The sequence below is a fragment of the Larus michahellis genome, chromosome 9 (genome assembly GCF_964199755.1).
Source record: "Larus michahellis chromosome 9, bLarMic1.1, whole genome shotgun sequence".
Lineage (NCBI taxonomy): Eukaryota > Metazoa > Chordata > Aves > Charadriiformes > Laridae > Larus > Larus michahellis.
This window is the reverse complement of record NC_133904.1, coordinates 28,627,896-29,183,963: the sequence shown is the minus strand read 5'-3', so window position 1 is coordinate 29,183,963 and position 556,068 is coordinate 28,627,896. Positions and strand designations below refer to the sequence as shown.

Below are 556,068 nucleotides of genomic sequence, written 5' to 3'. Positions count from 1 at the left end.
ATCTTTGCTCTGCTGTGTAAGCTAGGAAAATGCTGTTTATTCTTCCCATTTCGAAGACGGAAAAGTAAGGCAGAGAGAAAATGGGCCACAGAAAAAGTCTAGTTGCTCTATGCCTTAATCTCTAATCTGCTCTAATCTTTGCACCTCTTTTTGTGGAGTTTGAAAGTACACACGCATCAGAAGGAAATCCTGAATTCCGACAAAATGGTAGCGCTGATTTCCTAGCCCTATACCAAAAGAAAACCTTTCCTGTTTGGGGTTTTCCTCTGTGGGGAATTCACAGTGGATGCTCTTTGGCTGGCTATTCAAAACATCTTTGGGATTTCCTCTTTGGAAAGTTCCCATCTTCCCATTTTGCAATCTTGCAGGTCCAGTTCACTACTGCAACTTCACTCCTGCCTTTTAAATTACCTCTGAGACTGAATCTGTTGGTTTTTCTGGTTAGTGCTCTCATTTCAGAGGTAACCTTATCTGATGAGAAAGGGCCCTGGTTTCTGAATTGTGCCATGAGGGAGACCTGGGCAAAGAAGAAAAATAAAACTTTGTTCTGCGATGACTGCTCCCTTCCTGCTTTCCCACACTCCTTTTTGTGCGGAATAAACGAGCTCTTGGTCTAATTCCTGCTGCCCGACTTGCTCCACACCAATTTCAGGACAAACAAGAGATTGCTCTTTCACCTGCCTTTGATTTCCTGAAGATGCTGCCAGTGGAAGCGGGTTTTGAGAATTTTTTTTTTTTTCCTCTCTAAATGGAGAAGGGTGCGGCCTCCTGGCTACACGTGAAATTCTTCAAAGCAGAAAATATTATATCAGATGCAGCAGCAGAACAAATCCCATGTGATTAGAAAGCTGATCAACGGGATGCCTGCTTAATTGGGGGATGCTTGCCAGAGACGAGGTTTGGAACAGTGTGCTATATAGCTCCAAACAATAGCTGAATGCTTAGACATTTTGAAATGCTTTTTCACTAGAAAATCTACCATGTTAAAAAAAAAAAAAAAAAAAAAAAAAAAAAAAAAACCTTGGCCAAAAAACCCCAACCAAAACAGCACTTGACATAGCAGCTTCTCACCATGCTTCCTGAAATGACCTTGAATGTGTCTGTCTGTGAGCTTGCATCTGAACATTCACCACCAGATCTTCTTGCACCACTGCTGACATCCAGCAAGAGCTAATCTTCCTGTTGAACCCAGAGCCAGGACCCTGATGATGGCTGTTTAATGAAGGCGCTGTTCGGAGAAGAACCGTGTCCCAGGTGGGCTGCCTGCTGCACACTGCTCACGGAACCTGCGAGGTGTGAATTAATGGCTGGTAGTGTGAGCTTATGAAGTCTCTGGTTGCTCTCTGAGGTTGCGGCTAACCATCCATGCAAAGCTGAGAATCACATAAACGTTTGGTGCCCGTGGTGCAGTTTCAAACAGACTGCTTCCTATAGTACTTTAAAACAAGTCAGACAAGGACATGGAGCAGCGTATTTACTCAGCATTGGTGTATTCGTCTCAGAGGGACTTTGGAGAGACGATGTAGGTACCAAGTAGGAAGACTCTAGTAAAAGTTTTGGGTTTTGAAAGTCCAAATCCACCTTGACTGCTGGCTTTGGTTGAGCTGTGCAGGAACCTCTCTGAGCTGTTTTTGTGCCTCTGTCTCTGTTAAGACTGCGTAAAAGTCAGATTGAAGGTGGATAGAGCGGGGCTCCAGCATCGATATGGAGAGCCATTTTGACCGATGCCATGTCTGGTTTCTCAGATACAGTCTCTGAGCCACGTGCGTGCCAAAGCAAGGCCACCCAAAAAGCGCTGCACCCTGGGCCTGATCCCCACCTTCACTTTGTCCCTTTGCAGCAGTGCGAGACAGACTTTTGGAGCTGGCTGTGGAGGTGCCTCAGCACCGGCTCTGAATTGACCTGGTGGACCAGGGCAGTGGCTTGCGAGGCGCCGCCATCAGCTGTGTCTGAACCAGCAGTTGGGTAGAGCACAGCCATGCTGACACACCTGCTTCTGCTGCTGCCCTGCCAAGTCGTTTCCCCTTGCTTTGTTTTCAAGCCTTCATCTCTTCTTCCTGTCAAGGTCTGTGTAGCCAGGACTGTCTCTCCAGGTGTCTTGACAGCTCTGAGTCCCACGTGCTCCTGAAGACAACCCAGGCTTTAACCCAGCCCTGCACCACCCGCTGGGGCAGCAGGACCCTGCTGCTGCCCCTTGGTGCTGACTGAGAGGTTAAAGCACAGGGTGACCAACGCACTTGGCCAGTGATGCTTGGAAGGAGTGCTGGAGCATGTTTTGATAGGTATTTTGGGCATGCATTTGTTCCATTCAGTAAAAACGTTAGAGGGGTGGCTTTACAGCCAACCCCATGCAGTTGCACTGGAGGGGAACACAGGTTTTTGCTTTTCCTGAACAGCATCAATTATGTTTTCAATGTCAGGGTCTTCAGCCTTGGCAGTGTGAGATCTTTATCTCCTGTGTTTCTATCACCAGATTATAATAAAAGCTGTCACTGGTTTTTTGTGTGCTTTCCATGTGTAGCTGCTTAGCAGAAACCCTGTCTCCCCTCCTTCAGGTCGTCAACACCTCTGTATTTATACTGGGTCTCTCATTTTCAGGCTTTCCCTTTTTAGGTTCTGAGGTAACTCAGAATCAACACTTCCCAGCTGAGACAGTGCTTGTGTTCGACAAAACACCAGCCGCTCCTCTGCCTTCCTCTTCACACCCACCCTGTGTTTCTTCTCTAGCTTTAGCACAATTTCTGCTAAGCAAATTGAATGCAACTTCTAGTTTGTTAACAAAATCAGCTGTTCTAGGTTCTGCCATCACTGGTGGTGACAAACACCCCTCCCTGGGATGGTCCCTTCTCTCTGCTTACGCCTTCGGCTCCTGTGCTCAGAGTCTGCGGGGAGCTCAGAGCTGCCGGAGTCATTTCAGCTTTTCTTTTTTTTTTTTTTTTTTTATTCTCACAAGCATTTTAATACTCAGTAAACCAGTCTTGTGAGCTGTTACCAGTCTGGACCCCTCTGCCGCTGCTCTGTACCCTGTTTGCCTCCGCTCAGGAGTTACTGGTAGTGTCTGCATGTGCTGTGGTTAATAAAAGGTAGTTTGCAGGGAAACCTGCCCTTGTATTTCCTGAATTTGCAAGAGCTTCAAGGGGTAAGTGGTGATACTTTCAATCCCTCTATTTTGCCCTAGAGCACAACAGCAACTAAATTGAGAGGTTTTTTTTAGTGTATAGTGATAATATTTATCTGTCAGGTCTCCTGGCTGGGTGCAATCACAAGAGGTGGATGGGACACATTTGAGGAGAGCAGTGCCATTTGGAGTAGAAATTACAGTGATGTTCTGGTTGCAAGGAAGAAACTCACTCGAATTCCCTCAGGACAGGCCTGGCACAAGGGACCTGCACAGACATAAAAGGAGGAGAGATTTGGCTGGCAGCATCTTTATTACTGGTACTGATGCATGAGCCAGACTGGATTTCCCAATCCAAGACAGGCAGTCGGGGCTGGCAATGAGCACAGCCCATCTTTTCCCCTCGTCAGCCACAATAAATACAGAGCTCCCTGATGCCAGCTTGCAAAGGAGCAGTTTTCAGTGTGCGTAGCAAACTTCAGACTTAAAAACCCAATGCTTTTAAGTGTAATGTGTTGAGCAAGGTCTGCGAGGTCTCTAGCTGTGCCTCGACTGAAGACGCCTGCATGGCTGCTGTGTCGGTCCCCTGCCCACGGACAGGCTGTGGGGCAGAGCTGTCCCATTCAGTTGGCAGCCCTGGGCACACAGTTCAGGCAGGCAGAATCTTGGGAACGTGGCAGCAGGTGCCAGGGTATGGAAATGGGTGAATAAGTAGCAGCAGTGACAAAGAAAAACCCATCCTGCTCCTTTGTGCACCTCTCCGCAGGTCCCAGGATCAGGAGTAGGTCATACTCCTCGGTTGCTCTTCATGGACATCTTTGCTCACCTCAGCTTGGTTTAAGACGCCTTGGCCCATGCCAGTTGTTCCCAGTGAGCAGAGGGGCTGCTCTTGAGGGAACAGCCTTGGAGATGGGGACTGTGTTCTGGGTAGCAGGACCGGCCTCCAGTTTGTAGTGGCTTTGGTAGAGGGGCTCATATATCATCTCTTCGCAAATGTTTCACACCCTTTCCCAGCAGTTTCTGTTGAATTCACTCAGTGTGAGGCATTGCAAGCCCCCAGCCTTCCTCCCTGGCTGCATAAATGCCCTGGCATTCTCCACTTGAATAGAGGGAGGAACATCTCCCCCCTGTCTCAGAAACCAGCTTGGTCCTTGGGCTGGCTCCTGGTTGTGTGGGAGCCCAGGCAGGGACAGCCTGCCTTAAAGGATCTCCTGAAGTTTTGGAGGAATATCTGTGCCACACGTCCTCTGTCAGGATGCCCGAGATTCCTGCTGTACTGGGTGCTGGAAACACATAGGGGTAGATTTGCCTGCACGTTTGTGCAAGCCACATGTACTGCAAGGTTTGGGCTACTATGGGTACACAAAAATACGTACTGACAGCGTCTGTTGGGCCCCAGCGTAATCCCATGCAAACTGGCTAGGCTGGAGAAACCCCTTAAAACAGCATTTACGGTGCAAATGGTGACAGAAGTTCAGCAGACAGACGACACTGTAATTACCGGTGCTTGCACAAAAGAAAACAGTCCAATGGACGCTGCCTTCTCACTACAGCGTTGAGGGAGTCACAGCGTTTGAAGATCCGTAAAGAGCTTTTCCAGCAGCAAAAGCTCAAAGATGTTTGGGAGCCAAGGAGAACTGAAAGAGAGAAGAAAATGATTTAATAAAGGGCCGTGGACTGGAGGATCTCTGGGTTTAGTGGTTAAAGTCTCCCATCAGCTGCAGCAGGGCTTGGCTCAGGCTCAAAAGAAGGAAAATTGTAAATCCATCCCAGAGAGAGGATTATTTGGTTCTGCTACACTTAAAGCACCCAGCACCGCTGATTCAGGAGGCTGTGTCTCCTCATCGTGGGGGAGAAAGTGGGACGTATGCTGGAAGTGACCTGTCATCCCTTTTCCCATCATCTCAGGAGCTGCTCGCTGTCACTCTGACCTTAGGAAGGGGTTGTCGTTAAGCAAAGACAGGTTAGGACAGCTTGGCTGGTGGTACTGTGGGCTGGATTCTTCCAGACCGCAGCAAGCAAAGTGTTGCCTAGCGTATGAAAGTACTGGTACGAAGATGCTGTCAAGAAACACACTGTCCATGTATGCTTTCTTTTAGAAACCCACAAGGCTAGAAGTACAAAAATAAAAGCAAGGGGTTGGGGGGGGTGGTGATGTGTGTGGCCAAAAAAACCCACCCCAGGCCATTTTGTAAGCACACTTGCATTTGTTGCCGTGTGGAGGCTCTAGCTACCAAGGATGGCATCACATATGCCTGCAAATGTGAACAGCTTTAACTGTAACCCGGAGCTGACAGCGGAGCAGGTCAGAGCAGAGCAGAGATGGGAAGATACCAAGGGTTGTGAGTGGCAGGCTGCTTGCCCCAGGGCCAGTTGAGCCCCTGCTGAGGAGCAGGAGTGCTGCCTTGCAGGCTCTGTTCTGCAGGGGGGATTTTCCATCAGCTGGAATTGGTTTCATTCCCAAACACGCCTCAGGTCTGGTGCTTTATGGTCTTACAAACTCCCCAGCTATAGGGGCTGTGCTCAGACTTCAAACTGAGCAGCTTCTTAGGAGTTTGGTGTGGTATTGCCTGCCTAGCGGAAGGGCAGCTCCTTCCCCAGTTCAGGCTGGGGGACTGCTCTGGCCGCCAGCACTGAAGCCCTGCTGTGCTTGCAGGGCCTGCCCAATGCCATTTAGGGATCAGAAGCAGTCGAGATCTTTATGGCTCGTTGGTCTGTCTCCTCATGGGGACATCGCTCCTCACAGCACAGCTGGGCTCCTGGGCCTTGTGCTAGCCCACCTGAGACACCTCATCTGGTACGCTCTGTCCTTGACTCTTCCAAGCCCACGACCCACCTGCTCTTGACAAGGCCATGAGGTCTGGCAGATTGTGACACTAGTTAGTTTGGTGTCCTGTTGCTGCCATTCACGTGGAGCATAGGCTCTGGATGCTCCTGCAAAATGGTTTTTGTCTGGAGGCTGTTGACAGTCTGAAACAAATTCCGATGTGCGGAACGGTAGACCTCCAAGTGTACCATAGCAGAGATGCTTTGTCTGACTCTAAGTGATCCTATTTGTCTACCCGAGGCCAGACTAGCCATGGTAACGCTGAGCTCGGTGCAGGCTGATGGTGAATTCAACCACGTAGCTAATTGGGTTACCTGCTTCCAGGTCCTGGAGCTGCAGTTTGTCTCAGGGTCTCCGTACAGCATTGCGGTGTAGACATACAGAAGCTAAGACACGTATTTGGGAATGAGAAGTCTGTTTAATTTGGGCCTGCCCTAATTGCTGGCATGAAATCCTTAATTGTGTCATTAAACTATAAGGATCATCAGTATGCTTTGATCTGACAAATAAAGATGCCTTGTGTTCAGGATGAGTCACAAATCCGTGAGTCAGGAGAAACAAATGGATCGCAAGTAAATGGCGATAAGTGAACAGATTGGAGAGCACAGCATTTTGATGTTGCTAATCAAATTGTGTAAAAGGATTGAAGGCTTTGATGGGTGATCCCAGACAGAGCTTTTTGACTAATATTTTGGTTTTTCTCTTTCTATATGCAGACAACGTTTCCTGTGACTCCATCACTTGCAACAAGCCCCACGATGGCTTTTAGTCCCTACCTGAGTCATGTTTCTCCTGGGATGGGCTTGGTTCCTGCAGAGCTTTTACCAAATACTCCTGTCCTGGTTTCCGGAAATCCTACTGTTACAGTACCAGGAGGCTCTGCTGGGCAGAAACTGATGCGTACGGATAAACTGGAGGTATTTGAACGTCTGATACAATACTGCTGACAGAAAAGAACAGGGCTGTTGCTGTCTGCTAGAATGACCCGATGCAGCATAGTGCAGAGTTTAACTTGCAGCTTTCCCCACGCAGTCTGCCGCTCTCTGCTTGAGCAGATTCTCATGTGGGGGTCTGATTCCAAATCCTTGGAAGTCACTGGAAATTTGGGAGCAGTCTTCTGATTTCAGGGCGCATTCGAGTAAGGCTGGGGTGGTTGTTTTCTGTGTGATCTACCACACTAAAAAATGCAGGTAGATGGTCTGCCCTTTCACTGAGTTGAGTGGGAGATGTTTTGGAAGTAACAGACACTTTGCTCATCTTGAGATCGGCTTACGGAGCTTTTACAGCACGCTTCAAGCATTACGCTGCTGGAAATGCTGGCTACGGGGCTTTGGAAAGACATCTTCTTCCCTGCCCAGCTGGCTGGACGTGCTGGGCCTTGGTGTTGCAGGAGCTGTAAATGTCTTTCAAACCCTAAGCAGAGGATTTGCAGCAGATAAGGGCCAAGGACCTGAATTCAGAGGCCCCTGCAGGTATAAATTATAACCCAGAAAGGTAGCGGAGAAGGGTGTAATTTCAAAACACGTTGTTTTGTGTTACGTACTTTATATTGCTTTGCTGATTCCTTCCGTTCTCAGATGATGTCTCATCTTTCCCTGCGCTGAGTCTGAGAGCGCACTGGTGCATGGTCTATACCACCAGCTATAGACCTCAGCAATTTCTCTTAGTTCCTCAGACAAGGAAACCTTGCAGATCTGTATTGTGAAACCTTTTTCTCTGACTTTGCTGCTTCAGTGCTCATGACTTACGAGGATCTGCAGTATCTTCATAAAGCTAGCAATTTTGGTAACACCTTACAAACGCATTGCAGTGTAATCAAATGCCCTGTCACATAACCCCAGGGGCAGAGATTTACTGTGGAGGGCGGTAAGACTATTTATGTGAAAGAGGTTCTTATATTTAAGGAAAAGTTTGGAAAGATTTAATTTGTTGCAAATAACAGCACCATGCAACATTTAGAATTAAATACCCTACCTGGGATTATGCTTCATAACAAATACATAATCTATCTGAGACACAAATGGCAGAGTTATTAACGTTTAAGCTTTAGAGGCAGAGGAGGAATCCTGAGCTCCGTAAGTTTGGGCAAAATGATACGGACTTCCCGGGGGTCACTTTCCATTCTGCACAAATTCTGTACTTTGCTTGCATTTGGTGATCAGCCTTGGTAGTGTTGTGGGTTTTTTCGTACCCTGCACCAGCTGTGAGGAGCACCAGTTGCCCCAGTGACTGTTGGTATATGTGCTACCCAAGATGAGCATGGATTTAGCATACGCACGTAGTTTAATGTGGCCGACTGAACCGATAACTGTGTGTTGAAAATGCTGAACAAAGAGTAACTTGATGTGACTTTCAACAATGTGACTTTCTTTTAAGGTTTGTCGAGAGTTTCAGCGTGGAAATTGCACACGTGGTGAGAATGATTGCCGCTATGCTCACCCTATAGATATTGCAATGATAGACACAAATGAAAATACTGTTACAGTTTGCATGGATTACATCAAAGGTCGGTGCTCTAGGGAGAAATGCAAGTACTTTCATCCCCCTGCACACCTGCAAGCCAAAATCAAGGCAGCTCAACATCAGGTGAACCAGACAGCTGCAGCTGCAATGGTAAGCAGAACTCTTCTCAAGCTGTATTTCCATCGCTAAGTGATCTCATTTGTGTCATACGTGTCACTTGTGGAAAGTTGAGTGCTTTGTAAATGGCTGACTGGAGAGCTGAGAGCACGTGCAGTACGAATCGCATCTCTTCATCCTTTCTGTGTGCTCACCATAGCATGAAGCCCTGAGTGGCGCAGTACTTCTCACCAGCTAGGGACGTGGTGCAAACCCTGCGATTTTCTGACATGACGTCATGACGTGACATGAATGTACGTACAGCAGCACCTGGAACCAACACCTTCCCTGGCTAAGTCGTAGGTGTCAGTTTAGCTTCCTCAGTACACAACAAAAGCAAAAACTGCCCATCCCATAATACATCCTTTCTAGGGGGATCCTGGCCTGTTGAAGTCAGTAGCAAAATTTCCACTGACTTAAAAGCAGACAAAATATCAGTTGTTGGAACTTAGCGAACTTGTGCCTGATGCCTTTGCTGAGGCTTAGCGAAATGACCAGGCTCAAACCCAAGGGTGACTTCCTGACTTGGTTGTTACTTTGGACCTGGTAGAGATGGTCCCACCTGCATTTCAGCTTGAATTGCGCCATCTAATATCTACAGCTCTAAAAACAAGTCAAGGAAGACTTACTAGATCAGATTCATAGCTGGAGTAGATATTTGCCATTCTGTTGGATTTGGTTTAATGGAACGTGTTTATTCCAGAGGTGAGAGAGCTGGGATGTTCAGCCTGGGGAGGGAAGAAGAGCCCTGGGGGGATCTTACCCATATGTGTAAACTCCTGATGGGGAAAGTAAAGGCGACGGAGGCAGGCTCATCTCTGTGGTGCCCAGTTGAAAGGTCAAGAGGCAATGGGCACAAATTGGAATTCAGGAAATTCCGTTTCAACATAAGAAAAAAATTCTTACCATGAGAGTGATCAAACACCGCAACAGGTTGCTCCATCCTCGGAGATACTCAGAACCTGCCTGGACGCAGTCCTGAGCGAGCTGCTCTAGTTGACCCTGCTTTGAGCAGGGTGGTGTGTTGGCCCAGATGGTCTTCAGAGGTCCCTTCCGACCTCATCTGTTCTGTGATAATTATTTTTTTTAATAACTAATATTAAAAAGGTTCTTGCCTCCTTTCTGATTTAAAAGTAAGGCTACTAAAATTTTTCTAAATATCTTTTTTTTTTTTTTCTTAAAGACGGTTAAAGAGGTTGCTTTTCATTCATGGTGAAACATGATGCAAAACCAGGAAGATTCTAGAAATTAAACAACTTGCCCTCCTTGTAGCATCAATATTATCTGGAATGTAATTTGAAGAACCAGTTTATACTGCAATATTTATTTATCCTGCAGAGTTTATTTATTAGATTTCTTGCTATTTTTGTTATTGTTGAAACAAGAGCCCAGGTCTGTTGAAAAATAACCTTCTGAAGTGAAACTCGCGTTTTTACAATTGAATCTTTACTTTTTCACTAATTATCTAGGACACTGCTACTAAACCAAAGCCAGTGCATGTTTTATTCATGCCACTGGCTTCTCTTAAAAATGTAATTAACCTTATTTGTATGCTGTTAACTAGAACCTTTAAAATATTTATTGATGTCTTGTTGCATCACCCCTGCTACAAAAACAGCTTACATTATTCATTGACTTTTCAAGGTTTGATGCATTTACTGTACCTGTTGAGGAATAAGACTTTAATAAAGGGAAGAATGGTGCCCAGTTTTCTTGGATCAAAAAAAACATGCCAGACACGTGGGTGTACCTTCTAAAATAGATTTTGAATTACTTCAGACCTAAATTCAGAAGATCTCTCTGAGGGACCTCGTCTTGTGCTTACTTGACATGCACAAGTAGTAGCTTGACACACTTGGTTGAAGTCTGTGCAGCAAAGTCAGGTCCAACTGGGTCAGGCTCGTAGTCTCCAGTTGAAGATGGCCTGAAGCACGGGCTTGAACCTCCCTTCTCTACCGGTGGTCCTTCCCTTGCCAGAAGCGCTCCCGCTGACCTCTGCATGGCATGGAGCTGCAGAATGAGGGCTGAAGCCCAGCGCAAATCCCCCTGCGGGTGCTGATCCCCTGGGCGCTCCTCACCTGCTGTGCCAGCTGCAGTGAGGATGCTCTGCAGCACATGTCCCATGATGATATTTCTTTACTTTTCAAATTTACTGAGGCAGAATAGCTGACTAGCTGCTAGGCCAGGTAATTACTCAGCCACCCCACGTTGTGCATGCCTCGTCTTTTTAATATATTGTATAATGCATTCTTTTTTTCTTTTTTTTTTCTTCCTTTCTCTTCGCCTCCCCAAAATGTTGCTCTCTCTTGACACACCTCTGCTTGCTGTTTTTGTTACTGTGCTTGACCCCCCTCCCTGGCCCATTGCCATCATGTGCTCGCTGCCTGCTAATTAAGACTCAGCCAGCTGTCAGATCACTGAAGCGACCGCTGGAGGCAACCTTTGACCTGGTACTTGGACCTTTCACCTTCTCGCTTTGCACGTAACCATCATAGTCTGCATGAAAGCTTTCTGTCCGCGCTTGGTCTGTGGTGTTAGTGCCTGGGGAGACTGCCCATCCCAGCCAGAAATGTTGCAGTGTCCGCTCAGATATGCCAATTCTGCGCCCTGGACCCATCCGTTTACAGGCTGCACTTCGCCTCCTGAAACCCGGCTGTGTTATGGAGGCAGTGAACAACCTCGGGGGGAAGGCAGCGATGGGTTTTGAGGTGCTTTTTCAAACAGCAGCAGCTTTGGAGTTGTGAGACATGATGGTGCAGTGAGAATTGAACTCATTAGGTCTGCGGTGTGTTGGGTATGCCAGAAGACTGGGTGGTGCGGGACAGATCCAGCAACTTTTTGTGGTATGCCCAACAGCACAGCCTTGCCCGGCAGGGTCCGGCTGGTACTGCCCTGCAAAACGGTGTTCTGTGCAATGGGAACGGCACAGATTCAGGATCTCTCCAGTCCTGGCAGTTCCTGGCATTAGGAGAAGCAGAGGGAAAGAGCCAAGCAGCACCCACATAGATCTGTGCTGGATCATGTTCGGTAAGCTTGGGAGACTTCTGCTGCTGCAGCTGGCTCTGGTTCCCCCCCCCATACAGCAAAGGGACCTCGCTATGGGTGCCTTTTGCTTCAGGCACAGGATCCGCTCCCAAGGCTTCTGTCTGCAAGCTGTCTTTTTATAAGCTGTTTTTTATTATTTTCTGAGTCTCAAATATGTTCCACCTGTCTTCGTTACACTCATAGTGAGGTAAAAGTCATCCTTCCAGTCTGCTGTCCATCCTGGCTCCGTAGAAGACAACTCTTTCCTGTTCACCACAAATAACGAGGGATCCAGTGCATCCTACAAAAAATGACTCTTGTTGCCCAGCTGTAGGGGAGGAGAGGGAAGAGTGGACACAGGGGAGCCCTGAAGCCTTCAATCCAGTGTTGTTCCCCATTCCCAGAGCCGGGAAGCAGAGCTGATCTGCTCCCCTTCCCCTCTGAAAACTTGGTTTTGGGTTTTTTAAGTAGTCAAGAGTCTTCCTTATCCGGGTTTTAGACAACAGCAGTAGGAAACACGGTAGGACCGTGAAAGCAGTAGGACCAGCTTTCACCAGCAGTCATGGAATTATGGTGTAAGTGACGTGACAGCCTCTCACTCCCCAGTGCTGGCGGCTGGCACAGCCGCATCCCCAAAGCCAGCACGGGCAGTGACCTGCACGGTGCTTTGCAGCCCCCTCCAAGAGCTACCTCTCTATGGAGACACAGTCTGGCGGAGGATGGGAAAGCCCTTTAACTCCCCTACCCTCCTGACCTCTCCTGCTTAACAAACCCCATTGGATAAGTTACTTCTAATAGCCTTCCTGCTCTGAACCATCTGAGGATTTGCAACCGCCTTGTTGGAATGTGTCACCTCCTCTGAACCCTTTGGGAAGGCTGCACCGGAGGAGGATTCACGGTGTCCATAAGAGCGTGTATGATCCTCGCCAGGGAATGGGCGCTGCCGCTGCCCTCTCTCCGGTCGTGTTGTGTTCGTAGTGCCTTGGACTGAAGATGTGGACTCGGCCCCACTTTGCAAAGTGCAAAGGGGTGAAAGCGTGATCTGCTCCCAGGAGACAGCCATCTGAGGGGAACTTTGAGGTGCAATTAAATTGTCGGAAAGGTTTAATCCAGCCCTTGTCTTGCAAAAAATAACAAGGGAGGGTTTTTCACCAGCACGTGGGAAATTTTGACTTTGGCATGCAGAGCATTTTTATCTGTCAGTCATGCTGAAAGATTGCCTTCCACGCCATGCAGAGAAGTGGCACAAACCTCTTTGTTCAGATGCTTGTGTTCCAGCAGGAATGTGGCTTTCCCAGTGCAAAAAGGAGAGAGTGCCTGGCATTTTTGTAGTGGGAATTGTTCCATTGGGATTGGTGCAGGCTATCACATGGATACTGGAGTGAATTAACCCTTTCAGCAGTGCAGACAGGCTGATCGTGTTGCATAGGTTGCATACCAACGTGCGCGCACAAACACACGGCAAACACAGAAAGTTAGAAAAGATTAGTCAGAGGTCACTGCTACATCTGTGATGGTCAGAGCTTGTCCAGAGGGAAATCCCAAGCAGCAAGATGAGGTAAACTCACCAAGTAAGGATTTAGTCTAGCTCCTGTCCTGCAGTGGAGAGGCACTTGCTGCAGAATTTGGTAAGGTCAAAATGTGGTGAGGAGTCTCCCATTGCCTTTTGTAGGTGCTACAAGACACTCTTGGGGGATTCCTTCAGAACCAGGACATGGTACAAGACAGAACTGTCTCACCATAAGCTATTACAGTTCCTGCAGGTCCCGAGACCATTACAGACACTCTGGCCCATTTCAGACGAGACACGCTTGCTCCAATGTCCCTGCCAGATCCCTGTGCAGGAGCTGTGTTGGCCCCAACTTAATCGCGTGCAATTTTAGACACCTGGGCATTTGTAGATAGCCTTTCAGTGAGTGTTCTCCTGACTTTAGGCCCGTACGTCAATGCAAGGGCTGAAGAAGTGGTGAAGCCAGATCCTTCTGTACCCCTAGGCCCTCTGGCACCTTGATATCTGAAATTAGACGGGTTGGCAACAGGAGGAGTGCGTCTTCAGGGCATGCTCCTGTATGGATGCTCCCCCAACTGCTGGGATGGGAGAGGTGACCCAGAAGGCTGCGTCAAGCCAGAAGCAGACGGAGACAGGCTCCTGGCTCCTGTGCCCACAGAGCCCACCTGGCAGAGCTGGCCTTCAGGTTGCACAGCAGCTGCTGCAGTGTGCTCGTTTCACTAGAAGACTTTGGAAATGTTGCATTTATTTGGGTTTCTCCACCCAGCCGCTGTTGAGGGAGCAGTGGGGGTGCTTTCTCTCTCTTGCTCCCAAGGGGCTGTAGCAGGCTAGGGGCAAGGGTGATGTTGGCGAGATGATGGGGAAGACAGTTGTGCCTTGACGTCCCTATGGCCTGCGGGTGTTCGTATGCTCGCTCTGACTGCAACACTGGGCTCAGGGATTGTCCTGTAAGGAGCCAGGACATCACAGCAAGGTCTCAAAGCCTTCAGCTGTTCTGCTTTTGGCACTGCCATTATGGGATAATGGGCATTTTGGAGTGGTGACAGCCTTTGGCCAAGAAGCAAAGAGTCAAAAGTCCATTATGTGCCTGGCAGAGTTGCTTTGCTATAATTAGTAATTTTTTTTCTGAGGGGGATTTTGGAAGCATCTGAAAAAGAATGTTTTGCAATCATGCACAGTAAGGAGCACGAATTTAAGCAGCAAGTTCTTCAGTCACAGTGTAAGTGGAGCTGCTCCAGTCTCTACAAGCTGCAAATCTGTCCCATGCCTGAAGGAACGTTCACGCAGCCATCATTAAATAGGCGAGATGTAGATACTGTCAGATTTAACATAGATATCAATGAAGGCTTCCCTAGAAATGGAAACTCTTAGGTGTTTACCTAAAAGATCTTCTCTCAAAATACGGACCTTAAGCAAAAGGTTTTGGTTGTCTGTGTGTGAGAATGTTGTCCCGTGTTTGACTGCTGTCTTTTGGTTCTAGCCAGAAGAAGTCTGGAAAGATTACGTCCCAGTGCTAGCACTGGATGCCTGCTAGCATTAGCAGAGGATGTGTGCATGTCTGAGGGCAGTTTTGTAAATGCAATTTCTTCTTCCAATTTTCTTTTTTTTTTAATATTAAAACCACACAAAAGCCACCATGTGAAGAGGTAGGATGGAGTAATGTTTTGCCTGCAAGTGTCTTGCTTAACATTTCTCAGATGAGCAGTCTCCTATGGCAAATTAAATTTAAAGTGAAACCTGTTTCTAGATGGTGACAAACTGTTGCAAGCTTTCACTTATATTCTGTTGTGTGTTGATCTTCATAACGCTTTAAAATCTCTACTTATGTCCTCTCTTCCGAGTACTGCCTGTTTGTAGCCTTAGCCCTTCATTAGCTAAACCTCCTCCATTACCTACCCTTCACTGTCACCTACTAAAAAATTAAAAAAGGAGTGATAACCCTGTTTTTCAGCCATTGCTTTGCTACATGATATAGACTAACACAACTAGGCAGAAATGACCTGATTCTGCATGACTTCCACGTGCGTAAATCTCATTGACGTCAACGGGAGCGTTACGTGCAAAAAGGACTGCAGGGCATAATTAAAAAGGACCCTTTTCTATCACAATGTGGAGAAAAAAATGTGGTTTCTACTTGGGTACAATGAAAAGATGTAAATCATTAGAAACATTCCCGTCTCCTAAGAACCTGACATACTACTTTGCTGTTGAGACATGCTTGGGTGAATGATGAGTAACTCACCGAGAAAAAGTTCCTGAGTCGGGTTAATGCTTTTTACCAAGTCTGATCATGAAACAGGTTTGACAGGGTGGAATAAACCCAGTGGTGTGATAGAACAAAAAGAGAGGATTTGCCTGATAGCGAGGTCCACCTAAATCTCGGTTCAGACACCAGACTTGTGAATGGCTTTTTCCATTGTTAATGACGAGTGAGCAGTATTTAACTGTTGGAGGCCAGCTCCTAGAAATTGGGAGTGGATCCAAATCCGCTGGTGGTGCAGGCGGTGGAGAGTCAGGCCTGTTCTTGACCACGTCGAGACGAGTGGAAATGCATTTGACTGTGAACGTAATGTTACGGGTATAATTGGCGACAGCTACGGCTTTACCGCCTGGACACATGGGTCGGCTGCACGCAACTGTGCACGCTTCCACACATGCACTCGTACGTAGAGGGAGGTGTTGGGACAGGCAGAGGCAAGCATCCCTTATTCTTCCATGGCATTTGTTCCTTATGCTAATTTTATTGGGTTTTAGTAGTCATCTGCTATATTTCTCTTAGCTGGTTTGGTTTTTTTAAAGACTTGTTGCCTGCAACTGCTCTTTGTAGTACCCTGTCCAGGTGATCACCTCTCACCTTCCTCCTCCTTGTGCCTTTTTTTCCCCTGTGTGCCCAAGTCAGTCCTGGTGAAAAGCTCCCTTAGCATCCCTCTGCCTCAACTCGACCCCTCCTCCTGGTGCACTTACTAACTGCTTACCTAGTGAAGTTGTGGTTTCACTTACTCCTCCTGCTGTGATTTAGCCGCCCTTCTCTTCCCTGTCTCACTAAGTTGTCACAGTTGCAGGTGATTCGCAGCCGAGACCCCCTGTTATTTATTGCATGCGTGATCTACATCTGGGCCCCTTTTTTCACTCCGCTTGTCTTTAATGACTCCCTTATCCACAGGCCCTGCCGCCTGGTGCACTTCAACCTTTACCAAAGAGGCCAGCACTTGAAAAAAACAATGGTGCCACCACAGTCTTTAACCCAAGCGTTTTCCACTACCAACAGGCTCTAGCCAACATGCAGTTGCAACAGCCTACGTTCATCCCTACAGGTAAGTGTCTCATTGCTTTCCCCAGCATTGTAGTTGTTTTTTTATGACCTAGGCGTTGAGCTAATGAGCAGATCTGTAAGAGCCCCTAGTAACAGAGTATTAGTATGTAGTTTTGGGGTAAAAATGGATGAAAAGTTAATGTTTAATGTTTGACTTCTTTTTTTTTTCCCCTTCACCTACTACAATTCAGAGCTTTTCACTTGTAAAGATCCCTTCTTAGCCTTTTTTTGTTTGGTTTGGGGATTATTATTTTTTTTTAAGCAGTCAAACTAAGAAAAATGTCTGCACGTTTCTTGAATTCATACTTGCTGTTTCTTCTCCTTACGGTTCAAGTAGTTAATCCCAAATTAATTCTTTGACTCTTGCGTAGCGCTCGCACAGACTCATGTTAAAATGTCTTGCGGGCCTCTATGTAGATCCGCGTGCTGACTTGAAGCTGCAGGTATCCTTCTGAGCTTCTGCCTCAGTGACCTACATGTTCCAGCAGCCATGGTGTTTACAGAGGGAACTGTTCCTCTTTAGTAAATACGAATTACATAATCCTCTTTAAAGGCATATATTTCCCTTTTGCTTGTCTTTTGACCAGTACGATAGCCTAAGCTTTTCAAAAGCAATTTAACTCCCAGCTTTTAAGGTCTCGGAGTAAAATTGAAAGATGCAATTCATACAAGGACTTGAAATACTGATGTGGCAGATGTGACTGATGACTAGCCAATTAACCGCTGAAATGAAAAACAAAACCTGCTTAGAGTAGTAAGTATTATAAGTGGCTGAATTAGGAATATTCCAGAATTGAGCGCTCGTTTTTCAGTATCATTATTGTCATTGCAGAGCATCGTAAGAAAATGAAGGCCCAGTGTTTTTAATGTTTGGTGCTGTATTCACTTGCTGGATGATATTTACAAAAACATACCAAGTGTTTCTCTGGGCTGGCCCCTCCAGGTGAATGCCGTGGACCTGCACCTTGGCCTTGCCGTTCCTTGCGGTCAGGGGAAAAGCTTTAGAGACAGTCCTGTACTGAGACCAGACTGTCTCAGGTGTGAGTGTGGGTCCAGAGCTGGGACCTAGACCCTGTGCTCGTGTGACCTTGCTGTTATGGGAGCACTTGGGCACACTCAGAACTTGGCGGCTGCCAAGGTGTTCTTCCAAGGAAGTGGAGGTTTGTACGAAGAGACAGGGGGAGGGACTCAGCTATCAGCCTCCCGCCTTGTGCTCTGCAAAGTGCCCTTGGAGGGGATGGGCTGGGCTGACCTTACCGCAGCTCTGTTAGGTGCCAAGGGAAATACCTCTCCGGGAAACACTGACGCCTTTGAGAATGCCAAGTCCCCCAGCTGGCTACACGCTCCTCTTCCTCAAGGTCGCCATTGCCAAAGTTGACATAAGGACATGCGTTTCTCATGCGAGCACCATAAATTAGCTCTCACCCAGCACTCTCAGTGTGCTGCTGTGCCGTGGCTCGTGGCAATGAAATTATGCGCAGGGCTGATGCGTAACAGGTCTGTTTGCTGGCACCTGCTCTCGTCTGCAGACATTAATGCTGGATAGAGCAGCGCACTTCCAGTCAGAGGACGGATCGCTGATGAATTTACGTTACGCATCCCCATTTTCCCTCATGCGTAAGACTGCAGGTCTGGTCTCAGCTGTTGCAGTGCTCTGGAAAGCAGAGCAGAGAGGAGGCACGTAGGAGCTCACACCGAGGGGAGCGAAAGTCAGCTGTTGCTTTTCTTAGTTTCTCCGGTTCAGCTATTGAGAGATCGGCATCATGGGTTGCCATGGCAGGGGGGAAGGTCAGGGCGTCTGTTGAAAATGGCATCATCACTACAATTGCTTCAAGTCCAGAAAAACACCTGCCTCTTTCAGCTTTAACTAGAGACTTCGAATCCTGGTCCCAGCTTGCAGGAGGAAATTGCTTTTGGAAAGTCAGTTTTAACATGAGCATGACATTCCTCTAAGGGCAATTTGTTTTCTTTTGACATGATCAGAAAGAAGGCAACATACGCGATACCCAAAAAAACCCAAACAACCCTGATTTCTAGGGTAGATCGTATAATTTAATACCAGGGTGGGAGAAGAAATATATTCTCTACTACACAAGAATTCAAGAATTAATTTGGTTTGCTATGATCTCTTAGAACTGGTTTTAAACTATTTATGTACCAATATGCAGAATCTGTTTGCATGTGCTTAAATACCGAATGCTGCAAAGAGAATACCTGCTTTTTAGTTAAAGTGATTTCTAACACTGAGGCTTCACTAATGAAATATCCCTTTTGTTCATCTTTCCACGCTTCAATGCATGGTGTGCAGGGTCAGTTCTGTGCATGACACCCACTGCAAGCGTTGGTAGGTTTTTCTACACAAACTTCTCAACTTTTCCTAATCTGAAAGAGACAGCAAGTTTAGTATGCATCAGTGAGAACCTGGGTGGCTGAGTGGTGTGACTGTCTATCCGCTGTCTTCTTTGAGGCTTAAATGGTTGTATCCCTTTTAATTTCTGTGCAGTGCAGTGTTTCGTGTGACTAATAAGAGAATCCAAGGTGATGTGTTCCCACGCCTATTTAGTTCCGCTGCAGAGATAAAAAATTGTCACTTAAATGTCTTTACAAGCCATTTAAGTCATCCAACAAAAGGAAATAGCAATGGGAGGATCCTGTTGGTTTATTTTTTTTGTATCAGGCATTAGGTGGATTAGAGTTTGGATTTTTGGTTGTCCTTCTGAGGACATTTTAGGGGACTGGTTTAATAAAGGTGCTAAGGAGGAGCACGTCTGGGGTCAGCCCTTCTGCCAGACCAGGGCGCTGCTGTACAGCGAGAGAAGCAAGGCTTAGACCATGGTCTGGCTGGCGATTCATCTCTTCGGTGAAGTGTCAGCCATGCAGGTACAAGGGACAATAGGGAGGTACCGATGCTGGTGCATGTGGGAGGCAGTGAGGCGTCAGGGCTGAGTACACATGCTCATTGCTGCTGCAGGCATCCAGGATGTTCAGGCTCAGCATCTGGGTCCTACTGGGAACCTGTGCAGGTCTTGGAGGGATCTTCCCCTCTGTGTACAGCTGCTGGCCACAGCAGGATGGGTGAAAGCTGAGCTTTCATTCTCCAACCAAGGTTATACAAGACAACCAGCATCCAGGTGCGTGCCTGCTTCAGCCAGAGGGAGAGAGGCAGGAGCAGGAGCCCTGGGGAGGGTGCAAGGCTTTTGGGGAGCGGGTCTGAAAGCTTTGGCAGGAATGGCTAAGCACCCTGCTCTCGAACCTCCCCATCCCTAGAGCACAGGGACGACGCACCACTTGCATGATGGGGAGCTGAGCCCTTCAAACACACCTCTGCCTGGAGGAAACCCCAACCCATGTGCTCCAACATGGCTGGAGCCCCCCACCAGGGCTGGCCACGTCTGCTGGGGTGGAGGGGAAGGCAAGTCTGCTGCCCCGCTGCATGTTTGTGGGGATGCCAGGACCTTCGAATGAGCTCCCCAGCCCTGCAAACCTCCCCTGGGTTTGGGGGATGCCCGTGTGTGCCCCGGAGCATCCCCTCCAGCACCGTGGGATGCGCAGCTTCAGGAGGCTGCCAAGCTCCCTGCTGCTGCGTTGTCCTTCCAGATGCTCTTTCTGCAAACTGTAGCTGTCGAGACGCATTTGTGTATTTTACCCTCTTGGCCCCCTCCCCTCTCCATCCTCCCCCCCCGCCCCAGCCCTCCAAGAGGGGAGTTCTGCCAAACCCTCTAGGTGGAAAGGAAGCACGCTGAATTTGTACAGAGAGAGCTCCGGTTGCCAGCCGCGCGTTTTCCATGCCTCCAGCTCTATCCCGTGCCGAAATGTTGTCCCCGCTAGATAGAGGCAAGAAAACCCGGTGAAAGGGCTGCGGCAGTCGCTGCAAAGTGCATCATGTATCTGTGGTTGCTGGCGGGGACAGGGTGGGGAGGGAAGGGGACAAGCTTTCCCAGGTGGGTGGGAGGGTGCGCTTGCCAAAATGTCCCCACCCAAAGGAACATGCACTGGCTGTGTCTAACTCCCCACGGGTGCGAGCTGATGTGGGCTTTTGCTAGCACACCCACCCTCTCCCCCCTTTGGAAATTTGGCCCTTGGAGTCTAATACATCATTGTTCTGCTTATAAATGTACTAAGTGTTGAGAATGTTTTGGTTTTTTCCTTAATTATAATTGTAATTGGCTTTTCCCCTTCTCTCTTGTTTATTTTTTTTCCCAACGCTGTCTTGCTTTGCACTGTGATTGCATGCTGCGCCCCGATGTGTCCTTCATGACGATGTCACATGGCTTGTTGCTGTGATTCCTGCCACGCCCCCAAATCCACCACATGTTGCCATGGTTACATTTAAAAAAAAAAAAAAAAAAAAAAAAACAAAAACAAAACAAAAAAATATATATATACGCTCCACCCTCCCGTATGTCGCTTCCATGGTTCCCTTCCGAAAGTGCCCATGATGCACGGTGCTACGCCCACCACTGTGTCTGCAGCAACAACTCCTGCCACCAGCGTCCCCTTCGCTGCAACAGCTACCGCCAATCAGGTTTGGCCCTTTCAATGGCTTTCTTTCACGTGTTCAGATCTCGAGGACCGGGCGAGGGCCGGATCCTGCGTGGGGCCGAGCGCCTTCCCGACCCGCTCAGCTCGGCGCAGGCTCGGGCGCGCAGAGGCAGTGTGTGCGTGCGTGCGCGCGCGTGTGTGTGCGTGTGTGTGTGTGTCCGGGGATCGGTGGTGAGGGATGGGCGGCGAGCCTGGCTGGAGCATAGGGATGGGCGATTGGCAGGGGTCCAAGCGCTTCTCCAAAAAAAAACACCCCCGTGCCCCCTCGGGTCCTGAAAAACCGGGCTGTAAAACTCCTGACCATACCGTCAAGACCTGCAGCACTTCTGCTTTCAGTCTCAAGCAGAAATACCACCCCGAGCATCCTTCCTCCGTGGTATTTTGGCATGTCCTCTCCTGGCTGGAAAGTGGAAGTGAAAACACAAAGCGGCTTCCCCCCACCGCAAGATTGGACTCTAAAAACATCCCCCCCCCAAAAAAAAAAAAAAACCAAACCCAACCAAAACCCAAAAAATTGGGAGCAAGGCTATGAAGTGTGAAGCTTATTTACACCAGTAGCGTCACCCATCCCTACAGAAGTGACTCTGGATGTGCAGTACGTGCCATTGTAGCACTGCCATAAGTGTACAGGATTTCATGCATGTCTGCCGAGCCATAATTCTCTCCAAAACTTTCCTCTGAAGATACTGAGTTGTGATGGCTGCTTCCGCACCAGTCCTGAACTGTATATGCACAACCTGTCCTAGTGATGCTTCCTGATAATTTGGTGTGCCACAACTTTTCCCAGTTAGACCAGAAACATTTCAAACACTTTTTTTTTCTTGGGTTTTTTTTTTATTTTTCCCCTCAGTACTAATTTTAGCATTTTTATTTGTCATGCTCTCAGGTTTAGAGCTATTGCAAAGAAAATGGGGTGTCACTTTGTTCTGTAGGAGGCTGTTAGCCATGACAAATGTCAGTAATATCTCAGGGGGCTTCCTCTAGTCTTCCGCTAGCGCAAGGTCACGAGGCTTTCAGTATAAGTTTCACCTGCGTAAGACCTAGGCAGTGTTTTACTGCTCACAGTAGGGATTGCTAGTGTTTTTCTGTGCTTTGTTGTTATTTTCAGGTTGAGCAGTATACTCATACTGGTCATGGGAAGAAAGCAGAAATTCCTGTGCAGCGTTGCTCTGTGGCTGTGTGAGTCCTGTTTCAGCCAGATAGTTCAGGGCATTTCTGTCTTACTTGTAGTCTATGGAGTTAAAATCCCAGTACAATCAACACAAGGCATCAGTAGTGATGCAGCTACGTTGTACTTAATGTGTGGCAAAATAAAGACATCTTGGGCGTGGATCCCGTTTTATAAGACACTGATGTACTTACTAACCTGAAACTGAAGACAGAATGAGCAGCCCGATCTCAAGACAATGTTTTAATGTGTTGTGTTCTTTGTTTTTTTTGCTGTAGATATCCCAGTTATCAGTAGATGAACTGAGTAGCAGCATGTTTGTTTCACAGATGTAGAAGTTCCCGACAGAACAGTAAGTTCCCTTTCGGTATTTCTCTTTATGGTGGACTGCTTTGTACGAGGGCGCTGCATCCCCCAAAAAGGGGGCTGGCTCGGGCAGAGGGACGGAGCCTGTGGGACCCCAGTGGCTTCACATTCCGCCTACTCAACTGAAACACAGCAGCTGCAGCACAGATACGGGCCCGCCCCATGGCTTACAAAAGGCAGCGTCCCCTTGTCGTGTCTCCTGTGTTAACGGCGTTTGTAGCCTCCCCTCTCGCATCCCCCCGAGTCTGATGGCTGTGTTTACAGGTTACTCTCGCTCTGCGTGGCTCCCAGCTGCCTGCAGGTGCCTCAGGGATTTGCACTATTGATGGCAAAGACTGGTCTGGTAATGAGTCAGCTGAAAAGGCGTAACTTCTCTTTTGCTGTTAGTGGCATACTTTCCTGGGGTAAGCAGGATTGGGTCGTCACCAGCTGCTGTGCGTCTGCAAGGCTGGCTTGGTTCGAGCAGAGATCTGCCGTTCAGCTGCAGTGGGGGCCTGGCTCATGGTGGGTTTCTTCAGAGGTCTTTGTACATGTTTAAGATGAGGATGAGTGCCACAAGCAACATATCCTTCACGCTACCTGCAGCTCCTGGGCTCCTGGGCTTCTCTGAGTGGGAGCGATGGAGAAGTTTGTCCTTTTCTTTGACTTACAGAGCATCACTTCACAGCCGTAGCAGCAGCGTCATTTTTCCATTGCTTTTATTTGTGAGTGTTCACTGATGTTCATGAGATAAAATCCCTTGAGGGTTTCAGTTAATCGCTCTACTTTTTTACCCTAAAAGAGTAAAGAGTAAGTTCAGCCAATTCAAGAAGAGGTCACAAGATTTTCCCAGTGCAGGCCATTTAGTATACACAGGTGTACAACCCGCTTCTTCCTTAGGTCATGTAGGCAAGTGCTTGAACTCTGGAAAATAATTTAGCAAGCAATTCTCTAATTATATCTTTAGCAATCAACAGAAAATACTCATATTGGTAGTGGCCTTTATCTCTGCCGACGTAAATAAACTACTGTACGTATAAATGGCGCACTAACTGTGGCCATGGACCCCTGTTAGTCTAGGGGTGAACGCTGAGCTATCCCTGTTAGAGAAAATGGGTGTTACGCAGTGTACTTACTGCTCTCCCAAACAACAGGCAGACGTGACGCCTGACATGTTAGCCCATTTCCATAACACATGCAAAGAGTCCGTTCCACCCGATACGGAGGTTATTTGCATGGGAAGAGCCTCGTTCTTGAGCTCTTTGAAATTGTTTTCCGCATTTATTTTAGGAAGCTTCTTTTTTCTTGATCCTTTTCACTTTTATGTACGTGTGCTTAAACTCACGCTGTCAATAGTTAGTGATTTCAGACTCGGCAGGGAACTTCCATAGGGTATATTTCTTTAGCGAGTAGGGAGCACGGTGCAGTCTGTCGAAATAAAGCGTCACCCGCGCTGCTAAGGACTGTGAAAAACCTCTGCTTGGAAGAAGGAGTGTCCACATGTTGAATTTGCTGGGATTTGCTGGGGATCAGGCATGGAGAGGGTCTAGGTCAGAGACTTCGCCAGGACGGTGTGAGTGCGTCCGTGAGCCACCGCTCTGCCACTTGTCCCCTTAACACCTCGCAGCTGCGGGACATAAACCCACCTTCAGAGGCTGGCAATGTTCCCCGGCGCCCACAGTGCTCACAGACCCACCGGTGACCATTTCGATGTGGCAGCATGTGTGTTTTGATCCGGTTCCTGGGTTGTTACCCGCTGTGTCCCTGCCAGCGAATCTCTCGGACACCTGGCTTCATGCTGCCGCCCGAGTATGTGAAGTTGTGCATGTGCTCAAGGGTTTTGCCAGACGAGGTCCTTGGTGGGCACTGTGCAATGCTGAGGGGTGATTCCCAAAGCTGCCCTGAGTGCGAGTCGGGCAACTGAAACGCTTGCTGCTCTGGCAGATGTTTTTCTTTTCCTCCATGGTTGGCGAGGTCCTTGTCTCCAGGCTGGATAGCCTAGCTCTGCTGTAGACAAGAGTCTTGGGCCCTTCAGGGGAGGATTTTCATGAGTACATCCCAAGAGGGGCGATTTGCTCCCCAAAGAGGGTCCCCTGAGCACAGGGTTTCTGTGTCTGTACTTTGTCTCTGGGCCCCACTCACCTTTGGCTCGTGGCTCCTTAGGATCAGATTTTGATGTCACTACCCATCCCTCACTTGGAAGGAAACGAGAGCTAACGGGGGTCAGGGGTTTCCCTGGCCCTCTCCTTGGTCTCTCCCTACCTACTGTCCTGTCTCAAAAATCAGGCTATTAATCGCCCACCTCCCTCTTTCGCTAATTGTCTTGTCAGCATGTGTGGAGCACACTGGGAACGGAAAGCCCTAAGTGCAGATTAAGGAGGATGCCAAGTGTGTTATTAGCAATTTCACCCTATGTCAGAAAATTAAGGGAATAAAATGTTTTCTCTCTGCAACCTACTAATGGCAACCTCTTGGGCAACGCAGTGAGGATGCAGATGTATCTTATTAGAGTGACTTATTAAGATATAGATATTCCTCTCTGTAACTTCTCACTCTTTCTTTGTTCTTGTTTTTGTTTTGTTTTTTTTTCTTTCCGCTGCAGCAGACCATGTTGAAATTCTGAACAGTAAAATTATGGAGCACCAGGACTTCTTGGTGGGAAGCTGCGCATGGCCTTTCTGTATATATCCCCTCTTCCCTCTATCGTTCTCTACCACCTCTACAGTAAGCCTGTTGCAGCCTACATGTTAACCAAAAACTGATCAATGGGAATGTCAAAAAAAAAAAAAAAAAAAAGCACTATAGAAACAATTAACAAACAGCGCTCTGTTATATGAGATATACAAGTAGAAAATTATAATAGACTTTTATAACACATTACTTTAACACACTTAATCATTTTATGACTACCATCCTGATAAGTGCATCTGCACAGCGGACTGTTGGTTTACTGTATACTATCGATGGATAAATGTTTGTCTTGTTTTTAAAGTGTTATCTTACTGTTTTGTTTACATCATAGTCTATTGATTTGTTTTAAAGTGTACGTCATTATCAAGTATACTCAATACCATTTTTTCATTATTGTTATGTCTTAAGTTTTCATATACTGTAGGTTTTATGGGTTTTTGTTTGTTTTTTACTAAAAATGTTATTGTGGGAAACAGGAATTATGTGCTTGAAAAACGTGACACAGGAATGTTCTGCCCTTTGCTGGATTTTGCTCTTAATGTCAGCTAAAGTCGCTTGTGTTAAATGCTCCTTTTATCGTTGAAAATTTGCCTTCAGAAAGAGTCTCCAAATTTTTTAGTTACAAGTGATACGAAAGGACAGCTGTCATTTTAGTCCAGTTCAGGGTATTTGTTTCAATACAACGAGCTGATTCTGGAAACTTTTGGGAAAAAAAAAAAAAAAAATCCCCAAAAGCCCACCCTCAGTAAGGGGACAGGAGTGATTTGCTCAGACTGTGGTAAACATCACGGGGTTTCTGCAGTTCTGGTGTCCATTGAAGTGCATTCTCAGCTGCAAACAGCGCACAATCTCTCTTGCTGTTCTCATGGTGCAGTCCAAAAAAAAAAAAAAAAAAAAATAATAGGTGGTGAAGGGAGAGAGCTTCAGTTGGGCAAAGACTCACTGCGCTGGAGAGGAGCAAATGCCAGATGTTAGCTGGAGTGAGCCCGCAGCCGTGACTTAGCCCAGGACGGGTAATACCGTGCCCGGGGGCTTGTCTCATTTCGGCCTGAAGTCTTTACCTGGCTCTTCTTGAAATTTTGTCAGTGTGTACCGATTATTTAATCACCGTTTTCCATAAGTGGGTGATCTTACCCCATGATCTCTGGCCCTTTAAAGCAAACACCGGTAGCAAAGCAAGAAAAAGCTCAGCGTAAGCTTTCTACCGTGGATAAACGTTCACCTTAATGGAGCTCCGGTAGGTCAGTGGATGTATTTTGGCACCTTCTACTTGATCAAGAGCAACGTTTGCCACACAACAAGGGCTAGTTCTCGATACCTCCTTTTCATACGCACGAATTAAACCATTTCCAGCCCCTGCACCCTGGACAGCCCAGCCTGTCGTTAACGCTGCATTGCTGAACAATCTGGCTGCAGAATGCATTTTAGTTGAGGATACAGCCACATTCATCCCCCTCATAGCTCTACAGTATCATTGGCGTTATGGAAGAGATGGATTTGCTCCGGTAAATCCGCAAACTCGGTTCTAGGAGAAAAGAGAATTGTTATCAAAACCAAGCAAGAGGCCAATTCCCGGTGTCTGGAGGACCAGCCACCCCAAGCTCACAGTGGTCCTGTAGGGTGCCAAATTTTGACAACCAGGTTGCATTTTCTTTTCCAAGTTCCTCGGCCCTGGTAGGGGACTTTCCTTGCCCCCTCTCCTCCAGCGTGAGCACAGCTGGTTTGCTAGATGTGTATCTCCATGGACCACAAGCGATGGAGGGGCATCTAGGGCACAACCAGCGTGTCCCAGAGCAGGCGCTGCCCGTGTGCCCATGGAGACTCATTCCTAGCAAGAATCTTTGAAGGCCCCAGCTCGAAAAGACATTGAGGCAGAAGGAATCTCTCCATTAATTCCAGCAGGCTTTGAACCAAACCCTGAGAGAGGGGGGAAAAAACATTCCCCCCCCTGCCCCCCAAAGCCCTCCTTGCTGAACCCTGTGTGTTGACAGTCACGTTGCCCAGCCATCAGCGTTTACGAGCAGCAGCGTTGCCTGAAATCAGACTCTCGTTTTTATATTGGCAACCACATACCTGTTCTTTTCACCACTGAGTTTCTGTTTCCCAAAACCATAACGTTGTTAGTGGAAAAAAAAAAAAAAAAAAAAAGAAGTGGATTTGAGTACTTCCTGTTTGAAATTATTTGTGTATCAAAAATGGGTTTTGCACAACCTGTGCCAGTGCCTCAACAAAGAACAGAGCTGATCTTCTTAAGCCAGAAAGGATGCGTTCAAGCTTGTATAGCTTTATGAGTTCAAGGAGGTTAGAATTTTTTCAGTGCTAAATGGATTTTTGTATATCTTGACACTTTGATGTAACCTCCTATTTTATTTATCGACTTAAACATCTGGCATAGATGTGCATAGAATGTAAACCTAGAATACAGCTGTTTTCCTGTCACATTTAAAGCACTGAAAAAAAAAAAAAGGATTTAAGGATTATTTTTTATTAAAGAGGTCCAATGAGGGATGTTCAGGGTAGTTATATTAGGTGCCACAACAGTTTTTATATTGCTGGCAAATTTAGAGTTAATTTGTAAATGAGTTTAAGGAAAGAAAAGCTTGAAGCACTAAACTTCACCAAATTCAAAACAATCTCGGCAAAAATGCCATTTTGAGGTAGCACTATTTAAACTAGTTGTGCAATGACTTGCTCTAATTTTCTTTGTTCAAGAAAGAAAAGAAAAAAAAAAAACAGTCGCCAGACTATAAATTTCCTAAATAGACTATTACAAAGTCACCGAGCTAGTAAGTGACTCTAAACAAATGTCATAAAAGCATGAATATCATCCTTTATTTGACAAGAGATGTATGTAAGTTTGTTTAAATCAATATAATTTTAGTGACATTTTTATAAGCTTCCCACTTTCCATGAACCTATATTTTTTATTTATCCAAAGTTATTTCTCTTTGTCCATTTCTCTCAGCCTTATGCAAACAATATGCAAGAAATGCTGAAACTTGGATAAAACGGGTCATGCAGAGGGAAATTGAAAGCTGAGATTGATCATTTTCACGAGAAAAGGTTGTTAGTAGTTTCAATAAAAAGTACTGCTACTAAACTGTAACATAAGCAGACAATAAAAGAGGGATTTAAAATAAAATGGATTCATAAAACTATTAAGATTATTTTTGTTAAATACAGTGTTTTTAGTAATTTGGAACATGATTTCACAATCAGACGTGGGTTGGGTTTTTTTGGGTTTTTTTGGTTTTTTTTTTTTAGTTGGGAATTTCTAGCCGATGATTTTTGACTGTGTATTTTAGCCTCGCGATGTTCCGGTAACGCGTTACCTCCCCGGCCAGCCCGCACCGACCCCCTTCCCGCACACCCCGAAGCCCTTCTCTCCGCCGCCTGGCACCGCGCTCGGAGCGTTCCCGAATGTCGGCGCCGCCGTCGGGCTGCCCACCAGCCGTGGCCGCTCCAGCTTCCCCACGGCACGGTCCCCCTGCCGGAGCCGGGCCACAGGCATCGGGGCGGCGCTGGAGATGGGCTTGTGTCCGGTGGGTGCAGCCGGCCGGAGGAGCTCGTGTGGGGCGAGATGTCTTCTCCTCCGGCTTGCGGGCTGCTGGCTGGGGTGGTAGAGTAGCTCTGGGACAACGCGGGTCCACCGTGCTTGAGAAAACTGGAGTCCTCGTTCTGTTTATCCCTTGTACATTTCACAGACATGAAAATTGAAAAAGGTGAAATTTATGAGGAAAATCTAATTTCCCATTCCTGTTGAATGGATTTAGTTTGATATTGACCTGATTTTACCATGTGCCTGTTGAAGGCCTTAGAGTATATACTGTATGTTAAAGACTGTAATAACTTTAAAAAAAAAAGAAATAGTTGATAGCCTAATCCAAATGTAAATATAGCTACAACACGTCGTTAGTAGGCTACAACTCATTAATTCATGTCATTTATTTTCATTTCTCTACCATTAGTTTTTAAGGTTTTCATTATTGCTTTTTTTTTTTTGATATCTTTAGTAACTAATGAATTTAATTTTGAAGGAGAGTTAGAGAAAGTTTAAAATTTTTAATACATGTATTCAGCCCATTTAGTTATATTCTAAACCAACACTGAAGCATGGTAAGGTATAGAATACAGTCCATAACTAGTTTGTATAGTTTACAGTTTAAGAACAAAATTAACTTTGTATGTAACTCCTACAATGATAGATTCATTGTTAACTAATTATATTAAGTTGTTGTTGCTATGGCAACAAAACTACAACATGGCTACCTTTGTATACATTATTTGTGAAATTTTCACATGTAAATTAAAAGTGATGTGTAACAGTATGAGCTTGTTAAAGGTACAGTTCGATACTGTCAGATAAAGATATGATTGAATATTTTTAAAATCCCAAAGTCCCATGTGAACGCTGAATTTGTGTCTTTGACGTCACTTTTTCAGTCAAGAAGTTTACAACACATGGATTTAGAGTCAGGTTTTATAGCTTGTAGAAATTGTTGTGTGGCAAGGGTTATTCCACAGTATTTTCGCTTTGAAAACGCGACAGCCTGTATTTGCGATGTAGTGACCGGTCTTGCTTTCATTTCACGTTCAGTCACACGGCGGGAATTCGGAATTAATCCGTTTCAGTACTGTAGCGATTTTTTTTTTTTTTTTCTTCTCTCTCCAGAAATTGAGCTCTCACGCAATTAACGTTACGATCAGGGCTAAATAATTAAGCATATAACTATTTTAATACTAATTTATATTAGCAAAAACTGTACATAAGAAAAAAATAAAAAATAAAAAAAATATTGTGGAATGACCCCGTAACAGTGTTGAAGATACAAATATGCTGCAGTTAAACTGATTCAGTTAGTGTACGAATGTGTGAGACACACCTTTTTTGCACTTATGTACATAGTCCACGAAAGAAATCCTTGGAACTTATTTTGAATATAAAAAGTCTGTAATAATACAGGAAAAGTTTGTAAAAGAGATAGGTATTACTAAGGCTTTGAAAAGGAGGAGTTTTTTGCTATAAAACTTATCTGAAAGCATGATGTTGCTTTGCTGTTGTAAAAGCTTTGTAGTTTGCCATAGCTTATTATACAGCAGACTGATACCAGGTCAGCTCCAACCTGCAGCACAGAGAAATGGGAAACAGTGCTTAATTAATTAGTAAGGTCACTAGCAAAGATTTGAATGACTTTTTTTTGTCTTCTTTTTTTTCTTCTTCTTTTTTTTTTTTTTTTTCTTTTTTAATCGGCCTACATTTTCAAACACACCCCAGGTCATGTTTCTGCCAAGGCTGTGTTCTCGGTGAATCCTATTAGGACTGATAGCTCCGTGGCGGCGTCCACGCATCTTTCCTAGCCCCTAATCCTATTTCTGGCTGGGAGCGTTTATCCGTTAGAGGTGACTGTGGTTGCAGCGAGCGCTTTACATCCCAGAGGGAATTTGAGGTGTCGCAGCCTTGCTGATTTTTTTTTTTTTTTTTAATTTTTTTATTATTATTGTTTCCGGGCAAGGTAACAAAACGGAGGGGTGAGATGAGCAGTGGAAGGACGGGGATGGGTTTGGGTTGTCTTGGGCTGGTTTCTTTTTGCTGTGTACGGCGGCTGTGGCGGTCGTTTGAGAGAGCAGCGCCGGCTGATGGGGCAGGGGGTGGAGGCTGAGGCTGGTGCTTCTGCTGGGGTTAAGAAGCCCCATCGAGCCGCCACCAGCGGAAAGCACCGCTGCGGTCCCCAGCCTGCCAAGCCTCTTGGGTCCCTTTCACTTGGCGGTGGTGCTGCCAGGGCTCGGCAGCCCCGAGGCGATTTTGGAGAAGCCAAAGCCCCTGCCTTGACCCGTGTATTTTTGATTAAAACAAGTTGGGTTTGGTGGGGTTTTTTTGCAAAACCCAAGCCCCGGATTCGCTTCGGAAAGGTGGCTGGTTTTGCCGTGAGGCTGGTCCCAACCCAAGTGATGAGTTCAGCCCCCCCACGCCCAGAGCAGAACCGGTGGGGGATGGCGCCCGGTGTCCCCCTCTCCCTTCCCTGCCTGGTCCAGGGCCGGGGGCCGCAGCGTCACTGCCCAGCGCAGGACCTGCTCTTGGGCCGCCGCTGCTGCCATCTCGGGGGTGTCGGCGTCTTGGCGCTGGCAGCGAGCGCCCAGCCAGCCCCCAGCGCACCTTGGGGGGTGTTTAAGCGGGGGTTTTGCCGAACAGGAGCTGTGGCATCGGGTCTTCAAAAACCAGAGAGAAAAGATCAGATACTGCCTCTTTTCATGGGTGTTACAACAACCTAGATTTTAAGATGAAATAACCGGCGAATTCTAGCCGCTGTGCTGTTAAGGCTTCCCTTTGCCGTCATCAGTTTTTGTAATCAAGCTCTTTCTCATTTCTAGGATTATGAGAGAAAAATATTTTGCACTATGAAATGCATCGTAGCTGGTCAAACTTCTTTTCACTGGGGTGTGAGCGTGAGCGTGACAACGCTGCGGAAATCTTTGCTGGTGATCTTTACTGACATCCTCTATCATCAAAAATAACTCTATATGCCTCTCAAATGAGCTAGTTAAACATGCAAAAATAACACAACTATTAAATAAAATGAAGTTATTTTTCCAAACACACAACAGAGAGAATTACCTGACACCGAATTACAAGGTTCCAGTTCTTTATTACTGTACACAGATGCTATTTGATAGTGGTGGAAGCCAAATGATTTTGTTGCCATGGCTTTTGTATCCTAGCAGATGAGGGGATGATAAGACCATTCTTAGGTTGGATTATGGGATATTTTTTTTTCTTTCCAATTAACTTTGTTTTAATCATGTTTTTTATTTAAATCATGAAAACGAACCGAGACTCCCCACGCTCTTTATTGTATCACCTGACAACAGATCACTTTTTTTTTTTTTTTAAATAAATACAGAATTGTATTTTAGGCAATCACTAAAATCAAAGAGAGAATGTTCTCCTAAATTGTCAAATTGTTAATTTAAATCTATAAAAACATTTATACTGTACTGTGTAAAGTAGATCTTTAAAGCACATTCTTCTTCTCATAGGCATTTCTGGTAAAACAAAGTAAGGGAAATATTAGACGTCAATGGTATAGTTTAGAAAATATATACAAATGATTACAGTTAGCCCTGTGGAATTGTAAGAAATTAAAATATCATCAGATCCAGACAGGCGTAGGCTAATGCAATATTTCAGTTCCATAACACGATAGTTCATTCCCTCAACTGCTACCAACAGGGTGTACGCTTTGAAGTTCTTTTTCTTTTTGCCACGTTTATATTGCTGTAGTGCTTGTACGTGCTTTAGAAATGTGCATAATGCTACTCATTTTAGTATGTTACTTCTATATTGTTATTGTTTATTTTTTGATCTTTTAATAAAGTGGATAAAATTCTGGGTTATGTTTTTTATGGATCCATATCTACACATTAATAGGAGTTTAAAAACTTTTCAAGTTCCAGTTTATTAGTCCCAAACTTTAAAGGTTCTGATGTAAAAATAATAACTAATGAATTTGATTCAATGTTATATCTAAAGTGTAGAACAACAGAATAAATTTCTTTCCAGAAAATACCTTCAGTATTTTGAATTCTGTAGCCAGTGCCTCCTTTTTATCGGATGCATTCGGCCTGTCCTATTAAAGTTACTAACACGAGACATTTGTATTTTAGAAAAATAAAAAGTAAAACTTTCCAGATGCTGCCTTTTGGTTTCTCTTGTGCCTTAGACCTTCTGAGACACATGTCATGTGCTGTGCTTGGGCTGCATTTTTCCTTGCTTCCTTTCTGACCCGATCTGGGATGCGATTAGAGGGAAGATGAGAGATGTGCATTTGAAGATAACCATGAAGAATAAATGGACTATCGTCCGAAGACCTGCAGCTTTTGTAGCACAGTGAGGTGTGTGTTAATTGTTCTCTTTCAGCATTTGTGTCAGGTGTCATTCTGCGCATCCCAGTGCAGTAACGCAACAGTCGTCTCCCTTTGGCCGCAGCCCGGAGTGCCCGGCTCTCCCGGAGCGCCCAGCGGGGGCTGCGGTGCCAGGGGTGCCCCTCGCCTCCCGCAGCAGCTGCCGCCGAGCTCAGGCTGGACTTCTGCGAGAGAAAAATCGCTCCTTGCTGAGTTTGTTTGTCCCTTTTGTAGTGTTGCACAGATTCCGCCGTGTCGTCACCTGTGTGCCAGCAGCATTGCTGTAAAAGGGGGCTTTTTACCCTTAAACTGGCTTGAGATCTCCGCTCGCTGTCTAAAAGCTTTGGCTTTTACCAGTCAGTCTCAACACTTACTGGGTCCAGCTGGAGGCACCAAGCCGAGGAGCGTGGCCGTGCCGGGCTGCAGCATCGCTCATCTTGTGGGCAGCAGCAGAAGACGACATCAGGAAGCCCCTGAAGATGCGAGTAACGGCTCTGCAGGCGTCCGAGTGGTGGTCTGGCCTTGGCACCTGGGCTGTGGCGACACGGGACGCCAAGGGGATGGGTGAGCCCAGATGGTGTGACAAGAGGGGTTTGATGCCAACACGGGAAAGGGGAGCACAGCACGGGAGGGAATCGCGGGCCGTTTTCCCAACGGAGTTCAAGAATCTGACTCGGGGGGAGGGGGACTAAGCAGGAGTTTGAAAATAAGTATTTTGGGGGATGCAGGTCTGTTAGAGCTGCTCAGGGACAGGAGGAGGTTCTGCAGACACCGCTCCCCCCGACAGCCTTACTAGGACACGCCATTGACTTTGAGAAAAGACAGACTAAGCCCAGGACAAATTATAGAACTGTTTCGTTTTCATCAGCCTGTTTCCCTGACTACTTCTTGCAGATTAATTGACTCCGTTTGTGTGTCAAGGTCACTTACGGCTTTTTTCTATAAATGACTCCTGCCTCATCTGATGGCACAATTAAGTGTCTGAATTGTTTCTAAAGCCAAAAAATGGGGAATTGAGACTTTTCTGAGCAGTGGATGTTGCGGTGGTCCGGGCGTGGTGTGGGATCCTTCCTGAATGGGTACAAGATTTTATTAGCAGCGTTCCGCTGGTTTGGCTTTCTCGGTGGGAAGGGGATGGGGACTTGCAGGGGATGCTTTCCTTGGAGCCGTGGGGCGGGCTGAGCCTTGGCTGCTTGGAGACGCCAGCTCCGCTTGAGGGAAGCGTCCCCTGTGGGGAAGGTCAGGGATCCCACGCTAGGCCTGAAATTCAGCGGTGGCCCATGAACAAGCAGCTTTAAGTCATGTGTCAAGGCTGAAGAGCATCCCCCTGGGCCAGGGATGTGGGATTTCACCTGGGGCCAGTTTGCAGAAGTCCCAGGAGGATATGCTGCAAACTGCTTTATTAGGTGATGTTGGATTAAAGGATCAGAGCAAACTGTACGGGATACTGTATTTACGGCAGGTGTCATTTGGAAATATTACAGCACGTAGCCTATCTATCTTCCTCTCCGCTGGGGCAGTTTGTGCAGGAAAGCCAAGTGAAATAAAAATCTCCATTTAGCTCTTTGGCTGTTGAAGCTTCAGTGGGAAACAAGGGGGTAAAAAAAACCCTGTTTTTCAAGGCTTGCTCCATACTCAGATGGGCCTCTGTGGTCCAAAGCCGGTTTTTATTCAATCCAGACTTAGCACTGGATAAATAGATCACTTTCATCTATTTATGATGAGAAAAAGGAGACTGAAGAAAGAAGTGTTTGGCTAATCCCCGATGAGCTGTGGATCTAAAGTATCCTCTCCAATGCCAGCAGCCGGTTAACCCTTCCCAGGACGGGTCGCGCCGGAGTGCGTTGCAGCATGAGGAACAGCGCGTCCCCTCTCGCTTGTGCTCGGAGCCGTTCCTGCAGGTGGTGGACTGTGTGCCTCTTCCCACCCAGGAGGGACCCTCCCTTGAGTGCATCTCCAAAATGGCAGCACATCCCAAAAAGCGATCCCTGTGAAGGTCCGGGAAGTCCTCTGGGGTGAGGCCGCATCTGGAGTGCTGTGTCCAGTTCTGGGCTCCCCGGTTCCAGAAGGACAGGGAACTGCTGGAGGGGGGACAGCAAAGGGCTACCAAGATGCTGAGGGGACTGGAACACCTCTCTCATGGAGAAAGGCTGAGGGATTTGGGTCTCTTCAGTCTGGAAAAAAGACGACTGAGGGGGGACCTTATCAACTCTTATAAATACTGAAAGGGTGGGTGTCAGGAGGATGGGGCCAGGCTCTTTTCAGTGGTGCCCGGCGACAGGACAAGGGGTAACGGGCACAAACTTGAGCATAGGAAGTTCCACCTAAACATGAGGAGGAACTTTCCTGTGAGGGTGGCAGAGCCCTGGCACAGGCTGCCCAGAGAGGTGGTGGAGTCTCCGTCTCTGGAGACATTCCAAACCCGCCTGGAGGCGTTCCTGTGCCACCTGCTGTGGGTGACCCTGCTCTGGCAGGGGGTTGGACTGGGTGATCTCCAGAGGTCCCTTCCAACCCTAGGATTCTGGGATTCTGTGTCTGCAGGCAGAGGGACCTGCACGGAGATGGGAAGAGCCACAGCCTGAAGGCCATGGGGATGGGCTTGGAGGAGCAGGAGCCCAGCAAGCTGTCTCTGACGGGGTCCTAGTCGGGCTTGGCTCAGCTGGAAGATGTTTGCTGCAAATGTCTTTGCCCTTTCCTCCTCATTTTGCCTTTTTCAGAGCGTCTCTTGCCAGTCCATTTAGCAGCAGCGTGCTCCATCCTCTCCCCGGCTGTTCCCACTGCCCTTGCCCGGGATCCTAAGGTGTAAATCCAGCCCTGAGGCCACGGCACTACAACACCTGCACCGGCTGCCGCAGGGAGGATCGCCGCAGCTGGGCAGGAGGCCGTGGGACGATGCTGCCGCACTGTTCAGCTCTCCGCAGCTGCAGCTGGGTTGCGCAGAGGTATTTCTGCTTTGCTCTATGGTGCATGTAAATTATTTGCTCGTAAATGTTATCCGCGCCTTCCCAAGGGAGCTGCTGCCTTCCTCCCCTCTGCAGCCATCGCCTGCTCGAAGCCTGTGTTTGTAATCGATGCAGCTTCTGCTTTAATGCTTTGCACGGCCATAATTCAGCTGATCTCCGCGGCAGTGTTTCTGCTGCAGCTCCTGTGTGTCCTGCGCATGCCGTGGAAGCCGGTGGAGGGCTTTGCGGCTGTGTCCCCGCTGGTGGCCCTGCTCACCCCACGGTCCCGCCAGCCCCCCATTTTGCCCCTGTGCCTGCGGCGCGGTGCCAGCTGGATGCCTGCGGGGGCTGCCACTGGTGAGCAGCTCCTGGTGAAGGCCCCAGGGTGCCCAGGGGCGCTGGGTGGTGTTTTAGGGTGCATGTATCTGCGCCAAAGCAAAAGTGTTTGCAGGCGCTTTGCAAGGCTTCTGGAAAACTCCCACTGAGGAAAAACACTGTTTGCTTTTCCCTGCAGAAACATAAGCCTGAATCAAAGCTGTCGGCCGTCTCGCCCTGTGGGGTGAGCCTGCCCGAGTGTCACGTTCTGCCGCACCCGTAAGGAGATGCGGGATGTGCCCATTAAATCATCGCTGTTCTCAGAGCCAGCACGCGGCAGCGCCCGGGTGGGGACAATGCAAAGGTAAGTCCATGTATTTGCTGGGGTGCAGGGTGCTGGAGGCCACCCCAGACCCACGACGTCGGGGGTGTGGGAGGAACGGGGGCTGGCTCAGCAGCTCCCCTGCTCTGAGCATCCTTTGAGCTCCGGGGGCTGGGTGTGCCCAGTCCTGCTCCCCCAGCCCCCTCGTGCCCCACAGTGCCTGCAGCGGGAGGATGGGGGGGTTGTGCAGGAATTCACACGTGGAGATGCTAATGTGCTATTGCATAAAACGGGGATTTCTTCTTTATATTGGGGGCCCCTGCGTCCAGCTCTGGGGACGCAGAAGAAGGACATGGACCTGTTGGAGTGGGGCCAGAGGAGGCCACGAAGATGATTGGAGGACTGGAGCCCCTCTGCTGTGAGGACAGGCTGAGAGAGTTGGGGGGGTTCAGCCTGGAGAAGAGAAGGCTCCAGGGAGACTTTCGAGCCCCTTCCAGTCCCTGAAGGGGGCCTACAGGAAGGATAAGGAGGGACTCTGGATCAGGGAGTGTAATGACAGGACACAGGGTAACGGCTTCAAACTGAAGAAGGGGAGATTTAGATTGGATATCAGGAAGAAATTCTTGGCTGTGAGGGTGGTGAGGCACTGGAACAGGTTGCCCAGGGGAGCTGTTGATGCCCCATCCCTGGAGGGGTTCAAGGCCAGGTTGGACAGGGCTTGGAGCAACCTGGTCTGGTGGGAGGTGTCCCTGCCCAGGGCAGGGGGTGGCACTGGGTGGGCTTTAAGGTCCCTTCCAACCCGAACCATTCTGTGAGTCTATGATAATGAGGATGAGATGGGGTTCTAGACTGGCTGGGATTAGGGCCTTGGAAGACTTTTTAATTCCCCACATTGTGCGGTACAAGGGTAGGGGCTGTGGCTGGATTTGGACCAGCAGGGTTGGGCAGAGGGTGGTCCATGCTGGGGAGGGAGGTGGGCTGCAGTTCCCCCCACCAGGCTGTTGCCCCTCTGCCAGCTTTGCTCAATTATGGGAAAAGCTTTAAGCTCTCACATTGGTGTTGTATTTACGTCTGCACTGTATTAGGGCTTGGCACGGGGAGAGGAGGCAGATTCCTCACTTAATAAAGAGTGTTTTAAAGGCATTTGTCATCATGAGCCAGGAGGCTTGGGTGAGCGGGGTGGGTGCTGGGCTGCCCCCCTGACCTGCCCCACTCAGCTCTGGCCTGCCTGTACGCTCCAGCTCCAGCACCCGCAGCCCTGTGCTCACACCCTGAGTACCAGAGCACCTGCTGCCGGGTCAGAGGAACCTTCTCTGCCCTGATTACCCACCCGGTAAAGGGCGCACATGCCGGTCCCAGGGCTGCAGCCGGTGATGCCCCAGCCCATCTGCATCAGCACAGCTGCTGGCGGAGCCCAGCTGCCCTCCCACGAGGCTCCGGGGCTGCCGGTGCTGGCAGGAGGCCCGTCCTGCTGGCAGTAAATGTGTCATCGGATGGTGATCAGGGATAATGAGTCACGAACGCCCACCGTCAGCCAGCCAGCCCGGCCAGTCCTGGCACAGGGCTGCAGCATGTGGGCAGGAGCAGGGAGACAAGAGCTGCTCCAGCCTGAGCTGCCTCACTCCTCCTCTGCCTCTCCCCGCCTTCAGCCTCATCGACCCGCATCTTCCACAGGACACAAAACGACGCAGCATCCCTCTGGCAGTGCTTGCCTGGGGATGGGCTGACAGCTCCACTCCCCCGGTCCAGTGTGGGGACATGACGGTCCCCCCATACCCCTGCTCACAGGTGCCTGGCACTGCCACAGCTCTGCCCACTGCTGTCGGACAGCTTGGCAAGGATGGGGCAGGGGTCTGCCCACCGAAATGTGTGTTCCCTGGCCTGCAAGTAGCTGAAGCTGGGGCTGGGCCAGCTCAGGGTGTGCTGCCGGGAGCAGGAGGAGCCTCTGGACTCCCCTTTTCAGTGTGGGTTTTTCCTTTAATCTGGTAATCCTTGAGGCAACTTGAGCCAGCAATGTGCACTGGCAGCCCAGAAAGCCAACTGCGCCCTGGGCTGCATCCCCAGGGTGAGGGGGGGGATTCTGCCCCTCTGCTCCGCTCTGGGGAGACCCCCCCTGCAGTGCTGCCTCCAGCGCTGGGGCACCAACAGCAGAAGGACACGGAGCTGTTGGAGCGGGGCCAGAGGAGGCCACGGAGATGCTGGGAGGGCTGGAGCCCCTCTGCTGTGAGGACAGGCTGAGAGAGCTGGGGGGGTTCAGCCTGGAGAAGAGAAGGCTCCGGGGAGACCTTGGAGCCCCTTCCAGTCCCTGAAGGGGGCCTACAGGAAAGCTGGGGAGGGACTCTGGATCAGGGAGGGGAACCATGGGACGAGGGGGAATGGTTTTAAACTGAAAGAGGGGAGACTGAGATGAGGTATCAGGAAGAAACACTTTCCTGTGAGGGAGGTGAGCCCCTGGCCCAGGTTGCCCAGAGAAGCTGTGGCTGCCCCATCCCTGGAGGGGTTCAAGGCCAGGCTGGACGGGGCTTGGAGCAACCTGGTCTGGTGGGAGGTGTCCCTGCCCAGGGCAGGGCACTTGGAACGAGGTGGTTTTTAAGGTCCCTTCTAACCCAAATCGTTCTGCGATCCTATTATTAGATCCAGATTTCAAGCTGCTGGTCGTGGTGTCTGTGTGAAGCTCCCCATGCTCTTACGGAGGGGCAAAGCTCAGCCCTTGGTTTGTTGGCAGGCGGGTGAGGAGCTCTCGAGTGTCTTCTCGCCCCGCTCTGCCCCATGAGTGGCACTTCGGCACTTTGCTCCTTGTCTCCTAACTCCAACCCATGGAGCCGTGCGAGGGCCCCAGCCTGGGGAAAGCCAGGCTTTTGCACCAGACGTGTCTGTTGCAAGAAGGACAGGAGACAAGTTGTGGTTGTGGTTCCGGCAATGTCCTTTGGTTGAGCCTGGTGTGAGTGCACGTGGGAGCCCCGTGGCCGAGGGCTGAGCTGGGAGTGCCAGCAGCCACCCTCCCCTTCCCTCCACCCCTGCTGGAGTGAGCAGGAAAAGAAAAAATTTGTGGGATCCCCACAGATCCAGCACTCACAGCAGCTGCTGCTGAACCAGCCCCAGGAGCAGGCACATCCCCAGCGCATCCTCTCCCAAAACCACCACTGGGGTACCTGGGAAGGACCCCAACCCCAGGCAGAAATCAGCCTGACGGGGAAAGCTTTTATTTTCTTTCCGTCTTTGTCTTCTCCAGGGATGGGCTTGATCATTCCTTTCAGCAGCACGAAGTGCTAGAGAGGCTCAGCAGCCTGAGATTCGTTTTCTCTGCACTCAGCCCAACATTTCTGTGCACAAGGAAGCAGCTTTTTTTCCTCCCCCTTCCCGTCCTGCTGAGACGTGGCAGATGACACCAGGGGCGGTGGCAGCCACTCACCAGAGGGCGGGCAGCAGGGGACCCTGCAGACCCATGCAACCCAGCCGCACACCAGCCCTCACCTGGTGCAGTGCCAACGGTGGGTGTCGAATCCTTTCACTGGCGGCCGTCAAAGAGCAACTAGATCTTGCCGGGAGAGAAACACCGCTGCGGCTCAGCCATCAGCGTCGCCTCGAGGTGCAGCACAGGCTGGGGACCTTCAGCTGCAGCCTCTGCTCCTGCTGTGCTGTCCATCCCCATTCACCTCAAAGCACTGGGCAATGGAGGGTGATTTTCTTTCTAGGGAACGTGCAAAAAATTGTGTCAAGCAGGTAGAACATGCAAAGACCTTATGTTTAAGTGATAAGAACAGAGTGATGGCACAAGGTATGAAGACTAAACACAGAGGGATTTGAGGCACTTTGCAATTATGCAGCTAAGCTTAAAAAAAAAAAAAAAAAAAAAATTAAGAGACCTGCAGAATTTTAAGAGGATGGGGAAGAATTTGGCATGAGATTAAATATTGGGGAAAAGATTAGAAAAGCAAAAAGCAGGATGTGAGAAAAGCCTGAGGGATGTGGCAGATGGACCAGACCAAGGAGAGCTGCTGGCCCATGGATGAGGACTAGACCAGGGATGGGCCTCGGCACTGCCCCCCCCAGCACCCTGAGTCCACATCCCCGCACAGGACCTGCCTCCGGCCCTGCTGTGGCACAGGCAGAGGCAAGACAATCCGTTCCCTGGCACCGGCATAGCTGGGCATGCTCAGGGGCTGCTGATGCCAAGATGTCTGTGGCCATGGATGAACGAGGGAGCAGCCCCTTGGCGTTCGCACCAGGCTCTTTTTGTCCATCTGTGCAGAGGCGGCTGGCTGCCTCCGAGGCTGGAAGGGAGCGCTGGCCCCCTCGGAGCCACGCTCGCTTTCACCAGCCATGGGTTTGATCCTCTCCGGACTGAGCAAATAAGGGAATTCTTTGAAACGCCGAAGCGCCGCTCTGCAAAACCAAACCAGCCAGCAGCCCCTTGCTGCTGGAGGCAGAAATACAGCTGGGGTTTGGGTCACTGGATTTTATCCACAAAATGAACTTCAGCAAGTTCTTAAAATGCAGAACAAAATACTAAATACCACGGGCAATTACAGCAGAGACCTCTGGAGTCCTCCCCAGCATGGAGAACCCCAGCAAGGCTGTTGACAGCCCCCGCTGCTTCTGATCCTGGCTGGCAAATATTAATTCTGTTTTTTTCAAGTTGAGAAATTAACTGCTTTGCAACCTCAACCAATTTGAATACCCTAATTAAGAAGTTCCGTGGCTTTTCTCCTCCAAGGACCCTCCCTGAGCACTTCAACCCCTCGGTTCTCGTGCTGGGCTCCTGGAGCAGCCGGCCTTTGAGGTGTGCTGGTTTGGCTCCCTCGGATGGCAACGACGGATGCCACACGTTACCCAGGCTGCAGCTTTCCAGCGTGTTGCGGAGACCCTCTCTGGTGCCTGGATGGCCTCCAAGCAGCCAGGTGCCGTTTCCAGAGGAGATGACAGGCTCTGGCACAGAGGACATGCAGCTTCGCACTGTCGGCCTCCCTTGCCAGGAAGGCTGATAAAGTGTCTCCTAATGAGCTCGCCGTGTTCTTGCTTCACAGACAGTTTTGTTAGCTTTTTGCAAATGCAGTGTGGGGAGAAGTTCAGCCTGGCTGGCCGATGCTCTTAGCTTTGCTGATGCACTTGTCTGGAAAGCCTTGTCCTCCGGCCTGAGGTTGGTCTCCTCCAGAAGCATCTCAGCCCATGACCTGCCTCCACCCTCACGGGAGCCGCGTGCAGCGCAGCCATCTGAGGACACGCGCCTGACACACGGACTCTCTGGTGACTTTGCTGCGTGTGTGTCTTCAGCTGTGGCTGGGGAAAAGCAATGGGTGGGAAAGCGAATGCTGTCAGCGGGTGAGCAAGGCCATGCCACGTGGATGTGCCACCCCGCGGCAGTTGGTGCCGGTGGCATTGCCCACCCGGGAGACATAACTCCCGTGTGCCATGAGTGCTGCCAAGATCTGGATTTTGTGCATGTATGCATCCTGTCCCGGCCAGGAGGAATGCTCAGGGTTGCCCTGGGAAAGAGGCACCGGTATTTCAGCAGAAATGTCCCCACATCACCAAACCAAGGCATCCGAGGAGAGGTGCTCGGCCATCTTGGAGACAGCGCCTGTCCCAGGTCTGGAGATGAAGCTGCGCCGTGGTTGTAACTGTCTTGAGCCGTCGCGCTGTACGGGAGCACAACCTGGCAGCTCCCACCTGGGGATTCAGTGTGCTTTAATGAGCTCAGCGCTGGGATCTGCACGGAGGAATTAAGGAGTCGGGATAATACTTGTCACTTTGCTACAAGGAAATTGTCAAGTGAAAAGTAATTTATTAAAAAGAAGAAAGAAATGTTTTTGCTTATCAACATCGTATTAAAGTATTTTCTCAATACCCCATTTGGGATGAATTTTACATTTTCTCTCTCTCATTCCCTCCGAAGCAGAGGTTTTCACTCTAATTAGTTGTTGGCTGCTTCATTTTGCTAGTGCATTTCATGCACAAGTTTGCACATTTCTGCAGCATTTAAATTGCGGATGCTGCAGGAATATGACTAAAAAAAAAAAAAAAGAAAAACCATGGAATTTTAAAAACAAATGGGAACTCTTCTGTTTGACATCAGTTTAAAATTTTCACAAATCTAATTTTCACAAATCTTAAAAATATATCTTGACAGTGTATTTACCTTCCCCCCTCCTTTCCTTTCATTTGGGGTTTAAAGCAACAGGTTTGGTTTGTGCATTCACTGTTGCCTTCTGGCTTTTGATCTTAAGGATTTTGATCTTAAGCTTTTGACCTTTAAGGAGCTGTATTTTCGGTTTTACTCTACTACAATGTTGGCTAGAAACCTTACAATATGTATGTATATACATTTCTAGGGAGAGGCTGTCACGTGTGTTGGTGATTTGACAAGGTTAAGTCTGAGGACAGCCCCGTCCCCTCAGCTTTGCAGAAACGTGTGGAAGTTGGTACCCAAGGAGAGCGTGCCGTGCTGGCGTCACATCGTATGCATGGAGGATGGGCTGCTTTTTGGGAGCCACGGAGCTGCAGCTCAGCACAAGCCCAACGCAGATGCGGTGAACGATAGCTGGAGTTGCTTCCCAGGCACTGCAGTACGGATTGTATCAGCTCGGACTGCGAAGGGCAACAAGGAGATAGCGCCGTGTCTGGAGAACACAGGAAGAGGAGCGACCTGTGAAACCAGCTCGTTTGCTGCACCACGGGTGTCCTCGCACAGAGGGGTGACTCATCGTTGCCCGGAGACTCGCTTGCCGGCCCCGGGTGCAAGAGAGATGCTGATCTTGCAGGCAGGAGACGCAGCACCAGAGGGGATAACCAGGCAAGAGGGCTGGTGCGGAGGCTGTGAGCATGGCAGGGTGTAGCAACAGCATCTTCCCCTGAGGTGCTGCTTGTCAACAACAACCAGCTCCTGGGCCGAGCTGTTCTAAATGGCTGGTGATCTGGCACCATGCCTGGGGACCAGAGAGAGATGCTTCTCCTCCCAGAAATCCCAATAACCTCCTTGTTGTATCATTTATAATTCAGTTCAGTCCCACTTCTGACCCATAATCCGTAATTGCTTTGGAAAATGTCCTTTTCCTTTTTTTTTAAGTGCCAGCATGCCTTTCAGTGCTACTAAAGTAATGGATAAAAGCTGACGGATGGCAGAAATAAGAAATTTCTGAGAAAGCTCCTCAGAATTTGCCTCTGAGTCATCTCCCTGTTGGCAGGAAAAGCTGGCGAAGAAAAAAAGTATCTCTGTAGGTCGTACTGCCTGAAACAGCCCCAGAATTAGGAGTCTGGGACAGGTGAACACATCCAGCCCCTAAAACATATTTCACTGTAATCTGAAGGAGTTGAAATCGAAAGCTGTCATTGTGGCTACGTGACTGGTACGACAAGACGTCCTCGAAAGAGCCGCATGTGAGAGCAGCCTCCAGTGCTCTGACAGCCATAGGAACCCCGAGGAGCCAGTCCCTACCGTGCAGCTTACAAGCTGAACACCATACGGCACAATAACTGGATTAGCAAAACCTCTGGAAGAGGCGGAGAAGAAACGACACTAGGGCTTAAGCTGGTTTTGCATATATTTACGCAAATGATGCGCTCAGCTAGACGGTAACTTAGGTTAACTAGGAAATCCAGGCTATCCTTGCTGCATATCTACCCAGCCGCCTTCGCTCGGCAGCCTGATGCAGGCTTCCTGGCAGAGAAGAGCCTGGTTTATAGCTTGGGCAGACAGAGTGAGTCACAGCAGTGAGCTGGTCGATAATGACAGCGTGGACAGCCTGCAAGAGGCAGCGGCAGCAGCCGGGCAGCATCCGTGCTGTGGCTGGGGTGGGGAGGTGGTGCAGTCCCACGCCAACATCCACAGGAGATGTTCCAGATCCCTCACTCCCTCCAGAGCTTGGGGATGCTCCTCTGCCACCTCTTGCGGCTGGCTCTGCAGGACAGGGCGCTGCCTGCCCTCCCTCCTGCCTCCCTGTGCTGGGCAGGATCCGTCCCTCATGTTGGTGAGATGGGGATTGCAATTATTCCTGGTCCCAGCTTGTGCCATCTGTCTGTTCCCCGAACATCCCTGCAGGATCTGTGTCTTAGCAGGTTAATTTAATAATAGCCTGCTTTATTGTCGCTGGCTACAGGCATGGCATAGAGCAGCTGAGTCCATCAACAGCACAGAGCTGCTCTGGCAGCAATCAAAACCTGCCCAGATGCTCATTTGGGAGGTTTGTTTTGCTGAGAGAGGGCAAACCTTCCTTGGGCAGCACCGAGGGCTGAGCCCTGCGCCTTTCTCCTTGGCAGGAGCTGGGGAGAAAGTGGCAGCAGAGATTAAATCAGGCCTTTGACCCAGGGTGTGCCGCACCTCACCGGTATGGTACGGAGGTGGTGATAATGAGGGAGCGGCAGAGCGGCAGTATCGGCAGGAGGTGCCCTCTGTGGCTGGCTCAGGGCTTGGCCATTTATGGCAGAAGCAGCTATTCCTATCCGGAGTTTCAAAACCTTTTACATCACCAGCTATTTTTGTGGCTCCAAGTGCGTGGTAGCGTACAAGGACGTGAAATAGCTGCACAAACCATTTAATGAAGGGACGGACTCGCCTTAAGGACCATGAGCAGTCGGGTGCGCTTTGGGATCAGCCTGCCTTTTTTTTTTTTTCAGCCGTAGACATGTGAGGCCAGGTATAAAGTGCTGTGAGTTGGGAAATAACCCTCTGGGAATCTAAACCGATACCGATTATGCACCAAGGAGCCAGAGGGAAAAAAAATACAGGTTCCCAATCCCACACCCATCCCCTTGGTCTGTCCACTCAGCCCAAGAGTGAGGCACCACTGGTTAAGCCAAACTGCGCCAAAATGTATTTGGTTTTTCTTCCTGTTTGCCCCATCGCCATGGTGCTCTTTTCCCCTAGTTCCTCTCCCTTAGTCATTCCTTCACCCATCACAAAGATAATGGACCAGCAATGCCACAAAGACATGCACATAATGAACCTAAGTGACCATGTAATCTTGTTATTGTCACCCTCATCCTCCCTCGCCTCTTTTCTCCCTCCCCCCCCATTTGTCACTGTCGCTGATTGTGTCATGGTTAAAATTAGATGGGAAGCTCCTCTGCCTCTGCGAGTGACTGCGTCTTTCCTTTATCCTGAGCACCTTAAGTGCATTAGGTACTTTGCAACTGCTCATGGTTTATAATAGGGTTGAAGTAGGAGGCAGCCTGTTTTAATGCTCACCTTTTTACATGTTCGAGCTGATTCACCGGCCACATGAATATCTTCCATCCAGGCACGTCTACTTCATGCCAGCAATTCACCTGACAAAACAATTTTGGAGGCAATGGCAAAGGAAGGAGAGGGGTTATTACCTGCATGTAATATAGAACAGTAACTCAAATTCGGTGTAACTTAGGTAAGATTTGTTCTGGCGGCTAAAAATCCTCACTGAGCTTTCCCCATAATGGACATATTCTCTTTATGCAAAGAAAGTGAATAAAATAACGCTATTTGTGAAAGCAGCCACAAGTAGAGCCACCTCTCCAATACCATATCTGCATCTTTGGATGATGCTTAGCCAAGACCAGGCACGTCTCTAGGATCCACTGGAAGCGCAGGACGGACACAACGTGGACAGACATGGTGATGTCTGCCTCAGACTTGCAATCAAATAAGTGACGCACAGAGGAAAGGGACAAATCCTGCATCTCACACATACCTGCTGAAATTCTGCAGACTCTGCAGCAATCTCATGCCCAGAACCAAATTTGGTTATATTGGAGGGCAGCTTCTCCTAAAAGTGGGAATGCTTTGTGCACAGTAGGATTGAGTGCAACCTCAACAAGTTTGCCAGTGACACCAGGCCAAGAGGTGCATTTGACACGCTGGAGGGAAGGGACACCATCCAGAGGAACCTGGACAAGCTGGAGAGATGGGACTGCATGAGCCTCGTGACGTTTAACAAGGACGAGTGCAAGGTCCTACGTGTGGGTTGGGGCAATCCCAAGTACAAACATAGGCTGGGCAGAGAATGGATGGATAGCAGCCCTGAGAGAAGGGCTTGGGGGTGTTAGGTGGATGAGGAGCTCAACGTGAGCCGTCAACGTATGCTGGCAGCCCAGAAACACAGCCCCCCCACAGCCTGGGCTGCATCCCCAGCAGCGTGGGCAGCAGGGCGAGGGGGAGATTCTGCCCCTCTGCTCCGCTCTGGGGAGAACCCCCTGCAGTGCTGCCTCCAGCGCTGGGCACCAACAGCAGAAGGACACGGAGCTGCACGGAGCTGTTGGAGCGGGGCCAGAGGAGGCCACAGAGATGCTGGGAGGGCTGGAGCCCCTCTGCTGTGAGGACAGGCTGAGAGAGTTGGGGGGGTTCAGCCTGGAGAAGAGAAGGCTCCGGGGAGACCTTCCAGCCCCTTCCAGTCCCTGAAGGGGCTCCAGGAAAGCTGGGGAGGGACTCTGGATCAGGGAGGGGAGCCATGGGATGAGGGGGAACGCTTTCAAACTGAAAAAGGGGAGATTTAGATGAGATCTGAGAAGAAATTTTTCACTCTGAGGGTGGTGAGCCCCTGGCCCAGGTTGCCCAGAGAAGCTGTGGCTGCCCCATCCCTGGAGGGGTTCAAGGCCAGGCTGGACGGGGCTTGGAGCAACCTGGTCTGGTGGAAGGTGTCCCTGCCCAGGGCAGGGGGTGGCACTGGATGGGCTTTAAGGTCCCTTCCAACCCGAACCATTCTATGATTCTATGAAATGTCAGGTCTGAGGTGACTGCGGGATTTTATTTTAGAAAGAAGGCAGCTATTTATTCTTTTCAGTTATTTCCTCTTAACAACGGGGGGAACTCATTGAGGGGGCAACGGCCAGGGACAGTTCCACCATGGCTCCGGGCGGGCTGAAGGCCGGCCCGGGCAGCGGCCCCTTGCCCCGGCGGCTGCTCGGTCTCCTGCTGACCCCTGCTGCCGGCCGGCGGGAGCGACCCGGGACCGGGGCCGGGAGGCTTCTCAGGGCGGGGGGGACGCGGGGTGTAGGAAAACGGGAAGAAGAAAAGCAAAACCTCTGCCAAAGCACCCGACAGCCGAGCTGTGGGAGCTGGGGAGCTGCGAGGGCGCAGTGCAAAGCTCGGGGTAGAGATCACGTCTTTTATCAGCCCGCTTTCCCCACAGCGCACCCTCAAAATCATGCCAATGGTGCCCTTTCTCCATCCAGCCCCCGACGGCCACCGCCCGTGCCCCACCAGCCCTTCCTCCCCAAACCCCGGCTGCAGCTCGGAGATGGGCTTTTCCCAGGACAACAAGCACCGGGCAGGAGTTTGCTACCACGCTCGAGAAAACCACGGTGTGTTGGTTTTTTTAATGAACTTTTGCCGAGAATAAGAACAATTTATAAACCAGAAGGCTCCAATAAGGTGCTGGAGCCACTCAACCTCGCAGCAGGCAGGCAGTGGTGGGACCGAGGCCCCACCGGCTACGCTCTGTCCCTCTTGGAATGTTGTGCCCGGAGCACAGCTCTGGCTCTCCAGGTTGACAGGGAAGAGTTAAGGGTCAGAGTCTGAGCCAGGGAGCACATCGTAAGGCGAAAAGCCGGCAAGTCTGTGTATCCGCATGGAGAGCCTTGTGCTGGCTGTCAGGAGGAGGCTGGCGGTGGCCAAGAAATCCTGTCGGAATCTTCTGAACACCTTTCCTAAAAGGGTGCGAGCAAAAACCCAACCTGGGGCACCCACGTAAGATACTAGAGTTTAGTAAGAGAACAGATCCTCCCTGAATTTTAGTAAAAGTCACTCCTTGCTGTCACGCAGGTCTCCTGGGTGAAGAAGAAAGGAACGTAAATGAATGATGGGGGGAAAATCATGCCTTAAGTTCTAATGCTAAATTTCAAAGTTTTATGACTGAGGAATTTTTTTTCCCTTTATCTTAGTTTTGTAAAACTTCCACCAGGAGATTAACGTAGGTAACGAACAAACTTGTTGACGCTTAGCTTCCCAACCTTTTCCAGGTTTGTTAGCTCTGAGCTGGGCGAGACTGAACAGCTGGGTTTGGTGACAAGTCCCAGATAAATGAGCGGCTTTGAGTTTGGTCTTTTTTACGGACACCGAAAAGGCACCGGGGACCGGCCCGCCACCCTCCCCGGAGCCACCGTCCCGCCGGGCCTCCATTTTGGGGCGGGGCCGCCATTTTGGGGCGGGGCCGCCATTTTGGGGCGGGGCCGCCATTTTGGGGCGGGGCCGCCATTTTGGGGCGGGGCCGCCATTTTGGGGCGGGGCCGCAGGGGCGCGGGAAGTGCCTCGGTGCCACGCGCAAACCCGTCCCCTCGCGCCCGGTGCCGCTGCATGAAGCGTCCGGGCGGTGACGCCAGTACGTCACGTCACGTCGCGTCGCGTCGCGGGGCGAGCCCAGCCTGCGCCGCCGGAAGTGAGCGGGGGGGAGAGCGGCGGGGAGGGGTGGGCGCCGCCGGGTGCCGCAGCATAACCCTTCCGGGCGGGGGCGGCCGCTGCCGGGCGGTTCCCGCGGCTGAGGCGCGGCGGGATGGAGTGAGGCGCGGCGGTAAGGAGCGGGGTGGCCGGGCGGCGGCGGGGCCGGGGCCGGGGTGGGCCGAGGCCTAACGGCTGTCTCTCCCCCTCAGGACGGCGCGGGAGCAGCAAGGCCTCGCCCTTCTCCTCAGGCGGGCCGGGGCTATGCGAGGGCTGCGCTGCCGCCTGCCCTAGGCCCGGGCCGCGGCGGCGGGCCCGGCGAGGGAGCGGCGAGCGGCTGCGGGGCCCGATGCGGGAGTACAAGGTGGTGGTGCTGGGCAGCGGGGGGGTGGGGAAGTCCGCCCTGACAGTGCAGTTCGTCACCGGGACCTTCATCGAGAAGTACGACCCCACCATCGAGGACTTCTACCGCAAGGAGATCGAGGTGGACTCGTCCCCCTCGGTGCTGGAGATCCTGGACACGGCGGGTACCGAGCAGTTCGCCTCCATGCGCGATCTCTACATCAAGAACGGGCAGGGCTTCATCCTCGTCTACAGCCTGGTCAACCAGCAGTCCTTCCAGGTAAAACGTCGCCCGGGCCCGGGGCTCGCTGGGGCGGGGAGGCGGCCGGCCCCCGCGTCCCCTCTTCGGACGCGGCCGTTCTAGCCCTGGGGAAGGCCCTGGGCCGAGGAGGAAGTTTCAGGGTTAGCCATGTGTGCGTATAAGCTCTTTATCTCGCAAGGGGCAAAAGTGAAAATGCCTGTTTGAAAGTGCGTTTACCAGCCCTGCTTCCTGATGGAAAACTGCTTGCTTTGCAGGTACTTATCAGGGTGCCACCATTGTTAAATCCCACGCAGTGCTGGAGAACAATGACCGGCTCCCACTTCCCCAACATAAATCTTTTGTCAGTCCCCTTTTATGAAGAAATCACTCGATATAAAAATTGAGACTTCCCCCCACCCTCCCCCTCCCTTCAAAGGCCTGGTTCTTCAGTTGGTCTTGAAGAGGGTCTTGCTGTTCTGCAGTTGGGACTTGTTAAGTAAACTGCTGTTTTCCGCCCCCTCCCCACAAAATATATTCCTGTCCACCATAAGCTCAATGCTTTCACAGCGTAGGTGGTGTACTGGAGAGGAGAAGCAAGCCATATGTGATGATTTGTGGGTCTGGATTTCATTTCTACTATTAAAACTCTCCAAAAAAATGGAAGTATCTCAGCCAGTAACTGGTCTAAGCTGCCTCTAGAAATGAGGCTTTATTTGTGGGGAATAAGTGGATTTAGCAGCACTGCATGCAGCACAGGGACTTGCAACTACCGCGTTGGCTTCAGTTGCTGAGTTGGGTGTATTCCAGCTGCTTGGCAAAACCTTGCACACCCCCACTGAAGCAGTATGTTTGCTTCTGCTGAAGGCTAAACTTTATCTTTGCAGAGGCCTCAAAATAGCCCGAGTACAAGCTGAAGACATACTTTCCTTGGAAAACAACAGCAATGATATTGGGATGCTTCTCCCCTTGTTTTTGCTTATTTTGGGGACCAGTGAGTCCCCATTGTTCGAGGAATGGGCATACAGTTAGTAATCCACCCTGTTAATATTTAATTATTCTTGTCTGTCTATAGCATGTGTACTCCGTGTAAACCACTCTCTGCAGTTCTCTTGTACAGTGGTAACTTCAAACGCTTAATTGCCTTGTTTCAGAACTATGCAAGAATTTGTAGAATTTAGTATTACTGATAGCAACTTAAAACACTCAGGGGGCACAGGAGGCTGACTCAGACTTTCAAGGGTAAACTCCCAGTGTTAGCTCAGACTTGAATAAATGCATCTCTAGGTAATAAAATCTCTTTACAGCATCTAATTTCGTTACTTATGTGTGATTAAATGTGTTCACAATGAATTATTCTAAGCATTCCAGAAGTGAGAAGACTTTGTTTAAATTACTAGTTTTCTTAAGCTGTAAACTAAACACAAGCTTCCTAAATGGCCGTGTAATGGCATGCTACTGCTAATGTTATAGGTCATGAGATTTGAGACAATTTTTTTTCAGAAAACTGAAACCAACTTTCAAAGCAGCTATACTGCATCTTCCTCTAGCTGAACAGAAAGTCTCTAATCTTAGAGTACAGTAGTCGCTTTCTGTTTGTATATATGCATACATTTTATAAAATGTGCATGTGTTTATATAAAATAAAAAATAACTTTTATTAAAGATGGGTAGCAAGCTTCCTCTGACTGCTAGATCTGCATAAATTTAAGGCTTATGATGTATTTTTGAATGCTCGGTTGCATGTGAGGGTTATTGAAATGTGCTTCTGTAGTGGTTATATAGCAATTTTCTGTGGCTACTTACACGTACTAACCAGTTGGATTGTTTGATCAGGACATCAAGCCGATGAGGGACCAGATTGTCCGGGTGAAGAGATACGAGAAAGTTCCTCTGATCCTAGTGGGGAATAAAGTGGATCTGGAGTCGGAGAGGGAGGTCTTATCTGCAGAAGGCAGAGCCCTGGCTCAGGAGTGGGGCTGTCCCTTCATGGAGACATCAGCCAAGAGCAAAACAATGGTGGATGAACTGTTTGCTGAGATCGTCAGGCAAATGAACTATGCCTCCCTGCCTGAAAAACAAGATCAGTGTTGTACAACTTGCATCGTCCAGTGAGAAAAATTAAGAAAAACCTCAATCATGGCCATACAGAGCAGGTTGGTGGAACAGTCATAACTAATTGAGGCGCATAAGCATGCTGTTTAAGTAAGCAGATAAAGTGTGACAGGGAGTGTGAAATTAAGTAGTCTAACCTGGAGCTAGCCTTCCTCCGAAGGAGATGAAGCTTGTGCATTCAGTTGCAAACAATTACTTGAGTCAAATGGACTTCTTACGTTACTTCAGTAGGCTTAGTCAGGGAATGTTGCATTCGCTTGCAGGACTTTTACAATGAGACAAATTTTATGATCTCACCTGCACCTGTTTTGACTGTCAGTGCTGTATTTGACATTACATTATCCTTAATAATGTTTTCTGATGTTGCAGTGGGTTTCGTTACTGGTTGTAGTTGTTATCTGAATGGGAATTGCCTTGGAGTTCAACGGGATTATTGCGACCCAAGTTTCCCAATAGTTTTGCTGAGGAGACTTTGAGCTTGTTTGAAAAGAAATAAAATTAAATTCTGTGGTACAGAAACTGAATGTACTTAAAGTACATTTCTGCCTTATCAGTGGAGTAAGTCTAGAAGAGAACCACCCTGAGTTGTGAGGAGTGGCTTGAAGACCATATGTACTAGTCAAGGACGTGTGGAAAGTTCTCTGCTTTGGCGATTTTAGATGAAGAGCACACACTATAAAATGTCTTCCAAATGCACAACTCTTTCCCAGTGACTCATAAGAGGTGTGGCAAGAGTGCAGTGTTCAGAGGGGCATCTTCCCCTGTCTCGGGTAATTGCTTTGATTTTTACGTTTTTCCACAAGGCTAGCTACTCTTGGCCCTTTGCACACATGGTGGTCTCTTTCAGTATCTTTTTCACCTGATTGTGTAAATGGATCTGCTCCTCCCTGCACACGGCAGTGCTGTTGTTCCTGTGCAAGGTGGTTCTGGGCTCCCCCTGCTCTTTTTCCTCGTAGTGCTTGCAGGTCTAGTTTCCCATTGGCTTGAATCCATGTTAGTGAAAAGGGTTCTTCCACATCATTGGTACCCTTCTGCGTGCAGCCAGCTGGTCCATCAGTTGTGTGTTGGGCCTGTCTTGGCAAACAACTCAATGTGAGCTTTGAGGGCAAGTGCAGGGATGAGGGAGGACGTGAAAATTCAGGGAAAAGAACTGCCCCTCTTGACAGCTGCACTGATTGAGGCTTAGGCTCTGACTGCTACATTAGTAACTCCTGCTTGCGTGAAAAAAGTTTGTTGTGTCTGAGTGAGGAGAGGGAAAATAGGTTATTACTGGCAGCTTTGTACTATGTATCCTCTTTAATCTTGAGTGCGAGGTCAGAGAGTGAAGTCTCAAAGCTTGTCTTTGAGATCGCTATCTAGTGCTTTGTAGATGTAAAATTTTAGATCATTGCGACCCTAGCACTGTCATATTAAAGATAATACACAATGCTTTTATCTCCAGTTCTGTGAAATAAGGAAAGGCTGCTGTCACCATGTAAGAGGTGTGTGTAAGTTCAAGATTTGCTTGCTGAAAGGTGAGAAAACTGCTTGTATTGGAGCAGAGAAAAACACAAGTCTTTCTTTGTATGCTAATCACTAACACCTGTAGAGCCTTATAGGGTTATAGGAAGAAGTAAATCAAAGGAATTACTGCTTTTTTAACTAAGTGCTTACAGGTTTAGTGTCTTCAGTCACTTACAGTAATGCAAAGTTTCAGCTAGTTCTGAGGCAGCTTCACAAATAAGAGTATCTGTACTTCAATTATCGTGCCAAAGGTTATGGCAATGCCGTGGCTTACTAGTGGTTCATCTTGTGTAGGTGGACAGTTCTGGATTTGACATTAAATATCAAGCTTCATCTTCAAGGTGAAATTGTGGTGAGGGGCGAGGCCCTATGTTATTCCTGTGAATCCTAACTTATGCCTAGATCTTACCAGTTTCCTAAGCAAAGCGTGCTCTGCTTCCGAAGAAACATCTGTATTCTTGCGTTTCTGTGATCTTTTGAGGTAGAGAATCCTAAACTCCCATAATACAGATTTCCTCTCCTCCACTCTACATAGCTCGTAGTGTCTCATCAAGCTTCTAGCAGCAAAATACTTCCTTACTTTTAGAATCCTAGAATGTGTTGGGTTGGAAGGGACCTCTAAAGGCCATCTAGTCCAACCCCCCTGCAGTCAGCAGGGACATCTTCAACTAGATCAGGTTGCTCAGAGCCTCATCCAGCCTGGCCTTGGATGGCTCCAGGGATGGGGCCTCCACCACCTCTCTGGGCAACCTGGGCCAGTGTCTCACCACCCTCATTGGAAAGAACTTCTTCCTAATGTCTCATCTAAACCCACCCTGCTCTAGTTTAAAACCATTGCCCCTCGTCCTATTGCACCATGCCCTTGCCAACAGGCCCTCCCCAGCTTTCCTGTAGGCCCCCTTCAGGGACTGGAAGGGGCTCGAAGGTCTCCCCGGAGCCTTCTCTTCTCCAGGCTGAACCCCCCCAACTCTCTCAGCCTGTCCTCACAGCAGAGGGGCTCCAGCCCTCGGATCATCTTCGTGGCCTCCTCTGGCCCCGCTCCAACAGCTCCGTGTCTTTGTGCTGAGGGCTCCAGAGCTGGACACAGTACTCCAGGTGGGGTCTCCCCAGAGCGGAGTAGAGGGGCAGAATCCCCTCTCTGGATCTGTCGGCCATGCTTCTTTCGATACAGCCCAGGATGCGGTTGGCCTTCTGGGCTGCACGCACATATTGTAGGCTTATGTCCAGCTTCTCATCCACCCCAAGTCCTTTTCCGCAGGGCTGCTTTCTATCACGTCATCCCCCAGCCTGTATTGATAATGAGGATTGTCCCGACCCAAGTGCAGGACCTTGTACTTGGCCTTATTGAACTTCGTGAGGTTTGCATGGGCCCACTTCTCTAGCTCCAGCATTAGGAGATACTTCTTCTGCCCAATGTAATCTCATCACTTGTGCCAAACAAGTAAGTCTTTCCTTCCTAAGCAGCTTCCTTTTCAGTCCAGATCTCACCACGTCTGGAACTTCTGTTACCCATCATGGCTCTTCACGGGCTTCGTGCTCCCTGTCTTTCATTTCAGCCTCACACTTTTGGGATGTTGTCTTCTTCCTGGCTCCCACTCTGTCCTTGTTCTTTGATTGAGTAGGTGTAGGATCTCATTAACTTTATGATAAGCCTTTGGCTGCCTGCTAATTTCTGTCTGATGTGCTCTAGTGTAGGAGAGCTGCTGATGGTGTCTTGTGATAGCTGTAATCAGCTCTGTAATTATTCTGCTTATCTGTCATCCAGGGAACAATTGCTGCTTCTCAAACATCTGCTTTAGAAGTGACCCCTCCTAGGTAAAGTGAAACTGAGGAAGTGGAACCAGCTGTCTGAAAACCTATGTGTAGGAAGTGTGCTTGAACTATAGCTCTGTCCTAGCATAGTCCTCATCATCTCCGAGTTCTGGCGCCTGTACGTGTCCAGGAGGAGTCTTAGGTCTGGATCAGTTAGTTCAGAATGAAGTACGTAGTAGAAACAGTTTGGTTTCTCCAGCAGAACTGTAGAGACACAATGGGAGGGGTGGGGGATGGATTATATGCTGGGCCTGGTTTTGTCTAAGGCTGTTTCATGGTGTGTTTTAACTAGCAAGTACCACTGATACCTCAAAATATCTGCCAAGTATGATGTTGTGTAGGTTCTTCCATGACACTTTTGAGTAGCACTTGCTTAAATTCCTGTTCAAGTCAGCCACCTTGGGTGAGATGAAGGATGGAACATAACTACATAATCGGGATAACCCATAGTTCCTTTTGTGTTGTTCTTGCATCCTGTTTCCCGCCGCCCCCCCCCCCTTCCTGCTTCTGCAGTGGTCTTCTGTCATCTCATTATTGCATTCAGAGATGTGAGAATTCCAGTAGCTGCTCTCTGTCCCTTGCTTTAGTATTCCTCTTGAATTTTCAGTATGACAGTGGTTTGTATTTTAAATCTTTTTTAAAATTTGGCGTCTGATACAGTGCTGGTGCATTAAAGTTTTTCTGTAGAGGAACTATTATTCAGGTGAAAGGTTGACGCTGATCGATTTTTGTCCCCTCCCTGAGTAACTGATATTAACAAGCACTGAAGTAAAAGTAATCTCTAGGGTTAACAACTGAAAGTATAGTGCCTTCTGATCTGTGGGGCTATGCAACACAAACAAATTTAGATTGTCTAACATCCCCTTCTCTCCTGCCTGCTCGCAGAAGAGACTAGAGAGTGCTAGAGAAATATCACGGGCAAGTGAAGCCAGATAAGGTACTATATGGTGCTAATTGTAGTAACTATGCACAGGTTGAATGGAAAGATGACAAATCTGAATTGGGAGGTCCCTAACCTGCAAATACAGGGATGCTGAAAGAGCACGTGGAAGAAAATACCATTACATACTTTCTCTGTTCTTACTATCTCCAGTAATTCTTTGCTGGCCACGGCACTGGATGCTGGATTTAGGTGAAGTTTTGGGATGGATCTAACTGGTAGTATGAGGAGCTCACTGTAAGTGGTTCACCTCTCCTCTGCTCTAAGCAAAGATAAAACAGCTATGAAGCAGGTCTAATCCCTCCCTGTTAAAAGCTACACGTTTGTTTGCTGTTTTGACAGTACAGGGACCATCCCCATCTAAAACTCGTGGACCAGCAATGGTGTCGGGGGAGCAAACGTGCTTTCCAGACTAGGTGGGAATTACTGTTAGCTGGAAAACATGCAAACAAGCAAGCAAAACCTGGCTGTTTGCTCCTATCAGTACAGGAGTACTGCTCCTGAATGTTGGGGGTGACCAGTTGTTAGGCAAGAAAGGGAACCCTGACCATGTCAGAGCACTCTGTCATGACAAACTGTTAATTGAGAGCAAATTAACAGCTGAAACAGTACAGTAGGCAATGTAAGGCCCTGATTCCTATGAAGAAATGACTTCAAGAATAGAGAAGATTCATCAAAATCCCTGAAAAGCCAAGGATCAAGCCTCAATGAAGTGCACGCACGTGCATATGAGGGACAGGTTTTTATAGACTTTGAGCTTCGGCTGAGGCTTTTGGGGTATCTGCAGATAAATACTGTGAAGTGGTGCAAGCGTGTTATCAGAAATAGGAAGATGTATTGGTCACATTGGTAACACTACGTGTTACAACGCTACCTGTGCTTGATTGAGAACAGTGGCATACTGTTCTGTCCCTGTTGAGGCTAAGTCTGAGGAATGCTAAGGTTTTTTGGTTTTTTTTTTTAGTAGTAGGATCTGAATGCTGAGAATTCAGATGTCAAAACTGGCCGCTGAGATGTTGGCTCATCTACCTGTTCCCAGAACTTGTGCAAAATGCCATTGCTTCATGTTACCAGGTGATGTGGTGCCTCCTCACCACCAATACAAAGCCCGGAGCATGTATCTCTGTACCGGAGAACTTACATTTCCTAGCTGTTTCAAATCTTTAGAAGCCATTTAGTATCCCACAGGGGCAGCACTGAGTTCATAGCAATAAGTTGTCACCTGCTTGTCTCTTGTATTACTGGAATTAGAGGAGAGCTTCAAGAATGCTGCTGTGTAAAGCAGTGCTTTGGAGCTTGGTACAGAAAACGAGCTGTTCCGCACTTTGTGAGAAGCTGAGTTCACTTTGAGTGTGTGTTGAATATGGCTTTCATTAGTTATTTTGTTTAACTTGCAGATAAAACTCAGAGGAAACTTGCACAGATGCTGCTTTGGAGAACTTTCAGCCCAGGTTGCAGAGCTGAGCCTTGGTAAACCTGTCTCTATTACAGCACATTGCCATACATCTAAGTGCATAAGGTTGGTGGCCTCCAGGATCCACACACCTTAACCAGAATGCTTAGCATGTTTACCATAAGTTAAAAATCTGTTCTTTATCTATCAGTCCTTTTATAGCTTTCTAAGTTCATATAATGGCTAATATGCAAGAGTTCATTTTTAATATTTTAATTGATTTCTTTAATCAATTTCTGAACTTGTATTTATTAAATACTTAAACTCAGTATTACCTACTCAATGCCTTTTAAAAGAAGAGAGTTTTAATGGAGAATAAATTGAGCCTTAAACAAATGGTTACTTCTGTATATTACCTCGCATCAGTGCTTATTCCTATTTGCAAAGTTTTCTCCTCCAATGTAGTTGGTTATTCTTTGAGACTTTTTGTTTATGTGTGACAGTGTCATGAAAAGATACTGAAGGCACCTCTGTTGTATGGATGTAGTATCCCTTTTCTTGGCAAATGCAGCTGTGATATTGTGTTTGTAACTGGTCTGATTGGATGGTAGGGATTACTTGGAATGGGATGTAAAGTCTCCAGCTGATGTTTCTTTTCTTGCAATCATGGGTTTCTTAAACTCATTTAATCAAAAATGACAATTGTAGCATTGAAAAACGGCAGCACACTTTTCCTTCTACTGAGTTCCTAAACTTGCTTGTTTACAAATAGCTTCTTTATGCCTTTGAAAAGGGATAATGTATCCTTCAAAATGGGCTGTACGCCTTGTCAGTCAGCTCAGCTTTGCCTGGCACAAGAGACATCTAGTAAACTTCTGCACATGTAAATCTAATGCAAATAAGATCACTTTACATTTTATAGTTCCTAATATTTGTCTTTCTGAATAATATTTTAAAGCAATATTTGTTAATGTTTTTCTTGCACTGTCACAAATTGCTTTTTAGCTTTTTTTTTTTCCCAATAAACAAGTTTAATATTAGAGACAAGTTGGTGTAACAAGGGGAAAAGCACCAGGTTTCAGTGATACTAACTGCAAGTGTGCTTTAAACAGCCATTGCCTTCCTTATTGTTTACCTGATCAACATTTTCTCTGAATACTTGAAAATTTTAACAATAACACAGGTATAAAGAGCAGAATGAAAATGTACAAAGAACAGATGAAAATCTTTTTTTGTTCAGTTTTATTAACATGTTGCATACATGAGAGCTTTTTCTAGCAGTGGTTTAAAATGTGTAATTTTTTTTTGCAGAAATTTAATAACTGCAGCTCACCTACTGCACCAAAGTTCTAGGTTTTTAGGAGCCCAGCTTTAGTCATTTGAACATGCTTCTAGAAATGTACATTCTTTCCCTGTAATAGCTAAATAACTTTGAGAAAAGCTCCAGTAAAAGCAGTGATGGATATATGAGGTTAAGCAGTTTAAAACTCACTAATTGTATTGTGGATGATGGCATTTAAAACAATAAAAGATCACCGGTACAGTATCTCAACATTAATGTGTTTTATTGGTAATAATGCAGGCTGACTTTACAATATTAGCAGAAATAAAGATTCTGAGTCGACATTTGGTGTTAAATTCGAATCCTGAAAAGAAGAGGACACCAGGTTTTCTGCTTGGGTATCAAAACAACTGATTTTAATTTTTTTTTTCTGTGGGGTTACTTGATTTATTTTTTTTATTTTTTTTTCCCCCTGTTTGTACAAACTTTATAAACAAGCTGAGGCTAATACTTAGGTTTGCACTTTAATCAGAATTAAACCAAACCTTGTATTCAAAGTAGTTTTTTTCAGTGGTGGTTGTTATCTTTTTTGTAGGTTTTAAGGAAGTAATAGGAAATAAAAGTAATTCATAAAGATCTTAGTTTTCCTTTGTCTAAGGGGGAAAAAGTCAGTTACTATTAATGAGTGGTTCACTCCTATGGGTAATTATCAAACCAGTGTTCATTTTCATTGACCTCAGCGCAAAAAAAAAAAAAAACTTAAAAAAAAAAAAAAAACTTAAAAAACTTGAACTAGCTTAGAGTGACAGGACTGGGAAAACGAGAGATGGTTTCTTCAGCACACTTTGGGGGGAAAAAGGGACCAAAAGTTAATTTAGGCTTCCTCAATAGATTGCATGTGAAGTTGCTTATTAGAGTAAGAGGCTAATAATAAATGCAATATGTATTGTCTTTACTATGGCATCTGTTTAGGAGTTGTTCAAATCACTGCAGTAGGGCTCTGCAAATAAAAATGTAACCTAACATCATGTATCTAATGTACTGTATCTTTACCAGTGATAGGTGAAATCTGGAATAACAAGTGCAAAAATGGAACAATTACCTATAATGCTTTGTAAAATATTTTTTCCAGTAGAATTCATTCTTGTCATTTTGTAAGACAACCCTACAGTCCACCTGTTTGTAACTTTTTTAATAAAATAGATACCTGTATTACCAAACTGGGGTGACCAGTCTGTGTTCAATTTCTTCTTCTAAAGTGTGCTGAACTGGCAAGCTGCCTTTTTTTTTTTTTTTTTTTAATTTTTTGGAGGTACTGGTTATTCTAAACATAGTAACCACATCTGAATTGTCAGAAATGACTCCTTCTGGCTTGGGGAAACAGGGCCTGCAGCCATGCCCAGGCTGGGCATAAGACTCGCAGTCCGATGTGCTCGGCGAGGAGCGGGGGCCAGGGCCGTGCGATACCTTCCTGTGCAGGGCAGGGACTCCGCTGTGAGCTGGGGAGTCCCTTCAAAGCAGTGATGGTGCCTCTCCTCACAGGCGAGTATGACAAAGCTTTGTTCAAAACAAGTATTGTGTTTGTCTTGTCCAAGTCTTTAAAGTTCTTATTTTTCATAGAGGCCTTTGTGTGTGTGAAGATGGCAGCGGCTATGGGTCCTGGCATCATCTTACAGTGCTGCCATAGTAATCCAGAACCGTCATCTTTCCACCACACGAGCCAAGTAAGCACTCTTGGAGCTCTGCCACAGGACAGGCAGAAGATTTTTCTAGAAAATCTTCCACCCGAGAGTGCCCAAAGCTATTTGATAACAATTATCTTAAATGCTCAGTAAAAGCCTTGAGATTGCTAAGTCCCCGACTGTCATCTGGGCCCTGGAACAAAAAGTGCATCTTCCTCAGAATTTAGTCTTGATACTGACCTTTAATGTTGCATTTGTAATTAAAGCCATGTAAAATGGGATTTCAAGTTTAGGAAAAACTTGCTACCTTAGTACCTTCAGTCCTCAGTGATGTGTCAACAGGCAAAACCACATAGCATGCTTACCCCTCCTCCTCCTCCAGCTAAAACAGCATTAGCCTTATCTTGTAGGTGGGTTTCTGTGCTGTTGCTTCTTCCTGTTCACGCTTCCTTCACTGAGATGGAAGAGGAGTTTCCATCTTGAGAGGAAAAGGATGGAGAAGAAGGGCAGACTGCCCTTCACGATCTTGGACGAAAGGCGTGCTTCCCTTAACCTCGCTGGGGTGAAGCGTGCCTAGCTCTGCCTAGCATCAGCGTGGGAGCTGACACATTAGGACTGGTCTGCTTCGAGGTGTAACAAGTGGGTTGATCGCTGTCTGAGTCTGACTTCTTATCAATGCTTAAATAGGGGGTGTCAGGAGGATGGGGCCAGGCTCTTTTCAGTGGTGCCCAGTGACAGGACAAGGGGTAACGGGCACAAACTTGACCATGGGAAGTTCCACCTCAACATGAGGAGGAACTTCTTTCCTGTGAGGGTGGCAGAGCCCTGGCATGGGCTGCCCAGGGAGGTGGTGGAGTCTCCGTCTCTGGAGACATTCCAAACCCGCCTGGAGGCGTTCCTGTGCCACCTGCTGTGGGTGACCCTGCTCTGGCAGGGGGTTGGACTGGATCATCTCCAGAGGTCCCTTCCAACCCCTGCTAGTCTGGGATTCTCGTGCGTTTTAAAAGAAGTCGTAATTGAGCAGTAATATTCCTGATTCCTTATGGCACTAAGCAAGCTGCTTCCTGTTCCCACTCAGAGGGTGGGAAGTGGATGCAAGTGCAGCCAATAAGTCCCTGTGACTACACCACCAGTTTGTTTCAAAGTGACGGTACAATGTAGTCTGGGCTGGGGATTTTAAGGAAGCGTGTAAGATTGATGCTTAAGGCCATTATCTTTCAAAAGTCGTGGTGCTGAGTGTGAGCTCGGCTGCTGCTGTACCAATAGCTGAGTACCGTCCTTTGTAAAAAGAGCTGTGCCAGCATCATGTTGCTTTAAATCCAGGCTAGCTGGGTTTGGGGGCTGCCGAGCTAGGATTTCTAGGCAGCTATTTCTTTGGTTTAACATTTCCTGCTATAGAGTGCAGAGGCCCTGCAGAAATGTCCCCAGTGTCCCACTTCCCCCATGCAGTCAGAGGCCAGGTATGTCCCCCCAGCGTGTTTGGCGAGCAGGAGCTAACCGCAGCCGGGCTGGGAGGACTCTTCCCAACCCTGCTCCCCCACGTAGCATGAGTGATGAATTGCTAACGAGGGCAGAGTTGGGCCTTGCAGCCTCTGGCTGCGCTAGGGTATGAACCCGGCGGTGGGGACAGCCCTAGGAGGAAGCTCAGGAGATGCGCTGTGTGGGTGGAGGGGGAACCACCGGCCCCACCTTGCGTCGTGCAGTACGCTGTTATCTGCCCTAAAAGGCTTGGCTGTAATTACAGTTTGAAGCCAGGTGGAAGTGTCTAGTCTTAATTAAAATGAGATACAGGTTCTAGAACAATATATGTTCACCTGTTTGAGTTATCTGTGCTGAAAAGTCAGCAGTCCTGGTAGCTTAGTTGCTGGTAAGCACTTGTGTTTGGTGAGTCACCGCTTACTTACTCGGCAGCTGGGGGAAGTGGGGGTAGAGCCGCCGTAGCTGCGAGCGAGCGTTCTCAAGAGATGAGGTGTCCCTGTGCTCTGTGAAAGCAAAATAATGTGACTTTGGGGTCTTTTAAGTAGCCATTTTTATCTTTGCCTGGTCAACACAGCTGCGAGGAGCAGAGAAGATGAACTTTCAGCTGTAAATCAGCAACAGCATTCAATTCAAAGGCTGTAGCCTACCTATAGCAGTTGGTTGGCTCTGCTGAGGGCAGCACTGAGCTTACAGTAGCTTGGCTGGCAGCGGTGATTCACTTTGATTACAAGATTGCAGGGAATGAACTTGTTCTCCATGTAAACAGTGTTATTTAGTATGGAATTAATAAATAAATAAAAAAACAAACTTACTTGCCTTTGGTGCTCTACTTCAAAGTTCTCTTCAAGTACCTCCAAAAAGTCTGGAGCGATAATTGCAGTAACTGCAACAATTGATGGGGAAGAAGCTCTCATATTGCAAGAACCTGAAAAATATTCACTGTTGGGCTGTTTATGTTTGGTTTGTGACGTGTCTGTGCCCCTCGGTGTTCGGTTGGTTCCAGCTGAGCCTGCTGGGACAGCTTTCTAACAGGGACTTACTTCCTCCAAAGCATATTTCCAGTGATTAGGCTTGTGTGGGACCTGAGACTCCCAGATGCTGCCGGTTAGTGAGAGATCTCAATTGTTCTTGCCTTGGAAGAAAAATGGTAATCAATCATAGCACTTCCTTCCTTGGGGCATAACGTGTAAGACTGTGTTCAAGGTGGGGAGGTGCTTGGCCTTACCTGGAATCCCGTGCACCAGCACTGTAGAGTAATTTCGAAATTATTCCACTGCACGTAAATAAATAAGTGGCCTAGAATCTAAAAAACAAAGTTAAAAATTTGTCAGACTTGTGAAAAGCATTAGTATCTTTCATGTATTTGTGAGACTACAATGTAACTGGTTCAGACTTAGACATCTTATGCTTCTACTAAAAGGTATAATTGATAAATGACTGCAACTCGGTGAACCAAACAATCAGCTTTCTGGCAAATTCTGGCTCTTCAAGTTATTTTTTTTTTTCCTGTTTCCTGCCTCTAGGCTGACTAGTTCATCCAGTTTATGTCTTTAGAAGATCTGCCTTGACATTAGATTTAAATTATCTGGTCAGCGCAGAAGAGAAAAATTATATTTGCTGTTTGTGACATTCCTTAAGGGCGACTTGTCCTTTTGGGAACTGGCAGATAGGATGATTGATCATCAGGTTAGGATTCATCCCACTGCCGTAACAGACCTTAGACTCTTTTTTCTTAAAAGCAAATTAATAATGATCATGTAATCAGCAGCAACAGCATGGCCCCTGTGGGAAAACAAGAAGAAATAAAATGAATTTTCAGCAAAGCTGATTTTTGTTGGAAAAGAGAGAAAGGCTCTCGCAGAGGACAGCTGAAGTGCTGGAGCAGGCTGCAATTACTTGGAGGTGGTGGAGAATTTTCGAAGGTGATGTTTGATAAGCACTGCTGGAGGAAGGAGCGTGTGTGGCCTCCGTACGTTGGGCTGTCAGGTCTGATCTCCTGAAGTCCCTTGCAGCCTCGTGTCTCTGTGACCGCAGTCACATTACTGATCCTGGCACTGGTTTCCATTCGATGTTCCAGGAATTGGCACAGACTTGCGAAATGCCCTATGTCTAATCTCAGTAACGCAGATGGATTTCTTAACAGGTTAGAAGAAGGATTGTAGCTTCAGGGCCTGGCCGGTGTCAGGCTGTGGTGAGAGGTACTTTGCAGTCCAGCTGTGTTCCCCTCCTTTTAACTAAGCTGTTTCTCTATTAGCTGTCGGAACAATATCTCAGGCCATCCAAATTGTTTCATCTCAGGGCCCAAATTAATAATTTCGAAAGATTTTATTAATGTACCCCTGAAACCTTGTGCCAGTCAGAAACCTTGAGCCAGTCATGATGTAGGAATGTTTCCTGTTCTGTGAAATGCGTCTGTCTCGTAGCTACCGCCATCTGCCAGAAGGCCCTGAAAGAGGAACCATGAGATGGGGATCACCTCTGGTCACTACAAAAGCACCAAGCTCCCAGCATCAGACGGATGCTGCTCTACTGTCCTCCACTGCCTGCTCTGAAGAATGGCTTTGGCACAACTTTAGCTCTGCTTTGAGCTATATACCTGGAATTTGGCAGGCCTTGGTAGGACTGAAGCACGATAAGGGTCATATGAGGAAGAATAAAAGGAAAAGAAGGGAGTGGGGGAAGAGGGACAGGAACATGTTAACAAAACTCAGGATCAAGACCCATATGGTGAGATGGGTCTGATCTATTTGCCTGGAGGCACGTGGAGAACACGTGCATTTCTTTGCCTAGATGTAATCAAGGCTTACTCAACCAGAGCTAGTTGTCTTGAGCAAAGAAGGAAGCCGCATCTGCCGTGAAAATAAGCAATATAGTTCCTTAGAACTCCATCCTTTCCACTTGACTTCTTGAGTGTAAAGAGGACACCAAGACCCGAGAAAGGTCTAAGACACAGAAGACAGACCTCACAAACTACACCACAACAGACGCAGGCTGGAACCGCCCTGCCCAGCACATGCTAGCGTTGTGCTGAAGACAAACCCGCTTCCTTTACCTGCCCAAAGGGGACTGCTCCAGGACCGCCCTCTGCCCTACACTAACTTTAAAAACCCCTCTCTGCAACTGTCAACCCTGGCCCCTCTCCAGTGCCAGTCCCGCAACTTAGCTTTCAGAAGGCCAGGGGCCTGAAGTCATCCTTGACAATAACCACAAAAACCAGCTAACTGATACGTTCCTGCAGTCACCAGGTTCCTCTTCATCTGCACAAAATGGAAGAAACTATAGCTCCAGTAGCAAGCATCATGACAGTAGGTGCTAAGCTCTTCCACAACACCCTCATCCTCAAAAGCACTGTGGCATTCCGCTCATCTGCTCCATGCCAATCCCAGAGTCAGAGGCTGCAGTGACAACTATTTGTGGCACCTAAGATACCAAGAAACACAAAATTACCATTGCACTTGTGCAAAATCACCAGTCTTGTGCTCCTCCTCGGTACTACCCATCTCACCTCAAATGCCAGAGACTGGACCAGACCTCATCAACACCCAAATCCAACTGCAAAACTGATATGCGAAAGACAGATGAACCTGCCTCCCTTTCCTAGCCATCCCCCAGTCCCAAAGCTTTCGAAACCCCTTCTCTTCTCGTGACCTGTCAGGGAAGGAACCCCACTTCTTCCCGACAGCTGTATATGCACTTCTGCATACCCTGAACCCCCTGCATCAGCTGCTCCTCAGGAGCTGCTCTTCCAAGCTGTTCCCTGCACTCGTGGGCTCTTTCTATCTTCTGTCTTCCCACAGACTCTGGGCTGTGCTACAGACCCACAAAATAAGTGACACCCTGACTGGGGCCTGCCACAAGCTGCAAAAGCTCTAGGGACACCATAGTCTCTGGGCAATGGGCAAAGGCGGTGAGCCGTCCTATACCCTGGAAGACACTATGCCTTATGTCCCTGTTGTTTTCTTGAGAAACGCTAAAACTCCAAATACAGATACATACAAGATGCTCACCCTAACCCCTGCTAGATAATCTCACCATCAGCCCTATGGAGAGAAACAATATCAACAACTTATACTGTATACAGCAAAACTGGTGAAAAAAACCCACAGTTCCATCTTCAATAAAGTTGGGAAGGCCAGGATAATAAAGAATAAAGAAACTGAATAAAGAAAAGCATACTATTAAACCATCTTGCCATCCCTGAACACTCATTGCAAAATTACGGACTTTAAAAGAAGAAAAAAAAAAAAAAAAGCAGCATAAAAGTCTACTTTCTACTACGTATACTGCTGAACCCTACCTGGTCCTGAAGGTTGTACCTTAAGACTTCTCATCTCTGCTTCTCTAAATGCCAAAAAACCACCTGCCGAAACAGCTGAGCCAGCTCCAAAACTGCAGCTGAGTGAAGGCCCAGCAGAGCCGGGACACCAGGGACGCCCCAGGGCAGAACCAGCTCCCTCAGCAGAGGCCGCGGTCGTGTGCCCTCGGCCCCCTGGGAAAAGGGCAGGGCCAACCCCAGAAGACACGAGGAGGAGCGGCAGCTCCTCTTCCACCTGCCTGAAGTTCCCCGCAGGCAAAGCACCCTACTTCGTTTTTATCTTCGGGGAGTTCCGACTCGCTGCTGCTGATTACCCTACCACTCGTGCTCAAGCGATGTCGGCTTGTTGTGGTGGAGAAGACATTTCCACAGTGGTCGCTTCATTTCTGTGGTCTTAAGATTATTTTTGCGGTTAATTATTAACCGTTTTCTGTAGTTTTGGAAGAGCGCTGGTAGCGTGTGGCTTCCGTAGGACTGAGGACACTTACGGTGCCCTGAAGGACTGCAAGGCCATAGAGAGCGGCCCTCGGAGGACTGAGGGGCCCTTCCGGTGTCTGGGAGGACCGCGGGGCCATAGAGATGGATATCCGGAGGATTGACGGGCACTTCCGGGCGCCCCGGAGCGCTGAGGGCGGGCGAGGCGGCGCAGCCGGTGGCGGGGGGCGTGAGGAACGCTCCTTATCCAGCAGCCACGGCTCAGGCAGCGAACGATACGAAGCACATTTTATTTAAACATTCTTGCCAGAACGGGTGACCTAGCAAGTAAGCACACTTTGGGTTCTTGAAACACAGGTTTTTATTTCCTAATCCCGACCGAATTTTCCCTCCCGTTTCCCATTGTTGGGTACTCCAGGGTTCACAGCCTCTCGGGAGCTCCTCAAGTCCTTCCCGGGTGTCCGCCTCCCTTTACTTCTCTTTGTGCTACACCTAGAGGGTTTTTTGACTAGTTTATTTCTTCCTTTTCGGTGAAATTGCTCAGCGTCATTAGCCCTGGTTAAATGTTTGACTACCCTTCTAGACACTAATCCGGTAAGAATCAATTTATCCTTTTGTCTGTGCAATAAGAGATGTTCTACAAGCCTTTTGCTGGAGCCTCTTTGTCTAGTCATTCCCTTGTCATGTCACCTCTGATGGAAACAGCTTTTCTCCGTCGCAAGAACAATACCTGCCTTTCTTACGGGGACCCGCCGGAGCTGGTTCGCCCTCCAGCCGCCGCTCTCACGGGCCGGGCCTGGGCCGCGCATGCGGCCGAGCTGCAGAACCGGCCGCGGTTCACAGGGCGGCAGCAGCGGGGAGGCGGGTACAGGTGCGGGTACAGAAGCGGGGTTGTAACCCCCATGGGATAACTCAGCCAGATAACCCACCAGAGGTAGCCTGCTCTGTGTAACCGACCCACACCAGACGGTGCCCGGCGACATCCCTCAGACTGCCACCATTTCTCAAACTGCTGCCATTTCACCCTATATTGTCCTCAAATTGTGACTTTTTTTGGTGCTTTGCCACAGCTTAAAAATTGGTGATCATTGCTTTCAGTTGTGTATATGAAAAGGGTTGTTTCTGTAGCACTAGCTCTGGTGTGTGTTTCAAGGTCAGTGTTTTCAAGCCCACCAAGTGCACTTGCCCCAAGCTGCCAACAGGATTATTTCATACCATGAACATCACATTCTATATAAATTAGGAAGTTTGCTGAGGAGTTCTCTTTCTCTCTCCCTCTCCCTTGATGTCTGCCATCCTGAGCACTCCTCGCCCCTGTGCCGAGCCCTGAGCCCTTCCCTTCTTCCCGCAGCCACAGCGCTCGCAGGGTCCCATGTTGGCTGTCCCTGCGGAGAGTGCACGGCTCCCTGCTGAGAGAATGGGCTGGGTACTGTCCTTGTCTATTTTATATTGGTATCAGGATCAATACTGGTTCTTTAGTATTATTCATATCAATTATCTAGTTGAATCCTATTAAATCTATTTATATTTCAACCCTGGGCTTCCTTGTTTTTCCTCTTGTTTCCACCTGGAAAGGGGTCATCAGGTGAAGAGAACAATTGTCTAAACAATAAATTGTTATGGTTTTCTCAAACCATAACAGATTCTTGGGTACCTGAGCATGTACCTGATGTACTTTTACCACCAGGTTCTCTACCGGAGCAGCAATATCTTGCCATGATTCAGCAACCCAGCTGGACTTACCTCTGCACTGCCATTTGGTCCCCTTCCATAGCTGAAGCACCCCCACAGCGCATTTGCCACCATCCATGAATCAGTACAGAGATTTTTTTTTCTCATTCCTCAATATCTAAAGCCAGCTGGATGGCTTTCACTTCTGCAAACAGGCTCGATTCAACCTTTTCCTTCAGCCGTTTCAGCGACTTGTTGTGTAGGACCCCACACAGCAGCTTTCCACCTCCAATGTTTGCCCGCAATACAACAGGGCTCACTGCTTTTTATTTGCTGGTAATTTACTATACAGCGGTGCCTCTTCAGCACGAGTCGCCTCCTCTGGCAGACGCTCCAAAGTTTCAGCCCTCTGGACAGTCCAGGATCACTTCCAAGATTCCTGGGTGGTCAGGGTTTCCCATTCGCACCCGTTGTGATATCGGTGCAGCCCGCTTACTCAACGTAGCATCGGTTGCATGACAGGTAGAGAGGACCCTCCCTTTGAACATCCAGCTCAGCACAGGCCACCGAGGTGCTATTTCTGAAGCAGCTCAAGCTCCGCCATATGCTGCTTCTATTTCTTTCTCAGTTGGAGTGTAACAGAATTGATAACGGCAGGGCAGGAGGTGGGGAGCAGGGAGAGGTATTCTCAACAGCGAGGAGGGCGACCGTGCTTGCTGTTGAGACATGAAGACTCAAAACTAGCTAGGAGAAATCAGAAGCTTTCATGTACTAATACCTACACAGCCACAGTTAAATTGAAACAAAGAAGCCTGGTTCATCGCCACAGCTGATATAAAATTAGCATTTATTGATTATTCAAAATTACTAGTCCCCTGAGCAATTTGTTTACAGCAGACGCTAACACATATTCAGTCATGTTCTACGTGAAAGAGTTAAGTCATCTGACTACACCTCCTCATTCTGTGTGGGAAAGTGTTTGCTTTCCCCAACCTGACCTTTTGCATCTATTTTAGCTTCTATGAGATCTCAGTGACAGAGGCACAACTGCAGTCAAAATTTAATCAGAAGGAGCTTTGATCACACCAAGGGCCAGAGGGCTTTGCAGAAACTCACGCTTTCTCTAACAGATTTGAGGCATCATCTACCTGCCACTTACTTTTAACAAAACCAGCCAAGGATCACTCACAAAACTCTCCTTGGGAGAATGCCTGAACTCATGTCGAAGCCTCCTTCAGGTCTGCCCCTTTTTCCTGCCTTGAAGTCATCCTGACAGAATCGCAGGACTTTGGCTCATGGGCCTGCATTTTTCTTGCATCTGGCAATCCCAGGGAGAGGTACACCTTCAGATGTACACCTGCAGATCTTCGGCACATTACACAGAGTCTACAGCATATCAGCTACCCAGATGAAAGAGTAAGTCCATTGCTCACTGAAGACACGCTATGGAGCACTACGCGTAAACACTGTTCAGAAAATTCCAGACAAACTCAGCAAGTCAGTCCCACGAAGGGCCTAGAACTGCATCCTCCCAGGCACAGGCGATGTTTATCTGAAGTCTAAGAAGGATACCCTGACTGACCTGCGCATCGACATGGACTTTCTATCATCATTACTTCTTGCTCACTCTTGCCCATTTTAGAGAAGGCATTAAGGTCATCTTTATTAGAAGTATTTAATACTAAAATATTCAAATTATCTGGAAACTTCTGAAACATATTCTTAGACTCACATCAGACTTATTTACTACTACACGCAAAATTTAAGTGGCATCAAGAAAGGAAATGTATGGAGATATCACAAGGAATCTTGAAGCCTAGTTTTTAAAGCAAAATCAGCACTGAGTTTCCGCATGACTTCTGCGTGACTCAGCCCATGCTGCTCTCTTTTAGTAAGCCTATAGTTTTCTTTCACATAATTTGCAAAGGGTGTTAGATGTGTCCGAGCGGGAGTGCCGTCCTTCTTAGTGGGCTGTCTCAGGACCAGCTGCCCGCCGCAGAATGCGCACACGAAGCGCTCTCTGTCCAGAGACTTGGAATGACGTCCAATCCTGAAATGGAAAAATAAGTACTTTGATGTCATACTTGCGGTAGACAGTACTTGTGGGAAAGGGTTCCTTTCTCTTCTGCCAGGCTCCTTAGGTCAGATTTCTAAGCTAGCGTTTTAGAAGAGGGAACAGGCTACGTACTTCATAGAGCGGAACACTCAAATCTGTATGACACATTTCTCTACCCTAGAGCTTTTTCCACTGCCTTTTCAGCTTGCTGTCTTCCTCTGCCTCTCTTACTCTCAGCGTAGCAGCATGAAGTGCTACAACATTTTGAAACACCTCCACAATCCACGTATGAACTATCCCTTGGAGTTTCTCTGTGAAATACTGTTTCCTTCCAGTGCTTCTGGAAGTAGCACATATGATGCTGAAAAAATAAAGAAATCCCATGCATGCTTTCTAAGCATGCATTTAGCCCCTAAAGCTAGGGGGGGAAGGAGGAGAATAATAATAATTTTTTCCAAAAAAATTAATTAAAAAAAAAAAATCCACACCTTTGTCAGCCACTTTCCTGGGCTATGCAGAACTGAATTCACAAGACTCCATGCTCTCCCACCAAGACTGAGGTCGTTACATACAGGAGTCTGTGGTCAGCTATAATCTTCCAGAAAAGGCAACACCTTCCATACCCATAAAAGGTAAGAAATGTGGGAAATTACTATAGCAACTATTTCCTCTGCTTTATCTCAGCAACGTATGTAGTTCTCATTTCACAAATGCAGTAAGCAAGGCAGAAGTCTGATGACTCATGTTGCACCCTGTGTCCTAGCTTCAGTCCTTCACAATCACAGCGCTGCTCACATCTGTGTGGCTACAGGCATCTATTCTTCCTATAACATATGCACAGGCTGAAAGAGTCCATGAGGTAAAAGGTCAACTAGAAAACTGACTATAGCTTTTAGAGAGTTTTAAAGCAATAGAAATGGTTATGTTGTTGTTCTCTATGTTTTACTTAGCACTACCATAACAATGATACCAGATTAGTCAAAATGTTTAGTCTTAATTTAAAGTTGTCAAGTTACAAAACCCAGAAAGCTTCCTCTGATACTTTGTTCTAATATCTAATTATTGTAATGCACTTTGTGCCCAGTTTTTATAGGGACTTCTTTAGCTTTTGAATTCCAGTTACCAGTGACTTCTTTCAGCATCAGATGGTCCTCAGTATCTTTACAAGGATGACAGTAACTCAGTCCACCATGCCTAGTCTAGCGCTCCCTTTGTGGACTTTTTTTCCTTAGATCAAACTCAGATTGTTGTTATGGCACGTTCAAAGATGTTACTTTGTAAAATGCAAAACGTGGATAGATTTCAAAAGAATTTGGAATGCCTTATTTCTGCAACATGTGCTAGTACTTTGCTTACATGCATTCTCCAGGGATGTGCCAGATCCAGTCATTGCTCCATCAGTGTAGGTCCACTACAGTGGATAGTACTGACATAGTACTTAGTTAAGACTGGAAAATACCAGCCCCTTCCAAAAAGCCTATAACAGGATCAGTGTTGTTCATGAGATCAGAGATAAGTGGTCCAAACTGCAAGTTCACTCAATATTTACAGTAGAAAGTGAATACAAATTCACGTCATTTGAGCAACGTTTAAAAAGTGAGAGCAGCCACATGGGGTGTGACCTTTCTCTGCCATGTCCTTCAAAGCTGAGGCACGTATTCTGATCTCTTCTGATCTCAGATCTCTTACTCTTATTCTGATCTCTCTGATATTCTGATCTCTCGCTTCCCAAGGACCTTCCATCATCACCAATGGTCCTCAGAAGACACTTCTGCCTGTCCTGACCTCTGAACTGGAACTGAAACTACCTGGAAACATGTGGAATCAGATAGTGAGGTTCTCTGGGCTCAGGAAATGTGCAGTGACAGCTCAAAGAGTATCCCACTTGCTTCACAGTTTAAGAGACCTGCGATTTCTAGACACAGGAGACTGCCGAATTAGAGACAAAGTTAGTACACAGATACATGCGAGATCAAAACACTACTCACGTAGCTTTGCACAGAACACACTCATAGATGAATTTGTAATTAATCTCATAGCTGTGGCATCGTGTTACTACTGGCAGTTCCGGGTGAATCACAGTTGATTTATTGGCATAGAATCTCCAGAACCGTCCATGTCCATCACGAACACCGTTGATCAGCCAGGTGGCTGCGTGGCAAACCTCATGAATTAGTGTGTCTCGAAGACGATCTTGGGGTAAGGAAAACAAAAGACATTAAGATCAGTCAGGTATGAGGAAGCACAAACTTTCATCCTTGGTCGCTGTTTCAGACTTTTAACGCTTATTTTATTAAGATGCAAGAGTTATTTTGGAGGTTGGAATTACAAATCTTTGGAAAAGGATAAAATGCCCCAAAACAAGGTTTTACTCAGTGCATTTCCAGTTTTGTGATTAGCCCTAGTTCTGTGTCCTAGTTACTTCCCTCCATGCCTAAACTGTTTGGGTTTTTTTTTGTTTGGTTTTTGGGTTTGGTTTTTTTGGGGGGGGGAACGAGGGGTGTTTTGTTTTGTTTTGTTTTGGTGAGACCTGAAACGCCTTTATTTAGACTAAGATTCATTGATTGCTTTTGTAACATTGATATTTTTCATCCGGAAACAACCAGAGTGGAGCACTGAATTTCCTGCGCAATTAGAATAAACTATTTCAGTTGGAAGGGACCTACAATGATCATTTAGTCCAACAGCCTGAGCAGAAGTTAAAGCACGTTATTAAGGGCATTGTCCAAACGCCTCTTAAACACTGACAGGCTTGGGGCATTGACCATCCCTCTAGGAAGCCTGTTCCAGTGTTTGACCACCTTCTCGGTAAAGAAATGCTTCCTAGTGTCCAGTCTAAACCCCTTCTGGTGCAGCTTGGAACCATTCCCACGTGTCCTGCCACCGGATACCAAGGAGGAGAGCTCAGCACCTCCCTCTCCACGTCCCCTCCTCAGGAAGCTGCAGAGAGCCATGGGGTCAGCCTTCAGCATTCTTTTCTCCAAACTAGACAAGCCCAGAGCCCTCAGCCGCTCCTCACAGGACATTCCTTTCAGCCCTTTCACCAGCTTTGTTGCCCTCCTCTGGACGTGTTCAAGTACCTTCACATCCTTCTTAAATTATGGGGCCCAGAACTGGACACAGCAGTCCAGGTGAGGCTGTGCCAAGGCTGAATACAGAGGGATAATCACCTCTTTTGACCATCTGGTGATGCTGTGTTTGATGCACCCCAGGATGTGGTTTACCCTCTTGCTGTTAGGGCACACTGCTGACTCCTCTTGAGCACCCTCATTCAACTCCTGCATGAAGATCATTGATAAATATGTTGAACAGAAATGGCCCTAGAGTTGAACCCTGGGGAACACCACTGGTAACTGGTCGCCAGCCAGATGTAGCCCCATTCACTGCAACACTTTGAGCTCTGCCCTTCAGCCAGTTCTTCACCCAGCGCACCATGAACCTGCTCATCCCCCAGTTGGACAACTTGCCCAGGGGGATGCTGTGAGGGACAGTATCGAAAGGCTTACTAAAATCCAGAAAAACTACATCCACTAGGTGGGTGACCTTATCATAGAAGGATATCAAATCAGTTAATCAGGACTTTCCCTTTGTGAACCCATGCTGACTGTGCCCAATGATCGCGTTATTCCTTAAATGCCTTTCAGTAGTACCCAGTATGATGATCTCCATAATTTTTCCAGGAAGTGAGGTTAGACTCACTGGTCTGTAGTATCCTGCGTCTTCCCTCACACCCTTCTTGTAAATTGGAATAACATTGGCTAGCTTCCAGTCAGCAGAGACTTCCCCAGACTCCCAAGACCCCTGGTAGGCAATTGAGATGGGTCCTGCCATAACAGCCATTAGCCCTTCAGAACTCTGGGAAGAATCCCATCAGGCCCTGTGGACTTGTGAACGTTCAGCTGATACAGCTCGTCCCTGACAATTTCAGTGTCCGCAAATGGAAACTCACTGTTCCCACGCTCATGGTCCTCCAACTCACAGGACCAGGCAGCCCAAGGTCTGTCAGTTTTATTAAGGAGTGAGGCAAAAAAAAGCATTGAACACCTCCATTTTTCTCTTCATCTCTATTAACCAGACGACCATCTTCAACAAGCACCAGTGCCATGTTTTGTTTAGACCTCCTCTTGCTATTAACATACTTAAAGCTCTTGTTACTTGACACAACACTAGCAAGTTTCAACTCAAATTGGGCTTTGGCCTTTTGTGTCTTCTCCTTGCATATACAAACCACGGCTCTGTAATCTTCCAGTGAAGCCTGACCTCGCTTCATCTCTTTTTCCTCTTGAGTTCCACGAGGAGTTCCCTGTTCAGCCAAGCTGATCTGCCCCGGTTGGTTGACTTATGACACAATAGGATTGCCTGCTCCTGTGCTTCTAAAAGGTGCTGCTTAAAAAAACTGACCAGCACTCGTGGAATCCTAAGCCCCCAAAGGCATATTCCCAGGGTAGTCCGTTGTATCTCTCAAATCAAAATTATTATGCTTACTTTAAAATATTCTATTACAGAACCGGTTCTCCTACAGTAACTGCAACATTCATTTCCCCCAGTTGGGATGGGATGAAGGAGAAATAACAGCTACAGTAGCCACCATATAATAGAACTTAATTTGGCACTGACCTATCTTTATTCCAGCTTTAAATACTACCAACAAGACGTTTAGCTATGATGGAAGTCATATTTTAGATTGCCATTGTAGTACATATAGAATTAGAGTAACCTACAGGTCTTCAAATCAATAAGAAATATAAACAAAATACTGCCATTAGCATAAATACATGTCTGTCCTCACATTTTGTAAATTTGCCCAGCCTCTTAGAAGGGTTGGGAGGACAAGTATGACCATTAAGGTATTTATTTATTCAAAGTAATATGACATTTCAAAGCAGGGTCCGGTTCTGGATCTTCTTAGGCCTCAGATTCATTTTTTTTATCTCTACAACTCTCCTTCTCAAAGAAGAATCAACATCTCTTTTACCTACCTGCAGAGTCACAGACTTTCTCAGAAAGTTCTATGCGAGCGTAACGCTTTGCTTCAGGACCTTCTGTCTTCCCAGTTACACAATATCCTGCTGTTTTTCTCATTTTCTTATTCCATATTATTGTCATTTTCTCTGGTAACTGAAAAACAAAACAGTACATGTAATCTGCCCTCTCCTCCCTCTCTTATCTTCTTCTGGCCCTCTAGCTTCCCCTTACATTTACTGCAAAGCCAGTGCAGGATATCTCTGTTAGGGCTCTTAACACTGTTGTCACTTCAGATGCAAACCCACCTACCCTCCATGGCCTCTTATTCCCATCACCAGTTCTTCTGTAACCAACACTGGGAGTTTCACAATGCAGGATGAGACAAAATGTCCTTTAGCTCCTCTGTTCAGCTTCCAGCGGTGCCTAGCACATGCTGCTTAAGCAGCAGCACGGGACAGGTCAGGTGTAAACCAGAACTTTCTCTTCAAAAAAAGTACAATTCCCAACTGCTAGTCGTTTGCAAGAGAACACCTCACTGAGACACAGGTGGTTCCTCTGCATTAAATAGCCCTTCAAGTTGTTTTCTGGTGTTTTGGGGAGAGTGTGTATGTTTAAGAATACATATGTATTGTTAGCATCCACAATAGTCTATGATCAGAAGTTCTACAACTTAATAATTTACAGGTCAAGTACCATCTACTTTGGTTGTTCTGAACCTACAACTTGCCATTTTAATTTGACGCACCTTTACACTGGGAGAGGGTGAATAATCACCTCTTGCTTATCCTCTGTGCTGCTCCTATTTTATAAGCCCTCATCATATCTATCTTGGTTAATTCTGTTCTTTTACTAACAGTTTTCTGTCATATAAATTAGTTAATGAGCTTAAGTAAATGGTCCAATAGCAGTAAGTGCCAGCACAGGTACAGGGCTGAAGCACTGGAGAGCGAGATATTTTGCTTTCAGCCATAGCGAGCCTGTTCAGCTCAGCTGTACGTGAAATCATGACCTCAGCCTGTCCTTGGCCAGCTCACCAATATTTTCCAAGCTGCACAGAAACACTTTCCTTCCTGAAGGAAATTCTATTGGGATTGCTGTGGGCAGCGTCCCTCCTTTCAAGGACATTTCTCATCAGAGGAGGGTCTCCAGTATCCCAGAAGGTGTAAAGGCCAAGACAGTGGTTCTCTGAAATTGAATCTTCAATTGAAAACACAACTTACAGATTTAGGTTCAACCAAAACTGTTATTCAAAGGATAAGCAGCTTTTAAATCTGTTCCAGAATGGCAGCCATGAACATGCAACAGGAGTGAACGAAGATTGTCTGAAGCATGACTAAGCGTGAGGCCCTAACAACAAAGGGAAGTGCTTTTATCCATCAGCTCCCTGCTCCCGCCACTTGCCTTTTGTCAGCTGCAGGCAAGAAAGTTGTGCTACAACTAGCTATTAGGCTGTGGTAACGATGCAGAGTTCACTAGTACGTGTTACTTCAGTAAAAGCCGGAGAAGCAATGGTGGAACCTTGAGCTTCTTTCAGCAGCAGAAAATACATGAAGATAAATATCAGTCACCTCTTCAAAGATGGAACTGATCCACAGCCCCTCGTGTAGCAGTTTCTCTGGTCAAGAACTCCTGGACACCACCCAGACTGCTCACTTAAGGACGGTACACCATTACAGCTGGGAAAGTGAGCCAAGCTGAAAACCGCTGCATCACAGTGGCGATAAACCCCTTTCAAAGAAATTGCTTGAACTAATTCAAACATAAGCCATTGCTACAAAGCTTAACTTCTACTAACTGAAGAGAGTGAAGAGCAACCACAACAAAAAGTGAGGAGGAACATATTAACCAGCGTTTTAGAATTGTCGTTTTTGTTTTGAAGCCAACCTTCTGCTCAAAGATGGTACTATTATACAGACAATAGAGCTTCTGTGCCAGCTCCTCTTTATTTTTCTTGAAATACTTCACATAGTGGGAAGCCGGATTTGAGAGATCTTGCAAGAAACAGCCAGGCACCGAGCACACTCTTAGCCTGCAAGAAAAGCCATAAAGCAGTTTACTGAAGTACAGAGATATCACATTGAAAAACAATGGCCACTTTATTAGCTATAAAGATCTCTGGGATGCTGCCACTGGCATAAACCTCCCCTGACTCTTTTCGCTAGCTAGCCCTCACGAGGCCAGTGGGGCACACATGCTTATACTGTCTTCTTCCCCCTTCAGGCGCACAAAGGGGTAAAGCTGTTGCAGCTGCTCCACAGTTATTTCATTAATTCACAAAACTAGATTACGAGGACTCCTAAGTAGGAAAAAGACGGTGGCTGAGATCTCTGTGACACAGTGAGCCACAATTATACAAAGCAGGGGTCAGTCTCTTCTCCCAGGTAACAAGTGATAGGACAAGAGGAAACCGCCTCAAGTTGCACCAGGGGAGGTTTATATTGGTATTAGGAAAAATTTAATCACTGGAAGGGTTGTAAAGCATTGGAACAGGCTGCCCAGGGAAGTTTTGAGTCGTCATCCCCAGAGGTATTTAAAAGACATGTCGATGTGGTGCTGAGGGACATGGTTTAGTGGTGGACCTGGCAGTGGTTAGGTTAACAGGTGGCCTTGATGATCTTAAAGGTCTCTTCCAACCAAAACAATTCTATGATACCAAAACTTGATCAATATATGAACAGCCCTAACATGACCACCCACAATAAAGGTATATTTTCAGAAACATAGCCAAAGATGTTCTGGGAATCCTCCAGAATTCATTCAGGGGAAGCAGATATTCCACTAGGATGACTAACTCCAAGACAAAGCATCAGCTTTGAAAGCATCAGCTTTGAAAGCATCATTTAAAGGTTTTGTATTGGTATACACAATGATAAAATGACAAAAAACCCCATGACGTTTCTAAAAGGCAGAATAAAGGCAGCTATTAGAAATGAAAAAGACGTTCTTCTGAAAAGCTTAAGCTGCACCCATGTATAGAAAGAGAAACACAAATTCTGCAAGTTATAAGGATACACATCAAAAATATCAAGACAAGCTTGTTGAAAGGCGTGAATTCCTAACAGAATCAGTTTTGATATATTTTCAGAGGCGCATAACTGAACAGGGCCAGCACACGTCAGGAGTATGCTGTGCCAAGACAAGGAATAACGAGAGCTAACATTAGCAAAGAAGACTCAACATTTGTCAGATTTGCCATCGATTCCTCTAAGTGGAGATTAACTTCTATTCTCCCTGTCATACCTGAGACTGAAAGCTTTGACTTCCAGCTACTTAACTGTTAACAACTGCTGAATTAGTAGCAGAAGTTTCTAGGTACCAGAAAAAATCAGAACATCATCCTAGGCAAAACATTTAGCATCTCTTTGTCCATCCATAATGGTCCTAGAACATAGAAAAGATGGAAAAACACATACCTTTTCTCTGTCTTTGCTGATTGTGAGCAACTGACCGATTCATCCCTAGGAATTTTTGCAGAAGACATTATCCTGGAAGGTGTTTCTTGAAGTGAAATGGAGTTTGGCCTTGGTGTCTTGACTCCCTCCCCTTTCAAGGGCTGGGCACCTTCACAGGGTGGCTTGATGTTTTCTAGTTCAACAGAAAGAGTTACAGGATTGCAAATTGTCAAGGAATAGGGAGCACAGATGTCAGCAACCACGTAAATGGTGGAAAAAAAGTCAAATATTCCACCTCAGCATACGCAATCTTACTGTGTATAGTTGAATGCAAAGGCTTTTACAACTGATGGAAAGGTAATCTGCTGTTATATACTACAAAAATTACCATTTGATGAAGGAGTGGCAGACTCCAAACTTTCAAACGTTCAGCCAGGAGGAAGTGGAGGGAAAAGTATTTACAACCTCAGTCAGGCATTTCTGTGACATTTCACAAATTCTAAATACATCGCCAGCACACTGGGAGCACTAATGCAGAGACACCATTTGAACAACAACAACAACAAAATCGTTCTAACCTTCTGTCATGTGCCAGAAATCATGTCATTTGTTTCACAGGCAAGTTCTGTTCAGATCACTGCCTACCTGCCCAGTCCACGTCTGGACAGATTGCTAAAATGACTGACCCCCACACCAGAAATCAAGGACCACTTCAAGGTTTACAGTTTCAGTAGGCGTTCTCTCTGCTGGCTTTTCTATAACTGCTCTCCTATTTGGGGCACTTGTCTCCTTTCACCATTCAGCCATATACAGAGAAGCCAGTGGAGCTGCCAGCTCACTTCTAGAATATGTTTTCTAGACCACATTGACATATTCCAATAAATAAAAAAAATTACTCTTTCCCAGTGCATATTTCTGTGCTGTCAGGCGTCCTCTTCCATTGGTCTCCTTACCCTGAACTAGTCCTTGTTAGTGAGGAAAGCACCCTGCATTTACTCTTCTAGTAAGAGTTTTGTTTTCACCTGCTCATACTCAGCAACAGCCCTTTTCACCCTTTGCAATATTTCAGTCGGAGCTCACTTCGGTCAGTCAAAGGAGAGAAGGAGCTACTGATTTAAGAAATTCTCATTAGAAACTGTACTTTAAATAAAGTCAATTATAGGTCCAAATACTAGACTAACAGCATCTAGACTGCTCAAAATTTCAGTCTTACCAAAATGACAGCTTCACATCAACTGCTATCATACATTAAAAAAAAAAAAATTAACATCATTCAAAAACACCAGTTAGATTTGTTTTCAGCACAATTTTAAAAAGTAAAAATGCCTACAATTATAGGAATTACAAAAACAAGCAAGAGTGAAAAATTTAAATCTTGATACGGCAAGACTAGTAGCATCACATTTCAGAATGCTCAGAGGAATAATTTCCGATTGCATCAAATTCAGTCGCAAGATGCTGGGTTGCACTTCTAAAGCATAAACCACCCAAAGGAAAAGAACGAGGCAATTAGCACTACCGCTGCTGCCAACAGGTAGCTTCCAAGTTAGCTAAGAACAATTGCTTACCTATAACGCTTGGCTGGTAGACAGTTCTACTTGTGCTTAAGATTGGTTTTCGGGGTATACTCCTTTTCCTTATTCGTTCTATTAATGATTTGAATTCGTCATCTGAGCTATCTGATTCTACGTCTCTACTTTGTCGTAGCGCCACAGCTGGCACTTTGTTTTCTGTACTCTTTTCACAGCTCCTTTCTTTTCTTCTAACAGGCAAGTCTGGACTGCCTCTGGAAATAGAGGCTTTCAGATTTTGTGGAGATGGAAGTTTTATGCACCTCCAACTCTCTGTCTCGCCTTTCACTCCCGCATTTTGGTAGTCGTGCCATGAACTCTCTGCAAAGACAGAATCTTCAGTGTCACTTGAAGTCTCTGAATAGTGCAGTTCTTGGCAGCAAGTGTTTTTCTTTCCAGAACTCATCAACTTCTTCGCTGTCTGAAGATCATTCTGTGCTGCAATTCAAAAGAAACAGCTTAAAATCTTGGTAAATTCATTTAGGAGATCTGCCTTTGTCTCAACACAAAAATACCAAACCAAACCACCCTTGAAAGACAGGAAAACACAAAGAATAGAAAGATATCTTTGCACATTCTTTATTACACCCTGCTCATTCACCATCACACTAAATAGAGCGATACTGAAAGATGTATAAAAAAAAAAAAAAGTAGCTTAAGCCCCATGTATGTATACATCAGCAACCAAGGCCTAATAATCCTGAGTAGGTAGTGTCATGGTTTAGCGTCAGATGGCAACAAAGAACCACATGGCTGCTCTCTCAACTTCCTCCCCCCCCGCCATGGGGAAGAAAAAGGCAAAACTATTGGCCTGAGACAAAGGCAGTTTAAGAGAACAGCAAAGGGAACAGGGAAACAATAATAACATGGATAGAGGAATGTACCAACACGATGACAGTGAGCAGTGGTACCACTGCTCACCGACCAGACCTGGGACACCCCAGCCTGCTGGGGGACTTCCTGCTACCCCCTACAGCCTGGGCATGGCTCACATGGGATGGAATACCTGCTGGAGCCCAGGAAAAATTAACCCTATCCCTGTCAGAAGCAGGACAGTAACTAGTGCTGGCATAATCTTCATTCCCATAACAAAAGCCACGTGCATGTAAGAGTAAGGCTGAATATTTCATATTAAAATTTTATAAAAGCACCAAGTGAAGGGTGACTTAAAAAAAACGCTCAGCCTAAGCTGATTGCACCATAGCCTACAGCACTTACACTTGCCAACAAACAAGGCTTCTGACATCTCAGATTTGACCTATCAAGATCAAGGGATCATGTCAGTTCTATTGGTGACTTACATTTTTTGCTTCCCCAGTTTCCCCTCCAGACACCATTCCATTAGCTTTTTAGTCTGCAGCTGGCACACATATTTCAGGTTGACCTTCACACCTGGTGCAAGAGATCCCACCCTTCTTGATCAGGGCTTCTCCAGGTTCACAGGAGATCACTGTTATCATCCCTCATCTACTAGAACTCTATCACCTCATCGCTGGCCTAGTGGCTGTGTCAAGAACTCCGGAGCCCTGTTCACTCCTTCTAGTAAAGACTGGTTTGCTCGTATCCATGAGAAGGGGGCCAGACAGCTGCGTCAGGCTCTGAATATTAGAAAACCAAGGCACTTTCCATCTCTTGGGGGAAAACAGGGATCCTCTGCTCAGACAAGCACTGAAACCCCTCTTTTTCCACTCACTAGAATTCCCGCCTCATATTTGCTGTCAGACAATTACTTGCCATTCTTTCTTGTGCTCTTTCTCACTTTAAAATCCGAGAAGAAATCATCCAAGTCATCAATGAAGTCCTTCAAGCTGTAAAACAAGCAAATAACGTGAAAAGAAGGCAGGCATAAGTAAGTTTGCCTTACTAAAAAAGCAAACCAAAAAAAGCCACCCAGTATAACATTATCAATTTTTCACAGCAAATGTTAGCAACTGTGTCCATTAATAGGAATGGCAATAGAGCTCGTACACCTCCAAACATCCCCTTTTACGTTTGACCGGAATACACAGATTGAACACCTAACAGTTCTATCTGCACTCACTCCTCTACACATATCTATCCTGCCTATGAATCGCTAGAACTTTTGATCATTTCTCTGTATTCCAAATAGCAGACGTGATACAGAAAACTAATATACAAACATCAAAAAGTTAATTAATTACAGCACCCACCTTGCCTCTGCCTTCTTAGAAACGGATTTGGGAGTTTTCATTCTAGATAGAACTAAAACAATAAAAGATTAACAACAAAGTTCTGTTTCTTTTGTTACGGATTTTTAAGAGAAAAGTTTGCAACTAGTAAAAATTCAGTCTAAAATCTTAAGAAAACCCCACCCAAACACAAGAATCCTTTACATATAATTCCAACTCTCAGTTCCTCCAAGCTGACAGCAGCTGTCTAGCATTTCCTTCGTTATTCAATCCTTGCCCACCACAAAGCCAAATAAGCAGTGCTGTTATGTATCTTGCAGTATCCAATATAGCCTCCTCATATCTATGGATCACTGGGGGCGGAACTGAAAGGGTTTATCAATATTTTCTCGAAACACTTCAGTGACTGCAGGTAGTAGTTATCCTACTGCAAAGAGGTGTCCATATGCTTATTCCGCTAAGTGACCCTAAAAAAAAAAAACAACGTTCAAACAAAATGGTTACAATAATACCCCACCGCAGAACAGCAATTCAATACGACTTCTCAGAAATAAATGTGTTTTAATCACTCCAGGAATATCGTGGTGACTGCTAAACATGAAAACACAGTTCGGGCAGCAGTACTGGACATGCCTGAAATATTGACTCTTGAGAGATGATCAGAAATGCCATCAAAATATCACACACCTTCTTCATTATGAGAGACTCAAGTGAGCTGAAGGGGAACAAACTTCACAGAATCACACACCGAATCACAGAATGGTTTGGGTTGGAAGGGACCTTAAAGATCATCTCGTTCCAACCCCCTGCCCTGGGCAGGGAAACCTCCCACCAGAGACCAGACTGCTCAAAGCCTCATCCAGCCTGGCCTTGAATTTCCTTAAAGCATAAATTAGGCTGGAGGGAAGGGAAACAACTGTCCCTTCTTCAGAGCATAATGGGCCATAATAGCAGTTGAGTGTTTGTTCTCACAAGACGAGGCTGCAGGCACGACTTCAAGGGGATTATAGACTTTTGCACTATGCAGTAAGCCCAAAACCAGAGGATAGGTTTGCTTGATAAAGCCTTCATGGTTGATCGGTAGATTGTGGTGGTAGATTCTGGTACCAGGGAGAGCAGCTGAGCTACACCCTGAAGGCACACCGTAAGCTAAAAAGCATAAAGCATGGGACTGAGCGTTGCCCTTTCTGAAGAAGAGCACAAGAGCAGGGCGGGGGAAAGAATTCAAGACTGCGAAGCTCCAGAAGTGTTTGGAGCAATAAGCTATTTTCATTTTTAGCACTCAGTAGTCTTCACCACTACCTTCATTACAAAAGAAGTAAACGCAACATGTGCTCCCTTCCGAGCCTCCACATCAAGGGGGCCTCTTTGAAGCACAAATGGCCATCAGCCGGAAGCTTTCCTAGATGATCATAACTACGGTGTTCTTAGACCATGAAGCAGCACCATACTAATAAGGCTGACAGCTGGGCACAAGAAACCGAAAGCTTACAGAAAAACATGACTTGTTACTTAATAAATCAACTCTCCTTAGTTTCTTGTCTCTTGGCACATATTTTCACTTCAGTCTTTCCTACAGCTGTCATTATAGTGATAGTACAGCAATAGAACAGCTTTGCAAATATTCTGCTGCCAGCCCCAACTAGCTACTCTCAACTACCTTCCATGCCAGAGCCAACACATGACTTTGGTCTCAAGAGCGTCCTGGATGGAGGAGGCAAAAAAAAAAAAGAGTAGAAAAAAAATGAGCAGGCCATCAAATATCTAAGTTTTAAAAATTACAGGTAAGTGAACGATGACGTAATAAGCGGACAATATTGAAATATTTATCAGATTTAAAAGCCCAGGGGTAGCGTGGGAACTATACACAGCACATTTTCGTTCAAATGGACATAAGCAGTACGACTTAACAATGCGTAAGATAGTTCGCATGGCACTGAGCCAGAGCAAGCACAAACTCTACAGTAATGAGACATCTGCTTTAAAAGCAGCTGGACTAACACAAGAGTGACACGCAAAAGGCAAAATAAACAGATACGACTTGTTACCTTACCATTCATTTCTACCGCCTCTGTTCAAACGTTGAATGAAGAATAAGGAACATATTGCAAGATTTACAAACCTTTAAATTACTTTCCAGTCTGAAACCCACTTGAGATGTGGTAGAGACGTTAGGCCATCTAAGGAATGAGCTAAATAGAATTCTTCCAATAGGAAAAATAAATAGGGCGCTCAACTACCTTAGCACAAAATGACAGTCATAACGGCTATTACCAAAAAGAAAGATACGGACATCAGGTTTTCGATGTACAGGCTAAACGTAAAGACAGGAAGTTACGCACAGCAGAAGCCACCATGTAAAATTTACTATTCAGTTCCATCATACCAAGACCTTGAGCCACTATGAAAAGCCAAAAACATCCCTCTAGACTAGTTAAGACTCGTGCAGGAAAAGCCACGACAGGTTAAGAGGGATGTCGGAGTAGTTTAGACGTGTGTTTGGAAAAGTAACTGCTTATTCGAAGATGCTCTGGAGGCTAAGAAGGAAGTAAGTGAGTGATGGGGAACAGACAAAACGAGAAAATAATGCAAAGCAAAAAACATCCATTGAGACACGAGATTCAGGAACACTCACTGTGGCACATAGCTACCAACACTGCACTGCAAGGGGAAAACGTACTTTGCAGCAGGAGAAATGAAAGAAAATCATGTGTAAAAACCACTTCACTATAATTAGATAGAAAAGCAGCCATTTCATACTCCTTCAGAAAACAAACTAACCTATGCTATTACTTACACATTTCGAATTCATCCTCACTGCTGGAAGAGAAGTACAGGGCATAGCTGCAAAAAATGAAATGCAGAATAGTATCAAGAACATTGGGTCAGCAGCAAGTAGCTCTGCATCTCTGCTGGCCTGAAGTACCCGTGAACACTCAAAACCAATTACATACTGAAAAAACACTGAACATCTCAAATATGCCGAGCTGTTTTAAGTTATTTAAAATAGAAGCATTAGAACTTGTATATTAAAGCTTGTAACAATTGTATACGTTCAGCATTCAAGTAGTAATCAATCGCTGTCGAAATCTGAAAGACTGACCTGTTTGGAGACACGGGCTTAGGACATTACATTGGTTTAAGTTCAAATTGGGCACCAGAAGGGATAGAAAGCTTGTTTCTCATCTTACACACGGTATACGACCAGGTAGAGAATGCTGTATTAAGTCTGAAACCTCAAAACATGCAACAAGAAGAAACAAGCTGCTTTTGTATAACGTACACTTTAATACGAGTGCCGTGAATAATATTAAGCAAACTGCAGCTTCCAGGAAGCTATTTTAGGAGGCAGAATGGATGCGTTACCACTTGGACTGCAATTCTCATGCACATGTAGAGGCAAGCCGTAATACTTTTACCAAAATATTTATTTCGTTTTCTGACAAAAAAAAAAAACCCAAATATTAACAATTTGAAAAATACACTATGCAATTGCTTGAAAATACAAAACCAGCTTCTTTTTACTTACGTTAAAGTTACCCAAAATTTACAGACTATAATTCTGAAACCTGTTAACACCTACCGATTACCATAAAACAATGGAGGGCGTAATCTAAAATTATATTTAGGTAGGATCGATAAGCAGTGAAGGACGCGGGGCCTCACCTGCCGTCCCGCCGGGCCTGGCTGACCGACCCGCGCCCGCCCGCAGCCGACCCGCCGTACGAGCCGCCATAGCCGGAGCCTGAGGGCCCGCCGTCCGTCGGGGTGGCGGCGGCAGGGCGCTCCCCGCGGCCCCTCTGCTGCGGCGGGGTCCCGTCCCCTGCCTCCTTCCGCTGCGAACGGGGCCGGGCCGAGCCGGGGGGAGAAGGGCCCGGCGGCCCCGGGCCTACCGCCGCCGCCCGCTCCATCCCGCTTCAAACTGCCCGCGCCGCGCGCAGCGCTTCCGGGTCAGGTCAGCGCCCGCGCCTGCGCAGCGGAGAGCGGGGCAGGCCCCGGCAAAGCGGGGTGAACATCCCCAGGGCTGCGACCCCCGTCACACCAGAGCTGTCGCCGGAGGTGGGGGCCAGGCGGGGATCGGCGGGAACCGTAGTCTGCAGCGAGGCACAGCCGCCACCCGCCGCACACCGGCAGCGGCCCCGGCGCCGCAGCGGGGCTGACGCTAAGCTCAGCTACAGTCCCTGACCCGCCACAGAGACTCGGGAGTTGGGGAATGCTATTGGTGCTTATTCAAACAAACAAACAAAAATTTACACAGAGGCCATGACCTTCAAGGTACTGCAGAGCATGACCCGAGGGGACAGCACGGTGAAGGGCGGCAGAAACAAGCTGGGCCCCAGAAAACTTCTGGATTAAGCACACACACGCACCAGAGCTTCCGTGCTTGGGGGGGTTTAGCCCAACTCCGTGGAAACAGAGACTTCTGCGTACAAGATCTGCACTTAACCTGGGAATATTTCTGCTGGAATAAACAGCCTTATTTAAAACAAAATTACACAAAGGAAGATGGAAGGGCGAGCTGTTCAGAATACTTTTCTAACACCATCCGAAAAAGGGCACCAGAAAACGTGAAACGCTGGTCAAATGAGTCAAACTGGCAAACCAAAGCTTTATTTTTTGTTTAAAGTCTTTGCTACAGTACCTAGGACTGCACTTCTATACATAATTAACAATCATTCCTGAAAGATCTGTATTTGGCACCAGTTTGTGTTTACCTCAAACACTTGTGGGGAGGATTAATTTCAAATCAAATTTGGTTTTTCAACAAAATAGGAGCTGCCATCATGAAGGCAATTAGCTGACTTATTGGAGAAGCTTAAAAACAAACAAACAAACAAACAAACAAAAAAACCCCAAAGTCCTTATCTAAACCAACACATTACAGAGAGCTCCAAAACAGAGGTCAAACATTAAAAGGCTGATATAGGCTTAAGTGGTTTATAAAACCTATAAAAAAAGACTACACCAGCAAATATGCCCTTTCAGTCCACATGGTTTAGAAATTAATGCAGGGAGCAACACTCGTTAGCTGGAAATCTTGTCATGGGAGAACCACACATATACCAACAGGAGTATCCAAAAATCAAATGTTAAAATGCTCCAATTCCCAATCCACATAAAAGGAGAGAGATTCATAGGAAGGTTAAACCAATCCATGAAATCATAATTGGTTGGGCAGTTCGAACTTCCCCCAGCAACCACTATGTCACTCATACACACTGGCTCACGTGTACACAGCTCAATCCCATTCAAATTCCTCAATGGAATAAAAGGATCCCAGGCTCTATAGAGTCTTTCCCTATCATGCAAGAAATTATTCTGGCTGTGCTTTAATCACCATCATGTATTATTTCAGCCACAGAGTACCAGGCAGATTAAGTAGAAATGCACAGTTTTTAGCTCATCATCTCTGCAGAAGTGTTTGAGAGGCTCAGTTCCCGGAGAGTTCTGGGTGGGCACGCAGCCAGCCTTTCTTCACGCAGACTCACTGGCCTCTACTGGCTTAATCATGTGGTCCGGTTTGTTGCCAGCAGCGTAGTGATCCCACATCTGAAGATAAAGCCGCTCCAGGTCCATTGTGTACTGTTTCGTGTTGAACAAAGGACTGGATATTCTCTGCTTCCAGACTTTGCCACGTATTTTTTTCAGGCTACAAAAAGAGTTACAGCAGTCAGGAGATGTTCCAAACACTTCTTAATACTGTTTACTTTTGAAATCGACTATTTTCAGCTAACCCAGAACTGCCCAAACAACTGTTTCAAGAATACCACCTCCAATTCCACCAAATCCACGTTGCTGTTTCATCCCCTCATCGTTTCTGACACAGACCAGCATGACCCACTTCAAGTCAGTAGAGCTGCGACACGAACGCACCAACTTGCTGCACTGTCTGTCCTGCGGTAATTTTTTACAGCGCGATTTTAACTCGCAGTAAGTGACAAACTGCTTAATCTTCAATTTAAAAAGAACAAAAGGTAAGCTACATTGCACTTTTTACATGAGCAATTTCTTCAGAACAGGTAGCATTATTACTCAGTTCGGAGCGCTGTTAAGTTTACCGTAAAAGCAGAAGCTGAGTTAACTGCAAGACACGAAACCTCTAGCTGAGGACTGCTTAGCTATTTTAAATATTAAGATATCTGCGAGATTAAAACGACTGATAAGTCTCAGCACTGTGCCCAAATACAGCACTTGACACACTCGATGTTACTACATGACACATATAACGTTGCTTACTATTCCAGGTCAGTTCCCAGTTTCACAGCAATATCCTCATACTCCTGTCTACTTTTTGCAATGAGCTCGAGACAACCCAGGCAAGTAAGCTGGGAGGCAGCAACTCGGGATGCAAGAGTCTCGCCTGAAAAAAAAATAAATAATTAAGTATCAAGAGTAAGCTTATCAAGTAACATACTGCAGCGTATGAGTTACTTTGCTTCTACAAGAGGCAAAGTTTGCTGGGCTTTCTGTTTGTTCTTAAAAAATGAATAATATTCAAACCCGTCTGTTCTAGGTGGGTTCCCCGCTGTGTTACCTGGCATAGTGACCATTGGAGTCCCAGCCCAAAGGACATCCATCCCAGTTGTGTGCCCATTGCAAAGTGGAGTATCTAGACAAACGTCAGCCAATTGCCCTCTCCTCACATGTTCTTCTTTGGGGGCAACTGGAGAAAAGATGATTCGGTTTTGGGAAAGACCCAAGTTTTGTGCGTATTGCTGAATATTAGGTTCTCCTACAGCCGGGAAACGTAGCAGCCACAGCACGCTGTTTGGAACTCTTTTTAGGATCTATAACAAAAATAAAGAAGCAAATACAGAAAGTTCAGTCAGAAACATTTCCTTTTCCAAACATGAAATTTCCACATACCAAAATGAAGCAAAAGGCGTAATCATTCAATACTTTAATCTTCTGAGGCATAGAGCAGGAAAAGAGCAGATCACCACTTCAAGTGGGATAACTGGGATTGCATTTCTAATCCCACTGAAAGAGACATCAACTCTGAGCTATGAACCCTGATAGTTCATAGAGCTTAGAGAGTAAGCCTTGAAATTTATGATCACATTTATTTATAGGCCCATTCTATGGAATATAAAAAGATTACCCCTCAAGTAATTCTCAGCAATACACTATAAACCGGATCTTCATACAGATCCTCAGTGCTCAGATCTATCATTCTACCAAATGCCAAGGCCAGTTATGACTTAATTGTACAGACTAGGGAAGACCAAATTTCACAATGGAGTATGAGCACGTTTAAGCTGTCCAAGATGTAATTTTTCACTGGCTAGAAGCACAGACGTGATTTGCAATCCATCTAAAAAATTCTAAATTCTATTAAGACTAAGTCCTGCAACATAAGCACTGTAAGGATTCAAACAGCTCAGGGTCAATGTTTTCCACAGAACAGTTACAGTTTTAACTTGTATGAAGTTTCAGCTAACTTGAACAGACCAGCTACGTTCCATAGGTCTGACCTTAGATTTCGTATTAGATACAGATACTCACATTAGCCCACATCTGTAAAGTGGAAGGATCAATCTTATACAGCTGATTAAAGTTACAGTATACAACAGCATCCTCTGGTAAGCCATACTGAGAACGGGTAGTAACAATTATAGTTCGTGGCACTTCTTCGCCAGTTGCTGCTTTGTTGTTAATCTAAAGGAAAAAAAAAAGAAAACCAGCTATTGGAACACTGACATTGCAGGAGACATGCCTATACCCTGTGAAACCGTCCTGAGATGCACTGCAACATTTGTTATCATCCTAAGTTTCTGTAAGCATATCTTTAGTTTTATTATACAAAACCAAAGTTGTTTACTTACCCATAACAGGAATTTAACTGGTATGCATACACCTTTGTGGATGCCACAATGTTGCAACCACCAAGGCACAAAACACTGGGCAATTTCATGCCCTTGCTCTATCTCCCTGAAATTCCAAGTAACTGGAATAATTGGAAAGAAGAATCATAAAAAGAGGCATTATACACAGACTCCTCCCCTCCTTGAGGTCATTTCATTTCCTTGAGACCAAAACTGAAATTCAATGAATTCTTCAAGGAAGAATAAAACAGTATTTAGAAAGCAAAGGGTTTGGGGTTTTTTTTGTGGTTTGCTTTTAGAGTTTTGGGGGGGGATTTTTTTGTCTGGTTTTTTTCATTGGTGCAGGGTTTTTTTTGTGTGCTTTTTAAGATATAAGACAACCGGCACAGAACAGATAGTCAAGACTTAAGACACAGACTAATATGTAACTGATAGACTGTAATAAACTAGCTGAGAGGGAAATGATGAAAATCACACTATAAGAGTTATTAATGGACTTTCAAAAAACAACAGATCTTACAGCCTTCACAAAGAATAGGAATATGCTAATAAAAACCAGCAGAGGATGAAGCCAGGATAACCAGAACACCATGCAAGAGTCTCGAGGATTAGTAAAACGCAATTATGATTTTTAATTATTTTTTTAATGATGACAGGCAATGGTGGAATCAAACATCAGTACAGATAGGGCAAAAACAGGTACTTTGAGTCTTTTTCTTTTTATATATATTTTATGTACATATATATTTAAAATTTATCTCAGGGCAGCGCAGCCAGCCAAAGTAAGCTTACTGTTGACAAACTTGACATGAATGACAATGACTGTGTCACTGACTTTGGTTCAACAAAAGTTTGTAAAAGTGCTATTTATCCAGGTCACTGAGACCTCAAAAACACAATGCCCAATTCTCACTGACATGCGCCCAAAAGTGGCTGACAGCAAATTAGAACAAGCACAAAGAAGGGTTATATTAGTGCAACCAGAAGACAGAGAAATCCTGTTTTAAAAGTGCATCGACAGACAAGAATTCTATTATTCTCGGGGGACAACAATTTCAGAAAAAAAAAAAACGCTTGCAAGCTTTCTGAGCGAACTAAACCATAACCTATTTCCAACTTAAAGGGAAGTTTCAGCTGTGAACAAAAGAATTCATAAAATGAAACCAAGGCATGAGATTACGGATAGAGCAGTGATGTCATTTTATGAGACCTTTTGTTATAAAGAGTCTCTTGAAGGACTGTAAACTGAATAAAATTCATAAGTCAAAAGAGTTATGCCAATGTCAAAACATGGTATTTTTAAAAAGGAAGAAGTATTAAACAAAATCAGTAACTGTCACTATCATTAAAATCCCATGAACCGGTAAGCACTGAGAGGTGGTGGTATAGCACATCATTCAGAAAGATGTAAGAAGATGAATAAACACCATTGAGATACAGTGGAGTAACTTTGCCTATATTACCCAGTGATTTTTTTGTAAAGGAAAAACAAAACTGAAACTGGGTAACTGCTCACAAATGCCTGGTAGGCTGCAGGCAACGAGCAAATCTGCAGGCAATGAGCAAAGCCTTCAAATTCCCAAAAACCAAGTGTCTACTTTATGCAAGAAGATTAAATTTCTTTGAACTTTGTATACCTCTTGATATAACCCCTCTATCTTTAGGGGGAAAGATCATCTTCCAGTACATCTATGGCTTATAACACATTTGTGAGTTTCCTTCAGTATGAGAACTAAACACATCAACATGATTGAAGACTAACATGTGCTTGGAGGTTTTTCTTCCTTGTTACATTAAAACATACAGATATAACATAAAACCCAAGAGAACCGCGATTTGAAGTGCCTCACCTGAGTAGTTGCTAATCCATTACTGATGTTGAATCCATTGATAGTTATCTGAATTTGCCCACGATTGATCATCTCAATCACAGCTTCTGCAATTGTGTTCATAGGAATGACTGGCATACTGAGGGCAGCATTGCCGTCTGCATTGTCACAACTGTCAGGACACTTCATCTAAGACAAACCACGTAAGCATGAGAGAAAGTACTAGCTTCAGTCCCTAAGACTGAACACACAGAGCAGTAGCTCTCACCTTAACAATCTTGACATCGGGGAGGCTGTCAAGGAAAGCCTTCAAGTCAATACCATTCAAAACAATTCTGTTGTCATAAATATGACCATTGGACTTGAAATCAATGACTGCTTTTTTCTGTTAAAGAAAAAAGAAAAGTTTTAAAAGAGTTTCAAGATCCCTTACCAAATACTATACTAAGCACTATTTTATAAAGGCAGATATGGAAAACATCTGCTTTTCTTGACCTATCCTCCTACGTACCTTCAGATGGGGGAACATGTTAGCATGGTCTCCAATAAAGAAAGTGTTTGGCATGTAAGCCAATTTCTCTGAGTACTGCTCAGCCACCTCAACCGGGGAAGTCTCTTTATCTGTGATGATATAATCCATGAACAATGCCCCACTGGTTCCAGGATACCCCAGCCACATCGCCTAAAAAACAAGAAAGCAATGCTCCAGTCCCAGGTTTATTGCAAAAATAAAGGAAGTTAAAAATCAATGCATTGTAAGTTAAATTTTCCACTTAGAGATTCAAGTTCCTTCTTGTGTTTTATCAACTGAAGAGCAACTGCTAATACCAAACTTTCACTGTCAAGACAGCGAACAGTTAAGGGTGTTCTAAAAATTGATCCCTCAAGGAAAAGGCCGAAGTATCCAACTATGCGCAGGCACAGCCAGAATACTAACCATTAGTGATTAGAGCTTCTCTTAGCTAAAAGACAACTTCTGCAGCCTAGAATGATTCTGATTCAGGCTTCTCCCATTCTCTTTCCATAGGCATTTTAGAAAATCCTTAGTCAAAAAAAATAACTCTGACACTGATCCTGACTTACTCTAACTAGAACTTCCCTAAGCCTGAAGAGATTAAAATGCAACAACTCATTTCCGCAACTGCTTCAAAATACCCTTTCTTTGTTCTCACTAGTGCAAGAGGCCAGTGGTGTACAGGAACTTCACAGAATTAAGGAGTTCTCTTTCAGGACATTCACATAATGCACATTAAACAAACCCCCCAAACTACTCTGCTTCAACACAAGAAACCTATTTGCCTCACATATGCTAAGCCCTAAAAAGTCTTGCTTACTGATCAACATGAGCCTTCAATGCTTGTTGCACTCTGCCAGAAAGAAAAGAGAAACTCTTCCTACTCACAAGTGGATTTTTGGAGATACAGAGACTTCTGACTGAGTTACCTGAATAGGTGCTGGCCTCAGGGCAAACAGCTCATTTCGGGCTCCTTTGGTGTAACCATTCATATTAATGAGAATGTGTATCCCATCCTGATGGATGCGGTCTGCTGCTTTTCCGTTACATGGTATCTGAAGAATAAATACATACATAAACCAAAAGTTATTTTTGTTTTTCAGTCTTTCGGTAATAAATGTGGTTAGTCAGCAGTGTACCAGTCAATAAATGTCCACTGCATAATTTAATTTAGGTGAGATTTAAATCTTGTCACTCCTGGTTTTACAGAGGTAAAAGTCCTCAATTCAATCAAAAAACCCCCAACACCCTGTTGAAGCCAAGAAAAACATATCTTTGCTAGACACAGTTGAAGCAGTTGCTGACAGAAATGGTAAGTGGTACTTGAAGATTGCCTCTGTACATTCTGATACCCGAGGACTGATACCTCGGCATTGCCAAGCTGAGCAAGTCTTGCAGAAAAATACCACAAATGAACGACAGAAGAAACTTCAAGCAACACTGAAAACTGCTTCAGTTCTTGGCTAAATCAAAAACAAAGAGCGGAACTTCACACAAGGTATTACCAATGACTTTCAAGAACAGCAAAGCCTTGGAAACCACAATGTGTCCCTTCCTGTCTAATACTGAAAAGTAAACAATTTTCAACAGTTTTAAATTCCTCCCAAGAATTAATTAATTAGTCACTACCTAAAGCAGATAGAATAAATATTTGATAGATGTCTCTAGTTCAGCAGCAGTAAAACAAAAACCAAAGGCTAGAAACTGAGGCTATCCAAACCAGAACGCCCCCCACCACCACCACTCCTGTAAGGCTAATTAATGATTAAAGCTCCTGTAGCTCAAGCAGTAGATTCCCAAACTGCGTTCATACAGAGAAATTCAAACTGAAGGGCAAGAGTAAGCCAATTAACTACTCCACAGCTACTCCTAACGCTGACTCAAGTCTGCCATTATTATGCATCATGGAAGTACTTCAATTCTGTAAAAAGGGAAAGTTAGTTCACATTTTATAGCAGGGTAAATGCATGCACTTAGGCAGTTGTTTGTCTGAGTAGATAATCTGAGTTCCCATCTTAGTTACACTGCTAATGCAATATATGACAGCAAACTCTTCCTACTCCTTTGACCCTCCAGCACAAATCTCCAGGAGTCGCACTGTAATCTAAAAACATGAGTTTGATGCCTCAAGAACTTTAAATAAGAAAACTCGGTGTATCACTCTGGGCAAAGGAAAGAATTTTTCCTAGATAGCTGTTTGTGCAACAACAAATATGAAATTGCTGCCACGACCAAGGGCTTTCAAAATTCACAGCTGCAAAAGCTGGGGGCGGGGAACGGCCTTCCACAAGCATAACTGAAGCTCATTATTCCAAAAGAACATTTTAGGAGATCGGCTTTGCAAAATCCATCTCAAAGAGCAATCCTGCTGACATCAATTTAGCTTTCTTACATATGAGAGCAGGTTATGACCAACATGATGAGTTTAAACACTACCTGCAAGTTTTACCTATCACGTGATCTGGGACTGTCCAAGAGCCAATCCAGATCCATTGTTAATGTACACTGATTATCCCATGTTGCTTTAGGGCTTTGCCAGTTATCTTGAGATGGTATAACAACTCCCTGACTTCTGTGTCTACTCAAATCCCCATCAGTTTTCACATGGAACTTTAAAAAAAAAAATCACAAACCACCTGTAAACTTTACCAACAGCCTTGTGATAGAGGGGCAAAAATCCCCCCATTAATCATTAAGCCTCCGTCCTGCTTCACTGGAGTAAAGCAAACCTAAATACATTTGCAGTTGTGACATCTTAACTTATCTAGGATATTTACATATGGCTATTATCTTAAGACCTAATGGAACAGTTATTCGATATTGCTAATATTACTTTTTAATAATCACACAGAGGTCATGCAATAACCACTGCATCCCAGGTAAGGCACAACGCCAATACGTCTACAAACTGCAAAATTCTTGAGACTAAGATCAGCCTGATTCAAGAAATGATTGCAACTAAAAATCTCAAACTACAGGCTGATCTCTTTCTTCATTCAGGTTTGCTAAAAGGTTTAAGCATCAAAAAAGCTCACCTGAGATAAGTCAATGAAATGATTTGCTTCAGCCATCACTTTTACACGGAAGTTTGTACCATCATCAGGACTCAGAGCGTAACAGAATACCTAGAACATGACGCACCAAAAATCGAGTATCTGCAACAACTTGCCAACAAAATAACTTGTCTATAAGACATATGGTATTGCGATTTTAAATTACCTGAGGAAAATTACATCTAGTTTCATACAAATTATACTGTATTTATTTGTGTGGTATTTACCTTTTGAGAAAAAAGTAAAAAAAGAAAAAAAACAAAACAAACCAAAACGGGGGGGGTGGTGGACATTCAACACATTTGCACCAGGCCCCACCCAGTTTCCCCCAGTTCTGGTGCTAGAGTATGGCACTGCACCTTGCATAGACATATATACAATGTTCTCATCAGTGCAAGGAAAAGTCATTTCAACAAATGGATTTGCATAAGCATTACATTCTCTAAGAACACCTTTTACAAGACACCTTTGAATTCGTTATTAGCGAGAATCATGACTCAGGTTGGACAGGCAAGCTAAGCATTGGGGAAGCATTTTAACAGATTCTTTAAATAGTGACCAGTTCCCTCCAATTAAGAAACCGAAAATATATCTGAGAAACTCAAGGTTGACAGGTTATGTAAGCAGGCACCTTTAGCTAACCCAGCACATATAGATATAAAACAAATAGAAACAAAATTCAGAGAATTTATGATCTTGCAGGACAAAAGCATGGCTTTAGTAAAATAATAGACGACTTCTATTTAGTATTTAAAATAAGCTCTGTAGAGCTTTATAAATCCAGAACAAGAAAGACCTCCCTTTGTCCTGAGCTGATTCAAAGTTAAATGGTATATTCTCCCCACACCCCATGTACTCAGACCACCAATCTAATTGTTTCATGAAAAAACCTGCTTCACAGTCACGCTTCTGATAATTCAAGCATGCAGCTTTGCCACAAAGATTTCAGATTACAAAGACTTCATGTCCCGGTTTGAGGTAAAACAGAACCAACTTCCTGTTCAGTAATTTTATTTCTTAGCTAGGCCTCTTCTAACTCTCTGAAATTAACAGCATGTTGTCTCGAAAACGGTTTGTTCTCAGAGTGAGAAGACCAACGTTTATGGTTTGTGCCAAGGCATGGTACCCAGAGAGGCTCTTGCTTATACTCATTGCTGTAACAACCCAGGTCAGCTCATTTCGTTATTTGCCCCATTGAAGGGTCGGAAGCAGAAAAGCGTAGAGGGGTCCCACCTGGGGGGAGAAGCGGACAGGACAGGGGACCCAAAACTGACCAACAGGGGTATTCCTTCCCATCTGCCCCACGCTCAGTACAAAAGCTGAGGGATCAAAGGGTCAATGCTCTTTCTTCAATGGCCGACATCTGAGCAGGACCCTGCCTGTTCATCTGCCTTTGATCCCGATCCATGTGTCCTGACTCCAGCTGTGGAACTCAGTTCCCACCCGTCGCTGAGTCCAGCCTGGGACTTCCCCAGTGCCTGCCAGTGACGTCATCCTGGAAGCTTAATACGGTTTTGTATACACTGTATCTATTTCATTATTTTCCTTTTTATTTTATTATTATATTTCAGTAAAGTAGTTTAGTTTCTTCTAAGCTCATAAATCTCTTTAGCTCTCCTCCTCCTCTCTTGTGTATGAGAGGTTGGGGGGGAGCATCTGTCACTGGCCATTGGCCAATTTGGCCAAAACCACAACACTTCATGACCAGCAAAAAGCAACAAAAACAAACAGAACGGGTTGATAAGCAAAATTCTCATGTCTTGGAAAACAGGTAATTTAAACAGTCATGGGGCAAATAACATAACTAGGGATTAGTTCTATTTACAGCCTCAATCCCTTACCATGATACCCAAATATAGCTGTGACTGTCTTTAGCATTGCTAAGTTGTATACACTCCTCCTGAAGTAAGTGTAGTGTATAATTTCCTTTTGAAAAAGCAGTAGCCAAGCCAATTTGAAGTTCCTGTTTGTAATTCAGGTATCCCAGAGAAAAATACATGTAAAAAAACCAGCAGCAGAGACTGAACAAAAACCAGATACCTATTTGTAAATCGGAAGTAACCAGGCAGTAGTAGCTTGATGTTGAAACACATCTACTTCAGAAACAGCTGCTGAAGCTTAAAAAAAAAAAAGTTTTCCATGGGCCACAAATCCTATCTACAGTAATTCTAAGGACAGGTATCTAATTAGCCTACCTTCTAAATAACACTTCATATCAGTAAAGGAGGATGACTCAGGATGGATAACTCTTCAACTGATTAAAAAAAGCCTGCTAACAAAAAAAAAAAACACACCAAACAAAAAAACCCAGAAACAAAAAAACTTGCCCTCTTCCCTAGTTTACCTCTCTGCACCAAGAAAAGAAAAAAAAAAATGTGTTTAAAGCTTTAAGCATGCCATTTATATTTTTACCTCAAATTTGTCTGGGTTATGCATGCCAGGGATTGACTGCATTAGGTGTGAGGTTGGATGGTTTCCAAAATCGGAGCTCACGTAGCCAATACGAAGTCGACCTTCACTGGCCTTCAAATCCTTGGGATGCTCATATGGTGGCTTGTGAAGAACATTAATCTGTCAAGAAAACATACACAACTGTTTATAAACTCAGGAATCAAAACCAAATGCTAAACAGAGGGACAAAACACACCCATGATTTTGTAGAAATAGCCTTATCCCAGGAAGTGGCCTGTGGGCATCTGTTGTTTCAAACCTGCGTTATACGTACTCCATTGGCACCAAGTGTAACGTCCACAAACTGCGTTACGAGATGTCACGTACCTACATTCAGCCATCACTACTGCAAGTTGACACGTCTGCTTTTCTACCTGTTTAAGTATTCCACCCCTAATAATTAAACACATTGATACCACAACCACTACGACCAGTAAGTTCTCAAACTGCAAGCCAATTGCGACCGGAACAGTATTCCCGTGAAGCACCACAGCATGCCTTCTGCTCTTACCATCACCATCTTCCCCCAGACATCAGCTTGTAGTCACTACCACTGCCAGGATTATCAGGCTATTAAGACAAGCCAGTTTGAAAGCTTAGTGTTATCTTCTGAAGTTTGAGATCCATACATTAGCTAACCAGACCCTTCCACTGGCTGACAGCATATTTTCAATTATAAATGGCAACCTGCTCAAGCAGTCCATCTCAACATTCACACGTGCCAACAGCTATGACATTCTGGTTGAAGAGAAAGAGAAGTTGCATTAAATTTTAGTTAAAGAATCTGTCACTGACTGCAACTGCACCCTTGGCAGCTTGAGATGCTGTGCAGTCTCATGGAAATGGCACGCAATTAAGTAATTAGAGCAAGAGAAGATATGGTTTTGGAAGAATCCATTCTACTGTACACAAAATACTCCAAACCAGAATCACAACGAATACTCAAGTACTTCCTACTGTGAGGCATCACCCCTGCAATATTGCTGCCATCACTGCTAAGCAAGTGCATCTGGAAATCCCAAACCCAATCAAACCAAAAGCTCACACATTCGAGCACGGATTCACGAGAGGCAAGGTCAGGTTCCAAGCACTACACATGGTCGAAAGGACCAGATTTTGAGAAATACTATCACACAGCTGCCTGGATCTGTTTTACTGTCAGGAAAGAATAATTTACTCACTCTGCTTTTCCAAAATGCCCCTTGCATGCACTTTGCAAAACTAGATGAGTAACACTATGTCCTAGCTCTCTACAGATCAGTGATTTGGAAACCTTACAAAGGCCAATGCTAACTACATGAGTACTAGATTTTCAGTAGGAGCAGGAAAAACCACAAAGTACTTCAATCACAACTGGTCTATACAAAACCTCCTACCTTGTCCAAACACAGATTTCCATGTCTCTCAGCAATAGCCTTCCTAAAACTGTGAGAAAGGGGATACAGCATGCTATGATGTGGGTGGACAGAAGGCAGCCTGTTTTTCTCCAGCTGATCAGCTACAATGCTAACCAGCTTCTTCATTCTTTCATCATAGTCTGTCCAGTCACAGACAATCTAGAAAAAGGAGAAATTAAAAGAATATGAGGACAACAGCTTCCTTTGATCTATATCAAATATTTCACAAACTGAGACTAATGCTTCTTCCAAAAATAGAAGAACTTCAGAAATAACTGCATTTACAGAAATTACAGAAGATAATCTTATCTTGTGATTTAAGACTTAAGTCTACTCTTTACATTTAAATTAGCGATTGGTTGAGGTGATCAAGCCTAGCATTTACTGCAGAGGAATCCTAAGAATTACAATCAAAGCCTTGTCTTCCTCACCTGCAAACAGTGGGCCAAGTTGCAGTAGGCATCTGGGAAATCAGGTTTCAGCTTTAGAGCAGTGCGGTACGAGGCAATGGCTTCTGGTATATTCCCTGAATCCTGTAAAGACACAGAAATGAGTCAGCAGATAAGAATATACTCGGGATAAATACTCACAGTGCCCCATCATGCTCTAAGAATGAATCATGCGCATGTGCTACCTTGTGAATAGAGGCCAGGTTGCTGTGAGCATCAGCAAAAGCTGGGTTTATCTGAATGGCACGGGTGTAGCACTGCAGAGCTCCCTGAACATCCTGCATCTCCTTCAAAGTATTTCCCATATTAGAATAAGCATCTGCAAATGTTGGGCTGATTCTGAGAAATAAAGATAATATATGTTATGAACAATAAAAGCTCTTCCCCCAATGAGGAACCATACTCTCACCCAGACTTTTCAGTTTGCAAAGCAACTATCTGAATGAAAATATGCTACTGTAAGTCACTTTCTGTACATATCTATGGCACACTCCTGTTATGAAAGGCTGGCACTATTACAGATAATATCCATTTACCTAATAGCCTCTTTGTAATGCATCAGAGCTTCCTGTAACTTTCCTTGCTGTTGCAGAACACTTGCTAAATTTGAATGTGCAGCAGCAAACTCTGGAAAAACCTGGAAGAAAAAGAAGCGAATCTGTCTCTCAAATGCCCCGAGTAGACCATATAAAAAAAAAAACAAAACCTTGTGCATTTCTTACTTTTCTTTTTATATGACACAGGTCTCTGAACAGATGTTCCTCCACTTACAACCAAAGAGGGAAAAAAATCCTACGTCATATTACACATTCCCAACTTTAATTGCCCACCTCTCCCTCACCACATTCGACTGTACCTCAAGAGCTTTCCGATAAAGACGAACGGCTTCCTCAATATTCCCCTGTTCCCGTTTGATGTTTGCGAGATTGTTGAGAGAATCTGCATGAGTGGGACAAAGTCTAAGAGCTGTATTGTAGCATTCTTCTGCTTCCACCACCTTCAAAAGAAGGGATACTGTTAATATGGTAATATTTGTTGTAAGAGCACTGTTTACAAGAAGTCATTATAGAATCACTTTTAGCAGGCTGAAGGTGGAATTTCCTGAATTATGCTTCCTTATGACTGACTGTAACATCCCATCTTAATAAAGCTGGTGACATCTGGTGTCTACAATAAACATTCACCGTACTTAAAGAAAATTTTAAAAGCAAAAAAAATGCACTCCTTACACTGCCTTTCTCCTTCAAGGCATTGGCCAAGTTACAATAGGCATCAGGGAAATGGGGTTGCAGTTCAATAGCCCTCCTGTATGTGTCTATTGCCAGGTCTATTAGTCCTTGCTCATAATACACACAGGCAAGGTTGCCGTGCACAACTGCGTGATTTGGACTCAAGCTCAAGGCTCGTAGATAAGCTGCTACAGCTCTGTAAAAAAAAGAAAAAAAAAGAGAAGGTAAACAATCATACACAGAGGAGCAAGTTTATTTATTTCGGTCATAAAAACAACATACATTTTTAAAATACAAACTTCAAGGGATATGTACTATTAACACACACAAATCTGTCCTGTAAGATGTTACTGAAAACGCAGAAGAGTACTGCCTGAACTGAACGCCCAAACAAGGGATGAATTATTATTCTTCATGTTATTTTAAAACTATGCTGAATTCTGTAATGAATAACAGACTATAAGAAATACTTCATAAAGCAGGAATGTTTTCTTTCCACCTGATGCTGTACAGTGATCGACGTTAAGTCTTCTGGAAAAAAAGTAAAGCTTTCATCTACTTTTTTTAAAAACACTTCATTACTAGGATCAGCAAGAGACCTTTGCTCCATTTTGTTCACTGTTTATTATTCCATTGTAACAACAGTATCATATTATTACTTGTCTTTATTCTCTCCACTAACCTAACACATGTATCATACTTTACTTATACATCAAACTTCACTTTGTTCAAAAGTGAGACCTTGAATGATATGCTCCTATAGGACTATATAAACGACTGATGTATTAAGATCAGATTGCTAGAAAAATCTCAACAGTATACATAGTAATTTCTCAAGAAGGTGATGTAAAATCTACAATGATGAGGAAACACACCTGTTTGGCCCAGTAATTCGTGGTTAAAACAGGAATCACTGAATCATTTACACTGCGTGCAACAAAACTAGTTAGAATAATTAACCTGTTCCCTGCAAGCTTTTATTAAATTTGGAACCCCAAACCACAGCTACTAAAATTGTAATCCACGTAACAGATTCAATATGGTACACTGCATATAAACAACAAAGACTGGATCTTCTTCCAGAAACAAAAGTAAGATTTGTGTATCAGATCAGAGGTCTTAAAACAAGTTAGTTCAAAGAGACAGCAACAGTACGACAACTCCATGCAATAACATGATGCCGACACATAACAAATACAGAATAGTCAATCAGATGATTAGCTGAGTTTCAGCATTTCGGCTTGTCTTACACAGAAAATTTTAGAAGAGAAACACTTGTAGATCATGTCCTGAATTACATAATGAAAACAAAGAACTCAAGGGTTGACGCCTTTCTCAGACACCCTATCTTCCCCTGTCCCCAGCCTTAATTTCAAGTCTGTTTTCATCAATACCTTCAGAAACTCTCATTTTAAATTATTCAGTACAGGAAAGTAACATAAAGGAATACATTCCACAGGATTTTTTTTATTTTTTTTTTAATTCCAGTAACCTGCTCTGTATGCATTTCAAAGCCATTTGCTTGCTTAGCTTACAGAAGTCTTTGCTGTACTGTCCAAAGAGGTTTACATCAGGAACCTAATTTGTATCAATACACCTGACAGGCCACTGACAGAGCGACAATATTTATCTGCTTACCTGTCAAATATCCTTGCCTCCTTCAGGACATTTCCAAGATTGATGTAAGCATCCAAAAAATTTGGGTCAAGTGTTACAGCCTGAAAATATTTTTGAAATAACAGTTTTTAGCATTAACACAGAAACATTCTCTATGAAACCCAGCTGTTTTTTTTTAATTTGACAAACCCAACTTATAAGCATCTAAGACTTTATCAATAACCTAGTAAAGAAAGAAAACTTAATTATAAAAATCAGAGTATCAAAGTTATTTATATTTATCTGTAGAAACGACAGCATACACTACCTTCAAATTTAGTCATTTGCTTACCTAGTCAGTTGCAACTACTGCAGAATAAAGTGTTCAACATTTATTTCATGTTAGGCCGATCATACTTCACACTCCTGCCTAACCATGCTATGCTGCCTTTAATTTGTTTTTAGGGGAGAAAACCCTAAAAAACCTGATCCATATCCTTTACCTACTGCAAAATAAGACAGCATTTTAAATCTTTAGCAGCTCATGAAAACAGAGACAGTTTCACAAGAGCAATGAAAGAGCAAATACATCATGCATGTAGCCATTTAACTAAAAAAACATTTTCACTCCCTTTGAAACTAATAAAATGCAAAAAATTAAAGAACCAATTAAGTTGCAGACAATGCAACGATAAGCTACATGTGAACACGCGACGGGCAAGACTCTCACAGTCTTTCTCAAGGGAACTATTACTTCCAAATTAAAATACTTTACAATCCATCACTAACTAGACAGAATAAAAAAAAATCCAAGCAATTAAAATTATTTTTGTAGCTCTTAAGTCATAAATACCAGGAAGAAACTGTCCACCACATCTTAAATCCGGTTTTAGGTCACTTTAGAAACTTTAGAGATGAGTATGAACTGAATTAAGATGGTAACTGACTAGAAGGTACCAGACAACTAGTAAATGACAGCAATCTAGAGAACTCTGAAACAGTGGTGAAAAATAATCCTGGAGAAGAGGAATTAGTGTGTCACTTAAAACTGTTTGCCTCAGTTACTCACAGGACAGTAATACCTGAAACAAAAATCACAATGAAAAATGATTTTAAGCAAAAAGTTGTTTCTCACACACACGAAACACATAAAACATTATGCCCATCAGATTAGATTTTTAAAAAATGTATTCTGGAAAAGGACTGTAAAACAACTTAATGAATTTTGTTCTATTTGACATGTGTGTGAAGTCCTTAGGGCAATTCTAAACATATCTCTCTAGTGGCACACAGGCAGTCTGAAACATCAGGAAATAAAAAAACCCAAACAATTAACAACTAACAGGCTCATAAGAAGTTCTCTGCTAAGCAAAATGTTTCTATCTTCTACAAGCAGGCCACTGCATGTACATTAAAATCTAGGTGAAGCTGAGTGGCTTCGATCGTTACCTTTTCAAAGTGATGAATTGCAAGCCAAATTTCTCCTTGGGCATTGAATACACAGCCAAGATTACTCCAAGCCACTGCAAAGTTTGGTTGAGTCTCAATTGCTTTTAAGTAACAGGCCTTGGAACAGTTAAAGAAGAGAGATACAAGGGAAGGGGAATATTTGTAAAAAGAAAAAAATGAGAAAAAATAATTGTTAGTATGCCTTCTCTAACCAGCCAAAAGTGACCCTGCAGTATAGGCTAGCTTGCGCCAAAACTAATGCGCTGCAAACTGTTGTTGATCCTGCGCCAGCGCAAACCAAAACCCAGGTGCAAGCCCACCATTTTTCAGTTATGCTGATAACAAATTAACACGACTTTAGACACCAGGTCACCACAGAAATCATCTTAGAAATAATTCAAGTAGTTCAGCGGAAATACCTACTGCTCTGAAGTGCATAAAACCCAAAAAATTACTGTGTAACAACTTCGCTGTGAAATAAAATCATTAAACTGTGAAATATTGTAAAACAGACAGAAATTACTTAAAAAAATTAGAAAAACTACTGAAAAAGATGGAGCCATTCTTCGGTCTTAACAGACCCAATCTGTATCTTGTTTCTTCAAATACATTCAATCATCGGCAGCTTCAAAACCTCAAATGACAGGATTGCACGAAGGTTTAGGTCCCTGTAATGCAAGCGCAAGAAATCGCTGCGCATCCTAAACAGCACGGCGCCACGCTATCGCTGCGAACTGCTTTGCTCTATTGATTGCCCCTAGGTCCAGTGAACGGCCAACCAGAATCATTAATCTGCCAGACAGGCCCATACAAAAACTCGCATATTAAATTTGATGTCAGGACTCTTAAATGCGTTACAACCCAATTTTATCCAAAAGGCTACTGCCTGGAGCTTGGGCAGTCACCCAATCAGAGATTAATCATCTAGTCAACCGTTCACGAGGGCTTAATCGCACGCAATGCGCGTTACCGCTGCGCAGCCTTTGCGCTACTGCAGGATCACAGCGCATCATCAGAAGAGCAGAACGCTGCAATCCAAACAAAGAAGAAAAAAGGAAAAAAATGAACAACCAGAAGAGTTAGAAGCTTTTACTATTAACTATCTCCAATTATTTCTTTAAAAAAATATTTTAATTTACTTTTACTTTATTTCTTTGAAAGAATTTGTGGCTACTAGTATAAAATATTCTTACATTACTTGCTTGTAATTAAATATTTTAAGCTGTTTTCTGAAGCCACAAGACAGAAGATTCAGGCATGGAGGCAAATGGTTTTGCTGTGGCAGTTACAAACCCGTTACCATATTTCTCATCATGTGACTTTTCGGTGCGTTCCTTGCTGGAAGAGGAGGAGGAGGTGTGTGTCTGCCCTAGATCCAGGCCTCGAGCTCCCTTCAGCGAGGCACCTTACGCATGGAATAGGAGGTTTCACCCACCTGAAACCTTCTAAATACAATATCAGTGGTGAAAAACCAAAAACAAGAGAGAAAATAAAACAAGATCATTAGTAAGAGTTCAACAAAGCAATTGCATTTTTTTGGATATGTCTTAACACATGGGAATGAGGACAATCTGTCTGTAACAAGGGAGACATGCAGAAGGGAGAGGGTTAATCAGGGCAATTGCATACAGCAGGGACTTTTTTCGGTTTGGTTTTTTTTTTTTGGAAGAAAGGCTCTGAAATATCTACAAAGAAATTAAATTTTAGTTCAAACTGTAAGGAATCTGCTGGCTTGATCTTTTAAATGGACTGATAACCAAAGAAACACATTGCAATTTACTCAAGATGTTTTTCCTCGTTTATTAAGTTCTCACAAAACGGAACAACACTTTCAAACTAGGTGTCTCCAGAGCTCTGAAACAAAGAAGTCAGCAACCTAAGGCAGGCGCAGTGTCTTGGCCTATACCAGTCACACTAAAGCTGCAGTGAAGTGCAATTCATGTTAGCTGTCCGCTTGGTGGGCTGAGAACCAAGTGTCTCAAAGACTGTTCAAACTCTAGATGCTGCTACAAAATGTTTTCAACCTGGATGTGACCAAATCAATTAGGCCGCCCTACGATGGTACGCACATCCAAGTTGTCAAGTGAAATCAAAAAAATAATGAACTTTGAACCTGCACTCCCATTACCCCATAACCCTCCCCGAATTGTTGCAGCCAAACAGACAGCTACGCTGTTCATACACTCCACTTTTTAGCATGCGCGTGGGGCTTGGAGTGACAGACGTGGAGTCCAGAGTGTTTCCGATTTCTCCACACTCCTCACCCCTGCAGCGCGGACGCGTAAGGTGGCTTGTAACAAGACAATTTCTTTGTGCAATCCAAATTTTAACATGCCAAGAATTTTAAACTCATCTTGGTGTTCGAATTCTCAGTTTAGGAAACACAAGACTGCTAGAAGCCACCTTTCCACTACAGCAAGTTTTCTTTCGATCAGTTCATTTCCCAAACAAACCAGCTTTGTCCTCCTGATTTCTTTATTTTGGGGGAGGGGAGAGGGAAGACATGAAGAAAAGATATTCGGGGAGTTCGCATACTGCAGCTATTGATCATTTACTAGCCTTTCTTCCACTATCAAGGGAAGGGAAAAGTTAAAAGAATAAAAATCTTTAAAAGCCAATATTACAAGGTAACATTTGGATAAGTTTCTTCTCCACTTACAAGCCACAAAGGACTTTAGAAGAGCAGCATTTTCAATAGCACCTGCATCGTACAGGGATCTTGAGCTAATCACAGGCTCTCTGCTTGGCACCAGCAGGCAAGCCTCAGATTTGAAGGACTGTTACTTATTTCCAGATAAGAGCATGATGGAGCCCCTGCCCAATACTTCAGAATGGTATCAGATAGTCTAGTTCAGCAGAAAGGCTTGGTAGTGTTCCATTTCTTGACTTAAACCAACTTTTAAACATGGACATGCCATATCTTGCCCTGCAACTACTCTGGGGTGTTTCAGTGCCTTCAGTTTTCAGCAGTTTCTCAGACTGTCTGTAGATCAACGCAGATTTGAAGACTTGGTGCAAAGTTCAAGTTTTCAAAACACTGACGTTTACATGTATTCTACCCAACACCTACCTTGGCTTCTTCCAAGCGACCCAGGGCTTTGAGCAGGTTCCCCAGGTCACTACGAACACAGTACAAGTCCTGAAAAATCAAAGTCACACTATCAGCTTCCAGACTTCAGACGCCCCAAAGGTCTTCACGGAGAATTTGCAAAGAACATCCGGGTCCTCCATAGCTTATTTTACAATCTCAATAAACACGACACTAATGCAAATTAACTTTTTTAACCTAACATTACAGTCAAGAGATAATCTTAGTCATTTTAGTACTGTAAAAATACAACCATGAAGTTGAAGTAGTAGAAGAGAGAAAGTAATGTTTCATACAAATCCTTTTTATACAGAAATATTATAAAAAAAAAAAAAGAAAAATACTGCCCCCCCCCCAGCACTTTAATTTCTTTTGTTATACTTAAGTATTCAAAGCCCCCTTTTTTTTTGTTTTTAAAGCATCACTGCAGGCCTGTATTCTTAAGTTACATGACGTCTTTTAAATAGATTAAATACAGTGATTTTGCTTCCTGTATCCCCCAAAGCAATTTTTCCTCCCTGTTTTTCACACTATTTGATGCATTTTCAACAGCTTTGCCACATGTTCTTGTTCTTCCATTTGTAACCCCAGCCCAGGCTGCAAATGCATTATCTAGCAGTAAAGGCCACAGAGAACAGGGACACTTTAGTCAATGCTAATAAAAGTTGTTTCTAACCCAAACAAAACACCATCTTACAGTATTTCTAACCAGCGCGTAATCTCCACTAGTCACACAGCTCAGCACAGTAAATTAGACAAGTTCACCTAGGCTGCAGAACAGAGCGAAAAAAGATTCTGAGCTCTTGCTGGACTGACACCAGACTGATGCTGCATCTTAAGTATTTTTTGACAAAATATATGACCAAATAGCAAGCAGAGACCTTCATCATGCTGAGCAGTACTATACAAATTATTTGAGTAAGATGCAAAATAAACAGAAGATATCAGTCTGATACGCTGTTTACTAAAATTGTCAATTAAAACCAGTTACAACCAAAAATCCAAACACCACATCTATTTCATAGGAGTCACTTATAAACAGATACTCACTTTCAGCCTATAAAACATAAAAATAATGCGTCTGTAAACCAGTCCACAGTGGAAAGCTAACAAAGGCAACCCTCATCACCATGAAATTTCTGACTTCATAATAAAGTAATACCTGATGATTTTGCAAGATCTCTCATTCAAGTCTGGGCAGTGATTCTCTCACTGCAGTAACACTGCCTTAAAGCCGACAAAGCTAAATATGAAGTTATTCGCTGAAACTTCTGACTTCAGAAAAAAAAAAAAAAACAAACAAAAACCGACCACCAAACCTTAATTCCTTGCTTTTCTGTTATCTCAACAATACAGATAAGCCCACAACCAGCAGCCCTTACTGTATGGCAATATAAAACTTTTTGTGACAGAAGACTTTCAAAGATCCTTAAGAAAAGTATTAAGTACCCTGTTAAGTTTATGGTGTAGAAGTTAGAGGGAAGGGTTATCACTTGTTCCTTCTTTGAAACCTGCTATTTTTGTGTCCTGGGACAATAGTAAAGTATGCAGTTCTTCTATAAAATTAAGTGGTACTTACAGGGTTGTACTGAAGGGCAGACACATATGCCTGGACTGCTCCTTCCATATCACCTGCAGCTACCAGCGCAGCAGCCAAATTAATGTATCCATCAATGAAATCTGGCTTGAGGCGTAGTGCATGTCTATAATGTTCAATTGCTTCTTGTAGCTGTCCACGTTCCTTGTACACGTTGCCTAAATTCGAGTAGGCTTCAGCCAACAGTGGATTCTGTTTAATAGCCAAAGTGCTGAAGTGAGCAGACCTAGAGAAAAGTAGACAAGTTACCAAAAAGCGCACAAAAAACAAACAAACAAAAAAAACCCCACCCTTGACTTTTAGTATTTGCCTGTTTATCTACTTACTTAATGAACATTGATGCTTAATAGAGCCAAACATACAGACAACAAATCCAGACTTACAGAGCTGTCATCTGTGTTTAGCTTCTCCTAGCTTAAACTATCATCTCCCGGGTTCATACTTCAGATTCTACTGAAGACAGACAACTCTTACTTAGAATCGGTAGCATTAAAGTTGCCTCACCAAACCTGAACTCAACACAGTTGGAGGAAACACGACAGAAATCCTGTGAAGCCTTTTCCAACACTTGTATGCTTTAAGCAATGTTCCACTCGATACTCTTTTCAAGAAGCAGGTCGTAGCTGACATACATAGATGTAAAATTCTGTTGTATCCTCCCCCATTTTACTTTCCCATATCTGAACTGTTATTTACGACTTTATTCAGAAGCCTAATAAAATAAATTTCAGTCAAAGGTTCTTAATTCCTTCACCAGCACAAGCAGATTTACAGCTAGTACAAGTCAAGTTCAAAATGCCTGAGGCACAGAAAGCAAGATCAGAAACAGACAAGCAGGAAGAACATAGAGACAACTTTCTGATGACAAAAATCCTTAACTAATCATGCCATTTCACAGCAAACAATTGGTCTTGCAACTCAAAAAAAAAAAAGGCACCAAAACCCCCCACCCAAAACCCCCAAAACCACAAACCCCCACAGTGCAAGTGGAATAAATAAACAAAAGCCTCTGTTTACACATTAAATACCTCCAGTACACACAAGTGTGGTTGACACTCCAATATTAATGTGTACTGTATTAAAATAACATGAGAATAATGGCAAGATCTGTTGGTTGTTGTAAAGCTAGTGTTTCCAACTTGTATTTCTCTCATGCTAATAAAATTCAGAAATAACATAATTTCTGACCAGTCCTTACTGCTGCCATGAAGTTAGTCAGTATTTGCATTCAGTATTTAAAAAAAGAAATCAATGTTAGAATAAAACTTTTGTCAGCTGTACTCAGTACTATTAGACATGCAAACAATAAAGAAAGCTTGACAGAACACCTCAATTCTCCTACCTGTCCAATCTGCGACACTGGAAGTGAATGGATGATAGTAATAAAAGCACACCAGTATTATCAGGCTCTTGTCTCCAAAGCTGCATGCAGTGTCTCTCTGCTGCTTCAAAGTCTCCTGCCTGATACTCACGATGAGCCAACTCCGCTAACCCTTGGAAGGAAAGCATACGTTTCGTTGGTTCTGGAGAATCACCAAAACATTTAAGGGGGGAAAACAAAAAGTTAGATAATGGGAACAAAAAGAAAAAAAAAAAAAAAAAACAAAAAAAACAAAAAACCCCCCACAAAACACTAAAACAGAACAATGTGAAAAAAAAAAAGCGTACACAACTGAAGGATGAAAATGTTTGAAATTACATAAAACGCTACACTGGCAGTTTGAACTCTCAGATATTCATGTAACAAACTATTACTATGATATTTCTAACATTATCTGTACGAGTCCAGGACTTTATCAGCCAATAATAGGAAACATGTAGATTGTAATGACTGTCAATATCTTTAAGTTAATCGTTTTTCACTAATCTGAAATACATTTACAGAAATTCCTGACATGGTATTGTACTTTGGTTCATAACAGTAGAAGCGCTGCTAACAGAACAATGCCTCTCCTCACTCTCCCCCCAAGACTGTAAATCTTATGCTTTGTAGAATTAAAAACAAATGCTAAAAACTTAATAGGGGAATGGACAGCAGACGAAGACTTCAAAGGACTTGAATAAAAGTTTTGCTGTGCCAGTTGTGAAAGCCCTTTAAAAAAAAAAAAAAGGGAGAAAAAAAAAAAGCAATGCATAACATTCCTTGAATCCTCTACACTCCTACATTTCCTATAATGAGTAAAAATTCCTTCACAGAAAAAACAAAATTGGCCTTGGAACAATATGTGACAAGGGACAAACACACACTTCAAGGATTATGCAACTGGCCTACAAAAGGAAACATTAAACAAACAGGGTACAGGAAAGGAGGTAGTGCTTCTGGAGGCTTAGCTGTAACGGGAGCGACAAAACGGTTTTAGTATTTAAGATACAATTGTGGAGAACAAAATACTTAAATAAAACACCACCTGTTTTAGACAAAACAGCCTTAAGTGTGAAAAGTAAATAAAATTTCTTACAAAGCACAGTTCTGTACCAAAAAAACACAGAAAAGTGCAGCTTGGAAAAGCCACAACCGTTCATCCTAGAAGGAAGTGTAGACCTTCAAATTCTACCTTTATACCAATGACTCTTACTATTTAAAGGTTTGATTACTGCCAGCATCTCTTATTTTTCCTCCTGAGGTCCAGCATTTCCACTACTCTGCAGTCACTTTATTCTTTATTATGAAACACTTCCCACCTGGACCTAGAGCGTTTTAAAATTTTGCATTTAAATGAAACCTAATACAACTCAATATCTGAGTACATATTTTTGCAGTTATGCAGGACAAAATCCTCTGAGACTCTTTAATTCTTTTGTGAGAACTTTAAAGACAGCAAAATAAATTTCAAAGCTAAAGCAAAAAAACCCAAAAACCACTATCCAAAAGTTTCGACTTAATAAATTCTCATGACCACTTGGAAAAGAAGCTTCCAACCGTTACCTAATGCTACATTTTGCCTTCTTAAGCAAAAAGTGAAACTGAAGTTGCAAGTCCCAGGGCAAGAGAGAAGGTCGCACAGAAATACTGTCTTTTAACACTCAAGAATAAGAATTGCTAATAAAAGCAAGAAAATAAGCAGAACACTAAAATTTTCTTTCATTTATCAAGTCTCTTCAGAAAACAACCTCACACCCCCCCGCCCCGAAATAGATAAAGCAAATGAATCACTCAGCATAAAATAGCCAGTCATCTACTTCCAAACAAGTATTTTGGAAATGATCCTTGAGAAATTAGCTGAAAAGTAGGAAGTGGAAGCTATACCACAAAGTTCAAAATTTTAATATAAAAAAAACTTTTAACGGAAAGTTGGCTGGAAGAAAAGTTCTTGAACCCAAAGAATCCGTAACACAGACATCGATGGTTGCTCACTGAATCCACTTCTAAAGACAATTAAGCGCAGTGAAGAGTCACAGACAGAAGAATCCCTTATCAAGTCTCACATACATGAATTTATGTGCCTAGGCTAATTTGTGCTACAGGCTTTAACGGTGACCTTGGAAAAGCCTAGTATGTGCTATGACAACCACCCTTCCTGAGACTTCTACTCAACACAAGGAAAATAAAAAACCCCACAAAACTATCACAGATGTACCCCAAGGCCATTTTTTCCCCCAAAAATAACATCCAAGCATGTACCACTTGCTCATGCTCAACCTTACGTTTAAACAAAATCTAGGCCCAGGCAGGAGCAGCTGCCACCCCAACCTGGGTGGTGAGGAGGAGCACGCTATCCCCAAGCATGCACATGTTCTTTTCAAGTCCACAGATCAAGGCTGCAAGAGGATGCTGCAGCCTCTGTGACACGCAGTTCCAGCCGAGGAGCAATGAAATACCGTATTGCAGCACTCAGCCTCTCCATCTCTGCTTCTGTATCACTACCCTTTCCATCCCTGTCTCTGCATTGCTATCCCACCTCTTTCTCTACAGATCCTATTTTTAGCCTACTTTCCCCAGACATCGTTTCAGCTTTTCATACTCTTCCTTCCCTCTAGTTACAGAAACCCCGCAAAATCTGGGGGATAAAGCTGTGTTGTCTTTTCATCCTTCCAGTAAGCAAAATACTTCTTTTTCTGGCTCTACAGGGAAAAAAAGTGAGATTCCTCCTTTTCTCTCCCCCACCCCTCAAGTTCTGGATCTGTAAACTAAATGTAGAACAGGATCTTTCTTAGCTAGAACACACTATCTTATTGCCCAGAAAAGCACCGTACTTCTCGGCTACGCCACAGATTTGCTCCTTAAGCGTAGTGAGAGATTCTGGACAGCCTACGTAGGTTTTAGGTCAGGTTTTTACCCTCCTTCGCCCTCTACAAAAACGCAGTCACCTGACAGTCGGATAAATATAGAATGAGAGAGCACCGCACTACAACCCATCGCGCCCCGCTTCTCCCGGAGCTGCTCGAAGGCTGCGGCCGGGCAGGACCAACAGGAGGCCGCCGAAGGACGAGTCCGAGCCCGGGCCCGCCGGCGCCCCGAGGCGAGGGGACACCAGCACAAAGGCAGCAGGGGCCGCGCCGGGAGCCACCGCCTCGCCCAGGCCGCCGCTTCTGGAAAGTTCCGCCGGGAGCGGGCCCAGCGAGCAGGGAGCGCCGCGCTCGGGGCGAGCCAGCCGCGGCCCTGGGCAAGCGCAGGCCGCCGTGCGGCCCCGGGCGAGGGCAGGACCCGGCCTCCACAGGGCTGCGGCGCCGCTGGCCTCTGGCGCGCCCGTCCCCGCGCGGCAGGCCACGGTACCTGTGCTGTCGGCCACGTTCCCCACGGAGGTCGCCATCGGGAAAGGGGGCCGGTGACGCTCTGGTGCAGGCAGCAGAAGGGCCGCAGGTGCGGAGAGGCCCGCTCGACTGAAGCGGGCGGCGCAGGACCAAGCTGCCCACGGCCCCGATGCGCTGAGGCGGCAGCGGCGGCTCCCGAAATGGCGGTAGCGGAAGCAGCAAATTGCCGAATGGTTGCTGCCGGGACTAGCTCCCCCCGGCAAGTAGTCCGGGCGGAGCCAGCCAGGGGCTTCCACACAGCCCCCGTGCGGCGGATGGACCCCCACCGGAACTTCCTCCGTCTCCTTCCGCCAAGCCTCCCTTCCCACCGGCGGGCAGCCGCTTCAGCGTGTGCAGAACATCTTTGTCAGCTTAGGTATCCCTCCGCGCAGAGCCGTTGCGACAACCGCAGCGGCACCGCGCGTGCGCAGCCGCCCTCCGCCGTGCGGGTCCCCGCCGCACATCCGGGTGCCGGCGGCGCGGGGGTGGCGTTCCACACGGAATTCCATACGGAACCCCAGCGCGTGCTTCCCGCGTGACCGAAAATGTCGAATCTCCTTCGAGTAATGAGCCTGCCTGAAGGCTCAAATTACCAAATGTTGAGTTCTGGGCCTAATCGCAACTTTAAAATAAAAAAAATAAAAAAAGAAAAAAAAAAGAAATACGGCATCTGCTAACAGAAGTATTCAGGGTAGTTCAGCACTTATCAAAGCAGTGTGGAGTGAGAACGCAGACACCGCGTCCACGCTGTGGTCCCAGAGAAAAACCTTCCCTTTATGGAATGAAAATTGTTTTTTTAGTGGCTTATCAACAGCAGGTGTTTTATTCTGAACAAGCATTTTTCACACACATACCGAACAGGCCAGTATTTATAAGAAATTATTTTACATCTGTGAAAACTGAAGGACAAACGATACAACTCTTCGTTTGGAATCTGGGACAACAACAACCCAAAAATTCAGCAGGGCATGCTTGGGGAAAGCTTACTTTTCACCATTTACTCAGTCACGTACACAACTGATTAAAATATTACATTAAAAAAAAAAAAAAATCTTTTTAACACAGTCCCCCCTGCACCATTCCATATACCAAACTAGGACAAGACAAAATTCAGGAGCCAAGAGTAGCCCCGGATAACGGTCGTCTCAGGAAAGGGATTTATTCATCGGAGTCCAGGTCACTGTCTCCTGCAATGGAGTGAAAGTCCTCGCTGTCCTCCTCATCCTCAGACAGATGGACCTGGCTTAACACGCTCGGCCCACAGCGCTGCTGTTCCTCCTCTTCCTCCTCTTCCGAGATCTCATACCCTCCGGTACTGCTGAAACTAGTATCTCTTGTGTTGGACTTTGGGTCTGGTTCTTCGTAGCTGCCGTAACTAAGAAGAAAGAGAGAAAACTCTCACTATACCATCATTTCCAATCGGCTGCTGATACCGACACCTCTGGATTTAACGCCTGGTAAACGGTCCCTGGGCTTGAAGTCCTTGTGGAACACTCGGAACCACTGTGCGCTTCAATTCTGGCAATGGCCAGCTTTTTAAAATTAAAAAACAAAAAAAAACAAACAAAAAAAAAACCCACCCCAAAACAGTTGTCCTGATGAAACAATTGTCTACCAGCATCCTCATCCTGCTCTGATATATTCAGGGCAGGAAAAAAACCTCAGGGCTCCAACACCTTCCACGTGTCACTTAACTGCAGACGAAGGCACACAGCCCATTCTCATTGTCTGCGCCAGCGTTTTCTGCTGACTGTCGTCAAGGTACGGGGCTGGACTGACCATTCGCCTGACCCTGCATCGCTACCCGTATGATAATTAGGCCAATATCAATAACAGCACGAAGGGACTGAATTCCACAAGTAGCAAAAGAACTGAGAATCTAATGCCAATACTCTACAGAACGGCCACCGAAGGAAGAGCAGGTCCATATTCTCTCAAGCAAATGCAAAAAATAAAGCTGATAGAGCTGTATTTTATTTTTCTAATAATGGAACTCTTTCCAAAATACAGAACATGCATATTCCTATCCTTTTAGACTCCAACTAAGCAATTTCCTTTAAAGTAAGGAAATGCTTGGAGAAAAAAAACAAAACAAATACCATCAAGTTAAACAGCTAAATCATCTTTTAACTTCAAGGGCATCTTGTAGTTTCCAAGACAACCTATAAAAACCTTTATTTGTCCTGTCTTCAAAAACCACTATGGACAGGAAATCATTTAACTTACAAAAAAGAATGTTTTTTTAAATGTAACTAACGTTTTTATTAGTGAAAATCTAACGGCAGAACCAAATTTCGGTCAATAAGTAGATTGCAATTATGGTAATTATGGCTGCAATACTAAAACCAGCGACAAGATAGATGAAAAAACCGTGAGATATTCTTCAACTTTTTATGACCAACACTTCTTTAAGAGAATGGATTTCGAAGAATTATTCTAACAAGATTCTCCGCTCCAGTTACCTGATATTACTGTCCTCCATAACATGAGATGTCTCCCCACCGTCTCCTTCGTAAGACATCATGCTTTCTTCATTGTCCATGCCCATACGCGTGTTCTCTTGAAGAACATGAGGTTGTTTAGGTCTCACTGCGTTGGGCTCCACGTCGGAGTCACTGCCGCTCTCGCTCAGTTGGATGGCTGTGTAATAAACCAACATTCGCGCACAAATCAACAGGTTTTTTTCTGTCCGTTACATACCCGTTGTCTTTGTTTAAAGGCTACAATATTGACTGCAAGGAATGCATACGAAGTAGTGTCTCCACAAGGTAGCAGAAAGGGTATCTGGGAGGTGATGCCAGTTCTGATGTTATTCAAAAGGAATTTCATTACCACCATTACTCAAAAAGGCCTTATTTGCTTGTCCACTCTGAATAATTCCCCTCTCTTCCCCCCTAATAATTTTCAGAAGCCATTGCTAAAGAAGCTTTTCTGCATGGCAAGTTTTTTAGTAAAACAGGGAAAAAATCTGAGGAACCTCCAGACTCCTCTTCCAGTCCTGGGTAACGCTGACCACACTGTTTCATATCAAGATAAATGTTGTGCTTTTACTAGACTGCCCATCCGTTGCTCTGCACGCCAAATCCTAGTCCCAGTCTTTTCAGAACCATTTGCAGTTTCACTTTATGAAATACGATCGACCAGATCTTGTCTTAACTCTGCTTTCTTTTGTGTCTGTACTTCCACCACCCCTACTTCACTTTGTTCTCAGTTCCATTTATGTTCATCCAGCTTTCTCATCTTGCCCTTTGGTCTCTCTTTTTGACTACCAGACCACCTGGCCTACGTATCCCGATTACGCTCTATACTCTCAATGTTTTTGTCTGCGCGTGTTTTTGTGATGGAAGCACGAGAAGATTAGCTGGGTTTGTGAACAACCAGTTCCCACTCAACCTTTTATAAAAAAGGCAACCTACATGAGAAAGGGTTGTCTCCCTCTTCATCACTCCCATCATCATCATCCTCTCCATCCGACATGAGCAAATCTTCATAGAGGACACTAGCCTGGGGCTGCTGGGCTGATCCTTCTTCTTCATCAGCGAGGTCACCATCCGCATCTTCAACTTCCTAAGTCATACAGAACAGGGATAGTGAAGATCAGACAACATATAACCTACTGCTGCATGCCAGCATATACCTATTATTTATCACGCTCTTCTTTCTGATGTATTCACTCATTCCATAATGCTAACATTTTAAAACTACATTTAAAAGTCTAGCTATTGCTATGAATACTGCTGTCTTTCAGGGTGGCAGACACAGGAGACAACCCTTACACTACGGAGACTTCTACCACAAGTATGCAAGTCAACACGTGGACTGGCTGGGATCTCTGTATATATACTCACTGGGGCTGGAGTCTTAGGTTTCCCATCATCATCCTCATCAAACCCTTCGATATCTACGTCAGAGTCTTCCTCGCCCAGCCTACCTCGCCCCTGGCGCATCTGGATGGGGAACACAAACAGCAATACTATTGAGGAAAGCACTACTGGACATAAACTAAAGGGTATGACTGACATCTGGACCACAACGATGGGTGCGGGAGTACAGGGGGAGAAAGATAAAAGAAAAATATATGTATATCACTCTCAGCGCAAGGATCCTTTCTGTCTGTATTCCAAGATCAGAGAGCACACAGTCTCCACACACTTTTGTCCTGATGACCTCCATCCTTGAGAAGGGAATCTCCAGCCTTACAGCGCCAGTGTTCTTTAGTTACCTAGCGATTTCTGGAAAATACCACTAGATCTTAAAAAGCACTTATTTTCATAAAATATTTCAAAAGCAGACAGAAGTTTCCAACAAATCTCCTGCCCTTCTCTCTCCTATTCTTCCCTCAGTCACCACGAGTCCAAGGTAGAGAGGACATGCAGATTCTGTCCCAAAGACTAAACTGAAGGTCTACAGAAAGCTTGAAGGCTTCCAAATCCAGAAGGCACTCTCAAAGCTACAGACAGCCACAACACTAGATGGAACTATTCATATTCAATCTGTTTGGCTGGATTGCTCAGAATAGGTCTCACTAGGCTTTCCGGTACCGCCTGCAGTCTCGTGGCCCTCCTCACCCTTCCTCTCTCCTGGTAGCTTATTTTCATGGTCATATTACTGCATCTCCTTCTGCTATTCCCTCTCCTCCAAAATTTTTTTTTGTTTAATACAGAATAAAGACTAAGAAAAAAATACTGTGTGGTTACTGTAACAAGTTATAATGATTGAATACCTTTAACTGGTATGCTTTTTTTCTTCTACAACTACAAGGTATCTACAGTGACAACCATCTCTTCCTAGGTGTTTGTGCAGCTTCTCACGGTCACTGGATGCAACCATAATAATCTAATTATCATCTTCCAAATCTGTGGAATACACCTCACCATTTCCCTATTCAGAATCAACACGGGATTGCACATTAGCCCTTTGTAGCATGAGTCACCAGGTTTCCACTCCCAGAAGTAGTGAAGCAAACAAATATCTGGCTTTAGGCAGATTCTTTTGCAGCTTTTGTTTTCTCTATTCTTCGTTTTGCAGTGTCTCAATTCCCAGTGCTCTTTTAATTTTTCCTTTTCCCTCAAAGCAGCCAAAATGAAGAAAATTGCTAACTTTTGAAATGGATTCCCTTCTCTGCTGATCTTTGTCTCCTGTTTCCTACAAAGTAACTGCCTCTTTTCAGCAATTTGCTTATACAACCCAACTCTCCAACCTCATGAAAAAATGGAAGATTCTGACCCGAGTTCTCACTTCTCTGGGGCAGGGATGGGAGAGTCCAGAGCAGACAAATTGCTCTCGTCTTGATAGACTGAAGCACCATGTGATATACTGAGGGAAGTGTTGCTATCGTACAAATTGGGGGGCTAACGTATACGTGGAAACAGGAGACAGAACATTCTCAGGCACTGAACTGGGACTAGAACAGTACTGTGAGAGCCAAGACTGGGATTTCAGGACTAAATGCAAGATGCGTTTTTTGGCACGGTGTTTAAACACTCTTTAATCAAAATATGTTATTTATTCTTAAAGAACAAACACGGTAAAACGCAACGGCTCACAACCTCAGGTTTGAAGTTTGCCAAGTAGCAGATTTTAAAATAGAAGTCAGTACTTCTACGCAGTGCAATCCTACAGAGGCCAAAATTGTAAATGGATTCCAAAAGGATTAGATAGATTTATAGAGAATAGGCCTCTCTGCAGCTCATACATACAATGGTCCAGGTGCAACACCAGGTTAAGGTGTCTGAACAGCCAATTGCCAGAAGCAGAGAGGCTTCTCTGTAAGAAGGATCACTGTATGTTTGCATCCACTTACTTCTGGTCCCTGCCAGAGACGGAGTACTTGATTACATCATCAACTATTGGTTTGACTCAGCATGGCCCTTTTAATTTCAATTCCTACAATGGAAACTGTTGCAACTACAAATGCTGCTATCAGAACTGGAAAAGTTTATCACATGTGAAATAGCAAAGCTTCAACTTTCTTTCCATTCTATGCAAATCACTGTCTCGAGAGTCCCCAAAGCTGACAAAACCAAGAGAAAAGGAGGTTTTGGCTAAAGGGTTCTAAAAGCAAAGTTGTAGTTTGCATGACATTTAACCTCTGAAGAGTTAATGAAGAACTACAGATTAAGATTTTGACAAAATACTCTTATAATATACAGTTTATATATCGCAACAATCCTGAAAGCGTTAAGAGCTGCCGCAATGCCATTTAAACTAGGCAAAACAGGCTTCCTAAAATTTAAACAGACATCTAGACTACAGACAGCTCCGTACTTGCTGTATTTGCTTTTTACATCCCGGAGTGCAGCTCCCAAAGACACATAGGTGGAGATAAATATTAGTCATCACAACTGCATTTGAAATGAAGGGAACTAAAGCCAAGCAACCACCACCACACCTGCCATCTGTGACAAGTTTGGGAGTGTGGGAAGCGGGAGTGTACCTCCAGCGAAGAAGGAGGAAAGGATGGCCTTCAGATGACACGGCCAAGGGAGAAGCTCAGGAAGCTCTCGCCTTTAGCAAGCACAGAGAAGGAGCAGACAGCTAAGAGGCAGTTCACTGCTCAAGCCTCCTTTCCTCTCTCCTGATCACCAACTTGGATAAAAAAAATCAGAACAGGTAATACTGCTGTTGGGAAGGACACCATCAGATAGAGAGAACGACAACATTTTTGTCCCTCATTCTCTGAGGTATTAGGATCATCCTTGATTCCCTCTAATCTTCTTTTTAATGTGTCAATGGCTGGTTTCATCAACTAATCTCCAAAGACTTCCTCGCAGCCTGACAGTTCACATTGCCAGGAAGGTCTTTTTCCACGATACTCGCTTTCAGTATTCCCACCCCGCTGAATTCTGTCATCATTCCTAGCAAGTTCTTTCTAGCTTCCTAAACTGCCACGTTTTGGGTCTTTTTTTTTGTGGGGAGAGATGGATGGAGGGTGTTAAATATGGCCGCAAATTTGTTTGTAGCCTGCTATCCTGGCTCCAGCCCTATAATCTTTGTATACTTATTGCCTAAACAAATTTTAAACTAATTTTTCTCTTAAAAATAATCTTTGTAAGATCTTAAATTGTTCCTGAAATTCAAGCCCCTCTTTTCTGTTCTGACTTCACTAAAATTAAACACAACTTTCCAGGTGTAATCACACCAGACTTGCACAGAATAGAAAAATTATTGGTCTACAATTGGGATGAACAACTGCAAAGAAAGCTTTGCTTTGTCTTCCTACACTGGGTATACAAAATCTGAAATTTGATCATTCGGTTATTATCAGAGAGATCTTTCTCAAGGCTTATGAACTTCAACAGTTTTTCCAAATAAACAAAAGACATCTCAGACATTAGGATGACATTCCCTGAACCATTATCTAGTTTATTAGGGAAATTCCAAAGGCAATTTTATTTTTCAGGAATGAACGTGTCATTCCTGGTGAAAGTTTTTTCCTGATGCTTTTGAAAACAATCAAACAGCCCTAGGCTAGAAGCAGCATTAAAAAAAAAAATAAAAAAAAAACAAAAAAACCCAAAAAAACCCTCTAAATAGCTTATAAAATTCTGCCAAACCATAAACACTGAAAAAGCAGTCTGTCATACAATCTTCCGTATAAATTATGCTTCCAACTTGGTCTATAATACATACAAAATAATGGACACACACAATTGTCTGCTATAAAATAATAATGAAGAGTAAAAAAAAAAAAATGTTATTTCCATTAGAGCCAAAATAAAGAAATGTAAAGAATCCCACCAAAGAATGCAGAAGACTCCTACTTCGCTGACCATATTAGGCAGTTTCTTTGCTCCTAGCAAAAAGCCTCTTCAGTGTCCGCACCAAACAGCTCTCTGGCTTCTTCTTGGCACTACAGCATTGATGGGTTCTTCCTCATGTTCTCCTTACCTTTTCACTGCTTGCCTTCTGAGGTTTTCCAACTGCTACACTCGCATAGTGTTTGAATTTCCAACCAACATTCAGTTGTACCTGACTGTACATAGCTCATCTTGAGACCAGTTTTGCAAGTTGCTTGGGAAATTACCTTCTTTGTCTCGGGTTATCTTACACTCTCCGAAGCAGCATAACTGCTTCTCATATTTATCCTTATAAAATAGTTGTTAGCACACCATCCAACGAGATACTCTACTAAAAGACAAACTGCAGACAGATGCAGAACTGTAGAACAAAGAGGCACCTCTAGATCAAACATCCAGGAAACTGAAACTAAAAGAAAGCAAGCGAAAACTTTACTTGGTCACTTGCCTGTGGAGTGTAGGGACCAGGGGTCATGGGATCAAGACTTTCCAGGTCTGCCTCCTCTAGTGCTGCTTCCTTAGCAGTAGAGATGTCTGTCTCAAGTTGAGTCAGGTGCTCATCATACTAAGAACAAAGAAGCTTGCTAAGGTTGCAGAACAGAAAATTCAAACATACAAAAATATTGCAGTAGAGTTGTCCACATACCTCAGCTAAAGTTTGGTAACAGATATTTACAATCTCCTGGGCTGTTTTTGTGTATTGACTGTCCGGCCCTGTAGTAAAGAAACAAGTATCTTTATGCATTCTGACATTTGCTCAGCAGGTAAGACTGAAAGACTGGTTTTGGTTACACAGCTCTCATGACACAGGTCCCTAAATCCCAGCACCTTCTGATCTAAGGAGAAAATAAAATAAAATAAATAAAAAAAAAATATATATATATTCCCTCACTACAAGAAAGACACAGAGGTGCTGGAGCGTGTCCAGAGAAGGGCAACGGAGCTGGTGAGGGGTCTGGAGCACAAGTCTTGTGAGGAGCGGCTGAGGGAGCTGGGGGTGTTCAGCCTGGAGAAAAGGGGGCTGAGGGGAGACCTCGCTCTCTGCAACTCCCTGAAAGGAGGCTGAAGAGAGATGGGGGTCAGTCTCTTCCCTCAAGTAACACGTGAACGGACATGAGGAAATAGCCTCAAGTTGTGCCAGGGGAGGTTTGGATTAGATATTAGGAAAAATTTCTTCACTGAAAGGGTTATCAAGCATTGGAACAGGCTGCCCAGGGAAGTGGTTGAGTCACCATCCCTGGAGGTATTTAAAAGACAGGTAGACATAGTGCTTAGCTATATGGTTTAGCAATGATTTTTGTCAGCGTTAGGTCGATGGTTGGACTAGACGATCCGAAAGGTATCTTCCAACCTGGGCAATTCTATGATTCTATAAATCAGGGTTCACATGCAACTAACCAGTTTGGTCCAGCATTAAAAAGATGATTTAGCAGACAGGAAGGCTGTACCCTGTCAATCTCAAGGAAATTCCCAGAAACAAATCACTGAAGCAGAGATGTGTACTGAACAAACAGAAAATCGTCCCCAAATGTAACTGCCGCATTCTGCACAAGATTGTACGTAAAGCACCACGTGACAGTGAAAACGTCACTGTTTAAGCATCTCTTTTCACAGCAGTTGAGGAAAGCAACAATCAGACTCCGGATTCCCAGCTTCAGGCTTTGACAGCACTACAGAAGAGGTGCACAAATGTATTCATTTAAGCACAGAAGGCAGCCGAAGCCTTATCTTCACCACCTACCGTTGTACTTAATGCTGTTGGCAAGGATGAGGTTAACATCATTCAGGAAAATCTCTCTGTTCTGGTATTTGTGTTTGGAGATATTCTGGAAGAGATTGACACCCAGTAAGTAATCAAGTCTAAACATCTCTCAAGTGGCTGCTCAGTTCAAGGTACACACCTTGCGGATAGTCTCCAGGTCCATTGGATTAGCAATCACCTTGTAATAATCAGGAACAAACTTCTTGTTAACTGGATGATGAAATGGCCAAGACTGGAGGAAAGAAAACAGACAAGTTTAGAAAGCTTCTGTGTAGAATTTTTTACAGTTTGAGCTACCAATTTCATAAAGCAAGTCTCCAGAACTGATGAACACTCAAAATGTATGGGAAGTAGTTATCACAAGGCATCTTGAATCCAATCATTTAGCTTCAGGAGGGACACAGAAAAAAGATCTACTGGTTGGATTTTTAACTAGGCCTATTGATACCTGTTTAAACAGCAGGAACATGTAATACAAAATAATAATCATGCAAATGACTTTTCTGTTTAATATCACTGTTTCCTCCACAACATAACTGTGGTGTCCAGCAAGAACACTCGCTGCTTGTACGAAAAACAAAGAATATAAACCTAGGTCTGATCTCACAACAGGGGCTATATATACCAATTTAACAGTTCATCATGGTGTGACGGCATAGAAAAACTCTGAAATCTGTTTCTAAACATCAGAAATGAGAACTTGGTGACAACAGAGGATGGAACCAACAAAGTTCTAAAGATGACAGGCATTAAGCCCTCTCTGATTCAGTCTAACCACTACAGACTCTTGTTCCTTATGCCATTCAGACACCATACGTGTTATAGATGAGTGACACCGAAATCCTTATTTTTGCAGGATTTTGGTGAGTTTAAGGTTTTGAGTTTTTTTTAATACTAACAAACTAGTACAATGCTGGGTAAACCATATAAATTAGGAATCAGCTTGTGTTTCATTTCCACCAGAAAACTGTACCTTTGCAGAGTGCTTTGAGATCTACCAAAGCAAGTGCTCTATAAAGCAGCAGAAGAGCATAATGAGTTTTAGAATGACCATGCTTAATGAAAATCAGTGACTTCACACTAATGGGAGGTTGATGCAAGCACCGTCCCGGAGTGACAGGAGCAGGACAAAAACTGGAACCCAGCCGCCACTTTGGGACCTTTGCTCCAGTGAAGGGGGTGAGTACAGGTGTGTCTGTGCCAGTCAGAAAATCAGAAATAGGCGAGCTCCCTGACAGAGCACTCTGTTGTTTGGGTGTTGTTTTGGTTTTTTTTTGCAGCGCACTAACAAAAACAACATAAATATACAGCCACAAGACTATAATCAGTACATTTTGCACATCACACACACACACACGCTTTGCTTAAGGTACATACATCTGGAACTGCCATCATCTTTTGAGTGACGATGTTATCCAAAATGAAGGAAAAGGCCACTTGATCATCATCATCCAGGAGGGGATTAATTGCTTTTTCTAATCGAGCCAGTTTATCTTCCTTCTGCAATAAAAGCAAGGAACATCAGTGGCTGACCCTAGATTAGTAACTGTTAATATCAGGATACTCTGTCCCAAAGAGACTCTCGCTCACCTTTTTATGAAGGCGCTTGTAAATAAGAGGGGATAATAGCCTAGATAAAAGCCTACATACAGGATAAAGTAACCAGAGTAACAAACGAGCATCTGTTTTTTTGAGAAAGACTCCAATTTGGACTGTTCAAATTTGTAAAAATTCAAATACCTCCTGAGGTGAGGGGAGCAGTTCCCTTATTCTTCTACTCTCCTTAAAGCCCTGTGTTTTGCCTCCTGGCATCCTCTGTCCTCAGACCCCGCAATCATCCCTGATCATCACCTCCCTCTCCACTCTGACCACAACTCATTCACAAGACTTGCCTCTTTTAGCTTCTCATCGCACAGGTCCAGCATGGACTGAGAGATCTGCGTCAGCGAGTGCTTTGGCCCTGCAAACACACAGCAAGTACCGTGAGATACTCCAGCCTGATTAAAAAGGCCAATTATGTCACAATAGGAATTAATCTTTACTCCTAAAGCATCGCTGATTATATTCCTAGCACAACTGGGAGTATATCCTGAAGTATATTCTCAACACACACAGTTACTAAAAGTTTAGTATGGATTTTATAGGAGAAAAGGTTATTTGTAGCAAGTCTTCACACTTTTGGGATACACTCTGTTAAGGTTTGGAAGGCCTCTGGGAAACTAGCTGTGCCTGTGGAAGACTGGCCTCTAAGCCCTCCACCTTTGCCAAACTTTCAGAGTATAAATCATGAAATTTCTGTTTCATTCACTAGATCCAGTCAGTGAAGCGGAACTGCTAGGGAAGGCAAGATGGACATTTAAGGAATATTCAGAAAACCACAGCTTTAAATAATTTCATGATTGCTCAGACATGGAAACAAGTATTTGCAACAGAACTATGAAAAAAAAAATCTCACTTGTTAGGATAAAACAGGGCCTTAGCTGTCAAAATAATAAAGGAAGCAGTAAAGGCACAAAACCAGTGCTGTCCGTGTCAGCCTGAATGCTGCACAGCCCAGAGAGACTCAGTGCAGCTGGGAGGTTTTTTATCTCTTGAATGAATACTTTTTGGACAAAGATTGTTCTATCAGCGGTCAGAATACAGCTGACCTATAGCTGCTCAATGAATCAGAACTTTTCCCCAGCAGTTGCATGCTCTACTGCAGAATCTACATTTTTTATTTTTTTTAAACTAGCTTTCTGACATTCCCAAATGGAGAAAAATTTATTGCATCCAAGAACCCAAATATGCAAAATCATTCCAGTAAACTCTAATCAAAGCTGCATGCTCCAAGGCAGTGGCTTCAAAAGGCGTGAACTATTCCTATTTGTATTGTAAGATTCATTCACTAAAGCATAAAATTGAGAAAATAAGTTCACAAGGAACTCCACGCCAATCTGTGTCTGGAAAAAAAAAAAAAAAAAAAAAAGGACAGACATGCATCATGTAGTCTACTGAAAACAATGTTTTGCTTAGCTTCACCCTATTTGAAGGGGATATACAGGACTTTGCTTAGTGCAGTTTGACTTAATACATGCACCAGTATAGAATCATAGAAGGGACCTTAAAGATTATCTAGTTCCAACCCCCCTGCCATAGGCAGGGACACCTCCCACTAGACAAGGCTGCTCAGAGCCCCATCCAGCCTGGCCTTAAAAACTTCCAGGGATGGGGCTTCCACCACCTCTCTGGGACAGAATCATAGAAATCTTCAGTTATTGGTAGGTCCTTAACCGAACTTCAGTTACTACATCACAGTCACCATTTAGTTATTGTTAAATGCTAGGGTCCACTTCTTTCCTATCTATGAATTAGCTCATTAACATGAATATAGTCTTTCAGGTATATATGGAAAAACATATGCTTATTGTTGCTATCTGACAGTGAATTTATTCTGTTGCTTTTGTTATTTCTAGAAGTAAAAGATCCACACCTCACACACGTACAACCTATTAGCAGAAATAGTTTCCCTGTGCTGTCAATAGCCTACCATTGTATGTCGCACTGTTCTTAACAATTAGTTCCAGATGTTCTCTGAACTCTTCTCGGGATGGGTACTGCCGCTTACGAACGTTTTCACGCAGGGTCTGTAAATCCATGGGCCGAGTAATAATCTTATAATAATCTTTGACAACTTTTGGATTTACAGGTGTATGAAAGGGGTATGTCTGAGGATGAAAAGAAAAAAAGTGAATGCTTATTAACACAGCACTTGCACAGCTAATTTCACTTTAACCTCCGCAGTTGAACAGGCACCAGCTTCAACCAATGTTGAATATGATAAGCTCAGAAGCTCAGCCCCACAATGGCTATCGGCTTCTTCTACAAAATATTCTTTAACACCATTATACGAAGAAAAATCTCACAAAGAATTCTCAGAGGGTATTTTTGGTTATGCAGCACAAAAACCAAGAAACTGAACTTTAAATTCTTATTTTAACTCAAATCTTTCATTTAATATTTTGTTCCAAGTAAAATCTGGTCAGAAACAGGGAAGCACACAATTTTCTCCGGCGTCACATATATAAAAGTATTGCACACTGCTACATTGAGCGTTACGCATATTTTTCTGGTTTTGTTGAAAAGAACAACAAAAACAAACAAACAAAAAACCCTCACACATCCCAGACTCTGAATATGTATCCATACAGAACTATTCAACATTATTTTCTGATATGGACGTTTTCATCTCAAAAAGATTCTGAGCTGAGATAATTTAGGAAATATTGCACACCAACTGTGTGCAGGGCAGGGGCGACAGGGGTGGCACACCACTCATCTGAGAAAAGCCTAGCATAATTTTGCTGTCTACAATACATAACGTACTTCAATCATATTGCTTAAGACACGGGTTTTTGGTCTCATGGCTTAAACTTACATTAGGAAGATCCCTTATGTCATTGATGATGCCCTCCAAGATGGATGACAGTGTCACCATGGGATCTGTTCGCCGTCGGTGGATAGATTTATGAGGACGCTAAAGAAATCAGAGGAAGAAAAATTAAGGCTGTTCCAAGATGCAAAACATCTACCCACAGAAATCCTAGGCAATTCAGTGTATTAATTTACTGGACAGGTATCTGTGTTGCACACGGAGGATGCTCAGGAGTAGTAAAGAAACTGGCCAGTTGGTACAAACAGAAATAGAGATGCTGCAAGCAGCTCTGTAACACCTTCACTCACATTCAGATAATCACAGTGAACAGTTGTCCCTACTCGCCGTTTCTTCTTTGGAGGAAGCTGCTGTTTAGGAAACTTCAGGACCAGTGATTTCCTGCGAACCTCATCCGCACTAGGTAAAAACAAAATAGTGTAATAGTTTCTCCAACCCTCTTATGAGTCAAGACCATTTGTCCCCCAGTACTGGCTCTGGTCCATAATACCAAATACACAATCAAAATACTGTAATAATAGTCTATGTAAAGCCCTGTCACTTTATTCCTGTGATTAATATACACATGAGTACCCTGCACTAAGCTCTAAATGAGTTTTTCTTACTACCCCTTGGTATCTCTGCTTCTTCCCTTACCTCTCAATCAGTTGTTTTCCCAGGACAATTTTTGTTCCTTCTACTTTGATGAGTTCTTCATTGTCATTGTGAATGACTGTTTTTTCCAGCTCTTCCTCCTGCTCCTCTGTCATTGCAACAGGATTAGAAGGTGGGGCATTTGTTTGGTAGTAAAGAGGGCAGAACTTATTAGTCCTCATATGGCCAATTGCACCACATGCTCCACATTTTAGCTGCAAAAATGTAAGAAAGATGACAGATCAGAATTCATACATAGTCTCCTAGTTTAGAGGCAGAGCATCATTAAAATGCCCTAGTCAGACCTTTACTACAACACTAGAACTGAAAACTTCTCTAATACCCAAGACCCGTTAGTACGCTTTGCGTATGGATGTGTTTACTTTCAAGTCTGGACGCTCTTTCATTTTCTTGGGCTTCTTTTCTGGAGGGCCCTTGAGTTTCTCTTTTTCTTGGTTGCGTTTTAACCGCCGTAATTGTTCCTGGATCCTGCGCCGCTCCTTCCGCATTTCCTCACGGTGCTGTTCGTCAAATAGAGCAAACTTTCGTCTGGGAAAAGAACAAACAAACAAGCCACACAAGTTTTTCATCTGAGTTGATGATTTACCAGGTACTCTTCTGCCAGGCCAATCACTGCACAAAATTCATAATATTCTCCAAATGGACAGCCATTGAATCTCTCTCTCTCTCTCTCCCTCTCCACAATTAGAGCTCTGGGGTTCTACACTCAATTCTACATTTCTTCATAATGTCAACAGAATGAAATACTCTACATGCAAAGTTAAAAAGAAAAAAAAATAATCACGTAGGTCTTACATGAATTCTTCATCCTTGGTAGTCCGTATTCGGCAGTAAGCATCAATGACAGCAGGCTTCCGAACTGTCTCGCACCTCACGTATTCTTTCCCATCCTCATCTCTAAATGTGCGATAGATTTTGAGGCGGCGGCCAGTGGCAGAGGAATTAAGGCTGGTTACAGAGGCAGTGTCATCATCTTTGTGAGAGTTTGCCGAGGCTCCTGAAGCTGATGCTATAACAGAGCGTTTTATTTACTTTTAATTTCTTTCACCTTATAGGAACATCATTGTTTAAATACAGAAGATAGTTTTGGCTTAAAAACTTCCAAGACACAAATTCAGGAAAACTAAAGCAATACAAGTCTTTCTCTTGCTTGTTTGTGTTCTCTTATCATGACATATATCAATCTCAAACAAAGTTAAAATACTGAATTATCCACGTGGATTATAAAGCCAGAAGGAACAGCTAGTCACCAAGGACCCGCATGCGCCTAAGTGCAACCTGTAAGGCAACTGCAACATGGCTCTGCAGATTGCTTATCGTTAACAGTGGTTTTGATGATAGGTATGGAGATCTGGCAGAAACTGAAGGTCAACAGTCATCCAGTTCTCCAACTGGTGTTACAACCAGTTAGCTAGATTTGTTTTGGTTAAGAGATTTTGTTCAAGATAACACTGGATATCTTTTCATAAGGCAACGATCATCAGCAAATCTTCCACATATCCCTTACTAAATTCTTCCAGTAGTCATTTAATTAGTGATTTGTTCCCAACCTGGGTTTCCAATAGCAACAATAACATTGACCCAGATGCTGCAGAGCTCAACTTTGCGCGTACAAACGTGACAAGTAACAGTGGTCATGAACACCCTCATACAGACATAAGTTCATTCCCAGGTCAAACACTTTTACCTGCCAGTATAAGGATGTGTCACGTTCTCTGTTGGAATGCGCTTAAAATAAACATATCTCCAGGAGATCCAAATCTGGCAGCTGCCCAGTTACCTCCCAAACACAGTGCTACAGCACACAGTATAACAGACGCTGCTGTCAGCCTACATATCATGCATATCTGTTTCACCTACATAGCTGTGTTTACACACAAGATGTAATTACAGTACCAGAGGCTGGTCACAGAACTATTTGCGAACACATCTTGAGAAAACTACTCAAAAACAACCCACCCACCTCACCCAAAAAAAAAAAAAAAAAGGGGAAACTTAAGCAGCAAGCAGCAGTAAATATCTAAAGAAATACCAGAGTGAGTTCACAGATCAAAATAAGCAGAGCTATGAAGCAAAGAAAACACTTTAAATGCATTTTCAGCCAGTAACTGCTCAGGAGAAGGAAGAAGCCCCAGATAAGCATGCCTGTACATTCGCCCTGTAAGGAACCCACACTCTACTCTGAGAAGGCAGATCAGCACACTTTGCAGCCTGACCCAAAGTTCTGCATCCCCTTCCCAGGCACGTTCTGGTGGTTGCAGTTACTTACACAGCCCCTTTTTGTCTCTCCTGTCCTTTTTGCCCCTCTCTTTGTCATTGCCACTGTCTTCTCCCAGAAGCATCCTTTGCAATTCTTTTCGTTCCTGCTCTTCTCTTTCCCGAGAGAGCTGAGAACTAGTTTTCTTGTTCTGTAACATGTTCTCAATATTCTTTCCCATCTCTTCAAAGTCACTGTCTTCAGCTGAGCTGCTATCTGTGTCTGTTGACAGGATCTCAGTGGATTCCAGAACCCTGAAATAGAAGGCACCTTGAAAGTTAGTTAGTTCCTCTCCCTCCTCCCCTCTGCATAAAATCAGCCCGTTACCTTCCCAGAAGGTAAAAATGACACAAAGGTTTGAAAATGATGTTGCAAATCACTAGTACAAGAATAGGCACAATATATCCCCATCTCAGTCCTCCTGTATTCCCCATGTCCAAAAGATCAATTGTTCCAAGCCAATCTTCTCCAACAAGTTGATCTCTTCATCATCAACAGCACTATATTGCCTCCCTGCTCTCAAGCCTTGGGCCACAACAAGGAATAATGCATGAATTCTTCCGGCAGTTCTAAAGAATGGGACATAAAATTGGTAGCTGCTACCCAAGAGAGAGATGGCAAACTGCGGAAAGAGGGATAGATGGAAGGAAATGAGGGTGAACTACTGATCTGTGAAACAGTGGAACTTCTCATGCCAGTATACGTGGCAGACTATGCAACTCATTCTACCTTTCCAAAAGGTTTACGACAGCAAGACACTTAAGGCTAAGCCATAAGTTTCTATTAATAGCCAAAGCCCTCTCTCAGTGCTGTATTTTGTGGGCCCAACCAGTCAAATCAACATCTACAGCACTACGTATCGGTGAGCCCCAGGCATACATACTTCTGGACTTTTAAGGTGGGGACAGGGTGGGGTTCAAGGCTGTAAACATTAGATAAGAACTTACTTATTTTGTAAATCAAAGATGCGCTGACACTCTTCTTTGTATCTCTCCTGATGTTCTGCTACAGAAAACCGAGACCCACGCGCAAATTTGCTCATAGGACCTTCCCCTGAACGAGCCTGCTCTGTAGACATCGTACGTACCACATCAATCACTTCCCACCGGGACAGCTTCTTTATCTGGAAAGAGGAAGACAGACTAGAAATGGATTTAGAGACATACAACTGAGGTAGCTGACTGTGGATTTCAACTCCTTTCTACACAAGGTCAGAGTAGAAAAGTGTATGTCCCTTCCACCATCAGCTGCTGAATCCCTTAGTGAAGAGTACTCTGTAACCTGCTCCAGGTTCATGCTCACCTCCTCTTCAGGCACTCCAAATTTACGCAGAAGCTGTTTGGCATTTTTGAGAGAAAGTCGGCGCAGATCAGCATCTGTCCCAGTCACTGTCTTTTTCACCGGCTGAGGTTCTTTATCATCCTATTCAGAGGAAGATGCAGCCTATTAATGTCATCACATAACACACAGGCTCATCTTCTGATATTTTCTCTTCCTGATGCCCCGTATGTACTCCATTTCTCCAACATCACTTTCCAGTTATCGCTCCTTTTCAACCCAGCCTTGGGAGCCATACCTTCTGCTGAGTTGGTTTGTTTGGAATCTTCACATAAGAAAATCCTTCACCACAACCAGTAGGATCTGCTACACCAGTCACTTCTAGGAGGCACTTGCCCTTCATAGCAGCGATGAAGGCTCGTGTGGTGTTCCATGGAGCTGTGCGCACCTGCCAGGAAGAAGAGAAACATGCCTTCACAATCCTGCTACCATTGAGGAGAATTCCAAGCTTTTTATTTTGGATTCTTACAGTCATACTGAGAACTTTTCAATTGACATGATGAGGGTGAATTCTGCTTATTGATCCTTCAGCTGCCCTGATAAAACCTCAGTGAAGAACCAAAGTGCTAGATAATTCACACAAAAGCCATTTAAGGCAAAAAGTCTAGTCCTGAAAGAGCTGTCAAGAAGGATCCCTAAACAGAGGTATAAGCTTGGCAGCAGAGTTCCCAGGAAAGCCGCAAGAACATTTGACCTACTGAATCCTACTTTAAACACGCCCTTCATATTAAAGACCTTGTTTCTCTCCTGCCGTGCAGATTTATATATTGGCATGCATGCTTATGCATTGCTCTACAGTACCTCATCATCGATCTTCATTTGGAAATCCTCTTCATTCTCCTCTTCTGGCGCAAAGAAGGATTTCTCCCCGTAACCTGCATCCTGCAGGGAAATATTAGGAAAAAATGAGAACCTGAAGTCTTAAAAAGGTTACTGGACAGAGAACTAGAAGCATGTTATGAATCTCCTGTGGAGATTTGTCACGCTGAACAAGCATGCTTCCACAGTTAGTTTTTTGCAAGATTCACTGTGACCCACAGTACCACAGATGTCAAGCTGCCCGGTATTTTGACAAACTCTATAGCTAAATACTGCATTGGACTTCAAAAAAAATAACCAGTCTCTCTCACAGCCACGTACTGGTTACTTTCTGCTGTAGAGCTCCCAGTAGAAACATAAGCCCTTTCTCGTACCTTCCCTTTGCTACCTTTGAGCGCAGTTAACTCAGTATCTAAATAATAGGTGGTAAGAATACGTCTCTCTAAAAACTTAACTCCCTTTTTACACAGCAGAAAACTTCACAAGTTGCCCAGTAGTCAGGTGCCTAATTTGCCTAGTTTACAGCAAATTTAGCTTTAGGTAGGAGATGTTACTTAGCCTCACCCTTCACAGAACTAGTTGTCAGTAACTTGCCTTATAGCCTACCAGGAGCGTTTACCTTCAGTCGCTGCTCAGCTGCAATCATGCTGTAATAAGCACAGCACTGTTCTGGGGATACCATTGCTCTGATCTCTTCCTCTGTCGGCAATCTGAAATCTGGCTTTAAGACCCACCAATTTGAGTCCATCCCTGAAAAATGCACAGATTAAACACCGAGTAGTTTCCCACAAACGTTGGATGCCATCATCATCTGTATTTCAAGATTTGGTACCCTGCTGCAATGCTGGCAAAAGGGGCAAGTATGACACATCTGTGACGCTTAGACCACTAAAAGTGATAGGGTTTTTTGTTCGTCATTTGTTTAAATCAATGTCCTCTAATTTAGCGCCTGTTTTATCAGCAAACTCTCCTCATTCGTGCTCATTCAATGTATAAACTACCTTACAAAAGCATTTAATGCACCTTTCACTACCTCACCTCAAACTACTTTTCCCCATGGCTAGCCTAAAAGGCTTTGCATTACCCACCTGTTTATCATTCTGCATACAGACAAATCAGAACTCAGGCTCTCAGAGCACTGTTAGATTCATGAAGATGGGACAAGCTTCTACTGGCATGTATTTGCTTGCAAAATACAACACAGCCATACACAGAGGGAAGGGAACGCGTATGTGTTGGTGTTGTACATTGTTACTTTACGAGTAAATCATTGCCCAGACTATTATAAAAACACAAATGTCCAAGCTGTAGTGATTTCTCACCATCAAGCACGCTTGTGCCAAAAGAAAGCATCCATTTATAAAAATTGGAACAAAAAAACCTATCAGATTACATTTCAGTTCTTCAAATAGATGTTTTCAAACATGGCTTATCAGGAGGAGATGTTGCCGCCTCCTGCTCTGTTTGGAACTCCAAGAGCAGCAAAGAATGGCTGATGTCCACACAAAATCTTTACCTGTGCGTTTGAAATCAGCACAAAGCTTTAGCCGCTTTCGGATGCTACTCTCTGAGTGCGAAGGAAAGGCCTTCTTAATATCTTCCATGCGAATTCTCCGAGGACGGTCTCTGCTTTTCCAGAAGAGGCGATAAATAAAAACCTAGAAAACAAGACCTCATTTGCGATGTCTGAAGAAAGAACAGAACAAACCTTCAAAAACAGTCTGACTTCTTCAGACTTCCTACTTAAAACCCAGCGTTTCTTATAAATTTACTTAAGATAAGCTTTCCAAGCCACATATCTGCTTCAGGCCCAGCTATTTTTTGAAAAGGAGATGTGGAAAAAAATATTTGTCTTGAAATTTTGCATTATCACATTAGAAACGTTCATCTTTTGGTACAGAAACTTGAACTCTGGGAGCAGCAGGGATTTTCCTGCTCTGAATTAAACTGACAGTAAATTACTGGAAATTTTCTCCAAAATCTAAATTTGGGTATATTTATTTGAACGGTCACTGACAGTCCCAAAGCTTAACTGCCTCGAGATCTAGGAAATCAGCAAAGATCTATGAAGCAACTCTCATTCTGTGCTATGGAATAGGACATAAGATCCTTTAAAATCCCTTAATTGGCTCTTAGTAAGACCCATGTAACTCATTTTATACGGCATAACCACTTCGAAGCTCATTCTAATTTCTTCCGTTTCCTACACTCTTATATAATCTTATAACCTTTTATTTTGGCTAATGAAAAGCCTCTATCATATATTCATCAGACAGGATGCATGTAAACAGAAGCAGCCTGCTATAAATTGTTGGTTAAATGACAACCAAAATGGTCTGTTATGTTTAACATCCAACTCCCATCGTGCTCTCACCTCACCAAAAAAACCCACAAAACCAAACCAAAACCAAAAGCTACCACAAAAAAAAAAAAAAAAAAAAAAGAGCCATAGCAGGGCAATGAGCTTCTCAAATCAAGTCTGTCCACATGAGGCCCGGGCCTATGCCAAGGGCTGTCTCCAAAGACCCCTCAGATCCCCAGACTGTCTCTTATCACATACCTGCAGAAAATCTCTGATATGGGTGTTAGCTCGTTTAGAGTTGGGACCAGGTACTTCATAAAGTGGGCACTCCTGACCAACTACAAAAATATCCACTAATTCTCGAACATAATAGCCTTGTCGTGTCCGGATAATCAGGAAATCCGTTTCAGGCATCTTATGTAAATAGATAGGGGCCCGGAAAAGGTTGTTTTCAAATGCCTAATAAAAGAAACAAATCAAAGTTAGAGAGTCAGGTTTTAATCGAATTTTCTGTAACTCCATCTACAAAAAAGATCTTAAAAAGAACACTAAAAAAACCCCAGTAATTCCGGTGGTACACTATCATTTATGTCACAATATATGTAGATGTGCAGTCAGAACATTCCTTCTTTGCATTATGCAGAGAATAACCAAGGATGAAGCACGAAAGTATAAGAAAACCTAGAACAAATGCAGAAAGAGTTTGAAGGCCTCTTTGGACTGGCCTTTAAGGAGGTACTTTAAAAAGCGATAGAAAGAACACATATGCAAAAGAACACTATAACCACAGCAACCAGCCCAGGACACATGCACAGTCTGGGAATGGGAGAAGGCAAAGACTGAAAACAGTATTCCTAATGCCATTACAGAGCAAAGCAGCCAAGACTCACTTCCTGCAATTCCAATCAGTCCTACAACAATTCTTAAAAAATATACAACAGAGATATTATTTTTTTTTTAAAAAAAAAAAGAACTTAATTATTATCAGTAAACAAAGAGACTTAAACTGGAAATTAAACTGAATCTGGTTTCTTTTTGGAAGTTGAGCATTATTCATGATTCAATAAACAGGGTATGAAACATTCTGCCTGTTAGTCCACATTCAACTTCTCCGTCTTCTCATGCTTGCTTTTCTCACCTGCAGTAACTGGCCTGGATGCAGAGAACCCAGGAACGGAGAAGTGTGACAATAAACAGTCTCTCCATATTTACAGTCTGGAGCTCCCGGATCTTTGCCAGGTTTCTGCAACGTGCAACAAAAGTGCAGTTAGCACTCAGCGAGAAGCAGAAGAAAATCACTGTCCAACAGCAAAACCTGCATACTCACCCTTTTGTAGTAATTTTTAATCTTTGTTGCCATGCCAACCTGCATCATTAAAGGGGCGTTTTCCTCACTGTATTCAGCAAGGATGAGATCTCCATCCTTGCCAGTTAGGTCTTGTGGTGTGCGCATGAAGAACATTTCGCCCCCGCCAGAAGCCTGACGCTCCTGCTCTCTCATCTGTGCCAGTGAAGAGACAGTGTTAGGAAAACAGCACATCAAACAGATCTGCTGTGCAAACGGAGCCACAGCAGACATCAGATACAGAGAAAAATTACTGTACCTTGGCTTTCTTTTTTATGTGCTTCAGCAGAGGTTGCACAGCATGGGGGCCTGGTTGGGACAAGGCACCAAAAGAGTATTTCTTCAGGGGAGGCCGGTGAAATTGTCGGAGCTTCATAGGACCCATATGGGTGGGAAAGAACGGCTGGCGAAGTTCCACTGCTGGGATTGAGTGCTAACACAGGAACAAATGCGTGTTAAGAAGGACACGTATCATCTCAAAACCAAGATCACCCTCCTATCCTGCTAACCCTTACACAACAGAACCTAGTAATATTTTTAGGTCTGCTAGCAGTGATACTAGTGCACTGAAATTCACTTGTTATCATACATGTTGCCTTTTGAAAGTGCGTAGATCCATATATAGATCTTTCCTTTCTGTACAGAGACAACTTTAATTGTACTATTTCAAATGACACCCAATGAGAGGATTTTTTTACTAACTAGGAGCATGCAAAGCCATTATCCCTATCAGTGGGAGAGAAGCGCATTTGGAATTAACATAAATTTTTCCCATTACAGAAGAGGCTGGAATCAGAGGATGTTTTAGAAGAGGTCACTGAATACCACAATGAAGGAAGAAAAAAATATCACCTCTTCAACCAAGGCTAGTGAGCAGTAGTTCAAATTGATCATTATCTAAATTATTTTTATAATATCCAGATTAAAACACACACTAGTAGCAGAAAGTACAGCCTCACCTTTTGACTATCTGCACCACTTTCCCCCCTCCCACTGCTGCTTCAGAAAGCGACACCAAACAAAAGCAGGGCAAGTATGATACAGCAAGATTCAGCACCTAAACTTCAATTTGATGGGGCAATCACAAAAATTTAGTTCAAACTCCTTTCTAATCATTTTAATTAAACAACATTAAAAATCTCTCTCATGAGCACTTAACTGACCTGCTGTAATCCAAATTCTGTTTTTCTACAAATCCTAAATCATACTTTCTGCTAGAAACCTCCCAAGACAGTCTATAGGCAACACTACTGTGACTACCTGAATGATGTTGCCTCCAAAGGTTCCTCGAAGTCCCTGCTGTTTGGGGTAGTAAAACTCGTCATTGGAGAGGTTCCAGGGATCCTTCACTTCTGGCTGAGACATGTTCTAATTCAATTTGAAACACAGAGAGAGAGGTGTCAGAAAAAAACCAAATACCCAACCACTAAAAATCACTCCTTTTCATGTCATTCCCAAACTGCAAGGTGCTAAAGCTTATGCTGACCTGCTGTGGTTCTTCCTTGATGACGCCTGTTTTTCCCAAAAGGATTCGACTCTTCTTCAGAGAAGATTCTTTCTTGTTCTCCTTGGATGGAGAGTTCAACGTCATTTCTTCCTTTTCATCAGGAATTTCTAAAAGCACAAGCAATCACACTGTAGGGCACTTGTCCTAGGGTTCCCTTTTCAGCACCGCAACCTCCTACTGAGCTACAGCTTGGTCCAGACATTTTAGCCTTTTTATTCAGTTTCTGGGATGACTGTCCTCCTTCTACACTCCTCGCCCTTTTCTTCCATACAGGTTAATATGAAACAAGCTCAACAAACACAGAAAAGCTCCATGCTTAAATCTCTACCTTGCCTTCTTCAGCAGTGAGTAGATTTGAGTGGGAGGAGGGCAACTGCAGGGATTGCTTGGGGTATCCACTGTCAACACAAAATTTACTAAAAATCTAATTGATGAAAGTACAAGAAATGGCACCTGTTCTGCCAAAGCTATTCTAAAGAGCTGAGAGTTAAGGCAACAGGAGTGCCAATGCTGCTTCTGAACTACATGTCTTAATAATCTTTTTCTTTTCCACATGTATACAACACAAAAGTAAGTCTGAATCCAAAGACAACATGTACCTGCACCCAGAAGGGATTCATGAAAAATTCCAGGAAAGTAGTATGAATTTTAGAAGTTAACAGTTTGTGAAGCATGCATTCTCCAAATAAGATTTTCGTGTGAGAAGCAGAGCCTAGTGACATGGGCTTGGTAAATGCCATATCAACTTAATACACAGATCTCATGTCACTCTATATAATACAGAGTAGTAGTTTGTAGCAATGACCTTTGTCGCTATGTATACAAACATCTGCAGTTTTGTGGTCTATTTCAGACTTGGAAAGAAAATACTGCGAGTCTCTTTGTCTTTACTTTAACCAAACTCAAATTCAGAGTGATTTTCAAAGTTGCTGGCTAATACGAAAACGTTCCAATCAATATATATAGAAATTCTTATAACTGACCCACCTTCCTGAGGAAGGAAATGCAATCCAGGTCATACAAAAGTGTAGCAAGCTATGCCCATCCTTAAATCACGTAAGGCTGCTTAAAGATTACCAACACATAGATCTAAGACAAAGTGGTGGGTTTGGTGGTCCATATAGGACAAAAATCTCTCCAGCTTGTAGGAATGTAAACAGGAAGTACAGTCAAGCCAAACTGAGTAAAGCAAAGCAAACACTGAGTAAGTTTGTAGCAGCAGCAAAAATGCTGACAGGTCTTATGCAAAGTCATTGCTCCCATGTGCCATTACAATAGCCTGAAAGACGCTTAAGGAATCTGCTTCTTCAGGCTTTGAAAGCGAGCCATGCTGAGAATGGCACAGGCCAGTCTGTGGTTTACTTGTATACCTTCCCTCTTCAAATCAATATGCCTGCAAGTAAAATTAAGACAGTTGCTTCTAAAACACACCAAAAGTCAGATTAATTATGTTAAATTTAAGTTTCAGGGCATTAATTTTTACTCTCATGTTACTGCTTTTAACTTGGGAGCTGAAAGTATATTAGCGTTGACGCCTTCTGCTTAGGCCTTTGATTAGGCAAATTATGATAATTAGGCAAATTATCTTCAAAAGCCAGAACAAAGAAAGACCGTAAGTATTGCCCCAGTCCATTTATTCCATTACAGTGTGACTATAAATCCTTGCTTCCATTTCCACTTGTCTTTTCCCATTTGAGTCAAATTTCTGGATGCCATAAACATACCTAGAATTATGTTTTCATCGTTTGGATCAAGTGTTAAGACAGGGGGATCCAAATAGGTTTCCATGGCCTGATCATCCCAGATGATATTGTCTTCCCAACGGCCATATACTAACTCTTCATTATCAATCGGGAAAATAGAGTACCAGGGCTTGTCTTCATCCAGGGAAACTGCAACAATCATAAGGTAGAATCCTTAAGAGTTTTATACACCATCTTGACAGAAAAACATTTCAGAGCTCATCCCCGTATCTTATTCCCTCAGTCTTCCCCATCTTTCAGGGCTTTCTGAGGCAGGACCTCTAAAAGGCAAAAGAAAATTCATCTTGGAAGCAAAGTGGAAGCAGAGCCCCAAGTCTCAGCTTTACCAACGCTTAGAGATTTTGCTCCACTGAAACACAGAGAACCTCCAAGAATGAAACAGGGCCTCTAGCTGGTTTTAGAGCAAACAAGTATCGCTTTTATCTACACCTTGCTGCCAAAAAAGGACCCTGCTATTACACAGAACACAAGTCTATACAGAAACGTGTCATACACCTATTCATAGGCCAAAGACTGACGTCCTCATTACCTTGCTGTTCTGGGGCCTGCTTTTCTTTGCCCTTCGCTATACCTAGGACTCCTGCTACATTTGGCTTCTGCGCTAGTGGAATTGGTGGATTGAGCAAAGAGCCACTGCGGTTCAAACCTAGAGAAAAGGAAAACAGAAGTAAGGTTAGCTTGAGTGGGAGGGTTAGGGAGCACTGCATTGCCTTAAATCAGAACTTGGGGGTCGCATGGAGAGTGATTCCCAGCCTGAACCAGGATGGGCCTACTGCTCATATCACGAAGAGTGTCATGTGTCATTAGCATGGGTAAGACTTACGAAAACACATTCGCCCACAGCTTACTGCTGGAGTCTGCAGCATCTTCAAAGTTACGTTTGGCTTGCTCTGCATATGCTGCATGACAACGCATAAGGTACATTTCTATGTGGTCCCTATAAAAGTGAGCAGACAGTTGCTGTTGACAAAACGCTTGGTCTGGCCTCCAGCAGCTTCCTGTCTTATGCCAAAGTGTCACAGAAAAAAGGATGGCCAAGCAGACCTCAAGGAATAGTTCTGTGGAGGCAGCTTCTCCCAGGGCAGCCCAACTCACCTATGCTCACATGTCACTTGTGCCACTTCAGCTAATGCTTCTGGAAGATGTAAAACCCAACACATGTGAACAGACCAACCATGTTTAACTTGTTACTGTAGCTTTTGATGGGACCCAAACACAGCAAGCCCACGTCTGGATAGCTCAGGCACAACCGTGCTGAAAGCAAAATTGTTATAAAAAGCTATCTCCAACGCATCTACCCAACTACTCAGAGCGTCTTGTACTCATAGCTGAGCAATAAAGGATTGCCAATAGTACCCAGTAAAGACCGGACATTCCCATTAGTCTTTCCTTGCAGAAGCAGGATAACATATAACAGATGATAAACTCTCATTCTACACAAGCAATTTAAATTCAAAATGCATCTGTGTCTAAGAGAAAAGTCTGAGTCTTCTAAGAATTGTTACTTCCTATCTAGAAAAAGCAGAAGACCATTATTAGTTCAGGAGAAACTTCAGAAGACACTTACAAAATACTTTCAATTAAAAAAAAAAAAAAAAAACATATAAAGAAAATTCCATTGGCCTATAAACCACAGACATCTTAAGTCTAGCACTGCTTGATACTAATCATAGAATGGTTTGAGCTGCAAGGGACCAAGCCCCTGCCCTGGGCAGGGACACCTCCCACCAGACCAGGTTGCTCAAAGCCTCATCCAGCCTGGCCTTGAACCCCTCCAGGGATGGGGCAGCCACAGCTTCTCTGGGCAACCAGGGGCTCACCACCCTCACAGCAAAGAATTTCTTCCTGATATCTAATCTAAATCTCCCCTCTTCCAACTTAAAACCGTTCCCCCTCGTCCTATGGCTCCCCTCCCTGTTCCAGAGTCCCTCCCCAGCTTTCCTGTAACTCCCTTTAGGTACTGAATGCTACTATAACTGAAAAACAGGCTGAACAACCCCAGCTCTCTCAGCCTGTCTTCTCAGGAGCGGTGCTCCAGCCCTCTCCATCTCTGTAGATGGATTGATGCATCTGGTATTCCACATGGAGAGAAGAAAGCAAGAGCTGGTATTTTCTTTAACAGAAGGGACCTACTCTGTTTTTGGGAAGAAAATAAAAGTGTCAGAATTCTGAGCAGAGCTGTGATTTTGCCAAAAAAGATTCCCTGACGGGAAAAATTATGTTCTGTACTTGAGACGAAAGCATGCAATGAGTCAGCTCAACTACAGCAACTACAATTCATATCAGACCTTTGATTACCTTGTTGGGCATTGTAGGCAGTGGCATTTCTAGTCATGCTGGATGGCAGCCAGCCTGCCAAACTTGCCCGCTGTGTCTTAGTCCCTTTGTGCTTGACATCTTCTCCATTCCAGATAACATCATCCTCCCATTGGAGCTGTGTCACCATAAGGAAGTGCTCATCAGCTAGCAGATCATCCTTCTCATCCATCAACCCTGCATCCTGGAAGGAAAGAATAGTCAATGCAGGACTTCAAGCAACTTCTATACTTTTCAAACTAAAGGAGGAAACTGAAAGTCTCATTTTGCGTGGTGCACAACCACACACCGGCCCATCACTGAGCTCTCATAGTGCAACAATCCCCAGTGCCACACACATCTCCACACTTTCCCCCACAGTTCCCCTCTCACCCCCTCATCTGTGTGTCCTTTAACCTCCTGCTCCTCCTTCTTCTCTTTCAGCTTGAAACCGTAATCAAATCCACTGCCATCTTCAGGGATCCCCAGCATATCGTACCAGAGCTGTGCTGGGCCATAGCGCCATTCTGCCACTTTAGGCTTTGTATCTGTCACTTTGTCTATATCACCAGTTGACTGGGAAAATTTCGATTCCACAGGTGCCATCATGGTAATCTGAAGCACAGCAAAGGAGGGAATGGTTACACCAACGGCCTATCTAAGTGTCAGCAAGAGGTTTCTTCCTTCCAAGTTTCCCAGTTATTCTCGGAGGAGAAAAGTATTTCCAAGAAGTGCTTTTCCATACTTACTAGCTGTCTTAAGAATGTTCTGCAATTAGACTTCCAAGAACACAGATTTCTTCTTGACACAAAGAGGATAAGCTGTCCTATTGATTCTGTACCATGGATGCAGCCTTTTCAGTAAGAAGCAATCACCTGAAATCACTGACTAGTATCTGGAGAAGAGCTTCTGCACAGCTGGAATACAAGCCAACCGTGTCCTCCAGCTTTATTTTGGAGGAAAAGCTCTTTACTCTAAGAGTCGCAGTCCAATCCACTACTACCCCCAGTGCTAGCTGGCGACCCTCTCTAAGTCTCAGATATCCCACCTCATCATCTGAAAGGCACTGCTCAGGAGGGGGAGGAGCAGCAAACTCATATTCCCAAGGAGATTTTCCTTCCATTCCACTCTCAACTACAACTTCACCCTCCTGTATCTGCACTTCTTGTGCCAACTCCCGATGTTTCTTCTTGCGTTTCCTACGGGCACTACGCCAAACCGATGGAACGTTCTTTCCAGGGCCAAAGAGACGCAGGAAACGCAGCACCTAGAATAGGGAAAAAAAAAACAATAGGGTCAGAGAAAAGAAAATACTGTGGAATGCTTGTCTGTCTTTCCCTCACTTGAAAAGCAGTAATAAAAGACAGCACTCTGAAATCCAGAAGCTTGGCTTGTACTACAATCCCAAACCCTGATGTAATCAACAATCTCTTGGTTACATTTGGAAAAAAGTTTCTGATCCATCTGTTTGAAGGATACTTCCTTTTCAGAAAGATTTATTCTTAATTTCAAACATAAAGAAACTCAACAGAGGGAAGAAAGACTGCCTTTACATATTGGGCATGTTGTAAGACACCACCTGGAAATAATTATTTTCATTTTGAACAGTCCATAACCTTCAGACAGACACATGGAGATCAAAGAAGAGTTGATAAAATTATCAGCAAAGGAGACAAAGCTAGAAGACAGTTATATAAAGCAGAGGTTTCTTAAGCAACCAGATAAAATACCACGGTCCAGAAATAATACGCTCATTTTTATTTCCATCATAATGTAGTTCCCCTATATGCATACTGCATACCTCCAAAACCCGCACTAATGACAATGACAAACGTTCTCTTCTGTTTCTTCTACAATTACATCCTATTAATGTTCCCTGTTAACCTGTTACGCTGATCCCCAAAAGAAGTAATGTTTATACGACCACTCTGTCCATCTCTGCCCACATACATGTTTTCCATCTTCCCCAAACTCCCCCACATTACTTCTGAACCCTTTGTCCAGTTGCAATGACCTTTCACCAAGGCAAGGGTCTCAGACATAGTCAAGCTGCTAACAGTTTAATGAAACACAAAGTCTGCTTCTCCGCATGCTATTTTAGGTGGTTTCATCAAGAAAAACAGTGCTACGTTAAAAGGCCCATTCTCAGACATCAAACAGTCCTCATAGCCAAATCTACAGGACTTCAGGCTTTGCCAGCTCTAGATCTCATGAATTAATTAATGAAAAGTGCTCAGCATTAACAGTTTGCACTGATTTCTGCAGCCACTGGGCACGTTCAACACAGATCCAGTCCCTGACAATACATGTTGAGCATCAAAGACATGAGCACACCAACTGATACAAAATGCAGTAACACGGGAAACACCAAACGTGCAAAAGCCACAAGAGCATCCAGAAGGCTAACTTCTGAGCTAAAACTTCACCTAGATTTCTAATAGACAGAGGTTAGCCACATCATTAAGCATGACATTTAATTATGCAAATTGCTCAGCTCCTTACATAAAGCCTGTGATGGAGGCACACATAAGATCAAGTTATCCTGGCTTACAACCATCTGTTTGGCAACTATAAACTCATCTTTATTCTCCTTCCCCTCCCACATTTCCTCCCCTCTAAACAGCTTTAAAACTCCCAAAATAATTATTGAAATACATCAACTACATTTGCTATTTCAGAGCATGTAGGAAAGTATTGTAATGAATCCACTCTGCACAAAACACAATCCTTCTTTCAACCAACTTGTTATTGAGCTAATTTCTGATGCATGCTCAGAGCAGTTTTGAGGGAGGATTAAGTGAAGGATACAGATCACAAATTGTTGCAGGAAGAGCACGCCAAGTTCAGGACAGGATGAAAGGAGGAGCACATATTTGCCAGAAAAGCCAGAAAGCAGACCGATAGCATTATGTTATTTAATCATCTGGCAAAAGTATTCTCTGCTACCTCAGAATATCAAATCGACAAGCCTGTGCTATGGCCTCACAGAACAGCAAAACATTATTTCACACCCTGATTTATATGAAGCTTTTCAAGAGGCTCCTGCAAATGGCAGGAAAAGCATTACACATTAAGCAGTCTGGAAACAGCAGCACAGAGAAACTAAAAGAAGTCTGGAAGTGAGCAAGAACATCGATGCGATTGCTTACTACATACCCTGAATACTATACAATTCATATTTAGAGGGCTTACATGATACAGTTTCTGTCCCTTCCACATATCTCTTACGATACCTTGCCTGGTCGAAATTCCGGGAAGAGCTCTGTAACACTTGGCAACTGTTTGGTAGCATCTCGCTGCATGATTCCTGCAAGAGGAAGTGTGAGTTTGCCTTCCTTGGATTCTGCCTGCCTGGCTTCTTGAGGTCCCATCTCTGACTCAGAATCAGAGCTGCTGCTGAAATCCACCTTGTCGGAGGCAGCAGAGGAAGGAGCAATGATGGAGGGCAAAATGATACCGTCTCCATCTTCAGATACTACAATAGAACAAGCACCTTATAAACAAACAGGTTTCCTCCCTGTCCCCTAGTACAACCCCATAATGCCACATCTGCTATTTATACCAATTTATGCAAAAATTAAGCCTCTGCAGGTGTTATGAGTACCATTCTGGTTTAACCTTTCATTTTATCCTAAGCGTTCCAGGTGAATTTCCCAGCCACAACTGAGAGGATGAGATAAAAAAGCAGTTTCATCGTCAATGACAGTATTTTAACAATCACTGGAAATATAATATTTCACCCTACATTTCAGACAATCCTATAACATTGCATATCACCCACCTTCAGATGCAGTCTGCAGGCTGAATTTTGACGACGCGTGGTGCTTGCCGCAGAATGAACTGCTACACAGCAGTGCGTGCTTCCTTCAGACATTCATATTGCCAGAGAGAAGAAGAAAGTCCTCACTCACCGGTGGCAGCTGCATCCTTCTCATCTTCTTTCTTTCCGGGTACTGGAGGTGGTGGTGGCGGCGGCATCAACTTGGAATCAATATCCTCACAGTCGGCATCGTAATCATCCTCATCTTCATCTAACCAATCAGGAGACAAGACTACGTGTTAAGCAGGCAATAAAAGGGAACCTGGCACCCTTCTCATATACTACCTCATAACCATCCCAGCCTGATGAGAAGACCACGTCTTTGCATTAGTAAGGAGACCATTCTCCATTTTTTAACTAGATGCAAAAGTCTTACAAGTTCGGCTTCCTGCGCAAACTCATTTGCAAGACTGAAATTTAAGGAAGAGTAGGAAGGAGGGAAAAAGGCAAGCTGTCAGAAAAATGACTGAAGTACCTTAAAAAAAAAGAAGTATGTATTTTCTGCTATCACTTATTCACACTTTGCAGAGCAAATAAAGCTGCTAAAGTAAGAAAAATGTGGTTAAAAAGCCCAGGTCACCTTCACATCCCACTAACCACAATATGTCAACAGAAACGTTAAGTGTAAGGCAGCTTTAAGGAATATGCAAAAATTTAGCATTTGCACTAGCAGCTACCAAAAGGGAAAAGCTGCATGGTTTTGAAAATTGTTGTAGACCAGAGATCCCTGGGACTGACAAAAGAACCAAAGTGTCTTCTGCAGAAAGTAATTTCAGAAGAATTCAAGGGTAAAACAGTAGAGAGATATTAAAGTTGAAGTGACTCCCTAAGGGATCAGGGCCTTATCTCTGTCTTTGAGTAGGTCTGGCCTCCTGCTTAGCCCTCTTCTCCTAAGAACACAGCTTAAAGAAATATGAGCAGATATTGGGTATTCTCTGCAGGGGATCCCAGAGCAAAAGGAGGATCCTGGTTTCTCTTCTGAGCATAGTTTAACTCCAATGAGGAACTAATTCCTTAAAAAAGGAAGATACCAAGCAGTGGCTTCATCCAGTGAACACAGTTTCACAAAAGCTTATATTGGGTTCTGGAAACAAGGACTGAAAAGACACAACGTCACCCGTATAAGAGACTGTCAAGGCCCATTACCCCACAACACCTTCTACAGCCAGAGCTCCAACACTAACCCCCATTTACCTGGTCTTCGAGCTGGCTGCAGGCTGCCCATTGCCTGCTTATACCTGCGGCTCTCATCTTCTGCCACTTCGTTAATATCTGAATAATCAACAGCATCTTCTGTGCTCTTAACCCAGCCTACGAAGAAAAGCAATCTAGTCACACAAAACTTTATCCTAATATATATTACTAACTTCAGACTTCACTATCATAGGAATCCTTTCCTAAGCTTCCTTTCCTTAGAGAAACCAAAACATCTAATTAACATCTCCCATTGGAATATTCCCCCCCTCATTCCAACCAAAAGCTCCAAGAGTCCTGGTTTCCCCTAAAAATTGGTAAGTAACCAACTTTAGTACAAGGAACACCTTTCGCTTACTCACTGAAACTGTTCCACAAGCTCAGAAATAAAAAAACAGAAGAGACATAATAATACTGTACGCTAAACAAGCTTGTTTAACACAGGGGAAAGACAGAATAAACTTATTTATGCGGGAGGAGAAACAAATAAAAAAAAAAACTAACAAAAAACTGAAGAGAACAAGTACAAGAGCAACCGGGAAATAACATTGGATTCACTCTGGCAAGAAGGAGAAGGCAAAGCCTTTGCCAGAGGACCTCCGACCAGGTAACATCATGATATTCCTTGCAGCCCCTGATGACGTGGGTCCTTTCCTTCCTCTCCGGGGAGAGCTCTGATCCCACATCCCTCTGGCCTGGAGCTACAGGAACCCCAGTGCCTAACCTTCCTCGTCCAGGTGGACCCCGTCGGCCTCGGGGCTCTCTTCCTCGCTGGCGGTGATCTCGGTGATCAGGTTGCCCAGTCCCAGCACACCCAACCCGGCCAGGTGCTTCTTGGATTCCTGGGGAGACCAGAGCCACGTCCCAGACGGGAGGCTGCGGCCGGGCCGAGCCCTAAGCCCGCCTGCGGGGCCCCGGCCCGAAGCCTGCCCCGCCGACCCCCGGGCCGCGGCGGCGCCTCCCCGTTCCGACACAGCCCTACCTTGTCGAGGACACTGTCCCCCTCCAACTGCCCCGCCTCGTTGATGTTGCCGAAGAGGAACCCGGCCAGCGAGAAGGGCTCGGCGCGGCCGCCCTCCGCCTCCTCCTCGCTCTCCGAGTCCGACATCGCGGCGGCGGCGCGGAAGCGGAAGAGCCAACCCGGAAGCGGAAGCGCGGCCCAGCCGCCGGCTGAGGGAGCCCAGCCCACAGCGCCCCCGCGCGGCTCCGTCCCCCCACGCCCCTTCCCGCCCCTCCCCAGGAAGCGCGGAGGCTCCGGCCTTCACCGAAAACTCGTTTATTGCAGGTCAGAAAAAGGGGGTCTGACTTTCCACAGGAAAGAACGAAGGTTAGAACGCGCGCGTTACAAACAGCGGGGTGAGTTACTATGAGTCAGAGAGATGAGGAAAGGTTTATTACAATTAAATTCCACTTAATTTAAAAAAAAAATCCTTTAAAACCATTAGCCATAATACAAATTCTTTTATAGTATAAAAATCAAGTTGCCAGTGTATGTATCAGTACCACACTGAAGAGCCGGGGGTCGGGACCCCCAGCTCCCCCCACGCTGGGAGACGGGGCAGGCTCCTCACATTTAACATTTCATAGACAGAGCTACAGCCATGAACCAGAGAAGGCACTTCCACATCTAAGCACGCCTTGTAACATCCTTTGGACACAGAATTCCTGAATTCCTGCTGAGCTCCCTGCAGATGGCTTCAATTATATTTGGGGGGGGCGGGAGGGGGGGAAACCACCATTGAAGTACTCCAGAAATCATTCACAAACTGAAAGATTAAAATCGGTCTCTCCATAGAGGTCTCTTTTGTGAATTAAGACATACACACTGTGTTTCTATTCGGTAACAAACTGAAGGATCTGGAACAGTTCGGGAAACCCAGACAGCTTAACCTGGGTTTTCTGGTCTCCCAAAACCAGACAAAATCCAGCCCTGGGATTGTGTGAAGTCTGTATTTGTTACCTGCCCACGCAAAGGTGTGGGAGGAAGGGAATGGATTGTAGACTGAAGCACTGGATTTCCTTACAATAAAATGCACCAAGAATTGTAGGATGGGGAAGGAGGGAAGATCACACACTGAGAATGCCCACTGAAGGGAAAAGCTCGTCGGATCCATGTGCTCCTGAAGTTCATTCCTGTGAAAAGCAGAGGAAACCAGCTGGCAGGACTTTTGCTCCTCGCAGAAAGCAACAGAAATAGAAGGCACCTAAATGACTATTAACGAGGTACTCCAAAGTCAGTCAGAAGTTTTTGACAGTGTTCAAAGTCCACTTTCTGCTCATTTTCATCGTTATCATGTTGTTCTCCTCAGTACTGTTGTGCAATCCATTTGTTAAGTAATCTACATTGGGATAAAAGTGTTCTAGCATAATGTAATAAATTCAAATAAACTGATTAAGTAGTTGAATTTTATCTCGCCATACTCCCTTCCAGTTAAGACCAGGATGGCTGCTCTGTTAGCCTACACAAATGGGTGGGGGGTGTGCAATAATACTCGCTCACAGGATTTCTTCTCCACAAAATTACTGTAATCCAGTTGGGAATAACCACAAAAGATGCAGAACTAAAAGATTTCAGTACGTAAAAAAGTAAAAACTTTTAAAAACAGTAGTAGCTTCAGTACAAAATTGCAAATATACGTAGCAAAACAAGAGGTGCCTGTTGTTGAAATTAAAAGTCTGTTTAAGAGCAGTTCAAATGCATCACAAACTTTTTGAAGTACATCTCTGAATGAAGCAAAGATTATGGGCTTGCACCAGGGTAACTAGACAGTTGATTTGTGCCTGACCAACATTAAAAAAACCCAAAACAAACAAACATGTGCACTGGCTTAAATAAATACATTTTAAACATGATAAACTATTTACTCAGTTACTGAAATTTACCTACAGAAAATAATCTTGAATTACAAGGCACGGAGTTAATAGCTGTCTGCAAGTCAAGCCCATATTAAAGGCCTACTGCTAAAGTAAAGGCAGAAGATGGCGAGTAGAGAGTTTACCTCACTGAAATACTCCTAGACCCTCCCAGCGCAGGGCACCGAGGCAGGAGCCACATCTGGAACAGTACTTCTATGAGTGCCAAAGACGCAAAGACACTCCAGGCAACGGCACTTGGTGAAGAAAAATATGCGGAGTCTCTAAGCTTCTGCAAACATCACGCATACGGGTGTTTTGGCGTTGTCTGCAATCAGGCAATGTTTGGAACTTGGTGTTGGTTCACTAGCCACATATACCAGTATTTGGACTAACTGCAGTTTATAATCTACAGGTTGCAGTTTGCTAAAGCAGTACCAGCACGAGCATACCTCAGCTATACAAAAATTGCAGTTAGTGTCAGCATCAGTTACCCCAGCTGAAGGAAGGCACATCCTCTTCAAAGAGGGGAATTAGGGCACAAATATGAACGTTTCTACCCACAATATCACCTAAAGCAAGGTCAAATTAACACAATATCCCTAATAACCCTGTTGATGTATTTTCTATTATCTTACTAAAACTACTCTCTTTTCTGTCCAGGGTAGACACCAGTACAGTTATGCATGTGTGGGAATCACAAGAAAGTAAGTTCTGCATTACCAGTTGAGGCTGCATCGGGACAAAGACAGCACTGTCAACTTCAGACAACAAAGCCCAGTCCAGCACCACTGGTTTCACACAAAGTATCTTTGAAGCATGCTGCTTTCAGACCACCAAGCTGTAAGGTTACGTCTAGGGAAGGTTTCATGCGCTCACTCCTCAGCTGGTCCCGAATCACACATAAAGAACAGTGCACAACCTGAAAATAAAAGCCTGCTGCCACTCACTAGAGCCGCTAAAGAAAGTTAAAAAGTACGTAAATAGAACTTCATTTAAAAGTTTATAATAACTGATCACTTAGTAGAGAGGAGAAAACTGCCCAGGTAAACCTATCCAGCAACTCGCTAACCATTACACATTTAACTGAAACCATCAGTGAGTTGCCAGGAAGAAACAAGAGTTCAGGGTTCCTGTAACTAGAACCTCCAAATTTTCTGTCAGTGTTCTCCCAGAAAAACAACAAAGGAATTTGCCGTAAAAATCTCAGGTGGTGGCCCCAATAACGTTAAGAAGCGAAGCCATGAATTCCTCAAGAGCAAATGGGCTGCTATCAAGTCTCTGAGATTCATCAGAGGAATCGCACTGAAAATCTCCGTTTCAGAAGTGTCATCCCAACTACCTCAGTCAGTCCGAGAAGGTAACTGTTAACTTTACTCTCGGGGTGCAAAGTCTCTTTGGAGAGCAAAATAAAAACTCAGTTTAGAAGATTATGGAAAACTTGCATCTAAACTACTCTTCTGTCTCTCCAACAGTAAGAAAATCACTCATTTGAGTGATTCGTCATTATCCTAAGTTCCTTTCATTAGGAGAAATCAGCTCCTGCTTTTAATAAAATCATTGCAGGTGTTCCCTGGGTCTTGCTCATTGCATTAAACATGCCTTATCCTAACTCTTCATATAAATGATCACAGTTCACTGTAAGGCGAATCTCAGTAATATTTCAGGCATTTTTGCATGTAAACAAATTGTTTTCAAGCTTTAAATTGACAAATTAAAACAACTGGACAGCCAGGCTTCTGTTTGTAAAACCATTCAATCAGTAAATAAGGGATGGGAAAAGCTGCAGCTACGCTTAAAGCAAAGTTATCAGAATTTGTGCTTTTCAGCAAATCTGACTATCTAGTAAAGAAGTCTGGCTTCAAAGAAGTCCCTTCTTTTATTTCCCTACACTAAATAAGGACAGAAGCCAAGTGATCCCCAGAGAAGCTGGAGACTGGAACTTTAGAAATAAAGTAGATATTTGACCTCTCAGTTGGAAAAAAATCTGTTCTGTTTCTGTTTCCCTGAAGCAATAAGACTGCAAGAATATTCGTTGCATAAACCATTTCTGCTTAGAGCTGTTAGTGCAAGATGCAAATCTTCAGTTTAACTCATTAAAAAGCCCTCCAAGATTCTAGTCAATATTCAACTTCAAACATCCATCACCCGAGGTAACTACAATAAGACACATTTTCTTGTGTTCTTCTTTGTCACAGGATACAGAACTGCACGAACAGCTTCAGCAAATACGTCCCGAACACCCTCCTGATTCAATGCCGAGCACTCCAAATATTTGACTGCTCCAATTTGTTTAGCCAGCGAAGTCCCCTGCTGCGGCGTAGTGGGAGCCAAGCTTTGCTCTTTCAACTTTTTAACTGTTTCCAGGTCATTTCTCAAGTCTCTCTTCGTGCCCACTAAAAGAATGGGAACATTTGGACAGTGGTGAGAAACTTCAGGATGCCATTTGTGCCTCACATTTGCATAGGAAGAGGGGCTACCAATGGAGAAGCAGATGACAAATACATTGGTTTGAGGATACGAGAGCGTGCGCAGGCGGTCATACTCCTCCTGGCCTGCAGTGTCCCAGAGATTCAGGCTAACTGTCCGGCCATCAACAGTCATCTGGGCACTGTAGTTGTCAAACACAGTAGGGATGTACTCTTCTGGGAAAGCGTTGGTGGTATAGCTGATGAGAAGACAAGTTTTTCCCACAGCACCATCTCCAACAACTACGCACTTTATAGTCTGCATTCTTTATCCAGAAACAGAGTCCTGCACAAAGCAAGAAAAAAAAGTTAGGGAAAGAACACTCAATTATAGTTATTTTAAAGATAAGCTTTAACAAGTGTTTTTAATATTGCTAACAATTTCTTATCACAGCTAGACACACTCAGAAGCCATTATGAAGAGCTCACAGGCTAGAAAGACAGTAGCGAAATGGAGACGCAATAAGTTGAGTGACAACTGGCTGCATTCCAACCACATAAGCACAAGTTAGCTAAATTCCCACAGTCTTGCCTTACGGCCAGACAGTTTCCCACAGGCAAAGGGACAAGTCCTTAGAGGTACCTGCAAGTGGAAAGGGATCATGACCTCAGGCCTAGTAAAAGATACTCTGTCATTTGTAGGTTCACACACGCGCACCTCTGTACACACACACCCCCTCCAAGATTCACCTCTCTTGTCTACATAGTCTACTGCCTAAACAGTTTACCACAAAGGAAGGTCTAAAAACCATGTAATAAACCAAGATGGCCATTGCTGGGCTGCACTGCTATAATACTATTTACTATTATAATTCATTCAACTCAGGATCAAATCAGACTTTAAGAAACTGCATTATGTAGAGGACATCAGATAAAAGGTTCAGGAAGTAGCACACAGAAGAAAAGCTATTCTTTGAAATATAACTAGCGATAGTACCCAGATTAGAATACATAAAGAATTTTCCTAGAGAAGCCAAGAACAGATTATTCTCACTGATCAGTGACAGAACAAGCAGAACTTAATAGGCTTCAGCTACAATAAAGAAAGCTTATGCCGAGAATTAGAAAAATACGTGTTGTAAAAAAAAAAAATCAGCAACCAAACAGCCTTCCTAGGCAGACTGGGTAATTGTTAGAGGAGGTATTTGACACTTAAAGGCTCCCCTGTCCCTTTCCTGGTAGGTGAACAGTAGGTTTGATAATCAAATGGATATAGCCTAAAACTCAACTAATTCTAAACTACCATCACATGAACGGCAGGAACTTTGAAAATAGCACGGAGCAACTACAAGTAGCATTTGTTGTACATTCATTATATGCTGGAGCTTCCACTGCTAGCCTGGAACAAGAAGGAACTTGCATCTGCCTTCTCACCCAAATGCCTTTGAGGTACTATCAGTAATACTTGCAACCAGCAGCAAACACGCCGATTCAAACAGAAGAGACAAATAGTGGGAGGAACTATATTGCATATTCCAGAAAGATCACAGCTCCAACACCATCAAAATTGCAAAGGGAACACATGAAAACTTGCAATAGTGAAGTACTTACTAAAGTCATGAAACCCCCTCCCTCCAACTTCCTCTTCAAGACCATCCAAACAAATCAACAACTCATTACCATTTAAGTCTCAGCTTTGTCCTTTTTTGACAAAGTCTTTATCTGTATCCACGTACTGCTCTCTTCCCACTGGAAGCACAAATTATTCTTCTGTCCAAAGTGAAGTAGACTACCTTAAACTGTTGCACAAAGCTGCAACAGGCAACTTGAGTGGTATCGACCATGATCACTAACTACAACATACAGTGCTTAGAGGAATATCAATGTATGTACACAAACACTATTGAAAACCAATCAGTGGTGGGAAGCAATGCAGAAACCTAGCTCCAGAAAGACACTGGAGGGGAAGAATATGTCCAGCTATGTCCCAGCAGGATACTGGAGGGGAAAAATATGGAGGAAAACAAGCAGGAGGAAGATGCAGAAGCAGTTTATCCCTTCTTTAAAATGGCAGGAATTACATTTCTAAAACAACATGAATCACCTGACATGAGATCTGGCAGGTACTTTTGAGCTTTGGCAGAAAAGCATACATGTCAGTTTCATCATACTGAAAAAAAAAAAATAAAAAAAATCAGTCATCAAGGCTCCCATCAAATGTAGAGATGTGTATGCAACTGCACATTGTAAACGTAATCACCAACATGAAGAACAGCGCTGAGCAGCAGAAGCTGACAGCAGGACTACCTATATTATTCCAGAACAGTTGCACCAAGATTTTCATTTAACAGGGCTGGGGTGGGAAGGGGAATGAAAAAGAAAAGATATAGGTAATTTCTGTCAAATTAGAGGCTTAGAAACATTTCTTGCACTTTGCAAACCCTGAAGTTGAAACGCCTTTTAATATAAAATTTCTTAAAACATTAAAAATTAAACATTTTTAGCATTATATTATTCACAGAGGTTGAACACTCTTACTAGCAGCCTACAATACAACATAACTTTTCTGAACGCAAAGGATCTAAGTGCTACAAGCAAACAGTGACAGAAAAGCAGATGTATTTTAATGCCATGACACTGTTCTACCTTAAGATGCAACCGTAACTCACCATCCTAGTCTCTACTGCTGCTCTCCCTTTAGGGCAGATCACTACCTGCTTTGAGACACTGCCATGCTCTCTCCAGCAGCAAGGCTGCCTTCAGACGTTGCCAAATCCCGCTGCCCCTTCCCACCCAGGCAGCAAGCCACCTCCTCAGCCGGGACCACACACTGAAAAACAGCGAGGAGTTGCTTCATCCAGTTTACCAAGTAATACCACAACCGCGTTGGTACAACCAAACCAGTGGCAGCGTATAGTGGCAATGAATCAGAGGGAGGAACACCACACACATCTGCCAAAGTATCACTGGACTGCAGAACAGAGAGCAGGTTTTAAAGCTTATTCCTGCATTTTCTTCAAACCACTGAAGTACTAGAAGATGCTGTGCCAGAAACCTTAGTGATAACCAACAATTCCAGAGCAAAAGTTTTTTTACAATTGAACTATCTATGTGACTGGCCACTATTTTGACCAGCCAATAACAAGTGACATCACACAGATGGCAGAACTAAGTCAGTTAGATACATGCAATAAACACTCAACTGCAGCAACAAAAGTCTCGTGGAGAACGCGATACACAAGGCCTTTTATATGCCCAGTTCCTAGTTGCTAAAATAAACAAAAAGCAAAGACTTGGAAACAGATCTCTCTTTAAAACGCAAACCACGAGCTTCCCCAAGGGCTCACACCTCAATACATTCCTGTCCAGAGCTTTTCACAGGAACACAGGGTATCCCAGAATTGCACCCCTACCCGCACACACCAAGCACTGATATCTGGAGGGTCATCACACCGATAACATAAGACAATAGAGGCAGTTTAATATATTGGTAAACTATAAAGCCACCATCAGCAGCTAAAATAGCTTGATTCAGCCCGATTTAAAATTTCCAATGAAAGTGTTACCCAAAGATTATTTTGTTGGGGCTTTATTTAAGAGGTCATTATAGCTTTCCAATCAGAGAACAGTAGTAAGGTAACAAAAAACCCTGAACAGGAATACTCTTTCACAGCATTAGTATCTTGCATTACCCGACTAAGACCTGGATTTTAGAAGAGCAACATTTGCAATAGGAAATAAGTCCATGCAAACATGTCAAAGCATCAGGTTAAGTATGAACTACACAAATACAATTAAAGAGCTTGTAGGCTTTTAAGTATGCTTCCCTGCAGGGCACCTTTAAAGTAGGTTGTCTTATCTGAAAGGAATCACATGTGGCACATGCAATACAGAAAAACAAACATACACCAGGATACAAGTGATTTAGTACTGAAACACAAAATTTAGATAAATTAATAAAAAAAAAAAAGAGTAGAAAGAAGCTCCTACACTCCAGAAACCTGTATGTTGTGAACAGGTGTAGCTTAGTTAAAGATCTACATATGGAAGACAAAAGTTCTTTAATTTAAGCCACAACCGAGGAAACATTACCTCCATCAGGCCTTTTCTATTAAATCCACATATCATATCACTTTGTTCAAAATGTATAAAGTCTCTGTTTATTTTTTTCTTGTAAACAATTTGCCTAGCAATAAACCTCTCATAAGATAGCAAGAAGCTGGGGTTCAAATTTGCATGGAAAATTCTTTTTATTTCTCAAGCACCCTTGAACTTGGCACTGCATGCTATTTGAACACATGCTGAAAAAAAACCCCATACTCCAAAAACAAAGTTACTAACAAACATTACCAAAAGCAGGAAATTGTTTTAGGGTTGTTTGGGGGTTTTTTTGGTGAGCTTCAAAAGAATTTTTGGGGATAACTTTAGAGAGGAAAAACTCCACGTACAAACAGTAACAAGAACTGAAAAAGAAAAATACAGATTAACACGCCAACACATCAAAAACAAGATTTAGAATTTAGAAACAGAAAGCTCGGCACAAGATTCAAAGCCAAGTTTAAAGGTTACTCGGCAAGAGAAAGGAGCGAATAGAAAGTCCAAAGTAGTGAAAGGCGATTCGAGTTGCTTAGTCCTGCCAGAGAAAGGACTTTCACTACAATTAAGGTGGAAGATCACCAGAACATGAAGAGTTGTAGCAGTTACAGCAGAGTGTGAATAATGTTCAAAGAATTAAAAGAACACCCAAGCCTACAACCGCACAAAGAAGTGCTCTGCAAAAATACGCAGATGAGAGTTGTTTCTATCTTGTCCATCAGTGCCTTTGAATTAGAAAACTGGCATTCCTATTTGGGCTAATTTCCTTCTCAGAAGATGCTGCAAAGTCTGCCTTTGCTGCCTGCACACCTGGAACTTCCTTTGGAATGTGCAAGATTTCAATTGACATGTCGAGACATTGTCTGGAGAGCTGCTCCCCTTCTGACCTAATTACATATTTTCTGGTATCATTAACATGGACAGCTTGCTCTCCTGTAACCCGGCCGGACATTTGCTAGGGAAATTCACTATTGGGATTCCACTCCCCTTCTCCACAAAGCTGTGATAAGTGAAATCACAGAATAACTTCACGTTACACCAAAAATTTTCGTGGCAGAGAAAAAAAACTTCTAAATCGTCCCTTTAATACTTCTGAAGGAAAGCTCCCTGCCTGCTGAGAGAAGGGAGAAAACAGTGACAGAAAACAGAGAGGAAACGTGAAACTAAATTCTTCTGGGGCTTTCTAGATGTATGCTTTTTATACTTCCTGCACTTCGAAAAATTCTTGGCAGAAGAACTACTTCTTAGCAGGATATGTCTCTGCCCTTGCTATGTTAACACCAGATACCTCTTCATTAGGTCGATTTTAGTTTTTTTATTGCTCACTGGTAACCTCATTTTCACAGAGTGTGTCAGGTCTTCCGTACGTTGCTTTCCATTTGGACAGGGCCCCATTTTGGCCAAAAGTGAGCAGAAAACGCACTCAGAGTTCAGCCAAAATCACCTGTACTGAGCTATGTCATTCTGTTCAGTCACCACCTTTGATCAGTCCCTCCCTGCTGTGAAGGCTCAGAAGTTTGATACTGCTTTATCAGGAGTAAGCAGAAGCAGAAGTTAAGAAATCTAAATTACTTAATTGCTCATCTTTCAGTAACAAAAATTACATCAGAGATGATTCACTCCGTCCGCCTGATACATGAAGTCAGGTGGAAACTTTCAACAATGAATTGGGTAGATAAGGCAGTTCAAAGTATATCCTACCATCCTCGCCCATGCAAAGGAGTTAAAAAGATTTTTCATGTGTGCAGCTTAGCCACCAGACCTGAGAGGGAAGAGAAACGGGCTCTCAGCAATTTAATCAAGACTGTGTTACTATTCCACAACAGCTCAGCTTACTTGCCATTGTTTCAGGCAAGCGCCAAATGAATGGAAAAGTGCCAGACTTTTAGAATGCATGCCAAGAAAGAGTAAAAAAAGTTAAATAGGAGACCTCATCCCTAATACCCTTCAGCAATGAATGACCTACTTGGACTTCTCGGTGCCTTTCAAAGTTTTCACACCGCTTTCTGTCCTGCCATTTACCTGCAAGAGAAACAAAACACACAGCAACAGCCTGAGTGGCAGCGGCCGGGGGGGGGCGGGAAATAACAAGTAAGCCAAATTTCAGCAGCGCAGCAGGAACTGTGCAGTCCACAGCCCAGAGCTCCACGTGAACAGCAGAATCGAGGAAGCTTGATTTCTGCAGAGCTCTGCCTGGAGGTTCAGCTCCCATGCGCATATTACTGATTCCTAACAAGAGTGCAACTCTCACCAGTTGTTCCCTCAGTGTGAATGCTAAAAAGGCCTTACCCTTTTTGGCGCAAAAAGTTGTTTCAAAGAAACAAAAGAAACCACCCAAACCCTTTCATATAATGTTTTTAAAACCTCTACCCCTGTGAAATCAGGCTGAAATGGTCTGTCGATTTAAAGATTAATTTTTTTGCAAGGATGAGACACACATAAGCTCTACCATGTAAGCGGTATTTCTTAGGGAACCACAGTGAAAACAAAGTGGTCCGCGTGAGGTATTTGGGCACTTCGACCACATAAATCTCAGTGCATCAGCGTTCTTACTACAGGCACTCGCACTCCAAATTTTATAGGAGTAACAATATTAACAACCAAATATCAAATGACCTTAAATTCTATGAATCCAAGATTATGTTTATTGGATAATAAATATTTCCAGAGGGCATTAGAAGCAAGCTCTTGAACCAGCTGCACAGCTGTGAAATAACATTACACCAAGGTGCAGCTGCACAGTCATACCGGAACTAAAAACGAGGACTTCAGTAGATAGCTGAATCCCCAGTATATGAATGGGACACATATCCTGCCATAATCAAAAGCTGCTGTGTATTAAACTCCACTTTCCTACCGCAGCTACATGCGGACATGGATTTGTCAAGATGAATACCCTTCATGACTTACTTGAACACAAGCGACCCTTACGTGCTCTGAGGGTGAGCACAGTAAAGGTGTAAGACTGTAAAGTAAAGTAAAGCTAGGACTCCAAGGTTCTGTGCCCGGATCCACTACGCACCTCCTGGGTGATACAAGCAACTTGCGGAGCTCCCAGGTATCACAGTCAGTTTGTAAGAAATGAATAGCATATATCCTTCCCACCTTTTATAGATTCTGGCAAGGCCTTATTTGTTACTGTTGGTTGAAAGAAAAAGAGAGAGTACCTCAGACATGAAGTTCTGTGAAGAGGTGCATTAAGCACATTGCAGGATGAATGATAAATCCAGTTAAAGCATCCCTGATTCCTATTTGAGGTGGAAAAAAAACCTGTTAGTCTGTTTTCCTATCATCTTTTGTCACCTGGCATTTATTGGCACTCTAAACGCTCTTTATTTTTAAGGAAGGTTCTAACAAAGCCACTGTTGTATGTGAAGGGTAATGTGTATGCCAGGAAAATCTAAGCTTCGTCCTTGATAAAAAAGCCCACACACGCTTTTCATTCTCTTTGACTTCTTGTCCTCCACCCCCAAATTTCACTGGGGCGGTTAAAAAAAAAAAATCCCAAAAAAAACCCCACAAACAAACCACCAAACAAAAAATACACTTGGTCAACCAATAACAGTTTTCAAAAGTGTCTTTAAATAGTTTTGATATGATTAAGACAAGGGTTAAAGCATACACTCAGTGTGGATTGTATCATGGCTTGTGTGCTACAATATCACCATATTTGCCAGTCTCTCTTGCATTAAGTACTGCAGTCCTAAAAAGCGAGTAGAAGTTACCAGCGATGAGTAGTCTCTCAGCAGCCTATCAGATTTATGCATGCAGGCATAGGAAAGTAAAGTAAAAGGTAAGAAATACTCCTTTTAAAGGTATGGATTTTTACATGATACCAAACCATTTGGACTCCAAAAGAATCACAGCCTCATCATGTAAGCAAATTAAACTGCATATTCAGTTTCCTCCTGCTAATTGCAAACCTCATAGTCATTGTTTTTCCAAGATCTCTGTAAAGTTCCTTCTAAGAATAATATCTAAAAGCATCTCTTTTTTTTTATGGAAATAGTAAGCTAAAATGCCAAATACGTCTCATAAGCTTAAGTTCCCTATAGAAAAACTCACGTGCAGCTGAACACTGACAAACTGGCCAAACAGAGCCTTCATGCTATGCGTGTTACATTTGACACAGAAGAGAACATAAGCTTTTTAAAAAGCTGGCACAAGGAGCTCTGCACTCCAGCGTGGGACACATGTTGCAAGCACAGGGTACGCATAGAGAACAGAAGCATTTAAAGGGTTTTTTTATAACTCAGAATAAATACGATGTTAATCACAAGTGTTTATAGAGTAAACAGATGCCAACTATTCATTGGTTCTTTCAAAAAAAAAACCCCAAAAAACAAAGGGTCATCAAATTAAATCAGGAAGAGGGAGGGTCAGAACAAATAAAAGGTAGTATTGCTTCTCAGGGTTTGATGTTAAGCTAGGAATGCCTCAATACAGGATGCTACAAATACTGAAAGTTTATAGGACTCGAGAACAGTTAAACTTATGAAAGAGAGCTCCGTAGCGGCTGTTAAATGAGACAATACCTGCGATTCCTGAAACCCCTCAATATGCAGAATAATTTAGGTCACTACCTTGCTCCCTTCTTCCTGAGACAACAATTTGCCAGTTTTTAGAGAACAGATCAGATACAACTACTCTTACTTATCCCTGTAAAGTAAAATCCACCCTCAGCATTGAAACAAGAGACCTTTCGTAAAGGCGAACTCACCCTGTGCCAACCTTTCATTCTATCCGCTGGGAGCAGAGGTCGCCTCGAGTTTGTCATGGTTCTCCTGATGCGGATTAGCATCAGCCTGACTTTAGAACAGCCCAGCCCCAACCTTGGGACGCCCCGGGGGAGGGGAGAGCCGGACCTGCCCGCGGGGCCATTCCCGCTTCCTGAACATCCCCGAGCCCGAAACACGACCAGACAAAAGCCTATTCCAAAATATTCTCCTCCTGCTGCGCCTCCAGCACCTCCGAGCCCCCGGTGAGCACACTCACCTCCACAAACACCGCCGAGAGCAGAAGCCGGGACCCGCATCCCACCTCCCACAGCCTCCGGGAACGAGGAAAACCACATGCCCCGCGGCCGGGAGGTCGATTACCTGGCTACTGCCAAGCTCGCCCTTCCCTCCTACGGAGCCGACCGCGACCCCGGCGGGGCAGGTGCCGAGGAGCCGCGGGCAGCGCCCCAACAGCCTCCCCCAGGAGCAGACGGCGACCGCCGCAGCTCCTAGGCCCGGCGCCGTCCCCGGGCCGCCGCCCCGCTGACAGCCCGGGTGGCGGCGGCCGGACGCGGAGGATCTTCCTCCCTAGCGCGCCGCCCGCCCCGGCATCCGCCCGGCCGCGACGCTGAGGAGAAACACCCGCAGGGTGCCCCGGGGCCCGCGGAGGCCGCTCCCCCGCCGCCGGGAGGGCTTCACCTCACGGCCCCTCAGGGCCCGCCGCGGGACGGGACGGGACGGGACGGGCCGGGCCGCGCCGCCGCACACGGGAAGCCCGGGGGAAAGGGAGGGGAGCCGGGGAGGGGTGGGGGGGGAGTCCGGGGGAAGGGGGGGGATCGCCGCCCTCCCGCCTTGCGCTCACCTCGCCGCCTGCTGCTGCTCCCGGGGCGGCCGCAGCCCCTCGACCGGGCCGCGCCCCGCCGTGCCCTGCCGCGCGCACGCGCCCCGTGCCCGCCGCGCGCAGGCGCCCTCTAGCCCCGCCGCCGCCGCCCTCGGAGGGCCCGCCAGGGGGCGCGCCCGCCGCCGGACTGTGCGGCCCCTCCCGCGCCCGGGTCGGCGCCCGGGTGTCTTCCTACGCGCCGCCCTCCGCCCCCTGCCCGGCGCTGGGAGGCGAAACCCCCGCAGGGTACCTCGCCTCCCCGTTTCCCGTCGCTTGGTCGGTGCCGATCCCTCGCACACGGGCAGTTTCACGCCTTTGCGGAGGAGGACGTCGAGTCCCCGCTGGAGCCGCAGGCAGCGATGACGTTTCCCCCGTGCCCGCCGTCGCCATTTCCCTCCCTTCCCGGGTCCCGCCGACCCCTCCCGAGCCCGGCGCCCTTTCCCCGCCGCTGAGGGAGCGAGGCGGCGCGGGGGCGCGGGGGAGGTTAGGCACAGCTCACCCTGCGGCAGCGGGGCTCGGCAGCCCCGACAAGTGGCGGGGTCCGGCAGAACGGCGCCATGAGACCTGAGGAGACCAGGCGGGCGCTGCCCACATAGTGCTGCCCCAGCCAGGCACGGGAGAGGGGGAGACGGATGGCAGGGCTCAGCCCACTGATGTTCCGTAAGGGCCTACCAGGAATTTCAGAGTATAACCTTTGCTCTGAGTTTTTATTACTTGCCCCTTCTGACCAGGGGAGAGGGCGTGCTGCAGCATGCTGCGGGCTGGGCCGGTTCCTCTGGAGCTGGTGCCAGGGTCCCTGGCAGCTCTGGAGCCAGTGCCGCTCAGCTGCTGAAGCACTTGACTGTCAGTTGCTTGGTGTTCCCATCTCCAGCTCCTCATCTTCCTCCTCTGACCAGCTCAAGCTGTCATCTGAGTCCTCCTCCTGCGCTGCCCCAGGTTCCCCCGTGTTGGCAGCCTCCTTCTCCTGCTGCTCGCCACGGGGCTGTGACCCGCTCCGGGGGAGTTCCAGCCTGGCCCAGGAGCCAGGGCTGGCTTTGCAAAGCGTGATCTCCACCTTGGTTGGGACCATGCTCACAAAGCTCTTCTCTATTTTGATGACCTAGAGAGAGGGAAAGGCGCTGCGAGCTGGGCAGAGGACGGCAGGCAGCACACGCTTGTCCTTCCCCTTACTGGCAGCCCCTCCTCACGTGCCCGGAGACAGAGCAGGATGGAACCTGGGCTCCAGCTGATCTTCACGGTATTCTGTCCCAGCAGCAGCGCGGTACTGGTGCAGTGCTCGGGGGAGCCCGGCCAGCTGCAGCCACGAGCACAGCCGCAGTGCAGCCGTCTCCCCGGGGCAGCGAGCTGCGCTGAGGCACGGGCATACCCACCACTGGCAGCACGCTTGGCTGCCTGCGGGTGCCAGCAGCACGCACCAGAAATAAAGGCAAGAAAAGCTCATGCAAATTCCCCAGTCTCACTGCTCCTCCCCAGCTAGCCAGCAGCTGCAGAATCGGAGAGCGCGTGTCTCCACAGGATCGCCGCCACAGAAGGATCGCACAGGGAGACAGGGACCTGCTGGGCCCAAAAGACCCTTTGGGACAGTCTGGGACCAAACACAGAACACCTACAGAGCCAGCAGCAACATCCAGCTCCGCTCCTAGTCCAGGACTGATTGGTGCCACCGCTGGCAGCCTCCAAAACAGCCCTCCTTGCAACTCCTAAGGCATTTTCTAGCAGAGGAACACTTTTGGTCACGCTTTCTCAACGTTAGGTTAATGGTTAGACTCGATGATCTGAAAGGCCCCTTCCAACCTAGACAATTCTATGATTCTATGAGATGGCTATAAATGCTGGCACCTGGCAACCTGTCTCCCAGACCATCCCAGCAAGAGCAAGCCAGTGCTGTAGCAGCATTTAAGAGAAAGTAGTCCGGGTTCCTCAGGTAGCACACAGCAGTCAAATGGGTTGTCCTGGGCTGAGCAACACAGGACTAATTTATCTTCTAATGCTTGGGAAAAACTGCATTTTTAGAAGACTCTAGTGTCTAAATTTGGGAAAATATTTACTTTATAGCCAGCTGTGGTGTGTGGGTTTCAAGGTCTCAGGGGTTTCGAGCTCCCCAGGTGCGGGGACGAGGAGGAGCGAGACCCGGGCACTTGCCCCAAGCTGCCAACAGGGTTATTTCATACCATGAACAGCACATCCAATAGACATTAGAAAGTTTGCTGAGGAGTTTCTGTCTCCCTTGCTGGCTGCCATCCTGAGCACTCCTTGCCCCAGTGCCGGAGCCCTGAGCCCTTCCCTTCCTCCCGCAGCCGCAGCACTCGCAGGGTCCCACATTGGCTGTCCCTGCGGGGAGTGCACGGCTTCTGCTGGGGAATGGGCTGGGGACAGTCCTTGTATATTTTATATTGGGATCAATAGTGGTTCTTTATTATTAATAATGTTTATTATTTAGTCTTATTCTATTCAATCTGTTTATATTTCAACCCTAGGGCTTCTTTATTTTTTTCCCCGATTCCCCTTCCCACCCAGGTAGGAAGGTGATAAAATAATTGTCTAAATGACAGTAAACTGTTGCGGGTTTCTCAAACTGTAACATGGGCACCAAGCCCAGGTGCAGTCCTGGCATAGCTCCCAGGGGATGCTACCACTATGGAATCAATAGAGAAAAACCTAGTTTCATCATCAGCCTTTGCTGCTATAGAAAATCGGAGCTCTGGAGATAAACGGGTCCTCTCTGCTGCGACAGCCATGGTGGGCCTGTGTTCTCCGCAGGGCTTTGAGAGCTGGCATGAACTGCACCGAGGGAGGGACTATGAAATGGCTGTTTGTTCCACAGATGTGCCAGCCAGGGAAGAGATGGCGTCCCTGGGGCCGCAGCATTTCTATCTAATTTCTTCTCTAATACGGTCAAAATCTGCCTCACGCTCCATGCAGGGAAGGACTGTGCCGAAATTGCAGCAACAACCATCTTGCTGCTTTTTCAAAAGTCCGAGGATTCCTGACTATGCAGAGAGTCATTTTCCTTACGGGGAGCCTGTGTTTGGGGCTGCAAATGCTTCTCCCAGAGCACAGGCTGCCTCACAGCATCTCAGCCCAGCCCCACGCAGACTACTGGAGTAGGGAAATCAAAGCAAACAGGATCTTACCCCCCAGAGATCCATTTCCGCCTGGAAAATCTTATTCCCTTCAAAGATGACGTGAACCTCAAGCTGAAAGACCAACAGAAAATTGAGACCTGAGTGGGTAGCACAGCACTGCGAGAGCTCTTCCCCCCAGGCAGTGCAGCTGCCTTCCAGCACTATAACGCATCCCACATCCCAGCGCTGGTGTAAGGCTCTGGCAATCCCCTCAGCACCTGGGAGCATTCCATCCCCTTCAGAGCATGCCTGATTCACATCTGCCATCAGTCGAGGGATTCAAGGCCAGCAAAGCCACCCACTGAGGCTGAAAGCCACTGAGCCAGAGTGGCTGGGTAGACGCTGCGGCAGCAGCAAAGCCATCAAGCTCTTAGTGGACTCAGGGATGGCAGGTCGGCAGTGCCATCCCCGGCTGGAGCAACAGACCAAGCGGGCCATCAAAGAACACCAGGCACTGGGCCAGCTCCTCAAAAGCTGGCCTGTTGGCTCATCAAAATCGGTTGCCGTGAAAGCCTGCATCCCCAACCCAGCTCTGCTGGCCCCACTCACCACGGTGCGGTTGGCTTTCACGCTGCTCAGGGCGGGCAGGGGGTTCTTGGCGTAGACCGTCACCACCACCTGGCTGCTGGTTTGGTGCCAGTCCTGCCGGCATGACACCACCTTCTTGTCCTGCAGGGGAGAGGGACCCAACATGGCATGGTGTCTAGCCCAAGCACACGCCAAACAGAGGTGACGTCTGTGCCGGAGGATGCTCCTTTGCACATCTCCTTCACAGAGCACCAGCTGAGGTTGGCATCACCTAAGCAAGATCAAGCCCTGCCTTCCATGCAGGTTTTTGAGGGGAGGTGGTTTATGCAAAGCTGGGCAGCCCCTGCCAGGCTGTCCCATGCAACATAGGGCATCTGTGCTGTGCTTGGGGTTGCTCCAGAAGAGCGTGTTAAGACCAGAGCCATCCCCTTCTCATTCCAGAGTCATTCTGCAGTGCCCAAGTTCATAGACACTGGGCACTGTCAGGGAACTCGGTCCAGAAGGCAATGCAGGGGCTGTTGCTGGACATGGATCATGCCACCACGCTAAATTTGTGAGACAGATGAAACTGGCCATGTTTCCCTTTTCTCCCACAGGACCCCCACCTCGTCCATGCCACAGGCACCTTTGGCCCCACCAGGCGTTTCTGAGCATCACCAGGACACAAGACCCCTGGCAGCCCTCAGTTTTGCCAGCCAAAGAAACATGCAGGAGGAAACAACGAGTGTGGTGAGACACTGGCCCAGGTTGCCCAGAGAGGTGGTGGAGGCCCCATCCCTGGAGACATCCAAGGCCAGGCTGGATGAGGCTCTGAGCAACCTGATCTAGTTGAAGATGTCCCTGCTGACTGCAGGGGGGTTGGACTAGATGGCCTTTAGAGGTCCCTTCCAACCCAACACATTCTACGATTCTATTATGCTATGAAACACAAAGCACCTATGAAACACTAGCACAAAGCATCTGCATCATAACATCACAGTTCATTCACTGCAGCCTCCTTTATACACACTGTTAGGTTTTCTGCTCCAGGGCAAAGAACTATACTCAGCACTGGTGAGGCCCCACCTCGAGCGCTGTGTCCAGTTTTGGGCCCCTCACCACAAGAAAGACACTGAGGGGCTGGAGCGTGTCCAGAGAAGGGCAACGGAGCTGGTGAGGGGTCTGGAGCACAAGTCTTGTGAGGAGCGGCTGAGGGAGCTGGGGGTGTTCAGCCTGGAGAAAAGGGGGCTGAGGGGAGACCTTCTCGCTCTCTGCAACTCCCTGAAAGGAGGGGGTAGCCAGGGGGGGTTGGTCTTTTCTCCCAAGGAACAGGCAATGGGACAAGAGGAAACTGCCTCAAGTTGCACCAGGGGAAGTTTAGATTGGATATCAGGAAAAATTTATTTACCAAAAGGGTTATCAAGCACTGGAACAGGCTGCCCAGGGAAGCGGTGGAGTAGCCACCCCTGTAGGGATTTAAAAGCCGGGCAGACGTGGTGCTGAGGGACATGGGTTAGTGGTGCACTTGGCAGTACTAGGTTAATGGTTGGACTTGATGATCTTAAAGGTCTCTTCCAACCATAATGATTTTATGATGCACTTTCAGGGATATCCTGGGCTGCGCTGGTGCAACTTTCCCAGCTCAAACCTGTTTCCAGACAAGAGCTTTCCTGGGGAAACTTAAACACAGACACAACACCCGCAATATGGGGAACTGGGATCTTCTCCCCATTGTCCTGCCACAACACTATGTTGCTATGTAGATGAGGTCCCTCCTGGGAAGCAGTTGCGGAGGGAAAGCTTCATTAAAAACAAATTCAGATATCTGCAGTCATCTGTCAAAACTTTTGGGGTTTTTTTTGCAGGGCTTTTCCTGTGCTCAGCTGCCTGTCCCTTTGTGGCAGCCTGCAGCGCTGGCTACGCTGTGCCCAGGGCCAGCTCTGGCCTCGTTCAGCTTCCCATTGCACATCTGCCCGTTGGGCGTGAGAGCTGACACATTTTGTGAATGCAGGAGCCGCGTTTTAAACGGCGGATGGGTGAAGATTAGGCATTCAAACCCACAGAATCCCAGACTGGCAGGGGCGGGAAGGGACCTCTGGAGATGATCCAGTCCAACCCCCTGCCAGAGCAGGGTCACCCACAGCAGGTGGCACAGGAATGCCTCCAGGCGGGTTTGGAATGTCTCCAGAGATGGAGACTCCACCACCCTGCACAGTCATCTGTCGGTAATGATGAAAATTAATATTCAATGCAGAAACCCGTGTGAATGCAGAGCAAGGGAAGAAGCACTCCTTGGGTGCCAGTAACGGCACTTTGCTCACGCGGGTCGCCCCCGCTGAGAGCCCCCTTACCGGCTTCCCGGTCCAGCAGTGCTGCCCTCTGCTGCAGCCCATCTGCTCCAGGAAGGCGCTGAAGTCCGTCGTTTTGACTCCACAGCAGCTCCAGTACTTCATCCTGGTGGGAGTGGGGTGACCTGAGTGGGGAGTGCCTGCGGGAGCGGGGACCACAGCGGGCTTTGGGGTGGCAGGGGAGAGCTGCTCAGGACCAGCGGCTCCCCCAGCCCACCTGTCACCTGTGGGGGTGTCACCCACCACTGCACCGGCTGTGCTGCTGAAGCCACTCAGCCTTGCTATGCAGCACTGTGAGCCCTCAGCAAGGGCAGTTTGCTCCCCGGTAAAGCATTGTTTCTTACCCCTCATGGAAGACAGGAACGCCTGGGTGGAAAGTACAAACCTCTGTGTTGCTCTCTGCGCCCTGGTAGATCTGTGGAGCGAGAAGCAGAGGAAAGTTTGGGCTGTGCCTCTGGCGTCTGTGCCTCTGTGCCAGGCGTCTGCCCATTGGCGCCCATCCCTGTGTAAGACACAGCATGATGCCCAACATCACCCCTTCCCTGGGTCCGGCACCTGTGAGGCACTGGTCCCTGCTCCCTGCCGGCAGGGGAGCCACCCCAGCCTCGCCAGGACCCCAGTGTCATCCCTGCCACCCTGGCAGCAGCCCTTCCATGTGCCCTCTCCCAAATGCAGCCTGGTCCCAGCCTGGAGCTGGGCAGCGCCAGGACAGTGGGCAAGTTCGGACACCACAGAAACTTGCTCTGAGGTTCAAGGGGCTGTTTGTTCATCCTGTCCCTTCCCCTCCTTCCCAGAGCGTGCCAGTCTCCTGTCCTCATCCACCTCCTGCCTTTTGCTCCCTGCTCGCTCCCCTCTCTGCTGCTTTCCGAGCATGCTGGCCCTCCCGCAGCGCCGGCCCTCTGGCACACACATGGAGGCAGGCAAATGGTCCTACACAAGGTGGCAGCGGGACAAGACAGAGTGGGCTGTGCTGCATTAATTAAATGCAGGTGGGAATTATTCCATATGCATTTTACCTATATGCCCATATCCCAAATATGTTCTATATTTCATTGCAAGCAATTAGCAGCAGTGAAATGCAAATGTACCACCAATCCAGGAATTCTTTTGCAGGAACGTGGCTGGGAGGCCACAGAGGAACCAGCTCGGGATGACCAGGAGCACACGCAGCCTGTGGGCACTGCCACCTCCCACCCGTCTGGAACCCTGCCCCGCACCTGGTGGCCACTGGGAGACAAGCCCCCGCCCCAGACCTGCGATGCTGCCGGCCATGCGGCGCAGACTGGGCAAAGATGGGGCTCTGCTGGGTACTCACTGCCTTGCAGGCTGCGTTCTTGCAGGTGGTGCCAGCTCTCACCTGGACAGCCGCCTCCCCTGCGAGAGCAGCACAGCTTCACCCCGGGGCACGGGCCACACACGCCTGCCCCCAAAACCCCACTGCCACCAGCTCCCTGGAGTCGCACGCCCAGCCCCCCAGCACAGCCCACCGTGCCGCGCTGCTGAGACGCAGCTCTGAGGGCTGGCAGGTGGCCAGGTGTGCAGCACGCGCCGTCCTGCGCTGAACCCGCCACGCAGCACCCCGTGCTGAACGTACCATGTGCAGCCCTGCTGCCATCCGTCGGCTCATCACTACCCGCACAACCGCTCTCAGGTGCCTTGTCCTTGGAGGACAGGTTCAGTTTCTCTAGTGCCTGCTCCAGAGACCTGGATACTTTAATTGGCAGCAGTTGTCTTGGCTCATCAGAGCTGGGAAACAGCAGCAGCAAAGGCCCAGTGGGTTGGTTTTTTTTTTTTTTGCAACTTAAGTGTCACTGCCTCTCCTGAGGAAGCAGCAGGGCAGGACACGTGCAGGAGAAGCGTCACAGCACGGTGACACTCTTAGCTAAGCCCATCTCACCTTGGTCTTTCCCGCTGCATCTTCTCAGCTGATTTTGGTCCTTGGATGATGAGCTCCTCCACTGGTTTGGCCTTTGGCTTGTCTGAGGTCTCCTCTTGTCTGAAAGGCTCCGGGGGCTTCTCCTTGCTGTGAAACCCCTTTGTGCATCCCTGAGCAGCAGAGGCAAGCCTGATGCCTGCTTTGCCCTCCCTAACCTGATGGCTGCTCCCAAACCCTGCAAGTTTCTGTGCTCTGGTGGCTCTGCGTCCTGCAGGGATGGGCTCTTACCCTGCACCAGGGCAGGGGCTGCATCTGCCGGGGCCAAGATGGTGTGGCAGCCTCACCAGAGCCACAGCAGACCAGTGGCTGGAGGGCAGCAAGAGTCGCCCCCACGTCCCCTGGCCTCTGCTGCCTCCTTCCCTCCCCCAGGCTGCTCAGACATTCACAGTTGTGCTGGTGCTTGGGGCATTTGTGTTCATCCAGCAGGATCCTGGTGGGGGATCCCAGCCCCTTCCAACAGCCTTGTCCGGGACTGCCTGCCCCACGCTTTGGGAGCAGCACCGTTGCTTGCAGGCTCCTCGGAGGTAGACAGGGAATCCCCTACCAGCAGGGCGAAGGGGGCAGCCTTGGTGCGGGATGGGGACGGGACAGGGTAGGGGCAAAGAGGAGAGAACGGAGGAGCAGAGGATGTATTTTGGCCGGCGGGCCGCTCACCTTTATGGAGAGGAACTCGGAGAAGTCTGTTGTGCGTTTCTTGCAACAAGACCAGCCCTAGCACCGGGAGGCGACAAACCGGTCAGGCACGGACAATCCCCCCCTGAGCACAAGGTCCCTCCCTGCAGCTGCAGCCCCAGCTCCTGCCCCACTCACCTTCAGGGCATCGTGGAAGATGGGGACGCCCGGGTGATACAGGCAGGAATCTGAAAAGGGAAAAGCAGGCAGAACCTTTCAGGAGGATCGATGCTGCCCACGAGCCACCCGTGACACCTGGCAGCTCCTGAGCCAGCTCCTGCTGCGTGGGCTGCCTGCGCTGGGCTCGGCTCAGCCCTGCCAAGGCCTCCGTGGCCGAGGCCGCAGACCGGGAAAGCAGTAAGCCTTCCCGCTCACCCCGGCGCGAGGCAGACAAGCCCACTTACCCTCGGCGTTGTGCTCTGGGTCAAACCTCTGCCCGCAGCCCTTGTTGTAGCATAGCGACGCCATAGCTCAGGCGTACTCGTGGCGTCCTTCACTCCTTCCCCAAAAATCCCATCAATCTCATCCCTGCCTGTGATCCTGCGTCTGCTTCCCCGCAGTTTCCAGCCCAGGCGCCGGGAGGTGGCTTTGCCTATCTTTGGAGGCAGCTGGAGGAGGGGGCTGGTAACCAGAGAGCAGGCTAAAGATGGACATAGCGGCTCGGCAGCTGACGGGACCCGGCGCCCACGTTATCTTGAAAGGCATTTCTGTCCTGCCCCTGTGCGCAGCAGAGGAGATGGGCGCCGTGGGGCGACTCTGCACCTGGAGTGGGCAGAGGACCCCCCAGTGCCCACCACCCTGCGCTGGCACCAACCTGGCGCTCACCCTCGGCTCGGGGCAACCTGCGACTCGTCTTGACCAACTGCTCTCAGTTTCTTTAGCATTTAGAGAAGCAGCTGAAAGTTTCCTGCAGAAGAAGGGAAGAGACTTCCCGGAGTCCCAAGGCTAAACCTGAGCTGATCTCCCCCAGCCCCAAAAGGCACAACCATCGGCGAGACAGAGGTGCCAGCAGACCAAAGCAACGTGTGTGGCCAAGACATCTTTCAATGTTCAACCTAGGGATGAGATCTGTCCTCTGGGAGATCATTACTGTCACAGAAAAAGAGCACAAAATGTTACGTGGGCCCCCCGTGCCCAGGAGGGGGTTGCTTGGACTCCCCACTCCCATTCCGGGACCCAAGGGTTTTCCTCTACAAACAAGAAACCTTCTTGAGATCAAAGGTTTTACTTAGTTCCTACAAGCATTGAAAACAGATTTTTTGCGGTTCCTGTTTGCAGACACAGGTGTTTCCTGGGTGCTGCCCTGACCTGCCGGAGCACACAGCACCTGGGGAGCATTTCTGCTCAGGAATCAGGTTTGACATAAGCCCTTGGCATTATCAGACAGAACAAAGGGCAGGTCCTGCAGGCAGCAGCTGCCCAGGTACTCCACTCAGGAGGGGCACCCACAGCAGCTGATGTAACCCCATCACTGTCCCATAACGTTTATTTAACCTAGTTAATTCCCCCACGACAGCCTGCAGGATCTGCTGGTGCTCCAAGGGGATCTCCAGAGTGAGGATGAATCCTTACCGAAATTCTGGAGCTTACCAGGCAAATGACTCCAGACTCATTTCACGCTGCCCTGCTGCTCCACCCCCAGCCGAGTTCTGCCATCCCCACCCTGAGACGCCCCAGACAGCAGCAACCTCAGGCTTTTCCTTGTCATCTTGTTAGCAAGGAAGACGGCCCTGCTGGAGGGGAGGACACATGTCACCATCACCATCAGGCTGCCTTATAAACCCACATCCAACCCAAAAGCAAGGAGGGAAAGGTGAGGGCACTGGGGTACCGTCACGCCAGCATGAGCCACGTGGCTTCAAGCTGATGCCTCCCTCAAAGGACTGCCGTGCCTCAAGACACAATAAATGACGCAACGGTCCCAAAGGTGGGTAAAAAACTGCTACTGGCATCCAGAGCCTGTGCTCAGGCGGGAGGAATCACCTGGGACCCGGGAAGCCAGGCAGAGCCCTGTGAGGGGGCAATTGGCCGTCCTGAGGGGTTGAGCAGAGCTATAGGGTTTCAGATCTCCTTGTCCTTTCTATGGGCCGTCAGCAAGGCTGCAGCTGTCGCCATCCCATGCCAGCGAGAATCCAGAGCTCAGGTTACCTCGCACGCCTCGGAGAAAATGCCAAGAGGATGCTGCGGCTGACCCACACTCTGAGGCTTGTGGCAAAGGGACCAGCAGGTAGACGGGGGTCTGCGGCCGAGCAGAGGCCCCCTGGCACCCGAGGGGCTGCAGCAGCACCGCTCTGCCCTCACTCCGCTGCTGCGCCCCCGCAAATGTCAGCAGGGAGCACAGCACAGCCATCTACCATAAATTGGGGTGTCCACAGCTCCCCGCCCAAGGGGAAGCTCCCCAGGGAGGACAAGGCGAGGGGGGAGACAGGTATGAGACATCCACCATGAAACAGAGAAGAGCTCCAGGGCAACTGCTCAGTCGGCCACCAGCAGAACTCAAGGCCCTGCTAGAGGCGGCGCTTTAAAAATTAGGAAAAAGAGGAGATGGGGTTCAGGTGGTGGCAAAACTGCACATCCACCACACAGCATCTAGCTTAAAGCTGTGTCTTCTGGCAGTTGCTTTTAGGCCACAGGGCTGCGTTGCTGGGTCCGGCCCTCCTCCGTGGCAGAGCTCCAAGTGAAGCAGAAGTCACCACGTGAGCCAGCCGAGCAGGGCTGGTTGTGGCCAACGCATTTGAAACAGCTTGCAAGGAACGGGCCAGCTGAGAATTAAAAATAAAGCCTCTTTGGTTTATGTGCGCTCAGTTTGATATATAACAGAACAAAAAAGGAGGCAGGAAAAAAAAAAAAAAGGACCAAATGATTCTCAAACCCAACTTAACGTGTTTGCCCTTGAACGATCAGGGTCAGCATAAAACAGCCCTGGGGAGAACATGGTGGATGCCCCCAGGCAGAGAAACGCAGCTAACCCCTCGCCTTTCAGGCGTTCGGGGTGCTCTGTGGAGCCAGGGTAGTGGGAAGAGAGTGCATTTCTAAAGCATGGAGTAGCTCCTCCATACAAAAGGCTGCTTAGGAGAAAGAAAATCCCTGACATACGTATTACTGCTACGTATAGTACGCAAAGCTAGTAGGCAGGATTCGTGTCTTAGTTCTTTGGGAAATAAAACCTTCCCCATAAGAGCATGTGCTGCGCAATTCTACAACAACACTTCTGCCTAGCCGCTCTTCTTCTGACAGCACTGCTCAGGGGTTACGTACGGGCAGTCGACATAAAGTCATAGAATTGTCTAGGTTAGAAAGCATCTTTAAGATCATCGAGTCCAACCATCAGCCTCGCACTGCCAAAACCACCACTAACCCATGTCCCTCAGCACCACATCTACTCGTCTTTTAAATACCTCCACGGATGTGGACTCCACCACTTCCCTGGGCAGCCTGTTCCAACACTTGATAACCCTTTTGGTGAAGAAATTTTTCCTGATATCCATCCTAAACATCCCCTGGTGCAACTTGAGGCAGTTTCCTCTTGTCCCATCGCCTGTTCCTTGGGAGAAGAGACCAACCCCCCCTGGCTACCCCCTCCTTTCAGGGAGTTGCAGAGAGCGAGAAGGTCTCCCCTCAGCCCCCTTTTCTCCAGGCTGAACACCCCCAGCTCCCTCAGCTGCTCCTCACAGGACTTGTGCTCCAGACCCCCCACCAGCTCCGTTGCCCTTCTCTGGACACGCTCCAGCCCCTCAGTGTCTTTCTTGTGGTGAGGGGCCCAAAACTGGACACAACGCTCGAGGTAGGGCCTTACCAGTGCCCTGTACAGGGGGACGGTCACCGCCCCAGTCCCGCTGGCCACACTGTTCCTGGTACAGGCCAGGATGCTGTTGGTCTTCTTGGCCACCTGGGCACGCTGCTGGCTCATACTCAGCCAACTTTCAGCCAGCACCCCCAGGTCCTTTTCCCCTGGGCAGCTCTCCAGCCACTCTGCCCCAAGCCCATAGTACTGCATGGGGTTGTTGTGACCCAGGTGCAGGACCTTGTTGAACCTCATACCATTGGCCTCGGCCCATCAAGCCAGCCTGTCCAGACCCCTCTGCAGAGCATTCCTACCCTTCAAGCAGATCAACACCTTCCTACCCTCGAGTAGACACCACCACCCAACTTGGTGCCCTCTGCAAACTTACTGAGGGTACACTCAGAAAAAGGGCAGAGCAGAACCACAGTGCTTGTCCAAGAGGTCTGCACTGATCGTACTCAACAGCTCAGAGAACAGGTTTGCAGAAGACCAGAAAACCATCAGAAATTGGCACATGGGCAATCTTTGTCTGTCCATTCAAGAAATCCGCGCTTCTGCAGCTTGGGTTATTGCAGGGCTATTGTCCCAGTGCTCCAGTCTCAGTGAACCATTACACCTTCAAACTGGAATCAGCTGCCCAGCCAATGGGGTTTTTCTCCCTGTAGTTCAGGCAGTCTCTTGTTCCTAGAGACAATTTTGTCTCCTCAGAGCTGAGCTGCTGAAGCATCCGATTTACTCTGGTGCTTGCTCTGAAAACGCACGCAATATTCCTCACCAGGAAGGACACTTTGGTCCTCAGCAGGATATAGTCAAAAAAGAAGAGTTCAGTCTGCTCCTAAGACTGAGTTTTCTTGTCATTAGTTGGCATCCATAATAAAAACCTGCTGCCTGAAATAGCCTGAGTTGGCAGGGAGCATGGGGTTCTTACAGGTTTTCCTTTGGAGGCCACTGTGAGCTCAGGTAGAGCAGGGAGGCCAGGCTGGAGTGAGGGAAAGTGTCCCAAAGGCAGTGTTGTGCCTGGCTGAGCTCCCTGCTTTCTTCTTCTCCTTCTGGCTACCTCTGGCACTCGGCTGACTCGCCAGGAAGACAAGGAGGTAGCTGAGCCAAGGCCAAGACAGAAGAGGGAATGCTGGCTTCTTTCAACAAGGCCTCAGGAAATCACATCTTCCTTCTTTCAGCTCTCCCACTGGAGAAGTACTTAGCATGTTTCACCACTTGTAGCTTTGTGCGATAAATGACAGCTCCTAGTGAGATGCACCGTGCCAGAAAAAAAAAAAAAGAGGAAATGTTTGTCTACTGCTTTGATGTGACAAAATTACCCAGGTACCACTTGGATTTTTCAGGTTTATCTTTGATTACTGCAAATGCAGTCACTGTTGTTTAAGGGGAAGCTGCGTAAAGCACAACTTGTAACTTCTGAAGCCCACAAATGACAGGGGTTTAAAGCTAAGAGCGAAACAATAAGAATCATACCGCTTGTCAGTCCTTGGTCTGATGTGAACTGATACTGCGCGAGTGCATTTTAAACAAGCTGATCAGATATGACAGCAAAAGGCAAGGGTGCCTCTTCACCATAGTGAAAATACTTCGTTAGCTGACAACTACATAACAGCAGGGATCTGGAAAAGCATGCGGAGGAGAGCATTCCCTTCGGCATGCTGGCTGAACCTCAGCATGTCACAACAGTGTTTGCACGGAGTCCGGCCTCCAGAGCTGCACTCACCATCTTACACAGGCAGGGCCAGCGCCGACAGCAAACACTGACGTGCTTCCACACACTCCAGCCTCTGGAAGTGCCCTGGAGCGAGGCAGCCTCGCCTGCTCCTGTGCCTAGCCTTAAATGCTTCTGCAGAACAAGCAGGCCCTGGTGCCATGTCCTCCCACGGCACGCCTCTGAAAACCTTAGGAATGGTTTGCTTTACAATTCCCTCACTAGAACCTCAGTCACAAGCTTTCAGTCGCCTCCTTTAAAGCAAATGAGAATAGCTACCTCTAACATTCACACCAGGATGTACTTTCAGTTCTCTTTCTTTGCTGTCACTGGATATTCAATTTTCCCCTCCTACCGGTCTTGCTAGATGGACTTTGAGCAGTGCTGAATCCCTCCTTCACCAGGATTTTACACACCCTGCTACTATATCCCTTTTCCCCCCAGGGAAAGGCAGTTATCAGACCCATCCTTATCTGACACCTGACTAGGACTGAGGCCGCCGCAGAGTACTGCTGAACATCTGAGCTCTGTTTCCCTTGGGCAGCAGCTTCTCTTTTGACTGCTCACACCAAGCAAGCCAGCTGAGCAATGGGCAGGAGAAGGAGAGACAACACAGGCACCTGGATGCAACTTCACCGTTTCCTCTGATGTTTCACACTTAAACGATGTAGTTCCCAAACGCTCAGGGCATTAGCGAACGTCTGCCAGCCACGTTCCAGACACCAGCCACAAGAACAGAGGCATCCTCTCTGCACGACAACAGAAAAGCCAATCATCATTCTCACCGACTTATTTGAGATTTTGCAATATTTAGCCATCTTCGCAAAAGTGCCAGGTGAAAAACATCACCAGACTCTTCATACTGTACCTAACGGGTAAGTCGCAATCCCCCTGATAATCACCATTAAATACCGTATCACCGCAGCAAGCCAGCTACTAGTGCTGATGCTTTCAAATGCGAAAAACAAAACAAGTAAAAGAGAAAAGAGCATCAGCTGCAGTCTCTCTTCAATACAGCTTCTCAATCATCCCATTCCAGGCTAATTATAAGCCATCAAGTGACAGGGGTAAACCAATAAAGCCTCCAGTGATTATTTCATCTTTGCCTGCTTAAGAGTACCTACAGGACCAAACCCTAATTTTTTAAGATTATTTCCTTGGTAACATTAGGCATCTGAAAACGTTTTCATCTTCCCCGTTATGTCACAAGTCTGTAAGACAGCTCCTTCCGCTCTTCGGCTGTTAACTCATTCTCCCTCCCCTTCCCACCTAAATTTCTTCCTAAGCTTCCCCCCTCCCCAGCCTCAAGAGCTTCAGTGCCAGCACACAACTCGCAGAAGGCTCCTGTCCCTACAGATTCCCCTGTGTATTACACAAGGTAAAGTGCTCCCGTTGCCACCGAGAGTCCAGAGTCTCCCGCCTCCTGCCCCAGCACAGGAGTTCAGAGCTCTGCAGGAAGCTCCACAGCCTACCCAGAGGTAACTGCAGCCCCGGGCAGAGACAGAGAGACAATTCTGTACTGTGCAAACGAGATACGAATTGGACTCCGTGCTCCTGGTGACAGATGAACGTGTCTCGTGTCCCACTCCTTTGCAGCCACAACGCAGACGCACCCTCAGTGCATCAGGAGCTCCCTTACTGTATTCTGAAATGCTGAAGGTCTCATTCCAGCATCTAACAAAACTCTTTCTGCGACAAGGAAAGTTGTTAAGAAATTCCCCGGGGTTGAACAAGCTGTGAAGCTATGCAAGAACAACTTTTGCACCATAATCTGAAGCTTGATTTACTTCAATCCACACGTACACATTTTCATTCAAAAAGCAGAAGAGAAAAGACAACAGATAAAAAAGGCTTAAAATCCACTTTAATAATGCATTCCTGTAACATTCCTCAGACAAACTCAAACTTGTTAGTGGGACAATTACAGCTTGTGTTCAAACAGTTTACACTAAATGAAAAATCTTGTAGTACTTCTACACAAAAGACAGGCAAGGTTAAGATTATACAAACGTTTGTTTCGGTTAGATCTTCAGCATGAGATACAGTATCTTTGTCCAATAGATTGTACTTTACTACCAGTAAAAATAAAACAGCGATACAACACATTATCAAAAAAATCCATCCGAACAAGAGCCTCCCAGCCGCTCAGGCTGCACATGACAGTCAACTACTTAAAAAGAAACAGATGGTCCAGATAAAAAGAATAACTACAAGTTAGGAGGGAAAAAAATAAAAAAGAAAAAGAAATGAACATAAAAATCTCCCCCAATTCACTACATGATGGATCATTTGGAGCTATATAAATTTACAGAATCATGGGAGCTGCAAAGTACCCAGATGCTGCCCTAGTTCTCCAGAGAATTCCCTGTGCTCTTAAGCAAGGTACAGTACACTAAAAAAAAAGCCAAGACATACCGCAATCTTACCTAGTTTAGTCTCAGGACTCCGTCTGCAAATAGGAAACCTGGAATGGTCAAGGCATTGTGGTCCTTGCTAGATTTTACCGTTACTGAACAACCACGGCAGCCTCCCAAAATCCATTTTTCACATTGAAATTATAGGAATGCACCACATGAAATTTTCTACAACCTTTCCCAGTCAGACTGCACTCCCCTTGTCCCAGAGTGGCTTTACCAAAACAGGCCCTAATGAACTATTTTTAATATCCCACCCCCACCCCCGAGTTGAACCCTGTATGGCCTGCCAAGATTCCTTTCCTCTTTGAGGCGTGTGCAGGGGGTAGCTTAATGCCATTAGTATCTGCGACGCTTGTTAGGGCCAAAGTCACCCCCTGGATTTCCTCTGTTGAAGGCCGGTGGGTTCCCTCCCATCGCTCCGAGGCCTTCCATTGCACCGCCTTGGCCAAAGCGATCTGCAGGTGGTGGTGGAGTCTTGCAATGAGGACAAACGCAGAAGAGGCAGGAAGAAAAACAAGGAACAACAAAGGGCAGTTAAAAGCCATTTGAGTCGATTCAAATTCTACCAGGAATCCACAATTCCACGTGACCTTGCTACAAACCTTCACCCCACCAAAAACATCCCCGAAGCTGGACTGACAGGACCATTGCAGGATCAAGTCTCTCTCGCCGCGTAACATGTAGTCAAGCATACTGGAACACGGTTTGCACCATCTCGCAGACCAGTGCCCTGCTGTGGAGCATGTGAGTAATGCAGTCTGGGAAAGAACTTCACATTTCCACCATATTCCTTCACCCAGACTGAACGCAAACGAGGAGCGGCATACTGACACTACAGCCTATCACAACCCACATGTACACAATACTCCAATTCCAAAATACGTCTGCAGGACTATTCTCGTGCCCTGATCGTATCCTGTTATTTCCATTCCTTTGCCTCCCCCCCTCTCCCAGATTTGGCCTCTTCCTTCCTGCAGGAAGAAGATGATCAAAGGACAATTCGGGTTGGAAGGTAGCTCAGGAGGTCTCTAGTCCAACCCGCTGCTCGAAGTGGTCAGCTACGAGGTCAGACTAGACCAGTCACTGCTTTATCCAGTGGGGTCTTGTAAATGTCCAAGGCTGAAAACTGCACAACTTCTCTGGGCAACCTGTTCCACTGCTTCAGTGACCTCATGGTGGACATGGTACCTCCCCTGGGGAAGGTACTGGAGGAGGCAACCACTGCCCCGTCCTTCCCCCCGGACTGGGGCTAAAGTGACTACATAGAGCAGAGTTGCTTTACAACAGGCTCCTGGGTTCCATTTATTCTTTGTCCACAGGTTGACAGCAGTGATATGTACATAACGTGATGTGATACAGACATGCACATCATAATTGGGCTGCAGTCCCATCAGTATTGTAGATGACCCCGTGGTACTGCCTGGTTCTAAAGAACACAGGCCTGAACTTCAGTAAATTGTCAACAGGGAGGTCCCAGCAACTCCCGGTGCTCACTTTGCTGGCAGCGCAGGGGAGGCACCAGCAATAACACAGCATTCTTTTCCCTTCCCTACAGATGAAAAATTCTGACTAATCATGAACTTTTCCTGCAGGACACATCACAGGGAAGGGCACTGCAATCACTCCAAGCAGCTGGAGCAAACATGCAAAGCAACTGCTCCCTACATGAATAAAAAGCTGGAGTACATGGGCCACGCAACTCCTAAAACCAAGCACATGGCCAGGATAAATAGTATCCAAAAAGACTATACATATTTCTGGCCGTTAGAGAAACAGCTTATTGCTCTTCAGTTAAATGATACTATTTCATCATATTGATCTGAACTCACCTCCCCTTTCCATTCCCCTCTTCATCTTCCCCCTTAATTTCCTTCTGTAGCATACATTCCCTTAACCTCAGCTGCTCCACTGGCCCTACCACTTCGGTACAAAAGCTTATAGCCAAATAAATCTGTTCTTTATGACAAAAAAAAATTCCATGATGTACCAGTCACAATAGATCACGAAGTCTACATAGGAAGGTTTGCAGGAAAATTGTTTATTAGACCAATTGATATAAAAAACTGCCTAAAGGAAGATGAACTTTTAGGACAAACTTGATTATGACTGCTGCCATTTCTGCTGCTGATTGCAAGGGTTGACACTGCGAGAGGATCGATCCTCTGCGTGACAGAAAGGAATGACAGATGCCACAGAAACCATGGTCTATTGTAAAGCTCGGAAGTAAAGTTTAAAACTAAATTAAATATAAAAAAAATTTTAAAAAGCCAATAAATAAGCATAACCTTCACTGATTCTTTGCTCTTTACCTCTTAAGCAAATTAGCTGAACTCATTTTAGCATATTCACTGTTACCATACTCATTTTAGCCTATTAACATAGGAGATAATGGTCTGTAAAACTGGTGATGGATGGAAAATTCCTGAAAGCTTGGCTTTATGACAGCAAGAATCTACTCTCAAAACACTCTCATTCAACAAAGTGCTTCCCATTATGCCATTTAAAAAATAACCATATATTATTGCTAAGATTTTTTTAACAAACGTTTTAGCACTGGCTACCTCGAAAGTAAAGTAGTTAGTAGATTTGGTTCTCTCTCCTGAAAATTACCAACTAGTCTCAAGGCAAGATTAACTTCTAAAGATTTCAGCAGGAGTTAAGCAACAGGTCTAGGCAGACAAACAAGCTTCAACTTTAGCAGCATAGTGCTTAACAATGGAAAAAAACCCATAAGCTGCATTTCAAAGGTGTGCACAAAAAGCAGATGGAGATATGTTACCATTCCCATGGCTCCGTCAGGTATCATAGCTCCAGGACCAGTTGCAGGAGGTGCAGCAGCTGGGACATTGGTACCACCCATAGCTCCTCTATTGTTCATGCCAATGGTACCTGGAAAAGAAAACTGAAGACTAGTCCTGGCAGACACAGTGCCTGGGGTCTACTCAACACTCCAGAGCCGCAGAACACTGCTAAACTCCCCACAGCATTATGTTCAGCGCCAGAGTCCTAGCCTATTAACTAACGTTGCGCTGCTAGGTCAAAACAAACTGATCTCGCATTCCAGGATTATCCAAAACTACAGCAGGCTCTAACACCACTTTAATTAACCGCTAAGCCCCCACTGCCTTTTCACGTGCCCTTGTACATGTGGCGTGAAACTCTAAATGATGTAGTCAAAATAGAGAAACACAGTAACCAAGATTATTTCCCGGGCTCAAGGTCTAGCTCCACATGACACACCAGCTTCTGTAGCCGTACAAATTTCTGAAGCACCTATAGCTCTGACAGCAGCATCAGCCAAATCTTTTGCTTATGAACTGAGTCTTCCACAAATATACAGTACTGCCTCGTACCGAAGTTGCGTTCGGCTTCCTGTCACATGTACACTTCCTGTCACTGAACTACGATAAGACTGCTATGACTGAATTCCTAAATAAGAAGCCAATAAAATAAGACTCCTCAAAAAACATACAGATTTTGTAAAGGAGGAAAGGAATGTGCATAGGAACAAAGATGGCCGCCACCTCTTACCTCCCATACCCATCTGTCCCATTCGCATGTCTGGTGGCTCCCTCTGGAAGAAGAGACACTCATTTCAAACAATAAAAATTCAGGCTTTTTAAAAATGTAGTTATACAAATTCAGTGAGTTCTGGGGTTTAACTACTCAGAACTGTGTAGAAACGTCATTCCCAGGGTAAATTTCAAAAGAAGATCTGAGCAACCTCCACAGGATTAACTGCTGAACAAACATTCTGAAAGACTGTTTTTCACAATCATGGTAAAACATCCAGCAGCAAAGCTACATGTGCAAACTTTACCAAACAAGCAGCAAAGAGAGATATCCGATATCTGGATGGAAAAATCTGCTGAGCAGCAGTAACACATTAGATTGAATTAGTTTTGCTACTTCCTCAGCAGAGCTAAGAAGCTTTTCCTGTTGAAATGAATTGCAAGCTTACATAAAGACGCAGCACTGGGTCACTTGCACTAAAATACCAGTTAGTGACTTCAATTTCTCTTTAAGCATAGGGGACACACCACAGACCTCCCAGGCTGCAAAGCTAGGAGCACCTCCCCGCTTTAGTGAGGGTACTACTTTTTCCACAGTGGGAACTTCATCTGTGGTCTCAGCACCACTATTTATCATACGAAGGCACTATTGTTAAGAGAAATCAGGAGTTCTGCTACACAGGGTAATTATTCACACAGAATCACGGAATCTTCAGAGTTGGAAGTGACCTCTAGAGATCATCTAGTCCAACTCCCCTGCTAGAGCAGGATTGCCTAAAGCACACATTTAGGTCAGTTGCGTGGTTTTGTCCCTTTTGGTTTGACATATATTTAGCTATTTTGCTTAGGGGCCATTTTTTTTCGCTAGGATAGATAAACGCTTGCCACGCAGATGCATCAATGCCATTATACCACCTCACGAGCACTACAGCTGCCTCCACAATAGAAAGCTGATGGGACGGGAAATGAATTGTAAGACATTCTTTACTGAACTAGAGATACTGCTATTAGAAGGCAGGTTACCACACATTTAACATGACAAGAAAATACTTGACCAACTGACTTTTAAGTACAAGCAATTATCATGCCTGCAGCAGTGCCTCCAGGTGGGATCATTTCATCTAAGCATGACTATGACAGGCTGCAAGACAGGGATATCGCCAGCGTATGACCATAACTGGCTTCTGCAGCTGTAATTCAGGACAGTATGTCTTTGTTACTGTTAGAATAAAATCAGTGTATATTCTTCTGAACAGCAAGACTGATAGCGAGGGTCCTACATGAATAGCAGTGCGACAGTAACTGGGATATTTATATCTTCCAGACTAAACTGTATCAAGACTGGAGGGAATCAATAACTTAGGGCAGAATGCACTAAAGACGTAGAGTCCCTCAACCAACAAGTTAAGCATTCACAGAAAGCCCTGAGCTGTGGAAGGGCAAAAACCTAACATCAGTGTCCAGATGTAATGGGAAGGTAGAGGCACTCATACCGCATCAGCAAAATTCCCTTTGAAGCCTTCCTGCTGGCGTCTCATCATCTCTTCTTGCTGCCTTCTCATTTCCTCTTCACGGCGCCTGCGCTCTTCCTCTTGCCTGCAAAGAAGGTCCAAGGATGCTCAGCACAACATACACCAACCATGTGCATCACAACGTCGCAGTGCTGCCTAACGGGTCTTGTTTGGAAACCTACAGCTTCAAGAACATTATTTTGCTGAGGTATTAGGTAATATTAGGTACCTAATATTAGGTACTAAATATTAGGTACCTCATGATGAAAACAGAAACACGTATGTGCACCAAGATATTTCCAACACTTTCAATTTTAAGGAGTTCACTATAAAATCCAACACGAGCAAACCCATGTGTATGTCTCATGAGGAGTGGCTGAGTTCAGCCTGGAGAAAAGGAGGCCGAGGGCAGAACTTACTGCTCTCTACAACTGCCTGAAGGGAGTCTGGAGCAAGGGGAAGTTGATTTCTTCTCCCAAGGAACAGGCCATAGGACAAGAGGAAATGGCCTCGAGTTGGGCCAACGGAGGTTTAAGACGGATATTTGGAAAAATTTATTCACTGAAAGGGTTGTCAAGCATTGGAACAGGCTGCCCAGGGAAGTGGTGCAGTCATCATCCCTGGTTAAAAGCCAGGCAGATGTGGTGCTGAGGGACATGGGTTAGTGGTGCACTTGGCAGTGCTGGGTTAATGGTTAGACTTGATGATCTTAAAGGTCTTTTCCAACCAAAATGATTTATCTACACAGCAACTCCCAAATACATGCTGACTACACACAATATAACGCATACAAGCCAGACAGTTCTCAAGCCTCTTCTATTACAAAAATGCTCTGGAGATCATCCTGGAGCTTCTCAAAATGACCCTGAGACAAGGAAGAGCTGGAATGGCGAGAGAAATCTGAGACTAAGTTAAGCCTTAAATGAGAAGATAAGATGCCAGAAGGGTGTTTCCCAACCTGCAGCACTGAAGCCACCAAATCACTACACAGATTGTGATTTTTCCACCTGCCTCGGTCAAGGAGCTAAACTGAGACACAGAACTGTAAAAACTCACAGACTGATGAGTGGAAGAAACTCTTAACTCTTCCATCTTATACCAACTGTACGCTCTCCCTATAAACAAAAAGGCCCAAAATAACAGCCACACTTTACGTAGTAATTAAATTGTCACACTGAACAATTAAGTGCACTGAAGAAGCATTTCATTCCACAATATTATGGATTCCCAGCATTTCATAACCTGCCCCCTTACCTGAGTTCCAACTGTTTACGTTTTTGTACTTCCTGGTTATGCAATTCCTCCATTCTCCTCAGCTCTTCCTGGCGTCTCATTAGATCTGTAAAAAACAGTAAAAAAGCCCAATCAAACTTATCTCCCATGCTACCTCTTATCAGTTCCTCAACTAGAACCTTAACACGCATGAGAATAAGGTAAACGCAGCCCCCGGCAACACAGTTACATCTCTCTCCATTCATTTGCTGCCACCATGCTTGGTTACAAGTCAAGCAGCTACACCACGGCTCACCCTCAGCGGACTCTATCCAGTCTACTGAGCTACCCACCCCTGGATGCTGCATCAGGATTTTCTGATACTGTATTTGTCTTTGATTGGTACCTTGCCGCATGAGCATAACTTGGTGCTCATGGCGAGCTGCTTCCATTTCCATTTCCAGCTTCTCTCGAGCTTCCTTGATGTTGCGGTCTACTTGTTCTTGCTGCTGCTTTTCCATTTCTATTAGAGCCTTCCAACGCATGGCATATTCGTACTCAAAGCTGCCAGGCTGTGCAAATCGAGGAGGCTGCTCACGCTCCCTGCCAAACAAGGAAAAGCTAGTGAATGCCTCAACAGGGCAAGGAGGAACCAAGAAAAATACATTTGTGTGTTAAATGCAATGGCAGATCCTTTTAACAGTTAGAAATGCACTTCTTAGTGCAACAAATAGGGAACCAGTTTGTCTTCTACTTTCTCAAAAATAGCTATGCCCGAGATACCAGTTTGTCTGCTCCTCAGGAATCATCTTATTGAAAGGAGAAACTTAGGCAGAATCCTTCTGCCAGATTAATTCTACATGGAAACCATGTCCCACCCTGCTCCATAACAAGCAATGACATTGCTTTCCTAAGACACCAAAAGATTCTGGGTAAAGACATTTAGACACACTCTCGAAAGAAACAGCCTTTGCTCCTGCTGCACATTTTATTGACAGATCCACTCCAGAAACAAACACTGCCCAAATGCGTGTGTTTATTTCACTAATCTCTCCAGCCCCTGCACGTGGAGCACGTGACTATTCCTAATGCAGCCTCCCAGCTCTCACCTTCCTTACTTGAAAAATTCATGGGCTCACAGGGTTTACTAACTCCCACTGCCCAGATCACGATACACACTTGCACTGGGAAGCCTTCAAAAACCACAGCCTTATACCTGGATAGCTCTACAATCTCCTAATGCTATTCCCATCGTTCCTTAAATTTTCACTGTGGATTCAAATCTGCTTCCTCTACAGAATTCCTGGAATACTCAGAGAAGTAACTTAAGTCTTTGCTTCAGCTTCTCATCTGACCAAGGAGACCTCCTATTATCTCAAACCGACGTAATGTTTTATTCCAACAACCGAAACAGACATGAAAAATACGTGGAGGCTGCCGGTCTCATCTAGTAGTGTGGATCCAAAACCACTGCTTGCTTTCAGCTAACCATGGCAAGAGAACAGTACATGCAATTCTCTTTGCAGGGTCAGGTCACGTTTACAGGAAAAAAAGCAGAATTTTAGTAGCACTGATGAGCCACCCTCCTAAAACTGAGGCACTAGTCAATGTCCTAGTCCACAGGCAGTCTCATCTCCTGTCACATGGCAGGCACATACTTGTGATATTGCTGGTTTTTGATGACTAGTTTCTCTGGTAGTCCCTCTTCATCATCATACTGATCCATGGGCTCCACAGTGACAGGCCGAGGGAATCTGCAAAGAAAAAATGAGGTGCTTTCAAGAAAATTCAAGAATGAGCTTGCAGTGTAGAAAAGCATGTGTACTGTGTCTGAACCTAAAATATATCGCTTTTAGCACTGCTCAAAGAAATTCAGAGCAGCTGGGGATCTCAAGCAGCGTGAACCCAGAAATCCAGAACCCAGAAACAATTCTTTCTTTCTAGAACAGGAGCTGAACTGTTGATCAAAATCCTTATTGAGTCCAAACCAAAACTGTACTGAAAGAAGAATACTTGCAGTTACTGGTTCAAACTAGCAGCTTTAACTAGAACCTGGTATCCTCCAGTACGATCTACTCAGCATGAAGTCTTGTAATCCCTGGAGTCTGTTTTTGCTCTCCCTTTTTCCTCCCATGCTACATGGCCACTCATGGGCTGCACAAGTCCCTGTGTGCCTTTTTATAGCTGCCTAAGGTGAGGAGTAACTACGCTGGTCCTCACTGGAGTTTGCTGGCTGTGCCGTTCAGTCATACTCTCCTGGTGAGACCACCACTTGCCATTATAGCCCAGCAGCAGTGCTCTGGTAAGCGTCTGTTGGGCCCTGTCTGAATTTACTCCCCCAAGAAACCCACCGGTGCACTCCACAACACAGACACTGCAAACGTGTGCTGCTGTCCTCCCAGTTGCTGTGTGCAGAAGGTATTTAACAGAAACATGCCCATCTCTGAATTAGCTCCCTACCACAGTACTGACACAGCTCACTCTCAGCGCAAAGCAGCACCACAGCTTCTCATTAGCTCCTGAACCCCATTTGCCAGAGCTGGGGAAATGGAAGGGAAATGATCCTAAGTGGTGCCCAGACTCCAGCAGGAAGGCAGGATATGAGGCTAAAATCTCACTCCTCATCTTAAGACCCACAAAGTAGCTTTTCACTTCAATGTGACATATTGCATTATTACTAGTCTTATTTTCCAATGTGAACCAATTCCAACCAGTTTATCTACCCCTTACTGTCAAGAGCTAGGACAAACCAGAACAAATTTAATCAAAACCAAACCATAACTAGAAATAAGCAACATACTGTTTTGCTGTCCTAGATATCAGAATCTAATACACTGACAGCTACAAAAAGATTGAATGTTACCCTCAGGAAGTGATTAGTTTTGCATGATCACTTTAAAAAAAATTTGTTTTCATGGACATAGACTTCTGAATCAGCAAAAGCTCCCTAACAGCAATTCTCCTGCAGAGCACTACAGACTGTGCTGGTTATCCCAAACGAGTCTCAGGTAGAAAAACAGCTAGTAAAACCAAACCCAGAACACCTGCTTTTTGAAACTGAATGTGCCTGTGTACAGCTGTGCCATACGCAGGCCTCCAAGAAAAAAAAAAAAAAAGAGAGAAGTGAAAAGCACAAACCTTATAAAATTACTTTAGAAATTAGCAATATAGCCCCAATTTCAGGCAGTATTCTATTCACAAGTTCTAGGTGCATACATACAAAATATACAGTGATCTTTATTTCCAAGAGATCAAAACCGGCTTCCTCTTAATAGCTAGAGCAACAAGCTGTGGTCCAGACTCGAGCAAGTTCACATAATTATGCAAGAACATGCTTTGTTGCCTTATGATATTCAAGCACAAGGAAAGCAGTTCATTATGGTGAAAACTCCAAACAATCCAATCTATCTGGCCAGCTTCTCCGCCAGATGCGATGCCCACAGTGGTGGATCAGCATTCCACCCCAGCAGCGCATGCTGCCGAGTGGAGTCCCAACCCAAGACTTGCCTCTGAAGCAACCCAGAGTGCACAATTAACACACTTGAGCTTTGTTTCCAACAAATGATAAGGACAGTCTCTGTAATAGCTCCTGCTTCTTAAAGGCTGCTTTAATTGTCCTAAGAAGGCTGGATCGAGAAAGAGCTTCTCAGAAAGTTTTATGCACTTACCCCACTAGCAGCTTCCCAGAAGAAAGTTTTCAGACCTGAGTTTCAGCACAGACTCACTCTTGTGGAACAAAGCTAAGTTCTCCCCAGGCAAATCACCTACCCCACTTCTCATCTATCCCACTCTGGTGTTAAGAAACATCACTCACAAGCCAATGCCACCCATCAACCTGCACACACGCCAGTATAGCACTTCTCACCCTCCGCACTTACGTAGTTAGCAGGAAAGACCCATCACTACATCTATCCAGGGCTTTCCTAGCAGCAGGCTTCCCTGAGAACTCCACAATGCCTTTCCCAGAGGATCGGCCTCTGTCATCCACAATAACCACAGCCCTTTCCACCTGGCCAAACACCGAGAAGGCTTCCTCCAGGAGCTCATTGGACACAAACTGAGGCAGGTTCCTGACTGTCAGCGATGCGCTGTGGCATGCAAAACGCACTCTTAGCTGCTTCCCACGTAGAGGCATGTTGTCTAGTTCCACTTTTGCAATCTCTGCCAGAGTGCGAGTTTCCTGAAGATAAAAAAAGTTATCATTAAAACTCTCAATGCAGTACAGAATCAGCCAGTCACAGTCGTAACAGAATCACAAGCCTACTTCCCCTGACCAAGTACTTCACAGAGATGAAAGGACTAATCTTCCCACAGCATGGCAAGAAGTGTCCTAACAAACCACAGCTATTCTCTGTTATCAATGACTCTTGCTGAATACACATATACAGAGTTTGGGGGGTGTGTGTGTGTAACAAAAAAAAAAAAAAAGTATCAGACCTAAGCTTAATCCAACAGCCAGTACAAACTAAATGATCATTATCTATCAGAGATAATTATACCAACGCTACAAAGCATGCCTTTAAAAAAAAAGTACATAAAAAGATTTAAAAAAATAAATCAAGATTCAACTATTAGCTAAGTCTGATAACTGTGAAAGGAAATGCTGACTGTATGACAGTCCATGAAAGACACCCTATGCCAGTTTCACACCTTTCCACTCATTTAAGTCACTACCAAGCAGCTACACCACAGCAAAGCATGCCAGACTTTGGTGTGGGAACCTCATGCTCCATCCACTCACCTTGGGGCTTTCAGAAAGGTAGTACATGATTCAATAAAGTATGAGAATCATTACTCTATGTTGGTAGCTACCTCCCTCCTAGCCACGCTTCAAAGTGATCATCTAGAGATACCGTACCTCAAGAGCATTCATCACTCCAGTAATACCGTGTGACAACGTATGTTCACACAAATTCCATGCTCATGCCCTTCCAGAAAATGGAAGTCCACTTTGTCTATAATAGCATCACGTTCATCTTTTCTTTCTGTTTTCTACCAACTGACTTCAGAATAACTTTATCAGGTATCTCATAAATCCTGCCTGAACTCAGATTCCTTCTCATAACAAGCTCCAGACAAACCACTTGTAGAAGCTGACCCCGTATTCCAGGCTACTAAAATCAACAGCAGGCTTAATTAGCAAGATATCTGAACAACTACTACTTCCAATTAACAATACTCCTCCAGGGTGCATCACTGCCTCAAAAACACCCCAAAGGTAGCAAGTCAACTCACCAGCCTGATAAAGCCGAAGCCTTTGTCCTTGTGTATGAAGACTTCACCTGCCTTGCCATACTTCTCAAATAACTTTCTCATCTCTTCCTCTGTAATATCTGGGGGCAGATTCCCCACAAACAGGCGGCTTCTTTGAGTGAAGGTCTTTTCACCGGGTTTCCGGAAATTCTTCAGGTCAATAGTCAGGCCTTCATCTGAGGGGAATAAGGTACACAGCTGCTCTACAGTTGGGGGGATAAATTCTATTAGGTTTCATCACAGTGAACACAGAGACATAGGACAACATAGGTAACACCACCCATTCACTTTGGTCTCAGACCTCTCCAGCCATCTCTACAGCAACAACGGGATTTTATTCAGAATGGGCCCCTATTCTTTTTAAAGAAAACATGTGCTTGGACACAGTGCTCATTAACACCAGTGAATTGGAGAAAAAAAAAGAACACTGCAGCTTGAAATAAAGTGAGAAATTCCACTCAACTTTTGGAGATCTGGTCAAGATGACTGGCCTACAACAAAATCACCTGCAGTCATAATACAGGATTTTGCTATTACTACCTGAATAGTTATAGAAAAGCCACAGTCTGGCCAGCAACCAGATCTTTTACTCGAAACAAAACAAAAACAGCCCCAGGTGTTTAGAAAAATATGGAAACAAGTGGAAATTTTTCCCAGACAGGCAACATTTGAGACAGCTGTCATTCCATGATTTGGGTTCTAGAGTCTTGGGTTCCAAGCTGAAGAGAAGGCTGGAATGGTGAAAACAGTGAAAAAACACCCCCAAACCCAACCATATAGGTGAGACCCCAGAAAAATTACAAATTTCATTACAAAAGTTTATATTCAGCAAGTGATGCTATACCTCACACTAACAAACAGGACAGACTGTAGGAACATTCTCAAATCCCCCCATGTATATACAGTCTTTAACACTTAATTCAGCAAGAGTCCAGCACGATCCTGGAAACTCTGCCGTACACCAGACACAGGGGTGGCTTTATCATCACTTATACCTTCCCGTGTCCCGTTTTCTTAAATGTATATGGAACTTCCCAAACATGGGACAGCAAGCCATTGAGAGCGATTCCTTTGCTTTTACAGGGCACACACTCCATGGCCATACGTACTAAATAACCTAGGAACGTGAGTGGTTTGATTCAGGCTACAAAGCAACACACTAACCAGGAAAAGCTATTCATGCAAAGACAACGCATGCAAAACATGCAACGACAACTCTTTTATAGGAATAAGCACACCTCCATGGGTAACGCTAAAAAAAAAAAATAATAAAGTAAGACTGACGGTGTGTCTATAGAAGACTAGTGAGAATACCCACAAGGCAGTTTGTGTTGTATTGTTTCCAACCTGACTGGAAATGGCCTGGTCTGCCACCCTTGTCTATTCTCTTCTATGAACCGATAAGGAGCCTGTTTAACAGGGCCACCTAATAAAAATACGCAGGATTTGTTTTTACTAGCGCAGTATCTCTGCATGCGCGTGTATACAGTTAAACCCGCAACTTTGACAGAAAAAAACACATGGAGGAATCACACAAAGTGCACGTGACTTCTAGATACTTTTGGTTTTAACAGCCAAAGTGGCCAAACTTAAAAAAAAATAAAATTTTAAAATTCTTCTAATATAACAAAAGCACTTCTTCCCCAGAAAACGCTAAGGGCAAAGCCTTGCCACCACACTTCTAAACTATCAAGTTAGATCAGTTAAGGCCTTGGAAGCCCTCAATGCATACTGTCTTGGCTCACAAGCAGCCCTCTGTATCCCAAGTAACAGAGCTACAGTCTGATTACGAAGAAATCCGGAAACATGCCAGATTAGAGTACCAGCCACCATTAATGTCAGCGGGTACTTGAATGCTGAAATATTATTAAGCAAAGCTGCGTATTCTCCTGGTCCCTCCCACGTAAAAATTTAGCCTTAACAGGTGACTACAGATTGCTGTAACAGCATTCTTACTACAAGCGAATCTTTACAGACAGCAAATTTATTTTGCTAGTACTTAAGTAAACCTGTATTGAGAGACCATCTGTTACGGTTGGGAAAAAAGGGAAAGAGAGCCAACAGAAAACAGGCCGTCTCGTATTCGCGAGATTTACAGAAACACTGTTAAAGGCTCTAAACTCTTGAAGTGAGCTTTTATTGAGAATTTGAGACAAAGAAGAAATCTCTGCATCACTGCCCAGTTTTAGAAATACGATAAACTTAGAAACAAATCCCAGTCAAACCTACGGGAGCTGCACGCATCGTCGAGGAGACTGCACAAAGAAAAACCACAACAAAACAACCCCAAAAAACCCTTCTGCGATTCAAACCGCTGTCTCCAACATCGGGAAAACCTGACACTTGCAGGCGAACAGCGAAGGACTTGGGTTTTTATTGTTTTAAACCGAAAGAGCAGGTCGGCTGGTTCCGACCGGCAACCACCGAGGACCCCACGTCCCCCCCCACGCCCAGCAGCGAGGCTGGTCGCTCAGCGCCTACCCGGAGCGGGACCGGGCGGGGCCCCGCGGCGGGCCCGGGACTCACTCTGGCTGTTAGCCTGCTGCCCGTTGGCGGGAACGGAGGGCGGCGGGTGCTGCTGGTGTTGGTGCTGCTTCCGCGGAGCGTGGTTCTGCTTCTCCATGTTGAAGCCCTTGTTGCCCTGCATCTTCCCCACCTGCAGGCAGACACCAACGGTCGGCCGCGGCCCGGAACTCGACTCCGGCTCCCGCCCGCGGACCCCGGGGGGCTCCCACCGTCCGCGGCCCCGCCCGCCCAGCCCCCGAAACGGCCGCGTGCAGCGCCGGGGCGGGCCGCGCAGGCCGCGGCGGGCCCCTACAGGGCCCAAGCGGCGGCGGCCGCCCTGGAGCTCCCGTCTGGCAGCAGGGCGGAGCGGAGCCGGGCCGAGCCGCAGCCCCACCACCGCCGCGGCCTCACCTGGCGGCGGACACCGGCGCCAAGGCGGATCGCGGCCTCCTCGTCCCGCAGCAGCCCGGAGGAGAGCGCGCGCGCGGTCGGAACTCGCGCAACCTAACCAGGTGTCCGCCACCCACGCTCCCATTGGCCCCCCCGGCTTCCTGCGCCGCGCCGCTACTGGCCACGTTGGCCGCCACTCACAGACCCCAGCCGCGGCGGGGCGGGACCATCCGCCCCCGCTGCCCTCCAGCGCGGAGGCGATTGGCTGCGCCGTGGCGGCCGCCGGCCGCGCGCGCTGCCAATCATTCCCGCGGGCATCATGCTTGGGTGAGAGGCGAGCGAGGGACAAAGGGACCCCAGCGAGCCGCCGGCGCGCGCCGCGCAGGCGCAGTGAAAGGGGGGGCGCGCGCAGGCGCGGCGGGGGCCGCGGGCTTTAAAGGGACCGCGGTGGGGCCGAGCGCGTGCCCGGCCGTGGTGGGAGCCGGGCTGTCACCGGCTGCTGGCGGGCTGCGTTCAGCCGCCGTTCAGTAAACCTTCCCGCTTTCTCCCCTCGCACGTAACCGAGAGAGGGGCCCTGCCGTAGCGGGGTGCGGCCGGGTCCCCGCAGTTCCACCGACCCCTCCCGGCGGCCGTCAACCCGCCTTTCCCTCCCCGCTGCCCGGCATCTCCGCCCGGCCCCGCTGCGCTCCCCTCCCGCCCCGCCGGGCGGCACAAAAGCAGGCGGGGAAGGGGGTCTGTTCGAGGAGGGGGGGGGAGATGGTGGAGGAGCCCCCCCAAGGGAGGGAGGCCGGGGGGATGGTGCCCCTCGGGGATGGAGGGGGCCCCCGCGGGAGCCGCGCGGGGGGGGTACGGCCGTGCCAGCGGGTGGGAGGGGGGCGGGGTGCCGGTGGGAGGGGGTGCCACGAGTGGGGGAGGGGAGCCCGGGTGGGAGCTGTCGTGGGTGGGGGAGGGGGCTGGGTGGGGGAGGGGAGACGGGGCGGGGCGCGGCGGGTGGGCGGGGCATCCCCTCCCGGGGGCGGTGCCCCTGCGGAAGCCCCGCCCGGCCGCGCTGTCACTCACCGCCCCGGGGAGACGCTCCAGCTCCGGGGCGGCGGCGGCGGCGCCGGGACCCGGCCGGGCGGCTCCCCCCGCGCGCAGGTAGAGGCGGTGGCGGCGCGGCCGGGCCGGCCCCCCTGAGGCGGTGGCGGGTCCTGGGCCGCGCGAGGTGGCAGCGAGAGGGTTAAGGAGGGGGGAGTGGGGTGGCGAGCCCGCTCCGCGCGATCCGCTCCGCACTTTGCGGGTGGCCGCGCGGGCACCGGCGGGGACTGGGGCGCCCCGTTCCGGCCCGCCTCCCCCACCCCGCGCACCGCGCCGTGCCCTGCCGGGGCGCGGTCGCTCCCCGCGCTCGGCTCCGCGCTGTCTGTTCGCGCCGCCCCGCTCCGCCACGGAGATCCGTTCCTGGTTTTCCGGCTTCCCGGCAGAGTCCGGGCTGTTGCGCCGATCCTGGGCTGGCGGCTCCGCTCCGCGTTTCCCAGGCCGCCGCCTGCAAGCGAGTCTCGCGAGCCCAGGCCCCGCCGCGGCCAATGGGGAAGCGTCCCTCGCTCTGCACAGCCAATGGGGCGCTGCCCCCGCCCCCCCTTGGGCTGCGGCGCGCTGAGGGCTCCGAGCGGCGCCTCCATTTAAAGGGGCCGCGACCTGAATCCGGGCTCTAGGTAGAGCGGGCGGCGTAGCGCTAGGGAGCCAGGTAGGAGCGGCGCCGGTTCTGGGCGCCTTCCCGCGGCGGCGCGGGTGGGGCGGCCTCGGTGCGCCCGCCCGTGGGGCGCCGGTTCTTGGCCCCTACCTTGGGGCGGGGGTGGGGGGGCGGGGCAGGCGCGTGCAGCGCGGGTCCCGGGGGGGCGGGGGCCCCCCTCGGGATGGGGGGGCGGGGCGCGCGCCTGGCGGGAGGGGGCGGGGCCTGCCGCTCCGCGCGGGGGCGGGGCCGGCGCCGCTCACCCCCCCCACCCCCTCTCCCGTGGTCACCGCTTGGGGGCGCCCTGCGGCGGGGGGCGGGTCCCGAGGACCCCGCCCCGATGCGGCACCGGCCCTGTGTCACCCACGGGGACGGACCCCGCTGCGATCCCCACCCCAGCTCGGGGGAGCGGGTCTTGGGCGCCCTCCGGTGTGGCGGAGGAGGCCCCAGCTTGGCTCCCCTCCCTGCGCAGCCCCGGGACAGGTTGGCGGGGCTGGCGGGGGAGCGGGGAGCGGCTGTGCCCCACACCATCTCGGTGCCGGGGCTCAGGCCGGGCCCAGGGAGTCGTGGTGTATGGGACTCCCCCCCTCAGCGGGGCTGGTTCTGGTCCCTGCCTTATAGGTGTGTGTGAGTCCCTGAGGCCCGGGGTGGGTGGGTGGATTCCTGGACACCCTGAGGCTCCCGAGGATCGGGCCCAGCGAGAGGAAGGTGCACCCCCCGGCGCTGGAGGGAGCGAGCCCCAGGCTGCTGAAGCCTCACCAGGCCGGGCTGCGTGTGAGCAGCGTGGTGGTGGCCAGCGAGGTGCCCTGGTGGCCAGCGAGGTGCCTCCCGCGTCGCCCGCAGCGGTGCCGGCAGGATGGGCCCGACTGGAGGGTGTGCAGCGGCGAGGCCTGCGCCGGGCACAGGGAAAGGCCCTGTCAGTGGGGCGTGCTGGTGTGGGCAGAGGCAGAGGAGAGTGGGGCTGGTGCCAGGCGACGGGTGGAGGAGAGGACGCTCAGCTGGATGCTGGGGAATGGTTCCCAGAGTCTCTTTGCCATGAGGAGGAGAGCTGCTTCGTTTGTGCTCTTCCCTCATCCCCCTTCTGTGCTCCAGCGATGGGTCCTCTTCTAGGCTGTAACTTCTCTATCTCGCTGCTGCTGCGTTCCCCAAGAAAACTTTTAATCTGCATTTTCTCGCCCAACGCTGCCAGTCCCGGGATCAAAGCTGGCGATAAGAGCGTGGCTCTGTTGTTAGTGCCAGCCCAGCTTTGCTAAAGGAACAGCCACAGCCTACAGAGCTGCTGCCTGTGATGACCAACCTGCAGCTTACAGCCCAATTTGCACAACCTCCGCCTCTCTCCCTCCATCTCTCTCACCGCCAGTGCCCTTGCTTGGGAGGGTGACAGTAAGTCACTCCAGATTGCTCCGCAGCTCTGACAGCCAGAGCCCACGGCCTTACTTGGGGAACAAAGCCCCTCATGTTACTTCTTTTACAGATGTTTTATGGTCAGTGGTGTTGGGATGTGTGGCTCTGATGGACGCAGGTGTGCTGGCAGAAGCCTCTAGTGCAGAGGGGTTATGGTGAAAGCAATCCAAGGGAAGCATGGCTGCAGCTGTGATAATGCATTTGTTAGCTGAGTGAAGGCCGTGCTAGCAGCATTTCACTGGAATTGAGTTTTAATCTTGGTAGAGTGTTTTAACTGTTAACTTCTTCCTCTGCTGGCAGACCAGGTTGGGAAAGGGCAGTGCTTGAGACCATCTTCACCAGTCCTGCTCGCCATGGGCTCCAGTGGTGTCTTTTGGCCGCTTCCCGTAAGGCTGCTCTGCTGGTTCAGCCCTCGGCAGTGTAAAGAGAAAGGAGTTGGTCACCAATGTCTGGTGAGACATTGGTCTGTCCAACACGTCATTACCCAGGGCCAGCTGGTACAGCTGCACCTGAGGTGAAGCATCTGATGCCTTTTCAGGGACCTCGCGGCAGGCACTTTGCAGAGGGATCTGGGACCATCAGTGAGGCTGAGGAGACGGCTCACCTTGTGCTTCCAATATTTTACTGTGTTTTCTAGTATTTTACAGTGGCCTCTGTAAGGCCACTTAAGGAAAATCAGATGTTTTGCCCCCAAAGACACATCCTCCCTGAGGCTCTGCCCTCTTGTCTTCTCTCTTTTCCCCGTGTAGTAAAGTTTATTCAGAGAACCACAGACAGGTTTAGGTCGGAAGGGTCCTCTGGAGGTCTCTCGTCCAACTGACCTGCTCACAGCAGAGCTGACTTGAGACTGCGTTGTTCAGGGCCTTATCCAGTTGATTCTTCAGGACCTACGTGGCCTGTTCCCAGGTTGTGGCACTCTCCTTTGGAGAGTCACCTGCTGTGCCTGCAGCTTCCCTCCCCAGTGGGGTGTGGCTGCTTGTGGGAAGTGTCCAGGACTTTGCCTTAGGTGGTCCAACACCCTCCTGCAGCATTTGGGCAACAGGTAGAGGCCGGGGCGGGGGGAGGGGCATCTTTTTTTTGACTGCTTCCAGGTCTACTGTGTACGTCTGTCTTTTAATCAGTGTTTTAATATCGTTAGGGCAATTTCAACAGACGCTGCTCGAGCATCCTGTGCGCCTCCATGCTTTTTTGCGGTGCTTTGGATAGTACTCCCAAAGCTTTTTTACCGCCCCCCTCCCCTGTGTATAACGCTGTTTTGGCAGATGTTGTCATGTGGCAGGTGGTGAGCCTTGGAAGAAATGTTGCTTATTCATGCTATAGACCCAAAGCTGTACAAGCGGCAGGAGAGTTTTCTCTCTGACTTGGTCTCTGAGTGGAGTTCTTGAAGCTGAATTGCCCTCTAGACGCCAGGCATTGCTGTGAAGACCTCTGTCTTAACATGTGCAAACAAAGCAAGTTCTGTTAAAGTGCACCTAGACTTGTTGCTCCTTTCTCTGTTGCAAAAGCCTTGACGCTTAGTGGTTGGAGGGATCCTGGTCTTATGAAAAGACGTGAGAGTATCCAAGCAGTTTCAAACTGCTGCCAGGATGGCGTTCCAGATGGATAAGCATGCTCCTGTTGGTTGCCTTAAGAGTTTACTACTGGTACAGAGGTGTTGGATTAGCAGCAAATAATGCTGAGGAATGTTGTCAAAGTACCTTTGAAGTGTTGCGGGGGTTCTCCTGGTAAACCTAATTCCAGACAATTCTGCAAGATTTCTGAGATTTGTCCTTCCTTTTGCACTTTCGTGAAGCTGAGATGAAGTTGCTGGAAGGCAAGCTCAAAATCTAGTTTGTTTTTTCCCACCTTTGAGGGGACTTGGCTGGACTGGCCACCAAAATGAACCACAGATGCTCTCCGACCTTTCCTTCCCCCAGGGGGAGAAGGGTGAGAGAGAGAGACTTACGAGTTTAAAAGAAACTAAACTACTTTAATGAAATATTAATAATAAAATAATAAAAAGAAAAGATAATAACATAAAAAAAGAAAAAATTGAAATATATACAAGACCGTATCAAGCTCCCAGGGGGGTGATGACATCACTGGTAGGCACTGGGGAAGTCCCAGACTGGACTCAGTGATGGACAGGAGCTGGATTCTGTATCTGGATTCAGGAACGCACGGATCGGGATCGAAGGCAGACGAACAGACAGAGTCCTCCACAGAAACTGGCCATTCAAAGAAGAGGCTGACCCTTTGATCCCTCAGCTTTTATGCTGAGCACGATGCTGATGGGATGGACTACCTCGTTGGCCCGTTTTGGGTCCCCTGTCCTGTCCCCTCCTCCCCACAGGTGCGACCCCTTCATGTTTCTCTTCTTCCCACCCTCCAACGGGGCACATAAATTGGGCTGACCTTGGTTGTTACGGGAATAAGGATAAGCAAGAGCCTTTCTGCACACCATTCCTTGGCATTAACTATAAACATGAGGTTTTATCAGTCTCTGGAAGTGCACGGTGTCTGAAAGATATGCCATTAATTTCAGAGAGTTCAGTTAGAACAGGCTTAACTGAAAAGTATAGTTACTGAACAGAAACTCGGTTCTGTTTTACCTCAAACCAGGACAAGGAATTAGCAGGGAACTCATGGTGCTCTTCCGCAGCACCACCTGCTCTGTGTTAGAGGGTTCAGGCTTTCTTGATTCTGTGTGACTGCTATACTAAGTTTGAGGTTTGCCCCCTGAGCTGGTGCTCCTGCTGTAGAAAAAGCTAGCAGTGGTCTTGGTACCTCCTGGCTTTGGGACCATTAGAAAACCATTGCTGGAGTCTTGAGGCTGCTGCTGGTGGTCTGGGAAGGACCTTCTTTTCCCCATCTACCAGTTCCTGTTGAACTACCAGTCACATGTGAAGACTGACCTGAAGGGGACATGGTGACACGCTACTGCTGTTTGCACTCCAACTGAGAGAACCAATAATGCGTTTGGAGATGAGAAGAGACGATAGTTCACTGAGTCCTGCCGGCACAGCACAAGCTGAATAACGTGACCAGTGACATCTGCAGTAGCTGTAGCTGTTTTGGATAGAGTCACTGAATGCTGTTGTAAAATTTTCAAGTCACAGAGGGTTTACTTACCCCTGGGTCAGTTGTATCAGTAATCATCTCTAGTGTGTTAATCTGGAAATCACAGTTTCTGAGTTTGTCTAACTATTACTTCCAGCTTTTCGAGTCCTCATGTGCATTTGTCCGTATCTCTGAAGAGTCGTCTGCTGTAGACCTTCTTACCTTGCGGGGTTTTTTGGAGATGGGTCATGTCTCCCCATTTCTTTTCAATGAACAAAATAGGTTTATCACTGGAAGGGTGTTCTCTGAACGATGGTTGATTCTTAAAGCAGTGGGATCCTTGCATTACTGTGTCAAATATTTATATTTTTTTTCTATTTGAAACATCTCAGCTCTTCCAGTATCTGTAGATACTGGAAGTATGTGTAGGTACTAGCCAAGAATGAGACAGTAATGGTCTAATGTGGTACTGTGTGCAAGCAGCGCTGTGCTGAATGTCACCGATGGACTTTGTGCCCAAGACCGAGTTTGGGCTGCCAGGTGGGAGCTCAGGGAGTTGCCTCCCCAAAAATGCTGGTGAATAGCAAAATCCTTTCTGCTCCTTTCTGGAGAATTTTGACTGGACTGAAACCTGGGCTTTAGCAGTGTGCTTAATTTACTGGTGATTCTTCATGAATTCATTTTCTTTAAAATGAGTTAACCAACCTATAATAAATGTTTTCAGTGCTTGAATCTGGAAAGCAACATCTGTTGATTGAAACCATGCTGGTAGGACATAGTATTATTTTCTTAAAGTTTTATTGATAGAACTGTATATCGTCTACTGTAGTTTAGGTCGAGAAATACCAGGTTGGGTGTTAACCGTTTATTCTAAAATTTGGCACAAAACCTAGGAACTTCCTCCAGACCTCTGCTCAGGTGTTGTGGTTCTCACAGGACTTGGAGGTAGGAATTAGCTGGAATGTTGATTTAAGTGTCTTAATTTTTGTGGTTATTAGTTAATGCTTTTCATATTCCAAATGATCTCTAATAGAGAACAAGATAATTCCTTCAGCCTTCAAAAGTTTTGAAAATCGGAATCCACATCCATGAACAAAAGTCTAGGACAGCAGTTGCTGTTCCTTTGCTAGAGGAAAGCAGGAACTGCGTGGCCATGCTCTTTTGTGGGCAGTGGAAACTTCGGAGGTACTCGCTTCATCGTGAGGGATTAACAACAGTATTTTTTCTTCCTGTCTGATTTTAATTAAATGTAGCTCCTCATTTTTGTAGGTAGGCCACATAGTCCCCTGCTGATGGGTTATCTGAGGTCACTGAGATGGGGAAGATCAGTGCAGTTACAGCACCACTGATGCCTTTAATAAGCTAGATAAGGTCCCAGGTAGTCACTTGGAGTGTCCTGGCAGAGATATCTCGCTCTGAGCTTCCAGGTCTGAGAGGAGATCCACGTGTCCCCTCTTTGGCAGAAAGGGCAGGTCAGGTCTGGTGGTCGCACGTGTTGGATTTGGTGGTCAATGTTGGGTTCTATGCCAGTCCTGCACACTTGGGGAGGACCCTCAGCTATCCCATCGCTTCCTTGGAAACTCTTGCATGCTACCTGAGAAGCACTCTGCTTCAGACTGTTGTGCAGGGGACATGATCTTCCCAGGACTGTTACTGAATACTGACAGAATCACAGAATGGTTCGGGTTGGAAGGGACCTTCAAGATCATCTAGTTCCAACCCCCTGCCCTGGGCAGGGACACCTCCCACCAGACCAGGTTGCTCCAAGCCCCGTCCAGCCTGGCCTTGAACACCTCCAGGGATGGGGCAGCCACAGCTTCTCTGGGCAACCTGGGCCAGGGGCTCACCACCCTCACAGCAAAGAATTTCTTCCTGATACCCAATCTAAATCTCCCCTCCTTCAGTTTGAAGCCATTACCCCGTGTCCTATCATTACACTCCCTGATCCAGAGTCCCTCCTTATCCTTCCTGTAGGCCCCCTTCAGGGACTGGAAGGGGCTCGAAGGTCTCCTCGGAGCCTTCTCTTCTCCAGGCTGAAGCCCCCCAACTCTCTCAGCCTGTCCTCACAGCAGAGGGGCTCCAGCCCTCGGATCATCTCCATGGCCTCCTCTGGCCCCGCTCCGACAGACAGGTCCATGTCCTTCTTGTGCTGAGGGCTCCAGAGCTGGACACAGTACTCCAGGTGGGGTCTCACCAGAGTGGAGTAGAGGGGGAGAATCCCCTCTCTGGATCTGCTGGCCACGTTTCTTTTGATGCAGCCCAGGATGCGGTTGGCTTTCTGGGCTGCAAGCGCACATTGCCTGCTCATGTTGAGCTTCTCGTCCACCAGCACCCCCAAGTCCTTTTCCTCAGGGCTGCTCTCAAGCCATTCTCTGCCCAACCATACTTGGGAGAGGATTGTGCCGAGTCCTAAGTAAGGAGTTTTCAAATGTCCAATAGAGCAGTCATATCTGCTGTACTGTGCAGGGTATGAACACGCTGCCTCCTCTTTGTTTGGCCAAGTCGTGTTCAGCATACTCTCCTCGCTGCCAGGTATGTGGCTGGAAAAGAGGAAGATTTCAAGCAGACCGGTGACTGGAGCCCAGTGACTGAACTGTGCATTAGATGGTCCTGGAATAAGAAAGGTGATGACTTGTGGTGGATCATTTCAGCATCTGCCAGAAACAATAAGGTATTTTTCTTCTGTTGGAGAAAGTGAGAAGAGACTTCACCAGAGGTAAAGTGCACATTCAGTTGGCAGCTTAACTCCCTGTGAAGCTCAGCAGAAAGCCCAGATGAATCTGAACGCCTGGGGCAAGCAGAAGTAGCGTTTCTTACCCTGCTGCAGCTAGGCAGCTCTAATTTCCTCAGGTTGAGTTTGACTTCAGAGCAACCTACGGAGCTGGAAAGCGTCATTCTCTCCTGTTCTGAGGGCTGCCCTCTGCATCTTCATCAGCTGGCAGTTGAAAGCCACTGTAAAGCATTCATTGTCAGGGAAGCAGGATCCCAGTGATGGGCAAGGACATTCCTTGCTTTCCCACTCACACTGGTTGTCAGCATCACCTCCTTGGGTCCAGCCTCAGCTCTAACTCCATCAGCTTTTCCAGGTTTTTATAAATACATCGGAAGTCAGCACTCACCTGCTCTGTATCGCCTTGTCACAGAGCTCTGCCGCATCGGGTTTAAAATAAACAAAAGGAAAATGCTTTTAAAAACTTAATGTATGTATGGCTACTGGAATTTTTGGTGGCCCAAAGTATAAACTGTTTCGAAGGAGGATCAGGCAGACTCATAGAGGGTTTGCCTAGCACAAACTCTTCACAGTGACACTCTCAGTGCAACTCAAGCCAAGCAGTTCTTCGGCAGCTGATTGCTACTTGATCGGAGGATGTGCTGAAGAGGAACGTCCTGTTAGTTATGTTTTTTATACTCTCTCCCCAGGTATCCATTCTTGGTGTGAATAGGAGCAGGATATTCGAATACATGGTCCTTCTCTTTGACTGCAGCATCCGTAGCTTTGTGTATCCTAAGAGGTTTTGGGTTGTGTGAGCTGTTCCGCTGGGGGAATCTGGACAGAGCTGATGAAACTGGACAGGACCTTGAACATACGGGGCAAGCGCTGTGCTTCCAACCAGAACGTAGAAGTGAGTGCTCTTACTGCAGACTCTTGGGCCGGCAGAAAGGTGTATGGATCTGTCCCAAACACAAACCAATACTTAGGAGTTGACTTAATCTGCAGAATACTTGTTCTCTTTAAGACCGTTTTGTTGGTCAATGTTGTCACCATTAAGTTTGTCGGAGCCTCGTCTTGCACCGTAATGCTCTTGCGCCCGAAGTGTGAAAGTGATGTTAAGGTATACGCTATTGAAACCAGATGCTTTTGGTCTATTTGTAGAGCACATGAGTAGCATGGCAAGTTCATAGATTAAATGTTGCTTGCATTATCCTCTGGGAGGGAAGCCCAAATGGATTTCTGATGCTCCGAAATTGTTCCCAGGGTCTCTTTCTATAAAGCAGAGACTAGACCAGCTGAAAGTCGCAAATACTGTAGGAGTGTCACCTCTGTGGTTCATTGCAGACTTGTGCAAAGTGTCTGAAAGTGAATTTGAGGAGTATGTTAGACCTGTTAAGCCTACCTATAGATAAACTTTCCGTATTCATCTGGGTGGCTTGACCTCTCTGCTGCTTGTTGTAAGGTCTGCTGTCTTTGTGGGGGACATCTTTGAGAAGGAGGCATTGTATTCTGAGCAGCAGAAAAAATGCGTATATCATCCTGGGAGGGTTCTCAGCTGCTTCAAATCCTTAGGGCTTTTTTTTCAGATGTCTTTATTTCCATTTCACTTTGTTATTCTTTCTGTCAGCCATCCTAAAACACATATTAGATCCTGTGTTGCTCTGGAATTGGCTCATTCTAGAAGATTTGTCTCCTCTCTAACTAAAGAAAGTGAACGGAATCACCAAGGTATTTAGTGGGGAAACTTGCTCAGCATCTCTGAAGATTACATCTTCTATAGTTTCTGTTTGTGACTGTGGGAACAGTGCTTATCTGCCACTATGAAACAGAAAATGTCGCTGAGTTTTTTAGATAAAATAAGGAGGCAATGACTTTGATCTCCAGCAGTAGGGTATGATTCCCTAAACTCCTGTGTAAATGAGTTTCAGAAGTTGGGTACATTCTCTGTCCAAATATGTTGTGTTTAGTTCTGAGTAAACCGTTTGTGAGTGAGACTTGGTTATCCTTTCAGAGGGCAGGATAATAAAGAAAGAATTAATCAGCCATCACCAGTGAAATTATTTCAGGCTTCCGCCTTCATTGATATAGATGAGTTATGCCCATAGTAAGCCCTGATAGACAGGAATAGTGAATCTTCTGCTTCAGGGTTTAAAATGGTGCCAAATTTAGAATTAGAGTGACTCTAATGGGGGGGATAGGTTGGTGTCACATCTTTTGATTCTAGTGCCTTCCTTGTAGTGCCTACTTACAGCCTGTTTTGGGGACGTAATGCTACTTCAGGTCTTATCCTGCCTCACCACTTGTAGACTCCAGCTTCTTCTCCCTTTCCTTCTTCAGGTTTGTCAACCATTATCTCTTTGTGGGGGTGTAATTAATTTTTAGCCGATATTGATATAAATGCTTACTTGCCTCACCTCAAAGTCTTGCCCTTTCTGTCTTACGATAATGTCGACCGTGAGGAGCTGGGCTGTAACTTTGTCCCTCTGATGTTCGCAGTCAGCATCGCGTCTTGCTGTGCAAGTGCACTGTCTATGCCCTGTAAAGTCACACTCGTCTTTTTTCCTGACTCCACACTGCATGCTCGTGTCTACTTTGCTGCTTGCTCTTCTTCTAATGACTGCTTTTAACATCATGGACTTTACCACCTTTCTTCTTGCCGCTGTCCAGAATTCCTCCTAGTTCTAACTTAAGCATTTCCAAGTTGTTCTGTGTCTGAATATTAGCCCATGGAGTTTTGGGGCTATCCTGTAGCTGTAGTTATACTATAACATGGTGTATATCTCTCCCCTGACAAAATTAATGCATCTTGTCATCCTGTATCTTGTTCAAGGCACAGGCTACAGAGCTGTAAAGGAGTTCTTTCTGTCTCTATGTTTAAGAGAAAAGATATTTTAAAAATAAAAGACGTGTTAGCTCCATGAGAACAGATCAGGAGAAAGGACAGACCAGATTATTTGGGTCTGGTGAGATTACAGAGGAATGCAGGAAGGCACACCACAGAACAGCCGTGAAGTTTCCTGAGTTGGTACTCAAGTCATTTCTGATACTCCACGTGCTTGCTTTAGCGTGAGCAAGTCAGTTTACTGTGCTGTGGTGAGGTGTGTGGAGGCTGTAGAGCTCCCAAAGGTCTGATATACCAAACTGCTGTGTCCTGCTGCTGCTGTTTGGCTTCAGAGTTTTGTAACCTCAGGAGTAGATGTGATGGATCTGCTGGGATCCTGGTTATGGCTAATAGTATTACTAGGCCTCGTTTTGCTCTGACAGTGTTCAGAGGAGTGGACAATTCATGCACTGTATTAGTCTACTTTTCATTAACTTGCAAGTCTCCCTCTCGTTTCCAGTTGCCATCTTCTAAATGGACTCCAGTGAATTTTCGGGATCTTTGGACCCCCTGTCCTTGCCTGACAAACCGCTTATTGGCGATCTCCCTGCTGACATGGAGTTTGGGGAAGATCTCCTGGGCTCACAAACAGCTTCTACCCAGGAAGTTTCAGTTCTTCAGCCCCCTGACTGGGATCAATCCAAGCAGATGACTGCACATGGGAACTTGGACCTTCTAGTGAAAGCAGACAGCCTGTCTGAACTAAACAAACCAAACGACCTTGTTCTTGATAAACCTAGTGTCTTGGATATGCTGCAGAAACCTAATGTCTTAGATGACTTGGATAAAACTGCTGACTTGATGGAGCTAGATAAATCAGAGGGTCTGGATGGTCTGTATAAGGCGCATCCTTCCCAGGGTGTGGATGATGGACTGGCGAACTCCTCTGCCCTCTCTAGAGAAGCTCTTGTTCCAGAAACATGGAAAGAAGGGGAAGATGTATCAAAAAATGATTCTGGGGACCTAAAGGAAGATGGTGATGCTGCTATTCCTGCACTATCTGATGACAACACCCCTGAATCGCCCCAACAGCCCCTTCCTGACCCTGAGGACCTCAGCAGTGCCCCAGACACAGAAGAAATCACAGCACAATCCTCAAGTCCGCCAATGCCCCCCCCCCAGCTCAATCTTAAACAGACAAGGAAGACAAGGTTGAAGGCACCAAGGAAAAGCTCACCCATGCAGAGGGAAGGGCTGGCAGGGGAAGCTGAGGTGGAACTGAGCCCAGACAACAGTATTGCAGCTTTGCCCCCTGGGCCCGCAGAGGAAAACCAGGCAGATGAAGGGGATGATAGTGGGAACAACTTGCTTAAAGAAAGTAGTGTACTGAAAGCACAGGAAGCCTCGCCACCAGCAGGTAAGTTGTTATCTCTGCAGAACTTGGCTTCCTTTTGGTCAGGAGGTCATCCTGCTGCACGTTACTGAAGCTGAAGTCTGTTTTGTGCTCCAACTTTCCCGGTCCTCCCCTCCTATCAAAATTGCCAATGCTACTGATGGGCTAGATTTGGGGAAAGTGTCTTGTTTACAGGGAATAATGTTCTGGAAGCTGCTCCCTTGGTGCGTACAAGCTCTTGCTCTGGCTTTCATAGCTTTAACTTTGATTTTCAATGCTTGTGTCAACTAGGAGCTTCCCTGATAAAGCTGCGGTTGTGCGTCCGCTTGGCTCACACTCTTCATTACTGGAATCTTTGCTGGAACTGAGGGTCACCAGGAGAAAGTGCTTTCGCTAGGCAAAGTCCCTCTGCCCTGGCTGGCAGTCCTCAGGAGATGCTCAGTCTTGCTTAGAAGCAGTTGGAGGCAACTGCCCAGCCTGCCTCCCCCGTGCAGGGAGGTCTCCCCCTTACAGGACTTCTCCCTAGATGCCTGTTTGGATCTCTGACTACAGGTGATGGGTTTAGGAACTTTCCTGTGCCTTATCACTGCCAGAACTGTGCTTGTTAGCCAGGACTCTCTGAGGCTTCGTGTGCAGACTAACCCAAAGGGTGCCTGCATTTGAAAAACACCCGTCCTCTCCTGTTGGAGAAAAGCAAGATGTTAGATGCAAGCTTCTTCTGTGCTTCTATTCCAGGAGAAGGCCTGTCTGGGAAGGGGAGCGAGCTGCCAGCTGAGAAGGTGAGGAGAATGCAGTCAAGTACGTATGCTATGGGAGCATAGAGGGTGGCTGGCTGTTGTCAAATTCCATGAGGGACACTGGGTGTCTCATCACCCCTCTGGGAAGGACTTTGCATGTCTCCTGTGACGGAGTGATCCCTGTGCACTGCCACTGTGCGGTAATGGGGTTTCAGTATGTCCCTACTACCCTCAGCTGAGATGTCATTCTCATAAGCCTACCCCCCCCCACCTCATCTTGCCAACTCTGGTCAGGTATCCATGGAGTTTTATCTGTTTTCAGCCTAGTTATTGTGAAGGCAAATCCCAGAAGTTGAAACTACACCATGATCTGGGATATTTATCCATGGTTGTCCTAGCAGATGGTTAGTATAAGTATTTTCTGAATTTCTTCTAGGAGCAGAAAAGAAGTGAACGAGCCAGAAGATCAGAAACTGCCAGGCCTGAAACTGTGAACTCCTCTGAGAGCAGTGAGTAACCAGGGCTGGCCAATGTTTGTTTTCAGCCGGAGAGCAGGGCCTGGGGCCATTGTGGGCAGGTAGTTCATGCTGTGAGTACAGTGGAAATGCTGGAGCTTATGTGCAGACTTTCCTCTTACGCAGGACAGGGCCCTTCACCTCTTGAGTTTTCGTCCTGGGGTACTTGCCTTGCTTTCTCAGGGCACTTGGGCTGAAGGGAGGGCTGTAGTATTTTTACAGTGGTGCAGGGTCGCCAAGCACCAAGTAATAGGATGAGACTCTCTGGGGACGTTCCCAGGAAATCCATCTTCCGTCTCCTCAGCCAGGAACTTTCTTCCTTTGTCTCTATGGCAGCAGGCTGGCTGAAGGAAGGTTGCATTTTGGGGATTTTCCTGCAGAAGTACGTGAAGCCTCTCTGTTCTTTGAGATGTTGTGTCACCCTGCTATTCCCTACTATTTGTGTGTTGCTCTGTCACGGCCTGCCTGTGTTGGCGGCTGGTGGTCCGGCTTATTCCCTTTAAGGTCTACTGGTTCTTGGAGGGATTTCTGCTGTAAATGTTCACACTTTCGACTTTTGCTCAACCTTGGCAAATCATGGCTTCCTAGAGAGGAATTGTACTTAAGCCCAGTTTGCTTAAAGACCTCCTGACTCATCTGCAATTCCAACAAAGATATCTTTTAAGGGTCCCTTTACCATTCCACCCAGACAAGTACAAAGCATGCAGAGGGACCCCAGAAAGGTGACCCCAGAAAGCCCCAGCATGTGTCTCGTGGCAGAGGTTTCTGTCTCAGTTCCTAATGAGGGATTTCTGTGCATCTACTCTGCTGCTTTGCAGTTCCAGTCTCTGACGAAGACTCTGATGCAATGGTGGACGATCCCAACGACGAGGATTTTGTTCCTTTTCGTACCCGACGCTCAACTCGCATGTCTTTACGCACTCAGATGGCTCAGCGAGCTGCCCGCTCTACTGTCACCAAGATGACTTGTGCCAACTGCCGGACCCCACTGCAGAAGGGCCAAACTGCCTACCAGCGTAAAGGGCTCCCTCAACTCTTCTGCTCCAGCTCCTGTCTCACCACCTTCTCAAAAAAACCACCTGGCAAGAAGATATGCACCTTCTGTAAAAAGTGTGTGTTCATTCCCCTTTCCTCAATGCTCCCGCGCTTGTGACCCCATTCCCCCGCCCCACAGCCCTACCTGCCGGTCACAATCGCTGTGACCCTCAGGCTTTCCCATTCACCCACATCACTCTTGCCCACTGCCAGCCGCTGCCCCATGTCTTCCTTCACGCACCGCGTGTCTCATGCTCCCTGCGCCCCCTTCACAGGCCTTTCCCTGCCTGCCCCCAGGCTCAGTGTCCCGTATCCCAGCCTCTTTTCAAAACAGCCTCCCGCATGTCCCATCTTCAGGCACCACTCCTCTGGGCTGGGACAGAAGCTGCTGTGAGACACTTCTTGCCACCCTTTGGGGACACCAGAAAATCCTGTGCATTGCAGCGTGCCATCCTGTCCCTTTGTGGCAGGACCGGTGTGTCCCTGCACTAACACGTGCCCTCCTGATCCCCAGGGAGATCTGGAACACCAAGGACTCTGTGGTCGCCCAGATCGGTTCGGGCGGCTCTTTCCATGAGTTCTGCACCTCTGTCTGCCTCTCCCTCTATGAGGCCCAGCAGCACAGACCAGCACCTCAGTCTGCAGATGCCTCGGACACCAGCCGCTGCAGCGTCTGTCACAAACCTGGCGAGGTAAACAAATCCCTTGTGCTTCCCGTGTCCTGGATGAGGTGCTTGTGACCCGCTTGGCTGTGCCGGGCACCATCACAGGGCGTTTGCCAGGCTCTCTTGTGGTGTGAGGCCTCAGCCCCTGAGCTGGCGTGGGTTCACTCCCAGGTCCTTCCTTGTTTCTGTGGAGCAGCCCTTATTCCAGCAGAAAAAACAAGGCTTCTGCTTCTCCCCACCCTGCACCTCACCAGCTCCTGCCACTCCGCTCTCCCAATTGCTCCGCTGGCTTTTGGCAAGGGAGGCCAGCCTGAGTCCACGCCAGCTTCCAGTACAGCACTTGCCCGAGTTTTAGTGTAACAGCCTGTTATCCCAAGCGTAGTAGCGGTGCACACACATCAGAAGGAGGCACGTGGTGGTTTGGGGGAGTGACAGCAATGATGTCTTTGCAGATCCAGCATGAGGTCAGCAATGGGAACGTGGTTCACCGCATCTGCAGCGACGCCTGCTTCACCAAGTTCCGGGCCACCAAGGGGCTGAAAACCAACTGCTGTGACAACTGCGGACTTTACATCTACAACAAGGGCTTGCCCCTGGAGTACCTCTTCCACGAAGGCCAGCAAAAACGCTTCTGCAACTCTGCCTGTCTCAACAGTTACAAGAAGGTGTGTGTGGAGTCACCTGCCTGGGGTGGGAGGTCTCTGTGGGCACACAGCTCCTTTGCTTGGTGTGGCACAGGGCACTTTATGCAATAGCAGATGACTTGAATCCCCTTGGCCTTTTATTGCTGACAAAACGTTTAAGAGGTTGCTGTGGAGAAACTTCGAAGCAGGCAAACGGAATTAATTGATTCTGCGTGGGGTCTGTCTTGGACCTGGGCGCAGGTCAGGCACTCAGTAAGCTGGACTGTGCAGCAGCACTGGTATATACAGTTAGCACGGGCTGGCTTCTTTTGGGTGTCTCCCCAAAGCTTGGCTGGATGTGCTCCTCTGCCGCCTGGGCAGGCTTTGCTTAACTGTCTTGAGAGGATTGCCAAGCTCTGTATTCCTGACAGGGGGCCCTCGAAACGAGAAGGTGATGTGCTGAAGGCAGCCTTTTTTGCTACCACCACCTAAACCTGCAGGCTATGACCCTGGCTCTGGCATCAGGTGTTCCCTGCAGGAGCGCTGCCCTGTGAGGGATACAGTATCACAGAATCATAGAATGTGTTGGGTTGGAAGGGACCTTTAAAGGTCATCCAGTCCAACCCCAACGGTAGTCCAACAGCAGTGGGGTGGAAAATGAGGGTCGGACCTCGCTGGCTGTGATGGTCTCCCTGGCAGCTCCGTTCTGCTCTGTTTGCAGAAGAACACTCGGGTCTACCCATGCATGTGGTGCAAGACGCTGTGCAAGAACTTCGACATGCTGCCTAACGTGGATCGGAGTGGCAAGATGGGCCTATTCTGCTCCATTTGCTGCACTACCTCCCACAAAGTGAAGCAGTCAGGCTTGGTTGGTAAGAGCACCTACGTACAGGGAATCAGTCGCCTCTCCATTCTAACTCCTTCCTTGGTACTACTTATTGCTTGTGGATGAGACTGGAAAGAAGGCATGTTGCTTGCCTGGGGAGCAGTCCAGTGAGACAAGTGGAAGGAGATTTGGAGAGGGAGGAACCCTTGCAGCATGTAGACATCTGAATACTGAGGGACAGTGTACATTGCTGTACTTGAGAATGCAGGAAGCAGTTGTAGTGCTGTGCTGTGCTGGCATTGCCCTTTCCGTTACATAGAGAACCAGGGTGTCCAGGAATGGGTATGGTCTCTGGTGCAAGTATCGCAGCCTGTTTTGTCCAAATTCCTGTAGAGCCAGGGTCACTTCCTTGAACCACTCTGCTCTCCATCCCTGTTTAACATTTTTGTCCCAGCAGAATCTGGTGGTCTTAGTTTCCTGGTGTTCTTACCCTTTGCTTTTTGATAATAGCTTGACAGACTGAGGATGAGTGAGTAGTTTACGTGCCGTCCTCAGAATCCAGTCCCACGTCCTGCGCTGCTGCCCTCACCAATTCCTGTCTGTTTCATCAGGTCCCCCTAGACCCTGCAGCTTCTGCAGAAAGAGTTTATCTGAACCCAGCTATTACAACAAGACAGACCGGGTTGTCTACCAGTTCTGCAGCCCCAGCTGCTGGACCAAATTCCAGGTACCGAAATATCCTTCGTGCTGGGCTGGGCCACAGAGCTCATGCCTCCTTTCACACTTAGTAGAGCCTACATCTTCTCAAGCTCCTCAGGGAGGGTCCATAAGAAAGTCTCTGCTGGAGCACAAGAGTTGCAGTGACTGTAGTTGCCAGTAACTCTGTCTTGGCCCTATCTCCCCCTTCCTCCGTTGGGATAAGATGGGCTATAATTCACTCCTGTCTATCAGGTTATGCCCACTGGAAGTGCAGTGCAGAGCTGTGCCGCATGAGTGCTTTGGGATGTAGTGGCCTTATGAGGGCACAAGCAAAAGCACAAGTAAGCTAGTAAAACACAGTGGGCACCTGCTAGTGGGGTGGAAAGAGGCAGAGCTGCCCTCTGAGCCAGGCGTCAACAAGGAACATAAGTCTTCTAGGACGTGCTTTCTAAAAATCTGCAAGCAGAAGGCCTGGATACCTCATGTTTAATAATCCTCAAACGTTTGACTGGTGTTTTTTAATCTCCTGATGTTAAGTTTCAGCATACGTGAAATGTTTGTGGTATTCAAAGGCAACTGGAAGAGTATCAGTCTTGTACAGTTGTCAAAGAACAAAGCAACAGACAAGAAGACCTGGGAAACTGGCCAGGATATACCTTGGGCAATTGAGAAAACTTAGAGAATCTAGAGGTAGAGAGCTGGCAGTTGCAGCATTCGGTTTGGGGTTTGGTTTTTTGCTTGTGGGTTTGTTTTTTTTTTGTGTTCATGGTGTTTTGGCTTTGTTCTGAGGGGTTTTTTGTGTGTGTGTGTTTTTTGTGGTGTTTTTTTTTTTTTTTTTTAAATAAATCCTTGATGTAATCCTTTGCTGAGATCACAAATGGTGTCGGTAGGGTAGCTGCAGAGTTTTTACAGTTGTAGACTTCATAAGACCTGAATCATAGAATAGTTGGGGTTGGAAGGGACCTTTAAAGGCCATCTAGTCCATGAGCAGGGACATCTTCAACTAGATCAGGTTGCTCAAAGCCCCGTCCAACCTGGCCTTGAATGTTTCCAGGGATGGGGCCTCCACCACCTCTCTGGGCAACCTGGGCCAGTGCATCACCACCCTCAGTGTAAAGAACTTCTTCCTGGTGTCTAAGCTAAACCTACCCTCTTTCAGTTTAAAACCATTACCCCTTGTCCTATCATCACAGGCCCTGCTAAAAGGTTTGTCCCCATCTTTCTTATAAGTCCCCTTTAAGTACTGAAAAGCCGCAGTAAGGTCTCCCAGAGCCACCTCTTCTCCTGGCTGAACCCCCCCAACTCTCTCAGCCTGTCCTCACAGCAGAGGGGCTCCAGCCCTCCCAGCATCTCCGTGGCCTCCTCTGGCCCCGTTCCAACAGCTCCGTGCCCTTCTGCTGTTGGTGCCCCAGAGCTGGAGGCAGCACTGCAGGGGGGGTCTCCCCAGAGTGGAGCAGAGGGGCAGAATCCCCCCCTGGCCCTGCTGCCCACACTGCTGGGGATGCAGCCCAGGATGCGGTTGGCTTTCTGGGCTGTGAGCACACATTGTTGGCTCATGTCCAGCTTTTCTTCCACCAACACCCCCAAGTCCTCCTCAGCAGGGCTACTCTCAATCCCTTCATCCTCAGCCTGTATTGATAGCAGGGGTTGCTTCAACCCAGGTTCAGGATTCTGCCCTTGGCCTTGTTGAACCTCATGAAGTTCACACAGGCCCACTTCTCGAGCCTCCCCAGGTCCCTCTGGATAGTATCCCATCCCTCAGGCATGTCACTACACCATTCAGCTTGGTGTTGTCTGCAAACTTGCTGAGGGTGCCCTCGATCCCACTGTCTATGTCAGTGATGAAGATATTGAGCAGTGCTGGTCCCAGTACGGACCCCTGAGGAACACCACTTGTCACCGATCTCCATCTGGACATTGAGCCATTGACCACTACCCTCTGGATGCAATCATCCAACCAGTTCCTCATCCACCGAACAGTCCACCCATCAAATCCATACCATCAAATCCATTAGAGGGAATGATGTTGTGGGGGACCATGTCAAAGGCCTTACGGAAGTCCAGGTAGATGACATCCATAGCTTTTCCCTTGTCCATTAATGTAGTCACTCTGTCATAGAAGGCCACTAGGTTGGTCAGGCAGGACTTGCCTTTGGTGAAGCCATGCTGGCTGTCTCAAATCACCTCCTTGTCTTACATGTGCCTTAGCGTAGGTTCTAGGAGGATCTGTTCCATGATCTTCCCGGACATAGAGGTGAAGCTGAAAGGTTGGTAGTTCCAGCGTGTTCCTTTTTAAACATGGGTGCAATGTTTCCCTTTTTCAGTGACCAGGGACTTCACCTAATTCACCCAACTTGAATTATTGCCATGTAAAATCGGGATTGTGACACATTAGTAAACCCCTGCATAACCTGGATTAGGAACTATCTTGCTGGCAGATGTCAGAACACACTTGTCAAAGAAAAACCACTGAAGAGAGTGTTTCAAGGTGGCTTCTTGGGGATCAGTGTTAAGCCCAAGGAGTTCAACATCTTCATCAGTCATCTGGCAATAAAGTCAAAGTAAGCGTGATAAAATTTTGCAGATGAGTCATAGAAAGCAAAGCAATTACCTGTTCAATATATTCATCAATGACCTGGATGAGGGGATAGAGTGCACCCTCAGCTCGTTTGCTGATGACACAAAGCTGGGAGGGGTGGCTGACACACCAGAAGGCTGTGCCGCCATACACTGAGACCTTGGACAGGCTGGAGAGCTGGGTGGAGAAAAACCTCATGAAATTCAAGAAGGGCAAGTGTAGGGTGCTGCCCCTGGGGAGGAATAACCCCTGCACCAGGACAGGTTGGGGGTGACCTGCTGGAGAGCAGCTCTGTGGAAAGGGACCTGGGAGTCCAGGGGGACAACATGATGCCCATGGGCCAGCAATGTGCCCTTGTGGCCAAGAAGGCCAATGGCATCCTGGGGGGCATCAAGAAGAGTGTGGCCAGCAGGTGGAGGGAGGTCATCCTCCCCCTCTGCTCTGCCCTGGGGAGGCCACATCTGGAGTGCTGTGTCCAGTGCTGGGCTCCCCGGTTCCAGAAGGACAGGGAACTGCTGGAGAGGGGACAGCAAAGGGCTACCAAGATGCTGAGGGGACTGGAACACCTCTCTCATGGAGAAAGGCTGAGGGATCTGGGTCTCTTCAGTCTGGAAAAGAGACGACTGAGGGGGGATCTCATCAATGCTTATCAATATGTAAAGGGTGGGTGTCAGGAGGATGGGGCCAGGCTCTTTCCTCTCTGTGACCTCTCTGTCACAGGTGCCCAGTGACAGGACAAGGGGTAACGGGCACAAACTTGACCATGGGAAGTTCCACCTAAACATGAGGAGGAACTTCTTTCCTGTGAGGGTGGCAGAGCCCTGGCACAGGCTGCCCAGGGAGGTGGTGGAGTCTCCGTCTCTGGAGACATTCCAAACGCGCCTGGAGGCGTTCCTGTGCCACCTGCTGTGGGTGACCCTGCTCTGGCAGGAGGTTGGACTAGGTGATCTCCAGAGGTCCCTTCCCACCCCTGCCATTCTATGATTCTGTGATTGGATTGCTTGACAAGACTTGTTCCTCCTAACGTGTGCTTGAACATAGTTCAGTGCAAGATCCGGTGTCAGTCTTACTCGGGTAGTGTGAGGGTGTAAGTCCTGGGAAAGTAAAGATTTTGAACAGGCCCTGGGATTACCACAGATAATCCCTTCAGTATGAGCATCTTGATTTACAGACACAGAGGGAAAGATTAATTAAGTTACTGCAAGTACAAGCAGAGGAACAGGGAGTTAAAGTTTGGAGGCTAGGGAGCAAACAAGCTACCTAGAATGTTGCACAGGTAGGAAGGGTGTTCGTCCGATGTCCATTTTATTTTCAATGTTTAAGAAAAATTGAAAGTATGCTGAAAAGAGACAGAAAAATTACATTTGGGATTAAAAAACACATGTACTGAGGCACTTATCAGAAAGAAAATGAGGGGGATGACTTTATTAATAAATACGTCCTTGTGAACAAGACACCAAGTGCTAAATGGCTGTTTAATCTAGCAGAGGAAGGTGGAATGAGAATGGCCGCTTGAATTCTGAAGTTGCGTTACTTCGAAAATAGAAACCGGGCACCTGTGCTTTAAGGTCTTTTAAAGAAATTCTCAGAAGAGGTAGCGGAGCCCCCATCTCTTAATGTTTTCAAGTCCAGAGGGGTGGCAGCTTGAAAGCTTGCTTTCCTGAGAAGAGCTGTACCCAGTACAGTGGAAGCGGAGGGAAATTTTTCGAGAATCTGCTCTCCAGGAGCTTCAGACAGGATCCGATGGACTGACTTTGAGTCACTGACGGTGGCAGCAAGCACAGGTCTGAGCAGGAGAAGCCGGACTGCTGTGAACGGTGGAGGAGGCAGGAGGTGGTGGCAGTGCGAAGCAGGTGCTCGCTGCCCTCCATGTGCCTCTCCCTCCATGAGCTGTCTCTGTCTCCTGCAGCGCACCAGCCCAGAAGGTGGGATCCACCTCAACTGCCATTACTGCCACAATCTTTTCAGTGGGAAGCCGGAGATCCTAGATTGGCAGGTGAGGACTTTTCCCCAGGGGGATGTTGAGGTGGAGGCCAACCCCAGTGAGGACCGCAAGGCTCCTTTCTCTCCCTACTCAAAGCAGAGCTGCTGCGCCAGTGCTCTGAATGCCTTGGCTGCAGACATGCCTGGAGACCGTACGCCAAGTGCTGCGCTCCTGATGTTCAGCAGGATGTCGGAAGGGCAGGAGGAGACCACTGCTGCCAATCCCCGTGCCAGGAGAGCTGGGGACTTGGCTCAGCCCCGTAGTCTTGCTCTTGCTTCCGCGAGAAGTGCGGGGACCTCCTGCCAGTCTGGCTGACCCGCTGGTGGTCTCTTTGGCAGGACAAAGTATATCAGTTCTGCTGCAAGGACTGCTGCGAGGACTTCAAGCGGCTGCGTGGGGTGGTGTCTCAGTGTGAGCACTGCAAGCAGGAGAAGCTGCTGCATGAGAAGATCCGCTTCTCTGGAGTGGAGAAGAACTTCTGCAGCGAAGGTACTTGGGGAAGGCACGGGAGAGGCAGAGCCCCCATGCCAGCCTATGCTGGGGGAGAAGAGAGCATGGAGAGGAACAGAGGGGAGACTGTCTTAGCCAGGCCCTGGGGCGAGAGCCTTGCCATGCAGTGAAGGGAGGACTGTTGTGGGGATGGCTTGCTGTCCAGCCAGGCCCTAGGGCAAGATCTTTACCGTGCATTGTGTCCTTGGGGAGGGCTTTCTCACAGCTTTTCTCTCTCTGGGGGCTGGGGAGACAGCAGGTGGCAGCTCCGCTCCTCCTGTCATCATGCACTTCTACGCTCTTGCGTCTGGGCTGGCCTGACCTGGCCTTGCCCTGCCTGCTGGGTTCCTGCACACAGGAGGTTGGAGTCAGACTCTTCCTAGAAGCATGGAGGTGAGAGATGGCAAGTCCCCATGAGGTCCCATCTTATCCCAGCCCCAGGGGCCAGTGCTGGATTGTTCCCTACAGTGTGTTGCGTGTGCTCTGTTGTCTCCGCAGACCTGGATTCTGGTCATGTTTGGGTCAGGGAGGCCCCCAGTTCATCCTGGGAAGGTTTCACTCCTATTGTTTCTCCGCAGGGTGTGTGCTTCTTTACAAACAGGATTTCACCAAGAACCTGGGCCTGTGCTGCATCACCTGCACCTACTGTTCTCAGACCTGCCAGCGGGCGGTCACCGAGCAGCTGGAGGGCAGCACCTGGGACTTCTGTAGTGAAGACTGCAAAAGCAAATACTTGCTCTGGTACTTCAAGGTCAGTATTGGCACTGGCAGCTTGTGCTAAGTGCTGTGGTGGGCACGGCACCCAGATAAGTGGGCATTGCACTGAGGAAGTTCGCACTGCTGGAGTCTGGCTGGCACTGCTGCGGAGAACCTGGCACTGCTGGAGTCCTGCCTGGCAATGACGGGACACTGCTACGGGGAAGCTCACGTAGCTGGAGTCCCCAGCTGATCCTGCCAGAGCACTGCACTGAGGAAGCTCACAGTGCTGGATTCGCGGCCAGTGCTGCTGTGAGAAGTTCGCACCGCTGGAGTCCCCGGCTGGCACTGGCAGGGCACTGCTGTGGGGAAGCTCACAGCACCTTGCTATGTGCACCTTTCACTGGAGAGTTGTGTTGCACTCGGAGGGGGTGTGGTTAGTTACTCGTTGTTTCTCTCCTGCTGATGCGGGCTTTAGGCAGCTCGGTGCCATGCCTGCAAGCGTCAGGGGAAGCTGCTGGAAACCATCCACTGGCGGGGGCAAATCAAACACTTCTGCAACCAGCAGTGTCTGCTGCGATTTTACAATCAACAGAACCAGCCCAACCTGGACACGCAGAAGGGGCCCGAGAGCCTGCTGAACAGTGAGTAGGAGGGAGGGAGGGGACCTGCATAGCTCAGTCCAAGAGACACAGGGAAGACTGAACAGCGAGGGGTGGAAGCTTCCTGCCCGGGACTGGATGAGACGCTAGGGAACAATCCTGCACTGGCCCTTGGGGGGGGAAAGGACGGAGTGGGACCTAATGGGGCTTCTCCATCTCTAACATCTATGGTTCTATGACACACAGGGCCCAGACGGGAGGAGCCGGTGCCAGCGTGCTGCCTGTAGCTCACACTCTTAGCGAGGATACTCAGGGATTTAACATCCTCATGTTGCCAGCGGAGAGCTCGATTTACAGGGTTAGGGGACAGCGTGGTTTGGCATGATAATCCACCTGCAGCCCCACACCACCTCCGAGCTGTGACCTTCTCATAAACTAATCTGGATTGGGCCAGGTCAGTGCTTGGATGGGAAACATTCAAGGAAAATGCAGGGTGCTGCAGGAAGTGGTGCTGGCGATGCTGTAGGTGGGCTCTCCTCAGCCAGAGCTGAACCTAGAACGATCTTGAGGGAGCGCTGAGCTGCTGGAGGCACTCTTGTCTTGCGATGTTAGATTGGAGTCCTACCACTTACCCAAAGATCGCTGCAGCTGTGGGGAGTTGCCAACCCCGTGTCCCGGATAACCCCATTCTGCATCCATGGAGTTCCAGCTGGAGAGGAGATTTTCACTGCCTGTTGCCCCATTTCCTATCATTAACTTGAGCCAGTTGCTTATGGAAGATTGCAAAGTGCTTTGGGGTCCCTCAGGATGGAAGGTGCTCGTAGTGACAGTGACAAGACATCGCTTGGCCCTCGGACGCTCGCATAGTCTTCTGCTTGGTCTTTCATAGGCCACGATCTTCTAGGTAGGCTATGTGATCTAGTTAAAATGTCTGCAGCTTCTGGTGGGACTTGCTTCGGTGCATTACACTTCAACAGACACCTGCATCGCCGGCTTAGGGCTTTGTTGCCCTCCCTGGGATTTCATGAGGTATAAAACCCTGACTAGGGTGTGCCAAGGAGGGGAAACCAAGACAAGGACCTTACCGTGAGAGACCTCCATCTCCAGACTCTTCCTGGTTCCTCTCCTGGCAACAGTAGGTGGATTGCAAGACGGGTGAAACCCTGGATGTCAGTGCTGCATAGACAGCAAAGCAGAGCTGCTCAGCCAGCCAGCAGCAGGTTCTGCCAGCCGGGGGAATCCCAACCTGCCCTCCAAGAGCCATGTTCCGTAAAAGGCCATGTGAGGCACTGTCTCAAGTGACAGCACACTGGAGTGACCTGGATGAAGAACTTGGTTTCTGCTGGCACGGGGGTGTTCAGGGGGGATCTGCTTGATGAGATGCAGACTGTCGTGCTGCCCCGGGGAGGAAGAGGTGTTAAATTTGCTGGTTCCTGTAGCTCAACAAGTGATTCCACAGCCCTAGCCGTGCTGTTCCATTTGTCCTCTGCTTTCAAGGCATCTTGCTTGTGAGGGACTGGTAGCGCCGCATTTGGGACACAGGCACAGTGAGCAAGCTCTGCCTGCAGAGGGAAGCATGTTTCACACCATTTGGCCATTGTTTCCTTGGAGCCGTGGACCACAAGACTCAGAAGTATCTTCTCCATCACCAACAACCACAAGACCCAGAGCCTTGCCCCCACCAGGTCTCTGAAGGCCCCCAAGAACTTTGCTGTTTGCCACGTGGGGCATCACTGTTCACCGTGCCACAGCTGCCTCTCCGTGCACCCCAGGAGGCAGAGGACTCAGGGCAGCCAAGGAAAAGCCCATCAGCAGTGGTGAGCGCATGGCTGAGCACGAGCTCCAGGCTGCCATGCTTGGTGAATGCCACTGGTGGCACTGGGCCGTCTGTGTGTTCTGGCACACCCATCCCGGCCAGTTGTGGGATATCCGTGGACATCCTTGTCCCAGGACTGTGGCACTCTGCTTAGCTTGCAAAGGAAGAGTGCTGGAGCCAGGGCCTGCCGTGTGCTTACACAAAGAGCTTTCCAGCCCAGCGTGCTGTGCAGGGGTCTTCAGGAGGAGTGCCATGTCAGTGCATGGTGAGAAGCAGCTTCTGCCTAGTCTAGCCAGGGTCTCCTGTGGACTTGACAGCTGTGTTGCCACCTCACAAGGGACTACCTGGATTTCAGGCCCATCTTCGTCAGAGCTGCTGACTACTTGCTGCTTCTTTTGCAGCCAGTGGTTGCATATAACTATTCATTCCTCTGACCCAGTGGCTGCTGCCAACCTGGTGATCCCGAGAGTGCTTGTGAACAATAAAGGTGGCCATTCGTTTGCTGGGAACAGTCTGTAATGAGGGACTGAGAAGCTTCTGACACAGAACTGTGCCCAAAGACTTCCAAGGGGAACTGGCTCTGCGCAGGGCTGTTTAGCTGGAGAGGACAGAGGGCCAGAAGTGACGGTTGATGCAGGCAATCCCTTGACAGCTCCTTGCTGGTGTTGGGAGGAGAGTAAAGAACGAGCTGCGGCTTTCCTGGAAGCCTGGACATGTAGCACATGGAGCTTTGCGGCAAGAGGATCTTCTTGTTTCCCTTAGTCCTAAATCATTGGCCTGTGAGGCAATCAACTTTGCTTTGGATTCTGCTGCAGGAGAAATTCTGCTCGTACTCCATAGCTTATCTTTTCACATTCAAGCCATTGGTGTCTCCTGCCTAGACCTGCTGCCTGTCCATTTTGGGCCAGTCAGAGGCAGTTCTTGGACCCATTGAGACCATTGCAGATGCTATGGCTGAATGCTCAGCTGCAGGCTAGGGAGCTTCCTCCAACTGGAACTTACCCATTCCCCTGTGATGGTCAGCAAGTGGACCCTGCTGGGCTTCCAATTGCTCGAGAGCTGCCCTGCATTTCCTCGGGATGGAGGAAATCTGCACAGTGCGAATGCTCACGTGTTGGCCCTTTGGGACTCTGGGTCTTTCCTGGAGAGCCTGTCTGTATGTAGGAGGTGCGAATGAACCTGCCAGTCCCTTTGGGTGCTGAGACCTGCTGCTTTCCATGCAGGTGTCTCCTTCATGCATGGCCCACGGTTAGTCAGTGCTGTAGAAGGCCGTTCTTTTTCCCAGCCACATGGGTAACCAGGGCTCAGGGGAGACTTGGATGAAGGTGCTTTTTTAGCTCATCAGCCTTTGAGATAGGTGCAGATTCTCTGCAGAGCAAATGAGCTGGAATTAGCGTCCAAGCCAGGATGATATTGTCACCACACGAGACTAGTGTCTGCCACACATGCCTCTGTACCTGCAGGTGATCCCCTCTTCCCTTAGGGTAAAGGACGGCAATCCCTAGGCCTGGGGCAAAGCTGTCTCTCTGCTTTCTGGGATATCTCATAATGCTACCACTAGCTCTGTCACCTTCTTCCTAGGGATCTCGAAGCACTTTGCCAAGATATTTGTATCAGGGAGATGGAGGCACAGGGAGGGGCCATGGCTCGGTACAGCAAGCCAGTAGGCAGAGCTGGGAATAGAGCCCTGGATTCCTCTCTCTACAAGGGGCTGGGATTTCTCCTGACTTGCTGTGATGGGGTGGACTGCAAGGGAGCACAAAATTACATGGGAATGACTTGATTTTTGGAGTTGTGTCTTCTGAGCTGATAGGTCTAGAGATTGTGGAAACATTAACTGTTCCTGGAGAGGCCATGAGCAGTTTCTGGGGAGCCTGTCCCTGCCCTCTGGCTGCTGCCACCTCCAGTCCCAGCAGTGGGACCTGTTGGCCCAGGAGCTCTTGAACTTAAAAGTTGTTGCTTTCTCTTACAGGTCAGACTTCAGAGCCAAAACCACCTGCCCCTTCCCCACAGAAGGCAGAGGCTAACATGGTAAGGCCCGTTGGAGGTAGGAGTTTGCGAGACATCACGAAGGGTCTGTACCCAAAGAGGACAGATCTGCCATTGCTCAGGGACATTTCATTCTTCTACAACCAATGCATTTTAAGATGTCTTGGTAGTGAGAGCTGATAAGAACTGCTGGGGAGGGCAGCATCAGCATATCTCTTGCAAGGGGGAAGAATAACTATTCCCCAGGAATCAATGATGGGCTGCAGAACAGCCTGCCACTGTGGTGCTGGCTCCTATGCCCGGTGCTTCCCTCTGCCTGGGTATAGTTGCTGTCCCACTGTGTTCCCTGCTGCCCCGTGGGGCAGGAGCGACCAGTGCCGGACTCCCTGCTGACTGCCACAGATATGTCGCACAGGCTTGCTGCCTTCTGGGAACAGCTTGGCTGTCCTTTGGATAAGTCTGATCGTGGGAGCATCCGTGTGTGTGTGTGGGAAGAGATGGTGCTGCCTTAGGTGGATACCAACCTCCCACTTTCTGCATCTCCTCAGCTGTCAGCAAAGACTTCCTCAGCCCAGATGTCTCCAGCTGCGCCACCTCCCCCGCCCCCTCCGGTTCCAGCCACTCCTCGGAAGAATAAAGCTGCCATGTGTAAACCACTGATGCAGAACCGAGGTGTTTCCTGCAAGATAGAAATGAAGTCCAAAGGATGTCAGACAGGTAGGAAACCAAGACATAACTGCAGGATTACAGGGACATTTTGGAAAGGCAAGTGGCACATCCCTGCACCAGACTAAATGTGAATCCAGCTTGAAATACTGTGCAGAGCGGCTGTGTGTTTGGCACCATGCTGAGGAGTCTCAGGGCAGCGCAGGGCACACCTGGCAGGGCTGGAGGTAAGAGGCCCATTTCCATTAGCAGCAAAAGGAGAGATGCAGAGAGCACTGCAGCATGATCCCACCTCTGGTGGGACATCTCTTCCTCTGGAGATTGCCAGCTTGTCTGAGGGGATATCTGCTGAGCAGGTTCCACCGTGTAGCTCCTGTCAGGCATGTGTGTGTGGTCTCCGGCATATGCAAGGCAACTAGACTTCTTAACAGGGCCACGTAAGAGCAGGGATTGCACCTCTGGCTAAGGCAAGCCTCTCTTGTTGTGGGGCTGTTTGGCTTGCTGCTGCTCCAGCTCTGCCCATGAGTGACAGAAACTGGTGGCTGGAAAGGCCGTGGTGCTGGGGACATGGCAGTTCACAGCGGGGCTGGGTGGAGGAGCTGCTGTGAGCAAGCTCACTGACGTACTTTTGCTCTTGTCAGAGGCTGACTGGAAGCCCCAGGTGATTGTGTTGCCAATCCCCGTCCCGATCTTCGTGCCTGTGCCTATGCATATGTACTGCCAGAAAGTACCTGTGCCTTTCTCCATGCCTGTCCCGGTAAGCCACACACTCCACCCGCTCATGTTCTCTTACTGTCTCGATCCTGCCTTGCTGCAACCTCCCTGCTTCTCTGTTTGTCCTCTTCTGCCTCTGTTTTTACATCAATCCGGCTGAGTGTCAGTTTTCTGCCTGGTATGCTGCTGTTGACAGGTGCCTGTGCCAATGTTCCTGCCAACCACGCTGGAGAGCACAGATAAGATTGTGGAGACCATTGAGGAGCTGAAGGTGAAGATCCCCTCCAATCCCCTGGAGGCTGACATCCTGGCCATGGCTGAGATGATTGCAGAGGCTGAGGAACTGGACAAGGCCTCCTCGGACCTGTGCGGTATGTGCTGCCATGACTTGGTCTGGCCCAAAAGCTGGGATCACGTTGGGTTTGCCAGCTCTTGGAGCTAGAGCATCTGTCTGGATCACAGCTTCCCCAAAGCCTTTGAAAAGGGAGCAGGGAAGAGTAAGTCCTCAACTTCTGCTGAGGAGGTACGAGGAAAGAAGAGCTGCAACAGGGAGTAGTGTCTGTCACCATCCCTTTTGGGAGTGCCAGTCTTGTGGCACATGTGCTGCACTGCTAGTTTATGCAGGTGGCTGTTCAGGCTCTTGCCTAAAGCAGCTTCCCAGCCAGAAGACAAGCAGTCCTGACCTCTCGGGTCTTTTTATTTGGGGGCTGCATTCCTCAAGCCCCAGTGACTAGGGCTATGGCTGGGGAGAGGACAAATGTCCGATGTCTTGCTGTCCAGGGAAAGCTGGGCAGCGCAGATGTTGTGGGGCTGCTCTGAGCACAGGACTGTACTGCAGGGAGCCTGACTTCATTTTCCAGCTGTCACAGGGAAAACGGACAAAAGACTTTCTTGAAAGTTGGGGTTATGATCTGCTTTTGTATTGCAGACCTGGTGAGTAACCAGAGTGCAGAGGGTCTCCTGGAGGACTGTGATCTGTTTGGACCGGCACGGGATGATGTGTTGGCTATGGCTGTCAAGATGGCAAATGTCCTCGATGAGCCGGGCCAGGACCTGGAGGCTGACTTCCCTAAGAGTAAGAGCTGGGTGAAGCAGACATGCAGGGCTGCTCGTGTCGCAGCAGGATCCCCCCACTGCACTCAGCCAACTGTTGACAGCAGCATTAGGAGCTGTGTGAACTTACCTTCCCGTGCCCTCTGACAGACTAGGCTTGAGGCCAGGAGTTGAGGGTCTTGCAGATGACTGCTTGCAGCAGGGGTGAGGACACCACCGCTCTTGGAGGAGAGTGTGCTTGTCTAGACTGACTGACCTGTTGCGAGCATAGGTCTGCAGAGAAGGGGGAGTGAGAAGCTGATTTTAACAGCACAAAGAGCAGGGCAGTGGCACTGGCGTGCTTATGGATGATGATTCCAGAGGATCCAGCAAGCCGACAGAGACCTGGACAGGGCACGACATCCTGGGAGGCGGCAGAATTGCTGAGTGTCCATTAGTGGGTAGAAGGTGGAAGAAGAGGCAGGGACTTGCAGGAGCACAGCAGCGCCGAGGCAGGATGCTGGCAGCAAAGGACACAGAATTGGTGTGCCCGTGCCAGGCTGTGCCCAGTGCTGGCCTGGCACCAAGGGGGTGAGGAATGTTCCTCAGGTTTAAAAACCACCCGAACAAAAAAAGCTGTCAGAAGGGAGAATTTGGGTCTCTGGTTAGTCTGAGAAAGCTTAGCATTTGCCAGAGCTGTATTTCCTTTGTTGGTCTGTGGCTAAAAGTTCTTGCTGGGCAATGGTGGAGGGTGTGAAGCATTGGGCTGTGTGTTCCCTCTTCATCTTGCCGTAAGAACCAGGCCAGCACAGGGGACAGAATGAGGAGTCTCAGCTGAGCCCTTCTGCCTATGTTTTCTTTCAGACCCTCTAGACATTAACCCCAGTGTGGACTTCCTCTTTGACTGTGGGCTGGTGGGACCAGATGATGTGTCCACAGAGCAAGATCTGCCTCGTGCTGTCCGAAAGGTGAGCTGTCCTGCTTAAAACTCTTTGGGTTTGGAGTGGGAGCTGCCGTCTGGGACATAGGAGGTGAAGTGTTCCAGAGCCTTTGATGTGTTGGGGAAGTTTTGCCCTCTCCCTTCAGGGCATGCCTGGCCTGTGGGCCAATCCTTGAATGAAAATACTTGCCTGTCATTTTGGAGGAGCTTTGAACACCACAGGTCTCTTTCCTGCCTGTGGCCCTCATAACTAAGGGGCCTTGTTGGCTTGACTGTCGGCAGAAGGATGCCTGCCGGCCTGGGCACAGGCACACTGGCAGGGAGCTAGCAGTCAGTAGATCTTGAGAGGTGGCCAGGACTCTTTCATCTGTCCCGGGTAGGTGCCCAGTCTCACAGTACCCATCTCTGCAGGGGCAGAAGCGCCTGGTGCTCTCTGAAAGCTGTTCCCGGGACTCAATGAGCAGCCAGCCCAGCTGCACCGTGCTGAACTACTCATACGGTGTGAATGCCTGGAAGTCCTGGGTGCAAGCCAAGTATGCAGGGGGAGAGACCAGCAAAGGAGAGGAGCTACGCTTTGGCCGTAAGTGCCCTGTCTGGATGGGGTGGAGTGGCAGAAAACTCCCAGAAGCTGGGTCCCAGGGTGTTGAGGCGCTCCTGGCCTTGCAGGCTATTGTCTGAGGCTGCTGTGCTTGTCTCCTCAGCCAAGCCCATGAGGATCAAGGAAGACATCTTGGCCTGCACGGCAGCAGAGCTCAACTATGGCCTGGCCCAATTTGTCAAGGAGATAACACGGCCCAATGGGGAGCGCTATGAACCCGACAGCATCTATTACCTCTGCCTTGGCATCCAGCAGGTGAGGGAGGGCTTGCTACCCTCGAGTCCTCCACAGCCAGACCTAGGGATGGGATCTGGTGAGGGGAACTTGTACCGTTTATTCTGCCTTCTGGGGACCAAGCGAGGCTCACTGAACTCTTCTTCAGTGCCTCATCTCAGGACAGCAGCCCACCTGCTTCGGTCTTTGTCCACAAGCCCAGCGGGTAGGGTGGCAGCCATTCCCCAGCCTCGCAGCCTTCTTGCACATCCTTGAGAAGGGCTGGGAGATGTCCCCAGACTCGGTCCCTTCTTGAGCACTAAGCCTGCTTTGTCATGCCCGGGAGTTTTCCTCACAGCTCTCAGAAGTGACTGGTTTGAGGAGTCTGCCCTGCAGCTCTGGCTGTACAAGGAGAGGTGCTTTGCATTTGTGCCCTGGGCTCTCTGGGGAGGGTTTCCTTCCAGATGTTGCCGTGTTTCTCTTGACTGTGTGTTCTGTCCTTTCTAGTACCTGCTCGAGAACAATCGTATGGTGAATATATTTACAGACCTTTACTACCTGACCTTCGTGCAGGAGCTGAACAAGTCCCTGAGCGGCTGGCAACCCACAATCTTACCAAATAGTATGTGTTTCCAGAGTAACTTCAGTCACCACACATAGCCAGTTTGTGCTTCTAGCCTTGGATCCTCCGGTCTGATTGTGTTCCCCCAGCCTCAGCCCTCTTTCCTTGGCATAGGCAGCATGGTTCTGTTGTTTCTTGGGGTCATAGTGACCCGTACCAACAGCAGAGCCAGCCTGGTTTACACCTCAGCAGCTTCTGTCGCCCAGAGTCAGAGTAGCTGGGAGAAGAGCACGGCTGCTTTCTGTCCTGGGACAGGTTGAATCTTTAAAACGCTTCAGTGATGTCTGCACCCTGTGGCAGAGAGGATGCCACGCCAGAAGGCAGGCTGGCCCATGCCTTTGTGTTCCCAGCACATGGGTGAGCCCTGCACACTGTGCAGAGTGTTGGCCAGGGTTGCTGTGCTGCTGCCTTGTGAGCAGACTAACGTAGAGCTCTGCAGAGGCTTTTCCCGATGCCATGATCTGGGCTGCCTTCCCTGCTCTGTCTTGTCGGTGGTTAGTTTCCAGATCCAGCCTCACCTTTGCGTATTGGCTGTGCCAGGCAAGAAGCATTTGGCTCCAGACCTGTGTGTCTAGGCAGGAGCTTGCCGTGTCAGTCCTGCTGTCAGTCCTCTTTCATCTCGCAGCAAGCGTGGCGGAGCACTGACATGGAGTTCACTTTGTGGCCATCTATAGGTTAGGATTGATTTGCATTCTGGCCTGGGGTTTGGCTGCACTCTGGGGTGGCTCGTGGCTGGGCAGAGCTGATGGCTCTGGAGAAGTTACCTTGTGGAAAAGGGGATGTTGTGAGGCATCAATCTTCTGCAGTGAGCTTGCCTGGGCAGGGTGAAGGGATTGTTACAAGGCTACTGTTGGATGTGACGTGATTCTTCCTCTGTACGTTGCAGACACAGTTTTCTCGCGTGTCGAGGAGGAGCACCTCTGGGAGTGCAAGCAGCTGGGCGTTTACTCACCCTTTGTGCTCCTCAACACCCTCATGTTCTTCAACACCAAATTCTTCGGGCTGCAGACAGCAGAGGAGCACATGCAGCTCTCCTTCACCAATGTGGTGCGCCAGTCCCGCAAGTGCACCACGGCCCGTGGCGTGACAAAGGTGGTGAGCATCCGCTACTATGCTCCTGCCAAGCAGAAGAAAGGCCGAGGTAGGGTCTGGTGGAGCGTCTCCCCGTCCTTCCCCCTGCTGCCCCCATCAGTTCCCCGCTGTGATCCTGCTCTCTTCCCCCTCTGCAGATGGTGGCTCTGGAAAGCGGAAGCGTGAGGAGGAGGTACCAATGCTGGAGCAGCGGGAGAACAGGATGAACCCGCTCCGATGCCCAGTCAAGTTCTATGAGTTTTATCTCTCCAAATGGTGAGACTTTCTCTGGAGAAGGGGTGTGTGCCATTTTGGGGCCAGCTGTCAGTTTTGGTGGGACTCTGTGGGGTGGCTGCTGCTCCCAAACATTTGTACTTGAGTGTGAATCCTTGCCCAGGGTGTGCGCTGCTTTTATAGACCATGGTTGAGAGAATGCTTCTCTTTGGCCCCTTCCACTACTTGCCTCTCTCCAGACAGGCAGCAGTGTGCAGTAGGAGTCCCTGGTGCTTGGCTGCTTAGGGGCTTTCATCCTCAGCGTCCGCAGTTGCAGACTCAGTTTGTGTCCTCGTCCTGCTGAAGGACAAGAGACTGTGACAAGCCTTGAGCACCCCTTGATAGCCATGAGGGCAGGCCAGACTTTCTGAGTCCTTGGAGCTGATATCCCAAGGCTCACCTTCCTGTCTCTTTACAGTCCTGAGAGTCTGCGGAACCGCAATGATGTCTTCTACCTGCAGCCTGAACGGTCATGTATTGCTGAGTCCCCGCTCTGGTACTCGGTCATCCCCATGGACCGGAGCATGCTGGAGAGCATGCTGAACCGCATCCTGGCCGTGAGGGAGATCTACGAGGAGCACAGTCGGCTCAGCAGCCTGGAGGATGACATGGACTAAGAGTGAGGTGCTGCCGGGCTGGCTGTGCTCCAGCCCTGGACGCCTTGTCACCCTGCGTCCCGCTGCAGGGCAGGGGCTGTGCAGTGCGGGAGGGGACAGTGCTGCAGCAGTGCTGTCCCTTCATCGTTACTGGACTTGGACATCCCATCCTGCTCGTCACAGGCCTCTCCTATGTACGTGGCCCCCGCGCTCAGCCCTGCCTCCTGTCCCAGCTGCTGGGTGAGCCGTCTTCCTCGGGGCCAGTCCCCGCAGCACATGGGTGGCGGAGCCCCCAGGGCAGCTTCCCTTGCCCAGCCCTGTCCCCCCCATGCCCCCCAGCCCTGACAGTGCCCCCTTCTCCCCCTGCCCCGGGGCAGGAACTGCACAATACGGCAGAGCGCCATCTGGGACCAGCAGCCCTGAGGCTTTTAATTCCCCCTTCCTTTAGCATCCCCTTGTGAGGCTGCGGGTGGCACGGCAGGAAGGGTAGCTCTGCTGCTGCCTACGGCAGGATCGTGTTTTCAAACCAGTGGGGAAGGACCACTGGCAGCCCGAGAGCTGTTGGGTCAGGAGGAGGGCTTGGTCGTAGGGGTGGGAGAGGTTTGGGCAGGGAGTGGACGGAGCCGGCACTGGAACATGAGGGCAGAGACCTGGTCTGGCTGTGGGGACACCTCCCTCATATGCAGCCAGGCTGCCTCCTTCAATTTTGTCAATGTTTTCTGAGTCGGCGGAAAACTGATTGAGACAGGTCTGTGCCAGCGCTGTCCCTCTCTCCCTGCTGTCCCCCGTTCTGGTGTAGCTGCCAGGTGCCAGTGGTGGGTCCCTCTGCACCAGGTGAGGGCTTGGGCAGCCGCTGGCAGCAGTGAGGAGCTCTGCCTGGCCTCTCCGTCCCTTCCAAAGCCACGGGGTGCCAGTATCCTGCCTGGGTTGAGCCTGGCTCCGACTGCGCCACTGCCTCCTGCCCCTCCTTGTGTTCTGGTCAGTTTTCTTGAGCTGTACATGGGTCTCCTGTTGAGCCTGTATATATTGTTCTGGGCCCTGGCCCGGGGCCCTCTGTTCTCTGTGTCCATGTGGAGAGTGAGCCGCTCACCAGTCTTGTTGTAGTGATGCCAGGGCGGTAGGACTAACCCTGTGTCTCTGGGAACCATTCATTTCAAATAAAGATGCAGAAAACTTTTGGTAGGCCCTGCTTCTCCCCACCCCCACCCCTGAGCGGGAGAGCAAGGCCGGTGTCCCGCTGGCTGCCGGGCACCTCGCTCCTGTCCATCCCTGCCTGCTTCTGCTGCCCCCACTTTCCCACCCTGTCTTGCCCCTGGTGTGCTGCCGGCTCTGGCATGCTGGGATGGCCCATGACCCTGTTCCCGCTGGTGCCAGCCTGGCGTGCCCTGCCCCTCCCTGCCCTCTTCCCTGCCTCTCCCTTGCCCCATAGGGCTGCAGCCCAACCCCAACCCAGTGGTGGCCCTGCCCTGGCCACGCAGTGTGGACAGACCGGTCGGAGAGATGCGGCAGTGCAGGAGTCGAGTGAGGTGCAGCGGGTGTTTATTTGCTCCCACAGAGCTGACAGACCCCAGCCCCGCCGCTCCCAGGGGCACAGGGAATGGCTGAGACATGTCCCTGGGGCTGTGCCCATCCCTGGCACTGGCCGTGTGATCCATGCCACGAGCCTGGAAGGGCCCAGGAGACAGAACCACAAGTGTGGCTGCCCGTGCATCCATCACCAGTCCCTGAGCGTCCCAGCAGGCCCTGTTCACACTGCCAGGTCTGCTGCTCGTGCCTTCCCGTGGGACCCACTGGCCGCTCCCAGCCATGCACCCGCCTTCCCCAGGGGTGCCAGGCCGTGGGGCACTCTGCCAGCAGCCGCAGGGCCGCCACTGCCGGGCAGGGTGATGTGCGCGCTGCAGGGACCTGCAGGGCCACCAGGACCGGGCAGGATGCGGGACTTGGGGCTTGGCCCCTGCCGGCACTTCGTGAGACCCAGGTGGTAGATCTCCACCAGGTTGAGCAGCAGGGACACGCAGGCCACCCCCAGCATAAAGAGGATGAAGATGGTCTTCTCGGTGGGCCGGGAGATGTAGCAGTTGACAGTGTTGGGGCAGGGCCAGCGGCTGCAGGTGTAGAGGGGCTTCAGCTGGAACCCATACAAGGCATACTGGCCCACAATGAAGCTCACTTCCAAGAGAGCCTTGAAGACGACGTTGCAGACGTACGTCCTCAGGATGGCCCCCCGCATGCAGACCCGTCCCCGCCCATCCCCTGCAGGGAGCCGGGGCTGCCCAGGGCGCTGCCGCCTGGCCCCGCTGCCAGCCTGCACCGCCGCTTGCTGCTGCGCCTTCTCCTCCAGATGCACCAGGTGCAGGATGTGGCCCAGGTACACGAGGCTGGGGGTAGAGACGAAGATGATCTGCAGGACCCAGAAGCGGAGGTGGGAGATGGGGAAGGTGCTGTCGTAGCAGGCGTTCTGGCAGCCGGGCTGCTGCGTGTCGCAGGAGAAGCCAGACAGCTCATCGCCCCAGACCTGCTCGGCAGCCGCCCCCAGCACCAGGATGCGGAAGACGAAGAGGACGGTGAGCCAGACCTTCCCCACCACTGTGGAGTGCTCCTGGGCGCTCTCCAGCAGCCGCCCCAGCAGGCTCCAGTCCCCCATGGCACAGGCCGTGGTGCCCTGCAAGACAGCCACCCTCGAGACACGGCCACCCCAGAACCCGCCAGACCGCCACTGCATCCCCTGGACGTGCAGGGAGCCGACCCAGGGCTGTCCCTGGGCTGTCCCCACCCTGCGTCCCAAGGGACCGCCTAACCTGTCGTGGGGAGGGCAGCAAAGACCTCCGGCAGAACGCAGCCCTGCCACAGTGGGAGCACCGTGGGGGACGCTGCGGTGGTGATCTGGCACGGAGATCCCTCAGTGTTGGCAGGCGCGTGGGGCAGAGCCTGGTGCTCCCGCGCCGTCGGCTCCCCCCGGCGGGGTGGTGCAGGACGCTGCGAGCCCCCTTCCCAGCTGGTCCCCAGCTCCTCAGCGGGGTGCAGACAGGTCTGCCCGGCTCTGTCCGTCCATCCACCCGACAGTGGGCACAGGGTTATCGGGGCAGGAGGCAGCTGCATGCCCCATTGGCTTTCCTTGTGACTGGCAGATGAAGCAGCCACTGGGGAAACTTTTTTCCTCTATTTTTGGTCTGGGCTCTTTTCTAAATATATTCGGGGCTGCAGGGTCTGATGCTGGGGGAGCGCGAGCCCTTGGACATCGCTCAATGCCACCCAGGGGTCACTGCTCCTGTGTGCCGGCTGCCAGGGCGCTGTGGCCACAGCCCCAGCCCAGCCCAGGTGCTGCAGCCCCCGCTACCCCTGGTGGCACTCACCTGGGCTAGCCAGGGTGCAGGGGTGGGGACATGCACGCTGGCACCCCAGCCCCCGGCACGTCCCGGCCAGAGCAGAAAGGAGAGAAGCAGCACCTGAGAATGGAGATTTAATGGCCCGAGATGCCCTCCTGGCCGCCTGGGAGGGCCAGACCGGCGCCTGGGGGATGCTATCCATGGGACAGGGACAGCACAGGGCCATGGGGCGGGGGCAAGGGCTGGGGCCCCCACGGCGCTGGCCCTAGCAGGCGGAGCAGCGGTCACCCTTCTCCTGCAGCCCGGGGTTGCGGCGCAACATGTCCTTGAGGGAGCCGTCCTGCTCCGTCAGTAGCTGGTTGATCTCATTCTGCTTGTACTCGGAGAGCTTGTGCCCGTAGAAGGAGCCCTTCCCCGATGAGGGGTTGGAGTTGTGCTGGCCTCGGCGGACACAGGCCCGCACCACCAGGTAGACCAGCTCCGCCATGTTGAGGACAATGCAAATGCTGGAGGTGACCAGCATGAAGACAGTGAAGATGGTCTTCTCGGTGGGTCGGGAGATGAAGCAGTCGACGGTGTTGGGGCAGGGATAAGCCTCGCACTTGACCAGCCGCACCATCTGGTAGCCCGGGTAGAGCATGTAGAAGATGTACATGAACACGGCCTCGAAGAGCAGCCTGAAGACCACGCTGCAGACGTACGTCCACCACAGCGAACCTGATATGCGCATCTTGTGCTTCTTCACCTCCTCCATGTGCTTGGGGTCTGCATGCCCTGTCAGCACCAGCAGCTTCTTCTCCTGGTGCTGCTGGTAGGCCACGTGCATGGCCACAAGGAGGGCCGGGGTGGTGACGAGGATGAGCTGCAGGGCCCACAGGCGGATGTGGGAGATGGGGAAAAAGTGGTCGTAGCAGACGCTGTTGCAGCCGGGCTGCTGGGTGTTGCAGGTGAAGGCAGATTTCTCGTCCCCCCAGACGCTCTCAGCTGCCACCACCAGCACCATTATGCGGAAGATGAAGATGACGGAGAGCCAGATGCGCCCAATGGCGGTGGAGTGGCGGTTCACCCCGCTCAGCACCGTGTAGAGGCCAGCCCAGTTCATCGTTCCTCACGTCTGCGGGAGCAAGCGGTGAGAGACGGCGTTAGAAGCCGGAAGGGCCCCTGGCTGAGAGCCACCACTTTGCAGCCCTGGTGGCAGCAGCCCCAGGAGGCACCTGGCAGCAACTGGCTGCCGCAGCCCTGGTAGGTGGAGAGCAGGATGGACGGACAGCAGGACGGCAGCATGGCTCCCGCAGCTGACACGGCTCAGGGCAGCATTTTGGCAGGAGACTGGTTGGCCCTTCAGTGCCAGCTGCTCGTGCCCTGCCACCCCACACTGGCACAGGGATCCTGACCCACAGCGGCCACAGAGCATGGGGGTGAAGCTCCCACACCTCTGCAGCGACCCCCGATCTGCACCCAGCACTAATGTCTCTGGCTAGGGACAGACCCAAGGAGCTCCATGGGCTCCTCCGCACCAGCACCTCTCTGCCCTCATCCCCCCATTCCCCGCAGGAGCGGGGCTGGGGAGCCCCCAGCTGGGGGGACACCCTGTGCAGCCATGCGTTGCCACCCAGCTCGAGCTGTCCCTGCCTGGGGAGCAGGGGGTGACCCCATGCCCCAAGCACAGACCCCCACCCCGCCAGGGCCTCCCGCCGGCACCGAGCGGCCCCTGGGAGCTGCTTTGCACCCCGAGCACGAGGCTGGGGGGCTGGGACCTGCCCTCTGGCTGCCCCCGGTGGGGAGGGTCCCAGCGGCGCGTACCTGCCGGTGAGGAAGGGTCCTTGCGAGCTGCCCCCAATGGCCCCTCTAAGGTCTCATGATTCCCGCAGGAGAGCTCTGCTCCGCCTGCCCTCGTCTCTATCCGCCACTGCCCTGCACTGGAAGTCATATGCTGCTTTATAAACTATTTACATACAATGGGGCCTTTATCAGCCCCTGAACAACACACTTTAGCATTCAGATCCAACGCCCTGACTTCCGCCCACCCCAGCCAAACAAAGTGCCTGTGTGCTGCGTTCCCGCTGCCCAGCCCCGCACCCGCTCCCACCTCACCCCGTGCCGACCGCAGCCGTGGCCCCCCCCCGTCTGCCGGACACAGGGTGCTCAGCACTCCGCCCGGCGGGACCCCCTGTTGGTCGCTGGGCTGGATGGTCACCAGGGTGCCCTGGGGGTCGCTTCCCCAGCATGGATGGCAGATCCTAACCACGTGCCCATCCTGCACTGTCAGCACGGGGCTCTGTGACCGGAGTTGGGGGCTGGCTGGTCCCCAGTGTGGCACTGAGCAGCCTGTGGGGACCCATGGGGGTGGGTGTGCTGGGTGCAGCCCCTGTGGGTGCCGCCATGCCCTCGAGGCTCTGCTGCCAGGGGGTTGGTGCCAGCAGCCATGGCCGCGAGGGTGCCAAAGCTGTCCTGCGTGAGTCCTTGTCCCCCTGGGGACATGGGAAAGAGTCTGCTGCGGTGACGCCGGCTGTGCGCTAATGGGGGCTGCGCTCAGTGCTGAGCCGTGTGCTGCGGCAGCTGCGCCCCTCTCCCAGGATGGGGGGGGCCACCGACACTGCCCCAGTGTTCAGACACGCTGGTGGGGACAACAGCCCCTGTGCTTGCAGGCACCCCCCTGTGCCCATGTCCCTCAGGGCTGGTGTCCCGGCCGCACCGTCATTCTGTGCCCCATCCCCGCGGGAATGGTGCCACGTCCCTTGGGTTTTGAGCAGCACATCCCAGTAAAACCTACCAGCTGGGGGCCCGTAGGGCTGCTGTGGTGTCAAGGGTGGAGGAGGTGGCAGGGCAGCAATGCCATTCCACGTGCCACCTCCACTCTTTAGCCCAGGGGGTGACCGCCTGGAGCTGCGCAAATGGTGGTGGGGCGAAGACCCTCCAGTGAAGCTGCAGGGAGGGCAGCCAGTGCCCGGGCCACGCTCTTCACCTCGCCCTGCTCCCCCCATGGGGGCCAGCACCCCTAACTCTGCCCTCCCTGGCCCATGGCCCAGCCCTTCTGCAGCCCCCACCACCGGACCCTCCCAATGCCCCCCAGCTGGGCCATGCGTGGCCACCCCCGCAGCGGTGCCGTGTCTACCATGCACCTACCTCAGCACCTGGACAGGCAAAGCTCTTGGGGAGTGCAGTGACCTCAGGCTGGAGCGCAGCACCCTGGACTTTATACTACCCTGCCGCACGTCACCCACCCCCTCCCAGACAGCCTCCCTCCTTCCAGGACTTGTTCCCTGCCAAGTCAACACCGCAGGTGTGTCCAGTTCACACTCACACTGCCCGGGCACCCACTGGCACCCACTGCTGTGGCCCAGCATCCTCTGGGGACAGCCCCAGGGCCACTGCAGCACCCAGGCAGGGCCAGCCCCCCAGGATGGTTCCCACGGGAGCTCTGTGATCCCTCTGGCCGCGCTCCCCTGCTGCGAGCATCCTCCCCGCCACCTCCTCTGCAAGCCGGGCACATGCACCATGGTGGGCCCTGATCACCACCCCGGGGGGGGGGGGTGGCTCCGTGCACCCCCCAGCACCTCGATCTGCTGCTGCCAGCTGGTCCTTGGGGAGCCACCGACACCCAGATTTAATGTGTCCAAGTACAGCCGCGAAAGGCAAACAGCCGGTCAACGATTAACCCGCCTAACGGCCCGCTCCAAGGTCCCGCCGCCCAAGCGCTCTGCGTGGCCCCGCAGTGTGCTGGAACGTGGTGACCCTGGCCTGCATTTGGGGGCCCCGCGGTGGGCTGCAGGACCCCGCACGCCATCCCCCGAGTGGGGACGGCAATGGTGCCGCTGTCGTGCGGATGTGGGATGTGCCGGGAGGCTGGCGGGGTGGCATCGTGGGGTGACGGCGGAGGGCGGGGGTCCCCCCGCGGCGTGGCGGGGGCAGTGGGCCGGGGGTGCAGGGCGGGCCGGCTGGCGGGGGCCACAATCTTGGCCCATGATAAGACGCCGGCTGAGTCAGCAGCGCCCGGCGGGGAGTGGGAGAGGCCGCGGCACCACCCTGGCCACGCACCGGGGACGGTGATGGGGACGGGACCGCGGGGGGGGGCCCTGCCCGGAGCGGAGTGCAGGGGGGGCAGGCCGGGGGGGACGGGACACCTCGGGGAGAGGGAGGGCGCAGAACTGGGGGGGGGGCGGTGTGGGGCCAGGCTGGGGGCGGGGCACTGGGGGTTCCGGCGTGGGGGGCAGACTGGGGGGCACTGGGGGATTTGTGGACTGGGCTCTGCTGGGGGAGGGTGCATTGAGGGGGCTGCAGGAGGTGGGCTGGGGGGCTCTGGGAGACAGGCTGGGGGGCACTGGGGGGCTGCAGGAGCCCGGCCGGGGGGGTGCAGTGGGGGGCTCCGGGAGGCAGGCAGGGGGCACTGGAGGGGGCTGCAGGAGCCAGGCTGGGGGGCGCTGGAGGGCTCCGGGTGGCAGGCAGGGGCCAGTGAGGGACTCCGGGAGGCAGGCTGGGGGGCACTGGGGGATTTGTAGAGTGGGCTAAGTTGGGGGAGGGGGCATTGAGGTGGCTGCAGGAGGCAGGCTGGGGGGGCTCCGGGAGGCAGACGGGGGGGCACTGAGGGGCTCTGGGAGTCAGGCTCAGGGGCACTGGGCAGCTGCAGGAGCCAGACCCGGGGTGGTGGGGGGCACTGGGGGGCTCTGGGCGGCAGGCGGGGGGGCACGGGGGGGCTGCGGCGGCAGGCGGGGGGGCAGCGAGGGACTCCAGAAGGCAGGCTCGGGGGCACTGGGGGGGGCTGCAGGAGTGAGGCCGAAGGGGGGCACTAGGGGGTCCGGGAGCCAGTCTGGGGGTCACTGGGGGGCTGCAGGAGCCAGGTTGGGGGTCACTGGGGGTCTGCGTGCGGCAGGCGAGGGCAGTGAGGGACTCCAGGAGGCAGGCTCGGGGGCACTTGGGGGGCTGCAGGAGTCAGGCCGGAGGGCGGCAGTGGGGGGCTCCGGGAGGCGGGTAGGGGGGCAGTGAGGGATTCCGGAAGGCAGGCTTGGGGGCACCGGGGGGCTCTAGGAGCCAGGCCGGGGGGGCACTGGGGGGGGCTGCAGGAGCAAGGGGCGGGGGGGGCACTAGGGGGTCCGGGAGGCAGGCTGGGGGTCCCTGGGGGGCTCTGTTCGGCAGGCGGGGGGGGGCGTGGGGGGCAGTGCGGGGGGGCAGTGCGGGGGGGCAGTGCCGGGATGGGTGGTCGCCGCCCGCGTGCCGGCTGCGCGCGGCCGCGGCAGCAGGTGGCGCTGCGGCGCCGGGGCGGGGGGCGGCGGGGCCGCACCCGCCCGCGGCAGCGCCGGGGGTGGTGTGTGGGTGGGCTCAGCCCGGGGGAATCCACCTGAAAACATAACACAGATAAAAAGGAAAGAGGGAGGAGGGAGCTGGGGCGTTGCTGGTCGGCCCCGTGTCCTCACCGGGAGGCGATGGCAGGAGCGGGAGCCCCGGGGATGGGCGGGAGCCCACCGCCCCCCCACTCCCCGGCCTGCCCGGGGCTGCTGCCGACCTCCGCACCCGGCCTCCGGGCACGGCTGCCTGTTTGCGGTGGTCAAAAGTGTTGTGCAAAGCTCAGCGGTCAAGGACAGGCCGTACCAAGCAGCCGTAGCCCGCATCGCTGCCTCCAATGCTCAGAAAACTGCCCCGTCCGTGACCACATGGACCAGGAACGCGCTCTTTGTTAATGACGTTAATGGTGAGGTTAATTTGGTGTCTGAAGTCGCAGCGGAGAGCTCGAGGTCGTGGGCACGTCGAACGCAGGCAAACTGATGAGACTGGGCAGGGCTGAGCCAACATCCGGATGGTGGGACGGGGGTGACGCAGCTGCTGGGGTCAGAGGTCTCCCAGCCCAGCAGCCTGCTTCGGTATGATGGAGGAAATCGACCGCCAACCATCACTGAAACACCTCCGCTGCCAGGAGGAAAAGGGTGCTGCAGAGCAGGCTCTTGGAGCCCCCTTTCCCCTGCCATCCTGCCCCATGCAGGGCTGGCCCCATGCGTGGCTCAGGCTTGCCACCAGCCTGGATGGCTGCTGCGGTGTAGGGACCGCCGGGCTCCCGGGCTGGAGCTGATGGCAGCGCAGGCATCCCTGGATCCAGGCTGCAGCCCTCAGAGAGACAAAACCCTCTGGTTTGAGTCAACTCTGCCAGGAAGGGCATTGGCAGTGGGTGAGCACAGAAATCCTTTGTGCTGCCGCAGCGTGGGGCAGAGGGGGTTGCAGCACCGCATTAAAGGCTTGTCCTGCCCGCCTGTGGGTCTGCTGTCCTGTGCATCAGGAGAGCAGGGACCAGGACCAGGACACTGTCTCGGTGATGCTACTGTGCAGAGCAGCATCCCTGCCCTGCTGGCTGTGGCTCCTGGAGCAGGCAGGGGCCAGGCACAGGTCACTCATCCCCCACCCCACCAATGACAGGGACACCTTTGTGGTTCAGTTCCCTTATGCTTCTCTTTGCCAGCAGCCCTAAACACGTCCCCTGAAGCTGAGGATGTCCCACAATTGTCACACGGATGTTAATTGCATGTACCCGCTGGGACATGGTATCCCCTGGATTTTGCCAGGTCTCTAAAGAAATGCTGCTGATGGTCAAGGACAACCTGGACAGAAGGCAGGCTCGGGAGTTTTGCAAAGGCAGTGGCATAATGGTAATGTGTTGTCTGTCACCAGCTTGCCCCTGGGGTCCTAGCTGGAGTGGCCGTGCTGGCACATGGGGACAGCAAGCAGCTGGGGCTGTGCAAGGATAAGGAGGAGGGACAGAAGGGCAGGGCAAGCCCCTGTTCTTGGGCAGAAAGGCATCTCCCCTTCAAGAGGGCACTAGGCACTGCAAGACGGGCAGCTGGCGGTGCTGCCGGCTTTGCCGGGATGGGCCACTGTCTGCCAGGCAGCACTGGCCCCACTGCTTGTACCGTGGTGAGGCGGCTGCTCTTGGAGCTGTGCTGCGAAGCACCGGCATTTCCATGGAAACCCGGCCTGATGCGGGTTTTTCATCTTGGTTCCTCTCGCAGCTGGTCACTAAACAGAGGCACCCGGTGGCTGCGAGGGAGGGTCTTGGGACCGCGGTCCTGGGGCTGCCGTGTGGGTCGGACCAGAGGGGCCGGTGGTTGAGGCAGCGCTGGATGGGGCGGTGGGTCAGGGCTCAGCGTGGGGAGTCGTCCCCTTGCCCGGAGATATGAGCCCGCAGTGAGCAGTGCTGCCCATCGGCATGGAAAAGCCCAAGGGAAGGCAGTCCTGTGCACTGCTCGGGAGTCCCATCAGAGTCCCATCATGGCTCAGCTCGTCCCAGCATCCCTGTCCATGGCGGCATGGCACAGCACAGCACAGCAGACTGCCTGCCTCTGGTGCTTTCCCCACCCTCTCCACCTGCCCCATGGCGAGGAGCCTGCTGCCATCCCCGCCTGGTGCCCTAGCCCGTACCCATGCTGCCTGCCATGTGCTGCAGCTCCAGGACGCAGGGCACGGGTAGGCAGGGGCTGGAGGACCCCCATATTGGGCAGCACCGGGGCCGTGGGGGTCCGGTGCGGGGGCTGGAGCACTGTGCTGAGCAGGGCGACGTGTGCCAGTGGCACTGCAGTGGCAAGGGGCCCTGGGCAGAGCCTCCCATGCAGCCCCCTGCGCAGACCCCTGCCTGCCCCCCCCACCCCGGCTCGGGGCCTCGGCCCTGGCTCCGCTGCCTGCACGCTGCCTGGAGGCGATTCAGGCCCCATGCCTGGTTTCCATGGCAACTCCAGTTGAAATTACATTAAAAAGAAATGAAACCAGCAGCTTTTCTGGTTGGCAAGCAGGGGGAGGGGAGCTGGGCTGGGAAAGGCGGAGGAGGTGCGGGGGGAGCTCGGTGGGAGGGGGCTGTGGGGCAGCTGAGGTCCCATACGGGGTCCCAGTGCTGGGGCAGGGGGCCCAGCAGGGCTGTGGGCATGTGGGGACCACCCCACTGTGGCACCCGGTGTTGGCAGTCCTGGGTCACAAGGTGCTGGCTTCCACGCGTGCTGCGCTAGGGGTCCAGCACCCCAACTCGGTTGGGTCGTACCGGGGTCCTCCCACTGCCTCCCCAGGGTGGGTGCCAGGGACATGGGGACCGTCGGGACCCTCTGCCAGCAGGCATGGCCATAGCTGGGGGGGGGCTCTGAGCCAGCACAAGGGCGCCCCTCCCAGCCTGCGAGCCCCTGGCCCCTACACACTCCCAAGAAAAGGCGAGACACACCGCTATTAAAAATATCACTTCTGTTTTATTTGGAATTTGTTACTCTGCGTGGGTGACAGGGTATAAATACATTCTGCAACGAGCATCCTCACCCTCAGCCCTGCCCGGAGGCGGGGGCCGGGGCAGGGTGCAGGGCCGGGGGTGCGCTGGCCCCAGGCAGTAGGGCCAGTCGGCACCGGTGCGTCACGGCCGCCAGCACGGGCAGCGTCTGCCAGCCGGACCGTCTTGCACAGGGACAAGATAATGGTGTCCCTGCAAGGACCCGTCCCTTCCTCCTGCCTCCTGAAGCCCCAGGTGCCGGTGCCTGGGGTGGGGGGGGGGCTGAGACCGGGGTGCCCTGCGTGGGGTCCCAGGCAGCTCCTTCTCCACGCCTGGCTGCACCGAAGCCCCTCTCCTTGAGCCCCGCTACCCACAGCCGCGTGCAGCTCAGTGGCTGTCACCAGCTCAGTGGGTGCCCAGCCCTGGGACAGGTGCTCCCAGCCCCGCGCAGGCTGCGTCACCCCCAGCGGCCCCGCTCGAGCAGCCCCTGCCCAAGCGTCTCTCCCAGCCGCGTGTCCCGGGTGCTGGAGCTGGGGGCCGGGGGTCACCCTGCGACAGGGGAAAGGCCCCAGTGGGAGCAAGGTGGGAGCCGGAGTCGCTGTGGGTGCGTGGCTCACCCTGCTCCTGCCAGCCCCGCAGCGCTGCCCACCCCTGCCGCAGGCTGCAAATCGCTGGCTCTGCATTCGGGCAGCGGCGCAGGCAGGGAGGGCACAGCTTGGTCCTGGGGCGGCTGTGGGAAGCTGTGAGAAGCGGACATGGGATGCTCCTGGGGGAGCAGGTCAGGGTGGAGAGCACTGGGACACGGTGCTGGGGTGCTGCCCTGGGTTGATGGTGGTGGGCAGACAGTGCTCACAGCAAGCGATGCCCGCGCGGGGCAGTGGGTGGCACTGGGCGCAGGGGCCGGGGCGAGGGGGGTGCTCATGGGTGGGCCGTCGGGTAGGCTATTTGGCTGAGATACGTGGGGCACGGGCGACAGAGGAGGGAGAATATCAAAAATACAAAAGAGCGCAGCCCCGCGGCGCAGAGGCAGTGCCCTGCCTGGCGCCTGCCCGCGGCAGGTGGGGGCCGCGGGGGGCCGGCACTGCGCGCACACGCTGGCTTCTAACTGGCTTTTTATTTTATATCAAGAACACTTGGTTTTAAAATCTTTACAAAGGACAAAACGCGGCGACTCCGTTAGTGTGTAAAGAACTAAAGATCTGCTTAAAAAACGTCTCTGCAAAGAGAAACGACTGACACAAAAGAGATTCTCTGCAGCGCAAAGAGGGGCAGAGGTGCCAAGTGTCCAGCCTGGGGCCCCGCTCCCAGGGTCTCCGGGGTCCCCAAGCCCCGGCACTGGCCCAAGTGCCCGCACCCAGCAGGAGGCCGGGTCCCCAGACCCTGCCCGCTCCCTCTGCCTATAGCACCATGGCCCGGGGCCACTTCTCGACACAGTGAAGGAGCCTTTTCCAGGGCACTCGGGATACCAAGTCGCCTGGGGATGCCCGGGCACCGGCTGAGAGGAATGCCCGGCCCTGCTCCTCATCAGTCCTGGGGTGCTCAGCGGATGGAGCACCGGGGATGTGATCGCCCTGCTGGGAGGCACAGCCCCGGTGCAGGGAGCCCCATGGCTGCTGCCAGCGGGGCTTCCCTCTCCCTGCCCGCACCGGTGCATGGGCGCAGGGGCTGCGCCATGTCCACCCCCTGCACCCCACTGGCACCCCAGGGCTACCCTCCAACGGGGAGCCAGAAGAGTCAAAGCATTTCTCAAAAGTTAGATAGGAATGAAAGAATGCGCCAGGCGAAGAGCGGGACATCCAGCTGCACCGGGACTCTGCAGGTCTCCGGGCTCGGTGCCTCACTGTCCATGGGCGCTGCTCCTCCGTCCGGGGGCTCCATTGTCCCCGCTGGTCCCTCTGCCAGTGTCTGCTGCGTGCGTGTGCGTGCGTGCGTGCGTGTGCGCCGGCGGCGGGCAGCTATACCCTGGTGGTGGAGTGTGAATGCGGGAGCCCCGTGCTGTTGAAGCCAGCAGTGAAGGTGTTGTAGGGGTGCAGGGTCTGCAGCCCCACCAGCGAGTTGGGGATCATGGTGATGGTGTTGGGGGTCATGAGCGGGATGTCGTCTGGAGAGCGGCGCAAGGTGAGGGTGTAGTCAGGCAGAGCGGCCAGGCGCAGGGTGTCATGGGGCGGCACAGCCTCACACTCATGGTGCCCCTGGCTCACCTGCAAGGAGGGCACCTCCTCGTCGGGCGCGTGGGCGATGTCGTTGGTGGCACCTCGCTGGGGGCTGGGCTGCCGGTGTGTGTCCTGCCGGCGCTTGTCCTTGCGGTAGTAGAGGGCGGCGAAGGCCAGCACATTGAGGAAGAGGAGGGAGGCGCCCACGGCGATGGTGACGCTCAGCTCGGTGGAGTAGTCGCGGGGGCTCTCGAGCAGCGTGCCCGCCTCCTGCTCTGGGCTCCACTTCTCCTTCCCATTCTCACTGTTGTAGGCGGGCGAGATGGCGGGGCGCTTGGTGGTCCAGATCTTGCCGTTAGGCCGGCGGGTGATGTGGGAGTTCTGCGTGGTGTCGGGTGGTGGCACTTTGGTGGTGGTGGAGGTGTAGTGGAACATATCGTGCAGGTTGTACAGGTGGGGGACCAGGTGCTTCCAGAAAGCCACCTTGGTGGCCCGGTAGTGGTCGCGTACCCGTGGCTTCAGCCCGATGTGCAGGTACAGCTGGTCACGGGGGTTGTACTTGGACCAGGCCACCTCCTCAAACCGGTTGGCCTTGGTGTGGATGAACTTGGTGTCCTGGGGGACAGGCTTGTTGGGGTCCCTGCGAAACACAGGGAAAACAGAGCTAGCGCTAGGAAAAGCCGGAGAGGCAAGGAGGGAGAGCCGAGTACAGAGGTGGAGGCTGGAGGACCTTTGCCAGTGGTGGCACAGGGTGGGGTGGTGAAAGGCTCTGCATGGATGGGCAGCACCCCAACCCTGGGTCAAGTCTCACCCACGATAACCACGGCCAAGCAACCTCCCCACTCCTGCGCTTGGCTGGATCCTGTCCTGCAGGCTGGCCACGCTTTTGGCTTCTTACTATGTGTTGATGCCCTGACCCGAGTGAAGGTGCAGTACGTGGACCTCTGGGGACAGGGGGCTGAGTGTCTCCCACACCAGGCATGACCCCCGCCCCCCCCCAGCATGGTTCCAAGGGGTGCAGCTGCAAGGAGTGCAGATCCTCCAGGCACAGCACCCGTCCCCACTCACCCTGTCTTGGCAAAGTTGGTCCAGTAGGTCATCACCACGGCGCTGAGCATGACGTCGTTCTTGGAGAAGTTGCAGGGAAAGAGGTCTGTAGGGCCAATCATGGGGATCCCGAACACATAAGGCACCTCATCCCCATGGGCTGCGTCGGACCACGCAGGCTTCATCAGACTCTGGCAGTGGTGGTAGAAGGCGTAGAAGTAGGTTGGGGAGCCATAGCGGGCATGCAGGTCAGCCGTCACCACCGACGGCTCTACCCACTGGTGGTCAGTGAAGAGGGCCACCAGAGTCTTGCGACGTGTCTCAGGGTTGTCCCTGTCAGCCCAGTCTGTGTACATGAACTTGATGGTCTCCCGCAAGGTGTCCTTGCCCTCGGGGTAGCCGTACAGGTTGTCTACAAAGTTGGAGACCGAGTAGTCAAAGTCACTGCCTGAGACGCCGTCCTCGGGGTCTACTACGCCCTCCACAAACTTCAGGCCCTCGCCCTGGTTGACCCCCAGCATGATATCATAGTTGAGGAATTCACCCTGCTCCATCAGGATCTCTGGGTCATCTGGAATCACGTCCCCGTCAATGACTGGCCCAAAGGCCACGTGGTAGCGAGCTGGCTGGATATCTTGCTCTACCAGCTCCTTGGCACTCTTCTGCCGCAGGCAGTCCACCATGTCCACTGTGTCCAGCACATTGCAGCCCACCTTGTCAGCCAGCATGCTAGTGTACTTCACAGGCTGGTAGTTCACTGCCCAGCTGGAGAGCGCGGAGCCGCTCTGGATGATGGCTCTCTGGAAGAGTCCTGCAAGACAGGCAAGGAGCGGAGAAAGCTCATAGCGTGGTGAGCTGTGCAGGATGCAGCGTGGAGAAGGCATCAATGCCCTTGGACCCCTGCAAAGACCCAGCACTCCAGCCTGTGCCTGGTCTCGCCGGGGCTGTGCTGCCCACTCACAGTGGGGGCTCAGCTCGGAGCCACTACGAGGGTGGCAGGGTGGCAGCTGGGCATGTAGTGGGTGCTCCTGGCAGCAACCAAGGGCTCCCAAGGATCCCACAGAATCACGGAATCCCAGACTGGTAGGGTTGGAAGGGACCTCTGGAGATCACCCAGTCCAACCCCCTGCCAGAGCAGGGTCACCCACAGCAGGTGGCACAGGAACGCCTCCAGGCGCGTTTGGAATGTCTCCAGAGACGGAGACTCCACCACCTCTCTGGGCAGCCTGTGCCAGGGCTCTGCCACCCTCACAGGAAAGAAGTTCCTCCTCATGTTGAGATGGAACTTCCCATGGTCAAGTTTGTGCCCGTTACCCCTTGTCCTGTCCCCGGGCACCACTGAAAAGAGCCTGGCCCCATCCTCCTGACACCCACGCTTTCAGTATTTATAAGCGTTGATGAGATCCCCCCTCAGTCGCAGTCGTCTTTTTTCCAGACTGAAGAGACCCAAATCCCTCAGCCTTTCTCCATGAGAGAGGTGTTCCAGTCCCCTCAGCATCTTGGTAGCCCTTTGCTGTCCCCTCTCCAGCAGTTCCCTGTTCCATACCCATTGCAAGGTATGGCCTGGCATCCCTCTGTCCCAGTGCGAGGAGGAGAGGTGCTGTGGCTCCGTCACAGCCTGGCCTGGCCAAGCAGCCTGCACTGTCCCAGCCCCCCCCGGACATGTTGCCTGAGCCCCCGACGGCTGCCCCCCAGCCCAAGGTGGCACCAGCTTCAAGGAGCGGCCTGGCTGCAGGCTGGCAGCAGCGGGAGGGTTAATGCCTGCTCAGGGACACTTAACCCTGTGTGTCCCACCCCACCGCTTTGTCAGGGTCCCCCTCACCCCCCTCCCTGCCACTTCCTGCCCAGCTGGGGCTGCTTGGTGCCAATCCGGCCCTGCAGAAGCACGCTGCCAGACGCACAAAGAGGGCCTTTCTGCCACCGGGAACACAGAGGGAGTGGACTTTCGCCCTGGAAAACGGGGCCACAAAGGCCCTGGCCCAGGCGGAGGAATGCGTGGCTGGGCTCCAGCCCCATGTCAATGGCACTTGTGCTCAGAATACAAAGGGCCGTGAGGAAGCGGAGTCTCCGGGGCAGGGAAAGGCAGCCGGACTCGGGGTGCACCCTGGGGTCCTTGCTCTTCGGCCAGCCCTCACCTGCACCCCGAGTGCTGCCTGTGCCTTCCCCGGACTCTGGCACTTGCTCACTGCGAGCGACTGTCTCAGGCGGTCCCCGAATGGTGCTGGCATAGCAGCATAGTGGCCATGGGGCCGCCCCTGGCCCCCTGAAACGTGGAATGCCTGCGTGAGACCCCCTGTGCAGCCAAGGCTGTGCCGCTCTACAGGGGAGCGTGAACCTTCCTGCAGCAGAACTGTTTAGAGGCTCCTGGCTCCTGGCCACCATGTCCATAGCTCTTGTCTGCACGCACAGTCCTCACTCTGCCAAGTACCTGACGTACAGTCCCACGAGCTGGGACAAAAAGAAGTCACAAGCTCTGTTCGTCACCTCCTGGTGCCCTAGAAAGCTGTACCCAGCCTATGGGCTGGAGCCTGGCTATGGGTTTGCTTGCTCTGCGCCATCATCCATGCGCCAAAGAGCCAGGATGGGGCTTCCCTGGCTCCCAGGAGATGCTGTCCCAGCAGCAGCTATAGCTCCCCGCCAGCAGCATCACTTCCCAGACAGACCTACTGGGCTGGGCTCTGCCCCTGCCCACCCCTGCCTGGGGAAACACAGGCAGCTGGTGTCACCAACAGCTGGTCACGTCCGTGCTGGTGTCACCAACAGCTGGTCACGTCCCTGATGGAGCCCCTTTGCTGTGTCTCTGCATGGCCACATCCTGACCCAGGAGGACCCAGGAGTCCACGAGAGCCCAGATCTGCCAATGGCCTCCCCCTCCATGCCAGCACCCAGCTGAAGCCTGACAAGCACCCCAGGGAGGCATCGCCACCCTGCAGCTTACCCCGGAGCCCTCCAGCCTGCTGGGGCCCAGGCAGGAAGATGCAGCTCTGCCTTCCCTGCCTGTTCCCCTCTGAGGTGAGCGTCCTGATGCACCTTGTGTCCTGCAGAGCTGGCTGCCGCGGCACCGCTGAGCCAAACGCTGGGACCAGGGGGTCCGCTGCAGGGCTCCTGGTGCTGCAGGCTGCTGCCACCTCCTGATTCCCTGCTCGCTTTGCTGGGGAGCTGAGACTGGAAACACCTCTGGCATTGTCTGGGCCAAGCACTACTCAAAGCGGCGTGCTGGGTGCCTTGTCCAGCTGAGGTCTGAGCATCGCTACAGCTGGCAGCAGCCCCCAAGGAGCAGGAGATGGGGCAAAGGAAACACAAGAGGTTTGCCTGGCAGTCACAGCTCCTGCCCTGGCATGGCTGGCTGGGGAGAGAAGCAGCACCTTGGTCCTTGGCGAGGAATCCACCCGCCTACAAGGGCTGAGGCTGGCAGGGGAGCCGCAGGTCTCCCCGGCAGCCAGACACAGCGTGCGCTGCACCAGCCTCCGGTGTCTGCCTCTCGCAGCGCCTGGCAGAGCAGGCACAAATTAGCAGCTTCATTAATAGCTCTTGATCACTATGAGTTTTATTTCGATGCGATAAAAACAAACCCGCCTGGTCTGCAGGCTGTATCTTAGTGCAGATCCCCTGCTGTGCTCCAGAGCCGGCTGCCCCATCCCTGGGAAGATAGGTGCTCCAGCACGGGGCCGGGGAGTGGTTTGAGGTCATTTTATGGCCATTTGCTTTCACAGAATCACAGAATGGCAGGGGTGGGAAGGGACCTCTGGAGATCACCCAGTCCAACCCCCTGCCAGAGCAGGGTCACCCACAGCAGGTGGCACAGGAACGCCTCCAGGCGGGTTTGGAATGTCTCCAGAGACGGAGACTCCACCACCTCCCTGGGCAGCCTGTGCCAGGGCTCTGCCACCCTCACGGGAAAGAAGTTCCTCCTCATGTTGAGGTGGAACTTCCCATGGTCAAGTTTGTGCCCGTTACCCCTTGTCCTGTCCCCGGGCACCACTGAAAAGAGCCTGGCCCCATCCTCCTGACACCCACCCTTTCAGTATTTATAAGCGTTGATAAGATCCCCCCTCAGTCGTCTTTTTTCCAGACTGAAGAGACCCAAATCCCTCAGCCTTTCTCCATGAGAGAGGTGTTCCAGTCCCCTCAGCATCTTGGTAGCCCTTTGCTGTCCCCTCTCCAGCAGTTCCCTGTCCTTCTGGAACCGGGGAGCCCAGCACTGGACACAGCACTCCAGATGTGGCCTCCCCAGGGCAGAGCAGAGGGGGAGGATGACCTCCCTCCACCTGCTGGCCACACTCTTCTTGATGCCCCCCAGGATGCCATTGGCCTTCTTGGCCACAAGGGCACATTGCTGGCCCATGGGCATCATGTTGTCCCCCTGGACTCCCAGGCCTCTTTCCACAGAGCTGCTCTCCAGCAGGTCACCCCCAACCTGTCCTGGTGCAGGGGTTATTCCTCCTCAGGGGCAGCACCCTACACTTGCCCTTCTTGAATTTCATGAGGTTTTTCTCCGCCCAGCTCTCCAGCCTGTCCAAGGTCTCAGTGTATGGTGTCACAGCCTTCTGGTGTGTCAGCCACCCCTCCCAGCTTTGTGTCATCAGCAAATGTGCTGAGGGTGCACTCTATCCCTTCATCCAGGTGATGAATATATTGAAGAGGGCTGGGCCCAGTACTGACCCCTGGGGAACACCACTCGTCACTGACCTCCCACTAGACTCTGTGCCCCTAGTCACCACCCTCTGAGCTCTGTCTTTCAACCAGTTTTCAGTCCACCCCACTGTCCATTCATCTAACCCACACTTCCTAAGCTTCCCTATGAGGATGCTGTGGGAGACCGTGTTGAAAGCCTTGCTGAAGTCAAGGTAGGCAACATCCACTGCCCTCCCCTCATCTATCCATCCAGTCATGCCATCGTAGAAGGCTATCAGATTAGTCAGACATGATTTCCCCTTGGTGAATCCATGTTGAGTACTTCTGATAGCTTTCTTTTCCTCCACATGCTTTGAGATGACGCCCAGAATGAGCTGTTCCATCATCTTTCCAGGGATGGAGGTGAGGCTGACTGGCATGTAGTTTCCTGGGTCTTCCTTCTTGCCCTTTTGGAAGACTGGAGTGACATTGGCTTTCCTCCAGTCTTCAGGCACCTCTCCTGTTCTCCAGGACCTTCCAAAGATGATGGAGAGCGGCCCAGCAATGACTTCTGCTAGCTCCCTTAGCACTCTCGGGTGCATCCCATCAGGACCCATGGACATGTGGATCTCCAGTTTACTTAATTTATCTCTAACTTGATCCTCCTCAACCAAGGGGAAGTCTTCCTTCGTCCAGACTTTCCCTGTTACCTCCAAAGTCTGTGACTCCTGAGGGCTGGCCTGAGCAGTAAAGACCAAAGTAAAGGTGGCACCGAGTAACTCTGACTTCTCTGCATCCTCTGTCACCATGGCTTCTGCATTGACGGAACGCTGTCTGCGGCACCAAGCACTCCCCTCCCACCTCACAGCATTTACAGCTGGCTCCTCTGCCACAGCAGCGAGGGTGCGGGGCACCTAGCACCGTTGCCATGCAGCGGGACCACACCACAGGCACTGGGGATGGATGGGGCCGCCTTTGGCACACAGGTGCATGGTTTAGTGGCAGAAAGCCTAGTGTCACCTGAAAAATGCTATACTGGCATGACAGCAGTTTTCGTAGCTGGAAAGTTGGGGACTAGCGCCTCCAATCCACTCCCAGCCTCTCTCCGTGCTGCCCCATCCATTCCAGGCCTCTACAAGTGGTTGGGGCCACTTCGGCAGCCAAGCATACAGTCCCACTTCCAAAGAGATGTCACCATCTGGCCGTGAAAACCACTCTGCAGCCTTGGGGCTGCCCTGCTAGAAGCACCCAATCCCCGAGAGGGACTCTGTGGGCTGAGAGCACCTCCCCACGATCCCTACCTGCCTCCCAGGCACTCCTGTGATGGAGAAGAGGACCCCAAGAAGCATCACGAACGCATTACACCCAGAGAAAGCCCTTTTTCTTTCTGCAGGAGCTTTCACCCCGTAAAAGACTCCCCACCCTGTGCCCATGCTGCCCAGGAAGCCTATCAAGGGCAGGAGGGCACGCAGAGCCCCAGGGATCCACACAGGGATGGCACAGCCCTGCATGGGCCCCTGCAGCTGCATCCCATGCCCTGTCCACTGCTCAGAAATGAGTCTGCAAACATCTACCTGTGCTCCTTTCCTACACACAGAATCAAAGAATCACAGAATGGTTCGGGTTGGAAGGCACCTTAAGGATCATCTAGTTCCAACCCCCTGCCCTGGGCAGGGACACCTCCCACCACACCAGGTTGCTCCAAGCCCCATCCAGCCTGGCCTTGAACACCTCCAGGGATGGGGCATCAACAGCTCCCCTGGGCAACCTGTTCCAGTGCCTCACCACCCTCACAGCCAAGAATTTCTTCCTGATATCCAATCTAAATCTCCCCTTCTTCAGTTTGAGGCCGTTACCCCGTGTCCTATCATTACACTCCCTGATCCAGAGTCCCTCCCCATCCTTCCTGTAGGCCCCCTTCAGGGACTGGAAGGGGCTTGAAGGTCTCCCCGGAGCCTTCTCTTCTCCAGGCTGAAGCCCCCCTACTCTCTCAGCCTGTCCTCACAGCAGAGGGCTCCAGCCCTCCCAGCATCTCCATGGGCTCCTCTGGCCCCGCTCCAACGGGTCCATGTCCTTCTTGTGCTGAGGGCTCCAGAGCTGGACACAGTACTCCAGGTGGGGTCTCACCAGAGCGGAGCAGAGAGGCAGAATCACCTCCCTCGTCCTGCTGGCCATGCTTCTTTTGATGCAGACCAGGATGCGGTTGGCTTTCTGGGCTGCAAGTGCACATTGCCTGCTCATGTTGAGCTTCTCGTCCACCAGCACCCCCAAGTCCTTCTCCTCAGGGCTGCTCTCAGCCGTTCTCCGCCCAACCTGTATTTGTGCCTGGGATTGCCATGACCCAGGTGCGGGACCTTGCACTTGGCCTGGTTGAACTTCATGAGTTCTCTGCTTAATTTACCCCAACACAAGAGAAGGATCCTCCGGCTTTAGCCATCAGAAGTATCTCCTCCTATGAGCTAGAGAGCTGCCACCTGTGCTGCACAGCTCTGGGTAGCTGGGTAGCTGGGAATCCTACCCCAGGAGCCCCAAAAGCGGTGAGCGCAGCCCTGGTCCCGCCCTGCTCTGCTATTGCAACGTCAGCAGTGGCTCTGTAGGTATAACTCACATTTTCCATGTTCTTAAGCTTATTGTAGTCTAACACCCCTTAATGTTTGTCCAAGTCACCTGCAGAGGATAGGGCAACAGCCCCAGGAGCATCCTGCTCAGGAGCTGGCACAGGGGAGCAAGATGACAGAGGAGCTAACTTCAGGCACCCAGGCAGGAGCACAAGTGACCTGAACACCCCGAGGCAACAGGGAACTGCCGTTCTATCCAGAACAAACATGTCCTGAGCCGGCAACAGCAGCTCCATACGCGCTGCCAGGGCTGGATCACTTCAGCTTTTCCTGCCTTTTTGTTTCTCCCTGCTTTACTCAAACATGGCAGGGCACCGGCGACGGTGACAGCAGACCTGCAGGGCAGTCATGGAAGACTAGGGACCACCATGGACTTCATGTGGGAGTGCCCAAGCTGCCAGCTTTTGGAAAGCAGCTGCCCACCAGGTCCAGAGATGTTGTTGGGTCTGTGGGGCAGAGCATCCCCCAGAGCTCTGGTCCTTGGGGCACCAAGGGGAGCCCAGCGATGGGAGCCGTCGCCCCGAGAGCAGGAGCACTCTGCATAGGGTGGGTTGGTGCTTGCTGTGCCACAGGCTCCGGCACAGAAGGAGTATGGGACATTGGTTGGCTGCAGAGCCAGCTTGGGATATCCCACCACCCAGGAGGCTCCGGAGCTCCTCTGCATACTCTGATCCCGTGGGCCATGGCAGCACGGCTCAGTCTCTCTGCTTCGGTTCGCTGGCCCATCCGAGGAGAGACTGGCAGAGAGCTGCAACCGCTGGGCACTCGGATGGGCAACAGGGATGGGTGCGGAGGCACAGGCAGCCTGTCGGCCCCTCTTGTCCCTGGGGAAGGGGCATCAGTGGGAAGCAGAGCCCAGCACGGCAACGGGTCTCCACGTGGGGGTGGGCTCACCACAGGGCGAGTGGTTTGCCAGAATCAGACAAGTTTAACCAAAAGGGCAACTGGAGAAATTTGGGAGGAGAGAGCTGTTTCTGGCTTGCCTTTGACTCCACGGAGAACTGCCAGCGTCCTACCAGCCCTGTGCCAGGTCTGGGCTCAGCGGGGTGCCGCCTTTCACTCCCCACCATGAGCACAGGCTCTGCCACCTCCCACCGCAGCCAATGCCAGCCTCCTGCTGCCCACAGCACCTGCAGACCCCCACACCGAATACTACTGAGCAGACCATGAAGCTGGTGCCGGTGCAGCCACCTTCGCAGCAGTCTGGCCTGAGATCACTCCTGCTTACAACATTGGGGCAATCAGTCCGTCGACGGCTCCCAGGGCCAGAGGAAGGCTGCCCAACTCTGCTGGCAGCCTGGCCAGTGCCAGCCTCCTCCCACACACCCTCCGCCACACCATCAGCCCTGCTGAGGTTCTGAAGGTCTTCTGCTTTCCTCTGTGGTTCCCAGGCTGTTGGGCAGGGCTGCAGCTCTTCACGATTTTGTGTGTCTCTCCAGGGTGCAGAGTCATGCCTGCATCCACTGTCCATACATGTCCCCTTCTCCCCTGCACCACGCTTGGGGACACAGCGCTGGAAGAGGGCTGCACCCTCATATAAAGCCCCTGTGACTAAGTCCCTGGCAGTCTGGTCCCCTGTGGACCACATCCAGTTCAGGCTTTGCTCCTGCGATTTCCTTGAGGAAGTTTATCGAGAACACATCTACTCCCATGGTTATTTTTTTTTTTTCCCAATGCTCGATGTAAATGTCTTCACAGGTGGCTACAGACATTTGCTCTTATGCCAACACAATCTTTTAGTGTAAATAATTCCTTCCTTTATCTAGAGTAAACACTCTGCTGTATTTACAGATATCAATCATATCACTTCTACCTGGGTTTTGCTAGTTGCGGTACCTCCAGCTCACCCAGTCTCGCACAATGTGGCCCTCCATCCCGCCCCAGGCTCAGGTCTGGCTTCCCCTCTATTCCAGTATGATGCCTTTCCTGGCCCCGAGATCCATGCTCTCGGTACCCTGCCTGATGCCCTCCACCCCCTCCACCCCTGCGCGTGTGCCAGCCCCGGGCTGCAGCCCCACGCGCCGAGAGCACCAGCTCCCTCCCCAGCTCCCACAAGCTCTGCTGCTGGCCTCTCCCTGCCCACGACGAGAAGGTTTTGATTCCTGGCCTTGAGTCAGGCTCTCACCAATGACTAATTAAAAAGCAGCCCTGATTTTCCTAGGGCGGCTGGAGGTAGCCGGGCGGGCTCCCTTCCCCGGGTTAGCGTCAGCAGGGCGCTTGCTGTCAGCCGCAGCGTGCTCGGGCACGGCTGGCACCTACCTTCAGAGTGGTGGGAGAGGGTGAGCAGGCTGACACAGGAGGCACCAATTCCAGAGCCGAAGACGGTGATCCGCAGGGGATCCCCCCCAAAGAAGGCGATGTTCTCGCTGACCCAGCGCAGTGCCTGTATCTGGTCCAGCAGCCCGTAATTGCCCTTGGCAGCCTGGTCTCCCGTGCTCAGAAACCCTGCATGCCAAGGGGAGCCTGGTTAGTGATGAGGAAGTTGCGGGGGGGTGGCCTGACCTCCCACCCCCCTTTCCCCAGCCTAGAGGAGCTTCTCTAGGACACTGTCCCACCACAACACGAGACCCCACTACCATGAGAGTCCTGTGAGCTCTAAGCTGGAGCAGGGACATCACTGAGCTCCAGGCACCCTCTGCACAGCACAGAGAGGGGCCAAAGGCTGCAAGCACAGAGCTGCCAGCCCTGGGAAGCCTCACCACCTAACTGCAGGCAGTGACAGGGCACGAAGCCCCGTCCTACCCGTACCACCACCTGTGCTAATAATGGGCCAAGACGTCTCCCACATGCTCCAAGGAAAGCTGAGAAAGCATCGGTGGCTGCAGGCAGGCTGAGTGCGTGCACAGCCAATGCTTCCCATGGACTAGTGTGGCCCGGAGGAGGCTCTATAAGTGTCAGAAGGTGGGCTGGGCAGAGAGGAACCGACTGCAGCTTAAAATACAAAGGCTCTTAAGTGAGGAAGATGCTGAGAAATGCTTTCAATAGCAAAGGGAACACCAAAGATAAGCTATCAGTGTTCCGTTTGCTTTGACTCAAAGCAGGAAGCCAAAACCATGGTCCTGAGGTAAAATCCAGGTGGGTAACCCCATCAGGCAGGGAGCAGTGCTGGCACTGGAGGTGCTCTGGCCTCACGCGCTGCAGCACTTCAACGGAGATGACAATGGCACCACTCAAGTCCTATTGTGACTTACGTTTACCTATCCGTCTTAAAGGCCTGACTTTTAATATTGACAGATCTTGAATAGGCTTGTTTTTACTGAAAAGCCTATTTTCTGCCAGGTAACTGCCATCTTCCCTAAGAGACTATGGGGTCCAGAGGCCGTCAGAGGGATGTGCAGCCCCGGGTACCAGCTGGGGGAGCCCAGCTGCCCGGGGAGAGCACCGTGCCAGGCTAGATGGCTGAGAAACCTGCTCTCCCCAAACCTCCCTGATAAGGGAGGCAGCAGTGATGCTGAGGGCAGATCTCCTGTGTCCGGGGGCTTCTGCTGCAGCAGGCAGGGGACCGCCCTGCCTTTTGATCCCGTGGCCCCATTTTGCTTCACTAGGTCACCAGTGCTCAGGAAAACTGGGCTTCCACCCTCCTCTATATGGTGCCCGACACCCTTCGGTGGCTCCCTGTGCAGACTGAGTGGCTGCGGGGGTCCCGACAGCTCAACTGGCTTGGAAGCAGCCCGTGCCCAGGGAGGGAGAGCTGCTGGGTCCCCAGGGGCAGCCAGGCAATACCTGCTGGCAGCTCACCCATCCGAGCCCTCTCAGGAAAAGATGCTGGGTAAACACATTTATTATTTATTTAACCACAGACCAATATTTGCTTTCAGCTGAGCCAGGTTGTGTAAATGAGCCTGGAGAGTGGGGGGGCGGTGCCAGGAATTAGACCACGCTGCGGGCACTGCCACGTGGCACCTCGCTTGGTGGCCTGGGCAGAGGGCAGGGGCAGCCCCCGCGGCACAGCCCCCATCCCGCTGGGCCCCACGCACCCCCCTCCACCCTCTTCCCGGCTGGTTCAAGCCCAGTCGGCCATGGGGGGCTCGCCCCGCCGCCCAGCCGTGCTGGCGGCACAGCCCACGCCGGCCAGCCCATACCCAGCACTCCAACGCGGTAGTTCAGGGTGATGACAATCACATTCCCGTAGCTGGCCAGCACGCTGCCGTCTATCATGTTCCCCGTGCCCTCCATGTATGAGCCGCCGTGGATATACACCATCACTGGCTTGGCCCCGCTGTCCCGGATGTCTGGAAGGAGAGGCGGTTAAAAACAGGACCCCCACCAACGGCCGCAGCACCCTGCCCGACAGGCAGACCAAGGACGAGGGCAATGCCAGCTGCCAGGACTGGGGAGGGGGCTTAGGAGCCAAACCCAGAGCTCTCCTGGGGGCCACAGCGTAGACCTCCGAAGCCGATCACCACTGAACCAACCCCGCCAGCCCCTCTCTGGGTGGTGGCAGCCGCTGCGCCGTCCCCACACTGCTGTCCCCTCGGCGGGGGGGGTCTCAGCACATGCAGGAAAGATGCTCGCTGGACCTGGCTGCTCTTCCCCGGAGCTGGGCTCTGGCCGCATGCGGGAGCCAGGCCAGCAGCACCTCTGTTGCAGGTAGGAGTTGCAGAGTCCAGCCCCGGAATGCAGCCCCACGTCCCGACTTTGGCTGGATCCAAGCCCTCGGCTCCGTGAGTCCTGGAAGCTGGCATTGCCGGGGGGGCAGGGATGGGGGGGTTGTGCAGGACCTGGAAGCCGGGGGCTGGCACTGGTGCGTGTTCCAACATCTGACTCTCCTGCCCCCACTTCACATCTCCCTGGGAAGGCAGAAACCTGCCAGCTGCCTGGATGTCAACCCATGGCACCCCAGTGTCCAGACACAGACATGGTGATGAGGCAGACAGTGTGTGCGTGTCAGGGAGGTGAGCACAGCGTCCGGAGAAGGACAGGGCATGAGGCATGGAGTGAGGATGGGGAATGGGACCCCAAGGGCCAGGGAGGAAGGACTGCAGGAGCCTAAGGGACAGGGAGCAGCCACACTCCCTCTCTCGACTGGCCCTGGCTGGGGGACGTCCTGCCTCTTCTGTGCCACTGGCCTGGGATCCCTCATGGAGCCAAGCCCAGGCACAAGGAACGCCCATGCTCGGCTCCTGGTACATCTCGCCCATGTTACACACAGGAGGCAGTTGCGCCCGTCATGGAGACGGTGCCAGGTCCCACATGCCTGCGATACCCAGCCCTCTCCTGGGCTGGTGAAGAGGACTTTGCCCTCCCTCATGCTCACCCGCACGCAGCGCCTTGCTCGGGCAGGCTGGCATCACCTGCCAGGACAGCTCAGCCTCGGCTGCCCCGGCCAGCCGCAGCTCCTCCCTGCCTGCCTCCCTCACCAGTGCCGTCCCTGTAGCCCACGGGGCTGGGACTCCTGGGACACAGCCACACGGACTCAGCAGGGATGCCTGGCTGGGACGGACATGCTGCTTTGCACCCACCTAACCCTTGCCCAAGACCACTTCTCCCCACGGCTTGCCCACCACAGGATGCTGCAGGACAGGCTGATGGGTACCCCTGGCTACCCCCACCACCAGCTGCGGCCCACAGCATGGCTAAGGGTGGCCTCCCGTCCATATAGAAAACCTCTTCCCTCCAGGAGAATGAGGACATGGCAAAACCTGTGCTGGCTCTTTTCCTATCGCCAGGATGAAGCCAGGCAAATGCACAGACCTGGGGAGCAAAAAGTGCTTTGCGGCTCCTCCCGGACAGACGTCGCCCGTGTGGCAGAGCTATGGCAGGACAACCCTTCCCAGGGCCACCTGCTTGAAATGTGATGGGCAGGACCATTGGTGCCTGCGCCTGTGTCCTCTTCTCCCTGCCACGTGGTCCCACCCACATGCAAAGGGACATCCTCACAGCAGAATGGCAGCAATGTGCGGAGATGTACCAGGAAATAAATGGCTCCTAATCACTGCGGCACATTTTAGCGTGCAGGGATTTAGCACAGTCAAGTCAGTTCGGCTGAATGCCAGTTTACGCCCTGGTACAAGAGATCCTGGGGCACAGGTTAGTGGGAGAAAACAACAGAGTTTTGGTAGTGCCAAGGAAAAAGCTTTTCAGCTGTTTCCCAGGTCCTAAATGCCATCTGCCAGGCGCTGCTCGAGCTGCCCTGGGACTCCTGCACGCCATGAGGTTTTACTGTCCTCGGCACGTTAGGGCTGCACCCTGGCCGACCCTTCCTCCTGCCTCCTCTTCACATCCCAAACACACTGACTCCATACCCTGCAGATGAACAACCCTCTTTTACTAAAAATAGCTTATTCTGCAGCTTGCTTAGCCCTGGCGTACATCTAGAATCACATCTGCTTAAAAGCCCGCTGACTCTGCCTGAGCTGGTGCTAACGCTCTGGTTGCAAGCAAGACCTCACTCGCGTTGGGTGGAGGAGAGAAGTTAACAGAAGCCATGGTCCGAGCAGACCTCGGGTCTTCTGGGCATGGCCAGGTACCCTGCAGATGCCAAGGGTGCCAAGCTGCTGGCAGGGCCACCCCACGGCAGTGCCCACGTCGGGTCTGGGCAAGGGTGGAGTGGGAGGTCACTGGCTCCCAGCTGCATGTCACTGACCCCAGAGGGATGAGGCTGGAGGTGGGATGTGACCGGGCTCGGGGTGAAATGGGCCCAGGTGCCCGAAGGCTCCTCTCCTCCCAAGCTGCCATGCTTCCTCCCTCCCCTCGCTCAAGCGGAGCGGGAGCAAACTTTTCCTAAAGCAAAAAAATCCCATGTGCTTCCCCCACCCTGTCCCAAGGAGGGGGAAGGACCCGGGCGCCCTGCACAGCCAGCCAGCCTGCCCCCCACCCCACACAGCGGCCTGGCACGGCAGACCGACACACACAGGGCTCCCTGGGGATGGCAGCGGATGGTGGGCAAACGGAGCTGCTTTGCTTGTCATGCAGTGGCAGCCTCGAGCACAGAAATACCTTCGTCTTCATCCCCGTCATTATCCGCTAAGTCCTCGCCCTGTTTCTTAGCGCTGGCTCCTAGGGACCAAACACGAGGAGACAGAACAAAAAAAGGAAAACAAAAGGAAACCAAACCAAACCAAAACAAAGCGAAAACAAAACAAAACAAAACAAAAAGAAAAAAAAAACAAAAGAGAATTCAAAAATAGCATGATAGCAGAGACGGTGGGGCCAGGCCCGTGCCCCACAGCACTGCTGGCTACTCACACTGCACCTCTCCCAGAGCCAGGGCGGCGCGGGGGCGCGGGCAGGACTGCCCCGGAGCCGTGCCAGGATGCCGCGTCGCCTGGACCCCTGCCCAGATCCTCCCCGGGGTGGCAGGGAAGAGGAGAGACAGGCCTGGGGCAGCATCAGCGCTGGTGGTAGGAGCAGCCTCTCAAAGCACTCGCCGATCCTCCTGCATCTCAGCCTGGCCCCCACCTGCTGGCGCACCCTCGGTCCCCGGGACGGGGCAAGGCTCCCTCTCCTACTGCCCGGCTGCGAGCAGGAGCCCTGCTCCCACAGGGGAAACCGTCCCGTCCCCTGCCACCAGCAGAGCCCACGTGAAGGGTTGCCACCTGAAGGGTGGCCGCTGACCACCAGGGTCCTGCCCGTCAGCCCCACGCAGTGCATTGGTGCCGTGTTGCGCCTGGCACGGCTATGCTGCAAGCCGCTGGTGCCGCAGCACCAGACCACCATGGCACACTGCAGGGAGCCATCAATGAGGGGGCCTTCCCTGTGCTGCTCGGCTCCGTCCTGTACCAACGCCCTTCTGAAAAGACTCGTTGCACAGTCCACCGAGGATTGCAAAGGCACCTACCAGCTTGCCCTGACCAAAGCAGAAGCCTAAAGATATCAGTTTCTCTAATGTCCTAAATGCCTTCCAGTCATTGCATGGCCCTGTGGAATTTGGATAATGAGGTGAAGTCTCCAGGCTCAAAGAGCAATTAAGACTGGCTTTGCTATCTCTTGTGCAGCCCAGGGGAGTGAAGGCTTGTCTGGCTATCACGGGATACAGAAATAACAAGGGAGTCTTGGGGAGCCAGGACAGCCCTGCTTTTCGTCAGCAGAGACAGTAAAATCAAGACAACAGAGACTTTGTGTAGCTCTTTGTTTCCTGGAGAGGCTGCCATGCCCGGTGATGGACCTTTGCCTCGTTACCTGTGAAATGCATATTACAGTTGACACCCCTGTGTATGCTAACGAAGATTTTAGAGATCACGCTAAACATAAATGACTATAGCACTCGTCTCTCCACCCAAATCATACTACATGTCACCTCGGGGAGGGAAACCTCGTAATTTGGGGGATAAAAGGATGGAGAAAATGGCTGTTAAATTGGGAGAGAAGAAACTTGATACCTGACAGAGCAGTCGAGGGGCTGTGTTCTCTTCCTCCACCCCAGGCAGGGATGCCTTTCTGGGTAAGCGCTGTGCCTTTCACCCTCTGGGGAATGTTACCCTGGGTTGTTGTACTATCGTTATTTTCGCTAGCCATATTAACCTTAAGTAATTAGCGCTATTGTAGTCAGTGAATTTATCAACGGCAATCTCAAATCTGCGGCTGTCGCTCTCAATAAAATAACTAATTTCGATTATTTGTGAATCTGATTCAGTGAAAGTCCTTTGGTGGGACTCCGATAGTAAATCAGTGAAAGTCCTGGGACTCTGACAGACAAATATCGAAACTACAGTCCTTTTAACGCGACAGGCCCTCAGCAAACCTGCAGTGCCAGCGCAGGGGCCAGGCCAGCAGCCTCAGCTGGATGCTGTTGCGGACAGCGTGCACCGAGCATGGTGCTTCCCGAGAGGCACGCGGCCAGCGTCAGCCAGGAGAGGTGGCCTGGGGGCTGGCGGGGAGTAGACGCGGTGCAGACCTGTACTGAGGCCCCTTGCTGCAAAGGGCTGCACGCCCTTGTGGGCACAAAGCCGAGTGGTGCCATTCCTGTGCCAAATTTCAGGAAAAGGCTGTGCTCTCCTTATCCCCTTAGAGCTGCAGACCGGCGCCTGCAGTCCTCTGCTACCTAATGCCGGCACCAAAAAAGTTCTCCGGGTGATGGTGACCTCAGGGGTGACAGCCGGGTTCCCTCTGGCCAGGACTGCCTGCGCTGCCCAGTGACCTCCCCAAGACGCGCAGGGCTCCAAGGTCCCGCCAGGCACCCGGCCCGTCCTGGGGCCCTGCTGCTGTCCCCAACCAGCCCCGTCGCCACCGCAGCAAGGGTTTGCACAGCCCCCAGCAAGGCTCCTGCCAGCGAGGGGCAGCCCCGCGGCTGGATGAAACTATGACGAGATGAACACAAAACTGGCCAGGAAGATGAAACTGGGGAGTTGCTCTCACTGCCACGCTGGGAGTGGGATCACGCAGGTGACACGGTTGGGGGATAACAGAGGTGGCAGCACGGAGGGGGACAGGATTTGAAGTTAAAAGGAACCTGTGATGGGGGAGTGAGAGGTCTGAAAGGGCTGTGGGGCAGCTCCACTGGGGCACGAGGCTTGCGCAACACCTTAAGCAGCCATGACCTGCTGGAGAAAGTCCAGAGGAGCAATGACCAGAAGTCCAGAAAAATCCATCAGGCAAGAAAATTCTGCAGAAGGCTGAGTCACGTGAAACCCAGGAGCAGAGGAGTGATGGGGAGCTACAGCAGCATCCCGACACATGAAAGGCCACTGCAAGGTGGTCAGGTGGAAAAGCAACTCCCTCTCCGCTGCGCAGAGCACAGGCGGCCCCAGAGCTACACAACGCAGGTTGAAGCTGGATGAAAAGAAAACCCTCCTGGCAGAAAGGGCAGGAAAGCGCTGGAAGAGGTGATCTGGGGAGGTGTTTAAGATCAGGCTAGAGACACACTGCCGGGAAGAGGTGAGGTAGAGCTGCTGCTGCCCAGGGCATGGATGGATCACTTGTCTCCAGGGCCATCCTGATTTTCTCCAACTCGGAGTTCACCTCCTGACCTAGCCCCTCCATATCCCAGCCCTGCCTCCTTGCCTGCTGCTTCACCACCCAGCCATCCCCTGAGCTCCTCACATCATTCTCCTGTTTTCACCTCCATCCCTGCCACCTCTCGCCCCAGCCCCAGCATCCCCCCTTCCTGCTGCAGCCTTCCCGTGCTTCTTCCCAGCCCACCTGCCCGCACACCCAGGAGGCTGCAAGCTTGACCTACTGCATTTTTCTTGGGAAAAACCGCAAGCCGAGAAAGCACTTAAGCGATTAAGCTCTTGTGCAGTATTTGCTAACTGGTGCTACACGCCAACCTCCTCGGTACTGCTCAGGGATAGGGATTTTTCTCTAACGAAGACCACGAGCAGCAAGCCGTCATCTGTGCCATGCTTCAGAGCTGGGAAGCTGATCCACAAGGCAGCTGGAAGATCCCTTGCCACTGCTGAGGGCTCTGGGGCTCTTAAAGCCCAGGGACGGGCCGAGCTGCAGCCCTCCAGCCTGGTGTCCTTCAGGGGATGAAGGTCTCCATGCAGATAGGGATGGAGGAACCAGCTGTGAGGAGCTGTCAGGCTGTTAAGAGAGGGCAGTGGCCAACATCCCTGCGATCTGAGCAACTGTCGCAGCTGAGCAGGGAGGGATCTGGCCGGAGACTGCCGCCCTGGAGCTTAGGGATGGCTGGGACAAGCCTAAAGCAACCTGAACGTCACGCACTGCAGAAGGGACAGTAGAAGGCAGCGCTGGGAAGCTAAGCAAAGCAACAGCGCAGTAATGCAGGACAGGGGGAAGGGGAAGAGCGGTGGCCCACGTGTGTGGCAGATGCAAAGCATGAGCCTTCCTCATCAGCAGGAACGTGCCAGGGTGGCTGGTGTTATGGCAAACACAGCCTGCTCTGACCAAGCGGGCCTCTTGCTACATTGTTGACCTCCACAATCATCCATGAATGCCCCACAGCTCGTGAGAGCAATTACAGCTTCACTTAGAACCATAGAATGTGTTGGGTTGGAAGGGACTTTTAAAGGTCATCTAGTCCAACCCCCCTGCAATAAGCAGGGACATCTTTAACTAGATCAGATCACTTCCCTCACCCATCCCTTGCACTTCGTTCCTTTACCTCCCTCCACTGCTTATTGCCATGTTGAAGGACACCCAGTCCCAGGAGATCTTCCTCCACACTGGCAAAGGCCACCACGCAGAGCCCCGCAGCACCTACTCTCATGGGATGGGTTTAAGCTTGTGGATTCACAGCTGGAAAAAACCAAAAGGACTTGTGGCTCTTACTATCCTTACCCATCAAAACCAGGGCATGGCACGGCAGGCTGCGCGGGAAGAGCGCTGAAGCTCTGCCAGCTCCACCAGGGAGCAATGGTAACCACCTGGCAGAAAGCCATGTCTTCTCTAAGCTCTGCACCCATGATTGCCACAGCTTACGAGGCAGAGCTCCAGTGCCACTCCAGAGTGGTGTACGGGACAGTATGGGACAGTGGCAGGGTGCTCACCAGTGGGAGGTGCACCCAAGTAGGGAAACTCCTCCGCTTGGTGACAGAGGTGAGAAGGTTGAGGAGTATGAGGGAGAGCGAGAGAGAGACAGACTGCTGCATCCTACCTTCCCTGGGACAAGCCCGACAGGCAGACAGGACATTTGACACAGAGGACACTGGCTGAACACGGTGACTTAAGGAGTAGGGGGCAATAGCCATAAGTTCCTGCCCGGCGCAGCAGAAACATCTCCTCTGTCACTACCCCACCATCCCAGGGGCCCTTGCATTTTGGGTACAAGGCTCTGCAAGCGGAACCAAACAATAGCAAGAACAAAGGTTCATCCAGCTTGGAGGTGTCACCAAAGTTAAGTTGGCTTGCACCCTGCGTCAAAACTGCTTCCACAAAGAAAAAGAGACGGGCCATTGTCATAGGAGACTCCCTTCAGAAGGGAAGAGAAGGCATGATATGGGAACCAGATGCACTCCTTAGGGAAGTCTGCTGCCTCCCTGGGGCCCGGGTTAAAGACGTGAAGAGAAAACTTCCCACCCTGGTATGGCCCTCGGCTTATTATCCATTATTGATTTTTCAAGATAGGCAGCGATGCAGTTGCAACAAGAAGTCCAAGGACAATCAAGAGAGACTTCAGGGCCTTGGGACAATTGGTTAAGGGATCAGGAGCACAAGAAGAGTTCTCTGTCCTTCCAGTTGCAGGGAATGATGAGGGAAGCAACAAGAGTAGCCAGCAGATCAATACCTGGCTCTGTGACTGGTGGCACCAGCAGAATTTTGTTTTTTTTGATCATGGGTTGGTTTATGCAACACCAAGCCTGCTGGTGGCAGATGGGGTGCACCTGTCTCAAAGGGCGAAAAGGATCTTCACACAGGAATTGGCAGGGGTCATTGAAAGAGCTTTAAACTAGACTGGAAGGATGAAAGGGATAAAATCAGGCTCACTAGAGATAAGCCTGGGGGCAGCACATCGGTGTTTGAGTGACAGTGTGCTAGCGAGGTCCTTTGGTCTGCCATCCCAGTGGAGGTAAGGGATGGAGACCCATGCAGCAGCAAAGGTGCAAGGGTTATTGATGTGCTAGAAACCATGGAAGTGCCTGAGAATGGTCATGTAGGAATTAGGGCCTCTCCCCGCAAAAGGTGGCAGGATCAGCAGCCCAACTGAAGTGCATCTACACCAATGCACGCAGCATGGGCAACAAACAGAAGGAGCTGGAAGCCATTGTGTGGCAGGAAAACTATAATATAGCTGCCATCACAGAAACATGGTGGGATGACGATAGGCACAACTGGAGTGCTTCACTGGATGGCTATAAACTCTTCAGAAGGGACAGGCCAGGAAGGAGAGGCAGTGGGGTGGCCCTGCATGTTAGGGAGCGTTTTGATTTTCTAGATCTTAATGATGGCGATGATAGGGTTGAGTGTTTATGGGTAAGAATCAGGGGGAGGGCCAACAAGGCAGGTATCATGGTGGGAGTCTGTTACAGACCACCCAACCAGGATGAAGAGGCAGGTGAAATATTCTATAAGGAGCTGGGAGAAGCCTCAGAATCCCTAGACCTTGTTCTCGTGGGGGACTTCAACTCGCTGGAAATACAATACAGCTGAGAGGCAACAGCCTCGGAGGCTCCTGGAGTGTGTTGGGGATAACTTCCTGACACAGCTGGTGAGGGAGCTGACTAGGGAAGGTCCTCCACTGGATCTGTTGTTTGTGAACAGAGAAGGACTTGCGGGGGACGTGACGGTTGGAGGCCGTCTTGGGCACAGTGACCACAAAATGATGGGTTTCGATTCTCAGAGAAGTAAGGAGCGGGGTCAGCAGAACTGCTACATTGGAATTCCGGAGGGCAGATTTTGGCCTGTTTAGGAGACTAGTTGACAGAGTCTCTTGGGAGGCAGTCCTGAAGGGCAAAGGAGCCCAGGAAAGCTGGATGTTGTTCAAGAGGGAAATCTTAAAGGCGCAAGAGCAGGCCGTCCCCATGTGCTGAAAGATGAGCTGGTGGGGAAGAAGACTGACCTGGCCGAATGGAGAGCTTTGGCTGGAATTCAGGAAAAAAAAGGAGAATTTATGACATTTGGAAGAAGGAGCAGGCCACTCATGAGGACTACAAGGATGTCACGAGGTTATGCAGCGAGAAAATTAGAAGGGCCAAAGCCCAACTAGAACTTAATACGGCTATTGCAGTAAAAGACAATAAAAAATGTTTCTATAAATATATTAGCAATAAAAGGACGGATAAGGAAAATCTGCATCATTTGTTGGATGTGGCAGGAAACATAGTGACAAAGGATGAGGAGAAAGCTGAGCTACTTAATGCCTTCCTTGCCTCAGTCTTTAATAATAAGAGCAGTTGTTCTCCGGGTACCCAGCCCCGTAGCTGAATGACAGGGACAGGGAGCAGAATGAAGTGCTCGTAATCCAAGCGGAAATGGTTAGCGACCTGTTGCAGCACTTAGACACACACAAGTCTATGGGGCCAGATGGGATCCACCCCAGGGTGCTGAGAGAGCAGGCAGGAGTGCTCACCAAGCCACTTTCCATCATTTATCATCAGTCCTGGCTAAATGGGGAGGTCCCAGTTAGCAAACGTGGGTTAGCAACCCACAAGAAGGGCTGGAAGGAGGATATAGGCAACTACAGGCCTATCAGTCTGACCTTGGTGCCAGAGAAGGTTATGGAGCAGATCCTCTTGAGTGCCATCACGTGGCACATATAGGACAATGAGGTGATCAGGCCCAGTCAGCATGGGTTCATGAAAGGCAGGTCCTGCTTGACTAACCTGATCTCCTTCTATGACAAGATGACCCGCTTAGTGGATGAGGGACAGGCTGTGGATGTTGTTTACCTGGACTTTAGTAAAGCCTTTGACACCGTTTCCCGCAGCATTCTCCTGGAGAAACTGCTTATGGCTTGGCCGGACGTACACTTTGCTGGTAAAAAACTAGCTGGAGGGCCAGTCCCGAAGAGAGGTGGTGACTGGAGTTAAATCTGGTTGGCGGCCAGTCACAAGTGGTGCTCCCCAGGGCTCAGCATTGGGGCCGGTTCTGTTCAATATCTTTATCAACAATCTGCATGAGGGGATGGAGTGCACCCTCAGTCAGTTTGCAGAGGACACCAAGTTGGGCGGGAGCGTTGATCTGCTTGAGGGTAGGATGGCTCTGCAGAGGGATCTGGACAGGCTGGATCAACAAGACAAGGCCAGTGGTATGAGGTTCAACAAGGCCAAGTGCCGGGTCCTGCACTGGGGTCACACCAACTCCATGAACACTACAGGCTGGGGGCAGAGCGGCTGGAGAGCTGCCCAGGGGAAAAGGACCTGGGGGTGTTGGTCAACAGCCGGTTGAATATGAGCCAGCAGTGTGCCCAGGTGGCCAAGAAGGCCAACAGCTTGTCTCAGGAATAGTGTGGTGAGCAGGACTAGGGCAGTTACCTGCTCTGCGTGAACCTGCTCTGGCAGGGAGGTTGGACTAGATGATCTCCAGAGGTCCCTTCCAACCCCTACCATTCTGTGATTCTGTGATTGTCCCCTTGTACTCAGCACTGGTGCCGTGTCCAGTTTTGGGCGCTACACTTCCACTACAGGAAGGACATTGAGGTTCTGGAGTGTGTCCAGAGAAGGGCAACGGAGCTGGTGAGAGGTCTGGAGCCCAAGTCTTATGAGGGAGCTGGGGTTGTTCAGCCTGGAGAAAAGGAGGCTGAAGGGAAACCTTATGGCTTTCTACAACTACCTGAAGGGAGGCTGTAGCCAGGGGGATGTCAGGCTCTTCTCCCAAGAACAGACAATAGGACAATAAGAAATGGCCTCAAGTTGCACCAGGGGGGGGTTAGATAGGATATAAGGAAAAAATTATTCACCAAAAGGGTTGGCAAACATTGGAACAGGCTGCCCAGGGAAGTGGTGGAGTCACCATCCCTGGAGGTATTTAAAAGCCGGGCAGACATGGTGCTGAGGGACATGGGTGAGTGGTGGACTTGGCAGTACAAGGTTAACAGTTGGACTCGATAATCTTAAAGGTCTTTTCCAAACTAAACAATTCTGTGATTCTACGAAAAACTCCCTCCGCTAACCCAGTGTGAATGCCTGTTGGGCTGCTTCACTTTAAGCTGACTGCGAAGTGACATTGTTCAGGCCGATAGGAAGGATGCATACGCTCTTATCTGAAAGCTCTAGGAAGATCTAAGCTCAAGTTCAGTAAAAAAATAAAATCACTTTCCCTGAAATAGTGGCATCCATGCCGGATTTATACTATCTTAAGTAAACCATGCCAACAGCACTGACAACAGCGCAGAGATAAAGTAGGGCGAGGAGCCTTGGTCCTTGGAGCCTTTGCGCTCAGCATGGTGTGGATAAGAGAAGAGCGGGAGCCAAAGCTGACACCTTTCCAGATCCAAACGTCTGCTCAGGGTGGCCGCGGGCAGCCCCAAGTACCCCCTCCTCAGTGCAAGCTCCCTGGGGCACCCGCTCCCACGCAGCAGCCAAGATGCCACAGGGAGCAGGAGCCCGCAGCAGCGTTGCCACCACGTCTGGTGGCCATGTGCACCCAGAGGCACACGTGCTGGTGGCCACAGCTGGAAGCTAGAAGCTCAGGTGCTTCTCCGGGAGCGAAAAGGAACAGGACCGGGACTGATGACAGCCCTTGAACCTGCTGTTGCACAACCCCACAGGCAGCGGCAGCCCCCTGGGACCTGTGTTGGGTGGCCACTCCATCAGCCCTTGCTCCAGGACTGCAGCTCACCTCGGTGCTGCCCTGCCCGTCCCCGGATGATGCAGAGGAGTTAATTCCGACCTTGAATGGACTCCACAAAAGCACTGCATCTTATCAGGCTCTGCTGCCTCCACCAGCACAAACACCTACCCTCACCTTTGCAAATCGCTCCCTGGAGCGGAACTGGAGCATCAGGGTGTGCTCCCAGCACTCTGCAAAGCAGCAGGCTTCACAGGAGGCTGGTGAGCAGCCTTCCAGAAAGGGAGCACTCCAGAAGTCGCGCAGCCATAGGGAAGCCTCAGCCAGTACATGGACAAGTTCTCTTCTTGCAGAGCAGTGGAGAAGCCACGATGCTTTTCTCGCAGAGCACCCAAAGGGCATCCCGAGCTCAGGAGCTGCTGGGAGCTCCAGACAGGCTCGCGCAGCAGAGAGAGACGCCCGACTGGCACATTCGTCTCCGCAGCATTGCGGACTCTGCACAGCCCCAGCCAGAGGGAGTAGGGCAGTTGGGAGTAAAAACCAGGGAGGGCTGCTATGTGCAGGGCAGACACATTTTTCTCCTCCAAAAATAACATCCACCTCCTCGTGCCCTGCAGCAAGGCCTGCCCGGGCTGGTGGGGAAAGGAAGAGGAAAGCATCCCAGCACCTGCCACAGCCAAGCACAGGCTGGAAGTGTCGGCAGCACAAAGGGCAGAGCTGTGTTTTGGACGTAGGTGCCGTACCTTGTGTGCGTGTACGTGCTCTTCAGGTGGGCAGCGTCACCTCCACAGCCAAACCTGAGCCTCAGTGCTGTCGGCTCCCCCAGCGCCGTGCATGTTAATTATTCTCAAATCACCGCTACCTTGCCTTGCTCCCAGAGAAGGGACTAAGGTGCATGGAGGAGACCAGCATGTAGTAAATTTCCATATAAGAAAATACATAGGGTGGGGAAACAGGGATGTTTTTCTGTCCCAGGATAAATTCTGATAAATTCTCAGTCCTTTGGCTGCTATGAAATACACGGAGCTCAGGGGTGGCAGAAATCATGAAAACTCCAGTAAGGTGGGAGCTGGGGCATTTCAAACCACCGAAATACTGCATAGTTGCCAGTTCTGTCAGAGGAGAGCTTATTCACTGCTTGTATGTGGCCTTAGAAATAATAATCAAGAATATTCCGGAATGAGCCAATGTTCAAATGACACGCAGCCCGAGGAAATCAGCACTGCAGGTATAATATCCTCACCCCATGCATTACTAACCCAGGGTACATGACGAGGGGCGGGGGAGCCTCTGTGTCTCAGCACAAGTGACTCAATTTATTCGAGCCAACGGCCACCAGAGCCGTGGCCGGAGCCGAAGGGCAGCGCCAGTGTCTCGGTGTTTTAATTCCTGGCACGTCATGCCTGGATGCCCAAACGGACGGCACTGGGGATCTGCCGGTCTGTGAGTCAGCAGAGCCCAGCGGGGGCAGAGGGCGCATTTCCCCCCCAGCTCCCCAGGAGGTGACCAGAGGCGACGGCAGATGGGCTGCAAAGAAACCCTGCCCATCAGCAGAGCCGGTGGGGAGGGAAACCAGGAGACGAGTGCAACCAAGGTGTTTTGCCGTGGCTTACGTTGTCCCCCCTTCTCCAGACGTAACCCGGCCCCTGCTTCCCTGGCCCCGGCTGTAGGGCTCGTGGTGGCGGGGGTCCACCAGCCCTGGCAGCCGGTGGGAGGGCCGGGAGAGGAAGCGCTTTGAAGTGGCTGGCACAGCCGGCTCCGGAGGCAGCGTGCGGAGACTCCCTAATGCGCCAGCCCTTTCAGGGGCAGCCTTGGCACTCAGAGAGATGGCGTGTGAATAGCCAGGACAGCAACAGGAAAAGCACAGCAAAGAAACCCAACAACAGAACTGGGGGGAAATGGCTGGAAGGAAAGTGCTCCCCAAACCTCCAAGCCCAGCTGCGCCAGCCCTGCCAACTCCAGGGGCGCAGGGAGGCGGAGGCCAGGATGCAGGGACCCCACTGCCACGGGATGCCCGGGATGGCAGCCCCTGCCCGCCAGACACCCCCTCCCTGCACTCAGCCTTTCAGAAGAGCTTGGCTGCCCCGACCGCCCGCACGTCCAACTTCGGGATGCACAGAGCAGCCTGGGCTCGCCCTGCCTGCAAGGGGGCTGCGTGGCAGGACGGGCGAAGCGTTGTGTCCGACGAGGGGCTGAGCCAGCTCCCACTTGCACGTCTCCATTCCCTGGCCCGCAGGGCTGGGTCTGGCCAGGAACACAGGATAACTTTGGGGCAACTAAGCTGCTCCCCTTTGCCCCGAAGTGGAGGGTATGAGCCCCACGCCGCCCTGGGGATGGAGGCAAGGCAAAGTGGAGATGTATCTGAACTGGAGGTGCTCGGCCACCACAGGGCAGCTGGAGCTCAGTAATGATGCTGTGCTGGGGAGCGGAGAGCAGATCCTCGCTGGCAGGGCTGGCAGAGGTGTGGTAGAGCAGCAGGGAGCAGCCTTGGTGGGACCATGGGCTGGGGCAGAATATGGCAGCATTTATACAGCCAGGAGCATTTATAATCGAGGAGCTTTGGATGCAAAATGACCAGGGGTGCAACGGGGGAAGAGCTCAGCCCAGGACAGGCTACAGTCTCCCATCACAGAGGTGGCCTCCCTAAGTGGGTCTGGACACCCCCAAATGGGGATGCATCCCTAAGGGATGGGTGCATTTAAGTGCCACCCACCATTAGAAGCTCCCCCTCCATACCCCAGGGGCTGGGAGGCTGCCAGTGCCAGTGGGATGAAGGTGGGAGCATGGGCTCAGCCCGGGAGAAGCTGTTCTGAAAGGCCTGGAGCAACGTGAGCATCCTCCTCTGACCTGACCCCAGACCTGCGCTCCCAGCTCACACCAGTTCCAGCTCCCCGTCCAGGAAGCGGAGGTGGCTGGAAGCATCCGCGGGGCTCCTCCGAGCGGGAAGCAGGGGACAGCAGGGTGGGCTGCTCGGAGGGCCCCTGGTCTGGGTGGCAGCACAGAGAGGTGCTGGAGGAGCATGCTGCGGGCTGGGGGCCGGCCAAGCACCCTCTCACTCTCTCACTCTCTCTCTTTTTCCTCTCTGTGCCTCTCTGCCGGTCGGCTTGCTACATACCTCCTTTCCTACATATTTTCTTGTTGGGCTTTCGGGTGCATTCCTTGGAAATCCGTTTTACTGTAAAATGAATAAAAGACTACAAAATAACAGGAGGCTCCACTGGCGGGAGTGGGCATGCAATCACAACCACGCTGCCACCCTCCTCCCGCCGCCCCGGGACCGCGGGAGGTGGGGAGGGAGCGCCGCCGTGGGAGGAAAACTCTGGGCCAGCCGTGCTGGGCGGGAAGGAAGGCATGATGCATCCCATGGCCAAGGGCCCCAGGGACAGAGGAGCGGGGCCAGCCAGCCTGATGGAAGCCACCGGCCTGCCAGGCTGCTCTGCCGTGTGCAGCAGACCCGCTGCGGGACCCTTCCAGCCCGCCGAAAATCCCTGGGGGCTCCCGTTGCGGTGAGGCTGGGGCGGGCGCTGCCTCCTATGCCCTCTACTTACAGTTCAGGCGGGATCCCCTACAAAGGAAAAGGTTAGATGAGGAGGTACTTGGCGCCGCTCAGCCTCACCCCAACGGGACTGTGCCCCGCGGGTCCCCGGCCCCCGGGCTCATCGCTCTGCCACCGTCTGGGAGCAGCCAAGCGATGCGCCTGTCGGTGCCCCCAACCTCCCGTCTGTACCAGGGCCCAGAAAAGGGCTCCGCGGTCCCTTCCTTGCTGGAGCATCTCCCCAGTGAGAGGCAGAGAGTGTTCCTCCCAGCCACAGCCCACTCCCACAACTAGCGCATGGACCTGGGGAGGGTGGGAAGGGGGGAGGAAGGACAAACCCGAACCAACTCAAGACAGAACCTGGCACTCGGCGCCTGGGGAGCACAAACCAGCTTGTCGCTCTGTGGATCTGCGGTCAGAGAGTCGGATTCAGATTTAGCAACACAAGAGAGGAACCCGTGACAATGCCATGGAGGTGGAGGAGGGGGGGGACCAGGAGGCGTGGAGGAGCAGGAGCACGCGAGACAGAGATGGCAGCTGAGGGCAAGAGGGCGAGCTGCGTGGCCAGAGAAAGCTTTCCACAAACAGACGGCATGCTGCAGGGTCCACAACCACATGCTTCAAACACAACACCCAGGTGAGACCAACCACTGCTGGGGCGGGGGGGGACACGCACCCCCCCCCCCCCCTTCTGCAGGCACCCCGGCGGGCACTCACCATCCTCCGTGGGGATGTAGATGTTGAGGTACAGACAGTCCTCGTTGGGGTCCTGGATGTACGTGGCCACGATATCCAAATTGGAGGTAAACCAGATGGGCAGCATGATCTCGGGAACGGCGTTGTGGATGTTCTGGGGGCAGACCGGTGAGAAGTGGGTAGCGTTCCTGATGCCTGACCAAGACGGCGGTGGCTCGGGGGGCATGAACCTCTTCTCCCCGACAGGTGGGGCGGCATAAGGCACCCCCAGGTACTGGTCCACGGGCCCCAGGATCTCGCTGGGCAGTGGCACTCGCACCCCCCGTAGCTTCCCATAGTGCGTGTTGACAGTTGGCGAGTAGACCTGGCCCTCCATCCGCACAACCACCGAGGCGAAGCTCAGGACCCAGAGGGTGAGACGCAGGTCCCAGCCGGCCACCAGCTCAGGCACTTGAAGAACGGGGGGCAAGAGAGGGCTTCTCCAGAGTATCAGCCACATCGTCCGGGAGGAGCAGCACTAACATCCAGGCCTGAAGCTCCTGGGTGAGGACTCAGGGCATCCCCATCACGCCAAGGCTCCAATTTGCCCACTGGGAACAGACGGAGCAGGAGAGCCGGAAGTCAGGAGCACACAGCCCAGCCACACCTTCTGCTGGGTGAGTCGGGAGCACGGATGCAGGGAGATGTGCCACCGCTCCTCACAGCCTGCCAGCTGCCCACTGCTGCCCGCCTGCCAACAGCCTGGCTCGGAGGGGACTGCTGATACTGTGGAGAGATGGAGGGAATTAACAGCAGACTTGCTCTGGGAAGAGGCAAAGTGGTGCAGCGCATTAGGAGCCAGGATCCCTGAGCAGATCCCTGGGCACAACTGCTCGGTGGCTCTGCCGCCACCCAGGCAGGCAGCTCTGGGAGTAGGCAAGCGTGGGCAGCACAAGTAGAGCCACACACAGACACTGTCTGCGTCTGTCCACCCCTGCAGAGCCTGTCCCCAGAGCTCAGGGGCCAGCCTGGCCCCTCCCCTGCCTGAGTGAGCCCTACAGCCCCCCTGTGCCCTTGCCAGATGCTGCAGGAGGGTACGAGCTGCAGATTACAGGTGCCAAGAGAAGCAGGACAGTGTCACTTCCCTGGCACTGTCCCTCCCCACAAGGAACCTGTCGGGCACCGCTGTTGCATAGTGTGGCCCCTGCACAAGAACCCAATGGCACCTCTCCCCCCCTGCCCGAACTGGAGCTGCCCGCGCTCCCACACCGTGCATCTCACCTTGGCTCCAGCCCAGCATCCCTCCCCTGTCCGAGTGTCACCACCCAGCAAAGGAGACACATGTGTCCTACCCAGACGCCCATCTCGCCCGCCCACGCGCCCTCCAGCCACCTTTCTCCCTCCACGTGCCGCTGGCTGAAGTGGTGAGACCTCACACCCAAGCCAGAGGTGCTGGGCGGGCAGGATGGGAACAGCCGGAGTGCTTCTGGTCAGCATCCCCCCTGCGCCATCCCCGCGGCCTCCCTGCCACCCGAGCGAGCCCCGAGGGAGGCAGAGCTCTGCTACCGCGTCCCCACATGGGGCTGCGGGCAGGGGTGGGGGGACAGCAGATGTGGCAGCCCCCTGTGGGCCCCACGGGGGAGGGAGGGAGCTGCAGGCAGGCAGCGGCTGCAGATGGGGACCTGCGGATGTATGTCAGCGAGCAGAGCTCCTGCGCCAAGGAGCCCTTGCTGGAGGCTGTGTGGATTTTCAGTGCTCTGCCCTTCACCTCCCCGCACCGCCTGCCGCATTCAGGGCTTATGTAAGTGAAAAGCCCACCCCCCCCCCCAGCCTGCCCCCGCCAACACCGCTGCTCCCGGGGGGAGCGGGGCAAGGGGAGCTGCGGAGGCTGGGCTCGCCCGGTGCTCGCCCTCGGCCCACAAAGAGCAGCATCAGCTCCAGGCCCGCTCCGCACCTTGGCTGGCGGCTTTGCAGAGCGGTCCCCGCTAAAAGGCACTGCTTGGTGGCGGGTCAGGGGATGCTCATCCTGCCTCAGCCACGCATCCCTACCCTGCGAGAGACGGCAGCGGTGGCGAGGCACCTCCATTTTGCCCCAGAGCATCCTTCCATGCCCACCTGGTAAATCTCTCCCAAGCTCAAACGGGAGCGGAGCTGCCTTGGAATTATTGGAGCACAAAATAAGGACTGTACGCAGATGGGAGCATGCGGCTCTGGTGGAGGCTCAGCTGGGCAGGGACTCCACAAATGGAGAACGCCTCGTCCAACGAGGAAAATCCGCAGGAAAAAAAAAAAAACCAAAACAAACCCAAAAAAACCCACGGAGGGCGTCTCAAATCTGCACTGCACATGTGCAGGCAATTCACTGCTGGTCATTAAGGAAATGGGCCCATGCTGTGCCTGCCCTCCTGATATGCCCAGGGAACACAGCGCGCTCAGAAATCAGGGGATGACAGGCATAATAAGAAACACTCAGCCTGGAAAATCATTTTACTGCATCCAGCCCACCTGAGCAGCGAGGCCTCACAGAGCTGGGCATGGCAGGTACATCTCCAGAGCCCACAGAGGGACCAGAGGTAATGCCAGACAAGGAAGGTGGTACAAACGATGGGGAGAAGCAGCCAGACCTACTGTCCCATCCACGGCACAGGGAAGACCTGAGGGCTGAGCTGAGCCCATCACCTCCCCGCATCATTCCCCTCTGCCTCCTCCTGCCCCACCGGGCAGTGACAGAAACACAGCCGGCAGGAGCACGATGCTGCCAAAGCCTAAAAAACAAATGGTGTATTGAGGGACAGAAATACAGCCGAGGCACCCAGAGACCCCAAGATCTGCTCTGCCCCACAGCTGCTGGAGCTGCCTCTGCAGCGAAATGCCTCAGCTGCCCTGCTCTGTCTTCAGCTCCAAAAGAAAACCCTCATTCAGCTCATATTCACAGAATCACACAGAATCACAGAATGGTTCAGGTTGGAAGGGACCTTAAAGATCATCTAGTTCCAACCCACTGCCCTGGGCAGGGACACCTCCCACCGGACCAGGTTGCTCAAAGCCTTGTCCAACCTGGCCTTGAACACCTCCAGGGATGGGGCAGCCACAGCTTCTCTGGGCAACCTGGGCCAGTGTCTCACCACCCTCACAGCCAAGAATTTCTTCCTGATATCCAATCTAAATCTCCCCTCCTTCAGTTTGAAGCCATTACCCTGTGCCCTACCATTACACTCCCTGATCCAGAGTCCCTCCCCATCCTTCCTGTAGGCCCCCTTCAGGGACTGGAAGGGGCTCTAAGGTCTCCCTGGAGCCTTCTCTTCTCCAGGTTGAACAACCCCAGCTCTCTCAGCCTGTCATTCCTTGCAGCAATGCTCCTCCTTCAGCAGAGAACTGACCTTTGCCTAGCAGTGACACCCCAGGGGCGCAATTACGGGCCAAAGCAGCCCAAACTTGCAATCCCAAGTAGGGTCTCAAAGGTGCTTCAGACCCCCTGCTCTGGCTGACATTGCTGGAAAGCGCATCAACCAGGGAAAATCTTCCGCTCACGTTCCTTTGGGTACCATGGGTTAGGATAAAGCCAAATTATTAATGACTGTCACATCTAATTTGCATGACTGGAAGCTACAGGCAGCTTCCAGTCTTTATGATAGTGCCCACGACTCCCTGCAGAGCCGTTTCAACTGACCTGTCATCGTTTTTCCTTCTGCACGCCACAGCCCTGCCAGCGGTGGCTTACCAGCTGATTCCCTGACTCGAGAGCTTCCTTGGGGCTGCAGCTGCACGCCGCCATGGGCATCGCTGCTCCACCAATTCCTCCAGCCAAGCCATTTCACGGTGCCAGGCAGCGCTGCACTGCAGCCCGCAGCCGCCCGGCTGGGCTGCGCACCCCTGTCACTGCAAAACGAGGGCTGAATTCACCACCCACTTCGCGTCCTTCAAGTGGCCGCACACTCGGCCTTACCACCCTGTCCCGCCACAACGAGGAATCTCTTTTTCCAAAACACAGCCAAAAATGAGCTGCTTGCTACAGCTCCTCAGAATTGTTACGACGATATTCCTTTGGGGTTTTTGTTTAATCCTCATCCGTGGTTCTTTTAGTAGCTTTTAAAAACCATGGAAATCTGAAGACAAAAAAAACATAAGCTAAGATAGAATTAAAGTTCCCAGTACATATCCTTAACTTAGAAAAAATGATGCTGCGGGACTTGCAACTGTCTCCAATTATGAGGTTTATGAAGCATCGGGCATAGAGAGGAGCTACATGAGCGATAGCAAAACACGTCCAGATATGGAGCTGCACAGGCGAGACCCAGCAGCCCTAAGGTTACCCTGGAGAGCCACGATGCCTCAACGCTCAAATCCAGATCACGGTATTTTAACATTTGTAATTCCACATTTGGTTCTATCCTTTTTTAAAGACTTTTTCCCTCTTCCATCTGCCCATGTCCCTGCAGCACAGAATAAAGGCACTCAAACAATCTCAGCGACACGCTCCTGAGCCTTCCGATGTTTGTCTTGTTTTTCAATTACAAACCCAAAAAAATGATGCAAACCCTAAATCTGGAATTCCCTGGGTTTCAAATGCCTCATTTGGGATGATTACAATACCCCCGTAACACATCTTATGCCCTCGTATTGCTGTTCTGTGCTCTGTGCTTTCTGCTGTGACTTTGTGTTAACATAACATTTAGGATGGGAATTTAGCCTTAATTTAATATTGACAGACTGCCATGAAAGCCTGAGCTCGGCCCCCTTCACCGGGGGCTGTTGCATGTGCCTTGCATTGCTGCCTGCTGTCTCAACAGCTCTTAAGCATCCCCTTGGTCTTTCAAAGCATGCAAAACGACCGAGAGATCCGAGAAAGGACATTTTGTTCAGGGAAGCGATTCCCCTCCCATCCCATGGGAGGTGGGAGCAAAACATCCCCAGTTTTGCCGCCTACAGCGCTGCCGTTCTTCCCTCCGGCAGCGAAGCCAAACGCATCCCCCAGTGAAGATGGCTGCTGCCTCCCTGCAGCCCCACGCCAGGAGGAGCCGTGCCAGCCAACTGGAAGAGAAACTGGGCCGGGCTGGGCAGATACGGCCAAACTGGAGATGCTCAGACGAGTGCACGGCGAGGAGCCGGGAGGATAAAGACACGGCAGGCATCCCAGGTCGCTCTGCCAGACCGCTGGTGGGGCAAGCGGAGGAAGTGAGACTGCTAGCTGTTAGGGATGTTATTCATGTGCTTTGGAAAACAAACGCTCTATCGGTATTTCCACGGCCGTGCTGTCTGCCAGACGGCTCCCTCCTCAACAAGGAGACGCTCTCCATGGAAACCTGGGCAGGCGGGATCCTCTGGAAGCCTCCCTCGCAGATGCAGAGTCAGGCGTCTCAACACCAGCCAGACGAGCCGGATCCACACCTTCCCTGGCAGGTGGCCGAGGACAGGCGAGCAGGCAGCCCGCCCTCATATCGGACCCTTCGTCGGGGTCCAGCCTCCTGCCCCTGAGCGCTCAGGCTGACCCAACCCCAAGCTCATCACGTTGATGCTGTGGCTCTACGTCCCGTGTGGTCCAGAGCCAGGACAGACCGGGGCCTCAAACCGCCCAGCTGGCATGGATGGATGATCTCCCAACAGCAAGCGGACGGGACGTCCCACAGCACCCTCTGGCCACTCTGCCTCGCGCAGCTCTGCTCACCATCTGACCCTGTTGTATCACGATGAGAGGTAGCTGGGGGCCAGTCCATGCACCCCAGCACAGACGTGCAGGTGGCAAGCAGCACGAGAAACCTCTGCCTCCTCTTCCCCAGGGCGAGGGAGGTCCAAAGCTTTCCCCCCAGCCTGTGCTCCAGGACCTCAGGCTGATGCCCAGCTCTCAGGCAGCACCTGCCAGGTGCGCTCCCCACCCTGCAAGCTGCTCTCCTCTGCCGGGTAGCGACCCTGGCTCTCACCAGCCCCCAGACCCATCCCACCTGGCCTGCAACGCTGCAAGAAAGACCATAGGAAACCCTGGGGAACACAGAAGCTGCAGCCCAACTGGACTGACATGCTTATGCCCGTGAGTCCTGGTGGCTCCTGAAGAGCATCCCTCTGCCAGAAGGTCTCAGCTCACACCCTCTGATGCTTGTGGCCTGGATCAATGGGCTGCATCAAAAGAAGCGTGGCCAGCAGATCCAGAGAGGGGATTCTGCCCCTCTACTCTGCTCTCCTGAGACCCCACCTGGAGTACTGTGTCCAGCTCTGGAGCTCTCAGCACAAGAAGGACATGGACCTGTTGGAGTGGGGCCAGAGGAGGCCACGAACGTGATCCAAGGGCTGGAGCCCCTCTGCTGTGAGGACAGGCTGAGAGAGTTGGGGTTGTTCAGCCTGGAGAAGAGAAGGCTCCGGGGAGACCTTCGAGCCCCTTCCAGTCCCTGAAGGGGGCCTACAGGAAGGATGGGGAGGGGCTGTTGGCAAGGGCATGTAGCGATAAGACGAGGGGCAATGGTTTTAAACTAGAGCAGGGTGGGTTTAGATGAGACATTAGGAAGAAGTTCTTTACACTGAGGGTGGTGAGACACTGGCCCAGGTTGCCCAGAGAGGTGGTGGAGGCCCCATCCCTGGAGACATTCAAGGTCAGGCTGGATGAGGCTCTGAGCAACCTGACCTAGTTGAAGATGTCCCTGCTCCCTGCAGGGGGGTTGGACTAGATGGCCTTTAGAGGTCCCTTCCAACCCAACACATTCTATTCTATGATTCTATGAATGCTTGAGGATAATACTACAGAGAAAAGTTGGTGGTTACATGCTATGGATTGTGCCCAGTGGGTCTTTCTGACCCACCCCACATTACCCATCCGTGCCACAGGCAGATGTTTCCCAGTTCCACAGCACTATGGGAACAATTCCCCTGACTTCAGGTCCATCACAGAGCTGATGCACAGTAATAGAGGGTTACCAATGGCTCACTGGTTACAGTGAAAGCGGACAAGTAGGGTTTCAGAAAGGTCTGCCCTGCTGCTGCTACTGCCCTGCTTTTCCATGAATGACCTAAATGACAGAACAGAGTATGTTTTAAACTCTGCACATGACACCCAGCACTTCGGAGGCCAGGACAGGAATTTGACACGTTCCAAACAGACTGGGGAAAGGGCTGAGAGATGATGGGCAGGGCTGTAAGTCATTGGGAGGAAAAAACTGCACAAACAGACCACGGAAGAAAAGACAGCAGTGCTTCTGCCAGAAGGGTCATAAGGGCTACAGGGGAGTACAAACTGAACGTGAGCCAGCATGTCATTGCCACAAAAAAAGGCAAATACAGGAGGATGTGTGAAAGGCCAGCTTATAAAGACACATGAAGTAATTACTTTGCTCTCCTTTCCGCTCATAAAGGCACATCAAGTAATTATACCGTTCTCCTCCAGAGAACCAGTTCATTCCCCAAAAGATTTGGACCAACTAAGAGAGGCCACGGGAGACCAGCAAGACCACCAAAAAGCCTTGGACAAAAGCTTGGATGAGTGAGACTAGTCTAGACAGGACAAGTCAGAGGACACAGTTTTATAACATGTAAAGGCCACTGCGAAAAAAAGGTCAGAACAGTTTGACATTCATCTCTGTGCTAGGTAGGAGACATGTTCGTATTAAGAAAGGAGAGTAAAATGTACATCAGGAAAAGTTGAAGTGCCCCGTGCATACCTGCAAAGGGCACTACGTGGCGGGTGGATGGACTAAGTGACCCCTCATCACCCCTTCCGGCCCGGTCTCCTACACTTCTCATTACCCTGACTGGCATCTCTGTCTCTGCCCTCATTCATTCAGCATTTGTCACCATCTGGGCACACTACAACCACCTTGGCCGTGAAGCCTTCAGCATTTAGGATGCTCTGACAGAGCAGAACACTTAGGAGGCTTCCCAGCACCGTGGAGCCCATCATGTCTGTTCTCCACTCTCCAGACATCTCCCCCAGAGTCTGGTGCCCCCCATCGCACTCTTCTTCTAGAGGGACATCTGCAGCACCTCCAATATCTACGCACCACAATCACTCTGGCAGGACAGAAAGAAAAACAGTCACAAACCTCACCCTCATTTGCTTCAAGTTGAAGATACATCCCTGTGACTTGCCTTTCCTAACCCCTACCCACAGCACCACCAATATTTAAAGCAAGCTGAACGTCAGAAGCCTATGAGACACTCCACTGCACATCCTTTGCCCTGGGGAGAGGATGAGAGACCGTGTGAGAAGTGTCAGTTAAGTTCCTCAGTGCTGCAAGAACATATGTGGGACAGAAGCTCTTTAACAACCCCTAGACACGTGCCAAGATCCTTGAGAGCTCCCATTCAGAACAGAAGAATGTTACCCAAAATCCCTAAAACCAGACAATTTCAAGTGCCACTTCCACTGCGGTGCCAATGGCCTCCTGCTGCAGCACGTCCTGTCCCCATTTGCTCCATGGCCTTTAACAAGTTCTTCATGAAGGAGCCAAGCCTGCCCTGGGAAGGACACCAGGGGCAAAGCAGACCTTTCCCTTGCCCACACTTCAGCCTTTCCAGACATTTTTGGTGTTGAATGCCAGCACAGCACACTGTTCGATGCCTGGCTCCAGAAGGTACACAACCCAGCAGGTGAGATAGCCTGGCTCATTTCCAACTCCTGTTTAGCATCAAAAGCTCAAAAAAATACAGGAGGTTTCTCAGTGTCACTGAGCTGAGACTGGCAATGCTGCGGAAGGACAGCCAGTGAGCACTGCAGCAAGGACAGTGTTGGGGTCAGCACCCAATACTGCCGATGCAAGCAGAGGGTGGCCTCTATAGAAGACCCAAGGACAACCATGCTTGAAAGCCTGGGCTCTTTTGGAGTGGGCTACCTGCTCACCTTGAGCTGGTCTAGATTTCGACTGACCTTCCCACTCACTGCTTCCCGGGAGTCTGGTGGAAAGCTGAGGCAGGGCCACGTGGCACAGCCAGCAGCTGCTGTGTGAGCAAGAGGCTCTGCTGGGACAGATCCCTGGCTGTGAAGAGGGCAGCAGCAGCAGCCTCTTGGTGGGCTGCCGAGTTTCCACGTGGCTCAGGGATAGCTGCTGGAAGTAGGCCATTTAGTGCCATGTTCTGGATAGAAATAATCTGGATTATCTCACGTTACGGCTTCCCTGACCCCAGCATGAAGAAATGGTGGCAGTTTTTCTCTCCCTCACCTTGCTGCTTGCACAGTTTCAGTTTACAAATGTTTTCCTGCAGGGGCAGAGGTTAATGAGAACCACTGTCTAAACAGCAAACACAGTGCCCTGGCCTTGGCACAGATATACACGTACTTGCTCTCCAGCCAGAACAACTGGAAGCAAAGGAAGAGAGCCTGACCCAGCCTGGAGGATCAAAGAGTCCCGGAGGAGACTCCAAAAGCCCCAGCAATGGGGTCGCTGCAACAGCTGGATGTGGCATCACTCGACGCCAGCCTCAATGCAATGCAATCCTCATTATCAATACAGTCTGAGGGATGATGTGATAGAGAGTAGCCCTGTGGAAAAGGACTTGGGGGTACTGGTGGATGAAAAGCTGGACATGAGCCAACAACGTGCGCTTGCAGCCCAGAAGGCCAATCACATCCTGGGCCACATCAAAAGAAGCATGGCCAGCAGATCCAGAGAGGGGATTCTGCCCCTCTACTCTGCTCTCCTGAGACCCCACCTGGAGTACTGTGTCCAGCTCTGGAGCCCTCAGCACAAGAAGGACATGGACCTGTTGGAGCGGGGACAGAGGAGGCCACGAACGTGATCCAAGGGCTGGAGCCCCTCTGCTGTGAGGACAGGCTGAGAGAGTTGGGGTTGTTCAGCCTGGAGAAGGGAAGGCTCTGGGGAGACCTTCGAGCCCCTTCCAGTCCCTGAAGGGGGCCTACAGGAAGGATGGGGAGGGGCTGCTGGCAAGGGCATGTAGCGATAAGACGAGGGGCAATGGTTTTAAACTAGAGCAGGGTGGGTTTAGATGAGACATTAGGAAGAAGTTCTTTACACTGAGGGTGGTGAGACACTGGCTCAGGTGGTGGAGGCCCCATCCCTGGAGACATTCAAGGCCAGGCTGGATGAGGCTCTGAGCAACCTGATCTAGTTGAAGATGTCCCTGCTGACTGCAGGGGGGTTGGACTAGATGGCCTTTAGACGTCCCTGCCAACCCAACACATTCTATAAAAAAAAAAATAAAATAATGTGCCGGGTCCAGCCTGGCAGGACCGAGACCACCACGGGGCGGTGCTTTGCGTTGTTCCCTGAAGGCGGTGTGAGGGGGTGCAGGCTGCTGCCTGCCCCCAGCCCCGCCAGCGCGCCGCCCCCCGCCTGCCCCGACCCCCGGCCCGGCCCTGTGGGAGCGGCGCGGCCCGGGCGGGGCGGGAGCTGTCCTTTCAGCACCGCGGCACCCGCCGGCCTCCGCGCCGGGACACGCACTGCTTCTTGTGGTTCTCCTCTCCGAGGAGACCCACGGCACAGCCCTGCAGGCCAGACCGTCTGAAAGGCAGGGATTACAAGCAGGAAAAGCGCCTGGTCTCTCTGGGGCTCCAGCGGACCGTTTGTCTGGCAGCTGGAGGAAAGACAGGACATGCAAGGGTATCTGCCAAGCAAACTCTGCATCACCTGGACTAGCTGAGGAGCGACCTCGTTGCTCTCTACAGCTTACTGAGGAGGGGATGTAGAGAGGCAGGTGCTGATCTCCCTGGTACCCAGTGACAGGACATGTGGTAATGATTCAAAGCTGCGCCAGGAGACGTTTAGACTGGACATTACGAGGCATTTCCTTACTGAGAGGGTGGTCAAACACTGCAACAGGCTTCCTAGAGGCGGTTGATGCCCCAAGCCTGTTACTGTTTAAAAGGCGTTTGGACAATGCCCTTCATAATTTGCTTTAACTTTTGGTCAGCCCTGAATTGGTCAGGCAGTTGGACTAGATAGATGATCATTGTAGGTCCCTTCCAACTGAAATATTCTATTCTACTGTACAGGAAACAGCGCTTCATAAATAAATGGCAGAATTACTCCAGCACTCACTTTGTGCGGGCAGGTGACTGACAGTGCAAAAGTGCATCCACAGAACCCTGGAATTTCCAGACATCTATTCAGGAGCGAACTGACAGACAATCTGCTTTCAGCAAGCCCTTGGCACAGGCACAGAGTTCATGCCAAGACAACTCACTCGCTCTCCAACACATCACAAACAAGAACCAGGCACCTACTTTAAGGCAATATAAGCTCACTCACAAATCTGAGATCAACACTCTGCAGCTAGTGACTGGAGTGCAAATCTCACCCAGCGAAGAGAGAGCTGTCTGCACAAGCAGCATTCCCTTCTCTTCCTTCTCCAGCTTCAGCGAGCTGCGCATTGACATTATCCCAGCTGCTCATCACCATCCCCCTCGCATCTGCCAAAGTAATGGCTCCTACATCCTCTCCCAAACAAACACCTTGGAAACTACTGTGGCTAGCAGGGGTCCCGGTTTTTAGGTTAATATAGATCATTATGGCTGAAGCATGTTAGCGAGTAATTACACAAGCACAAGGCTCTTTTCAGAGCAACAAGTTTCTGAAATTCTAAGTCCAAACACGTTCATATTTCTTACATTAGCAAAAGCAGGTTTGAAATTTAATAAAGAAAGGAGACTTCAGTGCTCCAAAGAGGCTGGCTTGATGCAGTGACACCCCCATTTCTGAAATGCCCCAAACTAAGCAGCAAGTATGAAAACCAGCTGCTGATGGAATGTCCTTCCCCAAAATTCTCTCGTGCCCCAGTCCCTCGAGCTCCTTTCTGGGCACGCAGCCATGCAAAGGACACGGACTCCCCACAACCAACTGGACCATGGGCAATTTGCATGAAGCCCCGTCCTACCCATACCACCACCTGTGCTAATAATGGGCCAAGACGTCTCCCACATGCTCCAAGGAAAGCTGAGAAAGCATCGGTGGCTGCAGGCAGGCTGAGTGCGTGCACAGCCAATGTTTCCCATGGACTAGCGTGGCCCGGAGGAGGCTCTATAAATGTAAGAAGGTGGGCTGGGCAGAGAGGAACCGACTGCAGCTTAAAATACAAAGACTTCCTGCAAATGCGACTAGAGAGGGTGGGAAACAAAATCCAAGAGCACTTTGAATGGGAACAGCTACACCCAAAATAAGTTGTCAATGTTTCATTTTTACTGACTCAAAGCAGGAAGCCAAAACCACTTAATCACAGGTTGTAATCCAGACTGTGGCTATAAGAACCTCTTGTTTCAGCAGCAGAGCTGATAAAAAATTTCCTTTACCGACACCGCCCCAGCCACCTATTTCAGCCTGACATCACTGCCCACTGCTCTTCGTTGGCTGAGGCAAGTTTTGCAGGGCAGAATTGGAAACCAGATCATGGAGGTGGTCCGGGCTAAAGGTAATGAAACCCAGGGCAAAGAACAAAGATGAAGAAAATAGTTGGAGACAAGCAGGAACTGACTTTTCCACGGAAGTCGAAACGCGACATAATTAATCAGTTTTCCTGTGCAGAGATAAGGTTACAAGTCATCTGGCAGTGTACAAGCACCACCTTCCTGCACCACCCGTGACCTGTCTTGCACCATGGGACAAGGTGCAAGCCTGAGGAGCCGGGTGGCTCTATGATGACAGCAAATCCCTGAGCAAGGGTGTGTGGGGGCCATCCCAACAGAGCTACCCCTCCAGGGTCACAACGCAGGCGGCAGGGCTGTGATGCCCCCTCATGCTGCGAGAAAGCCCAAGCATTGCTGTCCAGCACCAAATCGTTTCCTCACTGCAGGGTCCTTGGTGGCAATGCTCAAGAAAGCTGTCCCAGGAGATGTTTGAGCAAGCGTTACCTCCACCATCCACACCACCTCCACCTTGTTACAACAGTCCCTACTTCCAGGTGAAACACCAGATGGGCTCTAAGCAGACCCTGTGCCCAGAGCCCGGGATGCGGGACTGTGCCACCCCATGCCCCCTGGCTTCCCACGGCTAGGAGAGCAGCAGGTCCTGTCCTGCACCAGAGAGACACCTGGGCTGAACCCCAGCCCATCACCCCACTTGGAGAGGCGAGTGCCCCAGCACGTCCTGCCTGACACAACCTGCTGAGTTTTGTGTTAGTGCCAGTGGCCTCGACCAGTGACCACACATGATTTCCTGACCACATTGCAAGAGTCAAGCCAGGGTTTGGGGAGCCATGCTTTCTCTGGCCAGCAAGGAACACCCAGACGGACTGATCATCCTGGCATCACCATGCATGGCATCAGCACTAACCCACTGCTCCGTGACATTGCAGCTTGCCCAGTGGCCCCAGCAGCTGCCATCACCGAGGACCAGGGCACTATTCAGTCCCAGCTCTGCCGTGGCCGGCCTGGGTGCCTGTGCTCCCCTCCTCACAGCACTGGTCTCTTCATCTGCAACAGAGGGCTGATCTCTGCAAAGCACTTGGAGGTGGGAGACCCAGAAAGCTCTGGACTGGGGCAGGAGAAGGGGAGCTGTGACCACTGGTAGCAATGCACTCAGAGGACGGAGCACGGGCCAGCGCAAGTTGCGTTTGCTAATGCTGTAACGCCTGTTCCCTCTGCTCCCGCCAGCAAGCCAGGCCTCACTGGAAACGTCAGGAAGGGAAGATCCAAACGTGAAGGTGGGAAAATGTCGTCACTGCTGGAAGCACCATGGACTCCTCTGTCCATGACACCCACCCTCCCTGCCACCCAGCTTGCAGGCTGCTGGTAGCAGAGAGCACCAGCTCCCTCTCGCTTCCAGCTGCGCTGTGGCCCTCGCTTCTGCGAGGCGGGGGAGACCCGCCCAGGGGCAGCACCTCTCGGCAGGGCTCCTGCCGGCAGCCAGGGCTGCACACCCAGAGCCAACATGACACAGCGTCAAGCAGCCACGTCCTGCAGCAGCCACTGCTCCTCCGAGGTGACGTCAGCCTCTGCAAGAGCTGGCAGGCAGGACATGCTGTGCATGCCGGCCGCGCCGCTCCCAGACACCGCCTGGCTCCAGCAGACGCCGTGGCCTGTGTTCCTCACCAGCTACGGCTTATCTACAAATTGAATTTCACACTTGCACGCTCCAGAATAAGGCACAGGTGCTGGAGAAGCCACCCTCCCCCTCCACATCTGTCTTCCCCCTCGCCCCACCCTGCTGCCGAGTGCCAGCACGGAGGATAATGGCTGGCAGCGGTGGAGGATCTCCTGGGCAAAGCCACCGGTCCCGCACAGCCAGCATCGGCTCTCGGCACAGCTGCCATGGTGCTGGCGGTGCCCTCCATGCTCGGGGCAGCACCAGGGTGAGGGGAGCCCCAGGGACCCCAGCACAACGGCCACCCACACATGCCGCTGGCACGGCTCGGCGTCCAAAAATGCCTGTCTGCAGCTGAATGAGATAAAAGCCCATCCCAGAGTTACTGGTTTCCCCAGAAACCTGAAAGGCCTTCCCAGGAACTCTGTAAACGCACAGATTTGCTACGTGCTACAGTGAGCAGCCTAAAGAGTTCATCTAGGCGTCACAGCCAGCCATCATCACAGGTCATACTGGCAGCCCGGACAGATGTGGTGTCAGTCATCTCAGAAGGACCTCAAGCAGTTAGATAGTCCAGCCCAAGCCCACAACGGCCTCCACACAAGTAGCTTCCTCAAGCAGGGAAGCCTGCCCTCAGCAAGAGCCATCAGCCGCTCACGTTCCCGAACCAGACCCAAAGCTGCCATGACTGAGCAGGAGAGCATGGGAATCCCGCAGGCTGGAGGGTCAGCCCGCAGCCAGCGCAGCTCCGCAAAGTCGGACTCTTGCCCGTGCAGCCAGGGCTTGCTAAGGATTGGAGGCCAGGCAAGCCAGCAGCTAGGAAGGAAAGCCTGTTCAAATTTAATCCAAAATGTATTTTCTGTTTTCCCTTGTAGCTTTCTCCTCCCATATTTTCTATCTTCAAGTACAAAAAAAAAAAAAAAAGCAGAAAGCATAAAACCTCTGGCAAAAAAAAATCCTTTAATGTGTTTTACTGTAAAGAAATAAGCTGGACCGGAGCAAATCAGACAGCCTGGGGATGCCCTGGCTCTCCAAGGGAGCAGACCAGGATGAAGCAGGACATACAGGCAGGCTGTGAGGACCAGAAATGCCAAGGAAAGGCAACCCCCAGTGCCAAGAAGGCTCCTATGCTCCCTGCTGCTTCTCAGAGGTCCCCGAGCACAGCTGTGCCACAGCAGATGCCCACTTTGAAGCATCGCTCCCGGCAGACATGGGAAGAGGCTTTTATTACAGAGAGCAGGTAACCACTTGGCTCCTCTTAAGGTCGCGAGCATCAAAGTACAGCCGCTCCCTGCCCAAGTCTGCAAACTCAGATCCTCATCGAGAGAGCCCAGCGGCAACAGAGACCAAAATGGCAACGAGACAGAAACAGAGATGGTTTCTCTTTTGAGGCACAGGACCTGTCCCCTCACGGCCACTGGCCAAGGGCAGATTTCAGTCTTGTGGTTGCAAGGATGCCATTGCGCATGGCTTCCCTCCGCCCTCGTGGACAGGGTACCCCTGGAAGTCATGAGGATGGGAAACAGTGTCCTCTTCATGAGCTTCAACCTTGCTTGGCCTCATCCTGCTGCCCCCCACCCAAAGCCCACTGGGGACCACTAGGTTCCCAACTCATCCCTGCATCCTCCTCTCCAAGTCCGCTTCTCCCGCAAGAAGCAAACCTCTCCCATGCCGAGCCGCACATCTCCCCGCTGTCCTTGCACGTCTCCGGACTGCTCAAGGAGCTGAGGGACAGCCTTCTGGCACCCCACGTCCGTTGGAGTAAGGCTGAACAGGACCCTCACCGGTAGCAGGACATGAGTATTTTCTCATTCGGCCATAAAACCAGGAAAAAAACGGAGACTGATGTTTCCTGACATGCATGAGAACAGGCAGAGCCAGGGGACTGGAGGAGGGCGATCCCCGGTGATCCCACAGTGCCCACCACATGCAGAGAGTACCAGGGCACCAGGGAACTGGGACACCACCAGGATGAGACTCTAGCTCTGCCGCTGTGCCCAGGGAACCAGAGGAAGCAGAAGCGCCAGGTAACACAGGCGGGAAGGGATATTGCCATCCGTTTTCAAACCAACCACATTAGCAACTGTTCAGCGGACAAAAGCCCGCCAGAAGTCTGCAGCCAAGGGGCCTGTGATGCCAAGGCAGAGGATCTGCGCTTAGCACAGGTCCCAGTTCTCCCCCCAGCTGCACCTCCATCAGGTGGGGAGACCATCCTGTGCTCTCGGGGAGGAAGAGGGGCTGAGCAGGCATCTGCCACCCTGTGCCAAGCAAAGTGACACAGAGCCGGATGGGGAGAAACCCATCCTCCTTCTTTCCCAAAGCCCATTGCTCCTTCCTGGCTCCACCCGCTCTGGTAGGCACAACATTATGAAAATAACAGCTCAGCCCAAGGGACCACCTTGCCCTATGTACTTTCTTGCCCCACAGTCAGAAGCACGAGCAATTTGCAGCTCAGCAGCTGCCCAAGTGAGAGGTGGATCTCAGGGTATTTATTGGTTCGAATTGGATGAATCGAGTGAAATCGAAACGAATTCATCCCGTTTCTCCTGGAACCAGTGTAAGGTTTTTGCTGTTCACGACACCTTGTTCTGAGGACTTCTGCGGTTTGACAGCACGTCTGGGAGAGGCAGTGCCCCTCCTCCTGTTTGGCACCTCCTGCTAGCTTCATTTGATGTGACCTTGTAGTTGCACAGAAAGAAACAGTGAACACACCCTCTATCCCTTCTCGCCTGGCCTCCTGTAGACGTATCTTATCCATCTTCTGTTGTTTCTTTTACAGTCTGAAGAACCCTGCCTTATTTAGCCATTTTTGCACAGACGCCATCAGACCTCTGACCGTTCCTGCTGCAACTTCCAGGCATTTGACTCCACAATGATCTCAACACCCACACATCTCTCCTGAGCTCCCCTGGGCCGCTCCAGAGACAGAGACACAGAGCAACCCCTGCCCCCTCTCCTGCATCACTGTCCCAGGAGTCCTCAAGTTGCTCAGCGGTGCCTGCAGTCACCTAAGGGTAGAGGCAAGACGTGAAGCCAGCCTGACTCACAGACTCGCCTCCACAACTCCGTTAGCGCCGTGTGCTGGTGCCAGGAGGTGGCCATGGCCATGGCCACCTCCACGGTGAGTGGCACGCAGACGCTTTGGCTACGCCGCAGACTTGGGGCTTCTTCTCACACTCCTTTAGAGGAGCAGCTGATGAAATGCCTGATGAAGGCAAAAGTCCCTGCAGCCCCTCATCGCCATGCTGAAGGGCGTTCTCAGCAGTCACCTCCCCAAGCCCATCTCAAAAGCCACCCTGCCCAGCCTCTGCTAACCATCCCCGTCCTCAGAGCCCCGGCGGTGCAGGCCCAGACCCAAACAAGGCTCGTGCGCAGTACGGGCCCTGTAACACGCTCTCGCTGCAACCTTTCCCAAACTTTGCCACCTGCTCTGCTGGCATGGCCCAAGCATCTGGCCACCGGGCAAAGCTGCAGCTCCGCTTGCCAGGCACCTCGCAGGGTACACTCACGCTGAGATGCAGTTGGAAAATAACAGATGTTACTCCGCTGTTCTGCATTTTGCAGTGTCAGGAACAAGGTTCCTTTAGCAACAATCCCCTGAGCTCCTTGCCAAGGTGGTCGCAGCCCAAACAGCGCTCCCCAGCGCAAAGTCATGTTCGCTGACAATCCCCCCCCCCAGCGTGCCACACGCCCACCCTGCTGCCAGATAGCCAACCTGGCAAAAGGAGTGTATCGCAAGGGCGGTTTCCCCACGCAACTGCAAGACTAAGCAGGAAGACAGGTTTCATCATGGACTGCAATCCCACATCGCTACCGAGCCCAGACAAGCCTCCAAACAAACAGCACGTACCCTCCTAGCCAGGGAAAACTTCCAGGAGCCACACGCACCAGACAGGACCTGGCAGCTGCAGCCAGAAGCCTCTGCATCTTTCCACCGCTCCTGCTCCATCCCTTTCTACCCACCCCCCGCGCTCAGATTCTCTCCAGGGTCTGAATGATGTGGGTTCAAACTGCCAGCTCTGGCAATTGCAGGACCTTTTATTCATTCCCCTCACACCCGTTGCAGAATCCTGATGAGGCCAGCGGCACACGGCGCTGGTCACAGCCTGCTCCCTGCCCTCAGCGCCGGCGAGCATCGCATGAGGGGTCCGGCAGAGCACCTAGCCCACCATGCAGCACCACTCAGCCCTGCCACAGTTCTCAAACCCAGCTCTCCCCCGGCACCTCGGTACCAGGATCCAACCCGCCTCCTCCTGCGACGTGGCCCTGCTGCGGCCGCTCCCCTCCTCTCTGGACCCCCGCACAGCTGTGGCTGTGGATGCAGATACAAATGCCAAACCCTGATTAAGAAGCATCTTCCGAAACGCTCTGTCAGTGGCAGCTGATAACCACAGACCATCAGAGAGGAATCCATCTGGGAACCCACGGGGAGCAGATAACAGTCCCATCCCAGTGACACTGAAAGCCCCGAGGACGGAGCCAAGCTGTCTCTGCCCCATCTCTCTGTACAGCCCCAGGACAGCCGATAGTCAGCCCCTCCATGCTCTGCTGTGAGGTTTTACAGGTTTCTCCGTCACTCCTGCACAGTTTGTGCCAAGACACATGCTCCATGTCCCCAACCCCACTGCTTCCCACCATCCTTCCACCCTCCTCCTGTTACTGAATTCCTTCCAGCTTCCACTGGAGCAGCTCAGACATCCCACACCGGTCTGTCCGAGGCCACAGTTGCTCCTGGACAGCCACGAGGGCTTCCCTTCTCCCCCACCTGCTGCATGGACGTAGCTCCTCCCAGGAAGAATATGGGAAGATGGCAGCAAACTGCTTGGGAGGCATCAGAACCGCTGTGGTTGGGGAGGTTTAGGAGCTGGCTGAGATGATGCTGCTCAGGAATGGTTTCGGTGGGGCTCAGAGACTCAACAACCTTGAGGTCCCTTCTGTACCTGCTGTCCTAAAACTCCTTCTCCCTTGACAGAAAGACAAGGCCAACAAGGACCTGCCAGAGGATTCTGGCAGTCACTGTCTCCTTGCTCTCACTCGCGAACTCAGTGTGATCCTGGTCAAAAGGCACCTGGACCAGGTCCCTGTTTCTGTTGGACCTGAGCACCCAGAGCCGACCCCAACAGAGAGCCAGAAGAGATGCAGCCATCACAGCTGGAGCCTCAGCACAGCGCTTTGCCAGTTCTCACACTGCCTTCTGAAGCCTTGGCAGGCCCCGGCCCGTGGGCAAGGCACTGCTGGCCAGCACAGCAGCTCCGCTGGCAGCTCCCAGGCTCTGCCCGCCCTCACTGCGCTGCTCCTGAGCACCTCCACTCCAGCCCTTTGGGAGAAGAGCCTCTACGCGGGGTCTGGGAAGGAGACGGACCCAGATGTAAGGTCTAGGGCAACACCCTCGGCACGGGCTCAACCTTCCTCTCCCACGATGCTGCCCTAGATGCACACCATGTGTTGAATATGTGCAGTTGGAGGCTCCGCAAAGCAGTAGCACACAGACCCTGCCAAGATGGGCGCTGCAACTCCATTTCCTCAGCGCATCGCTGCGCAGGGCCTACGCGGCCAGGCCCGAGGGCTGCCTTGCAACTCAGTGGCTTTTGCTTGTGCCCCGGTGCTCCGGAGGTGGAGAGCTGCATGTTTGCAGGTGTCCAACCAAACTCCATATCCCGACTGCACATGTAACCATGGCAACTGCACATGCAAGTGGCAAAGCCTCGAGCTGGGCTAACTACAAATGCAAATGAAGCAAACACATGCACAATGCTAAAAGTGTGACCTCTAAATGTCAGCCTTTAACCGTTTTGCAGACACCAGCTCTGGCGCTGCCCACCTGCAGCGTGCGGAGCAGGAGGAGGTCTGCTCCGACGGGGACCTCGGGGTGCCCAGCCCTGCGCCAGGGGTTGTCACGGATGCTCTGGTGCAGAGCAGGGAGAAAAGATGGCACGTGCGTTTCCCAGAGCTAAGAGTGACCCCTCCCTTGGCAAGCCACGGCTCCCTCTCTGGGGACACATCCACCCCTTACCCAGCTGGCAGATGCCCCCAATTCCACAGAGCACCCCAGTTTCCAGAGGAAGGAAGGTCCCACCAGGCTGACGCGAAGCACGGCCGGGGCAGGTGCTCACGGGGAGCCGGCTCTGTCAGCTCTCCCGCTGCACCCATGCGTGCCTGGGGGCATCTCCTGCCCCTCCGCCGCTGCCTGGGGCTGAGCCAGCGGCAGCATTGGACGAGGCACCCTCAAAGGATGGAAGGAAAATCCCAGCATCGCAGGGACTTCACGCCAGAGCCACCTCCCCGAGGGAGGTCCATGGCCTTGGGAAGGGCTGCCAGCAGAGGTACCAGGAGATGTCACCATTTAGGAGAGCGTGATCCAGAAAGAGACTGGCTGGCCACAGGTCTCACGTCCCTTGTTGCTTCTCCCCTCCCTCGCTGCTGACAGTGCTGGACGCAGATGGACCCCAGCGCTGACCATCGCCCACCACGCTTGGGGCTCTGTGGCTTCGAGCGTGACTGAGCCAAGCTCAGGCGAACGACGCCAAATCCAGCCACAGCACGTATCAGTGGAGCCACCGGCAACTCCCGCGCCATGTGCCTGACCCACCGCCCCGCTCAGGGACGAGCACGGCCAGCACGACAGAGCCCCCATTTGACACCGAGCCCATCCCGGGGGGGGAGGCAGGGAATGCCCTTTTGCTCCGGGAGCCCAACGACTAATGTCATTCCCTACGCTGTGCCAAATAAACCGAGCCAAGGAGATCTCCTGCCTGCCCTTGACCCGGGGATGCTCACACCGCCAACCTCCCGCTGGGCGGCACCGGGCACATCCTCGCACCCCAAATAACCGACCCCGCCTGCGCCGGCACCCCCAGCATCCCCCTCCGCCACAGCCCCGGGGAGGATCCCAGTCCCTGGGGCGGGACAGCCCCCGCTCCCCGCCGGGCTGAGCCGAGCGGAACCGGGCGGCCGCGGGCCGGGGCTGCGGGCGGGGGCCGGGGCCGGGGCGGCGGGCGGGGGCCGCGCAGCTGAGGCAGGCGCACAATCCCCCTTTCAGCGCGTCGCCATGGCAACCCGCCGGCTCGCCGCGGCCGCTCATCCGGCCCCGTTAACCCCCGCCGTTACCCGCCGCCGCCGCGCTCGGCCCCGCCCGTTAACCCCCGCCGCGCCGCGCCCCCGATGCCCGGCCCGGCCCGGCCCCGACCGCGCTGCCCCGGCACCGGCAAGCGGGAGCGGGACCGGCCGGCGGACACCCCCGCCCCGGGAGCCCCATCCCCGCCGCGGCGGACGGCCCCGGCACCGCGCCGTGGGGCCGGTCCGGTCCCGCCCGGCCGCCCTCCCCAGCAAGAGCCACGGCGGGCCGGGCCGGGCCGGGCCGGGCCGGGCGGACTCACCGTCGGGGGCGGCGGCGCGGCTGGGCCATGCCGGGGGCGGCAGAGGCTGCTCCGCGCCCCGCGCTCCGCTCGGTCCGGCCCGACCCCGCACCGGGAGCGCGCGGCGCGTGCACGGGGGGGGGGCGGGCGGGGGAGGGGCCGCACCGCAGCACCCCTTCGCTGCCGCCGCCGCCGCCGCCCGGTGCCGGTACCGGTACCGCGCTCATCCGGCATCCCACGGCCCCGCCGCGGCGCTGACCGGGCCCGGTACCGCACGCCCCCGCATCTGCACGAGCCCGGGTACTGCACCGAAGGGGTGTCGCACCCACCGGGCACCGCGCAGTCCGGTACCGCGCCCACAGACCGCACCTGCACCCCCGCTGTCCCCCCACGGGAACCCTGTCCCCCGCGCACAACCGGCACTGCACAGATACCGGCCCTGGGCGGGGGGGTAACTCCCACTGACCCGACCGGGACACCCCCACACCCTGGGCACTCCACACCGCCCCAGCAAACGACCTCGTCTGTGGGGACATTCCCGCACTGCCCCAGGCATCCCTGCACCGCCGTGGGCATCCCTGCACCACCCCGAGCATCCCTGCACCATCTTGAGCATCCTGCACCATCTTGGGCATCCCTGCACCACCGTGGGCATCCCTGCACCATCTTGGGCATCCCTGCACCACCCTGGGCATCCCTGCAGCACCCCGGGCATCCCTGCACCGCCCTGGGCATCCCCACACCACCCCAAGGATCCTCTTCTACCCTGGGCATCCTGCACTGCCCTGGGCATCCCTGCACCACCGCAAGCATCCAGAATCCTGCTCCACCACAGCCTGTACCTGCCCCAGCCACTCTCCGTGGGTGCCTGCCACCCCCTGGCACACCCCACAGCAGCTGGAGCACCCCGCGCCCCCCAGCCTGGGCATCATTCCCCGGGGCAGGGGAGCAGCCCCCTGCCTCTCCCACTGCTCTGCAACACCCAGCTGGTCTAGGGAGGATTCACCAGGTACCAGTACGGGATGTCTCAGCCCAGCCTCAGCGCTGGGGCCAGATGCAGCCTTGCCCCCCATCACCCTCTGCCACGCACTGGGTGGCAGGCTCAGCAGCCACAGCCCCAGCAGCACCGTCCAGCAAAACCCAGCACCTCTGTCATTCTCCTTTCCTCCTGGCATGCCCCTTTCCAGCACAGGAACATTTATCCCTCCCACACACAGCCTCCTGGCAAGAGCCACCTCTCCCCCAGTCTGTCTCTGCCCACGGTGGGACTCTCTCTGTTTCAGTCCTGCCTGATGGGATTACAGAAATCATTCGAAACAGGGCATGGATTTGGGTCCTGCTGGATGTGTCTGCTCTCTGCATCTCTCTGCCATAGCCAGGACAGCATCAGCTGCGATGCCTGATCAAAGAGAAGGACGTGCAGTTACCAGCAGACACCTCCACGCTGAGCTGATCTGGGCAAGGGGAGCTGGGCTCTGCCTCCCACTGCCAGAGCTGCAACCCAGACCCTGCCCAGGCTCCACAGAGTAGCCACAGCTTCCCGTTTAAGGTGCTCATGCAGCAACATCTGAAGGGTAGGCATTTATTTTGGATCTCCAGCACGCCACCAGCACATGCCCCGACTTGGTGAACATGCAGCCACAGGGAGACCCCTGCCCCCTCATGCAGGTTGGGCTCCACCTGCCCCAGCACCTTTCGGCTGCTGCTGCAGGGCAGGTTGGAGCTTTCCTGCCCCTCTCCCCCTCCGAGGGACTGCTCGCTGGTGGTCGGGGGCCTGACCAATGCTGATGTTGGCCTGCTATATGCAGGGTGAGCTGCACACTGACGCCCTGGGCACCCTTGAGCAGACAACATGGTCCAGCACCCTGTGGGATGGATACACAACCCTGACCTGTGCCCACCAGGGTCCATCAGCCCTGAGAAGCATCTTGAAGGGGCCCCTGGATGGGTGCTGGGCTGCCCTGCAGCAGGCAGGGCTCCAGGATGGCTCCTTGTGTCCCACTGCCCGGGAAAAACAGCCCAGGATGGGGCAATGGTGCACAGCTGGCTCACGGCCCGCTCCCCACCACGGGCACCGCACAGGCAGGGCTGGACACTCGCTGAGCTGCTCCACTCCCGGCTTCAGCTGCTTGAGCGGGCAGCGATCGATTTTCTCACACAAGACCAGCTCTGACGGTGCCTGACAAGCCACCTTTGCCCAGGGCACGGTCCATGGGGAGGACGGGTGCCAGGCTGCCAATGGCGGGGGGGGTGTGGGGGGCACAACCTGCTCCTGCTCACCCATCACCCCACCCTGCCAAGCCTTGTGCAACCCGGGGCTTCGCCCCAGGGGCTGGGCACACGCCACACGGCATCACCTGCACGTGCCACCCGTGGATCCTGCCCAGACACCCCAGCATCAAACACACACCCCCCACCCCAGGCCTCAGCAGGGCAGCATGTAATAAAATCCCTCCCGTGGCCTCTGGCTCTGGCACAAGCAGCGTTTAGCCACTACTCGGAGCAGGAGGGCTGGAAGCTGTCAGACCTGCTTAAAACTGCCGTGGCTCAGTGCTAACGTGCAGCACAGTGGCGGCGGCTGCAAGGCAGGCAGATCGCAGCTCACCACACGCGCCCTGTGCTGTGACCGGGTCTTGCCCTGTTGTCCCCATGTCCCCCTGCAGCCTCCGGCACCTGCTGGAAACCTCTGGGCAGCCAAAGGGTCCTGGACACTGGCAGCCCTGGGGCTGTCACCACGATGGAGCTCTGGAGTCCTGCTCGTGCTGCACAGAGCTGGCCTGCCAAGCTGCTGGGGGAGCCTTCTGCGAGAGCAAAGAGCAGGGGCAGCCCCGTTGCTGGGACATGGAATAAAGCAGGGTCCCCTGGCAGCAGGCACGTGTCCCCAGGGAGGGAGAAGTCATCCCCTTGCCCCCAGGGAGGCAGGGTGGTCCCTGGGGTGTTTTCACAAGGTCAGGTGCTCTCCTGCTGCCGCACCCCAGCCCTGCCACGGCTGCCCTGCAAGTGGCAACCCACCGCACCCCTGCCCAGAGCCCTGCTGCCTTCTGCCACCGCTCTCCAGCTGCGGCAGAGCCGCCCTCCTCCCACCTCCGGCACGGCAGCGATGCAGAAGGCAGCATCCAAGATGCCGCTCGGCGCAGGCTCAGCTGCCTCCTGGGGCCGGCAGAGGAGGGGGCCACTGGCCACGGCTGCAGAGGCCAGGGCGAGGGGCTTGTTCTGCCCAGAGACAGTGCCCAGCTGCGCAGGCTGTGGCTCTGCTGGCCCCGGGGCACTCCCGGCCCACACCCCAGGCAGGACCCCTCCTGCCTCAGGCCCGGGTCCCTCCAAGCAGGGGCCAGCTGGCACAGCTACGGCTGCCAGCAGGTCTTCCACTTCTGGGGTCACCCAGCACAAGCTGTGGGCAAGCAGAGCCCGCCCTGGGGAACCAGCCTCCCGTGGGGCACAAGGGGCCAGGGGACCAGACAGCCGAGTCCCCAGCCTGCTGCTCACACAAGGGGACGAGCATGTACACACAGAGGAAGCAGCCCTGCACACACATCTGTTCTCATTAATGAGGCTGTCGCCATCAACTCCACCTTCCAACTCACCTGCAAGAACATGGCAGGAGCCTGGCGTGAGGGGGGTGCAGTTGGGGGACAAGCAGGGCCACACAGCTGCCCCCCTGCTCCTGGGGAGGAAGGGGCTCAGCGCCAGTTCTTGGGGCAGCAGACAGGGCCCGCTGCCGTGGGTCACTGACGTCCCTCCCAGCAGCCCCTCCTTCCTCCCCCTGCCCTAAGCTTGCCTTCTTGCTATGGCCCACCCTGCAGAACTTTCACTTGCCCTTAGATTAAGATCAAGTGCATCTGTTTCACAAGTCCCTGTGAGCCTCACCCTATCACAGAACCACAGAATGGCTCAGGTTGGAAGGGACCTTAAAGATCATCTCGTTCCAAGCCCCCTGCTCTGGGCAGGGACACCTCCCACCAGACCAGGCTGCTCCAAGCCTCATGGAGCCTGGCCTTGAACACCTCCAGGGATGGGGCATTGTCCTATCTTGCACAGATAAGACACAAAAAAAAGACACTGGTCACGAAAAGCCACCAGAAGGACCACAAATCAACTGGTCCACACGCAAAATGCTGAGGAAGAACCAAAGAGAGGAGAAAGATGCTGGCGATGGCAGTTTCCAGGTTCAACAGACAGCAGGAATGGAGAGCACTAAGCTAAAGCAGCCTGCTACAGACAGAGATGAGACTCCATGCCAGCAGGCTGCATTAGCTGGGTCGAAAGCTGAGAATGCAGCCTGTTACCCAGCCCGAGAAAGCACCGTGGCTGTCAGGAAGGAGCGAGCAGAGAAGCCTTAGTGCCTATCAGCAAAACCACGCTGCGATGGGAAGTAGTGTTGCAAGTGCACACGGTCTGCAGCTCCTCCTAGACTGCAGAGACGCTTGAGCATCTCAGTGACTGCCGTGGCCGCGAAACTGGGCTTGTTGGGGCTCAGAATTGCCCTGCAATATAACCCCCTCTTTGCTTGTCCCACCTCTGCCCTGGTGGAACGTGCCACAGACTACTAGTAAGGCTCTTAATCAACAGATAAATCCTACAAAGCTTGTGCAAACCCTTGCAAGCGTGTGAATACCATCTTACGAAACAAACAGGGAAGGAGGGTTTTCTTTCCCAAACCAAATTGTTTAGCCATTCACAAAAGCTGAAGACGCAGCCATTAGTTCTACTGAGAAAGGGATAAAGACCACGTGTAGAGATGCTGCCGGGCTGTACTGGTAGGAGCGCTGAGGAGGAAAGGCAGGCTCTGAATACACAACTCCTTTTGCAAAGTAAGCTCTCTGTATTCATCCGAGAATGTCTGCAGTACGGGGTTCATCTGGTATAAATAAAGTACAAAATTTTACAATGTCTTAATCATTATTTTAACAAAAATACTAAAAACTGAGTAAAAACTGAAACCAAAGTGGGAAGGGAGACTATCAGCCACAAGGGATAAACGTTTGTAGAAATCGGATAGTAAAAACACTTTCTCTGTACAATAAAACCATCCTCCTGGCATCTCCCTGCAAGACAGGCAGCGGCGGCACTGGGGACAGAGGCCCAAGGGCAGAGGCTCGGGGCAGCCCCACGTTGTGGCCAGGTTGAAGAGGCCGTGTCCGGTCCACAGCGATGTCTCCACCCTGGATCAGGCTGAGGTGCCACAGATCAGTAGCGTCCAAAAGGGTTGTTGTTCTGCTGTGTCTGTGTATCTGTTGAGGTCAACACAGAGTTAAAACAGTCAGAAGTTCTGGTTCGGAAAAAGAGATCCCTCTCCCCACATCACCAGCACAACATGAGGAGTGTGTTGCGGGCTGCGGTAAGAAGAAATATAACTTTGATGGCACTCCCTGCTCTGCGCCTTTGGGCGGCAGCACAGGCAGGACCCCACATTCTTTGGGAAAGAGACAGATATGTGCCAGTCCCAATCCTGAAGCTTCTCCAGAGATCTCTCCATCCCTCGTGGTGCAGCATAACAAAGCCCTGAAAGGTAGCAGCTAGCTGGGAGGAGGAGTTTATGGATGAATTATTTCTGATTTTGAAAGAAAAAAATCGGCCCTATAAGATCGCACAGCACCTGCAGCCACATAAGCTGCTCAGACAGCTAGTGTCAAACACTCATCCTCAGGCACACCCAGAAACCAGAGTTAGCAAAGGTTTCAGAGACAGCTACCCTGACTCCCTGTCAGTATCTCGGTGCAAACAAAGGATGTGCCCAAAGGACTTCCAGATGGCACAAAAAGGGCAGGAAACATGGTAAAGTTGTATTCAAGAACCTCATGAACTTCCAAACTGCTGGGACTGATGTTTTGTGACATACAGCACTCACAGTATACTTGGGTACTGACCAGTAAGTAAAATTCCGTAGAATTTTTTTTTTTTCCTGAAACCACATCAACATGTTTGACCCTAAGTCAGACTAAGTAAAAGGAGACCAGCGTAACCTGGCTATCCCGCTCTCCTTAACTCCGCTGCACAACAGCACATTCGGGGACACCCTGGAGCCTCCTACCACAGCCTATCCTGGGCCGAAAGTATTCTTGTCCCCCTCCTACAGGCTGTTCTGGGTTTATGTCCTGCTTTCCGCTCCATCCCAGACACTACAAATAAGAACTCCAGATGGTTCCCGGTAGAACTGATGGAAGCCCAACTAGGGAGCATGGAAGCTGCATGCTGACACATGGCTGCATTGGACCCACGCATCTGTTCCATATAAAACAGCTCCGTTTGCTGTACAGACAGGATACAAAAATATGGTTATCCTGCTATATTCAGATTCGTATATGAAATCTTCCTACACTTGAATGTCTTGGCTGGGATCCTTGCACAGACTTGTGGTTTGTGAATCAGGCTAGTGGGAAACTTAGCAGATTAAAACTTCTGGTTTGGGGAGGTTTTTTTTGGTCACAAAGACTAAGAATTTTCCATCAGGGAGCAAGTATAAGCACAGTTTCCAAGCCCCCATTCCATGTGTTATTACATGAGTGAAGTCTCACAATGCACTGCAAAAAAAAAAACCCAAACCTGTGCAGTCATCCATTTCTGGGCATTTTCATAGCATGTCTGCCATTTTTATGGCAGAAAAGCCAGTGAGGTGACAGTAAAACAGCAGGCCATTCAGAAGGGAACTGCACAGACACTGGGTTCAGTTTCTAGTTCCCCAGCCAGTAGCTCAGTGCAGATTACAGGAATACAGTGCCAGACTAAACACCATCTCTGCCATTACGCTGTGATTGCAGCCACGGAAGCCCCCAGAACACTACAAACACAGCAAGTGCGCAGCAACGCTTCCCAGGATACCCTCCCTGCCTCCAGGAAGTCTCGTCCTGATCACAACACGAACACAGTATCTCTGGGTCATCCACCAAGCAAGTGTCCCATGATTACAGCCTCCCTGTGCCCCTCAGAGGTCGTCTGCAACAGAGGAAATACCTCTGAATGCTTTAAAGCTGCAGACTGGATCATTTCGGGAAAGCTGCATGGCAGCCCCTACGAAGGCTCAGCTCCCTCGTCCCTCTGCAGGCAGCAGAAGGAAGGTCTGGAAGGCCGCTCACAAGCTGGCAAACACTGCCTGCCCTGCTGCTGTTGCCCCCTTGGGCCAGGAACTCTAAGTCCTGATGCCACCTCCCTGCCAGCATCATTTATGGCCTCAGAGAGTCTGGCTCGGCCTTGCTTCCCTACACCAGCGCACATGCAATAGAAAACAGCAGGGAGGAGACTAGGGACAAGGATCAAGAACACTAAAGCTTACTGGAAAGCTGCTGTTGAAGCTGTCGAACCAGAGCAGCTGTTTGTTGCTGCTGCTGCGTCTGCTGAAGGCCCTGGCGCTGGAACTGCAAAGAGAGAAACACAGTTATAGCCACACCACCTGGCTGGCAGCCTCAGCATTCACATAAGCCCTGGGAAGCGCAGGGGAGGGAGAAGGGGGGGACGCAGGTGGAGCGCCGTTGGATTTGAGCTGGACTATCCCATCCCTCTGCTTCTGAGAGAACACTCACAATGGGCTGCTGGGGGGGAAGAGCCTGCATCCCCAGCCCCGGGGGCTGGCCCTGCGCCTGTGGCTGAGGCACTGTGGAGACCTGGGGTTGCTGCTGTGGCTGCGGCTGTGGCTGCGGTGGCGGCTGCTGCTGCTGTTGCTGTTGTTGCTGCTGCTGCTGTTGTTGTTGTTGTTGCTGCTGCTGTTGCTGCTGTGAAGGCAAAAAGAGAAGGGACCATCAGGGAACTGTCTGGGCAATGCACACAGCAACAGGGCCCAGGAAGGGATGAAGGAGTAAGGACGTTCCATGCAGTAACGTGCCCTCTTACACCATTTTCCTTCCAGGTACCTAAATTACCCAGATTTCACTAGAACCCTGCCCCAGGCTGAGAAACGGCAAGAAACACTGACAGTAACAAAGTTCTTCTGCAAGATGAGGAATCAGCAAATGGCAGGCAAAGAACTATGAGTCTGCTGGTCAGCTGGGGAATGACTAGGAGCAAACAAGATACAAGAATTGAAAACAACTAAGAGCTACCTCCAGAGGTTAGCTGGTTCACCTCCTTGCCTCAATACTGACTTCACTGAGTATTTCATAGAATCATAGAATAGAATGTGTTGGGTTGGAAGGGACCTCTAAAGGCCATCTAGTCCAACCCCCCTGCAGTCAGCAGGGACATCTTCAACTAGATCAGGTTGCTCAGAGCCTCATCCAGCCTGGCCTTGGATGGCTCCAGGGATGGGGCCTCCACCACCTCTCTGGGCAACCTGGGCCAGTGTCTCACCACCCTCATTGGAAAGAACTTCTTCCTAATGTCTCATCTAAACCCACCCTGCTCTAGTTTAAAACCATTGCCCCTCGTCCTATCGCTACGTGCCCTTGCCAACAGCCCCTCCCCATCCTTCCTGTAGGCCCCCTTCAGGGACTGGAAGGGGCTGGAAGGTCTCCCCGGAGCCTTCTCTTCTCCAGGCTGAACAACCCCAACTCTCTCAGCCTGTCCTCACAGCAGAGGGGCTCCAGCCCTCCGATCATCTCCGGGGCCTCCTCTGGCCCCACTCCAACAGGTCCATGTCCTTCTTGTGCTGAGGGCTCCAGAGCTGGACACAGTACTCCAGGTGGGGTCTCACCAGAGCGGAGTAGAGGGGTAGAATCCCCTCTCTGGATCTGCTGGCCATGCTTCTTTTGATGTGGCCCAGGATGTGACCGGCCTTCTGGGCTGCAAGTGCACATTGTTGGCTCATGTCCAGCTTTTCATCCACCAGTACCCCCAAGTCCTTTTCCGCAGGGCTGCTCTCTATCACATCATCTCCCAGCCTGTATTGATAACGAGGATTGTCCCAACCCAAGTGTAGGACCTTGCACTTGGCCTTTTGAACTTCATAAGGTTTGCACGGACCCCCCTCTCTAGCTCATCCAGGTCCCTCTGGATGACATCCTGTCCCTCCGGCACATTGACCGCACCACTCAGCTTGGTGTCATCGACAAACTTGCTGAGTGTGCACTTGATCCCACTGTCTATGTCATTGATGAAGATGTTGAACAGCACCGAACAGGTATTTGCCTGACCTGTTCTCAAAATTTTCCCAGAGGTAGCAACAGAGCTCCTATACCTTCCCTAGGCAATCCACTCCAGGTCACAGTTACTCCTACTACTAGAGTTTTCCCTAATCTCTACCCCGAATCTCGTATGTTATGATTTAAGGCCATTTCTTGTCCTACAGCCAAGGGACAAGAACAGATAAGGGTTTTTTTGAAGACAAAAAAATCTGGAAACTTATCTCTCCTTTTGTCTCTGCCTCTCTAACTCGACGCCCAGCTATTTCAGCCTTTCTTTCTCAGTCACATTCCCCCACTCTTTGATCTATCTCGCTGCCCTTCTCTGCCACTCAAGCCAGCTGCTGTTGCACTTCAGTAAAAGGATGCAGATAAAACTGGATGCAGTGCTCCAACCTAGGCGTTGGCAGAACTACTTACAGTGAGAAGAATATTCAGCATGTTGAACTTGGGAGTCAGCATATGCCCACAAATCTCAAGGTTTTTTTGTTTCTCCTAATTTTCAGCTGTTTCTCCCACCTGCCAATGTAGTTTTGCACTCTCTAGATCAAAAGAAGAATTTCTAGCAGAAATATAAAGCTACTAAAAAAACCCCAAATGGTGATGCTAGGTACAGTTCTAATCACTGGCTCAAAAGGGTAAGGTTCAAACCTTGAATGGATTCAGAGAACAGACAAAAATCAAGAAAAGGAACAGCATCTTATGAAAGCAGGTTAGAAAAACCCGACCTCCTGCAAGTGCTCCCTAGGAACACATTGGGCAAACATCAGAGAGAAAGAAGAACCAGTGAACAACAGGACACACTGGACAATAACAATTGCATAGAAGAAGCAGTCACAAACACGTGGATCAAGGATTCAACCCAAAGGGTGAGTTTCTAGAGCAGCCCCCAAACTTCCATCTTAAACCAGTTTGGCCACCTAGGTTCCTGAAATAGGTGCTATGACCTGGGTACACAAGAAAGCGGCTGACTGACTAAATGAGCCAGGACACACCCTCCCACTCTCACGTCCTACCTTCTTGCAACAGCTGACTACCAACCCATGCAAGACAAACCAAAAGGCCATCCGTCCTTTCTACACCATGCCCTCAACTCAAGCACCAGGAGTCAGTTCTGCATCTGGCACGCCTCTGATAACGCAGCAGAAGTCCCAGTAACAGAGGAGTTTCTGGGCACTGCACTTTTTCTTTTTTAATCAACCAAGCGATGTCAGCTGAAAGCTGAAGGTATACATGAAGTTACTGAGCTAGAAGTGCTAGCAATTTGTCTGAGGCATATTTTTTTTCTAAATAGGAGTGACGGAGAATGCTAAAAGAAACCAAGTGAATAGTCAGGGGGTGCTACTCATCAAAAGGACTAAAAGCTGCTGACCGTGCCACCGGCAGTCTCTTGTCCAGTGCAAGGCAGCAATTCTCAAATACCGCTGACTGCAGCTCTCTGAGGAACCGCTGTCTCACTCTGGCCCCTCTCAGAAGACAAAGCCTCAGCACTCTGCGCCACGTAAAGTCTCCCCGTATTCTACAGGTTTGCTAGGCCTTGTCACAAGGTATGCAATTCACCAATTAACCCAAACCATTTCTGTGTTTCTCTGTCAATTCAACACATTTCTGTAACTCCAAGAAATATATTCATATCTCTATATCACATAAGCATTTAATATTCATAAGACCATAATGCAAATCCATGGAATACTCACGTCTGTTGACACATGCCTGTGAACTTCTTTGAACCTACAGAATTGGGTCTAACAGCTTACTTTCTTTCCATCCGCTGTTAAGACACGGAGTACACGGACCGATTCACGCCAGATTTCCTGCCATTGGAAACTGCAACCGACGCTTATTTTGATCTTGTGAAAACGCAGCTATGCCCCTAAAAATGATCTTATGAGGAATAACCTTACCTGTTCTTGTGCAGACAGGGGAATTTTCATTTTGTTTCTAGCTCCTGCAACGTTTCTAAGATAGCTGGCTTTCTGCATAATCTTACGGGCTCAGCTGAAGCAGGAAGAGGTGGCACACAGGCCACAGAGGACTAAAGAGACCTTTACCGCTCCCAGCTTCCCTTTAGCTCATGCTGGGTGACTGGAAAAAGGCAGTGCAGCAGATGTCTCCCTCAGAGTGGCCACTCCTGATGAAGGGAGAACCGCTTCGCCAATTATTACAGACAGCCCCCAACAGAGCTGACATCCTTCCTGGCACAGAGGAGCAGAGCAGAGCATTGCCAACACAGAGGTAAAAGCAGCACTGGACAAGCCTCCTCCAGCTCCAACAGTCTTCCTCCTGTCAGCAACCACTCACCCTCAGCATCTGCTGCTGCTGTTGCTGCTGCTGCCTCAGGTACTGTTGCTGCTGCTGGTCAGGCAGTATCTGGCTAGGTCGAATTCCTGAGGGAACTCCTTGTGGACCCAAGTGGTTCATCCCACTCATCATGGGGGTCTGCTGAATCGACTGGTGAGGAAATCTGTAAGACAAAAGGACAAGCTCATGAAGTAAAAGATTCACAGACAGCCAGCTTCTTTACCCCAAACCCAACTTCTGCCATGAACAAGACAGCCAGCCCAAATAACACCTTGCAATCCATGCTTCCTCTCTGCAGAAGGGTGAGGGACACCAGGGCCTCTCAAGGGGGTTCATCCAACCTGTTTTTCTAGAAGCCCTAACTAACAGTCCTCAGTCCACCGTTCTGCATGGTTTTCCTACTGGATTTATGTCTGCTCAGGAGCAGTGGAAGTCCCAGATCATACAATAACAGAATAGTTTGGGTTCAAGGGACCTTTAAAGGCCATTAGTCCAACACCTTGCCATAGGCAGCAACATCTTCAACCAGATCAGGTTGCTCAGAGCCCCGTTCAACCTGACCTTGAATGTTTCCAGGGATGGCACATCTACCACCTCTCTGGGCAACACGGGCCAGGGTCTTACCACCCTCAGCGTGAAAAATTTCTTCCTTGTATCTAGTCTGTATCTGCCCTCTTTTAGTTTAAAACCATTACCCCTTGTCCTATCACCACAGGCCCTGCTAAAAAGTTTGTGTCTATCTTTCTTATAAGCCCCCTTTAAGTACTGAAAGGCTGCAATAAGGTCTCCTGGAGCCTTCTCTTCTCCAGGCTGAACCCCCCCAACTCTCTCAGCCTGTCCTCACAGCAGAGGGGGTCCAGCCCTCAGATCACCTCTGTGGCCTCTTCTGGACCTGCTCCAACAGGTCCATGTCTTTCTGGGGGGCCCCAGAGCTGAAGGCAGCACTGCAGGGGGGGTCTCCCCAGAGCGGAGCAGAGGGGCAGGTCCCCCCCCATCACCCTGCTGGCCACACTGCTGGGGATGCAGCCCAGGGTGTGGATGGCTTTCTGGGCTGTGAGCGCACATTTTCGTCTCACATTCAGTTTTTCATCCACCAGTACTCCAAGTCTCGGCAGGGCTGCTCTCCATCCCCTCATCCCCAGCCTGTGCTGACACCAGGGGCTGCCTGACCCAGGTGCAGGACCTGCTGTTAGGGTTGTCTGAGCAGAGCAGGGAAACCTTTGAAGAAATACAGCTTATTAATATCCAGTAGAGTGGGAGGTACCTCTGTGTATTGCCCAAGGTGTGCCCATAGCCAGGGGCCTGCTGGTGTACGTAGCCGCTTGGTCTCTGCTGCATCTGTCTAACAGGATCCACCAGGGCAGGATTAGAGCTGGGGTGGGAATTCTGATAGGGCTGGCCAGAATAGGTAGGAGGTACCATTGTGCCTGACTGGGAGGGGTGCTGCTGAAGGCCAATGTGGGAGACATAAGGTGTATAACCCTGAAATGAAACAAAAAGCCTTTATCAGTCATGGGGTAAGGTGGTAAGGTGACAAAAGAGAATTTGGCACACAGGACATCAGCCTCCTGCAAATACTGTCACAAGGCTGCTCATCTCTGGGATTCAGATTTGTGCTGCCCAGTAAACGAGGAGTGAGAGGAGTCAAGATGTTTCAGGATTCAGCAGCAGAAACAAAGACGCTGCACTCTGCTGGAGCCAGATTCCAGTCTTACTTGAGGTCACTGCCACTTACCTGGGAGGGTTGCAGTGCTCCATAAGATGGGGTTGGAGCCATCTGGCGCACGGGCTGCTGTCCCATTATGCCTTGGCCCTGCTGGAAGGCAACAGAGAAACACTTTTTTCAGCATCTCCAAAAGGCCGGACACTGCTGCTCTCTTCTCTGCAGCTCCCACCAAAACAGACAAGTAGTTTCACTGCTAAACCTACGAGGCTGCTGCACAGCATGCATCTGCTAATGACTTCTGCCTCACCCTGGCTTGGGACAAATAGGCCACTAACAGCCCTACCAGCCCACAGCCAGGACGTCCCCCTCTCACAGCCCAACTGCCACCGATGCCCCAGTGCACCTCACTGACAGCCTCCACCAACTGTTAGTGACGTGGGCACACAAAGCAGGTGGCAAACCCAGTGCCGCACCAGAGGAATAGGAACAGGAGATGAGGTCTTTCTGGGGCAGAAACAGAGAGAGGGTTGGAGAGTTCTGGCTAGAAGGGACAGCCCCAGCAAACAGCTTGGGCTTGCTGTACCGTGGGGTCCAGCAACAGCAAGAGCACAGCTCTGACTTACCAACTTTGCTTGAAGCTGCTGCCTCAGTATCTGGCCCTGGGACACTGGAGGCTGCTGTCTGTACACCGCCGGCTTGTAGGAGGGGTCAATGCCCATCATGCTCCCCATCCCTGGAGGCAACACACCACTATAGGGAGGACGACTCTGAACAAGTTTCCCCAGTGGCATGCGTACGGGTCTGTAGGATGTATCCAGGCGAGGGCCACCTGCAAGAGGAAGAGAAACAGGTTGACTAGTCACACGCTATTGCTGAGCCTTGTAGCTCCAGAATGACTGTTCATCACTGTATCTAGACGTGACAGGCAAAAATGGTAAAGTGTAAGGAACTGTGCAGGACCATCTCACAGAAGGGGCTCTTACAAGAGGTTCCCCAAAAAGGTGCAACTGCAATACAGTCACCTCTCCTGTGCACCTACCTGCTGGAAGAGGCTGATTCTGGGCATAGAGACCCACTGGTGATTGCCCATATGCCAGCCTCGACATAGTGCTTCCTGACTGGTGATGCAAGAGATCTGTAGGCATACCAACTCCATATGAAACCCCCCGGCTAGGGCCCAACACAAAATCCTGCAAGGAGAAAGGAGAAGTAAGAAAGATCAATGTGCACTGGGAATTCATGAACGGATGAAGAGTATGAAAGGGCTGCAAAGTCCACAGGAGGATGCCTGGGATGCTACCTGAGCTGGGCAGCCCCCTTCCCTCTCATCAGGGATTAAGAAAATATTTGCCCTGCCCCAGGCTAGAGAGAGCAGGATAAAGCTCCAGCACTCCCAGCTGAGAAGAAACACGTCCCGTCTTCACCCATTACACCACTCTGGCTCCTCAGGAAGACTCAAGGGAGTGCTCTGTGACCAGGAAGGGTGGATACAGGAGATCCATAGCTGCTGGGTAGTCAATTACCTCAGTTTTGCTGGCAGACTGGTTGCGTTTCTTGGTTTTGCTCTGTTTCTTCTTGCGTTCTTCAGTAGAGGTGGCAGGATTTGAGCTCGTTTTATCAGCCTTAGCTGGTTCAGCAGCTTTCTTCTCTGGCTCTAAAGCCACGGGTGTAGGAGGCTCTTCCTCTTCAGGGGGCAGCGGCAATGGCTCCAGGTAGTAACTGCGGGGCTTGGGTTTCAAGTGTGTGTGGTACAGAAGAAGCCTCTGCTGCTCCTCAAACCTAGACACCTTGCGATCCACCCGGACTGTCCCAAACCATCCCCAGGAGAGAGGGGCTGAGTGCTTTAAGCCCTCAAACAGATCCCACGGGGAAATCTTCTGCTTTGTAGAGACTTGCAAACCCTTTAAAACAAAAGGGATAAGAACCTCCAAGCCCCTGTTGTTTCTCCTACGAGGGCACAGGAAACTCTATGCTTTCTTCAGGCTCTGTTCTACATGTTCCAGAAAACAGCCTGAGCCTTACTAGCGGTCCCTGCTCTTCCACATGGCAAAGCGGTCCTTTCTAAAGGCCTTCATCAACAACCTGCCAGTGTCCTTCATCCCATCTCTGCCAGTCTTCTGCACACTGGCACTGCCCAGTAACTCACGTGACAGGGATTATGGGTTCTCTTTATACTTTACATAGCCATGTACAAAACCAAAGTTTAAATAACTTCTCAGGCCATAGCAGCATGTATCACGGAATCATGGAATCTTCAGAGTTGGAAGGGACCTCTAGAGATCATCTAGTCCAACTCCCCTGCTAGAGCAGGATTGCCTAAAGCACATCCCTCAGGGCTGCATCCAGGCGGGTCTTGAAAATCTCCAGAGAAGGGGACTCCACAACCTCCCTGGGCAGCCTGTTCCAGTGCTCTGTCACTCTCACTGTAAAGAAGTTTTTCCGTGTATTTGAACGGAACTTCCTATGTTCTAGCTTGTGCCCATTGCCCCTTGTCCTATCACTGGGAGCCATTGAAAAGAGCCTGGCTCCGTCCTCCTTAAACCCACCCTTTAGATACTTGTAAACATTAATCAGGTCCCCCCTCAACCTTCTCTTCTCCAGGCTAAAGAGTCCCAGCTCTTTCAGCCTTTCCTCATAAGGGAGGTGCTCCAGTCCCATAATCATCTTGGTTGCCCTATGCTGGACTCGCTCCAGTAGTTCCCTGTCCCTGTATCGCCAGGCATTAACACACAGCTTTGCCCTTTCTGGACGTGGTTATGTGCCAGCTTGTCTGCATGCAGCCAGTCACTTCAAGCTCAGCAGGCTACAAGGCGCTGCATATAGATGCCTCCCAAGCTGTGTAGACTCAAGGCATCAGAGGACAAGGTGACACCTGCACTCAGGAGCTGTGTGATACAGACTACAAAGCTTCACTTACCTCCTTCTTGAAGATGGAGTCAAATCCAGCTATTTTATTGCCTTTGGTGTCAATAAGGGATCCCTGAGGTTCACAGGTGATGACATCTCGGGTCTGCTTGGGAAGTGGCAGTAGCTGTCGCACCTTCTCCAGGCTGTCAGATTGCCGGTCCCCCAGCTCTTTCTGCACCAGGAGAATCGAGAAGACTTAAAGAATCGCTCAGGAAAAATCATCCAAAGCCCACCCTTGCCTCTTCTGGTGTCAACATCCATCCCTGCACTACCTGTCACTTTTGCATGCTTCAGCCCTACAGAGCCATTGGGAACAACCTCACTGCTTCATCTAAACAGCAGCAACAGGACAAGCACCATTCGTGAGACACAGGTAAATCTGCATAGCTGGACAACCACGACACAGCACACACCACTCTCCATACCAGGCCTAGCGTCCCTCACCCTGAGTTTCTTGACAAGATTCATGTATGCCCGCTTGTTCTCCTCCATGCTGCCCTGAGAAATGCTGGACATATCAGCAGCCAGGGTGCCGTTGATGAGAACACTCAGCATGTCCAACACGGTGGTGAAGAGCTCACTGTTGGTCAAAGCAGAAAGGTCAAAGTCACCTGAAAAGCAGATATAAAGCCTCTGCCATCATAGCAACACCAAACATTATTAGATTGCCGAGAATACTGCCTACAGTCAGAAGCGCCAAGCGCTCTTCAGACTAACCTCCCACACTAATCCTTCTTTTGCTTATACACCACAGGGTGTTCACACTTGAGTCAAGTGCAGTATCACAGATTAAGACTGGCCTCCTGTCTATCCATTCAACTTCTCCAAAAAGCAGGTCCGGACTCAGCTCTCCCCTGCTTATCTCTCTGCATCTTGAAAGCCAAATTTGCTCTGGATGTGTCAGAGTGCACTTGAATACTAGGACTGTAGGTTGCTCTTGCTAGGTTGTACCCTGCTATTACTCCGAAGTCTCTTTTGACTGTCACAGTATTTCTGACAGATTGTCTAGAGAGACAGCTAGCTCACATGAGAAGAGGGGCCATGCTAACGACTGCCTCCCTTGGGAAGCGTGCCACAAAGTTACTTGTTTGACTGCATGTCCACGGTGCCGCTGCTGATGATGTCCAGGAGAAGGACAGCCCATTCAGTTGTCTGCTGTGTACTGCGTTGCACTGTGTCAAACATTCCCCCCACCTGGCAGAGAAAAGTAGTTTATTCACAAGGACACCATGAAGAAACACTAAGATTTAGATGTGAGAAAGAAGCCTAAACCAGAGCAACTCCTACTGAGAGCTGCAGGAGACTGCAGTCAGCAGGACAAACCTCAGATGCAAGTTGTAGTGCTGGGGACTGCAAAAGCATTGAAATGGGAAGGCACATCTCCAAAACGGAGACCAAGGCGGTGGATTTCATCCTGGCGAAACAGAGCAAGGGAGTTTTTCCATGCACCCTGTCCCACTCAGGGCTCAAGACCTAGAAGCAGCACAAGTGCCTCTCCTACTTCCTTGCCTCAGGACACAAATAGCCCCTCCACTGTGTTTGTGTGTGTGTTCAAAAACAGGAAAAACAGCAGATAACTCTTCACCCCATATGGTTAAGCGCTTTTTCTCCAACTGCTCACCAAATTCAGCCGTAGTTTCAGGGCCTCATGCATCAGCTGCTTGGCTTTGCAGTCATCTTGGTACTGATCTTCCCGCCAATTAGTAACAATCTAAGAAATTCAGAAGAGAGGACAGACCTCACGAGCTATCCACTGAAGCTTATCGAGAGCAGCTTGTACTGCCTATTATCCACCGATTCAGACACGGTCAGCTCAAGCACCCTATCCCAACCATGGCAAGATCTTTGCCTTATTGAGCATATAATCAGACAGACGACATGCCCAATAGCCTGCCTACTGGTGGAACAAGCCCTTGAGGAAAGTGAGGGGAGAAGCAAGAGACCTACCTGCTGGACCTGACTGTACAGAGAGGTAAGGAGGCCCTCCCGCTGCTCATCCTGTCCTTTCAGGCACGTTAGCACCAGTGACAGAAATGGCTGCTGGCTCAGGAGGGACATGCTGCAGAGAGAACAAAGATGGAGCTATACTGCCAGGCTGGAGGATCAGCACAGCAAGCATTGCCTGCCTTTTCCCCAGGACTAACCTCTTCTGCTTCTGGCGGTCCCGTTCTTTGCGGGACGATGACCCCAGATGTTGTCCTTTCTCCAGTTCTTCTCCAGCAGCTTTCAGCACATGGCCCTGCACTGATGTTGGAAGCTTGGCAATCAGAGGGGCCACCAGCCACACTCCTGATCTCTCCAGGGAGCTAAGACAACACAGGGCAGAAAAGCAGTTTGCAATCCAACCTATGATTCAGATTCATCTACAAGGCAGCTGCATGCTGGGACTACACCTACCTGAGGATGGGTTTGGATTTGTTGCTGGCAGGTGCAGCACTTGCCGAGCTACTGATACTGTTGACTCCATTGCCAGCAGAGCTAGCAGAGCTGGTCTCTGCTGACTGCTGGAACACCTCAATGGTGGCCTTGGCTATATTTTCTAACAAGGAATTCATCTCCTGGAGATAGGGAAGAAAAGACAGCCAAGTTCTTCTCTGAGAGCACCCACCATCAGGGCTCATACATTTCAACACAACTCAGTACAAACCCAGTTTGCCAACTTCCTCACGGCTGCTGCTCTTTGGGCCTCAGACTCATCACATCCTTCTGGTGCACGGCTTTCACAGGCCTGACACCCTGCTTATTTGCTCTCTCCTTAGTCCAACTTCTGCCAGGCCACCTCCCCACCACCTCACAAGCAGCCACTTCAACACCAGCAACAAACATCCCTGTATGGTCCCTCTGAGCAGAAACTCACATTGTTTGCTGTCTGCTTAATCATGAGCTGTAGCTCCAGCGAGGACTGCCTCATGGTCCACTGGTCCAGATTCTGCAACACATGCACACATACTTCATACGAGTCCTTATCTCAGTTCAAACTACATCAACCCACACCCTCAGCTGCCATGAGAATGAGTATCAAACCCCTCAGAGGGCTGTATTTTGGACAACCCCGCTCTAACGCTTCATTAAGCAATTACTAGGATGCTCTTAGATTCTGTCAGGAGCCTGCACCTGTAAGATGCGTTTAATCCTCTGCCGCTGAGGATTTTCTCCTTCCTCATTGTCCAGCAGCCGATGTGGATAACAAATCAGCTGCATCAGCCTCTGGGCTTGTGTGCTGCTCAGGACAGGATCCTGCAAGTCATTGCTGTCTTCACAGAGGGACTTCAGACATCGTTCACCTACCCACTCCTGCAAGACAAAGGCAGAGTCAGCACAGCCAAACTGATGTCCGATTCTAAACCAGTGCCCCTGCTTTTAATCTCAGAGAGATGCAGGGAACACATCAAACTCAAAAACCCCCCACCTTATTCATATACAGTTATGGCTGATAATTGTTTCTCTTCATGAACTGTACTATCCTGATTCAGCAGGCATCAAGCACAGCACAGCAATCACAACAGAGGAAACCTCAACTTTGACAAGTCAGCAGTGGTGAAACACAGTAGCTACTGTTTCTTTTGATAAAATATTGGTATGATTTAATAGTACACAGTCACTGCCATGCCCAGGCTCCATGAACGATGCCGCTTGGGCTCAAAAGATCAGAAGGGATCACTTAAAATTATTTGGTCTATTTCCTGCACAACAAAGCCCTAGAGCTGTCCTAAATTAAATAACTCAGGGCTGCAGCTAAGACTAAAAACTAGAACACGTCTTAAGGAAAAGCACACCCCTTAATTCTCAAATAGGGATGGAAAATACACCGCCATCCTTAGTAAAAAAACAATTACTTCACTTCTCAAAGCCTGGAAGGGGAAACAACTGACTGCACGCGAGCCTTTTATAAAGTCACAAATCATGAGGAGAAGGGAGACAGAAAACTACCACTGCCAACCTCACAATTTCAGGTGGTGGTGCCTAAATGCGTGATAATAATAAAGGTAGCAGTTTCCAAAACAAACATGAGGTAGGTCCTTCTTCACACAATTTACAGTTAACTTGTAGAATTCATTACTGCAAGATTTTTTCATATCAAGAATTAATTAGGCAAATTCATGAAATTAAAATCTACAGAGGACTGCTATATAAGCACTTCTGTAGCTGCAGAGCAAGTCTGATCAGAGAGTTCTTCCACTGAGAAATGACAACCAGAAAAGAGGGGAGGATCCAGTTCACGAAGCACAGGGGCTGGGAACAGTTCCTCTCAGCAGCAGACCACATCTAAGCACTAAGTAGAGCATAAAGATCAGAAAGGCCAGACCTCTGGTTTGAAATCCTGGTGAAACCACAGCCTAGATCTTCAACTTCATCCCAGATGAAGTTTCTACTTTGACAATACACGTGATCTGGTGATATCTCCCATGCCTACTGCATTTCTCCCCTTCAGTGTTGCTACATCGTAATCTCTTGAAGCTTCTCTTCCTTAGGTACACAACATGCCTATCCTTGGGAAGACACTTTTTGTCACTTGCTCAGCTTCCTACAAGAATTCAGATGCATCTCTGATCCGCTTTATTGGTATAATCTCACAAATATGTATGAAGTCAACTACAATCTTCAACCTTGAGAGACTTCTAGTCTCTCTCTCTGCAACATTTCCTTACAAAACAGCCACTGCCACAGGCTCCGTATTACTGAAGCAGAGCCCCTCATCTGCCTCTTCACAAGAGAGCACTAAGAACACATTTTCCAAGAACTACGGACAACTCCACCATCCCAATCATCAGATTCAGGTTAGCACCCTTGACTCAAGCCTCCCTCTTTGTTCCCACTGTGGTTTATCACAGCTCTTAAAAATTAACCTTTTCAAAAGGCCAGTCACAATTACTTTTATTACTTTAAACAGGCTAAAGGGCAGACCAGTAACTATGTCATAATCATTGGCACCTAAGAAAGCTTTAACTTAATTTCATAATCCGCTCCTTTTCCCCACCCCGTCATGATGAAGTCTATTATATAATGTACACCTGAATACAAGATGCAACATTTTCTGAGTTTGAGAAATCACAACTTACAGGCTCAAGGCATTCTACAGACATTTTAGAATTGATAGTGCAAGTTCTGCAGCACCCACCACTCACATTGGAGGTGTTAACATTAAACACATAATTTTACCAGCCCTTCACAGCTGCAGGAACCCTGCAGAAGCTCTGGCCCAATTTGGTGGTACTCACTAGGGTCTACTGAATGCTCACTCCTACATAACCAGTGCTGCCAACAATTGGTATAAGCAGTGATACCTGACCCTCCTACTCCCTCCTGTACACACACACACTTTCTACCGTTAGTCCTTTCTACGTAGACTGGGACCAGCAAGGGAATATCTACTTCTGTTAAGTTTCAGTAACACCAAGTACATTGAATTTATGCTTACAAATAGGTGGCTCCAATTCTTCTTTGGTAGCCCAGTAACATTGCTATATAGTGAGCCAACTAACAAACGGCAGCGTCACAAAGCGTGAAGACAACATAGCACTAACGTGCTGTGTCTACACATTAGCAATACAGAAAGAATACAGGTTCAAACTGTAACTCTGCATCTTTCCAGCTGACAGAATAAATTTGCAACTAAGGCTAAGGACACCCTTCAACACTCATTTTCATACAGTAGCAGTTACAGCAACTCCACTCTGCAACCAAGCACCTTATTAGCCAGGTTTCAGCTCCTCAGATGTTCATTTTCCACAAAGGAACAGAAATACTGGTGCTGTCAGATTAGGCTAAGCAAAAGATTTTTGTTGTTGTTCCTTTAATTAACTAAACAGGGCACTGCAAAGCCCAGGGATACATTAACAGCCTAGCTGCAAGCAACACTTAAGCTGCGTTTCTGAAAGGCACCATTTATCACTTCAACAAGCTGTCTTTCTCATGCTTATCTTCTTTGCCTCCAGCACACATCTCAGCAAACCACTCCCCAAACTCGCTTCCTTGGACGTGAGCCCTGTGCTGCTGCCAAAGCAAAGGGGATGTGCAGTCCCTGCATACTGCAACACCTAATTCTTGTCAACCGTTTGCCGCTCTGTTTTTTTTCTTTTTTCTTTTCTTCTAATGGCGAGCAATCCATAGCGCCATCACGTGGCAAAACCATCGCAGGTTCTTCACTGATGTTTCAAAGAACTACCTGCCAAACCCAATCTGCAGAAAGTCACCTGGGATATATCTGTCTGCAGAAGGGATAAGGACAAACCTAGATGGGACAGACTCACCTGTTGACATATACTCCTTAGTACATACTTGGCATAAATATCCAAGCTAGCCGTTTCTACAGTTACCACCCGACCACCAGCTTTCCTGGTGCCCAGCTCATCATCCATGAGATCATCGACACCTCCAGGGTGGGAAAAGCCAGAGCCTTTCAGTTCTGCATCTCCTACAAGAAAAGCACATGTGTCACTTAATCATCAATGCTAAACCCAAAGCCTGACCCACAAAACACCCTGAGCTTTTGTAAACTCTCTCTGTGATCAGTGATCTCTGCAGCTAAGAGATATGAAGCACGTTCACAGCTCAACCAAAGAGCTTCAGACAAGCCACATACCCAACCAAAACAGATCTCCTCTGGCCTTCTGTCCAGCCAACACATGCAATATAGTGCCCTTCTCCCAACCCCTCCAAAAACACATTCTTACAGGTCGAGGCTAACACAGGTACACACCCAGAACAAAGACAGCCTTCAGCACTGCAAAGACCGCTCCATCCACAATACGATTCTGGGAAGCTGCCAGTAAGTGTCGGTCACACGAAGAGCGGATTCCCACCGTGGGTTTGTCTGCAAAGAGGACAACGGGGAAGGGCAATACCCAGCAAGAAAGGCGCAGGCTCCAGAGCTGCGTGAATTACATGCCAGCCAGTACCGCAGAATCCAGCTCAGAGAATCCCGAGGCTTTTCCCAACCGTAACATGGGCTCTGTTTAATTAAGTTTTGCAAAGTGTAGCGCCAATCACACTGTGACAACTGAACCATGAAATCCAACTGGGGAGCAGTGCCTGTGTCATGAACGCCAAGCTCCAACAGTACCCTACCCTAGACTACCGTCTAACCCTCTACGTCTCTAAACCTAGGCTATCAGGATACTGATGAGGAGCCAAGAACAGAGCTTCCTGGGCTGTTTCCACCATCAGACCAAAAAGGGAGCGCTGTAAAATAGCAGCTTCTGGCACCATGTTAAGAGGCTATACAAAGCTTTAGACATAAAAAAAAAAAAAAAGTAGTGATCATTATTTTAATGGCTTAGTGACGGCACGGCCACCTCTACTGGCTGGTTTTCCTGCCTCCAAGGGCCTCCTCCCCAACATGCCTGGCTACCACGGAGTGACATAAATGGAAGGATATTGTTCTTTGTCCTCTGCAGAAAGCAGTGTATCAGGCTTTGCCTGCTTTATTCAAAGCAAGCAGGTCATAATCTCTAATCATAGGGTCCAGTATCTCTTTTCTTGAGGTGCAAGAGCCTCAGTATTTTCACAATAAAGAAAGGCTCTACTGTCATTCACTTACTGCCATCTTGCTGGCATGGGTTCAGCTGCGGAGTCTTAAACAGATGGAGTAAAATCCGGCAGGTCAGACGTGCTCCTGGTTCCGAGTCCTGTTCACTGCAGGCTATGTAAAGAAAACAGTCAACTGAGATTTCTTAAGTGCTGGGACAGCTGACTCTCAATCCAAAAGCTATTCACAGTGCACTGCCCTGGAGCAGACAGTTGAGAAGCTGCAGCAGCCTTATTGTATTTACAAATATGGTGCATGTGCAGTAATTAACATGCAAGTGAGCATATCCATCCTCAATGACATGCACTGCATTCTGCTCGCTCCATCTTCCCAACTTCACCCTTTCAGAGTCTGGATGCTGCAATCCCCAGAGCAAAGTTAGGTACACTGGTGGCAGAGTAACGGCAGAGTGACCCAGGCACTGCAGGCCCAACTGGTCAGCTGGCTGCTCTAGACAAAATGCTGAGCTGAACCATATCAGCAGCAGGTGGTGTACTGCTGGAGTTCAGAGCTGAGTACACTGGTCAGACAGCGTAGCTGGTAACACCTCTCTGTGCTTATTTCAGCTTGCATACAAACTCCAGAGAGCGAGACACTGAAAAGCCTCAGCACAACCAGTTTTTGATAGAAACCACAAGGCCAGAAACTCTCTGAAGCAAAACAATCAATTCTTAAGTACCATACTATAACAGAAGTATTGGAGGCGTGTTTCACAACTATGCGGTTCATAAAGTATCCATTAAGCACAGGCCTTTGAGCCAGAACTGAGACTAAGCCCAGCTTTCTGCAGGGATGCACTTACCAGCATTGAGAAGTGAGGGGATAGCAGCACAGCGAATCAGGTCCTCCAGCAGCAAGCACTGCCGGGCAATGAGAATGGCAACAAAGGTAGCCAAGGAATCATGGAAAGATAAGTCACTGACCTGGAAGAGAGGAGATCAGCCAGTGATCACAACAGCCTCTGCCTCATTCCCTCTGTCAGCAATTCCTCAGCTTGCCTAGGAGCTGGGAGGGGGTAGAAGGGCCCACAACCCCAGGTCAATGTCCATGAACAGCCCAGGCTGCAACAAACACCAAAAGGTAGCCCCGGCATTCAAAGCCTGTCCCCTGTCCTCAGAAGACAAAGCCTCCATCCCTTGTTCATTTCTGCCTTCTCCCAAAGGATCCCTCCACTCCTGCTTCAATTCCTTTTCCCCTTTTGAATGTTTGCACTTGCATCAACATTGCAGAGGAGATCATTGAAGCCACAGGTCCCATTATTGGAGGAACAGCACAAAGCTTTGAGCACACCCAGCCACTCGGCGCTTAGAGACTTGCAGTAGCCAGTTAGCTCAGCACACAGGATAGCAATGTCGTTCACCCTGTTAAACAAATAACGACAAAAGCAGAGGGTCAACTTTGCTACTCACGCACAGCATCAGGCCATTGATTCTCTAAGGGACCCCAGCCTTGGCTCCTTCTTCCTCATACCTCAACACAGCCAAGGAATGGCAACTGGCTTTCTTATCCTCACCTAAAGATATTACTGTCTCAGTAGAACCATGAAAGCTCTGCCTCTCACCTGTCTGGATCGTGGTGTCCCACACACACGTGCATAAGTGCATTACAGACAAAACTGTAGCGGTTGGCTGGATTTTCATTGAGGCTCTTGCCCAGGTTGGTGTATGTAAAGTTATGTGCAGATGGATTTTCAATAGTGTCAATCATGAACTCCGGTTCCCATAGCATGTTGGAGTCAGAAGGCTCAACGTTGCAGTAGATTGTGTTCTTCACCTTGGAGCAGAAGTCACTAAACAGGACAGGAAAGAGAGATTAGGAAAACAAAAAACTAAGCTTCCACTGAACTCTGATAAGGAAAGCAATCATGTGCAAGAGAAGCCCTCCCTGGGCAGGAACAGGTGAAAACTCAAGATCACTGTGTACAGAGACTCTCACAAAAGAGTGAAGCCGATTCTTTGTTGTGGAAGCACCTGGAAGTTACCCATGGGCTCAGCGAAGACCCGTGGGAATGGCTAGTCCAGGTCAGATTGGGCGGGAACACCAGCTGTCAGAACAGTTGATGCCCAGAGAGGAGTTTAAGAGCAAGGCAGGTACGTGGCAATACTGTTCCAGCATCCTTCCCCATCCTGCTGCAACTTAGGGCTCACAGATTTTCAGAGTTAAAGATAATGCTCTCCCCAATAGACTTTCCTCCTGCAAATTTGTCCACCTACTTTTTGAATCCAGCAGATTTTTTTGATGCTCACAACATGGAATGAGCTCCATGTTAACTATAAGAACTACAAAGTTCATTCTTTTGTACTGAACCTACTATTTGTTATTTTCTATTAATTCCTTTTTGTGCTTGTATCATAAGACATATTGAACATTCAGTTTTTCTCTTCCGTGGGGAGGAGATTCAGTTCCTAATAAGTCATTCCAAACCTCTGGTCATCTATCCACTCACCCTCCTTTGGGCCTAACTCCACATGCTTTTTGGAGTCTGTTGCCCCAACCCACAAGGCACAGTTGTACCAGGACTTAAATGGTGGCCTAACGACGCTCTCTGGTCTGTTCTCCATTCCTTTCCAAAACAATCCCTAACATTTAATTTGCTTTTTGAACTGTTACTGAACACTATGATGACATTTTCAATTATGTATCTGTTACACTCAAAGATCCTTTATCCAAGACGGATGATGGTATCCATCACTACACAGAGTTTGGAAGGGAACAAGGTCGGTCCTACGTGCATCATTTTATGTTTAACAACACTAAACTTCATCTGCCATTTTATCACCTGGTCACCATCACTGCGCCCTACTACAACAATCTGCAGCCAAATTCTATTATTATATGCTGAATAACAGTTATATGAAAAGTTCTGAGACCACTCATACAACTTGTGATGCGTAGAACAGCACAAGCGCTAGCAGAGTCCTGTAAGACTCCCCAGGGAGGGATCACCCTCAAAATACAAACTCCTTCCCACTCCTTGTCTCCATTTCTAAGCTATTGTTTGCCTGCTAGAGGATATTCCCTTTTATCTGTGGTGTATTACTTTAAACCCTTGCCGAACAGCTTTTGGGAATTCAGTGAGACTAATATCAGGATTCCCATTTCTGTATGGCTCCTTCAAGGAACCCCAAGGCACCTGTGATCACAGCACTCCCTCTTGTTCTCAATTCAGACCACAGAGAGACTTCAAAGGCTCTCAGCAGCCAGTTTAGGCAGCTGACACCAAGGCACACGCCACTCTCACAGACCCTCAACGAGGGGTAACGCTGAGGGCTAGACATCCCTATGCACTGGAAACACTCGTAGGGAGCAGGAGCTGTGAGAGAAGACAGAGTGAAGCACTGGGAAATGGGGCTGTCGGGAGAATTACCCCTTCACAGGATCACCTAAGCAAAAAGCCAGGGAGATCTGTGGACTCCATCTCTGGGCCGCTAAGGGAGGAGCTCCACAAGGAGGTGGTGGGGGCACAGTTCCCAAGAGAAGAACTGCAAAGGGCAGAAGGCCACAGAGGAAAGTAAGCCCACGGGGCAGAGCCTGGGGGCGACATCAGCAGAGCAGAACCTGAAGAGCCAACAGGGGCAGAATAAGGATAAGGACTGCAAAGCAGCACAAGAACAAACCCAGAACCAAGCAGAGCAGGTTCAGAAGCAGTCCAAGGACTATTAGGGAGCTGAGCACATGCAGAGAACAACAATTAGGATGAACTGCTCGGTCATCAGAGATTGGTAGGAACAGGCCTCTCTACTTCTGTCCTCTAGGAGTGGGGTAAGAACAGACCCGTAGAGGTGCTGAAGGCAATTTACCAAAAACAACGTGACGATCTAAGAGTCAAGATTATACACAGGGTCATTACTGCCTGTAAAACAGGCACTACTCCCAAGACTTCCGTTCCCCACTGAGAGGATCTCAGGGACAGTCACATCAAACAAGATCACAAGCAAAGCTTAAGAAAAGGTGCTATACTGGTCAGCACCCACTGCATCCCACCTGTCTCAGACTCACCTAAAGAGCTCCCCAAATTTACTTTTGAGGTGACTGCAGGAGGTATACAGGTCGTAGAGATAGGCCAGGATACAGCGTTCTGCTGAGGAGCCATCTGAACGGTTCATGCCATGTTTCACCACCCCACACAGGCTGTGTAGAGACAAAAAAAATGCTGCAGCAACAAGGAATAAGGAATAACCTCAAAACATAGATATCTTCCCGAGCTCACAGCAACAGTGCTCACTGGGTAACATATCCTGTCCCCTGCAAATTCCGTAAGCTGAACCCTCAAGCACAAAGTTTCCACCTTTTAGGAAGAACATAGATATATCCCTGCCCCTTACAAGACCCCAGAAGATAGGCTACTTCCTTCCACATGGTGAGGGGAAGATTTCCTTACCCTTCAAAGACCTGAGCCATCTGGTCCTGGTTCAATATAAGGCAGGAGTGGTAGTGCCGCAGCACAGCCACGATGCACAGGCACAAGCTGGTGGTGTAGCTGCCAACAAGGTCGGAGGATTTCAACAGCAGTTCTGCCTCCACCACGCTCAGTTCATTCAGCAACTGTACCCAATGACAGAAAAACCCTTCAACAGCCACAGGGGTAAGGTACGGTCAGAAATGGAGCAGGCACACTACACCCACAGCCTATAGGACCTGCCAGGAAAGGGACTGGCAGGCGCTTTCTGCCTAGAGATGTACCCCTGGAACAGTTGGCACCCCATACTTAGGCCCAACGTCTCACTCGGGCAGTACAAAGGGGCTGTCAGTGCTTGTATGTCAGAGGGTGATTGGGATATGGCCACAGATAGCAGCAGGCAGCTTGTTTGGCAATTCTGTCCTGCATAAATCTCACTCAGCTCCCTTTTTAAGGCTAACAGCCTCAATTCTGTCAGCGACCATAGCAAGGCTTCAAGAGACACCTGGCACAGGCTGCAGAAACAGCAACAGGATTTCAGCAGGATCCAGAAGGCAGCCTGCACTGCCATGTGCCAAGGATCCTTCCAGGGGGGTGAGGTGGAAGAGCTGCCAGAGACAGACGAACCCCTTCTCACTCAGAACAAGGCCTTGCTGCAGCCAGGGACAGAGATGCGATGCAAGTCCTTTGGAGACAACCCTGAAGCCTTTGGAAGAATAATCCTCAGAAGAGAACATGTAAGACTACCTGCCACAAACAACCTACTCCTAACAGCTGCAGCCCAGGAGCACCGCCATGACCACCTAATCTGACCACCTCCATGACACAGGTCAGAGGGTCACCAATGATTCCAGGAGCAGTGCAGCTATCACACCACAGATCTGCTGTCTTTCAGGCTGATGATGCCCTCCCCAGGAAGCGTTTGAGCACACTGCACTTACCTGGATGGCAAAGTCGATAAGACCACTGATATTGAGTGAATACTCCATCAAGTCAAATATGAACTGCACGTGCTGTACCAGAGGCAGGTGGTATGACATTCCCAAGGCAAAGCTGGTGATCTGTTCCAAGACATTGCGAGATACCTGCAAGCGCAAGACGACACACAATACTATCTCCCCTTGCAGAAGTCCCTCAGCAGGCCCATCTCCCTTTCCCTCCAGGAAGCTGCTCTCAGTCAGGGCCCAAGAAGGATGGCAGTCTTCAAAGTTTCACATACCTGAGATGTGACTTGGTGCTGATCAAAGTGAGAAAGGTGCTGGAACTTTGCAAAAATATCTTCAGCTGTTGGGAATGCTTCTGGCTTGCTCTTTTTCCTCTTCTGTCCTTCCTCTCCACCTACCAAAGTTGGGAGGATCAGAAAATAGTATTAGGCTACCTTCCTCATCAGAGGAGGACCAGACATCAACGATCAGCACCTGCCGGTCCCTCAGCAAGACCAGCCCCTGCCATGCAGCACAGCCAAAAAGCCTGAGTCCCAGACCTTATGCTGATAAGGATCATCTTGAATTCAAAACAATAAACTGCTGAGGAAGGAATTCCTAACTTGAGAGTAACACCAGGATTAACATCTAGTTTATCCCAGATGAACATACTCCTTGAAAGGAGAAAATAGTTTCTCTCTCGATTTAGAGGTACACTGATTCCCTGAGGAAAACAGATGTTCTGGATTGGAGATGTTCAGTCTCAAAACTTCTTTGTCAGATCACCCCATCTTTTAAAGAATCATCTTTCTCCCACATTTCAAGTTGCCTTTCAGGAAGCAGACTAAGAGAGAAAAAAAGTCGTAGCCAGATTCTCAGCTGATGGAAGTCAGAGGCTTTCTATTGATTTTGACACAGCTATCCAAATTACACATCCTATGCATTTAGCGTGTGCCCCAAGCATAACGGTATGCTACATTTAATCAAGGTCTTTGCCGAACATGCATAGGCAAAGTCCTCTTTGCTTCTCGTGCACAGATCTAAATGCAAGAAAATAAAATTGAAAAGCCAAAATTTTGGTCACGGTCTCACTCTGAACCTTTATATGACTTAATCCTCCTATGAAGAGAAGTTCAATTAAACAGATTTTGTCAGGAGGCAATCAATTGCCTTACTTGCTGGTTAGTATGCTCGGGAACAGAGCACCGTTCCAGACTCTCAGTGACTGGTACAGCTTACCAGGCACTGTAGATTATATAAAATCCTTTCACTGTGAGACTTCAGACAAAGGAGCCAGCCAACTGGAAAGACGCTCCTACTTCAGAAAGGAGTGGCTTAAGCTCTACTAACCCGTCTCTGCAGTGCTCTTTCTGTTTAAGACTTTTAGAATGTCTTTGGTTATTTTCTTGATCGTATGCCGAGCATCATCCCGTTGTTTTCCAACCCCAAAAAGAACTACTAACCGCTGGTTACACTCATGACTGCATGACTCCTCCTAGGGAACCAAAAGAGACAACTGCATTAGCAACTATGAGGCTGAATGCTTTAATCTTCCTTCATAGCTGGATCTCTTAAAGGAAAAGGAAAGCTTCATCTCAGAAGTTGCTATGAGAGTAAGCAAGGAGACATCTTAAGTAGATCACCTCCTGCAGCAGCGCAGGAAAGCATGACTGTTCCTTACCCACCCAAAGCAGTACCGCAGGGAAACACAGCGGCCTCATGAACAGAGCACAAGGCAGTAACAGGGGAGCGGTTATAAGCAGATCTCATACCTGAGGAATAGGAAAGTGTGTTGCATACTGGATGTGCCGAGGCTGGTCATACAGGGATGCTAGCATTCCTTCCACAGACTTATCCTTCAGCAGAGGCTTTGCTTCCTTTTCAGGGTCTGGTTTCTCAGGGGAAGGGCTGGCTTTAGATTCACAATGCATTGGAGGAGAAAACATCTAGGGAGACATGAGAACAAAAAAAGCTAGGTAGGGAACATGGTCATGCAACAGTGAAGATTGCTGAAGGGAGGTACATCTGCTCAGGCCGAAAAAAGGGCAGGAAGAGGGCACGTTGGAGAAACATCCAGTTCTTGGGGCAATGACCAAGGCAACAAGCTAAGACACTATTCCCATTTCTGCTTCTGATCCATGTTGTATAATGAGTTAAAAACAATACGAAATAAATAATCACAACTTAGGATTTTGGAAACAACCATCTCCACGGAACAAGCAAGGATCCTGGGAAAGCCACATAGTTCTGTACATCACACCTAACATACCTTGAAAGACCAGAAATGGCTGCAGAAATGTAGTTACTCAGGGATTTTTTAACCACCACAAGTTATTTTTATTACTAAGTGCTTCAAAGCATTCTGCAACCATGAACTATGCCTGCAAATATTATGAAGAACCATAAAACTGAAGTAGTACTGAAGGCCACGCAGTACAGTGACAGCAGAACTGTGTCTTCTCCCAGGTGATCAAGAAAACCCCTGCCAACACTAACTGGTCACTCCCAATCTCCTGGTGGTATCACAGTCATCCATTTCCCACCCACTTCCAAGCAGCCCATTTCCTACCATGCCCAAACACTGGGCTAGTAGTGGCCAGAGCATAAGGGGTCCCAGGAATGACTGGGACTCACTCTACTCTGACAGACTCCAAACCGCGTAACCAGGTTATATGGACCTTTTTACAGTGTCAGCTGCCTTGCAACCCACCCAATTCCAGCACACTGGCTCTACAGTAGAGAGGGGAAAAAAATACTGAAAAGAAAATTGGTTCTGTTTTACCTTAAACCAGGACAGGGAGTACTCGCACAAAAGTAAGGCACGTGCTGTCCCTGGACCCACAACATACCGACCTACTTACTGAGTAGCAGGTAGAAAACGCAGGAACGTACCGAAAAGTCTGTCTTCTCCATGTCATCAAAGAGCATGCTGGAGTTGTGGTCGATGTCCATGGGCTCAGAAAGACCTGTGTCCTGGGAAGAGACAGAGAGCTTTACATCTCAGTGATGCACCAAGGAACAAGAGGGTATTTGTTTACTACAGCACTCAATGCCCATGTTGGACAGTAATAGCAGTATGACAACACACCCACGGTGCCTGGCAGTTGGAGCCTAATACACTGCAAATATCCCGGTACAGGTCTCATGCGGCACCTCATGATACGCTGCTCTGCTCCGAGCAGTGCAAGATTTTCCTGTCTACCCCTTTACATTCTGCAGGTCCTTTCCAGCCTTCTACTTTTGAAACTGAAATACTAGGGAAATAGGCTGGGGGAAGGAGAAGCATGAGTCACTGGTACCTCCTCCAGCAGGTAATAGCAAGGAGGCTGACAAGCTGGCAAAAACAGGCAAGCACAACACGGGAACATGTACAGGAGGGCCACGGTGCTCGTGCTCTCACCTCTAGCTTGATGCCACTGTTTCCCTCGGTCTCTTTCCTGTCATGCTCCTCAGCAGGGTCATCGAAGGGTGAGGGCGGGCGAGGCCCATGAGAATCCATGGCGAGATCACCCCGGGAGATGAGCGTGCACATATAGATGTTGTGAGAGAAGACATCATGTCGGATTAGCTCACAGAACAGCAGCACCAGGTTAAAAAACTCCACCTTCTCATTTTCCTTCCCAGGATCAGCTGCAAGGACAGCACAGAAAGTCAGGGCTACCAGAGTTCTTCTGCAGCACTCTGAGCAACACCAGCCACCTCACCTACGGCTAGAGAAAGTGTTTCCAGAGATCTCAACGTAGCAGATGACTAATACGCAGTTCTGAGATTACAGCAGGGACTAAAAACAGAAAGCCCAGATTCAACAGGTGGCAATTACGGGAGTCAAAAGCTCTCCAGTTAGCCACACAGACCAGAGGCAAAGGACTTTAGCCTGGAAGTGCCACTGCTGGGTGTACAAACAGTTGGCTGCATCATACAGAGTTGTACCCTGTCCCCCTTAATCTGCTTGCATTACTTCCACTGAGAAACTATTTCAGAGCTTTACCGCTTACTATTTAGAAACCCCCCTCTAGTTCTCAGACTGAATTAATCCCCGATTAGGCTATAGTAATTTATTCTTGGTCAACACTCTGTTAACAGAAGTGCTTCTGCATTATCCTTCTGTCACCTGGCCCTCCGGGCTGCTTTCCCTCCCTCTCCAAGGTATGCTCTGAATGGCAAGGAAGCCAGAGAGAGAGTGTTTAGGTGCATCCAGGACCAACACACTAGAGAACAGCACACAGATTCAAAGTTTGCAGGAGAGTGAAAGCTAGAAACCGGGGGGAACACAAATTCTTACTACATACTTAGCATAGGAGCTTGAGTGTCAAGGAACTGCATAAGGACATCCTGAAAGACAGGAGCACTGGCTGCTGAGAGAGAGCCCGAGGAGATGGAGCCCTTCTCATCCACGACTTCAGAGTCCCCACATCTCTGTGGAAACAGAAAAAAGTACCAACCACTGTCACAGAGGAGAAATTCACTATCCATAAACCCCAAAAAGAAGTCTTCAACCCAATTTTCCTATCTGGCACTTATAGGAAAGCCACCACACAGGTTTCTGGAAACTACTTCACAGTCTCCAAGTATGCCAGTACTTCCGCAGTGCAATCACCTGTCTTCAAACACATCCAAGAAATGGGATACACACCATCCCACAGGCTCATTTATGACCTACTTTGGGTTAGAGAGAGCAAATGCCATAATTAACAGCACCAGTGTCAAGAGGTATTGCGCCGATCAGCCTTTGCCTTTCAGTGTAAGATAATCGTAGTTCGGTAACCTCTGCTCTCCTTTAGTGCTGCAAGCCTTCCAGGAAAAAGGACTTACCTCAGCCTCTATCTCTGCCTGACGCTTCTCCAGGAGTTTGGCCACAACCATAGCCCTGTGGCGTCCAGAGCGTTTATAGCTGACAGCCCACTCGCACAGCAAGGCCACCACTGCGTCGTCATCTGGGGAGATCTGTTGAGACATACGCACTACAGTGAGAACCCGAGCCGAAGCGAAGAGAAGAGAACAGTCCTGAGGCCTCTGGTTGGATATAACAGCAAGTCTTCTTCTAGTAGAACAAAGCCTGAAGACTGCTACGTTCCCCTCTTCCTACCACGGAGGACAGATGTCAAGCTAAAGCCCTCCCGCTTTGTCTCTACATTGCGATATGAGGTGATCCACAGGCCTTGACAAATCTGTATGCTGGCTTTGCTTCAGAAAGTCATCTCTCTCCCAGCAGTACACCTATGGAGTGCTAATCTTAGCACAGAGCGAAACACAGCTTCTCGACAGCGTTATACAAAGTATGTAAACTACCAAACTACTAAATCCGCAGCTCACTTCCAGGAACACAGTTCACACTATGGTCCTACACATCATAAATATGTCACCTCCCAGGCTAAGAGGAACTTGAACTGTGAGCTCCCAGACTGCCAGGAAGCTGCTGCCACCCCAGAATTTGACAAGGCTAGCATATACTTCTCTCAGAGAGATAACATGTCTTTATCATCAATCTACTATCTGGACTGATGTCTTCCATCAGGAGACTCTCCTCAGTTAGCTGTGTGTATTTCTCAAGCTTAGAGGTATTTGTTAGCGTGGACTTTCTAGAGCAGAGACCCCCCCCATTCTCACTTTAGTACCTCCCCAACTTAGGGCTGCCTGAAATCTTTTTCAATGGAGATTGCATCTCTTGGCCAAAGGCCACTACCTAGTCAGCTCTCGGCAGATACAGCACAGTAACCGTGGAATATAAACAAGAACATAGCACATCCAAGACCAGGGCCCAGCAACAAAGTCCCAAGGCACCTCATGACTGTCTTTGGTTGGACCCAGCCCAAATATCCTGTTATACAAGGAATCCAAAGAGTTGCTGAAGTCAGATCTTTCAAAGCTGTGACTGTCCAGAACTTCTAAAGTGTGCAAGACACGGCCAATAGTGAAACCTAGAAGAGAACAGAGAAGAGAAATGTGTATTTGGCAACTGGTACAATGGACTACAGAGCAAAAGTTTCTGTGAGCACATTGCTCAGGAGACTGCCTAAAGAAAGCCGTACCAGACGGGAAAGGGTTCACCTAACTTAGCACCCTGACTCTCACAGCAGCCAACAGCAGATGTTAGGGGAAAGCATCAGAACATGGCACGTATGCAAGAGTATTGCTCTCTGGTACACATTTCCAGCTTCCAGTAAAGGAAACTCCCCCTATACCTGGGGAAACAGACCTATGCACGATTTTGTACTGGAAAGAAAGAGAGCCATTTGGTTTTTTTCACTGCTGACAGTAAACACCAACAGCAGCAAACAGGAAAAATTAAAGAAAATAGCCAGATGGGAAGTTTCTCAGGGTAACACACTGAACAGGGGGAGAGAAACTTTAACCTACAGCAAGTTACCTGCTGTGGTTTCCTGGCACTTGTCAAATGACCAGCGAACTTCCACAGCCTGGCCACGCTCCTTAATCTGCTGCTCAATTTCACGCAGCTTTGCTCGAACCTAAAAGCAATGGACTTGTGTAAACATATAAAAGGATGCCATCGAAGTCCTGTGTACAAAATTATGAGAAAACAAAGAGCATGACAGTAGTTCTACTCAAGGTCAGATTCTGCCCATCTTCCAAGGACATCACTCTCTTGCTTAACGCAGAATGGGAGCAGCTAATTCCTTGGGAGTGAGACAGCACCTCCAGCTCTGCTTATCACACAACATGAAAAGAAAATCCTGAAAGAGCCAAGATACAGCTATTATCCTGGACCACAAGAGCTCCCTTTTTTGAAGGCTGCTCACCTGCTGTGTAAAGGCTGAATTCCCTCCTGGCATGGGCAAGTTGGATGGGGCTATAGGCAGGTGGTCCAATGGAGAGCCGGTCTTTATCCTGCTATCAGTCAATGAGTAATGCCACACAAGGGCACTTGGGCAACACAAAATTATACTCTGCAACAGAGAGAAAAGTCAGGATCATTGAGCAAATCAAGGTGAAAACAATTAAATTCGATTGCTTTCCACAGAAATAACCGCTCCTTTATCCTACTGCCCAGGCATTCATCATCCTATACACATACTTACTATTTAGATTTTTTTGTTCTAAGCTCTGAAAGAGTCTTTGGGATAAAGACCATACGAGAGTAGAAAAAAGCAGACTAGTATTTTTGCTGCACTGTGTTTCTTGCCCTAGGTATGCTTAGGAAGCCAAGACCCGAGTTACATGTTGTCCAAAAGCAGCATCATGTTGCTGTAGAGCTCCCTGCTGCTTCTAAAGAGAACTTATTTTCTACAGCTCGCATCATCAATGCACAATCCAACCCTTGTGGTCCAGGAGCAGTATTTACATTAGTGACTTACAGCCCTCATCAAGAGTAAAGGGTGAGAAGTATGAGTCAACAGACCCAAAGTCATTACACTATGTTATTTAGTAATTACAAGTAGGATTATAGTAAGGGTTATAGTAACAATACTATTATATACGCGTTTTCATTCTTTTATCATCTTGTACAGACACCCACACAAACATAGACAAAACTTCATTGAACGATTCCCAGGACACACCCCTACAGCTTCTGGCTCACAAGGAGCGAGGCATTAAGATGGACAACCAAGGCTGTTTTAAACACTCAAACCAAAGAATCCATCATACCTTGGGAACACTTGAGCAAAGGTTAATTATGTACACTGTTAGAAATGCATCTGTGTCCTGCCTGACTCTACCCAGCCTTACCTTTCCTTAGGTAAACTCCCAAACGAAGGATTTTTATATTTAAAAAGACATGTTTTATCACACAGAATCTAGGAAAAAAACAACTTTAAACTTCTTAAACTGAAAGTGACCAAGAAAGATTTAATAGGAATACAAAGGGGTTGTTTATAACCCCCACATTGCTCTCTAGCCCTTGCAGACAGATCCTTACTTCTAACCAACCGCACTCTAGGAATTTTCTTTCTACCCTGTTTGAGAGCTAGCTGGCTGGCTGCTCCTTAATCCTGTCAGGGCTCCTTGATCTCAAGTTTCTCTGTTGAGATGCAGGTTCCCAAGCTCTGTGCTCTCTTCCCACCCACCTCCTGCTCCATCCTGCACTCTCTGGAATCTCCTGTGCTTTAACACGCTCCTCTCCTACCCTGGAAGGGGCGATCTCCACTCCTCCTGCAGGGACTCACCTAACCTAGTCACTCTCCTCTTGAAGGAGAAAAAACACAACCACAAACACACGCACTGAACAGAACTCACCTATCTCCCTCTGACACAAGGACAGTATGGACCAAGTCTCACAGTGACACAACAGCATTTGCCTTTCTAACATCTATCAATAAGGCTTCAGCATCCTTGCCCTTTTACTGCAAGGTAAAATTTAATCAATTCCAAGTATAAAGATTATGAGTTTGGAGTGACTCCTTTTCCTAGCCTGCTGACACTCCTGAGGAGAGCGATCTGCCTCAACCACTGAAGTTCTTCCATAAAGAAGTGGGAGGGGTTGTTTTTTGTGTGCGCTGGTTGTTTGGCTTGGGTTTTTTTTGTTCTATGGGGGTGGGTTTTTCTGATGGGGACTTGTTTGTTTTTAAGAGTTCACAAAATTACACTCTTTCATTTCTGGCATAATTTCCTTTCCTAGATGACAACACGCTACTGAGATATATAAGATGAAATAACCCTTTCTTTCTCATGCCCTCTTCTGCAAAACTTTTCCAGCCATCTGAGGCACCTGTGAATAGAGCAAAAGGCTCTAATCACAACCCAATTTTCTTATGCAGGTCAGTCAAGGGCACTGCTACAGCACTGATGTTTGCTATCAAAGCTCTGTAGCACATCGGCAAAGACCTACCCTTTGACAATCGTGGTCTGATATTTCTGTACAAGTTGCCGATTCAGGTCATAATGATTCTTCTGCAATGGCATACAATATAAACTATCCCTGTTGAGCCCACTGTCACCAACAACTACTCAAACCTACCTGGAGGATGCAGCTGAGCCCATATACCACTGGCCGGTGCTGGGGGCACAGCAGTAAGTCACTGAAAGGGCTGGGAGGAGGATTCCCTGCAGCTGGCTGAGGGGTGGGAGTTGAAGGAAGAGCATTCCCTGTCTGGGCAGACAGGATGTGGGGTGGGTGCCCGCCAGCACCATCCAGCTGCATAGCAAGCCTGCGGGTGCAGAAGTAGGCCAGACGTCTGGACAGGTACGCAGACTGCACAAACTCTCCAGAGTACTGTAGGGAAGAGGGAGGGAGGAAAACGTCCTCATTACAAGCAACACAAGAGAAACCCTTGAACCTCTCAAAGTAGTATCATGCGTTGCACTGCCTTGCAGAAACAGTCCATTTTCACAGAGCTTCTTAGCATCATCAATCACCTGCTGGCTACAGAAAAACCTTTTAAATGGTCTATGGCAATAACTTGATGTATCTAAATGTACCCACACCCACCCAGCCTTCACAGGGCTTCAAAGGTCTGTCTACAATCTGTCGCAAAAGAAAGAAAAGCCGTTTCCACATAGTGGTGCATAATGAGTCCAACTATCACAGCTATGATGCAGGCACGGATTGCCAAGTCCAGTGCAGGGAAACAGGGTTAAAGGAGAAAGAAGCAGAAGAGACCAAGACTAAAAAGGTTTCCTTGCATGAGCTAAGAACAATTCTCAGAGGGACACTCCCTAGTGTTCTCAGCGCAGAATAGCTCATCATCCCTTAGGCAATAGGAAGGTGACTGACAACAGCAGAAGTAAGTGCTCTCCTGAAGCAAGTACGTATTTCTCACCCGCAGCAGCAGGGGTAGGAGCATTTTCAGAAATTCATCTTCTCCTGACCGTATCTTCTCAAAGCACTCGAGGACCCACGTCAGGAATTCATGCCGGTCCAGCATGCCATCCTGCACACAGATAAAGGCAGAGCAAACAGACAAAAGCTGAAGCAACATCCACTAAGGAAAGGCAGAGCAGCAGCAGCTGCTTGCTTTCTATCAGTGGAAATAACTCTAGAAGCTTGTGAAGTTCTGTACTATCCCTGTTCTACTACAGAGCACAGAACTGCATCCAGCCCTAACAGTCTATTCACAGGAAAAGAGAATATCGTGCAAAAACAAATCACTTGCACCCACTTCCCCTAGCCCTCCTCTGCCACGCCCCCACCCAGCAGCCCCCTCCAGTCCCTCACCTGGAACATGAACATAGCTAGTTTCTCATTGTAGTCCCACTGCTTCAAAGCTTGTTCAACCTCTTGTGGCATTGGCCCAGATGGTGAGCCACAGCCTTGCCCTGGGAGCTGCCTATAGAACTCCGCAATTTTCTGCAGCTGCTCTGACAGGTACTTGGTGATGATCTGTGTCCATTCTGGAGAAGAGGAAATAGGTTAGCAAGAAGTGCCATGGTAAACAGAGGCAGGAAAGAACCAGGCTGGTGCGCAGGTGGAAACCCAAAAAATATCCTGTCATTTGAAAAGGACAGGAAGACAAAGAAAGAAAAGTAAGTGCCACAATATTAGCTTTGCTTGTGGACAGGGGGTGGCAGGGAAGAAGAGATATCCAAAGAAATAGGGAACAAGGGGAAAAACTTCTGTGTTTGGGGGGCAGGGTTACTTTTGTACAAGAAACGTTGTGAAGAAAGATTCCTCTCAACAACCGCACTTGTTGAGAATCAGCAGGCAGAGAGAAGAGGCTTTCCAGCGGGGAGCAGTGTTAGGCCAGCCTGGTTTAGCATCCTCGATAATCTGACAGACAGCAGAAACACTGGAAACTCTTCAACTCTAAACTTGTTCTTAATCTCTTTCAGATATCAGTGTAAAGCCATGATCAATAGTTTTTTTCAATAATTGTTTTTACTAAAACCTAATTGCGTAAGAGAAACTCAAAATACAAAGTGACAGCACGATTACACTCCTCTGGGACAATGGAGATGGCAAAACCCAAGGTGAAATATGCAAGAATGTGAAAAAAGCAACACTTACAGGGTGAGCAGTAGGACAAACACTCAAAGGCACAGGAAAGTAAATGAAATAAATACATCTAACAACGCAATCAGCCTCCAGAAATAGAGCTAAGAAGCCTGTGTAATTTTTATACCAAAGATAAGCAAGAAGGGAAAAAAAAAAAGTATACATGGACTTCAGCTGCTAATACTTCTTTTGAAAGGAATGTGGTTGGCACCCGTAGACACAGCCATACAAACCAGAAAAAAACAGGGCAGCTCTTCTAGACTACAGCAATCTGAAGCCGGCCAGGATGCAAAGGATGTTAGATATGGGATCCAGTAAGGCTTAACGAAATTGGAAACACAAACAAGGAATAACACACCAGAATTCTCTGGGAAACATACGTACTCACTTAAGAAGCTAATCAGTCATCGTTAAACTATAGTGTTTAAGTCTTTGTAGGGTAAGAAAAAAAAAAAACGGGTTGTACAGCAAAGGAGCAACGTAGAACTCAATGGGGAGCAAGAAGAGGTAAGCTCTCAGGAAGTACTTGTGGCTGTTAACACTTATTTTTCAACAGCGTACTCTCACAGGTGGGCCCTGTTGTTTCAGACAGTTATGCGTGCCGGAGCACCGCAGAAAACAAGTTTATATGAATTTCCAGGCTACCTCCTACTATTCAAAAGCAGGCTGAGAAGGAAACATCTGGGATGGACAAAAACAGCGCTCACAAAAGTGCTTACCAATGAAGGGATCAATGACATGACGCTTTTTCACCTTGGTTTCCGTGATGGCAGCATAATAGGCACAAGTCATTTTGATGAGCCAGGCTGCTCTCATTACTGGGACAGTGTATTTCGCCAGATAACCAAAGACCTCTTCCTTTTTGCTAAAGATGGGCACCTGTAACAGAATTGAGAGGGAGAATTGCAACCAAGGACTTAGACGGGAACTATTCCAAAGCAACCTCTAGTCAGAAAGCAACAGTACCAGAGCTGCATTTCAGTATAAACAGAAACAAAACAAATTGAAAGCCGACAGAAAACAGAATTACATCACTGTAAATCCACACCCTGAATCCTGCAAACAACTTTGAGGATATCCTCCAGAATGGATATAAACAACTAGAAAAGATACAGACTAAGGACTGAGCGAGAAACACAGAATATCTGCTATATAGACTGAAGATTTTCGTTTATGTAAACAAAACACAGTGGTTACAAAAGTCTTGTAATATCATGAGTAACAAACAGAAGACTGGCAGAAACAAGGAATTGAGTACCACAGTAGAAAGAAATGCATTAATTCAAGATTCAAAGATCAAGCTACAACATGGGAGGATACCAGTGAAATCATCACACTGCTGATCTATAAACCAGGAAACAATAACACATCACAGCTGTGGGGCTCGTTTCCACAGGATATTACGGAGAGCAAAAGTATGCCTGGGTTCAGAGAGGAATGACACAAATTCACAGAGAACAGGTCCATTTGGTGTTATCTCAAAGTCCCTGAACTACCGACAGTTCGATTGCTTTGCTATGTTTCTTACATTCTTCCCGATTAGTCTACAATGGCTCAAAGACACAGACTACTTGGCTACCGACAGTTGCTGCTTTCATGATTAAGTCCACGAAAATTGATGGAGCCCATTGCAGGAAACTGGGGAAGGCCTTGAAAGGTTCAAGCTTTCACAGTGACTTCAGGAAACCGACAGACAACATGCAAAGGAGGACACAAGGACTACATTTATAGAGAGACAGGTTCTGGGAAAATCTGATTATTTTTCCCCCAAGAGTGACTCAGAACTCCAAGGACCAGACAAACTCCAGCTTCTAAACTACATGCTCTGCTACCATTTCACAACTGGGAGCTGTGTTTTTCCACAAGGCATACTAGATTCCTGAGTTCCTTGTTTATAGGCCCACCCTGATATAGAGCTAGCTCCCCTTGCTGTCGGGCACGACAAAATGGCTAAATAAGACCCTTCTTTCTTCTTTCATACTCTACAGAATTCAATGCTACCAGGGAAATATCTAGCCCTAGACCTCAGAGCACAGAAATGCTCTAGCCTGGCTGAGACCAAGCTATAATACACATACTTTTCTCAGCTTAAAACCAGAAATGTGTCACTGCAACAGAAGACTGGGAAGTCACTCAGCTGATTATTTCACTTAATTCTCACTGTGACTTCTGAGAATTTGAAAAACCCTCCACAATAGAAATGGTCCTAACCTAAACAATGGACCAAAGGCAACAATGGCAGCTATTCTGAAAGACATCCAAACCTTAAAGTCAAGTATCATACATGCCAAAAGGCAAAGCTGAGCCCAACCTCCAAACAACAGACGAGGGACCAGTTCTTTGAGTGGGAATGACTAGAGCCAGTGCACTACAAATCCTGGATACGCTCTTCAATCTGAAAGTTTTAAGAGATGCAGAAAGAAGAAACGTCTCCAAATAGAAAAAAAAACTTCTACTATACAAACACTTCAGAAACAAGCACAGAATAAATGCTCTGCCCTGCCAGGTAGCCTCTCCTGTAACATACCTTTTTAGCAAGATGAGTGAGGGGCTTAGTTCCAGCCAGATCTGTGAACCAGTTGTTTATGGCACTCTGAGAACGTGCTGTCACCAACCAAAAGTTATCCTTCTGATTCACCTGGGGTTTCCGTCTTCCCGTGTCAGGCAGCGTATTGCATCGCAGCTTTTCTGCAATAATACTGCTAAAATTTGAACTGATCTGGAACAAAAAGAACAAAAGGATGAGTTACATTTCACAGGTCAAAGATCTATTCTATACACTTAAAACCTCATTTTTCGCTCCTACCAGAAGTCTCACCAGTATCAACTTTTGAAACACAAAAAACCTGCTAATAATTTCCTTTGGTATATTTGCAAAGAGGAATGCTTCTAGACAACTCTTACAATAACCGAGCAGGGACTCCAGTTGAGACAGACACAACTCTTTATAAATACTTGTCAAACCAAACAGAAGGCTTCTTGGACAGATGTCAGCCAAGGAAAACAAATATACTGTGCTTATTGATTGCCTTCCATCCCAGGTCATTACTAGTCCTCTTGTCCAGGAGGCCAGGAAGTTAACATCTTGATTTTAGAGACTGAAAAAATGGAGTTGAAGCCTGTCATAAAAGTCCCATGTTTAAATTGCCAGATGTTTCAAGAAATCTTACTTCTCTTCTACCACGGCCATAAGGAAACCAAACCAATAAGAAGTTTCCCGCTTCTGGTATCCTAGTCTTCTGCGTTAATTGCAGAATATAAGGAGTTCTAAATGCTGGTTTAACAGAGACTTAAGATGCAGACCTGCCCATAAGATGTACGGAACAAGACAAGAACTTGCTCTCTCAGAGGCAGGACACAGTTCCTAAAAGTATGCACAACTTTGATTCTACAGGAATAGACGGTTAAGTCCTAAAACACCCATCCTATAGATGAGGGTCTCCTGGTTCTGGACAAGGGGAAGGAACGAGAGCCAGGACCGCCCACGGCCCAGCAGCCCACCCGTACCAGGCACCAGGCCCTGCCACCCCCCCACACCGTCCGGACGGCTCTCACCTTCGCTGGATTGAAATTGACATTTTTGGCACTGCCGTGCTCGTCCCCGGAGACCGCCGGCTGGTTATTGAAGCCTTGCTTGACGTTCAGAGCAGTCAGCTCATCCTGCGGGGGGAGGGACGGTCGGCAGGGCCCGGCGAGGCCCCTCCACGCCAAAGGCCCGCAACCCCTGTCCTCGCCGGGGCGGCCGGGCCAGCACGGGGACTGGGCAGGGGAAGGCCCGGTGGGTTCCAGCCGCCCCCCAGCCCCAGACCCCCGCTGCCAAGCAGCGCCCCAGCCGGGTGCTGGGACACCGAAACGGCGGCCCCGCCGGCAAGCCACCACCCCACCCCCCCCGAACCCGGGGGCCCGGCGGGACGGACCCCTCAGGCCCAGCCACCTCGGGGACGCAGGGCAGCCCCGGGGCCTCCTCACCGCCAGCCCCCCGCCCCGGCCCCCCACCCCGCACCTCCTTCTGCTTGGGATCCTGCGGGTAAACGTCGGGCGGGCCGAGGCGCGGGCGCTTGAGCGGGCGGTGCTCGTAGCTGAGGACGCCGAAGGCCGCCATCCCGGGCCGGCCGGCAGGCAGGGGCGGCCGGGCCACAACAAGGGCCGCCCGCGCATGCGCCCTGCGCCGGGGCCGCCCGAGCGCCGCGCCGCTGTCAGGGGCGGTGCCGAGGGGAGACCGAGCGCCCCGGAGCCGGGACGGGGAAGGAGTGCCGAACGGCGCCGGAGAGGGCCGAGCGCTGCCGGAGAGAGACGAGCGCTGCTGGAGAGTGCCGAGTGTCGCCGGAGAGTGCCGAGTGTCGCCGGAGAGAGACGAGCGGTGCCGGAGAATGCCGAGTGTCGCCGGAGAGGGCCGAGTGTCGCCGGAGAGGGCCGAACGCCGCCAGCAGTGGCCAGCAGGGCGAGGGTGGGATTCTGTCCCTCCGCCCCGCTTTGGGGAGACCCCCTGCTGAAGTGCTGCCTCCAGCTCTGGGGCCACCAAGAAGGACGTGGACCTGTTGGAGCGGGTCCAGAGGAGAGCACGGAGATGCTGGGGGGGCTGGACCCCCTCTGCTGTGAGGACAGGCTGAGAGAGTTGGGGTTGTTCAGCCTGGAGAAGAGAAGGCTCCAGGGAGACCTCACTGTGGCTTTTCAGTACTTAAAGGGGACTTATAAGAAACATGGAGACAAACTTTTTAGCAGGGTGATAGGACAAGGGGTAATGGTTTTAAACTAAAAGAGGCTAGGTTTAGCTTAGATACCAGGAAGAAATTTTTTATGCTGAGGGTGGTGAGACCCTGGCCCACGTTGCCCAGAGAGGTGGTAGATGTGCCATCCCTGGAGACATTCAAGGCCAGGTTGATCAGGGCTCTGAGCAACCTGATCTGGTTGAAGATGTCCCTGCTCATGGCAGCCGGGTTGGACTAGATGGCCTTTAAAGGTCCCTTCCCACCCAAACTATTCTATGATTCTGTGATCCGTACCCCAGGACTTCCTCGCAGCCCACCACCACCTGCAGTCCCGGCCACCCCATGGCCACTGTCCCCCCGACAGCACCCCAATCACTGCGCCACGTCCACCCCCAGTCTTCTCCCCCATCACTGGCCCTGCAACCAACTCCTCTGATTGCCCCCAGCTCCCGACAGCTGCCCCCATGAACCCCTGTGTGACCATCTCCCCTTAGCCGCCCCCCAGGACTGCCCCAGTGACTCCCAGTTCTGCCCAGTTCTCAGGGACCCAGCCCTGGACACCCACAGTCAGGCCGTGGGTTGGGAATCCCCATCGACCGTGCTCCTGAGGGGCAGTCCTGGGAGGGTGAACCCTGTGGCATGGTGGGGCGAGCCGCGGCAACACAGGGGGATGCATCGCAGGGTCCCAATGGGGTGCGCTGTGGGGCTGAGGGGGAAGGGTGACGGGATCCCATGGGATGAGCCGTGGGACCCTGTGGCATGAGCCATGGGGCCCCAATGTGGTGAGCCGCAGTCCCTTTCGGAGCACGTCATGGGGCGCCCCACGGCAGCAGGCGGTGCCGTGGGGCAGGAAGCGGCGCGTGTGCGGAAGCCAGCAGCCCTGCGCGGTGGGCTGTGCGGGGAGCCTGTTCGCACGCGCACCACAGCTGGCCCCGCCATGGCGGTGCCCAGCGCCTTCCTGGCATCTGTCCTCCTCCTCCTCTGCGGGCTGGGCCCCTGCCTTGCCACTGCCCATGGCTCTCCAGGTGAGGGGGGCACACGGGCCCCAGTGGGGACGGGAGGCTGCGGTGCCCCATGGGTGGATGTTGCTCCCCGGGGATGGCGGGCAAGGGCATGACGTGGGGCTACGTGGGCTGGCGAGGCGTTAGGGCATGTGCCAGAGACCCTGTGAGCCCCTGATGCACCCCGGGACCCCCAGCACCTACATGGCCCCTTGCAGTGGGGCTGCTGGGGGAACTGGGCTGTGCCTGGGAGCCCTGTTGGGTGCCCTTGCTCCCGCCCTGGTGCTGGAGCATCACTGGCACCACCAGCCCCATGGTCTCTGGCCTTGCAACTCACCCAGCCCTACGGATCCTGGCCCCGTGGCCCTACTGGCCCCACAGCTCCCCGCCCTGGGGCTGCCAGGCCTGCAGGTAGCGCTACTGGGAGGGACCCTGGCCATGGGAGTCCCCCGGGGCAGGCCGGGGCAGGGGGCGCTGGCAGGACGGGATGCGCAGGTCCTATCGCTCTGAATCAGCTGGCAGATCTGCACCAGCCACCCTTTCCATCCTGGTCACGTCAGCGGCGCTGCGCGCAGGCAGGGGACTGGGGACGGTGGCTCCTCTTTCCACTCAGCACCCTCACCCCAGCTGTCGTCCCACTTCTTGGCTGGCTGTCAGTACAACACCAGCTTCCCGTGGCAACAACGCCCCTCTGCGTCCCTGGACTTCCCGGGCTGCCAGGAAGGTGCCCTCTGTCTCCACATGCGGAAACAGCTGGAGCGCAGCTCCTGTTTGCTCCATGGCATTACATTACCACCATGGAAAGGTCTGGCTTTCTCCTGCCCCCGTGGTGCTGGCTGATGGGTTTGGGCCTCAGAAGGGAACGGGTGTCCCATTGACTGATTTTCAGGGGGAAAAATCCCACATTCTGGGAGCCCCCAGGACAGCTTTCGGCTGTCAGCAGCTGGTTTGGTGCTCTACGAGGTGAGGCCCATCAGAGGAGCTCGTCCCACAGCAACCCATGACCACGGCTGCCAGAGGGGACTGTGGCGTGATAACCGGTGTGAGGACTGGCACCGCCGCCATGTGCCTGCAGCCCCCGGCCGGACCAGGATGTGGCCTCCAGCTGCGTGGGCAGGACCGGGGCAGGCACTGTGGGGCGGAAGGAGGAGGCAGAGGATCTGGCGTGGGTTCTTGGAGCGGCTGCTCTGCCTCCTGGGGCTCAGCGCTGCTTCCTGCAGAGATGGAACCAGCAGGGCTCGGCCCGTGGCCCCATGGTGGAGGGGCTGCGGTGGGAACCACAGCCCAGCATAGCACCCGTCACGCAGACACAGGGACACAGGGGCACCTGCAAGCGCCCGAAAGGATAACATCGAGATGAATTTAGCCAGGATGGAGATGTCAGGCACAAATCGCTGATTTTCTTATGGGACAAGCAAAATGGGTCAGCAGGGAAGGGTTTCTGTCCCGTCCCACAGCATCAGGGGCAGCAAACAGTGGCAGCGGGGTGACTTAAGGGAGTGGGTGGAGGAAGCGGGGCGAAACGGCACATCTGGAGCAAGAGGGACCAATGGCACAGATGCGGGAGGAACAGCTGCTCACCTGGCAGTCGTTGGGAGGAAGATGTGGGGCTGCCGGTAGCCCGGGCCTCACCGACACAGCATGTGTGAATGGGGCGGTGGGGGCCTGGCATTGCTTTGCTGGGAAGAGCTGGCCTTGTTTGGCTTACAACTGGTGGGGCTGTGCAGGGACCCCCGGCGTACGCTGTGCCTCCCCAGTGCGCTCCTGGGGCGCAGCACAGCTGCCCACCGCCGCGGTGCCCGGCAGCATCTGTCTGTTGCAGGGGTGGAGTGTGTCTTCTTCAACGAGGAGTACATGACCTGCACATGGGGCAGCAAAGAGAAGCTCACAGCCAACTACTCCCTCTACTACTGGTAGGTGCCCCTGCCCCACGGCCATCCCCACAGCAGGGTGTCCAGCGGTGGGTCCCTGCATGGGTGGCTCCTGCCGGCATTGCTGGTCCCAGCAGCAGCCTGCTCCTCTTCCCCCAGCCCAGGGTGGGGGAGGCTCTGTCTCTGGGGCAAGTGGGATGGGATGCGCTGGGGAAGGGGTTCTGGGGAGGGCTGGGGTGTACGGGTGTCTCGGGGAGCCCCAGTAACCCGCTGTGGCACAGGTACGAGAACAGGTCCCCCATGGTGGAGTGCAAGCACTACCTGCAGGACCAGGGCATCAGCATCGGCTGCTACTTCAACCAGAGCGAGATCATCCAGTTCCAGCCTTTCCGTGTCCTCCTCAATGCCACCTCCAGTGGCAAGACCCTGGAGGTCCTCAGTGAGCGCATGGAGCTGCAGGACTTGGGTACGGACTGATGGAGGGCACCTGCTCTCCTCTGTGGGGCTGCTGTGGGGCAGGAATGGGGCTGTGGGTCCCCAGGGCTGCCCCATCACGGCCCGGCTGGGGGCAGGGCATGGGGACGGCACTCACTGGGCATCGCCTGTGCCTTGCAGTGAAACCAGATGCACCCGTCAACCTGACCATCCGCAACATGAGCGGCAACCAGCTGCGTCTGACTTGGAGCTCCCCGTACCCCAAAGGCCAGTGCCTGGAGCATGCCGTCAAGTACAAGAGCAACAAGGACACCAGCTGGACGGTGAGAGCCCCCCACGGTTGTGCCTGGGGGATGAGCTGTGCACCCTCCACCATGGCAATGCCAGCCCTCATGGCATGGCCCCCATCTCCCCGCAGGAGCACCGGGTGAATGGAGACATCTTCTCCTTCCCCAGCGTGGACTATGAGAAGTACTACACCTTCTACGTGCGCAGCAAGATCAACAGCTACTGCGGCAGCACCCAGCTCTGGAGCGAGTGGAGCGTCCCCATGGTGTGGGGCAGCAATTCCACCAGCAAAGGTAGGTCCTGGGGGCTGCAGCAGGACAGGGCGGGCTGGGGCATGGTGGGGCTTGGCAGGCATGGGGTGGCCAAGAGAGTGGAGAACTGGCCTGAGGCAGCAGCTGTAGGGTGGAGACCCAGCCGGGTGCCTCGGACACAGGCAGCAGCGTCGGCCCCTGCATCCTTTGCACTTCTGGAAGCCAAACATTCCCCCGCCAGCAGGACCTGCTGACTTTTGCCAGGGGTTTTGTAGCCCTGGAGTGCTGCTCTGGCACGGCTGGTCCAGGACAGGGTCATCAACCAGTTGTGGTGACAGCGTGGCAAGGCTTGGGGACCGGCCCCTTCTCCATCCCCCGCTCCCAGCTGAGCCCTGCCACGGGTGAATCCGTGCTCCCATGGCCACCCACAAAGCACCACCGCAGGGTCCGTGTCACCCTGGCTCTTTCCAGGTGCAGTGCTGGAGCACCTGTCCTGGTTCTGGATCCACACGGTCTTGATTCCCATTGCCTCCTGCCTGCTCTTGCTGGTCCTTGTCGTCCTGCTGGTGCGCATGGAAAGGTGAGCCTGGGGCGCCAGTGGGGGGCAGCAGCGCTGGGACCCTTCCCCTCTGACACATCTCTCACGCACAGGGTATGGGTCATCCTCATGCCCCGAATCCCCAACCCCAGCAAGAACTTCGATGAGCTCTTCATCACCCACAATGGCAACTTCCAGGTAAGGTGGCTGTGAGCAGCCCTGCCCTGGGCTGCTCGCCTGCCCCGAGGGACTGGGGCTGGGTGGTGACTCCGCTCACCACGCTCTGCTCCCCCCAGGAATGGGCTGGAGTCCCCAAAGACGTCGTGGAGAGCTTCAAGCCCAACTACAGCGAGAACATCTGCTATGTGAGCGAGCTGCCCCCCAAGGACAGCTACGAGCCCCTCCGGGAGGGCAACAGCCACCTGCCGCCTGTGACACCCGGGGCCCTGGCCACCCCCCAGGAGCACAGCCCCTATAAGAACAGCTACCCGGGAGTGTGACACACTCCTGCAGCCCCGCGCCCTGCATGCTCCGCACCCCCGCTGCCCCAGACCTTGCCATCCCACCGGCCTCGCTCCCCGTGCCCACTCTGCCTCTGCCAAATGCCTGGGACCCCTGGCCCGGCTCCCTGCCACGGCCACACGCAGCTCCTGCGACACGGCGGCACACCGGAGCTGCCGGCGGCTCGCCGATCCCCCCTCCCTGCTCCGAGGTGCTCACAAGCACACCCAGGGACATGTCCCCACACCCTGTCCCCTTTGTGCCCCGCCGCCCTGTCCCCATCCCTGCTGTCCCATGCCCATCACTCTTGTGCCCTGCTGTGTGGTGTATGAGGGCACGGACTCCGGCTGTGATAAGCACGAAATCATTTATTGCTTCTCAAGCCTCGGCTTTTATACCCGAGCTCTAAAACTTCCCATGCACCTGCTAGGCAAGTAAACACATATTTCTGATCACCAGCCCAGTCGCCTTATTCAGTTCCCACCAAGATAAGCACGCGAAGCTGTTTACTTGTTCCATGTTTATAACGCGAAGCTGTTTTCTGTTACGTGTTTATATTGGACCAGCTCCTCTTCATTCCATCCGCATCGACATCTGGATTCCTGTTTCTGAGTGCTCTGCTCACGGTGTCTTTGGCCGTACGCAGGCCTCTGCTCGTAGATCTGCCACAATCACCCTTGTGCCCTGCCGCCCTGTCCCCATCCCTGTTGTCCCCACTGCCCATCACCCCCATGCCCTGCTGTCCTGTCCCCATCCCTGCTGTCCCCATGCCCATCACCCCATGCCCTGCTGTCTGGTCCCCAAGCCTGCTCCCCACATGTTCCCCACCCTTATGGCCCCACTGCCTGGTCCCCATGCCCGCTGTCCCCATGCCGGGTCACCCTCATGCCCTGTTGCCTTGTCCTCCACCGGTCCTGCCCTGCTGTCCCCAGGCCGTGCCCCTCCACGCAGGGGAAGGCGTCGGGGCGAGGCCCAGGCGGAGCAGGGACAGAGGGGACCCGGCGCGAGGTGGCTTCACCCTGCAGAGTGTGGCCAGCAGGAGAGGCAGCGCCAGGGCTCAACAAGGCTGGGACATCCCCACCGCGCACTGCCCAGGCTGCGGCCATCTCTGGGGGCGGTGGGGGACAGGGGATAGGGGGACAGAGGGACACAGGGACGGGGGAAAGGGGGACACAGGGACGGGGGGACATGGGGACAGGGGGAAAGGGGGACACGGGGACAGGGGGAAAGGGGGACAGGGGGAAACGGGAACACGGGGACAGAGGGAAAGGGGAAAGGGGGACACAGGGACACGGACAGGGGGACACAGGGACAGAGGGACACGGGGACAGGGGGACATGGGGACACGGGGTCAGGGGGAAAGGGGGATATAGGGAGGGGGGGACATGGGGACAGGGGGATAGGGGGACAGAGGGACACGGGGACAGGGGGAAAGGGGGACAGGGGGAAAGGGCGACACGGGGACAGGGGGATAGGGGGGACAGAGGGAAAGGGGGACGCAGGGACACCCTCTGCCCCGCAGCGCCCCCCAGCGGCAGGCGGGCCAGCCCCTGCCCGGGGTGGGCGGGGCCTCCGCGCCTGACGGACGGGTAACTTTCCATCCCTGTCCACGTGGTGTGCCGGGGTTCCGCCCCCCTCGCCGCCGATTGGGGGCGCCGTGCCGGCGGCCCCGCCCCCTGGCGGCGGTGAGTGGCGGAGGCTGAGCGGCGGTTACGCCCCCTGACGGCAGTGATTGGCAGAGACGGCGCGGCGGGCGCGCCCCCCGGCGGCAGTGATTGGCGGAGGCGGAGCTGCGGGCACGCCCCCCCGCCGCCCGGCTGCAGCGGTGCCCGGCTCGGCGCCGGCGGGACGGGACCGGACCGGACGGGGCGGGCGGGTCCGGCACCGGTACCGGCACCTCACGGCACGAGCTCACCATGATCGTGTGTCCCCAGAGCGTGGAGCACCCCCGAGGAAGCCGGTGCCAGCGGCTGCCGGGGCAGGTAGGACCCGCCCCGTCGCCACCGGAGACGGTACCGGAGCACCGGGCTCGGCCCTGCTCGCCGCCACCGGCCCGGTCGGGCTGCGGCACCGGCTCGCCAGGGCATTCCCGCCGCCCTCCCGCGGTGCGCGGGGCCAGCGGGGACGCGCTCTCCCGGTGCGCTGGTCGGCGGCCCCGTGCCGGTACCGGTACCGGTGCGGCGGCGCCGTCCCCGTCCCCTTTGTGCGGGATGCGGGAGGCGCCGTGCCTCCATCACTGCCAATCAAACTTGTTTTTCTCTCTCCGCTTGCACTGCCCGCGCCGCGCACCGGGGGCGCTGCCGCCGCCGCCCGCACAATGGGGCCCCGGTTACCGGGCCCGGCACCGCCGCGGGGACCCCTGCCGCGGGCACTAGCGCGTCCCCCGTCCCTTCGAGAACCGGGGCTGGGGGCCGGGCGAGAAGTGCCCGCCGTGTCCCCGTCCCCAGCGAGCATCACCGGCGGAGCCACCGGTACCGGTGGAGCTGCGGTCTCACCCCATGGAGGAACGGAGCCCCGGGGCTGTGGGGGAGCCACACCGCGGGGTCCTGCCCGGCCGGGCAGGAGGCGAGGCGGGGGCGTCCCCCGGCCCCTCTCCCGGCGCAGCCCGGGTTCACTCCCGGGCGCAGGGCGCAGGACCGGCTGGGCTCCTCCGTCCTCCTGCCTGCTTTACATGCAAACTGCTGCCCGGCAATTGGCTGGCCGGCCAGCACCTGCCCGGGCAGGGAGAGGGTGAGGCTGGCGGTGTGTCGGGGGGCCTGTCGGGGGACGTGGACGCACGGAAGGCCCCCCCGCCCCGGGTGGGGAGGTTGATGTTCTCCCACCGCCCAGGGCTGCGAGTGGGCGCAGGGGAGGAGGAGGAGGGTGATGCCCGTGGAGGGTGAGGAAGGTGGCACCAGGGGCAATGCGAGAGGGGGGAGGTGGGTGGCGGTGCCAGTGCAGTGGGGAGCTGGCGGAAGAGCCCACGGGGGGAGGAGGGCTGAGGTGGGGGTGCCCTGCACCCTCCTTCATCCTCCCTTGCAAGCTGTGTCTGCCTGGTCGCGTGCTCCATCCTCACCCGGGCAAGCAGAGCGAGGAGAGCTGGTGGCCCAGGAGGCTGAGCGGTGGGCTGGGCACATGGCTCCTCACTGGGGACCACTCTCCCCCGGGGAGCAGAAAGGCCCCCCCGGTTCCTCCACCTCTGCCCATTGGAAGGAGAAGACCAGTGGCTGTAGCCCCGTGGGTGTCCGCAGGGCAGCTCGTTTCCCTGAGCAGAGGGACTTTGCGGGGGACTTTCACAGGTCACTTCTGGTTTGCACCTTCTCCGGTGGGACAAGAGAAGCCAGCGCTCTTCATCCTTCCCCATTTTAATTTGGGGTTGGGTTTTTATTTCTTAACCCCTTCGGCCAAAAGCAAAGAGGAAGCTCCACATGGCATCAGGTAAATCTCTTGATGCCTGAGCCATGGTGCGTTCCTCAGAAGTGCAGGAGGGTAGGAAACAGCCGAGCTGTGCGGCTCAGCCCCGGGGTGCTCTGCTCCGCGCCCCGCAGCTTTGCTGTCCCTGCCGGTCGCCTCATGGTGGCATGAAACGTGGTGGCTGCTGCAGAAATTAAGGCCTGATGTAGCCCTCTGATTGGCAAGGCGAGGAGCATGGGGCATCGGGGGTACTGGTGGGGGCTCCGAGGGCTGTGCGTGCGTCCTGGCCGGCAGTGACAACCCGGGGTCATGGTGGAGCACGGGCTGGTTTGCAGGCGCGCTCCTGGTTTGCTGCTGTGCCACCATTGTGGCCTGGTCACCAGCCTTCAGGTGACTGCGCAGGGGAGATGGGCGGGAGGAAGGTGACAGCGGTGTCAGTGGGGCCAGTGGCTCCCACGGGAGATTTGGGTTGTAGCCCAGGAGGGGAGGTGCCCCCACTGCACCTGAGGGTGCTGCTGGGCTCCTGTGTACCAGCGGGAGCCGTGACTCTGTGTGACAGGGGTGAGCGCCTGCTGTGCCCTGCGTCGGGGCGGACGGGCTGTGGGTGCAGACTCTGCTGTCGGGTGGACGGCGGCAACGGGGCTGTTGGGTGCAGCCGCTGCCCGGGCGCCTTTTGCCCATCCCTACCCTCTGGTCCCACCACAGCTGGGGTGGCCGGGCTCAGGGCTGGGGCGGGCACTGTTGGGGACGTATGGCCTCCCCTCGACAAGTTGCCTGTCTGTGTTTTCACTGGTGGGTGCACCCGGTGCCAGCTGTGCCACGCACCTGTGTGCTGCGGGACCTGCTCCCAACGCTGCGGGAGACCTCTGAGCCCCTCCGTGTGCTCCCGACCGTGGGGTGTGTGCCAGGACGTTGCTCGTCCCTTGGCTTGCCGGGGCGGGAGCCTGGGAGCGGCTCCACACTGGCTCCCCAGCTCTCCCCCATCCCAGTGCTGGGCGGGAGGGCTCGGTGCTGGCAGCCACGTCTTTTATCTCTTGTGTTTCTCCTGCTCTGGCCTTGCATTTGCCTCTAAGGCTGCAAGGAACCATCACTCCCAGTTTGCCCTTTGCTTCCGCTCACCCTCTCCCAGGCAGAGACCAAGCGGTGTTTCTTGCAGCCCGTCCTCCCGCTAGCGGCGACCCCTCTGGGCAGTGCTCTGCCCAGCTCCCCGTCCCCGAGCCTGAGCCCTCCGCCGTGGCTTCGGTCTTGACGGTGTCCCTCTGGGAGCACCCAGCCAGGAGAGGGGATCCCAGCCCTTCGTGGAGCCTGGGGTGGGCTGCTGCGGCGAGGGCCACTCTGGGGGGAGCTAAGTCGAGCCCGTTCCCCGCAGGTAGTGAAGATGTCTGGCAACGACCCCGAGCGTCCCCAGTTCCTCTTCGTGAAGGTGCTGGCGAGCCGGGGGCGGCTGGAGGCGGTGACGCAGCAGATGGGCTACCACCCGCAGTACCTCGAGAGCTTCCTCAAGACGCAGCACTACCTACTGCACATGGACGGGCCGCTGCCCTTCGACTGCCGGCACTACATCGCCATCATGGTGAGCCCTGCTAGGAGCTGTCGGGGGGGACAGGGGGGCTCTGCTTCGCCCCGCCAGGCTCCCCGCTCTCCCTCCACCTGACGGCCCGTGCCACCGGCTTCTCTGCAGAGGCCAAAGTCATGATGTCCCAGAGGTTGGGCAAGAGGTGGGCACGAGGTTCCAGGCCGCCCGTCCCGCTGGCACGGCGCGGGGATGCTGATGTGCTGCTCTTGCAGGCGGCCGCCCGGCACCAGTGCCACTACCTGGTGAACCTGCACGTGCTGCAGTTCCTGCGGGCAGGGGGCGATCCCCAGTGGCTGCGCGGCCTCGACTTCATCCCTCCCAAACTCCGCAACCTCAATGAGATCAACAAGATCCTGGCGCACCGGCCGTGGCTCATCACCAAGGACCACATTGAGGTACTGGGGGTGGGGGGCATCAGACAGGGATGAGGCCAATGGCGTCCTGGGGGGCATCAAGAAGAGTGTGGCCAGCAGGTGGAGGGAGGTCATCCTCCCCCTCTGCTCTGCCCTGGGGAGGCCACATCTGGAGTGCTGTGTCCAGTGCTGGGCTCCCCGGTTCCAGAAGGACAGGGAACTGCTGGAGAGGGGACAGCAAAGGGCTACCAAGATGCTGAGGGGACTGGAACACCTCTCTCATGGAGAAAGGCTGAGGGATTTGGGTCTCTTCAGTCTGGAAAAAAGACGACTGAGGGGGGATCTCATCAACGCTTATAAATACTGAAAGGGTGGGTGTCAGGAGGATGGGGCCAGGCTCTTTTCAGTGGTGCCCAGTGACAGGACAAGGGGTAACGGGCACAAACTTGACCATGGGAAGTTCCAACTCAACATGAGGAGGAACTTCTTTCCTGTGAGGGTGGCAGAGCCCTGGCACAGGCTGCCCAGAGAGGTGGTGGAGTCTCCGTCTCTGGAGACATTCCAAACCCGCCTGGAGGCGTTCCTGTGCCACCTGCTGTGGGTGACCCTGCTCTGGCAGGGGGTTGGACTGGGTGATCTCCAGAGGTCCCTTCCAACCCCTGCCAGTCTGTGACTCTGTGAGGGCAGCGGTGGGGACAGCAGCATCCCCAGAGGGTGCTGTCACCCTGCCCGCGTTGCATCGCTGGTCCATCCGTGTCCTGCAGAAGCTGCTGAAAATCAGTGAGTGGAGCTGGTCGCTGGCGGAGCTGGTGCACGCCGTCGTCCTCCTGGCACACTGCCACGCGCTCGCCAGCTTTGTCTTCGGCTGCGGCTGCGAGCAGGATGAGGGGCCGGGGGGCCGGGGCTCGCTGAAGTCCTTATCACCCGGGAACCAGTGCTTCTGCGAAGCCACCGCCGCCAACAGCTGCAGCCAGGAGCTGCTGCGCATCAACCGCAAGCGGGTGAGCACCTGGCGGGGGGGGGCCTGCGGGGGGGTGGGGAGCACGGCCAGGACTGCTGCCCTCATCTCCTGTGTCTGTGCAGTCCCTGGACTCCTGCATGGAGCTGGATTCCCTCCGGGAACGCATGCAGCGGATCCATGTGGAGACCGAGGGCAGGGAGGAGACGAGGCTGCTGCAGCAGGAGCGAGAGGAAGGTGAGGGGCAGGGAGCGGAGGTGGGTGTGCAGGATGGGAGTTCGTGTGGCAAACCTGGGTGCTTCACCTCCGAGTCTGTACTTATATTTTCTGTGATGTACGGTTCGGAGAGGGGTTCCTTGGATGCTGGTGTGGGGGAAAGAAGGCTGTGGCTGAGGGGCAGCAAGACCCAGCTTTCGACGCCTGCTGCGCCTGGGAACAGGGCAGCTGAGCATCGCTCTGACCCCTCCATGGGGCTCTCCCCTCTCGCAGACGCCGATGGGGAAGTCACCGGTGCCACCAACCTTGCATGCTACATGCAGGACCCTGACTTTGGATACCAGGACTTTGCCCGGCGCGACGAGGATCAGACGCAGGTATTCAGAGTCCAGGTGAGGTTCCTGCTCTCTCGGCGGGCAGCAGCCGGGCTGTCACCTCTCCTCTCCTCTCCGCTCCTGGGGGGGAGCAGGCGGTCGCGGGGGTGCCTGTTCAGCCCACATCTGGTGCAGCTGCTTTTGTGAAATGCCCGAGCGGGGAAGTTCAGCTGTGAGAGGGGACCTGCCCCATGAGGCTTGGGGAGAGGGAGGTGACCCGTCCCTTCTGTCTCCAAGGGCTGCTGGCTTTTTTGACATCGCCTTCACAGAGGCAAGGGTCAACATCCTTCAAAAGCTGCCTGCGGAGGGATGTTGTGGTTTGTGGCAGAGAAAAGCTATTGAATTCTGCTGCAACCCCAGGTCTCCAGCCCTTCTTCCTGGGAACGTGTCCCAGGCTCCTTTCTGCAGTTGCAAAAGCCTCTTGCTGTGCTCAACAGGATTACTCCTGGGAAGACCACGGCTTCTCGCTGGTCAACCGGCTCTACTCTGACATTGGGCATCTCCTGGATGAGAAGTTTCGGATGGTGGATGGTCTGCAAAGCAGTGCCATGGCCAAGCGGCAGGGCTGCGAACCCTCCGTCTTCAAGCGGGGCATCTGGAACTACATCCACTGCATGTTCGGCATTAGGTAGGGAAACCAACCTCGCGGTCCAGGGGAGAAAACTGAGCTGACCCAGGCAGGAGGAGGGTAGGGCACGTGGGCTGCCTTGCAGGTGGGCTTGGAAAAGAGATGAAGGTGAATCACCCGCCTGGATGTTGGGCCAGGCAGGGAAGAGTTGCTCATCTTCTCTGGGCAGGGCAGGGCACTTTGGGGATGGGGCTTCAGTGCCTAGTGGCCACTGCCGTGTGTCCCCCTGCCCCGCAGCCGTGCCATGCCCTGGGCAGACCGCAGGCGAGGTGCTCCGCAGGGACACGGTGCTGGCCGTGACTCGTTCCTGTGCTCCCTGCAGGTACGACGACTACGACTACGCGGAAGTGAATCAGCTCCTGGAGCGAATGCTCAAAGTTTACATTAAAACTGTAACCTGCTACCCAGAGAAGACAAACTCGGAAATGTTTGACAGGTTCTGGAAGCAGTTCAAGCACAGTGAAAAGGTGGGACAGCCGGCCCCTGGCTCTGACCGGCGGCGGTGGGGCTGGGAGTGGGCAGGGGCTGGAGGCTGGGGCGCTTCGGGAGGCGTATGGAAAACCCTTGAGCTGCCAAAACCAGTTTGAGGCAGGTAAGGGGGAGTGGGAACTGGCTGTTTGGAAGGAGCCGGGCTTAACGTGGCGGGAAAGCGCAGCTGCCTGTGCTAGAAAAATTGGTGGCGTTTTGTCCCCTACCAAAAGACTCACTAGCCCGGATGGGCGCTTCCTCGCGCTGCAGCCTGCAGCACACTGTGGCCGCCTGAACCTCTCTTGCCTTCCCCCTTAGGTCCACGTGAACCTGCTCATCCTGGAAGCCCGAATGCAGGCAGAGCTGCTGTACGCGCTGCAGGCCATCACCCAGTACATGATCTCCTAGAATGGCGGGGAGCTGCGCTGCGGCAGGGCCGGGCAGCGTCCTCTCCCTGGACTCGTGCGTGACCTGTCGCGCTGGGATGGACGGCGAGGGATTACTCAATTTAGTTTACTTGACTGTCTTGTTCCTTCCCCACCCCCAAACCACCCCCCACACACACCTTGTGGGGCTCGCTGAGTGGCCCCGTGACGTGCAATTACCAAACTGTGAGGGAAGTGCGTGCTGCTGAGATGTCAGTGTGATGCTGGAGACTTGAACACGGCTGAGGAGGACTGCCAAAGATGGGGAGAGGGAGGCGGGAGGGGACTGGGGCCAGTTTAGAGGGATGGCCCCCACCACCAGGAGCAGAAGCTTCTCGCCTGGCTGCTGTGGGAGCCTTGGCCACCGCAGGGAGGGCAGAGCTGGCTTCCTTCCCTCTGCTGCAGTGGCTGCCCTGCCTGCGAGCCACCCTCCAGCGCCCGGCCTCAGCGGGGTGCTGCATCTCGCTCGGGGCCGGCGGGGCAGCTCCCAGGTGCGTTGCAGTGTCCTGAGGTGGGAGAAGCACCAGCTCCGAGAGAGGGCCCTTCCCCAGCCTGGGATGGGATGGGGATGCGCTTGCGGCCTGTGTGTCCCCTCCTTTAGGTCTATGTGCCAAACCCCCTCGGGGATGGACGAGCGATGCCCCAGGCGCATGCCAAACTGTGAAGCTTTTTCTGGCAGGGTGCTCTGCCTTCTCCGACAGCGGGGTGAGGAGGTCTCTGACAGCGTTCAGGTTCGAGGTTGGTTTCTGTGGGAGCCTTTGGGCAGCCCTTGGGGAGCTTGCCCCAAACCCCTTCCTCTGCCTCCCATCAGGCAGCGGAGGGGCAGGAGGAACAAGGGAGGCTTCCTGAATTAATGCGGCTCCTATCTTCTTGCCACCATGAAAGGGCTGAGGTCCTGTTCCCAGCCACTTTCTGGTTAACAGCATGGTGGAGGATGCAGGTGAGCTAGGGGCAGCTTCTCCTAGACCCTGGGCTGGGGGGGATGCCGTGGGCTGGCCCCCTTTGAACAGAGGCAGCCAATGGCCGAGCCTTGCCCTCTGCCCCCACCACCGCTCCCCAGCATGCCACAGCCCTGGGGCAGGGATGGGACATGAGGGACCCAGCGCAGGCCCTGGAGAGCCACCATGAAAGGGGATCGAGGCCACCCAGGAGAAAGGGGAGCCTGAAGCAAGGGCAGCCGTCGAGTCAGCCCAGCGCACGCTGCTTCAGTCGACCTGTTTACTGCGTAAATGTACGGGGAGAAAACTTGTGTATGGAAGCTAAAGAAAAAGCCTATTTTTGCTATAAATATATTATGTTTGACATGGACGCGTGCTTTATTTCTGCCAGATGTTGGGAAGGGGAGCCAAAGTTCCAGGGCTCCTCTGAAGGCAGGACAGCAGGGCCTGGCTGCCTGCAGCCCCCAGATGGCTCCAGCTCTAGGAAACCCAGCGTTCCCAGCCACGGTGGGGTCCAGGGCCAGCAGCTGGGCACAGGCTGGACCTGTCCTGTTCAGCTCAGCTCTATCCTCTTCACAGGCTCACGAGCAATTCCCGCAGCATTGCGTGTACAATAGGAAAAGAGGGAAGGTTTTTCAAGGGGTGCTCTGGCAAAGAGGAGGGTGCCAGGGGCAGGAACTGGCTTCTCCCCTGCCAGGTCCCTGGCCACAGGTGGGCGAGATGTGGGTGCTGCTGCTGAGGAAGCTGAGGAAGAAGCATTTTGCTTGCACTCCCAAGCAGGTGCCCAGGGAGCAAGGCCAGAAACCAGCAGCACACAATCATGGAATGTGTTGGGTTGGAAAGGACCTCTAAAGGCCATCTAGTCCAACCCCCCTGCAGTCAGCAGGGACATCTTCAACTAGATCAGGTTGCTCAGGGCCTCATCCAGCCTGGCCTTGAATGTCTCCAGGGATGGGGCCTCCACCACCTCTCGGGGCAACCTGGGCCAGGGGATCACCACCCTCACTGTAAAGAACTTCTTCCTAATGTCTCATCTAAACCCACCCTGCTCTAGTTTAAACCATTGCCCCTCGTCCTATTGCTACATGCCCTTGCCAACAGCCCCTTCCCATCCTTCCTGTAGGCCCCCTTCAGGGACTGGAAGGGGCTCGAAGGTCTCCCCGGAGCCTTCTCTTCTCCAGGCTGAACCCCCCCAGCTCTCTCAGCCTGTCCTCACAGCAGAGGGGCTCCAGCCCTCCGATCATCTCCATGGCCTCCTCTGGCCCCCTCCAACAGGTCCATGTCCTTCTTGTGCTGAGGGCTCCAGAGCTGGACACAGTGCTCCAGGTGGGGTCTCACCAGAGCGGAGCAGAGGGGCAGAATCCCCTCTCTGGATCTGCTGGCCATGCTTCTTTTGATGTGGCCCAGGATGTGATTGGCCTTCTGGGCTGTGAGCACACATTGTTGGCTCATGTCCAGCTTTTCATCCACCAGTACCCCCAAGTCCTTTTCCGCAGGGCTGCTCTCTATCACTCATCCCTCCGGCACGGGCTGGAGGAACCTGCGCCGGGGCTGGGCCAGCCTGTACTGGGACAAGCTGGTGCCTGGGCAGTAAAGGGCCAGGACAACTGGTGCTGGGCAGTACCGGCTGAGTCAGCGCTGCTGCTGGGGTGACTGGTGCTGGGACAGCTGCCACCAGGCTTGGCTCGACCGTACTGGGACAGGCACTGCTGTTCCACCACGTAGGGTGGGCTGGGCACACACTGGGGCAGCTGGGTGACCTGCTCGCACTCAGGCCCAGTGCTCCGATAAACCATGGCGGCCTGCCTGCCTGCTGGCCGTTGTGCCAGCCTTTTCCTCTGCCCCTGCGAAAGCAGATCTGTCCCCTGCGGGGCTGGGACAAAGCCGCAGCAGCCAGTTCTCCACTGGGCTCGCTGCTCCCACAGCGCATCCGCAGCTCTGTGGGGCCCGGGGCTGGCTCCCAGCAGCAGCATCCTCACCCCCCGCCATCACCCCGCGCTGCGCGGGAGAGGGAAGGGAGAAGCCCTGTGAAGGGCTGCCCATCCCCAGGAGATGCGAAGCAGGTTCCCTCTTGCCCCCCACCTCTCCCCATTTGCGCACGAAGAGCACCTCCAGCTTGCAGGACAAGCACCCGTCTCATCAGCAAGACGAAGGGTTCCGTGGGCTGTCAACCCTGGCCAGAAACAAGCAGAGCTGCTGGCAAGGCCAGGGGAGACTGCCAGCCTCAGCTCCCTGACAAGAAGACATCCCACATGATCTCAGTGCTAGAAAGCAAGTGACGAAGCAATCACCTACTCCATCCCTGCACAGCCAGCACCGTTGTCATCATGTCCCAGGTAGGTCTTGTAGCAGGTAACAAGCATGGGGGGTTGTGTCACTGGAGGAGCCTCTAAGGGTCTCGTTGACCAGACGCTTCAGGGCAGTTCTACACCCACACCAGTAACCACAGCTTAGCTTTTGAAACCCGTGAGCTGGTCCTTCACCTGATCACCCAGCCCTGCTCCTCTCCCGAGCCTGGCCAGGCTGTGAAGCTGCTGCGCTCGCCGAGGCCAGGCTTTGAGGCTCCCGGGGAAGGGCAGCGCAGGCACTACACCGTTTGAGGGAAGCCACGTGACACGCCATGAGCCTGGCAACTTCAACGCTTGAGACCCTGCCCTGGTGCCCCTGCCCCCTTCATCTGCTCCCACTAGGATATTCCTCTCTATTGCCCTGTGGCTGGAAAACTGCCAGAGCCCAGGGTACCTCTCCTCTGCAGGAACCCTCCAGCACGTCCAGCACACCCATGCGGGAGCCAGGTCACTGTGACCTTACCTGGCATTACTGAGGAGAGGACGCAGGTGCACGTCCAAAGCAGTCGCCGAGTTTCGTGCAACAGCCTGTAGCAGAAAGGCGCGCCGGCAGGCACAGCCAGGACTGCTTCTGTCACAGCCGAGCCGTCCCCGTGGCGCGTGGTGGGAGGAATGGTGCGTCCCAGCCTGCAGAGAACAGCAAGCCGCGCTGCAGCAGTGGCACTGTCACAGCTCCTACAAAGCACCCATTAAAAGCCAGGCCTACGGCTGCTGGTCTTAGCACAGCAGTGGAGGGGGAAAAAACTAGTACATGGGAGCTGGGGTCAGGCTGTCCTGCCAGGACAGCTCTGGAGCCGGCAGCGTGCACCCCACCACCTCCCCATCCCCAAACCTGTCCTCCCCACGCACCAGCTGCTCCACCACAAGAGCCACATGAAGCAGGGCAACTTCCCCGCTGTGCTTTCACAGGTGGTCCCATCACTGGAGCCACAGAAGAGTTCCTTGAGCAGCACATGTCCGGGGCAAAGCAGGTTTCTGGCCAGAACCTAAGCTGAGCAGGAAAGCTGGTGAAGTTTTTGCATTGACTTCAGGTACTGCTGCTCTGGAGGCAGCTACTCCACGGGCCAAAATACTTATGGTGACAACTCGGGGGAGAACTACGAGGTCTCCAAGACTGCAAGAAAGGCTGAGCTACTGCAAAGAAGGTGCATTGAACCCCCACAGCTGTTGGGACAGAAGACAGCAGGACGCAGTGACACGGCAGGACTCCAGGCAACTACTGCGGACGGCATCACATGCATCAAAAGCGACCCTGAGCCAAGGCACCCAGGTCCCAGTCTGGCATCTATCCTGTGCCTTGCTCCCCTTGGCAATGCTTAAGTGTCACGAACCAATGCTCAAATCAGCAGAAAAAGCGTTAACGGCTACTGGGGGCAACGCACGGTCCCCTGTTCTATGCCAAGTTTTGAACACATCTGCTGATCCTATCAACAGCTGCAAAATCCTCCCTTGGCATTTTGTTTCTCCAGCAGCACCCACCATGATGTCCTCGCAGGAAGCACTAAGAAGTGCCCAAGGAACAGCTGAGGGACAGACCCCCTAGGAGATCCCCTAAGGATCTCCTCCTAATCCACCATTTTTGGAAATTGGCTTAAATCTTGAAGCAGGAGCCTTAAGAGCCCTTCCAGGGTTATTTCATTAACTATTTTGACCCTGTTATTTTTCAACGTGTATTCTTTATCAGATATCATTGAATATTGAGTATCCGAGTCTTTGAAGGCAAGTTTTCTGCCTGTACACATACGGTGCAATTTCACGAATGAGACTTTTTCCTCAGTCGTTTTAAAGACATCCCTGACTTGCTCTCCACATGTCTAACCAGGCCAGGGGAATCCAAGCTCTACACCCCTTCCCCCGTTTCTCTCTGATCTCCTTACCTGCCTCTGCTCTGAAGCAACATGACCAGCCTTCTGCACAACCTCTCCGGAGCACCCCTGAGGCAGAGAGGACAGCATATTCTCCAGCCTCATCCCAGCTGCGAGAAGGCAGAGCTGCTGGGAATGACATTTTGGTTTGATTCAAGGGCTCCACCACATTACTTGCAAGTTGCTTCACTGGCTCAGGTTCTATCTGCATTCCTACTTGCCTTATGCCAAGGAAGGATCCCTTAAAGCACCTAGCTGAAGCCTTCTCCTGCCCGGAGAGGCCTCTTACCGACTTGCACACCTCTGAGCAGAGCCAAGGAATGACCAGCTCCTGGCTTCCGCTGTGACATTCCTGCCTCCTTTGAGGGGCAGCTCCAAGCCATCATCTTCTACTACCAAAAATGCTCCCCAGCTGTAGTAACCTTCCTTTTTCCCATGGAGGATTTGGGGTATGCAAGCAAAAATAAAAGCCCCCTCACATATTCATCTGTCCTAATTAAGCATCAACAGCTGCTGGTTGATGGGGTAGCTGAAGGAAGAGAGTAGCAGCAAATCTCTCTCTGTTCCTAGAGATACCAGGTAGAGTTGCTGACACTCAAAGATCTTTGAATGCAGCTCTATAAAAACAACCAGAGTCATCTTCTGCACTCAGGCCTAGAAGGACAAGGAACCGAGGGGCTAGGATGTCTCTAGACTAGTCCTGCAGAAGTTAAAAACTCCCCAGGGCCAGTTTTAGGGCTTGGGAACCCCACTTGGGTCCCCAGGCACTGCCAGCAAGTTGTAACAAGGGGATGCACGCACTGCAGAGCACACCGGAGCGTTCGTGGGCTGTCACAGTGCCACCCTCCCACCTCTGGCCAGCCAAGGGGCACCTCACCCAGGGATTGTCCTAACAGGGAAGGAGAGCAGAGGAAAGAAGCCGAGGGCAAGGAAAAAAAAAACACCAAAAAAACCCCCAAAAAAACAACAAAAAAACTGTTCCTCACCAGGGAAAAAGAACAAACTGCATGAGACACAGAGCAGAGGATTACAGGTTTTTATTTGTCAAACATTCCCCCCTAGTCTAGCACATTCTACAGTCTTGCTAGCACAGATGGTAACAAAGAGCCTGTAATGGTTCAGAAGTTACACTGCTACAGAGAGCAAACAAAAGCAGAGATTTATTATGTAAAAAAAAAAATTATTGTGAGAAATGGGTGAAAAAGTGCAGAGGGGATGGGGTGGAAACTACGTCAGCTAGTGGTGCCTGCCCTGTGTGCAGCAGACGTCTGTGCTAGCAATGCAGAAACCCTTCCTGGGATCCCACCAGGTGAAGACTCCACTGTGCTGGAAGCATCATTTCCCTGAACGTTCCCCATTGCCTTACAAAGAAGGCTCCTCTCAGGAGAAGTGACCTATCTTCTACGTAGCCAAACCTCTCAAGACATCTTAGGGAGCACCACGGCACCGGCTGTGAACATCCCCTTCTACCACACACAACACCACCGCCTTAGCCAGAGAACCATAAATGCAACACCATCCATTCTTTCCCCTTCAGCCTCTGCTGCCTCTTCTCCCAGCTTTTCACCATGGTATTAGATGTGATTTTGATTCCATCAGAAATTGTTTTCCGTCGACTACAGACACACTGGGGTGTGGGGAGAGACATAAAGGCTACTGAAGAGAGAGGATCCCTTTCTTGAAGGGTGAGCAAGTGTGGTGATGGGTTACCACGTGCTACCGAGCTTTCACATGGACAGACTTTTCAGGCTTTAGGAGTCACCCCTTGCTTGCTTCTCCCCCACATTAATTAGAACATGTTTTTCATTAGACACGCAACTGAGGCAAACCCTAAGCTACCCCCTCGTGTCCCACGTCCCAAATGTTCCTGCTCACGTCCCAAAGTTGATTGATTTGTTGTGAGTTTTTCCTGATAATGGGTCCAAACTTGCACATTGTTTTGGTGACAGTCCAGGACACCGCTCCCAAGGCACTCCTACCCATGGCACCAGAAACAGGTTTCTCATTCCTGGAGCAAGGCTAGCCCTGAAGCATTTGAGCATGGCTATAAATATGCAACTAAATAAGGAAATTAACAAATGATGATCTACATAAAAGCTTTCTAGGCATTTCCTTTGGAAAAGCTGATTAGTGCTACTTGCTTCTAGTATGAGCCCTGTTTATGAATACACCCGGGCTCTGGAACGCTCCCACTGCTTTCATTCCTCTCGCTTACCAGGATGATTCCACTGCTGTTTTTACAGCAGCAGAGGGTAGGGGATGACATATTTTTAGACACACCAACAAGAAAAATTAAGGGCTCCAAGAAGCTTTCAATATTCCAAACTCTCACAGGAAGCTGGGAGTATGGTAAAATGTGCTTAAGTTATAAAGAAAGCTCAAGCAATTTTAAATAAAAGCAACAAGTCCGCCTGGTTACTCAAAACCTTCATGACCCAGAGCTGCACAGTGGCTCCATGCTGTGAAAGATGGCATTTGATCCTCCAGAGATGAAGAAACTTGTGAGCTCAGTGAGGACAAGGAAAACGCACACAGCGCAGTGTAAGGCGTCGTGCACAGAGTCCCCTGCCCGCTCCCCCTCAGGCACTTCTCCAGGAGCATCACTCCCCTTATGTCACTCCCCCCTTTCCCTCCCCACCCAGCTCACAGCTCCTCTCCGAACCCCAGCCCAATCCTTCATTAGAGCAAAAAGTGGCCCACGAGTACAGGGCCTGCCGTGCTAACGCAGAACGAAGATCCACCAAGACGCTCTCCTGAATCCAGCAGCAAACACTTTGGGCAAAAATACAAAAAAACTGGACAAGTATTGAGCAACCTCCTCCCAGGGATACAGCCTTTCAGCAAGCAGCAACTGAGGAACTTTAAAGTCTTCGGTGTCCTATGAAGAAATATTCCAGGCTAGAAAAGCTCAAGGTTTATAAAAAGGGAGTTATTTGAGAAGGGGCTGGAGAACTCCCGAATTCTCTGCATCCCTGCCCTCTGTGCCCACGATCCTGCTACACAAGCAAATGAGAAGCCAAGTTGCCTGCCTGAACCGGCAACATTACATTCATGGTTTACTGAGCACTCCCGGAGCACCCTTAGTCTTCCAAACACCACCCTCGGCACTAGCGCGCTCTCAGAGACACCACTGTCGGCCCACTGGCACAGCAGGGCTCTAGCCAGAGGTGCTCCTGTCCCCGGGACAGGCGACTTCCCGGGAGTACAAAAAAAAAAAAAAAATATGGATAGGTGCTCTGTTCCTTAATAATAGGACAGGGTTCTCTTATGAACTCACATGATCCCCCCTGGTGCTACCTGAGTGCTCGGGGCCAGGCTCTCTGCAGCAAGACATCAGGCCAGGTCCCCAGTGCTGTCACACCTCGGGGACACTTTGGAAGAGCCTGAAGACAGCACTTCTTCCCCACTGACCATCCCAGCCACAGCTCACCATGGATTTGCAGGTCTGAAGAGCTGGTTACTAAAATTGTCCTTCCTATTGCTTTGGGCTCCATTTTCATGAGAAACAGGCTAGAGATTCACGTACAACGTGACCACACATACTGGTGCCTTGTCCTTTGATACATGGCTGTGAAGCACAGGCAGCCAGTCAACTTGCTCTGGAGATCATGGGATTCATTTCCCCTCAGGACAAAACGGCATATTATGTGCCAAATAGCACAAATCCTGTCAGATCTCCAGAATGGCCGATTTTTATGTGCAGCACATGCCATGAGGTGTTGTAGATAGGGTTACCTATCCATTTGTGTCATGAACTAACTGCAGGAGAATCTACATCCATGACTCAAGTCTGCAAGACCTGGGATCCCAGCTTAGGATCTGCCTTTTGGTTTCCTTGTGACAATGAGGTGTGGGCAGACATGCAGATTGCGGGTAAATTTAAAACATAAACAAAATTTAAAACCATGAGGCCTGCCATGAAGACAGCCTTCAAAGCAAAAGTTATCAAACTATTCAAAGGCTTTGGTGGCAGAGCGTGCTAGAGATAAGGCTGTTGAAGATTCCTTGTGGCAGGCAACCAGACAAACCACTCCTGTTCCAATCTCTACTCAAAAGAAAATGAAATGAAACCCATGAAAGCAGAGCAGACAAGGTGGCAGAACAGTATGGCTTGTTGCACTGCATGATAAAAACCTTCTGAAAGGAAGCCACCGACACCTTCAGAAAGGACTGGAGAGCCTTTCTGCCAGACCAAGCCTACCAGAACGCCACGAAAGCACCATGTTTCCTACAGATCTTGCCACTGCGAACACCAAGAAGGTGACAGGAACACACCAGCTTAACGCTCTGAACTAACCCCTTGAATTCCTAGCTTTTGTCCTGCAAGAACATGGAGACGGGGCAGGATCCCAGCCACGTCCCCAAGGGTGTGCCTACAGGCTTCAAGTTCCCCAGCAGTAGCAGAAACTTCAGCAAGGAAACAAAAACTTTCGGAAACCAAAAAGCGAGCTACCAAATACGTGCCCTCCGTAAGGGCTACCCAGAGCATCATCTAGCACAATCCGGCCCACACCACCTTTTCAGCAGAATAGAGTGTCTGTCCTGTGTATCAGCCGTAGTCCAGCTACTTAAGTGATTAGCCAAGAACGAGCGCGCTGTTAATGATTAGCATTCCCTAAATTCGTGCTCTTGGCTTGGCGGGAGCGCCCAGCTGAGGAAAGAGGCCGAGGAGCTGCGGCTGAAACACCACGCCACGCAGCGCCTACCGCCTGTGCTGGGAGAGCAGCCATTCCCCAGTTACCCTGTGCTGCCCTTCCCACTTTTCCAACGGCATTTTCAGCTTCTTGGCCCAAAATGCCTTAGGCCTGTCCCCTCCCATCCTGTAGTGTTATTCTGTATCAAGGGGACAGATGCAGCAAATGTGTTTGTTTTGCGATGTTTTGTGTTTTTTTTTTTATCCAATAATCTCATTTTCAATTAAAATATATAATATATATTTAAAAAGGTTTAGAAAAGCTTCTATGTAATTTGCAGCTACTTTTACATATAGATTACAATAATGTACAACTCTTCCCCGAGGCAGTTTGAAACCACAGGGACCTGCCAATTCTTTCCCCTCAGTCATATACATTATCAAACATCAAATGTGTTCGTTCCTAATACAGCTCTGAAAAAGAAGTCTGTCACTGGTACCTTCTCAGAGGGAGAGATGCCTAATACACCTAATGGGGACACACTTAACATTGGCTTTATATTTGCTGTAGAAAGTTCCCAGATTAGTAAAAAAATATTTCATCTATAGAAAATGCCCTTCTGAAAAGCAACCAGGGCTCTGTTAAGGCCACACCCAGGCTTTCCATTTCTCTGCTGTAGCAAGACAGATCAGAAACAAACCCAAAATGATGTTTTTATGTCCCAGAAACAGCGATTAGCACCTGTGCTTATTTTACAGCAGCCTGGTGGATCAGGAAAGTGCTGACAACAGCATAGGGACTTCTCGAAACATGCTTCTGATTCAATGGGGCTCAGTTGGCACAGTGAAAAACTCAAAAGTCCTCCTGTTCCACTCAGGTGGACAAGAAGCAGCCTTCTACACCATAACCACCACCCTTCCCCGCAGAACGACGATGGGTACTCCAGAGACGGGCACACTGAAACCAACGCCTGAAACAGCACACCCTTTTTCCCCATAGGGCTTCCGCCAACAAGCTCCTTCCAATTCCTCTGCCAGTCTGTGGGATACCGAGTGCACATCTGGCGGCTTAACGAAAACGTCCAACTACTTTGCCCCAGAGGGCAAGCCAAGTGAGAGCAGAGCCAGCCCTTCACCAGTCCGAGGCACTGGGAGACTTTCTGCCATAGCAGAGAGAGGATAGCCATCGAGATATTCCTCCAGCAAACCCAACTCGTCACATGGGAAAATGCTATTGCCTGGCACAGACTCTTCTGACCGAGGGTTTTACCAGGGCTCCTCTTTGGACATGTACAGCCCAGGGTTTCTCCAGATGGTCCAAGGCAGGGTCAGGTTTGTAGGAAAAGCCGCGGCACATAACAGGATTAATTACTTTTAAACTCTTCCTGTTGCAGCCAGATGCAGGTTGCCCCTTCTTCCCAGGTGGGCAGCCCCTTCTGCCCAAGGCATGGTGTGCAGGGAAACCGAATCCAACGTGCTCCATTCTTTTCTCTGCCAGGGGTGGGAAGTGAAGTCAGAACCCGATGTTCAAAACCTGAAGGACACTAGAAAGAAGAAAAAGAGAGTGAACGGTTAGACCTCAGCTTCAGCAGGAATCCTGGATGCATAGATAATGAGGTAATTACTATCAATCAGCCCCTGCTGCTCAAAGGATGCCAACTTCCAGCAAGGAACAAACATAGATCAGGAGACCTTGATCAATGGAGAATCAAGTGGAGGATGCAACTGCTCAGCTCCAAGCTTCAGAATATGACTGAGACAGAAAGACAAAACAAAAGCACAAAGGTCAAAAGTAAGCACTCCTCCTGTAAGCTGATGGCACCAACAAAGCCCTGCAAGATAAGGAGGTCTAAAGGAGGACTTGGCTAACACCAGAGGCATTGCAGGAAAGCAGCAAGGAAGAAGAAAATTACTCTTCACCTTAAGCAACCACAAATACCAATTGGTAGGGAAAAGATTAAAGGAGGATTTTTTAGAGATCACACACTAAAACTGTTTATGCTCACCCACATAAAGAAATCTGTATCTATCTATAAATACATAAACATTTCTAGATATCTCATTCACCCGCAAGTCTAAAGATCCCTTCTCAGGTCTTCTGCCTCATGTCAATGAAGCTGCCGCAACTCGTTCAAACAAGCCTTGGAATGGGTCTAAGCAGACTTCAGACACAGACATAAAACCTCCACCATCCGTCTATGATCCACTTTGGAAGGCAGAATAGCAAGATAAATGTAGGGCATCCAATCTGTTGCATTCAGTAACAGCGAGCATGAAATAAACTTCTGGAAAGGGAAAGAAGCCACAAGAGGGAATCAGCCCTGAACAAGAGACAGTAACTTAAAACAGAAGCCAAAGCAACAGGCTACTCTGGGAAACTGCAAGTTGATGAGGGTTTTATTTATTTATTCGTCATTCTGGTAGACAAAAATACAGTGTTTGGACCAAAGGGAATTAAGATAGAGCACAGGAAGAAAAGCATGAGTCCAGACCAAGCTGGGCAAGGGATAATGAGTTCTCCAGGCTATGAAGCTATAGGGAGTCTAACCGAACAACTAAAGAGCATTAACTAACATCCGCCAGAAGAGTGGATGGACTTCACGCTTGTCAGTGAGGTGCAAACTGTACCACTGTACAAAAGAGGCAGTTATCTTCCCAGGCATCCCTCCTACTGGCTCGCAGAAATACACAGTTGAGGTGGGTGAGCAAGCCCAAAGTCCCTGAGCTGCTCAGAGACAGCCGGGGGGACACTTGCATGAAGTGCTGAAGGCAAGAGCAGTTGCCTGTGATGGAGCACCTGCATGCCACCATCTCTTCCCAGCTGTGGTTACCTTTTTTCCACGACCTTGCTCACTAAGGCTCCCATAAGTCACACTGTACGGCTTGCGCACCCAGTGCCTTAACCAGCAAACCACAGACTTACAACTAAGTGAGCCGCAGCTACCGGACAACAGCACCAGAAATTGTAGAATTTACATTTTTCCTAGTCAAGAGAAGTATTCACACGCTGACTTTCTTCCTCTGTGGGTAACAGCTAGGTCTGCGGGTGTTGCATCGCTGCTGGGCAGAGGCAAAGTTTCAACGTTTGATCTCTAAACTCCGAGTATGGAGACAGAGGACTCCCGGTGAAACTGTGGATGAGCTCTTTAGCATTTAACTTGCAGAAGGGGATAAACTCACATCAGCTTTGAGCACCATGGGTAACATCAACTAGCTTGTGTCTTCCCAAACGCTGCTGAGGACTAAGTACTTACTCCTAAAGATCTTCTCTTGCCAGCAAAGAGAAAGATTTCCCCAGCTCCAGTTTCATTCTGGCTGTTCAAATGGCAGAGTGTGATCCCTGGCGTTTATTGATGAGCAGTGTTTGCTGGGCGTTACACCCATAACTGACCCAGAAGGCTACAAGGTTAAGCCCACCGTAGGTACTCAGGAGGACAGCTTCTGGTTAGCAATCACTTAGAGTAGCTTTTGCCAATGTGAATTGAAGATGGCAAAAACACATGCATAGAAAGGACATGAAAGAAAAAAAGCCCGGCACACCGGAACATATATAGTGGCAGCCATGCTTTCCCGGGAAAGCGATTTCCAAACAGGGACTTTAATAAGGCACTGCAGTAACAGATTCAGAAAAGGGAAGGATGGCACAATCTTGACCCCCTCACAGACACTGATGTCTGCAGCTCACTTGGGTTTTGGGATTTGTAAATTTGAGAAAACATTCTGCCTGATTTTCCTAGGGTTCTTCCTGGCCTCCTGGAGCGCTCCTTATTTCTCTCCACGAGCACACTGTTCCCCTTTTCTTAGAATCCTGACCCACCTCTCCATCTTGGCAGCGTTTTACACAATACCTGCTCTCCTTCACGGAAGAAGTTCCCCTTCCTCCCACTCCATCGATTCCAGGATACAGGCAAAACTGAAAAGCTTTGCAAAGCTGAGAAAAAGCAAACATAACCAAAGGACAGAATAAAAGGCTCAAAACACCGCATGCCAAACGGGGCGTCACTTCTCCAAGCACAGTACTGCTGTAAAGAACTGTTCACTGCGAGGTGTGGAGGAGCTACTGGTTTAGAACTTGTTCCAGATCTCACTCCTTTCTTAGCGAGCATGCGTGCAGCATATTTTCCAGAAAGCATCAATTCAACTTCATGCATGGAACGAAGCAAATCCGGGGTTTTTAACATCAGATGGCTCCTCTGCTTTGATTAAGCAATTCACATGCTAAGTATGGAATAATAATACGGAACGAGAACATAACCATACCATTAAGAACCCATGTCCTCCCTCTTAAGCATTTGATTACAGCCACATCCTCACCAGTTCTAGACCCTACCTTTTGATAAACGTTCCCTCAGCTTCTCTGTTTTACATTCTTAAAAAAATACCCGTGCCTGGTATTCTGTCCTGTCTATCCATCCCAGGTAATTAATGCACCCAGGACTGCAGGAAAACTTGCATATGTTTAGAAAAGACTCCTGTGAAAAACATTTCACGCCTGCAAAGTCAATGTACTCCCCAAATATGATGACCTGCCCTAGCATGGCATAAAAAACAGTAATAAAACCACCACAAAAGCTCTAGAAGAATATCCAGTGGAAACACTGCTCAAAAGGCCACAGCTTCTGACACTAAATTGCAAACAGTCCTAACACGGATGGAGGATGCCAAAGTTTTGTCAACCAAATTTGTCTTTGAAATCAACACTGAGTTCCCATATTCCACCTGAAGTTTGGATCTTCAATTTAAGACGCAGTAATTCAGCAAGAACGCGGTTAACAAATGCACAAGACTATAAAAAGCCCCAGAATGAAACAGAAAAGCTTGCTTGATCCTCCCTCTCTCTACAGTAAAGAGATCTGTTAAGTACAGACAGAAGAATGTTACTAATAAATGAAATCCTAAGCAGTGTGGTGGGACTTGGAGTGAGAGGGAGTTAAATGGGGCTTAAAAAGTCAATATATAGTGGCGTATCAAAATGTTCACAGGGTTTAAGTACCACCGGCTCAAAGAAGAGCATTTCACTTTGTCTCAAGCCAAGATGCTTGTCTAGAACGGCTGTCCTGGGGCAGAGCAGAAAAATTTAATATCTGGTCTCCAGCATAAGCAGCAGGAGAAATCACCAGAAAATTTAGGTTGAAACGGGTCTCCAGAGGTCACTTAGTCCAAGCTACCGCCAGGTTACTCAAGTGCCTAGGAAAGAGTATTAAAGTGAAGCACATGATAATTTCACTCTGTCTCCATCCTTTTGAAGCTCAAGGGCTTCCCACAACTGAAGCAGTATCTGCAATTTGCCCTGACTTCTGCGTGCTGCGCTGGCCAGTATTAGGGGTTGGATTTGCAACGCTAACAAATGCCTCCTAACCAGGAAATAATTCTTGGCAAGGCTTCCACTTTCCAGACAATGCCCAGCCTACGCTCCAGTCCATGCAAGAAACTGCCTATTTTCTATCAGCCGAGCTCCAAGCACAAAGCATGCCTTCAGCTCCATTTCTCTAATTCTTCATCTGCCTCAGGGGTTAAAGAGCTTCAAATCAGGGTGTCACACCTTCAGAGAATAAGATATTTTTAAATCTTGTTCTCATATATACTATTTGATAAACTGACTCTAGAAATTTTTATGCAAATATGAAAGGTCGCTGAAGAGGCATGGGATAGCACTAACGCATCCTTCCTCCTTCCATCCCCACTCACACCGTGTGCTCCTGTTTCCTATTCTCATTCCAATAACGGATACATAACGAATTCAGCACTTAACGCTGACTGACCAGCTTACCAGACTTCACAGACGCTATCCCAGATAAGGGAAAGGCAGAAGGTCTGATAACTGGGAGTGATTGTGTCCTGCCACACACAGGGCAATGACAGACAGTCATGACACAGATCTGCTTTGCAACTACACAGACTTGAAAATTTTGCAAGAATATTAACAACCTGGAGAGTACAGCAAAGGGCTACCAAGATGCTGAGGGGACTGGAACACATCTCTCATGAGGAAAGGCTGAGGGATTTGGGTCTCTTCAGTCTGGAAAAAAGACGACTGAGGGGGGATCTTATCAACGCTTATAAATACTGAAAGGGTGGGTGTCAGGAGGATGGGGCCAGGCTCTTCTCAGTGGAGCCCAGTGACAGGACAAGGGGTAACGGGCACAAACTTGACCATGGGAAGTTCCACCTCAACATGAGGAGGAACTTCTTTCCTGTGAGGGTGGCAGAGCCCTGGCACAGGCTGCCCAGAGAGGTGGTGGAGTCTCCGTCTCTGGAGACATTCCAAACCCGCCTGGAGGCGTTCCTGTGCCACCTGCTGTGGGTGACCCTGCTCTGGCAGGGGTTGGACCGGATCATCTCCAGAGGTCCCTTCCAACCCTACCATTCTGTGATTCTGTGAGAGAAACACAGCGTGTGCTTGGTTCAGTTCAACTGTCCTGTATATAGAGGATCATGTCTTTGTTTATGGAATCAGCATATGCTCTCATGTCAGCTTTAGAACTATAGTCACTGCATGGCAGAGACGGACGTCCTGTAACGCAGACATCTTTGGTAACGAGAGACAACAGGAGTTTCTGTCAGGTTGCTGCTCTGCTCCATAAAGGAGTTTACTACCTGGTAAGTTAAATCTACCTACCTTTACACAGCTTTTTCTTCCTCTAAAAGGGAATGCAGCTCTGCCAGAAGCTTTTTACTCCAAAGAGGTATCTTTAACTGCTGCAGAGTTGAGCACAGGAACCATCCCAGACAGGGCTGTTCCCATTATAGAGCTGTAGCATTTTACATAACTACACCTACCTTTTTGTGCTCCTGAAGTTAACTTGGTACCCAGGTATGGTTGGAGGCTTGCGAGGTGCTGGGATAGCTGGGAGTAGACAGCATGGGTTCAAAATTAAAGTCCAGTCCTTCTCCATCCATCAGTTCACTGTTGATTATGTAATCCATATCACATTCCAGGTTCTCCATGTACATGTCAATGTCCAGGTCAATGGGCAGCCTGTCCTGGTTCAATCCCAAGGGAGCAGGGCTAGCAGAAGAAAGAAGCAGTGGACTGCCCAGCTGGACTGACTGGGCAGTTGTTGCAGAAACTGGAGCCTTCAAACTGGTGATGCTGGCAGTGTTTTGAGGAGATGTGACTATGGGAAGCGTTGATGGCAAAACATTGGCACCGACTGCTTCTGCCTGCTGCTCTGTAGGCTTCCCTCGTGGATTGCCTGAGCTCATCTTACTCTGGGCGGCTTGTCCACCTAGAAGCAGAAGAGTTCGGCTGCTCATCCTGTTACCAGTCTGCGGGAGAACTGGATCCACCTGAGTCATCATAACATCCCTTGGAGGTGGAGAGCTGGGTGTCAGAAGAGCTTCCAAGGTCTGAGGGGCGGAGAAATGGCTGACGGAACTTTGCAGCGAGATATCAACAGGGTTAAAAAGGGAATTGCCAAACGTAGTGGTCTGACCAGCTGCATTTGGGCTCCGCAAGGAAAAGCTGGAATCTCGCTGGATCTGACCACTTGAGGCAGACTGCTGGGTAGGTAACACAGATGTGCTGGGAGACATCAAATTCAACCCATCGATGAGCTCAAGCTCCTCAGTCACAGTTGGTGGAACATTGCTGGATGCACTGGAGTACACTAGAGAAGGAAGCAGCTCTTCTTCGTGGAGGTCATCCTGCTCTGTCAGGATAGGAGAGAGCCTGGCACTAATGGTGCTCGCATTAGAACTGGTTCGAGGCCGGAAGGTGTTCCACACATCAGAGTCCTCATTGCTTCTTGAGGATGGGCTCCCAGGCCACTTGGGGAACTGGGAGCCAGGACTGTCAGCAGTGGATTCTGGAGCAGACTGGAGAGGAGGCTTCTTTTTGGATGCTTTACTTCTGACTTTTGCAAGTTTGCTGCTGTTGTCCATGGAGGCAGCTCTTCTTCTTGGTGCTTTTCCACTTTTACCACCCTCAGGATTGAGCATCCACCAAGAGCTCTTCCCTGTGGCTTCATTATGAACTTTAATGAACTTGCTGTGCAGGGACAGGTTATGTCTAATGGAGTTCTGAAAAAAAAAAAAAGCCAAACCAACAACAAGATATGAGGACTTGACAGCTGACACACCTCCCACCCAAAAACCTCACAAGCACAAATGCATTCAGGCAGTATCCAGAGAAGAAAGTTACAACTTTCTTCTATCCATAAAACCCTGCTATTTCTGCTTGAACATGCCTGACAGCCCTAGCAAGCAGTGCCACGTTTCCCCACAGCACCAAGGGTGGAACTACCATGACAACTAGCAGCTTCCAGCTAGCAAAATACTAACACAGAAGAACTTTTCAATACCATACAGAATCTGCAAAAACTAAGCATACCACAGAACAAGTAAGCAAATTCCCAAATACGGCTTGCAACTTCAACATGAGCCTAACTGAATTCGAGCTAATGCTGCTCCCACCCTTCTGCCAACCCCATTACCCGCATAAGCCTAGCTGAAGTTTTTAATTTTTATATGGCTAGCTTTCAGACAGGTTTGAGCACAGCATAGCAGTGAATCAAATAGACTGGGTGAAGCAAAATGCCAGAATACCTCTAATTCAGTACACCCACTACCATTTTCATCCCAAAAACCAGAGAAACAAGAGAGAAACTTGGTGGAACAAGAGTCCCGGTAGCCCTGGAGCCTGCCAGCCTCGCTCTGCGGGGGGCAGCAGGCTTCCTAATGGGGTAAGGTACTCAACAGATAGCGCACTCCCACAGAGCACATGTCGGGTTTCGCCTCTCCCATCTTTCCATTTGGCAAGGCACACATTCTTTGCCTCACCCAACTCCCTTCTTTTGGTTTAACTTTGCTGGAAACGGCAAGCTAATGTACCAAATCATCATCAAACTGAATTTTCATCCTACACCTGATAAACTCGCCAGTATTTTAGAATCAGCAAGCAATAATCTCATTGCTGGAGCAGATCTTCCATAAACTCCCCTTGAAGCCTGTGTCGCCCATTTGTTTGATATTTGCATTTAATTTTCTCAGACGGTCAAATTACACGTCGTTAAAAGGTGCCTCCCTGGTAGCATAGCAACAGACCAAGAGCAACATCTTTTTCATATACACAAAAAGGTACATAGCAGCCTTCCCATCACACCTATGCTCTCTTAGTTCTGCACAAAGTTAACTGTGCTTTCGTCATCCTTTCCCACCACCCCTGAACACAGTTCTTTCCTGCCTGCTGCTTTCCCTATCCCCACCCTCTTCCTCTCGGCCAAGCCCGCACCATGCTCATTTCGGCCACCTCACCAAAAGTACTATCCTAGAACAAAGCAGATGGAGATAACAATACAGGCAAACTGGGAAGTAGGGCCTGTGTGAACCTCATGAAGTTCAACCAGGCCAAGTGCAAGGTCCCGCACCTGGGTCATGGCAATCCCAGGCACAAATACAGGTTGGGTAGAGAATGGCTGAGAGCAGCCCTGAGGAGAAGGACTTGGGGGTGCTGGTGGATGAGAAGCTCAACATGAGCAGGCATTGCACGCTTGCAGCCCAGAAAGCCAACTGCATCCTGGGCTGCATCAAAAGAAGCATGGCCAGCAGGGTGAGGGAAGTGATTCTGCGCCTCTGCTCTGGTGAGACCCCACCTGGAGCACTGTGTCCAGCTCTGGAGCCCTCAGCACAAGAAGGACACGGCCCTGTTGGAGCAGGGCTAGAGGAGGCCATGAAGACGATCCGAGGGCTGGAGCCCCTCTGCTGTGAGGACAGGCTGAGAGAGTTGGGGGGGTTCAGCCTGGAGAGAGAAGGCTCCGAGGAGACCTTTGAGCCCCTTCCAGTCCCTGAAGGGGGCCTACAGGAAGGATGGGGAGGGACTCTGGATCAGGGAGTGTAATGATAGGACATGGGGTAACACCCTCAAACTGAAGGAGGGGAGATTTGGATTGGATATCAGGAAGAAATTCTTGGCTGTGAGGGTGGTGAGCCCCTGGCCCAGGTTGCCCAGAGAAGCTGTGGCTGCCCCATCCCTGGAGGTGTTCAAAGGCCAGGCTGGATGAGGCTTGGACCAACCTGGTCTGGTGGGAGATGTCCCTGCCCAGGGCAGGGGGTTGGAATAAGATGATCTTTAAGGTCCCTTCCAACCCAAACCATTCTATGATTCAATGAAAGTTCTCATGGAGAGGGAAGGAGATGTGAGAGAGCTTCCATTTTAACCTTTGGCTGCTGAGGACTCAGAGAAGCCCAGCTGCTTTTTGTGACTGCTACCAAAGGATACATACACTCTTACTTGGAGAGCACCCCAAGGCTTACTGCAGAGCCAGGGCCTGATGGACCACGTGTCAGTCCATGCTCTTGCACAGTTTTATGACTGGAGTTGTTCACAGTAATAGCTATACAACACTCCTGCCAGGCAGCTTCTCTAAATAAAGCTTTCCTTTCCTTAAAGTCTCAAAAAAAGTAATTCGGACTGGTACCCTGTCTCCTGGAAAGCTGCTGCTTTCGTTTCCAAAGAATGCCCCCCTTTTTCCCCAGTCAATGTGCATGACTTTGAATGCATAGTGCTGCTGCAATATGAACCACTAGGTTGTCACTAATTCTTCATTTATTCTCCTGAAAGTCATCTGTGAACTCATGATGACACCCAGTCCTGTCAGGAATGACCCAGTAGCTTGTACATGCAGTATACATTTGGAGTCTCATAACCACCAGTTACTAAAATGGAACTTGAAACCAATAGGGTCAGGATTTCAAAACGTCACAAGTAACTATATTCTGTTTTCTTCTCCCGCATGGCTATAGCCAGGCTTTAATTCCTGTGGCAGCAAAAGACGGCGCTTCAGTAACACTGAAAGCTCAAGAAAATTAGCACCACTTCGGCTATCAAAGTGACAATTTTAGTAACTGGGTTTCTAAGTTTTTATGGCTGAAAAGCAGCTTGAAGTAAGACATCTTGGAACAAGACTAGGATTCACATGGACACAGACAGGTGAAGCCTAGTACCTTTAACGAAACAGTCTCAAAGTGCTTTTACATTACAGTTACTGCTAAACTGACGTAACAGCTAATAACTGTAGAAATAGATAATTGCTGTACCACTCCTTCCTTCCTCATCTTCACACTCTCCTCCTCCCGTAACACAAGATCTGTGACCCCACCAGCTGGTTCAGAGAGCTAACCCAACTGAAAAGCAGCCCTATCCTTCCTTAAAAATTACTTTTCCTGCCTCTTTTATCTCTGCCTGGTTTTTGAACTACCTCACTGTGGGCCAAGCACTGAGAACTAAGGAACAGAACACGTGGCTGGAGGCAGAGGAAAAAAAAACCCAAATGCTTCTTACATTAGAGTTAACTGCTATCAAAACTGCAATGCCTGAATTATCGCTTTGGCACCTCTCCTGCAGTCCCTGCAAGGCAGCTCGCCGCCGCAGCACCCAGCGCCCTGACACCCCTGTGTGACCCAGCTTGCCCACACACCAGGGACTCAAGTCCAGGGAGTCCCAAAATACAATGACACCGACATACCCACCGGCCTGGGTGCTGCGAGATGGTACGGGAGAGTCACACCTACATACTGCACGCTCCCCGGCGGAAGAATGCATCTGCTAGAATGATTTAATGCACCTAACATATGGAGGGCACCCTCGAATCTCACTGAAAAAGCGAGGGACAAATCAATTACGCTATAAGAATCACAGAACTCCAGGTCCTAGCTGACAGGAGAGGAAATGACAAGAGTTCAGTCACCCAGGCAACCCTGACGTATTTCCTTTCTCGGTGTTAAGCAACTGTAACCAAAAAGATATAGATGACATTAACTTTTCGTACGCTCAACTTCAGCAGTGCGGGAGGATCCCAGTTGGTCTGATCACCTGCAATCCACACAAGGTCTTGGCACTGCGACATCTTTGACCATAAGGAAGCATGACCTGAAGAAGGAGGCACAGGCAGGAATCCTTCAAATCCTTAGGGACCTCTTCAACAACTAGTTAGGGGTGGTTATTGCTGTTTATTCTTATAGAGGTTCTTACAGCTGTACATTAAGTATCGCGGTGGAAAAAATGCCAGTCTGTGTCTCTAATCCATCAAAGATGATTCCTGTCAACCACCTTCAGATAAAAACCATTTTGAAAGTAATGACAGATATTATGCAAAAAAATTAAACTTTGGCTGTAGACTGAAGGGTGGCCCATTCGCTAGGTCCCAACCACTGTGTGTACAAGCTAGGATAGATGGACCAGCCATAGAAGTGAGGCTAGCAGCATACGCAAACTATCTCCTAAATTTCAGTTACCGCAACATTAAATCCTCTCCTTTGATAAAAATCTCCTAGCCCTACTTAAAGGCACGCTCCTCGCCATCGTTACCAGGCCTACCGAACAGTGCTTGGGTCTCAGGATGGGAAATCAGCCATGGCAGCTGGCAGCACCACCAAGCAATTATCCTGCCCCGTCAGCCTCCTGGAGAGCTGCCACAGACACCAAGACACTACGGAAAACACAAGTGGGTCAATACAGAAGACAGAATGCCAGTGACAGCCTTCCTGGGGGACTATACAGCTTTGCAGGTAGGGCCAAGGTTATCTACCATCAAACTGAAATTTTACTCGGAGCAGGTCAGAACGTTCAGACTTTACGGCTCCTCACAGTAAAAACAAGCTTAAACTCACCCATCTGTGATATACTTTCTTCGAAGCACTGATGTGACAGGAGCAGAAGGTGGTTCTTGTGCCCTGCCCGAAGGACCTCGTCCATGCAGCGGTGGGACATGAACCACGCTAGCGGAGCGCTTGGGGCCAAGCACAAGCTGTGCTGAGAAAGACACAAGGAACAGCAGCTATCCTTGAAAATATTGTGCTCGCCCCCATTTGCCTGGATTTCCAATCACTGCTCCCTAAAGCCGGGGCCATTCTCAGGGGAAACATCAAGTTTCTATTACAAACCACAGAGGCACCAGATTTCTTAACAGAAAGTCTCTCTCAAGAGTGAGTGACATTAAAAAAAAAAAAAAAAAGATATGCAATTACTGCAGCTGCCTGTAGTACGCTCTCACTGCCTCGGAGGCATACAAAGAACATGGTCACATCCCAGCGCAGGGCCATGTTCCAAAGCCAGGCCTGTAATTGTGCCGAATTATCATTTGCCATGGCATTCTTGGGAGGCTGCAAGGGGAGAACGCCCTGCCTGCTGCGTTTGTCAGTGCCTGTCTCAGCACTCACCCGGCCACTTGGCTCCAAAGGATTCAGGAAAAAGTCTTTGTTGAGGAGATTTTGCAAAGTTACGCTCCAACAAGTAAACAACTGCTCCAGATCCAGGGAACTAAAACATCTCCCCAGCAATCCCCTTCCAGAAGGCACACGTGAGCACAGACGTCAAGCTCAGCAGACGGGGAGCTGTATCTTAGGAAGAACATTTTCCTTTCCAGAATCTTTCAGTGGGAGCCCAGAAGAAAACCCTAACTCTCTAAAAATCAAAGACTGAGATGATTTACTAGTTTACCAAGACAGGCAGGCACATACAACAATAGCTGTTCAGGATTAGATAGAGCAGAAGAAACTTGTTGGAACAAGTAATACCAGCAGCCCAGGAGCAGACTTCTCCAAGGAGTGCCTGGAAAATTAAGCCACGCTGCAAGGAATAATCTTTCAGCAAAGCAGCTTTCCAGAACAAACTGGCAGGAAGCAGGAAAGAGTAGCAGCAAAATCTTCAGGTAATTTGACTGGCATTGCAGAGGAACTTTCGCCAAAAGATGAACTCTCCCCTACTTTTTGAGGGTGACAACTACACTCTTTAAGGCTTCAAATGAAAAAATAGATCTTGCACTTGCATACTTACTCAGGGTATTACATCTCATTTGGGTGAACGGGCTGTTAATGCCACTTTAACAAAGGCTAAGTGTATCTCACCACATTGCAATGGTGGGCTCTCACCACAGTTGACCACTCATCGATAAGTTTTATCCCACTTGAAAAACAGGACCCCCGGTGACCCCGCACTCGCACCATTGCTCTGCTCCCATGCACTCCCACCGGCCTCATTTTCCACATCCAGCACTTCACCGTCCTCCCGTCCACAATGCCTGGCCATGCCTTACCCCCCTCACCAGGCCCTCCCCTAGGCCAGGGTACTGGACTAATGGGACTAAAAGGCAAAAGATTCTGTTAAAGGAAAGACCAATGGACAAAAGCCACACGTGCTCCGCAGGTTTCACAGAATCCTAGAATGTGTTGGGTTGGAAGGGACCTCTAAAGGCCATCTACTCCAACCCCCCTGCAGTCAGCAGGGACATCTTCAACTAGATCAGGTTGCTCAGAGCCTCATCCAGCCTGGCCTTGAGTGTCTGCAGGGATGGGGCCTCCACCACCTCTCTGGCCAACCTGGGCCAGTGTTCCCATGCTAGACTCTTCACTATAGCCTCTGAACAACTGTCACTCAGCTTCTGTTCGTTATTTTCCCCATTACTTTAAGGAAACCCAGCTAGGCTGCCTGCAGCTGGGACTAAGAACATCTCCCCGCTGCCAGGATGAAGCGCATCGCTCACACCACACAAACGCGTGTTGGGGCATATGAGGTAATGGCAAGAGTCCAGCAGATTCCACCCACCCCCAGCTACTCCAGATTCCAACAGCCAGACCCTCCCTCCCCTTGCAGGGCAGCAACTTCCAAGAAAGCAAAATAATCCCAACTCGACAGAAAGCAGCACCTCCAACACCACTAAAGATTAACTGGACTTAATTTAAGTACCAACGATGACAGCAATGACATCACTATTCCGATTCGATTTAGAATGCACAATACTTCACTTTCAGTGTCAGGTTTAGGAAACGGTATCATTTCAGGCACGTGAACTCGGGAGTAAACACGATGAGCTTTCTCAGCATGGCCAACAGAACACAGCCTTCTTCATAGACCCAGGTCGATGGTTCCGTGCAGCAAGAGAGACTCTAGACTGAGCCTCCCCTCCACACAAATCTGAAGGTCGGGCAGAACTAAGATGCCGAGTTTCAGTTTTATGTCTCCTTTTGCTTTACGGCATCAACCCAATTATGCCTCAGTGAGCAAAACCAGGCAAATATTTTTAATGTCTTCTCAAAGCACCATCTTGAAATCATCATTACCAAAAGTCAAAAGCAAACCTGTGGAAAGCGTTCCTACCAGATGTTCCTTTCCAGATAAAGGCTTTCTTTTCGATTAAAGAAAGCTTTTCCAACTTTGATTTGGGCCCTTACCTGTCCATGTTAAGAAGCTACAATTACGACAAGTCCGAGCCAAAAAAAAATAAATCTTCAAGTACACAGGGCCACTCCAGCACAGTCCAGATGGACATCAACAAACAGCTAATGGGACTATTGTAAGAACTGACCACTGCTTTTTTGTAGATCTGACTATGGGAAAAAAGAAAATCAAAAGCTGTCTGAGGAGTAGTCAACATGCCAACAAATGATAGACTTTTCATCTTTACCAAAACAAGTGTTCACATTCCACTGAACTGGAATTTATTCGCAGGGTGTAAGGATAACCTGGCAGAACCTACCAGCTGTAGCGCAGCAGAAACAGGCCAGAGGATGGACAGGCTTGCTTTTGTCTGCTGGCCTATTACTCTTTCATGGAGGAGCTTCAGAGGGCCACAGGACAAGGTGCTGCTCCAGCCTGAGGGAGCTCTGCCAGGAGCTCAAACACCTTCAGCTCCGGGAGAGGCCAGGGACCTTCAGAGCCAGCTTGATGGCACTGGAATCCAAGGAATCATTCTACCATCATAAACTGAATTGCAGGGTACCTACAAGAAAGCACCTGAGAGCCCTCAGCCAGGTCTCCTGATCCACCTGGTCAACAGTTAACATCAACGACGGGCAACATGCATGTAACACAGGCATGGAATGGAAGGGTTTCAAGTAAAATGCCACCCACTGCAATAAAGATTAAGAGCTAGCTGAGTTTCCAGATGGATGACACCTTCTGCTTCAGACAAGCAGAATGCTTGGTAATTTTTAATTCGTAATACAGCTACTTGAGTTGTCACACATACGTATGTGTATACACATGTACACGTCTGAATCGAAGTGAACGCGAAAGCAATGCAGAGGTGCAACTTCAGCCTTCTGTAACTAATGCAATGCTGAAGAATCATTTGTTCTTTCCTTTACATTACACCATAGGAAACACCTGATTTTTGCATCAAGAAGACTGTGGCCAGCAGGTGGAGGGAGGTCATCCTCCCCCTCTGCTCTGCCCTGGGGAGGCCACATCTGGAGTGCTGTGTCCAGTGCTGGGCTCCCCGGTTCCAGAAGGACAGGGAACTGCTGGAGAGGGGACAGCAAAGGGCTACCAAGGTGCTGAGGGGACTGGAACACCTCTCTCATGGAGAAAGGCTGAGGGATTTGGGTCTCTTCAGTCTGGAAATAAGACGACTGAGGGGGGATCTTATCAACGCTTATAAATACGGAAAGGGTGGGTGTCAGGAGGATGGGGCCAGGCTCTTTTCAGTGGAGCCCAGTGACAGGACAAGGGGTAACGGGCACAAACTTGACCATGGGAAGTTCCACCTCAACATGAGGAGGAACTTCTTTCCTGTGAGGGTGGCAGAGCCCTGGCACAGGCTGCCCAGGGAGGTGGTGGAGTCTCCGTCTCTGGAGACATTCCAAACCCGCCTGGAGGCGTTCCTGTGCCACCTGCTGTGGGTGACCCTGCTCTGGCAGGGGGTTGGACTGGATCATCTCCAGAGGTCCCTTCCACCCCTACCATTCTGTGATTCTGGGACTTTTACTTCAGTGAAGTGTCTTTGGAGGGTGAAAAGGATGGTTTTAAAGCTAATTATGTTCCTACAAAAGCAAAGACAACGGCTTTGGGAGAACACACAGAACACTTCCCTGAGGAAGACTACTCCTTCACCTCGCTCCTCACTGTGTCAAACTTGCTCATCCTCATGGATGCGAGCAATGCAATGACCAGCACGAACTGCTTCAGCGGGGCTTACGTACTTCTACTTCATTCAAAACCCTCAAAACCTTCCTCCCCAAAGTAATCTCAAAGCCAGAAGGAATTATCCTCTTATCCAGAGCGCGGCGTGCAGGATTAAGAGAGAAGCCCCACGGCACACCCCTGCAAGGACACTTCTGCCTTTCAGGCTGGTTAATTCTTAACTTCAGCTGCATTACTAGAGGGAAAGGACAGACTGCACACCCAGCAAATCTGTCCTTCACAAAGCGCTTGAAGCAGTTTCAAGAACAGCAAACACCACCTTCCTCGAAAACATGGATTCTTCCGGAATTCACAAAGGTTACACCCTGGCAGTCTGTAACAGCTGTATTTCCCCCAATTGTATAGTGGAGTAGGACAGCTGTAAAGTAATTACAAAGCAACAATGACTTTATGGAGTTTATATTAACTGAAGTAGATTAAAAAAAAGCTTTTAAAGAGAAATTTCTTTTATTTTCCCATTTAAAATTCTCTATTGGAACTACACTACATATAAATAGCACATATCATCCATATGGCTCTGTCCAAACAACACAGAAACACCAGAACTCTAGGAGCTGTAGGACTATTTTAACAGTCTCCAAAATGCTACATCAGCATTTAGCAGCAGCGCCACATTAATTTCCTTTACCCAAACTCATTCAGTTCAAAACAGAGAAATCAATAAAGCTAAGACAAGTTCAAAAGTTTTTCTTATACTTTACAAATTAAAAAAAACAAACCCCAAAACAAAAAAACAAACACACAAGCAGAGCTTCACAGCTCTAAAAATAATGAGGAACAGTGAAAACAAAAAAACCAGGCAGGTCTGTTCCTCAACTGAAGAGACATCTTTTGTTATTCGGTTTGTCTTAAATCTAAACCACGCACCTATTAAATTTACTTTAAGTCGATTAAAGTAAAATTTAACTGATTTTCTTGATTCCACACCTTTAGAACCGGAAACGTCTAACGTGCCTTCATCTAGCACACCTTGATGCAAACAGACTAAAGGAAACCAAACAAAAGCTCTTACAAATCTATATAACTGTATATTAACATAAAGCAAGCCTAGAAGTCAGCGCTCTGTGGCCACGCGTGATGGGGCACGTATCCTGCCAAGCGCTGCCAACAGGACTTGAGAGAGTGAGCGGGGAAGAAAAGAGAGCAGAGAGAATACACCACAGCCCCCTCTGACTCTCCCAGGCACACAAGATTAACTGCGTACCCCCTTCATACCAACCCAAACTTTGACAATATTGGGTAAAAATGAGAACAAGTTTGTTTGGGTTTTTTTTTTTTTATGAGAGCTTCCCCTGGCATTTAAACAGTTTCAACTGCATTTCTGTCATGGTTTTCTGTTTGCTGGTTAAAGTCAAGGGTTTTAAGCTGCCCTAATTACAAGGCAGGCTGATTCCCACCACAACCGCTGTCATTCTGCCCTCCCTCATCTTTTCCTGGCAAGAAGTTTCTGTTCTGTTCCCCTACTAAAGCCAGCCTGAGTTAGTGCATTCCCGGGCTGAAAAACTACAAACGAATTTCACACTGAAAAGTCATCACAGAGCAGAAACAGTGTCTGAGCAGGGATCTCAATCCTCGTACATGCACCAATTCTCATCTCTGCCTTTCTGCAGGTTAAATCCAACTGTACATTTCCCAAAAGCAATACAAGATTAAGATGCAGAGCAAACCCAGTGACTGACAGTCCCGTTACGCAAAAATGAACGTAACAAAAGAACAGCCATACTGAATCAAGCCAGAAGTCTACCTATTTCAGCATCCAGGCTGGCAGGACACTCTACTATATTCCACCTTCCCCACCAGATTGGAGGATGCATTTCAGAAGCCACACTGAACTCTAGTCTCAGGCACTACTGCCAAATAGATCCAGACACACTCCTGAACAGAAAACACACCAGTTCCGTAAATCGTCTGCCAAAATACTGTGACTCCACACAGCATCAGCAGGACCAGAACAGCATGCCTAGCCTGAGGAAGCGAGAACGACCTTCCAGCGAGGCCACAAATCTTCTAAAGAGAAAGAAAACGCACCCAAGCACTGTCCCAAATCAGAACTTAATAAGGAGGATTCAACCTGCACAAAGGAAAACAAACAAACAAAACATCTCAGCCAAACTACGTGCGCTCTCCTGGAACTGTCAGTGAGCCAGATAAACGGGGAAGTTGAAAAGTTTTGTATCTACCTGTGCCAGCCTAAGCTGTGACAGCCGCATCTCTCTCACCACGTTCTTACCCTCTCTTGAGCAAACATTTGCATTCATGCAACCACACCGTGTGCCACTTCAGAGAGGTGAGCCAGCTGAAAGCTAACCTACCAGAAAAAGCTATCCTTTTTTTTTTTTTTTTTTTTTTTTCAAAATTAACTCTCTGTACTGACTTACTGCTGGGTCACACAGGCAGAGGAACGCGTGGCTAGAGTCATGAATGCCCCAAACCACACCGGCTCAAGCTGCTGCAGAACTGCACCATGGACAAACTGCTAACCAACACCGCAAACGGAGACGTATGCTGCAAACAGGAGGGTAATTCCAGTCTGCAGCCAGAGGAATGGATCACCCTCTTTAGACTCCAGTCACTATGGATGTATCAGGACAGCCCAAGAGGCTACTTTGCAAGGCAGCTCTCAAATCTCCCTTTGTCTTTGCTGGAGTTTGTTTGACTAAAGAGAACGGGAACACCAGGCTGCCACCTGCAGAGGATGGAAACTGAGTTTAGCTCTTTTAACAGAACTTTGCGTGTGCCTTTTCCCAGAGTGGGAGAAGAGAGCGTTGAGGCTTTGGAGCAGTATATTGCTTTCCCTTTTCCGAACACCCACAGAGTCTGCAGCCCGGGCACAGCCGCAGCACCCTCTTCACAGGGAGCCTCTCGAAAGCCAAGAATGCCTGCTATGAAACAGTTATTTATATTGAGCTTTAGCACAGTCAGGTGACAGAGAACCGTGGCCTTGTACTGAAAACCCCTCCGAATGATGCTTCGCCTGGCACAGAAGCCCTTTTAACCGACCCTCGCTCTTTTCCCAGAAAACCTCCCGAACACAAAGGGCACAAGGAGCGCCCGGGCCGGCCCGGGCCCACCGCCCCGGAGGAGCCCGCTCCTCCCTGCGCCCGCCGGAGCTGGGGCCGGCTCGGAGGGACCCTACCCCGCACCCACAGCCGGGAAAACGGCAGAGCCGAGACCCGGCCCGCCGCGCCACAACCCGGCCCGGCGGGAAGGCACAGCGGGAAGCCGCTCCGCACCGAGGGCCGGGCCCGTCCCTCCCGCGGAGTGCCGTCCCGTCCCGTCGCGCACCTTCCATCCGGCGGAGCTGTTGCTGTCACCCTTATCCTTGAAGTAGGGGACGGAGCGGACCATCCACTCGTAGATCTGGGCCAGGGTGAGCCGCTTCTCCGGGGCGCTCTCAATGGCCTGGCTGATCAGCTCAGCGTACGACTGGTTGCCCCAGGCGTTGCGCCGGGAGCCGCCCTTCCGCGCCGCCGCGCCGCCCGCCCGCGCCCCCTCGACCCGCCCGGGCCCCGCCGCCGCCGTGCCGCCCGCGCCCTCCTCCGCCGCGCCCGCCGCGCCGCCCGCCTCAGGCAGCTCGGGCCGTGGCAGCGGCCAGGTACAGGAACGCGGCCGGCTCTGCGGCTCGAAGTCGGGGTCGATGTCCGGCGCCGCCGCGGCGCCGCCCGCCTCCGCCATGGGCGCCCGCCTCAGCGCCGCCACCGGGTGCCAGCCGCTCCGCCGCCGCCGCGCATGGGCCCGGCCCGGCAGCCCTTTGTGAGACCCGGGCCCGCTGCCGCGCCGCTCTGTTTACCAGCCAGCAGCGCCGCGCCCTGCGCCTGCGCGCGCGGGGCACGCCGGGAGTTGTAGTCCTGGCGGGGCTGCGGCGGGCGGCGGCTTCCGCCACGCGGACTACAATACCCAGCGTCACCCGCGCCGGGGGGCGGGGCCGCCGGGTGAGCGTGGCAGGCGGCGTGCCCGCCCGACTACAGCTCCCAGCGGGCACCGCGGCGGCCGCACTTACATAACCCTTCCTATCTGCTCCGCTCCTCTCCCCGGTCACGGCGCACGGGTGGGGCTGCACCGGGAGCCCTGGGAAGAGGGGAGGGGAACAGCATTCTAGGGCTGCAGGCCCGGGAGCGCTGCTCCCTCCCGTCGCGGGTAGGAACCTGTTTCCGGGACACGCCCTAGCGTAAGGCGTGACGGACCCGCCTCCCGGTCCCTTCGTCAGAACCGCGGTAACCAGGTTCTGGGGCCCCGGCGGTCCCCGAACCGTGCGGCGCCCGGGGCTAGCCCCGCCCAGGGCGCTGTACGGCGCAGACCCAACGTAGGGTTTTTGGCGTCGCGCTCCCATTCCCGGCCCAGACACCCGGCGCCGCCGCCTCGGCCGCTGGCTCCGCTTTGCCCCGCCCCGCAGGGGCCCGGCTGGGGCGGCGCGGGGCAGCATCGGGAGCGGGCCCGGTGCGCCGGCTCTGAGGCCGCGTCGCCATCTGCCCCGCGCCCTGAATACCTGCTCCGCTTATACAGGCGGTGGCGCGAGCGGGGCGGTGGCTGAGGGGCCCCGAACCCTGCATACCTGCTGCGTTATGCAGGCGTCCGGTGAGCAGCACGGCGTGCTGCGCGGGCGGGGCGTCTCCTGAGCGGCCCCGAGCCCTGGATACCCGCCGCGTTATGCAGGCGGCGGGCGGGCGGCGCGGCGTGGTGCGCGGGCGGGGCGTCGGCTGAGCGGCCCCGCGCCCTGAATACCCGCCGCGTTATGCAGGCGGCGAGCGGGCGGCGCGGTGGGGTGCGCGGGCGGGGCGGGACAGGGCAGGCTGCGGCAGCGGGCGGGGCGGCGGCGGCGGCACCACCATGTCGGAGGCGGCGGTGGCGGACACCCGGCGCCTGAACGCCAAGCCGCAGGACCTGACGGACGCGTACGGGCCGCCTAGTAACTTCCTCGAGATCGACATCTTCAACCCGCAGACCGTGGGCATGGGCCGCGCCAGATACACTAGCTACGAGCTGCGGATGCGGGTGCGGCCCCCCCCACCCCACCCCACCCCCATGAGGGCCCGGGGGGGAAGGGGAAGGTCTTGGGGTCCGTCGTGAGGGCCCAGGGGAAAAGGGGCAGGCCTCCGGGTCCGCCGTGAGTGCGGGCGGGGAAGGGGCAGGCCTCGGGGCCCGCTGTGAGGAGCGGGGGGTTGAGGGGCAGGCCTCGGGGTCCGCTGTGAGGGACGGGGGCGGCCCGGGGAGGGGCGGCAGCGCTCGGTGCACCGTGCCGGGCGGGTCGCAGTGGGGCCGGGGAGCCCGGCCTGGTGCAGCCCCCGGGGCTTGGGGTAGCCAGGCAGTGGCTGTGCTCCTCTGTGGCTGGAGGAACCGCGACCGCGGAGGTGAGCCCCGGGCAGTGCCCGGCCGGGGCTGGCAGCCTGCCGGCGGCTCTCTGGTTGGCTCAAGGTCAGAGCGCTACCAGCCGTGGGCTTTGCCGGGGCCTTGCAGCATCCAGCGAGGGCTGGTATGCACAAGGACGAGTAGGTGCTGCCTCAGCAGGCTCCTGTCCCCTCTCCAGAGGGCCTGGCACCGCTGGGTGGATGCTGAGCAGGGCACGGCTGCACTCAGCTGGTTATCTCGAGCAAGGGAGGAGAGATGGATAGCAGGATTTTGGGACCTGGTCCCAGGGCAGTCTGGCTGCCCCTTCTGAGTCAGCTTGTTCACTGTGGTCCAGGAGGATGCACAGCAGCCTGAGCGCTTCTTGCAGGGTGCTCTTCACTGGGCGTTAACCAAGCCAAACTGGGGACCTATTCACAGCTCTGCATCTGATAGCTGAAGGAAGTAAAGTTGAGCTTCTCCTGAAACAAGCTACCTTTAGCATATGTTACAGTGCTGGTGTTGACTTCTGTTCATTGCGTAATTTAACTGCTAAGTCTCCACCACCTTTCAGAAGAATTGGGTGTTTGCTTCTTTCTGTTCTGAAGCTTGTTTTCTACCAGCCTGACAAAGGGTGCCCGGCAGGTGGCAATGAGGACCTCTTAGTGCCACTGAAACTAGCTCTTGTGGAAGATGCTTTGAAAGCAGCTGATATTATTTCGCAGACCTCATAAGAATATAGTTAAACATGGTGCAGCAATACCCGCGTTCATCTGGGTGCTTTTTGTCAGCAGGTTTTGCTATCTCAGTTCCTTGAAGGTTCCAGGTTGTGTTGATAGCATAAAGGAGAAGTTACTGAAGCTGTCAGTCTTTAGACTCTAGTGGTGAGGGAGAAGGGTGGGGAATTGCTGCACATTCCTCCAGTGACACAAGGCAGATATGAAAAAGCTGCTCGCCTGCCAGGACAGGCGATCTGTTCGGAGAGAAGATTGTGGCACAAGGTCTGGCCTTGAACAGTTGCTGGGACAAGATTTTCTCCCTTAGTTCTTCCATGGAAATGCCAGTGTTGTGTCAGAAGTTGTTCTGTTCTGCTCTGCAGGCTGCTGTGAAGCTCTCTTGTAGATTGCTTCAAAAGGGAGTGAACTCAGGGGAAAAAAAAAACAGCAGCCTTCTCTGTATTGCGAGCCCTGGTTCCAGCACGTGCCCCTGGGAGGGGGTGTGTTCCTGAAATAGTCACTTGAGGGGGAGGGAATGGCTGGCTCCGAGTAGCCTGGCAAGGGCTTGCTTGATTCCGAAGAGCTTCGGTGCTTGTGCTCTGTCCTGAATAAAGAAGCTGGGTGTTCTCATGATGCCTCCTTCTCGGGGGGCTTTGGTTTTCTAAACGCAGCTTCAGGTTTCAATTATGTGTTGAAATACTACTTGGCTTCCAAAGCAACCTGCAAATTAACTACTTCTCTTTGTTACAGACAAACCTCCCAATCTTCAAATTGAAGGAGTCGTGTGTGAGAAGACGATACAGTGATTTTGAATGGCTGAAGAACGAGCTGGAACGAGACAGTAAGGTGAGGCCTGGCTCAGACCTGCCTGTTCCTGAATTTAGGACATATGGGAACAGTTGTAGTGATAATCTTGAGCTGCCCAGAAGAAAGGCTGTGGTGGGGGGCAGCTGTTGGGGCTTGATCTCTGCCCGCATAATGGGGCTGGAGAAGAGTGTCAGATGGCTGAGGATATTGAACCAGGTGGCCGTTCTGCTTACAGGGTGATTCTCTGCTTTCAGATTGTAGTGCCACCATTGCCTGGAAAAGCTTTAAAACGACAGCTTCCCTTCCGAGGAGACGAAGGCATCTTTGAGGAGTCCTTCATTGAGGAGCGGAGACAGGGACTAGAACAATTTATTAACAAGTAAGCTTGATGTCCTGGGTTTGCTGTGTGCTGCCTTTCCAGCTTCTGCTGGTGGAAGAGGGCTGTGGGTTGACCAGGAAGGAGTCTTGATCTGCTGCAGGCAGGTGCTGTGCTGAAGGATGGTGCCTGCAGCCGGGTAATGAAACCGTGGTTCTGAAGCGAGTTCTGCCTTGAGCGTGGGTCGTGTTCAGCGCTCCCTTCTGAGAGTGAAGCAAATATGAGCAGAATAGGTGTGCAGCAGAGACCCACTGATGGGGTAGCATTGGTTCAGGATGCTTGTGCCCTGCTGCATGGCATGGGAGGGAACACCCTGTGCTCAGGTGCCCTGTGCTGGCCCTGTTGCACACCGATCTGGTGACCTTGGCCTGAGCCCGGTGCGGGTGTGCTTGGAGCTGGCCGCTTGTTGGCGGGGAGGTCTGCTTTACTCACTCCCTTCGGAGAGCGGAGGTGCGGGGGTCTCGGTGGTGGCTGTGCTAACCTCCACATCTGATTTTTCTTCCAGAATTGCTGGACACCCACTGGCACAGAACGAGCGCTGCTTACATATGTTCCTGCAAGAGGAGACTATTGATAGGAATTACGTCCCAGGGAAAGTGCGCCAGTAGGAGCACCTGGCACTGTCTTCCTCCATTCCACCCTCCCTCCTGCAAAAATGACATTTATTTTTACACTAAATCTGTCTTCTCTGAACCAGCTTTTCCTCTCTTGAACCTCCCAGTTTGTTCAGTATTTTCCTCTTTTGTAACTGGCAGCAGCTTGTTCTACTGGGCTGTGGTCTTGGCCTAAAGATATGAAGATGTATGCAAGTGAGCGTGTTGTCCCGCACCTAGGGGCAGATGTGAATAGGTGTGGAGCAGGAACTTGCTCATGGCGTTATGGTGTAGGAGCTGCCTCTCTCCCTGTACAGAAAGGTATGAGATGACCTTCACTCCCCTATCCGTGCAGCCCCAAGCATCTCTGCAGGAGACTCTGAAGAATAGCAGTTGTCATGTTGGTCAGTGATCCCATCGGGTATTAGAGTTGTAGTAAGGTTTATCCAAAACAGTGAGTAGGTGCCTGGGTGTGTTGGTTTCTTGTCCACCCCGTTCACCCACCCTGCATGAAACCCCCATTCTTCACTGTCTGGAAGTGCTGAGATCCAAGACCTACTCTAACCCCGCTCTCGGCCTCCTGCATTACAGACCCGGTTGGTGTATTTGTGTTAATCCCCCTCCTTTCTACCGTGCTGCTGGCAGCTCGAGGGGTTTCCATGACGTGTGCTCTCATGGTGCTCTGCGCGGGCAGCCTGATGTGTGGAAGCTGGGACAGCCTGGGCTGTAGCAGTGTGTGCTGCGATGCCCAGGGTTTAAACAACACCCCAGCCTGCGGCAGGCTGCTGTGGTGGTGTTTCCAGCAGCACCCCGCTCAGCTGGGCGGTGGTGACCTTGTCCTGTGCTGCAGCTGCAGCGGGGAGGAGACGGGTCTGGCTGAGGAGGAGCAAGGGAGGGCTGGGGTGGCTGCTGTAGTGTGATGGCTACTACAGTGGGGCCTGGGGTGAGGCCACCTCTCCAGAAAGGGACGGCAGAGAATGCTCAATCGGTCCTGGTTAGACACTTGCTTACGAAGCAGGTGAAGTGACGATGGCTTTTTGTTGTGCTCTCCCCTGTTCTGCAGTGAGCTAGGCTGTCACTTGTGTGGAAGCAAGCATGCAAGACTGGTCAGGGAGGCGTTCAGAGCTTGAGGGGGGACTGCGTGGCTGTGACTCCCTGCAGCAGAACTGTCCTGTGGAGGCTGCTCTAGATGCCGTGAGTGAGGTTGGGCCTCAGCCCGGGGGCTCCTCAGGTCAACGCTGGCTGGTTTATAAGCTCTTGGTCACACTGGAGGCACAGTTGAGCCTTTCTTGGAGCACAGGCCTGTTGTGACTGCCCTCCCGTCCCTGCCCAGCCCGTCCCCCACGGCCCCCCGAAGGTCTCCTGGGTTTTCTGGTGAGGAGCTGGTGCTGCCGGGCGAGAGGTGGCTCTTGGGGAATAGGAGAAGTCGCTGAAGCTGGGAGGGCACCGCTGCGGGGGCGGGCTCGGCGCGGGAGGGGCGGTGGGGCAGCGCGGAGGCCGCTGCCGGCGGAGGCGGCCATGCCCTGAGCCCCGTCCCCGCTGCCGCCCGTCCCGTCCCGCCCGGTCCCGCGGGGCTGCCACCGCCCAGCTCTCTTCGCCCTCTGCACTGTAACGTCCCGCGTCCGTTCGCATTAAACCACTGTGAAGCCAAGTCTCTGCCTCGTCCTGCTGGGACCGGGGGGAGGGTGGCACCGGGTGCGGAGGGCGGGCAGGCGGGGGGTGGCGGGCGGATCGGGGAGGGGGGGTTGCCCCGCGGGGCGGAGGCGGGATCGGTCTGCTGCCGGGCGGGATGCGGCGGCGGGAGCAGCCGCGGGAGAGCCTCGGCTCACTGGGCCGCCCCGACCTGCTGCGGCACGAAGAGCCGCCGCTGTCCTCGCTCTACCGCAGCTTCTTCGAGGAGGAGTGCCGCGCCATCGTCGGCCGCCTGCACCTCGGCGCCGCCGCGGCCGAGCCCTCGCCGGGCCCTTGGGAGTGCAGCAGCCCCTGGCCCGACGGCACCGGCTTCCTCACCTCCACGCCGCTGGGCGCCTCGCCGCCCCTCGCCGAGGGGACCCCGGCCCGCCCCGGCGCGGGTGACTGCCAGCCGGCCGCCGCTCCGGGCCCGGCCCGCGGAGAGCCCGCCCGCCCGCCGGCCCTGCCCCGAAAGGCGGCCCGGCGCGATGCCGGGCAGCAGCCCCGCGCCACGTCGGGCCCTGCCGGCCGCCCCACCACCTCCGCCCGCTCCCTGGGCCGCGGCGGCAGCAGGGTGTCCCTCATCGGGGCACGGGCCGGCGGCGGGGCTCCGGAGCTCCCCAGGGCCGGCAAGGCGCTCGGTGCCCCGGGGACGAGACCACTCCGGTCCCCAGGTGAGGCGGGTGGCTGGAGGGAGCCCCGGCGCGGCCACTGCTGCCCCCGGGCGCCAACCTCTCTCCCCTCCCCAGGGACCGGGACGAAGGTGACGGAGGCTGCCAGGCCCAGGCTCCAGCGTCCCAAAGGGGCCTTGCAGCCGGCACGACCCTCTGCCATCCCCAAAGCCACCCCCCGGGGTGCGGGGAGGGGAGAAGGTAACTCTGCATCTCGGGCAGAGCGCGGAGGCTCGGAGGGACTGATGCTGCGGGGGGAAAGGGGAGGCCTGGGCTGCAGCAGGGACAGGGACAGAGCCTGGGAGTCCCTGGGAGGGGTGCAGTTTGGAGCCCGGGAAATGTGCTTGTGCCCCAAGCGCTGCATTAATTAGCACGCTCTGGCCTCCCGCTAACATGGGCTAGCAGCCATGCTGTTGTGAACTCGCAGGGGTGCTGGTGCCCGCGGGCCTGGGACAGGCAGCCTGACCGAGCCCGGGGCTGCCCAGGGAAGGGTGCGGTGTGGCTGCTCCAGCGAGGCGACCTCCGTGCCTCATCTTTGTTCCCCTGCAGCTGCTGCCAAGGCGGGGAGTCGCAGGGAGTCCTCACAGAGACTCCCCAGAGCGATTCCTACCGTGGCGTCTTGCTCCCGGCTGCGTCCCCTGGGAAAAGCGGCTTCCCCCAAGTGCTTCCGCCCCGGTAAGGGTGGAGGTGGGCAGGGGAGCCGGGGGATCTGGGGTGGTGGGAGCGGGGAGCTGCTGCCCTGGAGGGGACACGCAGGTCTGGGCTGCAGAGTCGAGGGTGATGCTGGGGAAAGGACAGGAGAGGGCAGCGTGTGCTGTGCTCAGGGGAGGGGAAGGGAAACGCAGAGCACTAAGGCTTAGGCACCCAGCAAAGAGCCTGATGCTCTGGCTCCTATGTGGACAGGGAATGGCCCTTGTCAGCGTGTGTTCCATGAGCCAGCGATGGGCCCTTGTGGCCAAGAAGGCCAATGGCATCCTGGGGGGCATCAAGAAGAGTGTGGCCAGCAGGTGGAGGGAGGTCATCCTCCCCCTCTGCTCTGCCCTGGGGAGGCCACATCTGGAGTGCTGTGTCCAGTGCTGGGCTCCCCGGTTCCAGAAGGACAGGGAACTGCTGGAGAGGGGACAGCAAAGGGCTACCAAGATGCTGAGGGGACTGGAACACCTCTCTCATGGAGAAAGGCTGAGGGATTTGGGTCTCTTCAGTCTGGAAAAAAGACGACTGAGGGGGGATCTCATCAATGCTTATAAATACGGAAAGGGTGGGTGTCAGGAGGATGGGCCAGGCTCTTTTCAGTGGTGCCCGGGGACAGGACAAGGGGTAACGGGCACAAACTTGACCATGGGAAGTTCCACCTAAACACGAGGAGGAACTTCTTTCCTGTGAGGGTGGCAGAGCCCTGGCACAGGCTGCCCAGAGAGGAGGTGGAGTCTCCGTCTCTGGAGACATTCCAAACCCGCCTGGAGGCGTTCCTGTGCCACCTGCTGTGGGTGACCCTGCTCTGGCAGGGGGTTGGACTGGATCATCTCCAGAGGTCCCTTCCAACCCCTACCATTCTGTGACTGTGTTGCTGTCAAAGCGCTCTCTGGGCAGGGGTTGATGCTCTTTGCTTTCATTTCCTGGACTCCGCTTCAGGATTGCCTGTGGAGAAGCTGATATGCAATAGGACCTGGGAGCTGAAGGAAGATGGTAAGAGCAAAGAAGGGCTGGTTGCAGCAGGGAGTGTTCTGGGAGCAGGTGAGCAGTACGGAGCTCCCATGCCGGGGTAGGGAGCTGGTGCTTGCTCCCCTGTAGAGAGGAGCCCCTCTGGAGCTTTCCTTGCTCCTGACTGCCAAAGGCCTGCTGAAAACCAAGCATCCGCTGAGTGTACTGCGGTGAGGAGAGTCTATGTTCCTGCGCTGGGCTCTGGTGGATTCTCGCCTCATGTCGGGGTGAGCATGGGGAAACTGCTTGTTGGGCAGTGCCGCTCCCCAGCAGGGTCCTCGCCGAACATGGCACCGGGGTTGCTCCAGCGTGCTCTGGGTCGCGCTGCCTTCCCCAGGCACTGCAGCTGGGACAGCCCTGCCCGCCCGGGGTGAGCACACTCTGAGCAGGAGCCCGGAGCTGCCGGGAGCTAGGCCATGCGGGAGCACCTTCTTCCAGCAGGAGAAGGCCAGGCCAGCAGCAGCCATTGGGCTGGAGGGGCTTGAAGACCTCTGGCTCCCTTGGATAGGTTCTGCCCCTGGTCTGGAGCTGCCCTGTGGCCTGGTTGACGAGGGGCCGGGGATGGCGTTTACGTTTCTAGTGGCGACAATTCTCTTCACAGGTAAGGCTGACCAGACGTGGATGTGTGTGGGGTCCTCTTTTTCCAGCGTGTTGACCCCTGGCCCGACTCCAGGGTGCGGGGACGCCGTCCCTGCTGAGCAGGTAAAAGTCAGTGTGTCCTGGCACCAGGGACCACCATTCCAAGGTGGCATGGGCTAGCTGTGCCGGAGGTGGGAGGTGATGGGACTTGGGGCTGCGGATTTCTGGGATGGCACCTGAGCTGTTTTCGCCTTCCCCTGGGGTTTACACGAGACCTTGTGCCTTTGCTGCACGGCTTGATCACCTCTACAGTGCTCAGGGGACTGCAGGCTTCTGTCTAGTTAATTTTTTAATGGGCTTTTGAAAGCCCCTGTGCCTTGTGGTGTCACTTTTATACCTGCTGACATGCGGGACATGTCCCCAGCATGGGGTGAGCAGAGCCTGCAGCAAGGCGAGGCTCCAAGGTGTGAAGTCTCCTGCCTGCAAAATGCGTTTGTGCGTCTGCCAGCAGTTTTAGGGCTCTTCGCTCTGCGGCTGTAGCCTGCCAAAGGCACCCGTGTGACCCGCGGGCACTGGAACTTGCTCGCTGACAAGCCAACGGCGGTTCTTTTGCCAGGCGGGGCTGGTGCGATGCGTGCACCCTGGCAGCGGTGCCGCGGGTGCTGGCCTCGGGGTGTCGCTTGGGCTGCACTGCAGCGGCGCCAGGCTCCTGAAGCAGGGGTGAATGTGAAAACAGGGCCCTGCCCTGACATGCTGAGGGGGGTGAGCAGGGCTCCCCCAGCCCAGGAGCCGCTGGTGTGCGTGTGCTGCTCCTCCACGGGCAGGGCTGGGCTGCAGGTCACTGCGTTGGGGCAACTGCCCCATGCTTCACACTTACACCCTGCCCTTACCAGGCTGCTGGTGATCAGCTGTCCCAGGAGCTGAAGCGTGTCAAGAACGAGCTGGAGCGAGTGAAAGGCGAGCTTGGTACGTGGGGCTGGCTGTTTTGAGGACTGTGGGACACCTTCAGTCCAGATGACACCCCCTGCACCTGTAGCTGGAGCCTGCAGCTCCGTGGGGATGAGGCTGGCTTCTTGTTCTGGGGTAGAGCAGGATCCCAGCTGCCAGCCCAGGGGTCTGAGGGTGAGGTGTTCGGGACGGGCTGGGCACACGCCTGCTTGCCTCCTGCCTGCAGCTGACAAGACTGCCCAGTGTGAAGCCTATCGCCGGACCATCTCCTCCTTGCAGGCTCAGCTCAGAGCAGCAGGTACGTTCCCTCGCTGGGGCGAGCCCTCGCTCAGAGCAGCAGGTACGTTCCCTGCGAGCCCTCGCCCCTGGGCAGGCTGCAGGGATCCTCTGGCGATGCCTTGCCGGTGGAACTGAGGGCTGCCAGGTGGCAGGGACACAGCTCGTGGTGCTGAGTGCTTGGAGCAGCAGGGCCGTGATGCTGCCATTGCTGCTCCCCAGGAATCTGTCCCGAGGATGCAGCAGTGGAGGAGAGTGGTGACTTGAGGAGAGACTGACAGCTGGCACATGGGAACAGGCTCACAACAGCCGCTCGTCGGGCCGCCTGAGCCATCGCGCCAGATATTTGTGCAGCTCTTGAATAAATGAATTTCTTAAGTCCTTGTATTTAAAATAAAGGTGTCTTTTCTCAGTGACGCTTGCTGTCTGCTGGGGTAGGACCAGTGCCCAGTGCTGCCCAGCTCTTCTCCAAAGGGCTGGCACTGGAGCGGCTCGTCTCAGTGCCGAGCAGGGGTGGGGAAGAGCGGAGGGAGCATCCCTGTGCAGCCACCCCTGTGCACAGTCAATGGCAGCCACACCAGGAAGGGGTGCGGGCTGCCTGCGGCACACCAGGGCAGCCGGGAACACCAGGCAGAGATAACGGGGAGCGGGAGCAGGCCAGCCTTCCCAGCCCAGCCTCGGGGCACTGCCAGCACCAAACAGTGGTACTCTGCATGGCCTCGCCCAGACGTGAGGCAGCGTGACAAGGTGCCTTCATCAGCCTCCCACAGAGAGAAGGCAACAGGGCAGGGGTCCCAGTGCTGGCAGGCGGGAACAGCGAGGGACTGAGTCCCAAGCGCTGCTTCCCCATTACCTGCCCCCAGACACTGGAGCTGGAGAGCAGCTTTCCTGCGGAAAGAGATCTGGGGTTTGGGTTGACGGCAAGTTGAATAGGAGTCAACAGTGTGCCCTGGCAGCCAGAGGGGCCAACTGTGTCCTGGGGTGCATCAAGCACAGCATTGCTAGCTGGTCGAGGGGGTGATTGTCCCGCTCTGCACTTGACTTCAGCAAGGCTTTCGACACCGTCTCCCACAGCATCCTCATAGGGAAGCTTAGGAAGCGTGGGTTAGATGAATGGACAGTGGGGTGGACTGAAAATTGGTTGAAAGACAGAGCTCAGAGGGTGGTGATTAGGGGCACGGAGTCTCGTTGGAGGTCAGTGATGAGTGGTGTTCCCCAGGGGTCAGTACTGGGCCCAGCCCTCTTCAATATATTCATCAATGACCTGGATGAGGGGAGAGAGTGCACCCTCAGCACGTTTGCTGATGACACAAAGCTGGGGGGGAAGTGTGGCTGACACACCAGAAGGCTGTGACACCATCCAGAGAGACCTGGTCAGGGTGGAGAGCTGGATGGAGAGAAAACTCATGAAATTCAAGAAGGGCAAGTGTAGGGTGCTGCCCCTGGGGAGGAATAACCCCCTGCACCAGGACAGGTTGGGGGTGACCTGCTGGAGAGCAGCTCTGTGGAAAGAAGCCTGGGAGTCCTGGTGGACAACAGGATGCCCATGGGCCAGCAATGTGCCCTTGTGGCCAAGAAGGCCAATGGCATCCTGGGGGGCATCAAGAAGAGTGTGGCCAGCAGGTGGAGGGAGGTCATCCTCCCCCTCTGCTCTGCCCTGGGGAGGCCACATCTGGAGTGCTGTGTCCAGTGCTGGGCTCCCCGGTTCCAGAAGGACAGGGAACTGCTGGAGAGGGGACAGCAAAGGGCTACCAAGATGCTGAGGGGACTGGAACACCTCTCTCATGGAGAAAGGCTGAGGGATTTGGGTCTCTTCAGTCTGGAAAAGACGACTGCGACTGAGGGGGGATCTCATCAACGCTTATAAATACTGAAAGGGTGGGTGTCAGGAGGATGGGGCCAGGCTCTTTTCAGTGGTGCCCAGTGACAGGACAAGGGGTAACGGGCACAAACTTGACCATGGGAAGTTCCACCTAAACACGAGGAGGAACTTCTTTCCTATGAGGGTGGCAGAGCCCTGGCACAGGCTGCCCAGGGAGGTGGTGGAGTCTCCATCTCTGGAGACATTCCAAACCTGCCTGGAGGCATTCCTGTGCCACCTGCTGTGGGTGACCCTGCTCTGGCAGGGGGTTGGACTGGATCATCTCCAGAGGTCCCTTCCACCCCTACCATCCTGTGATTCTGTGGTGCAGCCCCACCTCGAGCACTGTGTGCAGTTTTGGTTGCCTGGACATCAAACTATTGGAGTGTGTCCAGAGGAGGGTGACCAAAATGGTGAAAAGTCTTGAGGGCAAGACTTACAATGGGCTGCTGAGGTCACTTGGTTTGTTCAGCCTGGAGAAGAGAAGGCTGAGGGGTGCCCTCATGGCAGCCTGCACCTTCCTGGAGGGGGGCAGCAGAGGGGAGGTGCTGATCTCCTCTCTCCAGTGACCAGCGACAGGACACGAGGGAGTGAAATGAACCTGCATCAGAGGAAGGTCAGATTGGACATTAGGAAAAGGTTCTTCACAGAGAGGGTGGTCAGTCTCTGGACCTGGCTCTCCAGGGAACTGGTGACAGCACTAAGCCTGGCAGAGTTCAGGGAGCATCTGGCCAACATTGTTAGTCATATAGTTTAGCGTTAGGTAGTCCTGCAGGGAGTTGGACTTGATCCTTATACATCCCTTCCAACTTGAGATATTCCATGATTCTGTGCTCCAGTGGTAGAAGGTGATGGGGTTCCAAGGCCCGATTTGGATCTGCTTCTGCAGGGCTTTTGGCTCCCTTTCTGGGCTGTAGCCACCTCCTACCCTCCTTGGCACTGCCTACGTGCGCCCTGCCACTGTCTGCCTTCCTGCAGCTCCTGTTGGGACGTGCACTTGGCTCGCTCCGTGCCTCTGCCTGCTCCCAGCCATTGGCCCCTGCTGCTGGATCAGTGCCCTGAAGGGCGAGGGGAGAGCGGTAGGCTGGGAGGTGAGGATGGGGCACTGGGAAGATGGATGTGGAGCTGCGTGTGGGGTCTGGGAGATGGAGCCATGTGTGATACCCCGGTGCTGCTCCCTGCCCGGAACTGCCTCCCAACAGCTGCTGTTGCAAGAGGGTTTCTGGGAATAGGCGAGTCTTGGTGTCACCCCCCCTCGCTGCTCTGAGTACCCAGCCTCCACGGGGCTGGGCCGGGGCATTCCCCCATAGAGCCCTGCTGTGCCCAAGGCACTGGAGGCAGCAGGGCTTCATCCACGCCGGGTCCCTGCCTGCTGTAGGTGGCCCAAGAAGGAGCAGGAAGCGCCCGGGCGCCAACAGCGAGCTGCAGGGGATTTCTGTATCTTCGTCTTGGGCTTGTTTCCTTCCTCTGTTGGGGAGTGTGTGGCCGGGGAGGGAAAGGGGCGTTGCTGAGCCAGGGTTCATTCATCTGCAGAGCGGGAGGAAAGCCTGCGTCACTGCCCGGCAGCTGCGCTCGCAGGAGCCCGCCTTGCTCTTTCCGTCACTTTGAGGTCATTTTTGCCGAGTGGAACCTTTTGCCTCCCCAGCCCTTGTGTGTGCACCCCCGGGGGAGGCGGGGTGCGCAGGCACCTGACGCAGGGCCTGTAGCACCCAGCGCAGGGCCTGTAGCACCCTGCCCGCCACTCCTGCCTGCCCTGCTCCGCAAAGAGCTGGGAGCCTGTTGCCTCCACATTCAGCAGCGGCGCTGGAGCAGAGCCTGGCCCGTGATGTCAGGGAGGGGCCGGCTCCCTGCCTGGCATCACTGCCTGTTCGAATGGGTGTTCGTGACACCGAACGCTGGATTGCATCAGGAGCAGATTTCTGGAGAGATGGGTGCCGGCTCCCGCTCTCCCCTGGCTGCAGGCCCGGCTGCCAAACGGTTCTCCCGGGACTGGTGTTCCCCAACACTCGGAGCTGCCTGTTGCTCCCGGAGTCGAGGAGGCTGCAGCGGAGCCGCGCGGGCCGGGACTCGCTCCCTGCGAGCACACGGGAGTGGGGGCAGACACCCCCCCCATCACCCCGCACGCCCCCCGGCAGGGCTGGCCTCCCACCCCGCCCCGGTCCCCGCCTGGCTCCTACCCCCGGAGTATCACATCTGGGCACATCTGGGCTGGGGGACCCTCGGCCGCCCCCTCGGCGGCCTTTCCCGGGGGAGCGGGAGCTGGGGGAACAGCTGATGCCTCCGGCCGCACGGTCCCTTGCCCTGCTCTCGGCGGCGCCGCCCGCGGCAGCCGCGCTCCCGGGGCCGAGCCGAGCCCGGCCCCCGCCCCGGTGCCGTTTAATTCTTGAATTTATGTATTTTTCCAATCCGGGACCCGGGGGGCGGCAGGGTGGCGGGGCGCGGGTGGGGCAGGGAGGGGACGGACTCCCCCGCACTGCCGGCGGCGCTGGTCCCCCTCGCCCGCCGCTTGCCCCGGGGGCGGCGGGGCGGGTCCACGGGGAGCGGGGGGGTCGCGCGGGGTGGCGGGGGGGCCGAGCGCCGGTACCCGTTTCCGGGGCTCGGGGCGGTGCGCTCCGGCGGGCGGGGCGGGGCCGGGCCGGGCCGGGCAGCCCTTCAACCCCCTCGGCGGCTGCGGCGGCGGCAGTCCCGCGGCGAGCGGAGCGGAGCGGAGCGGGGTCGCACCGGCGCCAGCCGAGCCATACGGAACCGTACCGTGCCCTACCGAGCCGCCGGTGAGTCGCGGCGGGGCCGCCGCCGGGCCGGGCGGGGCCTGGCGCAACCGGTGCCGCGCTTGCATCAGCCGCCGCCCGCACGTGGAAGGCGACCGGGACCTGCCGCGGCGCCTCGTCCCGCTCCCGCCGTCCCCGGGGCAGCGCCGGGCCCCCCGGCGGGACGGAGCGGGGCTGGCAGCTCCCCGGAGCTGGGGATGCCCCCGCGGCGGGGCCGGGGTGGGGGTCCCGAGAGGGGCTGACGGGCTGCCCCGAGCCGCGGCGGGCGAGGGGATGCGGCGGGCGAGGGGATGTGGTGGGGGCCGGGATGCGGCGGGCAGCCGGAGGGTCCTGCCGGCGGGAGCTGCCGCCCGACGCGCTCCGTCTCCTCTCCGCTGCCCCCCCGTAGCTCGCTGCATGTTCTCCATCTCGGGCGACAGCGTGGCTTCCTGCGAGACACTTCTCCGTCCGTGGGCTGAGCTCCCCCCCCCGGAGCAGCCGACCCGCCGAGCAGCTCTCCCTGGGCCGGCTCTAAGGGGTGCTGGGGGGGGCGGTCTGGGGGCTTAACGTGCTTCTTGCAGCGGGCACGGTAAATCCCAGGGCAGCAGGACCGGCGGGGGTTAGGCAGGGGAGGCTGTCCCACATCTTCCTGCTCGGCACCGCTCGCGCTTTTTTCTCTGCGCTGCTCTGGAAATAAGGGCTGAGCACGTTTCGGCTGCCAGCCACGCTTGCAGTTTGCAGAGCTCCCGTCGGGCATCAGAAATCCTTGGAGCAATCAATCAGGGCTGGGGAAGGCAGCCAGAGTTGGCCAGGCAGTGGCTGGGGAGGGTGCCCATGCTGGGGCACTTGTTGTTCCTTTGAAACCTGGCCCAGAGGCTGCCCTGGGCCGGGACGGCTCCTTGGGCTGAGGCTGAATGGTGGCACATGCCAGCTCAGGAGGAGGTTTCCCCAGAAACAGGCTGGTTTTCTTGTTATGGGAAAGCAGCTGAGCTGGTGGCTGCCACTGCAACCCTGGTGATCCCCCTCAGTGGAAGAAGGTCACAAAGTTATCCTTGTGTGTATTTACGCTGATCCATACAGTGCCGCATTGGTCCTGCCCCTGTGCTTGGCTTGGGAGTGTTTTGTTTCCCAACAAAGGGAGCAGCTGGTGGGGAGAAGGTGCTGGTGGGCAGGTGGTCCAGCACTGGGCATGGGGTGCCAGCTGTGGCTGTGGGCATCGGGCGCTGCTTTCCTTGTGGTTCCTCTCACCCTGTGCCGGCTGCCTGTGCTTGTCTCCCAGAGCTTTTTGGGGATGGGTGGCTGCTGTGAGCAAGGGGAGTGTGGGTATCACATGTTTAGGGTGATTGCAGCCTGCAGAGTGTGCGGGCTCGGCCATCATCATCATCACACGGGGGGATGTGCGCCAGGGGCCTGCGCTGTGTGTCTGGCCACGCACCCCTGCCGAGGGTGTAGTGCAGATGCTCAGAGCAAAGGAGGAACGGCTGCGTCCCAGTGAGTCAGCCCAGCTTGCCAAATCCTCCGCTGGAGGAATGCTTTGTCTCCCTGCCATCGCTGCTGCGCACGCCCACGCGCCAGGCCGGAGGGATGTGCCAGCAGTCAAGTTTGGGCCGAGGGATCTCCAGGCTGCCAAATCAGTGGGGAGTTGCTGGGAGACAGTGGGCAAGCTCTGGGATGTGCCCAGGGGCCCCGTGGTAGGGACCACACAGGGCTTGTGCAACAAGCCTATTTCCCACCATGGACTGGCTGGGTTCATCCCTGGCTCGCTCCCCCGGCGCAGGAGCTGCGCAGGTGGGGGGTGTGTACCCCACGGTGCCTTGAAGGGAGCCTCCATGGTGTCTGCCCCACGAGTGTGGCAGGAGTTTGGTGCTGGCGGGTCAGCTGGTAGCAGGCACAACTGCCGTGGGCATCGCTGCCTGCCCTGCTCCTTGCGGCGGGGGTTCTGCGGCCTGAAGGACCCTGGGCTTCATGCTCCTGCGGTCCCTTCTCTTGCAGGGGTTTTGAGCAGCTGAGCACCACCCACGAGAGGACAAGATGTTTGGGGGAAAAATGACCAGTGTTGGGAAGAAGCTGATCCGCCGGCGCGTGGTGGATCTGAGCTCTGAGGACACACGTTTTGCTCGCTGCCTCTCCACGCTGGACCTCATCGCCCTGGGGGTGGGCAGCACGCTGGGGGCCGGCGTGTATGTGCTGGCTGGGGAGGTGGCCAAGGAGACGGCTGGTCCCTCCATCGTCCTCTGCTTCCTGGTGGCTGCTCTCTCATCAGTGCTGGCCGGACTCTGCTACGCAGAGTTTGGGGCCCGTGTCCCCAAGACTGGCTCTGCCTACCTCTACAGCTACGTCACCGTCGGCGAGATCTGCGCTTTCACAACTGGCTGGAACCTCATCCTCTCTTACGTTATAGGTACGGGGCTGGGCAGGGTGCTGGCACGTGTGCTCCTTCCAGCACTGCACTGGCAGCGTGGGGGGCTCACGGGGGCAGTGTGTGGTGCTGCGGGAGCAGGGTGTGGGGTGGGATCATCAGGGAGGTGGGTGCTGGGGGTGGCCAGTGCCGCTCTGCCCTGGACTTGGAGTGATGCGGAGATTTGCCATCGACCAGGCACGGCCAGCGTGGCTCGAGCCTGGAGCGCAGCATTCGACAACATCATCGGCAACCACATCTCCACTTTCTTCATGAACAAGACCACAGTGCACCTGCCAGGGGTGCTGGCTGAGCGCCCGGACTTCTTCGCCCTGATCCTGATTGGGCTGCTCACTGGTGAGTGCGTAGGAGGGGCTCTGTGGCACCGCGGGTGGTGGCACGGGAGCCTGGCGGGTCCCCCCTAACCCCTTCTGTCCCCGCAGCGCTGCTGGCCTTTGGCGTCAGCGAATCTGCTCTCGTGAACAAAATCTTCACGGCGGTGAACCTGGTGGTGCTGGGCTTCGTCATCATCGCTGGCTTCGTGAAGGGAGACATCAAGAACTGGCAGCTCTCGGAGGAGGACTACACCAACAGCATGTACCCGGACCCGCCTGATGACATCAGGTGAGGAGAGTGACCGTGCCAGGCCAGGGGCTGGCACAGGACTGGCACCAGCCCCTCTGTCCCTGCACCCCACAGCAGCTGCTCTCCTCCTTCCTTTCCAGAAAAATAGACTTTGGCTCTGGCGGGTTTGTCCCCTTTGGACTGGAAGGGATCCTGACTGGCGCTGCCACCTGTTTCTATGCCTTCGTGGGCTTCGACTGCATCGCCACCACAGGTACTGCCTTGGGCGACGGTGGCACGTGCATTTCCCCAGCGCGGCCGGCGGCTGGCTGGGACCTGCTGGGGAGGATGCTCCATGGCGTGGGAAACAGCCTGTCCCACTGCTCCTGGGAGGTTTCCCCGCAGCGGCTGTGTCCCCAGCTGGGCTAGTACAAAAGGGCTCACAGCCTGCCCTGCCCCAGGAAAAGGGGCTCCCAGCACTGCGTGGTGGGAGTGGGGCTGCACCCTGCCTGCGCAGGCAGCTCCCGGGGCAGCGGGGAGCCTTTCCGCTGCCGAGTCTGGGCTGCAACAGCCCTGGGAATTGCTGGTGCCTCCTGGTTGTTTCCCAGCCTCAAGCAACGTTTTTCTAAATGACTGAGTTCATGCAGAGCTGCCGCTCTCTGGAGCGCAGGGAGCCCTCTTAATTTCCTCTCATTCCCCCAGGAATCTACTTAGTGGGTGGCTGGTACAGGCTGTTCTGCCTGACCTCCCTGCATGTGCCTCCCTGCCCCCAGGGGCTGCCTGGCAGCCGCCTCCATCCCTCCTACGCCGGCCGCCGAGCCCCTTGCCGAGAGCGTGGTGCAGCAGGAGAGCACGCCTTGGCAAAGGCTGGGGGCAGAGGGCATGGCGGCTGCGTCGCTGTACCCGTGGGCATGGAGGATCCGTGTTCAGTGGGCTCCGCAGGGAGCGGGAGCTGCTGGTGGGGGCAGAGGGCTGGCATAGCAGGGGAGCTGCGAGCCCAGCTGCTGGGCAGCCACGTGCCTGGAAGCCAGGGCTGCAGCCGCGTGCTCCTGGCCGTGCAGCAGCATGACTGGGGACCCCTCCTCTCCAACAGCCCCCGCCCTGCTGCTCCCAGCCCCACGCTGCCATGGGAAGTCCCTGCTGCGGCTTGTCCCCCCGGGGCCAGCTGCCCCACGGTGTGCCACAGAGCAGGGACGGACGCTGCCTCTTGTCTCTGCACAGGGGAGGAAGCCAGGAACCCACAGCGCTCGATCCCCATCGGCATCATTGTGTCCCTCCTCATCTGCTTTGTGGCTTATTTCGGGGTGTCTGCGGCCCTGACCCTCATGGTGCCCTACTTCCTCCTGAACAAGGAGAGCCCCCTGCCCGAGGCTTTCAAGGCGGTGGGCTGGGAGCCCGCCCGCTATGCCGTTGCTGTCGGCTCACTCTGCGCCCTCTCCACCAGGTAGGACTGGCTCCATCACTGACACCACCTGGCATGGCATGGGGACTCGGCTGGCCTGGGGGTTTGCCCCGTCTGGCTGCTCTCCTGCTCCTGGCACGGAGCCGGTCCCGTCCCCATCTGGGTGGTGGGCGCGTGCAGCTGGCCTGGCAGGCCCTGAGCCATCTCTCCCCACGGCAGCTTGCTGGGCTCCATGTTCCCCATGCCCCGCGTGATCTATGCCATGGCAGAGGATGGGCTGCTCTTCAAGTTCCTCTCCAACATCAACAGCCGCACGAAGACCCCTCTGTCAGCCACCATCACCTCGGGGCTCCTTGCGGGTAAGGCTCCTGGCTGCTGCCTCCCACTCGGCCCCCGTGGCGGTCTGGAGCTGTGCTTATGCTGTATGTCCTCGTTGCAGCGGTGATGGCCTTCCTGCTTGACCTGAAGGACCTGGTGGACCTCATGTCAATCGGCACGCTGCTGGCCTACTCCTTGGTGGCGGTGTGCGTGCTCATCCTCCGGTGGGTGCCTCCTCTTGCGTGGTGGTGCCTGGGGTGGATGTGCCTTGCGTCAAGCCCGGGCATTGTGGCCACAGCTCTGTCCCAGGGGGATGCAGCCTGGGGAAGCGTCAAGCTCCCATGATGGAGGCTGCTCACAAGAGCCTGCGTGTTGTCTCTGGGCACATCCATGGGGTGGCCATCACAGGGCTGCTGCCAGCCCAGCACATGGAGCTAGAGGAGCGGGAGGGCTGTGAGGGTGCTGGCCACTGTCCCCCTGGGCGGGGAAGTTCCTGGGGCTGTGCTGCAGCTTGTCCCATCTGCACAGGTACCAGTCTGGGCAGCTGAACTCCCCGAAGGCCGTGGAAATGCTGGAGCTGAACGGGAACGAGGAGGAGAGGGTGATCATGAACCCGACCATCGCCACCACCAGCGCCCAGCAGAAGGAGACGTTGTCCCTGGCCACGCTCTTCAACCCGCCCACAAACACCCCCACTGCGCTCTCGGGACGCATTGTCTACGTCTGTGTCTCGGTCATCGGTGAGTGAGCAGGAGGCAGCGGCTGATGTCGCCCTCCTGCCAGGGGCCGGAGCGTTTTGGCGCATCTCCACCGAGCTGGGAAGGGATGGATGGTGGGTTCTCCGGGCGGAGGAGAGGGGCTGAGTAGCACAGGCTGCCAGCTACCGTTGGCAGCACCAGCAGGCGTGGGACCCGCTCTGTGCTGAGCAGGGTGCCAGGTGTAGAGCACAGCTGGGGTTTGGGGTGCGCGGGGGCTGATGGATGACGTGGGGGCTAAGCTGGGCATGTGCGGGTTGTCGTGGGAGCTCCCTGTGATGAGCCTGGCCCAGGCTGGCCACCCAGTGAGGGTGTTCCCCAGCCCCTCGAGAGTGCTGAGGCTCGGCCAGCAAGGTTTGATCCATCCATCGATGGCTTCATTGTGCTTCCAGAACAGGGCGGCTCAGCCAGGTGTGGCGCAGGCTCCCCTCGGCTTGTTGGGCTGGTGAATTCCCCCCACAAAGTGCTTTCCCGAGACTTTGGGGTGGGTGTTGGAGACAGCATGTGCTGGAACTGTACCTGACTGAGAGGAGTGGGTGCCTCAGCCCAGCCGTTGGTGAGGCTTGGGGTCCCAGAGAGGCCACATGCCATGCAGCCACCTGACTGCCCCATCTCTTGCAGCCACACTCATCACGGTCATCTGCATCGTCCTGACCCTCAAGGTAAACGCGCTGAAGGACGCCAGCGTGGGCTGGATCGTAGCCCTGGTGCTGCTCCTCGTGGCTCTGCTCATTCCCACCATCATCGTTTGGAGGCAGCCGCAGAGCAACGCGCGGTTGAACTTCAAAGTGAGTGCAGCCCCCAGCAGCTCAGCATCTGCACCCCCGCGGACCCCCGGTAGGGTCTGGGCCATTGCAGGGTCTGCCAGGGCTTGCTGCCCGGCAGTCACCATCCAGGAGAGCCCAGGGCCTCGAGATGTGGCTCTCTGAGGTGCAGTCCCCAGGGTGAAAGTGCTCTCTGGGCTGTGGCAGGGGTGGGATCCCTCCCTGGCCAGGAGCATCCTCAAGCCCAGCCGGGTCTCTCAAGTCACAGCTGACATGGCAGCTCTTGTCCCTCGCAGGTACCTTTCCTCCCGCTCCTGCCGATCTTCAGCATCTTCGTTAATATCCTGCTGATGGTACAGCTGAGTGCTGGCACCTGGGTGCGGTTTGCCATCTGGATGGTCGTGGGTAGGTGTCCTGCAGAGGGGAGCGCAGTGCCCGCGGGGTCTCCCCTGGGGGCTGTTAACACTGGCAGCCCGCCGCCGCCACCCATTTCATTGCGGAAACTGTCCTGCAGGTTTTATGATTTACTTTGGCTACGGGATTCGGAACAGCGTGGAAGGGAAAAACGCGGAGGAAGCCTGTACGACAGTAGAAAAGCCTCTGCACCACCCTGGACTGGACCTCAGCCCTGGGGCTGCTGCGGTCTGAGAGACCGGGCACCCGCACTCCGTGGACCTCTGCCAGTATTCCCGCTCAGGACAAGATCATGATCCGCATGGTACATCCATCCCCTGCCCTGCAGGGAGTGAGTCCCAGCGTCAGGACCGCCGAGCCGGGCCGTGCGCTGGCCTTTCCCCTCGCAGAGCAGAGGTCACGGAGACGAGACCCCGGGCCGGGTGGGAGCACTGCTGGGCCGGGGCTGGTCTCTGCCAGTGACAGCGGCATGGCGCTCCCGCCGTGGAAGCTGCTGTCAGAAATGCTGCTTTCCCTGCGCACAGGAGGCCCCGCCTGATGGTGCAGCTGTATTTGTCCTGTCTGTGCATGTGGCTGTGGTCACCACCTCCTCCCTGTGCTTTCCAAGCGTTGTGCCACGAGGCTTGGGGCGGCCATTCTGATACCGCCAGCAGTTCGGTACTTGCCGGCAGCACGGGGCTCAGCTGGCCAAACCCCTCTCTGTGCTTGGGATTTGCATCCCACGCTGAGCCTTGCGTTGCCCCAGCCATGCTGCTTGGGGTGAGCATCCAGCTCGGATGTCCATCAAGATGTCCACATGGCGGCCATGCCAGCCTCCAACCTCGTATCCCTTTGTATAATTGGTGTTTTAATGACGATTTTTATACCTATTAAACTAAATGGTTTTTAACTGCTTGGCTCTGTTGGTCCTGCTGCAGCTAGTGTTAATGCCCTGTGGCCACAGAGCCTCGGGCAGGACCCCATGTGCCAGGCTGGTGCCAGCGCAGAGCGGGGCTCGGCCACAGCTGGCTGATCTCCCTGCCCCAAACCTGCCGGCTGGGGCCACCAGCCCTCACGCTGTCCACTGGGAACCGTGGGGCAGTGCTCCAGGCCAGCTCAACCCAGCCCTGCTGGGACCCGTGGGCAGCACACCAGCCTGCCATGGCCCTGCCCTGCACGCCCTGCGCTGCGTGGGAGCGTGTCGCCGGGTCCCGGGGCAGCGGCTGCAGTAATGACCTTGGAAATATCTCCTGGGTGCTCCAGCAGTGCCCTGCAGAGGAAGCGTGGAGGGGAGCTGCTCTGCATCCATGTGAAAAGATGTTGATTTCCCAGATTCTGATCTGGTCTAAATTAGCCCTGATGGATAATTTTGCAAAATAAACTAATTTAGGGCAGATAGATCTGGCGTAGTTCCGGCATCTCTCCCGGCTTACTGGCAGTGGAGCAGGGTCACTGCACGGTCAGCAGCGAGGGCCCCAAGCCATCAGCTCTGCTTGGCCTCTGGGCTGGAGCTGTGAGCCCGGCCCCGAGGATGTGCCCAGGGAAAAAGGGGCTGCGGTGCCTGCTCTGGCCCCACGCCGGGCACTGCCTGCCCTGCTGCCCCGGGCTGGGGTGCCCTTCCAGAGCCCCAGGCTCCAGCCCACAGGTGCAGGCACTGGCTCCTTGCAGGTGCTTCCAGCTTTCCCGCTGGTGCTGGTGCCACACTGTGCTGCGCTGGGTCCCACCACCCCGCCCCATGGGCATCTTCTGGCCCGGGGCAGCACATGGGGCCCCGCTGAGCCCTAAGCCTGCAGTCCCCCAGCACCCATGCACCCGGGTTCAGGTGCTGTTGCCCAAGCCTAGGGGGCAATGGGCCTGTGATACGGCTGCAGTCCTCACCCCCTGCCTCAGCACTGCTGCAGCCCCCCCTTTGTGCCTGTGTCCCCGTGCACGTGTGCATGTCCATGCCCATGGCCGTGCGTCTGTTTGTGCCCATGGGTATGTCCCTGCCTGTCCCCAGGCCATCCCACGGAGCACTGGCATCCCATCCTGGGCACCCATTGGGGCTGGCGGAGCTCCGGACATGGAGCAGGGTGCTGGAAGCCCTGGGCAGCTCCCACCACGGCACCTCCCACCATGGCAGCTGTCTGGCAGCCGCCAACCCGTGCGGGTGCCGTGCGGTGGGTCGGTGTCGTCCCACTGTGGGCGCTGGCAGGAGCACAGCAGTCTCGTCCGCCCCGGGGCCCAGGCCGGGTGCCATGCCCTTGGCTGCCTGCCTGGGGGGGGGGCCGCCCCAGGCCTGGGTGGCCACCGTGGGGGGACCCTGCCTCCCTCTCCCCACAGCCTCCTTCCGCCCCATCGGGGCTGGCAGAGCTGCCAGGGGTGGCCCCGCGTCCTCCCCCGGGCAGTGCCTCTGCCTTTCCCGCTGCTGCACATCTTGGTGCATCAGTCGGAGTGTGAATAACACCCAACAGGAGCCCCAGCGTGTTGTCGGCACAGCTTTAACTGCTGCCATGCCAGCCTGCACGCGGCCTGCCGAGATGCTCCGATAGCTCCGTTGTGTGGAGCGGGGCCGTGAGCGAAGCACATTCCTGGGTGTCAGGGGTTGGGGGGCTGCAGGGTGGGCTTTCCCCTCCCGTGCCAGTCTGGAAGGGATCGTTTTCTGGTTTGAGAAAAGGCAGCAAAAAGCAGAACCTGGCTTTTCCGCTTTCCAGCCCTGCACACAGCCGACTGTGCTTTGCCCCCCCCAGACCCGCAGTTTCCACCTGAGAGGCAGCAGAGTGGGGCTCCTGGGCGACTCCAGCCCTGCGGCGCGGCTGGCAGAGCCCTGGGGGGAACCAAACAGGCCTGAAGCTGCTCCGGTGCCGGTGCCAGTGCCGGTGCCGCTGCACGGGCAAGAGCATGGGCAGGAGCACGGGCAGGGCTGGCTCCCGTTTTGGTGCTCTCTTGCTGGATGTAGCGGCCGGGGAAGGGGGAGGCTCGGGAAGGCCCCCTTGGGCTTGGTTTGTGATCTCCCTGTTGCCACCTCCCCCTGGATTTAAAGGGGAGACGGAGGGCTGTTGACTCCAGCTGCATTTGGCCCGAGCCGTGCCGAGGGGGCAGGCAGTTGGGGCAGCACTGCAGTGGAGACCCGGCTGCGGCCACCAGCAGACGGCAATGTGCTGTGGCCGTGGGCCATGCCGGGGACGCAGCACTGTGGGACAGGGTGCGATGGTGCAGAGAGCTGGTGGCTCTCACCTCCCTCCCCGCCTGGGTCCAGCCGGTCCCCTGTGGCTTTCATAACCTCACGGACTGCCACGTGTCCTTCAATCCGAGGAGTTAATGCGTGGCCTTCTTCCCTGTCGGACCAGCGAGCAGGTACCATCAGATCCTCCTCCCTGCAGGTGACGGGCTGGGGGAGCGGAGCTGCAGCAGCTGCCGAGTGGGACGCATCCATCAGTGGGGCGCAAGCACTGGAATCCGGCGAATCCACCCCGGGGCAGACAGGGTTACTGACGCAACAGAGCAAACTCATCAACTCGTGATATTTCTGCAGCGGCGCTGTGTTGTGCTGCAGGGCCTCACCGGCCAGAAGAGCTCCAGGAGATCAAAGCCAGTGCTGGGTGAGATTTCTATCGCTCTTTTACTCACCCGACTCCAGGCAGGTCCCAACCCTTCTGCTCTCTGTAGTAACAGCTTAAGCATGCACGACCCAGGAGCTGGCAGGAGGCTGCGTGCATCCGATAATCCTCCCGGCCCCGAGCCGCAGCAGGTGGCCGGGTCTCTAATCGTGCAGGCTTAATGCCCGCCTTGCTCTGCCTTTGCAGGTCTGGCACGATGACTTGCTGCCAGGTGGTTGCTCTTCTCTTACTCTCCTTTCTTCCCAGTACTGGGGGTGCTGGCAGACAAGAGGCTCAACATGAGCGGTCAGTGTGCACTTGCAGCCCAGAAAACCAACCGCATCCTGGGCTGCATCAGTAGAAGCATGGCCAGCAGGGCGAGGGAGGTGATTCTCCCTCTCTACTCCACTCTCGTGAGACCACACCTGGAGTCCTGCATCCAATTCTGGAGCCCCTACTACAAGAGAGATATGGACGTGCTGGAACGTGTCCAGAGAAGGGCCACGAGGATGATCAGAGGGCTGGAGCACCTCTCCTATGAGGACAGACTGAGAGAGTTGGGGTTGTTCAGACTGGAGAAAAGAAGGCTCAGAGGAGACCTTAGAGTGGCCTACCAGTATCTGAAGGGGGCCTACAAGAAAGCTGGGGAGGGACTTTTTAGGATGTCGGGCAATGGTAGGACTAGAGGGAATGGATCAAAACTAGAGATGTGTCGATTCATGCTGGACGTTAGGAAGAAGTTCTTCACCATGAGGGTGGTGAGACGCTGGAACAGGTTGCCCAGAGAGGTGGTGGAAGGCCCATCCTTGGAAGTTTTTAAGGCCAGGCTGGATGGGGCTCTGAGCAACCTGATCTAGTGGGAGGTGTCCCTGCCCATGGCAGGGGGTTGGAACTAGATGATCTTTAAGGTCCCTTCCAACCCAAACCATTCTATGATTCTATGATACCGCAGCTGGTGACCTGGTTCCCGCTCTCGTTCCTGGTCCACGCTGCAACTAGCCACAGTGCGGTTCTTGCCACAGCCCATCCTGGAGCTGACAATGGTCTGTGGTGCTGCCTGTGCCCGGCAGGAGGCCACCCTGGTCCCACAGGACCTCCAGGAGTACCTCTCTTACGAGACAGCGTACCCCAGTGGCACCCCCACCCTCACCATGGTGGAAATGAGTCCCCGGGTGGGCAAGGCAGAGAGGAGATGGTGGAGGCAGCGTGTGTGACGCAAGCAGCAGATTTATGGTGCAAACAGGTGGTTTTCCATCAGTGGGAGCCACTTCTTGATAAACTACCCCTATTCTGCCACCATCAAGATCTCTGTGGGCTGCATGGGCATGCCGGTGTCTGAGTGGCAGTTCCTCACTGCTGCCCACTGCATTCACAACAGCAAAGACTACGTGAAGGGGGCCAAGAAGATCAAGGTGGGTTTCCTGATGCCGGTGCAGGGTGCTGTCAACAGGACGAGGATGGGGAGGCTGGCGATGTGCTGGGCTCGGGTGCAGCGCGCGCAGGTGCCCACGGGCTGGATCCGAGGCCCCGGCTTGGTCAGCATGGACTATGATTGCACCCATTTGGAGCTGCGTAGGCCATCTCGGCGGCTGCACACGAAGCTGGGGACAGCTCTGGCAGCAGAGGAGATCACAGAATCACAGAATGGTTCGGGTTGGAAGGGACCTTAAAGATCATCCAGTGCCATCCCCCTGCCCTGGGCAGGGACACCTCCCACCAGAGACCAGGCTGCTCAAAGCCTCATCCAGCCTGGCCTTGTACACCTCAAGGGATGAGGCATCAACAACTCCCCTGGGCAACCTGTTCTGGTGCCTCACCACCCTCACAGCAAAGAATTTCTTCCTGATATCCAATCTAAATCTACCCTCCCTCAGTTTGAGGCCATTACCCCGTGTCCTGTCATTACACTCCCTGATCCAGAGTCCCTCCCCATCCTTCCTGTAGGTCCCCTTCAGGGACTGGAAGGGGCTCAAAGGTCTCCCCGGAGCCTTCTCTTCTCCAGGCTGAACAACCCCAACTCTCTCAGCCTGTCCTCACAGCAGAGGGGCTCCGGCCCTCGGATCTTCATGACCATCCTCTGTCCCCGCTCCAACAGGTCCATGTTGTTCTTGTGCTGAGGGCTCCAGAGCTGAACACAGTACTCCAGGTGGGATCTCACCAGAGCAGAGCAGAGTGGCAGAATCCCCTCTCTGGATCTGCTGGCCACGCTTCTTTTGATGCAGCCCAGGATGCAGTTGGCTTTCTGGGCTGTGAGCGCACATTGCTGGCTCATGTTGATCTTCTTGTCCCCCAGCACCCCCAAGTTCTTCTCATCGGGGCTGCTCTCAAGCCATTCTCCGCCCAACCTGTATTTGTGCCTGGGAGATGTCTGGGAGAAGGATTCATTTCTCAGGGTTTGACAGTGACCAGCCGGGCGAACTGGTCTACTGCTTCTGTGGGGTGGAGGACGAGATGGTCCACCTCATTTACCAGTGCTGTGACGCCAGGCCTGGTGCGTCCAGGTGTATGGCAAAGAGTGGGGCCCCACATGACACAAAAGGTAGAGGAAGGTGATCAGGGTCTTCTCAGGGCACCAGTGGCTGGAAGTGGTTGTGGAGCACCACAACTATAATGTTGCTGTTTGTCTGAGCGCTCTAAAGCTTGCTCAGATTTGTTACTGGACCAAAGGGGACTCTAAAAGCTGTCTGAATGAGAACTGCAGCCTGCTTCTTCCCCTCCCCAGTGCAGATGGCTTTGAGTGTGGTGTTCCTGTGCAAGAGCCCAGCCAAAGGGCTTGAGGAAAAGCGGCGTTTCCTGGCAAAGCTGCTCCACTTTATCCTGTTCTCTGTCACGGAGGAAGAGGGTCTCCACAGATCACAAAGGATCCAGCAGAAACCCACTGGAGCCCAAGTCCTGATTCCCTGGGAAGCCTGAAGAGTGGTTTAAGCTCCTTTGGTTGGTGCTGGCATGAACTCAGCATCAGGGTTCTTTACAGAAAGAGCTTGGCTGTGGGCCAGGGAAAGCGGCCTCCGCTTCCAGCATGTCAACGGCCCACGACGTGGGAGAGGCAGCCACATGCTTACTGTTAAGCTGTACCCGATTTCTCTTGGGTCTGGTCAGGTCTCTGTCTGTTGGCTGCGCTGCCCAGCTTGGCATTGCCCCAGCAATGTGAGGACAAAGGGGTTTCTCTCCTAACAGGACCTTTGTGTGCTGATGAAAGGTGTCTGCAAGGCAGCCCTGGAGCCTGAGTCTTCTGGGCACAGAGCGTGCCGTGGCCAGGAGCCCGGCCAGGGCAGGAGGGGCTGCTCCGGGGCTCTGGTAGTCACCGTGCTTGGGAACACTCTTGGCAAGGACACCTCTTCTGATGGATGCAGCATGGTGCCGTGTGGGTACCTACACGTGCCAGCACGGGCTGAGGGCTGGAAGCACCTACTGACTTGTAAACTTTCTCATCTCTCTCTGGTTCTGTTTGGGATTGCTGTAGAAGGAAGGGATCCTGACATTTACGGCAGCTGTAGTATTTAAGGTGGATTCTTTTAGGCAAATACATGTATTTGAATAAAAGTCAGCACAAATCTCTGCAAAGGTTATGTTGAAAGAGGAAGGGGTGCATAGATTGCTAGCTCTGGTTTGGGCCTTGCTGAAGGAGACACTCTTCCTCCAGACCGAAGTGAGTGGGACAGGGAGATCTGAGTAGGGCTGAAATCACAGTAACTTGCAAAAATAGGGACTGAGGCCTTCTCCAGTCACAAAACAGCCCAGGCACCTGACTGAAATGAACAGATTTACGCACGTTCTGTCACACCCATAGGACCGATGTGTCCAACAGGCCACACCAGGCTCTTCCATTAGCAAACTGAAAACTCACCTTGGGGTTCCCTTCCTCATACACAAGAGATTCCTTTGCTAATCCCAGAGTTTCACAGCTGATACCTCTCCCCATCTTCCTTAAGTTTTCCAAGTTTCCCTGCTGTGTTTGCCCTCTGTAATTCATATTCTCCACACGGGACCTTGCGCTGATGCTGCTTTGCCAGGCTGGACAGATGACTGCTTGTATTTTTTGCTCTTGAGTCAATGTCCTGCTCCTCTTCACTGCGTCTCCGGGTCAGCCCGCATCACAGGCTTCTCAACGCTTTGTCATTGCTGAAACCTGCCGAAAGCTAAACATGCAGTTCCTTCCAGACCTGACAGCTGTACAGGCAGAGCGACCTGACTTGCAAAACAAACAGGTAGGAGGCATTTCAACAAACTAAATGTAACACCCCCTCCCGCTCAGTTATCAAGACTTTGGGGTAATGTGAGGATTAAACTAATTGAAATTGTATGCCTGGTCTGCAGATGGGTGTGCAACAGTTTCCATTATCTCGGATGAGATAATGCATGAAAAATCATGATTACACGTTACTGGGCAGGGATCAACCCCTATTATTTACATAATACAAACCCAATTTACAGACAGAATTTAACTTGTTCAACGGAATTACCTGCCCGATCTGAGAGGTTCTTGGGGACAGATCAGAAAGGGTTTTCATCTCCCCTGGTCCTTTGTTTGGACCCCGAGAACAGGATAGAGAGTATCAGCCATGCTCTTGAAGTGGGAAGAATGCCTGTCATAGGGAATGAGGAGGGACAGAGATTTTCTTCAAAGTTTTGGAGCCGAGAAGACACTCTCTCCACAGTTGGCACAATACATCGCTGCCAAGCTGTTAGGATGTGACGCTGGGGCACTTTCCTCACATGGCCCATGTGCACAGGTCATTCTCTGTCTCTTTGGAGACCTCATCGTCTAGATCACTGTAGATGACTTCCAGCACCGCCAATTCTCTCAGGCACTGGATGCTTCCATCTGCGGTACTCTACGTTCCCGGGCAGTTCACAAGATCTTTCTGGAATGGGTATCTTGCCATCACACTAAAGAGGAGCCATCTCCGGAGACTGCAAATTGCTGCCTCTTCTCCAATTCCTCTCTCAACTCCCCAGTTTCTAGCAAGGGATCCCAGCTGTTGGGTTCCCCTACCTTCCAATTGCTGACTGCCGGCTCTATTATCCCAGCATCAGAGCAGTCGGGCAGCAATCCACTCACCTGGCTGGCGGCTGTCATCTTTCCACACGTCTCGAAGTTCTGATGAGGTCAGAGACTGGGTAGTTTCTGCCACTTGTCTGAATTCTCTCACTCCTTCCTCCAATTTCTTTGCCAAAGGATCAGCTTCTTGATCAAACCCTTCCTCCTCTTCCTCCTCCCTTACTAATCGCTGATATGGACCCGCTCACCTCCTTGTCCACCGTTTCTTTTTCACTACTGGGGCAACTGTTGTTGTTTGGGTCCCTATCTCTACTACCATGTCCTCAGATGTAGCTTGCACCCTAGGCTCAGTCAAGGTGTTCTCAGAGGTGGTCTGGGTCCCTGCTTTAACCACAGATCTCTGATAGGAGTGAACTGTGGCTCGGTAGGCACAGGCCAAGCTGAAACCAGTACTGCTGGTTTTCACTGGGGTAGGCACGGGACCCTTCGATCAGGTGGCGCATCAGTTTGCCAAGGTTACTTGCCTGTTCAGGTGTAAAGTCCCAGGCGATGGAGGTGATAACCGCCCTAGGCACCTGCCCAAATCCTTCCACACGTCCTGCCACCTGGGGACCGGCCACCTCACCCAAAAGCTGTCTTTTACACCAGGGTGACACCAGATTCCACAAACCCCATAACAGTATTAATTAGTAGTATTAAGCAGCTCGTGTAAGGATGAACAAAGACCTCAGGAGTCTGCATAATAAACTGACCCACATCAATCCTGGGTAGGAAGAGGGAGATGTATTCCCTGATCCCCTCCACAAGATAGCTCCCGTGGCACAGCAAGGCCACCAAATGCCAGGGCAAAGCACACAGCCATTGTTGTACGAGCACGTTCCCAAGCTCGCAAAATAGAGACAAGCAGTGCAGCCAACAAAATCCGGCACCCACACAGAACCTTGCTACTTAATAACTACTACAGCTACTCCTACGCTTCATACAAAACTGCCCTTGTCTTGTGCCCCGTGTTGGGCGCCAAAAAGGGCTGTGGTGGGTTGACCCTAACTGGACACCAGGTGCCCACCGAGTCGCTCTATCACTGCCCTCCTCAGCAGGACAGAGGGGGAGAAAATAAGATGGAAAAGAACTCCTGTGTCAAGATAAAGGCAGTTTAATAAAGCAAAAGCAAGGCCACACATGAAAGCAAAGGAAGACTACAGATTTATTCTCTATTTCCCATCAGCAGGTGATGTCCAGCCACTTTCTGGGGAGCAGGGCTTCAGTAGGCATAGCAGTTGCTCCAGAAGACAGACGTCGTAATAATAAAATACTGGTCCCCACCCCGTACCCCAGCTCCTTTCTCTTAGCTTTTATTGCTGAGCAGACGTCATATGGTATGACTATTCCTTTGGTCAGTTTGGGTCAGCTGTCCTGGCTCTGTCCCCTCCCAAGACCTTGCCCACCCCCAGCGTAGTGGGCAAGGGGGGTGAAATGTTGGAGAGACACCCTTGATGCTGTGGGAGCACTTGCTCAGCAGGAGCCACATCACCGGTGTGTTATCCACCACTACCGACACACAGCACAGCACTATGAAAGCTGCTAGGGGGAAAAATAACTCCCATCTCAGCCACACCCAATAAAACTGTTTATTTAAAAAATTAAAAGAAACTTTTAACAAAATCATGCCGAACAGTGAGGATCTGAAGAGACAGGCAGCACTGGGGGCATCATAAAGAGAAATGCTCTGCAGGCCCTGACCAACCCAAGGGCTAGGTGTGCAGACAAGCACCTCCAAGTGGATGCTAAGACCTTGCTCCACTTCTCTCATCCAAACAGCAATACTGCTTTGTAAGCAGATGAGGTTGTAAATTAGAAACCTGAATCTCTTGCGCATCCCCACAAGGTGCCCAGGGCTCTGATGGTGGTAAGCTTTTAAGAAGTTCCATTTGAGAACAGCCATGGCTGCAGCTGCCGCTTAGAGGAAGCCACTTGCTTAGCTGCAACGTGAAGAGTATGTCATAGCAGAAGGTGTGTGTGACATGCTGCATTTCTTCTTACCCATAATCCTGCAGAGCTGTCCATTTTTTTTCCCTTGTTGCCCTGTAACAGCACAGAACATCCTCTCTAGCCCAGAAGGAAGGGGGAATGAATACGTGTATATCCACAGTCTAAGGAGGGTCACCTTTTGCTGGAACTTGGATCTCCCTCCCTACCCCAATCCAAAACGCGAGAACAGAGCTAGCTCTGGAAGGACAGAGTCCTCTACGAGCTAGAAGCCACGAGGCAATTAATAGATCGCGGGCTGATGATTTGCCTTCTGCATCTGAATGATCTTGCCAAAGCCACCTCTTCCTACATCGTAGTCTGTCCGGTACTCATCTCGCACCTGTGACACAGAAGTAACACAGATATTAGTACCCTGCACTGCCTGTCTGCTGCTAGACTTCAGAATCATCATCCCCTCCTTGCTCAGTTGGTGGGGAACTGAAGTTCAGGTCAGAAGCACTTTGACTCGTTTGAAAACTCTTCAAATAATGCTCAAAAAAAGTGGTAATTGTCTTGAAAATGACAAATGAGGATCTATCTGATGGCTGAGGTCTTTTTAGACAAGAAGCAAAGATCTCTAGAGGTCCCTTCCAACCCCTATCATTCTGTGATTCTGTGAAGACCCCAAAAGATTTTCATTCAGCTTTGCAGTCCAGCTTTCCGAATTGCCAGGACTGGCCTCCAGAACGTTTTCCCCCCTCTCCCCTGGAAATCTGCAAAGAAACGCCACCTTCACACCAGGGCAAACTGCTGTGTTATGAGATTGGCCTAGCAGCTACGCTATGCCCCTCCATTCAAATTCTGTACCATTTTAAGAGTTCTAGCTTGGGATACGGAACATTCTGCTTGCATTGCAGGAAGTCTGGAGTCCTGGACAGAAATGGCCTTAGGTTCTATCTCTAGCTTTTAACATCAGGCATCAGTTACCAAAACAACCTGGGAATGGCTAAAGTTCATTATCAGATCTTTACAGTCTACACATTTTTCTCCGTGAGACAAAACTAGCAAAACAGTCTTAGGGGGATCAAATTCAAGGTATAAATTGGTATTGCCTTTACCTGTCCTCCAGTCTTTCCTCTTCCATACTGTCGCCCTTCCTTAAACCCTGCATCCCAGTCAGTTCGAATGATGCGGTCATCTAGCCGTGTGCCGTTGATAAATCGCATTGCATGTTCAGCGTCTGCTCTTGTGTAGTATCTGAAGCATACTATAAGGAGAATTTTGTTGGGTACACGGAAAATAAAAGAAAGAACTATTGTATTTGAGAAGCAGAAAAACCCTGCCTTCCAGCCTTTTCTACTCTTCCTGCTCTCCCTACAGGATCAAAAACTGTGCTCATATAAATCCCAGCTAAAACCAGCCACCACTCAGAAAGGATGCTGAACTTTAATGGTAGTACCTGCACAGACAAGAAGTAGCTTTGGATCACTTATTTCACAAGCAGATGAAACAAACGTGTTAAAGCCTTGCTAAGGGCAAGAAATCTGTAATATGCCTTTTTATACTGCATAAAACTTGACTGAATTTGACCAAGAGGGGCAGGCCTCACAGGAGAGCTTTGCTAAGATAGTTCATGGTACAACTTGTACAAGCGTGTACCCTGTGCTTGGGAATACTGCCATGGCTTATTCAGGTGTAAAATTAAGGTGAGAAAATGAATATGCGCTCTGGCCACGCAAGAGCTCAGACTGACGATTTTAACAGTTCTCATTTTGGTCCTAAAATCATCACAGAAATTAACGTATTAAAGGAGCTCTCTGCCACCTCCAGAAAGTACAGCAGCGGTAGCACATTTCACCTACAGCACTGCTGTACAGTCTGTCTCCCAGTTCGGGCGGTGGTGGGGAAGTAGCAAGGTTTGACAGGGGGGTGCCTGGTAGAAAGCACTTGACTGTCACTCCTCTTCAGGTTTTCCACAGCAGTACGGCTAAGCTCGCTGTGCTGAGAGGAACTAGAGGTGGACACCACACACATGGGGCTGGCAGCAGCAGGGAACCAGAAAAGATACTCCACAAAACAGAAGCCACAGGGGGTTTTCTTGATCTTGTCCAGCCCCATGACAATCCTCTTGACGTCTCCGCACTTGGAGAAGAGCTCCTGGATCTGCTCCTCGGTGGTGTAGAAGGACAGGTTGCCGACATACAGCGTCGAGGAGATTTTCAGGGATTTCTCCTGCAGCTGCCTGCTACCCTGCGGGCAGAGGGGAGCGCGCAGCGGGGTGAGCGCGCAAGCGGGCCCCTCCCGCCGCCGCCGAGACGCGCCGCCCTCCCCGCACGGCCCTGCCCCAGCGACAGCCCTCCCTCCCTCTCCTCTGGCGCTGCTCCCGCCCGCCCGCCCCGGCCGGGCCCCGCCGCCCCGGGCCCCGCCGCCCCCGGGCCCGTCCGCACCCGGAAGTGCTGGTCGCGATACTGGCTGATCTCGCAGTAGGAGTCGCTGTTGAGCCCGCTCAGGGTGGTGTGGAGCAGCCCCGACATCTCGCCCGCCGCCGGCCGGGCCCCGACCCCGCGATCCTTCCAGAACTGCCGCGGCGCCCACCCGACGGCAAGCTGAGGAGACGATCCGCCGCGCCGCCCGATTGGCCCCGGCGCCTGCCGCTCGGCGCGGGGAGGCGGGGCGGTAGCGCCGAACAGCCAATCGGAGCGCCGAACTGCCGGGAGCGCCGGGTTTGACGCGGCTGTGGCGCCCGGCCCAGCATGCTCTGCGGCGCTACGCGTGCGCGGTGGCGCCTCCCCCCCCCCCCCCCCCGTCGCCCGCTCTCCTCACAGCGGGCGGCGCTGAGGGGCGGCCCCAGGCATGGAGGCGGTGCGGCTGGTGGCTGTGGAGGGTACGGCCCGGGTCCCCTCCCGGTGATCGCCTGTCGTTGGGCCGCACCTGACGCTCCCCTCTTGTCCTGTCCCGCAGGCCTGGTGCGGGAGCTGCTGAGGGAGGAGGCGCCGTCCCGCATCGCCGCCCTCACCGAGGAGCTTTTCCAGGCGGCGGGGAGCGTCTCCGCCGAGGGCGGCAGCGCGGCCGGGGGGCCCTTCTCCATCCCTCCCGGGGAAACAGAGGGTCCCGGCGCCCCCGAGTGCCCGGCTCCCCTCGCCCAGGTTGGTGGCGGGTCCTGCCGGCGCGGCCTCCAGCCTCGGCCGCCAGCAGAACTGGGATGTGGGCAAAGCCGTTTGGTTTTTTCATCTTTTAACCCAATGGCATTACAGTCCAAAATAAAGTGGAAAATGTTACATTTAAAAAGGAAGTGCACAGTGCTGATCCGAAGTGTAAAAGCGTGCATTAGAGTGGGAAAAGTTCCTGATATCTTAGTGATGTTAAAGTTTTTATTATTTCCATTCTCTGGTAAGCATCTAACTGTAATTTTAAGTGAATGCAAGCACAGAACGCTGATGCCTTGGGAGTTTGGTAGGGGCTCAGAGGAGAGGTCCGTCTCAATCCTGAGCACACATCCCGATAACCATAGCAGATACTTGAGGAAGAAGAAAATAAGCAAGCACGTCATTTAAGTGCCTGGTGAACCCAGGACACAGTATTAGGGTGGGAAGTACTCATTTTATATATTGTGAAAGTGAATTAGGTAGTTGTTTATCATGTTTTTAAATTTAGGTTTTTTTTCCCTTCTGTGTATTTCTTCCAGAGGAGTACTTAAGAAGTAGTAAATATCTACTTTAAAAGGCCTTTTTAAAAAAAAAGTCTGATGAGTAGGTGATTTTTATTTTTTCTTAATTCCATGAATCTGGAATGAAAACAAGACCAGCTGAGATATTGTCCAGCCTTTTCCTCCAAAATTATGTTTTGAAGAGAGATTTAACTCCTAACGATTTTCGTGTAAGGAAGACTGATTTTGAAAGTCCTAAGCTTGTGACAAGTGGCAAGATAGGTTGGCAAGTGTCTCAACAGAAAGTATGCTTAGTGTAGTCTGTAAAGAAATACAGGAGCATAAAACCGGTCTCCTTCAGTTCTTCCTGAATCAGTTGGGCTAAATTATTTTTAAAGAACGGAGAAATCCTTATTTTGTAATCTGATCTCTTCAATAAAAGGGGCTGTAAAATGTCTCCTAGTTAGGCAGGAATGTATTTGTAGGCAAGATCTGCCATGGAAACTAGGATCTGAAGTGATGGAAAGGGCAGTCCGTCAAGGTGGGCTGATAAAGGAGCTTATTGCCTTTATGTAGAACTCCATCATCTTTTTAACAAAAGTATATAGTCAGTAGCCTGTGTTCTTTGTTTGCTAATATCAGAAGTTTCCTGATGTAGGTATTTAAAATAACTAAACTACTTAGTTTTCTTTTTGATAGGCAAAAGCGGTGAAGCCTTACTATAGATATGTTTTAAAACCTGATATGATTCTTACAGCTCTTTTCCAGTTCCTTCAAATTTTTCAACATCTGTTTAAAATGTACATAATGTATTCTGAAAGCTGCCACTGAGTCAGTTGTATTTTTGACATGGTGATGTGCTGTCGCACAAATTCTGTATCTATGAGTGTTTGTGAGGAAACTTCATCCCAGATGGATAGGGTAAGCGAGGTCATGTTTTGCTAAGTCTGGAAAAGGACTTGGTAGAAACACAGGTTAGGACATTTCAGTAATATGACTGATTAATGGGATTTGTTTAGGAACATATTTGAATATTTCTGAAGTCCATCACTTCACTTACAGAATTTGCTGTTATGCATAATTTGAAACTGGAGCTGAAGGCACTGATGGATGATGTGACATGTATTTGCTATTGGTCATACGATTAATTAGTTCGTTTTAGTTTCACGTCATGTCAGCCTGGGATTTACAGTTATGTTCTTTCTTACCTTGCTTCATCTTAGAAGTGCTCTCATGTTTTCAGAAGATGTGAAATAGCGTTTCATGATACTGAATATATCTTGTGAAATATGCTTGTGAAAAGAGTATGTGCTTTCTGCCAGCTGCTTATAATTCCTCTGAAATGATGGATCTATAGAAAGAATGATCCATGCTTTTAGCTGAAGAAATGCAGTGTCGTCTGTTCTGCATGCCTGTTTTCAGGTCACTATCCCAAATCTCCTTGTGGGATGATGTCACAGTTTCAAGGAAAACTCCCACCTTTGACTCCAACATAAAAGGAAGTTCCACAAATGTATGGACAAGTCCTTACTGTGATACACACGAGATGGTGTAAATTTCAATGTGACCCGAATCCAGGTCAAAATTAAATCTAATGGAATTCTCCTACTCAGGTTGAAGAGAGTGCAGTAAACCTGTGGAACTGGGCGGTGACCAAACACACGGGTTCTGTTGTCAGTGATGAACAAAGAGCTAAGCGTACGTATGTGTTCTGTACCTTCCTAAATGTGTTTTGTGTGCTGTAGTGGAAAAACTCTGCTGACAGGCATATATGTAGTGCTGTGGATTTGTTAGGGTGTAGCCAGAGGAAAATATACAGCTGGGCTTGTATAAACAGCTCAGGAAGGAGCATGCTGGTGTATTAGTGATCTCCTTGTGACGCAGAATCAGTGTAGGCATTCTTATCACTCCCCCTTTCTGTGCCAGAGCGTCAGGAAAGGGGTGATATGACCAAAGGAAGCTGTAATTTGCCTTCTATGCTATGGTTTTAATTTAAAAATGTATGGAAACAACACAGATGTAAATTTTAGACTGTTGGTTGCTTAATTTATATCAAGTGAGATTGTTTCTTTAATGTAACAATTTTATCAATGTTTACATACAGAAGAACTCTAAATCCTCTTTTTACTTCCCTGCTTTAGCCAGGTACACAGTTGGTGGGTTTGGTTGGAGCCAGCAGCGGGGCTGGGGGAAAGCATAAGTGAGCTTTTGGTCTTTTCCCTCCATCTGTTCTTTATGTGGTTCTGCAGGATTGCAATATCTGACCTACATTTTTGTCTTGAGGGATTATAGTCAAAATTATGTATAATCTGCATCATATAAATTATGTCAGGTAAAGGGAAAAGGGTAAGTTTACACAAAATAAGTAGTAATTGTAGAGCATAATGTTCTCAGATCTTGTATCACAGCTGAAGGGCCAGGGAGAGGCTATTTTAAATACATTAAGTGGTGTCTTTTCCATCCCTGATGTATAAGGAAGGCCTGAAAATATTTTTGCTTTTTACTTTGAAAATGTAAAGATTATTAAACTTAATTTCTCTATTTTGCTGAAGGCTATTTTGAAGCTCTCAAGACATGTTACTGTAAGCACCTGCAACGTAATTAAGTCTTTGAATACCATGTATTTAACTTAAACTCTCTCTAAAGTGCTTAATAGGTATTTTGATGAGAATATTTTTTTTTCTTACTGCCTAAAAAGCAATTTTAAGCAGGTTGGCTAAAATTCAGACTCCTGAAGTTTTCCCATTTTTCTCTCTTGTAATTTAAAGTGGCAAGAAGTCTTTTAGATATGGCAGGGCCTGCCTTTCTAAAAACAAAGAAGAGAAAAGGGAACTTACGAATGTCTGTGCTGTTTTCTTGCAGTACGGTTCGTTGCTTGCAGACTGGTGTGCCTTTGTGAAGGCAGCGATCCTCCAGAGGGAACTATTCGAAGACAAATTTTGGTAAGGCTAATGGTGGGTGAGCAATGAAGTACAGTTGATCACCACGGGAAACCTTCAGGCCCTATTAGGGTTGCTTTGGAAAGGCCGGGGAATATACCTGTAGTTCTGAGGAACAGACATGCTGCAGGGCAACCTGTATTATCACAGGGCTACCTTGCTTTGTCATATGGTAAGTTGTTATATGAGCAACAAGTTCATTTATTTCAGTATCTTAGACTAGTGTGTAGTAAGGCACCATAAGTCTTATGCTGCATTAAGTGTTAAGGGCTTCATTCAGATGTGAGGCGCTTGTCACAAATTGAAGAGCTGAACTACCCCTCTCCTACGTTAGATATATGCATCAATGAGATGAGATCTAACATTGCCTTTCTTGAAAGTGACTACATTTTCACAAAGCGCTTATGATTTTCTCCTTCAGATGTGTATGAAAACTGGGAAAGGGTGGATAGATATTGGAAAAGCTGATCTTGCTGACGGATTTCTAGAGATTGCCATGAGTGTAAGTCCTTTTCCAGTTTTAATTTCTTACAAATGTGCTTAATTTGTAAGTTCCATGGGTAATGCCTGTGCTTTGTTTTCCAGAGTATAGAAAAACTGTATGCAAAGTTACTTAAGGGGAGCGATGGTGAAGCAGATATTCACGTGCACAAAGCTGATGTGGAGAAGAACCTCTTCAAAGTACTCTCTTATCAGGCGGAATCAGTACGTGTTCTTCACAGTTTTCCTTATAAGTCTCTAGGGTTATAGAGGGAAACTCTGACCCAGTTATTACATGTATGAATGCTTGCTGTTGAAGGCTTGCTGAGGGATATATTTCCTGCACTTAGATGTAAGATAGCAGATCTCGTGTTTGCATTCAGTGTTGCAATCATTTAATGATTTTTAATTTGCCTAATTTATCACAGTCAGTTCTGCTGTGGTGTTTATATCTTCTAGTTCAGATTTGTTGCTCTGTGATTTGGACAGCATGGCTGTTTAGCGTACAAACAGCCACCTTTCTGAATCATGAACGTGTCAGTTCCAAAGGTGTCCTGTGCTTGACTGAAGAAGTGGGATAGGAGTGGTATAGAGCCTGGGTCCCCCAAACTATATTCATGTAACATGTATACGGCAAGACTAGTCACCTTGGAACGCTCATCATACTGTGCTAGTATTTGCAGCTAGGCTGATTGAAAATATATGAGGTAGTATTCATCATGACTGCAGATAGCCAAGGTTTGTGTCTTAACAAGTAAATATTATAAGCCACATGTGCAAAGTCTTCTGTAACTTAAAACTTTCATGGCTCTGCAAACTCATGAACATCATTAAAGCTGTTAATATTATATGCCATCAGAGATCTTTCTATGCATGAATACCTTTTCTTCCATAACCTCGTGCATGCTGCTTTCCACGTATAAAGGCTTTAAACAGTGGGAGAATCAGCATAAAATGACAAGATCTGGAAACAGTGAGTTCCATGACATTTGATATTTTCTTTAAAGTCTCAAACTCTGGCATCATACAGTGAGGTAGGAATCATGGTGATAATTATAAAAAAATACCTAGCTCAATATAAGAGAAGTTTGAAAAAGTGCTAAAGGTTTTCTAGGGGATCAACAACACAAATTACAATAATTCAAAGTATGTAATTTAGAAATTCTAAGTTTTGTGAAGCATTGTTGTGCTTGGCTGAAGTTTCTGAGTACTTTATCAATGCTATAGAGTATTATAAACATATGGGTGTAAATATGAAAAAAATGTAGTTGCCTGCATTTGTTGATAACACCACTGACCTCAGTATCTAGAAGGGGAGTACTATCTCCAAAATACTCAAGAGCTTCCCTAAACAGTGGCCAAAATTTTTAATTTGATCATGGAGACAAAGGATCACCTTAAATTATTGGAGACGTGGTTTAAGATTTGCTGAACTGTTGTATCATCTTAACATCTGAATGAAAAGGCCTCTGGCCTTTTCACACTACCTAAGGACTGCAGTGCTTTTCTGGATGTCTTTATCATCTGGGAATATGTAGAAATATGCAGAATTATTGTAGCACTGTAAGGACAGATATCTAATCCCAAACCTGGCTTTACTGAACATGAAAAAGCCAAGTGCTATTTTAGAGAATCATTCTTTTAATGAATTTTAAAGACATGTTACTCACTAATGGTTTGTTGGCATGCTCTACTGCTTGCTTAGGCAGTTGCTCAAGGGGATTTTCAGAAAGCGGTGATGTGTGTGCAGCGCTGCAAAGATATGTTGATGAAATTACCAAAAGAGGTAAGTGAAATCATCCTTTCTTTATCATTCCAAACTTTGAAAATCTGCTTTCCTCTCTATATGTTAAAGAATGACATATGCCATATAAAATTTTGAAAAGTAGTCTCAACAACGTATCTTTTCTGTGGTTGGTTGCTACTTTGAGATTTTCTCGCTAAAAATTTTGCATTAAACGGCAGTTTTTTTCTTCAAAGTTCATTTTTTCATGCTTCTCAGACGTTAGCATTTGAAATAGAAGGATAAACTTTTCCTAAAGAATAAGCAAGCAAGGCAAAAAGATTTCTAAATTGAATGTACAACCTACTCTTCTACAGAACTAGCTGCGTTTTACGCCTTGATCTTGTATATTGCTTCTTCACTTGTACCTATGTGAAGTTTTGTCTGGAGCCAGATGGGACAAGAGCAGAGCTGAGTTACTAAGTTTTTGATATGCAGGTCTGTCACTACCCTCAGTACTAATCTTCTTCATGAAGCTACAGAGCTATGAATGGAGGCTTCCCATTGCACTAAACTGTGTTTTTTGTAGTTCTTGTGTCAGAGAAAAATGTCCGGAGAAAACAGACTCTAGCATATGCAGACTAGTTCTTTGTTTGCAAAGATAAAAGTCTAATATGTTTATGAGAGAATATACTTCCCCACATTTATTTTCGTTTACTTTAATGTTTTCCCAATATTTAGGAAACATTTTATTCCTTTATCACCTGTGGTACAGGTAGTAAAATTCAAAGGGGTAGATGTGAATTCTGAAATGAAAATACGGGAAATACAGTTGGAGTTTGATTGGGTTTTTAACCAAATAAACTCCAACCAATTTTAAACTGGTTTTTGTGATCTGCTGGCTTTCTTCAGTGCATCCAAGTGCACTGTTGCAGTCAGTTGCAGGGGTCTAGCTTTGATTTGAATCATAAAAGCAGAGCTTCTTGCTGTGAATTGTTGAAGATGCTCACTGGGGACTTTGCACTACTGTTCCTCATTTCATTTTAAATGAATTTCATGCTTTCTGCTTAAACTCCTCCATTAAATAATATTAAACTTCCCATGATAAATGCTCTTCACAAAGCAGGAGCACTGATGCAAACAAGGAGAAGGTTTCTGATCATGAGAGACACAATTTACTTCTGCTTTAAAGAGTGGTGTTTAAACAGTAAGAAAAAGGAAAGAGCTAGTGGTTGCTGAGTGACTTCAAAACTTCTGGACCACTGGGTAGCCATCAGTCCTTAACTCTTCCAGGCTCCCATTGTACCAGAGAGCACTTGCAGAGTATCACAAGGGGGTTGTTGCGTTATGGTAGTGCGTGGTACCACAGATCGGCTGGAGAGGATTTGCAGCTTGTGGATCATCAGTGGTCTATGAACCATTACCAGTAACTCTTGCCCTACAGGGTGAAATGCCGGAATTGTTCCAAACACTTGTTGTTCAGAGAGGTGCCAGGTTTATGGGGGTATTTTAGTGTTACACTTGACACCTGGAACACAGTCATTCACTGACATAGTATTTTAATTATCCTTTGAAATAATTCTTTCCCAAGCATGCAAGTAGATGAATGGGGTATGCCACAGTATGCCTACAGCATTATGCTAAAAACATGAAACCCTCTCAATACAGTAAACTTTCTGTGCTGGAAAGAAAAAACTCACAAATGAACTTATCAAAAGTAAGGGTTTCACATCTGAGAGTGATTGGGTTTTTTGTTCATGCATACTGAATCTGTGCATTTGCCTCTGGATTGCAATGAGATAAACAATAAATTTGAAGCAAGATGCTGTGCTACCTCTGTCATTCTTGCTTGAGGATTCGAAATCTGTAGTCACTTGCAGAAAACATCATTTATGCTTGGAAAAGAAAGTACTTAAAAGAAAGTTACTGCAGAGGCAAAATGGATGTAAATATTGGCAGCCTGTTAGCATATAAAATGGCTTTTCTGTCTCTTCTTTGGACGACATGTGACAGCTGCAAATCATTTCAAAGGAAAGACAGGTTGTTATGAACAGATGTTGTCAGGACTGACTGATAAAGCAGAAAGCAACAGTGCTCTGAATAATGAAGCATTCAAAAACAGTTTTTTCCTAAAACTTGTAATATGGATCATCCTTTTTTAACCCCAAAGAGACATGCTTGGAAGAAGACTACCATGGAAGAGGCAATCCTTTTCACTTAACTATATAAAACTTTTTTTGTCATTTTTAAAAATGAAGTTATAATATTACAGTTTTTCCTCTCAAGTTTTAATTTTTATTGTTTACTTTACGCAGTCCTAGTGCTTTCAGTGTGATTTCGTGAGGAACTATTCTGCCTCATGTGTTTCAAGAATCCTGCTGGTTTTTTGTGTGTCCTGGTCTGGTTAATGATGCTTTACTTTCCCACACAATTATTATTCCATTTCAGTTGTGTTCAGTATCCCCTTGTGTAAGGTCAGAAGTGATAACAGTGGATATATCTTTAAAGTAAAATGCGTTTTAAAGAACCTGAGACTGCAGTCCATAGGTCTAATGGTGTTTCTACAGAACATTATAGAAGCAGGAGTCTTTTTTTGCAGACCTGTTACCTATCAATTCTCTGTTACAATTTTGGAGTGGAAACCTACGAATGGAAGAGGTATGAACAGAGCTCCTTCTGGCTCAGGTAATGTGCAAAGACAAAATAAAATCCTGCTTTTGAGATGTAAAAATATGTGTGAATGTGAGGGGGGAGCAAGGGAAAGTAGAGGTTTAATTAAAAATGTGAGAATACAAGATTTTAACGGCACCAAATTAGCTGAGCAGATACTTAGTGACTGTTGTACTCTGTAGCCTGCTTTCCACATTGATTTTCATGTCATTAGAATGAAAGCCTTCTTCCCATGGTTCTTGCCCTAACGTTCCTTCCAAAGAGGTTACTGTTAGGAAGAGGCTGTTCCCAGTTCTTGTGCCATTCATAAGTGATAGTGAAGGGATATGAAAACTTTGGAAAAGGGTAGATTAATTCCCCTGACCAGTTTTAAATGGATTTGTTTTAAACAGTATTCATAAAGGAGGTGCTTCATTGAGAGCAAGTCATTGGCTGATGAAAGACACAGACATCAAGGTGAAAACGGAATAGTTAGAGATGGTTTGGGTAGGATCCAAATAAGTATTGTGGTACTACTAAGGAAGAAAAAATGTAGGCTATCAGGAAGCATATCCTCTTGCCAAGGTCACAGCCTCAGCTCAGAAAATTTGTTTTTATTTCTTCTCACTCTTTTTAAATAGTCGGAAGAAAATGAATGGCAACATATCAAATTCAAAATAGTTGTGGTCGCATATGTTGTCAAAGTGGATTTGTAGAAATGCTTAAAATTGATTACAGCTGGTGCCTTGGAGATTATTTTGTATTTTATGCTTGAGGAAAATGAAATACTGAGTCCTGATGACAAAATTTGAGGAGGAAATAAACCTTTGCAAAGTGCAAGTAATTATCTGGAGAAGGAGGTGTAGCTCCATCTAGTGGGTTAAGATTTCCCTGTACTGAGACTATATCAGATCAGGAAACAAATGCCCAGTTATCGTTTTTCTTTCTAACAGTTCTTCATTCACAGCATTTGCAATCGAATCTGGTTTTGTGGAATTACTACTGCCTTTTTTCCTAGGTGGTCCTTTGTGTCATCATTTAACTTTTAGAAAAAGAATGGGGAATCATGACTCCCAGTTTCTTTTTGTGTCTCTGCTGTTGATTTGCTGTGATCTTGACACCAGATCATGTATAACTTTTGTGTATGATGATATTATATGTCAGGTGGGAATGAGAAGACTTGCTTCTTCAAAACCCCCGTGGTTAAAACTGATAAAGTGTACTGAAATGTTTGACTAGAAGATGTTACAGAAGGTGGTGCAACAGGTTAAAGAAAGTGATTGAGTACAATTTTTAATGTGAGGGTTTAGAAAGAAAACAAAATTTTCTGTTGTGAGTACCGAGATTAGTTTGTGTGATTTATAGGTTTCTAACTGGCTAGAAGTGGAAAAGGATAGGAATGTTGCACATATCAGAAGACTGGCTGAATTAATCCTTGTCATTCCATTTAATTCTAACTTTCACTTATCATTGATAGCCAGAGTTATGACATTGGGAAGACGGACATGAAATATTCTGTTGGCAAAGAAATGCAGGTAAGAAATAGAGAAATTGCAGTTTATAAATAGGAGGATTTTGTTAACCTGACTCTACTGTATCATCTGCCTCCGCTGTGCCAAACCTGACCAGTGATTTCTTGGTCTCCACTTTAATACTTTCTGCTACAACGTTTGGCAAAGTTGCAAGTTTAGTCACTATGAGCATCAGTCTGAGTGTTCAGTCACAAATGGGTGTCCCTAAATCACTTTTGAATATAGTATTTCACAGAAATTAAATTGTAGAAAGTAAGGCTGAAGTAGACCCTGAAAGGCCATCTCTTCTTCCTTCCCCCTCTTCTTTCAAGGCATCATTAGTTACATCTCTGTCATTTCTGATAGACGTTCGTCTGTGTCATTCATAAGCCTATTACTCCTTTTACTACCCCCAGTGGATATGGAGAAGATTTTAATCTCTTCCTCGGTGTATAAATTATTTATACATTTGAAGGCCATTGTCATGTATGTCTTTGGGTTGGTGTTTTTTTTTTTTCCTCTCACTGAAGTTTGTACCTGCTGTTTCTTCGGTTTCTTCTTTCATTCTTTTTTTTCCAGATCTCTGATTTTCCTTGCTACCCTTCTGTTCTCCTTTGAACTCTAGTTGTTCATGTCCTGTGTGAAGCACAGTGCTGAAGACTGGATATGCTTCAGAACTGAGCAGTCACTTTATATATCCGATATTGTTAAAGGAGAAGCCGCTGCCCGAGCATTCATGCACCATTCATGGTGTCACACACACACACTTACTCCTGGGTGTGCTTCCTTCTTCAGGCTCAACCCTAGGTTTCCTGCAGCAGTCTCAGGTGTCAGATTTTATAAAATAATTGATTTAATTGAAAGGTACAGCAGTAGGGTCAGCCCGCTGCCTCCAAAGAGAGGGACCCTGAACAAAGAAATCCCCAGGCACTTATACCCTTGTGATCCACACACCCGCCCCTCACATGCCCTTCATGCGCTGTCCATGTGTCTTTTGGTCTGGGGTCTTTTAATTGGATTCTTTTTCTGTGTTCAGGCAGGCAGGCTCTTACCTTGTTGATTTGCAGTTTCAGCGAGGGTTGGAGCCTCTCTGTCTCCTGGTTCACGCTCCTCGTGCACATGCACTCACTGGCACAGCAGCGTGACATCAACGTCTTTCCCATACTAAGAGACTAAACACAGCACTGTACCAGCTGCTAGGAAAATTACTAAGAAAAATAACTATTGTGGCCTAAAGGTTCAGCAGATCCAGCTACTCATTCTAAGTAAAGCTAGGCAAACAGCACAAGTCACACCATACTATAATCCTAAGTAATTTATTCTGATTAAAATTTACTTATTTTTGCTAAATAACTAATATCCCTCAACAATACCAGGCAGGCATTCTTTTGACTCCAAGAGATATTATTTTTCATTACCTTAGATTTTAAGTCTTTTGTATTCATATGTATGTTCATGTCTGGCTATTTTTCTTTTCTGCTCTTCAGATGGCATTTAAACTTCCAGTTTATTTTTCTTTCCAGGCTAAAGTGCTGCGATTGTTAGCTACAGCCTATTTTGAGTGGGATTGCAATCTGTATCTTGAGAAGGCATTGAAAGCTATAAGCTTGGCAAATCAGGTAGTAGTGTGTTCCTGTGTTTATGGTGTGTGACAATCAAAACTCAAGCATTTATTAACATAATAATATGGACCACATTAATCACTGGGGTGTTCTCCTTGATATCAGGCGGAGGTGTGTTTTCTTTGCTTTGGTTTTCAGACTCCTAAGTATGTTTTGGTGTTCCCAGCTTTTTTATAGAGAAATACTTCTTTGCATGTAGATGTAGAGCTGTCTTGCTATCTATTAATAGTGATGTCCTTTGATAATGATATTGGTGGATGAGAAGCTCAACATGAGCAGGCAATGCACGCTTGCAGCCCAGAAAGCCAACCGCATCCTGGTCTGCATCAAAAGAAGTGTGGCCAGCAGGGTGAGGGAGGTGATTCTGCCCCTCTGCTCTGCTCTGGTGAGACCCCACCTGGAGTACTGTGTCCAGCTCTGGAGCCCTCAGCACAAGAAGGACATGGACCTGTTGGAGCGGGGCCAGAGGAGGCCACAAAGACGATCCGAGGGCTGGAGCCCCTCTGCTGTGAGGACAGGCTGAGAGAGTTGGGGTTGTTCAGCCTGGAGAAGAGAAGGCTCCGGGGAGACCTTCGAGCCCCTTCCAGTCCCTGAAGGGGGCCTACAGGAAGGATGGGGAGGGACTCTGGATCAGGGAGTGTAATGACAGGACACGGGGTAACGGCCTCAAACTGAGGGAGGGTAGATTTAGATTGGATATCAGGAAGAAATTCTTTGCTGTGAGGGTGGTGAGGCACCAGAACAGGTTGCCCAGGGGAGTTGTTGATGCCCCATCCCTGGTGGTGTTCAAGGCCAGGCTGGATGAGGCTTTGAGCAGCCTGGTCTCTGGTGGGAGGTGTCACTGCCCAGGGCAGGGGGTTGGAATGAGATGATCTTTAAGGTCCCTTCCAACCTGAACCATTCTATGATTCTGCAATTCTGTGACTAAAATTTCTGTGGCACGCATTCATGAAAACTGTACAGACAGAATAAACTACAGTGTAGTCCATTTGAGATTTATAGCAGCTGGCTTTTTACATATCAGACCTTTTGTCTTGCTTTGGATTATAATGGATATTTCCATACTACATTTTGAGTCCCCATTTCATTATCTGTACAAATATTTGAGCAAGCGCCAAACAGAGTTCAGTTTTGAAAGCTATGTAGCCATGCTACATCGGTCTTATTTCAGGCAATTAATTTCTCTATTGCACTTTACTAACATGACTGTATTTCTTCTGGAACCTGAAAAATGAGCTGTATAAATATACCAGCTACCCTGAAAAAGTTCATATATCTCTAAGCAGTCACCTCAGTGAGGTCCCTTGCACTTGTACAAATTCCATTTCCCATATGAAGACTTGAATTAATTTTGTGCTTCTGTCTTTTCAGGTTAGTTAGAGTAACTTAAATTTGAAAAAATTACATTTGTCTTTGGTTGACCATTTTAAAATTTCCATTATCTGCTTATACAAAACAAGTTTTAAATACAAAATCCTGTTTTAAATGAAAGCTTAAATTCAGTTTTCTACATACTGTTAAAACTTCCAGACAGATGATGATGCACGTGCTCATGAGATCAAGATATAAATGGCAGTGTATTTTAATCATTCAAATAACATGCTGCTACAGTATCTAAGACCTTTGCAGTTTTTATTGTATTTACTTTTGCAAAAGCTTTTGAGGTGGAAAGTGTTTTTATCATAATTTCTGATAACGTATGTTTTGATATTGTATGAGGATATGGAAAAGTAGCAGAAAATTTTTATTCTGGAGTCTGAAATGTGCAGTGTTTTAGCAAGAGCTGTATTAGACAGTCTCTATTATTTCCATTTGCTCCCATTGTTGTTCTCTCCTAAATTTCATATTATTATAAGCTACTCTGAATTCTGCTCATATTAATTCTTGAGTAATCCAGCCAATTCACACACAGAAAAGCAGGAAATGTTTATGTCAATCAGTATTGTTCAGCTTCTATTTTAAAGTATCGGAAATGGGCCACAGCAAAATAAGAATCTTACTTTCATTGTCCTCATGGTCTTTTGGCAATATAAGAATAAATAATAAAGATATACATTTCATTTCAGAAGAAAATATTACCAGTTACCTACCTATTGCTTCAGTCATTAAAATGGAACTGAAGAATACAGTGGAGTGTATGTGATTTCCTGATATTTGTCTGTTTATAAATGTGCTGGACTCTCACAGGATCCATATTTGACAAACAGCTGTCCAAATAATGTATTGTTTTTCATCGTTCAGGAGAATTTGCATCCAGCAGGATGTTTTTTGAAAATCAAAATTCTTCTTAAAAGTGGAGCATCAGATGAAGATATCAACTCAGGTACCACAACTCTGAATAGGTTTCATAATGAGGTCATACTACTCCAAGAAGACAGCCTGTGTTGTATATAGAAAAGAAAAAAAATAAATCCCTTTCTTGTGTGCTTTAGAGGAAACTTCATTAGCTAAACATTGTTCTGGTTTTGGAGTGTGAGACACAGTAGTCAGTGTTCACAGAGGAGTTATCCAGGTACTAATGTAAGTTTGAATTAAGCGTGATTTAATTTTTGTTGGGAATTTAAATAGACTTGCTGGAAACAGGGAAGGGGAAAGACTCTGAAGGCTGTTAGAATGAAGACAGTGAAAGTATAACAAGGTAAAGGTACGGTTTATTTTAGACATATGCCTAAGGTTATTGAAAAAGGGTGAAGGTGGATTGTCTGTTACGCAGTCAGCATAGAAGAAAGGCTTGTGAAACACTGCTGTTCTCTGTGTGTGATTTTGCAGATTTTGGCCAAGAGACATCAAGTGCTGCCCAGTGTGTTGTTATAAACCTGTGTTACCAGTGTTTGTTTAGTTTACCTAGGGCATATAAACTCTTTTCTCCTTATTCCTCAAACTTGTCATTTGAAGAAAATTGATTTTTCCATTGGCATGAGAGGAGAATAAAGTTTTGGGGGGGACTTTAATATAGAAAGAGTAATGTATCAGGAGAAATTTATTGCCATAACTAATAAAATCTTATGGAAGAGAGGCTTTGTACTTTTCATGGTTGGAAAGCATCAGATGCGTAATGAATGCTCTGAGAAATAAATGTAGGGTGAGATGAGGAATTTCTTGCAGAGAGCTGAATGGTTTGAATGCTGCCAGACTAGCAGGAATGAAAACTCCAGATTGCTCCTGGGGAATTTCAGCCAGCTTTCAAGTGGACAGTTTTTCAAAACTTACCATTGCAATAGTTGGCTTCTGTTCCGCATTTTGAATTGTGAAGCCATAGTGTTGCCTATTAAAACACACTCCGCTTATATTTAGTAGCACCAAGACTCCAGTCAGTTTTTCAAGCAAGTTTATTAGTGAGTGGATGTCTGTCTTTTCTTGTATGGCTGGCGGAAGAGAGTGTTGTGTCTATGCACTGCAGCTTCTTATTCTTCCGAGTGAAGGTTCCTGCTGAGTTGTAGGCATTTGACTAAAATCTTGTATTGTGCAGTTGTACACAGGTGCCTTAGAAATGCTTCCTTTAACAACTGCTCCTATGTGTTCCTTCTCTGATCTCATCCAAGCTACAAATGTATAAATCTTGTTATTAATCATTCAGCACAGTCTAGCAGTTTTTAAACTTTATCCGAGTGGTCTAAAACTGATGCATGCTTATCAGCACCAGTCAGTTCAACAGCTGATGCTAAAAGTATTAGGCTGAAGTACTTCCCATTGGCATGTGATACCATGCACAGCCTGAGCACTGACCTCAGTCTTAAGTGGTTCCTGCTGGATAAGGATGAGACATTTTGATGGAAAGCAGCTCGAGGCAAAAGTTTGTGCTACAAAAGCCTGTGCTGTTCTGTTTAAAGAGACAGAGGGATAGAATTCCAGGGCTAGTCACCTTTCTGTGGTACTACATTAATGGTACAGTGAAAGGAAAGTCAAAGCACAATAGGCATGTTTTATTCTTCCTTTTGTTCTTTTGTTTTAGAACTATTATATTGCTTTTTGGTTTTATTTCAAAGAAGCTGTAAGAGATAAATGGTAAATTGAGCAGTTAAGTGTCTGAGTTGATTAAATGATCTCACCTGCTTTGTGTTCTCTCTAGCTGTTGCAGAGTTCCTGCACCATGAGATGTCTTTAGACTTTTGTTTGAATACTGCCAAACTGCTGCTGGAGCATGGAAGGTATGAAAGCATCAGTAAGTGGGGTGAGCACAATATTTGGGCTTTATAGGTGTTCTGTTATAAGCAAAGAACATCTATTTTACAATGACGCTTTATTTTAAATAAAAAAATCACAGAGATAGGTGAACAGTTTTGAGAGGGAGCCTGTCTCTTCTATAGCAAGGTGATTATGGCAGCAGCAGAACATGGTGTGACATAATGTTGTGTGGCAACTTGCAATACTGTAGCCTTACTTTGGAATGATAATATTCTCCTTATGTAGTTTTAATATATATCTGGAATAATATATATGTAAGTCTGGAATTATCTGACTGAAATCTGTCTTCCATATCAACTAATCAACCCTCAGAATGAAAGAGTTTGGAGTCCTAGAATTGTTTTTGTGAAAAGCAGTATAAGGATGAACAAGTTACTGCAAAATAAATCACTGAAATTTCACACTGTTGAATACTGCATCATGATTACCTATGTATATGCTTCTGTCTTGCAGTAAATTCTTACTCTTTTCATTGTGAGGAGTAAGCTCTCTTGTGAAGACTGTGGAACAAGCATGTGCTGATAGGAAGTTACTGATGAATAGATGAAGTGCAGTAAATTCATACCTTGACTCACTCTGTCAGTGTGATTGTGTGCCAGTAGTATAAATGAGAAACATGTTGCACGGTGTGAATATGTTAGTTTTTAGAATGGAAAATTAACACCTCTTCTTGTGCAGCCTCTTAAAAATGCATCTGTGTGAATAGGGAATCAGTTGGTTTTGATTTTCTGAAATCTGTTGCTGAACGATTTGAATCTTCTCCTGACCTTGGAAAAATTACCCTGCTCCACATCGAGTTCCTGTTGCAGAATAAGAGGGAGCTTCTTGCTAAGCAAAAGGTTGAAGAAATTGTTATAGGTCTGTATCCTTCTTTAGCTGCTGTTTACTGAAAGCTGGATTTAGTTGGCTAAAGTCTTGAATTCTGATTTTCACTATTTTGCTTATCTCGTCTTCCTTTCTATGTTTCTTTTGCGTGGCAGCTCTCAGCTTCCATAGTGAATGACAGTCATGGTAAAGCGCAGGGTTAAAGTCACTTGCTAGAACAATTCCTCCTTCTTAGCGTAGACTGATACAAGTGGGATTAGAAACATTTATGAGAAGTTCTGCATAATGTTAATACTTTGTCCATCCAGCCCAATATGTTTTTGTTTGTCAGTATTTAAACAGGTTGCGTATCCTTATTTGAGCAGCTGAAGAACAGTTTCAGGTCTGTCGCACCTTTAGCACTGTAGTATTTTTTGACTGTCAGATCTGCAGGAAATCAGACCGTATTTTATGTAGCATCAAGCTAGGTGCAAAAGCCACATTTTCGTTGTTTAAGCATGAAAATATTTATTCTCCTACCCACCATTTTTGGGGCTTTTGCTTGTTTGGGTTTTTTGTTTATTTGTTTGTTTTTTCAGAAGCAGGATATGAAACACTGGGTCCTGGCTGAAACTGTTGTTGTGTTAGTGCTTTTTGATGTAGGCTATGGGATGATCTGTCTCAGTTCTTAAGTGTTTCTCAGTGTTCTTCTTAAAGTTTTTGTAAAGTGATGATTTGCAATATCTTTTCAGGTCATTATACTGGGAAACAGCTGTTGCCTGAAGCCTTGAACCGGCTACACATCATCTTGTGGGACAGAGCTGCCAAACATTATGAGGTTTGGGACCAAACAGTAGTGTTGTTATTTGTATCGGTGAAAATGAAGGTCTGCATTGTCTGACCCCTTTGGTATGTTTGGTTTTGGTCAGAGTGCAAGCTGTTACTAAGACCCCCACACTAGTTTTGTTTTTATCCAGCTGGGTGCTGTTTTCCATTACAGCATCAAGTTTCAGGTAGCCTCATCTCAGGGTTTGTACATGGGAACAGTTACGTCCAGAACTGATCAGCCAAGAAACCTGTGCAATCCGTCATTCTGGTTCTGTCCTGGAAAGGGTATCAAAAGCCTGAAAATATTCTTTACATTGTGCTGTTTATTTTACAGTTCCTACCATCTGACGGTCAGTTGTTGCTTTAAGGAGCATGAAGTGTTATCGTTTGTACATTGATTTTCTTTTTAGCCTATATATGAAGTAGCTTATGCTTACATTGTATCTTAGTTCATATACGTTCGTACTGTGAGCATATATAAGTTCTGTTATTCAAAACCAGATACCTTTTTATTCTTTCAGTATTTGGAGAAGATGAGCTTATGTTCTACTCTTGTACTTCTGTCATATGCTAGTTTCTTGAAGACATAAAGAAAAACACACGTGCCATTTTATTACCTATCATCTGTGTAGTCAAGAAGGAATTTTGCTAATGACACAGCTTTCTCCCTTCTCATTTTAAAAGAAATTCTCTGTCCAAATTGGAACTATAGTTGGGAGCACCATCTTCAGTGTAGTATCATCAAGACTCAAGTCTAAATGGGATAAACATTTTTGTCTTTTTCTCTTAGTTTCAGTTGCTTTGTATCGTGAAGAGAGAGATTTTTTTGAAATAATGTTTCTGGTTTGTATTTCGTCATAAGAGTGTCCTTTCTGGGTCAGATGAATGACCCATCTAGTCCAGTGTCCTGTCTTTGCTAATGGCTGTAAGAATAAGAGAAGAGTAGGAGTAGGTAAAGTGTCAGTTCTCCTAATGAATATTACCTGTGTTGTGGGACCAATGATTGCTCTTCTGGGGGAAAGGTTACACTAGAATATACTTGATTATCTGAATCTTTCATATCCTATGACCTTTTTAAAAAAAAAATTGGGGTAAGGTAGGCAGTTTAATCACCCAAATAAGGGTGTGTTTGTTTTTTGGATTTGTTTTGTTTTGGTTTTTGTCTTTTAAATTTCCTAGGCAAAAAGCTACTCTGAAGCTCTTCACTGGTACAATTATTCTGTCAGCTTCTACACGCCTGGGCAGATAGATCAGAACTTAGCTAAGCTGCAGAGGAACATGGCTTCTTGCTATCTTCATCTGAAACAAATTGACAAGGTATAGATAATACATATGTATAAATATTTATTTATTTGCATTGTTTTTATTTTTGTAGCTGTGTCATTGCGACTTAATTTACACTTTTGTTACTGTACCTTTTTTGCTTTGAGAGAGGGAACTGTCTTTGCCTATCTTGCATCATCTGGCAGAGAGATGTCGTTCATCATCTTAGCTGCTGTGGGGCCCTCTTGTATCACCTGTCATTCAAATGGGGGAAACAGTTCACAAGTTGCGTGACCATGCCTTGGTATATTGGATTTCTTCTCAGATTAGAGGTCCTCCTCTCTTCAAGACTGATGAGCCTTGGCAGGAAAAATGTTTGACTTGTCTCACGAGAACTTCCCACAACTGTGTTAGACCTCACCTCTGCAGAGCAGTTTACCTGCTTTACCTGTCTAGGCCTCCGGGTTTGGGGGTGTAAACTTCACAGCTCAAAGTGACAGAAGGGAGTTTAATTTTTCAGCATTCTAAGGGCTTCTCTTGTTTTCTGATTCTGCAGCTCTAATTTTGAGGAATGGGCTTTTTTCTCAGTCTGGTTCTTGTTGGTCTTTAGTGCCATCTTCTGCTCTTGTCACTTTACTTTCCAGGGAAGATGTTGCCAAACCAAACTTCTCCAGTAATTATAATATTATATCTTGAGTAATTATAATGAATATCAAAAATGTAACTATTAACATTTTGTGTATCTTTTTAGCTCTCTTCTATTGCGAATCATATTACTGATTTCAAGATGTCAGTGTACTGATTTCCATTAATCTCTTCTGTGAATAGGCTAAAGAGGCAGTTAAAGAAGCAAAGAGGTGTGATCCAAACAGCATCTTTACTAAATTCAGTGTCTATAAGATTGCAGTGATGGAGAAAGATACTGATAAAGGTAGAACTTAAAAGATAAAGGGTCCACTACAAGGAGCAGCAGTGCTGAATATATTAGAAAATACTATGCGGATTTGGACTGTTCATCTTGAGAAAGACAATAGAGGGAAGCTAGAAGAAGGGTCTGTAACGTCATTGAAACTGTCAGGCTGTAGATTTAAACTGTTAGAGTGGGATGCTTTTTGCACACAATATGTAAAGTGTGGAGTCCTTTGCCATACCTGATATTGTCTGGATGGAACCTCTGGCTAGGACGTCTCTAATCTTCTCATGGGCAGAAGCTATAGTAGCATCTCAGGGTGAGAATCATTGTATACTTACTGTTTCTAATATTCCTTTGTATGCATATACAATATAAAAAAAAGGATACTGAGCTAAATGAACCTTAGCGGAACCATTATTGCTGCTCTTAATTTCTCTGGACAAGTAGAAATTACTGAGATGACTTACAGAATGACATATCCCTGTAGACTCTTTCCTCTTTATAATGAGTTCTGCCATTTCGTATTTTAATGAGAATCTTAGCTCAAGTAGTGGAAATTGAGAAATAGACTATACTTACTTAGAATACAGAGTAACATGCAGAGCTTATTTTCCGATGAGTTCTGTGCCAATTAATTGTTCTCTATACATCTTTTTAATGACAGCATAATTTGTTCACATAATATAGAGTGGGAACCACAGCACAGCATGAACATAAAAGCAGCAGCACCCTTAGCATAAGCCAAGATGTGGGAGCTTGGAATCACGCCCAGACAATGTATTAGAGAAAGTCTTCTGTCTTCAGTGACAAATAGTTATTTAGCAGAACAAGATTAAGGACATGAGATAGGTTTCATTTGTATGGCATCCTTGTTTCCTTAGATTAGTAGCTTGGAAAACCTTTTGGCACCTCTCTAGGAAGAAATGCGTAATTGTGGAAAAGTGCTGGTATGGTCAGGTTTTCTTGTCTTGGTTTTTCATATTAAAAAAAAAAATTATAGCCTTTCATAAGTCGTTTCTAAAGCCTCATTAAAACACCTTCCAATTGCTTCTATAAAAAAATAATTAATGTTTCCCTATGTATATTTCAGCTGTGGAAACAGTTATTGAAATCGGGAAGCTAGCAGAAAAGTCATCTCAACATGAAGACAAGCTGAGAGTGGATGAAAATACAGGCACTAACCTCCTGAGTTTAGCAGCCCATATTGCTTTAGAGGTAGAGCAGATAACATTGTCTTTGCTTTGCTTTATTGATATAAGTAGGAGAGCTGTAACCTTTGTAACTTGGCCTACTTTTAAAATTTCTATGTATTTCATGCATTTCTAAGTATTTTGTGCTCCCATGACCAACGTCTCACTCAAATTTGTTATTTAATGCAAAATGGAGATTGATTTCACATAGGGAGCAATTGTATTTTTTTAATATTTCTTTGAGAAAATAAAGGATTCTGAGTTATAAATGTTGGTATCTGTAAATGACATGGTGTATTTCTTTAAAAATCCCCTTATCAAAATGTTACATGTTTTTCTGCCTCTGGGATTTGATCTTTGACGTGCTAGAGGAAACTGTGTACAAAATACACCTAAGTCAACGATGAAAAGCTGAAAAGTCACTTGTCTCCTGTTTGCCCTTGATTGGTGACTTGAGTGATGTCTGAACTGGCTGATTACATTGGCATAATTAGAGGAGGCTTTTGGATGCCCTTTAGGGCTTTGTTCATAGCCCCGTAAGGCGCGAAAGCCTTGCCAACCTGTATGTGTCCTGTTCTTGCCGTAGGCTCTTCGTGCATGTATGATCTCTCCTTATGGTTTTCTCTTCGCTCTGAGGCTCTTCTGTGCAGAGTCCTTTGTTCTTTTTCCTGCTAGTACACTGCGCAGGCTTCTGGAATATGCTGTTGCTTTGTTTTTGGTTTTTTTTTTTATTATTTCACAGTAACTGAGGTAGTGCAGTTTATACAAAACATGTTTTAATTTATTTTCAGAATGAACAACAAGTTGTGGCTATCAAAGCTTTGGAGTATTTGTCTGAACATTTACAAGACTGCCAACAATTATTTGCAGCTTTAAAGTGAGTATTCAATATATTTACAAGGAAAGAGAATTTTTTCTGGTTTCTTTTTCAAAAGTAATTTATTATCTTGAGGAAGGTGGAAAATAGAGTAGATGAAAGATTAGCTATCAGTCTTTTTGATGCTGCAGATGTACCTCAAGCCTGAACTCTTAATATCTACAGATGGTCCAAGTCTCTCCCAAGCAAATACTATTAGTTGCTCTGAATTTTATGAGTACATTGTAATTTGGACAGATGACCAACAGCGACTCTAATGAGATTGCCAACAATATATTTGGTGAAAATAGCAGTTCGTTTTTATCCTCTGATGAAGTGGTATCTTCTTATTGAAATATGCCATCATGTTTATAAAAACAAATATTGTGAGACAGATGCATTTATTCCAATATTTGCTTCAAGTTACTTTGTTAAAGAACATTTATTTGCTTACTATAACGTGATTTAACAAAGTGGTATACAAAATAAGGCGATAGGGTGGGAAGTGGTATAATCTTATTCTCAGTTTGAAACTTTGAATTCTTCTGTGAGTTCCATGGGCTGATAGCATAAGGAAGAAAAGTGGGATCCTTTCTGGGAAATTAGGACAAAGTAAACTTGGAAAAAAATTCTTGTTTCTTCATTGCTTGTTTTCTTCGTATTTAGATGTTTGGTTCGTCTTATGTTGTCAAAGGTCATGGCAGAAAACGAAGAGAAAAGGTAAGTCCATTTGCAAAAGCATTTTCTTATGGTGGATGGGTTGTACAAATGGTGTAATATTTTCTTGCTGGGCTTATTTTCTTGCAGAGTAATCAAGAGATTAGTTTTTGTGCTAGTAAAAAGTCCACCCATATGACTTCCCAACTTAACCTATGGCATCACATAGGAACATCTTTTCTACTTGTATAACCTTTCCTTTAAATATTTGTTCTTTGCCTTCCTCTTTTATTAATGCATGAAACCAGCAGGTATTTCTGATGAGGAATGTGAGCTAAGCAACCTCTTTTAACTTTGACACTAGGGTGTGATATCTTTCAGAAGTTTTGAGTGGGGCCTCCCTTGCTGAAGGCTAGCAACTTTGCAAATGGTGTGTTGGCTTAGAAGTAGAATTGTACTGCTGGATTTTGACTGTCAAGAAAACAATGTAGTGGCAGTGGGGTTTGAAGTTTAACCTGCAGCCCCAACAACTGAGAAAATCTCCTGCTGCACGTCTAGAATGACCTTCACTGCTGCAGATCAGTAAAACTTTTTGTAGGCCTTCAGTATTCCATTGGCATCTTCAAATATTAGGAGTTTCTAATGCCTGAGATGTTCATCAGGGGAGGAATGATTATATCCATAATTACAGAGATCTTGTATTTCAACATAAATAATGTGTTCTGTTGTAAGAAAGTTAAGCAACAGTTTTCTAAAACTTAATTTTTCCATCATTCTAGGGATGAAGATATCAACTCAATGCTGACTTACTTGACCTTGGGTATGCTTTTGTTCTATTTACATTTTCTGTCGTTCTTCCATCTGTGAACTTTTAATGATTTGATTAGGTCCATACCAACCATACGTTTAGACTCCTTATTTCATTCTAGGTTCCCAACTTCCCACTGAAATCAGTGAAAATTAACACTGGAGATTCAACAGCGTTGTGAAGTTGGATCTCAGTGCTGCAGGTTTTTGCTGTGGAAAGCTTGCACACTAGTGTTGGAAAAACTGTTTCTAGTAAAGCCTGTGCTTGGGACCTTCTCTCAGACAAAGGGGCAGTTTCTTCTAGGGAGTTTCCCTTTAGTCTCTTGTAAGGCCATGCATGCAAACAGCAGATATGTGTGTACGAGCCACAGCCTGGGTGGCCTCAAGTGACAGTCTCCGACTCCGACTGCATTGGCAGGAACCAAGTCAGTATCTTTAGTAGCAGGGCTACCACAGGAGGAAGAATTTTGGTTTCGTAAACTGAATTAACAATGTAACTCTTGACTGGCATTAATTAAATGCCAGTGGTGGTCTTTGCTGTTCTAGCTGTTTAAAAGGGAACATTTTTTAAATTAAGTTAATGCGCTTTTTTTTTTTTTTTTTTTGCTCTGGAAGGCTTAGAAAACTGCAAGAAGTAATAGCAAATTGCTGGAAGATGGGAGAGACTTGTCAAAATTGGTTCCCACTTTTAAGTTGTGGTGTCCTTTGAAAAAGAATTGTCTTGTTTGCATTGGAAAAGGTCCAGGAGTTTTACAGAAGACTTTTCTCCGTCTGAAGAAATACTTATTTTCACTACATGCTTTTTACCCCTCTCTTCCTATCTTGGACAAGAAAGCTAATGAGATTGTAGAACTTTACACTAGCCATTCTTACTGCAACAAGGAGACAAGAATGAAGACTAGAATTAAATTAATTAAAGGTTCCCTGAAGAAAGGCCTCAAACCTGTTATTAAATTAAAAAACCCTTTTTGGGAAATTAAGTAAAACTCCTCTGCATTAGACTTCCCTGTCAGTAAACTTCGAAGAGGCAGCATTTGTTGGCAGCCTTACATACCTTAGCTAACATGCTGTTTGAGGTGCTTTTTGATGTTTTTTATAAGCCTCTCTGGTCAAGCATATGAGATTTAAGCTGTGAGAATAACTCTTCATCAGGAATTATACGGGACGTTTGGAAACCTCTGTTTTGTAGTGTAGTTATTAGACTTTGAATTGTTTTTATTCTGCTCAGAAAGTGTTACTTACAGATTGAACAACACATTTTCTGCAGCTCACAAGAGACTTGCTGGGTCTTTCACAGAAGAGAAGTTTACAGGGGACACGAGGATCCTTGACGCTCACTGGTTTAGAAAAGTTGGTAGGTTGCACTCTCAGAATGTAAACTGAATCCCCTCCAACTCCAGTTAGACAGACCTTAAGGAAGAAAGAAGTGTTTAAAGATGTAGTGGATTTATAGAATTTGCCACCTTTGGCAGTCGCTGCCTTAACTAGTCTTAAAGTTCTGCGGCACTTTCTGTCTTCTGAAATTATCTGATACGGCTTGTATTTTAAGTCATTTATCAAGAGAAATAATCACACGTGGTCTGTTTGACTGATGGGATAGCCGATAGAGTGTTCCCTTCGCCGCAGGAGTAGCTGTATGTGCCCCGAGTCCATTTTTCTCTTAGGTAGCCCTTCACTACCAAGACTGTGTTACAGAAGTAAAACTTAAGATAGGGCAAATAAAAAGAATAATGGTCAATTCAATGTCTGAAAAAAAAGTGCAATAAACCCCCCCTTTATGCTGATCCTGCACATTCTCATGTAGGCAAAATGAGAATTAGGACGTTCAGATGAGTGTACTAGTTTGGTGCAGGAAGAGCTTACCTCTGCCACCCAGATAGAATGTCTTCATTAGTTCCTTAAATCAGCAGTCCTGGAGTTTGCCTTGAACTACAGTGTATGAAATCTAAACAGCCAACATTATCATAAATAAACAAACACATGCTCACAATGCAGCCGTGCTCTAACAGAGTAGCCAAGGAGGGAGAGAAGCAGCAGAGGTCAAATACACGAGTGTGAATGGAATCTGTGGTGACCGCGACCTTTCCAAGGCAGCATTCTCACTTACGGAATAAACAACTCGGAGACTACAAAAACATGCCCCTGGGAATTAACATGAAAGTTAGAATCTGCAAAGTCACTGTAGAATGTAAACAGATGGGTCAGATTCTCATACATATATCACTTGATTGTCTTTAGGTGGCTCATCCATTTACTAATCAGAATTGTGTGTTTAAATGCCATGTACAGTGGAGAATGTTTCAAAACTTTGTTGGTTTTTTTCCCTTTTTTTTAAATTTGCCATGGCAATATTGTTCAACTCTTTTATTCAGACACTAGTTTTGTTTATTAACATAAGAAAATGCTTCTTCCAATCCATGCCCTTGTGGGTAGGGTGTGTGGCAGAATGGATACTTGGTTATGATGAAATTATTAAGACACAATTTGAAAACATGAATAAGCTATTTTAACAAATCACTAGTAACAGTATTTCTTGCTAAGCTATTTTAACAAATCACTAATAATGGTATTTCTTGCTGTTATTAAATGTGCTGTTGATGATATTTTGATGAAGAAATTGAATTGTGGAATGTGAACTGCCTATTACAAGAGATTAGATGGGCATACCCATAAGGTTGAAGATTTTTATTCTAGTCTTCGGTTTTTTATGTCTTTGTTAGCTTGGAACTTAGCTGTACAGTTCAGGGGCTACCCTGAAAAGATGAGGGATTTTTTTCTCCTGTCTTTCAAGGTACGTACTCTTGCTAATAGTATCTCTGATTGAGGAATATTGTCATCTGTCTAGTTCTGTTAGAAGTTACATCCAAGTATCAGGTGTCTCTGGGGAGACGTGCTTGTATGCTCTGAAGATGGAGCACTTTTGTCAAGAGGAGATTGACTTGTAATATAAAATGTGAGCATTATTGTCATACTTTATATTCTGTTGCTTAAAAACATCGTAAGAAATTTAGACTTCAATGAGAACTTTCTAAAATCAATGGATTCTGATGTTTGGAAACTGTATCATTAATACAGACATGTTAAGCAGTCGAGTCCTAATCTCCATACAGAACTTCTGCCAACACTGACGGTTTTATATGTGTTTGTAGAAAGGGGACTCCAACACTGATTTACACTTTAAGTGATCTTCTTGTGTGATTGTACAAGTAAAATTGCAATATGAATATGTACTATTCATGATTGATTACTAGAAGTGCCATAGAAGAGACTCAGCAATCATCTGTTCATGAGCAAATTGCTTTATATGGGCAGAATTTTCATTACCTTTTCCTATTTTTGGTGTCAGTTGTCCCAGTTTTGTCCTTCTGACAAAGGTGTTCTAATTGCTCAGAAGACATGCCTGCTAATGGCAGCTGCAGTGGATCTGGAAATGGGGAGACAACAAGTAACACCTTCTAAACAGGTAGGGCATTGCCCTCTTAACTGCTTCTGTATGTATCAGTGTAGCATTTTTTTTCTTTTGATTTTGAAATCTTAGTTGTTTCACTCGGAACGGGATATTGAGAATGTAAGCATGGGAACCTTTCATAGTTAATTAGAATCAATGCATCTGGTGCTTTCCAGACAATTGTAAATGCTAGAGTTCTGTAAATTAGTTCTGTTGACTTCAGTGGATTTTAACAAATTTATATCAGCAAAGGCTCATGGCAGTACCTTCTCTTAGAGGAACTTCAGTCTACCTTACATATTATGTGAGGAGTCTGCTGCTAAGCATTGGCCAGTCAGGCAGGTAATTACTGCATCTTTAAGATTATGCCATTGCTGAAAGTAGTTACCAGTGTGGTTATGATAAAGCTCACCATTTTTTTTTTATTCTTTAGGCATACATCCCTTTTTGGGGGTGTTGTACTTACTGTGGTAAGAAGATTAGGGGAAACATACAGTGGTTATGAAGGAAGTACGGAAGTCTGCTGTACAGTGATTGTTGTAGCAACTTGCTTTTGTGGAGAGCAACACACAGCAATTTCTGTTGTGGGATTTAGCGCTTTGTCAGTCTCAAGAGCACTATTTTATGCTTGGGAGCTAAAATAAATGATGTCCCATAGGAATCCATATGGTTCTTTCTAGACCAATGGAACGTTGAATGTGAAGAGGCTTTGTTTGAGATGTGGAGGTCTTTGAAACACAGAGAGGAAAAAAAAACCCCCCCAAAACCAGTAACTGGTGTAGATGATTCTTAATTTATGTTATAGTTAGGTATAAAGATCCTGTTAGTTGTGACATGTATATTCCTTTTGCTTTTAAAACTATGACAAAAATAACTTCTTAAATTTTGTAAAATAGACGGAGCTTTTGACTCAGGCCCTTCAGCATCTCCAGGTGTGCAAGGAGATATGGAAAGTTCTGAAATTAACAGGTAAGCTACAAAGTGTGTCTTTTCAGCACATGTAATTCTTAGTCACTGTATTCATGAAAAATACAGGGCATATGGAATTTCTGTCTCAGCCGAAGAGTGTTGAAGCAGATATATGGCAATATGATGAAAGAATTGGCAAAGCCAACTACTGTTTTTTGTATGTCATTGCAGGCTTTTTATTGTATAGGTGCTGTGAAGTATGGAACCTTTCAGAGTGAATTTGGGTTGATTGTTCTGTCTTAAATGTTGAGAAACTCCAAGCTTTTTGCTCTAGAGTGGAGTCACTCTTGCACTGTTTTAATCGTTTTACTAGCATCTCCCACACAGAAAGTCCTGCTACCATACTTTGAAGTGCCAAAACCCATCCTCTGTTCCCTGACTATTCCGTGTCAATTTAGGTTAGATATTACTGGAGACTGGCGTGCTTTCAGCTGACAGGTGAGATGCTGAGTGCCTGTTAGCCTAAAGGATGCATGCTTCACTTTTTTGGTAGTATATTGGTAGAAAAAATTCCATTAGGCATTCCTTGTACGGCCTGTGGTTTGCTTTCTTTTCAGTTATAGGTTTGGGACACTGTGGAGTTTCCATCATAAGATCCATTAGTATTTAACATTTGTCAAGAATTTACTTGCTGTTTTTTCCCTCCTTAGAATTTTCAGAATATTTCAGGTTCATTATATGGCCTGGTTTTGGGATTCTGTTTGCCCTTTTTGCACTGAAGGCAAGATAACTCAGGAAGACTTCTTCCCTTTTAATTTTCCATCCTTAAAATTGCAAGGGGTTGATTATCTCAGGACAGGGACATATTGGAGTTTCTCTTCCAGAGGTTTGCGGAATGGCTGTGGCCTGGTGCTTCCGTTATGTCTTCACTAGGCCTTGGACAATGTGTGGGCAAGTGTGTTGCTCTGGAGGAAGCTGAGAATGTCTTTTAGATGTAAAAACAAAGGTCTTTGTGATAGTTCAGTAAAGGATTGTTTGGCATTTGTATAAGGTTTACACTTTCCTAGCAGTTGTACTGTTCTCCCACCCTTCTTCTGTGTTTAAGGATTTCCTGAGGGCTTTTCAAGAAAGGGGACAAGTTCTATAGAAAAAATTTGAAGCTGATGATAACTTCTTTCATATGCTGACCTTCTGAGTGGTGGCCTTCTGTTACCTTTTTTACCTGTCTATGAAAATGGCTTCCCTAGTAGCTCTTACTGTGCCTAGGAGGGTTGCATGAATGTAGACAATTACAGAGAATCCAGATTTTATTTTTTGGGGGGGGAGGGGAGGCATGATTGTTGGTGGGATTGTGCTTTGGACATCTGAGGTTTCTGTCCAAGTCTGCTTCATATTCCCACTTGCTATACTGTTAAATCTGAGAGTACCTTAATGATTTTCCTGACTGTTGGAAGCAAAATTTACACCTTATGGTACGCCACGTGGCTTTAAGACAGTGAATCATTACAGACAGGCAATTCTGTTTCTTCTGTAGGAGATTTTGCTAAAGACCCAACAGAGACATTGCTGCTGCTTTATGAATTTGAAGCAAGATCCAAGCTGAATGATCCAACACTCCACGACCTTATGGAGTCAGTATGGGAGCAACCACAAATAGAGGTCAAGACACTAGAAATCATTGCATGTAAGGACTGCATTTGTACTTTCTTAGTTCTTCAGGTCATGAAAAACAGCCTTTGTTGCTCTTCCTGTTCATTTGGGGTGACGGGGATTATCATATATTGTGCAGCAAGCAGAAAATGGGTCTAACCTTATGTATTTTGTCGTGAAGCAAAGATGCTTAGGATATCAGCAACATTAGGGGATCTGTGTTTTGAAATCCTGTATTACGTGGATGATGAACCAGAAGTTTGCTACATCCTTCCGTTTCTAGACGCTGAGACATTTGTATAGGTTGTGAGTCTGGAAAAGATTAGTCAGATAAACTTTTACAAGCTCCAAACTGGCAAAGGCCAGAGAATGACCCTAGCTGATTCATGCCCCAATACAGAAGTTTTAGGATGTGGACTTTGGATAGATACGCAGTTTCAACTTAAAGTTAGTGTAGTTAATTTCACACTTCTCTATACTGTACCATACTTTCGTCACAAATTTCTAGTCATACTTTCTTGAGAATCTAGTAGGATCCAAGGAAGTTGAGTAAAAGTTAGAACTGCCATGCCAGGTCTTTGGAGGGGATTCTGTAGGATTGCATAAACACCTCCTTGTCTCCCTTGTCTTGAGGGAGTACACACCTTGGCTTGGAAACACCATACTGACATCCCGCTCCTGCCTGATTTTTCCATCCAAACTTTCGTGTTCAAGGAGACAAACAAAATGATACTCTACTTTAGACTCTCCCGCCCAATATTTTTGGTTACTGCCCCAGAAGTAAACAGCAGTGAGAGTACTTGTAAATTATGAAATCTGCTGTGCTTGTGTCTTGTAGTCCTCGTTGATGAGGTGCACAGTGTAGCGAAGCACTAGCTTGTGACCAGCCCGGGCATCGAGGCATGAAGCAAATCTCTTTTCAGTTATTTATCACAAGGGATCTGGCAAAATGCTGTAGTTTATTTTAGTGACTAATGAGATTAAAGTCTGTCTCCAGTCATTTCTTTCTTCTTCTCTATTTTCTTTTGCTTTTAAGCATTAGCAATGGAATCTCCAGCTCGGTATCCTGTACTGTGTAAGAAAGCTCTCAAGGGTGCACTAAACCTTCACAGAAAGCAGACTGTCATTGATGCTGAGAAATTTAGGTTAGTGCTATCACATAGCTTTGCCATGAGCCTGTGACTGGAAATTCTGCCAGGGAATAAAGCCTGCAATGTGAAAAAAGTGGATTTTAGCTTATGTGCAAGGTTCTGCTTCTTGCTGGCCAACCAGTGTACCTCTCAAGTATGACTATCTAATGGATGCATTAACTGCAGTTTGTTTAGTTGGCTTATTTTCTGAAACAGTCCTATTTCCAATAAATGGATCTATTGAGGAAGGAAAATGAAAACTGGATCCTGCAGAGGTATCTGACTGTTTCTTGTGAGGAAGGTGTTCGTTTCAAATGTTACTCTGCAGTAGTGAACTGGGTATTTCAAAGGCAATGAAGTGGAGGGGAATTAAGGGCTGAGAAGAAAGCTATGAGTTGCAGGTTAGTGATATGATGCCATAGTACATATGTGATTTTTTTTGCTGGGTAACTGGTGCTCTTAACAGCTTTACCTTATAGAATCTGAAAAACAAGCTGGTGTGTGTCCTCCTCTCTCACTTGTATCCCATAAAGGAATTTTTCCTCCTTTCCAAGTTTCTTGCAGTAACCACTGGGCAAAGGCAAGTGCCTTTGCCTTTCTCACTTCGCACTGAGAGAAAGACCTGTTTTCAGAAACCATGTATTTGTCACTGATTTTCTGAGGACCCTGACTGCTTATTTCTTGTTGGTGAAGTTAGAAAAGGTATTTTTTCCTAGAAAATTTTTCCCTAGAAAATATTATGTCTTTTCTTCTGTGATACTTCAGAGCCCAGCAATGAAAATAATGAAGTACTTGTTGCTCTTGGCTCTCTTTTTGCGCAGTTTGTATGAATGGGATCCAATACTAGGAAAACGCATGTTCCTGCTATAAGAATATGCATGTATATGAGTCCACCGAGGTGGACGTGTCTGTCTGACAATCTTAGAGACATAAGTTAGTGTGCTGCTGATACTAAAAAGTAGCTGTTTGTGCACATAGTATTTAATGTTTCCTCTTCTGCTGTGTTTCAATTCTCAGCAAATGCTTACATAGTTTGATTAATCTTTCTTTGCCAACTGGATTAACGGACTTGGATGCCTGTGTACTGCAGGAAGTGTGGGACTACTTTGAAGATGCTCTGAGCGTAGTCAGCAGCACAGTAAGTTGAATGGGGAAACAAGAGATTGGGAGATGATTCCGAGTACGTTAAAAAAAAATTCTCATCAGAGTGAGAACAGTTAGTAGACTGAACATTATATAGTGGTAGTTATGGAGCACCTAAGACTTCTTCAGTAAGCAATGCATAAAAGATATTTATGACTGAGTTATGAATTTCCCTGGATTTTGTAAAGGCTTTTTAGAGACATTTAAGGCCAAATTTTCAGTGCCTACTTTAGAAACATCTTGAGCTAAACCATCCAGCTTTCCTCCTGTTTTCTAAACTCTTATGCTGAATATGGATTTTTAAATGCAGTTTACTTTTCCAGATCAGTTTAACGCCAGCTAAAATTTGGATACCAGTCTTGCTTTTTTCTCAGCTCTGTTTTGCTAAATGTATTTGTGAACTTGCTATGTTACTAGTTTTTCCAAATGACCTAGAACTAGATTCCTGTGCTGTCAGTACTTGTGGCACCATGTGCCTTGTTTCTGTGAGGACAGGTATATGGAGAGTAAAATCTTTCTTTCAGTAAGCATTTCTGCTGCTCCTTTTAGGCCTGAAGCATAATGCTGTACAGTGAAGGCAGGTCACAGAATTAGAATTAGAATTTCAGAATGTACAGAATTAGAATTTCATAGGTAGAAATCAGTTAAGGAGTAGTCCTGTTCAGGATTAATGAAACCAATACTATGTTTCATAGCTTCATTCCATTGCATGGCTGTTTCTTTAGTCAGGTTTGAATGTATCTTTTTTTATAAAAGTGTCATAAAGATACGCTGTTGCTGGCTTCCCACAAAAAAAAAAAAAAGAAGAATGTTTCCGCATTCATGCCTGTCTTTCACCAACGTTGTCATCTGTAACTTTGACAACATTCTTGTTGAGGGATACGAATGAGATGTTAATGTGGACTGATACTCGCAACAGCAAAGCTTCACAGTGCTGGAAGGCTTTCTTTTGCAGTCTTGCTCATGGCAGCAGGTACTAATCTCCATGCTAGGAGAAGGACATTGGGGCATCACATCAGTACATGAGCAGTTAGAAAGCTGGTCCACCACTCATGATATATACCTCCTGTTCAGAACTGGATGCTGCAGTTCTGGGCCCTCTTACTTAGGACGAGACACATCTCAAAGAGGGAAAAGAAGTCCTTCCAGCCTCCCCTTAAGGATTTGCATGGCAAATAAATAATTGCTTGTCCTTCCCTTCCCCAACTGAATCAGAGCCCCACCAGGTTCAAAGTATTGTTGGGTATTCTGGCTTCTGTTCTGCAGTTATAAGGGCAGCTTTCACTCTGGCAAGCCATTGCCACAGCGCATAGAGAAATTCTGAAGACGTAAGAACTGTTCTTCTAATCTGTAGCGAGCAACTGCCCTGCTATTCAGTACTGTGGATAAACTGGAAAGTGTCACGGCAGCAAGTTCAGTCTGTCTGCAGATGGGCTGTTGGAAAGTGTACTTCCACTCTAGCATCATTACCAGTCGCACAGATTTGTATTTTTGGACCTACCAATAGGTAATTGCAATATGATTTACCATGTTGGAAGCTGTTTGACAGTAGTGCTGATGAACTGTGAAGTACAGGATGGCTCTGAAAGAATTGCCCTTTGCTTAGGAAAAAAAAAAAAGAAACCCAGCTGCTTTCCCACTCTAAAACTAAACTCTAACGCACTCTTGACTTGTCAGGTTTAAAGTGAAGAATCTATTTTCTGATGAGCTGCTGCTTCTTGTTTGCTACTCCAGGATGCTTACCCAGAGGTGGAGATCCTTTGGTTGATGACAAGAGCGTGGAATACAGGAATATTTCAATATACTGTTGGTAAATATAAGGAAGCTGAGCAGTGGTGTGGATTAGGAATGCGTTTCCTCAATCACTTAGGATCGCTGAAGAAAAGCTACGAAGGCCATGTAAGTGTAAGCAGATGGATTTGAGGATGTGGGATTGGATGTTTGGTCTGAATTTGAGATACGGATCTGGGTGAAAAAAAACTGTAGATGATCTTTAAGGAGTTTCAGGAGAAGCATGGCACCTAAATATTTTGGGGGAGCTTGATGCTAAAGATTTTTTCAAAGTAAGGCCAGAAAAGTTTTGATAGCCTTTAGGAAGGGTAATGTAGTGTCCTTTTGCTGGAAGGATCGTGTAAATGGCTGACTGGAAATAAACTTCTGTTTGTGGCCATGGGAGAACCCTTGTGCCTCGCCTGCTTTCACTGAAATCAAGGTGCTGTACCAGCTTACTTAAATCAGCTGTTGTATGAATGCTTTCAAGCTTGGTTTCTAATAGAATCTGCGTTCTTATAAATAGGGTTTAAGCTGATGTGAATAAAATCATTAAAGCCCATCTTTTCCAGTGTAGCTTAGCCACTTGCTGGGAGGGAGAAATTCCAGGGCTAGTACCCCTGTAGAAAGCAACAACACTTTTTCTTGCTCTGTCACAAGCTAGCTTCTCTCTGCAGTTTTTGGCTGTTGCTTCTACCCTGATTGCAACACAGCGCAGCCTGGCTGGGGTATGCAGTTCATCGTGCATTCTCTTGTGCGCGAGCTGGGCAATCAAGAGCTGGTTGCAACTTTTATACCGTTTTAAGTACGTCTGTTAAGACAATAAGAATTGAGATCACGCCCTTCCAACCTCAGCCATTCTGTGATTCTGTGAATAGGTTTATTCACTGATGTAGGGCTCAGCTATAAACTATGCTTTATGTTAGTATAAATAAACCCACCTTTGTTAGGTTGCACTGATTTAATTATTTTTTTCTTAAACCACCGTATTTAATCTGTGCCAAAATCTTTACATCGATCTCAAATTTTAGGTTTAGAAGCTGGTGGTAGTCTCCCACCTATTCCCTTGCTTCTGTTCCCTGTCACTTTGTTGTATTATCTAGTTGAGTGGTACAACTTTATCCGTCCTTCTTGACAACTATGGTGCTTATATTCTCCAGATGATTGGTCTTTATAGTGAGGTTCTGGACAAATTGGACAGAGCAAAAGGGTTTCTTCCAAATGTAGAAGAATAATGACAGCCACGCTGCAAAAAAAGAGGACGGCAGTGTCTCCTGGAAATGTTCTGCTGAATGAAAGAGGCCGTTAGCTCTGCAAAGGCATGTGGACGTGGAAGCAGTAGAAAAGAAACCAGGATCTCCTTCTTGTTGGCAATTAAGTTATGTACTTTTTAGGAAATGTTTATTGAATAAATGCAATTGTTTTCCTCGCAGGAGTAATTTTCGTTCTCTGGAGCTGTATAACAGAAATAAATACTTAATGTTTTCATGAGATGTATCTGCTGTTCTGTAACAGGTTGGTTTGAAACCAGATTTTAGTAGTTTGTGTCAGTGAGAACAATAAAAGTATTCCAAGACCAGGCATCTCCTCTGGATGTCGTAGCTGCCTTGCTACATAAATATTTATCAGATTGTTTAGTTTTCAGTCCCTTTCAGGATGGACAAGAATTCAGAGCTGTTTGCCAGTTTCACAGATGATTTAGAATAAAAAAGAGCAGGTACTATTTCACTCACAGAAAAAGCTAATGCTGTTTATAGAGTACTAACTGTAACACACCAGTCACAGTTCAGCATGAAATCCCCTCAAATCCACACAAAACCACAGACCGATAAATGGATGGATCTTACTGCAGCTGGATTGAAAAGGTATCTCCCACCTGAAATTCTGTGGGGATAGTGAGAAGCGGGGAGAGGTGGAGTGGGGTTAAGAAACATAATTACTTCTATGCAACTGTTGCTGTTTCACCAGCAGGTTCAGAAGTGAGAATAAACGTGGCCTGACTGTTGTCTTCTGTACTGTAGCACAGATGTGCTCCGTGACACCTTTTGGTGTCCTAACTCCGGGGGACAAATTGTGGTTGCATTCCACCTGCATATGAGCACAAGGCCACACATCTTCCAGCACGCCCAGCCCTTCTCTGGAAGCAAGTGGAGGTGAGTGGGGCGGGAGGGAGCAACGGTGCGCTCCAAGCAAGCCCCGTGAGTGCTTGGGGAGCAGTGCTGTGGGTTCTGGCAGAGCCTGTACTTAGTATTGTAGTTTTTCTTTTCAAAAAAAAAAAAAGGTGCTTGGGCAAAAAGCACAGATTGAGGCTGTCAGTTGCCTGCTTAGAAGATGAGGCAGGTGTCACAGCTGGCAGATGGACACTGATTGCTTTTCAGGAAGCAGGTCCAAGGCAGGTCAAAATATATTGTCTTTTTGGGGACAGACCACATAGACATTCGCATGATCCGTAACTGGGCATACATCCTATAAATGGATTCTTTTGCTGTTTGTTTAAGAGGATATTCAGGCACCCTGGGGAACACAGTAACAGTCACTTCAAGTCCTCTGGTTTGCTTACTGGAGAGCTAAAAGTGTTCTGCTTATTCTTTACAAACATGACACAGAAGGCAGGGCTGATGGAGAGCAGTATCTTTCAGCTATAAGATCGTCTGGCTTGAGATTAAGTTTTATTTAATTTTGTTTTTAAAATTTAAAAATATACATTTTACTTAGCACCAGAATATTAAAGCCTATTCAGACAGAGGACAGGGCCACTAGCAGCAGGATTGTGGCTATAGAAAAGAAGGAATTGCGTTAGTCGTTGTCCATTCTGAAAGCCTGACACGGTCTGGAGGAAGAAGTTGGGAGTGTGCTTAGTGCAGTGGTCAGGGCCAAGCAGTAATTAAAAAATTCAGCTGCAGTGCAGTCTCTATCAATGCTCCATGTCTGTCTTTTTTCGTAATGTGAGTAACCCAAATATTAGTGCTTTCTGCTTTTTTGTGTGCACGAGACACCTCTTTGTGTCCCATGGCTGAAGCTAGAGAGCAGCCCTCAGCTGCCCTGTCCTCGTGTCTGTCGTGCAGCCGGCCGCGGGGTCGCTTCCTGAAGGCAGGCGCACGCAGGCCCGTCAGTCAGCCGGGCATTTACAGCTACGTTAAGTAGGGACATAGTGTACTTGATGCTTTGCAGTGTGCACGGAATCATGGAATCACGGAATTTTTCAGAGCTGGAAGGGACCTCTAGAGATCATCTAGTCCAACTCCCCTGCTAAAGCAGGATTGCCCAGAGCACATCACTCAGGGCTGCATCCAGGCGGGTCTTGAAAGTCTCCAGAGAAGGGACTCCACAACCTCCCTGGGCAGCCTGTTCCAGTGCTCTGTCACCCTCACCATAAAGAAGTTTTTCCTCATATTTGATTGGAACTTCCTATGTTCCAGCTCGTGCCCATTACCCCTCATCCCGTTACTGGGAACCACTGAAAAGAGTCTGGCTCCATCCTCCTTAAACCCACCCTTTAGATACTTGTAAATGTTATTAAGGTCTCCCCTCAGCCTTCTGTTCTCCAGGCTAAAGAGTCCCAGCTCTCTCAGCCTTTCCTCACAAGGGAGATGCTCCAATGCCTCGGTCATCTTTGTTGCCCTACGCTGGACTCTCTCCAGTAGTTCCCTGTCTGTCTTGGACTGGGGAGCCCAGAACTGGACACAGTATTCCAGTTGTGGCCTCACCAAGGCAGAGTAGAGGGGGAGAATGACCTCCCTTGACCTGCTGCCCACACTCCTCCTTATGCAGCCCAGAATTCTGTTGGCCTTCTTGGCCACAAGGGCACATTGCTTGCTCATGGGTAATTTACTGGCTACCCAGATCCCCAGATCCTTTTCTTCAGAGCTGCTTTCCAGTAGGTCCACCCCTAACCTATCCTGGTGCCTAATATTCTTCCTCCCCAGGGTGGAGGGGAGAACAGGGCTCCCTAAAAGGGTGATTTACACTGAAGGTGGCCACCAGGGAAGTATTGGGACTAGTGCCTGTGATGGCATGGTGCTGGTGCTGCCCGAGCCGTGCCCTGCTGGGTTTGAAGCATCCCGTTGCTCTTCAGGCTCAGCGAGCCAGAACTGCGTATGGGCACAGACAGGAAGGTGCTTTGTGGAAATAGTCAAGCAGGATGCAAAGATGAAAGCAAAAATAATGGTGTTCAGCTGGAGGTTATGTATGTGTTCTTATTCCTAAGGTCTACCACAGGGCCTTTGTTGGTCAGGCTGGGGTAGTGTTAGTGTGAGCTACTTCCACTGACCCTCAGTGGTGTTTGCTTCTGGCACCCAGATGCATCCCCCAGGCTGCTGGGTGCAGAGGGCTCCTGTGAGACACACAAAGGAGGATGGAGCTGTTTAAATTCTTCACGTAGTGCGCTCAGGGGTAACTTGGATGTCTGTGAGCTGCTGCTTTCAGATCGTTAATGCACAATGTGCCATCTGTTTAACTAAGCAACACCTTTGAACCCATAAAAATCCAGGCCTCAAATGTCACATAAAATTCTCTTGGAGTCATCGTTTTGGAGCTGTGTGCTGCCTCACATTACTGCAGGGCCTGTCACCCATGGCAGAGGTGTCCTTTGCTGCCTGTAGTACCTCCTCGGTGCCTGCCGGGCCGGCTTTAATTATTGTTCTCAGCTCTGACTTGCACAAACACAAACAGGTAAAGGTGTCACACTGTACCAGAGGAGAAGGGCATGTTTGCCCAGTAAGTGTAGCAGGTAATTACATACCGCCGTAGAAGGCAGCAAGCATTAAAGGTGATTTTTGTCTACAGATGGAATTGTTTAAATTTTTTTCCTTGGAGATGCTCAGTTTGATTTCTTTTATGCTACAGAGTCCAGATCAGATCTGTTACAGACTCTGTTGATCGTACTTCTCGCCTCTTCCCTGCACATTTTTGCATCGTACGTTTTTATTCCAGGCTTAGTATTGACCATAGGTTTTAAGTAGGGCAAGAATTCCTCTCCTAGTTGAATCAGACCTTAATTAGCTGGCTTTCCAGTGACCATTCCCAAGAGGTAGTTTGTGTGCGATCACTCAGCTTTGCAGGTTGGTAGTGTACTGAGTTTGCTCGTGTAGGTGCAGGCTGGTCCAGTGTTTATTTTACTAGCCTAAATGTTGCTTTATGGTTCAGTAGCCCAGCTGAGGATGACTGTGGGATAGAAATCTTTTTAAGCCAGCAACAGCTGACCTGGGGGAAAAAGAATAAATATATATATATCAGTGCTGCTCATTCCTCCCCCATCTTTGCTTGTATTGATCACTGTTTTGTTGTGGCATGGTTTCAGCTGGGTCTGGGCGCTCACCCTGGGCTGTTGGCAGGTTGCTCCAGAGGGTTGCGTTGCAGCGGAACTGTCTGGTTTTACACCATCGTGGAAGCTGCAGGGCGTGCTGGACACTTGCTCTGTAACTGCAGAGTTCTTCCTTGCTTCTGAGAGCACAAATGGATCCTCTACGGCAGTAGTTTACAAATTTCCCCCCTTTCCCTAGCCCGTATTTTATGCCCTTTTTGCCTAATCTGAGAATTTCCTAACTGTTTGGGAAGCAGCAACAGTCTGGAGGCACAAGGGAACTGCAGTGGCACTTGGAGAATGGGTCCAGGGAGAGGGTATTTTTGCCACTGAGCCACTAGGAATGTGGCTGCAGGGAACCTGCCCAGGAAAAAAAGTCCTTGCTGAGAAGAGTCTGGGTGCGGGACTGGGCAGAGGCCATAGAGCCGGAGCTGCTGAGCCCTTTCTGCCACCTCTCCCCCAGCGGCACCTGCGGCGGGAGCATGGTCTCTCCGGCAGCTTTGCGCTTGGGGTGCGCCTTGGGCTGCCTCCCACCGTACAGCTTGAGAAGGCCTTCGTTGCTGTTAGCATGGTCGCAGCACTGAGCGTTCTGGAGAGGCAGAAAGGAAGAGGGGCTGGTCTCGCCACGGGCACTGGGAACTGAAGTGATCAGGGTAATCAGAAATCAAGGTAAATTAGAAGAGGGCTGAAGCTCATTAGAGGATTGGGCAGAAGCTTTTGTCAAGTAGCCAGCAGTTGACCTGGCCGGCAGGGTCAGGGTGGGGGTTTCTGTCCTGCTCTGTGGAGACCCCCCTGCAGTGCTGCCTCCAGCTCTGGGGCATCAACAGCAGAAGGACACGGAGCTGTTGGAGCGGGGCCAGAGGAGGCCACGAAGATGATCAGAGGGCTGGAGCCCCTCTGCTGTGAGGACAGGCTGAGAGAGCTGGGGGGGTTCAGCCTGGAGAAGGCTCCGGGGAGACCTTCCAGCCCCTTCCAGTCCCTAAAGGGGCTCCAGGAAAGCTGGGGAGGGACTCTGGATCAGGGAGGGGAGCCATGGGATGAGGGGGGAATGGTTTTACACTGAAAGAGGGGAGATTTAAATTGGATATCAGGAAGAAACTCTTTGCTGTGAGGGCAGTGAGCCCCTGGCCCAGGTTGCCCAGAGAAGCTGTGGCTGCCCCATCCCTGGAGGGGTTCAAGGCCAGGCTGGACGGGGCTTGGAGCAACCTGGGCTGGTGGGAGGTGTCCCTGCCCAGGGCTCTAAGGTCCCTTCCAACTCTAACCATTCCATAATTCGATGATTCAGTGAAGTGGTGCACTGGAACTAAGGGAGGAAATATGCCCATTACCCCTGTGGTGAGCCCGGCGTGGCCCCACCATGGCCCTGCTGGTCCCACAGTGCTCCGTGTGCCTGCCCCATTAACAGGTGCCCCACCCAAACAACTTAATGTTTTTCCTTCAGGTTAAAAAAAAACCCTGAAGTCAAACAACATGACCCTCATTTTGGAGGCAGGGGATGTAAATAAACACTAAAGGTCAGGGGGCAACCTAAGGATTCTTCAAGGCAAGAGACACCTTTAACATGATGACAACTTTACCTGCTTCACAGCAGATGATTTAGTGCTGTGATTACAGCTTGAGGAAAGCAGCTCCATGTTGCCAGGCATCATTAGCAAAAAAAGCCGTATCTAAGACAGCTGTCTCCAGGTGCCTGCAAATCAGGCACCAACAGGGAGAAAATTTGAGAGAACTATTAGTAAATTCCTTTAAAACCCCTCTGCCAGTAGCCTCACAGATCCTGTGCTCCTCTGCTTAACAAGGAGCAAGGCAGTTAATTACCCAGAGCTGCAGGCAGAAGCAGACATGTTTCTCTATAGCACAAGCAGCTTATAGTCTAATTTTCCAGAAGTGTCTTAGGGCAGATTAGTTCCATGCCTGTTGCAGGCAGCTGTAGCAGGACATCTTGGGAGGGAAAAGACTCCCCCCCTCCCCTCCCCTTCACAGTGAGCCAGGACCACGCTCTGCTATTGTATGGTCCAGAAGGGCTTTGCTAAGGTCCTGGGAGGCAGAGCGATTTGTTCTTAGCCAGAAAAAATAGCTCCTTAAAAAGCTTCAAAAGAGCAAGTTCTTCTTTCCCTTCCTGCTCCCCGCACGCGTGGGTTACTCTCCCCGTGGTTGTCTCCACCTCGCAGGAGCGGCAGGATTTGAGACCAGAACGCCATGTCCCTGTCCCTGCTGGAACCTTCACGTTTCCCTGTCAGAGCAGGTGAAGACACATCAGGGACTGTCCCAGGAGTCGCATCTGCAGAGCCACGCGCCGCACTCAGCCTTAGGGGCACTGATGCCGCGGAGGGGACAGAGAAGCCTGGCAGCCACCACGGCAGCCGTCAACTGACAGTGTTCCTGTGGTGCTTTCCATCAACAACTTCATCATTCCACATCTTGGCACCACGTAAGGAAACAGTTTGATTTTTTAGGAGAGGTAATGCTAGCAGCGGATCTGCTTAGCAACACATCTTCCAGTGTTTTATGGACAACTACCCACCACAAGACTGTTGATCTGATCAGTTCAAGGAGTTTCTAAACTGTTTTATTTGTCCAGTGAGCTTCAGAAACTGTGACCTGTCTGCAAACTATAGGCCTGTGCTCGCTACAACACCCCCGTTCCCCTGGAATCTCACTTCTCTTGCGTGCAGTTTGAAAGGAAAAAGACATTGAAGATTGAAAAAACAAAACCCTGTCACCTTTCAATTAGCTCAGCTAAATGCCAAAGCAAATTCAGAGAGGAATGTGTAATGATACACCATTAACCATGTCTGTCTTCCGGTGACCACTCCTCTTCTCTGTACTTAAAGGTACCAGAAAAAGATATGAGTTGTTCTTTACAACTTCTTTCTTCTTCTCTCTGCTGTCTAAACAGCACGTTACGCTGTAAAGAGATGCTCTATATTAACTGGAATATATATTTACTTTGCTGTCTTTATATCCAGTACAGGAACAGTTCTGTAACAGCGTATGAACCCTATCATTTGATCTGCATTTGTAAAGCAAACTCCCCACAATTCAAGTCATGACCCACAATACATTTACGGTGTCGTCAGACCAGTGTCAACCTGTTACAACCACCCAACAAAAGGAGCTTTTCAGTTGTTAGAGCTGTAAACAAGCCCACTTCCTCTTTTTTTTTTTTTAATTTCCTTTTCGGCAAGTTCTCAGTGACTACCTTCTACTAAAAAAAGCAATTTTTTTTTTTTTTTTTTTTTTAAAACCACTGTCAACACTTAAGTCTGCTGTGGAGAGACGGTAGCAATAGTTGCTAAGATCAGCACCAAAAAACCTGGCAGACAATGAAGGACTCTACAAGAAGGTCTCAAAGACAGCGTTCTTTGCAACTCTCTGTTTATTAAAAATATATGTCTCCTTGGAAGAAACACTGGTAACCAACTAGTGTTGTCATGATCGATTCGATACTGTCAGCTATGCCATGGAGTACATCAGCTTTTTCTCCATGTGACTTGATAAGAGGGAGACAGGCTATTACCAAAAAAAAAAAAAAAAAAAAGAAAAAAAAAAAGAAGAAGAAAAAAAGAGACAGGAACGGTGTGACTAGTATCTTAAGGACTTTTTGTTTCACTTACTCCACTTCTCCAGGGGCAGTTTCTAGCAGCCGTAGCAGGACCAGCAGGGCAGGGGCTGGCTGCCCAACAGGAACCCATTCCCAAAGTTCGCTCCTTCAGGGTCGCTCCCACTGGCAGCGGGATCCCTCCTGCCCTCCACCGCCCCTGCGGCCGTGTCTCTCCTGCGGCACTGTCCCCCACTGCTCTCTGTCCCAGGAGGCGGCTTGGCCCCGCAGGGCTCTGTGTGATGCAGGAGGAGTGAAGACAGCTTCTCAGCAGACGGTACTCGTACAGTCTCCCAGCCGTTGTCGTTCACACTGAAAACCATGGCCCGCGTGCACCGTGCACCGACACACTGATAACCGTGACATTCGGGAAAGGGGACCAGCACCCGTGCCTTCACTTATCTCTATAAAATAGGGTGAGGGAGAATGGGCCAAGACTTACCTGCTGGTGCTCGTGTGATGACCTCCTCTGTTGCTGGTGCTTGGCACTGGGTCTGAGAAACAGCATTTGGCAGTTCTTTGTAAGGTGGGAACGCTCTTCTGCCTGCACTGTGCGTACCCAGCAACACAGCTCCTTCTGAAAGGCTTCCCCCAGGCTCCACGCAAAGCTATGGTCCCATGGAGGAGCCCCATTCAAGCACAGAAGCCAAAGTGTCCTTAAAGACAGACCACGTCTCAGCTTAGGGCCAACTGTCTCAGCACCAACTTGAAAAATCCCCGGGGGCAGCAGGCGGGTGCAGCTCCGCATCCCCTGCCCCTGCAAGCACAGGGCACCCAGTTCGGTGTTCTAAGGTGACCTTGAGAGAGGGAGTGGAGCCCCATTTCAGAAAGAGGATTGAGGCAGAGATGTCAAGAGACTGAACCCACGAGACAGACACGCCGAGCCCCAGCGCCCCGAGCGGCAGGCGAGGTCCCCGCTGTGCTGGGACGGCTGCCACCACCACCGCGTTCGGCGTGGAGCAGGGCAGAGAGAGAGGGAGGAAGTTTTTCAATTCTGTTACTGATTTGGAAAAGTGTGAGCGTCCATCCAAGGCACAGCTGGGGGCTTTTCCTGCCCGTGGCTCATGCAGAAGGGAATGCCAGCGTGCTGCCGCGAGCCACAGTGGGTCATTTCCCCTGCACCCACGGGTACAGGGGCAGCCCAGCATCCCAGGTTTTCCATAGCAACACGGGCCAGCAAGTACATTTGTTCCATGTGGCCGGTAGAGTATTTCCTAACTAAACACCGCAGATCTAGATTCTATTTACAATTAAGCCAGCTTAAAAAATAAGTTAAAAAAAAAATGGATTTTATACCCATTCAGTTCATTATTAACAAGAGAAAAAAAATGGAATAATGGGGGGGAAAAAAAAACAAACAAAAACCAAAAAACCAACAACACAGTGACACAATATGGTTTTGGTTTAAAATCAGCTTAAAAAAATAGAACCAAAAGGAAACCTCTCATGCAAACACATAAGGTGGTGTGTAAAACAATGTGCAATTTAATATGTAGCATCATCCATTCTCTTGCTCTGCAGCCTCCTGCTCAGTCTCTGTCTCTCCCAGCCACGCTCGTGGCGGCTGCTGCTCCTTGCCGTGTTACTCTGGACCCCTGGTCCCTCCTGCGCAGGCAGCATACCAGTCTCTGCTCTGCCTCGCAGACCCGGGGCGGTGGGCAGGAGGCTGCCCCCACGGGAGACGCTTCCCAAGCACCTGGTACCGTTTTGAGCTCTTCATGCCCAAGTGGACTCCCTACGCCCAGCCGTTGGGACAGAGAAACTGAAAGATCCTTGCAATAATACAATACCTTTTAAGAGAGGTCCCTCAGGTTTCCTAGTCCACATACATATATATATATATAATATATATATAATATCTCTCTATATATTATATATAAATTACATATACAGATAAATAAAAAGCTTTCTGCTGCCTTTCTGTCGCACTGTTCAGAGCTGCTAGACAGTCACACTTGGAAAAATGCCCCTGGAGCTCTGATACTAGCTCGTGTGCCCAGAGTCCATTGGCTCACTTGTTTCTTACGTTAGTCCTTAGCTGCCTCCTCCCATCTTGATTCTTGGTTTAGTTAATAATAATAATAATAATAATAATAAAAAACGACCTTGAACGGGTTCTCATCTGTCTCTAATGGAGCAGTGGGAAGGTCCATGCAGGAACGGTGGGAACAGTCACGTGATGAATGAGTTCATCCCAACAAAAGAAACAGGACTAGAAAAACTCAATTTTGCGACGATCTAAAAAAAGGGGGCAGGAATAGTTTTCATATCCCCCCTCCTTGGGGCAGAGGGCTCGGGTGGGGTGGGACTTCGGAGATCTTCTGCTCACAGGGTAGCAGGTGGGGGACATCTTCAGAGTTTCTCTGGGGACGGGACCCAGATGTAGTGCCCGGACTGGTCCTCAATGATCTGTTTGATTTTGCTGTAAATCTCTTCAAGAGAGTCTCCTTGTACGATGGCTGGAAGAGGAGAGAACAAGCAAGACCATAAGCATCAGGCAGGCACGGTAGGTGCCTTCCCCACCACCGGCTACGGGAAAGGCCTTCAGTCTGCACTGAAGGGGCCGGTGTGGCACGGCCGGCAAATTAATGAATGAGACGACCCATGTCGAAGGAGCTGTAGCAGGCGCACGATGACACAGAGGGTTAACCCAGTGTGTCCGAGGGGATTAGTGAGAGCTGGCAGAGTTCCTCCCGAGGTGCTGGTCGGGTTCTGCACAGCTAATCAGCTTTGCAAACCCTGTCGCGCCGAGGCCGCGGGCAGCCAGCCCCGCAGCTGCTCTGCCGCCGGGAGGCTGCGGGTGGATGAGCCGGTGCGTGTCGAACGCCTGCCCCAAAGGGCCGGATTCGTCCGTCCCCTCTGGTCGGCTGCAGAGGGCTCCTCGAGTTCATGCTTCCTCTGCTGGGGGGTGGGAATCCTAGCACTGTCAGCCTCAAAAAGGCCAGCTTACGGCCAGCGCTGCCAGCAGTAGCTCTCGCCCAAAGACCAGCGAGGGTCTCGCTGCTTAGTATGGACACAACACAACACAAGGTCCTACATCAGAGGGGGATGATGCACTCAGAGGACCAAAGCTCTCTGGTATTTCAGCCTGCGCCTGCCGCCCAGCCAGGCCCATCCCCCAGCACCTCTCTTCCCTCATTACAAGTTCTGGCACAGAACTCGCTCCAGTGACCGTCTCTTTGCCCATTACCCATTTCTTTCAACAACGGGTTTCAGCCAAGAGTGTTCCTTCCCCAGGTCGACTGCAAACTGGCTGTCCAGGCACACCATGGCATGCCGAGGGTCTGGCAAAACCGTGGCGCGCATCCTTTGCGCTCTTCCTGGAAGAGCGGCCGGCAGCTCTGGGGAAAGCTTTTACCCTGTTTGCGCCCACACATTTGCTCAGCTGAGATCTGTTTGTGGAAAACGTTCCGTTTGGGATTTTTCCCGGTAGCTGTTGGGTGGTAATACAGGATTTGGCAGGGTTACCGCTCCTCAGCTTTTGAAGAAACAGTTACTGCACTGGAAGAAAGATGGAAGACCAGTTTCTCTGCCTCTTCGCCTGCCCGTGATTTTCCGGGATTAATCATGTTACAAACATTAGTTCCTTAATGCACAAGGATGCCTGTGTCATGAGCAGCTCATCTCCGCAGGAGCAAAGTGCCAGGCAGCCCCTGACTGGCTCGGCAGCAAAGACTACTTAGGAAGCCAGCCAAACTTCCAGTCTTTTTTTGGGAGATGTTTTGTAATAACTCCGGACAGTCTCCACCGTTTAGGTCACTGATTTTTTAATCTTCCCTCTTTAAAAATGACTCTCTTCTCTTTTTGACAACGTTCACCTTTCCCGTGTGCAGGGAGTTTTATTTCCTGGAGCCTCGTAGCACTCTGAACCCATGCTGCGCCTACCCTGCCTGGGGATTATTTTCTTTTTTTTTTTTTTTTTTTTTCTCCTTATTTTGTGATTATTAAAGTTGGCGATAAGCTTTCACAAACTCAGAAAATCCTGCCTGACAACTTGTTTCCTTCTCTAGAGCTGGTTTACTCTTATCCCCCGATCTCGGAGCAGTCCCTTTGCAGAGCCCTGCTGGCAAAGTGCCCTTTCTTTTTCGCTTTGATGAAGCTGGACGTTTTCCCATGACCCTGCAGTAAGACAGTGCTGGGGGAGAGGTCACAGCTGCCAGCCCCCAAAATAAAAGGAATCGGATACAAGCCTGCTCAGGACACTCACCTGTAAAATACTCTCCAAACTCTTGCTCAAGTTTCATGGCTTTGTCAAAGACCTTGTTGGCCTGTTCATACGTCTGTCTCCGGTTCATCTCCCTGCCGTGTACAAAAAAAAAAAGAAAAAAACCACAGAAACTCAGCTCTTTTTCTAAGCAATGAACAGAAGGAAAAATATCCCCCGGAGCCGGGGTGCCTGGGAAGCCTCTGCACACTGTGAGTGGAAGCTGCCCAGGACCCAGCCCTCAAAGGCAGGCCCCGTCCCCACTCACTCTTCGCTGCCTCGGCATTTCATCTCAGCTTCCGACAGTTCTCCCCATCGCCACCCCCCCTTCTGCAGAGCACAGCAGGGGACTCGCACCCAGACAATCCTCTGAATTTGCAAGACCACTGCAGAAGTCTCCCTGCTTTTCCAGAGCCTGTCACCACCCTCCTTGTGTAAGTTCCCTCATCTTCATACAACACCCAAAGAAGCAATTCCACCCCTTCTGGCTTGAGAAGGGCTTGTCCCAGTCCCCTCAGTGCCAGCAGAGTCTCCTCTGATCTGAAAGTCCATCTCTAGCTATCAAATCTCCTCTCAGACCATATTCTGTGCTGCTCGGAGGAGTTGCAAGCTCAGCTTTCACGTCCTTTCCATCCCGCACTGCCCAGGGCCGGGAGCAGCAGGACAAGCAGAAGGTCCCCCTCAGGCACATGGGAAACGTCCCCTCTCTCTGCTCCCCGGGGCTGGCCTGGCTCAGCCACCACCCAGCTGCCATCCACCGCTGCGAGCGGTCGGCAGAGAGCCTGTTCGGACGCGGGGCCCAGGTGACCAAGTGACATCAGGCACATTGGGGAGCGTTTATAGATTTGCCGTGGATAATCCTCTTTGGGGCAAACTAAGGGCTTCAAGCCAGAGTGATCCACGGGGCCTGGATGCACCATGGCAGCAGATGTGGAGGACACCACTGGGACAGCAGTGGGCCCAGCTCCTCTTGACAAGGGACAAGTTCAGCACCAGCAGCAATCCCCCCTGCTTTCTAAAAAACAGAGTCAGCAGACAGACAGACAACCCCCCGACATGCCAGAGCTGCTCACCCTGGAGAGGCACAGGACATGGCCTTGCACTTACATGAGAGCTTCGATGGATTTTGGTTTGATGAAAATGGCAATGGGATAAAGTTGTGCTTGTTGCAACCTCTTGATAGCATTGCCAGACACGTCCAGGATGCAGTGTTTCCCCTGGAAAGGAGACGATGGGGATCAGACCTACCCACACAGTCTACTCCACGCAGAAAACAGCTTGCTCATACAGATGTGCCGACAAAGGCGAGGAGCCGCAGAGATGAAACACCACTCTGAGACACGAGCCAACTCCCAGTGGCCTTACGTTCCTGCCTGCTTAGGACAGGACAGCAGCAGGGCAAAGGGACTGAATCTTTCTCCGAACACGTGAAACAATTTACAAGCCCTCGCTACGCCCCAGTACTCCTCTGGAGGGAACGCCACTGCCTCGAGAAGGGCAGCCGGGCACTTTGGCCCTGCGAGCTGCTGAGCACGAGGCTGGTGCCGCCACCACCGGGCTCTCGGGTGGAGTTTGGGTGACAGAGGAGCGACACTGAGGTGGAGTAACGCGGCTGGGAAAAGCAGCCACGTGGCTTGGCAGGACTCCGGAGGGAGGAGAGGCTCGAGCCACGCTTGCTTAATGTGGTTACAGCCATTTGTTAACAAAACGGGGCGAGGAGGGGAACTGCCGACCGCGTCTGGGCTCAGGCTGGATGCGTCCCAGTCCCAGGAACACCACCCAACACTCACCCTCTCCGCCACTGCCCGCACTGACTGAATGCTGGTCCCGTAGAGGTTGTCATTGAACTGCCCAGCCTCTATGAACTTGTTGTCCTGGATGTCCTTCTCCATCTGCTCACGGGATACCACGAAGTGGTAGTCTTGTCCGTCCACCTCGTTCTCGCGCCGAGGTCTGGTGGTGTCTGGAGGAGAGCGGGCATCGTGAGCAAACCCAGCCAGATGCACCCCACACCTCCTGGGGGGAGAGAACCCACCCGTGCTCCCGGCCCCCTCCCCACCCCTGCGAATGCAGGGCCACTGCTACCCACAGCCAGGGCGCCAAGCGCCAGCCAGGACTTACGTGGCACACAGGAACCAAACTTGTGTGGGAATTCGGAGATGAGATCGTCGTTAATTCGGTCCTTTGTCGGCCCCAGGATGATCACCGGCCTCGCATAGTGAACTGTGAACAAGAGCCATCACCTGAGGCCCTGTCCACACTGCGGGCAGCTGACCCCACTGCGCTTTTGGCATCAACCTGCCCTCTCCCTGCTGGCAGTGGGTGCTCCTGCTCACACAGGCACCCAAAGGTGCTGCCTCCGTGTGAGTTTCTCTCCTCCTGGTCATGGTCAACATCTCCTTCCCGTCTGACCCAAGCCATCTGTGCAGCCCCGGGGAAGGTGCTGCGGGTCTCCCGGGTCATGGATCAGCAAAGCTGCTCCCTTGCTTGGGGCAGGAGGCAGAGAACTGGGACAGCTAGGCGAGGGTGCCACGGAGCCGCAGGAGCGATGGGAGCCTAAGAGTCTGATCCAGCTTCTGGCAAGGAGAGACCTCCAAGGCTGGGACTGCTCAGCCTGTGAAGGGTCTGCAGGGTGTTCAAGGCCAGGCTGGATGGGGCTTGGAGCAACCTGGTCTGGTGGGAGGTGTCCCTGCCCAGGGCAGGGGGCTGGAATGAGACGGTCTTTAATGTCCCTTCCAACCCAAACCGTTCCATGATCTATGACTGAGCTCTGAGCAGGGCTAAGCGCTGAGGGCCAGGGGGGGTTGCTCTGCAGCAGGGACCTGGTGCGAGACAGGGAGGGATAATCCCATCCTCAGCCCAGCTCAGTTTTAGCTCTGGATCTCTCCCTTCGTCTTGCAGACCAGGTCACGAGTCCTTTCTGTTGATTAAACAGGGGCGACCAAGGGCAGGGAAAGCCCCGCGGGCCACCATGCATGCCTGGCTCCCTGCTGCATGCAGCAGGCAAGAAACTCCACTCGTGCTGACCCGGCACGGAGCGGACATGGCAGAGGAGGGGAGGAGGTGGCACCGGTGGCCCTGGCTGTGACAGGCACACAGGTGCCTGCACAGGAGCGGGCTCAGCACCAGGACTTACTTTCTTGCCGCGTCACTGGCTCATACGACAGGATGGTGTCCTCTTGTCCTTCTGCAAGAGAGCCAGGGAAAGGCAGGTGAGCGCTTGCAGCAGCTTCCCAGCCCCTCCGCGCCCAGGAGGAGCTGGCTCCTGTGCCCGCCAGCCTCCCGCAGCCCTGGGGACACCTCCAGGCTCCAGTTGACATGGAGCGTGACGGGCATGCAGTTACCAGCCCTTGATCCATGTTAATTATTCACGTCCTAGCTCTAGGTCAAGCCTTCTCCCTCCCTCCCCGGCTCAGGGCCCATTGTCCTCCCCGCGGGGTGGACGGTGGATGTGCTGCAGATACTTAGAAACCTGCCGGGGATAACGGGAGCATGGGCTGCAGCCGGACCCCCATGCTCTTGTACAGGATTAGGCTCCAAGAGCTACCTATGCTACAGACCCAGCCTCTGGCCATTGCTGGCTGCAGCAGGCACCAAGGATGGGGAACCACCATGGGAACCACCACCCAGCCCCGGAGCAGAGCCCTGCAGCCAGGAGAGGGCAGGGGAGCAGGCAGGTTCGCTCCTGCCCCCAGCCCCGAGGAGGGAGCCGGCCGCAGCATCTCGGTGTCACCAGCAGGAAGGACCAGCCTCCGAACAGACCCACCACCGGGACAAGACAAGATGGAGGTGCCAAAATGCGTGCACACATACACACACACAGACGTGCACAGGGGTGGGAGAGCAGGCGAGAGGCACTTACTGGAACTGCTCTCGCTGTCACTGGTGTTTGATGTCACGCCCTCTGCAAAGCAACCAGAGAGACCCCTTCAGAAGGAGCGTGGGCAGAGGGCACAGGGACACCCCGGCTGTCACCAAGCGCTACTGACCCAGGGCAGGGCAACACCGGCCTCCCGAAAAACCCGTGCCCCAGCACCTGCTGGGACGAGCCTGCGCCACACAGGCAGGGCGGCAGCTCTCGCCCTTTGCTGGGAGACTGGGGACGTGCAGGGGGACGCTCGGCTCCTCCGGGAGAAGGCAGGGATGCCAGGAGGGGGCTGCCTGGCAGGCATGGGCAGGCGATGGGCTTCCCAGGCCGAGGGAGGGAAGGTGGAGTGCCGAGCGAGGGGGTGCAGCATGCACACAGGGGGCAAGGGAGGGCACTGCTCCACACCGGCATGGGGACAGAGGAGCCTACCTCTGGGGAGGGGACTGGGACTCACAGAGACAAGACAGTGACAGGATGGGACAGAGTTCGGGGCTTTACGTGCTCAGGCTGATCCCAGTGCTGCGACTGCCCCACAGAGGCTTGCTGGCTGCTGCCTGCCCCAGCCTGCCCCGCTCAGGGGGGTGCAGGGCTCAGTGTGGGACTCGCACCCAGCTGGGAGGGCCGAGGGGCTCCCGCCAGTGATGTTTTGCAGCTCTGGGTATGTGGTGCCCCAGAGGAAGGTGGCAATGCTTCAAAACACTGTCACCGCCCCACTCAGAGGGGACCCGTCACGGTCACAGCCACCTCCCACCCGCACTGGCAGCTGCTCTGAGTCTCCCAGCACTAAACCAGTGGCCAGCCCAGCTGGGAGCAGGAGGAAGAGGAGGATGAGGAGGCACAGCTCGCCCCAGGTACAGCAGGCAGCCCTCAGCTGGGTGCACTTTGGGCACAGCCAGCATCCCCAAGCAAACTCCCCCGTCTGCCCCGCGTGCAGCAGCAGTGGCAGCAGCACCTCGAGCCCAGCAGCCTCCGCTGGCAGCCGCAGCGTTGGCTCCCTGGCAGAGGGGCAGCGCCCAGCGGGCTCCTCCTCCCCCACACCCAAAAAAGCGCAGCTGCTCCGGCCGGGCTCCGGCCGTTCCCCAGGCACCAACCAGGCATGCCAGCGACGGAAAGTGAACGATGCGCATTGAAATTCAACTTACTCAGGTTCTTTGCTCCATAATAATCGTCACTTAACCCAGGGAAGTCCTGATTTCACAGACAGCAAGAAGGGGGAGAGGGGGAGAGAAGAGAGCGCGGGAGAGGGCAGTCAGAGGGATGGGGGAGACAGAGCCAGACCAGCATTAGTGACAGGAGTGCAGAATGGCCCAGAGCTGCAACTGCAAGTGAGGTTAAATGTTTTCAGAGCTGACAACATCAGCCCATTGCCAACGCCTTGCCTTATGCGGCCAGACCCCACCCCCCACTCCTCTCTGCCAAAGAGCCCCTGAGGGCCACCCCGGGTCTGGGGAAGGTGGCCACGGCTGCATCTGCTGGCACTGAGTGATGGCAGCCGCGAGCTGCTGGCAAGTGGGGCCGAGGTGTTTCCCCGCGGTGCCTGGCGGGGTGCGCTGCCAGGGTGCAGCCCTGCCACAGCCTGGCCGCTCTGGGGCCAGACGCGGCACAGCCAGCCGGGCACATCTTCCCCCACCTGCATGTTTCAGCTGCCCACAGCCTGGTGTTTGCATGGGCTGTGGAAACGTGGGGGAAGGACCCCCCCCTGCTGCAAGCTGGGGTGACGGTGGCAGAGCAGGGGAGGGAGCTAGCTGCGGGTCCCCGACACAGGCTGGCAAAAGGCATTGCCTGCTCCATCCCCGTGCCGTAGGTCACTGCACTGCAGGGCTGGCCCGGAGCAGCGCCCCAGAGAGCCCTCAGCTCCCGCACGGGGCTGACCGGAGCCCAGCCACGTCCAGGCACCATGAGAGACACCCAGACACACAGACTTCACTGCCACTGCAGGCCAGCGGCTCACGCTGGCTGCTGAGCTCACTGGGAGCCAACGCCAACCTGGCAGAGGCAGTGGAGGGACGCAGGCAGCCCCCCGAGCAGCCCAGCATCGATCCCCTGCCTCCGCATCAGCCCCAGGAGAGCCACCGCAGGGGAGGGGACACGCTCGCTGCGCTGGCACCAGGCAGAGACAGGGCTCTGCCTTGCCCCCTTCCTTTCCCCAAGGTGTGAGGACCACGGTGCTCTGCCTGGACGCTTCCCATCCAGTGGCTGCAGTTTAGCATCTGGAAGGAGGAGCGGCTGGGTTTGGCGAGCAGCTTTAGTGCTGGCCACGTCAGGATACGGGGCAGCAAGCTGAATGCCCCCCTGCCTTTGCTGGGAGCCCTGTGGGGGCTGCCAGGTGAAAGCTGGGGAGCCCCCGCAAGCCGGCTGGTGCGGTCAGCTACCAAAGACGTGCACTCAGCTGGGCAGCCCCTCCACTAGCGAGGACACGGCTCCCCTGTTGCCCACAGGGTTTATCCCACGGGAAGGGCTCTCAGATGGGAATACAGAGCTGTGTCTAAGGGAGATGGGGAGCGCAGCCGGGACCATCCCAGCCCCTCAGCCCTGACGGGGACAGGAGAAGCTCTGCAGGAGGTGGCCAGCCCCTCGCCTGGAGGGGAACAGCCTGTGGCAGCGGAGGGAGGGAGCAGAGCCCGCAGCAGAGCGGGGAGAGGAGGAGGAAGCAGAGCAGAGGGTCAGGCAGGTGTGAAGCTGGATGAAAGGATGAAGACATTGAAAATGAGAGAAAGAGAAAAAGAGCACCAGCCTGCAGCCGCTGCTTTCGTTTCAAGCTCTGTTTTCTCCCTAGCTGCTGGCACGACTGGAGCAGACCCAAACACGGGCAGACGCCAGGACCCCTGGCCACGGAAACATGCTGAATCTCTCCCCCAGAGGCAGGGGACCTGAGGATCGCACGCTTGCCCTCTCTGGCCAGCTGCTACTTACGTTCCTGTCCGCTGCTCTCCTGGGCCAGGTTCTCTTTGCTCTTGTAAAATGGAAACTTTCGAGAGAGGCGGAAACTCTTTTTACGTTTCGTTTTGATCGACTGAAGAACATGGAGATGGAAGGGAGGACAGAAAAAACAATGGTGTTTAACGCATGTGGGAAAAATTAAAATGAAGAGACAATGAGGAGCTGTGTCAGGGCAGTTACCCTCAAATGAAATCATGGAGATTACATGAACACTGTAATGCAGGAAAAAAATTAAGCATGGAGAAAAACATGTGGTAGGGATGCTGGGAAGCAGACGGGGCAATCGGCAGCTCTGCAGGGGTAGCCAGGCTGTTCTCCCTTCCTTGTCCGCGCACTAAGCACTCCGGGTGAGGGCAGCTACCTTCACCTGCGTGAGCTGCCTGCAGCAGCGCCCAACCACGGGCTGCAGTGGGACAGGCTCTGCTCCCCCACCGTTCCAACCAGGGGTCCTTCTCCAGCGCTGTCGCACCATCCCAGGCTCCTCTGCTCACCCTCAGCACAGCCATGGAGGATTCGTGCCGAGCAGACGCAGGCCTGGGGAGGTCCAGTCGTGCTGTTCTTTGCTTTGGGATTGCTCCAGCTGCCCCACCGGGAGCTCTGGCTGCCGGGCTCATCCTGCCCCCTGCTAGCTACCGGCTCCAGGCACCCCAGTGAGCCCCGCCTCGACACTTACCCTGTTGGACTCAATCATGCCAGTCCTGGCGTGGAACTTCACTGTTTTCAACCGCGCTCTCTCCTTCTTTTCCACCCTGATTGGAAGTTAAATGGGAGAAAGAGCTGCTAGTCCCCTACCTGTTCCCTCCGTGCTACCCGCTTGCCTCCCCAGGTGGCTCCGTGCACCCTCAGGTGTTGGCCCCATTGGCAAAGGGCAGCTCCTTCTCAGAGAGGGATGGAGGTGGAGCTGCCTGCCCAGGGCCGGGCCAAGGCCAGCATCTGCAGGAGCAGGAGAGGGGACAAGCCAGCCTTCCTGGGAAAGGAGGGATGGAGGGCAGAGATGGATGGGGCTGGCGCTGCAGACCTGAAGGCAGTTGGCAGCCAGCTCCTCTGCTCCCTGCCACTTCCCATCTTATGGGACCTGGCTTGCAGAGCTGGGCAGGCTGTCAGAGGACACAAGGACAGTGCTGCGACTCTGCTCTCACTTGGAGCCACGGGGACGCCATCCCACGGGGGACCACAGAGGGGGCTGAGTGCTCCCCTCCTCACCTGGAGTATCACCCAGCTTTGGGGAACATCTCTCCAGGCAGACCTGCACACAGCTCCAGCTTGCGACCGGAGCGCCCTTCATGCTGCACAGCCACGGAGGGGCAGGTGGGCTGGGACCACAAGGAGATCCTACCCTGAGCAGACCCCCACGGGCTGCAGGGCTCGCGGGGGCTGGGAAGCTCCAGGAGGCACCACGCGTGACAGCTCCCGCTGACACACACTCACCTTTTCTTGCTGGGGATGACCCCGATCTGCTCGCTCTCGCCATGGGGCGTGACAAGCCTGGCTTGCCACCACTCATCATCGGAGGCGTTGATGACATGCAGGATGTCCCCATAGGAGAAACTGAGCCCCTGGCTGGGCAAGCAACTGTCCCGGGTCCGGTCGTAGTCAAAGAGGGCTCTGCGGAGAAGCAGAGAGAGGAGCGATGCCTTCCCCATGCACGGCCAGGCAGCGAGGGCAGCAGCGCTGCCGACCTCCCAGGGCACTGCCACCTTCATACCTTAACAGATTTAAACCCAAACTTTGGGGACGCCTCCTGCCGAGGCGAGCAGCACCACGCAGCCACCAGCAACCCCCCCGCCACCAGTGGGCTCAGCGCAAGCCCCAAAGCGTGCAACGCAGGAATGAGCGCTGGGCCAAAACAACTCGCTCTTGACCTTAGCTGCAAGACGCACACCAACCACAGGCGCAGCGAAGGCGGCTGTGGTTAGCGAGCAGGCGAAGCTCAGGCGGCCCCAAGAACGCGGCAGCGCAGGAGGCCCCGGGGCTGCTCCCCACCACCCCTCCTGGTGGCTGCGGGGTCTGGGAGCGGGACCGGTAACATCAGACCCCACTGGTGGGCAGCCGCACTGGCAGGGACCGCGGGGTGCTTTGAGCACACACTATATTTACCTACAGGCGTAATTTACTCCAGAGTCCGTGAATAAGGAACACCTCTGAGCATATATATCTGTTTCTGCAACTGATCCTTTTCAGACGCCTAAATACTTCCCCTGAGAACAGTTTATTGAGTTAAAAATTATCTTCAATATTAAACTAACCATCTACAGAAAAGATTTTTTTTTTTTTTTTTAAAACTAGAGCAGCACTAGCACCCTTCCTGCACACACTTTATCACAGGCAGCCGCCGCAGCCTGTAGCCACAAGCTGCTCTCAGCGGCTTCACGTGCAACTTGTTCTACTAATGTCATATCTCAAACCGTGCCTGCTCCGATACATCCACTTCGCAACAAGCCAAGCCAAGAGGACAGTGACTAAAAGCCCCACTGCTGGCAGCAGAAGCCCCGCGTTTGCTCCTGGGACATTGGCCCTGCTCGCCCCACGGCCCGACAGAAGCCCAGGCACCACAAACACTGGTTTAATCCTGGCACTAAGGAGCCTTCCTCAAACAGGAGACACCATCTGCCCTGCTCATTAACCCCTGGCACTCAGCTCCGAAGGGGGTCTGATAGCACACGGTGCAAAGAGGACCGTGCAGCAGGTCCCTGTGGGGCAGCAGAGCTGGGAAGGCACTTCTTCAGCCACATCCCTGCTTCGGCGCTGCCTGGGGAGCGCCGGGCGATGAAACCTTTGGAGTCACGTGGGAATGGGTTCAGGCAGCTGATCTCAAATGGGCTCAAGGAGGACTCTTTGGGACGAGACCCAGCACAGCCCTACGTGTCCAGGTACCCCCAGCCACCAGGTCGCTGCCCCGTTCCCAGCTTGCTGGGGGCTGGGGCAGCTCCTGTGCTGGGTCGCTCTGCACCCAAGCGTGGCCTCCAGCACGCTGGAGCCGGCAGCAAAGCACCACAGGGCACTTTGGCCAGAGGCAAGCAACCCTCGCAGGCAGCTCCCGGCCAAAAGATAAGGCTGTGTGCGGCCGGCAGGGACCTGGTCGGGAGCAGAGCCGGAGCCAAGGCCCCAGGAAACTGGTCAGGCCGGTTCCCGAGCCCAGGCGGGTGCGGGTGCCCTGCCCACACCTGCACCCTGCCCTGCAGAGCAGCGCCAGCCCCGCGTTGGCTCCTGCCTCCTCCATCCCACAGCAGGATCTGTGCGAAGGCTGGACTCTTGCAAAGCAGAGGCATGAGGCATTTGCTTCCCCAAGGCATGATGCTGCTGGAGGCCAACCCCTGGCCGTGTCGGCACCCAGGCCCCACCGTGGCTGGCTGCCCCCTGGGGTGCAGGGGACAGGCAGCAGCACGGTCACTCTGCTCTGCCCCCCGCACACGCAGCCAAGAGAGCAGATGGTTTGGCTGGAGGGCAGGGGAGCAGTGCCAGGGACGCAGCACGGCATCCTCCCAGCGCCCAGGCACAATGCCTGCCTGTGCCCCATCACCACCCGGCACGGCCCCGGAGGACTTTGCCCTGCGGCACCGCAGGAACCTGCCTCGCCCCTGCCCATGCCACACAGCTGCGGCTCTGAAACACATGGCAAGCACCAGCACCCCCAAACGGGCTCCGGCAGGCACTCGGGTGCCCGGCTCTGGCCCCGTGGACAGCACACGGGGTGCAACGCAGCCTCACGGGGCTGACTCAAGCAGTTGGGTAGTAAGTCCTGTAATTGATGTCCTGTCCGTAGCACAGCAGCTCAGCTGGTTTCGGGTAAACTGTGCTCGAAACTACCCCGCCCAGCAGGGCTGGGGCAGCCCGGGCGGCTCTCGCCAGCACGTTTGCGGGGTGCACGGCTGCCAGAGCTGGGGACCGTCGGGAAGGGCCATGCTGGGGGAAAGCTCTGTCCTGGGATCACCCTCTCAGCTCCTGCCTGGAGCCACCTGGGCATATGAGGGGGGACACAGCACTGCGGAGGCCACCAAAGCCACGTGGAGGGATGCATCAAGAGATGCGAGATGCTACAAGCAGCCTAGAGCTCTCTGACTCGCAGTCATGCCCGATATCTGCAACACCTATCGAGGCAGGGAACAGGAGACTCACAGGCTCAACTCAAGCTGGACCCAGCCTAAACCCTGCACCACTCACGAGGGCGTCCATAGGACAGCAGGGGAGCGAGGACAGGACTAGCAAGATGATGTTTATTCAACAGGGCCTCCAGCTCACTGCAGACCCCATCATGGAGCCCTGAGATGCTAAATCAAGCAAGATGCTGGCAGAATGTCATGGGAAGGGGTGAATTGCAGGAACGCAGAGCTGCAGCTCTCCCCTCCTGCCAGGCCGGGCTTGCACCAGGGCCGGCAACAGCCTGAAGCCCCTCTGCACGGAGCAGCCACGTGGGAGGAGAGGCAGGCTGAGGCTGATGCAGCCTCAAGCCCTTGTCATCCTTCCCACGGGGAAGGAGAAGCACCCCCTGCTCCTGCCAGCCCCTACCCGCAACAGGCTGTTCAGGGCAAGGATTTACAGGATTATTTTAATTGCCAAGTTAAAATTACTCATTAGCTGTCACCCTACTCATGCCGTGGTGGGCAGGAGGTGGCAGGAGGCAGGCAGCGAGCAGGGGCTGCCCCAGCAGAGCTGCATGGCTGCTTAACCCCTGCCTGTCCCTGGACGGAAAGCGCACCAAGGGCTCAGAGCAATAATCCTCCTAAGAGCTCATCTCCCCTCCAGGCAGATCCTGCCGCAGGAATGGCGGGAGGAGACGGGGAGAGCCTGTTAGCAGGGAATGGTTCGAGGAGAGCGCCCTGAACGCTGCCCTGAGCGGAAGCGGTGCTGGATGCCTGACATTTCCCAGTTTCCCAGTGGGTCGGCCTGGCCAGCAGCTGCCCGGGCTCCACAGAGACACCAGCACTTTCCAAAGCGGAGCAGGCCTTGGAAGAGGCACTTGAGTGCAAAGCACCCAGCCCTGGTAAACCAGCGCAAAAGCACCGCTCTCCCTGCTGCACCCCCCGGGCTTCAGGATGCATTGAATCGATCACACTCCCCTGGCCTCCATAACACCCATCTGCTGGGGTGCTGCATGGTCCAGGCGGCACCGTCCCAGCCTGCGGGGATATATCCATCCCACCCGCAGCCATCCCACCCGCCTGGGACACGGGGGCTGAGCCTTACCGGACATAGAGAGATCTTTTCTCGCTTGTCCGGAGCGAGCCGGAACCGGAGCTCATGCTGCTGTTCATCATCTGCTCTCTCAGGTCATGGATCTTGGACTCGAAGCGGCTGTACTCTGCGGGGAGAGAGGGGGTCAGCGCTGAGAGAGGACACGGCAGCCTGTCCGTGGGGCGTCTCGCCCATGAGCCAGCCCGCTCATCCCCGCACACGAGGGAGGGAGGACAAAGCTGAAGAGGCTGCAGCAGCCTGCGGGACTCCAGGCAGAGCACCCGGAGTAGGCAGAGCACCGTCTGTCCCCAAACCCACACCAAAGCCCTGCGCTGGCAGCTCGGGAAAGGGCTGCTGAGACCTCCACGACCCAGCTGCAGCCCAGCGAGGGAACAGCTGGGCAGGGCTCAGCAAGCCGATAACCTACAGAGCAGTTGAAAATATGCAGAGAAAAAGAGCCCCTCCAGGAGACTGGCACCCACCCGCCGGAGCCATCAGGGGGTCCCCAACCTACCACTCTGCCAGCAGCGGAGCCCCTCTCCCCTGCAGGCACTGGAAAAGGGGAGGCAAAGCACAGCCCCCACCCATGGAAGGGGAGCAGGGAGGAGGAATTCACCTTTCGCTCCTACATCCCAGCAGCAGAGACCCGCAGGAGGAGCCAGGGGACCCTCCAGAAGCCACTGCCACCTCCCTTCCAGGCGGTGGGACAGGAGCAGCCACCACACCGGCGCCTGCCACTGCGCCGGCCCGACCTTCAGCTGGGTGTAAAGGTCGGGCTGGCAAGCAGAGGGTGGAGGCACCGGGGAAGGTTTGCTGGTTGACGAGCAAGCGCAGCACCGTGGCACCGGGAAGGTGCTGGCACCACCACAGCCCACCAGGAACCCTTGATTTTGTCCCCTGGGCACACCCTGCAGTTAGAACCCCGTGCCCCAGCAACAGGGGACCGGTCTCATCTCTGCTCTAAGACTTGGCTAGAAAGCCTTCTCCACAACCCAGCAGTTTAGATGTGGTTTGGGTGGGGGTTTTTTTTTGTGTGAACCGGAGTTCGGCAGTGGAGGCCAGCGCTCGTTGCAGAGCAGAGCCCCCCGGCAGCGCGGGGTCTGCGCAGGCTGTGCCCAGCCCGTGGAGCTGTGCCGTGACGGGGCAGCGGGAGCAACGCGCTGCGAGGAAACGGGCTGGGTTTGCCAGCCAGCCCCTCACTGTGCACAGGGAGAGGCGATGCTCGGCGCAGAGGTTGCGGGGTTCTGCAGCTCGGCATTTCCTAGCTCTCCAGCCCCTCACTCCACAGCTGGGCCCACCTGGGCATCCCCCTCCTGCACCCAGCCGCCACAGATGACACCATTTTACTTAAAGACAGAAAAAAAGGTGATCTATGCAAAAACCGCCAAGCAGCACACAGAAACTCCATGTGAAGCTCCTTCCCCTGCCACGGGACACAACAGGGTGCCACACGCCGGGCAGTGTCAGCTGCTCAATGCGGAGGTCACCAGCCCCCCGCCAACTCCAGCTGCTCTGCGCCGAGGGGTCCCCACTGCCCCCGCCTGCCTTCCTGCTAGTGGAGGGAAACGCAGAAGCAAGTGAGGCATGGGTAAGGCTTATTGTACAAGAAAAATGAATTCTGACACCAAAGCAGCGCTTTTGCGCTCCCTGACCTGCACCGGGGTTTTGAGGAGCTCCTGGCAGAGGGAGGTGAGCTTCATCCTGCTCCACGCCTCTCACCCCACACGGCAAGGGGGGAGAACACCACAGCATCTGCGTGCAGCTTATTCTGCCTCAAGATGCCCATGAGCTCTTATATCCTAGAGAAGCATCTGTCAGGAGTGGGTACAGATGCTCCGTAAACCCTCTTTGGTACGGAAGGGCTATTTCGCCCGGAAAGCTGCTGAGCTGGGTGCTACAGCCCCTGTCCCCAGTTGAGTCATCCCAAGCCCCACCGGGGGCACAGACTCTCTGCCCACCCCGCACCGAGAGGACCACTGCTCCCTGCCACGTGGGCTCGCATCCCTCCCGTGACAGCCTTCTCCCCAGGAAGGCCAGCGTGGAGACCAGGATCGGGCGGGCAACAAAGGGCAAAAGCAGGTTTAGCTGCCACTGGCATCAGGGCGGGGATGTCGGGAGGGCAACCTTTGGGTGCCACCACCCTGCCAGCAATTGCGTCCCCTGCGTGCAACCCAAGGGCAGAGCTCTTGAACGCCCCCGCCTCAGCCAGGGCACTCCATGGAAAGGAACTTTCCAAATTTTGCTGGAGCATCTGTGATGCTTGGAGGGCTGGGAAAGGCCTGCTGGCATGACAAGAAGCACGAGCCAGGCTGGATGCAGCAAACTGAAGGACACAGAGGCTGCTCTGGCTACATCCCCTGGAGAGTAAGCCAAATCCTGTCCTAGGAATGGTCTCCCAAGGAGCAACCAACCCGTGCTCGCTCTGCCTGCGGGAGGGCACAGGGCGGAGGAGTGGACGGCCCCAAAAGCAAACCCGACACCTCCCTCCCAGCGAGGAGGTAAGGTTACCCCGGGACAGAGCACAGGATGCTCCCAGCTGCCACCAGCCCCCCTTTCTTTGGGTGCTGGAGCAGCCTCTGAGACAATTACTGACAGATAATCCCCAGCAAGCAACGCTCCTGCCTTTGCTCCCCAGCTCACAGCTGCCTTGCCTTCCCATCCTGGCAAAACTTGCCCAGGAAGCTTGCCCGTGGTGGGGAGGTGAGCCACAGCTGATCCTCACCTCGCTGGCATTCCCATGGGACCCAGGTGCCGGACGCATTCAGGACACACTTATCAAGACTGAAAAATATGCAACAGGTGACCCGGGGCCTCTTGCCATGAGTGTGCAGGACGTTTGCTATTCCCACTCACCGACTTGACAAACACACCGCTCCAACCTCCAACTGCCTGATCCTGCGCCACGGGACAAGCGCGGCGCCAGCAGCAGGATGCGGCCCTGCACGCCCCAGTCACAGCCTGTTAAGATCAGGCAGGGATCCTGCCTGCGCCGAGGATCCTCGGCACCGGCACACGCTCACATGGTGCAGGTGCAAATGTACCCAGCGGAGCCAAGGGGATGGCGGGTCTGCAGTCAATTTCTGGGCACCGGGAGACAGTGCAAGGGGAGAAAGCGCTGGCAGAGAGGGGAGCTGCATCGGAAAGCAGCCCCCAAGCATGCATAGAGCCTCCTGCACATGCCCTGCTCTGTCTGGCACACAAACCTGCCTGCACAGGGCCAGGCCGGCTCTGCTGGGCCACGAGCAGAGCCCAGGGATACTCATCCACAGGCTCCAGCCCAGGCACCTGCAGAAACTCCCCCCAGCTCTGAGCCCGCACACCTTCCAGCCCCGGGGTTAAAGTACAGACACCTCCTTGTACCCGGCACACGTGAGCGGAGGGGAGGACGGAGGGGAGGACAGCCATGGGGAAAGCTTGGAGGCTTTTAAAAGCAGCCCTGGCACTTCCCTTGGAGCAGCCAGCTCAGAGAAATGCTGTCATGCAAGTTTTTGTATTTTCAGGTGAGGAATACTAAGGCTTTGTTCCATGGGGCGTGAGGAGGGGGAATTGCCAAACCCAAGCACTGGTGATAGCAGCCGGCAAAGGTCAGGGGGAGAAGCGCTCAAAGGGAAGGGGCCTCACAAACAGCTCGGAGGCACCATCACAGGGAGCAGCCTCCTCCTCCTCCTCCGCTGCATGCAGCAGTGGTCAGAGGCGCAGTGGCAGGATGGTTGCTCCTCTTTCTATCCTTCCCTGGTTTTTGTCTTTGCTCCTTTCCACTCTTAGTGCCTGGCAGGACCCCAGAGGGAGGGCACCTCGCTCCCCAAGACCCGCGCAAGCAGCCTCTCTGCTCCCTCAGAGCACCTGAGAGGTCAGATGCAGTGCATGCAGGCATCCACGGTAAAATCATGGTAAAACCCTGCCCACACTCATGTACAACAGAGAGATCCCATCCTCTGCCTCTGCTAGTGGGGTAGAACTTCTCAAAGCCCCTTTCCACCAGCATCTCCTCCTTTGGGCATCCTACAATCCAGCTCTCCCGCTTTTTCCACAGCCACGATGCACGCACTTCCCCTCGAGGGGACCCAGCCTCACCCACACGCGGGGTTCATGCCGGGGAGACCTTTCTCCTTGGCTCCCAGGCTTTCAAGCCTCCAGAGCACTGAGGTCAACCCCCGAGATACACCAGTCCGTGTTTCACAGCAGCCACGCTGCCTCCCAGGGTGGCTGCAGCCCCTGTGCTGGGTGCCGCTGCCCGCACGTGCCAGGAGCCATCACAGACCCGGAAAGCCACCGGCTACAAAGCACTGACATTTCAGCCTCGGTCTAATGGGGTTTCAAAACATTTTGTCCTGTTTGACATTTAGGAACCACTCTGGGTTGGCGTCTTTGCCAAATCTCAAGTGCCAAAGGGAGCCAGAAATACAAGAACATTAAGTGCTTCCTGGAAAGAAAGACAGAAAGAAAAAAAAAAAAAAAGCCAAAACAAACAAACCCACAGCACACCCCTGAGCAGCACTAACGGCTCCGCTGGCTTCTGCCATGGGACGGAGGAGGAACAGCGGGGACAGGGACCTGCAGGGCACTGCCTGGTGATGCCACGGAGGTGGCACAAGGCAAGGGGCAGGCGAGGGGCAGCATGCTGGCATCGGTGGAGAGGACCAGAGCTGCTGTGGCAGAAAACCAGCGGGGCCCAGGACAGTCACCTCCCTCAGGGGACATGAGCTGCCACATCCCGGCACGGTGCCGCTCGTGACACGGACACGGCACAGCAGCAGCCCCCGCAGCAGCTCCCGGCCCCTCGCCCGCTGGTGGGATGCCCTCCCCGCTGCTCACCCTGCCCGCCCGGCGAAGGTCTCGGCAGGGAGCTGCCAGGCCCCTTCCCGCTGCCGCCAGCCACCGGCTGGCCCACGCAGGGCCCACCCCCGAGGCGGGACCACCGACTCCCGGCACCTTTGCCGAGGGAACTAAGGCCGGCGCTAACGAGAGGCGACGGTCGGGGTAGCGCGGCAGGCGGGACGCTCAGAGTCGGGGACGAGCACCCACCCAGCACCGAGGCCCCGGTTCCAGCCCCGCCGGCCCGGTGGCCACAGAGCAGTGCCGGGAGCCCACCGCGCTGGGGGTGGGGGGGAAGGGAGCCCCCCAGGACGAGGTGGGGAAGGGAGTTCCCCACGACGAGGGGCGGCCGCCGCACCCGTGAGCCTCGACGGAGCCCCCAGCACGGCCCGCGGGACCCGGCGGAGCTGAGACCCCCGCGGAGCGGGGCCTCGCGCTGACGCCCTCCGGCGAACAGACCCACCTCTCCTCCCCTCCCGCCACCGCAGACGACCCCCCGCCCAGCGAGGTCCCCCGGGGGCCCGGCGGAGCCCCGCTCACCTGCAGGCCGGAGGGGGCGGCGGGCCCCGGCAGCGGCCCCGGCCCGCACACAAAGCCGCGCAGGCACCGCCGGCGGGACGCGGCCGCCCCGCCCCCTCCCGCCGCGCCGGCCAATGGGAGCCCGCACCTCCCCCTCCGCTCCCCGCCCCCCGCCAATCGGCGCCTCGCCGGCCGCCCCGCCCCGCCCGCGCGCCAGGCGGCGCCCCGCCCCCCCTCCTCTGCACGCGGCGCCCCGCCCCCGCCCCGCCCCCCGCGCGCGTTCCCGGCTGCCGGCGCCGGTACCTTCGGGCCGGTACTGCGCGATGATGGTCACCGTCTGCCCCGCCCGCTTCAGCGCCGCCGCCGCCTGCTCGTGGGTGGCGTTGCGGAGGTTCACGCCGTTCACCTGCCGGGAGAGAGCGGCTCTGCTGGACCGGACAGACCGCAGCTCGCACCCACGGGCCTGCCCTGCGTCCCGGCCGTCGGCACTGCTGCCCCCGCCCCGGTACCGCGGTACCCACACGCTCAGTGGCTCGTCACCCATGCCCTGTGCTCCCGGTACCACCTCGGTACCGGCAGCTCTAGTACCAGCATCCCCGGTACCCGCCCCCCGCCGGCCCGGGCACTGGCGCTGTACCGGGGACGGGGACCCGGCCAGCCCTCCCTGCACCGCGGGACAGATCCCGAGAGGCTGCTCCGATCCTGCGCACCCAGGGACCACGTCCACACTGGGGTCGCAGCCGGATCCCGCCGCAGCGTGCCCGGAGGCAGCCCTCCCCGCTCACCGAGAGGATGCGGTCTCCCCGCCGCAGCTCCCCGCTGAGGTCGGCGGGGCCTCCGGCCAGGATGAAGGACACGAAGATCCCCTCGCCATCTTCCCCCCCGACGATGTTGAAGCCCAGACCAGTGGAGCCTTTGTGCAGGATGATTTTCCGGGGCTCCCTGGAAGGACAGACATCAGGGTGAGGAACAGCGGAGACATCAGGGAGACACGGGGACAGGGAGACATCAGGGTGAGGAACACCAAAGCTGGTGACAGGGTTGGCTGTGCCCGGGCTTCCTGGCACGCTGGCGGGGCTGGAGTCACCCCAAAGTGTGACCTGGCGTGACTCAGACTCCGGCACCGAGGAGGCTGATAAACCAGGAGAGGTGCGGGCAGTTGCACGAGTGACATGAGACGGAGCACGCATGGAGACAGAGCATCCGCTGTGAAATCACGCACAGAAAAGTCAGACTGCGAGACGGCACCGGCTGCCGCAAGCCTGGGCACTGAGGATGGCGTGGCCGGGCCAGGAGAGGGGGATGAAGCCCCTCCGTGCCCGTGCAGCACAGTGAGCGTGCCCGCAACCCCAGGCACCCCCACGCCACAGGCCCAGAGCAGATCAACAGAAATCCTGAATTTTTTGATGATGACTTAATTCTTTTGCAGCTCAAACAATAGGCAGGCAAAGGCAGAAAGACTGCCTGGCATGGCAAAAATCCTGCGTCAATTTTCATCTGGGAAAAAACCCCCAAGTCTGATGGGAACAACGGCAGCTCCCAGCTCAAGTGCTGGATTAAAATAAGGACTAAATGACGCCAGACAATTAGCACAGGCTAGTGATTGTAAGCCAACACGACACGGGGGACCATCAGCACATCCACTGAGGTGACCGGCTGGATCCTGGGTGCTCTGGGGGATACTGCAAGGACTGAAGACCTGCCAGTGAGCTCAGCAGCCTGATCAACCCCGCGCCTGCCAGGGAGCAGAGGAAGATCTCTGGGAAGTGGTAGGAAAGATGCTGGAGCCCCAGGCATGGCACTGGATGATGGCACCTGCGTTGGACCCTAAAATGCTGTCAGACTTGTGCTAAGGGGAGCTTGGGGCACTGGGGTGGCTGGCCCAGCTGGCCCCCCCATGGCTGCCAGTGACAGCCAGGGAAGGAGCGGGGCTCAGGCGGCACGAGCGGAGCGGGGACGCAGAGGAACAAAGTTTGACTGAGCAGGCAGCATGGAGCCCCGCAGCCTGGCAGCATGCTCTCATGCCATTCTTGCAAGAAAACATCTTTTTCAGCCCCCTGGGCATCACTGCCATCACCAGGGCAGGTGGGGGAATGTTTTGGTGCTTTCACACACCTGCAGGCGGCAGGATTTACCTCTAGGGACACGTGCCAGCACCCCAGGAAAAGTCTCCCACCATCCTTCCCCGTGGGTTAGTCCTGATGGGCTGAATGTCACTTAGTTCCAGGCAACCGCCTTATAAGGAGCAACAGGAGCAGGAGACGGACAGACAGAAGTGCAGAATGCCTTGCAAGAAGGTCTTGGTTGGCTCCTGCCCTGCCCAGACCCTGGGCTCAGCACAGCCCGACCCTCCTGGCTCTCACAGCCGCTCCTGTCCCCGTCCCCGCGCCTCCCCCCAGGCACAGCAGCATCCCGGTCCCCTACCTCTGGTCACGCTTGCTTCTGTGGCCTCGCCGCTGCCTGGAAGGGGACAGGGATGGCTGTCCCCTGTAGGACATGGATGAGGAGACATTGACGGTGAACATTGTGGCGCGATAGCGGCTGGGAGGCGTGAGGGGCAGGAATGTTCTGAATGCTCTGCGCCGCGGCCGCCCCGTGCTGCCTGTCTCTGCCTCTCCCCGGCTGCGGGGCCAGTGGCTTCCCCAAGACCCACATGCAGGGTTTTTTATGGAAGTGCTGAAAGGACGCAGGCTTCACTCTGCTCAGCCCTACGGACTTAACTCCTTCCTGCCCCTGCAGGCACGGGCAGCACAGCCCCAACCAGGGGGGGACAACCCGCGCAACGGCAAATCCACAGCCCAGGTCCCCACGCCTGCAGCTCCACGCACACCGTGCATCCCCGCAGCCCCTCGCTTTCAAACACAGAGGTACGGCAAGCGGTAACTCCAGCTACGCATTTCTGATGGGGCAGAGGCTCAATCTACCTTGCGACCTCCAGACAATACCTGCTTTATCCTTATGGCCTTCAGATGAGTCGGAGCTCTGAGCCAAGCGGGGCTGTAACACAGGGCTGGGATGCACCAGGACCAGGAAGAGACCAGGAAAACACCACGGAAAGGCCATTGGGGTCAAAAGAATCTCAACCCCAAGTACCCGGGATGCCACCAGTGCTTGGCTTAGGGGCGTCTGTGAGGGTGCAGGGAGGGCTGCAGCCATCGGTCCCTCTGCAGCAAAGCTACGCCTAGGGCTAGAGCTGTCCCAGGGGAAGAAATGGGTCGGATTTCTGGTCTGCAAACCCTGTCTCCAACCAGCTGATGAACTTGCTCTGCCACTTGGGTTTTGCTGCTGCCCAAGCCCAAGAGTGCAGGAACTGCCACCCCAAATCATCACGGTGGGGAAGCATCCCCAGCACTCAGCAGGACCAGACGGGTTGGTGGAAGGTAGAGAGATGCTACAGGAACCAAGGATAGGAAATGAAGCCCCAGACAGGTACATTTCAGGTTTCGGTCATGACATGCACTCTCCGCTTTGATCCTCATCCCGGGAGGCAGAGCATGGATCCCGCAGTCAGGATCTGGACCTTGCAGCATTAACACTGGGACCTCGGCACAGAGCGATTGTGGGGATCCTGGGGGCTGTGCGGGGTCTGCGTTGCCATGGAAAACAGATGCTATGGTCCCCAGCCCTGGGTGTTGCAGGACACGAGGGTCACTGGAACCACATCCACACCTGCAGCAGCACTTGTGCCCACGGGAAGGGAAGAGGCTTGGTACTGGATCCAGGCCAGGTCCTCTGCTTCTCCTGGGAAATGGCTGGCAGGAGCCTCCGGGGAGACAGCTGCTTTTTCAGGGGAGTCGCCGCCTTTCCCCACACCAGTAAGATGCATTTGGACAACACTGGTCCCAGTGCACAATCCTGGGAGATGCATGAGCCATCAGGCCTGCAGTGATGAAGCTGTCCTGGGGAGGTCGGTGACGCACAGGAGGTTTGCAGGGCTGTTCTGGGATGGATGCTGGCGGTGCTGAGCCCACTGTGGCTGGGGACTGCGACCCAGCCGTGCCAGCCTGTTTGTCGTGGGGCCCTCTGCAAGGCAGCACCATCCTCTAGTGGCCACCACCACGTGCTGCACCAGGGCCACTGCCGGGCCACCGCTGAGCCATCGCTGTGCCATTGCCACTGGGCCGTGTCCAGCCCAGACCAGGCTGCTCTCTGGCCCGCAAATGAGGAGGTCAGTGGGTGTAGGGAGGAAGACCCTGGTGGGACCGGGGTCCCTGGCGAGAGACAGATGGTGTGTTTTCGCAGTGCCGGGACTCAGTCCCTTCTGTGGTGCAACGTAATGGCAGAAAGCACTGCTCCTGCATGTGGCATCATCCCCCAGTGCCCTGATGGCACAGGAGTTGCTGCCCCCGCCGAGAACGCAGCGCTGGGAACGGGCTGTAGAGCCGGCATTGCTGGTGCCGAGACCAGGCAGGAAACACGGGACGTGGCGGAGGCCAGTGCTGCACAGGTCACGGCGCACAGAGGCACCCGGCCGCGGCCGGGCACCAAGACGCGAGAAACCCCCGTGAAGAAGGGGAGTGCAGCCACTCTCTGGGAGGACAGCGGACCTGACGCCACATGGCAAGTCAGGGTCTCCCACTCTGGCACCTACCAGTGCCCGGCAGAACGGGACAAGCCCAGCCAAGGCTATAGCATCTTCCACCGCAAACACAACCCTGAAACCAGCCTGTGACCTCGCTCCTAACCGCAGAGCCAGCCCTAAGCCTAAGAATACAGCCTGAGCCCTACAGCCCCAGCCCTGGGGACACCAAACCCAGAGCAGGCTCAGCACTGGCCCCGAGGCCATGGCAAGCAGAGGGAAATCTGTGAGCCCGGACAAGCAGAGCAGGACCAGCCAGGTCTCGCCCTCCTGTCCTCAGCCTGAAGCTCTGGAGAAGTTTTACGCTGCTTTTAGGCTCAGAGAAACATCTCCTTTGTGCTCCTCTTTTATTTCCTGGGTTCAGGAAAGAAACCTGCTCGTGCAGTGTAAATGATGCTAGTGGGGAAAACGGGGCCGTGCCAGGGCTGTGCAGGAGGCTGTCAAGCCCAGGGCTGGCAGCCCGTGAAATGGCACCCGGGTGCAGGTGGCATGGGATGCTGGAGAGTGTGGGAGGAGGACCCCAACTCCAATCCAGAGCTGTGTCTCGCCCCCCCGGCCCCTCACCCCCAGCACAGCTCCACTCAGGGACAGCCCGCTCACAGCCTGGCACCAGATGGCACTGCAAGGGCAGGGAACACCAGGGACGGTAAAACAAGTAAGAGAATGAAGCCAAAATGCAGATACGTAAGGCTTGGAGAGGAGCAGGAGGGGGAACGGGGAAGGTGGGGATGCAGCCAGCCAGGGAGCAACACGGCAGGGCTGATCTCAGAGGGAGTGGGCAGAGAGCTCACCGCGGGGGCCCCAAGCTTTGCACCATGCACCCCCAAAGGGGTTTTTGGCCAAGACTCTGCACCGACAGCAGCGATGAGGTCAAGCAGCCAGGGAGGGAGAGAGGGAAGGAGAAGCAGCAGGGATTAGGGATGCTCATGCCTGGTACTCACCTTGTGAAGTCCTCATCCCCGATCATGTGCCGAGGGATGGGCGAGTACCGGGATGGAGTCACCTGGGGAGGGATGGGGTAGGCAGGCTTGCTCTCAACGCTGCCCAGGTAGCCCAGACTGGAGTTATGGCTTATGTGGTTGTCAGCCAAGGATGAGAAGGCTGCAGGGAAGGAGAAGGGCATCAGGAGCAGGAATCCATCTGCAACGCGGATGTGGAGACCAGCCCCATGTTGCCCGCCACCCCAGCACACGCCATCCCCCCCCCGCCAGCCCTGCAGTGCCCAGGCTGCCGCGCCAGCGGCCGGCGGCGTACGTACTGCTGGCGTAGTCGGGGGGCGCGTACATGTCGTTGAGGTGGATGTTGCCGGGCTTGGCCACTTTCAGGTACACCATGTCAGAGGTGTTCTTCAGGGCGGCCACCGCCTCCTCGTGCCTCACGTCCTGCAGGTTCGTGTTATTCACCTGCCGGAGGGAAGGGGCTGGGTAACGTGGCCGCAGGCTGGAGGGCAGGGGCTAATGCAGCCCTGCGGGAACAGAGAGGTTTCCCGCAGCGTAGGTGCCACGGTAGCTCTGGAGACAGGGTCCCATCTCCATGGGTCTGGCCCTCCCGCCTGCAGTCGGTGCTGCACCTGCCCGTCCCACAGCACCGTCCCAGCAGGGACCCCAGGGACGGGGCGCGGGGCTGCTGGAGGGAGAGGTGCTGGAGTTCAGGATCGGCACCGCAGAGACTGCCCCGCTTCGCTTCATGACCGTCTGCAAGCACGGGGCTTACCGCCAGCAGCCGGTCCCCGATCTGCAGACGCCCATCCTTCTGGGCAGCGCCGCCCTCGATGATCTTGGTGATGTAGATGCTGTTGTCCCCGGGGATGTGCTGGTTCCCGATGCCCCCCGCGATGCTGAACCCCAGGCCTGAGGGGGAGCGAGAGGGCAGGTGAGGGGTGATGGACGGAGCCCTGGGCTGCCACCACGGCCCCTCTGCAGTCACTGGGCTTCCCACCCTGCCCCAAACCCATCAGGCAACGGGCCACCCTGCTGCTGTGCGGGGACAGCCCAGCCACCACAGACTGCATTGTGGGGCTGTCCCATACCCCGTGCCCCACAGCATCCCACGCTGCCGGACCACCCTGCGGCACCCCGCGCTGTGGTGGTGCCACCTCACATCCCACATTCCCTGTCACGCTGCCTTGCATCCTGTTGCATCCCATGCTGAGGAGTCACCCCACACCATTCCGTGGGACAGCAAGGCACCCCAGTGCTACGAGCAGAGCAAGGGGTTCACCTTTGGGACCCTTCATCAGGTTGACCTCCATGATGGTCTCTGGCGGGGGCTGCCGGCGACGCACCACGAGCCGCACCACGGGGCCCGCTTCCTTCAGGGCCTCCACGGCTTTGCTGTGCACCACCTCGGAGACGTCCACGTCATTCACCCGCAGCACGCAGTCGTTCACCCTGCAGGCACATGGTGGCCCTGAGCTCCCCTGGGGAACCGCCAGCCTGTGCCACCCTCCTCCGGACACCTCTGCCACCCTCCTCCGGCCACGCAGACCCTTGTGCGGAGAAGAGCTGCTCAAGCTGGCCAGATCGTGCCCTGCCGGGGTGAGAGCTGGGTCCCTCCTGAAGGGGAAGGCAGTGGGGCTGGTCCCCACGCCACGACCCTGGTGAAAACGGGAGATGAGGGGAAAGGCTGGACCCTGCCCCAGGCTGCAGGCGGAAGGATGGGAGCCAGAGCCTGGCGCAGGGAGGGGTGGCTGGTGGCAGGGGACCATGAGCATCCCTGCACTGAGGGGACCTGGCTGTAGGGAGGGGACCAGGGGAGGGGAACCAGGGACCATGGCAGGGGAGGGGCGGCAGGAGCTGCCTAGAGGGTCCCTAGGGAGATCCTGGGTGACACCCTGATGGAGCTGCTCCCCTGGCCCCGTACACTCACCCCAGACGGCCGTCCATGGCTGCCGCTCCCCCGGGGATGATTTTGGTGATGAAGATTCCCGGGTCATCTGGAATGTGGGGGTTGTCGATTCCTCCCGCTATGCTGAAGCCGAGGCCAGAATTACCCTGTGGGAAATCAAACACTGTGTCTTTCCCTGGTGGGCAACCGCTTGCCGCCGGCCCTCCCGAAGCAGTTCTCTCCCAGCACGGCTGCCTGGGGCGCAGGAGCCCTTACAGCATCTGTCTCTCCCCAGGGTGCCCGGCTGAGGGGGCAGAGGGATGCGCGGCCGGACGGGAGGCCGGCACTCATCAGCCGAGGCGCTCGGAGCAGCAGCGCGGAGCACCGACCAGATGGAGCGGGAGAGTGGGAGCCGCCGAGGACCTCCCTCGCCGCCGCGTCTCCACCAAGAGACTCTGAGGCAGGCGGTGAGCTGGGGGACGAGGGGGTGGTCCTTGGCGGAGAAAACCTCCCCTTGCTGGCTGCTGCCCAGGAGGAGACACTGATGCTGCAGCTTGCGCGGAGCAGTGGGGCTTGTGCCAGTCACCAGCATCCCACTCCTGCCCCCCTGCCCACTGCGATGCAGCCCCAGCACGGAGCCAGCCCGGGAGCCGGCAGTGCTGATGCCAAAATTTGCAGGACTGGGTGGAGGGGGCTATCTGGATAGAGCGGGGTCTTCAGTTCTGCTTCTTCTTCCTCACGGAGATGCTTGGAGCATCACTCGAGCTTTGTCCTGCTCAAGTCTGCCCGAGGAGAATGCAGGGCCGTGCCGCATCTCCAGCCCCATCCCGGCAGCATCCCAGGATGAGTGGCCATGGCCCTGTACCGCCTCTCCCCCTTCAGGATCCCCGGTAGTGACACATCACAGGCGCTGCTTCCAGCTCCGGGCTTGATGCAAGTGGACAATTCCTGCTTTTTCTGCTCTGCCTTGAAAATCAGATGGCTCCTCGCCTTGTTTTCTCATGCGGAAGAGCTGACACTTAGTCACATCCTATCGTGCCCGCCTCTCTCGTACACAAGCGGGCTCGGGCCAAGCACTCTCCTGGCTGCCCACAGCCCCAGTGCTCAGCGCTAGGCGATGGGGAGCTCTGCCCTTCGGGGGGAACCCATGGCCAGGAGGGCTCCGGCTCCCCGGGATCCTCTAGCACCAGCAGCAGGCCGGGGCTCACGCTTCTCCCCCGCAATGTGGGCTCAGCATCAGCTCTTGCGGCGACGCGGAGGTCTCTGCTCTGACTTTATGCCATTCATGACCCAGCACGTGGCACCTCCGGGAGCCACTCTCACTACACAATGCTCCCAGATGCTCTCCTGCTGGCTGGGATTTGGCCAGCACGTGACGAGGAGGCGCTCAACGGTGTAAGGTCTGAGGCCGCTCTCCTTTTTTTAAACTGGATTCTGGTTACGCTGTGCCCAGCTCCAAAAAGCTCACTGTCACCGGAGACCCAGCCTGGCCCCAGCAAGGCAGGTTGAGACTGTGCAAAATAGCCTCCAGCCATTCATTGCGCCTGTCTACGGAAGGGTGCGCTCCGATGCTAGCGACAAAACCTGGAAATGATCCGAGAGGTGTTTATTTTTACTTTGATAAGCCTTGAAATGGAAGGGATTTCTTAGCTGGCATCAGGGTTGACGCAGACACGGGGGCAGCTCCTGCTGCGGACACATGTGTGGTGGGTAAACCCAAAGCCATGTTCCTCTACAGACAGGGTGTCCTTGGTTATTTCCCCCAAAACACTGCTGCATTTGCCCTTGGACAACAAGGACATTGACAGAGCAGCAATTCTGAGGTACGCTGAGGGGTCATCTCTGGGAGCCAGACACCCAGCAAGGGGACAGCCTTGCCTGCACGCGCCAGGGTGCTCCTCCTGCAGTAAGACGGGGCCGTTGGATCCCGCTGGGGACCAGGTGAAGGGGAAGGACCTGGGGAAGGTCCGCACTGGCCCTGGCTGCTAAACACTGAAATTGCCTCACGGTTCCGCGCTGCTGGAGAGGGAATTTCCACCTGGGGCTTTGAAATAGGGGCAGCAATGAGTGCTGCCTCTCCGTGCGACCCTGCCAGCTCCCCCCTTGTCCCCGCTGTGGGCTGAGGACAGAGGATGCTCTGAAGAACCCCTGAAAGCAAGGCTTTTGCCTCTAAACTGGGCCCAGAGCAAGAAGCACTCAGCCCAAAAAGGAAGCATCCCCTGGGCTGGTTTCGTCAGGCACGCCGGGGAAGCGGTGGGTGAGGCGGCAGCCCCAGATAACCTTCCGTCCACCCACCTCCATGATGCAGAGCCAAGGGGAGGAGGGAGATGACTAAAGGCAGAGAGGAACAGAAGAACGAGCGATGCGTCTTCCCCTGCGATGCTGGCCAGGCAGCAAGGCCGAGCCGCCCGGCGCGGCAGCGAGAGGAGGCCAGGTGTGCCGTGGGGCAGCCTCCCGCCCCGGCCATCCCCGCTCCGCAGGCTGTGCCCACCTCTCCGAGCAAACCTCGGGCCAGCTTTTCCCACTGCCTCTCCATCCCTCCATCCCTGACAGGGTAAAGCCCCCCCCACCCTGCGCGGTGCCGGATGCTGCCCCAGCTAATTTTAGCCACGGCCGGCGCGGTGCATGCCATCAGCTCCGCGTTGCCAAAGGACAAGAAAAGACTCAAGCAGAAAGTCCCCCCGTTGTGCTCCAGTTTACTAAAAAACCCGTCCTTGCCACTTAGCATCCCCGGGCTGTGTACCCCGGAGTGATGGTGAGTCTGGTGGCAAGGAGGCATCGGTCCCCTGTGCCCGGCTGGGGGTGTGCCCACTCACATGCTTGCACGAGCACCCCCATTTTCCAGCAAAGGCAGTGACAAAGAGCTGCCCCCCCCTGCCAGCTCTGCGCTGGCGGGTTTGTGGGGGCGAGGGTGTGAACGAGGGAGGCGAGGGAGAAGCCTTCCTCCCTCCCTCCCTTCTGGAGGGGTGTGTGGGGAGGGGAGCAGCGAGCCCACCTATCCCCACGCTGCAGGGGCTGTGCGGGGAAGGCGAGCGCGACACCCCCAAAAGCCCACAGAGAGCGCGGGGAGCAGAGACTGATCTCCCGCCGTCAGCTGGCGCGGGGATGCGGGGGGTGCCAGCTGCGCCGGTGGGAGGGCGAGTGGGAAGAGGCAGCAAAAGCTGCCGGCGGGTGAGGAGGGAACACTTACCCTTTCCAAGACGATCTCCTCGTATTTGAACATCCCATCACTGCCGTTCACCTGGGGAGAGGGAGACAGCGCGTTACAGCTCTGTGCCGGTCCGGGGAGGGGGGTGGTGGTTTACTTTTCCCCTCTGATAGCTGTGTGTCAAGAACCCAACCCAAAAGCTGCACCATCACCACTGAAGAAAACCTTAAACGCAATCGCTCGAGCCTGCCCTGGAATTAAACCGTGCGCTGCTTTTCTTTCTGGGCGCGAGCCAAAGCCCGCTGATTTTAATGCACTTCAGCGCAAAGCCTTTATTCTCCCGGCTCATTTCTCCAGCCATGAAAAGGAACACAACTGAAGGCACAAAAAGAAATAACGCCTTTGTTACGCAGCATGTAATTAACCTCGGGAATTCACTGCTGCAGGAAGGAAAGAAAGGGGGTGGGTCCATTTAAAGAAAAAAAATAATGTCTATACATAATAACATCATAAACACCTTTAACAGCTTATATCTTTTAAATCTTTTAGTAGCACAACTCTGTTAAGGGGGAATTCAGAATAATTCATTCTACCGAATTAGTTGGGTGCAAAGGAAATGAGATGCGAGTGTGGGGCACAGTAAGAGGGGGAAACATTGTGCTGCCCTCGTATAAAGAACGGTGTAGCAAGTCTCAGTGCTGTACAGCGCCCTGATCCCCGGGCTTGAAAACCTTCCATACCCAGAGTGTCAACCAAAACAAAAGGGATGCAACTGTAGGCTCTGAAGTAAGAAACGGTAAATGTACAGGTCAAAACCTTCCATTTTCCCCATAAGCAACAATGCACAGGAAAATAAGGCAGCAGTTTCCCTCCAAGTCATCAGGATCAGGCCACAAACAGCCACCGAGGTCTAAAATTTAGCAAGATTTGCAAAGCAATTGGCTACTGGAACATCCAGAGCTGTTACGCAGAGCAGCGACAGTTTTGTAGGGGACTGGATTCAACCTCACTGTCGGAGTTGCTCTGGGCGACACGGAGGGGCCACAGGCGGGTCGTCACGGCACGGCACGGCACGGCACGGCACGGCACGGCAGAGCCTCTCCCGTCCCGCTGCCCCACCTCTGCCTGCAGGCCCTGTGCAGGGTTCCTCATGGGGGTTTTACATCCCCCATTAAATGACGGCTTTCTGTACGCGCTCCATATTCCAAACCGGAGCTGCTGTGGCTTTGTTTGGACGCAGGTCCCCTTCCCCAGCACCAGCACGCCACTCGTGTCCTGCTTGCCTGGGTCCCTGCTATCCACCCCCGTGAAGGCACAGCCTGGCCATCCTCCAAAACCCCACCGTGCTGGGTCATTAGACGGAGGGGACATCAAACCTCATGTATGCTAAAGCCATCATCTGACACCATGGAAGGAAACTCAGCGAGGCAGCGGTGAGGCCCTATTTACAGGCAGGAAGAGCAAACGGAAGCCTTTCCAGGTGGGAATAATCAGGTGCCCAGGTGGAAAAGCAGTTCCGCATGCCAGGATCTGGGATGGGGCTGTGCCGCCTGCGACACATGCACCCTCATCCCCTGCCTGGTTCAGCCTTGGTGAGACCAAAGCAATCCCATGCCCTGTTGCGGGTACCGCACTTCAGGAAGGATGAGGTTAGGGAGAGTCCGGAGTGGAAAGACAGAATGGGGGCTCCAGGGAACATGGGCTGAGACGGTTGACCCTCCTCAGATGTGCTCCGTGCCTGATGCCTCTCAGCCATGGGAAGATTTCAGGGCACAGTTCAGGGTCGGGACATCCAGATGCTCCAATATTAGGATGTTCTGATCCCCCCAGCACATTGGGAGAGGCTTTGGTCAGCTCTTGAACAGGACCCCTCTGCAGGAAAACACTGGGAGTGGTGGGATTCACCCATAGCAGGATCCTCGACAGCCTCGGAGAGACAGGGACACGTGGTCGGTGCAACCTCCTGCCACAGCATCACCCCGGGCCATGCTCCCGCAGGTAGGGCAGCATCGCTTCCCTCGCCACAGGCTGCCCCTCTGCCATGGGTTGCTTTTCCCCCGCCGCATCCTACTGTACTGACTAATCCTGAGTGGAGCCGACTCGCTGGCCCGTGCCGCCCCCGCAGCCACCCTCGCTCCAGCCTCCGGGCTCATCTCGTCTCCGCAGTTGGTAGCCCGGTGCGTGGGGCGCGGCGTCGCCTCTCCCCGGTTTTCCAGCAACTCGCATTCCTGGCACCCTTCGCTACTACACACATTGTCCTCTCTGCTTTGGCATTCAACACAGTTGCCACACAGCCAGCCATATGCACACCCACGGCCGCAGAGGAACAGCACATACATACCTACAGGATGGGGATGTGCAGAAAACTTTGACAATCTGTGAGCCGCGGAGAGAGCCAGCAGCGCGTCAGCCCCGCCAAGCGAGCGGCCACAGGGCGCAGAGACACCCCGGCAGGCAGCCCCGGCAGACACCCTGCCGCCAGGCAGGGGAGACTGGGGTATCCCCGCTCCCCAAATCTCAGGGCTGCTGACGCTGAGCGGCGCCTTGCAGCACTCCCTGAAAGCGAGCGGTGCCGGCGTTCTGCTGGCGCGGCATGCGCTGGGAGGAGCCTGCTCTGGCCAGGCACCTCAGGGTCAGCTAGGCCCGACCATGAAGTTTCAGCTCCCATTATGTTTCCAAAATCCATGCAACAGAACGCCAGTTAATTGCATAAGGAAGCCAAATGGAGAACTTAATATATACCACGTAACCAAGGGAACAAGCCAACAAAGCAAACGTTCCAGCGTCGGAAAATTGAATACCAGTCACTCACTGACAGCAAAACCTCCCCGTGGCACCCACCGGCGCTGCCGTGACCGGGCTCTGCCACAGCCTGTTCCCCCTCTTCTTCGCCAGTGCCCTGCGTGCCTCCCCAGCTCCCCTTTGGGGCCACCTCAGTGCTCCGGGCTCGGCGGAGAGGTGCCCGCTTCCATCGCCCTGGGGCAAGGACAGCACCCCCACCCTCCTCCCGTCTCCCCACGTAATGCCTGCAGAGCCGACAGGGGCACTGGGGGCTAATTAGCCCTTCCCAGCATATCCCAATCCTGAGTACCGTCTGATTCCTCATGGAAAAGAGTAAGGGCGTTTTTTTCCAAGCCTTTCCCATGCAGCTAGCCGACCTGAGGGCTCAAGAAGAGGCACCCTTTGCCGGCCTTCACTTCCCTTTCGTGTTTTGAGCAGCAGGGAAACAGTTAGCGATGATGACATTTAAATCATCAACAGAAGGCTGCAGAGTTAACACTCATTTGATAAACAGAAGAGCGCACACCTTCCAGAGCTACTGCAAGCTGTCTGCAGGCTCTGCTAGCCAACACCACACCAGCGCACGTGGAACCCGCTCTGCAATTTGCTAGAGAGTCAGGATTTGGGTTGGTTTCATTTTTTTTTTTTTTTTAATAAAAAAAGGAGGCCAAATTTAGAAGACTAAGATGGGGTTCCTCAAACCCAACCCTTATAGCCCATCGGGCTGCGGGAGGAAATAACCTGCAGGGAGGATAACGCTGCCTGCAGCCACTTTCGGAGCAGCATCTAGCCTGTATCTCGTCATTAGGACGCGATGGGGACAGGCAGCAGGACCAGGGGCTGGAGCAGCCGTGTACCGACATAATGAAGAGTCTGAAGGCTGGGGGGTCAGCCCGTGGCGGTGCCAGCCAGACCCGGAGATGGAGGGCACCTGGCGATGCCCCACGCCCCCCCCAGCGCGGGGGAAGGAGAGCAGCCCGGTGCTGGGGCAGCGGGAGCGATGGGCACGTCCCAGCTGGCACGGGCACCGGCAGCGCTGGCGAGGGAGAGCTCTCGCTGCCCGCACATGGCAGGGGGCCCAGAGAAAATAGGTCAAGAGCTCCCTCCCTTCACCCCCCGCTACCCAGCCCCGGCATCCATGCGTCCTGCCACAGCACCGAGACCTACTGACTCGCTTCCAGCTAACCCCTGGCCTCAACGCCCTTGCGTGCGTTGCCCACGGGGTTGGCCACATGCACAGAGTAAATAGACGCTGTATTTCTGGTCAGTCTTTTGCCAGAGGGCCAAGCCTGGCGAGCTCGGGCAGACGGCAGGGGTGTGAAGGCTGACAGCCCTCCCCCCCCCCCAGCTGGGAGGGCTCCGCAGCCACGCTGCCTGCGGGAACTGGCAGCGGGATATGCCACTGCCAGCACCTGGGACCAAAGCGTGAGGCTGGCAGTTTAGTTTTGATTTTTTTTCTATTTTTTTCAGCCTTACGAGTAAATTTTGCCCTGCTCAAAGGCACCAGACCCGTGGTGGCCACCTCTGCTGCCCCCCGACCCTGCAGTGACCGTGGCTGGCAACCCTGGCAGCAGTCAGTGCTGCACATGGAAGTTGCCTCTGCGCTCACCAGCGGCAGAGCTTGGGGCTCCCATGGTGCTCACTGGCCAGGATTGGGCCTGGGAAGCACTTGGCTTCCTCGCACCTGGCTTTTAGAGATCAGGGAGGTGGTGGCATCTCACCGCTGGGCAGTGGGGCACCAAAAGAGGGCTCCAAGGATGCAGGCTATGAAACCTTCAACTCCTCGAGGGCTTTGGAGTGACCTTCCCTGCTCACTTTGGGACTGCCTGGCAGCAGTTGCCACGCACCCTGGGCAGCAAGAAGTTGTTTCGGCTTCCGAGAGGCAGCTCTGAAATGCAGAGACCCCCTCCGCCATGGGAACTGGGCTTCTGATGCTCCGTCTCCCTGCTACGGACCTGCTGGGCAAAATACACCAAGGGGTGAAACCCTGAGCGATGACCCGGAGCTGGCACGCGTCATACCCCCTGGCACCCCTCCTTACCCGTCAAGGGATGCCTTTAATATAGCAGGAATTTTATAAGGATTTATTTGGGGTTTTACGCCCTGGGTTTTACAGCTCCCTCCTCCCAAGCCGCAGGCAGCAGAGCTGAGCCCCAGCCCTGGTGGCGAGTGGGACCTGGTGCTGCAGCTCGTGCCTTACGGTGCTGCTGGTGCCACATGCTCTTGGGGATGGAGGTGGGTGGACAGAGAGATTGAAATGTGGAGCAGACTTCTTGATAAACAGCCGGGGCCAAATTCAGCCCAGCAGCTAGTCCAATGCAATCAATGGAGCTAGAACAGGAAGGAACTAGACTACATCCATCTGTTTATCATTAAGGAAAGCATTGAATAGTTAAGTAATTAAAGACTGGAAGATGTGACTTTAACCCTTCCAAATACAGACTGTACCAAGAGGCTTCAGCTTTTGGGTTTGTGAAAAAAAATGCTTCCAGATTTGCCGTTTTTGGTGTGCTCTTCTGCAGCAAGTCCCTGGTGTGGCTCCTTTGCTGACCTGGGAAACTGCCTGACGGGAGGGTTTGTGGTGTGCTCTCCCCAGAGCCTGAGGAGCCCAGCTCCCCAGAGAAGGAAAGGACGGAGCAGGACTTGTTTCTGTGCTGGTGTGACACGAAGTAGAAGGCAAGAGGGTTCTCAGGCTGGAGGTTGGGAGGAATCGAAGTGAGGTGTCTCCCCTGCCACGGCCACGGGGATGGTGGTCCCCAGCAGATGACAGCCATGACCTGCCCCTTCCTTTTGACCACCGCAGGGCAGTTCCCCCCCACCCTCCTCCTTGGCATGTACTGCTGGGATTGGATGGACGGGGTAGGTGACTGCCACCCCCAGAGTGATGCTGGTGCCTGCCAGGGGTGCAGGGCAGCTCCTGCAACCCAGCCAACCCCACCCCAGGTGCAAGAAGGGAGCTCCCACCCAGCACAGCAAGAAGAAGCTGTGACCAAGGCACAGGGAGAAGGCGCTGACGGGCATACGGAGCTAACGAGGTGGAGGGAGAAGGCGCGGGAGGGGCATAGAGTTAATGAGCTAGAGTAGGGGTAGGCAGCCAGGAGGAAAATGGAGTGCACTGTGGTGGGAGGAGGTGGCTGCTGGCCCCATGGGTGGGCTCCCTGCTGCTGGCTTCTGCGGGGCTCGGGAGCCCACCTGGGCTGACAGAGCCTGTCCTTGGCCCTCGGGCTCACCTCTCGCTGCCCTTGGGCACGCAGGCAGGGAGGAGGGACAGGCACGGCTGGAGCCTGGTGAAGGATGTGGCGCTGGTGGCTGCAATGGCGAGCAGGCAATGTCCCCCAAATGGAGGGAGGGTACAAAACAGATGTGAAAGCAGACTTTCCACCCAGGAATACCTCCCTGCCCTGCACACCCCTCACTCGCCCCAGTCCACCCTTGCGGTGTGTCCTTCCTCTCCAGGAGACATTGCCCTTTTTCCAGTTCCCTGTAGAATGGCCCCAGCCGGGTGAGCAAGGAAGAGCGGGCTGCAACACGGCCCTGCCCTGCAGCCGGGGTGCCCAGCACGCTGCCAGAAGCCTCCAACCCCACAAATGCCTTGCCATGCCATGCATTTGGAGAAGGAAACCTTTGGGGACAGCAACTTTCTTCTGCCATGTTCATACAAGGCTGCTGGACCCAGGACCACCATGCTGAGAGAGGCATCATTGCCTTCCTCTCCAGTGCCAGGTGGCTTTGGTTCAGCACTCGAGGCATAATTAAACCATACAGCCAGGGTTGCAGAGGTCTCATCTGGGTGTCCCTTCCTTTCCGTAGCCCTGCCCAACCAGCCCTGCACAGCTCTGGTGCGCACTGACCCCACCACAGGCTGGGGGCTGAGTTCTGCGGTTCTTTACAAGCCAGGTTCAACCACCAGAACTCACCTGCAGCCCAAAGCCCACGTGGAGCCCACCGCGACTCCAAAGACAAACCAAGCCCAGCTCCCAGTCCTGGTGCTGCTTCATTAATGTGGAAGGCAGCTGAAATTTGCTGCATCAGAAGAAAAGCAGGTGCAAAGCACCCAGCCCTGGCAAGCCGTCAACTGAGCTCCCTTTGGGGAAAAAGGGGGAGCACCCCACGAGCACGGAGCCAGCGCTGCAGAAATTCATGCTGGCCACCCTGCTCCTTCCTTTCCCCCCCCGCCCCCCCCCCAGCAGGAATGATTTGCAAATATTCTGGGAAGGGATGCAGCAGCGCACAAACCCTCTCTGCAACAAATCCAGGAGGATTATCTATGGCATTACTATGCCAAGAGTGCCAAATGCACTGTGGCTGCAAACACTCACAGTCACCAAGCACTGCTCAGCTGCTGGCAGCCTTTGCTGGGAGAGAAGCAGCATCTGATGGGTCCTGCTGCCCTGAGGACCAGTGGGTGCGATGTCAGCGAGTGCCTGGAGCGTCCTGCCTCCATCCTGAGGGGCTGGGGCTGACGAAGGAGGCTGAGGTAGCGCAGGAAGGTAACGGATGCCCCAACAGAGCCTTGCAGCCACCGTGCATGGGAAGCGGAGGAAATGGCTGTGTGGGTCTCCCTGAACACAGCCAGCCCAGCTCCCCCGATGCCTGCTCACCCCTCTGAGTGCCTCCTGCCTCGTACCCTCCCTGTGCTGGAGTCCCCAGCATCACTTGCTGCTAGCCTTGGCTCTGCTCAGTGTCATCCAGCCCCAGCGAAGTTTGGGGGCAGGATGTGCTGTGGGGACGTGGCACAGGTACCAGGCTCCTCTGCCACCTCACTGGAGCCTCCTTGGGCTGGAGGAGCCTTCCCTGCACCGCTGAGCAGGGAAAACGCACCGCTTGTTCAAAGGAAGCGAAACAAAACCAGGAGACTTACAGAGAGCCCTTGTTCCAGCGAGTCTGTGTTCACGATAATGGGAGCAGGGTTGGCCTGTGAGGAGACAAAAGCGGGATGTCACTGAGCTGAGCGATGAAGCCAGCCCTTCGTGGCGCACTGCCTCTCCCCTGGCTGTGCCACCACAGGCAGAAGAGAGCAATACAGGAAGGGCTCTGCTCTTGTCCCTCCTCCAGGTGCCCAACAGCTCTGAGACAGAAGCAGAGCCACAGCATGGCCCTGGGCATCGGTCGTCTCCTCAGGCCTGGTGTGCCCCCAACACACCTCATTGTCTTGGCTGCTGGGCAGGAGACAGGGAAGACTGGAAACTCTCCCAGCCTCGGGCCAGAATCCCACCAGCACCAAAAGTTACTTTAAATCCACATTCCTGAGGGATTAGGAAATAGGAGTAAGGAAGGAAGTCTCAGTGAGGGAAGGATATATTGCCAGCAGACCAGCCCCAGGGCCTTCATGCACCTGCCAGCAGCTGCTGCCGCCCCACCTAAGCACGGGGCCACCATGCCCTGGGAGAGGAGGTGGCACCACTTGGTCCCTTACCCTCGCTACCCCTGGGGTAAACCCTCTGCTCGGCAGGCTCCGCTCATCCCCGCCCCCACCACCTGCATCCCCCCTCTCTTGCAGGGCTCCCTCCCCCGGGGTCCCCCTCCTCCCGGGCTGCTCGGTAGCTCGTTGCACCCCGCAGGAGGGAGAGGGGCGCAGAGGGCGAGCGCTGGCAGCAGCAGGCGGGGGGGGTCCTAAGTGTGGGGGGAGTGGGGGGTGTCTCCCGGGAGAGGGGCCCGGGGGGGCCGGGGGCCGGAGCGGGGCCGGAGCGGCTCCCCCCGCCCGCGGGGTCCCGCCGCGCCGGAGCTGTCCAGCGCCGCAACTTCCTGAAGGAGCCGCGCCCTGTTCCGGACGGCTAAAGGAGGCGGGGGGGGGGGGGCGCGGGGGGAGGGCAGGCAGTTGGGGAGGGATCTGTCTCTGAGTGGCAGCGGGAGGGAGAAGGGGCAAAAAGCCAGTGATTTAAGGTTAATCACAAGACCGACGTTCCTGGCCGGCACGCAACAGCACGTGGTGCAGAACCTGGAAGGTCACGGGTAAATCTGGGGGTAAGTTAGGGGGATTGTCTTTACGAGAAGGAGCCTGAAACAAAGGCAGAATGTGAAGAAAGCTGACGGGTGGGGGGGGTGAGGTGGGATGCGGGGGGTGATGAAGCAAAAAACCATAGTTTCTTAACAGTCTTTCAGCTTTAACTGTGCTCTTCTTTCCCTGTGTTGTTCCTGTTAGATGTGGGGGTTTTAGATGGAGTAAGAGGCTGATGGTTGGACTCGATGATCTTAAAGGTCCCTTCCAACTTAGATGACTCTATGATTCTATGATTCTAAGTCAGGATTCACATCATCATTCCAAGGCTCCTGTGGAGGACAACAGCCAGAGCGAGATGGGGAACCGCTGAGAGACATGAGCTACAAGGCGAGGTGAACCTCTGCCTTAAGGCATCAGAAACATCAGAGTCGGGGTCAGCAGCGAGCAAGTCGAGGTGTGGGTTAGTGCAGCAATTAACAGGAACCACTGTCTGTCCAGTAATGTGGGTGGTTGGGCTGTCCAGACCAATGGTCTCGGTGAGTCTGATATATTTGCAGGAGCAGACTGCTTCCTCATTGCCCTCCTCTGGGTGTATATGTCCCCAACAGAGACCAACCTCCTCATATAACCCAGAATGGCAGTCCCCACCATCTCCCGTTTTAGTTGATCGTATTTCTGGACTTTTCACTCTCCTCTTTTCATAGGCGGGAGAGTTAGGGATCAACCAGATTGTGGTTTAAATCATGCTCTGAAAGGTTCTGCTCTCATATGGATGGAGCAGGAGGTAGTTAATTTGATTTATTCAGATGCTTTCTGATCTTTCCTGCAGCTGTAACTATTGGTTACAAAACCATAGTTTTTATGGCAATTAATTCTCTAGCTCAGGCAAATATGACCACTTCCAAGCACTCCTGCCAAATCCCTCCCACACACATAAGAGAATTGCAATTTTCAGGTCCAATGTCTTGGGATCTCCACGGCCCAGAAGCAATGTTAAACTGGGAATATCCCCTCTCTGGCAGTACACAGTCCTTGTATTTAATCCAGATAATTTGTGAGATAGCGTATATTAAACCTGGCACTGGCTTTTATTAGTCCCCAGTGAAATTCTAGGAAGGGATTCCACATTTCAAGGCAAAAAAGAAGCACTTCTACTGCCAGCAATTAACAAACGATGGATGTTTGAACCTTGATGTGCCAGAGGCCAGCTCTTATTAGATGAGTTTCCAGGAAGGATGCAGAAGAGGCAGCCTCCGTGAATGTAGCCCATCACGTGCCCCATGATTTATGACATGAATTCAACTCCACAAATGATGCTTTGGAACCCTCCCAGGGAGAAGTGCTCTGTATGATAATGTTATAGAGGATCTTGCAGGTCCAGCCTGAGTCCTCCACTGAGCCCCACTGCAATCAGTCTCTTTGTAGAATTACTAATAGCCCACAAATCACACATCACGTTGCCTCGCTCACACACTGGTGAACCCTGAGGACATATTTTGTCTAGCCTGCTCACTGCGCACAGAGCATCCTTCGCAGCCATTCCACACTAGTGATTTTTACATCTCAAAATACTGCTAGGAGCACAATTTCCCACTCAGGCTCCAGATGGGACCCAGGAGATGCTGAATGTGAGTGGCTGCTTAAAACAAAGTCGCACGTGGTCAGGAGGAATTCAGACCAGGAAATCCCCGCTTGCCTCCTGTGGCCAGCTATTTCAGCTACTACAAGAAAGGTGTTTGGACATTAGCTCTGACTTCCACTTGCAAATATTCCAACATTTGCATCTTGCCTGTTCTCCTGCAGAGTCAGACAAGACCTAAGACTCAGAAATAAGCAGAGGGCCAGAAAATGAAAAGCCTCTGCCTCCCTTCGTCAAGCAGGCACAGGTGCCAATCCCTCTGCTAGCCAAGGGAGGAGAGAGAACATCATTTTTCACTGGGCAGCAGGAACATGCTAGTGAATTAACCATGCCCTCAATTCTATAGGGAATGGTAAGTAATTTATGCCCTAAGGAGCAGGGGATTGCTGCATGCGGGGAGGAGAGGGAACAGGGCTGTGCATTCAGGTCACATTCAATGGGGGCTGTCAGATCTCTTCCATCTAAACCACTTCATCACACTGTTATTATTTACCAAGGCCTGTTTGTGCTTGGGGGATTTACAAATGGAAAGAGAAGAGGTCCAAGCCCTACGGTGCTCAGCCCATGGCAGCAGGACCACCAAAGCCCAGCGGAGCTGGAGGTGCCCTGAACTCTCTCCATCAGGCAGAGGCGCAGGGGGCTGCTCGGGTCCTTGGGCTCTGGGGCTGAGGGCTGCGGGGAAGGTGGGACTCAAGGAGGACCTTGGGGAGCGAGGCGGGGGGGGGGTCACTACACAGATGCAGAGAGACTGATCTAGGCGCAAAGCCAGCAAGGCAGAGGACAGCTGTTGGGAAAATCTGGGCAGCAACAGGAGTTGAAGGGAATAGCGGTGAAGGAGGATGAGGTTTGAAGGTTACGATTCAAGAGCTCTCTGGTCTCACGGGGGCTGAGAGAAGCAGAGCCTTGCATTCACTTGTGTCGAGGGACCAGCAGCCGAGCACTACCCGACAGTCCTGGTGGCAGCCCCGGCCCAGGTGCTATCAGAGGGAGAGGCAACCTGCCCCCTGCAGCCCCCAGCGAGGGGCTGTCTCCCTGCAGAGGCCCCGGGAGAGCCCAGAGCCCCTCTGGGGGCAGCCGCCTCCGTGGCTAAAGCTGTGGGTCTGCATGCAGGGCAGGAGGGATGTCTCCTCCCTGGCAGCCCGCAGCCCCCCGCAGGCTGGGGCAATTCTGCTGCAGCGTGTGCAGGGAGCAGCAGGAGAGCCGGCGGCGCTCAGACACGCCTCAGGGGCAGGATGCGGCCTTTCAGAAACACCTTTAGATATCACCTCTGGGCAGTCATCTGAGAGGGACCACTGCTGTTTGGGCTGTGTTTCCCACAGGTGACCGCCCTTGGCAGTCAGCACCTGGGGCCAGCCAAGCCCCAAACATCTATAGGTATCACCCTTCCCCTGTTTCTATTGCTGTCATCTGCTGGGGCAGAGGTAGGAATCACAAAACATGCTGGTTCTCCAAAAGTTCCAACCTAAAGAAAAGCTGCAATTAAACAGAGGAGGTTCATTAGCTTGCTTCCGAGGGCCGAGCCTTGCCCTGCGGCATTTCCTCAAGGACGGCTACCAGGGCTGGCACACGGGAGCCGAGTGGGGAGAATCTGAACTGAAAGTTCAAGATATTCTCTCCAGAACCGAAATCCCGAAGCTTTGCAAGAGCTTCACACCCTCCACAGAGCCGGCACAGGGGCCAGCCCACAGAGGAGGGGAATTATGTACCTCCTCCAGACAAAATAAATGCGCTGCAGGTATCCCAGGCCAACAGCAACTGGATTTTGCCCACATATAAACCCATTTCCATCTTAGTGAGCAACAGGACTCAAACAGGAGCCTCCAGAGGTAAGAAATACCAAGCCTCATGCACAGAGCTGTTTCTCCGCAGGAGGCTGGTGTGCCCCATGTATCACTGAGGGATGCGCAGAACAGGGTGACTATTTGCGATGCTGGGGTAGTGCCTGAGAAGCAAAGAACTAACTTAACCCCTCTATTTCCGCAACTTTCCCTGACTGGATCAGAGTGAAAAGTCAATCTGCTTTTTAATACCTTTTGCTTACACCATCTGAGGTATAATAATAATGCTCAAAAGGAAATGGCTCTGGAGATAAGTGAAATTCAGTCTTTACATCCTTCTAAAAGCTCTCAGGGGCAGAGGCTAAGGGGGGAGATGCCCAACAGAAGCATCTAAACAGGGTGGACACACTGGGCTGCTTGTAGCCCGGCTCCATCTGCTTTGATTTTTCTTTGTTTAAAGGCTGTTAAACCAAGGAGAAGACTGTGCATTTACAGCTCTGAAAGCAGCTGCTCTGTGGCAGGACCCCACAGCGCTGGGTGCTAGCTGTGAAGACACAGGTACCGGCTCAGGGACGCCGAGGAGCGGTGCGATGCTGCCGTGGCAGCGGGGTCGGCTGCGGGATGCCCGGGCACCGACAGGCTCCCGCTGCCAGGGGGGAGCGGGCTCGCACCGAGCGAATGAGGTAATTTCACAGGAGCGAGCCCTGGTCCTGCCGGCGCAGCGCACACGGCGAGCCCGCGCTCAGCGCCGCTCACCCTGATAAGCACCGACACACTCGTCTGCTTCGCGCCAGACCTCCCTGCCCTTCGCGCAGACGCTGGTTTTCCCAATGCCGGGGCTGCCTCCTGCGCCAACCCAGAGCCCAGCACGCCGCTGCCAAAAACATCACCTCCCAAAGCACCTGAGATGACATGGCACCTCCACAGCAACCTGTGGGCACTTCTGAGGGTGAAGCAGGACAGAAATCCCGCTCCTGAGGCTCCAGTGCCCGAGGCGAGGCAGGAGATGAGCCCTGGCCCTGCCTCTGCCGCAGAAGCAGTGTGTGGAACAGGGTGCTGGCACACTAGCTCCAGGCTGATCCGAGCCACCCCCCGAATGCCTGCACACCCACAGAGCCCTTGGCTTTCACCTGGCCGTGCCCGGGGAAGCCACCTCACACACCTCCCATCAAAGAAACGATGCACAGCACGTCCCTTCCCGGATTGAAGCCTGACTCCCAGCCGGCCCACAAGATGTAGGGCTTTTCCTACATCTCAATACCAAATCCACACTTTGGCTTTCCTATCCCTTCCCTTCTCAAGGGGAGGGATCTGACACTGCTGCCAGAGGCTGGTCCCCTTCTCACAGCTCCCTGTGCTCACCTCTTGTTGCCTTTGCAGGCTCTTTACCTGGCAGTCGGAGCCGAGGGTGCTCAGGAGCGTCAGAGGGCTGCGGAGCCCGAGGGAGAGCTGCATCCCTCAAGGCTCCCACGGGCTGGGACGGGGAAAGGGAGCAAAAGAAAATGCAGGCTGGAAACTTCTTGGGGGCTGAAGAATTTCATGGCCAGAGATGAGTCTCCCTTCCCTTTTAACCGGGCTGGACAAAATAACTCTCACTGCATTTTTTTCCTCACCCACCGCAAGAGAGACTGTTGGCTGGCGCAGTTTGGGCAAGGGCGGGGGTGGAGGGCACGCACCACCCGACAGCGTGCCTGCACAAAGGGGAGTGACAGGCTGAGCCCAACCCCGTGCCCTCCTCCTGCACAACTTGAAATGTGGCATAAACGACGTAGGAAATGATGCCGGGGCCAACTATGGAGCTTGTGGGTGCCCGGACCCCCTGTGTCAGTCCCGGCTGGCCAGGCCCTGGCTGCTGCCCGTGCCCCCGTGCTCGGCTCTCGGCCGGTGTGCTGGCCAGTGGGCGAGAGCAGCCCTCCTCTCCGGGATGCTCCTCTGGGCCGTTCCGGTGGCGTGAGCAGGCTCCGGCGCTGCGGTGGCAGAGACCCTGCCCCGCGGCTACGCCTCGGCACCGGCTCAAAGCACCACGGCCATCCGGAAACGGGGAGCGCGGGACTTGAAAGGTCCCTGGTCACAAGGATCTTTGGCAAAGCCTCTGAAGTGCCCAAAGTGTAATGCGAACACAAGCAGTTACTGAGGGTTTATCTTTGTTTTGGTGCTTTTTTTTTTTTTTAAGAGTAAGCTTAAATGGGGACTGAAAAAAGCCTTCACTCAGCGGGGAAGGAAGAAAGCTTCCCCAAACAGAAGCTCTGTGGAGTCTAAGTTTCCATTTAGAAACCATTAAGGCCAACGTGTTCATACTTGAAAGTTAGACATCCTGTTCCAGGCTCAGCCCGCTTAAATAAGTGACCCAGTTTGCAGAGGTGCTGGGCTCCGGTAGCTTCCCTCTGACCTGGTGGTACCAAATAAAATTGAGGCAATTCCTTTTTTTTCACAGGAAGAGTTATTATCATCTGAAAGACTCATGTGCTTTCCCCCCCTCCCCCATCCTCTTAGAGAAATGCATATGTACAGGGGGAAAAGAAAAAAAAAGAGAGAATAAGGGTGGATGTTAAAATAAAGACTTCTTTGGTCCCTAGGATTCAAATATCCTGTTCTCCAGTAAGTTCCAGTGCACACCTACTTACAAAGTCTTAAGAAACACGTTTCTGTGGGAGAAAAGCAAACCGAGATGCATCAACAGAGCCTCAAACTAAATTCCAATTAATATGAAGGTGACAAGAGGGTATTTAGGGCCTGGTCCAGGGTGCTCTGAAGCACTGCACACCCCCCACAATAACTACACCGCCCGAGCAGTCCTTCAGCAAGCCCCATCCAAGCGAGCTTCTGCAGACCAAACTGCGAGCTTCATTTCAAATTCAGGTATTCTGAACTTGTTAAATGCTCGATTAGAAGTTTTTGTCTCTAAGTCCCTGATACACGTTCACAGCATATTGTTGGATTTGCAACCAGGGCCCTTGAGGGATCCCTGTGGCATCCCATCTTTGCATGTGTTAAAACCAGCTGCGAGCATTAGCACAGCCCACTGCACCCGCAGAGCCGGCACGACCTTACAGCGAGGGTTATGCCCATTCCCGAATTGCAGCTGCGATGCCGAGCCGGGGACGCGCCGTCCCTCCTGCCAGCACGGGGGGTTCGGCATGGCAGGCAGAGCCCCCGCGCCCCAACCACATCGAGCTCCTTGTGCCCCAGCGCAGATCGGTGCCGGACCTGCTCTCCCCGGGGACCCAGAGGCCACCGTCCCCGCTGAGAGCATCCCGCACGGGGCTGTGTGCCACGGGCGCCCAGCACGCAGCCATGGCCACAGCTGATTATGGCTTGATTAGTCTTAATGACTTCCTCTCTCTAAATGAGCATCCGCAGCTAAGGAAGGAGCGGAAGCTCCTCTCCTCCCATCACGGCATATGACACGCCGAGGAGCTTACCCGAACAAGGCAGCTCGCCAGACATGGCGACGGCTTCTGCTTCGTTTCCACCTCCCACCCACCTCCACACCCGGATGGGACCTCTGGTACGGCCGTTCCCTGGGTTTCCCTCTCGTGCAACCCCCTGTGGGACCCCCTCCCTCAAGCACACCCTGAGGATGGCCAGCAGGTCCCGGCACCGGTCAGGACTGGGCTCAGGCAGGTCCCAGCCACGTAACACCCAAAACCATGGCGGGGCAAGAGCCAGGAGGAAAGCGCAGCCGTGGGGGCACGGGGACCATCCCTCTGGCAGGGGTAAGAACGGGTGCTGCTGTGAGGGAGGCTGAAGGTCTTCCTGCCGTCCCCAGGGTCTTCACAAGGAGCCACCTCTTCCATATCAGCTACATCCCTGCTGAAACCTGCCCGTGCATGGCCCTGCCTGCATCACCAACACACTCTCCTCCCCCTTCTCTGGGCATGTGGCAGGGCCACATCCTCCTGGTTTTGGTGGGCACTTTCCTTCTCCCACATGTTACACTGTTGGGGTCTCTCCCACCTATGTAGCTTCAGACGCTGCCTTTACAGCAGCAGCTACGTCTCTGCTATGGCCAGTTTGGACACCAGCCCCAGCACCTCTCCCTGTGCTGCTCCCAGGGTCCCCCTGGCAGCTCGACACCCCAAAAGCAGCAGTGGGGTGCAGCTCCGGGACTGGGGTCTGTGCATCTGGGCTGGCCGGCAGGCAGCAGTTGGTAAGCCGGTTGGAGAGGAGCTCAGCTCAAGTCCTTCAAGTCCCCTCTCTAATTCCAACGTTATCCCTTACCGAATTAATGGGATGTGTCAGAAAGGTCAGCAAGCACAAGCACGCAGCCCCTGGCTGAGGGATTCACGTGCTCAAGGGAAGGTGGAAAAGTCTTACAGGTGAATAAGGAAACCAAGGAGACAAATGTCCTCAGCTGTCCACTCCTCTACGAACTCCGTATGTTTTGGGAAGGAGCACTGAGAACATCTGATCTTCCTCAACCCGGTCCAGGTGATGGGTGACAGCAGGACATGGGATGCTCCAGGGTGGGTGAGGGGAACCAGCTCACCCGGCATCTGGGTGTTAAGGCACAAGTTTCCCCAGGAGACGCAGGGGGAAGGGGAATGACTTTATGAAGCATTAACTGGGCCCTGGTTTCAGCTGGGCAGCACGGAAGAAAAGTCCAGACCGTCAGAAAGACGGGCTGCCTCCCATGTCCACGGGGCAAGGGGCTGAGAGCGGGCGCGAGGCTGGATCCGGGGGGGAGGAGAGCAGCTCAGCGCCTGGTTATAGCAACTCAACTGGGTGATGACGGCAGGATCACCAGACGGAGATGCCCAAGAAACAAGCTGAGAGGTGAAATCAGATGGAAGGAGATATATTAGGAACAGACACGCAAATTTACACATCGTGAGTGAGGAGGTGACAAACAGGTCTGTGGGATGGGAATCAAACTCTCACAATGAGGGAGTGGAGTGACATGAGGAGTGGTGGAGAGGGAAGACCCTCCCGGGACTCCAGCTGGCGGGAGGACATGCTGGAAGAGACGCCGGAGGTGGAGGGAGGGCAGGGGGACCACCAGCGACCACAGAGCAGGGGCCACGCAGACGGACGGGGTCAGGAAGAGACAAGCACCACGTTCGGCAACGGAGCCAGACGCGAAGGGCAAGTTTCACTACAGTTGTATCTACATTTAGGTTGCCAAAAATACCTTTCACAGATTGGCTGCCTTTAATTAAAAGGATGTCTCCTGTGCTCCTGGCACGATGCAGAGCTCGTCCTGCCACGCGGGGCTCTGCGGGGACACTCTGCGGGGGGGGCTTTCCCACAGAGCGGCTTCTCTCTGCCCGCGTCCCCCTGTGCCCTGCCAGTGCTGGGCAGGTCAGGCTGCGGTGGTGCCCCCAAATGCCCCTCCACGGCACAGGAACAGAGCAAAGGAGGAAAACTTCACCCCCTTCCTGTTTTGGCTTCTCTCCTTCCATCCAAAGGCGGAGAACGCTTTCCTCCTCTCTCCTCCTCCACCTTCCAGTGCAAAGATTTAGCTAATTTCTTCTATGAATAGCACAGGAGTAGCCATAGCAACATCACCCTGCCAACCTCACCACCTCCACTGCCTCCGTGTCCCCGGCACCCCGCTCCTCTCACCCTCCCTCGCACCTCCCCAGGGAACATCTGGGGCTTCAGCCATTTCCCACCAAGCAACCGGCCTCTGACTTCCCGCCTGCCCCCTCGCTGCTCTCCCTCCTGCCCTCCAGCCACACCTGCCCATGGCTCAGACATCAGCCCGGACCCCCACGGCCTCCCCAAGGCTCCTTCCTCCACCCATGTCCCAGGAGTCAGGAGCCCCAAATCCAGCAGCTCAGCGAAGGCGGGTGCTTCCGCCAAAATGTGCCACCCTGTGCTTACCTGCTCCAGGTAATTCCCCAGGGCACAGGAGGAACTGTAACGAGCAATGTTTGTGCATGGAAAAACACTGCCTTCGGTGAAACACTCAGTGCCGAAGACAGGCAGGGAGGACCTGTCCCCCTGCTCCCCCCACCTGGCCATGAAACACCTCTGCTGGGGGGGCCCACGCAAGCCCGGAATGCTCCAGGCACTTGCGGGTGGGCAGAGACTCACGGCGATGCTGCTCTAGTCACCCCCCGGCATCCCCCGACCCCCGAGAGAGAGAGAAAGGGGCTGCAGGCAGGGGGGACAGCAGGACGTCGCATCTCTGGCCAAGCAGGGCCAGCAAACGTGGGGCAGCCCCGGGGGCGGAGGGCACTTCCCAACCACATGCCGGGGAACTGCACTGCCCCGCGCCCCTTCCCCAGCCACCAGAGGTGCCACCCGTCCCCACCCCCCCCCCCACACACATGAAAATGCCGGTGAGACCCTTGGAAGCCGCATGGGGGACCCTGCTTTGGCCCCTGTGCCCGACTCCAGGGACATTGGGGTGAGCTAAGTCCCAGGGCTGGACCGTCCCTTTTGGGAGGGCAAGGTGGCGGCTGGTGCCGGACCCCCAACGCAGGGAGCAGCGGCAGCAAAGGGGCTCGGGCATGGCCGGGCAGCTCAGCGCTCCTCTCCTGAGAGCCCGTGGGCGTCAGTGTGCAGGGAGAGGAGGGGTTTGAGTGTTCTGCTCCTCTAGCGCTGTGCATCAGGGATGCTTCCCTGGATCGCGCTGCCATTCCTCCCCCAAAGCCGGGAGTCCTCCTCTCACCCTAGTCAGGCAGGGGAGGACTCACTTCCCCCACCAGCAAGCAAGGGGGGACAAGGAGGGAGCAGGGACTGCGACGGGAACAATGGAGGACAGCAACGACAGCAAGCACAGGGAGCTGGGACTAATGAGCAGGGGACATGGATAGATAAGGGAGAAGAAATGGAAGAGATCTCAGAGGGGAGAAGAAAAGCAAAGCAAAAAGCAATGAGAAACCCAGAGCTCAGAGATTTCCTCCCTCCCTCCGGTGAGGATTAGGGGTTCTCAGTTACTGGCATTGCCTGAGCAAGCTAATTTGTGTCCTAGAGAAGGGGAGAGGCAGCAGGAGAGAACCTACGGGGCACCGGAGGTGGGAGGAGGTGCGGGTTGACGTTGGGACTGTGCCGTGTGTTGGGCAGCACGTGTGGGCACATCTCACACGCCACGGAGCTGCGCACAGGGTCTGCGAGTACGCATGATGTCAGAGAACATACACCACCATATGCAACCGCGAGCACGTTTCCGATGTCAGAGCATCCGTGCGCACAGGCGGTGCGCGCTCCCCTCTGCTCGCGTGAAGAAGCAAAGGGAGGAAAAAAGGCTGAAGTGAGAGGCGGTGAAGCTCCCCGGGAGGTGAACAGATCCCTGCTTTCCCGGGGAAGCCTCCTGGCCTGCACCCCCCTTCCCACCTCTGCTGCTGGAAGTGCTTCCAGGGACAGGGAGCTCATTTAAAGGGGCAGCCCTGAAAAATGGCAGCCCTGCCTCTACCGGAGGCTCTCTAGGATGCTCCTCCTCAGCTCCTGAGAAGGAGACCAGCTTCACATCCTCAGCATCCAGCCAAATCTACCCAGAGCCTGACATATCCTGGCCTCCCAGAGCCAAACCCATCTGCCTGAGCGCAAGCCGTGCCCAGCGGTGCCCATTTTACCACCTTTTGTCCCTCTGCCCACTACTGGACTGGGAAGAACATGGATTCCTGATGGCTCAGGCACCCTTGGATTAAGAGGGGAGCGTTGCTGAGGTATTTGCTGCAAAGCTTTACTCATTGCATACATTTGCTACACACCAGGGAGCAATGCTGCCTGCTCTGATACAGGCAGCGCACATACCACACACGTCATATTCTACATGCAGACCCCGCTATGCTCACGTAGCCTCACACACTGCCATCCTCTGTCGCTCGCAATGCCGCGAGGAGCTTTTTTTTTTTTTTTTTTTTTTTTGCCCCCCCTTCATCTTCAGACAGGCTAAGGCCAAGCAGAGATTCCCAACGTGGACTTTCAGAGCATCCCAAACCCTGGGGCTCCATGGCAGCACCACAAAGAGACAATGATTTCTCTTCCACCATTGCAAAAACATGAAAGGCTCCCCTGCCCAGCCTGCCACGGCAGCAATGCAGCTGGCATCGCTTCCTTCCCAGCCTGCTTGCAATCGTCTTACCAGGAACCCTGGGCTGGACCTTTCCTGCAAGCAGGAACTGAAAGGAGGGAGCAGACATGCTTCAATTCCCTGCTCCTGCTTGCTGCTCTGGATGGAGGGAAGGAAAGAGATAGCGAAGGAAAGATGGAAGAATGCTTGCCAGGAATCAGCAGGCGAGAGAGAGCCGAGGCTGATTTTGATGCAAAGAGTGGCAGAGAAAGAGACAGAAAGCAAGACCAGGCTGATAGGAAGGTGGCTGGGCTTTTGGGTGCTTTCTGTAAACATCATCTGAGCGTAGCAGCTTTTAATCTAATTATTTCAACCAGAGCCATAGACTGAGACAGTAATGAAGGAAAAAAAAAGGGGAAGGGAAGAAGAGGGTTGTGTTTTCCGAGGGGAAAGGAGGAGAGAATTCCCATTGATTCCCATGTGTCTGCCTGCTACAGCGTCTTGAAATAATAATTAGAAGGATCAATAAGAAATAATATGAGGTTTGAAGATAATGAATGAAAAAGGCAGAAGCAGCAAACTGAAATACCTTTCTCTAAAGCAGGGTAAATTCTTTTTCAGGCAGGGTCTAGCCTCCATTTTAATGCTTTGCAAGCAGCTCCAACCATTTTCTAAGCTGGCTTGTGGGTTCAAAACAAGACTGGTCTCTCCATTTAGGGGAGAAAGAGAGACACAGGCTGAGAATGGGTCCTGGAGGAGAACACTAATAAAATGAATGCGTGTGGGAAGAAATGGAGGCAGTGAAATGGGGCAGAAAGCACACAGCATGCCAGCGACCAGAGCAGGGTTACGTAATGATCTCGGGGAGCAGGGACGTAGCAGCGGAGCGAGGAAACCACAACTCGATGGAGAGCAGGTGCCAGTTTGGGAGCGCTGGCAAGCGGCACCGTGAGCCCACGAGGCTGCCCGGCGAGCAGCACGCCCCGCGCCTGCCAAACACAGACTGACAGGATGCCCTCGACACTGCCGGGGCTTCAGGCAACGGCATCGTAAGCGGCGAGGACCTCGGGTGGGGTGTCTGAAAACCACCATGCCAGACACCCGCCCTGTGCGGGGTGAGACCCAGCTGGCCCAGCTCGGCCCCGGGGAAGCTGCTCCCATGCAGAGCTCCCACGCTGGGCAGGACCACGATGGCCAGCCTCAGCAAGGGCGATGCCAACCTGAGCAACGCCAGTGGCCAGCGCAAGCAACGATGATGGCCAACCGCAACAACGCCGGCATCCACCCCGGCCACCCACGACGCCCCAGGGGTGATGCTGCACCCCGCCACGACCCGGCCACTCTCCCTGGGTGACCCCCCATCAGCTGCCCGCCCCGTCCCGTCACCGGGGAGACGCTGCCCGGGGCTGGCCCGTACCTGCTCGTACCAGTCGCGGCTCGAACACGTGCACTCGGGCCACCAGCCCGGGCCGCTCCCGTTCACCTTGGGCGCGTTCTTCCCCGCCGGCGGCGGCGGCGGCTTCAGCGCGGCGGGGTCGCGGGCGGGGGGTCCCAGCTTGGCCTTGCCGCGGGCGGCGGGCGCGGCCCCCCCGGGGGCGGGCAGGGTCTGGGAGCCGTACCCGCCGTAGCCGTACTGCTCGTGCTGCCACTCGCCGTAGGAGGGGGGCTCCATGCGCCGCAGGGCCGCCATCCGTGTCACCTCGTAGCACTCGGGGCACTTGCAGCAGTGGTGGTGCTTGTGCATCGCTGCCCTCACACCATAGAGCCGGCAGGGAGGGAGGGAGGGAGGGAGGGAGGGGGGCGGCGCGGAGGGAGGGATGGAGGGAGGGAAGAAGGGAGGGATGCTCGGGGGGCGGCAGCGGCCCCCGCCCCGCGCAAGGCGCGCCCGCCGCCTCCTCACCCGCCCGCCCGGCGCCCCCGGGAGGAGGAGGAGGAGGAGGAGGAGGAGGAAGGAGGAAGAAGGAGGCGGGGGGGGGGGTGGTGGTGGTTTACAGCGCGGTGATCTCCGCGGGGGCGCGCCGCGGCATCGCCCGCAGCGCCGCTCACTCCTGGGGCCGCTGCCGGCGCTGGAAGCGGGGCAGCAGCTCCGCCCGGCTCCGCTGCATAGGGCGGCTCGGCCCGGTACCGCTCGGCCCGGCCCGGCCCGGCTCGAGAGCGCGGCACCTGCGGCGGCGCGAAGCATCCCCCGTCTCCTCCTCCCCCCCCCCCCCGGCCAATCCGCGCCGGCGGAGCCTCCGCGCCCCGCCCCGCCCGCCGCCGCCGCGCCTGCCCCCGCCCGCCGCCGCCGCTCCCGGGCAGCGGGTCCGCGGGAGCCCCCGCGCCGCCCCCAGCCCCCTGCATCACCTGCGGCTGCCTCCCCCTCTCCCCGGCCCCAGACATGCCGCTCCTCCGGCGGCAGCACGGCTGGGGGCGGCCCTGCCAGCCCTGGGGTTGGCACCAAGAGGTGTTCGCCTCTCATCAGCCGTGAGCTGCACTGGGGTATGAAATCATTTTTTCCAGACCCGGACCATGGTCACTAGCCCGGCAGCAGCATCTCTGTTGCATCCCCGCATCAGCTCTCACCCTGCCTCGCTTCCCCAGGTTGCCCAGAGAAGCTGTGGCTGCCTCATCCCTGAAGGGGTTCAAGGCCAGGTTGGACGGGGCTTGGAGGAACCTGGGCTGGTGGGAGGTGTCCCTGCCCAGGGCAGGGGGGTTGGAACCAGATGATCTTTAAGGTCACTTCCCACCCAAACCATTCTGTGATTCTATGAAATGTCACCACGCGCTCCAGCACAGCATCCTGGGGTTGCTGCTGTTGCTCCGTGAGCCACGGGTGCATTGGGGGTGTAGAAACCCCAAGGGCTTTTGCTGGGCCTTCCACCTACTGCCATCAGGGGATGGATGGTACAAGCAGATCGGAGATGCCTGTTGGTGCAGCAGGGCAAGGGCGCTGCTCCCAGCGCAGCTCAGGCAGTCCCTCGCCTCCTGCACGGAAGTGCCAGGCTGGAAGAAGTTCAGAACAGAGTTACCCGGACAAATTGAAGGGTAGAAAGAAAAAAACATTACAGAAAACCACTTCTGACCAGTTAGAACCCGAACCCTCCTAATGCCTAAGGGTTGTAATAAACACTAGGGTGGGCGAGGAATTATTTGAAGAAATGGTACATAAATACCGTTTATGTATTTAATTTAGTATCTATTATATCTATAGATATAATATCTATTTAATATCTATATAATATCTATAATCTATCTATTAAATAGAAGAGAAGAGCAATGAAAGGTATGCAATAGGGCTCCCGCTGGATATGGGTACAGGAATGAGACAGAAGCAGGAGGGGGCCACAAGTTGAGACACAAGACACGGTGGTTCAACGCCCCAGTTCAGGCTGCAAGATCTGCAAGCTCCTACGGGCCTCACGCAGCCGGCGCGACATGGCCCTGCTCACAAGCGGGGCTGTGGGAAGAGGCAGCATGTGACAGCCGGTCAGACGAATGCCCCTGCCCGCTCCTTGTTTCTTTAGCTCTTTAAACCGCAACGCAAAATTATTTCTGTGCTTGACCACCACCAACCGCTCCTGCAGTGTTGGCTCCCAAGTGAAATAGTTGCTTCTGGGCGAAGGGGAGGGGGCAGAAGACACCCTATAATTGGGATCCGCGTTGTCCCCAAGCCCCACGGTCCCCACCGTGCGGTGCAGAGCATGTCCTTTCCAGCCCTGCCTGCGCTTCATTGCCTTTGGGCTGCTCAGGTTACCTCTGTCACAGGATCATGTGTTGCTCCATGCTTAACGCCATGGAGCAGTGCTGCAGCCCAGATACACTACACTGAAGTTTCCCCAGCTGCAGTCACAATGTTCTCGGACAGGCAAGTCTGGAGAGGTTGTCCCCACCATGCTGGCCCGGAGTGGCCGAGCGCCGCATTGCTGCTGAGCCCTCGGAAACAGCTCGGCGGGTGAGCCTCACCCCGCTGCTCCCAGGGTCTCGCTGACCAACAGTCAGTGGTGGGACCCGGGCACGCTGTGGCACTGACCCAATGACCCAGAGATGCCGCAAGATGAAGCCGACGGTGCCCGTAAGAAAGTGCTTCTGCCCTGCAGAGCTCAGAGCCACAGGACACTGCAGACCCCGGGAGCTCACGAAGGCAAGGAAGGATTGGGTGCCTGCATGCAAAGCAAGCTTGTTCAGAGTTATTTTAGTCAATGAAAAACTGTGTTTGCGTGCATGGAAGGAAAGCATGCGGTGTTGGCATCAACAGGGAACTTTATACTTCAGGCTTTAAGAAATTAAGATCATCTCCACTTCTTCTACTGCTCCTTGTGCCGTCTCCCAGAGCACACTGTGCTGGCCCCGCAGGAGGACGCTGGGCTGACAAGCCCTGTGCCCGGGGGAGATGCTGCACCTCCTCGACAGCCAGGGTGGACCTGGGGGCTGGGGGACGTCATCTGTGGGGAGAGGGCATCTTGCAGGGTGAGGGCAGAGGAGGGAAGGAGGGGAGGGACTGGGGCAGGAATGAAGCTGAAGTAGGGGGTTGCTGCACCAAAGCAGAGCAATCAGCCTTGTAGAAACAGCCTTGTAGTGGCCAGGTCTCCCACATGAGCATAAAAGGACATGAAGTCCATCTTGGCTACCCACCATCTGCCACCCTGTGGCACCTCTGAGATCTGAGTCACTTCATCAACGAGATGTGCCCAGAACCTGTAACGCAACCGCAACTAATGACCGCTCCAGCCCAGCTGCAAACCTCCCTCCCATTGCCGTCCGCACCCTGGGATGGCACGGCTCGGCTGTAGGGACCGTGCAGCGCAGAGCCCCACTGGCCACCCAGTGAGGGTCCCTCCACTACCAGGAGACCCATGTCTGGAAGAGGTTGATTTGGGTGGGAGGAGAACATCGGGGATGGGCACATGCGGAGCTTGTAACCGCAACTGCTCGCACCTGCCTGGCTCCAGACACATCTCCTCCTGTCTCGCAGCCCTGTGGTGGGGGCAGGCAGGGACGTGGGCATTCACTTAGGGGGGGAAGTGCGAAAGCAAAGGACAAGACCTGTTAGGGAAAAGCACTTTAATAAGGAGCTGAGTGAGCAATTAAGAGAAGCACTTGATTCCTCCCCCCTCAACATGGCAGACTGGAGTGTGTCCTCCACAAGGAAGGTCTCCAGTCCTCTGCCTGCCTGGTCTCCAGCAGCCCCGCAGATGGGGCAGCCATGCATGCAGTGGGCATGCCCACACGGGAAACACCCTCGCTGCCAGCCCTGGAGTGCCAGGATTGCTGCCTCCACCCCACTCCGTTGGCCAGCTTGCAAACTCAGGGATGGCTCCACGATCTAAAACCTTCTGCTGCTTCCCCCACTTTTCTTATCTGCTCGCGCTTCATTGCCACCTGCAAACACAGGGGCCCTGAGCCGCAGCGGCTCTGACAGAATCCTCTCTACCTGCTTGCAGCTCCCCTCCCGAAAACCCCTACGTCCCATTTTAGCTGCCACAAGAGCTGTTTAATTCCTACTCATTTGTAGTGAACTGCATGTGCTGCCTGCTAGCCCCAATTAAAAGGAAAAAATCATAACCCCTGGTTGCTGCCGCCTGCTTGCGATGCTCCCTAACACTGCGCGGGGCTCGGGACACGTTTTTGAGCTCAAGAGGAAGCTGGGGCCGGCTGGCCAAGGGCATCCGCCTCCTGCACTTCTCTAGCTTGCCTCAGTGAGTAGCGGCATTTTGGCTACTGGGAATAGCACTGCCGAGCCCAAACAGCACGGGCACCTGCACTGGGGTGCCCAGACCTGGGTGTGCCAGAGTCCGGCAGGGCAGGCGCAGCGCCCAGCGCCTTCAGGCAGCTGTGGGCATCTCGCCCCAGTGATGTGGGCATTGAGCAGGGCTAAAGGAGCTGGGAGATGCTTTCCAGGCAGGTGCCTTCATGGAGAGAAGCAATTCAAGGAAACCAAGAGCTCTCTCATCATCTACCCTCTTCCTACCAGAAGTCTGCCCATTTATTTAAATTCTGCCTTGGCAGCTGCTCTTTTTACAGGTGCTAATTTCAGCAAAGTGTCAAGAAATCCCCGGAGATGGTGCTATTTACACGGCACGAAGGCGGCACGGAGCTAGGTTTTATCTGGCGTTGCCGGCATTTCAGCCCCTGTTGTCTCTTCCTTCCTCTCACATGAAGTCCTGCGGGAAGAGGAAGGCAAGTGTGAGGGACCAGGAGCTGGGGGTTCGTTGCACTTACAGCCTTTCTAGGAGCAGAAGACCAGGCAGGCTGAAGGCAGCCAGCTCCTTGAGGAGACGACGGTCACACGAGCACCGTCACACTGCTCCTTTCTTTAGCCCGAGCAGGAGCTTGGTCCTGCCAGGGGAACCAAAGCCATGGGTTAGCTCTGAGCCTGGGTGCGGATGGGGAAGGGGTCATCTTTGTAATGCCGGGGGAGGAGGTGGGGGACAGTGTTGCATGGGGGAGGTACCTTACTCGACCGCAATCACCTGCAAAAAGCTACCCAACATCCAAAGCGCAGGGGAAGCGGTGGAGTCTGCAGCCACCCACCTGAGAACGGGGGGCGAGCGGTGCCAGGAGGTAAATGCACGGGGGGGAGTGGGCCACGGGTAGATGAGCAGCAAAGGAGGAAACCAACCGAACTCAGCTCAGTCGGCCAGTTGGTTCCTTGGCACTACCACAGACCCCAATCCAGCAGAGATCTGCAATTTGCTGTGTCTGGGGCTTGCCAAATGAAACTCGGAACAGGCGCTCCACAGAGCCAGCTGTGCAGCCAGCGGGCAAACGGGGCCGGTGGCTCCCGTGAGCGTTGGAGGGTTTGCGCAGTCACGGGTGAGTGGGAAGGGGCAGGATAATGAACATCTCGCGCTGAGACTGTTCCTCCCTGGCACCAGCAGCGATTCACGCCAGGAAATGTGCAGCTGGGATAATAATAACCAGGCATACCAAGGGACCGATAGCTCTCAGCACTCTCAGGGCAGTTGCCAAAGAAATTATTCTCCTCCAGGGCAAAACCATTTTCATTCTATTAATGATCCCTGATAAGTTGCCCAGTGCCACTGTGCAGTTCCCGTACCCTCACCTGTGGCAGCAACAGTGCGAGAGTCTTCAATAAACACTAATTTTGCCTTCTGCTTTTGAAATTTTGCTTTCTGCAATTGAAATTACAGCCAGCTAAATGTCTTCCATGGCTGCACTGGTTGGGGAGAGGAGCGATGGAGACCTGCGGCAGGTTCCTGCCAGCACAGCCCAAGCCCTCCCCCTGTAAAGGAGAGCCTGGAGGCTCTATTTAACAGCAATCAACTGCAGCAGGCTTTATGGATTTCCTGACAGCCTCACAACGCCCACAGCCGCTCTCCCCATCACCCGGCAGAGAGGCTCCTGCCTTGTGCTGGAGCACTTGAAGCATGGGCTGGCCGTGGGCTGCCTTCCCGCGGCACCTCCCAGGGAGCAAGGGGGGAGCTTTGCTGCTGCACGGGCATGGCAATTACAGCACTGCCGTGTCGTGGGGTCTGTTGGTGCCCAGCCCTTGTGTGTGCCTCATTCCCTTTAGAATAAAGCATGTTTCCAGCCTGACGGAGCAGAGGGAAGGTTTGCAAACGTGACCAAGGCACAATGTCACCACCCCAAGCCAGAGTCAAAGCGAGGTATTTCAAAGTCTCGTGTCTTCAAGAGAATCGGTTGATATTTTTTTTGGTCCTGTACCTTGATCTCCAGCCCATCGTGCCTAGTATGACCCCACCAGACATTCTGTTTCCCTGCATCTTTCGCTACTCCCAAGCTGGCCCTGGGTGTGCTTACACACTCAGACTTAGCGGCAGCAGAACACACCCTGCTCATGCTGTACAAGGCTGTCAGAGGTCTCCCGGCTGGCCCTGGCCCTACGTCGATGTGTCCTTGGGGACAAAAAGCCCCACACGTCAGCTCCCATGAGCTCCCCACCAGGAGCCACCCCTGCAGGAACCAGTCCCATCCTCAGAGGTGGTCAACATATGGCTCTGAAAGTGGTGCTGCAAGGGCTCAGCACCACTCTGCTCAGATCTGGGCAGTGCAGAGCTTCCCAGAGGGACTCTTCCCCACACCCAGGGCCCAGGGATGCCCTTTCCTCGATTATTCCCACTCTACGTGAGGAACGAGAAGGGGAGTTCTGTGGGTCCGCACTTTCTCTCTTTTGCTTGGCCAGCCCTGCTCCAACCTGCCCCTTCCAGATGGAGCAAAGCCCATTCAGCAGCTCCCACTGTCCCCAGCCAAGGATACTGGTGCCTCGTCCGGGCCGTGCTGCCCCAGGACACGCTTTCCAGCGTGGGAACCTGCCCGGCCTCGGGGGAGAAAATGAATGCCGGTGTCCCTGGGAGCCCCGGGCACCCGCGGTGGGGCCGGGCCGTGGGCGCCCGGCTGGCCTTGGCCTTCCCTGTCGCCACTGACCTGTTCCCTTTAAGGGAGAAAGTGCTGCTCGGAAATTTCTGAATGGCCGTCCCCGCCCCCGCCCCGCCCGCCGCCCGCTCGGCCAATCAGCGCGCCTGCCGCAGGGCCGCAGCCGGCGCACGGGCCTCTCTTAAAGGCGCAGTGTCCCCACCCGCCCGGCCCCGCCGCCGCCCGTACGCCTGGAGAAGACCCGACCGTTTCGCAAGCCCCGAGGTGACCTTCAAAGCGGGACGCAGGCGTGGGGTGCGGTGGTGTTCCCGAGGCACAGCCACACCCGTGCACACGTGCTCCTCAGGGGTCACACACCAGCAACCCAGGCCCTGGGCGATGGGTGACATCGAGGGACGACGCGCCGCTTCCCTCACCCTGGCTTCAGGACTTGGTTTGGACAAGGACCGGGCATCCACAGGGGCCAGAGCGCACAGCGGGGTTGAGTTTCACCCAGAAGGAAGGCGGGCGGTGAGCTCTGCCACCGAGCCACGGTGCGGTGAGAGCAGGCGGGAGAGCAGTTCCATCACCAGGCTCTGGCTCTGAACCAGAGTGGAACCGCGGGAGAGCTCCCACAGCAGCAGAGCCCCGAAGCTCACAAACCTTTCTGTAAAAACACCCCATGAGACCCAGCTCTGCAAAACCTACCACCGCACAGAGGGGAAAGCGCTGTGCGGGACGTGCTGAGGGAGCGGGAAGGAACAGTGCAGCAACGGGACCGCAACGCGCTCGCGAAGCAGCGGCAGAGCTTGCCCCTGGCTTCAGCAACGAACCCAGCTGGGAGACCAGCCCGGGTCTCCCCTTGCCCCGCAGCGCAGTGCCCCCTCGCCTGCTCCACCACAGCTCCTCCCGCAGCCCGCTGTAGCAGGGCTGTGAAATGAGCTGGACTAAAAATACCCCTTAAGAGGCGGGGGACAGCCTGGCAGGACATGGCCACATTTCCTGGACACACGCAGGTGGGAAGCTGGTGGTGAGGCTGGGGAAGCAACTCCGGCCAGGCATGATGCTCTCCATGCTGGTGCTTCGGGCACAGACGCTGGCGTGCCTGAGCGGTGCCAGCCCTGAGAGCTATCTAGGCCACAAACTGCAGGAGGCCTTTGCCTGAGTCTCAATACTTGGAATAATTTTTAGGTGCGGTGCCAGCAAGGCTCCTGCAAGGTGCTTTGTACCTGCGGGCTGCAGAGCTCCGGTGCTTCCTGCAGCAGGGCTTGAGGCTGGCTCGAGACGCTTGCCCTGCTGCAGCCACGCAGGGTCTAACCTCCCCGAGCAGGCAGAGCAAAGCGAGAGGAGGCAGCAGGCAGCAGAGAGCACCTTTCAAAGGGCTCACACTCGGATCCACAAGAGGGATTATTCCCAAACCCGCACTCATCCACTGCCCTCCTTCCCCTGCAATTCCCCTCCCTCCTACCCGTGCTGAGGATAATGGATCTCTCGGCGTAGTTTGATACTGATCCTCCAAATCCTACAGACTAAAAACCTTCACGAGCAGTTATCGTGGCTGCTCTATTTATAACAGTGCCGGTATTGCTTCTGCCACCAGAATCCTGATTTCCGTCCAGCCCGATGCCATTAAGATGCAGCGACGTTCCCCAAGCTCCAGCACTCCAGATAGAAAGCAGCTGGCCTGCCAGGCTCTGCCTTCAAGCTTGGTTTGTTCTTTTAAAAAATGGCAAGGAGAGCCCGTTTGTTCTGCAGTAACGCACCCAGGAGATTTGTCCTCAGCCTCCCGAGATGCTGGGGTGGCTGCGAGGGGGAGCGGACTGTGGATGGGTGGAGGTCGGGGCAGCAAAGCCCGTGCTGGGGGCACAGAGGCACTCTGAGGGCCCCTGGTTGGTTGGTGCTACGGGAGACGGGCTCCAGCGCTTCACTTGTGTTGCAGCAGGAATGGGGTCAGTCACTCGACAAGGCAAAGCAGGGAAGGGGGGACCTGAGTGCTGCTCATTTTGGAAACTTGATGAGCAAAGCAGACAGAGCCGCTGCGGGGGCAGCGTGGGGGCTGACGGAGCTCCTGGCCAAGGCACCGGTGGGGCTGCCCCCTGCTCAGTCCCCATCCCGCTGAGATGCCTGTGATGGTCTCAGTTCTTGCTTTCAGAGCCACCCGTGAAACCCATCAGCGTGAATCTCCGTGTGCGAGTTGCGCCAGCAGCTCCGCTCCCCTGGGGACGGGCAGACACCTGCACTAGATGGAGGCAAACGAAGCTGGACCATGAATGCGGAGGGAGGATGGATGGACTCCAGGCTTGTCTGGATGACTCTGGAGCGTGGCCCTCTGCAGGACACTCCCCAAAGCCTCCCCCTCGCCACCCCCTTTCTGCCACTGCACGAGGAGCGCTGCACGCACTCGCACCATCACGAAATAACTTCAAAACAGTGACAATGACTTGGACGAACGGACAGACCAACAGCCCTATGTCCGGCAGGGCTTTCTTACGCTGTGCAACCAGAAAAGCCTTGGGGTCTGCCGAGGATCTTCCTTTTGCCACTGGTTTGAGACAGAAATAGAGTAGGAACAGGTGGCCATGCATGAGCCTTTGGTTTGACAGCCTGGTGGCTCTACTGACTTCTTCATCCTTTGCTGAAGCTGTATATTGAGCTGGGAGAACTGAGGTCTAAGCATCTCCTCGTTCAACTCCGCAGCAGGAATAGCAAAAGCCTCTAGTAAAGCCCAGGCCGTTCAACCCCAAAACGTCCACTGAAGTGACAGCTCTTACTGACACAGCCTGTGCCGACCCCGCTTTGAGCAGCAGCATCCCTGGGACACGGGCAGGCGGCTGCCCAGCCGAGTATCCCTGCTGCGCAGGGCTGATGTATGGGTCAGTCTGAGCGCGCGGCTGCAGACAGACACCCTCCTGGCTTCAGCGCTTGCGCCTCCAAGCCTGTGTCTGCAATGTTGAAACACAAAACTGCTGGAGAGCATCTGAAGGCAGAGCTCTGAAGTGACCTCCAGGCACAAAGTGGCTCAAGTGACACCAGGGCAGCAGCCAGGGCCTCTGGGCTGTGGGTTGCTTCTTTTCTGCTCCGCTTCTCCGAAAATTAAACGTGCTCTCAAAGGTGCGTGGGGATGCAATGAGGAGAGGGGGTCCCTCCGGCAGCTGGTTCTCCTCTGCTGCCATTGCTTAAGCGTTAGCTGCTTCCCAGGATTTTGGGGTCACAGGGCTGCCGCTGACAGGCTCAAGCTGAGATAAAGCAGTGGCCGGTAGCAATGGCTTCGGCTGCCTGCCCAGCCAGCCCACAGCGAGGATACGGGGTGGTGGGGACAGCAGGGCACGTGCAACCAAGCAACCGCATGGCGGGGCTTCCTGGGGGGGCTGCAGTCATTGTCAGGCATTTGCCTACATCAGGGACCCACTTCATTTCCCTGACGCTCCTTGCAACAGCAAACGGGTACTTGGTGCTTCCCCTCTCACACACCTCGCAGAGAAAATGAAGAGCGGTGGGGCTGCGGGCCGGGCAGGGGGGAGCGGGGAGCTCGCAGCAGGCATTTCTGCAGCTGCAGCATCCACCACACACCAGTCTCATCCCGATCCGCTGCGGGTGCCCAGAGCCGCTCCCGCCAGGCAAAGGCGCAGAGCATGGGAACGCCCTTCTCTTTGGCCAAAGGCAAATAGGGAAAGAGGAAAAAACACTCGAGAGAAGGACGGGCGAAGCAGACAGCCGGTCGCCACGCTGGCGGCACAGCCTGCCTTTCTCTGCCAGATCCTCTGGGGAGCTCCGCAAACCTTTTTGGCACTTGAGCTGTGGGTTATAGGAGAGAAGGACGCATCTTCTTCAGCAGCCGGTGCAGCAGGGAGGGCACCTAACACCCTGCCAGGGCTTTTCTGTAGAGCTGGGACGCAGGGAGGGATGGGGACATTTCTGGCCTCAGCCCAGCAGGGCTAACACACAGCCTGCGCCTGGCACACTGCGGGCACGCTCAGCAGCACCCCACGCACCCGCAGCCTGCGAGAGCAGCAGCACCCTCTGCCAGCGAGGTTGCCTATTCACTGGGCGAGTTCAGCGCAGGCGGGGAATGTCTGTCCTCTGAAGCAGTCCCGCTCGCCCTCTCCATCACGCTAAGACCCGCTGTTGCTCCGTGTCAGCTGCTGGGCTGAGCAAGGACGGGGCCGCGGCGCTGGCGTTGGGCAGCGAAGCAGCGGAACCCTCGCAGGCAGGAGGGAGGAAGGGATGCGGGGGCAGGCGGCCGCGGGAGGGGTGGCACGGCACTGGTGCGGTGACGGGGATGAAGTCAGAGTGGCTGCAGAGCCGTGTCGGGAGGCAGGAGAGGGTGGCAGGGGAAGAGCAGTGCTTCCTCGCAGGCGCAGAGTTTCTGCTCATCAGCGGCATTGTTCCTCTTTCATTTATCTGTACAGCTGGCCGCTCTCTGCTCCCCGCACAGAGGATGAGAACGGCATTTACCGAGGGAAGCAGCCTTCCTGCCAGCCTGTGAGCGCGGGCGAGCAGCACTGGCCATGGGAGCGTCCTTGTGGGTCTTCCCACTGCAGATACGCAAGCCCTGAGCAGCCCTGCTGGGGCAACTGTGGGGCTCGGGGAAAGGTTGAAATGGAGGATTCGGCAAATAAAACACCGCAAACCCCAGAGCTCAGGCAGGATTGTGCCTCTGAGTGCCTCAACAGGGAACTTCAGCTGGCCGAGTCCCTTTGCTCTTGCCCCATTGAGAGCTGAACGTCCACCTGCCCATGGAGGGATGGTTTCAGCCCACTGAGCCTCGCCGTCAGGAAGCACATGTTGCTGCTGTATTTACCGGCCCCACTTCCTTTGCAGTAGCCATTCGCACGCTGCAGGGCTACTCGGCGTGCACACGCATCCTTGCCAGCAGACAGAAAATATCCTGTTCCTGGAAGCATTTGTGCAGAGAGGCAATTTATTTCTCACGTGTCTTCCTGGCTAAAGCAGGTTATGGTGGCTTTTGCTGGGCTCTCGCTGCCGGGGAGGGCTGCAGGCAGTGGGGAGGACAAAGCCGAGACAACAGAAAACTTATTTACATTGACAGCCACGATAAGAGAATTACACTGACTTCAGGCAGGACAAGCCACTTCATCATTTTACCTTTTTATCAGTGGCAGGGTGTCCGCTGGGGCTCTTGTTCTGGGCTGGCAGCACCAGGGGTGCTCTGCCCTGCAGCTGGTGCCTTCCTGCCCTAGCGTTAAACATCACCTATTGTAGAAGCTTCCCCGGTTCTTCCAAGTGACATTTGCCATCTCAAGTGTTTTCCTGAAACCCACTTCGGAAATGCCTGTGGCAAAAAACACACACCGAAGGCTGGGGAGCAAGGCGTCCCTCTGGAGGTGGGCAGGAGCTGGGCGTGGAGCTGTTATCCAGCCCCGATGGCATCCTGCATGCTGAGGCTATTGAGAACTGACACTGGAGGTGATGGTGGATGCGAGCGGAGGCGTCCTCAGTGCCTTTGGGCAGGAGCGAGGGATGCGAAGTGGGGCCCGCGCTGCGGTCCGTCGGCACAGCCTGCCCCCAGGCACAGCCGATTCTGTGTCCCGGTCCAGATCGCTGTCACGCGGGACAGCTGGAAATGCTCCCGCTCTGCCGGGGCACAGCCTGTGTGCAGCGGTTCAGTGAAGACGACGTCTTGAGGAACAAGCTCACCGTCATGTCACAGGCCCCCAAATCCCAGCTCAGGGGCTGCTGCAGAGGAGCCTGCAGCACCCCAGCACCGCTGGGTCACATTTTGCAGGAAAGCTGCTGGGTCTCCACGGAAAGCCGAATTTCAGGCAGGACTACGGGCACGGCTAAGCCCAGCACTGAGCACTACCATCCTGACTGTTTTTCACAGAGCCACAGAATGGTTCGGGTTGGAAGGGACCTTAAAGATCATCTCTTTCCAACCCCCCTGCCCTGGGCAGGGACACCTCCCGCTAGACCAGGCTGCTCAAAGCCTCATCCAGCCTGGCCTTGAACACCTCCAGGGATTGACAGCTTCCCTGGGCAACCTGTTCCAGTGCCTCACTACCCTCACAGTAAAGAATTTCTTCCTGATATCCAATCTAAATCTCCCCTCCTTCAGTTTGAGGCCGTTACCCCATGTCCTATCATTACGCTCCCTGACAAAGAGTCCCTCCCCATCCTTCCTGTAGACCCCCTTCAGGGACTGGAAGGGGCTCGAAGGTCTCCCCGGAGCCTTCTCTTCTCCAGGCTGAACCCCCCCAACTCTCTCAGCCTGTCCTCACAGCAGAGGGGCTCCAGCCCTCGGATCATCTTCGTCGCCCTCCGCTGGCCCCGCTCCAACAGGTCCGTGTCCTTCTTGTGTTGAGGACTCCAGCCTCAATTTTCCCCTCCGGGTCCCTGCTCTGCCTGCAGCCGGGCTGGGAAGTGGCCATCGTCTGGGATGGAAGAGGCTGCAGATGAGAGAGCTCTGCCAGAGCCCGGCCCTCCCAGAGCCCTCTCCTGCCCACCCGTGTCCCCTCTCACGGCAGTGACCCCCACTCCGGGCTGGCAGCTCCGGTCCCCATGGACGGGCGACCCCCAAAGCACCAGTGCCCGGCACCAAGGACCAGCTCAGGACCTGTACCAACACTGGCCAGGAAAGGAGGAGGCTGAAAATAAAAAAAGCTTCAGAAAAGAATGACAGGAATTATTTCAGGGCTAGAACAACCTGCCTCACACTGAGCAAGTGAAGAAGCCAATCTGTTTAGTTTATCTAAGGGAAAGTTAAGAGGGAACTTAGACGCATCTATAAATACCTACATGTTGGGAACATTTCTGATTGCTACAGTCCTTTATCCTAGCAAACAAAGGCAGCAAAATTTCCTGGGGCTGGGAGCTAAAGCGCGAGAAATCCAGGCTAACAGCAAAGTGCAGATTTTTAATGGGAAGGATAAATAACCACCAGGCCAGCAGGGCTAGGGACACAGCAGCTTCCCCATCGCATGAAGTCTGAAAATCAAAGTGAGGGGGCTGCTGCTCAAAGGAGCCATTGCAACTCAGCCCTCAGCCAGACACTCGGGGCTGGACTCAAGAGCCGCTCCACTCCACAGCCTGGGGCAGTTTGGAAGAAAATCCCTTAAAATCTGACTCTTCCCGATTGATCAGGCTCTCGCCCCTCGTGGGTTTTGCCCTGTGACTCCCCCATCCGCGGTTACCGTTCCCTCCCACCGGCAAACAGAGACAGGCAGCCCAGCTCATCCTCCTGCCATGTTCAGAAAACCGCCCTTCCAAAACTGGTAAAGATTTGGTGAATGTTTGAAAACACAGAGAGTAGCAAGAAGAAAAGGAGAAATTAAACAGTAAGGGAAAAAAATGGGGTGTTACCCATTTTATTGCAGTCCGGAATAAGAAGGGAAACATTTAAAAAGGAGAGAAAAGAAGCAGAGCAATTCCTGTATTTAAAATATTTTGGAAGAAGACTTTAACTTAGCAAACAAGCATTTTTTCAAACTATGCCAGGGAAAACAACATTTTCATATAATTTTAAATCTGCGGTGAGCTCCATCCATCCCGGTCACTTCATCCCTCCCCAAAGTGCGTTTTGCCCTTTGCTTGTCCCTAAAACTCCCCTCAAATGCATAGCCCAAATGATGCACTCGCACCAGGAGGAAGCTGAGATTTATGATGCACATCCAAATAAACGGCATTTCCAGGTAAATAAGACAGCAGAGAAAAAGCTCCCGGTAAGCTGAGAAATGGACCTGCCATTTAAGAGCTCAGAGAAAAAAAATAATACGGAAATCTGCAACGTGGGAGTGTGCCAGCGCTGGGGGCGAGAGGGACGGGGCTGGGAGGATTTCCAGCTCCATGCAGCCTCTTTCTTTCTGCGCCATATCCACCTGCCCTCCCAGCCCCAGGGGGTGACGCTGGGCCATGGGAAATGCTAACGCGAGGGGACGATTTTGGCGTCGTCCAGCCCCCGACACCGGTGACTGCTAGATTTCCCAGCCTGAGCATCACCATGAGGAAACATCCCTCCCAGGGGAGGAAATCGCCTCCCTGGCGCCGTCCCCACGGTGCTAGGGGCACAGGGCCCCAGTGCTGTCCCCTCGGTGCCAGCCGCTGGCTGGGCTGGCAGGGTGGGACGCGGCGTGGGGCGCACGGAGGCTCACCTGGGGCAGGGCGCTGCGGGAGCCGAGCACCAGGCTGCACACGCTGGCCGGCGCCTCCGTCCTCCGGGCCGTCACCCTCACCAGCCGCGGCGGCGTCCCCGGCGCACCGTCCCCAGCCCCTGCGGGAAGCCTCCGCTCACCATCCCAGGACAGATCCTGAAACGAGACAGGGGGTACATGCGGGTAGGGCAGGCCAGCTGCCCCCAGGCCCCCCCCCCCCCACCTCAGCTTCTGGAAGGGCCAAAATGAGCTTTGCCCCATGCAGGGGGCTCATACAGCCTTCGGTGAGCACCCCACTGCCCGTGACAGCCTGCCCTGGCACTGGCCCCTGGGCAGTGGGGTCACAGCAAGGGACGGCAGAGGCTTGCAGGCAGGGCACCCCGGGGCCGTGGCAGGGGCAGCTCCCTGTTGCATTTCATTTTTCAGCAACACAAGATGCCGGAGAAATACATTTTTGGAGAAAGGAGGGATTTGATGTCATCTTGCCCAGGTGGCCAAGAAAGCCAATGCCATCCTGGCTTGTATTAGAAATAGCGTGACCAGCAGAAGTAGGGAGGTGATTGTCCCCCTGTACTCAGCACTGGTGAGGCCACGCCTTGGGTATTGCATCCAGTTTTGGGCACCTCAATGCGACACAGATATCGAGGTGCTGGAGCGAGCGCAGAGGAGGGCAACAAAGCTGGTGAAGGGCCTGGAGAATAAATCCTACAAGGAGCGATTGAAGGAGCTGGGACTGTTGAGTTTGAGGAAGAGGAGGCTGAGGGGAGACCTCATCGCTCTCTACAACTACTTGAAAGGACACTGTAGAGAGGTTGGTGCTGGTCTCTTCTCACAGGTGATAGAACAAGAGGGAATGACTTTGAGCTGCAACAGGGTAGGTTTAGAGCGGACATTAGGAAAAAATTCTTCACAGAAGGAGTGGTCAGACACTGGAATAGGCTGCCCAGGGAGGTGGTGGAGTCACCACCCTCGAATGTGTTTAAGAGTCATTTAGATGTGCTGTTGGGGGATATGCTGTCGGGGAGAACTTTGTAGAGTGGGGCTGATGGTTGGACTCGATCCCAAGGGTCTTTTCCAACCTGAATGATTCTGTGATTCTATGGTTCTATGATGGGCTTGGGTTGTGTTCGGTGCGGGGATGCCCCGAGACCAGCTGCTTCGCTCATCCCCCCCGCGTGCAGGGTGCCGCGGGGGGAGCCGGAGCACCCCTCCTGCTGGATGCGCCAGGCCCACCGCTGCTTCCCCACTTGCTTCCACATTGATTTTTAATTGTCCTCATTGACTGTCACATCTCCCGGGGGCCACGCAGAGCTTGCCGGCGGGTGGATCGAAGCTACAGGAGACCCAAAAAACCAAAGCGGGATCCCACTGCCCATGGTGTAACATCGCTAAAAATATGTTCATAAACACAGACTAGATGTGCGGGTTTGCCTTTAAACAGCGGGACTGTCAATGTGAAGGGGGTCAAAAAAAAAAGATATTAAAATGGTTCCTGAGTCAGAGGGACACAGATATCTCCTGCACTGATGGTGGGCAGCTTTATGCCCCCTGTTCTTGATCATCAGACTCCTTTGAAGTGTTCCTCCTTAGGTGACATCGTTCAGCTCCATCTTCCCCCTGGGCCACTCAGATTTGGTGTCCCCACAGGTACATGATGGGAAGGCAGTTCAGTCCTTGAGGCAGAAATACGGTGTTTATCTAACAAAATGAGGAATATCTCCAAATTTTTGCATTTCTGCACAAAAGTCTCCGTATCCCCAGTTCAGGGGGATCCCACAGCATCCCTTGGCAGGGCACGAGGCAGTGAGAGGGGGACGGGAAGAGGACCCGCAAAGGCATGAGGCGATTTTATTTACCTTGGTGCCTTTGGGATAGCTAAGGCCCTACTGCTCAATTCCTGCCTCCCCACCTGGTGCCCCATCTTTTAAAAGGCTGTTGAAAATTAAAGGGAATGCAAATAACAGAGGCAGAAGTTATCCGAGAGCTGGAAGAAAATCCTGAAAAGGGAAACTTAAAAGACTCAACCTACTTCACTTATCAAAAGCAGCCCGCGAGGTGGCTAGATCAGAGAGCTGAAACGTCTCCGTGGGAGACAGCGTCAGACGGGAGCAACTAATCCAGCTGCAACGGCAGAGCAGGAACCAGAGCTGAAGCTGAAGCTATTTGCATTAGGAGTAATTCAATTAACACTTGTGAACCAGAGAAGTTGCCTCATTAATGAGACAAGCTATGACAGAGGAGGTGTGGAAACGCTCTGGGTGTGAGCTGGCCGGGCTGCGGTGGCCAGCAGCCTCCCCGTGCCCCTTGCCTCCCGCTTGGTGCAGGACCGCGCAGGGTCCGGCCCCACGGCATCGTGCCGGAGTGGCTCTTACCTCCGGGAGGTTTTGGGGCTCTTTGGGTGCGACCGCGGAGCCGGGCTCGCTGGCCCCCCGCTGCTGCCTGGCTGTGTCGCGACGTGCGTCCGGGCTGGGAGGCTGCAGGGGTGCAGAGCGCAGCGTGAAATCGTAGAATTCATGGATATCTGCAAAACAGGACGAGAAACATCCACAGGACCGGGGTGGCAGCCCGATGCCAGCGTCCTGCGTGGGATGCAGCACCCGTGCCTGCCTGCTCTGCCCCATCCTAAGTCTGAGCCCTCTGTGAGAGGCTTGTCCCCAGGTGATGGGTGGGACAGGGCTCTGCTGGCTCTGCAATGGCGTGCCTGGCTCAGCGCACAGTGCCCCGTGGCTGTGGAAGCCACGGGCCTTTCCACGGAGCAATGACCACATGCTTGACGGGGACCAAGAGCAAACCGTATTCTGCAACATCCGTCGTAAACCCGCCCCATCCCGCTCTCCTCCAGGCTGTGCCAGCCCCACGCGTGGTCCCATGTCCCTTCTGCTTGGAGAAGCCTCCCGCACCAGGCAGCCCCTGCCTGCCCCGACGCTGCCAGGCTTTGCCCTCCCCATCGCTGCTCCCCATCGCCCCCGGCCTGCTGAGGGGCTCCCTTCCCACGGGGACAGGCAGAGAAGGCACAGGGCACTGGGACAGCAGGCTCAGGGCGTGCAAGCCTTAAAGCTGATGGCTACAGCTGTGTTATCTCCAGCTGCTTCCCCGATAAATTCCCTCTTCCCACCTGGCACAGTACTACCTGCCACAAGCAGGTGCCAGGTACCCTCACTCTGGGCTCCGAGGACCTGGGTCTCCTGCCGTGAGTCCCAGTGGCTCCGGAGAGAGGTGTGAGACTGGGGTGTCCTGGCCCTCGCTGCTCCAGGGGCAGTTTCAGGGTGACAGTGAGACCTGACGGCAGCTGCTGCTCGGGTGCAGCTCCAGAGGGGCTGTGGGAGCCCAGACCCTCTCCTACCCCTACCAGCAGCATTTTACCCTTTCCCGGTCACACACGGAGGATTGCAGGGAACAGCAGGGCTGCAGTGGGCTTTGCTCCTCCCTAAGGAAGCCCCCACTGCCACACACCCAGGCAGCTGCGGCCCCCAGCAACCCCCAGCTCGTCTCCAGAGCCGGGGCAGACACAGACCCCCAGATCCAGCACCTCTATAGGAGCAACGAAAGCCAATATCCTCACGGCAGAAGCGTTTAATTTCACAAAGGGAACTGTATCAAAAGCGAGAAGCTTTTTTACAAAGAAACTGAAAGGGGTAACAAAGAAAGTAAAACATTTGTGGGAGGCACCGAGCCTATTTAGAGAGACCCCACTGGGACATCAGAGCAAACGCAGGGTGCCTGGCCGGAGGATACTGTGAAGGGAAGAGGGAGGAAAGCAAGGCTGGACCGCAGGGAAGGGAGGCTATTAAAAGCGCGAAGACATTCATCTAAAAAACTGAAGCTGCGTCCAAATGAGAAAACCAGAAAGGATGGTAAATGCTGCCAGGTTAAAGGTAAAGCTCCAAAAGGTCGGCCAAAAGAGTTTGGTAAACGCCTTGCAAAAGGCATAAAAAAGTAATAAATCCCTTCAAGCACCTGGGAAACAGGAAGCCTGGCGGAGTCGGCTGGCCCAAAAAGTCACGGCAGCATAAATAAGCACTTGGAGTGGGGAAAGCTGCAGCAGGAGCCGGAGTCAATTTTCTGTACCCGCGCCTGCTGCAGCGGAGGCTGGGGAGCCCCTCTCCTGCGAGCAGCCCCGAGGCAAGCGGTGGGCTCAGCTCCGGGGGCTGCGGCCGTGCCCCCGCGCTCCCTGGGATCTCAGGGAAGAGGCGGCTGCGCCAGCCTTTCAATGTGCGATTTCTTACCCGAAACTGTGTCACGCTGAGGCACCATGGCGTATTAAATGCCCACTGTATAAAGATTTCCAAAGGAAATCCGGTGAGCGCTGGGCAGCGTAAGCAGGGACAGGCCGAGCACTGCCCGAGGCTATTTCCCAGGGAGGTTTTCACAAAGCAGGGTCGCACCCCCAGGCGTAAGTCCCCATCGTCTCCTGGTGCCTAATCCCATGCCCATGCACTGCAGCGGCACATCTGTGTTGCAGACGGGTCGGGGAGCAGCATCATCCCCCAGGGGCTGCCTGGTGACCTCCCAGCCGTGGGGAAGAAGCTGCTATAAATCCCGGCTGCCAGCAGAATGGCTTTGTGCCCACGGGGGGCCCAGCCAGGCAGCACGGCCACCCTGCTCCGCGGAGCACCGTGCTACTGCCACTGGCATCTATGCCACTTTTGGAGCTGCTGCTTCATGCTGCATTACTGCCAGGCTCTGTCCTGTGCCCTGGGAGAAATGGGGCAGCCGGCAACGACGGGAGGAGTGGAAGTCCCCAGATCCAGCCACAGCACCTGGGGCGTCCCCTCTGCAGCCCCCCAGGTGCCGAGCGTCCCCTGGCAGCCCCCGAAGCCCCCCCAAATCAGACATGAGGTCACAGCAAGCAGTCGTCACACAGCCAGACAAACGGGACTTTGTTTTCGTGCAAAACCATCTCTCCCTCCGGTTATAAAAATAGTCATTGCGTAATGGGATAGCAGGAGCTCCTGGCTGCGCGGATTACACTTGGAACGCACAAAACTTCACGAAAATGAAAACAAGATTTGAACAGCCCCGTTACGGGGGTGCACCGCTGCCGGCATCCCTGTTTGTCACCCATCTGCTGCAAGAACACAGGCTGGGGCAGCCAAGCTGGCAGGGCTGGAGCGGGAAGCTTGTCCTCGGAAGCAGCCGCTCTCCACCTCCAAAACCCTCAGCCCACTTTGGACGCTCGCTGGGACAGGGGATAACTGCTGGCACTGGGGATTAGTGGAGTTTCACAACTGGGGGGTGGGGTTCATGCAGTGAAGGGCTGGCTGTGACAGGAATACATTTTAGGACATACATGCATGTCATAGAATCCCAGAATGGTTTGGGTTGGAAGGGACCTTAAAGATCATCTAGTTCCAGCCCCCCTGCCATGGGCAGGGACATCTCCCACTAGATCAGGTTGCTCAGAGCCCCATCCAGCCTGGCCTTAAAAACTTCCAGGGATGGGGCTTCCACTACTTCTCTGGGCAACCTGTTCCAGTGTCTCACCACCCTCATGGGGAGGAACTTCTTCCTAACGTCCAGTCTGAATCGTCCCATCTCTAGTTTTAATCCATTCCCTCTAGTCCTACCATTGCCCGACACCCTAAAAAGTCCCTCCCCAGCTTTCTTGTAGGCCCCCTTCAGATACTGGTAGGCCACTCTAAGGTCTCCTCTGAGCCTTCTTGTCTCCAGACTGAACAACCCCAACTCTCTCAGTCTGTCCTCATAGGAGAGGTATTAAAGCGGCATTAAAGATCATTTAAATATACGCTGGTTCCTTTCATTTCTTATGGGCATCACAAGTTGCACCCCAGTCTGCCTCACCCGTGCGTTTACGAGCAGCGCTACCTGAAAAGCCTCAGTAAGAGAACCTTGCAGTAGCAAAAGGTGGTGCTGCATGTTCTGGCTTACAGCTGCATTTCTGTTTTATGGCAGTGTAACTCCGCTCTGGATCTAATAAGGAAGAGTAACTCAAGATTTACAGAGATTAGAATTTGTCTAACTATTTCCTCCTGGGGTCAATACGTCAAACAGGAGCCATTAAATATTTCTGTAGCACCAGCATCCGAGGGCTAATGCAGTGCCCTTGTGCCAGCCGGCGCATGCACTTCCAGAAAACAACACTTCTTCTCTGACACGTCCACTGCCATCAGCCGCATCACCGCAGAGTCACCCCGGGCAGAAACTCTGGCCTCGCACCAGGCTCCCGGCCCGGGTCCCACTGCTGTGGCTGCCACCGCAGAACTTTCAACCAAGCTACGAGTTTCCATCCGTCCTCAGGGCTGGGAATCCTCCAGATTCCTCCGCTTCTCCACCCTGGCTCCTGCAGCCAGCCGGTGAAGCCGCAGCCGCCACCCCCAGCAGCGCCGAGCTCCCAGATATAGTTTTTCCCCCAGGGAAGCACCGTGGGTCAGCCACAGCCTGCCTCTGCTCCTGCCTCTGCTCCTGCCTCCACGGCAGCAGCGCTCTCCGGGAGGAACCTTTTTTGGGATGAAAGGGGCCGTAGGGGACAGGACCTCATTGGGGTCTGCCGGCCGTGGCTCAGGAGAGGAGCTGAGCCCCGGGGGGCTCTCGGGAGGAGCACTGCCCTCGGGGTGCTGGCAGCCGGGGTGGCCGAGCGCACACAGCCCTGCCTGTCCCCAACAGCCACAACGGCCCCTTTCAGCCCTGGCTCCGGGAAGGAAAGGTCAGGGAGCTGCTTCTGCGTGCCAGCCCCGTCCTCCCCGGCGACACAAGACCGGGCCGAGCATCTCCCCGAGGGGGCTCTGGGGGGCAGAGGGAAAGCAGGGCCACCATCGCCCCAGCGGCCCCGAGCCCTGGCTCCTTTCGTCAGGCTGTTTCCCTGCAAGTCACACACTTGGCTCCGCGGCCTCAGACGCAAGGAGAGAGGGGCCAGGAGGAGGGAACCAGCACAGTCTGTTTTCCCTCTGCGCCGCCAAGGAATTTCGTTTGTGCGGACGGAGCAGGGGCTGGCGCATTCCAACACGGAGCAGCTCCCGCGTGGCTGCGCTGTGCCGGGCCAGCCGCTGCGGGCCAGGAGCCGTCCTGGCAGGGTCAGCGTGCCCCGGGGCATAGGCAGCTCCTGGAAGGGGGAGTCGAGTCCACGGAGTCGAGTCCGGCGCGGTGGTCACAAGGATTGAAGGAGCTGTGCTGTGCACGGAGGAGTCTGGCAGAAACCGGTGCACGTGCACAGCAACACTGGGCACATTGACGGCAACAGATACATCCAGCTCTGGACACCGCACAGCTGGGACACTGCTTTATCTGGGATAAAGCAGATCCTCCCCTGGAGCTGGGCAAACCGGGGTGTCTGGAGGCTTCTAAAGTCCATAAAATAGCTTATTCTTTTTTTAAAAAAAAAAAAAAAAAGAATATGGAAAGCCATATCCCTGGCATTTTTCATGTGGACTTTAACTTGGAAAATTCCATGCTGTTTGGCACTTCTGGTAGGTCTACCATGGCATCGTGCAGTTTGGTATTCAAACTCAAGCCCGCCAATGCGCATCTCAGGAAAGCATCACCTGCAGGAGCGTGGGATCTGAGGACAGGGAACTACCACACTCATGCATTCATGTTCCCCAAGGGCTGAAAAAAAGCAGGCCCATGTTGCTGAAAGGCCGCAAGAGGAGGGACCTCTGTGGGCTGAGACCTCTCCGGAGCCAGAAGCACCCGGGCACAGCGAGGGGCGGTGGGCCAGGAGCCTCTGCGCTGGGAGGCACACCCATGGCGCTCCTGCTAATCCTCCTCCCTCGCGTAAACTCTGAACCAGCTCCGTGACTCCGAGCAGACTTCAGACAGACACGCGGCAGCCCACCGGGAAAAGGTGGGGCGAAAAGTAAATAAAACAGAAACGCTCCACCGTCTTCCTGGAGCCGTCACCGCACACCAGCAGGTCTGGACCACGGAGACGGTGCGAGCCTGGTGTGTGCCAGCCGTGCGCAGGCACAGCAAGCACGCAGCCGGACGCGGCATCCCACGTGTCCACACAGGGACGGAGGAATTCACAAACCCACACTCCAGGGGCGGCGGGGGCGGAAGTAATGAATGCAAATTCCTAGTTAGGTAAACAGACCTTAGAGAAAGCTCACTCTGGCACGGGGAACTAATATCCTGTTAAACCAGCTGAAAAGGTCACCAGCAATCAAGCGACACTCCCTCGTGCCAGCGTTGACAGGACACCAAGACAGACGGCTTAAAGCAGGGAGCTGGGAGGTCTGTGCAGCATCTGCGTGCCAGCGTGCAAACTGCAGCCAGCTCGGTGGCGCGGCTGGGCTCTCTCGGCTACACGCTCTCCACAACACTTCTGTGCCGATACGAACAGCCCTGGGCTTTGGGAAAGCTGCTTCGTTGCCTTCGCCGAGCCCCAGGGAGGGCTGGGGGAGCACACAAACGCAGTCAGGGGCGTTGAGCTCTTGTCAGGTTTGCCAAGGCCATCACAGCCCTGCTAAGGATAACTGCCTCCGGCGTGGGGCTAATCGTGGCCCAGGGTCCTTTTTGAGAGCAGGTTGTATAAACGAAGAGGCAAGGAAAGAGGTGCACGCTGGTCCCTTCTGCCCACGGCCCCTTGCCCTGTGTCTCTGCTGCTGATGGCACAGACGTCCCAGCGCAAGCCCTGCCAGGGCCAAAAGCCTCCAGGTGATGCTCCAACAGCAAGAACGAGGAAAGGAGAGAATAAAATAGCTCAGGGCACACCACCCGTCCCATAATTGTATTTCAGTTTGAATGGGTAACCTGAAGCACAGAGGAGCTGCTGGCAACTCAGGGCCCCGTGGGGACAGAAATGGGTCTCCGGCTGCAGAGGTGTGAAGAAAGGGTGAGAGGTGCCAAGAGAGAAGACGGATGGCGAGGGGGAGAGGCTGAGACAGCCTTGGGTCAAAACACCAAGAATGAGGCGCAGACCACACATGGAGCTCTGCACCCTGCGGCCTGGGTGCTCCTCTGGTGTGCAGCGCTTCTGGGGTGCTTTCCCTTCCTTCTCAGCAGGGAAACTCGGCTTCTCTCCCGGGACACCCGGGAACAGAAAGGCCGGGGCTGCGTGTGCTCCCCCGCGGCCCACAGCGAGCAAGACTTGAGGAGAGGAGCTGAGCGGGAGCTCCTGCCCCTCTCGGCACACTGCAGCTTCTGCAAATGGTTCTCCAGGATTACCTCCAAAATTAATTCCCTAAGTGAACCCACACAGCCAGGATCTGGTCTGCTCTGGCAGGGAATGGAGCTGAGCAACTTCAGATTCCAAAACCATCGAATTTTGTTTTTCTAAGAAAAATACTTTGCAAAGAAAGTGCATTTTCAAACGACCTCGTTCAGCGAGACAGTCGTGCCTCTTGCACGGAGAAGCTGCGCGGTCCGGCGAGACTCCAGCTGTGTTTGCCTAAATCCACATGGAGAACTTTACCCTGCGCTCGAAACAGCATTTTCTGGTGCCCAGCCCCAAGACGAGCCTCAGTGTTGAGCCTGTTTCTTGCGCGAAATGAGCCGCTGGCACAGTGTGTTACTCACAAGCGCTCGTGGGTCTACGTGCAAGAAAGGCCAGGATACCCCACCAGGAGCTGGGGACACATGGATTCTCTCTCAAAGACAGAAAAAATTTAGTTTCCTTTTGGGTCAGCAGCAGGAACAGGAAGTAGCAGGTTGTGATGAGGCTGAGGGGCGCAGGGGGGAGTGAGGCCGGTGGTGGGGTGTCCTCGCTACGGCAGCAGAGCTGGAAACCCAGCGGTGGCTGGGGCCACCCCGCACCCGCACTGTGCAGAGGGCGCTCAGGCATCGCAGCGTCCTTTAGCAGGCGCTGGATAGATCTGGCACAGCCCGATGAAGAAGGCTTTACCCCTCACCCACAATCACCCCACTGCGGAATCCTGTTCACGTCGCAAACACCCAGCGATTGCAGCCCCGACCCCCGTATCTCCTGCCCGAGCCCTGGAGGGGAGAGACAGCCCCAGCTCCCCGGCGCTACCGGCGCCCACACGTTTGCACAGGGAGCACCCAGCCTGGTCAGTGCCCGGCACCGGTGCAGGATCAAGCCCCCAGGAGAACCCACTGACCGCAAAGCCCCAGGGACCGCAAGGCCAGGGCTTACCCAGCAGAGCCTGGAAGAGTTCACTTTGAAAGATGTGCGAGACTTTTCCAATGGAGGCTTTTAGCTCCTGCTCCTCCGGAGACCGCAGGGTGCTTTGGTATCTGGTTAGAATTTCCACTGCCCGTTCAGTGTCTGCAAAGACAACACAGAAGAAACAAGGCATTAACACTGAAGGATGGACAGATATCTTCAGGGAAGGCTTGAGTGCAGCCTTGGAGTGGTGCAAAGGGCTCACCTAAATAATGCCTCAAGTTGCCTTCCAGTTCTGGATTTTTAAGAGTCAGACAGCTGCAAAAGCAGCCTCCTTACACATACCTGGTAGAGCTAACCCTGCTGCAAGGTGCAAGAGGGGCCATGGCAGAGAGACAGGCAGGGGCTGGAGGGGAGGTGGTTCTGCCTGTTGTCCCCACTCAACCCTGAAAATCAGGGGCTAAAGTCAGGTTCACTCACCTCTGAACCCTGTGGCACGGGGCAGCCTGAGCGCCTCTGCCACCTCCCAGGCGGAGAAGCCGCTCAGGAGCTGGACTCGTCCCAGTTGCACAGGGCTATGAGTACTAACGCAGGAGTTGCAGTCTCCCACGCGGGGCCAGATGGCTGCAGCAAAGCTGAGCGTAACCCCACTCATGTAGCACAAGATATTGCAAACAGCTCGGCTACACGGGTGGCAAAACTTGAGTTTCTACAGGGTGAAGCATAAGAATCGCTCCACGCAGCGAGCAGCCTTGGGTCAGCAGGAGACACAGCGGGAAAGGAACATGATGCCTTGGGGGCAGGGAAGGAGGGATGCTGGCCAGGAGGGGAGCTGGAGGCTGCCACGAAGCAATGCTTTGGTTAGAGTCTGGGCTCACCACAGCTGTGAGACAACCTTGGACCTAAAATAATGGAGCTGTGATCTCTCTGTGCCAGGAGACCTCCGTGCTTCTCTGGGCAGACGCCTGGAGCTGCCAGTCCAGCTCCAGCCCCAGAAGTGACCCATCTCTCGGGTGGGTGGGGAGCGCCTGTGGACCTTGAGCCTGTCTCAGCCCTATCAGTGAATATTTCCCTTTGTCACCCAGGCGGCCTGCAGACAAAGAGCGTCTGTGTGAGGAGGCGGGGGAGCCGTCCCGCCACTGTTGGGGACTCATCTTTTAAGCCAGGAACTCATGCAGAAAGGATGACCCTGCTCATCCCAGGGCTCTCGGCAGGGAATTCAGGTCATCGAACAACGGGGCCTGTGTCTGCTCGGGTGTGTGCCACCTGCTGTCCCAGCTCACGCGGCCGGCTCCCCTCCTGGCTCTTCCTTGGCAGAAAGGGGAAGGGGGTCCTGCCTGTGTCACCGGCCCACACCGACTCTTCGTGGGAGCAGAACAGAGAAAGGAGCCTGGGGAAGCGTGAATAGCTCCTGTTTCAGAGCTGGGCTCCAGACTGGCTCCAGGAAAAACAAGGACATCCCCAAGCTCCACATTTATTGGGCTTTATGGGAATCCCATCCCCGTGTTGTCACTAAGGGCTTCCTTTTCTGCAAGATCAGACTGTGGCTTCAGACACTGCCCAGCAGGGTTGAGTCATCTTCGCCTGGTCATTCCTGACCTTATCAGCAGAAGCTAAAGAAGCAGGTGGAGAACTGGGGCCACCACACCAGGACACAAAGGCTGTGAACCTGGTGTGAACATCCCACCCCAGTCCAGGCTGCACAGAAAGAGGGGCATGCACCCTGCGCTGACGGCCACCAGCACTGGCTGAACAGGGGAGCTCCGGCCCTGGACCACCCAACGCAGGGAAGTGCTGTGCCCCCAGCGCAGGGTAGAGACGGCAGGACCCTTCCTGCAGCACCCAAAAAAGAGCACGTGACGTACAGGGCCCATCTCAAGGTACAAGTCCCACTCACAGGAGGTCCCTCCTCACAGGGCCCCCACCCCCACACCTGCCCTCCCCACAAGCACCCGAGGGTGCTGCAAGCGCAGCATCCCATGGCCACCCACTCCGAGCCACGGTGGCGCCAGGAGGTGTCCCGCAGTCCGGCGGGCAGCCGGGGCTCCCGGTCCACAGGTCTCAACCCCGGGGGTGCACCGGACAGGGCGGCCCAACCCGTGGCGGGGAGGGAGGGAAGGATCGCGGGGCACCGGGCGCGACCGCGGTGCCGGTACCGGCAGGGCAGACACTTGTTGAGCGCGGCGGTGCCCGGCGCGGCGGGCAAGGCAGGGCAGGGCAGGGCGCTCCTTACCTTCCCGGCGGATCATCGCTCCGCTCCGCTCGGTGCCAACCCGCGACCGGCCGAGCCGCCGCCCGCCCCGCCCCGCCCCGGGGAACCGGCCGAGGAGCCGCCCCCGCCCGCCCGCCCCCCGCCGGCGCCGCCTCCGCCTCCGGGAGCGCCTCGCCGCCCCCCACCGCTCGCAGCCCGCCGGGCTCCCGGGGCGGCTCGGCCTGCGCACCCCTCTCTTCCTCCTCCCCCGGGGGAACCCCGTCCCTCCCCCCCGCCCCGTCCCTCCCCGCTGCGGAGGGCCCGGCCCGGCCCCGCACCGCTTCCCCGCGCCGTCACTAGATGGCACGGGCGCGCCGCCATCCCGCCCGCCCCAGCACCGGCTGGGCTGCGGCTGCCCCAGAGAGCCGGGACCCGGGGGGAAGGCGCGGGGGGGAGGGCTTGCAGGGGAGCGGGAGTCGGGGTAGGGGGGGGAGCAGTTCTGCCCAGGGCGCCTTCGGGGTCTGTCTACCGCTCCGCTGATTTATTGACATAAATAGGTAGGGACAAGTAAAACGGACCTGATCCCCCTTTCCAAGTTCAAGGCCCTGCTGCGAAGTGACCGACTGCAGAGTCCCACCACTCCCCTCCCTCGCACACCCCCAAAGCCTGGCAGCAGCAGGAGCGGGACCGTGGTCCTGCCAGCCCCAGGCACCCGCCACCCCCCCAGCTCCCTTTTCCCTGCCCCAGAGCAACAGGCAGTCACTGCTGCATGGGGTGCCAGCACCCTGCCCCACAAGCATGAAGCCAGCAGTAGCAGGGGCAGGACTTGTGTCCAGTGTGGGCGTGGGAAGAGCTCAGCTCCCGCTCCATGTTGTGAAAAGCCACCTCCGCGCCCCCCTTCCTATTCCTCAAGGCATGGGGCAGGGCAGCAGCACTTTAAACAAGGTTTCCCATGACTGGCTGCAGAGCTGCTGCTGCTGCTGCTGCAGAGGCTGCCCTTCCCCTGCCACCAAACAGCGACTCAAATCCCCCACTAGTGTCCAAACCCCAGGGCAGAGGCCTTAAGCCCCAGCACCGCTGGAGAGGTACTCAGCCCAGGAAAACCCTGCAAAGTCTCCAGTTCCTTGCTATCAGCGGCAACTGGGAACCCAGTTCCAGGTCTTCTCGGCTGAGGGCAGTTGTGCACCACGCAAGGAGTCAGGAAGGCTACAAGGGGATGGGAAGCTCAGGAAAGAGTCTGCAAAGGAAAGGAGCCTTGAAGCTGGCCTGAGGATTGCTTCCCACTTGAGCTGTGCAGGGCTCTGGCTGCCCCTCCGCTGGCTGGCACAGGCTGGAGGGGTCACTCTTGCATCAAGCTGTTGATCTTTGTGAGAAGCACATCAGTCTCAGACTCTGAGGAGACAGAGAGAAAAAAAAAAGTCATCACAGGTATCCACCATCCGCATGGACAAGCAGAGTGACCTGAAAAGCAGGTTTGAGGAGACTTGGGGAATGTGGGATTCCCCAGCGCTGTCCCACAGGGCTGTTTGCTAAAGGCAGAACAGGAACTCCCTGGGCTGGGATTCCCTTCCCTCCCCCATCCATCCCAAACTGCTCTGTCATTTTCGGCTGGAGAAAGCCGCCTGCCTGCCAGGGAGCATCCCGTGGGCAGAGCCTGGCTTCGAGGGAGGGGAGCTCACATCTGTGCACACTCACCCGCTGCCTGTCTTCTCTGTGAGCATTTCCTAGGAGATGGAAGAGGATCAATGTTAGTATGTCAGCCTGGCCTCCCCCTTCCCTCCCCAAAGCTCCCAGCTGGAGGCTGTGGGGCCCCACAGGACACACAGTCCCACAGGGACCTGCTCTCCGTGCCTGAAGCACTGGTAAAGGAGCAGGGCCAAGCCCACCAGCCTCAGCCCACCAAGCCCTGGGGTGCAGAGTGAGCCAGTAAGCATGAGCTAAGGCATCCAGCAGAGTGAGGAAGGGTCAGGCCAGAGTTTTAGCTGCAGCCTGGTGATAAAAGCTGCCTCCACACACTGCTGTCTCACTTAGCCAGGCAGGAGAGGACCCCCAAAGATCTGAGTCCAGAGGGGGGTGGCAGCTGATACAACCAGGTTTGGGTATGTCCCAGCCACCCAGGGCACACTATGGCCTCCCCCAGCAGACCTGCCCCGGGAGGGGGAAAGGCATCAAAACGTACTTCAGCAAGAGGAAGGCCCAGAGGATGACAAGAAGGGACACGCAGTCTACAACAATCCAGATCATGAGGTACGTGCTGCTGGGCTGCAAGGCAACAAGACGAGCCATGAACGCCAGCCAGAGGTGGTGTGCTGGTGGCACAGCCCACCCTTCTGCAGGGTCACACGTTCCCACACCAGCACAGCACTGAGCAAAAGCCACCCTCCAGGCAGCTGGCTGCCCAGGGCTGCTGCAGAAAGTGACCCACAAGTGTCTGGGGCACAGGGCTGTGGGGCAGGGTGAAGGATGGAGGGGTCACTCACGAGCAGCCAGATGGGGTGTTTCATCTCCTTCAGCACCTGGCAGGCGTTGGTGGTGACAGAGCTCACGCCAGAGCACCACAGCACGGAGAAGAGCCAGGGCTGGTTCACCACATACAAGTTGACAGAGATGTTGTCCTGGCGGTACTGCCTGCATAGGGACAGCCGTGGTCAGAGCAGCAGACAGCAGGGTGCCAGCACACTCAGCATACAGCCAGAGAGGACTGTATATCTGGGATGTCATCCAGCATTTGCAACCACATGGAGCATCTGTCTGCAGAGCCAGACCCAGGACAGATTTGCTGGCAAGAAAGAGGACTGCAGCCAGCTCCGTCCCCTGCATCAGCCCTGCCTGGTAAGGCATGTTTGTCCGCAAGGCTGGAGCACGCACCCTGCCCTTCCCAGCACCGTGCCAGCACTCAGCATCAGCTGGCCCGCACCTCTGCTGGCCCCTGGGACAGAGCTGGAACAGTGCCCAGGCCCCACAGCTCCCAGGGTCCTGGGCACAGGACTCTCACCTGATCTCCTCAGAGCTCATGTCCTGGTAGGGCAGATTGACATGCAGCAGTGGCTCCTTCTCATTCTGGAGTCTCTTCCGGCCATAGATTTGCTGAACGCCTGGGGCTCGCTGTTTGACCTCTTCCCTGAACCCATCCGGCAGCCAGAGGACCTAGGCAAGCGTCAGAGAGCACATGCAGAGGAGAGGTACTCCAGAGAGCTTGCTCCCTTCCAATATTTCCTTGCAGGCCCAGGCACACATGGCCTGCTCAGACAGCTGCTTCCTGACCCTCTCTCCACGCTCGGCTCTTCCATGAGGATCTCTGCCAGGACAGCCTCCTAAAAGCTTGTCCCAGCCAAGAAGTAAGCACAACAGACCCCACTGAGGGGAGAAAGCAGTTCCAGCCTAAGAAAGCTGCAGCAGTTATGTTCTTTCTGGGTCCTTGAAAGGATCAAGCAAGCAGTGCATCCTTTTGGCCCCAAGTCTGCAGCAAGAATGCACCTTCTATCAGCACTACAATACGAGCTTAGCCATTTCCCCTCCTGCTCTTGCATTCCCAAAAAGCCAAGAAGGGAAAGTGATTTGGGGGCTAATTCATCCCCTCAGGGCAGCACATGCCCTGTGCTGCAGAGGTTGGGTGAAGTGCAAAGGCAACACAGGCGGTTGCAGCAGGAGTTCAAGAGCTGCAGGGAGAGGAGTGGCACAGCACAGGGAGGTGGAAGCCTGAGCATTGTTTTCCTGATCTTGCTAGCACTGTTGGTCCCCTCCCTAGACTGAGTCACTGTTTACGCACCAGGGTGGCCAGTGCTGGGAAACCGGAGTATTTGGAGGGGTCTGAAGCTGCAGGCATTAACCCCTAATTATTGGCAACTTCTCCCAGCTAGAGAACCCCACGCCTGGACCGCGTTCCCCAGCAGGGATGACGTATGGGGATGTGGTATATGGAGTGGCAGGGATGCTCAGTGGGGTTGGTGTGGCACCTCCCCACCATGGCAGGGGTGTGACAGCAGGGCCCGGCAGTGGTGGGGCAATGGCCGGCTCACCTGCTGCAGTGGGATGCCTGACTGTAAGATCACTTTCAGGGTGGCATTGACAAAGCTCTGGTAGTCACTGTGGTTCTCGGGCCGGAGGTCGAACATGATGGAGATATTGCTCTGCTTGGCTGCCTCTAGCGCCTGTTCCAGGGATGGGATCCTCTGTTTAGTCACCTGGTAGCGATCGCCAGCAGAAAGACTCTGCACAGTGGGAAAAGGCCTCCGCTGCAAGGGCAAGAGGGAGTTAGTAATCATAGGCAGACCACCTGTAAGCTTCCAGCTCCCAAACTGATCCCTGTCTCTGGCTCCCGGTTTCCTACACCGGCCTGTCCACACGCTCTCCAGTGCAGACAGGCACAGCGATCCTTCCTCTGCACAAACACAGGGCACCTCTACCCTTCTCCCCACTAATAGCACAGTTCAAACAGCCCCAACACCTGTGGGCATTCAGAGCAGCTCAGCAGTTGGTTCGTCACCTCTTGGGAAGAGCTTTGCCACAGCTGCCTCCAAGCCCGGGCAGGCTGTGCACCTCGGAGCAAACGCATGAGACATCTCCTCTCAAACCAGCCTCCTCCGTGACTCAGCTGAGGAGTCAGAACAAACCCCAGCTTCAGGCATAACCGCACCCAAGGGATTCATGCAGGCGTGAAAGTGCTTCTGCACCCTGTCCAGGTGTCTGCCAGGCCCAGCGCTGCAGAGGGAACTTTCTCCAGGGCAGGGCTCATGCTTCACACACAAATGCACCCATCCCCGACCAGCCACCCCAGGGGCATCCTGACCTCCAGGAACCAGCTGCCAGCATCCAACTGCTGGAGGTCTGTCCAGTTGAAGGCGGTGCTGTTCAGGGCAGCCCTCTCGGGGAACACAGCCTGCACATTGGTGGTCCTGGTGAGTTCCTCGTCATGCATGAGGAACGGGACCCCGTCAGCACTGGCAAAGGAGCAGAGAGGGAAGCTCTGTGTTGCAAGCTGTTTGTCTGCTAACCCTGCTCTGGCATTTCTGCCCCTTCCCAGACACGCTGCTAGGGTAACCCCCACCCTTATGCCTACTTGTGGTCTCCTACACAAAAAGGTGAGTGTCTGGAAAGACCTTGGAGCACCTAGAGAGCAAGTCAGGAACCAAGTAGTTCCTTGCTCACTCCGACAGCTGTCCCCATAGCACGATTGCATGAGATGAACTAGAGCCAGGGTCTTTTCCAGGCAGTGCCCCTTCCCTGATGGTGCCTCCCTCCCAATGCCCTGGAAGGCAACCTGCGTGGGGAGGACAGAAACCCAGAACCTCTCCCAGATCATTGGGACACCAAGCTGGAGCCAGTCCCATACTGGGAAGGTGGGAATGGCAGAACCCTTTGAACAGAGCTACCTCCAAATTCAGGCTATGTCAGTCCTCCAGAATGCCCCATGTGGGAGGTGACATCCCAGCATACAGAGGCCCCTTCCTCCCTCCAAGTCCCTGCTGCCCCTTTACCTCACCATGACGTCTGTCTCAAAGACTTGCACATCACAGTCCACCGCCTTGTGCAGTGACATGAGGGTGTTTTCGGGGGCCAGCTGGAAAAGGAACAGGGTTAGTGCAGAGGGCACAGGCAGGAAGGGGCAGGGGGCAGGCACTCACCCTGCCTGCCTGCACCCAGCAGCTTGGCTGAGCTCTAGGGCAACCACAATGAGACTGGTGACGCTGGTAGGGTCAGGGATGGAAAAGTCTGGGTGCAGACAGCCAGAGCCTGCCCAGTCCTGCTTCTCAGCCCACACCACGCAGCCAGGCTTTCTGCTGAGAGTCACCTGCTCCTCATCCAGCAGCGCTCAGCAAGCAGCTCTGCCCTGCGGCTGCTGCGCCCACCCTCCTCACCCTGTGCTCACCCATCCTCCAGCCCTGTGCTGCCCTGGCTGCTGTGGGGACCCCTCTCTACTTGGGTCACCAGAGCTCGTCTGGGCCTGCAGCAGCAAGGGTCTGAGATGCCGGTGCCCCACCACCAGGCACAGCCTGGGTTCCGCTGGTGGAGCAGCCTGCCCCATCCACCCTGACCACTGTGCCAGGATGCTGCTGGTGCTGGTCACTTACCATGGGGGCTCCTCGGTGGCCAACTAGGGCTGGCTTGGGAGGCAGCTGGTTCTCCTCCATGATGCAAGGGGAGGTGATTCCCAGAGGAGCCAGATACAGTGCGATCATCACCGCGCAGTACACAAGCAGCAGAAATACTTTGAGACCTGCAGGCAGAGAAGGTAGAGTGGTGAGGTACAGAGGAAGTATTTTGCAGGCCGTTAGGAATAAGCCAAGGCTGCTTCACCTGGCATTCACTTATGGTTGCCCTACGTCAGGCACTGCATCACCAGCCTCAGGGACACTGCAGATTTATTCTTGGCCCACTGCATGTCCTTACATCCCAACCCAGCACTTCTACAGGACTCAGTCTGCCATCCATAGCCCTGCCATCCACTGCAAAGCAGTGAGGGCTAAAGCCCACCAAGGGCTGGGCATGAGAAGCAGCAACCAAGAGCCGGTATTGCTACTAGACTGAGTCCTGGGGACCTGTTCCCACTGTACTCACTCTCTCTGTGCACCATTGTGCCACCAGTGCTGCTCCATTGAGTGGTAGGAAGCAGGGCACCTCGGCAGGGCACCAGCCGAGGGGGGAGATGGAGACCTTGGAGGGGGATTACCTTTGTTGCGGGTGCGGTAGATGAAGCTGGCCAGGGGCCAGGCAAGGAGCGTCATTCCCCCCACAATTCCAATGTGCAGGAAGGGACCTGTTGCCTGGAGAGGCAAAGGCAGGATGTCAGCCAGCACCAGCCCAGCCCTGTCCCCAAAATCCACATGCTCCCATGCCAGGGATCTGCCACTGCAGCCAGAACCGCTGGAAGAGCCATAGTGCCAGGGAGGGAAGGACAGGCTCCCCGGGGGGCTGAACAGACTCCTCGCTCTGTTCAGGCCACCATTCATCACTCTGACTGCAGCTGCTCCAGGCAGGACTGCAAGAGCAGGAGGAGCACCTTGCCTGGCCAGGCAGCAGAAGTCAAGGGCAGGGCATTTAACTCCCATGGCACACGGCCATGCTGGGGGTTCCAGTCACCACCCTTCAACTCATCCCCCCAGGCCAGGTACTGGGTACAGCGGGGGAGCCCCTGGTATCGAGGTGACTCACCTGCAGGGAGATACGTGCACTTCTCCACTCCTCCGCCCACTTTATTCCCAGCCCTGTGAAGGCTGCAGCCACCACCAGGGCAGTTAAGATCAGTAGGATCTGTGGGGCAGGGCACAGGGCAGTTAGGGGAGCACACAGCATCCTGCAGGCCAGCTGGGCAGGGAGAGTCCTCCTCATCCCTTCCTCCTGAGCCCCTGCAAGTCCCGAGACCCCACTTCCCCCATTTGGGTTTGCAGCTGAGCTCTGTACCCCATGCTTTGAGCAGGGGGAATATTCCCATCACAGAGATGTGTGGCTGGGGGACTAACAGCTGCAGCTCAGCTTGGCGGGGACACACAGCCACTCAGTGGGGTCACAGCAGCCATAGGTGGGACGCAGTAGGTGGGTCGCAGCTTCCCAAGGTGCAAGGGCAGCCAGGGCCAGCACCATCTCCCTGCACCCCCAGTCTCTCACCTTATGCAGCCAGTGTAGTTTCAAGGGCTGGCCACAGAGCTGCAAGCACAAAGCAAGGACCTATGAGAAGAACAAGGAGATGTCAGAGCTGGGCTGTACCCCACATCTCAGCCCTCTAAGGGCACTGGACTCAGCCACAAGGTCTCTGGCCACGTTCAGGCTGACACAGCTCCAGCAGGGCGAATGCTGCTGGCTCCACGGCAGCCAGCCTGTGCTCAGCACAGCTCTGTACCCCCACCAGCCCAGACAGGATCAGCGGGGCTCACCAGCAGCACAGCCGAGTAGGTGATCAGCGTGGCCGTAGCTATTAGCAGGACCAGGGACCAGTCTAGCCACAACTTCCTCTGCTTGAAGATGAACCTGCCAGCAAAGGGGGTGGTCAAAGGGGCAGGAGGGACATGGGGAGTAAGGCTGGACGTGGGATCTTACTCACTCATTGAAGTTGTGGAAATCATTGAGGATGACGATGGTGAAGTAGAGCCACACCAGCGTGAAGAGGAAGACGCAGAAGAGGAAAAGGAACCAGCTGCAGTCGCACTGAAAGCCAGAGATGACAGCTATGCACACACCTGCAGGGCACCTAGCCCCTGGCCAGGTTGCTGAGACCCCTGGGGAGCACCCAGCCTGCAGCAGGGTGCAGCAGGCACTGGCTTCATGGGTCCAGCACCATGCTGTCCCATGGAGAGGGAACAGAGCTCCCCAGGAGAGCTCTCTTGGCTGGACCCATGCTACAGGAAGATGAACCAGCATCTCCTACGACAAGCTAAAAAGCTGCCTATGCCAGGCTGGGGAGGACAGCCCCTGTGGCAGGACTGCCTCCTTTCCCATGCAGCAGCCCCTGGGAGCAGGCTGGGACTTTGGACATGGAAAGGGGCAGGGAGCCGGGTCCTGTTCCCTTCTAGCTGCGTGATCTGTGGGCTGGGCGGAGAGGGGTTCTGTGCCTCAGAGCTGCCATTACAGCGGTGAGCCTGCAGACTGCTCCTGCCTGCCCAGCCAAAGCCAGGTCCAGCCTCAGGGTCTCCAGCCCCACGTACACAGGGAGGTGAGGGGTGCCACAGGTGCTGAGCGGGACACTCAGCAGCCCAGACCAGCTTGCACATTCCAGGCAAGATGGAACAAGCAGCGGCACAGCCGCTCCCGTGGGAGTTGAAGACCTCAGAGAATCCCAGGGCCTCACCCCTCCCAGGTTACAAACTGCCAGGGACACCCCCTTCCAGCACCCCATCAGCAGGGGCCGCACCCAAGCCCAGGAACCGTGCCTTCCACGTGCCTTGCCAGGCACTTAGCGCCCTGGGACCTGCCCGCCACGCTCAGCCCTCGGGCAGCACAGCATTGGGCTCCAGGCACGTGCAAGCCATGCCGCAGACACACGCTCAACCAGGCAAGGGACAGCCACGGCTCAGCCTCGCTGCTGCTAAAGCGCTGCTCTACCCTTCTCGTCACCCAGCAGTAACAGACAACTCACCCTGTCACTGCTCCAGGCTAGGGCACTCCCTGGACAGAGAGGGTGCCAGGTAGCACCCCAGCTCTCTTGGGGCTCAGGAGCAGCGGCAAGGGGTCAGCAGTCCAATGTCTGGGCTGAGCCCCCCAGCTGGAGCCCTTCCCCACCCCAGCCACCCACGCAGAGGCTGGCCAGCCCCAGCTCAGCATCACCCGTGGTATCACCTTGCTGGTTTTCAGGCCCTTCCTCTTCTTGGGAGTGACCCAGTGGCAGCTGTAGAGGCAGAGCAGGCAGGTGGCACAGGGGTGGCAGCAGCCGGGGGGATCTGCCATAGTGCCAGGCTGTCCCAGGCCAACGGTCAGGCGTCCTGCAGGGGATGCACACAGCATGTTGGCACAGACCTCCCACCCCACTGCCCCATGGGGATGGGGCACTGCAGCATCCTGTGTCCAGGCACCCTGGCAAGTGGCTGCTGCAGAGCCCTGGGACATAGCGGGCTGCTGGCTGTGTCCCCACACAAGGCGCGGTGCCAGGGAAAGCGGGAACACAGGGTGCAGCCCGACCTGTTCCGCAGGCTGCCCTGGGACGGCAACGAGCTGGAGCAGGCCTGGAGCTGGCAGGGATCAGGGCCTGCTCCTCAGCCAAGGGTTCTGTGCTGCTCCTGGGAGCCAGGAGCATCGTGCAGGCTCCAGGGGATGTCAGTGTCACCAGCCAGCTTGAAACAACCTTGCACCCAGTCTCCTCGGGAGTAACCCGGCTGCAACAGCCATGCTGCAGCCTGGGGCTCCTGCTGTGCAGCCGGGGGCACATGCAACAGCCTGGGAAGTCCCCATCCTCCTCCCTAAGCCCAGGTCCCCACTGAGGTGGCACCATCCTGGCAGCCCTCCAGCTCAGCTCACACAGCAAGGGGTACCCAGGGGGGCTGGAGGAGCTGCAGCTGAACGGGCGCTCCAAGCACTATGGGGGATGGGGGAGAAGCAGCAGTTATCGGGGGGGGGAACCCACTGCTAGAGTCGTGGACACCCAGGCTGCATGCAGGGCTACCACTGAGTTCCTCATGCACTGGGAAGGGGAGAGGGCCAGGATGCTTTGCGCTGGTCCCTAGATTCCTGGTGCTCAGCTGGAGGAAGCAGAGAGCCCCAAACAAGGTCTCCCTTTATCCACCTCCAGAAACGCCATGTTTATTACTGCCTGCCTGCTGCAGAGCTGCCCGCCTCCTCATCCCAACCTCCCCAACAGGCCAGGCACCCCACACAACACTATCACCCCACGAATTAAACTGGACTCATTTCACTGCGATGACTGCGCCAGGCACAAGCAGCCAGCTGACCACATCCTCCCAGCCACATCCTCTCCAATGTTAGGGGCAAGGGTGTGCCTAGCAGAACCACGTTCCATCCTAACCTGGGCCCTGGAGAGGGGGAGCAGAGCTAGCTCAGGTGCTCCCAGTCGCAGACAGCCACACCAGAGCAGCTCTGCCATGCCCTGGCTACAGCCAAGGTCAGCCTGGTGTTCCCCCATGACACAGCAGCACCCCAGCATGGCACCTTGCTGCCAAATACCACCAGTGTGTGGGTCTTCAGGGGTAGTGTGCAGAGTCTCTGCCAGGACCCACAGAGTGGCCACTGGGGTATGCACAGACAGGTACCAACCCAAGAGCGGGACCCCTAACCTGCCCAGCTGGCTTCTCCAGGTTGAGGGAGGTCTGGGGGCTGCCATCAGCAGGTCCAGACAGCCAAGGCACAGGGGATGCTGAGCAGCACAGTGGTGACCAGGTCATCCACTGCCCCCTCCATCTTCTAGGGATCAGATCAGCAGCTGTGATCTGCTCAGTGATCGCAGCGAAGGAGCCAGCCCTAACACAAGAGCAGGAAGCCACGGGACCAGACAGTTTCCCTCCCTGATGCCCAGGGGCTCTGGCTGCAGGCTCATACCCCTGCTGTCACCAGAAGCAGAGGCACCACTTCCACCAGGGAGCAGAGGGTTCAGCCAGCATCCCCCAGGACTTGCCCTGTCCTCGCCTTGCTGCTCACAGGCAGAGCACCGGTACCAGCAGCTGCCAAGGGAAACCCTGCCTGGCTCCCACGCAGCGTGCAAAGTACAGTAGGAGAGGCTGCGGGCATCAGCCGAACTTCAGCACTCAGCTGTTCCGAGAGGCTGTTGCTGCCAGAACTGGAGCTTGGCAGAGCAGCAACACAGGACTGGCCGCAAACCTACGCTAGTGGTGCTGTCTGGAGGGTTGAGGGAAAACGTCACCCTGTTCCCCAGCTCAGAGCGGGACTGCAGCAGTGGTGCCAGTAGTTATTGTGCAACACACCTGCACAGGGCGCGGGTCCCAAACAAAGCTGGACTGGGCACGCAGCAGACCCTGCTCAGCTTCTGCTCCAGCTCCAAGGAGGGGCTGGAGGTCCATCAGGGCTGGAAGGAGCCCTCCTTCAGATCCCACCTTCAGGTCCCATGAAACAACCCCCACGGCACACCCCCAGCCCTAGTGTCGGGGGCACAGGGGCCTTGAAGGTGTGACAAACCTATTGCTACAGTCACCAACACAGCAGTGTGTGCTCACAGCCCCGCAGAGACCTTTGTGCCTCAGGGGTGGTGGTACAGGACAACCAGGTGGCCACGGGCAGGGCAAGAGACCCTTCCCCTTGCGGAGCTGAGCTGGCCCCGGTGCATGCCACCAGGCAGGTCAGCTAGAGGTGACATCCAGCCCCACTGTCCCCTGACCTCACAGGAGGGAGGGCAGAGCTCCTGGATCAGCATAGGGAAGAGGGTGACCCCAAAACAGCCACAGCAGCACAGCCTGGCCCAGACCTCCCACTCCCAGCCTCATGCCCTACGTCTCCCCCATGCAGTCAGCTCTGGGCTCCCTGTCCCTGCTCTCCGGAGCATGGGAACAGCACGGCAGCCCCTTTCCTTCCCCACCTCAGCTGCAGACAGGGCCAGGACGATCACCCCCCCATGCTGCTCTGACAGCTCTCCCACAGTCCCCATGGCACGGGCTGCCACCCCAGGGCAGCGAGCCAAGCGGACAAAATACCTGCTCTCTGCAGACGTCGGGTTCCCTCAGCTGGGACTCCGGCAGGCCAGGTGAGTGCTGGGGCTGGGCTCTCAGCTGGGCGTCCCTACGCAGCAGAGCCCTGCTCTGCTGCTTGCTCACACCCTCCTGGGTGTGTTTGTGGCCCGGCAGGACTGCCCGTGCCGCCTGCAGGTCTGCACAGGCTGGCAGAGGCGGGCTGCCCGCAGCAGGCTTTGTGCCCCACCGACCCCGGAGCAGCCTCTGCTCCGTGGCCACTGGGAAAGCAGAGAAGGGGCCCAGGGGGGCGTCACGCGCCACAGCACAGAGGAGTTTGCAGGCAGTCCACGCTCCAGGCGGATTAAGGCTCCGCGTAGAGCTCCAGGAGCAGGGAAGGCAGATGGAGGCAGAGCTTTGTGCATCGCCGGGCCTTAAAGCAAGGGGCTCTGGGATCCCCTCTATCAAAGTCAGACTTTTCCCTTCCTTGCAGAGGAAGCCTGCGACAGATGCATCCCAGGCCACTGCAGCTGGCCCAGGTGACACTCACTGGGGCATGCTTTGAAGGTGGGAGTATAGAGGTGAAGGTGGTTTCTGGTCTTGAGCCAAGAGAAATGCTTCAGAGCCAAGGCATCCAAACTGCTAAAGCAGCAGATGAAAGGAGGGTCCGAGACAGGGCCCTGATGCCACCTGCAGATGGACAGGGTGATGCCCGCATCTCCCCAGCTCCCTCCCTATGGCCCAGCACAGCCCCCACCCTCCGCTCCAGGTCTTGGCAGAGGCCCAGCCCCTGGTGAGCCAGGATGCAGGATGGATGCTCGGACCTTTCCGTTTCAGCAACTTGCTCCGTCATTGCCCGGGATCTCATGGGACCTCTGATCTCCTGCCACTTGCAAAGGAGCTGAGAAAGCTGAAGGCATCCTGCAGGGACACCGCAACTGCCAGACTACGCAGAAGCCTCAGCACTCACCCTCACGGCTGATTCTATTCCGCACCGTTATTAACAGCCTTGGCACAAATCGTTGAATGGCTCCATGAAATGTGCTGATCAGGTCCATCTACGAGGCCTGAGCAGCGGAGGGTGTGGAGCACTGCAGGAGGGGTTATGTAGCGACACCCACCACTCCGCAGCCCAAGGAGTAAACTGAAAGCATTGCAATGGCCAGGGGTGCCCTGGGACAAGCTGGCAGCTCTGCACCCCACGCTTTGCCGGCCGCGAGCAGCTTGCGGCAAGGGTCACCTCCACACAGACCCACCGCGGGGCCAGGGGCAGAGTGAGCCTGCAGGCGGGGGTCTGCTCAGCCGGACTGTGCCCCAGGAGAGCCCCGGGATGCAGAGAGCCCGTTTTGCTGGATTAAAGATATTCAAGGTTGGGGACGGGGGCTGCGGATTATGGGGAGGTGAAGGAGCGAGCAGAGGGGAGGGGTGAAGGACCACTGAAGCCAACAAACAGCTGAAAGGGGACAACTGAGCATGAATAAAGGGTCGGAGGCGATCCTGGAGGAGGGGAGGCTACAGCCGAGCTCCCGCAGACCCAGGCGCCGTGGATTTCAGGGGTGCGAGGCACAGCTGACAGGAGAGGCGCCCCTCAGCCACGGGCAGGCGGAGCAGCGGGACAGGCGGGGATGCCCCCGCGTATCGGCCGCCGTCCGACCGCGCCGGGCCGCTCTCCCTTTCCCTCCCCAAGGCCGAACTGTGACAGCCCGGGCGCTGCGGAGGAAGCGGGACTTGTAGGGACCGCCCCGTCCCACCGCCCGCCAGAGGGCGCTGCCACCCCGCGCTATGGCCAGCGCCCGCGCACAGGCCGCTGCGGAGAAAGGGAGCTCCAGCGCCGCGGGAAGCCGCAGCCATTCCTAACGCCCGCCGCCTGCCGGCAGAAGGCAGCCATATGGAGCGAGGGCAGCGGCGTCGTGTTGGTGCCTGTAAGGGGCGGGAAGCCATTTTGAGTACTGGCACGTGCGGCTGCCGCCCGAGCCCTTCCCGCTCGCCGCCGCCAGGGGGCGCGCTCGGCCCGCGCTGCCCCCGCCGCCGCCTCAGGGGGGCCCGGGCTCCATGGGGGCCGCAGGGCCGCTCCCCGCCGCCGCCTCAGGGGGGCCGCAGGGCCGCTCCCTGCCGGCAGCTCGCCTGAGAGACTCCTCGGGCTCCCCCTTCCACAGAGGCGGGCCTGGGCCGGGGGCTTGCACAGCCCTGGCCAGGAGCTGCCTGCCGCCTCAGGTGACCCGTGCTCAGATCGCTTTTATGTTGTAAAAGGCCAATGGAGGTGACATGCAGTGACAGCTGGTTCGCTTCTGTCTGCATTTTAGGCCTTCCTGTAGTCGGTGTTCACACAATGGGAGTCAGCAGCTCACCGAGCTGAACCGCTGCTGTGTGATGAGGGACATCTGCCTCCTGCCACCTCACCGGAGTGGCAGGTCCCAGCTGCCCAGGCCTGCTCCAGCACAGGATCCAGATCAGGGTTTCACCAAAAGGAAGGAGCTGAGCTTAGGGATGCATCATGGCCCAGTCCATCAGACTGCCTGAACAGGGGCATCCCAGCCATACCCTGCTCTGCCAGCTCAGATGCCGGTCTGATCTCCAGGAGCCAAGTCACAGTGGAACAGTTAAAGCTGACAACCAGAATGCATGGTCAAGCTATGGTCTACAGCTGTCTCATCATGAAGTCAGACATGCCAGAATTAGTTGGGAAGACGATAGAAAATAGCATCCCTATCAGCAGAGTTGAATCGGCTCACACACAACATCAAGCATTGCATTGCTGTAAGCAAGGTTTGTGCCTTGCCTTCACTTGTGAGCAGTCTCATCTGTAAGTGTGTTTTTTTTTTTTAATTCTGGTAAAGTTATAAAACCAAACGCACAGGGGAATGGTTTAAGCAAGCAAGGAAACTTACGTTAGTATATTATAGTTCAGCTGAAGTTATCCCCCTAGACTTTTGTTTGGGGAGCAGAGAAGGTATTTTCAACATATGAAAGTGACTTAAAGGCTTTATATTAGGTTCTTGTTTGTCAACTGAACTGGTCACAAACCAGTCTCTTCAGATAAAAATGTAAGCCATTGTTTCAGTTACTTCTGTTTTTCACTATCCTGCAGGTAATCTACAAGAAAAAGCTTTTAAGTTTGACTGTTTTAGGGAATGTTTTCCCTTCATGTAACCTCCCATAGGACTCAAGACCTGAGATAAGCGGGTAAAGCAACACAGGTTTCTGTAACCATTATTTTACTATGTCAACTTGTAATGGACAACAACAGTTCAGTGCATTTCCTCTGCTGTCAAAACTTTAAAAGCCAGTGGCACAGACTGTGCTTCCATCCCAGCTAGTAGCTGACCTACATAAACTGGTAGGCCAAGGCAAAGATCTCTCCATCATGAATCTAAAAATCTCTACTTGCTGATAAACTGCTGTGACATAGAACTTGCTACATTTTTAAGTTATCTTGCATAGGCATATTAAGAAATTAAGTTATCAGAAAGAGCTACTCAGAAGGTAAAATGCCTACTTAAGGGAGGGTATACGGATCATGGCAGTAGTCCCATTGGTTAAGTTTACTTTTTCATAAAGGCCAGAAGCTTATAAGGAATTAAAGTCTGTGGTGAACAAACTTTGGATCAGAGATTCCCCCCCCCCCCCCCCCCGAGAAGTAGGCTAGTTAAGGAGATCAGGAATGCAGATGGTGAGAGTACTGTTCAGCATGAGAAAAACCACCGTGGAGAGCTGTATTTATTTCAGCTCTTACCACTGAGTTTGTATGATACGAGGCAAATCACTTGTCCCAAACTTTTCGTGGGTGGTCCTTATAGTTTTAATTTCCTAAGTACTTGAAAACAGCATGGGGCTGATTTTCAGGAGTGCTAATCATTCATTGTTGTAATTGAGATGAATGATAGGAGCTCTGAGGATCAAATGCTAATGAGTGTTAAGAGTTCAAGCTGCACAGTAACAGCAGATCTTAGATTGGGCACTGCCCCAGTACAGTGTTTAGCCCCACTGTTTTCATAGGAATCTAACACCCCTCACGGGTTTGTGGAGATACATTTATTAACGTGCAGAGAACACAGACTTTTACAAGAACACAGTAGGAAAACAGAAGGTAATCTGTTCAGTAAGCATTATACTGTATATATAGAATTAGGAAATTATTTTTTAGGTATGGTGTCATGGTATATCTAAAGTTGATAAGGCAGAGAAGACTCCTTGTGCTCCCTGGGGAAAAAAAAAAAAAAGAGGAATTCAAACAGGCAAGTCTTGCTTTCATTTGAAAAAAATTAGTTACCAGATTCTGATATTTCTGTCAGATATCTGTCTGGTAAGGTTTACGTGCTATACTTCATTCATGATTTCAAGGATTGAAGTAGTTGGTTTTGCTCAGCTGTAGCTGCTTCTTTTTGGAACTTGAACTAGTTCAGGATTTGAAGATGTTTATCATTTCCCATTTCCTAATTGCCTTATTGCATACTTAACTGGAGCCACACAATAACAAACTGAAGCCAAGTCTCAAGTATTACATTTAAGATAAGACAGCAAGGATGCTCACAGGCTATTCTCACATGCAATTTTGCATGTTAAACTACAAGCAAATATTTTTGGCTTTTGTATCATCTACAAAGGATGCTGACTAGTTTAATTATAGCAGAACTGTTTTTTCTAGTTAGTCTGTTTCCTTTATAGGGATAATTAGCTTTACTGGAAGTTAAGTTGTAGGCATAATTTACTGAGTAGGGCAACACTGATTCTCTGCAGATCTGGTTCCATTTGCTCTGCACTGAAAAACATACTCAAGGAGTATCAGTGGTTTGTGTTATTTTCTGGCCAATATTTGTGTTTTTTCCAGAAGAAAAATAGTATTTCCCTGTCTGCAAGCATAAAACATCTTATCTGCCACTTATTTCTGTTGTTGTACTACAGAAACTTTTGTATTTAGCCTTTTTTTGTTGTTTATTAACTTTTAGAACATACCATTATTTTTGCACTGGGATAAGCCTCTGCTATAGAGCATTCACTCCTGATGCATCTCTAATTTCTGTTCTGAGTTATAGTTACTGTAGAACAGCATTTTCCACCCCTTTCAGGATATAAAAGCAGCTGCAAGATCACTATGTTAAGACATGCTAAGGAGCACAAAAACCTATTTGTTGCTTGAGCTGCTTTCTGTTCTCATTGTTTCAGAAGCCTTCCATGAAGTTATTACTGCTCACTGATGTTACTGGTAAGCCACATACTTTGTTATAGCATTACTGAGGAGCTAACAGCAGTCTATGTAGGATAAGACTCTGAATGAGCGTTCATGTCAAAAACAAGCTGAAGTACTTGACACAGAAAAGCTCAACTCTCAAACTATAACAAGCGCCTGATCAAATACAGCCCAAGCTCCCAAGCACCTAACTTACAAGTTATCAGATAGCTTCACAGAACTACAGGTACCTTTCCTGTTGCCTAAAGAGAGACAATTCATTTATATTAGACACTTTAATAAAAGCAGCTTTCCCACATGTGTAGCTTGCCTGCATTCCACATTTTACAATTGCTATAAGCTTAAATACTTAAAAAAAAAAACAAACAACAAAAAAAACACAAGAAAAGGCCTAAACCTGGCACACTTACCAGACAGAAGCAGTTTCTTGGTTCAAGCTCTTTAGTGTATACAAGCAGCAGCTGTTTACCATTGCCATATTTATAGGACCAGCCTCCAGAGCATTGTGCTGAGGGTAGGTTTATATAAAGGGCCCTTGCTAGGGAGTGGTGAGTAATCTGGTGGGGAGGTGGTGTCTGTGTGACCTTAGGTAGTTGGGATGGAGGTGTGTTGTAATGAAGCTTGTGTGTAGAGTTATTAACAGAGGAGTAGCTTTAGTTAAGAAGATAACATATTAGGTCTAGGGTAGTTAGTTTAGCTTTTTTGTTCTCTGTAAGTATTATTTCCTGGCTCTCTTCACATTTGGCTTATTTTCTTGTACCTATTTAAAGCCTTTTCAGTCATAAGTGCCTTTAGGTAAAGGCTCTAACTGAAGTGTTGTAGTAGTTAAAGAAAAAAGTCTTTAGTATCATTTATCATCTGCTTTCTTACTTGATTGTTTATGCTAGCTTTGGCTGGGGTAGAGTTAACTTTTTTCATAGTAGCTAGTATGGGGCTATGTTTTGGATTTGTGTTCAGTATATGTTTTGGATATATATGCTCAGTATACAAATGGAGCTGGCTGGGGGGTAGGAACTGGTGCTTGGGAATGGGGTAGGTATTAGTCAGCAGGTGGTATGCATAGTGTATCAGTTGTCTTGTATGTTCTTTTATTGTTGGTGTTATTTTTCTTCCTTTGTTCTATTAAGCTGGTTTTTACCTCAAAAAAAAAAATCCCCACAACCCAAAAAATCTGCTCTACTGTTAATGCTCCTGGGCTGTAGGGGGGCAGCCTGCCTTACCGTGGTCTTCACCAGGGGCTGCAGGGGAATCTCTGCTCTGGTGCCTGGAGCATCTCTTCCCCTTCCTTCTCTGACCTGGGTGTCTGAGGAGTTGTTTGGACTTGAGTTCATGTGTGAGTTCCAGCCTGTCCAGTACAGCAGTGGTGCCCTGGCCATTGGCTAGCTCAGCTCCATTGCTGTTATCAAAATGTCCCCAGGAACAGCAGAGTACAATGATAGGCAGTACAGTAAGCAGCAAAAGCAAAAGTGGATGCTAATGACCATAAGACTGTAATTTACAGGAAGGTAAGTAAGCCCCATGGCAAGCATGGGAACCTGACAACTAATAGCTAAACAGCAATAAACTTGATCTAGCACATTCCAATCAAATCTGTTGTTATCTTGAACCCTTTGAGCCCTGTGTTGCGTGCTAGAAAGGACTGTTGTGATTTAACTCCAGCTGGTGACTAAGCACCATGCAGATACTTGCTCACTCTGCTCTGGTGGGATAGGGGAGAAAATCAGAAGAGTACAACTGAGAAAACTTGTAGGTTGAGATAAAGACAGTTTAATAAGTAAAGTAAAAGCTGTGCGTGCAAGCAAAGCAAAACAAGGAATTCATTCCCCACTTCCCATTGGCAGGCAGGTGTTCAGCCATCTCCAGGAAAGCAGGGCTCCATCATGCATAACAGTTACTTGGGAAGACAAATGCCATAACTGTGAACATCACCCCCTTCCTTCTTCTTCCTCCAGCT

General features: G+C 51.6%; 23 protein-coding genes, 2 long non-coding RNA genes and 1 pseudogene across 96 annotated transcripts in view; 11 read left to right on the top strand and 15 right to left on the bottom strand.

The window, feature by feature from the left end:
* MBNL3 (muscleblind like splicing regulator 3) overlaps positions 1–27,284 on the top strand; it is a 93,028-nt gene extending 65,744 nt beyond the window's left edge. For 5 of the 21 annotated variants that reach the window (XM_074601890.1, XM_074601880.1, XM_074601882.1 and 2 more), the window contains 7 exons: positions 6,662–6,862; positions 8,322–8,558; positions 16,262–16,412; positions 18,720–18,755; positions 20,842–20,936; positions 22,400–22,473; positions 25,069–27,284. In XM_074601890.1, the coding sequence (XP_074457991.1) occupies positions 6,662–6,862; positions 8,322–8,558; positions 16,262–16,412; positions 18,720–18,755; positions 20,842–20,936; positions 22,400–22,456 (777 nt within the window). In that variant the 3' untranslated portion in view covers positions 22,457–22,473; positions 25,069–27,284. Of the gene's footprint in view, positions 1–6,661; positions 6,863–8,321; positions 8,559–10,960; positions 11,015–16,261; positions 16,413–18,719; positions 18,756–20,841; positions 20,937–22,399; positions 22,474–25,068 lie in introns of all 21 variants that reach the window. The other 16 variants (XM_074601892.1, XM_074601885.1, XM_074601886.1 and 13 more) reach the window with 11 other exon arrangements.
* Positions 27,285–48,968: 21,684 nt separating this feature from the next.
* RAP2C (RAP2C, member of RAS oncogene family) lies at positions 48,969–58,873 on the top strand. Its single transcript, XM_074600312.1, has 4 exons — positions 48,969–49,111; positions 49,191–49,600; positions 51,395–51,714; positions 57,326–58,873. The coding sequence occupies exons 2-3, from the start codon at positions 49,328–49,330 to the stop codon at positions 51,671–51,673; spliced, it is 552 nt and encodes a 183-aa protein (XP_074456413.1). The 5' UTR covers positions 48,969–49,111; positions 49,191–49,327; the 3' UTR covers positions 51,674–51,714; positions 57,326–58,873.
* Positions 58,874–59,241: 368 nt separating this feature from the next.
* LOC141748362 (uncharacterized) lies at positions 59,242–66,615 on the bottom strand. Of its 2 annotated transcripts, XR_012588972.1 has the most exons (4): positions 66,062–66,615; positions 62,990–63,067; positions 62,805–62,896; positions 59,242–62,703 (listed from the first exon to the last, which is right to left on the bottom strand). It is a non-coding gene; the product is annotated as an uncharacterized LOC141748362 (long non-coding RNA). The 2 variants fall into 2 exon arrangements; XR_012588971.1 differs by having other exon boundaries at positions 59,242–62,896.
* Positions 66,616–69,016: 2,401 nt separating this feature from the next.
* Positions 69,017–86,370, bottom strand: GCNA (germ cell nuclear acidic peptidase). Its single transcript, XM_074599762.1, has 10 exons — positions 85,986–86,370; positions 85,117–85,163; positions 82,341–82,392; positions 81,904–81,977; positions 80,167–80,607; positions 78,620–78,791; positions 77,091–77,235; positions 75,221–75,359; positions 72,230–72,434; positions 69,017–70,235 (listed from the first exon to the last, which is right to left on the bottom strand). The coding sequence occupies exons 1-10, from the start codon at positions 86,228–86,230 to the stop codon at positions 69,983–69,985; spliced, it is 1,773 nt and encodes a 590-aa protein (XP_074455863.1). The 5' UTR covers positions 86,231–86,370; the 3' UTR covers positions 69,017–69,982.
* Positions 86,371–86,908: 538 nt separating this feature from the next.
* OGT (O-linked N-acetylglucosamine (GlcNAc) transferase) lies at positions 86,909–113,921 on the bottom strand. 3 transcript variants are annotated; one of them, XM_074599758.1, is made up of 22 exons: positions 113,512–113,921; positions 110,140–110,320; positions 108,780–109,023; positions 107,183–107,251; positions 104,113–104,229; positions 102,706–102,785; positions 101,068–101,263; positions 100,695–100,835; positions 100,375–100,475; positions 100,024–100,177; positions 99,821–99,922; positions 99,369–99,548; positions 97,954–98,112; positions 95,524–95,613; positions 93,418–93,543; positions 92,486–92,656; positions 92,243–92,359; positions 91,996–92,163; positions 89,826–89,978; positions 88,855–89,107; positions 88,557–88,680; positions 86,909–87,969 (listed from the first exon to the last, which is right to left on the bottom strand). In XM_074599758.1, the coding sequence occupies exons 1-22, from the start codon at positions 113,546–113,548 to the stop codon at positions 87,795–87,797; spliced, it is 3,138 nt and encodes a 1,045-aa protein (XP_074455859.1). In that variant the 5' UTR covers positions 113,549–113,921; the 3' UTR covers positions 86,909–87,794. The 3 variants fall into 3 exon arrangements, with proteins under 3 accessions (XP_074455859.1, XP_074455861.1, XP_074455862.1); XM_074599760.1 differs by having other exon boundaries at positions 110,140–110,290; positions 113,512–113,909; XM_074599761.1 differs by lacking the exons at positions 107,183–107,251; positions 108,780–109,023; positions 110,140–110,320; positions 113,512–113,921 and adding an exon at positions 105,413–105,564.
* A 411-nt stretch (positions 113,922–114,332) lies between these two features.
* On the bottom strand, positions 114,333–147,974 carry TAF1 (TATA-box binding protein associated factor 1). 6 transcript variants are annotated; one of them, XM_074599752.1, is made up of 39 exons: positions 147,798–147,974; positions 147,540–147,657; positions 146,816–146,932; positions 145,713–145,832; positions 145,035–145,276; positions 142,850–143,068; positions 142,195–142,416; positions 141,805–142,006; positions 140,036–140,152; positions 139,468–139,635; positions 137,723–137,850; positions 137,497–137,604; positions 136,496–136,669; positions 136,219–136,392; positions 136,030–136,134; positions 135,150–135,350; positions 134,106–134,247; positions 133,209–133,339; positions 132,572–132,652; positions 132,009–132,158; positions 131,735–131,854; positions 131,380–131,555; positions 130,445–130,686; positions 128,971–129,184; positions 128,538–128,703; positions 128,158–128,369; positions 127,812–127,920; positions 127,507–127,605; positions 126,619–126,796; positions 124,982–125,049; positions 124,467–124,589; positions 123,229–123,321; positions 123,069–123,153; positions 121,974–122,041; positions 121,776–121,892; positions 117,377–117,475; positions 116,945–117,095; positions 115,991–116,168; positions 114,333–114,903 (listed from the first exon to the last, which is right to left on the bottom strand). In XM_074599752.1, the coding sequence occupies exons 1-39, from the start codon at positions 147,921–147,923 to the stop codon at positions 114,687–114,689; spliced, it is 5,760 nt and encodes a 1,919-aa protein (XP_074455853.1). In that variant the 5' UTR covers positions 147,924–147,974; the 3' UTR covers positions 114,333–114,686. The 6 variants fall into 6 exon arrangements, with proteins under 6 accessions (XP_074455853.1, XP_074455855.1, XP_074455854.1 ...); XM_074599754.1 differs by having other exon boundaries at positions 145,035–145,108; positions 147,798–147,946; XM_074599753.1 differs by lacking the exon at positions 117,377–117,475 and having other exon boundaries at positions 116,945–117,091; positions 121,772–121,892.
* Positions 147,975–148,186: 212 nt separating this feature from the next.
* LOC141748704 (rho-related GTP-binding protein RhoG-like) lies at positions 148,187–161,854 on the bottom strand. 10 transcript variants are annotated; one of them, XM_074601178.1, is made up of 5 exons: positions 161,752–161,828; positions 159,339–159,419; positions 158,138–158,193; positions 154,181–154,246; positions 148,187–152,422 (listed from the first exon to the last, which is right to left on the bottom strand). In XM_074601178.1, the coding sequence occupies exon 5, from the start codon at positions 152,399–152,401 to the stop codon at positions 151,826–151,828; it is 576 nt and encodes a 191-aa protein (XP_074457279.1). In that variant the 5' UTR covers positions 152,402–152,422; positions 154,181–154,246; positions 158,138–158,193; positions 159,339–159,419; positions 161,752–161,828; the 3' UTR covers positions 148,187–151,825. The 10 variants fall into 10 exon arrangements, 8 of the variants coding, with proteins under 8 accessions (XP_074457279.1, XP_074457278.1, XP_074457280.1 ...); XR_012589077.1 differs by lacking the exons at positions 154,181–154,246; positions 158,138–158,193; positions 159,339–159,419 and having other exon boundaries at positions 148,187–148,948; positions 149,815–149,996; positions 150,392–152,422; positions 161,752–161,854; XM_074601177.1 differs by lacking the exon at positions 154,181–154,246.
* A 603-nt stretch (positions 161,855–162,457) lies between these two features.
* On the bottom strand, positions 162,458–171,075 carry ITGB1BP2 (integrin subunit beta 1 binding protein 2). Of its 2 annotated transcripts, none has more exons than XM_074601175.1 (11): positions 170,762–171,075; positions 170,496–170,545; positions 170,340–170,396; positions 169,647–169,795; positions 169,344–169,495; positions 169,065–169,123; positions 168,094–168,164; positions 167,753–167,855; positions 165,444–165,563; positions 164,904–164,966; positions 162,458–163,323 (listed from the first exon to the last, which is right to left on the bottom strand). In XM_074601175.1, exons 1-11 carry the CDS (start codon positions 170,823–170,825, stop codon positions 163,243–163,245), a joined length of 969 nt encoding a protein of 322 aa, XP_074457276.1. In that variant the 5' UTR covers positions 170,826–171,075; the 3' UTR covers positions 162,458–163,242. The 2 variants fall into 2 exon arrangements, with proteins under 2 accessions (XP_074457276.1, XP_074457275.1); XM_074601174.1 differs by having other exon boundaries at positions 162,458–162,868; positions 170,762–170,965.
* Positions 171,076–177,694: 6,619 nt separating this feature from the next.
* On the bottom strand, positions 177,695–192,810 carry NONO (non-POU domain containing octamer binding). 7 transcript variants are annotated; one of them, XM_074601169.1, is made up of 11 exons: positions 192,674–192,810; positions 192,239–192,413; positions 189,740–189,960; positions 188,383–188,684; positions 186,163–186,258; positions 184,911–185,107; positions 184,547–184,631; positions 183,275–183,377; positions 181,801–181,843; positions 181,049–181,158; positions 177,695–179,002 (listed from the first exon to the last, which is right to left on the bottom strand). In XM_074601169.1, exons 2-11 carry the CDS (start codon positions 192,402–192,404, stop codon positions 178,925–178,927), a joined length of 1,401 nt encoding a protein of 466 aa, XP_074457270.1. In that variant the 5' UTR covers positions 192,405–192,413; positions 192,674–192,810; the 3' UTR covers positions 177,695–178,924. The 7 variants fall into 7 exon arrangements, with proteins under 7 accessions (XP_074457270.1, XP_074457267.1, XP_074457273.1 ...); XM_074601166.1 differs by having other exon boundaries at positions 177,695–178,743; XM_074601172.1 differs by having other exon boundaries at positions 189,740–189,933.
* Positions 192,811–193,700: 890 nt separating this feature from the next.
* Positions 193,701–228,886, top strand: ZMYM3 (zinc finger MYM-type containing 3). 8 transcript variants are annotated; one of them, XM_074601161.1, is made up of 26 exons: positions 193,774–193,789; positions 203,755–203,853; positions 204,858–205,754; positions 206,466–206,509; positions 206,904–206,976; positions 207,801–208,092; positions 208,532–208,709; positions 209,135–209,347; positions 210,027–210,177; positions 210,743–210,858; positions 215,318–215,404; positions 215,731–215,881; positions 216,460–216,632; positions 217,056–217,221; positions 220,968–221,026; positions 221,533–221,701; positions 222,292–222,407; positions 222,561–222,735; positions 223,293–223,439; positions 224,261–224,364; positions 224,748–224,916; positions 225,038–225,189; positions 225,655–225,769; positions 226,656–226,910; positions 226,999–227,116; positions 227,532–228,886. In XM_074601161.1, exons 3-26 carry the CDS (start codon positions 204,872–204,874, stop codon positions 227,728–227,730), a joined length of 4,305 nt encoding a protein of 1,434 aa, XP_074457262.1. In that variant the 5' UTR covers positions 193,774–193,789; positions 203,755–203,853; positions 204,858–204,871; the 3' UTR covers positions 227,731–228,886. The 8 variants fall into 8 exon arrangements, 7 of the variants coding, with proteins under 7 accessions (XP_074457260.1, XP_074457266.1, XP_074457262.1 ...); XM_074601159.1 differs by lacking the exon at positions 203,755–203,853 and having other exon boundaries at positions 193,701–193,789; XM_074601160.1 differs by lacking the exons at positions 193,774–193,789; positions 203,755–203,853 and adding an exon at positions 193,916–194,375.
* Positions 228,887–229,231: 345 nt separating this feature from the next.
* LOC141748803 (gap junction alpha-3 protein-like) lies at positions 229,232–231,103 on the bottom strand. Of its 3 annotated transcripts, none has more exons than XM_074601404.1 (2): positions 231,063–231,103; positions 229,232–230,371 (listed from the first exon to the last, which is right to left on the bottom strand). In XM_074601404.1, exon 2 carries the CDS (start codon positions 230,351–230,353, stop codon positions 229,457–229,459), a length of 897 nt encoding a protein of 298 aa, XP_074457505.1. In that variant the 5' UTR covers positions 230,354–230,371; positions 231,063–231,103; the 3' UTR covers positions 229,232–229,456. The 3 variants fall into 3 exon arrangements, with proteins under 3 accessions (XP_074457505.1, XP_074457506.1, XP_074457504.1); XM_074601405.1 differs by lacking the exon at positions 231,063–231,103 and having other exon boundaries at positions 229,232–230,110; positions 230,225–231,020; XM_074601403.1 differs by lacking the exon at positions 231,063–231,103 and adding an exon at positions 230,508–231,020.
* A 53-nt stretch (positions 231,104–231,156) lies between these two features.
* Positions 231,157–234,440, bottom strand: GJB1 (gap junction protein beta 1). Of its 2 annotated transcripts, XM_074601406.1 has the most exons (3): positions 234,162–234,199; positions 232,839–232,954; positions 231,157–232,149 (listed from the first exon to the last, which is right to left on the bottom strand). In XM_074601406.1, exon 3 carries the CDS (start codon positions 232,135–232,137, stop codon positions 231,301–231,303), a length of 837 nt encoding a protein of 278 aa, XP_074457507.1. In that variant the 5' UTR covers positions 232,138–232,149; positions 232,839–232,954; positions 234,162–234,199; the 3' UTR covers positions 231,157–231,300. The 2 variants fall into 2 exon arrangements, with proteins under 2 accessions (XP_074457507.1, XP_074457508.1); XM_074601407.1 differs by lacking the exon at positions 232,839–232,954 and having other exon boundaries at positions 234,162–234,440.
* Positions 234,441–236,414: 1,974 nt separating this feature from the next.
* On the top strand, positions 236,415–238,791 carry LOC141748680 (uncharacterized). The gene is made up of 2 exons (XR_012589073.1): positions 236,415–237,667; positions 238,028–238,791. It is a non-coding gene; the product is annotated as an uncharacterized LOC141748680 (long non-coding RNA).
* A 434-nt stretch (positions 238,792–239,225) lies between these two features.
* Positions 239,226–291,436, bottom strand: NLGN3 (neuroligin 3). Of its 3 annotated transcripts, XM_074600396.1 has the most exons (8): positions 291,298–291,436; positions 270,012–270,755; positions 268,875–268,934; positions 256,631–256,690; positions 253,774–253,923; positions 251,951–252,136; positions 242,481–243,270; positions 239,226–242,052 (listed from the first exon to the last, which is right to left on the bottom strand). In XM_074600396.1, the coding sequence occupies exons 2-8, from the start codon at positions 270,487–270,489 to the stop codon at positions 241,215–241,217; spliced, it is 2,562 nt and encodes an 853-aa protein (XP_074456497.1). In that variant the 5' UTR covers positions 270,490–270,755; positions 291,298–291,436; the 3' UTR covers positions 239,226–241,214. The 3 variants fall into 3 exon arrangements, with proteins under 3 accessions (XP_074456497.1, XP_074456498.1, XP_074456499.1); XM_074600397.1 differs by lacking the exon at positions 268,875–268,934; XM_074600398.1 differs by lacking the exons at positions 256,631–256,690; positions 268,875–268,934.
* A 4,573-nt stretch (positions 291,437–296,009) lies between these two features.
* On the bottom strand, positions 296,010–335,197 carry MED12 (mediator complex subunit 12). 2 transcript variants are annotated; one of them, XM_074599873.1, is made up of 44 exons: positions 334,942–335,197; positions 334,494–334,598; positions 333,466–333,657; positions 331,658–331,817; positions 330,162–330,337; positions 329,767–329,877; positions 328,965–329,219; positions 326,809–326,955; positions 326,418–326,517; positions 325,832–325,968; positions 324,863–324,994; positions 324,340–324,466; positions 323,451–323,680; positions 322,943–323,023; positions 321,823–321,996; positions 321,401–321,545; positions 320,347–320,465; positions 320,069–320,212; positions 319,110–319,273; positions 318,728–318,859; positions 316,290–316,517; positions 315,945–316,089; positions 315,531–315,651; positions 314,741–314,842; positions 313,901–314,014; positions 313,452–313,615; positions 310,315–310,494; positions 310,058–310,129; positions 309,598–309,758; positions 309,345–309,506; positions 309,148–309,259; positions 308,822–308,911; positions 308,285–308,394; positions 307,645–307,780; positions 307,211–307,372; positions 305,817–306,194; positions 305,333–305,483; positions 304,917–305,122; positions 304,363–304,443; positions 303,892–304,109; positions 302,628–302,790; positions 298,794–298,982; positions 298,547–298,628; positions 296,010–296,507 (listed from the first exon to the last, which is right to left on the bottom strand). In XM_074599873.1, exons 1-44 carry the CDS (start codon positions 335,038–335,040, stop codon positions 296,464–296,466), a joined length of 6,501 nt encoding a protein of 2,166 aa, XP_074455974.1. In that variant the 5' UTR covers positions 335,041–335,197; the 3' UTR covers positions 296,010–296,463. The 2 variants fall into 2 exon arrangements, with proteins under 2 accessions (XP_074455974.1, XP_074455975.1); XM_074599874.1 differs by having other exon boundaries at positions 298,794–298,979.
* Positions 335,198–336,507: 1,310 nt separating this feature from the next.
* IL2RG (interleukin 2 receptor subunit gamma) lies at positions 336,508–341,130 on the top strand. 2 transcript variants are annotated; one of them, XM_074600346.1, is made up of 8 exons: positions 336,508–336,672; positions 338,471–338,561; positions 338,801–338,985; positions 339,135–339,277; positions 339,373–339,535; positions 339,965–340,073; positions 340,145–340,229; positions 340,328–341,130. In XM_074600346.1, exons 1-8 carry the CDS (start codon positions 336,585–336,587, stop codon positions 340,529–340,531), a joined length of 1,068 nt encoding a protein of 355 aa, XP_074456447.1. In that variant the 5' UTR covers positions 336,508–336,584; the 3' UTR covers positions 340,532–341,130. The 2 variants fall into 2 exon arrangements, with proteins under 2 accessions (XP_074456447.1, XP_074456446.1); XM_074600345.1 differs by having other exon boundaries at positions 336,509–336,672; positions 339,938–340,073; positions 340,328–340,989.
* A 1,194-nt stretch (positions 341,131–342,324) lies between these two features.
* Positions 342,325–350,231, top strand: LOC141748226 (sestrin-3-like). 2 transcript variants are annotated; one of them, XM_074599927.1, is made up of 9 exons: positions 342,325–342,514; positions 345,295–345,498; positions 345,714–345,896; positions 346,619–346,855; positions 346,938–347,049; positions 347,302–347,420; positions 347,840–348,030; positions 348,353–348,497; positions 348,817–350,231. In XM_074599927.1, the coding sequence occupies exons 1-9, from the start codon at positions 342,449–342,451 to the stop codon at positions 348,904–348,906; spliced, it is 1,347 nt and encodes a 448-aa protein (XP_074456028.1). In that variant the 5' UTR covers positions 342,325–342,448; the 3' UTR covers positions 348,907–350,231. The 2 variants fall into 2 exon arrangements, with proteins under 2 accessions (XP_074456028.1, XP_074456029.1); XM_074599928.1 differs by having other exon boundaries at positions 342,350–342,514; positions 347,302–347,405.
* Positions 350,232–359,023: 8,792 nt separating this feature from the next.
* On the bottom strand, positions 359,024–379,431 carry FOXO4 (forkhead box O4). The gene is made up of 3 exons (XM_074599925.1): positions 378,911–379,431; positions 365,488–366,729; positions 359,024–360,251 (listed from the first exon to the last, which is right to left on the bottom strand). The coding sequence occupies exons 1-2, from the start codon at positions 379,298–379,300 to the stop codon at positions 365,506–365,508; spliced, it is 1,614 nt and encodes a 537-aa protein (XP_074456026.1). The 5' UTR covers positions 379,301–379,431; the 3' UTR covers positions 359,024–360,251; positions 365,488–365,505.
* Positions 379,432–380,397: 966 nt separating this feature from the next.
* On the top strand, positions 380,398–385,090 carry SNX12 (sorting nexin 12). Its single transcript, XM_074601250.1, has 4 exons — positions 380,398–380,617; positions 382,414–382,509; positions 382,725–382,849; positions 383,352–385,090. The coding sequence occupies exons 1-4, from the start codon at positions 380,453–380,455 to the stop codon at positions 383,452–383,454; spliced, it is 489 nt and encodes a 162-aa protein (XP_074457351.1). The 5' UTR covers positions 380,398–380,452; the 3' UTR covers positions 383,455–385,090.
* Positions 385,091–385,228: 138 nt separating this feature from the next.
* Positions 385,229–389,657, top strand: LOC141748802 (uncharacterized). Its single transcript, XM_074601402.1, has 8 exons — positions 385,229–385,784; positions 385,860–385,982; positions 386,331–386,456; positions 387,414–387,467; positions 388,084–388,184; positions 388,955–389,027; positions 389,236–389,307; positions 389,508–389,657. Exons 1-8 carry the CDS (start codon positions 385,229–385,231, stop codon positions 389,561–389,563), a joined length of 1,161 nt encoding a protein of 386 aa, XP_074457503.1. The 3' UTR covers positions 389,564–389,657.
* A 4,120-nt stretch (positions 389,658–393,777) lies between these two features.
* SLC7A3 (solute carrier family 7 member 3) lies at positions 393,778–401,397 on the top strand. Its single transcript, XM_074601401.1, has 12 exons — positions 393,778–393,917; positions 395,886–396,294; positions 396,490–396,648; positions 396,735–396,915; positions 397,017–397,129; positions 398,077–398,299; positions 398,477–398,616; positions 398,697–398,799; positions 399,104–399,315; positions 399,952–400,118; positions 400,391–400,499; positions 400,609–401,397. Exons 2-12 carry the CDS (start codon positions 395,925–395,927, stop codon positions 400,740–400,742), a joined length of 1,911 nt encoding a protein of 636 aa, XP_074457502.1. The 5' UTR covers positions 393,778–393,917; positions 395,886–395,924; the 3' UTR covers positions 400,743–401,397.
* Positions 401,398–404,148: 2,751 nt separating this feature from the next.
* LOC141749074 (serine protease 23-like) lies at positions 404,149–406,842 on the top strand (annotated as a pseudogene).
* A 3,830-nt stretch (positions 406,843–410,672) lies between these two features.
* On the bottom strand, positions 410,673–413,617 carry LOC141748495 (nuclear cap-binding protein subunit 2). Of its 2 annotated transcripts, none has more exons than XM_074600658.1 (4): positions 413,483–413,617; positions 412,898–413,285; positions 412,154–412,302; positions 410,673–411,435 (listed from the first exon to the last, which is right to left on the bottom strand). In XM_074600658.1, the coding sequence occupies exons 1-4, from the start codon at positions 413,567–413,569 to the stop codon at positions 411,337–411,339; spliced, it is 723 nt and encodes a 240-aa protein (XP_074456759.1). In that variant the 5' UTR covers positions 413,570–413,617; the 3' UTR covers positions 410,673–411,336. The 2 variants fall into 2 exon arrangements, with proteins under 2 accessions (XP_074456759.1, XP_074456760.1); XM_074600659.1 differs by having other exon boundaries at positions 412,154–412,292; positions 413,104–413,285.
* A 12-nt stretch (positions 413,618–413,629) lies between these two features.
* TEX11 (testis expressed 11) lies at positions 413,630–448,736 on the top strand. Of its 2 annotated transcripts, XM_074600657.1 has the most exons (27): positions 413,630–413,919; positions 413,997–414,181; positions 416,295–416,379; positions 417,544–417,623; positions 418,042–418,122; positions 418,206–418,325; positions 419,806–419,886; positions 422,423–422,508; positions 423,950–424,007; positions 425,507–425,602; positions 427,847–427,928; positions 429,675–429,753; positions 430,497–430,648; positions 431,347–431,432; positions 432,602–432,739; positions 435,580–435,665; positions 436,311–436,364; positions 437,081–437,121; positions 438,376–438,462; positions 439,829–439,899; positions 440,455–440,571; positions 441,453–441,525; positions 443,000–443,149; positions 444,152–444,260; positions 445,263–445,383; positions 447,123–447,287; positions 448,319–448,736. In XM_074600657.1, the coding sequence occupies exons 1-27, from the start codon at positions 413,889–413,891 to the stop codon at positions 448,391–448,393; spliced, it is 2,589 nt and encodes an 862-aa protein (XP_074456758.1). In that variant the 5' UTR covers positions 413,630–413,888; the 3' UTR covers positions 448,394–448,736. The 2 variants fall into 2 exon arrangements, with proteins under 2 accessions (XP_074456758.1, XP_074456757.1); XM_074600656.1 differs by lacking the exon at positions 438,376–438,462 and having other exon boundaries at positions 413,630–414,181.
* Positions 448,737–458,170: 9,434 nt separating this feature from the next.
* DLG3 (discs large MAGUK scaffold protein 3) lies at positions 458,171–536,983 on the bottom strand. Of its 11 annotated transcripts, none has more exons than XM_074599852.1 (24): positions 536,910–536,983; positions 534,707–534,838; positions 527,028–527,176; positions 524,656–524,811; positions 495,775–495,828; positions 488,175–488,225; positions 485,027–485,151; positions 484,379–484,548; positions 483,872–484,008; positions 483,417–483,561; positions 483,100–483,259; positions 478,365–478,521; positions 477,883–477,985; positions 472,258–472,372; positions 468,502–468,678; positions 467,747–467,822; positions 467,047–467,146; positions 464,128–464,169; positions 463,402–463,452; positions 462,387–462,488; positions 462,056–462,228; positions 461,373–461,482; positions 460,269–460,360; positions 458,261–458,520 (listed from the first exon to the last, which is right to left on the bottom strand). In XM_074599852.1, the coding sequence occupies exons 1-24, from the start codon at positions 536,923–536,925 to the stop codon at positions 458,414–458,416; spliced, it is 2,700 nt and encodes an 899-aa protein (XP_074455953.1). In that variant the 5' UTR covers positions 536,926–536,983; the 3' UTR covers positions 458,261–458,413. The 11 variants fall into 11 exon arrangements, with proteins under 11 accessions (XP_074455963.1, XP_074455955.1, XP_074455958.1 ...); XM_074599853.1 differs by lacking the exon at positions 467,047–467,146 and adding an exon at positions 465,276–465,321; XM_074599854.1 differs by lacking the exons at positions 464,128–464,169; positions 467,047–467,146 and adding an exon at positions 465,276–465,321 and having other exon boundaries at positions 458,184–458,520.
* Positions 536,984–537,390: 407 nt separating this feature from the next.
* Positions 537,391–554,611, bottom strand: GDPD2 (glycerophosphodiester phosphodiesterase domain containing 2). The gene is made up of 16 exons (XM_074600590.1): positions 554,525–554,611; positions 546,138–546,280; positions 544,906–545,009; positions 544,739–544,832; positions 544,473–544,532; positions 544,020–544,118; positions 543,538–543,631; positions 542,939–543,084; positions 542,345–542,427; positions 541,657–541,807; positions 540,887–541,102; positions 539,863–540,014; positions 539,348–539,495; positions 539,047–539,129; positions 538,563–538,591; positions 537,391–538,259 (listed from the first exon to the last, which is right to left on the bottom strand). Exons 2-16 carry the CDS (start codon positions 546,243–546,245, stop codon positions 538,207–538,209), a joined length of 1,620 nt encoding a protein of 539 aa, XP_074456691.1. The 5' UTR covers positions 546,246–546,280; positions 554,525–554,611; the 3' UTR covers positions 537,391–538,206.
* Between the last annotated feature and the right edge of the window lie 1,457 nt (positions 554,612–556,068).

Bases quoted from the DNA above. Each gene is read 5' to 3' on its own strand.
- RAP2C (XM_074600312.1), top strand. From the start codon at position 49,328: ATGCGGGAGTACAAGGTGGTGGTGCTGGGCAGCGGGGGGGTGGGGAAG. The intron at 49,601-51,394 runs GTAAAACGTCGC...TTGTTTGATCAG, and splicing joins TCAACCAGCAGTCCTTCCAG to GACATCAAGCCGATGAGGGA.
- GCNA (XM_074599762.1), bottom strand. From the start codon at position 86,230: ATGGAGCGGGCGGCGGCGGTAGGCCCGGGGCCGCCGGGCCCTTCTCCC. The intron at 82,393-85,116 runs GTAAGTAATAGC...TTATTGTTTTAG, and splicing joins TGAGGATGAATTCGAAATGT to TTCTATCTAGAATGAAAACT. The intron at 77,236-78,619 runs GTATGTGTTTTT...CTTTTCTTGCAG, and splicing joins TCAGCAAAGACAGAGAAAAG to GCTAAGAGTGTGCTCGGTGC.
- OGT (XM_074599758.1), bottom strand. From the start codon at position 113,548: ATGGCGACCTCCGTGGGGAACGTGGCCGACAGCACAG. The intron at 98,113-99,368 runs GTAGGAGGTTTT...TTTTCTTGACAG, and splicing joins GAAATCTGTGTTTGGACAAG to ATTAATGTTCTTCACAAGCC. The intron at 89,108-89,825 runs GTGAGTATCTGT...TTTTTGTTATAG, and splicing joins CTTTACAGATGTGGGCTAAT to ATCCTAAAAAGAGTTCCAAA.
- TAF1 (XM_074599752.1), bottom strand. From the start codon at position 147,923: ATGTCGGACTCGGAGAGCGAGGAGGAGGCGGAGGGCGGCCGCGCCGAG. The intron at 127,606-127,811 runs GTGAGTGAAGGT...TGATTTCTTTAG, and splicing joins TTCACTGTGATTATCTGAAT to CGTCCTCATAAATCTATCCA. The intron at 117,096-117,376 runs GTGAGTATATAT...TGTATGACTTAG, and splicing joins AACCTAAGACTCCAGCCCCA to GAAGTTGAAGATGCGGATGG.
- LOC141748704 (XM_074601176.1), bottom strand. From the start codon at position 152,401: ATGCAGACTATAAAGTGCGTAGTTGTTGGAGATGGTGCTGTGGGAAAA.
- ITGB1BP2 (XM_074601174.1), bottom strand. From the start codon at position 170,825: ATGGCGTCGCTATGCTACAACAAGGGCTGCGGGCAGAGGTTTGACCCA. The intron at 169,124-169,343 runs GTACGTTCAGCA...CTGCTCTCGCAG, and splicing joins TGGCAGCAGGGCTGCACATG to GGGAGGCGGCTGTCCAGGTG. The intron at 167,856-168,093 runs GTAAGAAACAAT...CACTCCCACCAG, and splicing joins GTTCCTGTCTTCCATGAGGG to GATGAAGTACTGGAGCTGCT.
- NONO (XM_074601166.1), bottom strand. From the start codon at position 192,404: ATGCAGGGCAACAAGGGCTTCAACATGGAGAAGCAGAACCACGCTCCG. The intron at 189,961-192,238 runs GTAGGCGCTGAG...CCCCAACTGTAG, and splicing joins CCCGCCCGGTCCCGCTCCGG to AGCAGCTGTGTACCTTATTC. The intron at 188,685-189,739 runs GTGAGTTGACTT...TTTTATCTTCAG, and splicing joins GCTTCGGCTTTATCAGGCTG to GAAACTCGCACTCTGGCAGA.
- ZMYM3 (XM_074601159.1), top strand. From the start codon at position 204,872: ATGGACTCCAGTGAATTTTCGGGATCTTTGGACCCCCTGTCCTTGCCT. The intron at 222,736-223,292 runs GTATGTGCTGCC...TTTGTATTGCAG, and splicing joins GGCCTCCTCGGACCTGTGCG to ACCTGGTGAGTAACCAGAGT. The intron at 225,770-226,655 runs GTATGTGTTTCC...TGTACGTTGCAG, and splicing joins ACCCACAATCTTACCAAATA to ACACAGTTTTCTCGCGTGTC.
- LOC141748803 (XM_074601404.1), bottom strand. From the start codon at position 230,353: ATGGGGGACTGGAGCCTGCTGGGGCGGCTGCTGGAGAGCGCCCAGGAG.
- GJB1 (XM_074601407.1), bottom strand. From the start codon at position 232,137: ATGAACTGGGCTGGCCTCTACACGGTGCTGAGCGGGGTGAACCGCCAC.
- NLGN3 (XM_074600396.1), bottom strand. From the start codon at position 270,489: ATGTGGCTGATACTCTGGAGAAGCCCTCTCTTGCCCCCCGTTCTTCAA. The intron at 256,691-268,874 runs GTATGTAGCAAG...TTTGGTCCCTAG, and splicing joins GAAAATATGTAGGAAAGGAG to GAGCCAGCGCTAAGAAACAG. The intron at 242,053-242,480 runs GTGAGTGGGGAC...TGTGTTTCGCAG, and splicing joins ACCAACTTTGCCAAGACAGG to GGACCCCAACAAGCCTGTCC.
- MED12 (XM_074599873.1), bottom strand. From the start codon at position 335,040: ATGGCGGCCTTCGGCGTCCTCAGCTACGAGCACCGCCCGCTCAAGCGC. The intron at 334,599-334,941 runs GTGCGGGGTGGG...CTCCCCCCGCAG, and splicing joins AGGATCCCAAGCAGAAGGAG to GATGAGCTGACTGCTCTGAA. The intron at 316,518-318,727 runs GTGAGTCTGAGA...TGTCCTGTTTAG, and splicing joins AAATTTGGGGAGCTCTTTAG to TGACTTCTGCTCCAAGGTGA.
- IL2RG (XM_074600345.1), top strand. From the start codon at position 336,585: ATGGCGGTGCCCAGCGCCTTCCTGGCATCTGTCCTCCTCCTCCTCTGC. The intron at 339,278-339,372 runs GTGAGAGCCCCC...ATCTCCCCGCAG, and splicing joins ACAAGGACACCAGCTGGACG to GAGCACCGGGTGAATGGAGA. The intron at 339,536-339,937 runs GTAGGTCCTGGG...GCACCACCGCAG, and splicing joins CAGCAATTCCACCAGCAAAG to GGTCCGTGTCACCCTGGCTC.
- LOC141748226 (XM_074599927.1), top strand. From the start codon at position 342,449: ATGATCGTGTGTCCCCAGAGCGTGGAGCACCCCCGAGGAAGCCGGTGC. The intron at 345,499-345,713 runs GTGAGCCCTGCT...CTGCTCTTGCAG, and splicing joins GGCACTACATCGCCATCATG to GCGGCCGCCCGGCACCAGTG. The intron at 346,856-346,937 runs GTGAGCACCTGG...GTGTCTGTGCAG, and splicing joins TGCGCATCAACCGCAAGCGG to TCCCTGGACTCCTGCATGGA.
- FOXO4 (XM_074599925.1), bottom strand. From the start codon at position 379,300: ATGGCGGAGGCGGGCGGCGCCGCGGCGGCGCCGGACATCGACCCCGAC. The intron at 366,730-378,910 runs GTGCGCGACGGG...TTTTTTTTTCAG, and splicing joins ACAGCTCCGCCGGATGGAAG to AACTCCATTAGACATAACCT.
- SNX12 (XM_074601250.1), top strand. From the start codon at position 380,453: ATGTCGGAGGCGGCGGTGGCGGACACCCGGCGCCTGAACGCCAAGCCG. The intron at 380,618-382,413 runs GTGCGGCCCCCC...TCTTTGTTACAG, and splicing joins GCTACGAGCTGCGGATGCGG to ACAAACCTCCCAATCTTCAA. The intron at 382,850-383,351 runs GTAAGCTTGATG...TTTTTCTTCCAG, and splicing joins CTAGAACAATTTATTAACAA to AATTGCTGGACACCCACTGG.
- LOC141748802 (XM_074601402.1), top strand. From the start codon at position 385,229: ATGCGGCGGCGGGAGCAGCCGCGGGAGAGCCTCGGCTCACTGGGCCGC. The intron at 387,468-388,083 runs GTAAGAGCAAAG...TTCTCTTCACAG, and splicing joins CTGGGAGCTGAAGGAAGATG to GTAAGGCTGACCAGACGTGG. The intron at 389,308-389,507 runs GTACGTTCCCTC...GCTGCTCCCCAG, and splicing joins GGCTCAGCTCAGAGCAGCAG to GAATCTGTCCCGAGGATGCA.
- SLC7A3 (XM_074601401.1), top strand. From the start codon at position 395,925: ATGTTTGGGGGAAAAATGACCAGTGTTGGGAAGAAGCTGATCCGCCGG. The intron at 398,617-398,696 runs GTAAGGCTCCTG...TCCTCGTTGCAG, and splicing joins CACCTCGGGGCTCCTTGCGG to CGGTGATGGCCTTCCTGCTT. The intron at 399,316-399,951 runs GTGAGTGAGCAG...CATCTCTTGCAG, and splicing joins CGTCTGTGTCTCGGTCATCG to CCACACTCATCACGGTCATC.
- LOC141748495 (XM_074600658.1), bottom strand. From the start codon at position 413,569: ATGTCGGGGCTGCTCCACACCACCCTGAGCGGGCTCAACAGCGACTCC. The intron at 413,286-413,482 runs GTGCGGACGGGC...CTCTGCCCGCAG, and splicing joins ATCGCGACCAGCACTTCCGG to GGTAGCAGGCAGCTGCAGGA. The intron at 412,303-412,897 runs GTAGGTGAAATG...TTCTCCTTATAG, and splicing joins ACAGACTGTACAGCAGTGCT to TATGCTTCAGATACTACACA.
- TEX11 (XM_074600656.1), top strand. From the start codon at position 413,789: ATGCTCTGCGGCGCTACGCGTGCGCGGTGGCGCCTCCCCCCCCCCCCC. The intron at 414,182-416,294 runs GTTGGTGGCGGG...TCTCCTACTCAG, and splicing joins GCCCGGCTCCCCTCGCCCAG to GTTGAAGAGAGTGCAGTAAA. The intron at 440,572-441,452 runs GTAGGGCATTGC...TTTGTAAAATAG, and splicing joins AAGTAACACCTTCTAAACAG to ACGGAGCTTTTGACTCAGGC.
- DLG3 (XM_074599852.1), bottom strand. The intron at 483,562-483,871 runs GTAAGCCCCGTG...TCCCTCCGGCAG, and splicing joins TCGGGGACCGGCTGCTGGCG to GTGAATAACACGAACCTGCA. The intron at 477,986-478,364 runs GTGAGCGGGGAG...CTCTCCCGGCAG, and splicing joins GGGGAGACCGCATCCTCTCG to GTGAACGGCGTGAACCTCCG.
- GDPD2 (XM_074600590.1), bottom strand. From the start codon at position 546,245: ATGGCAGATCCCCCCGGCTGCTGCCACCCCTGTGCCACCTGCCTGCTC. The intron at 541,103-541,656 runs GTCAGGATGCCC...TTGCCCTTGCAG, and splicing joins CTGGCAGCTGGTTCCTGGAG to CGGAGGCCTTTTCCCACTGT. The intron at 540,015-540,886 runs GTGAGCCGGCCA...ACGCTTGCCTAG, and splicing joins CAGGCATCCCACTGCAGCAG to GTCCTCTGGCTGCCGGATGG.